This window comes from Drosophila arizonae, chromosome 2, assembly GCF_054131065.1.
Source record: "Drosophila arizonae isolate 15081-1271.41 chromosome 2, UAZ_ARI_1.0, whole genome shotgun sequence".
NCBI lineage: Eukaryota > Metazoa > Arthropoda > Insecta > Diptera > Drosophilidae > Drosophila > Drosophila arizonae.
Genome location: NC_142922.1, coordinates 4,093,782 through 4,536,520, shown reverse-complemented (window position 1 = coordinate 4,536,520; position 442,739 = coordinate 4,093,782). Strand labels below are relative to the sequence as shown.

At 39.3% G+C, this 442,739-nt stretch overlaps 47 protein-coding genes and 8 long non-coding RNA genes across 86 annotated transcripts; 26 read left to right on the top strand and 29 right to left on the bottom strand.

Moving 5' to 3' along the window:
* The first annotated feature begins 4,713 nt into the window (after positions 1-4,713).
* Positions 4,714-176,191, top strand: fru (sex determination protein fruitless). Of its 4 annotated transcripts, none has more exons than XM_089475348.1 (8): positions 4,715-5,491; positions 39,724-39,979; positions 152,736-152,883; positions 152,951-153,151; positions 153,225-154,061; positions 157,255-157,524; positions 159,026-159,155; positions 173,522-176,191. In XM_089475348.1, the coding sequence occupies exons 2-8, from the start codon at positions 39,738-39,740 to the stop codon at positions 174,007-174,009; spliced, it is 2,316 nt and encodes a 771-aa protein (XP_089331474.1). In that variant the 5' UTR covers positions 4,715-5,491; positions 39,724-39,737; the 3' UTR covers positions 174,010-176,191. The 4 variants fall into 4 exon arrangements, with proteins under 4 accessions (XP_089331479.1, XP_089331474.1, XP_089331466.1 ...); XM_089475340.1 differs by lacking the exon at positions 173,522-176,191 and adding an exon at positions 167,703-171,232; XM_089475335.1 differs by lacking the exon at positions 173,522-176,191 and adding an exon at positions 162,557-165,712.
* On the bottom strand, positions 16,189-18,284 carry LOC149270223 (uncharacterized). Its single transcript, XR_016271248.1, has 2 exons — positions 17,526-18,284; positions 16,189-17,439 (listed from the first exon to the last, which is right to left on the bottom strand). It is a non-coding gene; the product is annotated as an uncharacterized LOC149270223 (long non-coding RNA).
* On the bottom strand, positions 29,787-31,650 carry LOC108620782 (uncharacterized). 2 transcript variants are annotated; one of them, XM_089461865.1, is made up of 5 exons: positions 31,247-31,650; positions 31,020-31,138; positions 30,827-30,947; positions 30,400-30,750; positions 29,787-30,326 (listed from the first exon to the last, which is right to left on the bottom strand). In XM_089461865.1, exons 2-5 carry the CDS (start codon positions 31,084-31,086, stop codon positions 30,200-30,202), a joined length of 666 nt encoding a protein of 221 aa, XP_089317991.1. In that variant the 5' UTR covers positions 31,087-31,138; positions 31,247-31,650; the 3' UTR covers positions 29,787-30,199. The 2 variants fall into 2 exon arrangements, with proteins under 2 accessions (XP_089317991.1, XP_017873214.1); XM_018017725.2 differs by having other exon boundaries at positions 31,020-31,149; positions 31,247-31,649.
* LOC149270222 (uncharacterized) lies at positions 67,079-72,308 on the bottom strand. Of its 2 annotated transcripts, XR_016271250.1 has the most exons (4): positions 70,715-72,308; positions 70,099-70,628; positions 68,743-69,974; positions 67,080-68,601 (listed from the first exon to the last, which is right to left on the bottom strand). It is a non-coding gene; the product is annotated as an uncharacterized LOC149270222 (long non-coding RNA). The 2 variants fall into 2 exon arrangements; XR_016271249.1 differs by having other exon boundaries at positions 67,079-68,601; positions 70,099-72,308.
* On the bottom strand, positions 105,057-106,860 carry LOC149270221 (odorant receptor 59b-like). The gene is made up of 3 exons (XM_089475403.1): positions 106,088-106,860; positions 105,676-106,033; positions 105,057-105,616 (listed from the first exon to the last, which is right to left on the bottom strand). Exons 1-3 carry the CDS (start codon positions 106,858-106,860, stop codon positions 105,548-105,550), a joined length of 1,200 nt encoding a protein of 399 aa, XP_089331529.1. The 3' UTR covers positions 105,057-105,547.
* On the bottom strand, positions 107,302-108,976 carry LOC149270220 (odorant receptor 59b-like). The gene is made up of 3 exons (XM_089475423.1): positions 108,115-108,976; positions 107,700-108,057; positions 107,302-107,640 (listed from the first exon to the last, which is right to left on the bottom strand). The coding sequence occupies exons 1-3, from the start codon at positions 108,885-108,887 to the stop codon at positions 107,572-107,574; spliced, it is 1,200 nt and encodes a 399-aa protein (XP_089331549.1). The 5' UTR covers positions 108,888-108,976; the 3' UTR covers positions 107,302-107,571.
* Positions 109,563-111,588, bottom strand: LOC108620587 (odorant receptor 59b-like). The gene is made up of 3 exons (XM_018017489.2): positions 110,709-111,588; positions 110,294-110,651; positions 109,563-110,223 (listed from the first exon to the last, which is right to left on the bottom strand). The coding sequence occupies exons 1-3, from the start codon at positions 111,479-111,481 to the stop codon at positions 110,155-110,157; spliced, it is 1,200 nt and encodes a 399-aa protein (XP_017872978.1). The 5' UTR covers positions 111,482-111,588; the 3' UTR covers positions 109,563-110,154.
* Positions 111,918-113,591, bottom strand: LOC149270219 (odorant receptor 59b-like). The gene is made up of 3 exons (XM_089475393.1): positions 112,579-113,591; positions 112,159-112,516; positions 111,918-112,103 (listed from the first exon to the last, which is right to left on the bottom strand). Exons 1-3 carry the CDS (start codon positions 113,349-113,351, stop codon positions 112,035-112,037), a joined length of 1,200 nt encoding a protein of 399 aa, XP_089331519.1. The 5' UTR covers positions 113,352-113,591; the 3' UTR covers positions 111,918-112,034.
* LOC149270218 (uncharacterized) lies at positions 136,381-143,568 on the bottom strand. The gene is made up of 3 exons (XR_016271252.1): positions 142,619-143,568; positions 136,862-136,912; positions 136,381-136,802 (listed from the first exon to the last, which is right to left on the bottom strand). It is a non-coding gene; the product is annotated as an uncharacterized LOC149270218 (long non-coding RNA).
* Positions 154,103-156,191, bottom strand: LOC108620555 (odorant receptor 59b-like). The gene is made up of 3 exons (XM_018017462.2): positions 155,256-156,191; positions 154,644-155,001; positions 154,103-154,553 (listed from the first exon to the last, which is right to left on the bottom strand). Exons 1-3 carry the CDS (start codon positions 156,026-156,028, stop codon positions 154,485-154,487), a joined length of 1,200 nt encoding a protein of 399 aa, XP_017872951.2. The 5' UTR covers positions 156,029-156,191; the 3' UTR covers positions 154,103-154,484.
* Positions 168,314-171,232, top strand: LOC149270217 (uncharacterized). The gene has a single exon (XM_089475478.1). It carries the CDS (start codon positions 168,314-168,316, stop codon positions 168,866-168,868), a length of 555 nt encoding a protein of 184 aa, XP_089331604.1. The 3' UTR covers positions 168,869-171,232.
* A 1,288-nt stretch (positions 176,192-177,479) lies between the features above and the next one.
* On the top strand, positions 177,480-183,924 carry LOC108620785 (uncharacterized). The gene is given in 6 exon segments (XM_089475373.1): positions 177,480-177,667; positions 180,971-181,341; positions 181,410-181,514; positions 181,582-182,299; positions 182,415-182,580; positions 182,637-183,924. Coding segments are annotated over 5 exon segments (2,145 nt in total). The 5' UTR covers positions 177,480-177,667; positions 180,971-181,024; the 3' UTR covers positions 183,476-183,924.
* On the top strand, positions 177,674-180,964 carry LOC108620780 (TWiK family of potassium channels protein 18). The gene has a single exon (XM_018017722.2). The coding sequence runs from the start codon at positions 179,664-179,666 to the stop codon at positions 180,825-180,827; it is 1,164 nt and encodes a 387-aa protein (XP_017873211.1). The 5' UTR covers positions 177,674-179,663; the 3' UTR covers positions 180,828-180,964.
* Positions 183,684-186,002, bottom strand: LOC108620783 (uncharacterized). Of its 2 annotated transcripts, none has more exons than XM_018017726.2 (3): positions 185,694-186,002; positions 185,444-185,631; positions 183,684-185,364 (listed from the first exon to the last, which is right to left on the bottom strand). In XM_018017726.2, the coding sequence occupies exons 1-3, from the start codon at positions 185,808-185,810 to the stop codon at positions 185,046-185,048; spliced, it is 624 nt and encodes a 207-aa protein (XP_017873215.1). In that variant the 5' UTR covers positions 185,811-186,002; the 3' UTR covers positions 183,684-185,045. The 2 variants fall into 2 exon arrangements, with proteins under 2 accessions (XP_017873215.1, XP_017873216.1); XM_018017727.2 differs by having other exon boundaries at positions 185,444-185,613.
* Positions 186,003-186,112: 110 nt separating this feature from the next.
* Wdr37 (WD repeat domain 37) lies at positions 186,113-188,190 on the top strand. Its single transcript, XM_018017721.2, has 3 exons — positions 186,113-186,657; positions 186,746-187,328; positions 187,384-188,190. The coding sequence occupies exons 1-3, from the start codon at positions 186,504-186,506 to the stop codon at positions 188,129-188,131; spliced, it is 1,485 nt and encodes a 494-aa protein (XP_017873210.1). The 5' UTR covers positions 186,113-186,503; the 3' UTR covers positions 188,132-188,190.
* A 291-nt stretch (positions 188,191-188,481) lies between these two features.
* Vti1b (Vesicle transport through interaction with t-SNAREs 1b) lies at positions 188,482-189,456 on the bottom strand. Its single transcript, XM_018017729.2, has 2 exons — positions 188,933-189,456; positions 188,482-188,875 (listed from the first exon to the last, which is right to left on the bottom strand). The coding sequence occupies exons 1-2, from the start codon at positions 189,092-189,094 to the stop codon at positions 188,666-188,668; spliced, it is 372 nt and encodes a 123-aa protein (XP_017873218.1). The 5' UTR covers positions 189,095-189,456; the 3' UTR covers positions 188,482-188,665.
* A 308-nt stretch (positions 189,457-189,764) lies between these two features.
* On the top strand, positions 189,765-198,289 carry Vha100-2 (V-type ATPase subunit a family protein Vha100-2). 2 transcript variants are annotated; one of them, XM_018017718.2, is made up of 6 exons: positions 189,765-189,956; positions 195,134-195,271; positions 195,332-196,962; positions 197,027-197,288; positions 197,346-197,577; positions 197,640-198,289. In XM_018017718.2, exons 2-6 carry the CDS (start codon positions 195,155-195,157, stop codon positions 197,903-197,905), a joined length of 2,508 nt encoding a protein of 835 aa, XP_017873207.1. In that variant the 5' UTR covers positions 189,765-189,956; positions 195,134-195,154; the 3' UTR covers positions 197,906-198,289. The 2 variants fall into 2 exon arrangements, with proteins under 2 accessions (XP_017873207.1, XP_089331493.1); XM_089475367.1 differs by lacking the exon at positions 189,765-189,956 and adding an exon at positions 191,262-191,408.
* Positions 189,798-195,138, bottom strand: LOC149270216 (uncharacterized). The gene is made up of 2 exons (XR_016271255.1): positions 193,930-195,138; positions 189,798-191,462 (listed from the first exon to the last, which is right to left on the bottom strand). It is a non-coding gene; the product is annotated as an uncharacterized LOC149270216 (long non-coding RNA).
* A 482-nt stretch (positions 198,290-198,771) lies between the features above and the next one.
* Vha100-4 (Vacuolar H[+] ATPase 100kD subunit 4) lies at positions 198,772-203,274 on the top strand. 2 transcript variants are annotated; one of them, XM_089475360.1, is made up of 6 exons: positions 198,772-199,122; positions 200,325-200,589; positions 200,652-201,068; positions 201,131-202,585; positions 202,641-202,887; positions 202,944-203,274. In XM_089475360.1, the coding sequence occupies exons 2-6, from the start codon at positions 200,431-200,433 to the stop codon at positions 203,207-203,209; spliced, it is 2,544 nt and encodes an 847-aa protein (XP_089331486.1). In that variant the 5' UTR covers positions 198,772-199,122; positions 200,325-200,430; the 3' UTR covers positions 203,210-203,274. The 2 variants fall into 2 exon arrangements, with proteins under 2 accessions (XP_089331486.1, XP_089331483.1); XM_089475357.1 differs by having other exon boundaries at positions 199,241-200,589.
* Positions 203,275-203,389: 115 nt separating this feature from the next.
* On the top strand, positions 203,390-206,871 carry LOC108620774 (uncharacterized). The gene is made up of 3 exons (XM_018017710.2): positions 203,390-203,891; positions 203,955-204,278; positions 204,342-206,871. Exons 1-3 carry the CDS (start codon positions 203,590-203,592, stop codon positions 206,731-206,733), a joined length of 3,018 nt encoding a protein of 1,005 aa, XP_017873199.1. The 5' UTR covers positions 203,390-203,589; the 3' UTR covers positions 206,734-206,871.
* A 746-nt stretch (positions 206,872-207,617) lies between these two features.
* Positions 207,618-210,807, top strand: LOC108620781 (retinol dehydrogenase 14). Of its 4 annotated transcripts, XM_018017723.2 has the most exons (4): positions 207,676-207,832; positions 208,509-208,651; positions 209,735-209,873; positions 209,934-210,807. In XM_018017723.2, the coding sequence occupies exons 2-4, from the start codon at positions 208,511-208,513 to the stop codon at positions 210,662-210,664; spliced, it is 1,011 nt and encodes a 336-aa protein (XP_017873212.1). In that variant the 5' UTR covers positions 207,676-207,832; positions 208,509-208,510; the 3' UTR covers positions 210,665-210,807. The 4 variants fall into 4 exon arrangements, with proteins under 4 accessions (XP_089331582.1, XP_017873213.1, XP_017873212.1 ...); XM_089475456.1 differs by lacking the exon at positions 208,509-208,651 and having other exon boundaries at positions 207,618-207,707; XM_018017724.2 differs by lacking the exon at positions 208,509-208,651 and having other exon boundaries at positions 207,674-207,832.
* On the bottom strand, positions 208,225-208,607 carry LOC149270215 (uncharacterized). The gene is made up of 2 exons (XR_016271251.1): positions 208,468-208,607; positions 208,225-208,378 (listed from the first exon to the last, which is right to left on the bottom strand). It is a non-coding gene; the product is annotated as an uncharacterized LOC149270215 (long non-coding RNA).
* Positions 210,808-216,371: 5,564 nt separating the features above from the next.
* Positions 216,372-223,683, top strand: gl (glass). Its single transcript, XM_018000894.2, has 5 exons — positions 216,372-216,652; positions 218,019-218,143; positions 218,467-218,597; positions 218,719-220,247; positions 220,325-223,683. The coding sequence occupies exons 2-5, from the start codon at positions 218,098-218,100 to the stop codon at positions 220,446-220,448; spliced, it is 1,830 nt and encodes a 609-aa protein (XP_017856383.1). The 5' UTR covers positions 216,372-216,652; positions 218,019-218,097; the 3' UTR covers positions 220,449-223,683.
* On the bottom strand, positions 222,002-223,177 carry Nup43 (nucleoporin 43). Its single transcript, XM_018001094.2, has 2 exons — positions 222,910-223,177; positions 222,002-222,850 (listed from the first exon to the last, which is right to left on the bottom strand). The coding sequence occupies exons 1-2, from the start codon at positions 223,175-223,177 to the stop codon at positions 222,057-222,059; spliced, it is 1,062 nt and encodes a 353-aa protein (XP_017856583.1). The 3' UTR covers positions 222,002-222,056.
* On the top strand, positions 223,513-225,215 carry WRNexo (WRN exonuclease). Its single transcript, XM_018000980.2, has 6 exons — positions 223,513-223,683; positions 223,746-223,844; positions 223,900-224,105; positions 224,173-224,400; positions 224,570-224,813; positions 224,881-225,215. The coding sequence occupies exons 1-6, from the start codon at positions 223,513-223,515 to the stop codon at positions 225,034-225,036; spliced, it is 1,104 nt and encodes a 367-aa protein (XP_017856469.2). The 3' UTR covers positions 225,037-225,215.
* Positions 225,216-225,219: 4 nt separating this feature from the next.
* hmw (hemingway) lies at positions 225,220-227,398 on the bottom strand. 2 transcript variants are annotated; one of them, XM_018000977.2, is made up of 5 exons: positions 227,058-227,398; positions 225,742-226,931; positions 225,521-225,680; positions 225,328-225,461; positions 225,220-225,265 (listed from the first exon to the last, which is right to left on the bottom strand). In XM_018000977.2, exons 1-5 carry the CDS (start codon positions 227,223-227,225, stop codon positions 225,256-225,258), a joined length of 1,662 nt encoding a protein of 553 aa, XP_017856466.1. In that variant the 5' UTR covers positions 227,226-227,398; the 3' UTR covers positions 225,220-225,255. The 2 variants fall into 2 exon arrangements, with proteins under 2 accessions (XP_017856466.1, XP_017856467.1); XM_018000978.2 differs by having other exon boundaries at positions 225,220-225,461.
* A 1,660-nt stretch (positions 227,399-229,058) lies between these two features.
* Positions 229,059-267,621, top strand: LOC108619999 (patj homolog). 8 transcript variants are annotated; one of them, XM_089475694.1, is made up of 4 exons: positions 229,059-233,235; positions 233,324-235,611; positions 235,669-236,550; positions 265,971-267,621. In XM_089475694.1, the coding sequence occupies exons 2-3, from the start codon at positions 233,706-233,708 to the stop codon at positions 236,508-236,510; spliced, it is 2,748 nt and encodes a 915-aa protein (XP_089331820.1). In that variant the 5' UTR covers positions 229,059-233,235; positions 233,324-233,705; the 3' UTR covers positions 236,511-236,550; positions 265,971-267,621. The 8 variants fall into 8 exon arrangements, with proteins under 8 accessions (XP_089331820.1, XP_017872354.2, XP_017872338.2 ...); XM_018016865.2 differs by having other exon boundaries at positions 229,060-233,235; positions 235,663-236,550; XM_089475688.1 differs by having other exon boundaries at positions 229,061-229,288; positions 233,075-233,235; positions 233,324-236,550.
* On the bottom strand, positions 242,515-244,416 carry LOC149270214 (uncharacterized). Its single transcript, XR_016271320.1, has 2 exons — positions 243,230-244,416; positions 242,515-243,105 (listed from the first exon to the last, which is right to left on the bottom strand). It is a non-coding gene; the product is annotated as an uncharacterized LOC149270214 (long non-coding RNA).
* A 144-nt stretch (positions 267,622-267,765) lies between the features above and the next one.
* naz (nazgul) lies at positions 267,766-282,776 on the top strand. The gene is made up of 7 exons (XM_018016967.2): positions 267,766-268,015; positions 268,074-268,290; positions 268,359-269,325; positions 270,991-271,640; positions 271,778-271,841; positions 281,531-281,677; positions 282,022-282,776. Exons 3-7 carry the CDS (start codon positions 269,228-269,230, stop codon positions 282,182-282,184), a joined length of 1,122 nt encoding a protein of 373 aa, XP_017872456.1. The 5' UTR covers positions 267,766-268,015; positions 268,074-268,290; positions 268,359-269,227; the 3' UTR covers positions 282,185-282,776.
* A 4,624-nt stretch (positions 282,777-287,400) lies between these two features.
* LOC149270213 (uncharacterized) lies at positions 287,401-288,364 on the bottom strand. Its single transcript, XR_016271321.1, has 2 exons — positions 288,192-288,364; positions 287,401-288,129 (listed from the first exon to the last, which is right to left on the bottom strand). It is a non-coding gene; the product is annotated as an uncharacterized LOC149270213 (long non-coding RNA).
* A 3,864-nt stretch (positions 288,365-292,228) lies between these two features.
* Positions 292,229-299,959, top strand: PKD (serine/threonine-protein kinase D3). The gene is made up of 7 exons (XM_018016889.2): positions 292,229-292,364; positions 294,845-294,989; positions 295,140-295,277; positions 295,448-295,632; positions 296,822-297,836; positions 297,897-298,634; positions 298,706-299,959. The coding sequence occupies exons 1-7, from the start codon at positions 292,239-292,241 to the stop codon at positions 298,900-298,902; spliced, it is 2,544 nt and encodes an 847-aa protein (XP_017872378.1). The 5' UTR covers positions 292,229-292,238; the 3' UTR covers positions 298,903-299,959.
* Positions 299,960-300,338: 379 nt separating this feature from the next.
* LOC108611866 (uncharacterized) lies at positions 300,339-301,501 on the top strand. Its single transcript, XM_089475800.1, has 3 exons — positions 300,339-301,103; positions 301,163-301,317; positions 301,382-301,501. Exons 1-3 carry the CDS (start codon positions 300,473-300,475, stop codon positions 301,457-301,459), a joined length of 864 nt encoding a protein of 287 aa, XP_089331926.1. The 5' UTR covers positions 300,339-300,472; the 3' UTR covers positions 301,460-301,501.
* Positions 301,502-301,583: 82 nt separating this feature from the next.
* On the top strand, positions 301,584-303,087 carry Polr1E (RNA polymerase I subunit E). The gene is made up of 3 exons (XM_018016956.2): positions 301,584-301,750; positions 301,807-302,425; positions 302,485-303,087. Exons 1-3 carry the CDS (start codon positions 301,684-301,686, stop codon positions 302,960-302,962), a joined length of 1,164 nt encoding a protein of 387 aa, XP_017872445.1. The 5' UTR covers positions 301,584-301,683; the 3' UTR covers positions 302,963-303,087.
* Positions 303,088-303,264: 177 nt separating this feature from the next.
* On the bottom strand, positions 303,265-304,305 carry Dlc90F (dynein light chain 90F). Of its 2 annotated transcripts, XM_089475803.1 has the most exons (3): positions 304,179-304,305; positions 303,586-304,126; positions 303,265-303,524 (listed from the first exon to the last, which is right to left on the bottom strand). In XM_089475803.1, exon 2 carries the CDS (start codon positions 304,001-304,003, stop codon positions 303,668-303,670), a length of 336 nt encoding a protein of 111 aa, XP_089331929.1. In that variant the 5' UTR covers positions 304,004-304,126; positions 304,179-304,305; the 3' UTR covers positions 303,265-303,524; positions 303,586-303,667. The 2 variants fall into 2 exon arrangements, with proteins under 2 accessions (XP_089331929.1, XP_089331932.1); XM_089475806.1 differs by having other exon boundaries at positions 303,265-303,482; positions 303,586-304,218.
* Dph2 (Diphthamide biosynthesis 2) lies at positions 304,305-305,966 on the top strand. The gene is made up of 2 exons (XM_018016923.2): positions 304,305-304,555; positions 304,609-305,966. Exons 1-2 carry the CDS (start codon positions 304,403-304,405, stop codon positions 305,881-305,883), a joined length of 1,428 nt encoding a protein of 475 aa, XP_017872412.1. The 5' UTR covers positions 304,305-304,402; the 3' UTR covers positions 305,884-305,966.
* On the bottom strand, positions 305,957-308,263 carry UQCR-C1 (Ubiquinol-cytochrome c reductase core protein 1). The gene is made up of 6 exons (XM_018016933.2): positions 307,955-308,263; positions 307,461-307,667; positions 307,067-307,395; positions 306,640-307,010; positions 306,479-306,570; positions 305,957-306,425 (listed from the first exon to the last, which is right to left on the bottom strand). The coding sequence occupies exons 1-6, from the start codon at positions 308,021-308,023 to the stop codon at positions 306,081-306,083; spliced, it is 1,413 nt and encodes a 470-aa protein (XP_017872422.1). The 5' UTR covers positions 308,024-308,263; the 3' UTR covers positions 305,957-306,080.
* Positions 308,264-308,341: 78 nt separating this feature from the next.
* On the top strand, positions 308,342-309,505 carry CycC (cyclin C). Its single transcript, XM_018017002.2, has 2 exons — positions 308,342-309,141; positions 309,205-309,505. The coding sequence occupies exons 1-2, from the start codon at positions 308,554-308,556 to the stop codon at positions 309,418-309,420; spliced, it is 804 nt and encodes a 267-aa protein (XP_017872491.1). The 5' UTR covers positions 308,342-308,553; the 3' UTR covers positions 309,421-309,505.
* LOC108620102 (GPALPP motifs-containing protein 1) lies at positions 309,436-311,999 on the bottom strand. 2 transcript variants are annotated; one of them, XM_018016978.2, is made up of 3 exons: positions 311,864-311,999; positions 309,703-310,566; positions 309,436-309,640 (listed from the first exon to the last, which is right to left on the bottom strand). In XM_018016978.2, exons 2-3 carry the CDS (start codon positions 310,555-310,557, stop codon positions 309,476-309,478), a joined length of 1,020 nt encoding a protein of 339 aa, XP_017872467.1. In that variant the 5' UTR covers positions 310,558-310,566; positions 311,864-311,999; the 3' UTR covers positions 309,436-309,475. The 2 variants fall into 2 exon arrangements, with proteins under 2 accessions (XP_017872467.1, XP_089331921.1); XM_089475795.1 differs by having other exon boundaries at positions 309,703-310,563; positions 311,864-311,964.
* Positions 310,609-311,995, bottom strand: LOC108620110 (phosphatidate cytidylyltransferase, mitochondrial). 2 transcript variants are annotated; one of them, XM_089475766.1, is made up of 2 exons: positions 311,864-311,995; positions 310,609-311,765 (listed from the first exon to the last, which is right to left on the bottom strand). In XM_089475766.1, exons 1-2 carry the CDS (start codon positions 311,986-311,988, stop codon positions 310,766-310,768), a joined length of 1,125 nt encoding a protein of 374 aa, XP_089331892.1. In that variant the 5' UTR covers positions 311,989-311,995; the 3' UTR covers positions 310,609-310,765. The 2 variants fall into 2 exon arrangements, with proteins under 2 accessions (XP_089331892.1, XP_017872480.1); XM_018016991.2 differs by having other exon boundaries at positions 310,609-311,867.
* A 311-nt stretch (positions 312,000-312,310) lies between the features above and the next one.
* Positions 312,311-315,454, top strand: Rrp6 (exosome component Rrp6). The gene is made up of 5 exons (XM_018016877.2): positions 312,311-312,445; positions 312,503-312,684; positions 312,738-314,145; positions 314,203-315,117; positions 315,188-315,454. The coding sequence occupies exons 1-5, from the start codon at positions 312,323-312,325 to the stop codon at positions 315,266-315,268; spliced, it is 2,709 nt and encodes a 902-aa protein (XP_017872366.1). The 5' UTR covers positions 312,311-312,322; the 3' UTR covers positions 315,269-315,454.
* LOC108620073 (glycosaminoglycan xylosylkinase homolog) lies at positions 315,345-318,029 on the bottom strand. Its single transcript, XM_018016944.2, has 4 exons — positions 316,777-318,029; positions 316,132-316,709; positions 315,869-316,069; positions 315,345-315,807 (listed from the first exon to the last, which is right to left on the bottom strand). The coding sequence occupies exons 1-4, from the start codon at positions 317,053-317,055 to the stop codon at positions 315,600-315,602; spliced, it is 1,266 nt and encodes a 421-aa protein (XP_017872433.1). The 5' UTR covers positions 317,056-318,029; the 3' UTR covers positions 315,345-315,599.
* A 91-nt stretch (positions 318,030-318,120) lies between these two features.
* LOC108620042 (uncharacterized) lies at positions 318,121-320,206 on the top strand. Its single transcript, XM_018016914.2, has 3 exons — positions 318,121-318,361; positions 318,421-318,650; positions 318,710-320,206. The coding sequence occupies exons 1-3, from the start codon at positions 318,262-318,264 to the stop codon at positions 320,168-320,170; spliced, it is 1,791 nt and encodes a 596-aa protein (XP_017872403.1). The 5' UTR covers positions 318,121-318,261; the 3' UTR covers positions 320,171-320,206.
* A 1,872-nt stretch (positions 320,207-322,078) lies between these two features.
* Positions 322,079-327,178, bottom strand: FBXO11 (F-box protein 11). Its single transcript, XM_018016839.2, has 4 exons — positions 324,205-327,178; positions 323,915-324,095; positions 322,550-323,624; positions 322,079-322,479 (listed from the first exon to the last, which is right to left on the bottom strand). Exons 1-4 carry the CDS (start codon positions 326,386-326,388, stop codon positions 322,350-322,352), a joined length of 3,570 nt encoding a protein of 1,189 aa, XP_017872328.1. The 5' UTR covers positions 326,389-327,178; the 3' UTR covers positions 322,079-322,349.
* Positions 327,179-327,251: 73 nt separating this feature from the next.
* On the top strand, positions 327,252-329,542 carry LOC108620036 (replication protein A 70 kDa DNA-binding subunit-like). The gene is made up of 4 exons (XM_018016900.2): positions 327,252-327,411; positions 327,472-327,716; positions 327,777-329,010; positions 329,072-329,542. Exons 1-4 carry the CDS (start codon positions 327,376-327,378, stop codon positions 329,381-329,383), a joined length of 1,827 nt encoding a protein of 608 aa, XP_017872389.1. The 5' UTR covers positions 327,252-327,375; the 3' UTR covers positions 329,384-329,542.
* Positions 329,543-329,647: 105 nt separating this feature from the next.
* LOC108609323 (replication protein A 70 kDa DNA-binding subunit-like) lies at positions 329,648-331,983 on the top strand. The gene is made up of 4 exons (XM_018001093.2): positions 329,648-330,021; positions 330,090-330,337; positions 330,392-331,511; positions 331,573-331,983. Exons 1-4 carry the CDS (start codon positions 329,983-329,985, stop codon positions 331,879-331,881), a joined length of 1,716 nt encoding a protein of 571 aa, XP_017856582.2. The 5' UTR covers positions 329,648-329,982; the 3' UTR covers positions 331,882-331,983.
* A 543-nt stretch (positions 331,984-332,526) lies between these two features.
* spg (dedicator of cytokinesis spg) lies at positions 332,527-365,389 on the bottom strand. The gene is made up of 13 exons (XM_018019392.2): positions 364,489-365,389; positions 353,278-353,519; positions 353,069-353,217; positions 341,058-341,178; positions 340,152-340,389; positions 338,353-340,095; positions 337,474-338,294; positions 337,296-337,405; positions 337,122-337,139; positions 336,248-336,454; positions 335,997-336,171; positions 335,710-335,931; positions 332,527-335,647 (listed from the first exon to the last, which is right to left on the bottom strand). The coding sequence occupies exons 1-13, from the start codon at positions 364,520-364,522 to the stop codon at positions 333,638-333,640; spliced, it is 6,090 nt and encodes a 2,029-aa protein (XP_017874881.1). The 5' UTR covers positions 364,523-365,389; the 3' UTR covers positions 332,527-333,637.
* Inx3 (innexin 3) lies at positions 346,187-352,070 on the top strand. The gene is made up of 6 exons (XM_018019393.2): positions 346,187-346,339; positions 348,086-348,329; positions 349,893-350,101; positions 350,164-350,624; positions 350,683-350,836; positions 350,911-352,070. The coding sequence occupies exons 2-6, from the start codon at positions 348,167-348,169 to the stop codon at positions 351,106-351,108; spliced, it is 1,185 nt and encodes a 394-aa protein (XP_017874882.1). The 5' UTR covers positions 346,187-346,339; positions 348,086-348,166; the 3' UTR covers positions 351,109-352,070.
* Positions 365,390-366,407: 1,018 nt separating the features above from the next.
* LOC108621841 (very long chain fatty acid elongase AAEL008004) lies at positions 366,408-380,904 on the bottom strand. 2 transcript variants are annotated; one of them, XM_018019394.2, is made up of 6 exons: positions 380,401-380,904; positions 377,488-377,678; positions 377,316-377,396; positions 375,860-376,022; positions 375,657-375,793; positions 366,408-367,398 (listed from the first exon to the last, which is right to left on the bottom strand). In XM_018019394.2, the coding sequence occupies exons 1-6, from the start codon at positions 380,558-380,560 to the stop codon at positions 367,072-367,074; spliced, it is 1,059 nt and encodes a 352-aa protein (XP_017874883.1). In that variant the 5' UTR covers positions 380,561-380,904; the 3' UTR covers positions 366,408-367,071. The 2 variants fall into 2 exon arrangements, with proteins under 2 accessions (XP_017874883.1, XP_089321712.1); XM_089465586.1 differs by lacking the exon at positions 380,401-380,904 and adding an exon at positions 378,132-378,574.
* Positions 380,905-390,605: 9,701 nt separating this feature from the next.
* On the top strand, positions 390,606-395,943 carry sit (ELOVL fatty acid elongase stuck in traffic). 2 transcript variants are annotated; one of them, XM_018000588.2, is made up of 4 exons: positions 390,606-390,682; positions 394,025-394,229; positions 394,294-394,859; positions 394,925-395,943. In XM_018000588.2, exons 2-4 carry the CDS (start codon positions 394,169-394,171, stop codon positions 395,210-395,212), a joined length of 915 nt encoding a protein of 304 aa, XP_017856077.1. In that variant the 5' UTR covers positions 390,606-390,682; positions 394,025-394,168; the 3' UTR covers positions 395,213-395,943. The 2 variants fall into 2 exon arrangements, with proteins under 2 accessions (XP_017856077.1, XP_089321721.1); XM_089465595.1 differs by lacking the exon at positions 390,606-390,682 and adding an exon at positions 390,689-391,272.
* Positions 395,944-398,748: 2,805 nt separating this feature from the next.
* bond (elongation of very long chain fatty acid james bond protein) lies at positions 398,749-405,871 on the bottom strand. Of its 4 annotated transcripts, none has more exons than XM_018000587.2 (4): positions 405,722-405,871; positions 400,261-400,363; positions 400,008-400,198; positions 398,749-399,884 (listed from the first exon to the last, which is right to left on the bottom strand). In XM_018000587.2, the coding sequence occupies exons 2-4, from the start codon at positions 400,316-400,318 to the stop codon at positions 399,159-399,161; spliced, it is 975 nt and encodes a 324-aa protein (XP_017856076.1). In that variant the 5' UTR covers positions 400,319-400,363; positions 405,722-405,871; the 3' UTR covers positions 398,749-399,158. The 4 variants fall into 4 exon arrangements, with proteins under 4 accessions (XP_017856076.1, XP_089319183.1, XP_089319234.1 ...); XM_089463057.1 differs by having other exon boundaries at positions 405,586-405,786; XM_089463108.1 differs by lacking the exon at positions 405,722-405,871 and adding an exon at positions 403,824-403,982.
* A 587-nt stretch (positions 405,872-406,458) lies between these two features.
* On the top strand, positions 406,459-411,123 carry LOC108609039 (CUE domain-containing protein 2). 2 transcript variants are annotated; one of them, XM_089463248.1, is made up of 5 exons: positions 406,459-406,477; positions 408,461-408,869; positions 408,947-409,205; positions 409,373-409,539; positions 409,600-411,123. In XM_089463248.1, the coding sequence occupies exons 2-5, from the start codon at positions 408,556-408,558 to the stop codon at positions 409,784-409,786; spliced, it is 927 nt and encodes a 308-aa protein (XP_089319374.1). In that variant the 5' UTR covers positions 406,459-406,477; positions 408,461-408,555; the 3' UTR covers positions 409,787-411,123. The 2 variants fall into 2 exon arrangements, with proteins under 2 accessions (XP_089319374.1, XP_017856209.1); XM_018000720.2 differs by lacking the exon at positions 406,459-406,477 and adding an exon at positions 408,114-408,271.
* LOC149270212 (uncharacterized) lies at positions 408,893-409,411 on the bottom strand. Its single transcript, XR_016268855.1, has 2 exons — positions 409,324-409,411; positions 408,893-409,233 (listed from the first exon to the last, which is right to left on the bottom strand). It is a non-coding gene; the product is annotated as an uncharacterized LOC149270212 (long non-coding RNA).
* Positions 411,124-411,705: 582 nt separating the features above from the next.
* Positions 411,706-415,009, top strand: Ada2b (Transcriptional adapter 2B). 2 transcript variants are annotated; one of them, XM_018000831.2, is made up of 4 exons: positions 411,706-411,925; positions 412,446-413,318; positions 413,619-413,698; positions 413,774-415,009. In XM_018000831.2, exons 1-4 carry the CDS (start codon positions 411,812-411,814, stop codon positions 414,456-414,458), a joined length of 1,752 nt encoding a protein of 583 aa, XP_017856320.1. In that variant the 5' UTR covers positions 411,706-411,811; the 3' UTR covers positions 414,459-415,009. The 2 variants fall into 2 exon arrangements, with proteins under 2 accessions (XP_017856320.1, XP_017856321.1); XM_018000832.2 differs by having other exon boundaries at positions 413,549-413,698; positions 413,774-414,028.
* PolI (DNA polymerase iota) lies at positions 415,010-418,703 on the bottom strand. Of its 2 annotated transcripts, none has more exons than XM_018000743.2 (3): positions 418,586-418,703; positions 416,508-417,472; positions 415,010-416,436 (listed from the first exon to the last, which is right to left on the bottom strand). In XM_018000743.2, the coding sequence occupies exons 2-3, from the start codon at positions 417,462-417,464 to the stop codon at positions 415,144-415,146; spliced, it is 2,250 nt and encodes a 749-aa protein (XP_017856232.1). In that variant the 5' UTR covers positions 417,465-417,472; positions 418,586-418,703; the 3' UTR covers positions 415,010-415,143. The 2 variants fall into 2 exon arrangements, with proteins under 2 accessions (XP_017856232.1, XP_089318996.1); XM_089462870.1 differs by lacking the exon at positions 418,586-418,703 and adding an exon at positions 417,777-418,541.
* Positions 418,704-431,051: 12,348 nt separating this feature from the next.
* Positions 431,052-433,211, bottom strand: LOC108609173 (uncharacterized). Of its 2 annotated transcripts, none has more exons than XM_089476270.1 (2): positions 431,451-433,211; positions 431,052-431,376 (listed from the first exon to the last, which is right to left on the bottom strand). In XM_089476270.1, exon 1 carries the CDS (start codon positions 433,108-433,110, stop codon positions 431,458-431,460), a length of 1,653 nt encoding a protein of 550 aa, XP_089332396.1. In that variant the 5' UTR covers positions 433,111-433,211; the 3' UTR covers positions 431,052-431,376; positions 431,451-431,457. The 2 variants fall into 2 exon arrangements, with proteins under 2 accessions (XP_089332396.1, XP_017856384.1); XM_018000895.2 differs by having other exon boundaries at positions 431,464-433,210.
* Between the last annotated feature and the right edge of the window lie 9,528 nt (positions 433,212-442,739).

The following is a 442,739-nucleotide window of genomic DNA, read 5'->3' as shown; positions in this document are numbered from 1 at the left end:
CAAAATAGAGAATACTTGTAGCATTATAAAAACAGTCTTGGGAGGTAATCTATAAGAAAATTTAATAGAAGAACTCGAGTGCTTAAAGCTTTGACGCTTTGTATGCAGCACGCATCAGCGAAAATCTTTTAAATAATTTACTTGTTTTTGCATTGTATCATTTGACGTGTGCGAATTTTCTAATTCCTTTCAGAAAACTAGAGCGCTTTTCTTTGCCTCATGCATGCACACACATACGCATGCATACCCATACATACATCTGGATGCTAAGTATAATGCGGCTGCTTATCTGCTGGCTAAATATGCAGCTGCTCAAACTAAAAACCTAGAGAACAACAAACAACAACAATTCCCATAAAGAGACACAAACCATTTGGCATTTTCATCAAGAAGATAGAAACAGACACACACACTCGCGCGCTCACACACACACACACACATACGACTCATTTGACTGTCGCCAGCTGTAATGGGAATGCATGAAATGCTTCAGCTGGAAAATTTTAGCTGCTCAGTTGTAAACACACAGAAAACATCAAAGATCCAGCGAGCTGAAGCTGACGCTGCAGCTGAAGTTGGCAAAAACGTTTTTGTTTTTTAGCCAAGTTCTAACTGAAATGCTGATGATGATGAAAAGCTGACGCACAATTTGTAAGCAAACAATAAAACATTTCAGCTAAATTAGTTTTTGTCAATTGCATTAACTAATGCATCGCTCTCTCTTTTATTTATTTTTTTTTTTAAAAGCATTTTCTTTAGAGCTGAGCGCATAAATAAGGAATTTAAATTGATATTAAAATGACATTTAATTAAGATTAAAATTTATACAACCAACAAGAGCTCAACAATTGGTAGAATACAACAACAATAACACAAAAAAAAAATTGAATATAAAGCCAAAAGTGTTTTAAATGCATTTTTGGTTGGGAATATTTTTTGTAAATTTTCGCCACGCCCCCAACCGCTACGCCTTCGCCTGGCCGGGGATGGGTCCGGGGCCGGGGCTTAAAGCTTACCGAAGCCCGGCTCGGCTAAAACGAGCAACATTGTATTGCCAAATCGGGCCAGGATGTGGGCGCGGGCCACAGCCAACGGCCGACGGCCGACGAATGAGACGACGAGCAGCACCGCCCGCCTTCCTGCCTGCCCTGCCCCTTCAACCTATATACCAGAACCATGTAGGCGACATGGAAGCCCGTCGTTGGTTGGCTGCCCGTCTAAATGGAGCCTATGTAAACGACGCACGCATCCGTCGTGCGCTGCTTGACTGTATGTGTGTGTGTCTATGTGTATGTAGGTGACATGTACCACAACAACAAGAGTCATGGCAATGGCCAAAGGTAGCGGAGTAAAAGCCAAATCTGTAGGGAGCCCACTGCAGGGGAAGTTTACGTCAAACATGTTGCAAGAGGAGGAGTTTGGCACTGGCCCAAGCTGCCAACCCGGTTTGAGCTCAATGCTACTCAAATTTGCTGCTAGCAATTCAGTTTATTAGGTTAAATGATAAATATTCATAAATATAATATTTTACTAAAAATTCAACTATGTTTTTATAGCATTTAACAGTCCTTAATGCTTTAATTAAAATCAATATAAAAAGTTTAAGGTTTTTAAGCAGAGTCAAACTGTTATTATTATTAAATCGGAAAATGCAAAGTTTTAAGGAAAAACTTATATTATTATTATTATTATTTTTTTTTTTTAATTAAACAAAATTATATATGTATATGTATTAAATATTACAAAATTACTATTAAGAAACATTCTCTTTAACTTGATGGTAATTTTTTAATTTTTCACATTTTAATATTTTAATATGAATACAAATTTTAAATAAAATAATTAATAAAATTTGTCTTTAGCTTATTTATTTATTTAATTATTTATCTTACTTTACTTTATCTTCCCAAAATTTTCTAGACAAAAACCACCCTTACAAATTTAAGAAAACAATGATAAATCTACGTTTTAAAGATACACATTTTATTTTTGCTTGACAGTCTTAGGCTCAAGAAGCGATATAACATTGCTCTTTATGGGCATAACAAACGATCAAATATGATATATAGAATACACATTAGGGAAGACTGCTGAGAGCAAGGTAATTGTTCGAAATCCGTCAACTTCTGTGTGATCTACATATATATAAAATTTTATCTAATGTTATCCCTTTATTTTTAATGACTTTTCTGCTACCAATGACAGTTTATAATGAGAGAAAAAACTTCGTAAAATAAAAAAATATATAAAGGAAATAACAGCTTCTCTATGACAAAATAATAGACACATAAAACAAAAATAATAATAATTAAAATTATAATAAAAATATAAAATATTTAAAGACTTTGACATTAATTTAAAAAAATTAAAAATGCATTTAAAAAATTTTTTTAAATATTAAAAGGACCAAATTAAAATTTATTTATGAAATTGAAATTCAAAATTTATAAAAAACTAATTTTTTAGAAACTTTGTCTTGAATTAAAATTTTAATTTATTTATTTCCACCTTAATAAGAACATATTTTTATAAATAATAAAAAAAAAAACATATTTTATATACATATTTATATAAATGTTTAACTTCAAATTAAATAGCCTTAAATCAACTGTAAAATACATATATGCCAGATTGTTATATGTTAAATTTATTATTTTTATATTTAACTATTTAAGAGCAAGGATAATATAAAGAATACAGAAGTAAGCCATATCATTTATATAAGTGGACAAATTGCATTCGACTCTATTCCGCCCTGGGATAATAAAGATGAAAAAAGAAGAGGAATCACCGACCTGCCCCAAAAAATACATGCAACATAAATGGATTTGAAGACAACGCCTGGCAATTAAAACGAGCACGCATACAACGAGTAATACGCACATTTCATTCGTTGCCCGATCGGCCAGCTATATACACACACACACACACACACACACATATGCATATGCACATGTGTAAATATGTAGCTGCATATATAAATTAACTGAAGTCTTGTAGGTGGAGTTCCCGACTTATGTAAGAATTTATTTTTTGTTGTACGCCGCTGCGAATGTTTTGTCCTTATTTCTTTGCACCGATGGCGGGGCAATGTGTGAGCGAGATGGCTAGCGTTGCGAACACGAACATGTTCGATGTGCCGAACAGCGCTTTCGGTTGCATACTGCAGGGCGCCAAAAAAGTTAACCGTGGCCAAGTCTGGGCAGAGTGCACTGTTGTTGTAAACAGAGCGCTCACGAGTTTACAGAGAGAGAGAGAGGGAGAGAGCGAGCGACACCGTGAGAGAGTGTGACTACAGAATGCCGGCCACGTGACACTGTTGCATTTCCTATTGCTATTGTGTATGTGTGTACTTGTGTGTGTGTGTGTGTGCGTGCTGGCTGATAAGCAGCAACGAAGCTATTAATCAAAACAAAATCAAAAGGAGGTGCGCCTTTGTGTGCGTGTGTTGAGTGGCGTGAGAGAAACACGTGCCGTCCACTTAACAGCAGCGCCTTAACAGAGCACTGTTAAAGTCGCCCAGTTGGCAACAAGCCGGGTGACCGCTGCTGCTATTGCTCCCATTGCGTCTATTTGCCTTTATATCTAATTATAGACTGGCACCCTGTAAATACGTGGAGCTTAGGTGTAATCAAGAGCGCCCACCCGTTGCCCATTTGCATTTGAATTAATGAAAAGCGACACGGAGACACATCGAGTATTGATTGCGAAAATGCTCCTTTAACCTTGATATTGGCACGTGTACTTAGTACTTGTGCATTGAGCAATTTAGTGCTGCAAACACATTAAATCAATTGATTCGACTGAAGTCCCTAGACTGCTGCTCCTGCTACTTCTGCTGCTGCTGCTGCTCCTGCTGCTGCTGTGTTGCATTGTTGCTAAGCCGTTAAGCGACTGCTTCCTTTTGCCTGTTTGCCCAACACTTTTGCCACGCGCGCACGCAGCAATTGAAGACGTGCCACAGCTTTATATATATTTCTCTATATTTATATACATCTATATCTATATATATATATGTATTAGCACATAAAAATGTCCTTGTACTTTTATATAATAAACGATTCAATGCCGAAGCCGGCAGCAAACAGACCGCCAGCCGCCTTAACAGAGCTCTGTTAATTACAGCACTGATAAGAGCCGGCGAAATGCAAGGCGCCAGAGAGCGCAAACCAGACAGAGAGAGCACAACACAGAGAGAGAGGGAGAGAGAGAGAGCAAGCCTTACTGTTGCTGCTGCTGCTGCTATGTAAAATGCAACTGTAAAGTGCCCTGTAGTTGCGTGGCACTAAGCCAACACCAATACCAATGCCAACAGTGGCCGACATACATGTCTGTATCTATGTATGCATGCATATATATACGTATGTGGGCCAGAATGCGGGGCGCCGTTGTACGAGCAACTTGCAACACGGCCGAGTGCCGACTGCGTTGCGCTGCGCTGCTCGGCGCTTTTGAGCTCTGCTGCTGTCGTCGTTGGTTTGCACAACGACAACTACAACTACAACACATTTAGTTTGGGGGCTGCCGCTACACAACCCTTGACCAAGGCTCAACTTCGTGTTGAGCTCGCCTGCCTTGCATTATATACATGCGACAACACACATGTAGATGTAGCCCTGTTACCTATGTGTTGTTCGGCGCTGCCTGCTGCCTGCTGCTGCTGCTGCGATTGCTACGACTGCTGCTGCAACAATCGCAGTTTGCACAAACGCCAACATTTAGTTGAACGCGGCTGTTCCTTCAGGAAGGACGCGCAGCAGTTGCCATACAGCCAAAGAAGTCAACCAACCATTTAGTCAGCCAATTACTTGGCTTTCAGTGTGTCTTAACTTCAAAATAACAACTTTTTTTTCTTTTTTTTTCGCTGTAACTGTTAGCCAAGTTAGCCAAGTGTTGTAATCAGAACTCAAGTAATTAGGCAACAGCTAACCACAGCTGAGACGTTAACAGAAGCCGGCGCTGTAAACTTTACAGCGCTCGTTACATGAATGCTACAGGCAGCAACTGCTCTGAGCACTTGAATTGACTCGTTAACTTAGGCAAGGCCCGCCAGCAGCATCTTTAGAAATCAGCGTTTTGGTGGGACGGTCTAATTGGCTAATTGGCAACGCTAATAAAGCGTTGCATGCCACATTGCAAGCGGCAAGCGCATGCCATGCATCGAATCGCAGTTTGAGATACGCGAAAACGAAAAACAATTTGTCTCTGTTGCCCGATTTACTACTTCGACTTTAAGCTGTTCTTGCCTCTACTTTTTTTTTTTTGTCTTGCTGCGCTATTATGTGTAATTTTATTAGACTTTCGTGCTCAGTGAACATTACTTGAAAAGATACTCTACTAACATCAAAAGCGAATACCAAGTGGCTGAACTAGTTGTTGCTTCGTCGCAAAAAAAAAAAAATAAATAAAGAAAAAGAACAAGAACAAAGTGCATTCTATTTGATTATTAAAGTCAACAAGTTGCTGCAAAATCTCATAGACAACAAACCAGGTGAGTTTCATATGACAAAGCAGCAGCAGCAGCAGCAGCTGTTGCTCTTACTGCTGCTTTTGCTGTTCTTTTACCTGTTCTTCTCCTATTATTACATGCTGTGGCATTATGCTTAAGTGTTGATTATGTTTAGGATATTATCTGGCTTGTCAAGAGCTTGTGCTGTGGGAAAATGTTAAAAGGTGAAGCAAAATGTGCTTTGATTAAAAGATAAATAAAGCTTGATTGTCAGTTGATCGAGGCTTGTTATTAAACTTCATATCCATTTAATGAAATTGTTAGAGTTGTCTTAAATTGTAGTAAAACAAAATTATAATTGTGCACTTGAATCATTGAAAATATTCATGATTAAGTGTTGAAAGCTTTAGAAACTTAAAAAATAAAAAATAAAACATTTACCGATATTTTAATTATTTATTTTATTTATTGCTGAGGTTGGTTTGTTAGAGATTAAATAAAATGTATAGGCAATTTAAATTTTGGTAGAAGCCCGAGTGTTTACACAGAATCGATTGAATTAAGAAGATATTCTGTTGGTTTTTCTTATAGTATGTACAAAAAAAAAAAAAAAATTTAATTGAAGATAGACAATTTAAAAAATACTAAAGATTTTGATTAGAATTTTTTATTTAAATGAATAAATTGTATAAAATTAACATGTTTGAAAATTTTTGTAGAAAAATTTAAAAAATTAAAATACCAGAACACAGATCATATTCTCAATTCACATATGCTAAAATATACCAGAATCTACTAAAATATTATATCATAATTGAATTTAATTAACAGTTCTCAATCCTTAATTAATTCATATATTTTTGAAGCAAATTATTGATATATGATATGTTGAGTAATGAATATATATGAAATATATTAAATTTTTGTTAATGACTGAAACATGATATTTAAGTATTTTTAATTCAAACCCACAATCCTCGCTCTTTTCCATAATCGGTAGCCCAATTCTTTTTCATAATCTTCTGTTTTAATATCTTTCTCAATTATTGTTTTTGTTTTACCTTGGAATTAAAGTTAGCATATGTATGTCAATATTTTATATAAAAAAGCTAGTATACTTCAATTTTATAAATATAAAAAGCAGGTTCTTTCTATTTGCTGTTCATTTATTTATTTTTTATTTTTTGTATTAAAAATATTTTGAATTTTTCTAAGCTGAACTTCTCAGATATATCTATTGCAAATATAGATTTGTTTTTTTAAACGTATTAAGTAAAATACTTTAAGTAAGGCTTATAGCAGTTTCAAAAGAATAAAATAAAATAAATTATACTTTAAGTAATTTAGATCCAATTTATAATTTATATGAATGCGCTGTGAAATGTAAATATAAATTTAAATAAATATTAAATATTTACAATAAATTGCTCAAGATTCTATCGCCCTTAGTTATCTCATATATTCGTAATTTATGTATAAATCATAGAGCAAATAAAATATTACAAAAATAATAAAGCTGTTAGCACACAAACTAAAACTGAATAAAATATACACAAACATTGTCGGTTATTTTAAAAATATATTTATATTCATATATATAAAATACGCAATTAGTTTGCAACGTTGTTAAATAATCCAAACATTTTTACAAGCGGTTCCCCTTTGTAAAGCTGCTGAAACTTTATAATCTGACGCCTTGGTTTGTTTACATGAATTCCAAATGCCTCAGCCGCAACAGCAACAACAACAACAGCAGCAATAACAATAACAATAACAAAAACAATGAGTAGAGTATCAAAAAAAATTTTCCATATTTACACAAGACAATTTACACACTCGCCTATCTGAATGGCACAGACAGCAGCAGACGCCGAGGCGTGGCAGAGCAGGAAAGGAGAGTGAAGAGAGGAGAGAGGGAGGAGAGCTTGGTAGAGCTGTCTGTCTATTTGTAAGCACTGACTGCCTGAGTGAGTGAGTGAGTCGAGGTTATTTTGTAAATTGTGTGTAAGCCGAACTGCTGCCTGCTGAACATGCAAAAGTCCAACAAGTTAGCTAACGTGTGTCTGTGTGTGTGTGTGTGTGTGTGTGGCATGTGGCATGAATGAATATGTGGCAAGTGGAAAAACGGGCAGCCAGGCTAAGGACAAGTGTCGGTAGCAAAAGCAATTGTTATTTTACTCCACTGCGGTTGCTGTCTAGGTGTGGGTCTGTGTGTGTGCCTGTGTGTGTGTGTGTGTTGCAACAACAACAACAATTGCAGACGGAAGTAATTCGATTCTGTTGGCATGTTGATGATGAGCCTATGACATTCTTATGCCATCCACGGACGGCCAGTCCAATAAACAGTCAAACAAACAAACCAGCCAACTGTCTGCCACACAGTCACAATTGTCACAGCTGTCAGAGGGTGGCTGGATAAAGGGCTTATGGGGCATGCAACAAGGCCGAGAGAAAATCTGATTTTATTAGTGCACATTAATAACACACATTGCACACTGCACAATTAATACAATTATTTATGCACTTCCCGTGCCGAGAGCCAAAAATGAATTTCACCCAAATTTTGGCTGCAAAATGCATGGACTAAATTTCATATTATTACTATTAGAATTGTAATAATTTATTTACAACATTAAATGAAATTAATTGTAATTGGGCGACAAATTGTTAAACATTTTGCCAACTGCTTACTCTACAGTAATTGCACACTAAATTACATTTATTACACATTTTTAAGAGCTCGAGTTGTTGTTGCTGTTGTGGTTCTTGAAATGCATTTAGAAATGCATTCAGCTGCTTAGCGTTGCATTATTTATGGCATTAATAGCTGTCGGTTGAGTCTGAATTAGTTGTCTTCCAAAAAAAATGTATTTTCTAATTTATGAAAAAGAAATATTTCTATTTATAAATGGTTTTGGATAAATATATAAATAGCATTTTAATTGAGAGTGCCTAAATTCCAGCTTTATTTATAATAATTTTTCGAAGACTAAATTTCTAAATTATTGAGATAATAAATATATATAATAAATATAAACTGAAATTTCTACAATTAAGAAATCTCTTCAAAATATTCAACTAAAATAATATGGAAGAATGCGTTGGTAGAGACTGCCCGACTAGGGCATACCCTGAGAAGATACACATTTCTTCGCAAAAAAAATGCATTGTCAAAAAAAAAAAAAAAAAAAAAAAAAAAAAAAAAATTAGATTAATTTATATATATTATGTTTTTTTTTTTTCTTTTTTAATTGCATTTTATTGTCTGACAATCCTATTTCAAGATCAGTTGGATCGCCATCGTTTCAAGGGATTATAAATATGTAGATTATATATCTTTATATATATGCATATATATAATTAAAAAATGTATACACTTTGCAAGTTTCAGCTAGGTATTTGTTGTTTTTTATTAGTTAGTAAATTTTCAAAGCTCTATAAAAAAAATATTTTTAACAAGAGCTTGAAGCTACATATTCTGAAATGGTAGCACCTAAACTAGATTAGCAAAGTGAAGACGATGGTGATAGGTATGAAGAAAACTTGTCTTTTATTCTTATCAAATTCACTGCATTAGGAGTTTTAAAAATTAAAGTACTGAAAAATAAAAAATTAAAAAAAATAGATAGATAAATATATAAAATAAAAATGCTCAATTTCCCACTGCAAAATGTATCTAAACATTTTGTCAAACTTCAGTTTAACTCCAATTCAAATGTAACACCAAGACTTTTGACATTTAACTCTACGCACTATAAACTAATTATGAAAAGCAACCGCAAATTGTTAAATGAATTTCAAGACGAAAAATGTCCGAAAATGTGCCTAAAACTGGGCACTTTACATGCGGTCAATCCACGTCGACAGCCTGCCAATCAAACTGGACAAAAATGTGTCCAGGTCTGCGTAATTGCTTCAGTTTAAAAATGCATGACAAGTACTTTCTGGCAAAAGCGCTCAAAAATGCTCAAAGTAATAAAATCTAACTTGAGGAAACATTGCCTTAAATGTGTCTTTTGATTATCCAACTAGACGTGTGTGTGATATTTTTATTAGGCCTGCGGTAAATGGTTTTTTGCCAACGATGAACAACTGGACATCAATATTTAATTTCATTACAAACCACAAAATGCCAAAAGAGCATCAACAATGACAAAAACGTAATAAATAATTCCCATCAAATATCTTTCAATATGGAAATGTTCATTTAAATATGCCTTTGAGGCGGTTCAATTTGAAGTCCATTAAGGTTAGCCTGAAGGACAGCTCTTTCTCCCTTCCTCTCTCTTTCACTCAGTTCTCTGTCTGTTTGTCGTTTACACCTAGCTGTAAACCAAGTTGAAAACAATTTGTTGTTCATATATCTGGCTTAAAGCTGCAGCCCAGAGCAGAGGCACGCCCAGTTGCCCACACGCACGCACACCCCCACAAATGGCGAAGTGCAGCTGCCGGCTGCATGTCCTTGTTATCCTGCCTGCCTGCCCTTCAGCTGGCCGCTTTAGTGCCTGCTTAAAATGATAACGTTGAGTGTCCCACACAGAAGACAAATGTGTGCCATTCAGGCGTGAAAATATTCCACTATAAATACACATAAACCGTTAAATCACACTTTAAGCTGTGTGTAATACTCTCTCTTTCTCACTCTTTCTGTGTCTGTCTCTCTTCATCAAATTGTGAGCATTTCGTTATTTATAGACTTCTCGTAGCTGTAAAAGGGAAAAGTTGGCTGCTAACCAGACGCTAAATAGTAGGAAAATCTAATTATGAATAGCTTAAGGTCCAAGCCAAGTTTTTTCTAATAAAAAAAAATATACAAAAATTAACGTCCCAAAAAATGTAAGCTGCAAAAAACTAAAATCAATAATAGCTAAAGCTGGGCAGAGTTTTAATTGGAAAATTTGTGGAACTGCTAAGATTAATGATGGACAGCTGGTCAGCTTGACTTTCATGTTTTGTTTAAAAGTCATTTTACAGCATTTGAACTACATTTTGGCCTTCAGATTTTTTTCGAATAGAGAACATCAAGACTTCGTCTCAAGAGCAGTAGACTTTTAAGAGCTGATGGGATGTGTATAAATTTTATTGATCAATAGGAAGAGCAAAATTTATATAGTATTAAATTAAAAATAATATTTTTAATAGCTTTTCTTATTTTTTCTTAACCAAACTGAAATTTGTGTTTTTTTTTTTTTTTTTTTTTTTTTTTTTTTTTTTTTAATAAACCAATCAAACTTTGGTTAGGATATATTCTAGTAGAGTACTTTCAACTAAAGCACTTTCTCACATTTTGTATTTAATATTCTCAGTGCCAAAACTGCCTACTGAATGTAAGCAGTGCAGGGTATCTTGAGCTGATCTAAAGTAATTCCCACAAAATATACAAAATAAATGCTGAAAAATTAGGCTAATTCACATTTTTAGATGACAACACTCAGATACTCTATACAAATCTTTAAACAAGCATAAAATAATTTTTTAATACAAATAAATGTTATACAAAGTGTGTTTTGTCAACGAGAAACGATTTAGGTAATACTTTTATCAAAGCATCAATCCAGTTAAAATACCCTATAGCATTATCGCATCTCTTACATTTTATAAACTGAATTTGGGATTAACTTTATTTACTTTAGACAAACAAACGAAAAGTGAACTCTTTATGCTAACAGCCCGTGCTTTCTGTACTAGGCACCCTCTATCTGTCTGTCTCGGGATGCTGCCCAAAATTGGCAAGCAGCGCAGACAAACATTCCCCCTCACACCCCCTTCACCATCCTTCCGCAGACCACGCTCGTGCTGCTGTCTGGCTCCTCGTTGTCGGTAGCCGGCAAAAAAAGGAAGAAAAAATGTCAGTAAATGGCAGTAAATGTAAAACGAGCTGCAAAAACCGAACCGAGCAGCGGCGACCCAATTTTCCTTAGCTGTGAAATCGCAGCTTTCATTAACCGCAGCGTCAGACGATTGGGGCGTAGTCTGGTGGGGTGGTTTGTGGTCGAGGGGAGAGCGGAGTGTGGAGCAGTGAAGTCTGTGGCAACTGTCGCGACTGTCAGTGACTGCGTGGCAAAAACTGCAACAAAAACAAACGCATTTCGAGCTGCGTAATGAAGGCGAGGCAGAGGTGGTAGCTCCCAGGCTGCACAGCCTTTCGGCCCTTGGATCCCCTGCGGTGCAGCCCGTGGGTGAACTCACATGGGCGCCAACATTGTTTTGGCTGTGCAAATTGCTGGCATTTTATTTATATGGGATAAAACATATATCTTGTATACATATTGTATATTTAAAGATATATAATGTGGAAAGTGTTTTTGCTGACAGACTGACTAACTGCCTGAGTGACCGACTTTTCGATTAATGAAATGAAAGCTGACAGGCTTTCCCATTTTCAAGAAATTTGGGCTTGATGACCCAGTAAAAAAGTAGCTTATTGAATTTGCCGCTTCTGTTGGAGGAAAATGAAGGAATAGCTATGCAGTCCATATATGTAATTTACATACATTACATGTTGACTTAAGCGCATTAAAGCTTCAATTAATAATATGCTTTCTGAGGCTTAAAGCTTTTAAAATTACCGCAGAAGAATGTGTATAACACTATCTAAAAAGTTCTCATGATATACGAGGGCTATAATATATCTTATATTATCTTTTTAATAAATAAATAAATAGGCTCTAGTAGAAATATCCTTCAATCAGGCTGAAGCTGATTAAATTTATAAATGATTTAAATAAATATAAATATTGAGAACATTTTTTTTTTCTAATTATATATATGTATTTCTAGTTATATATATAATGTGCGGTATAGGCATCAAATATAAAATATATATTTCAAAGAACAAATAAAAAACCATTAAGCTTTACGGAAAATCTGATATTGTAATTCCCAATAAATACTATGACTTCAAGCATACATTTCCCAGACAAAGCTTTAAGTTCTCTACGGCTTAGGAGTAAATCCTTTATAATGGACTTCAGCAATTTACCTACAAGCTGCCTAGTGTTGGAAAACTTGTATATTTCATGCCTGCACTTTAAGCTCATTAAAGCTCCGATGTGTAAAAATCGAACGCATTTCCGCTCCACTGTGAAGTCTGGATAAATAGTTGAAGTTGAATGAAAAATCGCACTGAAATCAAGGCAAGCAAATCATACTCTTGTATAATGCCTAAAGCTATGCTAAAGCTCACCTTTGAGTAAACTTATGATCAACGTTCAATTGCAAGGTATTTCTTATTTGTTTTCGTCTATTTTTTTATCTTTTCGTTTTTGTTTGCCTGACAGTGAATACGGAAATTAAATTGTCATCGTTGGCTCTTGGCTGGCCCATGGGCCCGAAGGATGCGCTCGCTCTCAAGTGTTTGTGTCATTTGCAATTAATTGGCTTTCGACCAGGGGGGCTTTCCGCTGTCCGATTTTGGCATTTCAATTAGGATCTGGCAAAATGCAAACGGGCACAAATATTGCAATAATTTGCTCGAATATCGAAACCATTTGCAGCGCCTAAAAGCCGACTGCATTTTTAATTAGTCAAAGCTAATGCAATTATGCCGCACAGATATCGAAGCACGTACGACTTATCGTTATCGAACTTTTAAGCAGCCAAGCAAAATGTTGCCTTTTACTTGTGATGATGTGAGTTAGGTAGAAGGTGGAACTATGCATATCCTTACGGTCATTTATCCTGTGCCTGCTTGTGTAACCCCTGACAGGAGGCGACTGCTGCTGCTGCTGCCGCTGCTGCTGCTGCTGCTGCTGCTCCTGCTGCTTCTGCTGCTGGCATATATGCTAATGCCAGGCAACTGTTACTAGAACTGCAGCGACTACGACTGCGACTCGTCCTGCCCCAAAAACAAACTCTCGAAATATGTATGCCAAATGCGATTTACATATAACGTTCTGTTTGCCGACCATTTTGTGTGTTGGTGTATAGCCAGTTTTTTGGTATGCCTTTTAGTACGACTCTTGACGTTGCTTTGAGCCGAGACGACTATGCACTTTGAGCCACAATCAGGTATGTTTGCCTCAAACCCTCCGACTTTGTGCGGCTCTCTGGGCATCAGTTGGCAGAGGACATATCAGCCTGCTCGGTGCAGTTATGACACCCGGCCGATGCTGATTTACATGAAAATTAGCTGGACATTTGATCCATTGTTGTTCACATGTCATTAAAATGCTAAAATCTTACATGCAGGCGTATGCATTCAAATGATTGCACGAAATTTATGCTAATATATGTATGCACATATAACCAGCTCAATTGCCAATCACAATAACTTTCAATTTAAAGCGTGAACGAAATTCATTTCGATCTCAAATAAATTGGAAATGAGTGAAGGCGTTGCCAATCGTTGAGTCGCATGCCAAAGTCGCTTGTCATAAAGCCTGGCAAATGGATATGTATACATCTATGTGTGTGTTTCTGTGTGTGGGTGTCTGCATCTGTTTTGTTTTTGCAGCAGCTAAAAGGCATTGCCGACATAAGTTTGTGTGGCACAAGAATTTTTCCTTTTCCAACCAAGTTGCACGATAAATCTCGACCGAAAGTTCTGCTTGACTAGCGCGGGCTGAGAGTTGAAGGGGGTGTATACGGCCCGCAGGGGGAGCTTGCCTATCCGACAGATTGTGTAAAATATGCACTGCCTTGGTGGGGCACAGGGCACACAACAGCCAACAGTCACCAAAGGCGGGCAACGGCCACCAAAGCACTTGAAGCTGACACAAAGCGCATTATGGTTATCAACATGATTATGAGGGAGAAGAAAGAAAATAAAGAGAGAGAGAGAGAGTAAAGCTGCTGGCACAGTGGCCAAGAAACATAGGCGAACACTCAAAATACTAAATTACATTTGGCACTTGGCCAACACTCTTAACTCTTAGCTCGAACAATCATCGACTAATCATTTTAATGGCAAACGAATGGCACTAAATGAAAAAATATGAATATCAACATTTAGTTGTTTGAAATGCGAGGGCAGACTAAAGAGTTACCGTTAATAGCTATTGAAGTTTGATATGATTTGTAAGGAGTTTAAGAAATGATTCTCTGTCACATGGAATTTGAAGAGAGGGTGATAGTCGTAGCAAAAAAATTTTTTTTATTTTATTTCAGAGACCGCAAATAAGAGTTATGAATTTGAGCACATTCAAAAAAGGCATAATTTTTATATTTTATTTTATTTTTATTTTATATTTTATTAAATTACTCAAAAATAATTCGTATTTTTTTCCATCAATTTATAATCGTTACTGTCCCTGTTTTATTTAATAATAATATTGCAATAGCTGTTTTAATTATTTATAATATTTAGTTGCTAAAATATGTAATATAATTTGCTATTTATATAAATTTAAAGCTTGAAGCAGTCTGAGCTAAATTCTGATTTCTGATTTCAATAAATATTTTCAATATTTTCTTGCCTGCTTAGCTGTTGCATTCCATAACTTTTCAGACTGCCCTCGCAAATTAAAAGCCTAACGTATGAAAACGCTCTTAAAACTAATTACAAATAATGGCTATAAGCAAAAATAAAATAAATGCAAAGTCATGTAACACAAATATATCCATATATAGAGAGAAACAGACAGATATAGGGCCATTACATACATATCTCATACCAAATACAGATCCAATAAATCAAGCTGACTAACTGCTTGGACGAGTGGGCAAAGCTCTTCAGTTGCGTAGGCCCAAAGGGACGAGAGGTTAGCGAGGTTTGCGTGCTGCCGAGTTTACAGTTACTTTTATTGGTATTTGCTGGCAAACAGGATGCCCCAGCAATGGAATTCGATTTCCAGCTACTTTCTATGCCAAAAACGAAGTTTTCGACCAACAACCTACTTACTGCAACTAGGGACTAGGACAAGGGGAATGTGGGGGGCGGGGAGAGCAGTAAGGGATGCCAGGTCCATAAACACGTGATAAAAGCTTTGCTGGCAATTTTAGCTTTGAAGACGAGTGTAACAAGCAGCTAAACAGCATTACAGTGCAACCCAAACAACAACGACAACAACAACAACAAAGTTGTGGCAACACAATGGCCGCGACACATTGAGCGTCAGCGCGGCACCAAAGACAGGCGGCAATGCCAATGCCAAGGCATTGGGTTAGAGAGTTAGAGAGACAGACGGTCAGAAATGGAACTTTAAAGAGAGCATCTGAGAGAGGGAGTTACAGGAAGAGAGAGGGAGAGATATAGAGAGACAGAGTGAGAGAGTGTGTGAAAGAGAAAAACAGAGAGAGACATTAAGTCATACCAGACTGATTGCCAATGTCAGAGACAGTCAAGACAGTCAATCAGTCAGCCAGCCAGTCAATCGGTCTGTCACCCATGCAGTCAGTCAGTCAGTCAGTCAATCAGTCACTCAGTCAGTTATTCAGCTAGTCATAGACTCTTTGTCTGCCAGCCTGCCTGCCGGCATTGTGCCATCTACTTACGAGCTTCGCTGGCGCTGAGTGTTGTTCAGCCGTCTGAATGTGTCAAGGGTCATTTTAAACTTTCTGGCTTTTAAGCTGCTCGCGTTTCAGCTGCTCACTCTTTTTTTGTGCAGCTTGGCAAGAGTATTGGCTATTTGTCATCGAATGCGTAATGCATTGAGACAGCTTTGAGTATGCAGAAATCAATAGAGAAGTCATTTAAGACATGGCACACTCTTTGCTGGGCAATTTATATTCTGACTAGCTGGCCCGGCAAACGTTGCATTGCCCTCTATATTATTTCTAGGTAAAAAATTGTTGAAAGCTATGTTGTTCAGGCTGGGATACACTGATAAATTTATTAATCGGATTTTCATTCAAGCACCTTGTTGTAAACGACATTCTTCGTTTTTTGGTCGGGTGCAAGAACAAATAATGCGGATCGTTTGCCAACACGTGAGCATGCCACGTACAATTGACCATGAGAAAAACACGCATTTTCTAGATTGAGGCCACAAATAGTCAAAGATTGGCCCTGTGACTTGTTGATCGTCATGGCGAAGGCAAGACGAAGCGGGAATTGAATTCGTTTAAATTCAAAGGGCATATCTGTTGAGCTCATCGGAATCCTAGGAATAAGAACTTCCTCATCTTTAAATTTTCCTTTGAGTATCAACGCGTGAATCACATTGCTCATCAGTTTTCTTATCACCAAACGCGTTCCATTGCACAGTTTTGGTTGGTTTAAATTTCTAAGCATGCAAATCATGGAGAATTGCTCTTTTCATAGCTGTGTTCATTTCTTGACGCCGGTCAAGTTGTTCTTCCATATTGCCCATGAAGTATATTTGCAAGAATTTTTGCTGTGCATCTTCAATAGGTTGCAATGATCCAATGCGATGGCAAATCTGGCCTTGAATCTTTAAATTCAAAGCCATAGTTATTATAGTTATATTTACAAACACTATTTACAGAAATCTAACAAACTACATTATTCAAAATTTTTTTTTGGCAGTCATAGAAAATAAAATTTTTAACGTAAATTACCTTAAATATCCGTCTCCAATATTTTCCGCCCCAAATTATGTCATTTGGAAACAGGCATTGTATTTTTGAGTGTTCGCTAGAAAATGTCGTGATTCTAGTGTTTCGCCATAAAGCAGGGAACGCAATGGCTATGGTGACCGGTAATGGCAATGTCACTTTACCACTAAGGCAGCACAAACCGGGCGTTTCACCAGCAAACTTCAATGCGCCACAATGCTAGCAAACAACGTCCATTGGACCAATGCAAACTAAACGATTCAAGCTGTAATCAATGGTGCAATCATATCGAAACGCTGCTCGATTCAAATCAATCCTTGAACCATTTCTTATTGCCATTTCACGGGCTGCCTCTCTTTGAGAAGCACGAATTAAGGCCCTTCTTCCCTGGGTACTAACGCGGAGCCTTTCTCGGGCGATTTCTCGCTCTTCGTCAGATAATTGACTCGCGCTATTCCGTTGCCTAATTGCATTATGGGTCCGCCGGGAAAGATTAGATCTTCTAGGACGCGGCATTTTTATTAATAGTAATACTGCCCTCGCACAAAACCATATAAAACAATCGAGAAATATAAATATAAATAATTTACACAAATTTATGTTTGAGACAAACAAATACCTGAACTTTCGAGATATTTAGCTTTTGTAAAAGTCCAAAAATACGATTTTTAATAATTAACTTTTTTTTTTTTAATTTCGAATTTTGAATTTTGAATTTTTTATTTATTTTTGATTGTTAGGTTTTAATCTTTTGATTTTTTTTTTAATTTTTGCAGATTTTTGATTTGAAATATTTATAAAGTTTAAAAGTCCGAAAATATAAAAAGCCAAAAATACACTTTTTAATAATTACCTTTTTTTTTTTTTTAATTTCGAATTTTTAATTTTTTATTTATTTTTTGAACAGTCAGGTTTTAATCTTTTGATTTTTTGCAGATTTTTGATTTGAAATATTTTTCCTTTTGATTTGAAATTTTTTTTTTTTTTTTTTTTTTTTTTTTTTTTTTTTTTTTTTTTTTTTTGAATAGTCAGGTCTGCTCGAGGTCAGGAGACCGTAGACTGACTGACTACATTTGTTTATTTACTTCTACACTATTGTCAAAACTGTCACTGTTACCAAGCCTACTGGGTATAAAAAAAATTTGAACATTTGGGGAAAAAACCGCGTTTTTCAAGTATTCGGCAAATTTTTTCAGTATTTTTAAGACCCTATACTAAACTCGTTGCGGAGACAAATCCAACAAATCAAAAACCATGAAAATTGGTTCAGCCCAAATCAAGTTATAAGCAGTCTTCACTTTTACACAACTTTCTTTTATATATATAGATTATATTCGTTTATTGCCAAATTATTGAAATGCATTTCTTCTTATTGCTTGGCAGCTAGACTAAGTGAGCATAGAGCATAATAGAGAGTCATTATAGGTTTTCAATCAATTTTAAGTGTCAATATGATGAGGAGTATCTAGTAGTGGAATTTAGTATCAGTTAATGTTTAGGATTAAATTTCCAATGTCTGAAAATTACACTTGATTGCAGTCGTCAGCTGGACGTCATCAGGTTAGCGCATTCTTCGCGTTCTCTATAGCTATAGTCAATCATTTTTGTACACGACTGTGTTTATTTCTTCTTAAAATAAAATAATATAAAATCAAATTCTGCTCTGCTCAGTAAATTGATTATTAATTTTTAAACAAGCTTTAATAAATGGTTGCTATAGATTAGTTAATAATCCTATGGGTATTCAATCTATTTTCTATGGTATTTCATCTGCGACTTTCTCAAGCAAAGGCGGCACTCCGGCCTTTTATAACTTCTTTTCATTTTATTTGTTTTTCCGCTTTTATATGCAGCTGCAGCTCTCGGGCTTTTATAGATTTCGGCCTTAAAGTAACAAACACTGGCAGTCGCATGTAATTGGCTGCAGTTCAGCTACGCATGTATATAAACATATGTGAATGTGTAAATGTTTATATATGTTTGTATATGTATATATTGATATACATTTGAGCTATCACAGCTGGCCACAAATTCCAGTCAGATTACTTAAATATGCCACTTAACATGGCTGTGCTAAGATGGCTTTGGCTCATCAACAGGGCGCTCAGCGCTTGGACTGAAGCATTTCAATTTATTTAATTTGATATTTGTTTTTGCAAGTGCAGCTGCGAATGTCTGTTGCGAAGATGCATGCTACACACTCAGACACACGCACTAGCACACACACACTTACACAGACCCATTACCAATGCCCAAGCGCATTGATTTGAATATGTCAGCAATTTGTGCAGTTTTGTGCTCGACTGCGCCTCGACTGCTCCAGCTCCTACTCCTGCTGCTTATGCAGCTTCGGCTTCAGCTTCTGCTTCTGTTACTACTACTGCTTCAGCTCTACATCGTCCTCCACAGCCTGTTCCTATGCTGTTGCCGCCAGGCGACGCTGCGTAATGCAATGTAAACCAAACCAAACAATTTAAAATCATGGCGTGCATTTGGCTTCAATTCAATTTCAACTGAAATGAGCTCCATGCCCTGCCTGCGGATGAGCGCCGGAGGGGCGTGACATTCTATATACATAGGTAGTCCAGGGGCACACTTTATTAAATTGCAATTTTCACTTACGTTGTAAACTATTAAATTACAAAAGAAAAAGAGAGCCTTAGTTTCATCTAAAACTAAAAACAAATGAAATAAAACTAGAGTTAACTCAGTTTCAAATAAAACCCTAGTCGCTAGTCAAGTTTATTTAGAAGAGAATTCTAAAGATGTGGAATTCTTGTGTTCTCAGAAATGCCAAAAATACAAATTAAAGAAAAGGTAGACTTTTTCTCTAAATAAATTCAATAGGGATTTTGTACATATATTATTTATCTTTAAAATAAAATTAAGAAAACAAAAGTTAAAACATATCAAATAGATATTATTTATAATATAATAAAAACTCATTTTAAAATACGTATGCAAAGAAGGAAATATATAATAAGATATAAAATAAAATTATATAGCGTATATTAAAAAATATATTATAATAATATATAGTGCTAATTTAAATTTTTAAATTTTATTTTTATGCTCAAAAAATTTATTAAAACAAAAAAATTACATAAAATGAATTTAAATTCATTTGTACTCATTTTATATTTTACATAAATTTAGCATTAATAAACATTATTTCTATTTTTACTATTTAATATTAAACTTCAAATATATTTTAATATTTTTCTATCAAAAAGAATATCAAATTTTAATTTTGCCATAAAAATGTTTTATGGCCTTCCTTAACGTGAGCTGCTCTCAGCTGTAAATAAATTCACGCACAGTCTGTTACATAAGTAAGTGAACATCGGCACTTGTTCGCACAACGAGCTCTGCCGTCGACTGTGTCAAGTGCAGACAACTGTGCGCTGTTAGTGCGATGTTAAGTGCTTACAGCGCGTTAACAGTGCAATACAAATGCGGAGCGATAAATTTGGCTAACGTTATGCGTTTTTAATACAGGCAGAACGGAAAGTTTGGGCATTTACAATGCCAAGGCCCAGTGTGGTTGTCGATGCTAAGAAGTTGTTGGCATTGTTTTTATTGACACTTGCACACAACTGTGTCATATAATTTATGGCTGGCAATTCGTAAACAAATGACAAACGAAAAGTGCATATGAAATTGGTATGTGTGTGTGTGTGTGTGTGTGTGTGTATATTTCTTAAGTCTGTAGCTGATGCAATATGAATTGTTGGTTGAGGAAATCTGAGCCGGTTTCCGTGTCCAAGTCGAAGACAAAACAATTAAAGCGTTGCTCAGGCCAATTAAAAGTTTGGCTAAAAGGACATCTCAACCTGGCCAAAAAAGCAATGCTATTGCCGCACGAACGCCTTGTTAGCGCCAACTTTATAGCAAATGCCAACTATTCGTCGTCGCAATTTAATGAGAAAATGTAGGACAGTGCCTCACTGCCTCACTGCCACACTGCCTGCTGCCTGTCTGCTGCTCTATTCACAGCCAGCAGCCAACAGCCAACAGCTAGCAGGGCAGGGCAGGACAGCATAGGACATGGCTTGAATGCGCAGACAGTGCCTGGCAACGTCTATGCTCAAGACTGAAGCCCCATTCAAGCAGTCTGAGTGCCGTTTATAAACCTACCTCCCCCTCCAGCCCACAGCCCTCACCTCAATCAGTTACAGAGCCACCTTTAAAGCGCTTGTTAAATAATTCACAAATCCGTTGCCGTTTTGGCAATTGGCGGTGCGCACAGTTGATGCTGTAAAATCAGAGTTTTGTTTACAACTGACAAACAAGCCGCGACAAAAGCCGCAACAACAATCGCAAACTGACAGAATAACAAAATTAATTATGACACCTGCGTTGCCAGCATGCCCTTCACCCACCTGGCCACCATCACCCTTACAACCCGTTGCAACGCTGCGTGTTGCACGGAATGCGTTGCATATTTTAGTGCGTCGCCAGCAGCAAATAAGGTTTTGGCCGCCCAAAGTCTGGCTCACGGTCCTGATGCCCCAGGCTGGCTGGCAGGATGTAAGAGTTGTTTTTGTTGTCGTAGGCTTTAAAGCTGCAGACGCCACGAATGTCAAGTGCAAGAAAAATCGAGAAGAGAAAATTGCAGGTGACTCTTACAGACGGACAGACACCCGCTTATAGCAGATGCTGCCAGCTAACCTTCAACTTTGATTGAAGTTCACTTTGGTCTAGATTCTTAATGAAAAGAAGAGTCTGGCAAACGAGTGTAACAGACTGACTAATACTCATTCACAGCCTGAGCAACGCTTATTCATAGTTAAAAGGCATATAGATTATGCTATTTGTCACTACATAAATGTTTTATATATATAGCTGAACTGGCGTTCCTTATGAAACTGAAAGCTTTTCTCGCCCCTTTTCAGCGAACTATCCCAAGTTAAAAATCTTTACCTTGAATATGAAACTCCTCTTAAACCCAATATGCCCCTTTATAGTGTTCATAAAAAACTTAGCAGACCACCAAGCATTGGCTAGCGGAACAATAAAAGCGAAGCCCCCTCATACGACGCGATATCCTGTAACCACTTGACCCTATCTACCGGCCGCATGCTACCCACTCTAGTGGCCATAAACTTTAGTGTTGTGGCCTCTGGACATCTTTACAACTTGCTGCGGCCAGCAAACTGCATAACAGTCGGTACCTCAGCACCTTCCACTACCTTCAGCACTTACATGGCTTTTAAGCTGCCTTTCCTTCTTTATGATAGCCAAGAGCAGCTTAACTTAGCTTGAAATTTAAATATGAAATGCTTTAAGCTACTCCGCACTGGGCGATTGGGTCGCAAAATGTTTATGGCACACTTCATTTGAGCCAATTGGCTGGCATCTATAAGGGCCTTACAGCTGTTTGTCGTAAAACATTTAGAATCCATGTAGAAGAAATTATTTGATTGCCTGTCTAAGGACTTTATGAATATAGTCAATAATGAAAGTTGATAATAGTGGAGTCTTTATGCTTCAAAATGTTATCGTCACTAAAGAATAGTGTAGAGCTAAATCGTATTTGTATATGCAATTGCACGGATCATAGCATTAGGTAACTCAGCGTAAGTAGAAGGGAGACAGATAACTAATATATCCACCATTGGCACATATGTGTTTATAGCATTCGATTCCATTTTGTTCTTCACATGTAGTGCGGCTAAAAGCTATAGTGCGGCTACAAGAGTGGCAGAGAGAGAGTGAGAGAGAGCGAGCGTGAGAGTGGCTAGTGCATATGTGCGTAGGGCTCACGCCATTGGTCGTTGCGCTTTTGATCCCGTTATCCCAAATGCATATTTAGCGCGAAAGTGATGCGTGACTGATACAGCCACATGAAGAGCACGTAAATACTCAATGAGTGCAAGTGAAAAGGGAAATTACCAAGCTGATTGGCTTCACATAGGCAAGCGCCTATTGAGTTTAAGTAGCGCTTGATTGATTCGGCGAGTGCTTTTTAATCCATTTCGATGAACTTAATCGGTAAATGGACTATAGATATGCACTAATATATTAAAAACATAAATTTCCTGTACATTATGCAATGCAGTCCCAGGGACAGTAAGAGCGAGTGAGAGGAATAGCACTTCAGTTAATTGAAGCTTCGTTCCCACACATTAGCAGAATTCCAGACGCTTGCAAAGGGTATATTAATTTGAATATTAGTTATGTAAGGCCTCTAACTAATTGGCTCTAATTGTATAACTTGAACAATTTTCACATATTATTTTCGAGATGTTTATATAATTTCTGTTAATTTCGTGTATAGAGTATTCAAAAGTATGATTTCTGGTTTCATCCCTTGCTAAAGTGCATTCCAGAAATAGCTAGCTTTAAATGGCCCTGGAGCAATTGTTGAAATGTTTGTGTTTGTTTTATATGCGAGTAGTTTTCACTTTTATTGGTGCACACAAGTAAAAGAAATTTTTATTTTTTATTTGCAAAATGTCTGCGCATTCTTAATTATATGGAAACTCGGCTGCAGTTGGTTTTATGACTTGCTAGGCTAAAGTATATACGTATCTGTAGTTAGACGTGTGTATGTGTGAGAGAGAGAGACTACATATTTTGGTTTGACTGACTGCCAATTGCAGAGCGTGAACTAATTAGCGCATTAGCATTTAGACGAAAAACTTTCACTGCACCACCTAAACTAAGTGGGTTAAACGCAGCGCTAGATGATTTTCATGTGGATGTGGTTTGCGGTTATCTGTTGCTGATTAAATATAAGTATGTGTGCGTGTGTGTGTATGTGTTTGTGTGCGCGCATGTGATTATTAACGCGCCTTATTATTGCATGCGCAGATTGATGGCTAATACAAATTGGCTTAAACAACCATGATGAACTTCACCTGCCTGCCTGCTGGCTGCCTGGCTGGTTGACACGTGCAGCAATCAGGCTGGAATGCAATTTACATAGCCGCAATGCAAATGCAAAGCAAATTTAAGCAAGTGCATGCCATTATATGCGGCATGCCGAAAATTTAATACTCTTACAGTCAGAGGATTCAAATTTACTCAGATGAGATTTAGGATCACAATTTTTTTTTTATATAAAAGCAGATATACTCTTCTAATCTATCAATCAATAAGCTCATCAGGCAATATGAAGACTTGGCATTACATACATATTCTAACCGTTACACGCTGTTTATATAGTTTATTATGCCTTATGAAAGCGTATAATAACAGCCACAGTGTGGGCGAAAGTGTGGGACTGAGAGAGAGCGAGAATGAGTGAAATAGAGGCAGAGACGGAGAGACAGACAGGCTGTCTGACTGGATTGTTGGTCAGCTACACCGCAAGGACGCGTTGATTTTCATGTAAAACAAATATCACTTAATGTGGCCGTGTCCTGTCGACGCTGGCTAATGGCAAAACAAAAGGCACGTAGTTGAATTCCAGTTCCAGTTTCTGCTGTTGTTGGTCTATCTGGCGGCCCACTGGGCTGGCAGCGTCAACGGCGTCATTTGGCCAACACGCAGCTGCTATCGTTGCAGACCTGCCACCTGGACACGTGTGCGTGTCCGGCTCATAATAAAAAGTGTGTGCATCAGGTTGCAAGAGTGCAGGGCGCAAAGGCAGAGCGGGCGAGAGGGATAGAGAACAGACAGAGAAAGAGTGGGTGGCGTAGGGGCTGTGTGTGTGGGTGTCCCTTGGATTCTGGACTGACCACCGCCAGCCATGTTGTCCGCTGTGCGGCATTAAAAGCAACTGTCGACAAACAACAACACGAGCTATAGAAACGGACCACCTGATGGCACTGACTCTGCGAGTTGTGCAGCCCAGCACAGTGGTGCGATATAAATATAAAATATTGGAAGAGTTTTTTTTAGTCTGATTTGATATAATATTAATATATAATTTAATTAACATATTTATCTAACAATTTTTACATTTTTAGCATGGAATTTCGGAATAGAAATAGATGATTATAAAAAATATATAAGAAGTAAAAAAGTTATTTAATTAAATTTAATTAATTAAATTGAAATAGAAATGCCACTGAAAATTTGTATATCTGACTTTTAGTTTTTCCTGTCTGTTTTCTATTTTAAAAACTGTTCATATATCAAATTTTCCATATATTGAGCATTTATATCAGACAATGGGTGAAATACGAATCATACTATGCTAATCTGTTTCACAAATTCATAATTCCATAAGTCTAAATTTGACAGTTAAATAGTTCTCTAAAGATGGAACCATAACACAATCGATCATAGCTAACATGCTATAGGATTGAATAATTTCAGTCTATGAATTTTTTTTTTTTTGAATATTACAGTGTAAATATTCTAGCTTGACTAGTAAAGTGATATTTAGTCGATTGGGGAAGACTATTAAATATTTTTTTTACTTCGTCTAATTAAATAGCTATAAAGTAATTTTCATCACATTAAAATAACATCTTAGCCCACTGTGCTGTGACTGCCTCGTGTCCAGGGCACTTAATTTTAATAAACAAAATACTCGACGCGTGTGCCTGGTGGAGCAGAAGCCGCAAGTGGAACTGGACCCAGGTCTATCAGCCGCAATGCATGCCAAGGCTGATGCCATATGGAAGGCACACACACACACGCACACAGACACACATACACATATAGGGAAACAATCTACATTCATGCGTGTGGTGCATTTGAGCAGCTCGGCTGCAGTTGTAATGAGCCGCACGAGAAATGCATAAAGTTTTCGGGCTTAAGTAGTTGAGGGCCAACGCGGCGGCACCCAGGAGATCGATGTCTAACCATAAGTCTGGCAGCGAGACGGCTGCGAGTGTCAGGCGACGTAAACAGAGGACCGTAAACAGGACCTGTACGGGTCGACGGCAAAGGCAGAGCCAACGGCAATGGCAATGGCTACGGCTACGACTACGGCTCACAGTTTTTGGCTTCGTGGCAGGTTCGCACGTGCGCTTGTCATTTTACTTTTAAAACTTTTGCGTTTTGTAGTTATTATTGTTGTTGTTGCTGTTGTTGTTTTTTTTCTTTGCTGCTTTTCAATTTTATTGTGGAAAAAGAACGGAAACTGTAAAAGGCGTTGGAGTGCTACGTGATTTACACCTAGGCGAATGTGCATCTGTGCATCATTTTACGAGCATGCTCTAGCTGCCGCATGCCACACATGCCCTATCATGCCACGCCCAGGCCATCCCGCCGCCTCCTCTGCTGTGCATCAACCCGTTTAATGTTTATAAGGTGCTGCTTTTAGCTGACAGCCAAGATGTTTGTTTACGCACATATATACATGTTATATGCACATGTATACACATATACATATATATTTCCGTTGATGACTCGCTGCAGAATTTATTCGAGTTTACAGCACGGCCTCAACCGTCAACGTTGATGCGACTTTTACGTGCATGTTGATGCGAGCTGCCGCAGCTGACAGCGAGAGAGTTTTGAGGCCACTTGCAGTTGCTCTCACTCATTTTTACCCAACCTCTCCATAGCCATCCACAAACCGCTCAGCCATTGGCCATGTCAAAGTCAAAGCCACGCGCAGCCATTGTCATTACACGCGCGAACGCTTACACGATTTAGCTGGGGAATGGCCTCAGAATATTTGGGCCAGAGGGCAGCAGCAGGAGCAGGGGCAGGGGCAGGGGCGGATTTTATAGACCTCGGGCAGCGGACTTGGCCGGATTGATTGTGGTCGCAGCGATGCTCGATTGCCCCCCGTTGCCCTGCGCGCTGAGCTTCCAGAATGCATTGCATTTTAATGAAGATATACGGCACAGCAGCCTTGGCCGTGGAAAGCGAGCGGAAAAGCGGAAAAGCGGAAAATGCGTGTCAGCCGCAGCGCCTCTCTGCCAACGTTTAGTTAACAGCCGCGTCGGTCAGTTAGCCAGTTTGGCGACTGTTTTGGGCCAGCCGCTGACAGAGGCGCGTGCCGCTCATTTTGCACGTGGGCCTGGCCAAAGGCGTCGCCAAGGCAGCTACGAGTTAGGTGTGGGTGTGTAGGTGTCGAAATGTATGTGTGTGTGTGTGTGTGAAAAGGAAATTTTTCGAATGGCTGTTTCACTGCTAAAATAAAGAATTGTTAACTGTGAAAGAGGAGAGACAGCAAAGGGAAGACAAATTAGAGACATTGCAAGGAAAAGAGGGGAAAAAAAAGGTTAAAAAAAGGAAATGAGGGAAAAAACTTTTGCTTCAGCAGTGAGCTGTAAAGGCGTATACAGAGTATTGCTTAAGAATTCATATTCTATAACTTACTTTTTTTTTGAGTTCTAAAAATAAATGTGTGGATATTAAATATGAAGCAAAGCGAGTATAAAACTCAATAACAACAGGTTTATGAACTATCACAAATATTTTTAATAAATACCCATTAGTCCTAGTACTTAAGAGAACTATGGTACAGTAAAAAGAGCTAGGGACGAAGAGGAACTACAGACGATCATTTAAGCTTATATATATACAGTAAACCGAAGCTAGAGTAGTTGATGCTCCTATTGGTCACTTAAGACTCGGCTGCAACGACCCCTACGAGGCACCGAGAGCTATTTAGACTTGAGTGAAAGCCTCCCTATATAAAGGGCAGCAGCTGCAACATTTCTTTAGTCGTCCAGGCCTGGTGGGGGTCAGTACAGTGTTGTAAAGTGATGTGATGATCGTTAAGCTAAGCATTAAAGACATGGAAGATATACTTGGAGGAAATATTTGGATGAAGTACTTGTATGAAATACTTAGAGGAAATTCTTAGAGGAAATACTTAAAGGAAATACTTAGGGGAAATTCATAGAGGTAATAGTTGGAAGAAATACTTCGAATACTAAATAATTAGAGGTAAATAATGAGAGGAAATACTCAGAAGAAATACACTGAGGAAACACTTAGAGGGAATAGTTCAATGATGTACTTAGAGGAAATACTATAAACTAATTAGAGGAAATACTTTGAGAAAATACTTGGAAGAAATCCTTAGAGCAAATACTTACAGGAAATAGAGGATATACTAAGAGGAAATACTATACGAGCTACTTAGAAAAAAATACTTATAGGAAGTATTTGAGGAAATACTTAAGGGAATACACATGTTATTACATTATAAAACAAAAACGAAATTCTATAAAATTTATTTTGAGCTCTTTATATTAATATTAAACCCTAGTTTCCAATTATCAATGCGTAGTAGAATCATAATAATTAAAACATCTACGATAATTTGAAACTTGATATGTCTTACATTGTGCTTTATAATAAGATTTTGAGTTCCCTTTTGAGTCAAGCCTTCTGCAGGATATTACAAAATTCTGACTGTTAATATTCAAGTATAGAAGTGACTACAAAAAAGTGTCTTGATAAGTAAAAAAGAGAGAAATAAGTAAAGAGAAACTACAAAATGATTTCTTTGTCTTTGTCTGGGAAATTTTCGCTTTAGCTGTTTGCTTTCACTTTGTCTTCACGAAAATTTGATGCGGCTTTCTCTCTCTTTATCTTTGGCTTTGTCTTGCTAGCCAACTTTACGCATTAATTCTGTTAATAAATTTAATGTCTGCATATGTTTCGACATGCCAAGAAGTTCAACAACTATTTGTACAGACACCCACACACCCACACCCATACACACACACACGCACTCTCGCTTGGTAATTAAAAATTTAATTGCACTGTCAATATGTGAGCCGTCAAGTTTTTACTGTACCGCAAGTTACAAATTGCACAAAAAGCTGCATTTGCAATGCAAATTACTTACTTGAGCAGTTTATCAATTTTACAGACATACTTTCGGTACCAGGGCTGTGGCTAAAAGGGGGCGTGTTCACACATTGCTCAGGCTTGCAAGCCCTTAATGCCCTCCGTCCAATCCATTGGCATTGACTGCGGCTTTCGCCTGCCATTGGCAGTTGCCATCAATTTGCGCTGTCAATGGTAAAGCCGCTTGACGTGTTTATAACTGTGCAGAGACACACACATCTACATATACACACACACACATTCGATGCACACCTGCACACACCTGTAAATTCCTTCGCACTTTTATTTACCGCTTAAGCATGTGAACTTTATTGGCTGCGTGCTGGCATCCTTGTTTTTAAGTTCTGGATTCTACTTAGGTAGCAAAAGGTATTCATATAAATGCAAACTAGCCGCAATAAGTGCATATTTTACTCAGCTCAGCAGCAGCAGGAGCAGCAGCAGGAGCTAACCTTTCGCTCTCTTTATGGGCAAAGGAATTGCAAATTGTTTTCAACTTTTCAATTTCCTGCCTCAGCTTTAAGTTATTTGCTCTTAAAGCGGCGACGAAAGCAACTCTAATTCATGTTTATACTTGCTATAATTAGCTTTATTGGCATGCAAATTTTTAACAAAGGGATTTAACTCAATTGCGCTTACATTTTGTAAATTTTCGCTTGAGGAGCGGTAATTAATTTTTAGAGTGGCTTTAATGTATATTCTTATATAATAGAATATCATATCATAGATTCAATCATTATTATATATGATATATAGTGTATAAAGAACCCCATACTATAAAGAGTAGATAAGATATAGTATATTAGACGCAGGATTTTACTGTATTTCCTCTAGAGTCTAGGTCCGCTTTTGAAAAGAGGCGAAATAATTGAAAAATTATTCTGGAAAATTACTTGATTACATCTGAAAATATAGATAGTTCAAGGAGGTCGTTAAAGCTTTCTTCTACTGGTTACATATATTCTAACAATGAGTTATACCCTATTCTGGGTATATATATACCCTTTATACTTATAAACTGATTGTTAATTGTTAATCTACGCACAATCGAAAATCAATAAACAGCTTAGAAATTCATATTTTGGGAAAACTTCCTCAAATAGGCATTTGAGCCCCTAAGCCTGGGTAAAGTTAAGATGAACCATACGCTAAAGAAAACTACACATTCAAAATACAAGATTATATTTTATATAGTTTTGAAAATATTAACTTATACCAAATTTGGTATATAAATATTAATTTTTGTATTTCCATTTCATTTCATGCATACAGAGTATGTCTCAGTCAAGTACACTCAAGCAAAAGCAAACAGATTTGCAAAGTTTGTCACTTGCATATAAATTAGTCAAGCAAATGCTATTTAAATCTGTGTAAACCCTATAACAATAAATATTAAATGAGGCAACAAGGCAAGGCAAGGCAAGGCAGGACTCAGCCAGGCCAGGCAACAAGATGCTGCCACGTCCGTGTTGAATTATGTTTGATTAACTGGTTGCACTTGCTACTTAGTTACAAGTACTTGACCAGATTATGTAAGCAACCCAGCGCCTCGCTTCGCTCAGTTTAGTTCAGTTCAGTTCAGCTCAAGTTCGAATTGGGCAGTGTGGCAAGCAAATATTTGCGGCAATCGTCGAGCGAGTGCTGTTGCAAGTCGCACTCATGGCCAAAAGGCTTGCAGCACATGCTGCACTCCAGCTGGGGCAAGCTGCAACCGGAAAGGCAGAAAGCCATTACAAATGGTCAATAGGAAAAGTTTTCTTATATTCAGCGCCACGCACCCATCGATAAAAGTCGGCGGCGCCAGCTGCTCGGCCGAGCTTTGGTTATTCATTTTCCTATTCGGCGAGCTGTCGGGGGCGGGGCACGAAGTGGGCTGCTGTTGCCAGTTGACTGAGCCAATTGTGTCTCTCAAAGTTGGCTGGCTCATTTGCTTAAGCCTTAAATTTGGCTTATCCGCCAGGCGCAACGAACGTCTCGGCTCAGCCAGCGCCTCATCCAGCTCCGTTGGCCAGCTGCGCCAGCTGCTGCAGCCATCTCTGCTCAGACTATCCACACGCTCCATCAATTGGCAGCAGCTCCAGTTCTCAATGGCGCGACGCACCACAATCGGCACTGAGTGTCCGGCGATCCTGAAGGTGGGCTAATTAGATTCTAGATGGGCTGAAAGATAACGTCCACCCCCTCCCCAGCACCCTCTGTACATACCACCCATCGTAATCGTAGTCAGCGTGTTTTCTCTTCTTGCGAGCACATTTCAGAGATTTACTGCCCAAAGGCTCCTCCGGTCGCTGATAGACAGGCAGATTGCTATATCGCAGACGTGTCGCTGCAAAAGCATACAAATATACATTGATATATATATATATATTCTTAGATAATCAATCATCAAGTGGCTCACCCTCATATTGGGCATAGAACATTTCGCGCTTCTTATTGTATCGATTGGAGAGGAGGCTGTTGAACATTTTCCATGGGCCTGCGTCCAATTGTGAATGCGTTGCGTAATCAAGTTTGATTCTATTTTAAAGCTTTCGCATGGAAGCCCGCAACAACAGCAACGAATGAACAACGACGAAAGACGACGATAGCGATAAGAAAATAAACAGTTGCTAAACGTTGACTCACAATCAGGCTTTTGCGACAAGTCATCGCTGCAGTCCACTCTGATAATTGTTTATAGGCAATTTCGTTTATACATATATGAGCAGCATGAGCATGTGCAGATAGAAGAACTTCGGACTCGTGAGTGTAGAGCGTTCGTGAAATGTTTGATTGACAGCCGAGCATGACAAATTCTAAGAATTTTCCTCACGAGAGAGAGAGAATGCTTAAAGTGTATGAGCCATTGATTTTGTTTATTTATATTTAATTATTATAGTATTTATTATTTATAAGTGTATCAATTGGAGCCTATTGTAAGCCGAACTGAATGGAATGCCTGTAAAGAATTTAGAATTTGAAGCAGTTGCTATGTTGTGTAGATATTTTGAATAGAAAATAATTATTTCTTGCTCATTCAATCAGTGCTTATTTTGAAAAATACTTTTGTATGTGATTCTCATATCATCTAAATAAAAGTCATTTAATACACATTGTTTTGTCATTTCTCTCTCACTGTCTTTGAGAGTGATTTCTGTATTTCACCTACATGAACGCTTTAAATCTTCTCTCTCTTTCTTTTTAATTCTCGCTCTACCATATACATATTCCATTATTCTGCTACTGTTTAACCTCTTTCTGCCTGAATTTTGCATCTATAATCTTAATTTCTTCTACTGCTCTATCACCAATTAGCCTCATGCATATCGCCTTCTATGCGATTCTCATAATTTGTACTCAACGTTGTTCCCTTTCTCAGTGCTTTTTGCTCTGGGTCTTTTAAATTTTTTCAGCTTGACCTATTTACACTTGAGGTGTTCCTTGTGTCCATTTAATTTCCATGATTTTTGTCATTCAAGAATTTTTTCCATTTTTTCGCTGATTTCTTGCTTCTCTTTATCTCTCTATATTCGACTTTTTGTTTGATAACCTAACCCCTTTGATAATGAATATACAGAGTATAATGATATTGTGAACATTTAAGAGATAGGCAAATGTGGGCGTGTCATATCCCATAAAGTTTATATCTTTGATAAGAGTGGGGAGTTAAATATAAATTAAACTATTTATAAGAATATATCCCGGTCAGGGTAGAGAATAGTTTTAATTATCTACATCTCACGCCAAACATATAACCGTTCTCTGCGATTTTCAGTATGGAATGCTGGTCTCTTCAATGTTTCTTTGTTTTTTGATCATATTACATTGTGGAAATGTAACCAAACACTGCTATGAGAATAGGTATCACGCTCAAGTACTCTCAGCTGAAGCACTCTTATTTCGAAGAGCTTGACAAACAAGTGGATAGAAGTGCATATGAGCACTCAATTATGATATGCATTTGGTGCTCGCTAGGCAGCATATTATAGTGCTGATAAGGCCCGAACGGCAAACAAGCCATTTGGCACAATCAAAATTATAAACTAATGTTGAGTGAGACGAGCGCTGGCCACATCAAATCGCAAAGTTTGAAAGCCGAGCACGTAGGAAAACTATATGCGAGCGACCACAGCCACGCACCTGAGTGGGCCGAAAGATGGACAACAGTAAATACGCATGCACATATGTGTGTGTGTGTGGCTGCGTACGGGTGTGTGTGTGCGTGTAGCTGAAAATGAGACACGTAATTGGCTATTAACGCTCGCCTCTGCACAAAGCAAAATGGCTAATTGCAGTTGTTGTTGTCATTTTTGCGAAAATTGCGTGGCGTTAATTGAATTAAAAGTGCGAAAACAAAAATTACATTAAAAAAAAAAAAAAAAAAAAAAAATTGACACTGAAGCGCAAAAAATATATATGTATCAGCTAGCTAAACAAACATTAATGTAAATTTAATTGAATTTGCATATTAGTTAGGATTTTGCAGCCAGTCAAATTTAAATGGCAAAGCTGATTTAATTGTGCAGCGGCGGGGGTGCTGATGGCGCTGTTGGGTGGCAGAACACCATATAAATATAATCCCAATAAAATGCATTTTTCATGTCAAACGCCTGAGCTGCTGGAATAACCTGAATGCACGCACAGGACTTTACGGAATTGCACGCAAACAAAGTGCTGCACAGGCAACGCACACACACATACATAGACACAGTGGGGCTGCGAGGTGGGGGCGTGGCATTTGGCATACCAAATTGAATGGCTACAATTGTTGGCTGGCAGGAGTCGCTGCAGCTGCACTTGTATTATGTAATAAGAGCGCAGCAAACAAAAAACTAAATAACATTTGTGCTGTGGTCGAGCTAAGCTAATAGCCAAGTCAAACAGCACAAAGAGCGCCAAGCTATTTGGCAAAGAGCACAATAATAACAACAGCAACAACAACAGTAGCAGAGGTGCATAGGGAGGGGGCGTGGCAACAGAGTGCATCAAATGCTATTGCCGCAAATCAGCTTATGCTTATGCATTTGTCTAAGCAAGTGGACTCCACAGAGCTGCACAGCTGGCGCCAAATTCAATTTGTTGTCTTAAAGCGCTAAGCCGCAAAACGACGGGCTAACGCAATAAAATGCAACAAAGGCTTATCTCTCCACTGAGGCCGCTGGCCAACAACACACGCCCCCTCGCAAAACTTACTAGAGCTTGCCCGGCGTGGCCGATGGCTCTTGGGGCTGTGTGGCCTTAGACACAATGTTAAAGTAAAAGTCAGCAAAAGTTACCCACTGCATGCTGATAGCGAGCGGGTCACAACTTTCAAGAAGTAACATAAAGCAGAAGAAAAGTGAGGTTAAAAATGATGAGTAGCTACAAGGCGAAGACTATATGCCCTGCGTTTAGAAAGGATAGACTTCATCTAAGCTCTATAATTCGGAATATACTAATATGTCAAAATGGTTAAGAAAATGAAAAATATTTTTAAAAATATATTTTTAGTAAAATTTTATAGTCAATATAGGTTGATAAATGTTACGTAGAAATATATATTTACCTATCTATATATGTATATATCTTTATACCAATATTTCTATATCTATCTATCCATCTATCGACCTGCTTTTATACTTACTATAAATATATATACTTTCAATACACAACTCACATCCTATTAACAGTACCCTCGTCCAGAGTATCCACAATTAATTTCTATTTGCAGTCAAAGTTTTGCATTTGTAAAGCTCAGGCCATTAAATCGCGGAGTGGTTCAATTAATTAAAAGTCAGGCAAATGCTTATATAACAGCACGAGCTGTAAGAGAGCAATAAGTATACTCCTCTAATACTCGTCAATATATAGGTAAAGGTGTGCATAAATACCTACAGTACAGTAGAAACTTTAAGCTTGCGTCCGATGGTTACTAATGGAACTAACCTGCAAGCTCAAGCTGAGCGAAACTCAGCTAACTTAGCTAACAATAAGACGTTAAAAAATTAATGATTTGACTTACAATTTCGAATTATATTATTTATAGATTTAATGACAATTAGAATAATTAATCAACAAATTGATTTTACAATCCTTATTAGAAAAGATCTTGTCATTTTTCATTATACAAATATGTATGTATGTATGTATTTTTGGCATCAAAGCTCTGTTTCACATGGAGCTTGAGCAGTGACAATTGTTCTTCGTCTGTCTTCGTCTTCTGTTCTTCGTCCATTGGCAATCGTAATGACTCTGAGCAGAGGGTCTAGCTACCCACCTCGTTCTCACTCAGCAAAAGGCATTGCTATGTTCAGCAACAGCTACCTTTGTCTCACTCTCTCTTACGGAATGAGTATGTATTTGTATACAGAGATGAACAGCGTTTAGCTAAGACACAAACCTATTCGGTTCATGGTTTTGCAATAGCCCATACAAGATCTCTCTCTCACTATAATTCAATTCTGCTTTACTATTTAAATATGTAGTATTATTATAATAGTATGACTATACTTTAAATGCTTAAGTCATAAGTATTTATCTGCAAGGCTATCTTAATCATTTAAATTGATTTGAAGATTGCTTTTGCCTTCCCTCTCTTTCTCACCTACTGTGTTTAATAGACAAACAAACCAGCTCAACACTCGATCGCATTAAATCGACTCATACCTAAGCTGTTTGGTTGCTTTTATGTTTAATAGACGCACAAGTTTGGGATGTACTTTGTTTATGGCCCTGTTCCAAGAAGGTCGCCAAGGCAGCGCACAAAAGTAGGCAACACAGAAGCAACAACAATCCGGCGGCATTGTCTACGCCTGCCATTGTTGTCCTTGTCTGTTGGGCTTTGGGTTGACGCCAACGCACTTAGACGCACCTTCACACACACACATACACACACGTGCTTATGGCCATACCATTTCTTGACTCATTAACAGGCCGCAACTCGCAGCAGCAATTGCTGTAAATGCTTAGCAGCAGAGATTACTTTGCCAGATTCCCGGCAGCAACACGCTCACGTTCAGCTGCGTTCAGTTCGGTTCAGTTCAGTAGGTGACACCAATGTGCGCGTAGGTGCCCGACGCACAACGTCTGGCCTATTTGCAACCGTGCCGCGTCGCGTCGCCCAGTGAAGACAGCGTGCACTTGACGCCATTGCTCCAGATTTATCAGCGCGCATGTGTGCATGTGAGTGTGTGTGGACTTGTACATGTGTGCAGGTGAACATATGTGTGTGTGTTTTGTGTTTGCATGGATAGGTGCATACAAGTTAAAGCCAACGATACTCTGGGGCATGGCCGTGCCATTAGCGACGCACGGTGAGCTGCAATTCACAGTGAGAGCAAAAATTTTAAAAATATAAAAATTTGTTTTTAATTATAAATTATAATTATAATTTTTTTTTTTTTTTTTTATGAAAAGTTTTTTTGTTCCTTCTGTAAGATGACTTTTTTTTATATACATATTTATAAATAAAATATTTTTTAATTTATTAAAATATTAAATGTTGCTCAAATAATATGTAATAAATAAGAAAAATAGGCATATACAAATAATTTAGATTTTAGATTTATGTTTGTATACAATTTTTCTTATGTACGCTCATTTTTATTTTATTATAAACACATCTTGTAGGCACATATATCTTGAGCTCGTATTAAAGTTCTCAACAACAGCTTGTAGACTGTTGTCATATATATTTCTGTCATTCACATCTGCGAACTGTCCCACTGTGCCTTTGCTTTGCATTTGATGATATAAAAAGTTGTTCCATGTTGATAGTTGAAACTGTGCGCATATCGCTCAACTCTGATACATTTGCTTCGCAAGGAAGCGCCCTTAACTTCTCCCACCCTAGCGCTCGCTCTTGCAGCAGCTTTAGACAAATTTCTTGGAAAGTTCGAACCGCCGCCCTGCCACTGCGAACTTCATATAAATCCGCAAGCTGGCAACTTTTTTTTTCTTACACGTAATTATGCAAAAGTTAAACGCCGTCAACGCCAACGCCAACGTAAACGCGTTCCGCCGTCTGGAAAATCAGTCAGCACTTGAGCTGTCGCGTTAAATTATGCAAAAAAAAAGGCAAAGAAAACGGAAAATAGGAATAGGGAAAATAGAAAATGAAGAAGTAGGAGTAGAAAAAAAAAAAAACAAAAACTTAGCATTCATTAAGAAAGCGCATTGCATTTGGTCATTGTGTGGAGCGTTTACTGTACATGAGTTTGTGTGTGTGTGGCATGCCATGCAATGCGATTTGTGGCACACTTAATTGTGGCTCAGAAAGTGTGGCATGTTGCCCACTTGATGCCAATTGGCTGGAAATTACGTTAATCCGTCGAGTGCGCTTACACTGGCTTACAAAATCACGTTCACGAATCAACCGTGCTGGTGGCTGGCATTAATGCCAACAGCAATTCCCTGAAATTTACACTTAATGCGATTATTGCATGTGGCTTACTGAAAGAACAACAAAAAAGTGCCTTGATCTTTGTTTGAGTGGATTCTGGGAATTTCTGGCCTCTATTAAACTTATAAATATTTATATTATGCATACATTTGAGGTATTTAAATTTATTTCTTTCGATATTTCATTTTAACACTTGCAAATTGTGTTTAAGAAATCTGACAAAACTTTAAATTTGTTTTTAAACTTATGAATTGATTGATTGAATTTGGAGAAAGCATCAATAATTCTTATTAATTCTTAATTCTAAATTCCTAATTAATAGACTTGATAATAGAAAGAAATTTTTAAAGACTTGAAGGCAATAATATTTTAGTTTTATTTATTTATTTTTTAAAATTGTATTTATTTATAACTTTTTTGTTGCTGTTGATAAAGAAAATAAATTTAGAATAGTTAATTTTTGAATATAAATTGTTATTACTTTATTATTTGGAATAATAAATTATTTAATATGAATTGCTATGAGTGTGCTTACAAAAAAAAAAAAAAAAAAAAAAAAAAAAAAAAAAAAAAAACTAATGATTAAAAAATTTGTATTATATTGAAAAAATTTCAAAAACATATATATTAATTTTAAAAATATTAATGTTAAATAGATTTTTTACGTCTACATATGTACCGAATATAACATATACATGTGTTTATATGTATTTATCGGGATGTTGAGTCAATGAAGGGAGCTAAGAATGCCAAATAAAAGCATCAAATAGAATAAATTGTGTTTGCTTACCTCCTGCGAGCTTACCTGAACTTGCTGTGCAGCTAGGAATGAAAGGCAAGGCAGATGAGCAAGGGAAATGAGCTTGAGACTTAAGGGAGGTGAGCGAATGAAGTAAATGAGGGTAAATGAGAGGTGAAATAAAAATGCCTTACTATATAATTTTACACGTCTCTATTCCTTTAAATGTTGAAAATAATTAATAGAAATTATTAATATACACAATTTATGTTATCTTAGTTACATGTATCATAAGATAATTATTTATTTTTGGTGTATATTTAAAAATCATTAAATATTGTTCCATCTCTCACCCACAATATTTGCCTAGAAGGCCAGCAGCAATTAGCCAAAACACAAACAATTCAATTTAAAAGTGTTCATTGCTTCAGAATAGGCGCCAATAATTGCTGCTTGGCTTGATTACTGGGAATGCGGAGACACTATCATCAACTGCTCGTTACGCGCACTTTCCAAAATGGGCGGCACTTAAAGCGATGGGCGGGGACAGGACACTTAATTACATGCATTGGGCACTGTCGTCATGTCATGTTCTGCGCTGTCAACTGTCCGTTGTCCGTTATTCGGTGTCTGTTGTCTGTTATCCGTTGTCCGTTGTTCGGCGCTCAATAGCTGTTGTATTCCGTCAATTATGGCGTGTTCGACATGTTTGTATGTTTGTCTGTGTGTGTGTGTGTGTCTGTATCCGTGGTTGAATCCGTGCCGTGGGCATCAATCAAATGGACATGTTACAATAATTTCATTTCACAACAAAAAATTAAATGCAGTCGCGTGCCTCACATATTTACATGACTATTAAATTAAAAAACATGAATGGACAGGACACGCACATTGCACACACACACACACACACACACATAAGCTACCATCGTTTAGTCAGCTCTGAATGGCTGGCCATAAAAATGGTCTATTGACATGCCACAATTTCGAAAAGTGTCTATGAATATGAATGTTTGCGAGTGAGAGTACGGTTTAAGGTCGCTTTATTTGCTTTTAATTTACTGGAAAATAGGTGCGAGGATATACAGATAGATAGAGAGTACAATTGTTTATTCTGTTATAAAACTCATGTTATTAGCTAGATAAATCAAACAGTTAACATTGAACGATAAGCTAACGGGCTAAAGGCTTAGAAACATTTAATTTTAAAGTAAGTTACTCTTTTGGAATAAAAAGTTGATAAGATTGAAATTTTACCAAGTTTGCAGGGACCGTAACAATTATAACTTTTATAACAAAAAATTAAAAAATTAAAAATTAAAAATTTTTTTGAGTAATTAAATAAATTATTTTTAATTATTAAAATTAATTTTTATGGTAAAAATCAAAAATAATTATTACCAGCTTGCCTTAGGTAACTATTTTACATATTAGATAGATAGAATTTGAAGGTTTATATTCTTAAGTTATAGACCTTTCAGTTATATGCCTGTAAATTACATGTCCATAAACATATATACAATATATATTGTTACATATGCGAGTATATAAGATATATTAGGTAGATTATCTTTATTAATTATTTTTAAAATTTTTTTGCATTTTATTTATTTATTTTTATTAGGACTTTTTTTTTTTTTGTTAACTCTACAAAACCTAAATAATTTTTACAAACTTTTTTAATTATTTATTTTTTAATTTTCTTTATTATTTTTTTTTTAAGTTTATTAAACATATATACAAGATATATTATTACATATGCGAGTATATAAAATATGTGAGGTAGATTATCTTTACTCATCATTGGGATAGACCTTTAAATGATATATGGCAGATGTGGCTTAGCTTCTATGCTCATCAGTGGAGTGCAGCTCACCTACATAAAAAAGCAACTGCTTTAGCCCTAAGCGCATAAAGGACTTATTTGCCTTTCCAACTATCTAAGCTTTCCATTTTCTTAAAAATTGCCCACTTAATCAATCTCATTTCCCTTATCCTTTTCAGTGCAACGATTCGCTATGATGGCCACCTCACAGGATTATTTTGGCAATCCGTATGCGCTATTTCGCGGTCCGCCCCTTACCATGCGGCCGCGCAGTTCGCCGCTGGGCGTGGCTGGACACACGCATGCCGCCTACGCGGCCCTCGATCTGCAGTCGCCGCACAAGCGTCACATTGAGTCGGATGTGCGGTCACAGCCGCCGCCGCCATTGCCGCCGCCGCCGCTGTCGCTGCCGCCGCTGCCAGCCGCATCGCCGAGGTAAGCCCGGGTCGAGTGTGCAGCCGGTAGAGCGCTAGAAGCGAGCACAGAATTGAAAGTATATCGAATCGTAAATCGATCCCAAAAGCATATCATCAGCAACCCATCAACACTTCTTCTATGCTAAGTCTTCAATCAACACAAGCGCCTCAACCGACACCAAAATGAATGCAAACTGAATTTAAATCAAGTTTGAGTTTTTGTTGTTTGTCTTAAAAAATTCAAATCAAGTTAAAGTAAATACTAAATAGCCCTTAAATACTTACGGCCAACAAAAAAAAAAAAAAAAAAAAAAAAAAGAAAGTCAATTTAACGTAGAGTCATTTTAATTAAAGTGCTTATCGCTTCTGTTGAGCCTTTACAAAAATTAATTTGGACTTTAAACCCATCAAAGAGAGAGATTTCCAATGAGAAAAACAATTGCCAGAAAGGAAAAGTGTTTGCTACGCTATTTAAGATAACTTAAGATAAGATATAATAAAACTTTAAACTATTCAAAGATAACTTAGCTCATAAAGCTGAATGTGTGCATATGGTAATCCCTGTAAGAAACGACACCAACTATTGATAAGATATAGATAATAGATCGTAAGCTATTGCAGAGCAGAAAAGAGCACTTGTACCGTTGAAGCAGAGATATATCTTTAATATACATAAGTACATTTAATAACAATATCTAGCAATATTATTAACTTAAGAAATAGTCGTAAATTTTGACTACTGAACTTTGCCCAGATCAGAGTATTAAATAATCAACTATTCATATAATTAATGCAAATATCAGATATATATAAACATATATACGAAAATGATATACTAAAGCCAATATTCTAACTACAAATCAATATATATATTAATATATATATAGTATTTTAGTAGACAGCTATTTGTGGGTCCAGTTGTTCCCGAAACTTATATAACTACAGCATAAACATAGATATAGAACATACATATATATACGCATTTAAAGTTAACTCAGTAGTGAACAATATACAATATATTCGATATTCGAAAGTTTTATCCAGTTCTTAGTGCTTCAACAATAACAAATACAGCTAATGTTAACTCGAAGTATACGTACACGAATAGCCTCTTGAAATCGTAGAATTTGTAGTTCAGCTAAAGCAATAAACTCAAACAATAAGTCATATTCTATTAACAAATATACAAAATATTAGAATATATTTATGAAATTCAATAAACTAGTATCAGTATATATATATATATATATTAATAAATAATGTATACCGGTATTATATCACAACATATTTACATAAATCTAAGTAGTGCCAATAATTTTCTAGTTTTCTAAGCGATACATGTTTATGCCCATCAACTATTATCAATCCCAAGTCCTGGGCATAAGCACGCACCTAACGAGCACATTGTAAAATGCAAAATTTTAAGCCAAGAGTACAAAAATAACAAACATAAAATTAAACCCACGAATTGGTAGCAAAACACAAACTTGTACTTAAGTAGCTGTAAGCCACTGTAAAGCAAACACTTTTCATGCGAAAAAAATCCCAAGAGATATACATAGAGTACATACATACGTAAGCCAAAGTCAAGGAGAACTGTGAGTAGCCTGGAAACTGAGCCCCAACGACAGCGTCGAAGTTGCCAACGTCTTCAATCAACACAAACGCACACTATGAGCAGATGATCATCAATCAACACTCTTCAATCATCAATCAACAATCAACAATATATTAGCTTAGCAAGTCGCAAAAGTATTAGCCATATATATCTCTCTCTCTCTTTCACAATTGCTATATATCCTATATATGTAATGAAAACCTAACCTAACCAACAATCAACAAGCACCCAAAAACCTGTCGACGAGCGCGGTAAGTCAAGAGCCATTTACATTTATCTCTACTCCCTCCATAACAAGAAAATCACGTGCGTGTCTAGCCAACGTAGATACACTAACCCACACAACGTAGTGCATACCGAGTGCGGCATGGAGCCATTTAGTGGAGCGATAGTGGGGCTGCCCAGCATGTGAAGGGCCTGTCGGGCTGCCAAGTAAAACATATATAGATATTATAAGCTTAGATCTATATAGAACCTAAGATCTAGCTGCATTGTGCGCATGCCGAAAAAAAAAAAAAAAACAAAAAAACAAAAAATACTAAAAATATTGTGAGTCTCTTAAAGCTGCCAAACGATGCAGCAACATGCAACATAAACTCTCCAAGTAACTTTTTAAAATTAATTCAAATACCTTAATCCCAAGAGCTGCACATGCAACTGAAGTACTTAAAAAAAAAAAAAAAAAAAAAAAACCCCTTCGAAGTGAACCCATCAAAAATCATATTTGCTCGTGTATATAGCAATTTTACCTTTATTGTCGTCAAGTTCATGCAAATACCAATTTAACGTGCGATAAGATTCAAATATCTGCATTAAGCCCATTGCTCAATCGAGCATTATGAGCCCACATCTCCTCCTGCATACCTTGACGATAATCAAATCTAACGGAAATGTCTTTACAAGAACCCTAATGTGCGCTATGCGATTGCCTCGTATCACGCTAATTTCATTTGCTCTGATGTTGACATTTGATACTCTTACTTAGGGCTTTACAGGGGATGAAAAGCACGTAATATTCTGATATATGGAGTACTGCGTATACTATTGTTGGGGTTTTATAAAGTAAAAATACCTTCATATATTATAAATATTTATGATTTCTTAAGCTCCTCTGTGATAGAAATATAATACTGTGCGTTAAGAATGATTGATCGACTGATTGACTGATTGATTGGACATTAACTGCCAGCTTAAACTACTTAGGTCATTTGTTGCCTTATAGCCTGGGATAATAGCTTTATTCAGCTATTTATAGTAAAGGAGGATTGGCTTATTTATAATACAGTAATATATATAAAATGAATGTGGATCTAAGTACACTTATTATTTCTAGCAATTTTACGAATTTTCATAACATAAAATGAAATAGTTATATATCAAATTTGAATATAAATGAACTTAATTATCTATCTCTCATACCTAGACTATGTTAGATTACATATTACCAGCCAGCTGTTTATTTATTAATAATTTGCCAATAATCTAGCAATAATTGAACTACAATATCTCTTACAAATAACTATAAAATTCGTATACGAGTAAAACTATAATGAATATTCACCTCGCTTGTCGAATTCGATAGTAATATAATCTAACCATAATCAACAATTTTTCAAATATTTTCTCAAATCGAATCCCGCTGCCACAGCGCATAGAACATCGCATATGCCTTGCTAAAACTCTTATATACCGAGGCCTGTTCGCACACAATATTTTTGGAGGTTCAGTTTACACAGCGATAGAGTTGTAATGAGTCATGCCACATGCAATGCAACACATTTTTACAGCCCTGTGTCGTGTGGTGTGGCATGACGTGTGGCAAGTTGACAGCCGAGCATTGGTCATGCATTTCCGTTCGAGCTCCTTGGGCAGTCGAACAGTCGCACGTGTAAATACGCAAATAACTTGGCTTTAAGTCAAGTGCCAGAGTTTGTGGCACTCGGACATGCCAATTGGTAATCTAGTGACAATGCCATCAACATTTCGTATCGATATGATGTTAGTTACTGCTCGAGGCACAACGGAAATGTCTCAATTTGCAATTTACCAAAGTGCCGAGTCGAAGCCGAGCTGCAGCTTGGCCAAAGCTTGGCCAATTTGTGCCTGGAGCGAGCCGTGGCTAACAGAGACAGAGAGGGAGAGTCAGGTTTGCTAAATACTTTGCTCGTTTAGGCCTAGCAGTAATGTGACGAGCATATAATAATCGTAATATTCATAGGATTTGCCCCCAAGTCAAGTAACACCATTAAGCAGGCTGCAGTCGCAGAAGGCCAAGGCGGAGTTTGTGGCAGCGTCTGTTAATGGAATTTAATACTGTGCAGGCGCTTGCCACTTGGCTAAGTCTAATGAATGCAGCAGACTGTGGAACTGGAGCAGGATAAACACAAAAGAGCGAGGCTAAGGCTGCTACAGGGATGGCAACGGCGACAGCCAAGAGGGGGGCTGAGTGGTGGCTCAGGCGAGAACTGAGCGCTGCTGGGGCTGCCAGGAAGCACGCACTGACACCAATACACACACACACGCACATACACGCAATGCGTGTGTATAGGCAAAGTGCTGCAGCTGTTTGTATGCCAAGTCACGCCCCTTGCCCCTGCTCCTGCCCCATTGCCCCGCCTAAGTGGCTGCTTGTGTGCTTATATATATATTGTATATATGTATATGTATTTGAAAGGAATCGCCCATGGTTATGCCTAGCATTTACCTGTAATTAAAAACTCCTGCTCAGCCAAGTTCATGTGAAATTATGTTTGCCGGATGTGGACAGTAAAAGCTATTGGCAGCATTCTATGTAAACAGTAAAGAGGCAACAGTTCCAAGTGGCAAAAGTAATTGCGGAAGCAAACCGCAAACAGTTGAGCAGTGGAGCACCTGCGGCTCGGACAAGTCAATAAATCACAATTGCCAAAAGGAGGAACAGAAAACCCAACACCAATGGGGGAAATATGTGGGGAAAAAGAGGAAAGGGGCAACAAATTTTGCTGCATTTTTCATGCTGTATGCTGATAGTTTCAAGGTTTCGTCGAGTACAAAAACTGTTTACAGTTTTTTAGCACAGTTTCTGGTTGCGTTTGGCATAAGCTGTGCAGCTTAACTTTTCGCCTCTGCCATGGCTTCACCATTTTGGTCTGCCATATTTTGCTCCAGCAGCATTTCCGCTTCCGTTTCGGGCACATTCCCGACGCAGCGTGGCGCCGCTTTACACACTTTGAACTTTTGTAAATTATTAAGTGAAAATGAAACTGTTTGCCAAGAGCTTAGAAATTTGTAAACATATTAGAGAAATTTTTGGTGTTACATTGTTGAATGTTTGATTTATATCTAAGGTTAATGGGAAGACTTTAAGTTGAGCAGTTTCGTTTATCTTTATGTTGGAGTTCATTAAAGTTGGACGAATGTTGAAAAAGATTCTATGATTTGCTTCTTCATATATCATAAATAATATATGATATATATTTTTGTTGTTATTTAATAAATTATTCATACGAATATAATAAAATATATATTTATTTATATATAGATTAATTTATATATATTAATTTGAACAACTAGCTTCAATCTAAAATATCTCAAATCAAGCTATAAAATTTTGATTATTATTTATTATTTTTGTATCATTATTACTTTATTATTATTATTTTCACACAATTTTCTATATTAGGTAAGGTTTCTTTTTTGTCAAATCAATGCCAAAATTTATTTATTTATATCCAGCTAAGACAAATATTTGCTTTTGTATTTTAATAAAAACATATTATTTTAGTGTCAATAAATTTTAATAAAAATGCGATCAGAAATTTATGGGCAACTTGAAGAAAGAAAGTGCAAGAGAAGTGTTATGTAAATAAATGCAGAGGCGGGCTATCAAATACCCTAGAGCTAGCAGTGAATGAAGTTAAAAAGTATTCATAGATCATTTTAATAAAAAATAAAAAAAAGGAAAAAAAAATAATTAAATATTGAAATATTACATTTTATTTAAAGATATCGAAATGAACTCAGTTGGCATCAGACAATTCTCTTCCAATCACTAACTAATAGTCACCAAACCCAATATACCCCACGCTTACACTTGCTTCGCATTGCTGCTGGGTATAAATATCAAAAGCTAATAAAAATCGGAAAAAGTTTTGCTTTTCGTTTGAAGTTTTTTGACTAATTGGCAACTGGGAGGAAACAAGTTCACATAAAATTTAATAAATTGGCAAATTTATTAAAGTTTCGTCTTCGGTGCAAACAAAAAGGTCTTAAAGTGAAGCCTGGCATAAGGAGAGCACTGGCAAATGCTGCTTATAATGAACTTTTGTCAACTTTGCCGTTTGTGCACACTTTACACTCGAGCTTTGCAGCTGTTGACAGTCCGCAAGACAACGGCTTTGCCAGTGTGACCAATGTCACAAATCATAATTTTAAATATGTATGGAGTGCATATAGTGAGTGGCTGCTGTGCTGCCAGGGCAACTAATCATTCGAGTAAATGGACTGACAGCTCCTTAGCAGTAAGCTGCCAGCCATGCATGGAGTAGCACTGTAAGTCGCCCAGGGAACGCAACTCTTCCACCTGCAGCTGATGCGACGCTTGATTTACTGTTGATTACAATTTATTTACGTTGCAGTTTGGGGCCGGGGCTCGCTCTGTTTGGAATATAAATATTTGAGTGCCTTCATTTGATATGCATATTCAATTGCTCTAATATGGTATATTATGTAGGTGTTTGTTTTGGCTTTCGTCCGCAAATGCAATTGTTTAATTAAATGGAAAATGGCTGCTCATTAAGCCCATTCGGCTAGGCGCATGCATGCCTTGGCCCTGGGTTAGCAATGCTTGCTTGCATTGGTAATTTAATTACATTATTTATTATACGCCCCGTAGGCCAGCTAAAAGACTTTGCACTTGACTTGCTGCCGGCAATTATGATTTGTGCAGCATTCACGTTACGTATACGCACAGTGGCGCATGTAAATGGGAATGGGCCTGGGCATGGGCAAAGCGTCTAAATGCCACATCGTCGACATTTCTCTCTTGCACGCCCTTTAGCTGGCAATTTGGGTCACTTAGCGTCGAAGTGCAGCTCGGATTCGAGAATGTAATTTGCGTTCGGCGTTATTAAATTGCCAGACAAAATGCGCCACGTCTCGACAATGGTAAAAACACAACGATCATCATTTACACAGTCGCACATATATGCATCCATACTGCTTGAGGGAGTCTAAATATGATGGTCATATGAGGCAGACAGCCAGGCTGGGGACTCGCCTCTGATTGTTGCATATTTCATTAAAAGTATTGCGTGTAGTCAAGACCTGCTGGCTGAGAGCTTGGCAACGTCTGAGTCCCAGGGCCTTACATAATAGTGCAGTGCGTTACACACACACACACACACACACACACACACACATGCACATATACAGTCGCACTCATATGCGTAACACTTAAGCACTAGAACTGGTTCGGCTCGTTGCGTGCGTGGGCCTCTTCTGGAACTGTGCGTCATTTGCGCCCGGCGGTTCGAGATTTGTGCGTTAGCATAAGCTGAAAAAGTGAAAAGTGAAACTTTTTCTATGCACGCACTTCTCACATCCACACCTGCAGCTCCGGCATGTAAGCTTTCATTATTTCGCTGACTTGTTTGCATCTGAATTGTTGAAGTGCGGCGGGCTTGGGCTTGGCTTTTCTTTTTAATTAATGCTTTAAGCATCATTTTTATGCTATTGAGGGATTTTGTATTGAGTGTTTCAATTAAAATTGTAAATTACATTTTTCGTCTGAAGCGCAGCGTAAAATTGCGTGCGCTGAAAGCACTTCCTGGCTATACAAATAAATATTTTTCTATTTTGCCTTTTGAAATTCGAAAATGTGTTGCCTACTTTTGTGCGGCGCTTGCAACTGCAGCAGCGCCAGCTTAAAAGTATGCAATGGCATTCTATGTGGCAGGTGCCAAAGCTGACATTGACAGCAGAGGCAGAAGCAGAGCAGAGACGTAGGAGACCTACTAAGTAGTAAAAACGCAAATATTTATGTACATACGAACGTATGGCAGTACATCTATATATAACAATACTTACGTATAAGAGCGTATGCTATGCATATTTTTAATTTAATCTAATTAACTTGTGACACTTTGCTTTGCTTGAACTACTGTGCCAGAAAGGCAGCGCCCGACGCTCATGCAAAAGACGAAGCGATAAGGTATAAGGCGTTGCGAATGCACTAAAAATTATTCTTATGTATGAATGAAGATTACATTATTTGTAATCAATTTAAATTGATTTATTATGCGATTTTATTGGTATATAAAAAATATTGGAAATTGTTATGTATAAAAAATTCTTACAAAATTAACGAGAATACTTTGTTTATTACACGTAGAATTATAATTATTTACTAGTCTATATATCTATATACATGCATATGTCTATATATACATGAATATTTTAATTCAAATCTGTCCTATATTTAACTATGTTCATTTATTATTAATTTATTCCTTATTCATTAATAATATAATTAATTCATAGAAATTTCTTTAATAAATATAAAACAATTTATAAATGTGAATATTTTATAAATTATTTATTTATTTATTTTAAATTATTTTTTACAGTAAATATTTACATTAAATATTATTTAAACATTGCATTTCAAATGCATTATGTGCATATGCATATGTAATAAAATAAATAAATATATTTTTTATATGTAGTGTACATTTTAATATATTTGATCTAATTATGACAATTATTTTTTTATCTATATTATTTTCTATTTATTTTATTTATTTATTTTTTTTTAAATTAAATTTTATTAAAAAATTCATAATTATATACCCATTATTTCCTAATTGACATGTAATAAAATTAATAAATATATTTTTTATATATAGAGCTCATTTTCGTTTATTTTGTCTAACTATGATAAATATTTATTTTTAGCTATTTTATTTTCATACAAAATATTACAACACATAATCAATGGACTCCTAGGGAAAGTGCATCCCGCAAACCTTACCCTAAAGCGGCTTTTAGTAATTTTCAAACATTTTGCATTCTTTTCACTTGTGCTTTGTGTTTTGCTCTTATTTTTGGCTCTGCACTTTGTGTGTCAGAAGCAAAACGCAGTGGGCCTAACCTTCAGCGTGGCGTTACAGTTACCTGGTTTTTGCCTGGTCCACCATTTTACCATTTTACCTTTGGCTGCTAGTTATGTGTATATTGCTTTATTATTTTGCCTCTTGGCCAGCAGCATTTGGCCTGAACACTTTCAGTAAATGGCAAAACGTCGCGACTGTAAAATCGCTGCTGACCAAAAATCGAAAGATAAATTGACGTGTGAGTAGTTAATAGAGATGTGGTCGCATACAGTATAAATCTATTTATATGTATGTGTATATGTATATAAAACGTTAATTATTTAATTGATAGACAGTTAAATGCCCATCAAGCGCCATTAGGCAGCAAAGGCACAATAATGTCAAGCTTGGCCAAACCATTTTTGGTCAGCTAAGTGGGGCCGAGGACAATGCAAATTTCTCGAGCAAATTCCATCGCCAGAGACATTGGCATTGCCCATTTTGGCACCGACCGGATTCTGGTGGCCAATGAAGCTATTATTTGTGGGGCCTGGCAAGCACAATTGCCAAAGCTGTCTCCGCTGTAGGTGTCACTTACCCGAGGGGCCTCATAGGGTGCAGGCAGGCCAGAGTAGCAGCAATTGGAGTTGCAGTTGCAGTTGAAGTTGGAGTTGGAGTTGGAGTCGGAGTCGGTCGCTTGTTGTCTTTCAGTTGTCTGTTGGCCCCGTTGGAATTACAGGAGCACTTTTCGCAATTAGCTGAGCTGAAATTACCTGCCTCACCGTATGCACCGGACACTTGTATCTCTGCACAATTGTTGTTGCATGCAACAATTTAGATTAGCCTCCGACTTGGCCATAGCAACGTCAATTGTTCTTGTCTGCTCCATAAAAATGCATTCCTGACGGAAGACTGGCCAATGCAGCAGCGGCAGCAGCAGCGGCAGTCGTCGTCTTATTTTTTTTTTTTTTCGCTTCTAATCTAAATGTTTAGCCTAGACATTTGATGGCCAACATGCGCCGTTTGCCGTTTGCCGTTTGCCGTCACAAGAGCTGAGTGGCAGCTTCAGCTCTGCTGTCAATCGTTGTCTTCTGCTTCTTCAACTGCTGCTGCTACTTCAGCTCCTCCTCAACTTCTATTTCTGCTGCCTGGCGGGCAGCACCACAAACGGTGGCACTTTACAGTTGCACTTGCGGATTGAATTGCCGCCGCAGTGTGCAATTATTGTAATCCATTCGGCCTGCTGCCTGAACAACACCAAAGACCGGCCACGCTGTGGGCGTATATAGAGTATATATATAGAGATATACTTTAGCTATTTGGTGCTACTTGCAGTTCGTTGCATTAACCCATTGACCTTGTTAGACGGTCGCGGTGGGCGACTGATTGATGCGGCACGTTTCTGCGCCGCTTGGTGGCAGTTGGCAGCAGTTGGCGGCACTTCCTGCCGGCAACCGGTTATTCGCCAAATTCGACAGCCAGGAAAAATCAATCGCGAAAATCTTATCATTAAAACATCAAAAGTCAGCAACAGCAACAGCCACAGCATGTAAACGCTGCCAGGCAGCAACTTAATTCTGCAGCCAGGCGGCAGGCAGACGACGCTTGCAACACACAGCTGCAAAGCATCTCAGCGGCAATCAACGGCAGACAATCAAATGGCCAGGATAAAATCTACAGGTGCCGGCCAGTCAGCCAGTCAGTCAGTCACTCAGTCAGTCTCACTGTCTGTCCGTCTGTCCCTCTGTCTTGATGTTTCGTGTAGCTGCAACCGTGTTGCAGCAACTTTTCCATCAAGTGCTGCCAACCGGTTTCAATGATTTCTTAAAAACAAAAACAAAAACAAACAAAAAAATGCATTCGTTTCGAGCCACGAGCTGCAGAGCTATAGATGATGAGCAGGATTAGCCGACGCATTGACAACCATCTCCATTTCCACAGTCAGACCCGATTCCGACTCCAGCCTGTCTGAGTGACATGCAGAAATTATGTTTTGCCACATTGCAGACTTATAGGAGATGCCTCTAGCTGCTTAACGCCCCGTTGCATTCGTCTCCTGCAACGCGCTAATCAGTGTCACCTGTAATTAGTGGCAAAGCACTCTGTGGTATGGCGCTGCGCGAGAGTCACGGAAAATGCCTCCAACTGCAGCCGATTATAATCATAATGTGATTAACATGATAATTATTATTATGAATATACTTGAACAGTGAAGATACAAATTTCAGAAAATTGAAATCATTCGATGATAGATAGTAATCTATATATATAAAAGAAAGTTGTGTAAAAGTGAAGACCGCTTATAACTTGATTTGGGCTGAACCAATTTTCATGGTTTTTGATTTGTTGGATTTGTCTCCGCAACGAGTTTAGTATAGGGTCTTAAAAATACTGAAAAAATTTGCCGAATACTTGAAAAACGCGGTTTTTTCCCCAAATGTTCAAATTTTTTTTATACCCAGTAGGCTTGGTAACAGTGACAGTTTTGACAATAGTGTAGAAGTAAATAAACAAATGTAGTCAGTCAGTCTACGGTCTCCTGACCTCGAGCAGACCTGACTATTCAAAAAAAAAAAAAAAAAAAAAAAAAATTTTTCAAATCAAAAGGAAAAATATTTCAAATCAAAAATCTGCAAAAAATCAAAAGATTAAAACCTGACTGTTCAAAAAATAAATAAAAAATTAAAAATTCGAAATTAAAAAAAAAAAAAGGTAATTATTAAAAAGTGTATTTTTGGCTTTTTATATTTTCGGACTTTTAAACTTTATAAATATTTCAAATGAAAAATCTGCAAAAATTAAAAAAAAAATCAAAAGATTAAAACCTAACAATCAAAAATAAATAAAAAATTCAAAATTCAAAATTCGAAATTAGAAAAAAAAAGTTAATTATTAAAAATTGTATTTTTGGACTTTTACAAAAGCTAAATATCTCGAAAGTTCAGGTATTTGTTTGTCTCAAACATAAATTTGTGTAAATTATTTATATTTATATTTCTCGATTGTTTTATATGGTTTTGTGCGAGGGCAGTATTACTATTAATAAAAATGCCGCGTCCTAGAAGATCTAATCTTTCCCGGCGGACCCATAATGCAATTAGGCAACGGAATAGCGCGAGTCAATTATCTGACGAAGAGCGAGAAATCGCCCGAGAAAGGCTCCGCGTTAGTACCCAGCAAAGAAGGGCCTTAATTCGTGCTTCTCAAAGAGAGGCAGCCCGTGAAATGGCAATAAGAAATGGTTCAAGGATTGATTTGAATCGAGCAGCGTTTCGATATGATTGCACCATTGATTACAGCTTGAATCGTTTAGTTTGCATTGGTCCAATGGACGTTGTTTGCTAGCATTGTGGCGCATTGAAGTTCGCTGGTGAAACGCCCGGTTTGTGCTGCCTTAGTGGTAAAGTGACATTGCCATTAGCGGTCACCATAGCCATTGCGTTCCCTGCTTTATGGCGAAACACTAGAATCACGACATTTTCTAGCGAACACTCAAAAATACAATGCCTGTTTCCAAATGACATAATTTGGGGCGGAAAATATTGGAGACGGATATTTAAGGTAATTTACGTTAAAAATTTTATTTTCTATGACTGCCAAAAAAAAATTTTGAATAATGTAGTTTGTTAGATTTCTGTAAATAGTGTTTGTAAATATAACTATAATAACTATGGCTTTGAATTTAAAGATTCAAGACCAGATTTGCCATCGCATTGGATCATTGCAACCTATTGAAGATGCACAGCAAAAATTCTTGCAAATATACTTCATGGGCAATATGGAAGAACAACTTGACCGGCGTCAAGAAATGAACACAGCTATGAAAAGAGCAATTCTCCATGATTTGCATGCTTAGAAATTTAAACCAACCAAAACTGTGCAATGGAACGCGTTTGGTGATAAGAAAACTGATGAGCAATGTGATTCACGCGTTGATACTCAAAGGAAAATTTAAAGATGAGGAAGTTCTTATTCCTAGGATTCCGATGAGCTCAACAGATATGCCCTTTGAATTTAAACGAATTCAATTCCCGCTTCGTCTTGCCTTCGCCATGACGATCAACAAGTCACAGGGCCAATCTTTGACTATTTGTGGCCTCAATCTAGAAAATGCGTGTTTTTCTCATGGTCAATTGTACGTGGCATGCTCACGTGTTGGCAAACGATCCGCATTATTTGTTCTTGCACCCGACCAAAAAACGAAGAATGTCGTTTACAACAAGGTGCTTGAATGAAAATCCGATTAATAAATTTACCAGTGTATCCCAGCCTGAACAACATAGCTTTCAACAATTTTTTACCTAGAAATAATATAGAGGGCAATGCAACGTTTGCCAGGCCAGCTAGTATGCCATATAATCAAAAAGTACTATAGAAACGAAAACGGACTAACTAACTAACTGATTCTAAATGAGCAGATGGCATAGTTTGTATGATTAAAATTGACTCATATAATAGCTTAATTTGAACTAGGAATGCTGATTATATCAATAAGTTATCAAAACAACTGGATTAAAGAATTTTTAAAAAAAATTTTATAAATTTAAGAACGAATTTATTAAAAATTATTTTAAAAATTAATTAAAATTAAATAAAATTCAAATCATGCGCTTAGCTGCTAACCCAATTCTTTATAACATTTTAAATTTTATTTATACGCTGAACCCATTGCATATTGTCAATCAGGTTATCTAGTTCATATGCCACATTTTCTAGCAAGAATCATCTTCACTTATAGCCCAATAAATCAGTGGGAAAACGTTTCGCCTGTTGCATGTGCCGCAGCAGACAACAGAAAACCAAAAAATTGATTCGCCTAATAACTTCATTAAGATTGAATGGCCAACGATTTGTTGACTGTTATATATAACAGCTGGTTGCATGGCTGCACGCCTCTCCCGCTCTCCCCTCTATCCCCACTCATTGCAGTTTGTTGCCTGCTCGAGGTCAAAGACAAGCGTTGGCAGCGTTTTACAGTTTTGTTTTCGCTTCTAAGCTACAAAACCGTTGCTTGCTGCACCTGCAACAGCAGCAACATCAGCAACAGCAACAGCAACAACAACATCAGCAGCATCCACTGGCGCATCATTGACTGCAATAGCAAAAGATGCTGCCTGCAATAAATCTCAATTTAAATGGCGCCCCAGCATGCGTGGCCAAAACGGTGCTTGGTGCTTGGTGCTTGGCCTTCCACTGGTTTTCCTTCAGCTTTTCGCTTGCTTTCTTTCCCTCTAGCTGTCTATCGTGCTGCCTCTCTCTCTCTCTCTCTGTCTCTGTCTGTCTCTCTCTTTCTATCGCGCTCATTTGTAGCAGCGCGCGTCAAATTTGTTGCCGAACCAGTTAAAACTCTGAGCCGCAGCTGCCGCAATTGCTGCTATCTGGGCGGCAGCAACAGGCAGCACATTCGAACTGTACTCGCCGTGTCCGTTGAATTTCGAATTGCGATTTACTGTGCCAAAGCGCGATCATTATCCTAACGCAATTTATGCGCGCTCCAGCCGCGCCCCACGCCCAAACTAATTGCAGGCAACGGATTGCATTGTTAGCTGCCTCAGCACTGCAACAGTAGCTGCCAGCAGCAGCAGCAGCAGCAATAGCAGCAGCAGTAACAACAACAACAATGACTGTCGGTAATGGCGATAATCATTATAAAAATCGAACGCTGTTCGATAGCAACAACAACAACAACAACAACGAGATCAGCCCAACAGGTTCTGCACGCGTCATCAGGAGACATCGAACCGTTTCGCCTAGCATTAACAGGCAATCTTAGGTCTTTGTCTTCCTGCCATCAACAAGATCGTTTCACAGCGACATTGAGCCCGGCCCCAAGCCCGGCCGCCAGCCTGGCCCAAACCCTGACCAAGCTGCGATCGCGCATAGCGCGCGGCATTAACATTGCCATCAACGGATTTGTCGGTCTTTATCAATTACGCTGGCTTGCATTCTGTATTCTCTTCTCTCCGTACACTCTACTCGCTATTCTGTATTCTGTATTCTGCACTCTGTATTCTGCATTCGACATTTGCCACATTTACAGCAAGTGGCATCCACATCGACATTGGCATCTGCTCCTGCTCCAGCTTCAATCTAACTGTATTCTGCTGCTTGGCCAACAGCTGACAGCTTAGCCAATAGCCGGGCCAAGAGATGCACCATCAAGATTTATGCGGCCAATTTGAAGATTGCTTCAGTTAGATTCCAAGCTTCATTTCAATTATGATGAGCTGGCGAGCAGAGAACAAATACTGTTCCATATATCATATATAAAGAGAATACCAGGTTATATAAATATGATTATGATGAGCTGGAGAGTAGAGAACAAATACTTGCCCATATATCACATAAAGATAATAATCGGATTTTTGACTGTATATATTTTCCTCATATTTCGTGCTCCATTTTTCTTCCTTGGCATTTTACAAATGACTTTTCAGCACAAACTTCGCTCTATATATTTGCTATCTGCTTGCTGTCAATGCCGCCACAATACAAATGATATTTTTGACCTTTTTTTCAGTAAATCCATTTCTCATGACAGCCGCATTAACCTGAATCAGGTCAGCAGCTTAAGACGCAAACACGCAATAAAAATATTTACTTCATATTGCTTAGATTTCATACTTATAACTGAGGGAAATTATTATATCTGCTGGGATATTATCATGTAAGGCAGCAAATGTGGAGTATTTATTTATGGAAGTTGTCTAAAAATTGGAAATCAAGCTGGAAATATGCCCAAAAGTATTAATAGTGGCTTAAAAAATGTTTTTTTTTTTTATCTGAATCACTTCTTGTTATAGATTTATAGATTTTCAACTCTAGCTAAAATTTTAGATATACCAAATAGGATTTGAGAGCTTGAAGGACTGATTTAAAAAGCTTTATAAGTAAAACGACGCAGCTTTCTATTTGAACTCTTTTCACAGTTCTATTCTATAGATTTTTAGGTGTAAGCTAAACTTGCTTAAAGCTGAAAAATAAATTTTAAGTTAATTTTACAGCTTAAAGAACAGAAGCAAAAAAAAAGGCTAAAATATTAATTTTAGCTTTATTTTAAATTTAATATTTATTTAAAATTATTAATATTTATTTAAAAATTTTTAAGAAAGCTATACTTGCCGGGTGCTCCTTTAAGAGAGAGGGTTCACCGTATTAGCTCCCAGTCACACACCGTCTTTAGCAGTAATCAATTACAGTTAACTCTTTCAAGGACATATAACGGCCGGCCAGGTGACAGCAGTAACAGAGCGCTGTTAGCGGTAAAGTCACACACACACACACACAGACACACACACGTGACAAGAACAAGTGCAAATAATGAAAGAAAAAGAATGAGCAAGAGAATATCGTACATTTACTTTGGCCAATGCCACACGACAGCCCAGCAGATAACTCACTTTATAAGATGCAACAGGCAACAGCAAGTCGATGCCCAGCCAAAAGAAACGTAACAAACATAACAGCGAACAACAATAACGAGTACAAGCGGCGTTGATAGCTAGCCGATAACAGGCAACAGCAACAGCAACAGCAGCAACAACAACAACAACAGCATGAGGAACAACAATAAACAGGGTTAGCAAAAATCGAGGAATTTTCAAGTGGATTACCCAGTTTTTTTGTTGTTGTTGCTTATTGCAAATGCAATGTGAAAATAAATAAACTTGTGGCATGATTGGCTGTGCATGATTAGTCACATGCTGAAAGGAGAGTGGTAGAGCAGCAGAGCGAGAGAGCGAAAGAGAGATGCAGATGGAGCGAGATGGAGATGGAGGCTAGCTGGGGCTAGCTGTTGTGCTTAATAGAATTGATATAAACAAGGCCGGTCGTAAGATACACGAAAGATAGGCAGCAAAAGCAGCAACAGCAACTGCAGCAGCAGCAGCAGCAGCAGCAGCAGCAGCAGCGGCAACAACAGTTATTGTAACAATAAAATTAGCTAACGATATGGAAGGCAAGGCAGAACCAGGCAACAATAACGGCAAACTAAGTCGCAGCGAACAGGAACAGGTGGCAAACGTTGCACGATGAACGGCAAATGTTGCTGCAATTGCTGCTGCTGCTGCTGCTGTTGCAGTTGCAGTTGCTGCATGTAAATCATATTCGTGGTCTCTTTGTCTTTGCCTTTTTTCCCTGTTGTTGGCTTCATTTATTTTATTGCATTTTGTTTGGCATTCAATATTTTCAGCAGGAAGTCCCACAGAGTCTCAGGACAATTGGTAATTGCCTTTACCTGTTGCCACAGCGCCTCAGCTCAGCTCAGCTGTGCATTTATTGATTGTCTGCTTCACGCTTTTCATGTTCGCCCAACAATCTCTGCTCTGCCCCTTCTCTAGCCCATTCCTCATGCCTTTATCTTTGACTTCTGCCACACACTTTATTGGCCTGCTCTCAATTCATGGCCATTTCGAGTGCCTGCCTCAAATATGCATTTATTAACTTTTGCCAACTGCTGTAAATAAAATGGTCATAATTAAAACGTCATTAATGACCTTCTGTCTTCTGGCTGTGTGACAATATTTGTTATGGGCTCAACGTGGCGTATGCGTAATTATGTAACCGACTTGAAGTCGTCATGTAAGTCTTAACTCAACTGCCGGAAGGCCAATGAAATGGTTATATATTTAAGAGACTTAAACCAAAAGCGCATGGGAATTTCATAAATATTTGTCTGAAATAATAAAAATTTAAGAAAAATAAATGATGAAAAAACCTATTTAAAAATATGAGAAAACAAAATAAATAAATAGATCAAAATTTAAAACAAAATTTTTTGGAAATTTGAGAAACTATTATTAAGGTTTATGAGCAAACATTATTTTTAAATCAATCAATTTTTTCCATTTTTAATCAATAAACTGAAGAAGTGGTTTAGTTATGATCACTTCCTTCAGTTTTAGCATTTATTAGAATTTTAAATTATAAGTTTTACAGATCTGTATGCCATACTCATTATTTTTACCTAATCTATGGGCATGGGTTACGTCTCTTGGCCTAAAATTACAAGATTTCATTAAAATTTTTGTGTACATAATTTTCAACTTATGAATAATCACAATTTAAAAAAAAAAATTTTTTATTCATATTGATATTTTATTAATATTTTATATTAATACATTTTTTATTTATTTTATTATTATTATTTATTATTATTTTTTTTTTTATATATATATTTTTACAGTTATTTTTGTAATTATATTTCTTATTAGCATTAAAATAGGGTATCTTTACTTTAGTCAAACATAGATTAATCCTTTGTCCAGCTTTTCAAAATCTTAAGTAAGAGCAACAATAACAAGTCGTCTTTGCTCTGGCACTTGTTGTTTATTTTGTGTCAGCTAAAACATTTGCTATTATTAATTGAATATATTTAAATAATTTCCAACATCATCCATCATAACTAATGAAAAGCAGCGAACGAGAACAACAAGCAGAGACAACAGAAACAGAAAAAAATCAATTTACATAAAAAATGCATACGCCATGGCGCCCAGACAAGAGGCAGCACTCGAGGCAGAGAAGAGAGAGGCAAAGAAGAGCGAGACAGAGAAAGAGTTAAAGTCAGAGGCGAAGCAGCAAAAGAAGTGCATCCCGGTGCATTTTTGTTGCTGGCCAGTCAGCTGGCCATTGAGGCGGCAAATGCGATGCGTGCGCCATTAGAAAGAGCCGATGGGCAGGCAAGCAGGCTGGCAGACAGAGGTGGTAGGTGGCGTTAGGCGGGGCAGCGCTGGCTCCTCTCTCTGGATGGGTTTCCGTGGCTAGATACCGTTAGCAGTACCCACAGCATGCAGCAACTGGGAGTTGAAGTTTCATTGATGGCCAGCCCGTCCGCTGCGATGCGGGCCAACTCAATCAGCCAGTCAGTTAGGGAACGCAGTTGGCGACTTTGCTGGCATCGCAATTGCAATAGCAATTGCAATTGCAGCCGCCCAATGGGACGCCCCAAGGATCAATGGCAGGTTTGTTCCGTTATTGGCCGCTTGACTGTTGTGTAATGCATGTTAATTTCATTTACTGGCTAAATTATTGTTATTATTAGCCAAAGACTGTAAAGCAAGATATGGCAGGCGGCCGAGCGAACGATGTTGAGCCAACGGAAGAGGGACAAAAAGTTGTCAAGTCCGGCTTGTTTTCGGTGAGGGCGAAGGAAACCTTTTGATAAGTTATGGCCAAACAGATGGATAAGGTTCATTTCTGACATCTTGATGAAATTGAATATACACAAGGTATTGCTTCTAGTGTGGAGGAATGAAGGGTTGTCTACATAGGAAATATATTGAAATGAATGAAATTTAATTAAATAAGAATATGAATATGGATAGGGATAAGTATAAGGATAAATATACATTTAGCTTCAGTTTCTATTCAAGAACCAGATAGAAATATGAATATAGATTTACGGGTATGGATGCGGATAAAGATAAGGGAACTACCTTTAGCTTCACTTTCTTTAGGCAAGATTTTGAAATTGAAGAATATGCATATAATACGGATAAAGATATGAAGAATAATACGGATAACGTAGATGCACTTTCTCTAAACAATATGCTGAAACTAAAGGATATAGATGGATATGAATATAGATGCGGATAAAGAAGTAAATGTTCATATGGATAAGGATATGAAACTATAATATATACATATATAAGAAAATGAATATGGATATGAATGTGATGTGGATATTGATTAGTATGTGAATATGGATAATGACATATTATAGGTAGGGATAAGAATATCAACATTAAGATAGATATGGATAGGGAAAGGATATGAATATTAATATGAATATGGATAAAGATGTGATATGGATAGGGATAAGGATATGAATATTAATATGGATGTGGATAAAGATGTGATATGGATAGAGATAAGGATATGAATATTAAAATGGATGCATATATAAAAGAAGATGGTTGATATGTATAAGAAAATGGATATAGACATGGATATGATATGAATGGAGCTAAGGGTATATAAACCTAACAGAATATGTGTATGCTGAGCTTTACCTTATATAAGAGACAAATGGAGTATGACTAAGAAGAAGGATAAGAACGGTCTAACATATGGATACGGATATCAAGCTACTTCCATTTTTGTATTGAACAGCATATGAATGTCATCTTCTAATGCTAAGTATTTGTTATTAATTTACTTAATTGATGGGCTTTAGGCCAGTAGCATCGCCTGTATATTGTTTATAATTAGTTTGTTGATTTATTTGGCCCACTAAACGTGTTTTTTGTTGCGCTCGTTTTGGGCAGTCGAAACACCTGCGAGCCAATAAGCCCGATAGATACTTACTTTCAATTGAAAGCCGCAGTCGATGGCGCGATTAGCGTGCAACAAATTGCACAGATTTATTACGCGCCGTGGCAGCGCAGCGCAGCGACTGCCGACTGCCAACTGGCGACTGTGTGCAACGGCGGCTTATCAAGCGGCTCTTGCCAATTTTGGCAACAGCAGCCGAAGCAGCAATCGAAGCAGCAGCAACAACAACAAAAACAACAACAACAACAGTGGCTGTGTTATGAATTATTGGACGCTTTTGACTGCCGCCGCACGGCGTGCTACCAAATTTGTGCGCCATGCTGGCCGGAGGACCTGCATTCGCAGCTGATGTTGGCGACAACAGCACCACCAACAGCACCACCATCAGCAGCACCAGCGACAGCAGCGGCAGCAACTGCAGCAGGAGGCGGCTGCAGCAATTTGTCAGCAGAGCTGCAACGTGTCTGGGTTTGGGTTTTAGTTTGGGCAGTTGGCAAAGCCAATGCCAAATATGGCCGGGCCACAGCAAATGCCGCGTCTCTCGCTGTGGCCAGTTGCCCCATGTTGCCAGTTGTTGGTTGGCCTATTGCCTGTTGCTGTTGCTGTTGCTGTTGCACTTGCGCATGCGCATTTATCGTTTACGTTATTTGTTGCCGCTAGTTTTCCAGTTAGCCTCAGTTAGCTGTGCTGCATTTTGCTCAAAGTGAAAGATTTACGCGGCCTCGGCCTGCACTTGGCCCCCCTCACCCTCGTTCCACTCTCCACAGCACCGCCCTGACTGGGCTGCTGCTGTGGTGCACTGTGCTGCATTGTGGTGCTGTGCTGCGCATGCGTGCCGTTATGGTTTATTTAATGCGTTTTGAAAGTGCATTTTCATGTTCGATGAGATTGATGAGAAAATTTGATTTATTTTTTCTACGTATCGCTCATAATATTCTGCTATCTCGCTCGCTCGCTCTCGTGCTCTCGCGCTCGCCGCGTATTGGCCTGGTCAATGGCCATTGGGCCATCGGTTGTCAGTTACACTTGCAGGTTGCGGCATTTTGTCAGAGGGACAGTTAGAAAAGGCCGCCTCGCAGATCGGCATGCGGCCTGGCATTCACTGCCATAAATGGCCGTCCATGGGAAATGTGATGAAGTATTTTCTGAAGCCCCTCTCACTCTCTCGCTCACTCTGCTCTCTCATTCTTCGTATTGCCTGGGAAATCGTAGCGTTTGCTGTGCTTTGAATGCCAAAGTTGGGATTGGCATTGACATTGGCGTTTGCCACAATGAAAATAAAAAATTGTTTACCTTTTAGATAACCGACAGAACGTTACTTTAATCATTCTTTGCAAGTCAAAAATATCAATTAGTAAATGCAATTTTAGAAATGAGCATTCAGTTTGTAAACATTGTTAGAAGTCTGTCATCCATCCATGTGATTTGTTTTGTGCTTAAGAACTTAAATTGCCCATTGGTTAGTGGTTAATCAGGGTGTATTGGGTTTCTCTTTATTATAAAAAACAATTTCAGACTATGGTATACTATTGTAAATGGCTAACCTTAATTTATATAAATTATTATATATTACAGTTAATATATTTATAATATATCACATAAATAATTCTACAAAATCTATTCATAGATTTGTTCAAAGCCCAAGAATTTTAGTGTCCCATTGGGATAGTTAATCCGGGTATATAGGGTTTCTTATCATTATAACAAACACTTTCAGATCATGATATGCTATTGTACTGGCTGACCTTAATTCTTATAAATTATTTTATACTATATTTAATATATTTATATAATTTAAAATATTTTTGCTAAGGCATTCTTTACTGTATTGCTTATTTGACATTGTACAAAAACCACTTTTCCCTACGAGTCTGAAACAATTTCTTATTCTTAACTATTTTACGCTAGATCCTTAACCAAGATATATGAACATATATAAAGGGTTTGCATATGAGCCAGAATATATGTATAGCTCCATTAGCCCCTAGTTCCAGCCTAGCTGCATTGCTCTCACAATTTAAGGAGACTTTTCTTCGCCCATAAATCGACGGGCACTTAATGCGGATCGTAAAGGCCTTCGAGTTCGAGCTGTGTTACGGCCAGAACATTGGCAATTGGCCAATCGGCGACTTTGTTGCCGATATTAGTTACGTTTGCCAATTAATTACATTGATCATAAAAAATATATATACATTTCTAAGCGCATTGATAACGGAGATAAAGCCCAGTGCAACGGCGCATAAAATTGAGACTCGCTGTGATCGTCGCCTCACGTCGCCGGCCCCTGTCGCAGACGTTGACGATATCAATAAACGCATCGTTAAATGTTGTTGTAGCTGTTGTTGTTGTTGTTGCTGGCGATCGTTATAACTGTGCTGCATGGCAGCTGCTCGCAACGGAGGTGGAGCATCTCTGTGGCAGCCAGCAGCGGCAACAGCGGCAGCGGCAGCGGCAGCATCTGCATCAGATTGGCTGGCAACGTGTCGCCTCATTTGCTGGCTGTCGCAACTCGCATAATGTTTATTAATGCGCAAATTTTTACGACGCCTGTTCCCCTTTAACGATGCCTTTTAACGATTGTGGGGCCCACGAGGAGACAGCCCAGCCGATGGCCATTCAATAAGTGCCAGTTGCAGTTGCAGTTGCAGTTGCAGTTGTTGGCATGCAACAATCGCTTTTAGGCCTTAACTGCATTTTTATGGCCCATAGATGTGGCCGGCCGTTGCCAGTTAGCTGCCGCTGCTGCCGCTGCTTACTGTTCTTTTTGCAACAATTTAAATTGCAACAATTTACAATTAGCCACGTTTGTGCTCCATTTTGTCGTCGTTGTCGTGTTGGCCATCTAACGGTCAGCATGTGATCTCCTCCTTAAGTACCATAATGCCGTGCAATTAAATTAGCCATTTGGCTAGTTTTGCCATTTTATTTGCCACTCTTGCTCTTGGCCATCTACGTTGCCTTAAATCATTTACTCTTTGGCCAATATATACTCGAAAAGCTCTTTCGCCTGCTGCTTTCTCATTTTTGCTTTTGACTTCAGCTGCTGGCGTTGCTGCTGCAGCTGCAGCTGCAGCTGACCTTGACCAAGGCATCGTTTTTATGCTTTCATCTCCAGCTGCAGCTGGTGCGCACGTGGCGAGTGGGCGTGCCTGGCGCCAGGCACTCGTGCGTGTCATTACATCACACAATTTGAGCCAACAACGAATAGTTTTCCTTTCTTTTATTTCGCTCGAATATTGCCGGCATTCGGCTTATCATCTGCCGGCATTATGAGCTGTGTAATAAAGTGGCACGCCTTCCAACTCCTGGCAGCCTTTTGTAAACTGCAATTTGATAAACGTGCCAACATTAATGCTGCCTGTCAAGAAAACTCCTGCCGGTGCCGCTGCTGCACTTGAAGGGGAATATTTTTCCGATCTGTTTGGTTGCAGAAGGTGCGAACAGCCAGATGAATATTCTATTTGTTAAAGAGAAAATGTAGAATGTATTGAAGTCGGTTGTTTAATACGTCACTCATAGTTGAATAGAAAGATTTTCTCAGATTTTCTATTTAAACTCTTTAATATTAAGCTTAGGAATGTAGTCTTTATGTTCTCCATTTCACAAAACTGCCTGAATAGAGTTTATCTGGAATTAATTTTTTTTAAGGTATTCATACTACTACAAAAAATTATTGAAATAAAAAAATTTATTGTAATTACTCAATTGAAATAAAAATGAACTGCATTTAAAATTTAATTTAAATAAATAAAAATAATTTTTAATCTCAACCAAAAATTTGTTTATTTAAAAATTAATTTAAATTTAAAATTAATATTAACTAAATATATATTTTTTAAAATAAATATAAAAAAAAATTTTAAATGGTAATAAAAATTAAAATTGGGTTAAAATTTTTTTTAAAAATTCGAAAGCTTTTGCCGAGAATCAGTTTGTATTTAAATATATAAATTATACAAATCAATTACATCTGAGAATGTGAAACGAGTAAGCTCGAGCTTTTCTCTTTTACTATACACCAGCTGTAAATAGAAAGAAGAATATACGTATAACGTATATACATATATATATCGATCGATTTCTATATATTTTATTTTAATTTATTTACATTTCGATTGAGCCAATATATTTGACAGATTCTTGATAGTATCCTTTTCATAACGCAGAATAGGACTCTATCTTGAAGAAGAACAGAACTGAAACTGTTCAAAATGTGCCAATTGGTAAATTCTTAACACGGGACTAGGCCTGCTGTGCATTTCATATTTATCTAGACGTCCGTCGAGCACTTGGCCTCTAATTAGAGAAAGTGTAAAGTGCAATTACTGAGTGTCAATCAAAATTTTCTATTCATATTTTGACGCCATTAGCTGCAACTTTTATTTAGAATATTACTGTGATTGATTGGCGGAACTCATTTACTAAGCGAATCAATAATTTGATTGATTGATTGACTAATTGCCTAATGGATTGAACTGAACTGAATGAATGGCTAATCGAGCCGACTGCCTGACTGTTTGTCAGAGGACTCAAATTAGTAATTGATTAAGTGATTGACTTACTGGCTGTATCAGCTAATCAGCAGGATTGATCAGTCAGTCATCATTTGTTGAGTGAACAACTGAATGATTGACGATTGAATGCCTTTACTGACTGTCGAAAGACCGACTGAAAAATTGATTGATTGATTGACTTACTGACTGAAGACTCTATGAGTGACTGAGAGCAAAAGTGACTGATCAGAATGACTAATTGATTGACTGACTTTCTAACTGATTGAGTGACTGACTATCGATTTTCACATGACCTGACTGACTGAATGAGTTTATGATTGATTAAGTGATTGACTTACTGACTGAAGGGTATTTGAGAGTCTGATTGACGACGAGCCAAAGTGACTGATCACTGTGACTGATCCATCACTGACTCACTGTATGAATACTATTTGAATGACTGATTGATTAACTGTTTGAATACCATTGAATGCTAGACTATTCTTCATTAACTGCAATGTACAACTATATGATTAACTGAATGAGGACCAGAGTCTCTACAGTTAACTGACTGACTAGTTGCTTAACTGATTGACTAACTAACTTATGGACCAACTGACTGAGGTGTTGGCCTTGAATAAGATACAAAGATAAACTATCTAAGAAACAGAAACTGAATTAGGTTCGTTTTTGTTGTAGTGATATGTGTGGCAAGCTAAAGCGGAGATTTCTCAAACATTGCAGCTGAGTCAAGTAACAATATTATAATTGCATATTGATTGAAATTTACAGCTTAAGCCAGTTAGGCTTAAATATTTCTATATACGCATATGGCTGGCAGATGAAATCAGTAATTATATCAAAGCCATAAGCCAACATCTCAATGATCGGCAGTGCAGTTATACATGTTACATGTGAGGCATGTCAAAGGCATCTGCATGCAGGCGATCAGCATCAGCATCAGCATCAGCATCAGCATCTGCATGAGCATAGGAGCGGGCGATGCAACTTTTACTGCTGCCATTGCCAGTTACAGTTAACATTATTAGCCCCGCCATTGAGAACAAGTCAGCAACGACAACAACTCGACTTGAACAACAACAACGAGAACAACTGCAAGTGGCCGCTTAATGACTTTAATAATCCTGTCACCGATCATTAAAAAATCTCTGGCGAACACACAAAAGAAATTCCATGGCAGCTCCAATCAAAATAAAGTACACGCTCTTCCTGCCACTGCGCCAAGAGTTGGCGGCCAATTACAGTGGGGCCAGAGACAATGTTGGCCAAAAAACGAAAAAACGAACAAAATGTGTGATCGCTGTTCTCACATGCTGCTGCTGCTGCTGCTGCTGCTTCGGCTGCTGCTGCTATTCAAATTTCTTTTAACAACATTTTAATGATTACTTCGGCAGACATTAAAACTCATTCAGGCATAATAAACATTAATAACACTTTAATCCAAGGGGCAAGGCGGCGGCTGCAGCTGCTATCACAATAATCAGAGGAGCGCGCGGGCAGAGCTTTGGCAGAGGTTGAAGAAGTTGAAGGCTCGCAGAAGAAACAGTGCATTCTGGAGTGCACTGTGGCCGCTAGCCTCGAATAAATAATAGAGAAACTTGTTGTTGCCTGGGCGCGTTGTAAGGCTATAAAAATGCATGTTTGCTAAATCAATGCAACAACTTGGGGGCATGGCAGCCGCAGCAACTGTGGCAGCAGCCAGAGCAGCTATAGCAACCCACATGCAGCCCGTTTGGACCTATGCGCACATGTGCATATCGCCCCCTCTCTCTCATTCGCTCTCCTTCTCTCTCTTTCTCTTTCTCTGTCTCTCTCTCCCTGTACCTGCCCACCTTTCGCTTGGCATCCTTTAGTGGCAAGCTCGGGCGGCTGTGTGCGATCTTGCCACTTACGTAGGCCGCGTGTGGCAGGTTGCCGTTGCAGCTCGTTGCATTGGGCTCAGGCCGGCATGCCCCATACCAAGGTCTTTCTAGCTTGCAGGCCAGATCAGTTTGCTTCCTAGTTGCATCGACCGGCTTCATGTAATTGTGCGACCATGTGTGTGTGTGTAGAAACTCGCCTGGTTCTTTGGCGGGTTCTAAATGTCGCTGTCCCTTGGATTGTAATGTGATTGGCCGGCTCGATACAATTTCTTAGACAGTTTGCCACAAAATAAATTTTATTTATGAATGTATTTAAGAGAATAATAACATAATGTTAGCGTATGCTGATAACAATGTTAATAAAAAATATTTTAAAAATATGTTTAAAATATATTTATTTTATTATTATTTTTATAAATAAAGTTTAAAGTGACCCATTACTTGACATTCCTAAAAAATAAATAAGACGAATAAAAAAATAAAAATATATTTAAAAAAAAAAAAAAACAATAGACTTATGAAATTGTTTAATTTTTCTTAATAAATTGAATAAGATAATATTAACATACTAAATTAAATTGAATTTGCTTTTATTAGAGATTATAACTTAAGACTAACTAACTTAGACTCACATGAGAATGAAGCAGTTATATAAATTAATATAATAAATTTAATATGAAAACAAACATTAAAACTTACAAATATAAATAAAGTAAATTAATATATATATATATAAAGATTTTAATATTATTAAAATTATTGAAATAAAACATTTTTTTTATATATTTTTTAAGTTGTAGATAGTTATAAACAGTTTAGCAATATTGAAGATACCCTGTAATCGACCCATTTGCTATAGCGTATTGAAATTGTCTGCCATATGCAGTCGGCTTTTTATTGGATTCTATTACTTTTATTTCACTTATCAGGGAAACATGTTGCCGTTGCACGGGGCCCCCTGCTGCTTGCCGCCTGCCCCTTCTTATTCTTCTTCTTCTTCATTTTGTTGTTGTTGTTGTTGTTGTTGCTTGTTGGGACAGGAAAATGGCAATGGTGGACGATGGTCCGCTATCTTTCGGTCTTTCGCGTCGCGTCTTATGGCCAACGACGAGTAGGTCCACCAAATACCATTTAGAATCTGGCATCTGGCTGCCCATGGGCTGAGACCCGGACCGTTCCGATCCGGTCTGGCATATTTGAAAAGGTTACATGTGTGTGTGTGTCGAGGGCTGTCTGTAGTTTTATATATCTATTTTTTTTTCTTTTTCGGTTTGCGCCCGGCTGCGTCTAATAAACATAAAATTCAATTTTCATTAAGCCGTTGTCTAGATCCCTTGGCCATTTACCGTTATGCAACTATAGGGCCTTCAAGTTGCGAATTATTTCAATAATGAATTCGCGATAAGCTCTTGCCCAAGGAATTTTCACTTGATAGCTGGAACGGGTCTAGAACGGGCCTCCATCTCTCTCATTTTCTCTCCGTTCCTCTGCCTCTTCCTCATCCTCATCGTCATCCTCATCCTCTGCTATTGCCGTAGGTTCTCAAGTGCGCAATTTTCTCACATGCAGGGAGACCCATGCGAGGTCCAGTCGCGGGTCTCAAGTCAACTTGTCGTCCCTCCAAAAGTTGTAGATTTAAATGAACATGGCGCTGGCTGGGAATGGACAGTCCGGACAGCGGCTAATGCCCAGGCCTACATGCGTGTGTGTGTGTGTGCATGTGTGTACATGTGTGTGTGTTGATCTTCCGCCTGGTTGTGGCAGCGATTTTACGCTGCGATTGCGGTTAGTTGCCCATAGAGCTGACACCGCTTGACGAACTTCATCATCGTGATGCAGCTGGCGATAATGAAGATTAGCAGCGGGCCAGCAAAAGATTCAGATTGCAGATGCATTCGCATCTGGCTCTTAACCCAAAAAACAAGTTTGCTGCAGTTGCAGTTGCCGTTGCCGTTGCCATTGCCGTTTCCAATGTTGTTGTTGTTGTTGTTGTTGTTGCTGTTATTATTTTGTGCTGTTGTTGCAAGTGCAGCGCGGCAATATTTAAATTGTTTTATGCCATGGAGTGCTGTTAGCTAGCCAGCCGCCCCTCCCTCGTTCCGCCCCATGCCCAACGCATGTCCTAATGCGTAAAGCAGCGCACGGCTGGAGAGCAGCAGCAAACGCAATTGCTTCCTTGTTGGGCTTGGGATTTGCATCGTTGTTGTTGCTGTTGTCGTTGCTGTTGTTGCTGTGTTTGAATTGCTGTTGCTGCAGCTACCGCCTGTACCTGCTTTAAATTTCCGTTTATGCCTTTTGAGTGCCTGTAAAATGTTAAATAAAATTTAAATTTATTGCACTGCCACAGCCCCGATTGACGTCTCCAATGCGCGCCCATATGACCAAGCCAGCTTCGAGCTGTACTCAATGCCTATCTCAATGGCTTATGGCCAGCTACTACTTACCAGAATTGCTTGTTTTTAGGCTAGGCTGAGAGCGCCGAGTCCACTTAAAGCAGCCAATGGGTCAACTAGTCATAAAATCTAGCCAATATATTTGAGATTTCTGCAAATACTTGACTCAAAGCTTCTTTATATTTATACTAAAAAAAATGTATATAAATATATAAATGAAAAGTTCTGTGAGTAGTAAACAAATGGTTATTAAATTTGTATGGGTATTTTTAGGGCTTTCGCTTAAACTAACAGGTTTTTTCTGAAGTTTCTAGTCAGTTCATAGATCGGAAACTTTTAGGGCTTTAACTTGAATGGTTTCTTTTTTTATATACCAAAATCCTTTATGAACTAAGAATTTCTATATCGCTTTATATATCTGCAGCAAATGCTTGTAAATTTTTGGCCATGCAGAGCTAATATTTATTAAAAATTCGAGATATGTATTTAATATAATATATAGATATATAATTCAGTGCAATATTTCCATATCATTTAATGCTAGATTTTACACAGCATTTCATTCAAATTTTAGAAATTTATATTTCTATAGAATTTTATCAAACAGTCTGAATTTTATAGTCTACTAGCTGGCCCGGCAAACGTTGCATTGCCCTCTATATTATTTCTAGGTAAAAAATTGTTGAAAGCTATGTTGTTCAGGTTGGGATACACTCTGATTAATTTATTAATCGGATTTTCATTCAAGCACCTTGTGGTAAACGACATTCTTCGTTTTTTGGTCAGGTGCAAGAACGAATAATGCGGATGGTTTGCCAACACGTGAGCATGCCACGTAGAATTGACCATGAGAAAAACACGCATTTTCTAGATTGAGGCCACAAATAGTCAAAGATTGACCCTGTGACTTGATCGTCATGGCGAAGGCAAGACGAAGCGGGAATTGAATTCGTTTAAATTCAAAGGGCATATCTGTTGAGCTCATCGGAATCCTAGGAATAAGAACTTCCTCATCTTTAAATTTTCCTTTGAGTATCAACGCGTGAATCACATTGCTCATCAGTTTTCTTATCACCAAACGCGTTCCATTGCACAGTTTTGGTTGGTTTAAATTTCTAAGCATGCAAATCATGGAGAATTGCTCTTTTCATAGCTGTGTTCATTTCTTGACGCCGGTCAAGTTGTTCTTCCATATTGCCCATGAAGTATATTTGCAAGAATTTTTGCTGTGCATCTTCAATAGGTTGCAATGATCCAATGCGATGGCAAATCTGGCCTTGAATCTTTAAATTCAAAGCCATAGTTATAGTTATATTTACAAACACTATTTACAGAAATCTAACAAACTACATTATTCAAAATTTTTTTTTGGCAGTCATAGAAAATAAAATTTTTAACATAAATTACCTTAAATATCCGTCTCCAATATTTTCCGCCCCAAATTATGTCATTTGGAAACAGGCATTGTATTTTTGAGTGTTCGCTAGAAAATGTCGTGATTCTAGTGTTTCGCCATAAAGCAGGGAACGCAATGGCTATGGTGACCGCTAATGGCAATGTCACTTTACCACTAAGGCAGCACAAACCGGGCGTTTCACCAGCAAACTTCAATGCGCCACAATTTTGGCAAACAACGTCCATTGGTCCAATGCAAACTAAACGATTCAAGCTGTAATCAATGGTGCAATCATATCGAAACGCTGCTCGATTCAAATCAATCCTTGAACCATTTCTTATTGCCATTTCACGGGCTGCCTCTCTTTGGGAAGCACGAATTAAGGCCCTTCTTTGCTGGGTACTAACGCGGAGCCTTTCTCGGGCGATTTCTCGCTCTTCGTCAGATAATTGACTAGCGCTATTCCGTTGCCTAATTGCATTATGGGTCCGACGGGAAAGATTAGATCTTCTAGGACGCGACATTTTTATTAATAGTAATACTGCCCTCGCACAAAACCATATAAAACAATAGAGAAATATAAATATAAATAATTTACTCAAATTTATGTTTGAGACAAACAAATACCTGAACTTTCGAGATATTTAGCTTTTGTAAAAGTCCAAAAATATAAAAAGCCAAAAATACACTTTTTAAAATTTACCTTTTTTTATACCCTGAACCCATTGAAAATGGGAAATCAGGGTATAATGGTTTTGTGAAAAGTATGTAACAGGCAGAAGGAATCATCGCAGACCCCATAAAGTATATATATTCTTGATCAGCACGACGAGCTGAGTCGATATAGCCCTGTCCGTCTGTCCGTCCGTCCGTCCGTCCGTCCGTCCGTCCGTCCGTCCGTCCGTCCGTATGAGCAAAAGAATCTCAGAAGATATAAGAGCTAGAGAGCTGAAATTTGGCATGCATACTCGTGTATACCATAGGCAGTACAAGTTTGCTTTATTTTTTCGATAACTCGTCCGATAACTTTTTTATCGAGAATAATCGAAAAATCGACTTGGTTTTTTCAGCATAATTTTAACACTTTTAGACCTGGAGACTTCATATTTGGGTTGTATATAAAGTTAGTGGATACAAAGATTTTGTAATTTGCAGATTTTGGATACCACGCCCCCTTCTCCCCCAATTTGTAAAAGTACTAGTACTAGTACTTTTCAAGTACTAGAGACTTGTGCTTTGGAATGTACACATATTTTAACCATATGATTACGCTCTGAAAGTTTCATTAAGATCGTATGTCTACAAAAGAAATTATTCAACAAATAAATTCTCATATTATTGCCCACATTGCAGCGCAGCCCAAGCGCAGTCGCTGCTAACTGCGCAGTCAGCAGAGCACGTGCTTATAAGTGCATGTGTATGTATGTGTGCATAAAAGAAGTCCAGACTGATTAGAATATCAGCTTGGAGGGTTCAGGGTATCTCCTAGTCGAGCAGTCTCGACTGGAGCCTTCTTACTTGTTTTTTTTGAATTTCGAGTTTTGAATTTTTTATTTATTTTTGATTAGTCAGGTTTTAATCTGTTGATTTTTTTTTTTTAATTTTTGCAGATTTTTGATTTGAAACATTTATAAAGTTTAAAAGTCCAAAAATATAAAAAGCCAAAATACACTTTTTAATAATTAACTTTTTTTTTTAATTTCAAATTTTGAATTTTTTATTTATTTTTTGAACAGTCAGGTTTTAATCTTTTGATTTTTTTGAATTTTTTCAGATTTTTGATTTGAAATATTTTTCTTTTTGATTTGGAAATTTTTTTTGTTGATTTTTTTTTGAATAGTCTTTTTTTTTTTTTTTTTTTTTTTTTGTTGAATAGTTTTTTTTTTTTTTTTTCGTTGAATAGTCAGGTCTGCTCGAGGCTGTGCCGTAGACTAACTACATTTGTTTATTTACTTCTATACAGGACCGAAACTGTCACTGTTGTCAAGGCTACTGAGTATAAATGGAAATTTGAATCTTTAGGGAAAAAACCGCGTTTTTCAAGCATTCGTCAAATTTTTTCAGTATATTAAAGATCTACTGACCTACTCGTGGCGGAGACAAATCCAACAAATCAAAAACCATGAAAATTGGTCCAGCAGATCTCGAGTTATAAGTGCTTGGACACTTTTACACAACTCTCTTTTATATATATAGATGAAGATTGCATCAAACATTTTCCAATTTGCAGAGCAATCAGAATTTTAACATTTTTACAAATTATTTTATATTTGTTTTTAATTCCGATTAATGAATTTAATTTAGCTTAGACTATATATGTATGTAGATGTAAATACTGATCTTCTAAGTGGATTCAATGTATAAAACTTAATAAGTCAATTATGATGGTTATTATATTATAGCAAATTTATATTTCCAATTACTTTGATAAAGCTCATAATTTATAAAATTTATTTACTTACGATATATGTACGTATATCATGATGCGCAAAAGCTTAAAGGCAAAGATGAAAAATCTTAATATTCGTAATATCTATTGCTTATTTATTATCGAATTTATAGATTAGGAGTTTAAGAGTGGTGCCAGATCGCCAAGATTTTAGAAAACTTCATTCATTCAGAGGCTGAACTCGAGTGGTTCATAATGAAGTTGCTGGAATCTGTCCAAGTTTCTATTTGAAAAATAAAAAATATTTATGTACTTTATATACTTATAAACTCGATAAAACAAATTTTATTTAGTGCAATTAAAATCTGTTAGTTTGCTGTTCACTTTAGCTACTCGTTTGAGCGATCAAATCAAAATATAATCTGGCATATTTGTTGCAGTTGGTTGCCGCTAATGCCGCGTGGCAGGCCAGCTAAAAATGGGCATTAAATGCAAAATGAGGGTAACCACAAAAGCAGCAACAACAACAATTTTCCACTTGACTTGAGCGCTGCATTGAGAAACAAGTGGGCAGCGCGAGGCTGGCCAAAGCATTTAGCCGTATTGTCGCCCCGCAGGAGTCGACTGCTTCCTTCTGTTTTCTTCTTCTCATTCAATTTTTTTTCGCTGCTCTTGTTGTTGTTGTGCGATCTGCCCACATTTTTACCTAAAAGGCGTCCACAGCAGAGGCAGAGCCAAACTTGAAACTGAACTCGAACCTGTTGCCTACTGAAATGTAAATCTTGATGGTAATTTTAATAGAAAAAGGCAACAAAACTCCGTTGCACGAGGCGTTGGGCAGGAGGCAGGCAGAGGGCAGAGGGAGAGTGTGGAAGGCGTGCTGGATGGTGGCAACAGACAAAGGCGCTGGGCATACAAAACGTTGGCTAACTAAGCGCTGGCACGGGATAACACTCCACTGCCAACGACAACAACAACATCATATCCCACACCCATGCGAAACAGGCAACACCTAATGTTTATTGTGCCATATAAATGGCAGCATTTGCAGTTAAGCAATGTCCGCGACTGAACGCATTCCTTGGCCAAAGTGGCTGCAACTCAGGTACATTGGCCCAATCCTATCTAGCCTAGCCTGGCCTAGCCTAGCATGGCCTGGCATGGCCTAGCTGGCCAAGCGCTGGGCCGTCGCCCGCTGCGCGCTGTGAGCTGTGAGCTGGACAAACCAGATATTGATAACGGCTCTTCGATGCTGTTACTTTGGAGCCGCATTGCATTGGGCCCTGGTTTGTTGCGAAGAAGCGACGCGTCGCATCGCAGCGTTCGGCTATCATGCAACATTTGTTGTACACTCGCCGTGCCACGTATATCTGTATGTGTGTATGTGTGTGTGTGTGTGTTAGTTGTTTTTGTGCTTTTCCTTGAGCGCTTGGGCTGTTTGTTTTCGTATGAAATTAAACGACGCGCACAGGTGCCTGGCTCTGGAACGAAGAAGACATTCGCTTCAGGTGCAGTTCAAGCTCTAGCTGCATTTTATTTGCAATTATTTTGTAGCGCTCTTCATTCTATTAGCCAGAGAGAGAGGGAGAGAGAGAGAGAGAGAGAGAGACAGAGGAAGAGAGAGAGGGGACGAAAGCTTTTATCAGCTAACTGGCCATCTTCGAGTGCGGCTTAGAAAAATTCTAATTTTACAGCGCAGCTGCGCGCCAGGCTGCACAGGGAACACCTCCTGGCCCCCACACACACACATACAGAGAAATGTCTATCCGGCCAGTGGCTCAGCTACTGCCACCTTGCCCCCATCTGTGGCAATGTCGACCTGCCTGTCGCGCTGTTGGTGGCGCTGTTGGTGTTCATTACGCAAGAGGTTAATGCACCTATCCATCCCAGCCACTCGCACTTGGCCAGCTACTGGCTCTGCGCTGCGCAGCTCTGCTCGGCCCCGCTCTGCTCTGCTCTGCTCTGCCCTGCAGTCAAGGCATTAAATCAAGACGAACTTGTTCGCTAATTGGTGCCGCCGTCCATGCGATCCATGTATGTGCCACTTAGGGACAACAAAAGTCAGGCAGCAGCAGCTTGGCCGCGGCCTCAACGAACTCATATCTTAAATTGAATTTGAATATGCCAATGGCCGAAACACAACTGTACTTTATATCTAATTTAACTGCAGCGCTTAATAATGGGTAATACCTATTTGTTGATCAACCGTAAAATTGAATGAAACGGAGCTTGCAGAGCCATAAAGAGCCCTGATTCAGGTTGTGCTCTTTCTCTTCAAAAAACTTTAGAAACATATTAAATGCTAACGTAACCACTTAATAAAATTAAAAAATTAATAAATAATATATTATACAAATTTTTATTATTTATTTATTTTCATTTTGTTAATTAAATTAACAAAACTATATTTTATTTTTATTCATTTTTCATTACCTTTAATTTTTTTACTCCTCAGCACATAACTCCCATGCAATTTTTGACACTTGTTCATAATTAGATTGTTCATAAAGTTAGAAAATAGCCTAAAAGCATGCAATAAAAATATTTTCTAATTATATGAAATTACCGGAAGGGAGCGAACAAATGCTACGATGACTGTGCTATAGAGTCTAAGACAAAAGCCGCAATAAATGAATTCTTAAAAAAAAAAATAAATAAATAAATAAATAAAAAAAAGTTTGCAAATTAGAGAATTTGACTTCAAATTAGAGCTCAAATATATTATACATGATAAATATATTTAAACATTTTCACCGAGTCTTTACGCAATACCATTTTAATGAGACAAGCAATTCATGTTCATTAAGTCTATAGACTAGAAATTTAATAGAAGTGAACTAACTAGCTCACCTTCTCTGCACTAGGCAATAAAAATTTGAAAAAATTCTATAAGCAATGCCTACTAAAAAAAAATGCATATAAATTCTTCATCCTAAAAATGTTTGTATTTCATACATTTTTATCCCTTCCAGTAAGACAAAAAAAAATAACCAGTGCAATATGTATATGGATAACTTTTTACGTTCTCTACAGATAGACCCTACATTATATATCAATATATCAATCAAAATAAATCCTACAGTCTTTATTAAAAAAAAAAAAAAAACAAAAAAAACAAAAAAAAAAAAAAAAACAAAAAAAAAAAAAAAAAATATATATATATATATATATATATATATATATATATATATATATATATATATATATTGATATTTCACATAGTATAACTATGTACAAGTATTGGCTTTAGTTAGTTAGTTAGTTACCCTTGACTGCATTATCTGGTTTATTTATTATCTATTTTATTTAAGTGCGCAAAAAACATTTTTAGTTGGCATCAAAAATAGTTTGACAACTTCAAAGAAATCATGTCATAAATTTTCTATAATTAAATATAGGCGAATTTAATCCAAATCAAATTGAAAATTACCTAAAAAGTCCCTAATTATTTACTCATAAAGAAATATGAACAAATTACGTTTAAGCCAACTTCCCATTTGCCTGAAACGTGCCCCAAATTAATTTTTATATTATTTAATAGTATATATATGAATGCTCCAGATGCCCAGACACATTGAGTTAAACATGAAGATCTTATCGCCTCAGAAAGCTTCACACAGATCTCGAAGAGAAACATAAAAAAAGCTCCTAATTAATTTCCCAATCAATTTAATGGTTTCTATTATGTTAACGTCTCGAACGCATTATTCATCTGAAAACTTCTTCAAATGAGGCGAAATACAATGCCAGAGACACAGCATCTCATCTGAAACTGTATCGCGTCATGGATTATGTAAGCACAGGCAAAACATGTTTCACCAAAACAAGAAGAAGACAAAACAAAAAATTAACAAAATACAACAACTAAATATGCAAAAATAAAGCTGAAAAAATCTAAGCTTTGCGAAATAGCAAAGGTCGTCAAGCAAATCAGCAACAACAACAACAACAACATGAATACAAAAAAAACATTTGGCAACGATAACGAAAACGCTTTTGAAGGCTGTTCTCATGCAGCGGCCCAAACCCGAGCAAATACATTAACTAAAATACATTAATTAAATAAGACAACAACTACAACTACAACGTTAAAATCAGCAGATCGATGACTGCAACAAATGCTGAACAAATTTATTACAATTTGAAAAGAGAAAAAAACAGAAGAAACAAAAAGTTTGCAAAAAAAAAAAAAACCATAAACAAAAAAAAATAAAAAATTAAATAAAATGAAATAAAAAGAAACGCAACGAAGAAATAAAAACTTCCGTATTTGCCAAAAACATTATTGCCCATTAAAAAAGTGAGCGTGAAGCTGGGGTATACTGGCTGCGAGCAGGCGTTTGCTCGAGATAAACGCGATAGAGATGAAATAATTCACTGTCTTTTCCTATTTATGACTCTCTCTGTCTTTCTCTTCAGTCTATGTCTGCCCTGGCCTTTAGAATCACCCACTCTTTATGACTCGCACAAGTCTTCCTATATATAGAAGTATTACTATAGCATATCTCTTAGCTCAACTAAAACCAAACTGGTATATTTACATACTGGTAGTTTATACACAGATCTAAAGAAGGTTTAGGTTTTAATCTAAACTTTTAATATTAAAAAAAGAAATTTTCTCTCCTGGAATTTAATATAATGAATCAACATAATAGTATTATATATATTAATATACAATACTAAAAAAAAAAAAAACGAAAACGCTGTTTATAAAACTTCCACGCTTTCCATAGATCCAACTGAAAACGTTTACTGATTTCTTTTTTTAGTTTTTTTTTTTTTTTAATTTACATAGAAAAGTTTCTTTATATCCTTCTTTATCCAACTACTTCTTCTTCTTCTATTTATCAATATTATATCTTCAAGCTTCTCACACACGACTTATTTTATTCGAAAGGAATTTCGCATTGCATTCTCCATGTGCACTCACAAAATTTCATTTTCTCTCGCCTTATCTATGGTATCTACCAGTCGATCACTCCCCACTGCAGTTGTCTTAATTTCTTCAGTTTGCTGTTGCTCTACGATATTTAACTATAAATTACGCGACGACCTGTCGTGGCATTAGGTGCAGCCTAGGGTCGAGGGGCGGGCCAGGTGGGCTGGGCGGTGCCACGGGGCGTCTGTTGAGGGCAGCGCGCATAATTTTGGCAAAGTTAACGAAGGTCTGGCGCTCGGCAACGGGGCCCCCACTAGACCAGTTTTTAAATTACATGCAAAGCATTCAAAATGCAAACAAAAACATTTATTTTATTTGCTGCTGCTGCTGCTGCTGATGTTATTATTGTTGTTGTAGATTTTTGGCGACGTGTCTTCCTGCGTTTATGTTTTGTTTGTGTGTGTGTGTGTATCAAATGTTAAACAAAATGCAAACAGCGCACCAAAAAAAAAAAAACAAACAATATAAATAAAATAAAACAAAGGCAATCAAAGGCAACAACAACAGCAACAACTAAAATTTGTTTTCAAGGGCAAATGTGCGAATTTTTTGAATGTCTTTTTTGTTGTTTTTGTTGCCGCTGTCAACGTTGCAATGCGTCTTTGCTTCAAGATACACTGAGTATTTCGAGTATTTCGTTTATGGTTGTCAGACTTGTAAATATATTTTGTATATATCAAATTCATTATATATTTTATGAAATTCCAGTCTTATCAATTAAATATATAGTCTTTATTCTAATTTATTTGAATTGAACAAAATGATATTTCAAATTTTATATATTACGAAGATTATTTTATTTTATAATTTTCAGTAAATTAAATTACTAAGTAATATATTTTTTGTTGCTTCATCAATACATTTTACAATCATAAATATTTTACTTAAAAACCTTTTACTGAATTTCAAAAAATATATATAAATTAAAAAAAGTTTTTTTTTTATTAAAACAAAATTAAACTATGAATTCTCAATTCCAAAAATAAAAATAAATAAAAACTAGTTTTTAAATATTCAGAATATTTATATACAATATCCATGTTCAGCTATTTAATTGGAATGCTTCAAATCTAAATCTAAAAGTGTTTGAATACAAAATGTATCAAACGAGCTTAAAGTATATACCCCTCCCTTTTACTAATTGTAGAGCATTTGACAATCGTATAGCTATAAAGTTTCAAGAGCAATTTCCAGTTGATTCTTATAAATGGTGCGGCGCCAAGCCCGAAATGCTTTGTTTTCTGGGTAAAAACTCAACTGAAGCGCTTTAGATTTATGCGCACAGGCAATTAAATTCATTAAACGAAATTTATGAGCAGCTCAAAATACTTGTGGGTGACATAATTGGCTGCCTGGCTGCCTGGCAGCATCTCGCAGAAATCTGCAATTTCGCCCAAGTCGATTCAGCAGCCAGGCTGCAGGAATTCAAATGCGCATAAACAATATCTTTATACGGAATTTCGAATTGGGCTAAGTAAATTACGCACATTGAACTAAACCAAACAATGTGCATAAACAAAAAGAAGACAGCCATTGGTCTAGTGTTATAAACTGCTCAGTACTCGTTCGAAGACTGAAAGTTGAGTTGAGATGATGAGAGATGAAATATAAGATGGGAGACGAAGTGTCTATAGATGATATTGACTCAAGTAACTTTGCTTTAATCTTTAAGGCATCTTTTGAATTTCTATAGCTAGCTTTTTTAGCCATGCAAAATATAGATTGGTATGCCCTTTTAGAAGGTATTCTCTCATAGTAGAGTAAATGCATATATAAGTTTATTTTATACATATGTTAGACCTAATATAGTATAACATTTATCAATGGATTACTTTATTATCTGGCAGGATCGACTACTGATCTATAAAAAACTGTTTCTCTTAGAAAAGTATATATATTTAAGTTCAAATCACTTATATATATATTAATGCCAATGTGCCACGCCCCCAGTAGGTGTTGTCTTTGATCTATAAATGACATTCTCAAGTACAAAAAAAAAAAAAAGAAGAAAGATATTTATTTTGAGTTCTCTTCTTATTTAAGATTATATATAGTCATGATCCTTAAGTCGAACCCAATATACCCCATATCACCTACTTGGCGAGCATAAGCACTTTGTAAGGCATAGGCTAGCTCGCATGTGCGCTTTATTTGTAGGCAAGACCCCAAATACGGCCGCAGCGTGTAATATTTTTTTGCTATAATCAAAATTGGAGGCGATAAAAACCATATTGTTTTCGGCTAGGTGTGCATATGGCGCCCTACTTTTGGTTAGGTTTTCACTAGCTAATCGGCTATATATATATATATATAAATTTCGAATATATGTATATATACTTGGCATTAAAGTAACATACATAAATATCAGCTACTTTTTTCGAGAATATTTAGGGCAGCTTCAGGCGTTTATTTGTAAAACAAGTTGTTGTTGTTGTTGCTACTGTTAGCTGAATAAAAGAAAACACATGTGTGCAAACTTTAACCAAATGCTAGATAAATACAAAAAAAATTAAATGGATGAAGAAAAAAAACAAAATGCTAAACACTATTTGCAAAATGTGCGAATTGCAAAAGAATTTTTGCCATATATAAAGCAGGAGCAGAGAGCGTTACGCATACGCAGCGTGCGCCCAAGAGAGATGCGCTGCTTGGCACCCTGTTTACGCTGAACAATAAACAACTCGGGGATTTTCAACTGCAATGAAAGCAAACAAGTTTTCACTTTCGTTTTCATTTATTTGCATACATTCATCATACAGAATAGTTGACTAACCAAAGAAAGAGACGGCGAGTGAGAGTGCATGATTGATAGCTCAGATAAGATATACGCAAATCGTTTTGCATTATTTATTGCTTTATCATGGCACCAGGTCAGCTGATAAAGAACGCTGTTCAGCTGTTAAAGTGCTCGCCCGCTGGCGTGAAAAGAGTTTATTGGTTGCAAGGGAGACATAAGGGAGATATAAGTGATTTGAAATTTATGGAGTGAGAAATGGATTGGGTTTTTCCGTAGATATTATATCGTGAGTTACTCTATCCTTTACAAAATTGAAGCTAGACTAACATTACATGAGAGACTTCAGAACCGAAATAAACTGGGCTTACGTTTCTCATAGCAAAAATATTATTGATATACAACATATCCTAAACTTTTATGCATATTAATGATATAAATATATAGGAAATTATTAAGATTATTAAGAATCATAAATAACACAAAAACTACTTCTTTTGTAAATTCTCTGCAAATAATGTATGAATAAGTCGCAAGGGTCTATGAAGACTTGGTAAAGATCTTTGTCCTCAACAGCCTTAGAGATATGATTTTTAAGTATTACATTAAGTATATCCATTAGCGAGTATTATACAGTCAACCATGCTCGTTTTATTTCGTTTATATTTCAGTGAGTCGACAATCAGCATGCATTAACGTATAACTTGGGCGATAATTAGAACTAAACTTTAGATACGGAAATTCATTTTTAGTAAAGATATAGACATACACATGTATTTATATGTATATTTTATATCATTCATAGCTTATGTAAAATGGTTACTAATTTATTTGGCAATATTATAAATTACTTTTAGAAAAGTTTTTCTACACTTGTATTCATGTTCAGCTGGAAATCCAAATGTTTTCCAGCTAATCTAAAGCCTCTCTCTTCTTCTGACAATTTTAAACATATCTGATATCCCTTACGTTTGTTTCTTAATTGAGCCAACAATTGACGACCTCTTTCGGTTTTGTTAAGCTGCAATCAAGGGGCTCGCGTTCAGTTCTTGTTTCGCAAAGTAATTGAAAAAGCAAAGGAAAAATGTTCAAGTAAAATATTTGCTAACTGAGGAGCCCAAGCGCCGCCCAATATCAAATTTGGCAGTGGCATGCCCTTTTTTCTACGAGTCAGCTTCGTTGTTTTAATACCCTGTGGGGATTGGAAGAGGGTGGATTGAAGTGATGAGTAATATGTGATGAGTTGATTCAGATTGTTATTGGCAGAGATTGTAGAAATGAGTTTTGAGCCAGTTTCTAAAAATAATGTAAATTGAATTTTCAGCTTCTGAAAATATTAAATAAAATAGAAATGTTAAAAAATATATATATTGAGGTTTTATAAATAACAAATTTATATTAAAATCCAAATAGAATTTTCAAAATATAAATATATTATGTGGTAAACTATACTAAAATGTTAAGCCACAAAAAGAAAAACTCAAATTGCGTTAAGTTTATGAATTACAGGGTAACTGATAGTGTGCCCAGTTCCACTTTTATTGGTTCATTGTAGCTGCTGGTTGCTTGTAGCCGATAGTTGCCGGCCTGGTATGGCCCGGCCTGGCCCGACTTGGAGCTCTTCGCGAGCCGCACAACAAGCGCAAACAGGCAAAGTTTGTTTTGTCATTCGTTCGTTTGCAGCGCCAGCAGAAGCCAAGCAAACCGTTGCCAATGATTACGACAAATGCCGAAACGACCTTGCCAATTACTGTTTGCGGCACGCCCCTCCCCTTAGCCCACCTACGCCCATCGACCACATGTACATATAACCAAGAGCTGGCCACAAAATTTGTACGTTACGCCGCGCTGTTTGCGTATGCGTGGCGAATGCTCAGCGATGTGAGTGTGTGTGTGTGTGTGTGTGTGTGTATGTTTAACTAAGCAATGTTAAAGGTTAAATGCAAACCTTAAAAATTATTGACGCTACACATTGCGCGCTCTTTAAAAGCCACAAAGAGCGCCCATTCAATCAAGTCCAAAAAAAAAGCATGCATTATTTTCAGAGATACATTTTATTTAAATGTATTTCGCATAGCTTATATGCGAGTATGAGTGTGAGTGTGTGTGCGCCACGCTGTTGTATAAAAAAAAAATAGCTTGCAAATAATTAGCGCAAATTTGACGCCAGTTGCTCAGCGCCGAGTGCGTGCGATCGCAGCGTTCGAGTACGTGTATCTATGAGATACAGCTGTGTATCTTTGCCTTTTTACATGAGAGTCGGCCGCACGATGAGAGAGAAAGAGTGAGAGAGAGCGCGAGTGCTTCTGCCTGAGCGCTAGAAAAAAGTGAGAGAGTGTAAGAGTGAGAGAAAGAGAGAGTGAGTGTGTGAGAGCAAGCAACGAGCTTAGGCGCGCGAAAAGTTTGCTGCTGTTTGTTGTTGTTGTTGTTGTTTTGGTTTTTTGCACAAAACGTGGATAGCTGGTAAACGGACGATCTATGCGCGCTATTTTTTTTTTTTATTTATTTTTTTTTTTGCTGTAGCATCTTTTGTGTGTGCTTTTCGCAAACTTTACGCACACAGCCGCTGCCCCCCTTCCCATATATGTGTGTGTGTGTAGCGCTGGCAGAGGCAACAGCGGCAGCCACTTAAGAGCTGTTGCGCACATGTGCCGCAAGAACTGAATAGCAAACACACACAGATATAGAGAGAGATACACACACACACACATGCACACAGCTGGGAAACCGGCATGTCAGGAAAGCTAGCTTAGCGATCCAGCCAAAGGCACGAAGCGCACTCGGACTTTGCTTCGGACTTAGTCTTAATCTAAGTCAATTCTAATGCATGCATGCAGCCACTGCTCAGAGAGCGCGAGACATGTGCATGCTGGAGCGAGAGAGCGATAGCGATAGAGAGAGAGAGGGAGAGAGACAATGAGAGAGATACAGTGAGAATGCGAGAGCAATTGCAGTTTGCCAGCTTCAGCATTTGCCACATGCGGCGACGACGACGACGACGCTCTCAGCTGCAACGGCTGCCACTGAGACGCTGCTGCTGCTATTGTTGCTGTTGTTGTTGTTGTTGTTGCTGTGGCTGTTGCTGCTGCTGAACGTGTTCTTTTTAGACTTTTAGCATTATTTGCAGCATTTGCAACGAACACTCGCTAAAAACAACTGCAACCGCAACGTTGTGGCACGCGTTTCTATCGCAATACGAAATAAAAATAAAAATAACAAAAAAAAAAAAAGCAAAAAATTAGAAACACAATTAGACAAGAAACTTAGTCTTAGACTAAAAGCCTGCTAGTGGCTTGAACTGTCAACAAGTGCTAAAACAACCAAAATATATAGTACAGTGTGGCTCAAATCGGTGCAATATCTACGACATAAATATATCTAACAAAAAGCATAAACAAAGCCAAGGGGCATGCAACATGTGTCGCGCAACTTTGAACTTTGAATGAGATCAGCGGCTATTTAAGCCAGGCAAACATACACTTGAAGACACCCACAGACACACATACACACACACACACTGGCAAAGTATGTGGGAGTTTGAAATTTTGGACTAACTAAAATACACAAAAGTTCTCGAGCTTTGGCTCGCTTCTGGGAAGCAATCGAACAAGTTGCATTTTCCAGTGAATTAACTACATAGTTTTTGGCGCTTGGTGCGGAGTGAAAGCATTTGCATATGACGGCTTCTTTATAGGCACACATTCCCACTAATGTAATGCTATATATATATGCATATGATTTGAATGCAAAATAATAATCATAATCGGGTATAGATTTCGATAGAAACTCCCAGTGTGATAACGCGAAACAAAACGAATGCAAATTGTGCGTGCATTTTGTATGAATTTGCGCTAAAACAACAAAAGCTGCTAAAGCACAAAAAAACACAGCCGGCACGCCCCCTGGCAAACAGCTGATGTCAAGCAGCGAAGCAGCAGCACAGATCCTCATCATATCGTCAAATGTATCTGTCAGTTCCTTTCAATTTCTAAACATGTGAGACGCACATTTTGCACGGTCTCCAGCAATTCCATGGAATTAAAATGATATGAGAGATTCAGGCTGAGACTGAGTCTTATATATGTGTATATATATTATATATATATATATATATATATATATATATATATATATATATATATATATATATTTTGGGGGGATGATGTTCTTTGAGCGCGCGTAAAAAACGGAACAGCAAAAAAGACAAAACGAGACTTACACACACACACAGAGATACACCCAGACACACACACACATGCGAGGCAGATATAAAGCCAAAGATCGGGTACTAGGTTAGCAGGCAAAAAGAGGAATAGGAATAATAAAAAGCAATAACAACAACAACAACAACACATACACAAAATGCTCTTAAGCAGACGAGCGGCTGTCGCCGAAGAAATTCGCAAATTGTTCGTTTGAAAGCGAAAACCCAGCGTCAGATACACAGACAGCGACAGCTACAGCTACAGATACAGCTCACAGATACAGCGACAGCTATAGCTACAGATACAGGCAAAGCAGATCGCTGCTGTAAGCGCCTTCAAGGGTGAGACAACAGCAGCGACTGCGACGCCGACTGCGCTGTGTCGTGTCCAATATGCCCTTGATCGTAGCTGCTGCTGCTTAAAATGTCGCGGCTGCGTAGCTGACAGCAGCAGCGGCGGCAGCGACTGCAGCAGAGGCGGCGGCAAAGTATCTGTAAGCTTTGCCAGTCCCTTGCCGAGCCGTCCCAGCGCCGAATTTTGGCAACACACAAAAAAAAAAAAAGAAAAGACAAGCTAAAATATATACACTCACACATACATATATACATATATTATGTATAAATATATAAATGTATAAAGACAAGCATAAAGAGCGTTTGCCGTCCGCCTTTAGATACTCGCATTTTTGCTCAGTTTTTGTTGTTGTTGTGTGTGTGTGAGTGTTTTTTTTTTTGCGCTTTTGTGCTTTTAAATTATGTTATTTATTTTGTTTACTTGGGAATTGGGAATTGGCAAGGGTCTGTCGTACAGCCAGTCGGCGTTACGTGCTGCTGCGGTACGCTCTGCTTGATTTTTAGTTGCCACAAGAACACATTTTACAAGCATGTGCAAAGTGTATCCGTATCCGTCAGATACAAGACTAAGCTACTAATTAGCCAAACAGAACGCGCTCTTTCTCGCTCTCTAGCTGTACTATCACTCATTACGAGCCGCCCTATCTCTACCTCTCCGTCTCGCACTCGCTCGCCCTTGCTCTCACACTCTCTCGCCCTCGAATTGTGCAATAATTTTTGCCAAAATGCCAGCAACAACAACAGCAACAACAACAACAATAGCAACAACAAATATTTCGCGTGTTCTTCACAGCTCATAAAATTTTTTAGTGCCGCTCGCGTAGGAAGTCGCACGTAGGCAAAGCCCGAACGTTAGAATGCGCGTGTGTATTCCAGATACAATATTAAGAAGATACAATACACGTAATTGATTGGTGCAAACATTGTTTAAAACTGAACCGTTAGAAACTGCAGCTAACCAAACAAAAAGAAAACAACAACAACAACAAAAACAAATTAAAATATTCTATAATAATATCAATTTGTTTTGTATCTCGAGCCGAGCCAAAGCATTGCAAATGTTATAAAAAAAAAAAAAAAAAAACATTCAGCTGACAGTGTTTTTGCGGAAATGACCAGGTGCGTGTTTATGCCTTAATTATTGAATATTTAAATATAAATTTAAATATATTTTATGTAAGAGATAATAATTGAGCAAAATAACAGATGTTAGTTTACAGATGTTGAAAATTCACAGAATTAATTGGGCAAAATAACAGATGTTAGTTTACAGATGTTGAAAATTAACAGAAGTCATTTTATAAATTTAGTAATTGCTTTTCTTAACTTAAACTGAATTAAATTCGGTGTATATATATATTACATATATATCTATATACAAACTAACTCTATGGGCACAGTTAAATACATTTTTAATAGATACCATATACAACACATATATGTAGATATTATCTATGTATGTACAACATTTTTTGGTCAATGTTAGCTTATGAACTTATCAGCTCGACTGTTGGAATTAATTCATACCTTAGACAAATTTATGCACGACTAAACTTAATAAATATACATTTTTGTATATATTTTTTTTTATATAAAAACAGAAGGTCAATAATACGTAAAATATGTTTACTATATACATATAAATTTCAAATGTTAAGCATATAGCACATATATACACATACATATATTGCACATACATTAGAAATGATACATAGAACTGTAAGGAATTATTAAAGAAATTTCAGGGCTAGCAGGAATTTTTCATATCGGAATTTATTACATTTAATTTAAATATATTTTTCTATTATCATTCAAAATATATATAATTGTATATACTTATATATATATAATTGCACAGCTTGCTAATGGAAACTGCAAAGAAGCGTAGGACTTGCCAGTTTTCCACGCCTCCAGCAGGCGTAACATATATAATTTTCGGTCAATTTATAAAGAAGGTCAACTAAGTTAATTAACACATTTTGGGTCTAAAACTTTTGGGCTACAGAAAATAGTTATGACCTATATACAACAATATATGATTCGCTTGACTCATATGGACGACAAAATATTGCAAACCAAGCGAACACAGTTTGATAACTATCAATAATTATCGAGTACTTAAAATAATCTAAAAAGTATATAATTTATAGCTACGAAAGCTTTTCGAACTGCCGATTTCATAGTTGAAACCAGAATAGAAATATCATGTAATTTCGAGAATCGAAACAGAGAAAGTCAAATATATTATGATTGTCGCTTATTAACTTGATCTTTGCTTAAAATCGAATAATGATTTTAAATACAGTCAAGTTTCTATAATTTGTAGCCCGTCAAATCAAGCAACGCGATAAATCGAAAAATTCTATTCGCTTGAAACAAATTCTTTGTCGTTAGTCTAAATTTTTGTGTAAGTCGAAAAAAACTGATCCCCTTGCCATTTCGAAATATCGGAACTCAACTGTACTATTGTACAAGTATTATGATTGCTATAATAGCTTTAATATATACATATACTCTATGAATGTTTTTCATATATCAATGACCTTTATAATCCTTGCCTAAAGTAGACACACCTTTGAGATCATCCTAACTACATTTCAAAGCTCACGTTTCATCCTTCGGTAGTTTTCTAGCTGATCAATCATAACTAAACAATTTCCATAACTTTTTTAATTCATTCATGTTAATCAACCCACCTAAGAAATAATAAAAAATATTAACAATAATTTGCACTGCTGGTCAATTATAGTTGCATTGGCCAACTTAGCTGGCCCGCATCTGGTTTCTAGCGCCCAGTTGGATATCAATTGAGCGCAGCACCAACTTGGGTGGGGTTTGAGCTGAGTTGAGCTCTGAAAGTCGTCTGCCCGCGCCCAGCTGCTCGATGTGGTTGCCAAATCAATTCCAATTTAGTCAAGGACAGATTGGCGCTAACTGGGGCTCAGCTCAGGCGACGTCATCAGTGGCAAAAATAGATGAAGTCGTAAAACCAACAAAATTAAGTATACGCAATGCTAATTGAATAATTTGAATTGTTGCACCTACAACAACTGCAGATGCTTAATATAGTTGTTGCAATTGTTGTTGTGTATGTAACAGATATTTTGACAGCTTTGACTAAGCCGGCGTGGGCGCAGGCGTGCCAATTGCTCTTGTGGGTGGCAGCAACAACAACAGCAGCAACTGCAACAACATTTACTTCGTTTTCTAATCAATGCAAATGCACATTTTTGGTCAATTGTGCGCCAAATGTAATTTATAACATTTAGCAGTATGCGAATGCCTATTTGTTTTTGTTAATTCAAACAAATGGCAATACGCTATAGCAGCAAAATAGCAAGTGATGTCATCCTGCAGCTGGCTCGATTGCTGCCGCTGCTGCTGCTGCTGCTGCTGTTGCTGTTGCTGCTGTGACAGACACCCGGGGTCAGGTTAAAGTTGAATCATTTGTTTGTTGAGCAAACACGATTTTTCTTTTAGCACACATTTTCGATATTGCCTGCTAATTAATTGAAAGCCATTTTATCGCAGACACAAAGCCAACTGGCCATCAATATCACAGCAACAACAACAACAACAACAACAGCAACTGTTGCTATTATTATTATTACGTTATAGTGCAACAATGGGCAGCAATTAGGGGCAATATGCGCAGCGAAGATCGCCTCGGTGGCAGCTTCTAACTGCGCTTTTTGTTAGCATTTCAGACACGCCCACAAAACAAAAAGCGCACACCAAAAAGAGCAACAACAAAATATAAAATAACTGGCACAGGCTTCGCCTCGACAGAGTCCTCCAACGAAACAAAAGCGAAAACAATAGCAACAACAACAACAACAACAGTCACAAGAATAAGTAAAAGTGTTGCACGTCACAGATACTCTGTACCTGGAAGGGAGAGACTTAGATAATTTATTCATATTTGCTCTTGCAATATATTATACATTAGACAATCTATAAATCTATTGAAAATGGATAACCCCAATAGATATTTCTATATAGATTTTAAGAGGATTTGCTTTGATTAGAAAACATATTCATATACGATCTTACAATATATTATGTATAACTGAATCTATAGGACTATTGGAAAGTAGAGAATTTCAATAAGCCTATAGAAATCGAAATTTATCGATGAAGCATTAATAGGTAAAAGTATATCAGAGTTCGATAATTATCGATTAAGCGATAATCACTAAAAGGGTGTGTATGTTAGAAGGAAGATTCTCAGAGGAATATTCATATTTAACAGAATCTATAAGGCTATTGAAGAGTAGAAAATCCCAATAGCTGTATAGACTTCGATATTCATCGAAAACGCTTCTTTCCCTAAATACTAGAATCTACTATAGCTATCAATATTCAGCAATGAAATATTTATCTCTATTGTCCAAAAGTCGTCTAGCTTGTGGTATGCGCATCTGTATATCCATATCATATATACATATACATATACATATACATATGTATATATCCAGCCGCCCCACAACACAGCTAATACACCCCATTAGGTAGTGACTGTAGGGTATTCTAAAGGCAGACAACAGATGAGATTCTCTTTCTTCGTTTTGGCATTTTCAGTTTCGTTTGTTTTATTTTTTTCAGCTTTTTCTGTTTTTTGTTGGCCGTCGCCTGCTGCCTGTTTGGCTGCCTAGCTGTTGGCCATAAGGCTAGTGGCTTACAACAAATAAACTGCTTTTAACCTTGAGCTGCGCGCGTTTAGTTTGTAAGTCACGTCTAAGTCGCCATCGCCGCTCAAAGGTTTGACAGTCGCCGATGACGCTGGCAGCGCAGCTAGTAGCGACGCTGGCAGCGCTCTTTTTGGCCACGAGCAGCGACGCGTCAAATTCGCTTTATTTCGTTTTTTTTTTTTTTTTGCCTTTTTTGCAAATTTTTGGCGTGCCTCGTTTTTACCCTTTTGCCTTGTTCTTGTTGTCAAGCGTGAGCGAGTGTGTGTGTATGTGTACGTGTATCTATATATAATTTTTTTTTTTTTTTTTTTTTGGGAACTTGTAAGCTGCGCCGCTTGACCAATTTGAGTTTTTAAGTTGAAGTTTTGCACGCCACGAAAAAGGTTAAAACATGTTTCTGAAGTAGGTTTTCCACTCGCTTCTAATGGCCTGCAACATTTAACTAGCTGAAGCTCAGCTCCGAGGGGCAGCTTCGAGGTGTTAGCCAGCTCAGGTATGGTTTATGTAATGCCAGGTAAATTAAAAAAAGAGACAAAAAATAGAAATACAAAACTAAACTGCCTATTCGTGCGAAATACATAAAAATGTCTTATATCAGGGTTAACATGATTTTTATCACATTGCAAAATATTATAAAGGGGCTCGGTTCATTGCGTAATATATTTAGGGTACAGTTTACATAGGTATAGAGGTTGCGTAAAATTTTTTATATAGAAGTTTGCAATTCGATACTATATGATAGGAAATTTTATGGCCAATCCTTCTATATATCTGAATATATTCGAAAGTTCCCTTGGAAATGTTCATTATATATGATATAATATTCTATTCTAGTTCCAATCCCGATTCTGGAGATCGTAGGAACTCTTCCTTGTATATAAGAACTTACTTCTCAAGTAAAATCTGATTCCGAAATCCCTCTCCGACTTCGAAAAATAAATCCTATACAAAATCCCTCTCTCACTCACACATTCTGAAGAGCTTTGAAGCTTCTGTTCGAAATCCGTCATATTATATTATAATGTTTTATTATGTTGTATTTCAATAAAAAATAGACAAAACTTAACATTTCATTTTGAAAATAATATCATTGCTTCAAGCAACTTTACCAAATATTGGGAATTCCGAATCAAAATTCGGAAAAATTCGAATAAAAAAAGAGATAATTAAATGGAAAATAAATATAAATAATAATAATAATGATATGCTTGTCGATTCGTCAGATTCAGATACTTGAGCTTAAGTGTTTGTCTATCTGAAACGTGCTTATACAGATAGCAAGTATACGAAAAATGCCGTTATGAATAATCTCTATTGATCGTTTGCTTATCAATTGTTTAATTACAAAATAAAAAAGTCTTTAATACAATTTTTAACGTTTACATTTAGCGAAACACGCGCGCTTCCATTTGTTTAATCCACATCATTAATCGCCTCACACACACACACAAACATAAAAAGCTGCCAAAAAAGTTACACACACGCACACACACCAATGCACAGAGCGATAGCGAATCTACTATAGTGGATGAGCAAGTAAGGAACAGTAAGAGAGCAAGAGAGGGAGAGAGCTAGAGCACGTATGAAGCGAAGCAATAAAATGTGCATTTGTATTGGTTTGGCTTTGGTAAAAATTCAACAAATACACATCAATAAAAAATTAAAAGAGCACAACAAATATAGAAACGAACGGCAGCAGCAGCAGCAGTAGAAGCAACAACAACAACAACAGCCAATAATAAAATTTAACAGCAAAAAATTAATATAAACATTTTGATGTAGTTGTTAGTGGTCCATGTACACACACTGACACACACACACACACACACGCATATTGTTGTTTGCTATTTCGGGCTTTTTTTTTAAGTGTATTCAGTTACACACACACACAGCCTTTTGTGTTCATGTGTGTGAACTTTAAATTAGAAGAAACACGATGGCAGCAACAACAACAGCTGCCCATGCGAACAGACCCTAATAAATTTCGCATACTTTGCGAATTTATGCTGAGGCACAACAACAGCAACAACGACAGTTGCTCGCTGCCGAGCAGCGACAGCGGCAGCAGCCGAACCCAAACAGCAAAGCCGTCGCTTCGTCTAATGGCGTCGCAGCTGGCGTTGACGTTGACTGCATTTGGCAGCGTTGGCGTCGGCGCTGCCATCGCTTGGGCTGCTCATTTGGCGATTTTGGTGATCTTCTTTTGCTTCGCTTAGCATTCAAGGACAAGTGTGACTGGAGTCTCTTCACTGCTGCCTGCTTTTGCCTGCCTGCACAGTTACTGCCCCGGTTCGGAATGGATATGATGTGGATCTACTCACTATCTCCCTCTCTCTCTCTCTCTTATTCTCTGTCTCGCTTTTTACTCTTCTCCTGCTTTACTTTGTGCTATGCTTTGTTAAAGTGTTTATGCTGCGATGAATTGGTTTTAGATCGGCTGGCTGCAGTAAATACAGTTGTATGTAATTTGTCGTTGATTTGCAAAATCGAGCTGTATTCATTTCTATGTATACGTACATTCATTAACTGTAAAATAAACATGATGTAATCTACACTTCAGAGTTCAACCCAGTTTTGCACTTTCTTATCAAGCAGCGCTGATTACTAAAACGCTTTAGATATGAATAAGCATGAATGAATGACCGGAAAGTCCAATATACATACATGCAAATATATACTTATGTTAAGTATTTATGTATGTGTATAAATTTCTATAATAGTTACTGAAGCCCTCTATATCTATGTACTATATATCAATAAAATACTATGTTTGTTTGTATGTTTGCACGTATCAGAGGCAATTCGCAGCTAAAGAAATTTTGAGCTGACCCATAGCTATTGTTTGTGTTAGACTTACAAATACCCTGTATAATGAGCATAAGCTTGTGGCCCTATACGTGCTTTGACGCAACACAGTTAGACATTTTTTCATTACTGCCTACACCTAACCAGTTTTTACTGTTCATTGGCCTCAACGCCATCTCGCTCTGATCCTTACACACACTCTTCATTCGCATAGGGTATGCTGCAGCCAGGCACTTGCATAAAGTGAACAATTTTGATTTCTCCTTTGCTCTTTTCTTAGCTCGACTCTCTTCGACTGTCTGTCAGCTTGCGAGTGTGTCTTTGTTTTTTTTTCTCTTGCTTTTTCCATTTTGCTTACTTATTTTATTCGCTCTTTTTTTTCGGTGCGCTTAATTTTTGCATGCACGTTTCGGCGCTGACCTTGAAATTTTTTCTTTTGCTTTTGCTTTTGTGTTTTGTTTGCTGCTTTTGTTGCCTTTGCTGTCGCTGCTACTGCTGCCGCGTCGCTGCCGCTGCTGAAACGTTACTTTGGTTGTTTATTTATTTGATTTTTATTTTGTTTATTTAAATTGTATATTTTTTTATATATTATTACGTTACTTTGAGCTGAAAAGGAAGCAATAATGAAAGCAACAACAATGGCAATATTATAATTATTTATTCTACATATGCATTTCAATTTAATGAGTATATCTAAAACCGGCGTTAACCAGGTGGCATTTAATCTACCAAATTGGACTAGCAATTATTTTCATATATATTTTTAACGTTGTTTCAAATTAACTTTTTCTTTTAGTAGCTCATTTCATTGTGATTTGTGATATAATTTACGGGGCTACGAAGTTTTATGAGTGATATGGAGTATAAAATTGCACATGCATAATATGGCCATGGTTTATAAGAAGGAAGACCTTTCAAATAAAATTTGAAGCAATTCAATTTACGGTATCAAGATCGTATATTATAGATTAGCAATTTTCGTGACTTGCAGTCTATATAATAATGGGCAATCAGGGAATTCCGAAATAATAATGGAAATAATAAAAAATAATAATCAGTAAAAGAAATTTCTTTTATTATGATTTTGATATCAGGTAAACAATCTTTAATTGTAAATTTTATCCAGGTCCTAACATAACTTAATCATATTTTTCTAGTTACTAAAGCTTACTTACTGTGAGTAAGCTTCCTGCCAGAAGTTTTTCGTTCTGCTTCGTTTGGTATATTTTCTATAACTGAGCTCAGATATTTGCGAATAAGATTTGATTTATATCTTAGCGTTCCACTAAGATAAGTATGACAAGTCATGTTTGTATACGAATTCTCATAAAGTTGAATTTTTACAAATAAAAAAATCTATTTTCAATACATGTACTTTCTTTTGCTTAGGGAAATTTTAATTTTCTATTATATTGTAGCTCATGTCTCAGGATATGTTCTATATAGAAGTGATTTGCAGCCCTGAGAATTTGAATCAAAAATGCAATTTGTCATCAGAGTTTTGACAGTCAGCTAGTTGGCTACTTAATTAATTTAAATGACTTTGATTATCTGTTGTTTTCATGTGCTATTCCTGGCATATATACATTCTCATATATATGTATATATATATTTACATACTTTATATACACATTTTATATAGCATTATGATTATATGTAAAGATGTTTCTATCGCTGCCTTTTTGCAGCTCATTAAAAATTGTCGCCAACTTTTGCACCTGTCGCATCGCTTGCCACCTTCAAACAATTTTACTGACAATGCGGCCAAATGGCAGCTACACGCACACACATACATACTATCTGTAAATTGAAATTGAAAGTGTCAGCTTTTAGTTTTTCATTTTTGGTTTTTTGTCTTTGTAAATTTGTAGACAACTTTTTGCCTTTTGGCCAGTATTTAATTTAGTTTTTAATTTTCACTCGTGTATGTATGCCTGTGCCTGTATGAGTGTGTCTGTGAGTGTATATATCTTTCGTTTTGTATTTATTTTTATGCGTGCTTTCGCATTACTTGTGCACATTTCGTACACGCATTTTTTGTGGTTATTAATTTGACCCAATTTCGCTGACAGTTGAAAAGTCGGCAAAATATTGTCGCTGGTCTCGAAAAAAAAAAGAAAAGCAGAAAGTTTTGGGCTATCTATAACACGCAGAGAACTTGCCTTAAGAGCATACCCTGTAGTCAAACATGAGTCGAGATTATGAGAGAAAGGAGGAATCAATTAAGCAGTTGAGGCAATGAAGATAGTCAATCTAGTAAGATGTGAGTGTGTAAATGTGTGTGTGTATATGACTGTTTATATATTATATATATTATATATTTATATATTTATAAGTCATAAAATTGTGTTAGCTTTTGTAGCAATTATTGCTCCTTTTAATGGGGAATAAAATGAAGCTGCAATCTTTTAATTTTCTACCAAAGATAATAAAATATATTATTTCATAATAATATTGTTCTTGATAAGAATATTTATAACTATTTTAATTGCTTTGGTTGCCAAAATGAGTGGATTATTCTCGATTTCATTTGAAATATTTGCTGAAATGATGTGGTATATCATCGATAAAGTTATCTTGAAAGAAACTAGTTCTACTGTTTATTTAAAGTCCCTTAAGAACTAAATAGCTCAGTAGCCAACGTAATTTATATTGAACTCTTGCTCACTCCTAAAATACTCACTAAAGGAAAATCCGAAACATCTTTCGCCAATTTGTACTTTCCGTACTTTCCATAGTATCTCAGCTGCTAGTGCCTCGCCCATCACTTGCTCAACAATTTGTTTGATTTGTGTCTCTGGTGCTGCATATTTTGTGTAATAGTTTTGCTGTAAGTTGGCATAGAGTCATCTCAAGGCATTTGGGTAATTTGTCAAATGCAAAACCCAAGCCGCTGGCCAGCTTCATTATCCTCAATGACAGTTGTGTGACAGACGCTGTGACAGCGCTTTCCGCATTATTAGCTCGAATGAGCGCGAGCATGAGCGTTGAAAGCGCGACTGCAGCTAAATAGATGCCAATTTGCAATTGGAGCGCTATGGGCAAGATGAAAGCACTCCAAATGCAATGCAGCTGTTAATTCTGTCAATTATGCCAGCTGTCAATTGTGTGCGAGTTGTGTGCGTCAATTGTTGCTAAACATGGAGGCGAACGATGCGCTAATAATTTATTTTAATTAATCAAACACAGATAGAGAAAGAGAGAGAGAGAGAGAGAGAGAGAGAGAGAGAGAGAGAGAGAGGGAGATGGAGAGGTAAACAGTGCAAGAGTTAGTTGAGCTGTTGCACGCTGCGTATGATTAATGTGTGCATTGCGCATACGCCGCGTAACCTGGTCAAATATAAACAAACAAATAGCATTTGCACTGCTATGCATCTTGCAAGTCGGCACCAATTACAATTTAAATACATCAGCTAAACAGCAACAGCAACAGCAACGAAATTAAGTTGTCCCAACTAAGCGACTAAGTGCCTGAAACTTGGCAAACGCCTGCAATATTTCGCTTGACAGAACGAGTGCAGAAAGCGAAGGCGTTGCCGTTGCCGTTGCCGTTGCAGGTTGCCCAATAGGCCGCACGTCTGCCGCCAGCCTCGTTGACTCTTCCCCTCCCCCTTTCACAGTCTCACACTCTCAGCTCGTTTCTTTAAATAATCGCATTCTCGTCAAATGCAAAACATGTTGGCCATTTAATTGCTGCTCTGCACTGGAGCCCACGCAACTGCCCCGTCGCACATAGAGAGAGAGAGAGAGAGAGAGAGAGAGAGAGAGAGAGAGAGAGAGAGAGAGAGGGAGAGGGAGAGGGAGAGCGAATTGGCCAAAGCTGCCGCCCATAAACATGCACAAATTATGTCTTATTAAGTGTGAAGTGTGCTGGCCCCCAACTTTCTAGCCACTTGGCTGCGTTTGTCATTCGCATTTGCCCAGTCGCTGCAAATTATGCAAAAACTCAAATATAAATAAAAACAAATGTGTAACAAAAAATTAAGTAAACACATTGCGATCGGGCTGCACTGACTGCATTGATGCTCGCTCAAGATTAGAAAATTAATAAATGAAAATAATTAATAGATAGTTTAGACGTCTTACTGTGGGGAGGATTTATTGTGATGCACTTTAACGACGATAAACTACTACTATTTTAATAACTAATAGTACTACTATTTCAATAACTACTACCATATCAAGGACTAGTTCTACTACTACTTCCATTTCAAGTACTATTACTTTTACTACTACTATTATTTTAGGTACTATTACTTCTACCACTACCAATACTATTTCAAGGACTACTACTTCTACTACTACTACTACTATTTCAAGGACTTCTACTACTACTACTGCTAATACTATTTCAATGAGTACTTTTCTACTTCTATTACTACTACTACTATATCAAGGACTACTACTTCTACTACTACTACTACTATTTCAAGGACTTCTACTACTACTACTGCTAATACTATTTCAATGAGTATTTTTTCGACTTCTATTACTACTACTACTATATCAAGGACTACTACTTCTACTACTACTACTACTACTACTATATCAAGGACTACTACTTCTACTACTACTACTACTACTATATCAAGGACTACTACTTCTACTACTACTACTACTACTATATCAAGGACTACTACTTCTACTACTCCTTGGAATAGGGACTACTACTTCTACTACTACTACTATTTCAAAGAGTACTACTTCTACTACTACCAATACTATTTCAAGGACTACTCCTTCTACTACTTCTATTACTACTGTTTCAAAGAGTACAACTTCTACTACTACAAATACTATTGAAAGGACTACTACATCTACTACTACTTTTATTACTGCTTCTACTTCTACTACTACTACAATTTCAAAGACTATTTCTATTACTACTAATACTATTTCAGGGACTACTACTACTACTTCCAATTTGACCACTATTAATTACATCGTCTACTACTACTAGTACTACTATTATATCAACTTTACTCTACTACTATAATTATATCTGATTCATCGCTTATTACTATTATCTCTAGTACTATTTCTGCTACTACTTATTCAATATATAATTCAAGTGCAAAGTCTTTACCCAATATGCTCTCTTCACTCTTCAGAAACGACCATTGAAAAACAAGTCTTGTAAAGTACGTGCACATCTGTATATGCATCTGCAACCCATATCATACATATATCTATAACTATATGAAGTAGTTGAAGTCTTTCAGTTGCCATTCCGAAACATTTGCTTGTTAATTGCGCCGGAAGTGCCGTCATCAAATTATTATTTTGTTTATTTCTGTTCATTCCATGTTCTTTTTTTCGGTTTTGCTTCTGCATTATTATTGTTATTATTATTATTATTTATTTCGTTTTATGCGCGCACATGTATTTCATTTGCTGGTTGTTAATTCTTTTTTGCGCTGGCCAATTAAATGCGCCGGCTGCTGTTGTGTGTGGTCAAGAAATCAGATAAATATTTGAATATTACTTTATGGGCCCTCCGCTGGCGCATATAAATCTTTCACGCCCATGAATCACATACTATATATAAATGTCTGTATGTATGTATGTGTGTGAGTGTGTTTGTGTCTGTGTCAGTGTCTGTGTGTGGATGCGCTCAGACATTCCCCGACAACTTTGCATAATCCTCGACGTTGTCAACTTAGCGCTGCCTTTTGTGATATGCCACAGACTGGGCGTGTTTGCATGCGTCTGGACACTTTCGTATCTAAATTAATTGAGTCATGCCAGACTATATATATGTTGATACATATGTATGTATGTGTAAGTGTGTCTGAGTCACTCAAGCCAAAATTTCTGCGCTTTGGTTAGCCTGCTTACAAGCTGTGCAACTGCAACTTGTGGCAGCGAAATTGCCAACAGCGTGAAAATATGGCCAATCTGCAAGCTCAGCGCGTTCAAAGTAACGCAATGCGTGCAACCGCTACACAAACTCGAAGAAGAAGAGGAAGCTGGTGCTGCACGTAGCCAGGGCAACGTGCGGCGGTAAGGGCAAAGCGAGAAAGTTAGCTTTATTGGCTGTGTTCTCTTTTAGATTCGCGTGAAACTCGAACTGATAAGACAGCAATGTAAACTAGACTAGGCATGACTAGAGGATACCCTGTTGTTTACGCTGATATAACGAATTGTTATAGCAAATATGTACTGATCGCTTTCGGATTATTTATATATATGCTACAGACCATAGAACAACAGGGTATTTTCTGGTCAGGCTCATTTTTGCATTGATTCATACTATAAATTGTAGCAAATATATAATTGATCTATATATGTGGCTTTGAGATTAGAATGAGTGCAAGCAACAACAACAGGGTGTCTTCTAGCCATTCTCAGCCTAATCTATGTCTGTGTATACTAAGACGCATATAGGACAAACACAAGTTTCTTCGTCTTCCGAAGACAAAAATTATTTATTATATATTTAATATCTTACCTGTTTTCACTCGAAATTATTTATGATATATTTAATAATACTTTTTATTATATTCAGCTTCATTAAAAAAAAAACACAAACTCTCCCTAACCTAGGCCAACATTTAATACATTTTGCCCGGCCTAAGCTTGGCAAACAAATTCGAAACAAAAGTAAAATGAAATGAATAATAAAAAGCTTTTTGACTTTTAGTAAGCGTAATTAATGCGTCTGTAACAACAACAACAACAACAACAATTTAGCAGCGAAATTTTTTTTTACTCAAGGCTGAATTTCTTGTAAAGAAAGAAACATATATAAATTGAAAAAAAAAAAAAAACATTTCGCATACGTAAAGCAACAAAACTGTAAAATGTGCCTGCCTACCTATTAGGTATTCAAATGCTTACAACGCGAACAACTTGTGACTATGTGTGTGTGAATATATGGCATATATATGTTTGTATATAGATATGTGGAAGCGCTCAGCGGCAGGAGGGGCACTCGAAGAGTTGCTACGCTACGACGAACGCCCTTTACCTTGCTGACACACATTTTATGCTAAATAGCCGACGGGCAGAAACGGACGTGATTGTTGTTGTTTTTGTTGTTGTTGTTGTCACAGTTGTTGTTGTTGTTGTTGTTGCTTTCATTTGTGCTGGTTATATCAGTGGGTCTAGTGGATCTGTTGTCTTCGACCCAATAATTTGGCAATCAACTAAACGACGTAGAGTTGTTTTTGTATTTGTTGTTGTTGTTGTTTTTGTGTTTTTGCTTTTCGCATTTGTTTTTAACCTTCAAAGCAGCAGCAACAACAACATTCACGTAGTACATTTACATGTGAGCTGAGCAACAACAACAACAGCAACAACCACAACGAATTGAGGCGAAGGTGTAGGCATATTTACATATAGTAATAAACAAAAATCATTTCGAATTTTAATTTAAATTTAAACCATTCTAATTTGTGATTTGTTTATTAACAATAAATATACAATATAATAATCTTAATGGCTATACAATAATAATATATAATATAAATAATTACACTAAACAACAAACATAATTCTCTTTATAAGCTTCAGACTTTAGAGAAGAAAATAGAAACATATTTTTTTAGACCAATTTACAAAATATGAATACATTTTTTTTAGGCTAAAAAAAATGTACAGTATTTTTGGTCACAGAAAAGAAAAACTGCTGAATACAAATTTCCGTACCTGTTAATTAGAACAATTGCAGAAAAAACTGAAAACAAATCAAAAGTAACAATTTTTTTTCTCTCAGTTTTCGCATTCATGTAAATAATTCTTTTTGGTGCCACGATAAAATTCGCTTACAAGCGCCAGCAAACTTGGCCCAAAACGCAAAAAAAAAATTGAAAATTAACTGAAATTTAGTAAAAAATTGAATTTCTGCTGATTTGTTTAAACAGAAAGCCGTAAAAAAGTGACAAAAAGTGAAGCAAACAAAAAACCCAACTTCAACTTTTGTTGACGCAGCTGCTGCAGGGGTCGAGGCGGTGCGAGGGGCCGGTGTTGTGCTGCCAACGGGCGGGGCCGGGCCGAGCTGTTGTCTGGAGTCAGTTGGCTTACAATGTTGCAGCCGTTGGCGCCAACTGCGACGGGAAGACAGCCCCCGGCGAAGGTCTACGCAAGCGCCAGCTACGTTAGCACAAAATCCAAACAGAAAACTAAAAACCGAATGAAAATAAAACTAAAACTACAAAAACAAAGCAATAACAACAACAATAAATAATCATAATTTACAGCAACAACGACAACAGCAGCAACAGCAGCAGCACGACGCTAAAGTGCTGTAATGCGTCGCTTAGTTTACCATTTACAGCCAAGCAGCAATTTTTTCTTAACACTTTTTGTTTTGGGCCAAAAGAGTTTTACGACTTTTGAGCTGGACATGTGTTAGGGGTCTGCAGCTGGGCAAAGAATTGGCAGCAAGGCAACACAGTAGGCACTCAATAGAGCGAAAAATATTGGGTACTAGGTAGTTCATATATGATGTTTTTAAGCGGATAACTCTAAGTATATGTAAAAATTGTGTATATATTAACAGAGCATTAATTAAACAGAGTATTGAGAATATAATGATTGAGTTCAATCTTAGACAACTTTAGACAACGTCATATTTGAGCTATTTGTCACTACCTAAACGACTTTTAGCAACAGTTTTTATGTCTTACCTGTAACAATGTTCTTCTCGAACTCTTGCATTGGCGTTGCCATTCTGTTAAAATTGTGAAGCAGGATGCCACACCGTTCGGTAAAGCGCATCATACTACCTCACATATATTGAAGTCTGTCTCTGTCTATCTCTCTTTCTCTCTCTCTCTTGCTCTGTCTGTCTCTCTATCTCTCACTCTCTCTTTCTTTATCTTTCTCTAATTCTGTTTCTCTTCCTCGTTCTTCTTCTTTTCCTTTCCTCTAACATTTCCTCTCTCTCTCCTTCTCTTTCCCTCTCCATCTCGCCCTCTCACTCTTTATCTCTCTTACTTGGTATGATGTATACTATATTATATTCTATACTATATATATACTATATATAAACTATATATATACAATATATATATTTACTATACTATATATATTCAGTCATTGGGGATGTGGCTAATACATAGTTTTATAGTTAGGAACCCAAAATATAACAACTGGATTGCTGTTTAGCTATGCCAAAAATAAAGCTGAAGTTATGTCTAAAGATACAAGCTCTTTTTGTTAAAATCAGCAAGTTTTGCAAATGAATAATAATAATATCATATGTATAGAGGGGCATGTCAAATTAGAAAATATTTATATTTCTTTATATTTATGCATGGCATTCATGGTTATGGCCATGTTTCCTTAAAAACTTGCAGTATTATTAGCCAGAGTCCAGTTGCCACGCAATAAACCAGACGAATAGCCTAGCATAGATTTATCATTTTAAAAGAAACACGCCCCAGAGCTGTGTTTAGCATAGAGGTCTATCTAGATATTATTCAAACATAATTTAAATAGTTTGTAATTTAGCAAACAATCTTTAACAGTTGTTCCTTTATTTGTTTCCAGCTCTTTCGTTGTGTTTGGCAAACAAGTTTTGTATATGTTTATTTTTTTTTTTTTTTTAATTTTGATATGCAGCTTGACTAAGCCAAAAACTAGAAGTCGATCCGCGTCTCGGTTCAGTTACCGGATTGCTATTTGGCTGCGTTTTGGCCGCGTTGCATGCGCGTGTTCTAATGCGAAATTAATTCAGCATGTGTTTTGGATTCGTCTTTTATATCATTTTCTTCACTTTTTCTTTTGTAGACACTCTGAATAAATTGAAGAGCAACAAAAGGGGTATCATGCTTCTAGGGATTGTGTAGGTACGAGGTAGAGGGAAGCATGATTGAAAACATAAAGTAGAAATGCTGCTGTTGTCTTAGCTCTGCCTGTCTTATTATCTCTTAGTATGAAACTTCTCGAAAATATATCAAGCTAATTTTAAATGATCGATAACATAGTCATTGAAATCGATCAGAGTTACAGTTATCGATATAACAAATAATAGACCCAGTGTGACGCTCCCGTCTCCCTGTCTTCTCCTCTACCCTTTAGAGCTCTAGTGCAGGATATCTCCTAGTCGTTAACTCACATATTTAAATCTTAGTTTTATTGCTGTTGCTGGCGAATTAAAAATCTAGCAGAGAAACAAAATCCAAAAAATAAAGCAATACTAAAATTCTAAAGCTAATTTGACTACTAGTTAGTTAGTTAGCTAGTCGCAGCTGCTGCTGCTGTTGCTGCTGTTGTTGTGCTTGCTGCAGCTAACTGGTTTTCTTACTTCTTAGCCAAATATGGCGGCATTTTTTTGAGGTTTATGTCTTGTTATGCGCTCGGCTGTCGTTAATGAACGAAGGTCAGTTCTATGCCGGTTCACTCTTTTGGTGCACTTCGAATACCTTAAACAAATATATGTTCTTTAATGGTTTCAATTGCGAAATTCTATATAAATTTGAATTGTTAGAAAAATATAGACTCTAGTTGAAATAAATTTCAAATAATAATATATCAAAAGGGATAATGTATACAATTTAGCGGAATATCTATATATATCTATCTATATATATATATATATATAATTAATAATTTTTTATTGAGATTTCAGTTATGTTTCTTTTATGAACATGAAAAAATAATATACAATTTTTGAAAGCTCTTTATTCTCAAAATTTGTGAATTATTTTTCAATTTATAAGCTTTATATATCAATATTATACTGTATGATAAAAGGTATTGAGACCACTTCCCCTTAATTTGTTTTTGTACCCTCCATGAACAACTGGGCTGGGTTCCTTTTGCTTCTATATAAATCTATACCTTGAGCAGATGTTTTATTTTATTCAACATAATATATATACATAAAATAGCTTTTGCTTCATTCCTTCCTTTCATTAACTTTCTTTAACTTCCGGTTCATTTCATAGGGAATGTTAGTATCCGTTTTCTTTCTGACTTCTTAATCGGAATTCAATTAACCATATATCCTAATCAGATTAGGCTGCCAAGTCAGCTGTGTCATGTTAATGTCTTCATAAAGCAGAACCACGTCTAACCACGCCTCCAGCTGCCCATCTGCCCAGCCGGCAGAGTTGTGGATATATGTATGGGCAAGCGGAAAGCTCAGCGAGCCACGCCCCAATTCGGTGGATTGCGCCTCATGTGAAATGCAAACAGGCAATTAAATGGCGTTGCAAAAGGCGCAAAAGCTTGCAATGTGCCACAGTTGCAGTTCCAGTTGTAGTTGCAGTTGCAGTTGTTGTTGCACTTGCCTAGGCCAACGATCGACTACATGGGTGTGTGTACATGTGAGTGTGTGTGTGTGTGTGTGAACGTGTGTATGTGCTGCGCATGCGTCCAGTTTTTACAGTTTTATTAACTGCATTTTTATCTAGCTGCAACCAAACAACTTGCAGCAAGCTGCACGAACTGGCTCTCAGACTCGGCGCATTGAGCGGAAAAAACATAGCCCAGGTTTTTGCTGCTGTTGTTGTTGTTGTTGCTCGTATCGCACGAAATACCCTTTTGGCCAAGAATTCGCTGGCTGGCTGACTGGCTGACTGGCTGGCTAAAAGGTACCGGAGAGAAGGAAGCTGCCGCACTTGCCACAAACCAGTTGAGCGCCAAGCAGCGTCTAACTGTTCACGACGTCGGCCAGTTGGGGCAAGTGCAGTCCGTTGCATCTCTTGGCTTATTACTTATAGAATTTATTTGGCCAACAAACACGACCGACCGACTTGTCTTGGCCAACAAAAACAACAGCAACTGCAACAACAACAGCAACAACAACAGCAACGGCAACAAACAAAAAATAGAATAAAATAATGATAACTGCTGAATCGTAAAAAAAGGCTGTGCATTTTTTATAACTACTGCCATTTGGCAATGCCCAGGAGCAGCCAGCAGCGGAAATTGTTTGTCCTACTATACATACACAGATATATATATATATATTTTTAAACCTATATATATATATACTTATATCTATCGAAGCTCGCTGTTTGTTCTCGTTGCTTGTAATAGAGTTAGCTTTGCCCGAAGCACGGGTTCTGTTCTCCTTATAGGGGCAATCAGCCAACATCGACAACTTGGCTGCAATTCAGGTTGCAGCTACTGCTGTTGCCTGTTGCCGTTGCCTGTTGCCGTTGCTGCTGCAGTTGCAGTTGCAGTTGCAGTTACCGTTGCAATTGCATATTTACACAGGAATGTCAACTATTTCCTTTTAATAATTTGCCAAGACAGGTTTTGTTTGCATTTTTTCTTTGCTTCATGCTCTTTGATTGATGCGCTAAACAATAAAGCTTTTCAGCTTTGGCTATTAATTAATTAGGTAAGCAAGCTGCTTAGCCACAGTTCGTCGCACACACAAACACACAGAGATATATATACATATATATGTGCTTAACTAAAGTGCTTGCTTGCCACAAATCCACGCTACCGTAACATGCAAAAGTCAATATTGAAACGTGGGGCAGTTGCAAGCAAACACCCAGCCAGTCAGCCAAGTGCTGCTGTCACAGACACTTACACACACAAACCCATTCACACACAAACACATACACACACCTACCAGATCAGCAGCGGCAGCAGCAGCTCCTTTGGCAGTTGACTTTTGGCACCTAGTGTGTTTGTGTAGCTTGTTTGCTGCAATTGTTTTCACAGTTTGTGGAATTTCGCACGGCAATTTGTGACGTCACGTTTATTCGAATATGCTTGCACATACATATATGTATATATGAATATACATATATGTATGTAAATAAGTATATTTATTAAATTATGGCCTTAAATTGGGGGAAATTCGTTTTTTAGCTTCAATCTTATATATATATATATATATATATATATATATATATATATATATATATATATATATATATATATTTGGCCTCGACTTGTACAAATCGTGATTAACCCAGCTATGAGGTATCCTACTTACAGCTCTTTCATTTCAAAAATAACCGAATATCATGATTTGACTAATTTTTATTCGTAAGCAACGAGAGCAAGTCATTGTCATTGTCATTGTCATTGTCATTGTCATTGTCATTGTCATTGTCATTGTCTTTGTCATTGTCATTGTCATTGTCATTGTCATTTTCATTTTCATTTTCATTGTCATTGTCATTGTCATTGTCATTGTCATTGTCATTGTCATTGTCATTGTCATAGTCATTGTCATTGTCATTGTCATTGTCATTGTCATTGTCATTGTCATTGTCATTGCCATTGCCATTGCCATTGTCATTGTCATTGTCATTGTCATTGTCATTGCAATGGATTGGGTTGCAAAGGAAATTATACTTCTTGTTGTTCATCAGACCAATTCCAGTGGCATTATTTCTATATTATTCTCTCGTATTATTTTCCCAATGCTTATTTAAATCGACTAGCCAAATTCATTTGCTGAACTATAGCCATAACACTGAACGCAAACTTGGCCATCTGTAGATTTAAAATTAGCCAATATTTATTTCCATATACAAAATCAATTATGTACCCACCTGAATATTGCTGTTCAATGATATGGCAAAAATGCCGCCAGCTTTAAAGGCAATCGGTTGTTGCAGATTGTGCATAAAGAATTTGAGTGCGGATTTGTATTTGGGCTCAGCATCAATCCAGTGTGAATCGAATAAAATATTCGATAGATCCTCACAATCTTTGGCCAATAGATCGCACAGATAGCAGAATGGAAAGGTCTCCACCATTACAGCTAAGGCGAACATGATCGCAGAAATTGCACGAAATAATCCAGAGAAATATAGCACATTGACCAAAGTCAAACCCAAATCGATTCCGATCAGCAGAAACTGTATTAAAATTGTCTGCGAAATAACTGGTCGCATTAGGTTACAGCACCTGAGATCAGGAGTTAGTAGGAAAATATATTATAAACCATGCAAATAGACTTACTCTATTATTAATTTGTGATAAATAATATTAAAGACCAGCTCGTCGTAATTCTCTGCTTCTGTTCGTTGAGGATCGGTGCGCAGCTTGCGAATATGGTCCTTCAGGACACCAATATGACCTCGATAACTTACTACGAGCACAATTGTGTATGTGTCATCAATTAAAACTAGTACTGCTACTAACACCATAATATAACTTTCAAAGATCGTCTGCATCCATACTCTACCAATACCATCACGCCAATCAAAGATCGGATTGTAGAACAGCCACGGTGGATGCCCATTCACCACTCCAACCATAAAGACAGACACCGTATAGATAAGATAAAACTCAGCAACTATAAAAAATAAGTAATTGGACTTAGCCACAGCTGCGTGGATCCTCCTACGATCACTGTCGGTTTGCAGTCGCTCATCCAGATCATTTAGCATCGATAATGTCTCGTGCATACGCTCCATATTGATGTAAACAATAATATTCCTAATGATTGCTCCGGATATGTTCAAATTAAGTGAAAGCAGAGATAGAAACTCTCCCGGACTAAAGTTCTTTAAATTCACAATGAGACTTAGGGCCATAAGAAGCGGTCCACAAATCAATGGAATGCAAAAAACCAAGCAAGTCCAAAACAGGTATAAGTAACGTAGGATACCCTGTTTCGGTGGAATCCAGCCCATGAACTTCATAACTCGAAGCAAATAGGCGCAACCCTCTCTGGAACCAATTCGAACCACAAGCGGAACTGGACGAATTAATCTGAATATTCCGGTCATTGTGAATGCAACTGAGGTCAATCCGAATTGTGGTTAGCTTTTATACGATTTAAGGATATCACTGGGATTGGCAGCAGCTGCGAAGGTGTCCATCATTTAGCATTGGCTGTGTAATTATCAATACCGAATTGGAGGGCTAGAAACGTCAATCAGAAACAAAAGGCGTCGCTCACACATTGAATATGCTGCATGAGTACGTGGCTTTCTATAATACAGACCAAATATTAGATTAGAATACGAATAATTAGAGAATAATTTGATCAATATTATAACTATTGGAAGATGACACTATATGAAATCAGGACACCGTTGAAAATCTCCAAGTCAGGTACTCCCAATTAAAAGACTCTGACTTCGAATTGGCAACCTACACCTGAGAATACAAGAAAAATAAATTTCATATTGAGTCTTTGAATAATAAGCACATTATTTATTATTTATTTTCATACGCATTATCAATGACATGAGAAAAAAAACCCTCCAGATATATATGTATAGGTTGCAGAGTTAGACAAGTATTTGATGATGTCATTTCCATTGTCCTTTATTTTGTAATTGCCAGCGTCATTGTCGTTATCAAAGAGTAACTCAGTGTCATTATCATTCTCATTATAGTAGATGGGACTATAATATAAGGGAAATTAAATATGTGTTTAGCTCGGGAATTGCGGAGGCATCCTTGTCATCATAACCATATTATTTTTCCAAAATTTATTTAAATCGATTGGCCAAATTCATTTGCTGAACTATAGCCATTACACTGAACGCAAACTTGGCCACCTATAGATTGAAAGTGATTTAAAATTAACCCATCATTTATTTTTATATTATCTACTCACCTGAATATTGCTGTTCAATGATATGGCAAAAATGCCGCCAGCTTTAAAGTCAATCGGTTGTTGCAGATTGTGCATAAAGAATTTGAGTGCGGATTTGTATTTTGGTTCAGCGTCGATCCAGTGCGAATGACATAAAATGTTCGATAGTTCCTCGCAATCTTTGGTCAATAAATCGCACAGATAGCAGAATGGGAAGGTCTCTAATAAGACAGCTGTAGCAAATATGATCGCAGAGATTGCCCGAAATAATCCAGAAAAATATAGCACATTGATTATAGTCAAGCCCAAATCGATGCCAATCAACAGAAACTGTACGAAAATGGTTTGCGACATGACAGGACGCATTAAATTACAGCATCTGTGAAGAGGAGTAGATAGCAAAACGGAAATTAAAATATATGATAAGTGGACTTACTGTAGGATTAGTTTGTGATAAATAATGTTAGAGACCAACTCATCGTAATTCTCTGCCTCTGTCTGCTGAGGATCGGTGCGCAGCTTGCGAATATGGTCCTTGAGAACATCGATATGAGCTCGAAAGTTTACTAAGAGCACAATCGTATATGTGTCACTAATTAAAACCAGCGTCGTGACATATATCATCATAAGATACTCAAAAATCGTCTGCAGCCAAAAGCATCGAGTTCCATCGCGCCAATCAAAGAACGGATTGTAGATCAGCCAAGGTGGATGTCCGTTCGCGACTCCGACCATGAAGACAGACAGCATGAAGGATAGATAAAGTTGAGCATAAACGAAAAATATGTAATTTGATCTAGCTACTGCTACATGGATCTTCCTACGATCGCTATCGGTTTTTAGCCGCTCATCCAGATCATCTAGAATCGATAATGTCTCGTGCACACGCGTCATGTACATGTACAAAATAAAACTCTTAATGGACGCTCCTAGAACGTTTGCGTCTAGCGGTAGCAAGGTCAAAAATTCTCCAGGACTAAAGTTCTTTAAATTTCCTATAAGACCTCCAAATAAGCCGAATGGTCCGTATATCAATGGAAAGTAGAAAAAGAAGCATGAATACAGCATGTATAAATAACGTGGGATACCCTGCTTAGGTGGCATCCAGCCCAAGAACTTTAGAGTCCGAAATAAATAGGTGCAACACTCCCTGGAGCGTATGCGAACTACAAGCGGAGCTGGATGAATTAGTCTGAATATTCTGGTCATTGTGAATGCAACTGAGGTCTATTCGAATATTGGTTAGCTTTTATACGACTTAAGGATATCACTGGGATTGGCAGCAGCTGCGAAGGTGGCATTGGCTGTATAATTTTCAATACCGAATTGGAGGGCAAGAAACGTCAATCAGAAAAAAAGGCGTCGCTCACACATTGAATATGCTGCATGAGTACGTGGCTATCTATAATACAAACTAAATTTAGATTATATATATATTTTATTTATTTTCGTGTACTTTGATCAAAGATGTAGCAATTGGAAAATAAGGTTGACACTATATGATATAAGGATACCGCTGAGTATTTCCAATTCAGGCACTCTCAGCTATCAGGCTATCAATAAATACAAGAAAAATAAACTCATATTACAGTAGATCTATATAATTTATAATTAAGTCTTTAAATGATCAATGTGCTCAAACCAATTTATTATCATGAGAATAATCGCGTAGTACTAAATTATTGGATGGATTGGCCAGATTGGTTTGCTGCACAATGATCATCATGCGGCTGCTCAATTTGACAGGTTGTATTCCATTTATATTTGAGGGGTACATTGTCTTTGCCATTGTCATATGGTCATTGTCATTGTCATTGTCATTGTCATTGTCATTGTCATTGTCATTGTCATTGTCATTGTCATTGTCATTGTCATGTATGTCATTGTCATTGTCATTGTCATTGTCATTGTCATTGTCATTGTCATTGTCATTGTCATTGTCATTGTCATTGTCATTGTCATTGTCATTGTCATTGTCATTGTCATTGTCATTGTCATTGTCATTGTCATTGTCATTGTCATTGTCATGTCATTGTCATTGTCATTGTCATTGTCATTGTCATTGTCATTGTCATTGTCATTGTCATTGTCATTGTCATTGTCATTGTCATTGTCATTGTCATTGTCATTGTCATTGTCATTGTCATTGTCATTGTCATTGTCATTGTCATTGTCATTGTCATTGTCATTGTCATTGTCATTGTCATTGTCATTGTCATTGTCATTGTCATTGTCATTGTCATTGTCATTGTCATTGTCATTGTCATTGTCATTGTCATTGTCATTGTCATTGTCACTGTCACTGTCATTGTCATTGTCATTGTCATTGTCATTGTCATTGTCATTGTCATTGTCATTGTCATTGTCATTGTCATTGTCACTGTCATTGTCATTATCATTGTCATTGTCATTATAGTGGATGGTTACAAATATATATTAGGAAAATTATGTCTGTTCAGCTCGGGAATTCCAATAATTATTTAAATCGATTGGCCAAATTCATTTGCTTAACTATAGCCATAACACTGAACGCAAACTTGGCCACCTGTAGATTGAAAGTGATTTAAAATTAGCCCATCATTTATTTTCATATTTAAATTAATCAATGTACCCACCTGAATATTGCTGTTCAATGATATGGAAAAAATACCTCCAGCTTTATAGGCAATCGGCTGTTGCAGGTTCTGCAAGAAGAACTTAAGTGTGGATTTATATTTGGGTTCAGCGTCAATCCAGTGTGAATCGAATAAAATGTTCGATAGTTCCTCGCAGTCTTTGGCCAATAAATCGCACAGATAGCAGAATGGGAAGGTCTCTAATAAGACTGCTGTGGCAAATATGCTCGCAGAGATGGCCCGAAATAATCCAAAGAAATATAGCACATTGACCAAAGCTATACCCAAATCGATTCCAATCAGTAAAAACTGTATGAAAATGGTTTGCGACATGATTGGACGCATTAAATTACAGCATCTGTGAAGAGGAGTTGATAGCAAAAGGGAATTTAAAGTATAGGATAAATGGACTTACCGTATGATTAGTTTGTGATAAATAATGTTAAAGACCAACTCATCGTAGTTTTCTGCCTCTGTCTGTTGAGGATCGGTGCGCAGGTTGCGAATATGGTCTTTGAGAACATCGATATGAGCTCGAAAGTTTACTAAGAGCACAATCGTATATGTGTCACTAATTAAAGCTAACATCGTCTGAAATAGGAACACAAGATACTCAAAAATCGTCTGCAGCCAAAAATTTCCAACACTATCGCGCCAATCAAAGATCGGATTGTAAGTTAGCCACGGTGGATGTCCGCTTAATACTCCAATGATAAAGACAGACACCGTATAAGCATAATAGAATTGAGCATAAACGAAAAATATGTAATTTGATCTAGCCACAGCTGCGTGGATCTTCCTACGATCGCTGTCATTTTGTAGTCGCTCATCCAGATCATCTAGAGTCGATAATGTCTCGTGCACACGCGTCATGTATATGTATAAAATAAAACTCTTAATGGACACACCAAGACAATTTATATCGAGCGGCAGCAAAGTCAGAAACTCTCCAGGACTAAAGCTCTTTAAATTACTAATGAGTCCTCCAAGCAAACCCAACGGTCCATATATCAGTGGAAAGTAGAAAAAGAAGCAAATATAGAGCAGGTGCAAGTAACGTGGAATACCCAGCTTTGGTGGCATCCAGCCCAAGAACTTCAGAGCCCGAAACAAATAGGTGCAACACTCCCTGGAGCGTATGCGAACTACAAGCGGAGCTGGATGAATTAGTCTGAATATTCTGGTCATTGTGAATGCAACTGAGGTCTATTCGAATAATGGTTGGCTTTTATACGACTTAAGGATATCAATGGGATTGGCAGCAGCTGCGAAGGTGTCCTTCAGTTGGCATTGGCTGTATAATTATCAATACCGAATTGGAGGGCTGGGGATGTCAATCAGAAACAAAAGGCGTTGCTCACACATTGAATATGCTGGATGGGCACGTGGCCTTCGAACTTAGAATATGTATAGTGCATTAGATTACGATTAAATAGAGAACTTTAGTACTGTCTAGAATGCTGTATAAGTTAAAGTGGCTTAAAAAATGGGAAGGAGTAATAATTTTTCGGCCAGCAATTTCTCTATTATTATTTTCCCAGCTCCTAACAGATCCTAATCAGATCTGTAGATTATATTTTTTGGCTCAATAAGGTAAAACAATAATTCAACGATGTATGTAATTTGTTTTATTCGTTACAATAATACAATGCAATACAAAATATAATATTAATTGAATCATTGAATTATAAAAGTTGTCAAGAATTTATTGTATACATTATTAGTTTTCTCACATCTGAGATTATTTAAATCGGTTGGTAAGATTCATTCTCTGCACTATGGTCATAACGCTGAATGCGAACTTGGCCATCTGTAAATCAAATTGCTCTGTATAAATTCGAAAAGCTCTTCATATTCTTACTCACCTGGACATTGCTCTTCAACGAGATGGGAAACACGCCGCCAGCAATGAATTCGATGGGCTGTTGGGCATGCAGCAAGAAGATTCTCAGGGTCGATTTATATTTGATGCTGGCATCGAACCATTTCGATTGGGCCAATAGATTGGACAAGTCAGTGCAATCGCTGGAGAGCAAATCGCAATAGTAACAAAATGGAAATGTCTGAACCAAAATGGCGCAGACGAATATTACCGAAGATAGTCCACGAAAAAAGTTGGAGAAATACAAAATGTTGACCAGATTTAGGCCCAGGATAATGCCAATAAACAGAAACTGTATGAAGATGGTGAGCGACATAATCGGGCGTATCAAGCGACAGCAGCTGAGGAGTAGACAATAAAATAGAGAATAGGAAATATTGGATCACTGTATAGTTAAACCTACTACAGTATCGACTGATGATAGGTAATGCAGCCCACGAGCTGCTTGTACTCCTCGGCGTCTGTCATGAGCAAATCCTGGCGCAACTCGCGTACGCGTCCTTTCAGCACATCGAGGTGAGCTCGAAAGATATTGATAAAGACAATGGTAAAGGTGTCCATGGACAGTATCGCACAGGCCATCAAACTCATGACTATCACCTCGATAACGGACTGTACTAATAAGCTCCACGCCCCGTTGCGCCAATCGATGATTGGATTGTACATTATCCAAGCTGGCTGCCGATTAACCATTCCAGCTATGGCATCTGACATTGTGTAGATTGCATAAAGCTTCGAATACAATAGAAATATATAATTGGATCGTGCAACAGCCTCGTGAATCTTTCGCCGATCAGCATCGCTGTGCACCTGCTCGTCCAGGGTATCCATGGCGCTTTTGGTCTCGTGCAAACAGCTCAGGTGACTCAACATCGCGAACCACTTTAGCGAGGATCCAATTATGTTGAAAAACATTTGCAGAACCTTCAGAAATTCTCCGGGCGTAAACTGCTTGGCGTCAATGAAGAGGCTCAGGCCCAGCCCAGTTGGCAAATAAATAGCCGCAACTAAAAATACGAAGCTTGACCAGCACAGATACAAATATCGACGAGGACCCTGCTTGGGCGGAATCCAGCCAATAGCGTACATAACGCGATACAAATAAGTGCAGCTCGTTTCGGAAGGCATGCGCACCGAAAGCGGAGCCGGATGAATTAGCTTGAATATGCCTGCCATTGCAATTGATACTGAGAAATGCCTCAGAAGGTTTGAGCCTTTATGCCAAATTGAAAGGCAACTGAAGGAAGGCAACAGCTGCTAAGGTGTTCAGGCTGAATCGCGTGAAGACTTGGCCTGTAATTAGAGTTTTGGAGGTGTCAATCATTTGCGAGTTCTCGTATTCAAAATTTCTGTGCGAAACTGAGTGAGGGTTCTAGGTGGGACTCTTAGGCTCTGCTGAACGAGGCTAAGGCCAATTTGAAAAACTATGAGGATAGGAAATAAAATGTCCAAAGCTAGGGTAGAGCGTGTACTTATACTTAGTATTTTTATTTTTATATTTTTTTTTTTTTTTATGGCAATAACTTTTTTTTTTTTTTTTGGGCTTCATTTCAGAGGAGAAACTTTTAAAACTCTCTGACTAATGAAATAGGAAATTTTTTTAAAATTAAACCATGCCAAGTAACTGGATAAGGCCGATTGCAAACTGCATAGCTAAAAACTATTATTTTCGAAATTTTATTTGATATCCACACAAAATGCCTGGAGATATTTCTCATTTGCATTTTTTCAACTCTATAAAAACACTTGATTTATGATATCAATAAAATAATATAATGTACATTATACCTGTAGTTGCATGTTGCTGCCAGTTATGGATGCTAGAGGCTGCTGCTCGAACTGGCACTGTCAAATAGAATTGCCAGAGATTTTGTAATTTGCACAGCTTTGACACGCAACTAATAAACCACGGCGTGAACGTCACACCTGCTACAGTAGTCCTAAGTAGTTGAAGAACTCGTGATTGTCGAGCCAATGCAAAAAAATACCAATAGATATATATGTAGCTTAGATATGTATAGATATGTAGCTTAGCTATAAGTCAAAATTAACTGAATAAATATAATCCATAGAACTAATCTAAGTCTGCATTCGTATTGACTAATATAATTAAAATAAAATAAACCTAATATTATTATGAAACAAAATGAAATGCATCAACACATACTTTAGCGTGACTGTACAAAAATATGCATCGAACACATTAGCTCATTATCAGTATTATTTCCTTGATTTTATCATAGCCATATTATGTTTTATTGAATAGAATTTTTAGTTTTTTCCAAATCAATTTCTTGTCACATTTAACTAATACAAATATTTTTCTATTTTTAGGTAAGTCCATTTGAGGTGTGAAACGTCTAACTTAGCTAAAATAAACTCTAAATATACTAAAATACTTTTGGAAATTCAGGTAAAATAAAATGCACATATATATGTATATGTCCCATATAAATAAATAAATATATGTATATGTATATAAATATTTAACATGCAGCTAAGCTGACTACCATATATAGAAATTAAATTTAAAATTGCATAAAACCCTATGAAAACCTTCCCAGTTGCATCTATATCAAATTGCGTATAACTTAATAAATTTCTACAAATTGAATAACATTCTCCTAGCCTTAAATCATTCCGCATTTCCAGCCACATATTTTGAATATTTTCCACAAGTGAAAACGCGGAATAAACTATATAAATTTCACACTATCCGAGTTTAAGCGGGATTTCTTTTGGTGTGCTTCGAACATTCCGCTTTGGCTTCCGCTTCATGTCCAAACATTGACCGCAACAATTAAGGGTTTAAAAAAAGTAAAAAACAAAACAAAAGAGGGGAAGCAACAACAAGTGGCAAATAAAGCCACAAAAAATGGCCTGAAGGCCACCACAATAGCAGCAGCAGAAATAACAGAAACAAAGCCAAAAAAAACAGCAGCAGGAGCAAAACATTCAACGAGCAGGAGGCGGAGGGTGTGTACGGGTGTGGTCGGCTTGCAAAAAGAAGTAAAAGCACATAATTGTCATAAAAATGCATAATAAAGTGGACGCCCAAGCGCTATAATTGCTGGCCAAATAATAGCTGTAATTTTGTATGCCATCAACTTTAATGCGCTTAGATAAAATTTCGTTTAAGCTGCGTATAATCTGCGTGTCTCTGGGCCACGTTTGGGGCGCTGCAATATTGCGTATACGTAATATTTGAAATGCACTTTCTGCAGCTGCCTCTCGAACGGCCGCGTGGGCAGCCATTCGACTGCTAATAAAGCCATTAAGCAGCTCGGCTACAAATTAATTAAGCAGAAAAGAAGCGGAAAACATAGCTGAAGACTCAATAACCAAAAGCTCAGCAGAAGCCATGCAAATCTGTGGAGTTGCATGATGTCAGCAGCCAAATTTATCAGCAGAAGAAGCAAACCAAACGAGCTCGAGCATAGCAGCCAAGATACAAATGTATCTGCGCAATGCACACACACTGGCTCAGATACAAATGTATCTGCTCGGTGCACATGTGGGCCGTGCAGTGCGCATCTGTCAGCTACTTTTAGGCATGTTTGCGCCTCGCTGTCACCTGCTTGCCCGCTGGCAGCTCTAATGGCCGTTAGCTGCCCACGCTGCCAAAAATGATCGCGTTATCTGTGCAACTTGTTGTTGCAACTCTTGTTGCGACTGACCAAAACCAAAAGCCACAAGAAATATATAAGCCAAATGCCAAGCATTAGTCATAAACGTAGCGTCTGCTGCGTGGCGCAAAAACCTTTTTAAGCAATACCCTGCACGGGTTGAGACAAAGCAGAATATGTTTATAAATCGATAAATATCGATATGTTTAAGTGTTAGGGCGTTTTGATAGATCAGCTGAGATACTTTTAGATATCATGACTTCAACATGGATTCGAGTTTATTTGCTCGATAAATATCGTTATAAATATGTGTATGCATAACAGTTAAGCCCGTTCGAGAGACTTGAAACTATGAGGATCTCTCTAGAGATATAAGATTAAGTCGATATATCAATTTATGTAAATTTGTAGAGCTTTTGATACACCGTTCCAGAGTCTTTTAACTATGGACACTTCCATATTGAAGAGAGCTTACTTTAGGTCGATAGATATCGATATATGCAACTCCTAAAAAAACTATGGAGTTCACTTTAAAACAATATATGTATGGTATATGTATGGAGACTGAATTTGAGTTTATTCTAAGTCGATAAATATTGAAATAAGAAACTGCTATGGCTAGTTGAACTGCTATGGCCTTTTAAGAGTCTCTTAAATATGTAGACTTCAAATAGATTTGACAATGAAGTAATTTATAAGAACAAAGAGTATTTATATACTCTTAATGCATGACGTAATTCGATTAATATCGCCAAGACACCTAATATAATATTTGAGGCTAGCAGCCGAAGGAAACAAGTAGCTAAAACAAACTTCCAATAGCAGCTGTGAGAAGCGCAGAGAAAGACAGTACGACAATTTGTAATTATAAATATATACCTACGCAGGCCAACAGACATAGTTATGAATATAGCAACAGTTTCAGGCACATAAGCTGCTTTAGCTATTTACAGGGTATATGCTAGTCAGTGTATTACGATATCTGGTCTAGTGCAGCGCAGCATGATTTGTTTTCTTTGCTTTGGTGTCGAGTTGCGTTGGCGTGCTTTTGGGTCAGGCGGCAGCTCCTTTTTGGCATTGTTCTGTCTTTGGCTTTGGCTCGTGATTCGTAATAAAGTCAAGGAGAACTCTCATTTTGGGCCGCCGGACCGAGCCAAGCCAAGCGGAGTCCAACTCAACCGGTTGCAGTGGCATGTCAGTCAGTCAGACCGTGTGTGGGTGTGGACGAGGGCCCATTGTGCGGCGGCAGCAACAGCAGCCACAGCAGCGACAGCAGCGACTCATGTTGGCCTGGCCTAAAACTAACCGCACTGACGGATTGCTTTCTAATGGTTGGCCAAATGTGCGCCGCTGCCGTCTGACCCTTTTTTTCTATTTTTGTTGCCCAAAACTGTTCGCTGGCGTTGGCGTGACCGCAGCGAGGCCAATAAAGCCAGGCGGCACGAACAGTTGTTGTTGTTGCTGGTATTTGTTGCATGAAAACGGTTAAATCGCCGCAGGCGCGTAACCTGTCTTAAGACCTTTTGCGCAAGTGCAAAAATTGGCCAAAACTGGCAGCAGCAGCAGCAGCAGCGGCAACGGCAGCATTTAACTGCGTCTCCAACCTGAGTCCAAAAGTCCAAGTCGAAGTCCGTAAAGTATCTGTGCCGTTTGCCTGCCACATGGCCGCAGCATGCGATCGCCATATTTGGCCAAAATAAAACAAAATTGTATGTGTGTGTGTGTGTGTGCTTGGGTATAAGCTGCATTTAGCTTGGCTAGCCAAAAAAAAAATAGTATTGCATGCCACTTGACTTGCCGCCTGACTCGTATTTGGTTAGACGTCGCCCTAGGCCCCAAAAGCCTGAGACGCAGCCAGCACTCGGCTCTCTCTCTCTCTCTCTCTCTCTCTCTCCTCTCCTCTGGCTCCGGCTCTGGCCCAGACCCTTGCCTAAGCCGGTTTCTTATTTTTTGCATGCCCGCTCATAAATCCCCAAGAATTCGCATTTTGTCTTCTCAATGCTGCTGCTGCTGCTGCTGCGACTGTTGGTAATTCAAGCTCACATTTGACTTTTAACTTTCGGCCAACCGAAATGTGCAATGTGGCCAAATCAACAACAACAACAACGGCAACAAATCATTGGCGGCCATTTTGGTCACATGTGTGCCGAAATTGATTACAACCCGAGGCAAGCACAAGAAAACGCAGTGCCCAGAAATCATATAATTAAGGGAGAAGTTTTAACTATGTAAAAATCGTAACTATGCCAACTAAAGTTAACATTAGAATTACAGATATATTGCTGTAAAATGCGCTGACAGTTACTGTTGCTGTTTATAATATATTTTTAATAATCTTTTCAAAGATTTAAAATGATCCTTGATAAGCTTCAGCTTCTGCAGAGCTCTACTTAACAGTAGCTTGAGCTTTGAGCCCGAATCTGATCATTGTAACTCTTTAGATTTTCTTTTTCATGTTCTGTTATATCTCTAATGCATTTACCAAGTTGAATAATTATTTTCATTCTGTTTTGTTATTTAATATGTCAAATTTGCATTATCATCATGGCCCCTTTTGCTTTAGTCAACTAAATTATGATTCACTTTAAGTTTTTTGGGTTCTATCTTTCTATAACTAACTATCTTTTATGAAATCAAGCGAATGAGGTAGTGATTTATGTCTGTTAAATTGCTGATAATACATACATGTATGTAAGTTAATAATAATAGGAATAAATTATATGTGAGGAGTGGCTTAGTGTTGGATGAAACAGAACCAAAGGTCTAGAGACTAATGACTTGACAGGCACAGAGTGGTGAAACTGCTGAAAATGCAGAAGCAGTAAAATCCGATTATAACAACACTCAAAGGACCGTCGTTATACCAGAAAGGACCCATAACCGTATAAGTTTGCTCATATAAGTATGTCTGGGGAGCAGAAAATATTCGTCACAATAATTATGCGGACGCTATAAGCGGTGTCATTATAACCCGATTCTACTTTATAAATATACTGAGGATCTGCTGGAAACTCTTTTCTCAGTCCCTCAAGAAAAGACATCTAGATAGATAGATAGATAGATAGGTAGATGGGTAGATAAATAGATAGATTGATTGATTGATAGATAGATAGATAGATGGGTAGATAGATAGATAGATAGATTGATTGATTGATAGATCGATAGGTAGATAGATAGATAGATGGGTAGATAGATAGATAGATAGATGGATAGATAGGTAGATAGATAGGTAGATGGATAGATGGATAGATCGATGGATAGATATACATAAATGGTTATTGAGGTATCACGAAAATTATGGTTAAAGTACAGTTAATATATTTTAGAAAATTCAGTCTTTACTCTTAAAGCTATATTTCATATTTTATAATTTCTGAGCCTAAGAATGGACTAGGACTAAGCCTCTGAACAACAACCTAGTCCTATTAAAAGCCCATACCAACTTTCGTTAAAGAAAACACATAGCCCATATTTACTAATAAAATTATCTAAGTATATTAATAATTAATTCAAAACATAAGCCGAGGGTAAGCCACTTGAAGGCAATGCAACAACTGTAAGAGAAATAGAATGGTTACGTCGAATATTTAGGAAGCGCAGCGAAGTGAATCTAAACAAATCAAATTAAGGCCACACTTTAAGAACTAACGTGGCTTGTAAATATGTTTTTAACGGTGCTGAAGTAATGCGCGACGCTGAAATCGCTGCAGCGTGCCAGCAGCAACAAACAGCAAATGCAACAAAATATATTAATATATATATATTTATATTTCTATATATGTATTTGTATTTGAACATATATGAACACAGTAAGCCGCGATCCGGCTGCGGCAAAAACAACAATGGGCTAAAACCACAGCAAGCATATTATAAACAAACATAATCGCTGGCGCCACGACACGCTTCGCGGGTCAAAAGCGGTTGCAGTTGCAGTTGCCACAACAACAACAACGGCACCAGCGATGACTGGTGGCAACAGAAGAAAAAAAGGCTAAAAAACTGAAGCAAAACAAAACGGAAAATGAACAAGAAATGAAAAAGAAACGAAACGAAATGCACATGCAACAGAATCCGTGGCTGCCACACTGGCTGCCAGCAGCCAGGCTAAGGGTTAGCTAGTGGCTAGGGGCATGCGAAAGGGAGGCGGGTAGGCGGGTAGGCGGCACTGCGCCACACACACACGCTCTGCCTCTCCCCCCTCTTTCTCTGTCATTTGCTTTTATTGCAGCTTGCAGGCACTTGGCAATCCATCAATAAAATGAGCCTCGGCGCGTGCAAAGAATCAGCCAGCAAGCCAATAAGTACGACGTGAAAGAGTCTGAAAGAGCTGAGGAAGTAGACCAAGAGGGGGGATGGTGAGACTTGTAGAGGCGGAGAGAAAGAGAGAGAGAGATGGAGTATATTATGGCTTGTGGGTTTTTCATGACTCTTGGCTTGGCTGCACTTGGCTGCCCGCCGATGTTTGCAGCTCATGTGAGCCCTGTCGAATACCCTGTACACACAGAGCAGCTGGCATGTCATGGAAAGCCTAGGGTGATTAAATGTGGACTAGTAAGATGAGACAGCTAAGGGTAATAATCCATTTTAAAAGGTATAAGGAGTATATGTTATTCAAATAGTTACATATACATCTGATACAAGTAAATCAAGTCTTAATTAAAGAGGACATTAGTGATTTAGAAAAACTTATATTCTAAAAATGATTTATATTATTGGATAAGGCCCAGAGCAATACGAGCCAATTCGGATTATAAACAAGTTTTAGATGGAATAATCTTACCTTATTCCTACAACTCAGCTCCCACTTCCTTTCAGTAAAATCCTCAGCTTTGCTTTCTTCGCCAACTACTGAACATCGTCTAGTCGTGCATACTCCCTCTCTCTCTCTCTCCAGCTATAGAGCAGCGTCTAGTCTCCACACAATATGTCTACTTGTGAAATATAGAGCACTGCCTAATCGCGCATACCCTCTCATTCCACTCCACTTGCCACCTACAGAGTAGCGCATAGACGTGCATACCCTCTCTCTCCCCATATGTATTTTTTCCATCATACCATACCATCTCTCCCTCTCCCTATTCCATATATCTAATTGCCAACTACAGAGCAGCGTTTAGTCGTGCATACCCTTCACTCCATATATCTATTTAACAATTATAGAGAATTTTCTAGTCGTGCATATGTATATGTCCCCTATATATGTCTACGTACCAATTACAGAGCAGCTTTAAGTCGTGCATACCCTCTGTCTGCCTCTCCTCTACATATGTGTATTTACCAGTCTCTCTCTCTCCCTCTCTCTCTTTCTCTCTCTCTCTCTACTCCTTATGTCATTTTGCCCACTACAGAGCATTGTCTAGTCGTGCATACCCAGTCTCTCTCCCTCTCATCACATGTCTGCTTATGCGCGTACTTTGCGTTCATTATGATCATGATTATGATTATTTGTGAGCAGACGTTTTGCGGTGCCTTCGTCCCTTCAGCTGGCTGGAGTTGCAGCTCACCTGTTCGGCCCGCCTCACCTGTTCGTCTGCTGTTAATGTGGCGCACTCATTCAATCAGTGGCAAGCAGCTACAACAACAACAACAACAACAGTTTGGCTGCTGCAATCAGCGCGCGCATCAACGTTGCATATTTCACATTGCCACGCTTCAAAATCTGTCCACCCTCCCTCCCTCCCTTGCCCCTTCGACTCCCATTTGTAGTGTTGTTCTGTTACTGTGCTTCTCTTTTTTTTTTGGCGTTCCTTCCACACGTCTTTCGCACTGCTTTTTTTCTGTGCCGTGCAGCCACTTAACGGTTTTTCAGTATGCAGCAGCCACAGTTAATTCCCGAGTAATTGGCTAAGCGTTTCGCTTGCGTTCAGTTTGTGCATCGTCTGCCACAAATGGTCAGCCACATGATGTGGCAATAATGTCAGTCTTAAGTGATATAACTGCTAAAGGGAACTGGCTAGAACTGGAGTTACTAAAAACTGATAAAACGAGAATGTGCTGAAACCTTTATGGGCGGAATGTAAAGCTTAAAGTTGACGGAGTGACGAATGATAGAAAAATAATTAATGAGACTGCAGTTAGTTGGGCGTCACCAATTAAGGAATACTCATTCACTCTATATCTATATCTATATTGATATGCATATATATCTATAGATTCAATTTCAATATCAATAGAGAATGTCAGCAAAACTTTAGTCTTAAATTTTGAGTTTCTAGCTTTTCTAGCTCTAAAGCTTTAGAAAATATGTTTTTTCCGGATTCGCCACGTCCCCAATGGTAGTTAATATGAACTCAAAATCTTGTTGATCATGTCTTGTGATCATATATATTCCAAATCCATCTAGCCAATCCATCGTTTCTAAGATGCCGGAAATGCATTTGCCACGCCCTTAGCGGGCACAATGAGAAACTTTATTACTTCATTATTCAAGGGTATACCTGAGGGTATCCTCCAAATTTAGAGTCTCTGCAATAGCATTCCTACGGATTGACGAACGGACGGAGAGAGCCTATATACTCACTTGACTTTAGTGAATAGGCATAAGAATGAATAATCATACTGAAATAAATACATCAATTTTCAGTACATAAATAATAAGAAATTAATTTTTATTCTATATAATAATATTACATCAACTCAACTCTTCTAAACTTTATATAAATTGCTCAAAAAACCTTTGCCTTATTCTTGGCCCTGTTGCAACTCTAAATTGACCTTAAACCACACCGTGCAGTGTTACATTCTGAAATGACCCCAACTTCTATAGAGTTATTATTTATGCTAAGGATTTTATTACCGAGTGTGTAATTAAACTACAGCCAGCTGGCGGCTGTTAGCAAATAATGAATTCCAACTGCGCTTAATTGAACAACTCGAGCAACTAATTAGGGCTGAACTTTGCCCTCAGCCCTGGTAGAAATAATTTCGGCTCGCATAGCTGGCCAATTAGATATTTATCAGCACGTGCGCGTCGACTGGGCCATTTACTGCTGGCCATTTTTGTCAGCAATTTTAGCCAAAAGCGAACAAAACAACAAAATCATTTAGTTGTAAATTTTGGCTATAGCTGAATGAACTCTGATATCTATAGCATGTTGTTGTTGCTGCTGCTGTTATATTTGTTGTTGTTGTTGTTGTTGGCACGTGTTTCACAGCACATCATCATTCATAAAGTGCAGCAGCAGATAACAACAACGACTGAGCGAGCTGGGTGCAAAAGATGCAGCAAAAAATAAACAGAGCAGCAGCAGCAGCAGCAGCAAGAAACAACACAATTGCCAACAGCTTGCTAAGGAAAAGTATTCAATTTGCTAAGCTAGATATAGTATGACACTTGCATATACCCTGTAAAGCGATTTTAAAGGTTTTGCATTTGAATACTGCTGTTGCATTTGCCAGAACAATTGATTCTGTTAAAAAAAAACTCCAGCAACACATTTGCAATCGAGCATAATCGACTAAATGATACTCCTTAATGCTGCAAAAACAATCAAATTCATGTAAATATACATAGATAAATCTGAATTCGTCATGTCTTAGAGAAATACCATATTATGTAGAGCTCTGCCTGAAAAACATTACAAATGTGAACAAATTGCCGAATTCTTAAGTGTCTTAAGTGATCCTAACCTCACAAAATATTATGTTTCTACTTTCAGTCTACATCTTCTTAAGAGACTTAAGCTTACTTTAATTTACTCAGTTCTTTTATTTAAATGTGCCTTATCCATATCATTTAAGATTTGAGATCTGTGGATCAAAAATCCTAACCTCACAAAATATTATGTTTCTACTTTCAATCAACATCTTCTTAAGAGACTTGAACTTACTATAATTTACTCAGATTCTTTATTTAAATGTGACTAATCTATCATTTAAGATTTGAGATCTGTGGACCAAAGACAACTACTGGTTCATTAAGAACCATATTTATTAAAAAAAAAATAAATATAAACTTAAAAAATAAATACAAAATATTATAAATTATAAAAATAGTATCTGTAAATATATAATATAATAAATTACATTGACAATACTTCTTATTTAAAAAAAAATAAATAAATATTATAAATTAATTTTATTAAATAATTTGCTCTAAACTAATTGTTAGTTCAAATATTTCCCATGAAAGTCTATAAGGTATCTTCAAGTTGAGCTGCTTTCGATAACAGCCTTGTTACACATTGTTAGGTAAATATGCAACAGGGGCAAAAAGGATCGCAAAGCAAAGTTAGCTTGGCTAATTGGTTGCCGACAGCTACATAATTAAGTGCAACAAGTTGTTGTATCTGAAAATACAGAAGAGGTAGACGAGAAATCAGAGGGAGGTAGGCGAAGTGCAGCCAGCCAACAATGTAGCGAGACATTCAAGCGCAGAGAGCGTGTGCCACAAGCTGTGGCAACAGTGCCGTTGCCTGCAACTGCTGTTGCCTCTTGGCTGTTGGCTGTTGGCTGTGTCTGTCAAAGCAGACAGTTAACCCGCTCAAGCGCTGTGCCACTCACGACTGAAGGTCGCTGCGAAGCATTCAAACTGATTCACGTTTCGCTCAATTGGCTCGGCTGCCCCCGTTTATCACCCACCCAACAGCAGCAGCAGCGGCAAGAGAAAAACATTCACTCACTCAATCACTCATAGCTCATACATTCAGTTCGTCAATTCATCAATGTCGCACTCTCTTTTTCTCATGCTGCTCGCGCTGGGGTCAAGGTAGTCGTCACTTGATAATGATTATGTATACGTCATGTGGGCTGCTGCTCATTTAATCTGGTTTAAGATACTTCTTTTGCTTCACATTCGGATTCACAGTGGGTCAATTCTCGGCATATTCGCAACTTATTTATGCCATAATAAAAATATGACGGCTTTTCGGGATATCATATACCCTGAACACATGTAATATGTGAGGTCTGGATATATTGGATTTCTTAAAATATATATAATATGGTAGCAGAGAAATATATACAAGCTGAGTCAATTTATTTCTTTTAACTATTTATCTGTTCGACTTTCCGTATGTCTGAACGCTTTGATCTCAGAACCTATCAGAGCTAGAGACTTGCAATTATTTTTGTAAGTACCTGCATAACATGCGCAGATCCTATTTGTTTCAAAAATTTTATAACTATTCCCGTTTCAGTTACATCGATGAAAAATCTCATCAAAAACCAGTTCTGAAAATATATCTAAATCACCTATGGAGCTATAGTATACAAATCTTGCTTATATATTCATATGCATTTCAAACTATTTTTATTTTTATTATATCGCTGTATGCTTTCATTATCACATTCTGAAAATTTGATTACGGAAGTCCATTTACAAGAAATGTTATTTTACAATAAAGTTCCCGTTTCACAGCCCAAGCGCAGTCGCTGCGCAGTCAGCAGAGCGACTGCTTATGCATGCGTATGAGTTATATATGCATTGTAGTAGCGCAAATTGATGGATATATCAGTTCTTCGAAGGGTTAAGGGGATATCTCAGTCGAGTTTTCTCGACTATAGAATTCTTACTTGCCTCATTTTTTTTTTTTTTTTTTTTTTTTTTTTTTTTTTTTTGCTCTCGTTGACGTGGTTTAATTTCACAGTTCAGTGCGTTACGCGGCTTAGACGCGCCCATCTGCCCATATACATATGACTGTAGCTATACCTAAATGTGCCCGTAGCTACAGCTGTATCTCTCTATCTGTATCTCTGTCCATATATGCCACCTTTGCTTTTGTTTTTGTTTTGCTGTTCACTTTCACATTTACAAGCTGCACGCAGCCATTTGGTTAGACAGCCGTCGACAGCCGCAATTTTGTTTTTTTGCCAAAAAACAAAAGGCAACAACAAACACGTTTCAATGCTGGCCAAAATGCAACCTTGGCTTTTGGCTTTAAACAACGGAAGTTCAATGCGGTAACGCTTTAACTTTTGTTTTTGCTTTTGTCTCAGATTTTCGCATTTGTTTTTCTGGTTTTATTTCACCTTTTTTTCAACTTTGCATTACACGCATAGACATTTATATTTCCGACTGACGCACACTTTAATTTAAATACAAATATAAATAACAAAAAATAAATGCATAAATGAGTTTTTTACGGTAGCTTATTCAACTATTATTTTATTTTAATTTTTTTATTTTTAACTTTATTGACATGTATAAATTTATTTTTTCATATGCATAAAGTTTTAGATATACATATTTAAAATATTTTTCATATATAACTAACATTTTACAATAAATATTGTTTTTTTTTTTTTCTTAACTTTTATTTAAGCCGAAATATTTTTTAAAAAATTTTTTTAAGTATTATATTTAATTTCACAAATGAAAACAGATTTTCATAAAACATTAAAAAGATATAGAGAAGATATATCCTCTGGACTCCTGGATTCTATAATATTTAAGAAAATTCCACAAACGGAACTTTAAAAGGTTTATAGATTAAACCACTCAAATATAAATCAGAGCAATCAACAAAAAATGTGAAATCAGAAAATCCAGAGCTCAGCTAAAGCATATCTCAATTGAATATGTTTTTTCATATAGAGCAGATATACATATACAGCAGATACATACATATAACATGGCAGCGTTAATAAATCGTGGCTAGAGCTCATAATGATATGCATACGTTAATAAAATTACAATGACAGCTCTGACATATAGATTTTATTGCACTTATTTATGGCATTTACTTTTTATTTATTACAATATTTTTCTGTACTTATTTTTTGTATTGGTATTTTTTATATTTTTATTTATTTTATTTTTTTTTTATTTTATATTGCACTCTTGTTTTTGCCACAGAAATTGAAATGCTATTAAAGTCAATTACAACTTTTTGTTGTTGTCTTTGTTTCTTTTTTCTGCTTGGGGTCCGCGAACTGTGCATAAATAATAAAGGATTTTCATGTGGGGCAAATGGAAAAGCTTTGGCATTGGCTTGCATGCAATGTCAGGATATTTAAGCTTGTAGACAAACTGGCTGCAGACACTATGGAAAATTGTATACCCTTCGCGTTGTAAATGTGCTGAAAAACTTTTTAGTATTTATTTATTGTTTTTATTTTATTTTATTTTATTTTTTTTTTTTTTTGTAGAAAATGAATTGTTAACCTAATAAATTTTTTTTTTTCTAGTAAACAGTCCCGGTAATTCGAGATGGCAAAAGGAATTCATATTATCGAAAATAATCGCGATCGAACTTTTTTCAAGGGGATAGAATTTATTTCGATTTATCGCGATTTTCGATTTAGCGGGATACACATAATCTGAACTCGGCTGTATCTAAAATTATTATATAGAAATTATTATATAGAATTAGATCTGTTGTATAATATTTAACATAACTTTTATGATTCAATTTTTTACACTTTTCTACTAATGAAAAATTTTTATATATAATCAAGTTGAAGAAGAAAAAGATAAAGAATGTAGTTCAGAGGAAGAATATAGTTTAAGTTCCCTTTAACCCTTCTGCCTGGAATAAATGTTTCATGTCAGTGCCTCTTCTTCTTCTTCTTCTTCTTCTCCTATCAACTCATCTAGAATAACATCAAATTATAACGCATATATTCTCCCCCGAAAGAGTATTCCATCTGCTTCCACAATATTTCCTTCATTTTGTTTTTTTTATTGCTCGCCTCTGTCACTTGACTCATGCGGAATTGGCAACTGCTTGTTGACAGCTTCTCGTGGCCATTGCGTTGGTTACACAGATTTACAGCCCCAGCTGGCATCGCCTGCAGACACGCCCCCTTATTTGGCTGCTGGTCCGCTGGACGAGCTCTTAATTACGCCATAATTTCGCTGTTCGGCTGTCTGTCGATCTGTCGAGCTGGCGAGCTGTCGGGTCGTACCGACAAACCGCGTCCGCTTCGTCCATTGTTTTTTAATTATTTGCCCAACTTTTGTCGAGTTGTAAAAGAAGCTGTGCTGCATGCAACCTCTGTCGTGGCAGCCTCTGTCGCCTGCATCCTCATCTGCATCTGCATCTGCATCTCTGGCTGTTAATGAGCCAACATTGTTGTGTTAATTTGCCTTGCTGGGCACACTGTGCCACACACAGTGGGGGGCGCAACCACAAGCTCCCTCTCTCTACCTCCCTCCCTCCCTCTCTCACTCTTTCTCTTTGGGTCCCTCCGTTTGCCAGTTATTAAATTGACATTCGCACTGATGACGCGTTGATTGCAATTCCCCCGGCAGAAGGACATGTAATTTTTATGGCCGTCGCCAGTTTTTTGCCGAAATTCAATTTGTCATTTAATTGATTTTAATGCGAGCTCTGGATATACCGCACGCCTATTTGCATTTGTCCAAATGCAAATGCTTTCAATCGACAAAAGAAAAAAAAAAGTATTCCCAAAAATGTTTTAAATGAGCAGGAAGGGACTAGGAGATGCCCTATACAGACTTGATATAGTGTATCCTACATGCTAGATATACCCTATATGTAGACTATGATTGATCTTTTGTGGGGACCTTTTGGATTGTTAGGCAGTACATAGGTAGAGTCTCCTGTAGAGCATGGAATATATGCTTACATAACTGAAGTTTAATATCGATTTCTATTGATTTTTATCGATTGCATAGAATACAATATTTTCACTTATTTGGAGGAAAACTTGATATGATAGTTTAAGAAAAGCTGTTTCTAAAATCCTTGTACTTCTTAAGACCGATTTACAAATATAGATAATCTGAAATTTGGTATCGATTTGTATTGATATTAATCGATTTCATTGAAGCACGTTTTCGATTATCCAGACTAAAAGTTGCACGTAGTATCAGATATGTAACCCCAGCGCCTATAAATACTTCTAGAGAAGGTCATACAGAAAGAACTACAGGTAGACTGATTAATAGACTAGGAGATCAACAGGTGGACTCAACTGATAATCCTATTTAAGATCTTATAACCTCAATGCCCTTAGCCCAGCATTCTCCTCAATTTATAGACACGGCTTTACGCAGAAGCCAATACACCCACATTCGTACACACTTACGCAGTATTCAGGACATTAATACATATGCCCACTCTATGTGATATAATCAAAAAGAGAGAAGCGCAACAGCTGATAATGTTTTATGCATATTTTGCGGGCATTAAAAATTAAATTAAACAAGCGAATGCAAAATATACATGGCATTTATTTTATTTATTGCTTTTTACACAAGCATTTTTTTGTTGCCCTCGAGGGAAGCGCCGCAGCCAAAAAATATTGGCATTTGTATATGTATATACAAAGGGTATATTGTCATTTACATATCTACGCAGAGAGAACGCAAACATTTTTCAAAGAGTCCCAATTGCATTGCGCTGTTAAATGTATACAGTGGCTGCTCTTATTGTATGCACGCCTACATGTTTTTATGTTCTTGTAAAAGTTTTTACACATATACCATCATATACATATATGCTTGTATATGCTCTATATATGTATATGATATTTGTTTAATATTTCAAGTTGAGTGTTGTAAAATATTACAATGAATGCCCTAAGGTAGATTCTGTACGTCTTTTGTTTGCAACCATCTCTCTGTCCCTCTTTTTCTCCTGCTCTCACCCTCTCCTTCTCTATCTGCCTCCCTCTCTCATTGCAAAAGCGAAAGTTGATCAATTATTTAGTTTTGCATAAATATTTATGCTCCTTTATGATTTAAGCTCTATATGCTCTATATTGGTTTTCAAAATCATCAATCAATAATGAATGAATCATTTATGAATGATGATTCACTATTTATTTATAAAATATATTTTAAAATGTATTTAAGACTTTATAGATCGTATAATTAATAGAATAATTGAAAACCCATATATTTTTATATCATATATATCTTTCGTTACAGCTTTTAGCTCTAAAAACCTATAATTTATTATAGTAAAGCTAATAGCTAGCTAATACTTATCAGAATGCCATCAGCTAATGATAGAAATTCTATTGAAATGATTAAAATATTTAATTCAAAAATAATTTATGACATACATATATACCAAAATAATATATATATATATATTGTATATTGAAAATTATATGTAGATTCATGGCATGTTTGGGCAACAGCTCTATAAATCGTTTCGAGCCATTTGAGTCAACATTTTATGACCGTTTGCTGGCCAAATGAGCAGGACTTAAATTAAATATTTATTGTAATTTATATAGAGTATACTGTCTGTGTGTGTGTGTACATGTGTGTGTGTGTGTGTGTGTGTGTGTAAACAAACACACTGTTTGACAATAAATAATTGTGCTCTGAGTTAATTACAAATTGCACTCGGTGAAACATTTTGTTTAGCTTATTAGCGAATTGTATAGGCTTTTCTCTCTTTTACTCCTACTCTCTCTCTCTCCCTCTCTCTCTCTCGCTGATTGCGCAGGCATATGCTAGCTGATTTGGGCAAATTGTTAACGCAAATACGCGCAAGTAAATGAGTTCATTCAGCTCTTTTGCTTTTGGCCCACATCGAAAAAGAAGAACAAAAATAATCAAAAACCAATTCATAATTTAAAGCAAACTTAAGTAAAAAGTGAAGAGAAACTGCACGACTAGCAGATACTACACAGATAAAAATTAGTCTCATGTTGAAGCTATATAAACTAAATAGCAAATTAAATATTCATTTATTATTACCAGAGTATTCAACTTATTTTCTTTTTTTGTTATTTAATTTTGCTTAATATACCGCATTTAAGAATTATCAGCATTTACAGGGTATATCTACTCAATGAGCGCGCCCAAATGTGCTGACGGCCATAAAATGTTGAGAATAACAATTTCACGCTGGCGCCAGTCGGACTAAAAAAAATACTTTGCTTTAGCTTTACATATACAAGAATTTAAATGTATATACATATATATATAGTTTATATCTCAGTTTTCTGTAGGTATTTTCATATATAGTATTTATCTCGCTTTGCTACGTGCAGCTTTCACGCATTTCTTTTCTACATTCTTTTCCATGCGAAAGCAGCTGATAAAGCATTACAGAAAGACAGAGAGAGAGAGAGAGAGAGAGAGATGTCAACCCTCATATCGCCGCCCCTATACGTACCCCCTACAGCTGCCCCCAACCCCCCGACGTTCACCTGCCATTTATGGCGTACGTGAACTTTGCGCGCCAACTGTATCTAGAGAAAGATAGATATATATGTATGTATATATACGCATATGAATGTTTGTATGTATGTGTGTCAGATATTTATAAGATATAGATATATATCCATCGCAGTTTCTCACGCTCACAATGTGATGTGTTTTTTTTTTTTTTTTTTTTTTTTTTTTTTTTTTGTTCCTCTGTATGTGTTACAGGTAAAATGCCAAGCAAGATTTTTGCCATTTTTGGGCGCCAGAAGGTTTTGTTGCGCTTTACATGACAAGCGCCCGTTTGGGCCTTTTTGCTAGCAACAATGTTGCTGCTGTTGCTGTTGTTGTTGTTGGGTCGCTTGTTTGGCATACGGCGCATGCGGCACACGTTTTTGTTTTGGGCGAGTGTGTCAAGGCAGCGCCATTGCGAGCATGTATGTATGTATGTATGTAAGTCGTAAGTCGGTAAGTTCGCATACAGCTGGCAGGCACTGTCGGGCGATGCCAACTAAACCAACTGATCTAACTGATTTTGTAGCCTTTTATGGCCATTTTGTTATTTGGTTTTCATATTTGAAGCGTCACAGCAACGAGCACGGGCAACAGTTTCCAATTAATGGGCGCTAATAGAGCTTTAATTAACTCATCTGATCAACAGTCACGGCCAAGTCGAGAGTCCCGTGATTGGGGCCCTAACAAAAATTTGTGTGTGGGCTTCAAGATAACGACAAACAGATAGCAAATTTGATTATGACTTTTAAATTCAAATTGATATCTTTATCTTAGCAACTATGAAATCCTTCTAAAGCAAGCGCAGCATGTTGCAGACGATTTCTTAGTAACATTTGTATGTATGCTGCATGTAGCCAGCAAAGCTTTGGTCTTTGTCATTGTCCTAATTCTCTCTGCTTGCGTTCACTGTGCCAAACGCAGGCGCAGCGTTAGCATTACTATACAACACACACACACACACAGTCAAATGATTCTTTCGCTGCTTCGCGTCGACTGAGCGCTGCGATCATTTAAAGAGCAAATGTTTTGCTAGCTGCGCTCTTATTTAGCGTGCGCTGTTCTCTTTATTGCCTGCGACGCAAATACCGTTCTTTTCAACGTTATTATTTGTTTTTTTTTTTTTTGCTATTTTTCGCATAACTTTTTCAGTGTGTGCGTGCGCGTGCGTTTTTATTTAATAATTTGTTGTTGTTGGCGTTGCTGCCGCTGCCGCTGCCACTGCTTGATTATGTGAGCGCGACGCCGCAGTCAACAATATTGCGTGTTCAGTTCTTTTCTAAGCGGCATGCCGTGTAATTCTTCTTCTAATCGCTTCGAAATTTTACAGTGCGCTCGCTCTCGCGAATTTTGTTGTAAGCATGAGTAGCACAAAAAAAAAAAGAGCTTTCGTAGCGTGCGTGTGTGTGTGTGAATGAGTAACTGTGCTGAAAGTGAAGTTATCGTTGTCATCGTTAGCTCGCTGATTGCCACAATGTATGCATATGTGTGCGTGTGTGTGGGGGTATGTGTATGTGCATGCACACAGCAACTGGCTCCTTGTAATAATTGCAAGCCCCAATTGATGTTCATGTGAAATTCAACCGTGCCAATGCGATAATATTGCGTATTTATAGACATCGTCTAATCACTCGTGATTGATAATCGTGCTGTCAATCGTCACCATATGAGCAAAGGCGCATGCATACTTGCGCATGTAACTGTATTGTTAGTGTGAGTGTGAGTGTGAGTGTGTGTTTGCATCCATTTAGTTGTATTGAGCCGTATTGTGCTGCAGCCAACGTTGTGCCCTTTTACAGTACTGGCCAGCAAAATATTGACAAAAATATGTCAATTGCTGTAAGTGAACATGGGAATTTGAATAAATTAAATTTTGGGTTTACTTGACTCAAAATTCAAAATTCAACTCAAAATTTGAAAAAATTATTTAGGTACTTACAAATACAGATGTGATATTAAAAATATTAACAAAACAAAAAAAAAAAAAACAAAAAACAAAAAAAAATCTTTTATGATAATAATAATAAATAGTAAAAATAATAAAAAGAAGTATGAAGAAGAACAATAAATATTAATTTTCTATAAATAGAAACGTACATATGTATGTATGTATGTATATATGTACATGCATGTAAATTTGAATAAGTTGAGGGATGCCGTATGCCACAGAACGGTTCAACTGATACTAGATTTGTATTGTATAGATAATGTTATTTAATCTGCTGGGAGCTGCTATCAGTATGTTGCTATTTTTTATGCTATTCATTCATTAAAACAAGTAAGAAAGCTCTAGTCGAGACTGCTCGACTACGAGATCCCCTGAACCCTTGGAGCAATAGATATTTCAATAATTTTTCGCGACTTTTAGCTTACACAAGAAACACGCACACACACACACAGACAGGCACGTACGCACACACAGGCACACATACACACACACGCATACAGACACACATACACAAACACACGCGCATACTCACACAAACGCATACACACACACACATACACACACATACACATACATACACACACAAGCACCCACGCATAAACGCATGGGCTGCAGTGTGCGCTTACTATGAGAACTTAATTGTTTAATAACTTTTTTTATGGACGTACGATCTTCATGAAACTTTCAGATTATGATTATAACATGAATATGCATGTAATTGCCAAAGCACAAGTCTCTAGTATTTGAAATACGCTTTTTACAAAAGTGAGGGTGAGGGGGTGAATTTAAGGGTGGGGGGTAAATTTTAACAAAAACCGAAATTGTATAAATTGCATATAAGCATACAATAAAAATTTGGAGACTCTAGCAATAAAGGTGTAGAAGATATAATTTTATAACTGGTTTTCGATAAGGTTTTTTATCGATAAAAAAAGATCGGGATGAGTTATCGATTTTTAATGATAAACTTGATATGCGCGCTGTAATTACGGACATTTTAAAAGAAATTTGAAGTCTCTAGCTCTTATATCTTCTGAAATCGACGCGTTCATACATACGGACAGACGGACAGACGGACAGACGGACAGACGGACGGACGGACAGACGGACAGACGGACAGACGGACAGACAGACGGACAGGGCCAAATCAACTCAGCTCGTCACCCTGATCAAGAATATATATACTTTGTGGGGTCTGCCACGCCTCCTTCTCCCTGTTACATACATTTCAACAAAACCATTATACCCTGATTTCCCATTTTCAATGGGTTCAGGGTATAAAAAATGTTAACTATTTTTTTTACTGCCTGGATTAACTGGATTCTAGGAAACGGCTGCACAAAGGTCAGTTCACATTGTCAGCCAAGCATACAATTAGAGCAAACACACACACACACATAAACACGTACACATGTACCCAAACTTGCAAGTATTTGTAACTTGTGGCAAAAAAAAAAATAAATAAATAAAAATTAAAAAAATTTAAAATAACCAAACGGAACGAGCCCAGCAGCGGTTTTTGATTATATAAATGCAAAAATTATATAAAAAAAATTGCAAAAATTCTAAATTTATAAAAAGGCAACAACAAAGCTCCATACACATATACGCATGTGTATGTGTGTCTTTTATACGCTACAACAAATTGGGCAGCTCGTTTAAGTGTGTGTGTGATCAAGGCAGTTGGCGCAGCAGCAGCGACGCTGGCAGCGGCCGTTAAAAAGGCAGCGGACCCTACACGCGCATGTAAAGTTACCCGAGCACACACACACACACACGCACAAAGAGACACAGGCAAATGCGAGCGCAGAACCAAAAAGCCGAATGTGCCAAAAATAAAACAAAAACAACAACACAACTATGGCATCGTCAACGTCAGCGCCAGCAGCGACGGCAACGGCAACGGCAGCGCAACTAACGCCAAGTAAAACTGGCGGCAGCAACAAATTTTGCGCTTATGGGTCGTAAAGTTGACCTTCAAAACACGAACACACACACACACACAGACGCACACACACAACAAAAATTGGCCAAAAAATTGCAGGTTTTTTTTTTTGTTCGTTTCGGTGGCTATGCTGCGCCCAGTTTAAGCTTTTTCAAAAGCCAACAGCGTCCGACGATGACGCTATGTGCATGCCATTGTCGTTGCTGTTGTTGTTGTGTCTCATAAATGTGTGTGCGGCAGCGGCAAAATCTAATTTTGTGAGCGCATTTTACAAAGAGAGCCAGTTGATCAGATCGCTGCTCAAAGCGGGGGCGAGGACGCTGCACATGCTGCTGCGACGGCCTCTGTCTTTGTATTTTTTTTTTTGTTTTGTTACTTTTGCGCGGCATTTTTTGTTTTTGCACACTTGGCTCTCTTACGCTTTGGCTTTTGTTTGCGCCGCTCTTTTGCTGTAGTCGAAGCGGCGCTCTTATTGTGCGCAACTCTGTTATTTGTTGTTGTCGTTGCCTTTTGCGATTTTCATACCCTGCTCGCTAGCGACAATGGGCTTATGTGCTAAATGTAATGAGCATGTGATAATACATTGCTTCATTTGAATTATATAAGAGCAAAAGAAGAAGATGCAGCACTGCTGAGCAGCAGGCAACGAGTTTGAGCTGTTCATAGCTTGCCTGTGCTTTGGAAGAGTACATTGTTTTTTTTTTTTTTTTTTTTTTTTTTTTTTTGCGAACTTCACGTCTTCTGCTCTCAATGGGTATTCAGCAGTCGTGAATCGACGCTGACGCGAGCTAACTTGTTGCGAATGTTCGTGCTCGGGTGTGTGCGTGTGTTTGTGTGTGTGCGACGCGATCGGTATCAAGGTTTTTGGCAATTTGGTTTGTGCTGCCGCTTCAGTCGGTTGGTAGGTCGCGTCGTCAACGCCGGCGTTGCTGATGTTGTTCTGCTGCTGCCGCTGTCGGTGTCGCTGTCGCTGCCGTTGTTAACTGCGCTGCTTGCTGCGGTTGCGCCTTTTTCTAGCTTGCGGCTCGCTTGCCTTTTTTCATGTATATAAAACTTTTTTTTTTTCTTTTTCGCAAATTGCCAATGCAGAGATCAACATAGTCGCGTCGCTCGTGTGCTTCGCTCGCGTGCGCGTTTAGTTTGCTGTTTTGTTTTTGGTTTTTGAAACGTCGACGTCGGCGCTGTCGTCGCGGTCAGCGTCAGCGTCAACGCCAACGCAGTTGCCGCTGCGCGACACTCTTAACCTATTTTCTCGCGAGCCGAACATTAGTTACAATTTTGTTGTGATGTTGCGTGGCAGATACGCGTCGGACACGGACGCTGCTTGCGCGGATTCTAAGCACGCACAATTACACTAGCACACATACACACATACATACGTACATACACACACATACATATACATATATCGAGTATACACGCACACATATAGCCAACACACACATGCAACTGAAAATTTGCCAATAAGATCTAGTAACAGAGAAATAAATAAATAAAAATAAAAATTCAAATAATAAATAAAAGAACAATATTTGTTCTAGAATTTCGCATAAAGTGCAAATTATATGTCTATGCATATATTGATAAAAGTGTTTAAATTACAGTGCCTTACAATAATAATCGGCTACATACATATGTGAAATCTGTTTACAATCAATGAAAATGCGGTGCCTTGGTACAATCTTAAAGTTTTATGCATGAATTCGATCGAAAAAGTGCTAAACAAAAAAGTGAATTTGAAATAATAATAAATAAAGTCCCGTTAGCGGATGAACTATATTTGCTCGGCTTCAACTGTACCTTGTGAAAAAGAATAACGCATCAAATTGGATTACACAAACTTCTGGCTGCTGCACTCCCTCTCTGAAAGGTTAGTACGCGCATCAAGTATACGCCATGTCGGTCGATCGTGCAAATGATGAATGGGGTTTGCATTTTGCCTGTCCAAACGAAAGCAAAAGTGCTCAAGTGCCGTTCCACTATATAGTTATAGTTACATACATATGTATATACATATATAGTCGGACTAGATAATATAGCATATAGTGACATAGTACCCGACAAGTGCTGATAAGGTTTACTTACTTTTTCGCTTTCATGGAATTAGAGGCATGTTTTATAGAACTCGGGACTGGCCTGGAAGTAGCGGAATTTGGGTTAATTATTGAAAAGTTAATAACGTATATTACGTATAGATTATGTAAGAGGAAGTGTGGATATTAAGTCATCGAAATGAAAACTTATAAATGAAATTAGTTTATGAATATTGCTTTGTTCCTTTATGTTCCTTTTTATCTATTGAACTTCGATCACCCGAAATAATTATAATGGGAATTTGTTAGGAAAATAAACAAATATAGAAATGTGAAGTGGAAATCAACAAAATATATATATTGATCATGACAGTATTTAAAGAAATAAGAGATTTTTTTAGATATTTATAATTTAGAGCAGACTTTTTTAATGTCAGTTAAAAATAACACATTAAAAAAAAGTTTTATCTAACAAATATATTTTACATATTGTTACTCTTCAAAGATACAAAAATTTTTGAAACAAAATTGTTTATCTTTTAAACATCTTTTTTGTTACTAAACTTAAAAAATGTTTAAATTTATATTAATATAATATTTTTAGTTCCGGTACTATCATTTAAATATTTTGCTTCTGGTTTATCTTACTATTTATTCATTTCTGAAAATAAGATAAAATAGAATGTTTTTTTATTTTTTCGATTTCTTCATATAGAATTGCAATTTGAAAATTAAGAGTTAGACTGCTTTTGCACAAAAGTTAGAAAACAGTGGAAGCATTTATAAACGTGTTTGGGGATGAGATCGGAGCTACGCAAACTAGTTTATGATTCGGAATTTTACTGTCCTGCCCAGTGTAGACTGGTTTGTATACACTTTTTTTTATTTTTATTGTCTTTTGCTTTCTTTACATTTTTATTGTTGCTGCAAATAAAGCATCTGACCTTTGTAAGGGATGTTCTTTTATCAAAGAAAAAAAAAAAATCGATTTTGAATTGCGATTTTGGTTATAAGAAACATATAAAAAGGAAATTGTTAAATAAAAGAGAACTTTTATAAAAAGAAAAATCCTTAAAAAAATATGTAACTATTAATGTTATATAGTTTACTCAATCAGTTGTAGATACATGTCTGTAGATCTATTGTCTTATTTATTTCACTTATGTAAACGTTTGCTCTGCTCGACCTCTCCCACTTTTTTTTGGGGGATAATATCAAGTCATGCGTAAAATTATTTATAAATACTATAAAAATACTATATAGTAAATTACTGCACGAACGGGCAGATGCGCGGCACAAAACACCTAAAACATGCGAAAATTATCTATAAATTAAAATTTTTACAATCTGTGTGCGATTATACTGAGCAACAACAACAGCAACAACAACAACACAAGAACAACATCAGCGAGTACAACAATAAATGCTGCCTAAAAAAGCTTTGAGCTGACGTCAAACGGCAACGCTGGCAGCGACGTCGACAGCGCCAATTTATTTTACACAATTAAGGGTGTGTGCCGTGTGTGAAAGAGATGGCATAAAAAGGCTGAGGGTATGTGGTAGAGAGAGAGTGAGAGAGTGACAGTGATAGAGATAGGGAGGGATAGACATAGCGGGCAGGCAAAGATATAAATATACATATATATATAAAACATATGTAAGACACGGGCGATCACACACACACACGCACACACACACACACTGAGGGCGACAGAATGATGTGAAAAAAAAGCATTACTATGCGCCAATTTAGATTAAAGCAATGCGCGACCACGCCCCAGCCTCTGAAAAGCCCAGCTAACTGTCATGAAAAAGAAAAAATATATATGTATCTGCCCAAAGCATAGATACCCTGTAGCTTGAGCGAGCAATAATGGAGTGAAATAAAGGGGGTTAAGTTTGAAGTGGATATAACATATACATATGTATATGATAGTATATTTATATATATTCTTATAATTCTTGCAACTATTCACTATATTTCCTATCAATTGTCTCAGCTTTGGGACTCAAGCATATTTCTTTGCTGTTTAAACATTTTTTTTCTTCGTAAATCTTGATTAATCAGGTCAAACATCTACGAAAAGTTTTCAGCTGTCTGAACTGTTTTTTATACCCCACGCTTGTCACTTCTATAGGGTATTTAAAATATATACAATTTGTTACCCGTGTTTTAAAATAATAAAAGCAAAGAACGCTTCACAGAGCACAGAGCGCAGTCATTGTTGTTACCAAAATGCGTCTTTTTTTTTTGCATATTTATTTAGTTGTATATTTATGCAATATTTATTATTATTTTATATATACATAGATATTTATATATATTTATTTATATTTATATGTATTTGTTTTTGTTGTTTCATGTTTTATATGAATTATTTCTTTGAGAATCATTTGCGAGTTTTTTTCGCACCAACTGTGCAAATACTGTGCGCTCTTCTCTTTGTGTGTGTGTGTGTATGTGCGTGTGTGACAAACAGACTCTCTTCCTCTAACCCTCTCATCGTCTCTGTCTCTGTCCCGCTCGCTGTCTGTCTGCGCCCAGCAGTCACAAGCCCTGGGCCCAGGCACACACACGCACACAGAGCCACACACATGTAGATCATTTTTGTGCATAGAATAGATCTACTGGCAAAATACCAGCAGAAATTGGGGATCTATGTCAGCTCGCAGCCAACTGAATGGACGCCCAACCACCCAACCCAAGCCAGCAGCCAGCCACCCACCCACCGACCGCACACCTTGTGATGCTTACGTACTTTGGGAGCAGCTGTCTGTGTGTGCGTGTGTGTGTGTGCTCATTACGCCTCATTTCGTGTAGCTTGTTGTTCTTATTGTTGCTTGTTCCCTTTGCAGATGCGCAAATCGTTTGTTTAGCTTGTTTAATACCCTAACAAAAAGGCGAGTCTTAATAGAATTTGATAGATATTTAAGAGCGTACATATATATTTGTACATTTTTACATACTCTTCATACATCATTGAAAATGTTCATACAAATATGCAGCTCATATAAATACATGTATATAAAATCTTGATTAGTAGATTTATTGCTACGTCTATAACTTGGCTCGAAGCTTGTTTTCTAGTGCAAACAAATTGTGATTATTCAATGCAAATTAAGGTTCCTAACATGTATTATAACTTATATTTAAGTTTAGCTCAAATTAACTATATCTATATCTATATCTATATCTATATCTATATCTATATCTATATCTATATCTATATCTATATCTATATCTATATCTATATCTATATCTATCTATATCTATATCTATATCTATATTATATCTATATCTATATCTATATCTATATCTATATCTATATCTATATCTAGCTATATCTATATCTATATCTATATCTATATCTATATCTATATCTATATCTATATCTATATCTATATACCCCATATTATAAAGTGTGTCTAGTCGTCGCCTTAAAATAAATATTTCTTAACAATTTTCGATTTGGTTCTCTTAGCTTATAAATACATTTTTGCTAGCAACAAAAACAACAACAACAACAACAACAAGAATAGCAACAGCGAAAAATGTTTAATATTATTTTTGATACATAGCCTTTGGCTTGGCCGCCGTGCCGTGTTCCTGTTGCCAAAAAACTATTTGCAAACAAAAACATAAATTCATCTCGTGCTCGCATATATTTAGACGCATATTAATAAAAATGGATGCTACCAAAAGATTCAATTTATTTATACCTCAGCGGGATTCGGCATTCGGCATTCGGTATTCGATTGAAAATAATAATAAAAACAAGCTTGTTAAATGTTACGAAATGTATTTGCTCTGTTTATGCATTTTCCAGATATGTATGTATGTATAGAGCTTTATAGAGCCTTATCAATGCTAAGCTTATCAATAAAAATTGGACCTTCTTCTGACGTAGTTTCTTTACCACTTGAAGACTTTCTCGTGCAAGAGAACTCAAATATTATCTGATAATAAGTTAAAAAAAAAATGAATGAATGACATTTTTCATTGTTCATTAATCAGGTGATCCAGATATGTTTGTCCATATTTCGGATCCGTCTTCAGTGCTTTAAGGCTTATATATTCCGCTTCTTCCGGTATGAGTCTTAATATCCAAGTTTCTTTTCATTTTTCTTTACCACATATTGCAGCATAAATTATAAAGCCCTTAAGAACTACTATACAATACAAATTCCACTTTATTCTTCTTATCAGTAAATTGTATTATTATGTAATGCTTATTCACAATTATATAATTTATAATCTTATGATTAATGTGTATGAAAGCCTTCTTCTATTATAAATCATAAATAACAAGAGTCCTGCAAAATCAATTTCCTGCCTTGCCACGCCTCTACTTGGTATATAAATATTATAGTTGAAGTAAATTATTAAATTACATCCACTTTGTCCTATTGAGTTTAGGCTGTAATCTCTAGTATTATCACGGTTTTTGAGATACTGAAAAATGCATTTTCCGATTTTCCACGCCTTGACATTTTGTAATTCAAGGGTATATGTTCCATATTTCCAAGTCTAATGGCCTAAAGGCAGACAGACGGATGGCCAGACATTGCACAAAACCAATATACTCGTTTCACTCCCATGAATGAGCATAAGCATTGGCTTTGCTTGAAGCACTTTGCTGCAACTGATTTGACTTGATTTTTGTGTGTGTTTTGTACCTTAGGCGTTTCCTGCCTGCCACAAACACATAATTGCGATCGTTGATTTGCTGCTGCTCGTTCGTTTGCATGAATTAGGGCCACATGTTGGCGATTCACTATACAACAACAACAATAAAGCGCACTCTGACTCTGCCTCTGCTTCTGCCCACGCAATGCGCGCGCAAAAATTTACGCGATTTGTCAGCCCGTCGAATATGTTTTCTTTTTTTCGTCTTTTTCCTAGATTCTTTTTTTTTTCTTGCTGCTATTTATTGTGTGCTTACATTTCGCTTGTTGGTTCTTTGAAATGCTTGAGGTTGCTTTCGGCAGGGTTGAAGTGGGCCTACACACAGAAACACAAACACACACACACATATATATAAACAGAGGCACAGGCACAGTGCTTGCTTTTTATACACTGCTTGTAAAGTGAGAAGAGTTTGACTGGCTGCTAAGAAAAATATTGAGAAATGGAATATATAAAGCTCTTTGACTTGACTGTTTCATTAAACATTATTACAAACATATTTTGTATAAAAAATGTTTATAAATATATATATAAAAATCAACATAAAAATAGTACAAAAAAAAATGAAATTATTTATTGCTTTAAGCTTAGAAAAAAATTTAAAATAATATTTAAAAAAAAATAAATAAATTTAGCATAAAAATAATACATTTAAAAAATACAAGAAATACAGAACAAAATATATATAAGAAAAATCAATTAAATTTAAATGTTAAAATAAAAAACAGTATTAAATAAATTTAAGGATGAATTTCAAAAAATTTTGTAAAAAGATTTAAAGCTCGCAAAAAAAAAAAAATAAAAGGTAAATAAATAAATAAAAAAATAAATAAAATTAAAAAGAAAAAAATTAAATTAAATAAACTATAATAATAAATATAACTGAGAAAAAAAAATCAATGTTTTATTATACAAATTATAAATAATAAAAAGCGTAAAATAAATAATAAAAAGCGTAAAATAAATAATAAACACTTCAAAGAGTTTTTTTTTGCCTTCATTATTATAGATCAAGTTATACAGTCACATGTCACACATAAGCAAATATCAATCTTAATTCTTTTGCAGTGAACAGAGCATTAGGCAGTCAGTTTAAATTTAGCAACGATATCCCTCGCTTACTTGTTTGCGTTGTGTACTTAGTGCTATCGAAGTAGTTGTTGTTATTGTTGTTGTTGCTGCTGTTGTTGCTGTTGTTGTTTGTAGACAATTTCTAAGTGTGTTCAAATTTAGGTCAGCTCTTCTACGCACTGTCGCTGCTGACGCTGCTGGCTGTCAGAGTGTCATTGTAATTGCAAATATCGCAGCCAAGCAGCGACACTCACTCACTCAGAAAATATCACTCATACGCCAGCGTGTGCATTCGCGCACTGCCCACGCGCTGCTTAAGCCAAAGCCAAAGCAAAAAATACGAAAACCGAATATAAATAAAATGGAAGGAAAAGCGAAGCAAACGCAAATTGTCATCATTTTCATTTTTGGGGGCCCCAAAAGTGCCTGATGCAAAACTATAAATGAAAATTAGCGCATTTAATTGCCCAAAATGTGTCTGCCAACAGCAACAGACGCAACACTACTCGTATGTAACAACAACAACAACAACAACGGCAGCAGCAACAACAACAGTAACCACATTTGCAACGTCTGCAACAAGGCGCTTGACGTAATTGCCCAGACAAGTTTTCTGCCTTGCACTTCTCGCATTGCGCACTTTTGACAGGCCCCAACGCAAAAGGCGTCTACAAATTTATTTTACAGCATTGTTCATATATAAAATTATATATACATGTGCCTATAATATAAGTGTATATTTTATTATACCTGTATTAAATGTAATTACACCAGCGATTTATCTGTTGCACGTATTTCGACTAGAGCCTGAGCAGTCAGTACCTTTAAATTGATAATTGGCATGAAATTTAATTAGTTAAGCCTAATATATAGTTAGTTGCCATATATTTAACTATATTAAATAACTAATTAACAAACCATTTATGCATTTTTTCTACTTCTACTTCTACTTCTACTTCTACTTCTACTTCTACTTCTACTTCTACTTCTACTTCTACTTCTACTTCCTACTTCTACTTCGACTTCTATTCTACTTCTACTTCTACTTCTACTTCTACTTCTACTTCTACTTCTACTTCTACTTCTACTTCTACTTCAACTTCTACTTCTACTTCTACTTCTACTTCTACTTCTACTTCTACTTCTACTTCTACTTCTACTTCTACTCCTACTACTACTTCTACTTCTACTTCTACTTCTACTTCTACTTCTACTTCTACTTCTACTTCTACTTCTACTTCTACTTCTACTTCTACTTCTACTTCTACTGCTACTTCTACTTCTACTTCAGTTCTATTCGTATTGTCAATGTGTTAATCTATTTAGCTGCGGCATACGTAACGTATGCTTAATTTTCTATACAAAATCATTGAGTATACGCCCAGTTGTGGCTTTAATAAACAACGCGTGATATTGCCAAATTTGCGTATTTAGCAGCTCATAAAGGCAACAGCTGTTGCTGCTGCTGCTGCTGCTGTAAAAATCCCTTTCGTGTCAGCCCTTATGGCGCCCTAATTAATGCTAATTCCGCATTGACTATCTAGCTTTATGTCTCTTTTTGGGCGCTCAATTAACATTACGTTAATGGCCGAACACAATATTTGCCACTGTCAACACAAATACACATACACACGGTCACAGAGAGGGAGAGAGAGAGAGAGAGACAAAGTCTCTGACAGCTGGAGAGCTGCTTAACATCGCTTCGAGTTGGTCAACAAGTGCCTGACAAGCTGCCAAAAGGGAGTCTCGAGTCGAGTCGAGTTTCAAGCCGCAGCCTCAATTGTTGTAAAGTTTCGTACAACAGAGCTTGTTGGTGTTTTTGTTGTTGTTGTGGGACAGCCCACGGCAAATTTCACAAACAACAAACGACGAGTATCGAGCATCGAGCATTGAGCATCGAGCCAACGACCATCGCTATATGTCGCTGCCTTTTCAAGTGCTAACAAGCTGTACCGCCCCTCTGTCCCGCCCAGCCCCCATGTCGTATGGCTAACGGTGTTAACCGCAAAGCAGCAACAAGTTCAGCTTCACTCAATATTCAGTCGGATTATGGCATTTGGCACCCACAACGACAGCGCAGCGACATAACTGTAATAATTACAGACAAACTCTTAGACCCTGACAGCCCGCCCGCCGCTCGCCGCTGGCTCCCTCGTTGCCAATTGGCCAACGTGAGTCACAGGGCCAGAGCTGTTGCCATTGGACAACATATTTGTTGCTCCCACTTGGCCAATAAGAAAAAGCTTTCATCTACCACACGTCCCTAATAACACACATCAAAGGAAATACCACAATATTTGAAGTGTGTGACTCTCTGTTGATATTAAAGGTGATTTGTTTCTATCAAAATTGAATTATGTTGCTAGTATAAAAGGAATAAAAGTGTTTAATTCGAAGTTTTTTATTTGCAGAGAACAATCATAAATTAATTTTGTCAGTCGGAAGTTACTCATATACCTCATATAAACTTTCGATAATTATAGAGTCAATTAACCAGCTGTAAAGGAATCGTAATCTTCATATAGTTGATTTAGAAATGCAAGCAATATCATTTTCTTATAATTTCCGCCTTGAATCTGTCCCTCAGTCAGTTCCTAAAACAATCAGTCTTTCAGTCAGCTTCTTTTTCACTACAACATTCACTTTTTCAGTTAGTCAGTCATTCAATCTTTCCAGCACTGCTTCATTCACTCCGCCACCCAGTCCCCCAGTCAACCCCTCAAGCAATCAGTCAATCCCTCATTTACTCCCTCACTGTTTTATTCATTTCCTCTCTCAGTCAGTGAGTCCCTCAGACCTCATTCACTCCATCTGTCAGTCTTTCATTGACTCCCTCAGTCCTATCTCAATCATTTACTCCCAGAGTCAGTCCCTCAGTCAGTCCTTCATTTACTGCCTCAGGCAGTCAGTCGGTACCTCAATCACTGCATCATTCATTCTTGCAGTTCTTCAGCCTATCAGTGAGTCCCTCATTCGCTATTTCAATCAGTCCCTCATTCACAGTTTCATTCACTTTCTCAATCAGTCGGTCAGTCCCTCATTCACCTCCTCAGTGAGTCTCTCATTCAGTGCTGCACGCTACTCCCTCCGTCAGGCCTCAGCCATTCCCTCAGTCAGCCTCTCATGCACTGCCTCATTCACTCCCTCAGTCAGCCAGTCAGTCATTCATTCATTCGCTCAGTCTCGACTGCCCAGTTTAATATACAGCTATGTTTTATATCAAACTATAAGTGTCGCCCAGTGGCGGTGCCAACAAATTGCAATTGTCGGACTTTTACACAATTTCGCACTTTGCAGTAAATTTTAGATTTTATTTTATTTCATTTTCCTTCATTCGACTTTTTTTAGTTTTTCATTTTTTTTTTTTTTTTTTTTTCGGTTTTTATTCGTACGCCCACACGAGGCTCAATGCCCATTCAGCCTCATTTTGCGAATCGCATTGCCTGCCACGCCCCAACCCCTGCGGCCCCTTTTGGCAGTGTGTAAACAGTTGCGTGTGGGCGTTCTATTCCTGGCGCACGCATTGCCAGCGCAATTAACACATTTGTATCTGACAAATGCAATCTGTGCGCTCGTATCTCAAAAGCGTTTTCACTTGCACTTTTCAGACACGATTTGCTGCTACTCTGGCTATTGTTGTTGTTTTTGTTTTGCTCTGGGTGCCTAATAAAGCGCATTGTGCGCTTGTTAATATTTGCGAGACAACTGAAATTTATAAGTGCCAAATGAATATAAATTCAAACAAATGGCAACCAAATTAAAGGCGGATTCACATTTTCTTTGCACAATTCTCTGTGAAAATTGTGTAAGTCACAGAGAGAAGAGTTGTATATAAATGAATATATATATAAATAATATATGTATATATCATTTTGATTAGTTTATTAAGTTTACTCGTTGCTGTTGTGGCTTAAATCTGCTTGAAAATTGGCATAGGCTCAACATTTATATAAAGATAATTTAGATATATTTATATAGTTGTTAAAAGTTTGCAATTGAAGTAATTAAATGAAATATAAAATATATTGGTAAATTATAGTCATTCTTCTGACTTATAGCTGAGATTGATTGTTTGCCTAAGGCTTTTTTTTTTCATGAGAAAAATGCCTGGAAAATCTAGAAAATATATTCATGTATTGTTGCCCTACAATTGTAAGTTAACAATATATCAAACATTTATCTAACTCGTTTCATGGGCCATTCTGCCTTATTGACCTACATTTGAGCATTCAGTCGACTTCACCCATTAACCTTTTGGCATTTGACCTTGCTGGCCAAAGCTGGCCAAACCCGCGAAATATAGTCAATATATATATAAATATATTATTTTTTTTTACTGCTTAATCAATCATGGTTAGCCAAGTATCTATGACTTGTCTACATCTCTCTCACTCTCTCTGTCTCTCTCCCTCTAAATTTGTATCTGTAACTGCTGACCTTCATATTTTACAATTTACTGCGGCTGATGCTGGGGCCAAACCTATTTGCTACTCGGTTTATTCAAATGATTTGTTGCTCTTGCTCTAGCTGTTGTTGCTGTTGTTGTTGTCGTTGCTGTTGCTGTTGCCTTTCGGCTGATTCATTTGCCCGTTTTGAGGCATTTTGCACATTTGACCATTGAGCCAAGGTGAACTTCAAACGCTAATCTTGATCTCGTTTGCCTTCTGCACAGATCTGTTATACATAGATCTATGTGTACATGTATGTATATATATTGTATATTTATATATATTTATATATTTTACTTTGTCTCTTATCGCATTTGGCGCATCTTTTTGGCAATTCGCAATTGATTTGTGCCGTCGCTTTCAATGTTGAAGGGCAAATGGAAATAAAACCAGTTTATGATCCATTTGTGCTGTGCGGGTGTGTGTATGTGTATCTGTGTGTGTACTTATAGAGCTATAGACTGATTGATTTGCTTAGCGGCCGTCATGTGGGCGCTCAGTTTTGTAACGCTCACGCGCGTGTTACAGTTGCGTTCAATGAACTCAACGGTAAATTTACAACGCCAACAACAACAAGAAACATTAATAACAAAGTAAAGCAACAACAACAACAACAACAGCTGTTGCTGCTGTTGCTGGCAACGTCAAACGCTGAAAAACCTACGCCAACATGTAAAGTTCTAATGCCAAAGATAAACAAAGGCACAAAAAAAAAAATATGTTTGAAAATGAGTAAAGAGAAACAGCAACAGCAACAACGACAACAATAACAAATATCAACAAACTACTTTGTATTTATAATTATTATCGGTCCGTCCGTACAGCACTTGATGTGCTCGTGTATCTCTCTCAGCTACACCTCTCTTGCTATCTCTCTCTCTCTCTGTCTCTCTCACTCTGCCTTTATTTCCCTCTCTCTCGCGCTCTCAGCCATGTAGAACGTGTAAATTGAAAAACTATTTGGCTGTTACAGCAGCAGCGCTGCCGGCGTCGCTGCTGCGCACGATAAGGCGCAGCTAACTAAAAGTTGAAGGCCATTGCTGATACGCCGCGTGGGACGCGTGTGTTGGCAATTGTAGCTGTATCAATGTGTGTAACAGTGTGTGTGTGTGTGCGTGTGTATTGTTAGCATTGATTATCTAAGTATACACACACATACACACACACGTCCAGGCGTATGTGTAGCCAACAGGCACGTGACAATAGGCGTGTGCTGTCCATCTAGCATATACGTAGGTCTATTTGCATCTGCATTAGAGATCTAAAAACACGTTGCATAGATTATCAATTATTAGTTTATTAATTTGTACATATTTTTATAGAAACTAATACGTTAATACAATAGACAATTTCCTAATTTTAATATTTTATATATCTTTTTCAACTCATTTAATTTATATCATATTTTCCTTAATCATTAACGTAAATGAAACTTTTTTATTTTAATATTTGCCAAATCTTTTTAAAATTCATATTTATATTCATATTCATATTTAGATTTGATTGTGAATCAGTTTCATTCAATTGTCATCATATATTTCTTTTTTAATTTTTGTATGTAACATTTTTTTTTTTTTTTTTCTTTTCTGTTTAGATTAGAAATTATTTTTTTTGTTTTTTTTTTGTTTTTTTTTTTTTGTTAGCTTTGAAATCCTAACACTTTAAACTGTTTTTAATTTATTTTCTTTTTATTTTCGTCATAAATTTCATTTCATATTATACTTTTTTCTACAATGCACTTATAATGCTCGTATGTTGTAATAGTTCCCAAATAAATATCGATAAGGAATACAATTATTTTGATTTATATCAGGCGAGTCGCTTACGCTCTGATATGAAACGAAATTAGAAGCAAGGGAAATAGCAATAAATATAAATGTCATTCTGTTAAGAGGTCCTATAAAACGTCTTTAACAACTCTGGCTCCGGCTCTGGGTCTCGGCACGCTGCGTATCTATTACAGCATCGCGCTTTGCTAAGCAAACAGCGCACGGATAATGCGGACATACACACACACACATACATATATGTATATATAAATATATATTTAACATATTGCGCAATTTGCTGATCGCTCAACTCGACCCTCCCCAAAAGCAAAAACAAAACAAAAAAAAAACTCTCTTTACTTTTGTTTTTGTTTGGCTCTGTTTGTGTTCTCAAGTGTTTTCTTTTTTTTTCAACGCTCGTTCTACGTTTGCCTGCAACGCTGATAAGCATACACATACATATATATAACATATATTCTATATATACATATATGTACTTGTATAATTTGACGTAAGCAGCAGAAAGTAAAAGTTTTGCTACTGCCATTGCACCCCATTAATTAAACGTTTGTGGGGAGCTATGCGGGGGTTGGTGCTCGGGGGAGGCCCAAGGGGTTTAGGGGAGAGGGGCTTGGCCATTGCATTGAAAAGTGCAAGTGAAAATGAGAACTGCAAATTGTGAATCACTTTATAAATTGCAATTCGCGTCAATGAAAACGAAAATAAAAATAATAAACTGAAAATGCATTTCATTATATTTTATATATTTTTTTGTCTTGCTTATTTATGGAATTCAGCTGGCGCCGCCGATATAAATCGTAATTTATATATTGCTAATTATTAATTTATATGCTTTTTTAACATTTGTATGGATAATTTGAATTATTAATTGAAAACTTGTAAGCTTAATTGTTTAAGTGATTTATGCTGGAATACTTGCAAGTAAAGCAAGCTTGAATGCTGCTAACGGGAGTGCTCGACTAGTAAATACCCTTTACTGTAATTTAATGCTTTGATAAATATGGGAAGAATTATAAAATTAGAATATGTATTGATATTATATTGATTGACTTCTTACAATTCTGATGTGAATTGAAATGAGTTGTTCTTAACATATATTTAAATCAATTTATATATACTTACCTTTGAGTTTAGATCTATTTACACAATATTCTCTTCAGAGATCGACTATAATAATTATAGTGTATTATTTATTTCTCAAGTTCATATAATTTCTCATTTTCCATATCAAATTTTTATTCAGTGTAATTCAAGAATTTGCTGGAAACTTTAGCTGCTATCATATGTCCCCCTCCCAATAAATTGCTTACCTTACAATCTACATGTGAAAATTATGTAATGAGCAGCAAATAGAAATTTCCATTCAGGCGTATATATTTATATGTGATTTATGTGTGCTCCATTTCCAAATAGTATTCAATAAAATTGTAAATTGCGCTCAATTAGCATAGAATTTGTTGTAAAAAGTGTGAAATCTATGCATGATAATTCGATAAAAATATATTCTATATATTTCCATATGTATGAAAATCAAATTGTAATAGCAAATGAAAGCCGCGTGATCTGCGCTGCCTCTCTGCAAATTTAGAACGTTTGCTTTCTGCAAGGAAAAAAAAAACAAAGAAAATCAGACAGCAAAGTAAAATAAATAAAAATGCGAACCAAATTAACAGCAAAAGTTATTGCAAAAGTTTTCTCAGCTGAAAGCGAAAGTTCTCTGCGAGAGATAGTTTAATGCCCGTTGTATGCATGTGTGTGTGTGTGTGCGTGCATACACATGTATATTTTTGCTTGTGCTATTAAATTTTTGTAAGCCACACAAACACAGTGAGAGAATAAAATAATAATATAAATAAAAAAAATACATTACGGGCGTCGCAGTCGGCGCCGCAAATAAAAAATCGCTTACGACAGCGCCGGGCCCCATGGCGCACACGCACACACAGAGCTTGTAGTTGTAATTGTTATTATTGTTATTGTTACTGCTCACGCATACACACTTACACGTAAGCACACATTCTCGCGATCGTCCACCTCAGTCGCACACCCTCAATTTGCGGCGCTAGCGCTGGCTCACTCGCACAGATTTGCGAAAAAGTTCTTTGACGTTTTGTTTATTTATTTTGTTAAGCTGCGCGCGCGTCGTCAGCGACGACAGCAGCAGCAGCAACAACAACAACGGCAATCATAAGTTCTCTTACTAAAAAGCTTTCTGTGTAGCGCTCTCACGTGCTTGTTCGCTCTTACGCTCTCGTGTGCGCTCTCTGCATTTGAAACATACACAAAGCACAAAGAAAAGCAAAAGTATTTCTTATCAGCGCTGCCTCTCCCCCTGCTCTTTGCAGCGCCATTTCTTCCGCTGCTCTGCGCTGCATTAGAACTTTGCCCAAAAGCAGTTAAGATTAAAGCGCGTTGTAAAAAAATAATAAATAAATAAATAAAATAAAATAAAATAGAACCAACGCATATGTATATGTGACTTACAAGTGTATATATAAATAGTGCCAGCGAGGGTTGCTATGAAGGTGGGGAATGCATATGTTTATATGTTGGTGTGCTTATGTGTTTGTGGAGCACACATAAATTAGCATTAGCTTATCTATGCCATTACAATTGGCCGCAAAACATAAGCCAATGTGCACTTAACCCCTTCCAGCTTACAGCAATATTTTCATGCAAAATTTGCTCGAGCAATTAACAGTTAGCCAGCAGCAGTCAAAACATGGCGGCAACAAATGGCAATTAACACGCCACACACCACTGCACACGCACCCTTCCCGTAAGGTACGCGGCGTGCGAGAGTGAGAGGGCGCATGGCGCACGCCTTTGGCCCTTTATCGGCTAACGGAAATGCAATTAATAATGTTGGCCCAGCAGCCGCACAACTTCCGCTCAATAGTAATGGAAAAAATAGTGTTTAATGACATACTACAATTTGTTTGATGTCTATAGACAGTGATAATGATATCAGAGCAAAATGGAAGAAAAAAAAAATGGGAGTTGTTTCCGTTTCCTCTTCCGTACTAAGCACTGATATCAGTTGATAACGAGCGAAAGTTGTCAGGAACTAAAATCTAAATTTAGAATAGCACTGAAGAAGTGCTAAAATTTCAAAAAATGAGTTCAGAGTTCTATTTTCGATTATTTTGGCGATAAGAAAACACAAATTGTACAGTTGTCGATCTCTATTTGTTTAAGTGCGAATGTCTCGACTGAAGGCACGGCAAATGTGGGCCATCACATAGAACTATAAAGGGAAGCCACCTGCTATACAACTAACCAAATAGATATATACAAAATTAACATTAGTTCTATTGCGAATTCTCGGGTAATTTTGGCTCTACATTTCTCAAAAATTATCACAAGATCCAGATGTTATTTTTTTTATAGATTCGCAAGCCAGTTTGGCTTGCAAATGTGTTAATAGACTAAATATTAGCAACATTTTTTGTTTGCTTCCTCTCGCCCCCTATGCTGATAAGAGCGACAATATTTTCGTATTTCTATCAAAGTTGAATAAGTCGACATAGTAATAGTTATAGAAATTTCTATAGTTCAGGCGATGACAATTATATGCTGAGTGACATGAAATTGTGTAATAAGTGAGTTGCATATGTTTTTTTTTTTTGTTTTTTTTTTTTTTTTTGTATTTACCTAGTTTCTACGGCTAACAGTGAATTTGCAGAGCAGAATCATGAAGTTCTTAGAAATGATATTTGAAGTACATATTTAAATTAGAAACCAATTGAAGGAAATTTAAATTGGTTTTATCAAATACATATTTGATTATATTATAATAGTAGTTTTCATTCAACTCGCCCATTTTCCTGTATATGGAATTTTCAGTTATAATAAGTAAACTCCTTTATAATTAGTATAAGACTTTCTGAATATATATAATTAACATATCTCCCTATCTACACTCAACAGGTACAACACTGAACAAGGAGCTATGGACCAGCAATTCTGTTTACGCTGGAACAATCATCCCACAAATTTGACCGGGGTGCTGACCTCGCTGCTGCAGCGCGAGGCGCTCTGCGATGTCACCCTCGCCTGTGAGGGTGAAACAGTCAAGGTACATTCCCGAATCTGATTAAATTATAGAATATGGAAACTATAGCTGTTCGATTATTCTGTTGCAGGCACATCAAACCATACTGTCAGCCTGCAGTCCATATTTCGAGACGATTTTCCTGCAGAATCAGCATCCACATCCCATCATATATTTGAAAGATGTCCGATACTCAGAGATGCGCTCCCTGCTGGACTTCATGTACAAGGGTGAGGTCAATGTGGGTCAGAGTTCGCTGCCGATGTTCCTGAAGACGGCCGAGAGTCTGCAGGTGCGTGTGATCGAAACCGTTATCAAATTTCCCATTCTCTTTACTGATGAGCCTTTGTCGTGTGGCTTTACAGGTGCGCGGTCTCACAGACAACAACAATCTGAATTATCGCTCCGATTGCGACAAGCTGCGCGACTCGGCTGCCAGCTCGCCCACTGGGCGTGGCCCCAGCTATGGCGGCATGGGCGCCGATATACGCGACTCACGTGACTCCCTGCGCTCCCGCTGCGAACGCGACCTGCGCGACGATCTGCAGCGCAGCAGCAGCAGCCTCAGCCTGAGCGAGCGCAGCTCCGCTGCTGCGGCGGCCGCTGCTGCCGCTGCCGCTGCCGCTGTGGCAGCAGCCGGTGGCAATGTGAATGCAGCTGCCGCTGCTCTCGGCCTGACCACCAGCGCCGGCGAACGATCTCCCAGCGTGGGCAGCGCCAGTGCCGCGGCGGCTGCCATGGCCGCTGCCGTTGCTGTTGCTGCGAATCGCAGCGCCAGCGCCGATGCTCTGAACAGTCGCGGCGATGCTGGCAGCGATCGGGGCAGTGAACGGGGCACGCTGGAGCGTGCCGATAGTCGAGATGAGCTGTTGCAGCTAGACTACAGTACCAAGGATAATAATAATACTAATAACAGCAGCAATAACAATAGCAGCAACAACAACAACAACAATAGCAGCAGTAGCAGCACCAACAACAACAACAATAACAACAACAACAGCAGCAGCAACAACAATCGAGAGCGCAACGAGAGCAGAGACAGAGAACGGGACAGAGAGCTGTCCACCACGCCCGTCGATCAGCTGTGTAGCAGTAAGCGCAGACGTAAGAACTCATCATCCAACTGTGATAATTCGTTGTCCTCGAGCCATCATGCGAATGCGGCCCACATACAGGACAGACACTACGCGCAGGACTCTCAGGTGAGTCGAGCATTCGAGTTATAAATGTGAAAGGGCTAAATTGTTTGGAAAAGATAAGTTTGTTATTGAGGTATATCTGTAGATATATAGGGAAAATGTAACAGATATGATATAGATATATTATATATATCTGCTTAAATGGTTGTGTAAAATCCAGATCTCACCTACTACATTTTATAGATTGTGCAAGAAATAAAAAAATTTATTAGATATTATAGACCATTTATACTGATTCTAACGGTTTTTTTTTTCTAATGCCTACAACTTAATTTACTTAAGATAGTCTGAAAAAAATTAATTAATTTATATATTTTGTTTGTTGTGTATAATTAAACTTTTACGTTTTTCCTACATAACTAAACTTTATGATTTAGTCAAAAAAAAAAAAAAAAATAAATAAATAAAAATTTATTATTATCAAAGCTATTCAAACTGCTCGAACAGATTCATGCGCTTCACCACAGTTAAGACGCTGAATGCGAACTTGGCCACCTATAAATTAGTTAAATATTATTTACATATTCAAATATGTACATATATAAATAAGTATATTAGCTAATACATAGGCTAATCTATACCAACCTTAATGTTACTGTTCACTGATATTCGAATAGTGCGGAATCCAATGAATATGATCGGCTGTTGCACCTGCTGCATGAAAATCCTTAACGTAGACTTGTATCTGCGCTCCGCATCGATCCAATAGGATTGGCCCAAAATGTTGCACAAATCATTGCTGTCCTCTACTAAAGAATCGCAAAGGAAACAAAACGGAAATGTCTCCAATAACAGAGCTATGACCAATATGATCGATGAAATTTTCAAGAATATATCAGAGGAATACATCACGCCGACCATAGTTAGGCCTAGCACAGCACCGATTAGCATAAACTGTGTAGTGATCGTGCGGGACATAATGGGACGCATTATGTCACAGCATCTGGAGTGAATGGATAGTTGGATCAATAGATATATAAAAGATATTAAGGAAAATATGTATAGATATATTAGGGATGTTGATGGATGTCGACAGATGTAGATAGTTAGAATGATATAAATAGATATGTACATTTAGAGAGATATATACTCGTAGATATAGATATACAGATGAATGAAGATGGATGTGGATGTAAATAGATACATATGTAGTTATTTACAGTTAGGGAGGTGGATAGATATATGGATCGATCTTACTTGACGATCAGCTTGTAGTATTTAATGCCATTCACGAGCTCTTTGTAGTTCTCAGCCTCAGTCTTGTTCGGGTCGGTGCGTAGATTGCGTAAATGATCCTTCAAAATTTCGACGTGAGCTCGAAATGCAATCATACAAATGATAGGACTGGTGTCCAATACAATATTCATAAACACAGCAATATTTAGGGCTGTGAACTCAAGTAATGTTTGCAGATAGAGTTGAACGGTTCCGTTCCGCCAATCCAAGAACGGATTATAGATCAGCCATGGGGGTTGACTGCTGAATATTGTAGTCACTAGCATGGACAAGTTATAGCCCACATAGAACACGCTGTAAAGCCCGCAGACATAGTTGCAAGTAGAAATAGCTTTGTGAATCTTTCTGCGATCGGTATCATCCTTCAGTCGTTCGTCCATTTCATCCAGCACGGACATTGTTTCGGCCAGGCGTGAAAGTTGCAGGCACATAATTAGGGACTTCATCGTAATACCGCCCGCGTTAAGCATGATTTGAATTATACCAATAATCTGGGCAGAGCCAAATTTCGCAGAGTCGAAAACTAGGCTGAGAAACAAGCCGACGGGTATATAAATGATCGACAAGGCGTTTGCCAAGAAGGACCAAACGAAATACAGAAAACGCTCAGTGCCCTGCTCGGGTGGTAGCCACCCAACGAATCTTATAATCCGAAAGATATACGTGCAGACGTCTCTCGACTTTATCCGTGCCACGACTGGGGCTGGCCTTATGAGTTTGAATATTCCGACCATAGCAATTGATGGTATGAATAGAACGAAAACTGAATTGCAACTGAATCGACGAATATGAAATTATAATACAGTATATGTAGAAATCGAACTGCTGTTCGATTCGCACCACTCTTGAAGTGTCAACCACGCCTATTACGTTTCATGTCCTATAATTAATTGGGCCTTAGGCAGACAATTTTAAAATCTTACAATGAAATATGCAAAACTGGGTCTATTACTGGAATGAAAGTTTAGCTACAAATAGAGATGTAGAGTTACAGATAGAAACAGATACAGATACAGATACAGATACAGATACAGATACAGATACAGATACAGATACAGATACAGATACAGATAGATATCGATAGATATAGATATAGATATAGATATAGATATAGATATAGATATAGATATAGATATAGATATAGATATAGATATAGATATAGATATAGATATAGATATAGATATAGATATAGATATAGATATAGATATAGATATAGATATAGATATAGATATAGATATAGATATAGATATAGATATAGATATAGATATAGATATAGATATAGATATAGATATAGATATAGATATAGATATAGATATAGATATAGATATAGATATATGTACAGATACAGATACAAATACATTTATTACATAAGAAGTAGCTAGTTATATAACGTAAAAGAAGACATATTGGCATACAGTTAGTAGGAAAGAATTGACTGCTCTAATCGATTTCCAAACTCGAAAATGCTTGTCGGCCATTTATTGACAGCTTACGCTAAAGTAACTGATGAAAATCTTATCGAACTGTAAAAATCGTCAATAGTCAGCGGAAATGCGATATAGAGCGAGCGTGTGCATATAGTGTGTCAAGTATATATATATATGCATATAAATTATAGAGTATTTGCACTGTGATGGCGAATCGGTGTTCCTTATCAACGTCCGCTCAAATGTGAATAAACAACATTTATGTTTCGCCGGTGCGATAGACGCGAGTCAGACGAGCCCCAACAGTTGAACCTATCAGCTGACAGATCTTTGATGATGTATATGTATGTGTGTGTATATGTATAAGTGTTTAAAGTGTATTTTTGTCTGACTTATCGCTAGGCACGTGCGGCTCTCCCAAAACAAACTGTAGAAATTATATGGTTATCAGATATGCCTCTAAAGAAATGACAAATAAACTGAAATGTAGGAAAGAGTATGCTAATTCGTTGTTTGAATTTTCATTTCGGCAGGCCACCAATTTCAAGTCGAGTCCGGTGCCAAAGACGGGCGGCAGCACATCCGAGTCAGAGGATGCGGGCGGCGGCGGCGGCAGCGGCTGTCGGCGCGATTCACCGCTCTCGATGACCGTTGGCCATTTGGGCGGCGGCAATGTGGGCGCGGCCAGTGCGCTCAGCGGCCTCAGCCAGTCGCTAAGTATTAAGCAGGAGCTAATGGATGCACAGCAACAGCAGCAACAACATCGCGAGCATCACGTCGGCCTGCCACCCGAATACTTGCCGGTAAGTAGAGCTCTCCATAGACCTACATATCTAGATGCGTACTGCCCGACCCGATCCATTTTACTTTCAATTTTCACATAATTTGTAGTTAGCTAAGTTAATTGTTAAGGTTTTTTCTTTGGACCGGTGCGATGGTTCCAATTTCTGCTCTCAAAACCAAAAACAAAAAAGTATAATAAAGAGAAAATGCAGCTTAATTTACTTTTTTTATGAACCTGAAATATTTTTTGTATATATATATATTTGCATAATTTAAGCCAACTGCAAAATGCTTCAAGAGAAACCCAAGAGCTGCTCACAAATTGTTACTGAATTTTTTTTTTATTTTTTGTTGTTTCTAAAATTTAAGAAAAAATCGCGTAAAGCAAAAGGGCGAACGAAGGATTGGTTGTTTGGCTCGTTTATGAAAGACACATTTAGATTCACATTCTCGAAATGGAATATCGGCCAAGAAAAAGAAAAAATCTCAACAATTTTCGTTAAAGTAAATAAAAAAAAGAAAAAAAGAAAAAAAAATAAACATAAAAGAAACAGCGTCAAATCCTTCCTTCTACCAGTAGTTTTGCCAATTTTTTCTTAAGTTGTCTTTTTTTGTTTCCATTTTGTTTTCTTTTGGCTCCTTTTTCTGTTCGTGTTTCTTATTTCTGTTGCGTTGCGCTTGGTGTAGCCCAAAGCCAGCTGCACAAAAGACACTGAGAACAAGGCGGAGACCTCAATGCATCAGCTGCTGCTGCAGCATGCGGTGGAGGCGCAGCTCAAGACGTTGCAACTGCAATATCAGCAGGAGACGCTGGACAGCACAGTGCAGCGACTGTTGCAGCAACAGCAGCAGCAACAACAGCAGCAACAGCATCAGCAACAACAACATCTGCCCGATCCGAAGAAGCTGCTGGGACCGCCAGCCGCCACGACGGGCACCTCGTCGCGCAAGAGCGGACGCTTTCGCGCCAATTGGCTATATCAGTTCGATTGGCTGCAGTTCGATGAGCTGGCCAATACGATGTACTGCAAGCATTGCCGCAAGTGGAGCAACGAGCTGGCCGACATACGCACCTCCTTTGTGGAGGGCAACTCCAATTTCCGACTGGAGATTGTCAATCATCACAACAAGTGCAAGTCGCATCGTCTCTGCTACGAGCGCGAGCTGCAGGAGCAGAACAGGATAAATACTGGCAGCAGCAGCAGCAGCAGCAGTGGCAGCGCAGCTAAGCGCGCTGCTCCACCAGATATCATAACAATCAATGTGGGCGAGGATAGCACCTGAACCAGCTCACACATGTACACACCCACACACACAAACATGTTGCACTTGCTCAGGTTTAGCAGTAGTTAGCTTTTGTAATTAATTTAAGCAGCTTGAAGCATTTTGCAATTGATAAAAATAATAAATATAAACGAGTGTAAGCAATGACAACAATTGTGCACAAATCTATACCACAATCTCTCTCTCTCTCTCTCCCTGTCTCTCCGCCTGCCCTCTCTCTCTCTCTCACACATGCAGAGCGCTGCTCTCAAAATGCACGCCGAGGACATGTCCACGCTGTTAACCCAACAGCTGCAGGCCGCCGATGCGCGGGAGGAGCACAACGATGCCAAACAGATGCCACTCGATCAGACGGACAACATTGACGGTGAGTACCACACACACACAGCTCTATCAACATATATATACATATATATATGCATATGTATAAATCTCTCTTTATATATACATATATGTATATATCTATAGTATATATGTGTTTCATTATTTTTTTTTCTATCTGTGCTTTGAAGCTAATGCACTCAAAATTAAGCAATATCATCAAATGATAACAAAATATATCTAGCAAAATTTGTAAAAATTTTTAATTAGCTTTTGATTTCTGTAAAAAACAAACCTTTCTTTTTTTGATTGATTTAATTGAGTCCGAAGGAAAATTCGTAGAACAAAAAGTAAAACAACTGTAAATCCGTAGTTCTTAGCTTAATTTGTTTTCGCATAACCCGCTCCTAACTATCCCCAGCGTAGCCTGCGACTGGCTGTGCACAGTGGGGCAAGAAACGGCCCACTAGATTCACTGTGCGCAGCCAAATCGTAGAGTCTATATATTTATGTAGTTATCCTGCATGCACTTGATCGTCTCCACATATACATATATATATATAAATAAATTATTATCCATGCGAATCGGAACCGACTCGAAACCAATTCAAGGGCCTCTCACACTTTTCTCACTCCCAACAACTCCCCCGCCCCAACCCTACCCAGCCCCACCACACACAAGACAAGTTCAACTTAACCTATATCGCTATATATAGTATATAGTATGTATATCAATTTTGATGTACCCGATTTACATTTTTATGCTTTTGTATTTATGTATTTATCTATTTCTTTCCCCCAATATGTATAACTTCTATTATTATTATTTTTTCAATATTTTTATTGGCGCTCTGAATGTTAGCTCTTAAGCGAAATCGAGAAGGAAATGCAATTTGCTAGAGCAACAGATCAACACCTCTCCTACCAAATAGAGTCTTTGCTATGTATATATACATATAGTTTATATATATGTATATATACATATATTTGTAGTACATGAATTTTTTTTGTTTGTTTTGTCGTATCGTATTTTGTTTTAATCGTAGGCGCAAACTATATTAGCTGACTTTTATCGTAATCGTAATTGTTATCGTAATCGGTTTAGTTTACTTTGTATGTTGCCGCATGCTGCATGTTTAGATGACGCATACACACACGCCCACTATTATTATTATGATTATATATGAGTACATAGTTAATATACACATATTATTTATGTTTTTTTTTTCCCTTTACATTAAGTTATCAAGATTTCTTTAATTCATAGTTAAATCTATATAGGAAATGCCTCCGCTGACATCCATTCAAATTACGTTCAGTTTAAGCAAATTGGCTCACATATAATAAAATAAAAAATAATAAAATTAAAAACACGCACTAATAACTAAAAAAAAACAAAAAAAAAACATAAGCAATAAAATAATAGATTATAAAACAAACACACATGCTCATACACACGCACACACACACTCAAATAGTTCTTAGTTCTTAAAAATATTTCTAAAATCTTCTCTCTCTTTCTTACATCAACCAACTGCTTAATATTATTATTATATCTTTATTTTTTTTTTTTTCTACAACTAATTTTTATATATTTTTAATCTTTGAAGCCTTTTGTGCGCGTTTTGAAAACCCCGTTATTTATTTGTTATATTAACTCTATTCATAACTGTGCTAAACTGAAACAAGAAACTCAAATTTTTCAACTCTATTTTCGTCTTTAATGTTGCAACTTATTGTCTAAGAAAATCGAATACCAAATAATTCTTTCGGTAAGAAAACCAAATACAAGAAACTATAAAAATTTTTTTCTTTTTCAATAACAACAATAATACAAATATAAACAAATAACAATAAAAAGAAAAAAAAAAAAAAAAAAAACGCCACAGCTTCAAAATTCATTCAGTTTCTATATACATAAATATATATATGATTTTTCTGTTCAATATTTACACTAACCTTCTTGCTGCATATATAATTTAATGTGAGCTCAATTTATTTCCCACCACTGTTGAACGAGATGTAAATGATTGTCTGTTTAATTGTAATTGGTTTTTGTCGATTCACTAAATGTGTGTGTTTTTTTTTTCTTTTCGTCTCTCTTTCTCTGCCTCTCTATCTCTCTCTTTCTCTGTTTATGCATATACTATATTAATATGTGTATGTGTACTGTGCGTGTGTGTGTGTATGCTGAGTCTGTATGTGTGTGTGTGTGAATTTAGTCTTACGGTATTTACAAAGCTAAGGATTTACCATGCACATTGGTTACAAATTGCGCAAAAATTGAAAAAACTTATCAACGTACCTTATCTAACAAAAATTCCCCTTAAGCTACCCACACCTAGGCATAAAAAAAAAGAAGAGAAAAGAACTGGAATTTTCACCAAGCAAAAAAAAAAAAAAAAGAAATATAAATATAAAATATAAAATTAAGTATTATAAAGAATATATATATCGTTTATTGCTGAAACATTTGTTGCAACATTGAAGAACTAAAATGAAAGATCAATAAATCGTACAAATCGACAACAACAAAAATTGTATTATATTATGTAAATGTCCACAAATGACACACAAACATATAGAGATTAATATTTATTCATAGTTTTTTAATTTGTTTTCCTTAAATGCAATATCTATACACACTTATACAAATACTCTATATATAGCTGAATTGTTTGAATAGAGCCTGAATACCAAAAAACCTGCCGAAACCAAAACCAAAAACCAATTTCTTTAGCCTTAAGTTACGATTTTTCATTTGTGTTTAATTATTAATTTAATTTTAGTTTAAAAATTGTTCTTAAGATGCTATTGTTTATATATTGATTTTGATATAAATATGTTTTCCTACGTTATTTCGATATGATTTGAAATCCTCTTAGTGCCAAAGCTATTTAAGCCAGCCAGCTTCATTCCTAGTTCCACTTTGTTCTCAATGCATTTAATTATTTTTCTTTAATGCCAAAACACCTACAATCTATACACACGCATAAAGAACTTGATTAAAATGTAATGAAAAACAAAAACCAAAACTGAAAAGCAAAAAAAAAAAAAACACTAAAGAATTATTCGTGTAGCTGTTTCAATTCGTTTGCATAACCAAAAGAATATATATAAAAAAAAAAAAAAAATCCAAATCAACATATCTACATCTACTTATATCTACCTATACCATATACCATATATATATCTACATACATATATACAATATGCAAATCCTTATGGCCTGCCTTATTCAGTTCCACTTACCAATTACCAATTGGCCAGAGCCCACTGTGCGCATGGAATGTAAACGAGCGCGCATCCCCCAATTCGGCCCCAGGCATTGCATTCCACGCACTCGGCAAATCCCGCTATAAAAAAAAAAAAAAAAAAAAAAAAACAAAAATAAATAAACCTATCGCCACAGTGATAACGCATTATACGAAACGCAAATGTTTGCAGGTCGCGTTAAATGTTTTAACAGTGCCCGCAAGCAGGAAGCGGACGACGATGTCGAGATCGATGTGGCCGTTGCCGTCGTCCAGGATGTGGACGTCGATGAGGAGGCAGAGGCGGCAGCAACACTCGCCTATCATCATGCCACGCCCAAATACAGGCGCGCCATCATCTATGCACCGCACGACGAGGATATGCCCGCAGCGGATCTGTATATGGATAATAGCTACAACTGCGAGTACAAGTGCAAGGAGCGCAATATGCGCGCCATACGCTGCAATCGTCAGCAACATCATCCGCATCCACATCCGCATTCGCATCCGCATCAGCATCAGTTGGCGACGGCGCCGCAAACGGCGCTGAATCTGGGCCGGCACAGCAGCGGAGTTGTAGCCGCTACCGCAGCGGAAACTCTGTGCGGCGCTGAGGCAGCAGCGGCCTACTCGCCCACGCCCACCTCCAGCAGCAGCAGCTATCGAGAGCAACAGCAACAGCAGCAGCAGCAATCGCACTTGAGCTATGCGCTGCAGCAGTCGCCCAATGGAGTGCAGCAGCTGGAGTTGGCGCACAGCTATGGGCATCATGGACATCATGGGCCACCGCCGCCATCATCGTCGTCATCCTCTCTGGCAGCCAGCACTTCGCAGCAATCGCCGCATTATCAGCCCGCCATTGGTTCACTCTCGCCGCAACCCAGCTCCTCCTCATCATCAACCTCTGCAGCAGCGGCGGCGGCGGCGGCAGCAGCAGCAGCAGCAGCGGCAGCGGCAGCGGCTGCGAATCGTCGGGATCATAACATAGACTACTCAACACTGTTCGTACAGCTATCTGGTACGCTGCCCACGCTCTATCGCTGCGTCAGCTGCAACAAGATCGTGTCGAACCGCTGGCATCACGCCAACATCCATCGGCCGCAGAGCCACGAGTGCCCCGTCTGTGGCCAGAAGTTCACGCGTCGCGACAATATGAAGGCCCATTGCAAGATCAAGCATGCGGACATTAAGGATCGTTTCTTCAGCCATTATGTACATATGTGATCACTTCTTTAGATAGTTACGCTCACGATATGTAAACAATCCCCCTCGAGAAAACATAACAAAAATGGAAGTCTGCACCAGAGTTAGAAATTATTTATTATGTAGCGCCCTAAGAGTTTCCAAGAGTTTCCTTACGCAACTTATCTTGAAAGACAGGCCTAAAGCAAAGTTAAACAAATCAAATCAAATCGAATCAAATCGTATTGTATCGTATAGTATCGAATAAAAGGTTTTCAATCTATAAATCTTAATAAGCCCACACATACGTAATATTATAATACTAAATGAACTTAAGATTCTATCCAAGCAGTTTCTTTAGCTATGATATCAAAGAAATATCTCGTAGTTGATTTAAAAGACTTTTTATTAATTGTTACTTAAATAACCTTTAGATGCTTTTTTACATCAATTCAATTGTTATTATTATTATTATTATTATGATGATTATTATTATTGTGAACCGCGGCCAGTACTTAAGAGCAAACTTTATAAAGTATTACATTAGAATTCCACGACGTTATGCTTCCAGTTTTTCTTGGTTTATAATTTTGTTTTCTTTATTTATGAAACAATATAAAAATAATATTTAACATGTGCTGTAGTGAGTTTTTTGACTAATACTATTTTGTGTGCCATATTATCTAGTACTTAATTAAACAATCAAATAGTTAAACAACAACTTACTTAATTCTTATCATGAAATGCAACGAGTGAGGCATGCAACAACGAGACTAATTCAGTAGCTGAAAATTATGGAAAAGCAAAGTGGGAAAACTGAAAATCAAAAACCAAACAAAAGCAATAAAAATTAATATATAAAACCAAACAAATTTCTTCAGCAATTAAGAAAAACAAAAAAGAATACAATAAATATTTTAAATATATTATAAATTGTTAAGAAAGAACAACTGAAAAACGATTGCGCCCAATTTCAAGAATAAGCATTTACCTAGTGCAAAAATGAGCCCCTTGTGTGCACCTATCTTATCTAGGATTCGGTATTATATCATTGAAGAGTGTATATTATAGGACTCTGATATGATATTATAAAGGTTATATTTATATTAGAGTGTATACATAGAAGTCATATTATCTCTGCCCATCCATTTCTATAAACATCTTTATAATATGGATATACAACATTTATTATACGTTCGATATTGTATTATCATATCATTGATATGGTATTATTTCTTGGAGAAGTATACATAAAATTCTTGATTTTATATAACTCAATGATGTTTACAGTATGTCAAGGATATGCCATTAGATCATCTCTGGTATTATTTCAGTGCATACATCTGATTATCTGATCGGATATATAATGATTCTACAACCTTTGAGAGTATATATTGCTCTTGTTGTGTATTCATTAAGAGATATACAGCATCGTAAGATTATGACTAAAATATCTATGTGGTATGCAATGATCTTTGACTATATACATGGTGTAATATAAATCTCATACGATATGATATATATGTTTTCAATCGATTTTGAGCCTATATCAAATCTACAAAACATTGTTTTCATTTTGTATTATATCATATTGAGTATTCATATAGGCATAGGTCTATATATATATCGATTTTCGATACTATATATCAAATATATGATTTGTGGTATTTCCATGTCCATAAATTGATATAATACCTATCATATATGATGCAACCCTGCTCTGTGAAATGTTATAGCAACACTTTAAAAAGTATCATATAATGTCAACGCAAATATACTCTTATAATTTTCATACATATCTATGATAAGATATAATGCCAATCCCTTATGTATATGCATTGAAATTGGGCGCTCGTTAGATTTATATCTACTACAAATACAATATGTTTCTCGTATCTTTGGCAAAACACCCACCGAATTCGATTAGTTGCATATTTTCATAATCACTTTTTTCAATTTATAAAGAAATATATATTATTGAAAGTGGTTTGCTAAAGTTACTTTAAATCTATTTCACACTCTATGATCAGCAATAAACAAATGTATTTTAAAAGCAAAAATAGTCGTAGTTTAAACAAATGAAATCCAAATATGCAAACAAAATATCAAACCAGCAAATATTACTTAACATCTTTAACTTTACTTAATAAAACTCTTTCAAATCGAATTCCAGTTCTTTTCAATTCTAAAAAGAAATCAGCCTTTAGGTACTAAAACTAACCCAAAAAGATCAATCAAACAACTTAATATCAGTTTCATATATATTACATATATATGAAATAATATCGTTATCGATTTCAATTAATCCAAATAATAATAATAATAATAATGAATAAAGAACTACAAGCGCACTCTCTACCTACGGTAAGTTTCCATTTTCTAAGCTCTAACCAAATAAATCTAAGTTGATTTAAATATGTTAAATTAAATTTTAATGCATAAAAACTTAAGTTACGTATTGTTTTATGTATGTGTTCTATTTTATCTAAAAAAGATCTAAAAACAAAAAGAAAAGCTAAATTTAAAATTCTTATAAAAATTAATGGACGAAAAAAAAAAAACAGGAATTGGCCAAAAACAATTGAAAATGTTTTCTCTCTATATATACAATAATATTTCTGAAATGTTTTTTGAAACACTTACGCTCTTACTCACTCACTTCCAATATTCTATTACGTCTCTCTCTCACACACACTCTTGCGCTCTTTCTCTTTCTCTTACGCTGTTACTGTCTTACTCTGTGTCTTTGAAAAGGGTTCATTTATATATATTTTTGCCGTTATTTGAGCTCTCTTACTATATAGTAAATATATATGTTTTCGTATGCAGCAGGCAGGAGGGGTGTTGAAAATATATTTTCGTATATGCCACAAATTTACGATTTGATGCGAATCTCGCTTAAATATATATTATCCACATTATCTACATACACTTATTTTTTTTTTTTTTTTGCAAATTTCTTTTGAGTCTTATATTCTGGCCCCTCTATTATTTAACCCTCTCTCTGTATATTCACATTCGCATTTCCCTGAAATGAAAAAAGAAAAAAATTGCCCTCAACACCCGTACAATATATATATATATATATATTTTTTATATATATATATATATATATATATTTTTTTTTTTTTTGAAACTAATACGGTTTCGGCTTAAACGGAAATAAAATCAATTATAATCCAAGAGAAATTTAATATAATATTAACAGTCGAAACAAAACATCCAACACACTCATCAGCCACTTAAACCATATAACAAACAAATTATATATATACATATATTATAAAACAACAAAATTGATATATCCCAAACAAAAACACAGCTCTCATTGCATATACTTATATATATATGAATTTATTATATATATTTCTTATAAACGTTATTTGGTTTGGGTTTCTTCAAAAAGTCGTTCGTTTAATGTAAATAAATAATTTAGGCAAATATCTAAATGTGAAATTTATTAATTATTTTTGTTTATATATTTACTTTTTAAATTGGTTTATCATCCACTTCTATTTCTATTCCCAATCAAAATATTTCACCTTGTTTTTGTTTTGGGTGTAACAAAATTTTGCGTGTAAATCATATTTGAAATTCGATTCGAAATTGAAATTGAAATTGCGAAATAAAAACTTTATTTAACTCGTTGAAGTACACCCCCTACCAACCCACCACATACACCTATCATGGTTTATCCCCAACCCCCCTCAAATACATATATATACATATATCTTACTAAAAACCCAGACAAGACGTCGTCGCACGTCTTAACACATTATATATAGTTAATAAATTACTGCAAACTCTTCATTGGCTATAAAAAAAAATATACCAAAATATAAATAAAAAGCAAGGGCAACTAGTTAAAAAAGAAAAAAAAAAAACAATACAGCTTAAGAATAATTATAAAAATAATAATTTTTCTGTTTCTGTGAATCACCAACAACAACATTGTTTTTCTCTTCTTTTTTCTTTACGCGTTTGAACGAAAAAACCAAACCAAAAAAAACAAAAACAAAAACAAAAAACCAAAAAACAAACAAAAAAATATATAAAATCAAACTAAATATTTGAAAACATCAAAAAACTTAACTGAAAATTAAAATTAAACAAATATAAACTTTAAATGAAAATAAATGAAATACGCATACGAGCAGGCTCGAAGGCCTGGCACATGCGGCTCACCTTCGAGCGCCTCTCCGGCGGCTGCAACCTGCATCGCTGCAAGCTGTGCGGCAAGGTCGTGACGCACATACGCAACCACTACCACGTCCACTTCCCCGGCAGATTCGAGTGCCCGCTGTGCCGCGCCACCTACACGCGCAGCGACAATCTGCGGACCCATTGCAAGTTCAAGCATCCCATGTACAATCCGGACACGCGCAAGTTCGACAACCTTATGTCCGCCACGGCGACGGCGGTGGGCGGTGGTGCGGCCACGCCTACGGCCACACAGCTGGCGGCCGCATCGCAGGCGGCGATGGCAGCAGCGGCAGCAGCAGCATTTTCCGCGGCGCAGCAGCAACAGCAACAGCAGCAGCAACAACAACAGCAGCAGCAACAGCAACAGCAGCAGCAGCAACATCGCGAACAACAGTCACAACAGCAACAGTTGCAGCAACATGCACAGGCCTTGGCGCAGCAGCACATGTTGCACCAACAGCTGCAGCCGCAGCATCATCAGCAGCAGCAACACAATGCAACAAGCGAATGATACAGCCAGTATCTGGCCTGGAACTATGCTGCATGGAGCCCAGACGAGTCGACCATGAAACAGCCGCCGCACTTTGCCAGCAACTATCAGCAGCAGCAGCAGCAACAGCAACAGCAGCTGCAACATCTACAGCAGCAACAGCAACACCTACTACGCCGGGCACAGCCCCTCAATTTCTATGCACGCAACTACTATCAACCACACATTGAGGCCAAGCAACACAGCAGCAACATGCATTTGCAGCAGCAACATCGCCAACAGCAGCAGCAGCCAACGCAAACGATTGTCATTGATGAGAGCGACGACAATGAGCTGGAGGAGGAGCCGGGGGGCATGGCCAGCTGTATGCGACGCAGCTTCAATCATTATATGGAGCAGCTGAAACAGTTGGCGCCGTGTGCAGCTGCAGCAGCAGCAGCAGCTGTTGCTGATGATGTTGCTGCTGTCAACAGGTGCAATAGCAACAGCAACAATTCAACAAATGCCAATCAAATGGAAGCTAATACAATTACAACAGCCACAACCACTAATAGTAATGCTAATGCTAATGCTAATGCTAATCATAATAATTGTAATACTAGAAACTTCAACAGGCAGCTGCCACCATAAGCATTGGCAACAACAGCAGCAGCAACATTGATACTCAGATCTAAGCATATGCATATATAAAGTATATATATACATATATAAATATTCCCAATATCTATATATTTATATATGTATATATGTATGTAATTAACTGAATGAATTCTTAAATGTTGACCATGCATTGCAAAATATTATGGTAAGCCAAATGTATTTGTCAATTATATAGGGAAAGAAAGGGGAAGATGCGAAAGGTGGATAAAGTATGGAATCAAACGCTGATCTGTGCACGATTCATGGTTTCAACAGGATTCAAATGTTTGCTAATTCAATAGTTACAATACAAATATAGAAGATGAACATAACAATAGTTGTAAAGAACTTACAAAAAAGGGTTTCCAAGGCAGCCAAACAAAGAACTTTTAAAGAGATTGTGCATTAAAAATATATATACAAATATTTAAATATATATATAAAAATCTTCAAGTAAATATTTGATCAGCACTTTAAAACTTTAACTAACTGTTAGTATATAAACCACTCTTTTTTTTTTTTTTTTTTGGTAGTCCTGACAACCCTGTTTCTCTGTAAACCCTAGAGCAAATCATGTGCCAAACTGTTTGCACCCGTTTGTTGTTGCATTTAACACTAATGTGCGCACGCTTGCAGCAAATCTAAACAGATCTATATCTATACCTATATATATATAGTCGACTATATGCACTTTGAACTCACTTTAAACATAATCAACAGAGATTTTCTTAAAACGTAAAAGGCACAAAGACATTGTTAAGCTCGAGATTTTCTGTGTGTGCAGCTAATTCACATCTAAATGTAATAATCATGTTAAATATAAAACAAAATCTGTAAAATATTATAAAAATAAAAAAAAACACATCTCTATACTTATACAGCATATAAATATATATATATATATTTAGAACATAATCGAAATAGTAGCAGAAAAAGAAGAAAATATTTATTATATGTGCGTTTTAATGTTAAATCTGGAAGACATATGCATACGATGCCCTATTAGTACACAATTATTAATTAATTAACAAACTGCAAAATGTTAATTTATTTATATACATATATATAAAATATAACACGTGTGTGTGCGAGAGTGAATGCAGAACAAAAGTAAACATAAAAAAATAAAATAAAACAAAGGGAAAAACGCGCAAAAATTGAAAGCCCTCGCCCCAGTCAGCCTTAGCCCTAGCTCCCCAAAAGCCCCCCACATTGTATTATATCAGCAATAGCCCTAGGTACATATATATATAAATATAGCCGATAACTGATAGATGCATGTGAGTGCCGGGCGCGTTCGGTTAACCAGTCTCTATAAAATGTAGCTTATATCTAATATTAAAATATAATTTTTGCAGCATTTTTTTAATAAGCCACTGTATATACAGCCCTCTATATATATATATATACATATATCAATAGATGTATATATATTTATTATTTTTTACATATCTTTTTCAATAAGTAGTTTTGTGCAATTTTTTGAAATTTGTTATAAGTTTTTTTGCCTAAAAGGAAAGAGCTAAAACCGAGGTGTTGAAACATTAAACATTAATTAATAAAAAATTATTTATTTGTTCTAATTTGTAACACACTCAAATTGTTTAGGAATTAATGCTACATCAAATACTGCCCCGACTTAATAATTGTTTTTTTTTACGTATTTTAATTTTCTTTGTAATTTTGAACTTTTTGCTTTTGTTACGAAATGAAATTTATCTATATATATATTATATATACGATGTGATAACTATAGTTAAACTTAAAAACACACACACCAACACACCACACACACACAACACAACAATACACACATATTACAAAATGAAATTATTTTAATTATAAATGGAAGCTGAGCTGGAACAGATGTCTATATGATATATATACGTATATATGTATGTATGTTTGTATATATATCAAATTTGTGGTACGCAAAATGGTGCTAAATCCAAATATATACTTTAATTGAGAAAGCCAACCCGCAGCTGGCCCCCAGCTGACCCCCTAGCTGCGCCCCCACTCCCCTGAATCGTAGACAGCTTTTCAACTTATGTATGTGCAATATGACTAGTTTTTTCGAAGTTCTCTTTTAAGTGCAAAGTGGCATGTGGAATATTTAATAATAATAATTTAAAACTAAAAAATAAATACAATTAATTAAAACTAAAAAAAAAAAAAAAATTTGCGTGGGAGCGAAATAAATATAGTAAAAAACAAAAACATTTGAAGCGAATGTTTACATATCAAATATGAATATGAATATGAGTATATTCAGTGTATGTATGTTGTATTTGTAACTGAACAATTGGTACTATATACATATATAAATATGTATAGGGATAATACAGCTAGCAACATTTCTGTGTCTATTTCAATAAATATTTCAAATGTCATAATCTAACATTAAAATAGTAGCAAATTAAGATCTGCCCCCAAACGCCCACTCGCCCCGCCCACTTCATATTTATTAACAACAACAAAAACAACAAGACACCCAACAACAAATTTATTTTGTTTATTATGTTAATTTTTTCTTAATTAAATTTAACAGCCGAAAAAAAATTATAAAGTTTTAAACTTTTTTACTTTTTAACTAGTTTCAATGTAATCTTAGCTCTTAAGCATTAACTTTAACTTGTATTAATAAAACGCAATACAAATAATTTTAGTTTTATTTAAAAAAAAAAAAAAAAAAAAGGAAAACCCAAAAGCAAAATGAAAAAAAATTAAGCAAATTTGCAGCATTTGTTAAAATCTTTTGATTAAATATATATTTTTACAAATATTTTTAATAAACATTCTATCCATAAAGCCAGCGTTATATTTCAATTGAGTGCAAAATACAAAACTAAACAAAATATATATATAATAATAATAATAAAACAAAAATAATAATCATCATATTAATAACCCGCAACATCAAACGACAAATTGCATAAACAATTGAAATTTTTTGAAATTAAAAAATATATACAAAAATAAAAAAAAAATATATAAATAAAAAATGGTGATTCATTTATTCTTTCTTTCCTTTCTGAGTTGTTCGCTTTGAATTGTGCTTCCAAAAGAGTTTTTAAGGGCTGCCCATTAGGAATGTATCATGCATATATATTTAGATATATGACTTACATATATATACACACATACACACACAAACACACACACACATGCATACAAGCTCAGTGAAACATGTGTCAAGTTTTATATACTTATTACCTCGGCCCAATTTCCTGTTTTTTTTTTTTAACCTTTAACTTTTATAATTATTTATTTATGATACAATATATACATATAAAAATATATGTATATTTATATGTGCTCTAATTATTTTTACAAGTTTTTTAGGTGATTTTTTTTTTTTAATTTTTCGCTTAGTTAATAAATGAAAATCGAAAAGAGAGCAAAATGATGCGACGCACAAATGAGTTACACCCAATAAAATAATGAACAAATGTCTATATAATATTATATATAATGAACTTTTATGTTAATTACACACACACACACATACACACATACATACAAACATACTTATGCAGCTTTATATATATATATACAAATATATATATATATATATATATATATACTATGTATCTTGTACTTGTCATTCAAATCGATTGTGTTATCCATTTGTGCTCAAAACCTTATAATAACTGCAATTTATATAAATATATATACACTATATATATGTATATATCTGATTTGTGACTAATTTTATTTAAAAAGAAAATATATATATTTATATATATATTTAACCATCTATTAAAGTATTTCAGCAAAACAAAATCTCAACGGAGGCATTTTTTTAATTCTTTCAAACATATATGTAACAGATCCTAGCTATATATACATATATATACATTTATAGATTTAGTTTTAGCTTTAATATAAAAAAAAAACAATGAGCTGAAATTTTTAAATTTAAAAAACAAAAATCAATACAACTTGCACGCTTGAATGTGAAGGGCATCGAAATACTTAATATTACAAGCTAAAAGAATATAGTTTTTCTTTCAATTTGTATTTTTAGTTTTTTTATATTATTTATCTTCTCTTCGTTTTTTTTTTTTATATATATATATTTTTTTCTTTTGTTTTTCATACTCGAACTATATTTTGTATTTGATGCGCGTTATGTTAATTAAGTTGCTTGAACGTAGTTAGCCAACAGCTATATATGCATACATATATATATATATATATATATATATATATATATATATATATATATATATATATACATATGTATATAGTATATAGTCTGTTTTTTTTTTTTCGTATATATAAAAAATAATTTGTTACGCCAAATTTTTAGTTTGTATTTGCCTATGACAAAAATATTATTTTTTGCTCACAAAAAACAAAACTCTCTCTCTTTCTCTGTTTATCATATGTCTATCAAACTCTCTCTTTTTCTAACTCGCTCTATCTCTATCTCTCTTCCTCTCTATCTTTGTCTGTCACGCTCCCACTATCCTTACCATATTTAAAAAAAAAAAAAAAAAAACTATACCAAATTCAAAAATCAAAAAAAAAAAAAAATCAAAAACAAAAACAAATACGATCTATTTCTCTGGGCTGATTTTCGTCCCGCTCGACGGGCTGTTGTGTGTCTGTTCTTCTCTTTCTCGTTCTCGACAACAGGCCTCGCCGCTCGTCACCACCTCTCGACACCGCTCTCGACCTCCTCGTCGGCCTCGCCCCCGCCGCCGCCGTTCGGCATGCAGCTGTCGGCCGCATTGAAGAGCGAATACCATCATCCGTTGCACTATATACGCGCTGCTGGCAATGGCCATAATACCGCCGGCGGCACACCCCCCGCCCACGGCTACAATGCCGGGCAGGCGGCCGCCCTGGGCGGCGGCTCTACAACACCCACTAGCACCGGTCACAATTCGCATCACACCATGTCGTATCATAATATGTTTACGCCGTCTCGGGATCCGGGGACCATGTGGCGCTGTCGCTCCTGCGGCAAGGAGGTGACCAATCGTTGGCATCATTTCCACTCCCACACCGCCCAGCGTTCGATGTGTCCCTATTGCCCGGCTACGTACAGTCGCATCGATACGTTGCGATCGCATCTGCGGGTCAAACATCCGGATCGACTGCTGAAGCTCAACTCTATGTAAGGGCGGGGCGGGCGGCTGAATGGCTACGGCTACGGCTACGGTTACGGCTATACACAGCGGACAACATTTAGCAACTACAACTACAACAACTACTACTACAACTACCACATGTAAAGGACATCCAAATTGATTTGTCGCGTCTTTTCCTACTAACGTTTAAGTGTCTTTCATTCGACTCGGGAGTTCAACCTAACAAATAGATATACATATGTAATTATAACAGTTGTATAACAGTTATATAACAACAAAAATGAGTTATTTAACACATATAACAGTTATATAACTTATAACCGTTGTATAACAGTTTTTATAACTGTTATAACTTGTATAACAGTTTTTATAACTGTTATAACTTGTATAACAGTTTTTTTTTATAACTGCTATATAACTTGCATTTAGTCGCTTTGTACATTTCACTCTGCCCCCAAATATGCGGAGCCAAATTTTGAAAGCCTCAATCAGCAATAACCCAAAATATATAGAACCGAAGATGCTAAAAACAAAACAAAAACAAAAGAATGAAAATTATGAAAAAATAATGAATTAACTATAAACTATATATATATATATATGTATACTAAAGTATGCATGAAGAAGAACACATACCATCATATGTGCTAATGAGAAATCAATGGACTAGCTATAGAAACGAAAGTTTTTCATTTGCTATAAAGATTCTATATAACGGTTTCGGTTGCTTGAACTAAAGTAGCCCCACCTTCTGTAAAACCGGGCACTAAACTAACTAAATGTAAGTCGAAAATCTAGCGCGTATTTAGCATTCGATGTAAACTTTACTAAACAAAACAAAAAACAACTTTAAAGGTTTCTGCGTGTTGTTTCCTAATATAAACAAATTAAATACAACTTATACAATTAAATGTAAAAGTAAAAAAAAAAAAACTAAGAAGAGGACAGTCTAAGGTCCAGTCACAGTCATCTACTCGTATACTACTCATATATTATCACATTAGACTTTTAGTTGGCATACAAACACATACACACACAAACACAAACCCACACACACACACGCATATATATGCATATATTTTTATTAATTTTACTATATATAGATATAAATATATATACATATATATGATTTTTGCAGAGTACATTGCTTACTCAAAGAACTACGAAGAAATTTTGATATACCTCAAATGCATTTCAGTTTTATTGTTGATTGATTGCTTAATTTTAATATTTTAACTACTATATATTAGCAAACTATTTTAATTACAACAACAACAACAACTATTGTGTTTGTTTTGTTAGCTGCGTTAAATTAATTCAACTTTTTGTATGGTTAAAGTTTTTTTATTTTATGTTTTGTTAGACTAAATGCGAACCACTTGAACCACCTCACAATTTTGTTAAACACTTACGTTAAGCTTAAGTATATAAACAAATAAATAAATAAAATAAAAATAATAACAAAAAATATATAAAAGTTTGAAATAATTCATATCAGCAACTGTTAAGTAAACTAAATTTAATAAATATCTAAGTAAATGCTTCGATTAGAACTCATTGGATTTTTTCTTAAATATAAATAAACAAAAAAAGAAAAAATGAAATAAAAAAAATATTAATATTAAATATAAATAGCAATTTTGATTAATTTTAGACATTTTGTGATAAACAAAATTTATGGTTTGGCACTTATTGAAAAATAAAAGAAAACAATAAGAGAAAAAATAATTAAAATTTAAAAATTAAAAAATCAATGTGATATTTTCGGCACAAAAAACTTTACATAAACAAAATTATGGCTACAAGTGAATGAATAAAAAATAATAATAATTAGGGAGAGGCAACATGAAAATGTTAAATTTCATAAATTTCTGTTGTTTGCCTTTTTTTTTAGTTATGTAAATGTTTTTGTAATATTATGTTTTTAAAGCAAAATTTATTATATTTCGGTCCAAAGCACAAAATGTATAAAATAAAACAAAAATTTTAACATTTCTTAGTTGATAATTTACCAATTATTTTTACGCTTAAGTTACGTATGTATATATGCATATTAATATACATATATATATATAATTATTATTTTATTTAGTTTTAAAAACTCTTCTACAAAAATATTGCAGCAACAACATTTACAACAACACACAGATTTATGTACCAAAAATGTAATAAATATGAAATTATATAAAAAAAAAAAAAAAAAAAACAAAAACTACTTATACTATATACTAAACAGTTATACTAAATAATACAAAAACTAATTTGGGAAGAGCTCAAGCGAAGGAACAAAAAAGGGCAAGCGCAACTCTTTCGAGCGTATTTTTATATATATACAAATCAAAAACAGAAAAAAAAAAATATATATATATATATACATAGGGCTCTGCTATCTGATAAATAAAAATAGCAAAATAATAACAAATCACAATAATGAAGTATCTCGCACCACACTTAACCAGATTTACTGTAATTATTTTTTCACTCTGCACTCGACAATTTTATATAAATAACAATTAACAAAACAAAAACAAAAAACAAAAAATGAAAAAAATTACAAAACTCATGCTCAAATACGTGCATATACAAATATATATATACTATATATATATATATCTTTATTATTATAAACTAAAAAACTTTTTCGTCGTCTAATCAATACGATTATCTGCATTATATATGTATATAATTATATTTATATATATATTGCAAAATTCATTCCAATTAAATAAATAAATTACAAATCAAAATATACACACCTAGCAGCATTTGAATGTCGAAAAAAAAAAATTAAAAAAAGCAAATAAAACCAAATAAAATTTATGATTATTATTAATAAACAGTTTGTTTCATATAGCTTTAGTTGAAAGTCCTCTCTGTTGGAAGCACAATTCAAGTCGTTAGGTTTTCGGGAGGTGGATTACAAATGTTGGTTGTTTCTCTCTTTCAGATAATTTTATTAAAATAAATTCAATTTTATTAAAATAAATTCAACAGATTGATGAAATAAATACATATGAGTAAGTATGTGCCATAGTAAGTATAAATGACTTGAAGACTGGCAAGTCTCTAAGTGCCAAAATGTGCAGTCTGATTAAATAATTGTTCAATTTACTGCAAAAGCCAAACACAAAGTCTATGATTCAACCAAGTTATGCGTCTCATCTTTCAGTGCGCATTTATATAAGCTTTGGAAATATACAAATATTGATATAATCAATACATCCGTGAGAGGGAACGCAATAACTAGACAATTTAGTATCTAAATATAATTTGACAGTATTGAATATTTGTGTGCTAAAACAACCGAATTCATAAAAACTAAGAAAATCGAAAATATCGAGTTTCAAACGGGTTTCCGCCATATATTCAAACAACAAATTATTGCCACATTTTAAAGCGCTGCCACACCGTCGGAGTACATTGACAGTTCTTGTTCAGTAGTTTTAGTATATTACTATTTGGTATTTTGTATGTTGTCAATGCGGTCACACAGATGCCGTGGTGCACAGTTTTGGGATTTTTAACAGGATTTGTGTGCCCATAGTTGCAGTGTGTGAAAATATCAATGTAAAAATACGAAAATTAAAAATACAGACGCACAGATTAAAGAAAACTGTATAGAAGCAGAAGACGCGGGAATATTTTCATAAATAAACAAATTATTGCAAGAAATTAAAACAAAAACGGCGTAAGTATTAAACACAAGAAGCAAATTATGAAGCCAGTGCAAAATTCGCGCGGTGCGCTGAAAATTTTGCATAAATTCGTGAAATATTTGTATATGTGTGCGTGTGTGTGTGTGTGTGTGTGTATGCGCGCGTGTGTATGTGAGTCTGAAGTGTATGCGTGTGTGTGTATGTTTTCATATGAGTGAGTGTATTGAAAAAATCCATCTCTTCGCTACGCATTTCACCCCTCAGAGCTGGTGTTGCTGCTGACGCCGCTGCTGCTGTCGCTGCTGCTGCTGCTGCTGCGCTTGCCACTGGCCATTTATTTGACATCTTCAGGGTCATTGCTGAGCAGAATTGTTGCAGTTGCAGCGCCTCCTTTGGCCGACCCCCTACCCCCTTCCCAGTCACTCGTGGCACTTCCCACGGCGGCTAGCTGGCGTGAACACCCCTAATGCGACGCCCACGTAATGCAACTCTTGCCTACCGCAAACCACCGCCGCTGACCCGTTTTTTGCGCATTCATTGATCTTCGTGCCTCTTCTTGTGTATCTGTTGTCTGTGTACAGGTTAAACCGGCTAAGCGGAATGTTAACGACCCTTAAAATCAGTGTTTATTATTTCAATTTCTTCTTGTTTACTGTTTTTTTTTTTTATTTTATTTGTTAAGAAAAGTGTTATGCAAGTGAATTTAGGAAAAAAAATATATATATATGATGCAAATGTTTTTATTTATTTATTTTTATTTTTTTGTTCTTATCAGTTCGCTTGTTTAGGTCTCACTGTGGGTCAGATTTATTTATTTTCTTTTTTTGCTGTTGCGCTCTCTTTCGCGCTTTTTATTCTTTGTTTATATTTTGCAGACACTTTGTTGTGCTTTTGCTTATTGTTATTGGTCTTTCAACTGCGTGTGATAAACGCATAAATAATCCGCGATAATTTTTCACTGCATTTATCTATCATACATGTATGTATGTATGCATGTATTTGGGTCTGTAGTACTACGTTCACTAGCATGAAAACTATTTGATTCATTAATCAAAGACATTTCGTAGACGCACGCCCACAGCGCGCACTCGCGCCATAGCGTAAATATCTTCGAAACCTAAAATGTAAATAGAATTTCTTGAGATATGAATTTTCTATTTTTCGATGCCATAGTTCATAAATCGTTAAATAAGATGTGTGTGTTTGTGTGTGAGTGTGTACAGTGATGACTGGCTAAATGTGAAGGAATATGTACATGTCTTCTCTGCAGTTTGTGTTTAATGTATACTAAGCGAGGGTAGTTGAAAGTTTTGCGAATTAAGAGAATTAAAAAACAATATACAAAATGTGAATTTTTATATATTATTTTTTATTTGAAATATCTATCTAATCTTTTTTCTTTCAATAATTAAAATTTTCAATTTTATGTTTCTGACCATTTCTTTTAACTACCCTCGCTTACAACTACTTTGATAATTGAATGTACATTTTTATAAATTTGTTGGAAACATTATTTTTGGCTGTGTTCCCAAGGGATTTGTTCGTCTTTGGCGCTTTTACTGTAGCCCAAAAATAATTCCATTGAATCCCTAGCGATGCTCTTTCCAAATATTGTTGTTGCTATTGCTTTGTGGTTTTGCCTGCCCAAGAGAAATTCTAGTTCAGTTGAGTTTGTTTTTTGTGAGTGAGCTTAGAGCAAACAGTTGAATTTTGGCGGCCGCATCGATCGCATCCACATCGCTCGGCACGCGGCGCATTTGGCCAAGAGACTCGTTTAGGCGGAAAATGCTGTGTGGCGGCAGTGCGTGGATTTATTTATAGCATTTGTGCTGATTTTCGACCATTCGGGCACGAATAGCCAAAGCAAATTTCCAATTAACTGCACATAAAACGAAATAGTTTGTCGATTTTAATAAACATATATATTCCCAAATATACATATATGTATATATCTAGTGTGAGGAGAAGTGAGAATTGATCCAGCATAGAGTTATATAACTATGTAATTGCCGTTGGCCACTGGCGGACATGTCGAACAAATTTCAACGCAGCTCCCCCCAGATGCTGGGCGTGGAGGCGTCCACCGTCTCGTCGACGGCCAGCAATCAGCCGCGCAAACGTGTGAAGCGCTGCTGCAGGAACTTTGTCACCTTCATGTGCACACAGGTGGGCGTGGGCGCGCTCATTGTGTTCTATGCCATCTGCGGCGCATTGGCCTTTATGAACATCGAGCGCAAGTATGTGGACGAGACGGCCAAGGTGGTGCTCAGCCTGCGTTACAATTGCTCGCAACGGCTGTGGAACATCACCGAGGAGCTCAATTTGATTGATAAAAAACTTTGGGTGAACGAGACGAATGCCGTGCTGCAGGCCTACCAGGTGCAAATCGCGGCGATCATCAAGAACGGCTATGTGGGCCGGAGTCCGGCGCAAATCTGGAGCTTTCCGGCGGCGCTGATGTTCTGCCTCTCGGTGATCACAATGATTGGCTATGGGAACATGGTGCCGCGCACGCCGTGGGGCAAGGGCTTCACTGTCATCTACGCCACCTTTGGCATACCCCTCTACATACTCTACTTCCTCAACATGGGCCGTGTGCTGGCGCGCTCCTTTAAGTTTCTCTATCGCTCCATGCACGAGTGCACCCAGGAGCGCAACTACGATGCACGCTTGGAGGCGCTCGAGAGCGGCAGTCTGGGCGCCTTGACGCTGCGCAAGAAGATCATTGTGCCGTCGACGGCCTGTCTGTGGGTCATCATCTTCTATGTGCTGACGGGCACCATTATGTTCGCCAACTGGGAGAAGTGGAGTTTTCTGAATAGCTTCTACTTTTGCATGACGTCGCTGTGCAAGATCGGCTTCGGTGACTTTGTGCCGGGCGCCTCGCTGACCACAGCAGCGGATGTGGACGCAGCCACACAGAAGCTGCGCGAAGACATCTCCGCCGATCCCAATGAGGTGTCCGATCTGCAGCGCATCACCGACCAGCAGTTCAAGCTGGCAATCAATTTCATATACATGCTGCTGGGCATGGGTCTGGTGGCCATGTGTGGCAACCTGATGCGCGAGGAAGTGAAGGTGAAGCTCAAGGAGATGAAGGAGGATGCCAAACTGTGTGTGGAGGATACGCGACATCGTTTCGTTGGCTGCTGTGGCGATCCTCGCGATTTCTATGAGAGTGATTATTACTAGGAGTGTGTGTGTGTGTGTGTGTGTGTGTGTGTGTGTGTGTGTGTGTGTGTGTGAGTGGGTGTGTGTATGTCTGGGTGGTTGCTGCTGACTCTGCTCAAAGTATTGCCTGGATTGCTCTCTGATGCTTCTCATCTTCCTCTCAGCTCACCATTGATCAATTTCTGCAACTACAAGAGCGGATTCGAAACTTCGAGGGCATGCTTGGCGGCAGCAGCGGGGAGCGTTTATGCACGCCAAGCACTTCGGCCGGTCCATTTCGAATATTCTCCGTGGCCGGTTTTCAGAACCGCGCCAACGACATTGTCTACTGTCCGCCGATTGTGCGCCAGCAGTCGCAGCATGTGGATGACTCCAAGGCAATTATCTACTTTGGTGGCGATGTGCAGGACTTTCCGGAGAGCATGGAAACGAACCGCGACAGCCGCGGCTACATGAAATACAATCTGGAGAACTCTGCGATATTGCTGCGCGAAGCCTTTCCGCGCTCCCACATTATAGTCATACGACCGGTTCGGTAAGTATATCAAATGCGATATCTGATTATTAGCTTGACTAATTTCTGCTTTTGCCCTTTGCTTTTAGCATGGAATTCAAGACCTTCAGTTGCTTTGATAATTTCGTACGTGGAAATAATGCAGGTGTGCCGGATCATACGCCCATGAACCACGCGCTGCAACATTTAGAAAAGTGAGTTTTAGGTCTATTGATATATGAGTTCTTAATAATCGCAATTATCTCGTTTTCTGTCCCACAGACTGCTACAGAATCTATCGCAACGCCTGATCTCAATACCCGAAAACGAGATACTCGACCAGGCAGCCCAGGCGGCGGCCGCAGCGGCTGCCGTTGCTGCTGCTGCAGCAGCAGCTGCCATGACGCTCTCAAATGCCACTGTGAACTCAGAGTCCAGCTCAGCCTCAGTAGCAGCAGCTGCCGCAGCGGCGGCGGCGGCAGCAGCGGCGAACGACAGCAGTCAGGAAATGGACATAGATATACTGCAGGTGCAGGAGAATGTGACTGTGGATGCTGATGGTGCCGTGATCTTTCCCATCGTCTCCGCTGGCAGCACGGAGGCGAGCACAGCTACTAACAATGGTGGCAATGTCAACAATAGCAACAATAAAGATGCTCTGCTTAACAATCATCAAGAGTCGAACAACCAACCACAGCAGCAGCAACAGCTGCTGCAACAACAACAGCTGCTGCAACAGCAACAACAGCAGCCGCAACAGACAGTTGTTAAGACAGCGTCAGCGCCAATGAACAATGTGGATCACTACAACAACACAACAAACAGCAGCAATGATTGCGCCGCTGATCGGCAACCGTCGCTGCCAACGCAACCGCAGCAGCCGCGACCGGCGACGCCAACGTCCGAGAATAATCCATTGTGGTGGCGGGAGAATCTGAACTTGGACAAGTCCAAGCTGGTGCTGATAGGCTTCAGCAAGGGCTGCGTCGTGCTCAATCAAGTGAGTCACATTTGGTGTAAAAATCGCTAACAAATTATTACAACGTTATCAATCCAATCTTACGAAAACTCTCACTTAAACATTTAAACATTTATTGATGCGCGTTTGCTTGCAGTTCATCTATGAGTTTCATTATCTGAAAACGTTGACGCCCGATGACAGCAGCATGTGCCGGCTGCTCTCGCGCATAACGGACATGTATTGGCTGGACGGCGGGCATGGCGGGCAGAAGAACACATGGATCACATCACGCAGCCTGCTGGAGACGCTAACGCGAATGGGTCTGTTTGCCTGCTACTTTTTTGAGTTCCAGTATTAATTTCATTTTACTTTTCAGGCATGAACATACATGTGCACCTCACACCTTACCAGGTGCAGGACGATCGCCGGCCCTGGATACGCAAGGAGGAGAAGCTGTTCACCGAGATGTTGCGACGTTTGAATGCGCCCATCACGCGACACTTGCACTACGATAACCAGCCGGCGAATCTGATGACGCACTTTGAGGTGCTGCAGGCATTCTGTCAGCACGTCCATTCCCTCAATCAGCAGCAGTTGCAGCAGCAGCCCGGCCATGAGCAGCCCATTGTGGCCACAAACAATGGCTCGAGCGGAGCTAGCAACAATCTGCTCGATGCCAGCGATGAGGCAAAGTGACAGCTTCAATTGCATCCACACCACCATAGGCGGCGTCTACATGCGATGCGCAAGGGCGCCGCCGCTGCTAAGCGATTGCAGCTGCAGCAGCTACGGCAGCAGCAACAACTGCTGTTATCAACGGATGCCGCCTCGTCGTCGGCGTCCTCTCGCTTGGCCGCGGCACTGATTTCCTCTGCGGTGGCTCTCAGTGCTGTTTCGACTTCAAGCACGGCCTGCACGGCGAGTATTGTAAATAATCATCATCAAAGCCATACACCACAGCAGCAGCAGCAGCAACAACAGCAACAGCAGCAACAACAGCAACAGCAGCAACAACAGCAGCAGCAACACACCACAGCACGGACACACTTTCAGCAACAGGCACATTCACATCAGCACTCTCACAGGCATCATCATCACCATCACCACCATCATCACCACCACCACCATCACCAGCAGCCAAATCATTCGCACAATCACCATCAATGTCGCACGAAACGCAAACTGCAAAAATTGTATTATACGCTTTGCCGTTAGACTTGTACACCTAATTATAAACTATCTATACAGAAATATATTTTATGCTACTAATTTATGGCTTAAGGTAGCCTAAGTTGTGTCCCCAACTGAAATTTCTCTCTCTTTATACCAATTATGTAAAGCTAAGGTCGCGTCAATTGTTGTGCTGAAACAGATTCTAAGTGTACATTTGTTTTCTATAGTTTATGCGTATTGTCCAAAAATATTTATTTATTTTTTTTTTTACTTTCCCCCCTTTTTATACTATCAGACTTAAGAAAAGAAAAATCTCGTCAGTGCAATAATAATACATCTTTCTTACTTTTATACATTTCCCCTTAATACACACAATCTTTCCACTTCCAACCTTCTTTAAAATGCCTACGCATTTAAATGAAACAACTATTTCGATAAACAGGAATTTCTACAAAAAAAAAAAAAAAAAAAAAAACAAAAAAAAATCAAAATATCCACAAAAACATAGAGCCGGAAGTATCCAAACAATATTCAATAAAAATAAAAACAAAGCAAAAAATGAAAATGAAAAACTCTGATTAAGTATTACTTAGCGTTAAGTAAGCATAATTTAAGTTCCAAAACCTTAACAAAAATAGGCTTACAGAATCAATTAATCATAATAGTAATGCCTTTATTGTACTTTATTTAATGAATTTTGTAAGATTACAAAGGAAAACAAACGATTTTGCTCTATGTATTGTGTACGTAGTTCAATGTTGTACTACAAAATTCTAAGTAGACCAACTCTATGAAAATAAAACAAAATAAAAAAGCAAGAACTAAATATTTGCAGAAACGTTCCTTAATATAAAAAGATAAAAGAGAGTCATCAAATCCCGACTACATACATATACAAAATAAAAATGCAAAACAGTCTCCTACACGCAGCATACAAAGGGATTGCGAATCTTTACTCACAGACTATTGCTAGTAATCTATAAAAAGAAAAAAACAAAACAAAAAAAAAAAACAGTTTCGTACCTTTTAGAATTTGCAGTTCAAAATTGTCAGTAAAAATTGTACGGCTTGAAAGTAAGTAAATACGTATTTTGCAAGTCCCAAACCACAAATGAGGAGATATCAACTGGAATGATACCTTCATTATAAAAAATAAATAATAATAATAATAATAATTAAATAGACTTCTATGTAAAGCAGGCTTCTGATTCTAGCGTGTCCAGTAATAAATGAAATTAAGCATAAACGCACTTTATTGGGGGTTGGCGAGGAGCTGGACCAGGAGACCGGATTTCCAATTGGAAAAGCCAAATAGTAAGTTTCGAATCACATATTTTTTGTTTGAAAATCTTTATGAATTACGTATTTCTATTCGATCTACTTATATGTAATGCTTGGTTACCTTTTTGTTGTTTTTTGTGTTTAAATAAATTACACGTTTATCGTAAAATATTCTACAAAAAATATCAGTTGTGATGCACTTTTATCAACTAAATGGAGTAATCTTTGAGATGCGCATGAGATAGCTGTCGAGTCGCTTTGTTTTGTTTTGTTTTGATTTGTTGTTTTTCGGTGTCCTGCTAAGCCAATCACACGAAACACAAACAAAACACTACGCACAATGATTCTGGCAGTTGGCATTTGTCGTCCACTCGTCGCTGCCGTCGCAGCAATCACACACGTGGTCATTTACTCGAGAGGCCCAAACCCAGACGTCCAGGCCTCGGCCCGTGATATGTCTTTTTTGGTATTTACAGTAGAAGCGCCCATTGGAGCAGGCATTCGTGCTGGGCTCATCGCTGCCATCACTAACACAGTCACAATAGTTGTCATTGAGATGGTCGAACGGTATCTCCTTGCTGCCATCCAGACACTTGAAATTGCCCTTGTAATTGGGCTTGTATGCGTCGTAGTCGAAGAGTCGTATGCCCCTGAAAATGGTAGACGTGGCCATAATTAAACATATGTCAAATAGCACACAAAAATTTATACACCCACATTTACACATACCGTATAATCTTAATAGCATCGGCAGCTTGTGTTGCTGGCACAGCCAGATCGGCATCCTTACCAGGACCAAAGCCGCCTCCGCCATCGAAGTCGTCGACGTCCAGCTGTTTGCTACCCAGAGACTGCATCATTTGTTTGTGCTTCCGTCGCAGCTGCTGCACGCTGGGCAACTGATTCAGCGAGAAGGCCTATTATTAATTTATGTATATTAATAAAAACGCGCAAAAAAAACACGATTTCTTTTTCCAACCTGATAGGCGATGAATGAGATTCCAACAAAAAATATTAGGAGAAAAAACATTTTCGATTTATCCTTGTAGAATGGCTTGTAATATATATTTTCTCGTTTCACCCATGTTTTGCGCATTTTCAATTATCTGTTGAATAGCTGTTAAAACTAATAAAATTCTTTAATCTATGTTTATTTGTTTGGCAGTCAGTTCCGCGTCAGCGATGTGGCCAAGTAATGTAAATATGAAAACAAATGTTAACCCTTATGTGAATGAGTCAGCTGAGCAGCATAGCAGCTGTAATAATTGTTTGTTTACTCTGTTAACCAAGTCACATATGTAAATGCTTTTTCTTTTTTGTCCAATATGACTGCTTAACTATATGAGAAATAGTCAATCAGATAATAAAAATTAAATTGTTAGTATATTGAAATAATAATAATGAAAACGTAAAACTGTCAATAGACATTCAATATGACACTGCGCTCACATTACGGTTAAGCCAATCAGCTGTTTGTATTTGAATGTTTTCATGCAGCTGCTGCTTGCATGCACAGTGCTGTAAAAGATTTGCATTTCGCAATTGCATGTTTCCCAACACTGTAAGAGATAAAAACCGAAAGAAAAATATTCATGCAACACAAATATATATCTATGTATATATATAATATGGAATTGGATCAATAAAGGTCGAACGACTATCATTAAAACTATCCACTAATTGGATTTTAAGCAAGAACGCAGGTGACGGGAAACGCTCTGCTGCGGAAGTCAGAAATAAACTGGCAAACGTGAAGAAACAAATATACAGGGAAAACAAAAACATTAAAATGAAATCGACGGCAGCAGCAAAAACGCGGCTAACCAGTCTCACCGAGGACGCATCCATAATACCCGAGGATGCGCCATTTCGCAGCCGCCTCCACTACCTGTTTGCCCAAATCGAGAAGGAGTTCGAACAGCTCTACTTGGAGAACCTCAATCGTGAGTATAGACCCGAATCGAATTGGATTAAAAGCTAACAAAATAAATGTAAATATAAAGTAAATTATTGGCCAATTGTTGTTTGCAGTTCAGGATAAGCTGGAAAATGCCACCGCAATTACCAAAGAGTCACTGACACCGTACGATCAACGTTCCGCAGCAGGCGGAGCGCTCGTTGCCACAGGCAGTGGTGGCGCCTCGCTGGCAGCCACGCCTGCTACACCCTCCGCTCCTCTAGGCGACGAAATTGGTGCCAGTTTGCTAGCAGCTGCCTCCAGCACACACAAGAGTCTCAAGGCCAAGCTGAGCAGCGCCACAGGTGGCAGCAAGGTGAAGGCCAGCAATAAAATTAAGGCACAGACCAGTCGAATCGTCTCCAGCTTCAAGGCTCAGACAGTGGTAAGCTCGGTGGTGCGCGAGTTTGGCGGCCACAAGGATGGCATTTGGCAGGTGGCTGCTAAAGTGGGTCAGCCCATCATAGGCACAGCGTCCGCTGATCACACCGCTTGCATTTGGGGCATAGAGAGCGGCCGCTGCCTGCTGCAGTACCAGGGACACGCTGGATCCGTCAACTCCATTAAGTTCCATCAATGTCGGGATCTGGTGCTGACCGGCAGTGGCGATGGTACCGCACACATCTGGCAAGCAGCCGTCAACTGGGAAGTGCCCAAGTAAGAGATTGCGAATAAAATCCAAATGGCCAATATTTAACTCTTCCACTTTTAGGAAAGGACACTCCTCTGAGGAGGAGCTTGATGATAGTGATGGTCAGCTAGAGGATCGCGAACGTGTTGACTCTTTGCGTACGCCACTTTGTGAGTTCACCGGACCCGGTGGGCATCTCTCAGTTGTGGTCGCTGCTGATTGGCTCTCGAGCATGGATCAGATTATCACCGGCAGTTGGGATCGCACGGCAATACTTTGGGACGTGGAGACGGCACAGCCGCTGCAACCGCTGACCGGCCATGATCACGAGCTTACCCATGTCTCGGCACATCCCACACAGCGTTTAGTTGTGACCGCCTCACGTGACACAACCTTCCGTTTATGGGACTTCCGCGATCCGATACCCGCCGTATCCGTCTTCCAGGGCCACACCGAGACGGTCACCTCGAGCGTTTTTGCGCGCAACGATAAAGTCGTCTCGGGCTCGGATGATCGCACCATCAAAGTGTGGGAGCTGCGCAATATGCGCTCCGCGCTTGCCACCATACGGACTGACTCATCCGTAAATCGCCTGGCTGTCTCCAGTGGCGGCATCATAGCAATACCCCACGATAATCGGCAGATCCGTCTCTTCGATTTAAATGGACAGCGAGTCGCTCGCCTGCCTCGCACCAGCCGCCAGGGACACAGACGCATGGTCTCATCAGTGGCCTGGTCAGAGGAGCCCGTCTTAAATTGTGACCTGTTCTCGTGCGGCTTCGATCGACGCGTGTTTGGCTGGTCCATAGTCTTACCAAAGGATAATTGAAAATTATTCAAACGCTGAGCTGCATTGCAGACCAAAAATACAACTAAAATATAATACGATTTTAATGCTTTTACTTGATTGTCCTCATGAAAGCGAATATCCCTCGAACACATCATTTTCGTGTCATTTTATCTCAAATAGAGGCGCGAGTATTCAACTTAAATTGTCGTATATGTATGTATATCAAGTATTATGCTAATGTGAACAACTATTTTTTTTAGATACGTTCGTCTCCATGTAGCATGCAATTTGTTTTATGCCAAATAATCGCGATATATACATGAATATATATGTATATAACTATTGTTATCCTATTATATACAATTTGTAAAATGTGTGTAGACAAGGGATTCATAACTGTTAGCTGTGTTTTATTAATATCGCTCCATATACGATTTACATTATCCTAACTCTATATACATATACATATGTCTAAGGCATGGGTTTAACATGTATGTTAGATAAGACAAAACAAAATACTTAATAAAATCCATATTCACTCCGAATATAGCTTTGGAATTCAATGATTCGCCTCTATAGATGGGCGAACTTTAAGACCAGCAGGCCAATGAGTATGGCTACTTCTAAGAAAATTATCAATATTAAAACAATCTTATTGTAGATAACTTCACGGCTCAGTTTTCGCAAAATGATGCGAGATTTCGACAATTCCTGATCGGCGTCTTCGAGACGTCGAGTAGTGCGCAGCAGTGATTCACGTTGCTCCCCCAGTTCGCCAAGTACCTGCATATATAGATATTTGTTGAATATATTCGATATGTTTATTATTTGTCATCATACCTCGGTGCCTATATTTTCCGTTTCGATGGCCACCTGATTAGAGCGCTGAATGCTTTGGGTGGTGCGCTGCAGGACATCGTAGGTGTTTGCTATCACCTGCTGTTGACGTCGGTCGTGATCGGTGCTGCCGCTAGGCAGTTGGGTGTAGCCGTCATAGGACATGCTACAGCTTTTTCAATATTAAAATGGAATATAATTTTCTCAATAATTAAGCAGCTGCACAAAAAGAAACATATCGAACAATGAGCAAAACAAAAATATCGACCAGCCACCACAGCAGCTGCTCACTATGGCAGCCCTGGTAGCAATAACCACATATGCATATATATGTATATATGTGCAAATTTGAAATTAACGTATTGTGTTGCTAAGAATCGTATTTATTCTGGTATTGGGGTAATATTAGAGACGATTTATAAGACTGACACAATCAATATCAACTGGCTTATCGAGCCCTGGGAATTACTATGTTAAGACGTTGTTAATTATATTATTGATAGTGTCTCTTTTTTCGTACAACAAACAACACATATACAATATTTATACAAATATACATATGTACATACATATATCACTTGCGGGTGCTTGGACTTTTGTATTTCGATTTCTGATAAGAGAAAAAAAACTTGATCAGACATATTTATATGCGGTATGTGTGTACGTATGCGTATGTATTTGTCATGCTTGGAGGCCGCCACCACTCTCACAGAGATACTTCTCAAAGTAAAGTTACGAGCGGGAGATACAGTCAGAGAGAGATAGAATGAGAAAGAAAGAGAGAGTGTTTGTATGTGTGCGTGAGCTCGCTGATGTCGGCGCTCGCCTCAGCTAAATACTTAAAATCACAAGCAACTGAACGCTGGTATTGACCAGACGTGTGCTCCTCTGGCTGCGTCGAGATCGTTTTAACAACCTATACAAAGGCAGGCGCAACGGGCTAAACAAGTTCTAAATTTAACGCACGTACGCTTGGGGAATCTTAAATATTTTGTATAAAAAAACAAACAGTCTCAAAGCTGCAAAGGTAAGCAAGCCATAAACAAAAGTTTCAAACGACAAATAAATTATCGGTAGGGTAGACAGCCAAACAAGGAGAAATGTATTTTTCTATACTATGCATAACTCGATTCGCGTGTGACTTCAAGGTGATCCTCTGCCAAACAATAAGAAAAGTTAGACAGTATGCGTGTGCATGAAAACGAGTGTTAAAATTAAAAAGTAAATGCTATAATTAAGAATTCAACAATTACTCTGCATGCACGTGAGCAGAGCTCATCACAGTAGTGCAAACGGTCATGAGACTTGTGTCAAAGTAAATGCCGCGCCACCTGTCCACAGCGAGCGTAACTAAGTGTTAACTGTAGTTGTGTCGAGTATCTGTTTGCGTGTGTATCTGTGTGTATCTCTCACGCACGTTATATATATTTATGTGTGTGTGTGTGTGTGTGTGCGGACAGTGGCGTTACAGAGCTGAGTTTTATGCAATCTCCATATCATGTGACCAGCATTTTTCCCAGAGAACATCTTTTGAATGCATGTTCAAATTAATTTAAGCAACTCACAAGTAGCTCTTGGCATTAGAGTTTCATCCAATTCAATTGAATTATGATTTATAGACCGATCATAAAACTTCAAAAGCACCTCAATCAATCAATTTGATTAGAGCTCTGGCGGATCGTTTTCATATATTTGCCTATGGAATTAAAGTCTATAAATTCTGTAGATTAGAGATTCCACGATATTTGAAGTATTGCACTTATTCAGCGGAGTAAACGCTTGCGAGGTACTCCAGAAGAATTTCCCACTTATGTAACATTTGATCTGGTTATCAATGTCTGGGCAAGGCTTTTAAATATTTTCTATTTTATATTTCCCTATTGTTTATCAATAGTACTATCGGTTGCGTAACAATTCGTGATCTGCTTAACTTAAAACGCCTGATCCTCATTAATAGAAGTTAGCAAAGCAGTCATGAGATAGTAGGAAAAAAATAGTTAAAAAATTACCAAATTAAACGTCACACACACACATGCTAAAGTGAGCTCACGAAAAGAGCAAGCATACATGAGAGAGAAAAACAAACAAAACAAAAAAAAATATTTTAACGAAACTTCGTTGCCGTAGAGATATTAACTGCGCCTAGCATGGGCGTTGTTTCATGGGGGTCGTCAACGCTATTGGCGTGAGACACGAATTGCTGTTGCTTCGTTAAAATGTGATTAAGACTCACCCGTTTCGTGCGTTTGCTGTTGCGCCCGCGCCTCCACTCACACTAACACATTGACAATTACATACTGTATGCATTATTGCGAAAGGCAAACAGAGACAGAAACTGCTAGCACCCACACATTACGCGCTCGTAGTCCGACTTACTCACGAAAATGACCAGCGAAAGGCAAACGCTAACTGTCAGACCAATATCAGACCCTGGCACGGCTAGGCGGCGAGAGCGAGAGCATTTGAACAGACGGCAACGGTGTGTTTAGTTGTTTTGAAGTTGAACTGGTTTACAGTTGTGCGTGTTTAGCAACTGAAAAGAAAAATTATTTGTATATTTTTTGAGTGGTTAACCAAAAACTCACATACAATTGCTGTTTATATGTTTGTGCATATGTATGTGTAAATATTGAATTGAAAGCGCAGCATTTCGTGTTTTGCAAGGCAAGTTGAAATGTAGCCTGAAAACGTTTCAAATTAATTGAAGCTTAATTAAAAACGATACCCGATTGCCTGTCATGAGTACGGGTGTGAGTGTGTGTATAGTGTGTCTGTGTTTGTGTGTGTGAGGCATAGTTGCTGACAGTGCCGTAAAATAAAGTTGCACACAATCATATCTACATACAGCAAAGTCAGCTATGAATGTATGTATGTGTATGCATATGTAAATGTATGTATATATGTATGTACATATGTAAATTTTGTAAATGGATTAGCAATGTCGAGCGTATTAAGAATTTATGAGTTTATTGATGGCACTGTTCTAGTTAAACTGTTATACACTTCAAGTGTTATACCTTAGCCTGTTCGGCATTCATGTTAGTGCATATTAAATTGCTAATTGTTGATTGTTTATAGTGAGTTGTTATTTTTATAAGTTGGCTTCCGTTGGGTTACCTTATCATTTGAGGAACTGCGAACTCGGTGATAATTTCGTAATTTCTGCTGATTGTTTGGCTCTATTTGAAAATTCATTACTGTTGAGGCAAGCTAATAATGGCTATAGCTAAAGTACAGTCTAATCAGCTATTGATAAACGGCACGAAAGCAATATAAGACGAGACTTCCGTTGTAAACAGTTATCCATTTTGAATTACTTATTAAAGGCGTGCGCTAAATTAGCTGAACGACATTTCTATATATAGAGGCAGGAATTTTGATAATATTTTATTATGCAATGCGAAAAAAAAAACACGATAAACTTATCAAAAGTTTAAGAAAAATTCGCATTTATGGTGGTGATTAGTAAGTGCCTGTTGCGACAATTCCTGATAGTGTAGTTGTAATATAACAAACACCTCATTGATTGCTTCGAAGCTATACGAAATAGTATATAAGTATATATATAGATATAAATAAATAAATAAATAAATATATGTATATATATATTCTTACGTTATTGATAAGATTTGGTCTTTTAAAAATAAGCGACTGTTGCTATGCTATATAGGGATATCCCAAATTATCTGTATCAGCACATTAATATATAAATATATATTTCAGATTAAAAATATCTCAATCTTAAAGTATATGACACGCTGTTTGCTTTGATGCAAAAATATAAATACCCTCTGTAAGGGTATAAAAATACTTGTAGCATTCCTGAAGCAACAGCAGCAGTGTGAGCAACAGGCACGATAAAGAAATGTGCAAATGCTCCAATTGAAAGTAATTTGAATACAGTTACAAAATGGAATTGTTGCTACAATTATATATCTATATACATATACATATATTCATATATATATATATATATATATATATAGTGTTTTATATAGTGTGGGCAAGCGCTAACTATGCTGGTTGTCAGCCAAGAAGCCAGCATAAGTTGATTGCAAATGCCCGGCAGAACGATTTTTAACGAGCATTCAATGCGTGTGTGTGTGTGCGTGTGTGTTCGTACATCTATCATCATTTCTGCCATGTACAAACATATTTATGTATGTATGTCAGTTTGGGTGTGTATATGTATGTGCGTGTGTGCGTGTGTGTGTTTGTGTGTGGATATATACATAAGCTAAAGCTAATTCTCCTGGCCAGGCCATTAAAGTTCGATAATGTGCGACGCGTCGTCCGTGTCGTTGACTGCCCGAGTCTGATGATGTCACAGTGAACCTTGGCGTGTCGCGACTGTTTGTACATTTTATTTGTTCTACTTTAGCTTTTTTTCGCTTTTGTTTTCACGCAGCACAGAGCACCCGCAGCAGCCGCACTGTGTTGCTTATTGCAGTTTTCTTTCCAATTAAATCATATGAAAAACTAAATAAAAAAGAAAAACAAAATCAAAAGCAAAAACAAAAAAACATTAATCACGCTCATTATCTGTTAGCGTTGACAAATTCATTTGGTCACAGTCAATATATGTATGCATATACATATTCATATACTTTAATATGTATCACTCTGATAAAGAGGAAATTTATCAGTTAATGTGATTAATCGACTTTGTCAACTTTCTAATATTATGCCAGTTAATAAGACAGAAAGTTACAAAAACCGAATAATTAATGATTAGATTAGAATAAAAAATAAAAAAACAAGGAAAACAAATATATTTGCATGCAAGTACATGATATAGTTATTTATATATTTTAATATATAATGAAATATAAAAATTAAAATATATATGTATTGTAAATATATATGTATGTATATTCACAATTCATTTCAAGCACATTTTTTTTTTAAATATTCAACATAAGTTGCTTTTATTAAAAAAAATATATATTTTCGTTCGTTGTAGAAACCTTTTTGTCTCGATCAATGTCTGAAAATCTTACCTATATATTTATATATATTGAATTAATTCCCTACAACACACAATAAATGGAATAATTTAATAAGAGCTCAATTCTGAGAACAGAAACTCATTTAGTTAACTATTCACATATGGGCCTGAGTTATGATCGAAGCGATTTAGCCTGGCCAACGTAATGGTAGGAATTGTAGCCATTCCGCCAGTGCCTGTCAATGTATAGAAGTAATTACCGCTGAATACATTCTGCATAAATAATAAGCAGAAACAAATGAAAGGAAAAATCAAAATACTAGTATGCAAAGCAAATACAAAATCCGTACGCTATACGAAACAGAGCCAATAAAAGTTTTCTCGACGCTTTTGGGTACGTTCTAATGGCTGGCCAGGCGCATGCAGCATATGTTCATGGGTACAGTGAACCCGCTAATAACGAACTGTGGCAGTGAAATGTGAAATTATCCAAAAATTAAATATGTGGTATTTTGATTTATGATTCGAATCATAAAACTGATTATTTTTTATTTTTATTTCTTTTTTTTCATTTTGAATATAAATTGATCTGTCAAAAATGTTGAAAAATGTATTTGCAAGTAAGATTCTTAAAGGCAGTTGATTAAATTTCTGTTTATTAACCTGATGAAAGTAAATTCATATATGTTTACATTGCAATGCATGGTATATATGTATGTATGGTATAAAGAGTAAATATGATATAGATATGTATATAAAGAAATATCACATGCACGATCAACTGATATTTTGGATTTGGTTAAAAAACTTTAAGGAATGCAAATTTTGGATTAAAGTAAACCCTATATAGACTATCTATTATATACGTACCTATATGCACTATCCATTATATAATGATATGATCCTAACTTACGAGTAAATAGTAAACAAATGTGAAAACATTGTTAGTTCATTCAATTGAGTTTCACCAGTTTGTCGTATCGTATAGGTTAGACAAAAGAAGCCATTGGCTGTGGCTGTCATCATGGTTAGGCCAAAACAAAAATACAAATACAAATACAAAGAAACACAATTCAAATCATTTGCCAAACGGCGACGTCTTCGTCTGGCTGTTGATTTTTGTTTTTCCCATTTGAATTTTAATTGCATGTCTGTGGAATGCTTCAACCAACCTGCCTCCCCTCTTATCTTGTCACTCTATCTCACTCACACACTCACTCACTCTCTGTCTCTCTCGTTCTGTTTTGCTCTTGCAGGGAACGTAAAGCGTCGCCAAGATGGGGGATATGTTCCGCAGTGAACAAATGGCACTATGCCAGATGTTTATACAACCAGAGGCCGCATACACCTCCGTCTCGGAGCTGGGCGAAACCGGCTGTGTGCAGTTTCGCGACGTAAGTGAGACGCACGATTCGTACGAAAGTCAAATCTAATCCCCTCTTGACATTCCACAGTTGAACTGCACGGTGAACGTCTTCCAACGCAAGTTCGTGACGGAGGTGCGTCGTTGCGATGAGCTGGAGCGAAAGATACGCTACATCGAAACGGAGATTAAGAAGGACGGCATTGCGTTGCCCGATATCCAGGATGATATTCCGCGGGCGCCCAATCCACGTGAGATCATTGATTTGGAGGCGCATCTGGAGAAGACCGAGACGGAGATGATTGAGCTGGCCCAGAACGAGGTCAACATGAAGTCCAACTATTTGGAGCTGACGGAACTGCGCAAGGTGCTGGAGAATACCCAGGGTTTCTTCTCCGACCAGGAGGTGCTCAATCTGGACACGAGCAATCGTGGCGGCGCCGGTGGCGATGACGCAGTCGCCCAGCATCGTGGTCGTCTTGGATTCGTGGCGGGCGTCATCAATCGTGAGCGCGTCTTTGGCTTCGAGCGCATGCTGTGGCGCATCTCGCGTGGCAATGTGTTCCTTAAGCGTTCCGACTTGGACGAACCACTGAATGATCCAGCCACCGGTCATCCCATCTTCAAGACCGTCTTTGTGGCCTTCTTCCAGGGCGAGCAGCTGAAGAATCGCATCAAGAAGGTGTGCACCGGCTTCCATGCCTCGCTGTATCCCTGTCCCAGCTCGCACATTGAGCGCGAGGAGATGGTCAAGAATGTGCGTACTCGCCTCGAGGATCTGAAGCTGGTGCTCAGCCAGACCGAGGATCATCGCAGCCGTGTGCTCGCAACGGTCTCCAAGAATCTGCCCTCGTGGTCGATCATGGTCAAGAAGATGAAGGCCATATATCATACGCTCAATCTGTTCAACATGGATGTGACCAAGAAGTGCCTCATCGGCGAGTGCTGGGTCCCCACCAAGGACTTGCACGTTGTGCAAAAGGCTCTCTCCGACGGCTCAGCTGCTGTGGGCAGCACCATTCCATCGTTCCTCAACGTCATCGATACGCACGAACAGCCGCCGACTTTCAATCGCACCAACAAATTCACGCGCGGCTTCCAGAACCTGATCGATGCCTATGGCATCGCCTCGTATCGTGAGTGCAATCCGGCTCTGTACACTTGCATTACATTCCCCTTCCTATTCGCTGTGATGTTTGGCGATTTGGGACACGGCTTGATCCTGTTGCTCTTCGGCGCCTGGATGGTGCTCAGCGAGAATAAGCTGAGCCGCATTAAGGGCGGCGGCGAAATCTGGAACATCTTCTTTGGCGGTCGCTACATCATTCTGCTCATGGGTCTATTCTCGTGCTACACGGGCATCATCTACAACGACATATTCTCGAAGTCTATGAATTTGTTCGGTACCAATTGGGTGAACAACTACAACACGTCGACGGTCCTGTCCAACAAGCATCTACAGATGTCGCCAAACATTTCCGCTCAGGGCGTCTATCCTCTGGGCCTGGATCCCATTTGGCAGCTCGCTGATAACAAGATCATCTTTCTCAACAGCTTTAAGATGAAGCTGTCCATCATCATCGGCGTACTGCACATGATCTTTGGCGTTTGCATGTCCGTCTTCAACTTTGTGCACTTCAAGCGCTACTCCTCCATCCTGCTGGAGTTTGTGCCACAAATTTTGTTCCTGATGCTGCTCTTCGGCTACATGTGCTTCATGATGTAAGTCAATATTCGAAACACTGTACTCAATGAATGTGAATATATATATTTGAATCTTTTGCAGGTTCTTCAAGTGGTTCAAGTACAACGGATTCACCAGCAACCAGCCCGAGACACCTGGCTGTGCTCCATCTGTGCTGATCATGTTCATCAACATGATGCTGTTCAAGAACACACCCCCTCTCGCTGGCTGCAAGGAATACATGTTTGAGTCTCAGCCTGAGCTGCAGAAGGCGTTTGTCGTCATTGGCCTCCTTTGCATACCATGGATGCTGCTCGGCAAGCCGCTGTACATCAAAATGACCCGCAGCAGACAGGTCGCACACGTAAGTGGAGCGACGTGAACCCATTGAGATTATTGCTGAGATTTGATTTGGTTTTAGGTCAAGCACAATGGCGAGCTGACTGGCAACATGGAACTGGCCGAGGGCGAGACACCATTGCCCACTGGCTCCACCGGCAATGAGAGCGCTGGCGGTGCGCACGGTCACGATGACGAGCCGATGAGCGAAATCTACATTCATCAAGCCATTCACACAATCGAATATGTGCTCAGCACCATCTCGCATACGGCTTCCTATCTGCGTCTCTGGGCTCTGTCCTTGGCTCATGCTCGTAAGTGCCGGACGAACCTTCAGCAGCCATTGTGTATTAATGGTAATCTGATTTCCCTCTAGAACTCTCTGAGGTGCTGTGGAACATGGTGCTGTCGATGGGTCTGAAAATGCCACCCTATACCGGTGCCATTGGCCTGTTCATCATCTTCGGCGCCTGGTGTTTGTTCACTTTGGCCATCCTGGTCATGATGGAGGGCCTGTCTGCTTTCCTGCATACCCTGCGTCTGCACTGGGTGGAGTTCATGAGCAAATTCTACGAAGGCTTGGGCTATGCCTTCCAGCCCTTCAGCTTCAAGGCAATCATTGATGGCGAAGAGGAGGAGTAATCGCGCCACAGCAATAGCCACAACTATATGAATATCATATATATCTACTTATATATGCATATATATTATTTTGTTTTGTTTGATATCTTTCGTTTTCTCAATACTGTCAGTATTGTGGTACTCTTCCCACATGTTCCCTCAGTTTCATGTATTCCATCCGTTTTCAAATGTCCTTTGTTATGTATTCTCAATGAAAAAAAAACCGTTTTAAGCAATAATTTGATATTCGTTGTTAAACAAATTAATTAGTGAACAAATCAGTTCGGTTAATGTCTGTTTAAAGTTTATCTTGATGATATTTGTGTGCCTTGCGATATCCTTATTATAAATTTTAATCATTTAGTTAACTAGTTTCATAATAATAAAGCAAGAAGAGAAAAGCAATTCAATTGGTTTTATCTATTACCTAGTGGGTATCAAATCTGAATTTAAATTATTATTAATGTAATCTATGTATATGCATCATGTTTGTATGTACATCGTGCATGTATATGTATATATCTATGTTGTACTATAATGTAGAAGGTACTGAATTCTGGAGGTAGAATAGTCCAATATAAACAGCTGTATGCATATATACATGTATGTGAGTATATGTATATGTAAAAATGAGTATCTGAATCAGGGGTGTCATTTTAGCTTTTTTCCCGTCAGATCTGGCTTTATTTGAAGTCCCAATGCGGGAAAAATTTGAAAACGGCGGGTTGCGGGAATTCTGGCTTTAAAAAAATTAATTTAGCTCTATTTTAGCTTTATTTAATTTTCACGATTTATTTTGCTTTTTATCTTTCTCAACACTAAAAATCATGAATACAAGTATCGATACATGATTTTATATCATACAATCTATCGAAATCATTTCGTGGTATGAGCAACAGGTCTTCTTTGTCAACAAAAAAACACTAACGTGCACGAATTGGATGGGCACAGAAAGAAAAAATTGATTTTGGGAAAACTCCAACAAAAACCATAGCAACAACCAACAGCACATTTCCTCTATGTGGCAAATCACACATCATCATCAAAAACCTAGGTACTCTCCGCCAAAAAAAAATTATGCGACAGCATGAGCGTTTAGCGATTTAAACTACGCCGTATTAAATGTACAGTATAATTAAACATTCGTTGGCTCCTCATTTTCTGGAGGATCTTAGAAATAAGATTGGAAGCGTTAAATTTATTTTGGTTTTGGACAAATCAAGTGACAAAGCGGCTCGGTAAATAACAATTATTTATTAAACACCTGATCTCTCTTTAAAAGATTGAATACTTTATAATTTGTATATATGTATATGCATATACATATATCTATAATTTCTACGTTAATGGTTTTAGGTGTCGTTATTAAATACGTCTCTGTTGAGAGTGGAGTGATGATTTCGACGTTCCTGATTTTAATATTGCTCTTGAAAGTGGAGATTCCTTGTCTATAGTTGAAGGAATCAAACAATTAAAAACAAATGAATAATCATAAATGAATTTAATTAAGAAAATAGTGTTTTTTAAACCCAGCTTTTATTTTGGCTTATTTTTTCGTGAATTTAGCTTCTTTTAGCTTCTTATTTTTGCCAATCTGGCTCTATTTGCTCGAAAAATTATGACAGCACTGATCTGAATGTACGTATATACGATAGATATCTATGTATGTATATCTAAGATTGATTGATAGACTTGGACGTAAGTATATAAATATATAGGATTGATAGGTAAATAGATAATGATAGATAAATAGGTATGTACACATGCAATCTGCGTGCGTGTGAGTAAGATTACATATGTATACATATATACATACATATATACAGTATTAATGTAAAGGCACATGTATATCCATATATGTAAAAGAAAATCGCATGAGTTTCTTACATTACAGATCGTGAACTGCTGGAAGAATTTTTCTGATTTCGATTCTATTGGAATAGGATAATAAATATTACAATCTATAATTTTCGAGGCGAAAGACCGTAACTACATATCTAGTGGGCTTACCTTAAAATTTGTTATATTTCAGGCAGCATATCGATATTGCGATATCAAGTTTATATAGCAACATAGCCGGACTGTTATATGTCTGATACGTAGATTTCCATAAACTTTTCTGATCTTGTCTAGCTACTTCTTAGCAACCTATCAACTTACTATGAACTTCCTTCACTGACAAACGTTTCACAACTAAAAACGAAAAGTGAACTCTATACATATATAAGAGCTCACTGGAAATGTTCTAATTGGTTTCCAATTGGTTTTTAATACCCTGGGCGCATCTACGATATCAACCGTTAGACAGATAAGAGACGAGAACCTTTCGTCCAGTTGATAGATGGCTCATCGAACAGCTCTATTTACCTTGTGTAATACTTTATCCCGAGCATGTGCTCGCCAGATAAGCCTGGAAAGTTGTACATAATTATGTGTCCAGGTCTGTGTGGCCAAGGCTTCAATTGGGAAGTCACTTGACCACGACGATCAGTTCACCTGCCGTCTTTGAAGCGTGCGGAGGTGTCGTTGTCTAAAAGGAATTCGAAATGTGCAGCAAGTTGAAAGGATGGCTGTGCGGCACTGGGCCGCAGGACAGCATATTCCGCAGCGAGAAGATGTCCTTGGGCCAGATGTTTCTGCAGCCAGAGGCGGCCTATGAGACCATCGCGCAGCTGGGCGAGATGGGCTGTGTGCAGTTCCGTGATGTAAGCAAGCAATCTGAGTTTATTCCATTTGAATTGTAATTGAAATGATCCTGCGTCTGCAGATGAACGAGGGCGTCACGGCCACCCAGCGCAAGTTCGTCAACGAGGTTCGGCGCTGCGATGAGCTGGAGCGAAAGATACGCTATGCGACGTCAGAGCTGGCCAAGGATGGCCTGAAGGTGGTCGATCTGATCGAAGACTTTCCGCCCGCGCCCAGGCCGAAGGAGATCATAGAGCTGGAATCGTTGCTGGAGAAGACCGAGACAGAGATCATCGAGCTGTCCACGAACAATGTGCGTTTGCAAACGAACTTCCTGGAGTTGACCGAGATGATTCAAGTGCTGGAGCGCACCGACTCGTTCTTCTCCGACCAGGAGTCGCACAACTTTGATGTGAACAAGCGTGGCACGCACCGGGATCCGGAGCAATGCGACGGCCGCTTGGGCTTTGTGGCGGGCGTAATACGCAGGGAGCGAATGGTGCGGCGGATGTCTTAATGCTCATCTGTGTGATTCTAATTGAAGTGTATAAATCTTTGCAGTACGGCTTTGAGCGGATGCTCTGGCGCATCTCGCGTGGCAATGTCCTGGTGCGCAGCTGCGACATGGAGGAGCCCGTCAAGGATCCCAAGACGGGCGAGATGGTCTGCAAGAGCATCTTTGTTGTCTTCTTTCAGGGCGACCAGCTGCAGGGTCGCATCCGCAAGGTGTGCACCGGCTTCCATGCCACCATGTATCCGTGTCCCAGCTCGCACCAGGAGCGCATGGACATGATTAAGAGCGTGCGTGTCCGGCTCGACGATCTGACGGTCATCATCAGCCAGACAGAGGACCATCGCTCCTGTGTGCTGAAGGCCATCAAGAAGCAGCTGCCCAACTGGACGGTCATGGTCAAGAAAATGAAGGCCATCTACCACACGCTGAACCTGTTCAATGTGGATCTGGGCAGCAAGTGCATGATCGGCGAGTGCTGGGTGCCCCAGCGCGATCTTGAGGAGGTGGAGACGGTGCTGTCGGAGGCGTCGCTGGCCCTGGGCAGCACAGTGCCCACGATATTCAACATACTCGAGACGAAGAAGGAGCCGCCCACGTACTTCCGCACCAACAAGTTCACCTACGGCTTCCAGGTGCTCATCGATGCCTACGGCGTGGCGGAGTATCGTGAGGTGAATCCGGGTCTGTACACGTGCATCACCTTCCCCTTTTTGTTCGCCGTCATGTTCGGCGACATGGGCCACGGATTCCTGGTCTTTCTGCTTGGCCTGTGGATGGTGCTGGACGAGAAGCGCCTCATCAAGAAGCGCGCTGGCGAGATTTGGAGGATTCTGTTCGGCGGCCGGTATATCATAATGCTGATGGGCATGTTTGCCGTTTACACGGGCTTCATGTACAACGATTGCTTCTCCAAGTCGTTCAATGTGTTCGGCACGCACTGGGCCATCCAGTACAATCGGACGACGGTGCTCACGAATCCCTCCCTGCAGCTGAACCCGACGACAGACCAGCGCGGCACCTACCCCATGGGCATCGACCCCATTTGGCAGTCGGCCACAAATAAGATCATCTTCCTCAACACCTACAAGATGAAGCTATCCATCATATTTGGCGTGCTGCACATGATCTTTGGCGTTTGTCTCTCGGTGGAGAATTTCGTGTACAAAAAGAAGTACTCCTACATTTTCCTGCAGTTCATTCCCCAAGTGGTCTTCCTGCTCATGCTGTTCGGCTACATGGTCTTCATGATGTTCTACAAGTGGGTGCAGTACTCGCCCAGTGCCAAGAACATTGCCGATTCCCCAGGCTGTGCGCCGTCCGTCTTGATCATGTTCATCGATATGATCCTGATGAAGACCGAGGTGCCGGCTGCGGGCTGCATGCCCACCATGTTTCCGGCCCAAAGACAGCTGGAGACCATACTGTTTCTCGTGGGCATCATATGCATACCCTGGCTCCTGCTGGGCGTGCCCATTTGGACGATCATCAAGCGCAAGTATATGGTAAGTCATGCCAAATTTGGGTTTCGATTTGGATCTTTAGAATTTTGTTTGAAAGAGCGACAAGTTTGAATATACGGGCGATACCATCATGGAGACCATTGAGATCTCTGGCAAGGAGGTCATCATAACAGAGGTGGAGCCGCACAAGCAGGCGCCGGGTGGCCAGGAGGAGGAGGAAGAGGAGGAGCCAATGGGCGAAATCTGGATACATCAGGCCATACACACTGTGGAGTATATTCTGAGTACCATCTCCCATACAGCTTCCTATCTGCGTCTGTGGGCTCTGTCTCTGGCCCATGCGGGTGAGTGTATGGGCAAAGGATTTCGAAGGACTTTCCTTAAATCTAAATATTTATAGAGCTGTCCGAGGTCTTGTGGACCATGGTGCTGTCGAAGGCCTTGCAGATGAGCGGCTGGATTGGCTGCATTGCCGTCTTCCTAATCTTCGCCGTCTGGGTGTTCTTCACCATTGCCATCATGGTCATGATGGAGGGTCTGTCCGCCTTTCTGCACACACTGCGTCTGCACTGGGTGGAGTTTATGAGCAAGTTCTACAGCGGCTCTGGCTACGAGTTCCAGCCGTTGAGCTTCAAGGCCATGCTGTCCGAAGAAGACGATGCCTAGCCGCCTCTTATGTAATCTTATTGGGTTACCCCCATTAATTAAAATGAATAGCATACCAAACTAAAGAGGGTGTTTCTTTTTTTTTTTTTTTTTTTTTTTTTTTTTTGGTATTTTGTGTGTTTTGGGTTGTGGTTCTTTTTCTTGGTCTTGGTGGTTGGCCCACATACGCGACGTGATTGCCGTTGACAGCGTAAAAAAGGTCATTGCATTGAGGGCAGCGCTCAGCGAAAAATTCTTGCCAATTGCAGCAGATTTCTATGGAACTGAACTACTCTGGAATTGAAAACTCTAGGCTGCACAGCTTATTAGTTTCTCCCATTGGCCAGCGTTGCGTCAGTTGTGCAGCCAACGAGCTACGGTGAAGTCGTCTCCATCCACAAATGATGTTGTGGCCAGTGCTATTCGCTCTGCTGGCCGTCTGCCAGGCGGACACCTTGGTGCAGCTGCATGTGAATCGTCCGTACAACGACATCAGCGAGAAGTTCATTAGTTTTGTTGTGCGTCCGGAGGATCTGTACGATGCGCTCGATGGCAAGAATCGCAAGGCAGTGACCAGCATGGCTGCCCTGCTGGGCGATGCCTACGTGAAGTTTGTGGGCGACTTTTACTTTGCCAATAATGCGCCGCAGCGCCTGCGCAATCCCACCAAGATCATATGGAAGGGCTTCAATCGCTGGACACGGTAAGTAACGGGCGAGGATTACTCTGTAGGAGATGCTCCAATTTCCTTGATCCCCCACTCAAGCGCGGTTAACTGGACCATGATTATACCCGTGCCCTATGCGCCCGACGAATGGGACTCGATGCACACGCTGAAGATCCTCAACACCTCCTACATGGTGGGCATCACGGACTGCATCTGGCAGCTGGGCACAGATTTTGGCACATCGCGCGCCAGGGATTACGTGCAGGAGCTGAACACGCTGAAGCTGATGACGGATACGTTTAATCCGTACGTGGACAGCTGGCGTGTGATGGGTGCGGACATCTCAGCGGGCAGCAGCGCCGACGAGACGCGCAAATATGTGGAGATGTCCAAGGATGTGAATGCCGCCTTCGGCTGGACGCAGTGAGTGCCAGTGGGAGAGTATAGAAGGTAATCCCATTTCATATATTTCCAATACATCCACAGACCCGCCAACATGCTGCCCAGCAGCAGCCTGGGAAGCTACATCTACGACAGCGATCCGGCCCTGAAGACCCTGCAGCAACAGCGAGTTCCACTGTGGCTGACGCTGCCGGACGAGCGCAAGGGAGCGCAGTCTATCGAGAAGCGTTTGCTCGGTGATGACACGACGGATGCCCTGCGCTGGGCCCAGACCTTGGGCGATGCGGCCAGCGGCGGCTTCGATGTGGTCTTTAAGCGCATGTCTCTAGAGGATTTCGAGCGGCCGAACTTTAGCTACTATGTCACGGCCGTCTTCAAGAAGGTGATGGGCTCGCGCGTCTTTCCGGCACGCCCCCTCAATGTCTTTGCGCCCACCAACAAGCTCTACACGCACTGTGCGAACGCTGTCTCGGGAGGATTGGCCTTCATGGTGGTCAACACGGAGGAGCAGCCCACCACGATCACCGTGCGCAGCACAAGTCGTCTATCCAACAGCGATATCTGGCAATACGTGCTAACCTCGGAAAATGGACGTATGCGTCTGAACAATGCAAAACTCAGCCTGAACTCCACGCTGCGTCCGCAGGTCATTGCGAAGGATTCCAGCAAGCCGCTGCAGTTGATCACGCCCAGCATGTCGGTGGGCTTCTGGGTGCTGCCCAGCGTCAATCTGGAGCACTGCCAGTACTCCGAGGTCGAAGCAGACAATGTCAGCGCCGAGAGCTCCCCCGATGGCCGCAGTGCCAGTGGCTACAGCTCTGCGGATCGCCTGCTGCAGCGCCTGATCGAGGAGACAGCCGTATCGCGTGGCTCGTTGCAGAGCTCGCTCAATCGCCATCGACGCTTCGTGCTGGACAATCCGGAGCTGGAGGTGCCGGAAACGTTGCTGGGCCGGCTGCTACAGCCGTTCAATCGAGTGCCGCGCCAGAAGCCGGCTGCAGTTGCTCCCGTCAAGCGGCAGGTGCCAATTGAAGCGAAGCCCAAGTCCCAAGCGGTGCGTCCCTGCGAGGCACTCAACTGGCTGCGGAACGTTGTGGAACAGAGCAGGGAGGCACTGCGGCACCGGCGCAGCCGACGAAGTCCCAGCGACTACGCGGGGCCCTTCTTCTATAATCGACATGGCAAGAAGACGACGGTGACCAAGAAGATAACCGAGATACGCAAGCCGGAGCGCAAGGTGAAGCCGCTCTTCGATCTGGCCGAGTTCGACGAGGAGGAGTTCTTCAAGAAAATGGGCGAACAGCCCGAGCCACCGCCGTACAGTCGCCTGCCCGAGGGCGATGTCCATCTGAAGCACATCGAGAGCCCCGACGGCGAGGAGAGCGAAATGCAGCCCGATCCCGAGCCGATTAGATACAAGCAACGCAGAAAATTGAAAGGCAAGCCCTTGAAGATTCTACAACGTTCGCAGGAAGAGGAGGATGTGGAGGAAGTACCTGAAGCGCCCAAAACTCAGGAACGTCAAAAGCTGCGTCTACTGCCAACAGAGTTCTTCGAGGCTTTGCCGGCACCGGTGCCCAAGCAGAGCAAGCGCTTGAACCTGGGCGCCACCTTGAACTCGCTGCTGTTCCCCGAACCCTTCTCCAACAAGGCCTCCGTGAACAAGAACCTTAGCAAGAGTCCAAGCAACAACAGCAAGCAGGTGGAGGAACTGGATCCAGATGTGGACAGCGTGGAGGGCGATAGCAACAGAAAGCGCTCAGCTAAGAGCGGAAATGCGGCCACGGATTTCCTGCAGGCGCAGCGCGAGCTCGGCAAGCACTTCCTCAGCCACATCCATGAGCACAGCCAGCGGGAGCAGCAGTTCCCAATGGGCGACGATAGATTTAGGGAGCAGTCCGACGATCCGGAGCGGGAAGTGGAGCCAGGGAAGGAGGCCAAGCTGCCGCCTGGCCATGACAACGAGGAGGATTACTTCAGTGCCAAGCCAAGACAGCCTGTGCCCGCGCCGAAGCGACTGAAGAAGCCTGCCGATGAGAGCATCACCTCCTGGTGGGATATGCCGGCATTCAGACGTCGTCGTGCCCTGCCCCAGCCCGTCAACTATGCCGACGCGGCTCTCAACTCGAATGTGATCCACAAGGATGACCAGCAGGAGCTGTTGCCCCTGGGACGCTATTCAGTTTACGAGTACAAAGTGGATCTGCCCACGGTGACACCAGCCAACGAACCAGAGAAACCCGACTCCAAAATCATGAAGATCACCAACACAAAAGCTCAAGGCTCCAATTGCCGCAAGATCACCTCGCTGTCCGACAACATTGTCACCACCGTCAAGTCCAAGGTATCCAAGTTTATGAGCATTATCTCACGCCACATGAACGAGTGGTACAACACCCTGGCCAAGCATCTGGATAGCGAGCCAGCACCTTCCCACACTGCCACCGTGCGAGTCGAGAATGCCATTGACAAATGAAAGATTCACATAGTATAAACACATTAATTAGGGTTTTTGTTTGCAAAAAATCTGTGAAACTTGATGTAAATATGTATGTATATACAATACGAGGTTGGCCTGAATAACTTTCCATTCTAATAAAAATATATGTATATTAATTTAAATAAATTAATTTTTATATTGCTTTTAATCTTGTTCAATCTTTAAATTGACAATTTTTCTTAGTCAACTATCGTATAATATTATTTTGCTATTATTTTTGTAAAAATAATACAAACCTAATTAATTTGTTGCTTAAAAAATATATATATTTATTTTATAATTTGAATATACGCTGATAATGAAAATTCTGCCTGTTACATTCATAGAAAGTTTGAAAACAGAACGAACTATTTAAACTCTTCTAGCTACTAAATAGTTTATGTGACGTAAAATTCAATCTTTATGATCCTAAAGCAATTTCTTAATTTTTTCACTCAATTCCATATGCATTTAAAAATGAAATTTTTAGGTATAAAATACTTAAAATACAGTAAATGTCAAAAACTAACTAAAATGATTGAGTATTTAATAATTATCCAAGATAGCTTAAAAGCTTTCGCTCTATGCATTTAGCATACCATTGCAGAGCTTTATTTCAGTTTCTTTTCAACACTTTCTCTCTCGCTCTCTCCTCCCTGCGCTCTATGCAACAGCTAGCGGAAGACCAACCCAAAGAAAAGCCAACGAAAGAAAAAGCCCAGCAGCAGACGCTCTATCTCTCTCTTGCTCTCGACACTGACACTCTCTGCGCTCTCTTTGACGACAGCTTCAAGCTGAGCTTCAACTTGTTTTGCCGGCCAGCAACAAGTGAGCAACAACAACAAGAAGCAGAGCCATAAATAACAACTATTACGGCTATTTGACAATAGCAATGCTCACAGCTTCGATCGCGAGACGCTTTCAGCTGCGCGTCTCTTCAGCCAGTCGCAGAGCGAGCGTTCAAGGCGAAGGTAGTGATTGAGTCGAGTTTTGGATCTGGCATTAATTTCACAGCTAGTTCAAAGTACAAACCTACAGCGTTTGCAATAATATAATATACACTCATAAATATATTGCTCACATATAAATCAAACAGGTGAGTGGCTGACTAGGCACTTTTTTAAAGCATTTTTGTTGCCAAATCGAAGAAGGCAGACAGCAAAAAATCGGGTCAATTCTAGCTCGAAGAAGTTGCAGTTAGGGAGGCATAGGAGCGTAACCAGTTAACCAATACGTACCCAAGTCAGGCAACTTTTTTTTAGTGACGTGGACAGTGAAAAAACACAAGAAGAGACTGAGAAGAGGAAACAACAATAACAACAACAACAACAACAATAACAGAAGCAACAGCAGCAGCAGCTACAAATTTGTGGCTTTCTTTTGCCTACCTGTGTAACGGCAATGAACTTTGCGTTGCTTTGGCCTCGACGAGCGCATCAAAAATCCGTTTCATAATTATTTATCGGGCTCATATGAAAAGTGAAAGTATAAAATTTCCAATATATTATATTGATTTGTAATTTAGTTTCCTTCATAAACAATTTATGTAGTTTCGTTAATGATTTCGTTTGGCAAGTGTTAAATTAGCCAAGTCCAAATTGTGATCTTTCGTTGTCTTCGCTGCTGTTGGTTCCATCTTGAGCTGGTTAAACGAGAAAACGTGTTTTGAATTTCCGATTTGAATGAATATCATTGTATTATATAATCTAATTTGCATAGACATATACATACTCATATACTATACATAATGCTGTCCACAATATTATTTATAGCAATGGGTTTCGTCTTGGCCTGGTTGCCAAGCGATCATTATGTCCGTGATATGTGCATCATAACACTCACAGCGGCCTTTGTGGCCACCTTGCTGAGCATTCGATTCTATTTACGCATTACGGCGGGACGTTGTTTCACTGAGGTAAACACAGACCCCGCCCACTAGCCTCTTCCCCGTTCCTATCCAAATTCGAACGTCCGTCAAATGCTTAGCTATAAATCTACAGAGATCGTGATCTTCAACAAGCGGAAAACAATTAGAAATATAATTAGCTAAGCAAGTGTTTTGGGAGCCTGACAGTTAATAAAACTTGATACAATGTAATTAATACTAACGAAAGATCACATTCTTGAATGAATGAATTACTTAAGTAAAGAATATATTATATGGGAGACACAAATATCATTATAAGGTTTCACAACATTATTGATAATAGAAAATTAATAGAAAATACAAATTATATATTGAAAACAACTTTCTGGTGCTCTGCAGTATTCCAGAACCTTAAATATATACATAGCTGCTCTGGGCATCTTCTTATTTCTTTCTCAGAACATTTTTCTCACTTATGAGCAAAAACTTAAGATCATCGAACTAAGAACCGTTCAACTAATGAGCTTTTCTGTTTTAGGTATAGCTTGGCACTAATCTAGCATCACTTTTGATACATCACAAACTTGTCAAATATGGCTTGAATGCTGTGTACCTAGAAATAATGCAGCTAGAGCACTATAGATTATCTTTATAATATATAATATCATATATACTGAATTTTATAGAGTAGCTTTAGTTTTTCAAATAGTTCACCACGCCGTGACGTAGACTTAATTAGCTTTCGTAATCTGTGCATTAGTAGTTGAGCCGACTCTATTACGGTATTTGTATTACACACGTCGAGAGATCACTTACCTCTAAAATGAGAGTGAGAGAGAGAGAGAGAGAGAGAGAGAGAGAGAGAAGGGGGAAAACAATACACAGGCCTTTTTATGAGCTTCTACGGGGGTCGGCAATTAGATACGCCGTTGATGACCAAGCAGAAAGGAAAAAAACTGAGACGCGTTTAATACCGACCAGAACACTGTCATTACATTGCCTACAAAATTTAAATTAGTATAGGGTATAAGACGGTAATGTCCACTAAACAGCCAACATCACTAACTGTAAAACTTTTATTAGTATATACATATTATAAACATATATAATATATGTATATGTATATTTCAGACTAAAATGGAAGGCAAAACTGTCATTATTACCGGCGCCAACAGCGGCATTGGCAAGGAGACCGCCAAGGATCTGGCAGGACGTGGCGCTAGGATCATCATGGCATGCAGAAACCTGGAAAGAGCAAATGCTGTAAAGGGTAGGGTATACATATGTAAACGTTTAGTAAATTCTCTAATTTCAACTGTTCTCGCTTCAGATGAGATCGTCAAGGAGACCAACAACAACAAAGTTGTGGTCAAGAAGCTCGATTTGGGCTCACAGAAATCGGTGCGCGAATTTGCGGCTGATATTGTCAAGACGGAGCCAAAGATCGACGTACTCATTCACAATGCCGGCATGGCCTTGGCCTTCCGCGGCCAGACCAGCGAGGATGGCATCGAGCTGACCATGGCCACCAATCATTATGGGCCCTTCTTGCTGACGCACTTGCTCATCGATGTGCTAAAGAAGAGTGCACCGTCACGCATTGTTATCGTCGCCTCGGAGCTGTATCGCCTCGCTTCGGTCAATGTGAACAAGCTGAATCCGATTGGCACCTTCCCTGCCGCCTACTTGTACTACGTGTCGAAGTTTGCCAACATCTACTTTGCCCGCGAGCTGGCCAAGCGCTTGGAGGGCACCAATGTCACAGTCAACTTTTTGCATCCGGGCATGATTGACTCGGGCATTTGGCGCAATGTGCCCTTCCCCCTCAACATACCCATGATGGCCATCACCAAGGGCTTCTTCAAGACGACCAAGGCGGGCGCCCAGACCACCATCTATCTGGCCACATCCGATGAGGTGGCCAATGTCTCGGGCAAATACTTCATGGACTGCAAGGAGGCGACACTGAATGCTGCCGCTATGGACATGGAAAAGGCACGTCAAATATGGGAGGAGTCTGTGAAGATTGTGAAACTCACGCCCCAGGATCCCAAGATTTAAGCTGTACTCGTTAAAAACATGAAAAAGTTTAACAAAATTTTGATTACTCATATAAAACGTAATTGGGGGAGCATATCATAAGCTTAAGGTTTTCACTTAAATAAATAAATAACAAACTGTTTTTTATAAACGCAAGTAAATAATATTTGTATTTTGTTTAAATATTTGACAATTTACTTTTAAAGCCCTCAAAACTGAACTAAAATTTGAATACAAGAAACTTTTCTGTTAAATGCATTTTTAACAGCGCTTCTGTTAATGGCTGAGCACGGCTGTTAATGCAACAGTCAGTTTGTAAGCTGTTATTAACATTTTTAGTATTTATTGGCTAGGAACTAGTTCCATAGCTGCGCTTTAATGCATTTCTTTTGGAAAATGAACTTTTGTTGTTATTTATTGGCTCTTGCATGATTTCCTTACGCAGGAGTTTCAATGTCAGTTCATGAGAATTAATAAAAACGACAAATCACAGCGTCAATGAGAAACTTGATACATATGCACAAAGGAGAATCACAAAAACGAACAACCGAAAAAAATTGAGATTCTCACACAATGTGCGTGCAGTTCTCACCTGTTGAGGGCGGGCAAGAAAAAAGTAAAATAAAAGGATACACTCAATACTCAAGGGACGACGTGGCTGCTGAGGGTCCTTAATCTGATAAAATTGCAAGCGCATCTCGTTGTCTCAACCGCAGAGGGCTGCCGATGTGCCGGGTGCGATTATTATCGGCGGCTGGTTGACACGTGACTTCTGTATTAGCCCGGCGCCAATGCTGATGATAATGATAATGATTGCCCGCTAATAATATGTTAACGACTATAATTGAAATTTAATATTTATCCAAAGGCTTACAGGATAATCATTTGCGGTTTTTGCGGCAAAACGTGGCCGAACGCAGCTAGGCACTAGGATAATTGCCCATGAATAGATACTCCCCTCCCCCTCCGAATCTATCTATGATCTACCCCCCTGCAGCGTCTGCTGTGTGAAATTGTCTTCGGCCCATTTGTTTGCGGAAGTGATTCTCTAATAAAAAGTAAACAACGTAAAACAGTAGCTGACAACGTGACATTTTATTGCTACATTGCCTGGTCGATGCCACGCCCATACACCCCTGTCCACCCCTCAGCACCCGTTCCTTCGCCCTTTGCCTATCGCCGCTCGCTCAGGAACTTTAGCCATTGATAAGGGACGTGGAAACCCTCTGGAAAGTATCAGCTTACAATTTTAATTTGGCGCGCTTCACTCAAGTGTGCTCTCATAGTAGTATCCACAAACATATTTCGGAGTTCCAGTTTTGACTGTAATTCAAGTCGTTCGTTGGGGCGGCCTGTGCACCAGGACCTCATGTCCTGCACAGTTGCTCAAACTGTCGCCTGGCTTGGCCGGGCCTGGCTCGGCCTCGCCGTCTTTCGGTTAGCAATAAGTCGCAGTTTAATAAGCTGGCTTAGGTTTTTAATAAGAAATGGGCTATGAGCCGCACTCGAGGTTCGATTCGAGTCCAGCTGTCAGCCCAACTACTGTGTCCTGCGTCCTCCAACTGTCAGCCGGACATCGATACTTTACACAGCCCGAATGACGTGCGCCGCACTAGCCGAAAGGCTGACAATTGCTCAAATTCATTTTCAAATTTATTTCAAGTCAAAAGAGTACTTATATGAGAATATCTTTATATTGTATATTGTTTTCTTTACTCGAATATTAAAGAAGTTGTCGATACTCTTTAATTTCCCTAGACTTTTGTACCACTTGAGAAGTCTAATTGAATGTAGTAATATTAATTTACGAAACTTATTTGCGTTTTTCTTCTCCCTCTAGCGCCCTCTAGCGTTGCCTAGTGATTCTAACTCTATGAATTTTATGCTTCGTGCATATGTTTTAAATAAGAGTATATTAGTTTTTGCATTTCGCATCTCTGACTTGATATGTAGGCATGTCTATGAAAATTAGAACTTATTTATTTTAATATTTAAATATATAATATTTATATATTATATATATTTTTTTTTTACTCTTTATATATTCTCATAAGCTTATTTTTTATTCTTAAAAGAACATATTTCATTATGTCAAAAATTTATTCAATTCTTATCCCAATCCCAAAAATATGACAATTTTATATAATTCCAAATATTTCATAGTGTAAAGATAGAATTCTACTTAATATAGTCTTAAATAAATCAAGCGACGCAAAAATAAATTAAAGCACTTTAAGTGCGCTACACACGATTTGAAAGAGCCTATCAATTCGACAGCAAATTAATAAATGATATATATATTAAACAAAATATATTCATAAAATAATTCCATTAAAGAGAAACATAATTAGACTAAATGTGAGCTGGCATTTCGATTGGAATGTGTTAACTATTGTGAGATTTGGCATGTTGAGTGACTTCGACTACCCGACATATTAATGTAAAGGCAAAGCGTAGCCAGTGCTTGGGAAGCCTCACGAGTGCCACTCGAAAAGTATTTCATTGATTTTTGAAGCCCCGCCCAAACGCACAGAGCGCACAGAGAATAAGAATACAGAATGCACAGAGCTCGACGCAAATGAAACGAAATGCCTGACTGAATTTGCATGGGCAGGAGGAGGCGAGGCAGGAGGAGGCACGCCAGAGAGCAGTAGAGGCAACAATTGTACGGCGCACCAGGACGACCAGGGCAACCAGAGAGCCAGGCAAAGACTTTAATCAAATAGTGACCCAGGCTGAGCTCTAAGCAAACAAACATTCACGTGCCACAATCCAAATTGATAGTGATGCGACTGGTGTGATAACAGGTACACCCTGATGATGATGATGATGACGACGATGATAATGATGGCGGTGCTGGTGGTGGTGGCTCGCATCCCGCAATGTTTGCACACTCACTTAGTAATACATGTAACAAATCACAGTCGGAGCAAATAATTTTCAAGAATTTTGTGGTTAATTAAGCACTGTTGGCCTAAGCTTCTAAGCAATCGAGTTAAGTGCCGCTTAGGGGCGGGCGCGAGCAGGTATGCACAGCTGACACCTGAGCACACTTGCGAAACCTAAGCGATCATTTCTAATCATCGCAAACAAGCCAAAATTGTTATTGATATCCAGTCAGCCAGCCGACAGGCAGCTACCAGGCTCAGCTCAGCTCCAATGCTCCGTAATCCTGAGCCTAATGCGTTCTGACAATCGGCAGCAAAACATGGCTCACAGCAAGAGCTCAAGCTCGACCCAGGTCCTGGACAAGTTGAAACTGATCTCACTTGTAGCCGAGTGTAACAAGATGGAACAGGCATTTCCGTACGCCGAAGTTTGAATGCTCTTAAGAGCTTTCCATTTTGAATAATTGAGAGTTCCCTATTGATAGGGATTTGCATATATAAAGGTACAAATTATTAAGTTTTTAAGATAATATAATAGAGCTACATTTATGATATAGTGACTTCATATGACATTGTGATCTTGCTTCTTTAGATATCACTCACTTACATATGTATCATATATCATTAAACAATTCAATAATGCAATTCAACATATTATAAATTCATGAACTCTGCTGTTCATTGAACTCTATATAATGGATAGAAACTCCTGCTATCCGTTGCATATGCAATGACTGAATCATAGTATCCCCTGTCAAGTGCTGCAAAACAGGATTCGCTCAGACATTGATTATGTTGCTCGAAGCTTTTAACACACACGACGTTGCTGTAGGTTCACTGTGGGTCTTAAAAATTCCCACCAATATGGTAAAATGATATGATGTAGGTACATATATAGCCCAGCAATCACTGAAAGCCTTTACACTTAACTGATTTAATTAATTCGCAAATTCTCTCTTAATGAACGCTTGATAAAGTGAAAAGCGAGTTTATTGAAATGAGACATTATATAATTATATAATAATCAACATTTCTAGTAAAGAACTCGAAAAAGCTTAATTTTTCATTATGTATATATTAAACAATTTTATTACTCAATTTTTAAATTAATTAATTATTTAATTATATAATTAATTTTTTAATTAATATTCATTTATACGTGGTCCTTTGAAGAAAGAGAATTCTACGATATTTTTGGATCAAATTTTTATTGAAGGTATGATAGAAAAGAAAAAGTCGGATAAACTTCTTTTTAGCAATTATCAAACTATGAAGAAGTATAGCCCAGCCGCTTCACAGTACTTCCATGAATATCGTAAATCTTGAATAAGATTAGATATTTTACAAAAACTCAACTAGAAATTCCTAACTCAAAAAATATTTCTGTTTAACGATTTTATCTTATCTCTTATATATATCTTGTATATATATATATATATCTTATAAGCGCTATAATTAATTACACTATGTTTACGTCATAATTGCGAATATCGTAAATGAATATTATGTATGTATTTCCCAATCCTCTAACATACTGAATGAATATGTCAGATGGAATTATTTAAATATCAGATATTGAATGCAGATTCAGAGAACTAAATAGAAGAGATCAACTTTTGAATAACCAATAAACTCTTCAAATATTTATTTATGTAACGGGCATCAGATTGTCGGTTACTCTCAGACTTACCTTTCTTTGTAGGTTAAATGGGATGCCTGTGAATTTTAAGTTAATTGGGGAAATGGAAAGCTGTAGTAAATGCAAACGATTCTGTTGCTAGGCCTAGACTAAGCTCGAACGATGGCAACGATTCGCTGTGAAAATAATAATGTTTCATAATTTTTTTTCTTACTTATTATTAGCTTTCTGTAATGAAAACACAACCACAAAGCGAAATATCGAATGACAATAAATAATTCACAATTGTCGGGTTGATTGTAACTATGCGAAAGAGCAACGATCGATGGATTTTAGCCGAGTCGAGCTCCGCAGCACAGATACAATTGTCATTGGTCGCTAGAAATGAGAAAGATACAAGATACACACAGCCCGAGAGGGTTGCTAGCTGAGAGGAGTGAGCGAGCGAGCAAAGGTAGGTGTGAGTGTGAGTGTGTGTGAGTGTGAGCGGGACAGACTGCCTTTGATGAACTGTCACAGTGGCAGCGGCAGAGGCAAACATGTTTAACCACACAGAATGGAACGAAGGAAGCAGCAGACGATCAATGGTCGCCTCTGCCCTCAGACACTGGGCCCGACCGGGCTGTGCAACCGGCTCGCTTGTATCTGGTGTCCAACTGTAAAGATATTGGGTGACAAATAAAAACTACTGAAAAACTGCTGCTGCTGCTGCCGCCGCTGCAGTTGCTGCCACCGTTGCTGCTGCTGCTGCTGCTGCTACGTATGAATGAGCGTTGTTGAATGGAGCCAAGGGGGTTGCAAGACAATGAGCGAGGAGCGCATTGGTTGGCTAACTGACTGACTGACTGACTGACGGCCGGCCTGGCTGTCTGCCTGACTGCTGTACAGTCTGTGTTGTTGCTGCTGCTTGTGGTGGTTGCTGCTGTGAGGGGGGTGCGACAACAATAACAACAACAACAGCAACAAGACGCTGCTGTAAGGGTCTCTCACACATGTGATTGTATGCCAAGTAGTTGGGCACTTTGTGTCATTGTGGCTGCTCAGAGTGTGCATGTGTGTGTGTGTGTGTGTGTGTATCTCATGTGTGTGTCTGTGTATTGTTTGACGTTGTCTTTTGCGCCCTTTTGTCGCTTGTTTGTAATTAAGTGAGCATTTTTTTTTTCTTCTGTGGTTGTCGCTTTGACGCTGACGCCTCTGACGGTATCGTCGCCAATATCGGCCGAGAGACTTCGAACCGAAACTGACAATTAGTCGCCTTCTTATGCTCGTCGTCGTTAGTCGCTAGTCGATACTAGCCCGCCCCCAAATCGTTAACTTGCAAGTGAAAACTCTAAAGAAAGCAACAATCCAATAAGCGAATGGATTTGAATAGCCATTCAAAAATTATATAATATTTGTGTTTCATTTACAACAAGATCCATCAATTAAATCTTATATTCTGTGCTGTGTTTTGACCATGAGACATTTTGATCTAACAACAAGGTGCGATTTGGTATTTTGAATAATATTATGCATAAAACGTGCCACAATAGATGAAAAGTTCGTTTCGGAAATCGAACTTCGATTCATATGGATACACCTACTGGATAAATGCTAAAATTCCTAAAAAATATTTTAATGCATTTAATTAAAATATAATATAATATACAGATCATTTAAAATAAATAAAATTTTTAAATTATAGTGAAATTCTAAAGTTTAAAATAAACTTTAATGTGAAAATAGCAAACCCTGTGGAATTTTATAAATATAAATTCCTAAGCTTACAGTCCTAGTCCTAGTCCTGCAGACATATTAACCTATATTATCCGATTTCTGGAATTTGTTGCTTTTAACTAACATATGTATTCACTGTGTAACAATACATAAAATTCTTGATAAAATTCTAAGTTCTTTAGAAATCAAAATATCAAAACTTATTTGATGAAATGGAATGTATGTAGACGTAATTTAAGTTCATATACATAAATAGTTTCATAATTATAGATCATGAACTCATTGAAAATGGGAGATCAGGATATGTTTGTACATTTTTATTTTATATTCATAATGTACATACAAGCTGGAATATTTTGTTTTTGTTTTTAATTTATTTGATTTATTTTTTAATGATTTTATTTTTATTTAAAATTAAATTCTTAAAATCAATAAGTTTACATTCTTACATTAAAAGTTGATATCATTATTTTAAAATAAAATTATAATATCTACAAATATCTGCATATATGTATATTCATATGCATATACCTCAAATAACTATTGATATATAATTTATATGTATGTATATATTCATAGAAGCTTATTGGGCTCAAGTAGTACTCAAGTAGCCGATTAGGCTTTTGAAGAGGATTTCTTTTAAAATTAATTGAAAATATTTTAATGTATATAATATTTTATTATATATAATATATTTTATTGTATATAATATAGTATATTTTAAATATTCTGACCAAAACTTTGTAAAATAAAATTTGTAAATGGATTAAAGGGAAGAAGTAGTCCTTTAAGATACCATAAGGAAACTTATGGGAACAAAATCCGGTGATATCACAGCAGCCCAAAACGTACGCAAAAATAAAGAAAAGAAAAAACAAAAAATAAATAAATAAATAAAAATACAGAAAAAAAAATTTCTAGCTTCAGAGTCGGATTTTAAAAAAATCTTTCTTGATTTTTTAAAAATTCAAAAAATATTTTTTTTAATATTTAACCTAATCTACATTTTATAGATATTTTTAAGGATATATGTATAATTTAATACTTTACAATATATGTATATAAATTACAATTATAATTGAACTCACATATTCGACTAAATAAATTCAATATTTGTGTTCAACTTTTGCAGCTGGAAATGGAAATTGATGCGACAAAATGAAACGTAGAAAAACAAGAAATAAAACGCAAAAATCAGCTGGAGTCATGTCATGGGATTGTTATTTAAAGGTTCCAAACTCTTGAACATAATTCTGGGTGAGTTTCCAAAATCCAAATACGGATGCAAAGCCAACGAGGATATATGAAAGAAAGAGAAGCACAAAGAGAGAGCGAGAGCAAAGAGCATAGGCAAAGCAAATGGCGTCGCGTGCGCTTATTTGCTCGCGTCTGTTCTGTGTGTGTGTGTGTGAGTGTGCATGCTTGTGTGTGTGTGTGTGTGTCTGTGCTTGAATGTGTTTAGGGGCGGAGTTTAGCGCGGCGCACAGTGGTCCGCAGCCAGTTGTGAACTGTGTGAAATGCACGGGCATTGCTTGCTGGCAGTTTTCCAATGATGCTAAATGATTTGCTCTCCTGCGCAGATTCCCTGGAAGATCAAGAGGGTGGAGCTATGTACATATCGTGCGATGTCTCAAACGGAGGTCCTGTGGAACCAGAAACGGGCTATGTGCCCAATAATCCATTATTCGGCCTGGCGCTGGACAGTCCGCAGGTACATTGACGCGCTTCGCAATCGATTCACTTGCCACCGGTGCTTGAAGTGGTTTTTTGATTTTTTCATTTTCATTTTTTATTTCTCTCCTCCTGCGCGGCATCTTTTGCGTCCACTGCAGCAAGAGTGCGCTGCATCCTGCGTCGGCTGCTTATCCTGCCAAGGCAACACCGCCCTGCCCATCTCCTCGCTGACCAGCAGCGACTTCGATTGCGGCGGCTGCTTCGATCCGACCATTGGTGTGCTGAGCGGCCAGATCAATACCACGCCGCCGGCCAGCAGCAGCAGCAACAACAACAACAACAACAACAATAGCAGCAGCAGCAACAACAACAGCAACAGCGTCGCCTCGCTGACCGGCAACGGCAGCTACTGGAGCACCGACGAGATGGCATCCACGTTTCCGGGCCTACCGCCGCTAGACATCGATCCGCTGCCCAGCCTCTTCCCGTTCTCGCCCTGCGGCGCGTCCTACAATTTCGCCAGCAATCCGCACCAGGCCTCGCTCTCCTACACCGTGCATCCGCACCAGATGCTGATCTCACCCACAGGCAGTCAGCACCACCATCAGCAGCAGTACCAGCACCAGCACCAGCACCAGCAACAGAACCAGCAGCAGCAGCAGCCGCACACACAGTCGTCCACACATTCCCATCAGCTGCAGTCGCAGCACTTGCAGCAGGCATCGCACGGTGGCAACGCGCTCCACGGCCACAGCACCGGCATTGGGAACGGGCCGCTCGTCGGCGGGAGTGGCTCGGGGTCGGGCAGCGGTTGCTACTACGAGGCGGCCACCAATGCCAGTGCACCGCCCATGTATCCCAGCATGAGTGTCAATGTGAGCATGAACATGACCATGCATCATGGCTACGGCGCCGATGCGGGTGCGGTGCCCATGCCGTGCTCCCAGATGAATTGGACGCCGCCGAACAGCTCCTCGGCGGCGGTCAATGTGCTCTATCCGCCGCTACTGAGTCCCACGCACTATCCGGCCTCGGCCACCTACTCCTTCACGGCAGACTTTCGCGCTCCGCCGCCGAGTGCGCTCAGCGCTCTGCCCACGCTGGCCGACAAGGAGTCGACGCCCTCGCCGCCCGCCTCCAGCACAGCCGCCGCGCTGGGCTACTATGCGACGGGTGGCGGGCAGAGCTATACGCCGCCACACAAGAGTCCCAGCTATCAGGCAGCAGCACTGAGTCTCGGGCTGTCCGCCTTCGAGGATGAGGAGGAGAGCATCGAGGATGGCGATGCTGATGGCGAGGGCAGTGCCGGCGGTGATATGAAGCCGAATCTATGTCGGCTGTGCGGCAAGACGTATGCGAGGCCGAGCACATTGAAGACGCACTTGCGTACCCATTCCGGCGAACGGCCGTACCGATGTCCGGACTGCAACAAGAGCTTCTCACAGGCCGCCAATCTGACGGCCCACGTACGCACACATACCGGACAGAAGCCGTTCCGCTGTCCCATTTGTGATAGACGTTTCTCGCAAAGTTCCAGCGTAACCACGCACATGCGAACCCATTCCGGCGAGCGGCCCTATCGCTGCTCCTCCTGCAAGAAGTCCTTCTCGGACAGCTCCACGCTGACCAAGCATCTGCGCATCCACAGCGGCGAGAAGCCCTACCAATGTAAATTGTGTTTGCTCAGGTGAGTGTTCCCCGGCTGCACTGGAAGCCGCCCAACTGGAATCACTCCCAATTAAACGTAACCCCAAATTCGTCTAGATTCTCGCAATCGGGCAACCTGAATCGGCACATGCGCGTTCACGGCAACAACTCGAACGGCAGCGGCAGTGGCAATGGTGGCAACGGTGGCTCTGCCGGCATTGGTGGTGCTCTTCTCACATGACAAAAGCCGCGCAGTGCAGGCGGTTTTCAGCATTATCACCCTCCGCACACGCACTCTCACTCACACGCACACGCACACCCACATCCGCATCCGTATCCGCACACACATATGCATCACCACGCCCACGCACATTTGGCGAACTATGAATATGGGAATTACGGCATCGGCGACTATACTCCACCCACACAAAACTATTCCGGGTATTATTTCTGCGCACTCAACAAGCCGCCCAAATTCGAACGATTCTATTAGAGTTGGGAATGACTCGAAGATAATACAGTTCCAGATAAATCCAGTCCCCGAGATATTTCCAATCGTAAATGCTCAAAGTTAAATTGAAATTAAAAAAAAACAAAATGAAAGATTATAAAACAAAAACTAATTGAGGCCTAATCGCATAAGTGTAAATATCTAAAAGGAGCCAGAAATAATTTTGTATTTATTATTCACTTAGCATAGAAATACATACATACGTATATACTAATGTCAATGTATTGATGGAATAGTTAGAATAGCGCATATGTGTATGTATATGGTAGTTGAAAAACACGCATAAATCTATCCAAAATTAGCCAACGATTAGAAATATTACCTTAAGTCAGACACAAACCTAGGCAATGAAACAATGAATATGAACTACAAATCCACAAAAATCTGTTTAAAACTAAAGAATATTTTCAATTATTTGAAAACGAGAAAACTATTTTAAAAAGCAGCCCAGTTTTTCATCATTTTTTATGATAATTTTTCTTCTGAATGGAATATTGAATATTTTATTATGATTTTGAATTTAATTTTTAAATCTTTTAAAATTTTCATATTGAATCAGAATTTTGTAGCTTCATATTCTTGACTACGCTTATGTAGCTCCCACACAGCACCCAGATAAATATATAAATATAATATATATAAGACATTGTATATTTAATTGTAGCTGTATTCTTAGCCATATATTATGTAAGACAGGTGCTTTGATTTAAGCCAATTTTGCGAATACTGAAAATAAAATGCATAAAATATATTTAAAAAAATAAAATAAAATAAAAATACTAATAACGTGATTTTCCAATGAATATGGACTGTGTATAAAACCTGTTCAATTCCGTTCAATTTTCATCGAAATGCGTTTGAAAATAAGGCATTATCAAGTTGGGGATATTTCGAATTCAAACAAAGCTCAAAACTTGTCAACGGGTTTGATGGACTTTATCCTTTGAAATAGACTAGTATGTGAATTATACCAGTCAAATATTGTATATTATTATTATTATTATTCTTAAGTATTATTGGAGCTGGTGAATGCGTAAATATCAGTTCATTAGGCATCAGTTCTTCAGTGAGCAGTCATTAGACATCAGACATCAGTCATTAGCAATCATAATTAATCTTGAGTTCACAGAAATCAGCCACAAAATATTAGTTTAGTTATCAGCCATAAGTCATTAGATATTTGCCATAAGTCATCAGTTATCACTGCATTTGAAATTATTCTGCCAAATGAATACGATTCCAACTTCAAATTATCTTAACATATTAAGCAAACACAAAGTTGGTTTAAAAATAGAATATTACAAATGTATTTGAACTGGAATAGAAATTGGGCAATCCTTAAACATCGTTGATAATATAAACGGCTTCTGAGTCGCTGCCACAGATCAGTCTGGAGCCATGGACATCGAATGAATTGATTGCTTTGCGTATGTTGGTCAAGATGCCATCGACATTCACCAGGGAACGCAATCGGTCGCCGGCTAGCCAGGCACTGCTGCTATCAGTCTGGCTGGCATCAATAAGGTGCTTGTTATCCGACCACATCCACACTTCACCTCCCTCCGCTGCAGTGAATAGCTTAGAGGGATCTTGGCGATGAAATCCAATGTCCGTAATGGACGTGTTATGGGCACTCAAGTAGGAAGCTGGAAAATTCAGATGCCGCAGATCCCAGACCGTAATGGAGCCCTCCTCACTGCCACAGATGAGTATGTGCTGTTGCATGGGATGCGTGACTATGGCCGAGACAAAGTTCGAGCTTTTCGAATCCTGGCTGGCGGCCATAAATGAGATTGTCGGTTGCCCATCGCTCGCCGTGCGCACATCGAACAAGCGAATGACGCCCATTCGATTGGCCGTCACAACCTGATTCTGGTTGACAAAGGAGGCGGCCAGTAGACTCATGCTGTCCGCCTCAATGGTGCGCTTCACCTGCCTCAAATTGTTGGCACTCAGCACGTTGAGGCGTCCATCCTCGCCCACGGTCGCGATGTCCGTGCCGTATACCGAAATTGCTGTGCAGGGCGCATTTGCTTGACTGCATTTGTAATAGTGTAGACGTTCGCTGTGTGCTGTTCGTCGGATTTGATCCTCCTCGACGGCTCGATGCACGTTAAATAAGCTAAGACGACCTGCAGGCAGCAAAATATTATATATGAATGAGAATATCTTTATAGTTTCTTTCGCTTACCGTCGCTGCAGCCCACTGCAAAAGTATCATCATTGACAAACTCTATGCCCGTGACATCGCCCTCAATTGCCATCTTGTCGTTGCAACGTGGTGTGTGCTCCACATTCTCTGCATATGGATTCGCATAGAGGCGCCAGACGCGCACAAAATTTGTATCCATGTCCCATGTGCCGGTCACGAAGCGTTCGCTCTTCGTCAGCTTCTCTGGCAGCCAACGGACCTGAGATACCTTCTCTGATATATAATGGGCACCCACCGTTGTAGACATCTTGACAGTATGATTAATTTAAGTTTTTAAATTGAAAATAAATAAAGTTATGCCAGTCTAGGCGCCGAAACATATGTTTTTGGCATCTATAACTTTAACATTTAGCCGCGCTGTTATTGAACAGCACCAAAATGAGCATAACAGCTGTTAAAACGCGATAGCCTTCGATAGTATTGTCAAGAGCAAAGCGTTTTTAAATCAAGTTGAACATCATAGTTAAAACAATTTGATAATTTACAAAAATGTTTAACATTTGTGTGCCTCTTATATATAAATATAGGTTCATGAGCAATTATAGCTATTAGCTGTTCATCAAACGATGTTCAACTATCGCTATGACAAGTGCAACATATTGGAAACTGAGCGGAGTAATTATTGCAAGCACTTATCAACACTGTAAAGTGTTTTGGCGGCAATTTATTGTAAACAAACTTATCAAAGAGGGCATGGATAAATATATAATTAAAATGCCGATAAAATCAACAAAAAATGTGGTGTCAGAAGAAGTATGTATTACAAATTAAATATAATAGTAGAATACACTAAGTTAAGTTTTATTTCGTTAAAGAAAATATCTGTTAAGGAGGAAAAGCCGAAGCCAAAAAGAGTCGTAAAGGAACAAAGTGCAATTGCTAATAAACGAAAGAATTTGGATACGCCAGAAATAGTAAGCAAATAGTTGACTGCAGATCAGCTGATATAACTGAGATATCCCAATGTAGGTGAAAGACAAAGAAAACGCCGAGGTAGAGAATCCACCCAAGCGCCGCAGCACTCGAGTGACGCGTAGCACACGCTCCATGGCAGATGTTGGAACGCCCTCACCGGAGAAGGAAATTCCAGAGAAGTTGCCTTTCATAAAGTATCGTGGTGCCATCAAATATTTCACGGAAAGTCAAGAGATTGCCGCCTCGGCAGATGAGGTCATGTAAGTGCCGACATGTAATTAGATATTAATATGTATTTATATATTGATTGATATTTTGATTTCTCAGGCAGTGGGTGGATCAGCAAACGCACACTGAAATTGTGCCCATGGCCTTTGATATGGAGTGGCCTTTCTCTTTTCAAACAGGGCCCGGCAAGTCATCCGTCATACAAATTTGCGTCGATGAGCGCTGCTGCTATGTGTATCAGCTAAGCAAACTAAAGAAGATTCCAGCTGCGCTGGTCGCACTCATAAATCATCCCAAAGTACGGCTGCATGGCGTGAATATAAAGGCGTAAGTGTGGAGTATACATATAGAGAATAAGATTAGGGAGTAACCGACTAGTTGTTAGAATGAACGTGAAGCAGGTGAGACTTAGGCTAGATTACTCTAAGTATATTTACCTATATATTTCAAATACACGCTGTTCACTAATATATATGATATATATTCAAACTTCTAGCGATTTCCGGAAATTGGCACGCGACTTTCCTGAGGTAGCGGCTGAGCCGCTGATCGAGAAGTGCGTCGATTTGGGCGTGTGGTGCAATGAGGTGTGCGAGACGGGCGGCAGATGGAGCCTGGAGAGATTGGCCAATTTCATAGCCAAGAAGGCAATGGACAAGAGCAAAAAGGTGCGCATGAGCAAATGGCATGTGATACCGCTGGACGAGAATCAACTGATGTATGCGGCTATAGATGTTTATGTGAGTATTCTAAGCAGAAGCTTGTTTCGCAATAATATCAATAATATCAATATCCAAATCCTTTCAGATTGGTCAAGTCATATATAGGGAAATAGAGCAGCGCGAGCAGACAAAACTGAAGAACGAGGCCGAGTTCAAGGAGCAAAATGGAGAGACTGCATTCAAGGCTGTCAAAGCGTTGGGCGAAACCTTCCTGACCAAGATCAATGAGGTGACCCTGTGAGAACCCCCCAATTGAAGACAAATTAGATTATACAATACTAACATTTACTTCAAATTTTATTTCCAAAGTTTTAATTTAAATTTCTGCTATATGTGTTTTTACATTCACACTAGAAATTTATAACGACCTTTGATACTCATTCACACATAGATATTAATATATATATTTTCACAATCATAGTCATTAACTTGCATAAAATTTTAATTTTGTAAATTCGCTTTAAACATTTCTAAAATTATAATATTTTGGATATCAATGCAAAATCAACAACTGGCTGATGAGCTAGCTCACTTGAATATGGGTCGGCGCGATCCCACGGCCTCCAGCTTGCGCTTCAACACATCGTTGTCCAAGTCAATCTGCCTTTGGTACTTCTTGCGGTTGACGGCGGCGGTAGTGCGGCGTGCTACAGGCGGCCCTTGATTCTATGTAGAGATAGATCGATATGTATGTACATATATAAATGTGTTTTGTATACGCCTACCTTAGCTTGGAGATTGGTATTGGATTTGACCATATTGACAGTTGGCTTTATTGTCGGTTTCACGTTCATCATTTTCTTCAATAAAATGTTATTCTGGCGCTCGATCTCGCGCACCTGCGGATTGGTGAAGCTGAAGCTCTTGCGTCCCAGATTCTTATAGCTGTAAAGCAGATTTGAGTTGTAATGCGTAAGGTAGGTAAAGTAGCTCACTCTGCACTTACTTGACCTCGGAGGAGGCGACTGAGCGTGGACGTCGCACATCTACGTGAAAGCCGCTGGTCTCGCTGCGCAGGCAGCTGGGCGTTGAGCTGAGCATGCGAGCCGACTGAGTCTGCTTCATGTGTGGATAGCGCAATAGGCCATCGCCCTGGCCGCATTCATCCATCAATAGCTTGTTCCCGTCCCCGGGCTGAGTGACATCAGTGCTCGAGGGGCAGCGGCAGCTGCGGCGTCCGATTTGCTGCTCTGAGCGCATTGTGGTCGGGGTAGACTTGGAGGACTCCAGGGATTGGGGCTCTCCATCTACTGGCAATGACTTTGGTTTGCCGTGCTTCTTCATCAGCTTGGTGGCCAGTGCCAGCTGCTCCAGTGCACTGTTGTCAGCGGAGCCGCCGCTCAGGCGAAATGTCTTCATGATCATCTCAGACATTTCAGTCATTTGCTGTTCCAGATACTTGACATTGAGCGGATCGCCCGGTACAGGCACATCGTCTTCCAGCTTATAGACCTCCTCGCCATTATCGTCGTAGATGCTCTCCAGCTTGGGAAATACTGGTGCATTGGCATCAACAATCGGCTTCCTCGGCAAATTCGGATGGTACTGAGGACCGCGCTTCAGTTTCTTATAGTTGGTTATGCCATCCAGTTCGGGGTCGGTGTTGCGTGAGGAGTCCATCTCACTGTCGCTGCCGTCGGAGCCATCGGCGATGTCAACCAGATCCATGTTGAGATGCAAGTCCTGATTATCCTGTGCGTGCCCATCCTCCTCTTCCTCAGCCTCCTCTTCATCCACGTCTTCTTCGTCTGCTAGTAGGCACTTTGTTTCTTCATCTTTCCCATCGTTGTCAATCTCGGCAGCCAAGTCTTTGCCATCAAACTCATTTTCCGACTCGATCTCGTCCTCAGCAGCCAGCTCATCTTCCATTTCGTCCTCGACTTCGGTTAGTTCATCCGAGTCCCCTTCTTCCAGATGCTTAGCGCTCTTCGGTATCAATGTGCGCACTGATATGGATTCATCGTCTGTCTGCTCAGGGTTCAGTGTGGATGAGTTCACTTCGGCCACAGTTTGGGTGACAACCACGGACTCGTCGTCCTCGGACGAGGAGCTGTCATACTTCACATGGGTTTGGCGAGCGAAGCCGCTTCCTCCGCCTGAGCGCTTGGAATACAACTGTTGACGGCGTGCATGTGGCTGTGGGGTCAGTGGGTTGGTGTAGTTGAGGCTAAACTCTTTGATGGTCAGCTCCGACAGCTCTTGGCTTTCAACCGGAGTTGGTGTTGTTGGTGTTGTTGTTTTTGTTGTTGTTTTTTCACTTACATTTCCACGCAAATACTCAGCCTCGACGTCGGTGTCGCTATGTGTATCGCTCTCATTATCAATATCCTCCTCATACTCCTGTTCCTCCTCCACATCGGAGGGCACTTCTTCATCAAAAGACTCCTCCATATAAGAGTCCTCCTCAGAGTTAACCGGCGGCTCAGTCATTTTGTTGTTTTGTATAAGCTACACAATCCCGGCTAGATCAAGACTTTTTTATTTATTTATTCGATACGTTCCAGGATTTATTTATTTTTTGTTTTTTTTTTTAGAAAATATGACTAACTAATATTTACTGTATATGTCTTTATCCAGTTGTATTATGGAGAGTACATGCGAGCTAATACAAATTTTCATGAAGTGTTCCCGTAGGCGGGACGCTTCATTCACCGACTACTGGGTTCACTGAATTTGATTTCTCGCTACGTTTCCGACACTTTACTGATGATGAGATGTGGGACACCGACGACGGGTTAGCCGATAGCTGAACCACTGAACCCATTTCGCCCACTGCTTTTCGTTTCGCTCAGGAGGTGGCCGAGGCAGGTGAGGCAGGTGCTATGTTACGATAGTTGCGAATAATACGTTCTGCCTTGCTATTTTATTTCGCTATTTGTTTTCCGCGCGCCCACGTCACATTGTCTTGACTCATAGTTCTTTAACACCTGAACCGTAACACTCGAGTGTCTTTACGAGGTGCTGCCAACCGTCTACGACTCCTTGGCAGGTGGAACTTTGTCTGTTTATTAGGACGTCGTAGCCAGTGCGGCTCGAGCGTTGCCGTGGACAACCGAGCAGGCGCACCAAGTTTGTTGTTTGTCCTAACCTGCCTGCCGAGGAGACTCACTTGTTGTCCAACTTGTGAATGAAGTCTAGTTGCCTGAATACGGGCAGCCCTAATAAAAACATATTTCAGAAATTAAATATTAAATAATATATATTATAATAAATCAATATGGACTTTGAGCATGATTATTGAATATTTTAAATATTTATTCATAATTATTTGTAAAATTTATGTACGTTATATATTAACTGGCAAAATTTTAAAAATATTTAAACATTTTTTAGTAAATGGGATTTAATTACAATTTTTGGAATATGTATTTGGACTAATACCCGAGATCTCGCTGCATCTACACATGCATAACTTCATATGTGTATATATGTGTGTATGTACATAAATATAAAGACCATTTGCCAGCTATTCTTATTAGCATATGTTTTTTCGTATTATCTATCCTGTTTACTAATATTCTCCCAAACAAGTGTTAAAGCTGTTTGCGTCGTTCACATATACATTCATGTTGTTAATAGCGCACACATTCATACAGCAAATGAGTTTATGTCAACATTCTGCAATCGTAATGTTAACTCCTTACAACAGCAGTGATCTAAGTGCAAGCAAGTATTAATATTCATTGTCTCGCTTACACACATGTTGTTTCCTGTATTGCAGGCGGGTTGTGCTTAAGGAATCTGTTGATCTCACTCGCACATATACAAAGATGAAAGCATTCAAAATAAAGGCCATCATGCAAATTATACTGTTGTCTCCCTTACACTATTCCTTTTCTTAGTGAGCCTTGATCAAGCGCCAGAAGAGAGCAAACGCAAATAAAAGAAAATGTTGTTTGCCATTCATCAGCAACAATTGTCGTTTCCGTTATCTTTAACACAACTTGAAGAAACCCCCTTTCGAAAGCGTCTTAAGCGGCGCTACTGTATCCAAAAGCTTTCTTACGCACTCTCCCACAATCGGAAAGTTGAATGAATGCTATCCGGCGGCAACTTCAGGCGCCGCCAACTGCCGCCGCACGTCAACTTCATATGTAAATATTGGCCGAGTGCTGAGCGGCCGAACTGCCGAGAGAGCCTGGCGCTGCAGTGCGCCGCAGCAGAGAGCACACGAGAGAGAGACAAAGAGAGAGCAATTTGCATCTAAACACCCTGTCAAGGCGCCACGTGCGAGCGGAGAGCACGGCATAGCATAGCAGAGGCAATCTGGCCAGCGGGCAATACATTTGACCAAGTTGCTTAGTCGCGTGCGGGCGTGTTGTCGAGCCGGAAAATGCGCGCGTAAACTGATAAAAAGAAAGAAAGAAAGAAAGAAAGAAAAAAAAAAGTAGCATATAATTACAATTGAGGGGAATATAAAGTGCACAAAAACTGAGCAAATAAAACGTAGTGGAGCCAGCCGCCATGCTGGCCCAGAGCAATGTGTCTATGAAGTGAGTGAATGGGCAAAAAACGAAAATGTGGCCGAAAGCAAGTGGGCCAGTGCAATATTACATTGTTTGGCCAAAATGTACGTAGCCGGCCCTACAAATTAATTAATAATATGCAACAGCTGCGAGTGCTTTGTAAATCGAGTTAACATCAACGCACACATACACTCACACACACGCACATACGAAGGCGTGCAGCAATGGACATGGATAGCTCCAGAGATTGGCAGCGATTGCTGTGGATGGTGTGCTTTGTTTGGCTGCATCAGCTTGTTAAATCAATAGAAAAACCCCGTTACGCGCTGTGTGCGTGGCTTTAACCAACAGCGGCATGGCTCATACGCCGCGCTGTTAGCGACAATATTCTAGGATAACGTGGCATAGCGTGGCATGGCGTGGCATGGCCTGCCTTGCCTTGAGATGGCTTGGCTGGGCTCTGACTAGCTGTGCTCAGCTAAGTAATTGCGTGGCATGACTTTTGGTTAGCAAGTTCACAAGTTGAGTTGTTTTCTTTTTTGTTCTGGGTTTTCTGTGTGTGTGTGTGTGTGTGTGTGTGTGTGTGTGTGTGGCAGAAACTGCAGGCAATGCTCGCGCAATTTGGCTAAAAGCCGTCGCTATCGCTGTTGTCGTCGACTCTTGCACGCTCTTAGCTAGGTCACAAGGCGAAGCCGCAACCGCACAGCAACAGTCAGGCTGGAGCTGGAGCTGGAACCTGCCACAGAAGCCACATAGAACGATGGCAACAGCTATGGCATAAGCAGTCGAAAGTCAAATTCATTAGGCATTAGGCGTAGGCGTGGGCGTGGCAGCCAATGTAGGCGTAGGTAACAAAGTGGCAAAGGAGTCAACACGCCAAGCTGTGTGGCTTCATCTTGCACGCCCCCAAACTATAATAGCTCAGTAGCTAAACATATACATATATACATACATATACATGTTTATATGTGTGTGTATATCGCCCACACTTTCTTTTTATATTTTTGCGCCATTTATCGATTTTTGACACTTGACTTGAGCGGGCCAAAACGCTGCGCCGGCTAATAATGCTTAGTGGGTCAGCGTTTTGAAGTACGTTAGAAGCAACAGCGGCCAGCGGCAAGAAAGTGAAAATGAAAATGAAAACCTGAAATGTACAAAAGACTGGCAGAGCCCCAGCCAGTTGGAGCCGCTGGAGCAGCTGGAGCAAGCCTTAAGTTGTGACATATAAAAATAGCAGAGACCCCTCTCATACACACACACACCAACACACGCTCACACGTAGGCAACAAATCCCCCTACTGCACACACACACACTCACTCACACACACACATATATACTTGCAGACGCATTGTAAACTTCAAACGCGCTTGGCCTACTTTTTGTGTAATGGTCTGGGATGGCAGAGTCCACGCCATCGTCCTGGCCATGGTAGTTGCTTTGGACCGCCCCCCCTCCCTCTCTCGCCCTCAACCACCCGTCGTCGCAATTGCGTGCTCGTCAACCGCAGCCAAGTTAAATGAAGCACATTGCGGGGCCAACGACGACGGCGGCTCTGCAAACAAATGACCAAAAGCGTGCGCGCGCGTTAATCATACGCCCCGTGCGCCGTACACGAATCCGTGCTTTGTTGAACGTAAAGTCAATCAGCGCTGAATTGACAGCTGCAGTCAATGGCAAAACGGTGCAGCACAGCATAAAAACCAAAAATGATGGCATCATGCCACCGTCCAAGTGCACCTCATTAGCTGCCCATAGAGATGAGCCAGGCCGAAAGCGAAAATTACCCAAAAACTGTTCACAAGTATCGCAGTCGCTCAGTCAAATGGGGAAACGGTTTAAAGCGCAATTGCTGCAAATTAGTTAGAATATTATTTCAAGTGCTTTAATTATCTAAGAGTCGAAATAGTGGAGAAAGAATTTGATGCCAATTGGTTTATTGAAAATGTAGAGAATTAATGAAAGGTATATTTTTTTTATATCAAGTAAAATAAATTAATCGAAATAAAATAAAATAGAAGAAATCCATTTATTCTTATATTTTATTTAATTTCTATTTATTTATTTTACTTGATAGATTTATTGTATAGAAAAGAAAAATTATATAGACTTATTATATGCAAATATGTATTTTTATTTCAATTTTATCTATTTTTTGTTGTAAAATTATGATATTAAAAGTATAGTTAAATAGTAAATTATAAAAAATATGACTGTAGATTAAATACTAGACCCTTTTAAGTACAAAGACTAAAAGATTTTAATACATGGGCATATAGCATTTGGTAATTTGAAAGATAATTGATGGTTTAGAGGAAAAATTAAAAAGAAAGAAAAAAACCTAATGAAAAGCTGAAATTACTTGGAAATACGTTGCTAGGCTAGATAATTTATATATATGTATACATATACATGATATATTGATTCTTAGCATTTAGGCAACAGAAATGATTTCGTTAATTTCGATATTTGATTGGAAAACATATTTTTTGGATTTATTTGAGTTTTGGGAAACATTACTGGGGCAATTTTTAAGCAATAGTACTCTGCATAGTACTTTTTTACTTTGGTTAATTTGATTTGCGTCCATATGGACACACGGACGAGCTCACTTACTCATCAAACTCACAATGCAATTTATCGATTGGTCAACTAGTAAGCAAAGTTATTGATAAAAAATAATAAAGTAACAATTTTACAATATTTTTAATGGCAATTTAAAGACTCATCTTAAGTTAATTTATATGTTTAAGTTCTTAAATTATATTTAAAATAATTTTCTTCAACTGCCACTCACTTCGTTATTAATAAACTGTAATTGAAATTTTATATTTTTAAATTCATAAATTACATACAAATAGAATAGCATTATTCCGCATGCACTCAGTTCATTACCGATTGAAATTCATATTTTATTTATCGACAATAAAAAAGGTAATTTTCTTCTTCTTGCTGCTTTGTTTACACTGCCTACAATGATAGCAGGAGCAAGTTTTTATCGTGCGACCATTTGACGTTCAGCTGAAAGTTTGCATGCGAATTCACTTGCTTCAGTTGCCCATTTTTCATGCCATTTCGTCCAAAAACAAGTTAACTTCATCGATAAAAAATGAAAAGATAAATATAAATAAAAAGTTGTAAAACAAATTGCTTTCATTTTCATTCGGCATAAAAGCCTTGAGGCCAAGCGACGATTCAGTATAAATATTTGCTAGACAGATAAGCCGCGGGTAGTCAAGTGGGATGTGTATGTATGTATATGTGTAAATATATATACATACATACATGTACACATATATCTGTATCTGTATCTGTATCTGTTAAATGGCTGCTGAAATGTCTAACGCTCAATTATCAGCTCATCTCTAGACGTGTCGCAGCATTACACATACACAGCTACATGTATGTATGTATGTCTCTGTATAGGTGAGCATTTATTGGTGGCTTATTCGACTTATCGTTAGCTGCAATTTGTTTTCCCTCTCTGTCTCTCTGTGTGTGTGCGTGTGTGTGTGTGTGTGTGTGTGTGTCTCTTGGTGGCACATTATGTTACAGAGTTGTTTCGCATTAGAGCCAGAGCAAACTAGTCTCGAGCACAGTGGAAGGCTTTGCTCACTTTTGGAATTAATTGCCGTGGTAGCTGAGCGGGTGGGTGGAGTGGGTGGAGGTGGTGCTGGAGCTGTGTATGTCAGGCATGCGTGGCACGTGAATGCCAGGCAAAAACCATTCGCGCGCGCCTCAGAGTTGTGTGTGGGTGTGTGTGTGCGGGCGTGCGTGTGTGTGCATTTAAATTACGAAATCGTGCAAAAAAGGTGCCATTAAAAAAAGGCGCTCCAAACGCGTGGTTGCCCGACAAATGAAACAAAATAACGCAAAATAAACTAAATATGTATACAACAACAAAAAAAAAGAAAAAAAGAAATGAAAAAGTGAAAATAAATAAACGAAGCGAGTGCAGCTGCTGTCGCGTGACGTAAGGGCTGACGTTGCGTATACGCAATATCAGCTCTATCTCTATCTCTCTCTCTCTCTCTCTCTCTCTCTGTCAATTTACCTGATAGGCAGGTGGCGGTGCGTGCGGCTGTTGTCGTTAAACGTTCTTGGCGTCGGCGGTGCCAGGAGCCGTTACCCGGCCGGGCCATAATTGTTATTCAAATGTGGCAAGGGTGAATGATACGAAATGCAATAACAATAACTGCGACAGTGAAATAAATTCAAGTGAAAGCGATTCAAGAACAAACTGACACCAACACCAACACCAATACCAACAACACCAATAGCAACAGCAACAGCAACAGCAACAGCAACCACAATCAAGCAACAACACCAATTAGCAGATTGCCAACAGCACCACCAGCGAGCGGTCATGTTAGCAGCCAGCCTGAGCCGCCGCACCACCACAGTCAAGCGAACACGTACAGCAACTATTGGAGCAGCAGCGAGATGGTATTGAGCACCGAATGGTCGCAGGTGGAGGTTATCGATCTGATCAACGATGGCAACGGGCTGGGCTTCATTCTGGTGGGCGGTCGCAGCACGGGCGTTGTCATCAAGGCCCTGACGCCGGGGGGCGTGGCCGAGCGGGATCAACGCCTGCAGCTGGGCGATCATCTGCTGCAGATTGGCGATGTGAATCTGCGCGGCTTCAGCTCGGAGCAAGTGGCCACAGTTCTTCGTCAGACCGGAGCTCAGGTGCGTCTGATTGTGGCTCGGCCCGTGGAGCCGACGGCCATCGACTACAATACGCTGGCCAGTCATGCGCCCATTATACCAACTAAGCTCCTCTCCGACCCGGAAGAACTGTCGCGGCATCTCTTTCAGAATCCGAGCTTGGCCACGGCGACGACACCCCTGGATGTGGGCAGTCTGGTTGGCCTGGTCACGGGCGCCCCAGCTGGCGATACGGCTGACCAGGGCAATGTGCCGTTGCCACTGTCACTGCCCCTGCCCCTGCCCCTGCCCCATTCCCAGTCCCACACCCAGACCCAGTCACAGTCCCAGTGCCAACCCACACAGTCTCTGCCTCTGTCCCTGTCACTGCCTCTGTCCCCGACCATGCCCTCCATGCCCGCCATGGCCCCAGCGCCCGATACTGAGCTGGCCGATCTGCCGCTGCCGCCGATACCCGCCAATCTGGCCAGCAGCAGCAGCTCCTGCCTGCAGGATCCCGACATTGTGCCCTACTCCATACTGTCGCCGCCTCCGACGACAGCGCTGCTCACGGCGCGACAGTCGCTGCAATTGCCGCTGGGTCAGTGCTGGCAGACTGAGGACGACGACGATGAGGATGAGGCGCAGCAGGGGGAGGGTGGGGAGGATCTGGAGGATGGGGAAGGAGGTGGGCAGCGGGCTCAGCATGTGGATGGCACTGTGATAGCCGGCAAAAGGTCGGCAAATGACGGCGACTGTTGCTCCGTGGACTCCGAGTCGCCCTCCACATACGTGGACTCGCCGGAAACGGAAACGTACGTCGTGGTGCTGCACAAGAACGTCTACGGGCTGGGCATCACCGTGGCCGGCTACGTCTGCGAGGAGGAGGATCTGTCCGGCATCTTTGTGAAGAGCATCATCGAGGGCAGCGCCGCCGAGATGAGCCGCCAAATTCAGATCAACGATCGCATCGTCGCTGTCGACGGCCGCACCTTGGCCGGCGTGACCAATCACCAGGCTGTGGAGTTGCTGCGCAACACGGACATTGAGGTGCATCTGACGCTGGAGCGTTTTCTGCGCGGCCGCAAGTTCGAGCATCTGCAGGTGGCCCTCACCGAGATGAAGGTGGGCGGCGGCAGCGCCAATGCCAACGATGGCGATGCCCAGTCCCAGCTGTCGATGCCCGCCTCGCCTTCGATAGCGACGCTTAGCTGGCTGCCGCCGAAATCGGCCGACGCGGACTCCATTGTTACCGATGCCGGTGATGGCCAGCTGCTGCCCGACTTTCCCGAGCTGCCCTCGCGGGACACCGTCGACTCGAACATGTCGCACATGCTCGACCGCAGCGACCACAGTGCTCCGCCGCTCACCAATGGCAATGGCAGTGGCTTGGGCCATGGACTGGGTGGGCATGGCCACGATCATGACAGCGGCAATGACACCGACGAGCAGTGTCCAGAGCCGGAGTCTGAATTGAAGCTGCCACAGCAGCCGCAGCCGCAGCCGCAGCCGCAGCTCCTGCCCCAGTTCAAGTCAAAGTCAGAGACTGAGTCGATAGCAGCGGCAGCCGTCGCCGAGCCGGAGCATGGCAAGACGCCCACCAATGAGCCGGATGTGCCAGCGTTTAAGGGCACTGACACGGCCACGCCCGCCACATTGGCCAGCCCCAGCGCCGCCTCGCTGCGGGTGGCCTGGAAAAGTGAGTTTCCCGAAAGTGAAATATTAGTTGCCGAAATAAATAAACTTTCAGGTCTAGGGATCAGCCTCGAGGGCACCGTCGACGTCGAGTGCGGCATTGAGAAGCGTCCGCATCATTACATACGCTCAATACTCGAGGACGGTCCCGTCGGCAAACAGGGCATACTGCGGCCGGGCGACGAGCTGCTCCAGGTGAACGAGCACAAGCTCCAGGGCCTGCGTCACATCGACGTGGTCAAGATATTGAAGGAGCTGCCGGCCAGCGTGAAGCTGGTCTGTGCTCGCGGCACGCGCGCTCCCTCGATAATCAATACCTCCCAGAATCCGGAGGCCTTCGAGACGCGCAGCCTGCTGCCCGGCGGCCATCAGAGTCTGCAGAATCTGCTGAGCAAGGCGCAGTCGGAGAGCTCCCTCTACACGTCGAGCACGGCAACGCTGACGGAATCAGCGACGGCAGCTGGAGCTGCAGCTGCCACCGCCACCGCCGCCGTCGCCGGAGCGACAGTGCAGCGGTCCAAGTCGCTGGACAACATGTCCGGTCTGGCGCTGTGGAGCAGCGACGTGACAGTGGTGCACATTGAAAAGTCTGAGCAGGGCTTCGGTTTCTCTATACTCGACTATCAGGATCCCCTCGATGCGGAGGGCAGTGTGATTGTGATACGTGGCCTGATACGCGGTGGTGCTGCGGAGGCAACCAACGAGATCTTTCCGGGCGATCGTCTAATCAGCGTCGGTGAGCACTCGCTGCAAGGTCTCGAGCTCGACGAGGCGGTGGCCATTTTGAAGGCCATGCCACCGGGCCGAACGCGTCTCGGCATTTGCCGACCCCTCTCCACCACGGACAGCAACAGCAACAGCAACATTGCCTCGCCGATCGCCGACTCGGCAAGCAGCACATAGTGCCAGGCGGAACTACAATCTCAGCGACAGCTCATGATACGTGAGTATTATAAATATTCCTATGAAACATAATTTAAGTCGCAGTTTTACTCTTATTAATTCGTTAAAAAGCATCCGCTCTATTTTGTCTCTCTTTTTCCCTCTCTGCATGTTGATTAGATGTTAGCAATCATATTCGGGTTGATCTCTTCCTGTGATTTCATATGCTAGAGTGAGACAACTCTCTACTTTGGGCAGTTATCTACTACAGGACTGCACTGACACTGTTAACAGTGATGGCAATCTTAACAGAATACTAGGTGTGCTGCTATTGGCTACAAACTTAATTTAACATTTTTTAGCATTCATTCCACTTGAGATATGTCTAGTTTGAATCTTATTAGCATTCCAATTTGCTATTTCCTTGGCTATCGCTCAGCCGAGGTAAAGTGTCTTGGGATAACGTTTGCTTTAAGAATTTTGATGTTTTAAATATGTGAAGCAATCGAATATGCATCAGAATGTTCTTGAGCAGCAGCAGCTGCAGCGCCATCAGCAGCGTGTTTAAGTACCAAGTCAAAAATGCCCTGTAAGTATACAGACTATTCGAAGGGTATAACAAAATCAAGCTGATGTTAGGCATTTGAGTGGTAAAAATATAAATGTTAAGCTTATCAGACTGCCATTTTAAACAGGAAAAGCCTTTTTCATGGAGTACAAATATTTATTTAATTTATATTCATAAGAAAAACTTACAGTCCTTAAGCTTAAAGGTTTTTTTTTCAATTATCTTTGTGTATGCAAATATTTGTAAATAAATATGTAAATTTGTAAGGCATACACAAAAGTTTTGAGAGCTTTCTAAACACTTGAGCAACGGCAGCAATATCTGTCCAGGGTATCTCTTTGTGCACTTCAAGCTAAGCATTCACAATGCTAAATCGTTTCAAAAGGTGTTTTGCACCTGTTGCCGTTATAATATGAATTCGATTGCCAATGCCATTTCCATTGGCAAGCGGATTGCCTGGGCTATAATTGAATCATCTTTTGAGGCAGCTGTCGCCAGTTTCCTGACGAGTTTTCTTATGCGCGCTCAGAGTGTAAGGCGCCAATATTGGTTTGCCAGTAAGATTTTTCAACAAAGTGTTCCATTTATCATATAGCTAGAGTAGAGTAGAAGCTAAATGTGATATAGAACAAAGTCAAATTACTGTAAGATGGTTCATTTTTTTTAAACTGTAGATATTTAACATTGACCCTGTATCATACAATCGTGTATACCCGTTTGCCACATTCAGATTCGCTCTTTATAATATTCGTTTATTTTTTTCCCCCTCGTTTTTCGCTTTATGTGAGCCCCAACGTCTGTCAGTGACAAATGCTGCCACTTCAATTTGGTCTCCTTTAATGTTGTTCCGTTGCCACGCCCCCCACGCAGTCGTGTCAACCCACTCGTCGGCTTTCACTCTTTTTGGCTTTGTAGTGCTTTTTGAGCCTTTATTTAATTGCTGGCCACAGCAACGCCCCGTTAACACGCCCCGCACCCACACACACACACACATACACAAACACACACTGTTGGCAAACAAAAACTCTGTCAAATTTATAGCACTCATACCCTGTAATATCAGAAAAGGGAAAACTCAACAACGAAAAAAAAAAGACAATGCTTTGAGCGTGGACTGCGGGGAGGGGCAGAGATTCGAGTGCTCGAGTGTTTCGTGTTCATCCATATGCTGACAAGAACTCTTTGCGCCTTTTGTCAGCCACTTGTTGTCCTCTAATTCGTTCTTTGATTGCCCACATTCAGTCTGCTGGACTCTCCCCCCTCTCCCTCTCTCCCTCGCTCTCTCTATCTCTCTTTCACTCTTGGTGCTAGCAGCGCGTGGCAGGTGCAAAAGTTTTCTCAAAGAATCTCTGACGCAATCCGCAAAAGTTTTCATTGCACACTTTAGTTTTGATACACTCGGCAACATCTCTGATAGCAGCGCATTGCCGGGAAAGGGAATGGAGCTGGAATACAGCCGGAATATACTATATGTATATAGACACCTGGGTCATTTGTGTTTTTTAAATTCAAATATATTTCATTCAATTTTTATTTTTTACAAATATATGTAATATATTCACTCAGGTCTCAAGTCTCTAGGGCAGACATTTATTATATGATTTTGTTATCTTGTTTTTGATTTGGTTATTCTTTCGACCGAGCTTGGACACTCTTTTTCAGAGACTGTGAAAATATTTCAATATAAATAGCACTTGATTGCACTTGAAAGTGCTGCAAAAATTGCTAAGAGCTTTGTAAGGAATCTAGCAAATGTTGAAAGGAATTTCATTTACTTGTGTCTCAAGCGTCAATTTGTATTTTTCATGAGCTTTGCAGTCCTTTGTGAGGACTAAGTAGTCCTTAGCTAATTCATTTCACAGTTCAAAGGAACTTTCTCTTCAGTGCTTCACTTCGTGTTGTCAGTTTTTCCACATATGTAAATAGTGCGAAGATATAGAATGGAGGGTGGATAAATTAGTTATGCGTGCTACACACTGAGTGTCATCAGTATAACGTTCCCCTCACATTCTCTGCTAATATTGAATAGTATCTATATTTAGGAAATTCGAAAAGGCATTTTTCTTTTTCTTCATAAAATAAAACCTAATTCAGATTTGTATCATTTAAATATTTAAATGAACGTTTTTTTTAATAGGTGGACAGGAATTTTCCCATTAGAGAGACATTTTTGCAATATTTTGTAATTTTTTGTTGGAATGCTTATATATTAAACATCTTTAATCTAATTTAGCAATGTGTATATCAGGATGTATTTGGAAGGCTATAAACATATATGAAGCAAATATAAATATAATTAAATAAAATAAAATCATTGAACATTTGCTTTCGCTTTGAATTGTGAAAAGTCAGAGAGGGTTTCAGCTTACTCCATACTCAACTTTCAGGCCCCGCTCGATGCGTGATTGTGATTTGTGAGCCGTACAATAGATCTCTGTAGATTTATATTTATTATTTCTGTCAGCATAATTGTACTCGATCTCTTTTAACCACTTTTATCCTAGAGTATTTCGTATTCGTCTATAATAATATCTATCTATGTACCTATGTATGAATTTTTATATCCATCTGTCTATCTACCTATCTATCTATCTATCTATCTATCTATCTATCTATCTATCTATCTATCTATCTATCTATCTATCTATCTATCTATCTATCTATCTATCTATCTATCTATCTATCTATCTATCTATCTATCTACCTATCTATCTATCTATCTATCTAGCTATCATGACATATAAATAGAGATATTATATTCATTATAAAAAGCAGCACTTTTATCACTTTTATCATCTGATCTTATATCAACTATAGCAACTAGAGCTCTTCAATCAACATCTGCAATAGGGTTCTCTTTATCTATCTCTTAATAAACTAATTCAACCAGCTACAATTAGCATCCTTCAGCACATATGTAGTATTCTATAACTATAGCAATCACAGCTGTTTCAGCAATAGCAGCTCTACTCTTAGGGTATTTCAACACCCTCAACAGACATAATCTTATCTTGGCATTCTTTTACCTAACTGTTTTTCTATATACCTATATCTCACACCTAGCATTCCATATCATATAGCCTTGCTAGAACTCTAGCAACTGGATCTTTTCTACCATCAATTCCTCACACTATCCTAGCGTGTTTCATCGTCAACCTTAGCAACCAGAATTTCCATTGGCAATTCTTTCAAATTGTGTGTCAAGCGAAACAGCTTTAAGAGTTTAGAGTCCGCTTTGTGGCAGTCGGAGTCATCCGGACTTTTAAATGCCTTTTGAGTGGGTGGAGAAAAAGTTTTAATACACCGACTGGTCGGTCGGCTGGATGTTCTAACACCTTAAGCACTGTGCAGAGGGTTCGTTCACATTAGGCAACCACGTTGCGTTCAACTTGGTTTTGTACTGCCATAAATAATTCATGCATAGAAATAAATACGAAACTTTGACAGAAGTTTTGAGATGTGAATGTCGCCGTTGTTGTTGCTGCTCCCCGTCTGGGCTGTGGCTGAGAGGACGCATCCCCCAAGAACAGACGCCAATTTGCTGGTAATCCTATGGGGGTCAACAAGCTGCGCATTAAGCACTTCACACATGTGCGTGCCGATGTGTGAGTGTGCGTGTGCCTGTGTGAGTGTGTGTCTGTGTGTGTGTGTGTGTGTATGGATGTATCTCAAAATCCCATAAATAGTAATTTTATTAATTGAGTGTGTTACTCGGCTCTGCTCTGCTCTGCTCTGCTCACAGTCCCCGTAGTCATTCATTATTTACGATACGTTTGACATTTGTTTAAAAAATCATAATTCGCAATTGTTAAAGGCATAAATAACGAGCTACGAGCTTTCAGTTTGGTATTCGCATATTAATGCCCGTATGATTTATGTATGCTCGACGATAGATATGTGTTTTTATTATTGTTTTTCTTCTCGTTTTTCCTTTGTATTTTTTTTTTTTTTTTTTTTTTTATTCCTCCCCTTATTTGCTTTTTCAACTGGATCATGAAAAATGGAGTCCATTGTCCGGCAGCTGCCCTAGAAATAATAAAGCCAACGGCAAATTATAAAAAATTGTTTGTCGAGAAAATTTCCCAGACGTGAGCAGAGCTATGCACACACACACACACACACACACATACGAACACAGAGAGTTACCTATATGTAATTGTTGTTGTTTGGCCATTTAATTAATTGGCCATTAAAAGTGTTGAAAATTGAAAACATTTTTCGCTATTGCACGACGCGCGCCACAAAATGAACAAAAATCGAAATTGTTGCCCAGCGCCCGCAGCTGCTGCGGCTGCCCCGTACCCCGTGGCCCTTGCCATGTGGTCAGGCGGAGCGACTGACTGACTGTCCGGCGCTTAGACTCGTGTGTTTTCGATATACTATATAAGATATGGGCAAAGAAAAGAGGAGCTGAAAAAAAAATATATATATTCTTTAGACAGTGTTATAGATGATATGGCAGATACTCTGTAATCAGTTTGTGTATATTTTATTTAATAATTGTTTTTAAAGTCTGTCAAATCGAATGGGAGGCAAAGATTAAGGAAGTAATTTAATAATTATTAATATACTAATATATATTTATTTGTATATATATAAATAACATGTAAATATTCTTACTTCTATATTCTTTTTTCATCATGATTCCAAATATAATATATTGATATATATATATATATAAATTTAACAAAAAATTTTTGTTTCAATAGTAAATAGATGTGTTTATTTACATCTCCGCCCATATAACGGATAACTGGCATATTTTCATATAACCTTATATTAGACTTTTGCTGCTCTATATCTAAATTTCTAATTGACAAACTTCTGTTACAAACTTCCCGTCAAAGAACAATATAGCCTTTACGCTCGATTCAATTAAGACAGGGTACTAGGAAAATAATCTACTGGGCGGCAGCTAAAAAACGGAATTTTATTTAACCAATTAATGAGTAGAAACATGTGTATATTAAAAAATCTATATATCATGTCGAGTGCTCAACTTGTTATTGGCTCAAATTGCTAAATGGCTAGAAAATGAAATGATTATGCTAATTTGATGGTTATATAAGTAGGGTATACTCTCAACCTATATAGATATATGTATGTATATTACTGGCCATATCACATGCCGAGCTCTTCAATTAATAATCGATTTGTCTCTTAACAAAGCAATTATACATAACTCCCAGCCATTCAAATATATCCCATTGCCCAGTGCCCAATGGCCAATAAATAGTTTGATGGCCTTTCAATTATAGCCATAATTGTGTGCGGGGCTTAATTAAAATCTCTGAAAATAAGAGCAACAAAAACAAAGCAACAAAAAAAAAAAAAAAAAAAAAAAAAAAAGCAGCAGTATAAACAAATTTGTGCGGTTGCCTTTATGATTCAACTAGCTGGCCCGGCAAACGTTGCATTGCCCTCTATATTATTTCTAGGTAAAAAATTGTTAAAAGCTATGTTGTTCAGGCTGGGATACACTGATAAATTTATTAATCGGATTTTCATTCAAGCACCTTGTAAACGACATTCTTCGTTTTTTGGTCGGGTGCAAGAACAAATAATGCGGATCGTTTGCCAACACGTGAGCATGCCACGTACAATTGACCATGAGAAAAACACGCATTTTCTAGATTGAGGCCACAAATAGTCAAAGATTGGCCCTGTGACTTGTTGATCGTCATGGCGAAGGCAAGACGAAGCGGGAATTGAATTCGTTTAAATTCAAAGGGCATATCTGTTGAGCTCATCGGAATCCTAGGAATAAGAACTTCCTCATCTTTAAATTTTCCTTTGAGTATCAACGCGTGAATCACATTGCTCATCAGTTTTCTTATCACCAAACGCGTTCCATTGCACAGTTTTGGTTGGTTTAAATTTCTAAGCATGCAAATCATGGAGAATTGCTCTTTTCATAGCTGTGTTCATTTCTTGACGCCGGTCAAGTTGTTCTTCCATATTGCCCATGAAGTATATTTGCAAGAATTTTTGCTGTGCATCTTCAATAGGTTGCAATGATCCAATGCGATGGCAAATCTGGCCTTGAATCTTTAAATTCAAAGCCATAGTTATAGTTATATTTACAAACACTATTTACAGAAATCTAACAAACTACATTATTCAAAATTTTTTTTTGGCAGTCATAGAAAATAAAATTTTTAACGTAAATTACCTTAAATATCCGTCTCCAATATTTTCCGCCCCAAATTATGTCATTTGGAAACAGGCATTGTATTTTTGAGTGTTCGCTAGAAAATGTCGTGATTCTAGTGTTTTGCCATAAAGCAGGGAACGCAATGGCTATGGTGACCGCTAATGGCAATGTCACTTTACCACTAAGGCAGCACAAACCGGGCGTTTCACCAGCAAACTTCAATGCGCCACAATGCTAGCAAACAACGTCCATTGGACCAATGCAAACTAAACGATTCAAGCTGTAATCAATGGTGCAATCATATCGAAACGCTGCTCGATTCAATCCTTGAACCATTTCTTATTGCCATTTCACGGGCTGCCTCTCTTTGAGAAGCACGAATTAAGGCCCTTCTTCCCTGGATACTAACGCGGAGCCTTTCTCGGGCGATTTCTCGCTCTTCGTCAGATAATTGACTCGCGCTATTCCGTTGCCTAATTGCATTATGGGTCCGCCGGGAAAGATTAGATCTTCTAGGACGCGGCATTTTTATTAATAGTAATACTGCCCTCGCACAAAACCATATAAAACAATCGAGAAATATAAATATAAATAATTTACACAAATTTATGTTTGAGACAAACAAATACCTGAACTTTCGAGATATTTAGCTTTTGTAAAAGTCCAAAAATACAATTTTTAATAATTAACTTTTTTTTTTTTAATTTCGAATTTTGAATTTTGAATTTTTTATTTATTTTTGATTGTTAGGTTTTAATCTTTTGATTTTTTTTTTTAATTTTTGCAGATTTTTGATTTGAAATATTTATAAAGTTTAAAAGTCCGAAAATATAAAAAGCCAAAAATACACTTTTTAATAATTACCTTTTTTTTTTTAATTTCGAATTTTTAATTTTTTATTTATTTTTTGAACAGTCAACTTTAACTTCATTTTCATTATTTTTTTGGTTTTCTACACTTTCTGGTTTATTTTCTGACGTCGCAGCACAATACAATTTGTTTCTGTATTTTTCTTTCTGCTGCTGCTTCAGCCTTCTTAAATGTCTTTCACTATACATATTTGATTATTTTATTATTATTATATTTGTTATTATTATTATATTATTATTATTATATATTATATTATTAAAATTGTGTTGCAATTGCATACATATGTATTAATACAAAACTTCACTAAACTTGCACTTCACTAAACTTGCAATGCTCGATTGTATTTGCTCAACGGGCGAACGAACATCGAGTAAGAGCAGAAAGCATAAATGAAATCAAACGGTACTTCCATAACAATTGTTTTTGTAAATTATGAAAGGAACAGTGACAGAAAGCGAAGATTGTTTTCTTCCTTCACCTATGCACTATTCGCAAAAAACCAAAAATATATGTAATGATAGTACCGTTTTTTTTCGTTTATGCTTTCTGCCGTTTCATGCATATATGTATGTATGTAGTTTGTTGCTCGGTGGCTCGGCGTTCGCTTACCATAGGGTCAGTCAAGTAAGTACCCATGTAAGGACTAGTGCTAGCCTTCGAACATCGAGGAAGAGCAGAAAGCATAAACGAAAAGAAACGGTACTTCCATAACAATTGTTTTTGTAAACTAGGAAAGAAACAGCGACAGAAAGCGAAGATTGTTTTGCTCCTTTGCTATGCACTATTTGCAAAAAAAACAAAAATAAATGTGATGATAGAACCGATTTTTTTTCGTTTATGTTTTCTGTTGCTCGGTGGTTCGGCGTTCGCTTACCATAGGGTCAGTCAAGTAAGTACCCATGTAAGGACTAGTGGGGAAGGTAGTTCAACTACGGTCAATCGCCACCTCCAGTACTACAGGGTATTTACAGTTTATACAGACAGACAAACAAACCAATAAAGTGCTCAGTTTATGAATTCCTCATCTTCTCTTCATGAATAAATATAAATTAATTTGCTTAGCTATGAAATATGAAATGTATTTATGCATAAATAACAACTGAATTAGATTTAGTGCTCAAGGAAAGTTCGACCACAGAAGTGAGCAGAGAAATGCAAGTTTCATTTGTTTGTTATGCGAGAGGCATTGCAAATAAATAGAAATATATTTGTACACATAACTATATATATGTATACATGGGTGTGTGTGTGTGTGTTCACATATCCGAAACACGCCAAGTTTCAATTGAATTTTTGGGGTAAAGCGAAAAGTTGTTAGCATTTGCTGACAAGGTTGACGTGAACGTTGATTTGGGCGCCGATGTCGTTGGATTTAATAACATTTTAATTAAGGAAACATCCGATGCGCTTCATAAATCAACAAAATGCCCACATTGTTTACAGCAGCTGCCTGTCTGTGGCAAGTGGGCGTGGCATGGGAACGGGCGGTGCTCCTTTCCATTGTGTGCAAGCTTTGCATTTAAAATCAAATGCAATTTGTTGTCAAATTAATGTAAACATTCGCATAATTGACTGCCAGCCAATTTGGCAAGGGGAGTGCAGCGTGCGGGGGGCAACAGGGTCGGCTGAAGGAAGCTGAAAGCTGGCAAATTGCATAAAACATTTCAGCCACTAATAATGTGGACAGCATTGTGCTCCAACGGCCCCAAATGCAAATCCCATAATATAAATAACAAAAATAGCAACAACATAATCTAACCAAACTTAACTTTACGCTCACACTATGTGTGTGTGTGTGTGTGTGTGTTTGTGTGATTAATGCATTTAGCTTTTGCTGTGCAACATTTGGATTTTGCATTGCATTCCCCTGCTGGATTCTATTCGCATTTCATCAAATAATTATTACAATTAAACACAATTGTGCATTTGTGCCACAATCAAATCGATTTTATTGGCGGAAAATGAACAGATATTTCGTTTAATAAATACCAATTTATGCTGGGAATCTGACAGAGATCCTATTTAAATTATAATATTTACATGTATATAGTTTAAGGGTTTATTAAATGTTGAAACTTTGATTATTGAATGTGTCTCTCGATTCTCTTTCATTTATTATAGAAATTTGTATACTCGTTTATGTAGTGAATGTGTGTATATGTGTGTGTATATTGGCTTAGTGCAATATCTATTATGCTCTAAAATTTTATGTGCATATTTAAACTCGATTTTAGACTTTTCTTATAAGGCACTAGGATACTTTGTCTAACTAATAATTAACTGCAATTAATATATCAACTGACATATATCAAATGTATCCTATGCATATGATGTGATACTTGCGATAAAAACGTATATAAGTTAAGTACAAATAGATAAGAACTATATCGTCCGTAGTAATGCGAGTTAAATTGCTGCCACATTAGCTTATCTGTAGATCAATTAGATGTGATGTATAATGCTTATATGTAATACATATAATAACATAGATGATTGCTTCTATTTATGTCCATGACAGCTTAAACAAACCCTATAGCTTCTATAGAGAATATACCTCGCTTCGCAGCTGAATCACTGCTAGCCCTTTCTATAGCCTTATATATTTACATAGTCCGCCCATTGGCCGCGTGGCATGTACAAATATATCTAGTCACCAAAAATCCAATTTACACTTTACCAAACGGTGGGCACATTTCTGCGAAAATAAAAATTATAAAAAGGTTTCAGCAAGTAAACACAATTCGGCTTTATAGACATGCTTTGCATACAATAACCTGTGGCTGTTTAGTTGTTGTTGAGCGCCGCTCCCCCAATTCAATTTTCTGCTGTCATTGGGTGGGCCCTAAAATAGGGGAAGCAGCAATCGTAGAACTCTGCCACGAACAGGCGAAGGCAAAATAGCAGTTGATAATAAAGTTTGCTGATGATAAAACTGAGAGATTAATGAAAGAGCTGCACAGAAAATGATAAATCTGATTCCCAATCAACAAATGACTAAAATTTGCATTGCATTTGGAATATGACTCTTTATGGTATGCATTCTATCCATTGGATGCCCATCCAAGACGCCACTCAATCTCATTTCCTCTATAATATATTACTATATTTCTTTTCGCCTCTCCTCATGCCAGCTCAAACACTTCCACAATTGTAAACTTCCCCTTCCCTTGCTCATCTACGTCATATATGTATGTATATCATTAGAGTGCGCCGCATTTGTTGGTTTGGTGTCGTTGAAGCGTTATGGCAACCGCATTTGCAACGCCAGCTCGTTCGTTTTTTTTTTTTTTTTTTTTTTTTTTTGTGGCTCAACTTCAGCTATCACTCTGCCACATGGTGATTATACTTGCAACTGGTGTAAAAAGAATAATTACGCCAGAACAAAAACTCATTAAAAGCCATTGTGAGTAGTACTAGATGCCGCAAACACACACGCACACACACACACACACACATATGCATTCCCTAGTTGCTTTCTTAGAGCAGTTGCCATTGTGGCAAGCTACCAAGTGGGTCCTTACACACACACACACACACACACACACACACATACATGCACATAGACTGGGATATATGCAAATCTATCAACGTCTTTGTGCCTTACAGGCGCTCGGTCTACATAATGTTGAAATGGGAACGCTAGGAATACAAAACGTTTATTTAATGCAACAATTCTGTGGCAAGTGCAGCAGCAGCGGCAGCAGCAGCTGCTCGAAATGAAGAAGAAACACCAGAGCACAGCTCGCTGCACGTTTCGGATGTGTCTATGCATGTGTGTGTGTGCGTGTGCGTGTGTGTGTTTGGGTGTGTATTTAAAGAAGTGGCAGCGCTGGGTTGCATGCAACATTTTGTGTGTCTACAACATGATGTTGCCTTTTGGCCTGGCGTATCGACAACTTGTCCTCAGCTGCCACTTGAGGCACATTCGCTGCAACCGCAAGTGCCACGAAAATGAGCTTGTTATCTGCTTGTTATTTGCTCAGCTATATTTGGCAACCCCCTCCCTACAAACCCCTCCCTACACCACCCTCCCTACACCACCCTCCCTACGCCTCCCTTGACAGCCTTTAATTGAACTCTGATAAAAGAGGCGAAAATAAGTTCGATTCTCTCTGCGTCGCGACGCACCGCGTCGTGCATCGTCAGCAGCAAATATTGAGTGGCTTTTCCTGATTGTTATCTGTCCGCTGACACGCCCTGCGCCCTGTTAATAATATGCCCATGTCCGCGAGTTAAGATCGTTAAGACCCTGATTACGTCTGCGGCAAGTGACGGAGCCAGCGAGCGCTTTAAATATACATAAAATATTAAGAGCTGACGCACAGGAGACCCCGAAATAAGGACTGAAAAAAAAAAAAACAAAAAAACAAACAAACAGGCGCAGTCCTTGCTGTGACGCACTCGATATATATGTATATACATTACATGTGCCATAACTTTGCTCTAGCTCTGGCTAGAGGTGCGCACGTGACACGAAAGACGTGCTCGTGAGTGCTGCAAGTTTTATAAAGAAGCTTTTAACGTGTGTCAAGAGATAGGACGATCATCAATCATTAAAATTTTCGTATTGCTTAAATGTTTTTACCTTGAAGTAGTGTTGAAAAGGGTTTGAATATAGTAACACTCACAAATACTATTTGCTATAGTCTTAAAAACTTTAGTATTGCAATTAAAAGTAATATATTTCAATGCATAATAATAACTATTAAAACTACAATAACTATTAAAACTACTGTATAAAGTGACGACTGCACTATGCAACACTGTATGCCCAACAAGTATCTGTGCTTCACTATATACGAGTCAGGTCGTAACTAGTAATTCCTTTCAGTGTTGGTTAAGTGCTGAAGCACCTTAAGTGTTGGTAAGAATTTCTCTCAATTAACATCTGCCCTAGCATTTGGATAATATTAAAATCATTGATATAATATTTCTATGTTTACCAATGCTTCAGTGTGGCAAAACTGTTGCATTACCCAACACTGTATGCTCAAAAAGTACCTTTTTCTCCTGGCTTGCTCTAATCAACATTGATTTCATTTCAGTATTGGTTAAGACAAAAAGAAACACCCATCTCTAGCAAGCACTCAGCGCTCCCTAACCACAGGCTTGACTCATGATTTTGTCATTAAGTTTGTAAGCGACTCGGTTCGTCGTGCTATTAATATTTGAGGAGTTAAGTACGTGAACTGATTTACTTAATGCGCTTAAATTATAAACTATTTCATGCTCTCGTTGCTGCGTCTCTTAATAATTATGGTAAATAAAAGGCGTAGTGGCTCACCTTGGGCTCCGTCTCTGTGTTTGTTTCGGTTTCGGTTTTCTGGCTCTTGCTCTGGCATTGTTCTTATTGATTTTCTGTCAGTGAAAAACACTGGAAAATAAAGGGAAAACATATGTGTTCATATTTAATTATACCCATGCCACAATCACTGACGCAATTTTTGGTGCGTATGTGTGAGAGAGAGAGATGGAGGAATGGAGCCGGGAATAGGGACAGAGAGAGACGTTGACCATGTGTATATCCCTCAAGTAATAATCATAAAGTCACACAACTTTCGCAGCTTCATTGCAAGCTTGTAAATGCTTTATGGTCACTTCGGGTGCGGTTTTACGTGGCTTCCCATAGTAAGTAGTTCGTACTGCTATGGGCTGAGTTCATGTCTTTAAACTGTTTGGAGCGGAAGCAGACTGCATTTGAATCCGCTCCGTTTATGCGCCATTAATATTTTTAATTTGATGTCTTTCTTTGATTTTAACGCGCTGTCATTGCTTGGCAATTACTCAAACAGTTCTTTATTGCAAACGCTTTACGGCTTATGCCTGATAAACTTTATTGAAATAACACCATGACATTACCAAATTACCTTATAAAAGAAACTTTTACATATATTAACAGCTTTTTATGGCAACTTTTGATGATGCAAATGGGAATTAAGTGGATTGTGTGAGAGAGTAAGGAAGGAACAGTTACTTATGCATATGGAAGTTTACACAAACTTGATTAGTGTTAGTGGGCGATTATTAGATTTGAAAGGGCTTATCAGGGGTGTGAGGGAAGGTATATTAACGGAGGTAGAGACAGTAACCTTTTGAAAAGGTTCATAAAGAGATTTGAAACTATGTACTATACGATTTGGTAGTTGCGGTATATTTTAATACTAAATTTCTCGACTAAAATTTTTTAACAATTATTTGTTCTATGTTGACAGCATAAGGCTTAAATTTTATATTAATTTTATTATTTAGATATTTAGCAAGTTTAATATATAATAAGAAAAAATAAATATTATATTATTATATGGTGACAAAGTAAGCATGTTACAATTTTCGATAACTACATTTGTTACTGTTTAATTTATCGATAACATTTATATACTAAAATATTCAAATATTCAAAATGATATGTCATTTGAGATATGCCACATATAACTTTTGAGAAATGTAGAATACTTTACATAGAATCAAGCTTAGTTTCAATATGCAATCGACGTTAGGTTGGGCCTCACGTGGCAGCTTCATAGGTTATGCATAAGTAAATACTTAGCTCCACATATAGACAGAGATTGGTATAATGTGAAGAATATATAGCTGCCTTAGCAAATAATTTGCAGGATTCTACACTGGGTCTTAGCAGAGTCAAAGAAAATCGCTGGTAAAACCGGGTTTTATTCCCATTCGTATGTTATTTCTACAATGCATATTTACGACTTCAAAATAGCATTTAAATCGACCTATCTCACATTATAAATAGTGCCTAAGCTAAACTCGCTTCTATCTGGCACTGAGAGTTCATTAGACTTGCATGGAGACTCGCCTCAGCCACATTCACTAGTGAAATATTGATTACAACTATATATAGAGGATACACATATAAGCTCACTGTTATTTTAGGCGTTTTCTTGACAGCATTCCCCAAAACTCGCTGCAATAAATGTTTATAAATATTTATATCAGTTGCTATTTTTCGCCTAATGCCTGCATCAATAATTCAGCTGAGGCTGGCACGAAACGGAATTTAAATTGAAATTGAAATTGATTTTTGTATATTTAGTGCAGTTGAAAGACTTTGAAGGTGTCCAGGACACACACACACATTTACACAGGCACACGCACACATGGTCATCAAATATGCATACGCACGCAGTGAACTCAATGGCCCTTAATTTTAAGTGTTCAGGATTAAGGAAATCCGGACAGAGGGAACTATTAGCAACAAATGGATCCATTCGATTTCGGTAGCTACCGCAGCCAGTTAATTGCTGATCAAATCCTTGGCCAGTTTTGCAGGCAGTTTTTGTTTGCATTGGCAAAATGTTTTCAGCCACCGTAATAGCCAGATAGCTTGTGCACACGCACACATGTACGCATCGAGTGCACATTGTGCATGCACAGATTACCGCACAAATGCAGCTGCTTCCCTTTGGCACTCTTCGTGCTCGGTTTTTGGGCTGTTTTCGCTAGAGCAGCAAAAACTGATGGATGGCTAAGAGCAACTTGTAAAGTGCAATGGGATTTGAATCTATGAGGCAAGCTAAAAGAAAAAACAACAGAAAACTGCTGCGAACATTGCGACTGACACATACTCTGTAAAACTTTATGAAAGTAGTCTCTATTTAAATGAACTATCATAAGTTTAGTTTAATGATTTTTTTTTATTAATAATATTGTATTTGATTGCTATATATAATATATCTAAGCTTTCTATTTTCCTCTTAGGTATTGAAAAATTTTAAATGTAGTTCTAGCTTCCTCTCAGAGGAACTCAAAACTCTTGCTGCTAAGCAGCCTAAAACTGAGTTGACTCTTAACCCAATTATAATCTATAAAGAAAGTTGCATAGAACCTTGATTAGCCAAAGAACTGCTCCACCTAAAAGATGCCGCATAGGAGCCATAGGGAAACCAAAAATGTTATCTTACATTAATTCACATCTGACTCTGACCTTAGTCAACTTTACTTTCACTTTTCTTTTCTGTTCTATCTTTCACTTTTCTTTGCAATTGATTTGACATGCCAATTTGAGTTGGCTAAGCTTGATGCGCAATCAACTTAGTTAACTCAATATATGCGTTATGCATAAGCCCTATAGGGTAACGAATAATGGATGGAATCAGGCATCTCTTTCAGTTACGCTCAGTGTGTGTGGACTTGTGCCACCCACTGTGCGACGTTTTCACATTTATTGTTCGTAATGTTATTTCATGGCAGTCAGTGTTGTTGTAGCAGTAGTAGTCGTAGCAGTTGTTGTTGTTGTTGTTGTTGTTTGCTATCAACGCGAAAAAACATGCATGTATATTGAATGAAGATGTATGTGATTGCAAATATGAGAATACTGCTATATATACGCGTGTGTGTGTATGTGTGCGTGTGTGTGTGTGTGAATGTTAGTACTCATGTATTTATATGCATAAATTACGTATACGCCACGGCAAGTTCGATCAAAGCGGGCGCTCGCGTACAATCACTTGAGAATCGCAGCCGCAGATGTCGCCCGCTTCAGCATCCCACTCCCCTCTCTCACTCTCTTGCTTTCGCTCTGCTCCCATCTATCTGGCTATCTCCCTCTGCTGCGTGCACTCTGTCATACATGTATTTATATGCAATTCTTCTTCTTCTTCATCTTTTATGTATATGCGTTGTCGTCACCGGCTTTCATATCCTTTCGAGTGTGTGCATATACTTATTTGATGTGCTGTCAGCCAGCCGTTTGCATATGTAAGTCGCTGTAATGATATTTGTTTGTTTGTTAGTTTGCGTGTGCGTTGAAAGCATTGAAATGTCGCCCCACACCACCCATGCCACCCAAACCACCTACATCACTCGCACCACTTCAGCCATCCATACAAATACACATGTACCTTGTGCACTTTTCTAATGGCAGCACAGCGCCTCCTGCTGGCCCGGCCTGGGAGACAGGCAAGACGAACGCATTACAACTCGCTTACAATTCGTAGCACGATTCAATTACCACGTGACTGGCCATAAGGCTGCTTTGAGCTACACATTTGCATACTTTGGGCCCCACGCCCCCAGAACTCCCCCAAAGGCATTTCTCAGTGCCCGCTGCACTTTAGCCATAGGCCATAGACAGCAAACGTTTTTAAGTGCACATTCTGGCAGCAGCAGCTGCCTAGATCATTATTCCAATACGTATATACATATACATATATACATATATACATATATACATATATACATATATACATATATACATATATACATATATACATATATACATATATATAGTCTATAGAGCGCATTAAGCCTTTGTTTATTAATGCATTTTTAGTTGGAAAACTAATTTTACTTCAAGTCACGTCGCTCTAGATTTTGCTTTTAATGTGCCTAAGCTAAAGCTCTCAAATAATTGAGTTCAATCGATACTGGAATAGAACTTGTGTATAATATTATATTATGTGCATTCATTTTATATAGTTATAATAATATATTTTGACCAGACTTCATGTAAAAATAAACCCATTATAATTTGTAAGCTCTTAAATTGGGTCTATAATTTAATAACACAGTAGAATTTCGATAATTCGAAATGGCAAGGGTATCAGTTTTTTTCGATTTACACAGAAATTAAAAAAAATCGAAAATTTATTTAGAACGAATTTCTTTCAAGGGGATAGAAATTTTTTCGATTTATCGCGATTTACGATTTATCGAGACTCGACAGAATATATTTTATACTATTTTTATTTATCATATCAGCATATCTATTAGATATAGCAGCTAAGTGCCTTATCGATTTTTAGCTACAAAAGAGAAGAATTTGATACAACTGAACGATAATAAATTGCTTAATCTAGCGATTAATTATTCGTAACAATTCCATATAAACACAATACAAATATTGACTCTCCTAGATAGTCATTAATTGTGTATCGATAATTAAACACAATTTGCTCGTTTTATAGATAAGACACAAATCGCCTAAGAAATCCAATTACGCATAATTGAATAATACTTATTTATTTATCGATAGCTTCCATCCAATTACAACTTAAACAATTAAAATTATTCTGCTAGTCCATTGCCTATCGAAAATTCTACAGTTCTAGTCTACAGATTCAATATGTAAGGTAGGCTTCCACTTATTGAGCGACAAAAAAAATGATATCAATTTGATTACAAATTTGTTAGAGGGCTAACTGTCGCCTATGCCACTTGAGGGGCACAAGGGGCACAAAGCCAGCTCCCATTTGTGCTGTGCAAATGCAGAGCTACCCCAGCCTCGACCTCAAGATACACATAACTAGGCGGTGTATGTAAGCCGGGTACATGTGAATGCACATCTGATATGTTCGGCTTGATTGATGATGATATTGGGCCTACGGTTAGGTGAGACTGAGACTGTCGCACAGGGAGCCACAACTCGTACATTATCAGCCAGCCGAGCCGGGCCACGAGCCGAGCCGCCGTCCCGGAGTAGGTAGCTCTGGCTTCTGTATGCGGAAATGGGTTTCGGTTGCGCCTCGCTTGCCGTGCACATTATCCTGCCTCTTGTGCCTGTCATCCTTAAAACCAGACAAATTCTATTATTTGTTGCCACTCAGTGTCTGTATAGGTGTATGTAAGTGTGTGAGTGTGAGCGTGTGTATTTGGAGAACACAAAGCGCCGCATGCAAACAGACACTCAGCCAATATGATTCGCTTCATATAACACACTAAATCAGCGCCAAGGCTAGGAGAATATGTTTTGTGTGTGTGTGTGATATATGTGTGGTGTGTGTGTGTTTGTGTGTGTTTGTGATGTGTTTGGTGTGCTAAGAACTTTTTTCGGTTTGTTTGCTTGTTTTGCGTTTTAAAGGATTTCCATTGCATGATTTGCCAAAACAAGTAACAATTGCCATTAACCACACAGCCACAATGACACTGTCAACAATCCGTGATGATGCTTTGTTCAGTTGGCTTTTTATTATACCCTGTGGCCATAAACCACCCAACAGCGGGTATCATAAAACATGGTGTAATGAGAAACCAGCAGGGATGAAAAACAGCAACAGCTTACTTACTACTACTAGTACTCCGATTTCCACTTAACTTCTACTTCTACTTCTACTTCTACTTCTACTTCTACTTCTACTTCTACTTCTACTTCTACTTCTACTTCTACTTCTACTTCTACTTCTACTTCTACTTCTACTTCTACTTCTACTTCTACTTCTACTTCTACTTCTACTTCTACTTCTACTTCTACTTCTACTTCTACTTCTACTTCTACTTCTACTTCTACTTCTACTTCTACTTCTACTTCTACTTCTACTTCTACTTCTACTTCTACTTCTACTTCTACTTCTACTTCTACTTCTACTTCTACTTCTACTTCTACTTCTACTTCTACTTCTACTTCTACTTCTACTGCAGTAGACTCTTATACAATCTCTACAAGGTAACACCTGATCATGCATACCCTATATATATTGCTCTCTTCTTTTTTTCAATCTACAAATTGGAATTGATTTTACGCAAATTAAATTCATGTGAGCCTCGTTAAATTGCCTTGCTGTCATTGTCAATTGTTGTTGCTGCCGCTTGTTGTATTTTTTTCACTCTCTCTCGCTTGTTCTCTTTCTCTCTCTCTCGCTCTCACTTACTGTATGCTTGCACGCCTCGTTGAGCATTTAATGCTACACTCAAATCATCTAACTAAGCATTTTAGCAGAAAGCCAAACTCGTGCCGTCGGGCCGTCCAGAGCTTTGGCAAGAGCTCTGTTTGCACTTAATTTTCATATTTAAGTTCATTTATTATGCGGCTTTCATTAATTATAAAGTTAACTTAAAGCGAAAGTCAAATTCAATATTTCAATTTATTGTTGACATTCGCCTGCGGCCAGCGAGACGAGGCGGGGCGAGGCAGCGCGAGGTCATGTTAAAGTCAGCAGCTAACACGTATGCGGGTCAAAGTTGACTTTTACGACAATTAGCCGCAGGTGGCTGCTGGCACGTGGCAGATGCCAGGTGGCAGGTGGCAGGCAGGTGGTAGATGCCAGGTAACAATTAAACGACACTTGACAATTTCAGTGCCCTGGGCCACAGCCAATCAAAAATTAACACTCAGCCGTTTTGACTGATCAGCAAATGCCGTAGTATATACATAAAGAGAGTAAAAATAAATAAAAACAAATAAAAATGCATCCGGCTTACGGACATAAGCCAGTCAGATGCTCAGTTGGAGATGTAAAGAATGGGTCAGCGGTCCTGTTTTTCCCTGTTGGTGATTGCGACAGCAGCTGCTGCTGCATTGGCTCTAAAGTACACACACACACACACACAGCCAGATACACACATACACAAAGGCGAATGGCAAACGAACTGCCAAAATGTTGAAAAATGTAGCATACTTTTCAGCGTCGGCCAAGGCGAAAACATTAAAACAATTTTGTCGCCCCGCCGCTGCTTAAATTATGCAACATGCTTTTAAGAGCTTTAAAGCAGGGCATCAGCGAAATTGGGAAAGAGGGAAAATACGACACAGATTGCAAAAATATGCGCCCAGCAAACAATAAAAAAAAAAGATTGGACCGAGACCGAGCGAGCGAGAGAGAGAGAGAGAGGCATTTGAGAAGGCAAAACTTTGGCTCCATAAATTCAGTCGTGTAATTCTTATTTTTTTTTTTTTTTTATTTGTTGGCAAGCCTTTCGACAGGGTGGACACCAGCTACATCAACACACCATTTATGAACAAACACACACAGACACACACTTATATACATTTTGTATTTAGGTGTGTTGGTTTGGCTGTCAATTTTAATGGCTGGCCATGAAATTGAAATGCAAGCTATGAAAAATGCAAGCATTTCAACATGATGGACACTGTGGAGCGGCTTTAATTTATGGCCAAGGCAATGCCACAATGAATGCCTTGACAAGAGAGACACGAAAACAACAACACCAACAACAATTGCAGCGCTCAAGGCTAAAGGCACAGAGCCGTCGCGCCGCTCGATTCGAAAGGTATTTTAGAAAATCGAAACCTTTGAAATGTATTTTTGGGATTTGAGCACTTCGAATTGTAATCAAAATGTCATTAAGTAACCTTTCGTACGTTTTTCACTGTTACTACCACAGGCCACAGCCATGCGGCTGCACGGCCGTATTCTGGCATTTCGGTTTGTCTGCCTGCTTTAATTATTAAACTCTTGCAGCTCGCTCACTCTTACTCTCTTATTCTCTTACTCTGCTATCGCTCCGCTTTGTCCGTTCTGTAGGGCTGTTTGCCTTTGGTATTGACATACTACATTGTACAAAGTGAGTGACAAGTCACCCGAGTCACCCCCACCCCCGTCTCTGGGTGGGAGTTAAGAGTACTAATTGCAATTTAATGATTTCCCAACATACACAGTCGATAAAGCTGCTGAACAAATAGCTGCTTAGCTATCGCTCTCTCTCTCTCTCTCTCCCTCTCTCTTCCTAAAGCTTTGTTCTGTTAGCTGATTGATTGAGCGATTGGCGGACTGAAGTTTGTGGTATACAGCGCAGACAGCTATAATTATTTTATCGTCCTTTATTATTTGCTTGTAATTGTGGAAAATTGTTGTGAAAATATTGTAAAAGAGGCGGGCTTTAACTGAAATTATTTCCATAGCAAATTCCACAAATGTGAGATAGAAAAATTCCAAATTTCCCAACTATTAAATTCATATTCCATTCAAACAATCAATCGAAGCGAATTCTGCTAGCAGCTGCTAAAATTTTTGCCCTTGGCGAAAATAACACAAAATTTAGCAAAATAAAAACAATACATTTTTACAACAATATTAATAAAACGCTAACGCCAACGGAAAAGCGAAATAAAAAAAAAAGAAAACAGTAATAATAAATGTAAAAATAAATTTGCATAAAATTTGCGCGATTTGAAAGTTTTTAGTTGGGCAATAAAATCAATATAAATTTATATGTAAAAAATAAATATACGTATACATGTACATACATATATATACATATATACAGTTATGCAGATGGCTGAAACTTTTCGAGTGGATGATGTACATGAAATAAATTTGTTGTGCAACAAATGATATTTGCATAAATTCCAGGTAATAACAAAATTGATTGCGCCAACAATTATTTGAAGATTGTGCAATCAATTTCGGTGCGCACGGGTCGTATACATAATAAGCACATTGCTTATACGCCAAGTTGTGCGGAATGAATCGGCTTTGGCTCTGGCAGCACAGTGGCAGCCCAGTGGCAGCCCAGTGGCAGCATTAGCCGGCTTTCCGATGGCTTAACTCAATTTGAACGCTTTGATAAGCTGAAATTTGTTTACGAAATCAGCATAAAAAGGATACAAATGAAATGTATCTATGTCAATGCCTGCCATTCGTTTTGATAAACTCCATAAAAGTATCCAAGGACAGTAACGAGTATTTTAAGGCCATTAAAGACAGGTCGGCCGACTGGCCGACTGCCCGACTGCCCGCCTGTCAACCAAATGGGCCAAACCGAATCCTTTTTCAACAAACAGCCCGGGGGACCAGGCGCAGATTGAAGCGCAAACATGAGCGAAGGCGGCGCCAAACATCTAACAAACGACATTTCCAGATAAGACCCAAGTATTTCGTAGCCTCACTCACTTCTCGCTTCTCTCTTTCCTCTCTCTGCCTATCTGTTTTTCTTTTCGGCACACTTTTTTTGCGTTTTTCCTGCCATTGGCCTTTTAATAAAAGTTGCGGCTGCAATAAAAACGCACCAATGCGGGCACAATGCCCATGGCCATGTCCTGCGTCCTGTGGCTCGATTGCGGCTGCCTGCTGGAAATCGAAAATCTGTTGCTATGCCTGGACGTCGTCTCTGGCGCTTCTTATCTGTAGGCGCACAAGCTGTGGCCAGGCGTTCGTGCTCGTCCTTTTTTATTTATTTTTTTTTTTTTTTCGGCGACTTCGACTTTTGGCTGCGTTTTGCAAATGGAATTATTTCATTTTTATGAGAAATTCGCACAGCACGTGTCGTAAGACAATAAAATCCAACGAGTGAGCCGTCTACATGTCACTTGCTTGCGCTATGCCTCCTGCTATGCCAGCTAGCTGCCAATACACACATCCTTCACCCTTGTTAGGCACGGGACATACGTGCAAATAAATCATTTTATTGCAATACAATTTTCCGACACCCACAATCCACTGTCATGACAATGGCCAAACGGATTCCTGCCATACGCTCGCTGATGCCTGTCACTCAATTCTCCACGAGTGTGAGAGTGTGAGAGTGTGTGAGTGTGTGTCCAGGTGTGCAGGTGTGCGAGTGTGCCAAAGCATTTTATGCGACCATTGGGATAGCATGCTGGAACGACAGCTCCACACTGATGTAATATTAATAAGAGTGACTCTGCCAATATGACTGCGCGCCCGGATGTTGTGCAGCAAACCCGGCAAAGTCGTTCGCCATGCATCGTGCTCCAAGCCAAAGCTCACTGAAGCTAATAGAAGGTAAGGGTATATAAGGAATTGGTATACCTACGTTACAGGCTGGGAATTGTTCGCTTAGTCTGCATCTTGTTCAAAATAACCTTCTTTTTCCTTCCATGATACTTATCGATAACTCTTTTAGCTTATTATCAAAGGAGCATTAATTGAGTTTAAAAAAAATATATATATCGATAGATTTTCCCAATACTAATAATTTTGATAACCATAAATATTGTCCTTTGGTTATTGTATATGTTGTTATTCATTACAATAGCTCAAATAAATATAGTCACTAAACATATGTATATTACAATATTCCTTTATTATCCTGTAGATATTTGGTTAACTTTTCCGATAATTGAACAGCTTGATCGATAGCTGCAGTTTTCTTTCGCAATACCACTTTATATTGTATATTCATATATTATAGTATATGTAAAGGAATGTACTTCTTATATAGATAGATTTATTTATAGGTAACTCCGCTCACTTTACCGATAGCAATACGCCGTATATATGTACGAAGTATACGTTTGGAAAAAACAAAAGCTTGATGTTGCATAATTGACCAATTTGTAATATCGCTTAGTTTTAGCACAGATTTCGATAGTTTTTTCACAGCCCAGAGGAGGGAAAGTTTAAAATATTCATTGTTCAACTATAGCACGGCTGCAGTAAACAGGGTATTCCCGCATCACACACACTCTGCTAGGCAGCCATAGATTCCCTTTTTTATATCGTCCAGCTCAATCTCAGCCAGCTCAGCCCGTCTGTTCGTCTGCATCGACTGTTCCATTCGATTGGTATTTGCTGCCGGCGCCGGAAACAACGAGCAGCACTCAGCGGCAACTGGCATGAGTCGGCGGCAGCTGGCACCGGATGTGCGGCTTTGATGTATTCGTTATTGGGAACTCGGGTTAAAGCTTTAGCTGAAAAGTCAGCCTTGGGTCCAGGGCACGGGTCTGGGCTCGAACTCGGATCCGGGCGAACCTTAAGTCAGATTCGCGGAACGCACGCTCCAATTAATACTTTTATGGAGCACGCGTTGCCTGCTCGGAAATTTAATTTAATTATTAATTAAGAGTGGTTTGCACTGCGGCCAGTCGGGCAGTCGGGCAGCTATTATGCTTATTAAACCAAGCGCACATCCAATTAACTTTCACACACACTCACACAGACAGTCGCATACTTTTACATACTTATCTGAAGTTAATTTCGGGCCCATGCTGCGCTATTTGACTTGGCCTACTCAGGTTGCCATTATTTGCACAGAGGGCAGCTTAATTGCGTTTGAATTGCAAACAAAGCAGCTGAAACAACAATGCAGCCACAGCAAACGCAGAAGCATCGCGGTGGCCAAGTGAGGCAGGTGTGCGGTGGGTTGGGCTGAGGTGCGGGTCGCTGGCCCAAGATCAAAGTCAACGTGTCGTGTTCTGTCGCCTTGCAGCCAAAAGTTTTGTGGCCCCATTTCCTTAACGGTTGCACTGCACGAAACTTTGTCCTTTTACCTGCCGCTGCTGCTGCTGCCAGCACCTGGCTAGTTTTCTCCTCAACTAAAACTAAGCAACCCCTTCCCCAGCCACCCATTCTCTCCACTCTTTGGGCCTCTTTCACTTCCGCACCTTAAAATATTCATAATGAAAGTTATTGTTTGCCACTTTGCGAGCACGTATGCAGCTGTGTGTGTGTGTGTGTGTGTGTGATTGGGCTGCTGCCACGCCCACCTACACACAGCTTGCTGAAAGTGTGCACATTGTGCTCAGTGGACGGTTTTGATTGTTTTGCGGCCAGGCCACGTTGTCAAGTTCTCTAGCGCTGGGCCGCCGTGTTTGCTCAATTCGAAAGTTCGAACTTCGATTGGAGCTCAAAAGGCCAAACGAAATTTAATTGAAACAATATCCGAAAGAAAAAGAAACTGAATTCAATTGTATAGTTCGCTAACTCAACTATATAGTAGTAGCTGGTATCAACTGAAAAGTTCCACAAAGAGGATTTAGCAGAGAAAACAAATCGAAACGAATTGAATCTGAGAATAAATGTTTTTTATTTGTATACGCAAGTCTGATATATTTGTATTTCCAGTATTAGGTATACTTACGTGTTTAAGGGGACTAACCGATTTTAGATCTACGATTTTAGAGCTAGAAGTTTAAAAATTGGACACAACAACAACAACAAAATCGTATAATCCAAATTTGTTGCCGTTGGGTTCCTGAATAAATAAATATATTTCGAGTGCTGTAGATTGTATTAAAGCTTTTCGACATATCTTTATTTTTTTCTGCAAAGATTTGTCATTAATATTTTGAAGATTAAATGATAATTTGTATCTATATATAAAAAATATATATATTATATATATATATATATAAGAAAAACAAATTCCATATGTAGAAAATTATATTAAATTTATTATTTATGCCTAACAAAATTCAATTTTAGAGAAAAAGAGGAAAAATTTTAGGTATTACTTATGAAAATATGAAATTACTATTCAAGTTTGAGCTCTATGGAAATCTGAGGGAAGCTTAGTTTCATTTGATAATGGAGTTTGAAAAGGCCTAAAATATAATAACAGTTCAATTAAAATTGATGTTTGCAATTGTTTTGATTAGAAGATTTACATTATTTGTTATATTTATATTGTTAAATTATTGCCCAATAAACTGAATTTAACATAAATCTCAATAAAAAGATAAGAAATCTTGCATAAATATAATGTATATTTTCAATACTTAAACACATTCATATGTGTATAATAAAATTCATTCGACTGAAAATGAAAATAAATTTTCCAAAACATCCGGCAGTCTACTTGGTCTCCTTGGCGCACCTGCTAAGGGCATGTCAAATAGACTTGTTCGCAACATATTTTACTTTGGCCGTCTTTTTCTTTGTCTTTGACAAATTACCCGGGCGAACACCTCAAGAAGCCGTCGCCCTTTGCCGTCTTTCGCGTGGCTTTACGGCCCGTTTATGGTTCACTGGTGTATATGGCATAAAGCCGGTGCTATTAAATATAATTGCCAGCAATTTTTACAATCTACTTAGGAAATCATTTTTAATGTGCTTTCAAAAGCTAGCCCAGCCCTCGGCCCTGCGGCCCCCCTTGACTGACTGACATGCTAATTGAGGACTGTGTGAAAAAAGCAGAGAAAAACGTAAAGAACAAAAACTGTGTCCCAAGCACAAAACAATAGAGCTTAGAAATTTAAATTAACATTTTGAGTGAATCTAATAAAAGGAAAACGGAAAAGAGTCTGCAATAAAAAAAAAAAAAAAAAAAAGCGAAAAAGAAAAAGTGGCCAGCAAAGCAAAACAGTTAAATTGTTTTTGACCAGGACGATGGAATGCGCTGGCTGCCACAATTGCCGCAGCCAGGTGGCAGCAGGTGAGACTGGGCGCTAGATTTTTATGCATACCCAACATTGTTGCGGCCTGGCTCTGGTTTACAGTTGCCTCGACATTTCTCTCGCTGCTGCTGCCTTTGTTTATGCGGTCAAATTTAAAATGCCAACAGCAGCAGCAGCAGCAGCAACTGTATGTATATAGAGAAGTGTGTATGTGTGTGTGTGTATATATGTATTTACATATTTTAATGCGCTCGTGGGCAGCATTCGATGCCTTTATTTTGTATTCCGGACCTGGTCAAAGGGCTGCGACTGCGACTGACTTGAGGCTGTCCCAAAAAGAAAGCCAAACAGCAAAAGCAACAGCAACAGTAAAAGCAACAGCAACAGCAACAGCTACAACAAAAGCAGCACATAAACCAAGGCAGGCAAAAGGCACATCCACACTCTCTCACACACATACACACACACAGTGGAGCTGCGAGCACATGCATACATACATAAATTTTCACACTCGCTCGACGAGGGGCCCGCAAAAGTTGAGGGACAAATGCAAATACACAAACAATGGCAGCGAGGGGCTACTAAGCCAAACTAAGAAGGTTTCGGTAAACAAACAGACACACACACACACACGTGTACACATAGACAACATCAGCCACAGCAGCAGCAGCAGCAGCAGCGCAGGCGTTGTTATTGTTGTTGCCACCAGTTGGGCACATTCATAGTTAAAATTTGGAGAGACAGCGTCGAGAGATTTGGCAAACAGCCGTGGCGAACCCAAACCACCCTAAACCAGCCCAAGCCTAACCCAATCTCTCCTCTCTCTCTATGTGTGTTTCTCCATTTCGCAGCTCCTTGCTCTGCCCTCTCTCTTGCTCGGTCGCGTTAATCATGGTTCCTACAATCGTCAAACAAGCAAAACAACTGTGCAACAACAACAGCAACAATGCAGAGTAAGCACGTGCCAAAATGGACATCACACACACACACATACACACATTCGCACACACACCCACATACTCTGTCTGAAATTGTGTATATACCATGCGCCGTTGTTCGCATTTGTTGGCTGTCAGTATTTAACATTAACTCGCACAGATTCATCTCCCCCTAGTCGCATTGGCAACTGTTGAGTATATATTCTAGAGCCAGTTGCTCGCAGTGCTGCTGCGAACCTCAAATATTTAACTGTAATTTCATTTAATTCAAATCAAGTTTTATTTACAAAAGTTTGCGCCCAACTACAACTTTCTGCATTTGTGCTCAACTGGACATTTCGCAGTTTATTTGTTTTTCGAAATTACATTTTCGTTGGAACGAGGCAGAGCAGCAAAGGCATTGCTTAATGAGGCCTTATCTTGGAAGTTACTGGGCTACTTTTTGATATGTACAAAAACAGATTTAAATGCATAAAGCAAAGTCCGCAACAGAGTTTCAAGTAATTTGTGCCTTATTTCTATATTTGATAAGGCTTTAAGCTTCGCTTTAAGCAAATATAAAAAATATGCTGAAATTTAAGATTTTTATGTGCTTTCTGTATATGGTAGAATATCGTAAAAATCAACGCAAATTGTCACGAGGTTGTCCTTGTTTGGAAATACATTTTGCAGCTCTCTTAAAAAATACCAAAAAAAAAAAGTATTAAAAGTGCAATTATGATTTGCATGCTTGTGCTAAAAAATGCCAAACATATTCAATTACAACTCCTCTCATATTGTGTGTAAAAGCGCACTATAAATAGTAGTCGAGTATCTACTTTGATTAAGATTCAAAGTTTTTCATTTTCTTTTTCAATTTTCCATATATACATACATACATATATACCTATTTCATCAGCCAATACATTTTCGCATATATATGGAACTGCCAATTGCTTTATCTTGTTTATTTTTGTAGATTTTAAATATTCAAGAGAAATATTTAATACACAATGGCTGCAGTTTTGCTATAGAGCTCTCTCTGTGTTATGCATACCCTGATGATAGCTTACAAAATGATGAACTCTGCACAGCAATTTGTCCGAGCCGAGAGCAAAGCATCTGAGTTTATGTATGGAGGAGCATGTAGTATATTAAAATCGATTGATTCTTTGATGGTTATTGCCAGCAAGGATAGGGCCCTATATACAGGCACATTGTGAATAAATGGCCCTCGTTAAGGTAATAACAAATAACTGTATGGCACCCATTATGCCTACATAATGAAAGGGCATAACGGCAATGAAGTGGACGGAGAGAACGGAAAGCAGTAGGGAGGGAGAGATATGGACTCTGGTCAGAGAGGCTGCAACATAAAGTTAATAGTCAAAAAAATAATATAAAATATCTACAGGCATTTATTTTAACTTATGATTATAGGAGCTAATTACCAGCTCAAGCAGCCCAATTAATAATGTAATCAAATTTTATGTTAGGAGACGACTTAAGTCCTGACTTAAGAGTGTTTGTAGTGATATATTTGTGTGTATACATATATGTACAGATATATGCATATGTGTGTGTTATTGAAGTTTATTATAGTGATAGCATATTTTCCTATGTAAATGCATTTGCATTATTGACGATACTCGTTCACCTAATAAAATGGGTATACTAGTTTTTTAAAATGTAATGAACTTAATAACTTTGATGAATATAACCAGCACATACTCAAAATTATATATTTTTAAAGAATATTTCCGGCCATTTTTCCCTTATTTTTCTTCATATTAAGCGAGTATTTTTCAGTCAGCTATACCCTACCGCAGCATTGTTCATATTTGTTTACATTGAGGTTTTTATTTGTCATTTAATTCAATAAGCAACAACCACCACTAATTGCATATATAAATAAAGCATTTATGCAATCTATGCAATTTACCAACTTTTTCCATGAATGTTTTAATATGTATGTTCAAAAAATGTTTATTTATCAAAACGAAAAAGGGAAGATGAAATCAAATCCAACCAGACAATCTGCAGCGCAATGTTTGACAGTCACTCGTTCGTGCTGTTGAATGATTTATAAGTGCACACACAATTGGAAAGCCGCTAATCGAATTTTCATATCTATATAGCTCTATCTATATATATTTCCACATATATGTATTAATTTCTATCTCGGTCTATATATTTGCAGATTATATTTTTACCCTCATATTGGCCAGTTAAATGTGATGCAGCCAAAGCCCAAATAAAACCCCGAAAAAAACCCAAAACCAGCTGCAGTATAAATCAGCGGAACTGAGCATGCGACAATTTGTACATAGATGACCCATGACCCATGGCATATATTGTGCGAATACATATGAATAGTATCTAGTTATATACAAACAAACACAGAGAGAGACCCACATAACGTAGCTATAACTAATTGGTTCGACGGCGCTGACGTGTTATTGATCCACAGCCAACGTGGTATAAATAAATAACTAGATAGTTCTGCATGGGAAATTTTGAGATTTCAGCAACAAGAACAACACCAGCAACAAAATTGGGAATAAAATATTTATCACAAATTGTAATAATCCATCAATTTATAATAACAAATTTTTGTCGGCTGTCGAAGGACACAAAACACCCACATCTAGTCAAAGAAAATTTAAATATCATAAAAGGAGTAAAAAGTAACAAAGATATACATATATATTGCAGAACAATTTTCAAAAGTAGGTTCCGATTTGTACCAATTGTAAATAGTTAAGAACTCGTTTTTTTATTGTACTCAAATTTCTTAATTTGATACCTAGTTGAGTGTAGTTTAGTTTAAGGAGGTCTAGGATTCATTGCCTTCGAGGGAAAGCCCGTAGAATCTAAGTAGCAATCATAAAAAAAAAATAAAAAAAAATTTCAAAATTAAAAAATAATAAAAATAAAAAATAAAATAAAATTGTAAATCGTTTGGATGTATCCAATCGATATTAGTAAAAATTCTATGCTTATGGTAAATGATATAACAAATATATATATATACAATGGACGACCAAACAAAAGTTTAACTTTAAATTTAGCAACTCCAAAGATCAACTAAATTAAAGCCAACTGAAAGGATATAAATTGAGGCACAACTCTGAGATAGTTAAGATATTTTGAGTCTAGAATTCATAGAGCTCAATCTGTAGTCAAGATTTCGAAATGCCTAAGCTTTAGCTCCTCCAAATATATAAAAAATTAAAGTTTATGAATTAAATATAAAAGGAAGGAAGATAAAATTAACAGAAGGCTTGTTAGTGATATTAATTTTAAAAGAAACTTTAAACTAAAATCAATTAATGGATCTTTAGCAATGTGTATAATGCAATATTTTAATTTGCTGACAAATACTTGAAGAAGATAAAGAAAACATTAATAGTTATACAAGGGCTGGCTACACAAACATCTTGAGAAGCAAACTGGAATATTTACTTTAATACGCCCTAGGTAGCTCTATAAGTATTAGACTCCTATGTAAATTCGGCAGTTAACGTTTTTCTGTTAGTTAACGTTTAGCTAATTATGTTAAGCTTGAAACTGTTTGTAAATAGTAGTGGAAGGAAGAGAGAGACACTCAGCATTTGAAATAGAGATTAAATCACTTAAGAACTTCTCGTATATCAACTAAACTCAAATTTAAACAACATTATACACAGGCAGCACATTAACAATAAGAAACACTAAGCAACGCATATGTAAACAAGTTCCAAGCAAGTCTTACAAATATTCACACTCACGCATACACACTCAGACACACTCACATACACACACATGCACATTAATACAGTATATTCGAATGAAAAAAAAAAAAACAACAATTTAGCAATTATCATTAAATATTTACGAACTGTCTGAGCAAAAGCAAACTAACTAAAGCGAATGACTAAGCTAAAGTGAAAGCAAAACTAAACGAAAACACAGCGCATAAGCAATAGGCGCCATCAGCTATACGAGTAATGTAAAACGAAACAAAAACAAAACAAAAGCCGTTAAATAAACGAAATACAAAAATACAAACAATAAAATACAAACGAATTATTTTCAATTTCATTTTGCACTGCAAGCATCAATATGCGGGAGATGGAGCTGGAACTGGTTCGTATGCGCCTGGGACTCATTGGCCGTACAACATACGCTCAATTGAATAGCCGGAAATGAAATGCGAAAGACTGCAACAGCGGCTGATTGAATGCTCTGTCATTATAGGGGTCAGTAAGTAAATACATACAGATACATACATACATATGTATATATATTTATTTATATGTAGGGACTTGTATAGATTTAATTCAATTTGGACTAACAAAGGGTGGCACATGGGGAAAACTGTGCTGTGAGAATCAATGTTAATATAAGAAATTCATGACATAAATGTGTGTTAAGTTAGCTGCGCCTTCAGCTCACTTGGTACTGAAATGTTAAGTTAACTTAACTGCTATTGGCAAGAAATATACATAGATAATGCAAATGACAGTTATTCAGCTGTGGTAAGTACATCTAAGGCATGAACATTATTTAAAGAAAAGCAAGTAAAGTTCATTTGCATACCTCACAGCAAATGCTCTACTGTAAAGTCACTTAGCTAGCCTCCAGTGCCAGCAGCAGCCAGCTTAGCAGCATAAAGCAGCACTCAAGGAAGGCAGCCGTAATCGTCGCAGCCAAAACAGCTGTTAAATGTAATTAAAATTGGTGGCCAGCGCAGTCAAGAGCAACGCCCCCAGCTCACCCACTCGCCCACTTGCCCACAATGAATTAAATAAATTAATTTAGTTGACGGACGCAAAAGAATATGCAAACGTAAAATGTGTAAAACCGCAAACGAAAAAAAAAGATAAAAAAAAAGAAAAAAAGAAAAAAGCAAAAAGAAGTTAAAATCCAAATGAAATATGGAAAAACGCGTGTAAATGGCGAACGCGTTTTTTTCTTTTCAACACCAGAACTGGGGTAATTTTACACCTAACCTAAGAGCAGAGCGACAGGTGCTTAGCAACACTGGCAGCCCCCTCCAGTATTAGTGGCAACCACTTACACTCGCACTCGCCAGCATCTGGCGTCTCTGTCTAGCGCTCATTTAAATGCCGCGCAACAAGCATTTATGTAAATTGAAAATATGCCGAAACGGGACAGCAGCCATTTAAATTCAATTGTCAGCCGCATCTCGTGCCGCGCCATGGCAATGCGTAAGAGTGGGATGGAGGGGAATGGAAAGAGAATGCGAGAGCGCAAGCTGAGCGCTCTGCTGCTGCTTCCCGCTGTGGGTGCACGCAATCAGAATTTATATTTATTACGATTACCGTTCAGTCGCTGTTCGCAGCCGTTGCAGTGCAGATACCCATTTGTTCATCAATAATAAGCGTGCAGCGACAGTCTTCAAATTACACAGCGTCCACGCACACACACACACACACATATACATACAACGATATGGAACGCCTGCTGACCATATTTGAGAAGGCTGATCCCTTCTCCACCTGGTGGCCCACAATTGCAGCCGTGCTGGTTGGCGTTGTGATAACAGTGCGGTAAGTGAGGCGGTTATTGCGGGAGCAAACACAGCCACACACACACACACAGGGACAGGCACATACATACACACAATACAACACAATATCCAACACGAACGATAAGACACGGCCCACGGCAAAAAGTTTTCGCCGCGTCGCGACGCGTTGCCGGACACGTGCATATACATAACTGTCGCGGCGAAGAGAGTAAAGTAATAAAAAAAAAAAAAGCAGAAAAAACTCGCTGCACTCGAAACTTTTTAAGTGGATTTCATAAAGAGGGTCGCAAGTCGCAGCTAAGCCCCCGCTCAGACCCCCACCTCCTGGTGCTCCTGCTGCTTGCCTTCAGCGAACTCCGTGAAGCAGCGGGATAATGTGTAATATCTAAAGATTATTTTTGCGCGTTGCGCTTTTGAGGAGTGCACGCGGTTTTTGTGGCCTGTCCCCCCCATGCCACGCCCAGGTGCAGGTGTTTGGTTGAGAATGCGCTGGCAAGGACAATTGCGGGGGCATGGGGGCGTGTCAGTGAGCAATGTGCTACTGCAATCGCAATATGTACGAACAGGCAACTGACAACTGCGGCAAGTGCCAAAAGCTGCTGCTGCAAATATTTGTAAAGTGGATTTGCGCAAGTTGGCTAAAAGTAAATGCGTTGGCAAATGAATTCTGAAACGCTGCAAATACCGTCGAGCAGGTAAAACTAACCTAAAGTGCCAAATAACTGTCAGCCAATGAAGTGGAAGGTCTTAATGCCACCCAAGCAGACACACAGTCTGAACAACTTAAGCTTAGCCAATATTAGATCTATTTCGATATGATAGCACAAAACTAACTATAGTTTAATACTTATGTGTGTCTTATCAGTGTGAACAGAAAAATTAGACTTTGATTAGTTTATAATATATGCGAATGAAATGATTCCTTATCCCTCCAGCTTACCTTAAATACGTTTGAAATAGGTTTTAACAGTTCCCTGTTAATTCATTAGCAACAGCCCAACAGCAAATAACATAGCAATGTTAAATGAGAGCTTTAAGCCTAGATTGAGTAGTTCGACTGTTAATTCAACTGTGACTTAACAGTTCCCCGCTAATTCATTAGCAGCAGCCCAGCAGCAAATAACATAGCACTATTAAATGAGAGCTTTAAGCCGAGATTGAGGAATTCGACTGTTAAGTGAACTTTGAGGAGGGCTTTAACTAGCTAACATAACATAAGCTCTACTATTTATAGCCGTTATCAAAACGTAGTTTAAATGCTTGCTTTTAGTTAATTAATAACATAACAAATATATGGGTAATCAAAACAGTATACTTTGTTTAATATATGTTAATAATATGCATTGCTGTTTAATATAGCGTTAAAAAGTAGTTTAAGTCCTACAATTGTTGCCGCTTAGCTTGTTGAGCATTTTACGTAATTTTAAACTTAACAAATGTGAATTAGCATATGCTAATAGGAAGTACGATATTATTTACGCACCATCAATAAGCCAGAGGGACGAATGGAAAAAGAGGGAGAGAGAACGAGGGAGAGGGAGATAGTAAAATGCTCCAGTGAGCAGGCTTTAGACCACATGTTGGTTACACGGCATTACGGTTAAGTTTCCCACTTATACACACACGCACACACACTCACACACACATGTAGAGCTATATGTACTGTATGTTTCCCGCATTGCAGCACCATAATGAGCGGCCAGCGCTGCCCGAACGATAATCAAATCAAGGAGCAAATTGTTGTAGTTACCGGTGGCAGCAGCGGCATTGGCTTTGAGATAGCCAAAGCGCTGGCGGCACGTGGCGGTCGCATTATCCTTGCCTGCCGCAATCTGGCGGAAGGCGAACGTGCCGCATCAATTATTAAACGGGAGCTAGGCTGCCGCACGCCCACCTCCAGCGAGGACACCGTCAGCCCCGCCGAACGCTACTTCGTGGAGGCGCGCCACCTGGACCTCTGCTCGCTGCGCAGTGTGCATCAGTTCGCCGGCCAGCTGATGTCCGAGTTCGAACGCATCGATGTGCTGGTGAACAATGCGGGCATGGTATTTGGCGACACACGCACCACCACGCCGGATGGCTTCGAGCCGCACTGCCAGGTGAACTATTTAGGTCCGTTTCTGCTGACGCAGCTGCTGCTGCCGCATCTGCGACTGTCGGAGCAGGGCCGGATTATTTTTGTATCGGCGCACGCCCATCAGGCGGCCAAAATCGATTTCGACGATCCACTAAATGTGGGCACCTGGTCGGTGAAGTTCCATGCGCGCGACGCCTTCGCCCACTCCAAGCTGGCCGTCATTCTGGCCACGCGCTGGCTGGCCCGCGAGCTGAAAGGTAAGTGCTGGCCATCCGGGGGAATTCAATTATTTTTTGCACACGGAGCCCAGCTCAGCTTGGTAAATTACCGAAATGCTTAGCTCGAGCGGGCCGCTGAGTTTTTCATTTTTAATAACGCGCTGATTTCCCCGCAGATACCCCCATTACGGTCAACTGCTGCACGCCCGGACTGGTGAGAGGCACACGCCATCTGCGCAAGTAAGTGTAACCAAAACCAGGCCAGGCCGGGTCAAACCGAGTCCGGTCCGGCCAGGCCCGTAACTAAACGTAAATTGAAATCAAAACCGAAAAACCCACAAGTTGCACTCGCCATAAACTGCAAATGCAACTGCAACTGCAACTGCAACTCAATTTTTAAGCTCATTTCGCGGACGCGCTAAAAAACTTTTTCCACTTTTCATTTGGCTAAACGTGACCCGGTGTGGGCGTCGGGGTCAAATGTGGGCCAAGTGCCGAACGTGACCCGCCAGTTGGCATCGCATCAAAGGCCCAGGCTGAGGCCCAGGCTCAAGGCTCAAATGTAATTAAAGATTTCAAACGGAAAGCCCTGAGTGCTGCTCAGCCAAATGACCCTGACTTGATTGAAAGGCTGCTCTTACGTGCTTGATTTGCTCCAAACATAAATTGCAGTGCCTCAAAAACACATCTAACCTAGTTAACGTTTTTCCACAGAACTGGCTTTAAGGCACGGCGAACTCAAAGTCTTGAATATAATTAGGTCTGGGTTTATTCGTATTAGCCCATAGGGTGAAGAAACTGTGGCAATAAAATGTTATGTAGACTGCTAAGACAATGTGTTAACCGATGTTAACAGCATTGAGCTTACAGCAATGTTAACTTCATTTTCTTTATATTGAGCTGTGACCAGAAGGACGTAAGATTATTGTTATTGAAGTCGATTATTATCGATAATCACATTTTAAAACTAAATGGTTCTGCGTGTACTACAAGATGTTAATTCTATTCAAAATGGAGTCCATTGAGAAGTGTGGCCGATGTGGGAACGGACGGACGTACGGGCAGACGATTAGCTTGACTTCTTTTCGAAGAAACAAATAGATCCTGATTAAAAATATATACAGTATATATACTGCAAAAAGAACTAGCTGAGTTAATTTATTTCCTTTTTAGAAGGTATAAGAAATTTCAAAAAATGGAATAATTCAATGAAATAAAAAGTTTTAGTCCTCCATTTCAAGTCTACGCAGAGTTTAATAATCCGAAAACATAGTTTGCTCTGCCTTTAGATAGACAGATAGTGACATTTAAGATTGAATACCGCAAAGAGGGCAAAGCAAAGTGAAAAATCTATTAAATCGCTCGAGCTCGGCCCTCTGGCCAGTTCTGGCTCTCTGCTTTTCTCTCTCGCTAAAAGCGAAAGATCAACTGGATTTGGATGCACTAATTGATGCTATATACCGCTAACAAGGCGGACTAAATCTTTAAAAATCTTCTTGTTGACTGAAGCAGTTCTTTATCGCGGAACAGACGCCCGAGGGACAACCGCTGTGTTCACATCGTTTGCTTTTCCGCGAAACTGAACTTTACGTAAAAAAAGAGAGAAGGAAAGAAAACAACATGACTGTTGATACCCCTAAGCCAGACGCATCCTGCTCCTGTGCAGAGCTCGCGGCTGTAGCTCTTACGGGGTGCTATAAAGTCAGCTAGGGCGCATTAACCGACAGCTTTGCCTAGGGATTCGTTTTTGGCTGCCCTTACCCGCACCAAGAAAATAAGAATCGGTTGCATAATTTCAAATTTAGCTACTTTTTTGCTCCCCAGAGAGAGAGAGAGAGGGAGAGAGAGTAAGTGGCTCTCTGCCATTATTCCGAGCGAAATTATTTTTACAAGCGCTACAAAGGGTTTTCGAGCGTTGTCTAAACAAAAATCCATTAGGATAGCTGTCAAGGACAGCAACTGCATTAAACCGAGCAGAGAGCTGAATTAACAGAGCTGCGGCAAAAGGAGCTCCGATGACATAGGCTTAAAGGCAGCCCATGCAAATTGGTTGTCAGCCCCCCAGCAGAATTTCTATATAGCCCATCGTGCTGAGAGAGTGTGCGGGTATGTACGTACGTATGGACTATATAGGGGAGGAATATGAAAAAAGGAAATTTGCACAATACACAGAAAGGGACGTGCAAACACGACAAACAGTTGCAAATTACGAGCAGCACAAAATGACGACAAGCTGCAGCAGCAACACCAGCAGCAGCAGCAGCAAGAGCAGCAACAGCAACAGCAGCAACAACAACAACAACAACTGACAGCTGCAAACTAACTTACGTGTACTCATAGACCCCACAGGGCCTGCACTCTTCATCTTCCCTCCCCCCTACGTAGATAATCCAGCATCGAGTGGCATTTGCCACACACTCGAACATTCACACGCACACACACACACACATTTGCGATTGCTTATGCAACAAAAGTGAAACGCGATAATTAGAATGCCAAGCACGAGGCGCGACATGTTACGCTGGCCGGGCCAAGCTCTAAGCTTGGCCGAGCACTTGACAATTGCCTACAATTTCTTTGGGGCAGCAAAGAGAACTGCGGGTCCTAAGCTTTGCCCGGCCCCGGCGGATTTTGAGTTATGGCCCATTCGCGCACAGCTGACAGTTGTTGTTGGAGATGCTGCTGCTGTTGCTGTCAGTTATATATATTGCTGCTGCTGCTGTTGCTGTCATATATATTGCTGCTGCTGCTGTTATTGTTGTAGCTGTTGCCACGTGTATTGTTATTGATGTTGCTGATGATGCTGTTGTTGTTGTTATTGATGTTGCTGCTGTTATTAATGTAGCTGCTGCTGCTACAACTTTTTTGTTGCTGTTGTGTGTTGCTGTAGCTGCTGTTGATGTTGTTGATACTATGATTGTTGTTGCTGTATATTGTTGCTACTGTTGCTTTTGGTGTGGTCATTGCTGCTGTTGTTGCAAATGTTGCTGATGCTGATCCTGTTAAATTGCTGCTACTGTTGTCGTTGCTGCTGCTGGAGTGACCATTGCTGCTGATGTTGCTACTCATGTTGCTGCTGCATATTTTTGTTGCTGTTTCTGTAGATGTTGCTATTCATGTCGCCTATACGGCCATTGTTGCTATTGTTGTAGTTGATGCTACTATAAATGTTGCTGCTGTTGTTGCTGATGTTTCTTTAGTTGTTGCTGATGTTGTAGCTACTGCTGTTGCTGTCACTGTTGTTGCTGTTGCTGTTGCTATTGTTGCTGTGAATAGACATGCTCTCGATGCTGCTATTGTTGTTGTTGATTTGCTGGTTATTGCTGTTGCTCTTAATGCTTTTGCTGCAGGTGATTCCTGTTGTTGCTGCTATTCTCGTAGATGTTGCTCCTGTGACCGTATCTGCTGTTGCTGCTCTTCCTCCTGCTGCTATTGTTGCTGCGATGGCTATTGCTGTTGCTGCTGCTGTTGGTGTCGTTGTTCTTGTTGCTGCTCCTCTTGTTGCGGCAATTGTTTCTTTTTGCCAACGGCAGCGCTGTGTCAGCAAAAGCAAGTTCAAACGACAAGCGTATCCGACACTTTGCCACGCCCCAATTCTTGTCGCAGCCTGTACCCAGCCCCACACCCCACCTCCGCCCGCAAACATCTTTCATTGATGGCAACAATATTAATGCAAGATTTATTGATACTTCAGTTGGTCTTGCAATCGCAAATCTGCAACTTTTTGGCAGTTATAAATTAGTCATTGCCAAGCATTTTGATACGGAGCAAAATTCATTTTTCAACCAGCAAATCCAGTCACAATGGCTAACGCACAGAGCACAGTCAGCGCCAAAAGTTTGTCGACATATAGAGACAAATAAAAATTGTTGGACAATGTTCTATTTGGGATTCGCAAAGTTTTAAAATGACGCAATCGATATAGCTAATTATAACTTAGATCAATATTTGTTAATCTAAATAATCGTGCACTATATCGTATTGTTGTTATAGAAAAATATTCAGTTAATACTTTAATCATTAGATTATCTCTTCTTTGATTATCTTCAAAAATCAGCTACCTACAAAATTTTTAAGAAACCAAAGTTTGACAGCATATGGATAGATAATATACAATTGTTGTAAGTAATGCATTTCTAATTTTCCGGATATCTTATCTGAACTTAGCAAACATCCATCTTTAACATTATTTAGAAATATTTCTAAGGCTTTTTAAAATTACATATTTAAACATATCCTTTGTATTCATTCGCTTAGAAAAAATTCTTGAACTAATCTTTATTTTCAAGTAGATTTTATAAATGTATATAATATTTATATATAGATCTTGGAAATCAAGAGTATAAACACTTAAAAACATAAACATACATGAATTGTCTGCTAAGATTATTACAAAAAAAAAAAAAAAAAAAAAAAAGATAAAAACTCAATTAGAGAGGATTTATTGGGAATTTTTCACTTAAGGGAAAAAAATATTTAATTTGAAATATTTAAATAAATCTCAGATTTCGTCAATTTATAAAACATAGTTTATTGCCGTAAAGACGGCCTGTCAGAGTCACATTGCTCAGTCGTCAAAGAGTTAGTTTGATTTCATTTATCTGGACCAACATTTGACTTAACTTGGCTTATCAACTTTGCACCGAAATAAGCCAAATAAATGAGCGTAACAGATGTGTGTGCCAAGCCTGGAATAGTTGACAACTTTGCAGCTCGAGGACGATAGCAGCAGTCAGCAATGTTACGCAAATTAAATATAAACACACGCACACACACACACACGCATACACAGAGGCGTGCACCTGTTTGTTAGCATGCATCACAAATTACACAATTCAATAAAAATAATTGGAAACATATAGTGGAAGTGAAATACAGATGTATTTATAGTTGGCAATGTAATGGCATGCGGCATGCGGAATGTGGCATGTGGCAGGCGGGCATTTATGATATGCCACACACACACACACACACACACTCTCTCACACGTACAGGTAACAGCTGTCAGAAGCCACAAAAACATAATCCATCATAGACACAAAACAGTTATGTTCACATCGTACGTATGTATATGTGTCTTATTCGCTTGCCAATGGCAGCTGCCACATGGCCAGGCCGAAACATTGTTAACATGCGTCATTACAATTTGCAAATGCCTCATGCTGCTGCTGCTGCTGTTGCTGTTGCTGTTGTTGCTGCTGCAAGCTAGCTGCACAGTGAAACAAAAGATTGCCAAACAATGAAAGAAATCAAATGCCGGGCCAAGCGTACAAATCACTTGGACATGAAACGCAGCTCCTTGACAGCTCTGGCCAGGTCGCCGGAGGGGGGCGGTGTCAGTAGTGGCAATAGGCGCGTGGCACGTGATCCCGACACCAACAACAACAACAGCAGGAGCAACAAGAACTGGGCACCTTCACAGAGCCCTGGGGCTGCGGCAATAAAACAGCAAATGAACAGCGGAAGTAACATGAAGTGGACGTGTATGGAGCTGGCCTACAGTTCAGCTACATATGACTTGCCTAAGTGAACCTGTGTGTGTGTGTGTGTGTCTGACAGAGTGATAGTGTATGTGTGTGTCTTGCTTCCTTCACACAGATACAAGCACCTGGCAGACATTTACTTCCTGTGCACTGCGCTGCATGCAATTGCTGCCCACACGCTGCACTTCAACTCAGTTGCAGTTCCAGCTCCAGTTCCAGCTCCAGCTCTCATTTGTTATCGTTTGTAATTCTTTAAGCACCTCAGGCTGATTTCCTTTCCTTAAATTATGTACTTTGGCTGCACTTTCAATTCCTCTACAATGGTAGTTCCTGATCTAGTTCCACATTCAGCTTTTGTTCTAGCTCTAGGCCTATTATCAATCCTGGTTACGCAACATATGGGCTGTAATTGCATTGATTCCACTTATATTTTGAGTTTGTTTCAGCTCCATCTCTAATTGCATTTTCAGTTCCACTTCTTATTGTAATTTCAACTCTCACTTTAGTTTCAGTTGTAGCTGGAACTAGTTCCAAATATATTTCCTATGTCAGTTTGAACTAAATTTTTGTTTAGCTGGTGAGATTTAATTCCAATTCCGCTTCTAGCTTTACTTTTCAGTTCCAGGTCTCTTTTAGATAGTCTCCTTTGAATTGTTCCAGTTCCACGGTCTATTGCAGTAGCAGTTCTAATTTTAGTTTCAGTTCCACTTCTTATCCTAATTCCAACTCCAGCTCAAATTTAGTTTCCAGCTTTCATTATATTCTGAATCACTTCAATTTTAATGCTAGTTCAAATTTCAGTTCTAGTTACCGTTCTAGTTCCACTCACAGCTCAGCCCCAGTTTACATGTGCCACTGGCTATCAGTTCCATCTCAGCTCGTGTTCCAATTCCCGTTCCTGTCGTCGTTTTGTACATTTTGTGTACATGTTTTGGCTCTTGAAGAAGATTTTCTATTTACCGACTTTGTAGCGTCAAATTGAACTTTTGTTTTACTTTGCTTGCTCACACACACACACACACACACACACACATAAAACACACACAAGCACACATAACAGCAATAGCATCTTACATGGTATATTACTCAGTGACTTTCGTTGCTTTTATGATTGTCAGGCTTGTATCTGTTGAAACAGCTGTCAGCCTTGTATTGCATTTCACCCATTCCCATTCTCCGTATTATCGCCGCCCGCTCCTCAATGTGCGGTCAAGGCGCTCGCTGTGCACTGCCTGCCAGTCCCGCTGTCAGTCAGTCAATCTGGCACATTTTCGTGATAATTTATTAAAGTGCAACTGCGCTCGCCAAGTCGCCGAGATAAGTTTAGTTCCTGCAAATATTCTAGAAAATCAATTTCAGTTCAGTTGGTTCTCGCTTCATTTTTTATGTGAAATGGAAATGAATAAAATTTTACATATCTCAGTAATTGAAATAAGCTGAGCAGAACTGATGAATAAACATTTATTACTTGTTTTATAATCAGTATATCTACTCAGAGTTCATATATTCATATATGGTTTTCCCTACATTCAAGTCATTGAGTTATTTATGGTTTTCCTTTAGCTTATATCCTTTATCTATTTATGGATTTTTTGCTTTTTAAAAATTATAATCCCTGAATACTAATTGGCTTATAACTCCTTACCATTCATTTTAATCAGAACTTTTCTAATTAGCACAAAAAGGAAAATATTTATCAACAAGTTGTTGCATAACTTCATACTACTCGTGAATAAAAGTGAAACAAAAACAAAAAAAAAAAAAAACAAAAAACAAAAAATAAAATAAAATAAAATGAGATCCAAATTCACACACCCTAAAAAAACAGACCATCTTGCTTATAGACTTATTTTAGGAGTAGGTTAATAACCAAGACACTTCAGGGAATGATAATCCTAGCTCAAATAAGAAAAACATACTTAAAATATTTTTAGAGTCTGTTAAAAGTTAACCAACTCCAAGTCTTATATTATCCTAACTCTAAACTTGTGAAGTGATATATATTTTTTGGTCCTTCTATGAAGTTATTCAACAGTACTTCAAATTTTTTATTATAATATAGTTTAGCTTTAAATGCATCCTTTCACTACCCTAGATCCCTGTTCCTGCTGCTGCAATGCGTGGAAAAGCTCATCAAATGTTGCACAACTGCAGTAAAAACCAATATACTCCTATTCAGTTTATGAGCGCGTATAAAAAGTAACACGTTTAACTTTCTGTTTAATTAATGTATACGACTACGAAAATGTCTCTCTAAAAAGAACAACAATCACAACAACAACAACAACAACATCTAGCAACAGCCCGTAATTCCGACGCATTATCCATGGCAAAGTGGAAATTGTGATTTCCAAAAGTTCTGCGTGAACTCTTTCATTAAGCAGATGTGTGGATACCCTGCAGCCATTGGCGAGGCATTTAAATGCACTTATGTGTGTGCGTGTGTGTGTGTGTGTGTGTGTGTGTGTATGTGTGTGTGTGTGTGTGTATGTCTGTGTGTGCTTTTATATAGGGGCAAAGCATTCACATGCAATCAGCTGCACTTTGGGGTGGCTCGTTGCACGTGAACTTTGTCCGGCTTAGCGGTTCAGCCCGCACAGCTCGTCTAACCCTAGCGCTCTCCTAATGCGATTCACAAATCCATCCAAAGAATTAAAAGGGCAGCGTAGAGAGAGAGAGAGAGAGAGAGAGAGAGAGAGCGCGGGAGTAGGAGGTGTGGCATGGGCAGGAACTGTTGGTTGTGGCAAGGGCAACAAGCTTTAAAAAGCGTTGCATTGAATGAAACCATTTTCACTCTATGATAGGGCAAGCCACACAGCAGCAGGAGGCGAGGGAGGAGAGCAGAGGCAGAGGAAGCCAGGGCACACAGTGGAGGAGGTGGCAAGGGGTGCAGAGGAGGCAAGGGAAGCACTGCAGCCAGATAGACAGACGCAGGCACACACCGACACGCTTTTGTATGATCCGAGTGTGTGTGGGTGCGACTGTGTGTTTGTGTCTGTGTGAAATGAATGAAAATGAAAAGCAGTTAATGCTCAAGTCACGGAAAAAGCGTAAATGGAAAAGTTAAACGCATTAATTATTTATTTATCGTTTTATTATGTTCAAGTGTCGGTGAACCTGCGACCGTTGTGTGCGACCATTGGCAGCAGCAGCAGCAGCAGCAGCAAAAACAATAAAAACAACAACAACAACAACAACAAGCAAACAACAAAGACAGCTAAGCAAATTGAACGCGAGTTCGTAATCCTGCCTGAAAGGCATCTGCATAGTTTATATATATAAGCTATATATATATGTATATATAAGTTAAGCTCAGTGGGGACGACTATGAGTCACGTCAAAGTGTAGCATGCCCCAAAATATATTTTTTTATTCATTTTCTTCTTCTTCATCTTCGTTATTCTCTCTTTCTTTTAGCACAATTAAAAATGCCATTAGAAAGCAGTTGTTGAAGTTCTTGAAGTTGTGCAACTGAAACCCATTGTCGTAGATTTCATGACAGTCATATTTTCTTTTTTCTTGAGCCCCTCGATATTCATACTTCTTTGTTTCTTTGTTCTAGTTTCTTTTCTTTTCTTTTTTCAATTAATTTCTTTTTGGTAATCCAATTTTAATATTGATGGCAGTAAAAACTTTAAAACTTTTCTTTTATATTGCAACAGCTGTTCAGCTGTTCACAAACTTTCTTTAAATATCCCATTTTTACAAACACACAACTTTTAAATTCATGGGTCAGCTTTCAAGTTAATAACTAATTACTAAAGAATTCAAATAAAAATTGGGTGAATGCTTAAAATATATAGTGAGAGAAATGGTAAAAAATGAGGCCAATATATTAAGATCAAAAGTTAAGGAAGTAGATTATGAGTTAGGCAAATATAATATGAAATTGAAAATGATGGGTGTGAATACCATATTTCCCCATACATCATATTCGGTAGATCCTAATAGGAAACTCATAAGATCAAAGTCATATATGGGTAAAAAACTGTTTGGATATACTACAATATAAGCATGGAAAAGCCAGGATAATATTTATAAGTAAAAAAAAAATCATAAGTACAAGTAAAGCTATAAGCATAAGTATATAAATAATTTTAAGTATAGGCATTAATATTATGCTATATTATTTACTCCCACATTTCATATTTATATTCAATTTTCTATTTAACTTCTGATCATTGCTTTAATCATACAACGTTCCTCACTCACATTCCCATTCAAAATGAAAGCAAAATAACTAAATTTACCATGCTACTCTATGCCGTCTATATACTACAGAGTATCTCCAAGTCGACTACACTCTGTTTGGCTTTTAATTTTGCATTTTAATTACAATGGAAATGAAATTAAGCTAACTCTTGTTGCCTCTTTTAACTTTTGTTTCATTATCGCCCCCTTTTCTTTTTGTGTCCTTTTTTCCTTCGATGCGGGCAACACGCACAGCTCACCGCTAATGTCGGCCATTTGCGTCAAGGTGATCACCTACCCCTGGATGTGGCTATTCATGAAGAACGCCTGCGAGGGAGCCCAGTGCGCCATACGCCTGGCCACAGATCCGCAGCTGAAGCAAGTGACCGGCGAGTACTTCAAGTGAGTTGCCAAATACCGGAACCGGCTGATGCCGCATTAGCGCTATTTTCCTACACTTTTTATATCCGGGATTCCTTTCGAATTGTGTACAGTGGGTATATGCATTTTGGCTGGAAGTATGTAACAAACAGAAGGAAGTAAATGAGAAGTAAAGAGAGGAATGTGGATTTTTCGAGTAAAATCTCGTCTGTTCGTCTGTCTGCCTGAAACCGAAATCGATAAGACTAAAGATTAAAATTGAGGAAAGAAAAAAAAGATTTTCCAGGGTACTTTCAAGTCGGACACTACCGACTATGCCACGCGTACTTGTTCATTTTGTACCACGTTTCGCTGGCTACTTGCAGTGACTGCGAAATTGCGGCAAGCTCGGAGGCCGGCCAGGACAAGGAGTTGGCCAAGAGATTGTACATGCAGACCATGGAAACGCTCCAGCGCGTTACCAAGCTAACCGTCGACAAGGAGGCGTGCACCATGGCGACGCAGCTTCGACTGGAGTCCGGCAAGTGATTTATGTGCTGCACGCGGCCAGGCATACACGACGACGACGAGGACGACGACGACGTCTGCAACTTCCAACATCTATTTGCATTTGGCTTAACAATTGCCGCATTATCCAGCCAAGCAGCCAACCAGGCAGCCAGGCAACCAAACGAGCTCGGGCCACTTAGAGCCTGGCCCAGATTTAAGAGTCTTCAGCTGCGACTGCCTCTGCGTTTTACTCGTATAAAATATATGTAAATTTAATGTGCTAACTAAATTGCTGAGCTTCTGTTTTGCTTTTTAATTTATGACAAAAAATATATATATCTAAATTTATATATATATATACTGCGTGTGTATAGTTTAAGGAAGAACCAAGCACCCGTCAATAAATCAGAGATTTATCAGAAGCAACCAATTAGAAATTCACCATATGTTTGCTCCAAGTTTCTTGTCCTTTTGAATATTATTTACGAGAATTTATTCAAAGTTAAAAAAAAAGGTCTGCCTTATGCAAGTAAATTTATAACTTACTACATAAATCTGTCAGATAAACAAAAATTCCAATGATTGGAAATGCGCAAATTTGATATGATAATTTTACTCATGCTAGTCGTGAGCGCAAAATATTCAGGGCTAAAAATAGATAGATAGGAAATAAAAATAGATAAAGCATTTGCTTTTTGTTATTATTATTATTATTATTATTTTGTTATTATTATATAGACATTATTCATAGCATTAATCTTTTTAATCTGTTTATCAGCACTTGTTGATGCATTATCAATTTTATCAGCCCTATCAATAATTTTATACCATTATACGATTAAGATAGACACTATTATTATCAACATTATCAATATCGTATCATCATTAATTGTTTAGGATAATTTCAACTATTTTTGTAAATGTAACTTTGCCCATAAAGCATCTAAATTTCAATTGATATTTCACAAGGAAATATGCTCAAACCGCCTATAAAAGTCTCTTTAAATAAAACACGAGAGGCAAATCTCATGCGGTGCTTACTTTACGAACTCTGAGCAAGATGTTGTTTACATCGGCCAAGAGCAATTAACTATAGAAAATAGAAGTTAAGCGGATTATTTCAAGAGGCTAAAGCAGAGCAACTGCTAATGTCTTGCATGAGAACTGGAAGAATATTAACCGTGTGTGAAGTGTGGAGCTTAAGAGAAGGCTGACGACATATATAAAACATCAGCTATATTACATTGAGGTAATTATTTGCATTGCTGCCTATTAAAAAGAGTAAAAAATTTATTGCATACCTTAAGGGGCAACCATTTTGTGTGGCTTACATAGCAATTTTAAATATGCTTATAACTAGCTAGAGAATAAAATAAGCACAGAATATTGTGAGATTTATATAGTTTATTATTTATTTGACGAACTTACTGCGGGTAAAATTCCAGATTCTGTAGAACTTTTCGCTCAGACTTTATAATTGGAAACTGTCATTGCTCAGCTGTAGCTTAAAGTTAAGCATACATTTCCCATTTAAATAGAGCTAATAATAAATAATAATAGAGCCTAAGCTCATTAAGCCAATGCTAAGCTAATGAAAAGTTCTCCAATGTGTATGGCCGACAAAGATTGCAATAAATAACTGTGGTGCTCCCTCCACTTGAATGAGCTCGTCGTTGTTTGGATAACTCATTAGACGGCATCAGCTATGTGAAAATACGTGAAATGAGAATTCCTTGGCACATATGTACATGTACATATATATATAAAAACATTCTAAACGAAGCTAATTGGAAAGTGCCTCTCTGACAGCTCGCTCGCTCACTCAGACTCTCTCTCTTTTACTCTCTCCCTCTCAGCATAGACAGATGCTTGTATGGCTATCACTCTCTCTATGTCGCTATGTGTTCGCGTGCCAACAAACTGTTGCTGTTGATTAGCAGAAGTAAAGCAAAGAATACATAAAAGTAATAGATAGTAAACTTTGTTTACAAAGCCAAAAGACTAGCAAATGCACGAGCAATTATATATACTCGTATATACATATATAAAATTGTTTCTGGTCCGCTAAAACCGACTTCGATTAGAACGCGATACGGCAGCCGCTTTGTATGCCATGGAAAATCTCTTTATTATATTACGTGCTATGCTTTTGTTGTCTAGAACTCCAATGGCATTTCGCAACGAAGAAGCAGAAACCCCACCCAATCTGGGAGCAGGCACGGGGGGAGTCGCGCAGAGGTGCTACATGTGTTGCTGGCACAATTTGACGGTTCCCTTTTGCTGTTGCTTCGTATGCCGTTTTTTTTTTTTCTTTCATTTTCCCTCTGCACAGTAATTGCATGGCTGTTGAAAATGAAAAGCTTCTCTCCGTAGCAAAAGCCATTATGTTGTTGTTGCTGTTGTTGCTGTTGTTGTCGCCATTTCCACAGTTGGCCAAAAGCTTCACATTTCCGCTTACATTTCCGCTCTGGCTTGCATTTTAACGCGCATCAATTAGAAGTTGGCAAAAAAGAAAAACAAATGCAGATCTAGCAATTGAACTGACTAATGAATAATAATAATAATAATAATAGGTATATAGTTTGTATTTTATATTTTTAGAAATGTGTTTTAGTGGTTTATAAATAAATAACAGAATAAAGTCCAAGAAGATGGCTTACGTTTCGTATACGTAATATTTTTCCGTGTACTGCGAGCTTTACTACGTGTTCAAGTTGTAAAAAGCTAAGGCGTGCGGCTTGTTCTCTTAGACAGCAAACAGAGAGCACTGCCCATGCATTGAAGCTCTTAAAAGCTTTTTAGCTATTACAGCATATTACGTATACGCCTAGTGCTGCGCAAATTGACTGGACTTTAATGAGAGGCATGACAGAATTAATTGTGGTATTCATGAAATAAGAGATAAACAGATATATATAGCTGTAGTAGATATTTTATGATTTCGCTTGGTATAACCAATGAAGATTTCGAGTAAAGAAATGCTAATTTCTTTTTTAAGTATTTAATAACGTTTAAAATTTATATTTTCGATCCAATGTAAAAAAAAAAAATATCTACAAATGTCGAATGTTAAAATGTACTTTTTCAATGTTAAGTAATTCAATTGAATATAAATAATTTCACAATCTACTAAAAGTTGACAACAAAAATGTTTACTTCAGTTAAAATTTAAATAAACCTAATAATCAGTATAAGCGATTTAGATTTATATATAAATCCCTTGTTGGCCTGTTAACCGTGTAATTTTGATTTTGATTAAATTTTTAGCAATAATTTTTGCCATCCTCAGGTGGCTACTCTCAAGTAGTCTTCCAGACGATTTCGACAAGATTTGTATACACCTAGCTTTATTTACCCATCACAAGCTAAATTTAAGATTCTACCATAAGATAAGATTAAATTCAAATGCTTTCGTCATTTCCGGCTGCAGCTTTTCGTTCTAACACTTTTCTCAAACAGTCTGGCAACGCTGTATTAAGCGCTCTCTTCACTCAGTATGGGCGCTGCTCTTGCTTGCACGCGCCGCTCTCTTCGCTTGGCAACTTCAAAATAAAGCACAAACACCTGTGAAAGCTGCCATTTGAATTCAGCGGCAATTGCGAACGAACGTAAATAACAACAACGAAAAGTAATCACAAAATTTATTTAGAAACAAAAAAAAATTATTCTAGCTGCAATAAGGGAAACGCGTCAAGAAATATGGCCCACAGCCATAGTGGGGCCTACAGCGTGTGAGAATTGCGTCAACATAGCGTAAACAACAAATAGCGCGCGCTTGCTCTCAATCGTACACTCTCTCTCCTCACTCCCTCTCTTTCGCTCTATCTCTTGTTCTGGGAGCAGCGTTGAGCCGTGGGAGCATAAGAATTCGAAGAGCGGAAATGAGTTGAGCTGGCGATGCTTTTCAAGTTGAAATTTTGTTTCTTTCTTCTTCTTAGATTTTGTGTATTTTTTTGCAGCTCGCGTTCGGCTTTGGCTTCCTCGTATCAGTTGCGCGGCAATCGAGCCAAAGACTAAACGTGCGAATTATCCTCGTTAGCGCGTATATTGCCACATATTGGGGCAGAACGACGACGATGCTGGTGCTAGTGCTGCTGCTGCTGTTGCTGCCACTGCCCCAACGGTCGCGTTGACAGAACAGTACGAAAAAATAACATAAAAAAAGCAACAAAAACGAAGAAATTTGAAATTCTAAAGAAAAGCGCCTGGCGAAATGGGCCACGAGTGAAGGTGTGTCGTTTGTGCGCGCATGTGTGTGTGTGTGTGTGTGTGTGTATGTCTGCACGTGTGTGCCTCAGTGTCTGTGTGCATATTAATTATTCAAATTAATTGCAAGAAATACGCTACGAGCTCAAGTAGTAGCTGCGTGCATAATTTATAAACATATTTTTGTTTGAGCGAAAAGAATTTGGAATTTGTTTTTAGTTTGTTTGCCAAATGAAAATGCTTAGCATAACTCAAATATGGTTGCTAAATTATACAAATATATATATTGTATATATATACATATATATATTTATAAAAAATTCATTGAACAATATACAATATACGAAAGAGCAACAACAACAGCAAATAATCACAAGATGAGCGCACAGCTTGCGACTTTACGGGCCAACCATGTTTATAGAGCAGGTTTTTTTTTTCTCCCATTTTGTTGTTGTTTTTGTTTCTGTTTTCGTTTACGAGTGGACTAAGCTGCCACATTGAGCTTTACACATTTATATATGTATGTATATATTTGAGTACACCTATGGCCAGGCAAATAACTCAAGAATTTACAGGAGATAGCTTTTAATATAAATCAATATTTTATAAAAGACAAGTATATTTAGATCAAAAATGAATGTTTGCATATATATTCACAATATATTATCTACACTTATTATAAAACCAGTATAAGCAAATGTTTTTCCATATATATTTATTTGTATTTTAAAAATAGAATCTTTGGATATTTTTGCTCAAACATTCTTTTACAAAATTTCTAAAAATAATCTATAAATAATTTATAGATTGTAAAATGAATCTTTCTTTATTTAGATATACTCGATTCTTAAAATAAGGCAATATTAAAATATATAACAGAAAAATATTTTGCAGTGAAAGAAAGTTTTGATAAATAGTATATATCAATATTTATATATTATATTATAATGATTTAATTTATTATTTATTTTAAATATATTTTTATATAAGTAACAAAAATTTTTAGCAAAATTATTTTTAGTATTTGTGCTTTAGTATTATAAATACAATTATTTAATTATTATTTATTATTTATTTTTATAAAATTAATTATATTTAATCTAAGCTTAATTTGAGCATTGCCTGATCTTTTCCTCGGTCTAGCAGTTCTAATTAAATGCCCATAGCTGTGCAGTGCATATGCAGAGTCTGTGTGCGTCATTTTATATGCCATTTGTAAATGTTTGTGTGCCACCAAGTCCAATCTATAGTGAAGTGGAGTGTGGCTGGGAAAGGCAAACAAATAAAGAAAACACGTTCAAGTTATTCCTTGGCCTTGGTATTTATGGGGGACTGCGTCAGGTCCGTGCTGCTGTCCGTGTCCCGTCCGTGTCCGCCTGCTGCTGTTTCAAAGTCTTATACGTAGCCCGCATACTGCTGACTGCGATTTATGACAGTTAGCCGCACGCCCTTCGTCATTTTGCTGGCGCATGGGTCGCCCACCCACAGTGGAATTTGAACCTGTCTATCGTGGCTGGGCAGCATCTTTCACATCTCTCACATCGCTCACATGCCGCTCTCGTTGGCCCCATTATCACCTTGCTAATTATCTATCGATGATGATGCCATGCGCTGTGCTCTGTGCTCCGATCTGCCCTGCCCTGCTGTGGTCGGGTCTGTGCCGCCTAGCCGTTATCAGCTTTATATGCGGGCAATGCTTCCATCTATTTGCATTTCATTTCTATTTCAAATCTAATAATATTTCAACAAATAAACATGTGAGCGTGGTGGCCTCTGAGCTGAAATGAGACAACAAGGGAATGTATACACATATATAATATTGGTGTGCTTATATACATACAGACAATGGAGAAGAACTCTTAATGTCCTTTGGCATTGGCAAAACCAGAACAAAGACTTGGCAAACAGCAGAGAAACTGTTCAGCTTTACGCTCCTATAAACGTGACTATTTCGAGCTCTAATTTGCGTTTGGCTTCTAAGTGTATAAAGCGAGCATTATACCATTTTTGTTTGCTGACTGTCTATACAAAAGAAATAAAAATACAAAGCTAAATCTGCCAAAGCTGATGAATGGCACGGCCCAGACAAGTTCGCTAGCGACTACGGCTATACCCTGTAAAATGGAAGTATGCAAGACTGAAATTAAATTTATTCTACAGTTTACTGATAGCCTGATACCCTGTATAGTACATGTTTAGAAAAACACATATTATTTGAAAGTATTTCCATAGAATTTTATATAAAGAAAGATTCTGCAAATCAAATGTATATAAATAATTAATACTATTTTTTTTTTTTTTTTTTTTTCAAAAATATATAATCCCTGTAGCTGGGCTTTACATATTGTATATATATGAATCCGACTCAAACTGTCTATTTTTTCAATAACGGCAACTCTTTATGACTTTACTGTATCATAAGCATAACCGATATTTATCGATATTATGTAGATAAAGGATACAACAAGCTAAATAGATAAGCCTCGCCTCAAATGCATAGACAAGCTAATAAAAATTGTCAGTTACATACACTAGACCAAAACCTATCTACCCACATTCACATAGCTTGCAATAGGCATCAAATAAAAGAAATAAATAAAATATTTCTCTGCATTATTTTTTCATTCAACCGCTTGAAGCGTTGACAGAAGCCCTTAACTAAATAGAGGTATTTACGCTGAGCAGCAGAGGGCATGGCACGCCGGGCGCCAAGTAGAAGAAGAAGAAGAAGCAGAAGCAGAAGAATGTCAGGTTGAGTGTCGCAATGAAAATCGGCTATCAGCGACCACAGGTAGTTTTTCGCACAGCCTTGACAATGACAGCCAAAGAAAATGGGCGCGCGCTATGACTAGCTGCAGTGGGTGGCCAGATGAGAGAGAAGGAGCGTGAGATACAGAGAGAGAGAGAGAGAGGGCAAATAAGTGCAAAATCGTTGTTGCAGTGGCAACAATGTTACTAGATTATTTTAAGGCAGCGGCAGCGGCAGCAGCAGCAGCAACGGCTGTGGCAACGGTCGTTACAACAAACAAACAAAGGAAACAAACAAAGTGGCAAATATTATGGGGCGAAGAGCTATCAGCAAAGGGCGGGAGCGGGTGGGCGGGTCGAGAGGGGAACGAACTGTCGTGCTGGGTCGAGTGCTTTGGTTCATAGCACACACACACACACACGCACACGCTTGCATATACACATACGGCTAAGCGCGGCGCTCTCTACATACTCTCTCTCTCTCTCTCATTCCCACACTCTCTTGTAGCGAAAGAGCATTCGTCGTGTGTGTGAGTGACTATTGTGTGTGTATGTGTGTTTGTGTAGTAAAACGGGTTTTGAGTTGGCTTTTACCACTGCCAACTGCCGCTGTCGCTGCTGCTGCTGCTGCTGCTGCTGCTGTTGTCGCCTTTGGAGTCAGTTGGCCAAATCAGTTGCTCTTTTGGCTTAGTTAACACAGAACGTGCCGCGGCGACAATGCCAGCGACAATAACAGCGAATTGCAACGCATAGAACAAACAAACAAACGGGCAAGAGACAGCCACCACAACAACAACAACAAGCAACAGCAGCATTATAACGGGTTAGTCACAATGCCACCAAGTGGCAAGCGTCGCAGGCAGCAACAAAATAGGAAATTTAACAAATTTAACATTTATAACAATAAATATAAATCTAAAGAATTTGTTAAGGAATTGCGTATGCGGCAGCTGTTGCTGGCTGTTATGTAAAAATGTCCAAATTCAACGAGATTTAATGCTATAACTCTCCATGTCTTTGTCTATGTGTGTGTACGTGCTCTGTCTGTGTTCGCGTGTGTATGTGTGTGTGTTAAATGCCAGCATTGACTTGAGGCTGCGTCATTTGCTGCTCAAATTCTGTCAGCCACTTGAAGTGATTCCAGTCCGCAGCCTCTCCCAGCCTCAATTGAAATACGAAACGCACTTGGCGGCGCTTGGTGCTTACGCGTTTATCCCTCAGCCTTGGCCGCAGCTACAATAACAACAACAACAACAACAACAACAACTGTAACAGCAACAATAACATTTACACTCCATACACCTACTTAAAAAATTTAGAAAGTTGCTTCTCAGCCGACGCGTTCGAGTCTTTTTCTTGGTCTGGCTTTCATTTCGTTAACTTGGGCCTCGTTGTCTTCTACACACACACACATACGCACGCACGCACTCACTCACACACACTTACATACACTTATGTATGTACTCTGCATTCTTTAGGTCTTGGGCCTGTTTATTAATTGCTGTTAATATCTGACATTTTCTTGACATGTGAAATACAAATTTTATTTCTTCCTGCTTTTTTTTTGTTTTTGGATGGAATCTGACTTTATTCATAGACAATAATCTCATGTGTTCATCTTGTGGAGCAATTAGCAACCGGTTTCTGTGTAATAAGCCCAATTAGCTCCATCTAATATACTATATATGTACATTATACTATATCTACCTAAGCGACTGCAGTCGCAACGTAATCAAATTCAAATTTCTAATTCACGCTCACATTATTTATGGGCCCATTGTTTCCCAGATACACGCTCCATGACCTAACTTACTAAAAGTTCAATTTCGAAAAGGGTTTTACGAGGAAATTGGCTTAACTATCGAACTGAACAATATTATTGATTGCGAGAACGTGTGCTGAGTGCTCTCCAGAACACCTGAGTATGTAAATTGTGCATTATTAATTGACTTCAGGTTTAGTTTATAAACTTTTGTTTTTGCTTTCTATGATTTTCTCAGTGAATGATGTCAAGGAATTAAGTTTCTATATTTATAAATAGAATGATATAGACTATATGAATTATAGAATATAAGAATATAGAATATAGAATATAGAATATCGATATAGAATATATATATAAATATAGAATATAGAATATAGAATATAGATATGATAAGACTATAGAATATAGAATCGAAATAGAATATAGAATCTCGAATATAGAATATGAATTAGAATATCGACTATAGCCTCTCGATATGAATCCGATTAGACTCTCGCCTATCGCCTAGATCTAGATATCGATCATCGCCTATAGCCTTCGATCTACATTAGAATATAGATCTTAGATATAGATTCGCCTCTGAATACTAGAATTAGCCTATAGCTATAGCCTTCGAATTGAATATGATTAGGCATATCGCTCTAGATCTAGAATATAGAATCTCGCCATAGATCTAGCATATAGATATAGCATATAGAATGAGATTAGAATATAGATATGAATAATAGAACTATGCTATCGACTATACAATATAACACTCTTGAATATTTATTTAAATTTGATGTTATATCTGCAATTTGATTGTACCTCGACCATATAAAGCAGAGCCCGTAAATATTGCGGATTGGCTATTAAATTTGAATTGATTTTTCTTTTTATATCCCATGGCCAGCGATTAAATCAAGTGCATGGCAATAAAAAATAAAGCCAATAATTTGCTAACCTTTTTTCCTATTTCGAACTTCATTTCAGTTATTTTTCACAAACCGTTAATGGCTGTCTAGAATTACGAAAACCCCCGCCAACGCTCGAACCGAAACCGAAGCCAACCGCAAGCACTTGCACTGAAAACGTCCAAAAAAAGAACAACAACAACAACAACAACAGCAATAAGAATAACATTAACAGCAACAAACAACAGGATTAAGGGAAAAAGGAACGCGTCCTTCGTCCTTGATGAGCTTTGGGCAGCAACTGCTGCTGAAACGAAACTTTTTATTAAGATAACGCCAATCGTTCGCGCAGCTGGAGCGCCCCAAAGACGCAAACCTGGCTCAACGACAACAACATTGCAACAACAACAGCAACAGCGGCAGCAGCACCAACGGCTGCGGCGCCAGCGTCGGCAGCGCGGTTGGCAGCGTGCCGGTCATCATGGAGGGGCCGGAGGTGACATTCCTCTTCCAATTCGGCAGCGTGCGCGACGCAGTTTGTGTGCCGGTAAATGCATTGACGCTGAAAACGCTCAAGGATTTGGCATGCGACTTCATCAACACCAAGGTGAGTGAGGGAGCCCGGCTGGGCTGGGATCGACCAAATGGGTCAACATCTGTCGACTAAATTATGCAAAAGCTAAGCACACACGGACACCCACACACGCACGCACACATCTACACAAATACATGCAGCTAGTCAATATTATTGCGCGGAACGCGGCCAAGTCAACAGACTAATGCACAGTGGAACCAAATATCTATGTACCTAATGAAAATCTTGATTTGAAATGGTTAGTTAATGCATCCGACTAAAAAACAAAAATTGTACGGCAAACGATTGCACAGGGTGTCTCTATACATTCAATATATGTATACATTTTTTTTTTTTTATAATTAATTTTTGTTTTCTTTATCAAAATTTCATATGAAAGGAATACGTATAGTTCAACTAAAGTAATATTAATTTTTAAAATCATTTTTTTAAGCTACTATAAATATTCATTTTTTTCATTTTTGATATTTTTATTTCCTTCTTAAATTGACCAATATAATAACAGCATAGTGCAATAATTTATATATTGTATAAATATATTTATAAATAACAAAATCAAAAGTTGTAGTAGATTTCAATTTACTTTGTAAATTATTGTGAGCTCAAAACTTAATAAAAAAAAAAAAAATTAATTAATTAGGAAGATGTTATAAGTTTAACATTTGACTGACTATTTGAACAGAAATTCCATAATACCTAATATAAGCTGTATACAATTTTATAATAATATTTTTAGTTAGGCTTATACTGCATCGAAGACGCTTTAATTCAACTTAAATGTTATGTCGCTTCATACAATGCAAATCAAATGAACTAATCTTATTATATACCTGCCTTAGGCTGGATTTTTCCTGTTAATTCTTAGCCCGCAGGCCCACTGTGCAGCTTTAGCCTCGTTAGACTGGCCTACAGGCGACTATGCTCTATCCCTTACTCTCCCTCTCTCTCTCTCTCTCTCTCTCTCTCTCTCTCTCTCTCTCTCTCTCTCACTGTTTCTCTCTGTGTGTACCTATCCCTCTTCCCACTCTCTCTTTCTTAGTATCTCTCTCTCCCTCTCTCGCTGTATTTGTTTATTTGCCTAGTCGTACTGTGTACCTAATAAATTTATGTGTGCACTATAATTGCTTAATTTCATTAAGTAAGTCGGAGTCCCATAGACAGCATAGCAGTAGACGCTTTCCGTTTTGCGCAGTTATCCATGACCAATTCAATTAACCAAGCGGCCAAGCAGCCAGCTGGCACTCACTCTTGGCCCGAATCAGTTGCGTTGCAGCCCTGGCACGTCCTGTGGCCTGAGCTTTGACAGCTGCTCCCGCTGACACAAGTATCATTTTTCAATGTCCATACTAAATAATGGGCTATGATGGCTCTCTTATCCCGTTGGCTATATATTGTCATCGCAAGTAGTTTACAATTACTTAAGATATACATATCAATCTATGTACACATATGATTTAATACATGCAAATAAGCGATGATCGAATTGGAATGTGTTTACTCAGACGAAGACAACGTACTTATTATATGGAAATCTCAATTCTGAACTTATATCGCTGAGTCAGGTTTTCTAGAGAATATCAAATCTGCTTGAAATCGGTTTATGATTCGTGAACACTTTTTAGACAAAAATTAAACTCTAGGAATCCAATTTTAGGAAACTTTTAGCTACATCACGTTTCTAAGGGGGAACAATCTATAATTAAATACTCTGTAATATATGATATACTATATGAAAGTTTTTCTACACGAAAATTCTAAACATTATCTGATTGAAAACAAGCTGATTCGGATCTGATTCTGATCTATTAATCGAACTTTGTTCTCCCACAAATATAGAAATTCTATTTCTATTAATGTATTACTGTATATATAGAAAAATAAGTTGACTGTAAGGCGAATCATACGATTTTCCTAAAGAAAATGATTAAATTCGGATATCTTTATAGTCAAGGAATTTTCAGATGGGAAGAAATCTAATTGGAATATTTTTACAATCAATAAAAATACTAATTCTGTAAGACTTTGCTTATAGTTTTTCAAAGAAATATATCACAGATATAGAATAAATAATGAACTCATTATGTGGGTAAGAACCCTTGAAAATACCCCTATTAAACTAATAAGCAAATAGCTTAAATAATATGAAAATTGTTCTCTTAACAGGGTATCTCAAGCATAGCATATTTTCTAACTGAATTGATTATGCACAACTAACTGTATTTGTATAGACATATATTAATTGATATAGATATCCCACTCAATAGCGTATGTATGGTAGTGTGTGTGTGTGTGTGTGTGGACGTTAGAATCTTATCGCACAATCAATTAAGATATGATATGATAACCGATATATGTATACACATATGATAAGTGCCATATGCAAAATGAGCGTTAAATTAAGCAAAACATCAAAAATTGACATGCATCTCCTCTCTCTCTCTCTCTCCCACTCACTCACTCTCTGTCATGTCTTCTCCTTTGTCTATTCACAGATACCAGATAGTGGACTCACATATCTGTCAGAGCGCATTCTGCTCTTCATACACGACTATAGCACGCCCAATGTGCTGCACATTATCAATTCCACAGCGGAAGTTGTGGACGAGACATTGGTGGAAATTGTATTAACAGCGAGTCGTAAGTAGTTGCTGTGTTGTCGCCTTCAATCAATGTTCGATGAGCACACACACACGCACACACATACACACTATTTAACAAATGTCATCAGCCATATCCATTCACTCTGACTCTGTCACCCACTCACCCTCTGCCCTTGCTCGCCAACAGCCATACTATATCCGACATCGGAAATGCCAACATTGAAGCCGCACAGCCTGAACGTTCATTCCTATAAGGCGCCCACATTCTGTGATTTCTGCGGTGAAATGCTGTTTGGACTGGTGCGTCAAGGACTCAAATGCGATGGTATGTACGCGCACACACACACACACACACACACACACAGACACATATACACAGAGAGAGATTCTCGTCTGCTCAGTCATAAAAACTAACTCAATTTGCGACATGCATATACATATATCTATATGTATATGTATATGTATATGTATGTATGCATGTATCATTCACCACAGGCTGTGGTCAGAACTATCACAAGCGTTGTGTGGTGAAAATCCCGAACAATTGTAACCGCTCCAGTGATGCCACCTCGAGACGCTCGGTCACACTGCAGCCGCCCCGCAGCCCCTCTGGCAGCTCACAGCAGTCGCTTGTCTCCAACGAGGAGTCGACGGGTCGCCACGACTCCAGCAGCTCATTGGTAAAACGCATGTCGGAGCTTATGAATGACATAATTAAGAATTAAATATGGGTAACGCAGTGGCAGATGGGCTTAAGTGCGGTTTAAGTGCGTTGGGGTTAAGCGGTAACAGGGCTCCCTACCTACGAGTATTCCAGACATGATTTACATGAATTCTCTTTGCTTTTTACTTTTACATACAAACATATACTCGTATTATTTTTTGAATAAACTTTATTTAATTTTGATAAAACTGCTTTAGTTGGCTTTCATTTGAAATTCTGTTAAATACTCGTAGGGAGTATATTATAGAGTGGGCTTTACGTCTGTAGAGTTATTTAGAGTGGGGAGCTGAAGAGTTGGAGAGTTGTGTAGAGTGGAGAATGAAAAACAGGAGAGTTACGTTTGTAGAGTTATTTAGAGTGGGGAGCTGAAGAGCTAGAGAGTTGTGTAGAGTGGAGAATGAAAAGTAGACAACTTAAAGAACTTTTTTAAAGGAATAATTTGGAGAGTTTTATAAAATGGAGAGCTTAAATTGCAATTGCATTCTGTTCGTACAATAAAAGAGTTGACTTTAATAGAAACAGTGTAACTCGTATAGAGTGGAGACCTAATGCCTAACAGTGGAGACTTAAAATTAGAATAGACTTGTACTTGACTTAATAAAAAATGGGAACAAACAAAATTAGTGTAGACTGGAGATTTAAAGCCAGAATAAACTTGACTACACCGTAGTATATGAAGTTTTTAACAATGAAAGGCCTAATATCGATAAACAAAAGAAAATTTGAGAGTTGTGTAGAATGCTTAATTTATAAGGCAAAAGGCTTTATTGCAGAAATATAACTCACGGAGAGTTGAAAAAGGGTGAGGTTGACAAAATTTCATATAACGTTGAGAGTCAATTAGAGTGGAGAGTTGGTAAAAAAAAAAAAAATCAAAGTTTGATTAAAATCCTGACATATGAAACTAGGCAACTCAGATGCTCCCTCTGGCCATTTATAAATTAATATATTTTGCTTTTGTGCAATGCTTAGGTAGTTTGGCTTAATTTTGAGTTTAAAATTCTAAATTGTATTTTAGTCAAAATTAAAAGAAATGCGCAGCAGCGCAAAGTTGCAAGGGAATCGGCTAGGCGGGCAGGGTATCTCAAAGTCGAGCATGCTCTTACCAAGTGGCATTTTCTAACGATTTCGTATTTCGCCTCTAGAACGTACCAGGATATACGGGCCGGCATCAGCGCACCCACTCCGCGAGCAGCCGGAACGGCCAGCTGGTGCTCCGCATACCGCACACCTTTATGGTCCACACGTATGGAATACCCACTGTGTGCCAGCACTGCAAGAAGCTGCTGAAGGGCCTGTTCAAGCAGGGCTTGCAGTGCCGCGACTGCCAGTACAATACTCACAAGAAGTGCATGGATAAGGTGCCGCAGGATTGCACGGGCGAGGCGCAGATGAGCCAGTTGCAGGCTGAGATCGGGGAGGGGACGCCGCGCAAGGAGCGCGACAACTTCTTCCGCGAGGAGTTCGATGACAGCGACTTCGAGGACGGACCCCAATCTGAGTTTGCCATATACAACAATAAGGCCATGGGCGCCAGCGGCGGCGGCGGCGGCAGCGGTGGGACGAATCTGGTGGCCGGACGACCAAGGGAGGCGCCAAAGGCGCTGACCAATGCACAGAACTCACCACCGGAGCTAGTCAACGGCGCCATGACGGACAACAGCAGCAGCACGGGAGCCGATGCCAAATCGACGGACGGCCAGTCGGAGCAGTCGCAATCCTCGTCGTCCTCCTCGCCCAGTGCCAACATTCCCCTGATGCGCATCGTGCAGTCCGTGAAGCACACGAAGAAGCGCGGCGGCCAGGCCATCAAGGAGGGCTGGCTGGTGCACTACACCTCGCTGGACAAGGCGCTGAAGCGCTACTACTGGCGCCTGGACTCGAAGACCATAACGCTCTTCGTCTCGGAGCAGGGCAGCAAGTACCACAAGGAGCTGCCGCTGTCCGAGCTGATATCGATCGAAACGAAGCCCAATGCCAACTACTGCTTCGAGCTGTGCACGGCCAATCTGAGCTACTATGTGGGCCAGGATCCGCAGCAGGGCGTGGACGAGCAGCAGGCGGTGCGTCTGCCGCCGCCGGACAGTGGCATCGGCACCGACATAGCCAAGAGCTGGGAGACGAGCATACGGCAGGCCTTCATGCATGTGACCAACACACGTAAGATTCCCAGATCCATAAATGTAACTAGGTCTTTGCTAATCCCCATTCCTCTCACAGAATGCTGCGAATCGGAGGAGCAGGTGCAGGACATGGGCCAGCTCTATCAGATCTTTCCGGATGAGGTGCTCGGCTCCGGGCAGTTCGGCGTCGTCTATGGCGGCGTGCACAAGAAGACCAAGCGCGAGGTGGCCATCAAGGTGATTGACAAGCTGCGCTTCCCCACCAAGCAGGAGGCACAGCTGAAGAACGAGGTGGCCATCCTGCAGAACATAACCCACTGTGGCGTTGTCAACCTGGAGCGCATGTTCGAGACGCCGGAGCGCATCTTCGTGGTGATGGAGAAGCTCAAGGGCGACATGCTCGAGATGATACTCTCCCATGAGCGCGGACGCCTTAGCGAGCGTGTGACCAAATTTCTGATCACACAAATCCTGATCGCCCTGAAGTATCTGCACTCGCAGAACATTGTCCACTGCGACCTGAAGCCGGAGAATGTGCTGCTCTCGTCGGATGCCGAGTTCCCGCAGGTGAAGCTCTGTGACTTTGGCTATGCGCGCATCATTGGCGAGAAGTCGTTCCGACGCTCGGTGGTGGGCACGCCCGCCTACCTGGCGCCCGAGGTGTTGCGCAACAAGGGCTACAATCGCTCCCTGGACATGTGGAGCGTGGGCGTGATCATCTATGTGAGCTTGAGCGGCACCTTTCCCTTCAACGAGGAGGAGGACATCAATGATCAGATACAGAATGCTGCCTTCATGTACCCACCAAATCCCTGGAAGGAGATCTCCTCGAATGGTAAGAAAGAGAGAGAGAGATAGAGAAAGAGAGGCAAAGATTTTTATATTGATTTTTATTTTCCATTTTAGCCATTGACCTCATCAACAATCTGCTGCAAGTGAAGCAGCGCAAACGCTACACCTGCGACAAGAGCCTGATGCATTACTGGCTGCAGGACAAGCAGACCTACAGAGACTTGCGCAACCTGGAGACGCAGGTGGGTCTGGGGCGCTATCTCACACACGAGGCCGACGACGTGCGCTGGGACAGCGCAGGCGACATTTGACCTGCCACAACAGCAGCAACAGCAGCAGCAGCAGCAGCAACAACAACAGCAACAGCAGCAACCCATGCGGAGCTCATGGGCAGCCAGAGCGTGCCCTCGAACTGTGCCGGCTGCCATCGCCTGTCCAGCTCGCCCAAGGTGGAGGCCATTGGCGACAAGGCGTTAAAGTGGATGCGCTTTCATCTGTGCAAGCACATTAAATAGCCTCCGTCTCCGCCTACTTCGCCATCACCGCCTCGGCCTCTGCCTCCGCCTCTGCCTGCGCCACCCACTAGCTTTTTCTACATACATTTAATTGTTTTTTAAATATATACATTTATAGTACACACAAATATTTGTCAGACTGTAAATTAACGTGAAAACATTTTAATTAGCACCTTGTTCAAAGACGAAAAAAAAACAAAAGAAAAGAAAAGAAAAACCAGACATTTTTTAAATCTTGGCGTTTATCAAAATTTTCGATATTGTCTCTTCATGAATTTCGCACAACTTTTCTTACGCTTGATCTTAAAAAGAAACAGAAGCAAAAGAAAAAGAAAACAAACGCATAAATACAAACAAATATTAATACAAAATTCATTCACAATTAATATTTCTCACGCTTTTCCAGCTACCGTTTGTAACTGAAGTCTCTGTGCTAAATTTTTCCTAAGAATCAAAATTAGTATACTTATACATACATACATATTTAATTGACGGATAACGGTACTTACTCTAATACTATATGCGAGCATGATCTGAACAATTTTTGAACTTAACGGAAAAAAAAGAAAAGAAAAGTAAATATCAATTTATTAATTTAAGTAAATTAAACTTTTAATATTTTCGAATATTTTTATCCACTTTCATCTGCGTGTTAAGATCAAAAATTGTTTGGCATTATTTTCGTATATATGCATCTGACCATATAGACCAATCCAATATTTATGTATGCAAACGCTCAGCTGTGCTCGTATTTTAGAACCAATTAATATGTAATTACAAAAATAAAGACCTAAAAAGATAGAAACCGATATAGATAAATAATAATAAAAATCAGACAAGTAATGCTTGAAAATGAATGTGTGTTTAAATACCCTATAGAATGGAATGGGTATATTGGGTTTACGTGTTTTTTGTGTATATTGACTTGGACTACATCATCAAGGTTCCATTAGCATATAGAACAACCTCTGTCATATCTGGCCTTTTTGTCTCTTTGTTTGTGAGTTGGTACATTATTATGTATATAGGTAATATATATTATTTTATATTAAAGCTAATTATATAGCTAATTATACTTTAAGCACTTGCTCTTCTGGTTATACTTTCCGTAAATAATACCCATTTTTCATAAATGACTCTGATAATATATTCACATATATTATATATATTACCTTTGTCAAGTATGAAATTTTTGCTCAGGGTATTTTTTAGTCGTGCTCTGCCATCCAAAACACTCTTACTTCTTTTCAAATATGCTTCAGTGGCATGCAACGGTTGACACCCTTTTTGGATACATCTCGGAGATTTCTAGCCCAGTTGCAAGACTCAGCTGCAGCAGTCGCTGCACAACAATTGGAGACACAAGATGAAACACTTTGTGGCCAGGCTGTGGCTGCTGCTGGCAGTGAGCCACTTCAGCATCACCGAGTGGGTGGAGATTGCACACTCTCAGACACGACCTCTTGCCAGCTCCAATAGCAATAGCAAGCAGGAGGCAGTTGAGCGAAATGCCAATGGCGAAGGCTTCAGCACGCCCAGCGCCGTCTGGCTCGAATATCAGCGGGAACGTTTTGGCTTGCGCAACGGTCAGAGCAATCCTCTGGTGGTTAGCGATGCGGGCGGACTGAAGCACAGCTCACAGATTGTGGTGCCCAATAACAGTCAGGTGATTCATGCCCGGACCAAGCTGGTAGTGAAAAACAGTTCCAGTAGTCCGCCAGTGGAGGTAGATGTGGTCGTTACCCCCAAAGTGGAAACGACATCGCGTCGGCACTCGTCGCATGTGGAGAGCGCCGAGGACGTCGATGAGATTGAGGAGACTGCCACCGAGCAGTCGGACAGCGAGGATGATGGGGAGCTACTTCTGCCCAGTATGCAGGGTTTTCTGAAATTCCTCAAAAAGATGCAAATCGGCTGGATTAAGAAGTCTGCGCTCAACATAGAAAATAAAATTAAATTACTGAAGCAGCTGCGAGATAATTTCATGAAAGTTATTGGTGCGTAGCTGAAATAATAAAAAGTTTTAGACGCTTTAAGTGAATTTTACTTTCCACAGAGCAACAGTTCTCGGTGCTGTGGCAACCAACGGAGCGGCACAGGCGCAGACGACGCGGCCTGTTGGATGAATCCAATTTAGAATTTCCACCGGAAGCAGCGCTAATGAGTATTAATTTTTTAACGTTTGCAGTATTTTTAATCAAATTAGTGCTGGTGAGTTGATAAATTATAAATAATGTCTTGCACAGCTAATCAAATTCATATTTTTACATTGCAGCAAGTGGTAAAAATAGTTAAAAGCAAGCACTACAACTTCGCGGGTTTTAACATAAATGCAAATGTTCGGAGTCCATAAAATATAATTATTGGCCTCACTATTAATGCAGTTTTGGCGTGCGTATCAGAGATTCCATTTGAAATTGCGCGGGCTACTTTACCCGCGGCAACTCTGGTAACAGCAAACATCTGGCAGCACTGTATCATCAGCTGTTCGGCTATTTGTAATTCCTACACGTGCAACGGCACATCTAACATTTAATTTGTATTTAAGTTTTTAAATATTATTTTAATTAAATAAAAATGGATGAGAAAACATTGATTGAAAATGTTTATACACATAAGCAAGATGCATATTCACCCATAATGCGTAAGTTGTATGTTGGAACTGAAGTAAAATGTCGTAAAAAAATCCTTTGCTTGCAGTAAATTTTCAGAACGGCTCGTTAAGCGGCGGCTCAAATTTTTCACTGATTGAAAGCAAAAACAAACGTAATCCCCGCAAACGTGCCTTGGTCATGGCCGGTGTGAATACCTATGTGGGCGATTTGCAGGACAACGAAGAATTCGATACGTATATCTGTGTGCGTAATAAATCAACAAACACGGCAACAATTGTGCCCGTCCAGCAATCGCTGCTCTCGAACCACATTTACGAGAAGATGGAGAGACAGGAGAACCGGCCGATGCTGAGCAAAGAGCACGCCACAAAGAAGTTACTCAAAGAGTTCGGCGGTCGCAAGGCCTCCCGCTATGTGGCTAATCACGAGCAGATGATGGTCAATGTAGATGTGATGCGCAAGGATTTGGATGAAACCGTCCAGAGCTCTGTTGCAAAGGGAGGAGAAGATGAGGAAGACAATACCCTACCCGAGGTGGATATAAATAATGCCGAATATCTGGCTACCATTGTGCCGAAGTTCGATAAGGCGGCGACAAAAATAAACGAGATCTACGATGTGGAGGACGTGGTGCCACAAGCACTGCTCGACCGCCTGGACGAGGAAGCAAAAAGTGTATACTCAACGCCATTGGAGTCACTGCCGTAAGTATCCTCTATTGATTAATATATTCTCGCCCCAGCTAAAACCGTACCCTTTGCAGCATTGAGTCGGACTATTTGCGTGAGTGCATCATGCGCATCCAGAACAAAGAAATTACCACAAAACAGGATTTTCTGCACATTAAATTGATAATCTACATGGACGCGCTGCAGTCGCTCATTGCGCTGCGCAAGCGGCAAATGAAAACCGTGGAATTATCGAAGATTTCGGAGAAAGTGGAAAATGACATACGGCATCGATTCGCGGATCCCAATGTGGCCAAGTCCTGTACACGTACCACCTTCAGCACAGAGAAGGCACTCACACATTTCATTGTGCTGGCGCTGCTCATCAGTGATAAGCATGAAGTGGATGTCAATACGCTTTCTCGCATTCTGCGCACATCCAAGGAACGCATCATTACCTACGCCCACATAGTCAATGCTCGGCCCAAGGCGCGCTCGGACATGCTGTCACTGCGACTGCCCAGCACAGTGCCAGCGCTGACGGCTTCGAGGCGCTTCCAGCGCAAAAAATGAAAGTTTGTAGGTAACAAAAAAGAGCACCCTGTATTGATTGCAGTAATAGCATCGATTATGAAACTGTCAAGGCCAAGTGGAGAGAAACTAAAATAAAATACAATTTATTTTTACATTTTATCAAATTTACGTTTTAAATGAGGCAGAGAAATCACCCTGTATTGATTGCAGCTATTGCATCGATTAAACAACTGTCGGGCTGTTGCTCAAGGCCGAGTGGAGAGAAACTAAAATAAAACAAAGGCACTTATTTTCATTTTTTATATTTTATTAAATTTACTTTTTAAATGAAAAATAATCCGTAACATTCAAACACTTTGTGTGCAGTTTTTGTTATTTAGAACTTGAGAAAATAATACAAGTACATTACATTTTGCTAAATAATTGGGAATTTTGCTGTATATGTGCTGCATTCTAAGAATTGGACAATACTTTGCTCGTTGCTGTAATTTGATAGATTGGTTAGATTCCTTGTTATGTGGCTTGAACAAACAGTTCGGCTGAATTCTCCTGTTTATGTCTGCAGAGTTAATTGAGTAAACCGATTAGAATTGTGTTTCAGCTGCGAAATATGATAGTTATTATATTTAGTATATTTAAAATAAAGATATCTATGCACTTACACGCAAAAGAAATGCAAGGCAATCTTGTTAGTCCCTCCCCCTTAGATTTTAGTGATTTGTGTCTAGATCGACGAGCGCCCGCTTAGACGGCCAGCCCGAAGACAGAGACAATGCAGTACATGGTCTTGTTTTCCCAGCGCACGGTGCAGCTGCCGTCGGTGTCGTTGTTCCAATAGCAGGAACTGGCCGTGTGCAGACCGGCGCCGTTCTTCTGCATGATCATGGCTGTGACAATGTATTTGTAGGGCTTCTGCTCTTTGGTGAGCACGGTGAGGCAATTTTCGACAACCTGGCCGGTCCAGTTGTTTACCTTATCGTGCTGATATGCGTTGCCACCGATAGTTGACTCGATGGCCTCTTTAATTGTTTTGCTCACATCATCCACAATAAATTGGCTTTCCTCGCGTGAGTCATCCATTTTTGTTTAGATTTGTGAAGTCGTTGCGTATTTCGTATTTCGTATACTAGTTGATGATTTTTTACCGTTGCTTGACGTTGAGCTATGCGCGCGTATTCTCATCCGTTGGCGCGTCTAATGTGCCTAAAAAAATATGTCTGGGGTTAGTTTCGACAAATTTCGCTTGCTCTGTTACCTGGTGAGCAGTTAAGCTTGGTGATGGAAAAAGCAAAAGCATATCGATAAGTCGTTTTTTCATGTCAAACACCAACTTTTGTTGGAGTGAGAGAGAGAGAGAGAGAGAGAGAGACAGTGCAAAAAATACCACCAATTTCGATAGGTATAAACCTATCGAATCGCTTATCGGCTTTTCACTTCAATTGTTTATTTTGCAATCTTTGCACATTATAAAATCGAACAATGACAGCATCTGCCTTTTCCAGCCAGGATACGGCAGCACTGGAGCGCCAGACAGATTCACCAACGGAAGCGCCGGTAACATTTGAACAAATCTGGAACGAAACGCACAAAAAAGTTAGCCTTGGCTGGATAAGACAAAATGGTTACAAGCGGGTGCGTAAATGCAACAACAAAATGTCATCGCGTGATTTTAACATATCTCTCAGATCTGCCTGCAATTCCCAGACGACTATTTGCCACACAGCAATGCGATCAGCACTTGCCTGCAGACAGCGCTAGCATCAGAGGACTGCAAAATATTCATTCTGGCTGACACCACGTATGGCAGCTGTTGCGTGGACGAAATCGCCGCGGCTCACGTGGAGGCAGATAGCATTATTCATTTTGGCAATGCATGCCGCAGCAAGGCCAGCCGTTTGCCAGTACTCTATTTGTACCCAGTGCTGCCGTTGGAGCTGTCTACGGTGCTGCAACAGCTGGCCACTCTGCAGCCAGAGTGCGCTGAGCGAGAGGTTTGCGTTTATCTAGACATTGGCTATCAACATATCTATGAGCATCAGCTAGCTGAGGGCGAGGACACGCTCCATAGCCAGATGCGTGAAGTGCTGGGCCCCAAGAAGTTGTTTATCGAGGTGTATCCACCACCCGCTGAGGACTGCATGGAGAACAAGGAACAAGCTGAGACAGAGACTGCATCGACGGCAGAGCGTATTTGCATCTTTATCGGTGCAGATAATCAGCGCTTTGCTAATTTGTCACTGACCACCACAGCGTACCAGTGGCACATTCTCGACGGTGCCAGCGGCACGTTAACTGCCAAAAATCCGCTGACAGCACAATATATACGAAGACGCTATTACTACATAGAGAAATGCAAGGATGCACAGACTCTAGGCCTGATTGTGGCCACATTGAGCGCTGTTGGCTATTTAGATGTTGTGTCACGTTTGCAGGAAATGGCCAAGAGTCGTGGCATTAAAACACAACTCATTTCCGTTGGCCGCATTAATCCTGCCAAGCTGGCAAACTTTCTGGAGATCGACTGCTTTGTGCTCATCGGCTGTCCCTTCAACAATATGTATAATTCCAAGGAGTACTATAAGCCCATTGTGTCGGTGTTTGAGGCCGAAATGGCGTTGAATCCAGCCTGGCACATGAAATTCCCGGAAGCTTATGTCACGGATTTCAAGCAGCTGCTCCCGAAGGGACGCAGCTTCTTGGCCTTTGATGCAGAAGCCGTACAGCCACAGGACGTGAGCCTGGTCAGCGGCCGCATGAGGGGAGGCACTGCCAGCGAAGAGGCCGTCGATTCAAACACAACGGTGGCTACCCAAGCTAAAATGGCACTGATGACTAGCGACTCGGGCCTCACGTTCGAGGACCGTACTTGGCAAGGCTTGGACCCGGCACTGGGTCAAACCGAGCCGGCTAAACTGCAGAAGGGTCTTAGTGGAATACCCATTAATTACTCGCACGATTAGATAATAGACTATGGATGTATCATAATCAATGAATATCAATAAAATACAACGAACAAATATTTACAGCAGCTCATTTTAAGTTATGTGTGTTTGTTTTATTTTAGTTTGGTTTTTACTGATTCTCTTGGATCAAATTTTTCTTGAATTAATCTACACGGCTAGCAACAATATCTTTCAGACCAGAGCATCGTAGCTACTTAGACCCTCAACCAGTACATGGAGGAGCGAATTCTGTTGTAATCGGGCAAATTCTCGACGGGTCCAACGGCGGACACAGCGGGGCATCTGTCATAGATGTACTTCATGCCGACATCGCGCACATTCTGCACGCTGACGGCATCAATGCGCTGTTCCAGTTCGTGCAATGGGATGCGGCGATTGTAGCACAGAATCTGGCGACCGATGTCCTCGCAAATGGGGGTGGTGCCATCCAGCTGCAGAAGCATGTTTGTCTTCAGCAAATTCTTGGCGCGCTCGACCTCAGCCTCTGTGACCATGGTGCACAGACGCATCCATTCGGTTTGCACATTGAAAAGCATATCCTGAAAAGGAGCTGGTTTTATGAAAAAATCCGCTAACAGAGATTAGTGCATACCTCGCACTGCAATGGATCGCAAACGAAGTAGATGCCCCACAGACCGGTGTCCTTGTAGCAGGTATTGAACGACTGGAAGCTGTGGCACAAATCTGCGTGTAGAATTCAAAGCAGGAGTACAAACAATGGGCCAAGGATATTTTGATTATTTGAATACTAACTGTCTTCGGCACTGGCACGAGCCAAGTTGGATGCATTGTTGGCGCCACCGCCCTGGGAACGATCCCAGGCACCTACCAAGGTGTTGGCCACCATCAATGGGATGTTATCCTGATCGGTCCAGCCACAGCCCTCAACAGCAATAGCTACATGAGCCAAAGGCAGTGAGTCGTCACGCACGCGCACCTCGGAGCCAGTGAAGCGGCAGGGAGTTATTTCAGCTGGCAGCACGCTCGATTCCAAGCTTCCAAGATTTTGACCGGCCAACTTAACAAGTTCGTCATGCTTGACACCACCGGCACCAGCCAAAACAATGCGCGACGCCTTGTAGTGGGTCTGAATGTAGTCGGTCAGATCGCTTTTGCCAATGGACCTACAAATGACATAATTTAGCTAGACCTTAATTTGTATCAAACATATTCCACTCACTGAATGTTCTTGGTGGGGCCAAGAATCGTCTGGCCCAAAGGAGTGCCCTGATAGGCAGTAGCGTGCAAGTGATCGAAGACCACCTCCTGCAGATTGCTTTCCACCTCCTGCATCTCGCGCAGAATGACCGAACGTTCGCGTGCGATCTCCGACTCACCCAGCTTGGAGTTCTGAATAATGTCGGCTAAAATCTCAACGGCCTTAGGTACATCCTTAGACAGACACTTGGCGTAGAACACGGTCTGCTCGCGAGATGTGTATGCGTTCAGGTGAGCACCCATATTCTCAACCTCGAGCTCCAGGTCGGTTTGCGAACGCTTGGCAGTACCCTGGTATAATGAAAGATTTATTATATATTATATTTATATACTATACTATTCCTGTTCCATTTTACCTTGAACGCCATGTGCTCCAAGAAGTGGGCAACGCCATTGTTCTTGTCGTTCTCGGAACGCGAGCCAGCATCGATCCAGAGACCAACAGTTGCGGTGGATGCGCCCGAATCCTCGCTAGCGACGCGCAGGCCATTGTCCAGCCTGGTTACCTGGGTGGCGGGTATGTTCAGCAGCGTCTTCTTAACGGTCAGAGCCGATTTGTAGCGCTACAAAATATAAGAAAAAACAAAACAAAAATTTTAACTTTTGAATTGGTTGGGCAATTGGCGACACATAACCTCAAATCTGCTAAAGTTATTTTGTAATTATTTTGCGCAGCTTTTAGCTAGCACATTGATGGATGATATTTATGCTGTGACTTGAGTCTTTTAATAGGGGTATTCGCCACTCATGCAACATGTAAATTGCGAGTGGACAGCTTACAACACACACAATTACGTAATTTAATATACTGGAGTGTAAGCAAAAATATAATTGTATTTTTATTATTTACCTTGATCAAGTCAACGCCGCGCATGTATGAGCGCATATTCTGCGTTACTCCAAGTACACGCAACGCCATCGTTTCTTATAATCGTTCAATATTTTAAGCACTTAAAATAACTAAAACTTCTGCGTTCCCGTTGTCGCGGCGCCTGCTGAAAATTTCACACACTCGCATATGTACTATGCTAAGGCGTTAAGTTGGCTGCGTGCAAATCAGCTGGTCGATGTATTTCAGCTTTGGTCACACTGCAACACTTTCTTTCTGTGTTCAAATATTTGGCTAACTTATTTTTGTTTTCAAAGACTTACAATTTATTTAGAACCGAAATATCAAGGCCAATTGATTATAATCTGTGAAGCTTATAATATATTAACAAATATTGCCGAAGTAAATAATAATAGATTCACAAAAAATCAAATCAGCTGCTCAACGTTGGCCGATCTGGTCACACTGTAATGACACAAAATTTGCGGCTTCTAGAATCTAGAAGGTTTTCTGTTTGTTCAAGATTTTTTTCACAATTTTTGTAACTAATTTAAGCAATTCACAATATTTTGTATATCCGAAAAATCAAGGCCAAGTGATAATAAACTGCCGGGCTCATAATGGCAGGAAACTTTTGGCAGAGCTCGCACTCGCAGCAATGGATACTGGATAAGCAGGATTTGCTACGTGAACGACAAAACGATTTACTGGTCCTCACCGAGGATGAGTATCAAAAAATATTTATATTTTTTGCGAATGTCATTCAAGTGCTTGGGGAGCAGTTGAAGCTGCGGCAACAGGTTATTGCCACGGCAACCGTGTATTTCAAACGCTTCTATGCGCGCAACTCATTGAAAAATATCGATCCTCTGCTCCTGGCGCCCACCTGCATCCTGCTGGCCTCCAAAGTGGAAGAGTTTGGTGTCATATCAAATTCTCGTCTCATCTCCATTTGCCAGACGGCCATCAAATCAAAGTTCAGCTATGCGTATACCCAGGAATTTCCGTATCGCACCAATCACATACTCGAATGCGAGTTTTATTTACTGGAGAATCTCGACTGTTGCCTAATTGTATTCCAGCCGTATCGGCCGTTGCTGCAACTTGTCCAGGATATGGGACAGGAGGACCAGCTGCTGACACTTACTTGGCGCATAGTCAACGACTCGTTGCGCACGGATGTCTGCCTACTGTACCCACCCTATCAGGTAAACACCATGAGCACCCATCATGATAATTCAATAGAATACTCAATCCTTAATGGATTTCAGATTGCCATTGCCTGTCTGCAAATCGCATGCGTCATATTGCAAAAGGACTCCACCAAGCAATGGTTCGCCGAGCTGAACGTCGACCTGGACAAAGTACAGGAGATAGTGCGCGCAATTGTCAATCTTTACGAGCTGTGGAAGGACTGGAAAGAAAAGGACGAGATCCAAATACTGCTCTCCAAGATACCCAAACCCAAGCCACCGCCACAACGATAAAAGACCCATTCAATATATTTATATTAAAATAATTTTATATTAATTTATACATTGCTCAAAGATACTTTGCTTGACCGCTTGAAAACTTTGTGTTGAGTATCTTAGCCTTATCCACAATTTGCTTGGTTTGATTTTTGTCAATTTTGTTTAGCTTCAGGTCCACATCGCGACTAAAGGGTCGTCGTTCAGGTTTGGAGCCGCTGGCGGCCAGTTCCTTCTCCTGAAAGCAAAAATATGAACTAGAACTTTCGGGAATTTTCTTTAATATAGTTCGCTTTTTACCCGCTGGCGCTGTTCCTTACGCAGTTTCTTCTGATGCAGCTCAACAAGGGATTCATCTCGTTTGTGCTTCTTCTTGTGTTTCTTAGCAATGGACTCTTGCTCCTCATCGCGCTGACGTTCATAGTTTGCCTTCGCCTTTAGCTCCAAATCTTTGGAACTGCAGGGTTTTGGACCAGCAGCCGCACTTTGCGGCGTCTTCGTCCAGGAGCTGCGATCACTGAAATCCGGTCGCTCTTTGCCCTGATAGAATGTGCGCTTCATATTGTTTAGAGCGGCCAGACCGCTCTTCAGACCCACCTCGGGCAGCTCCAGCATCCACTCCTCGCGCAATTCTTGATCTGCTGTAGAGCCGCCTAAGCCGCCGCCTTCCAGCGCAGCCAGCTTCATGGTCAGTGCACGTTCCTCCAGCTCGACTTGTGTAGCATTCGGTAGGGGTCCAAACGTGCCCGCCAGATCATCATCATCATCTTCAGCTGCTTCAGTTTTGTGTGGAGAATCGTCCTCAACTGCGGCCAGCTGGCTGGGCATTACGGGTCCAATAATCGGAGTTGGCTGTGGCTGCGGCTCTAGCTGAGGCTTTTCCTGTTTCATTAAGTGTGGCGGCAGTGCGGGCATATAAGCATTTGCATCTGCATCCGCAGCTGCATCTTCAGTGCTCCTTGTGGGCAGTTCCTGATGTAATTGCTCCTTCTCTGGCGATACTTCCCGGTTGCTGCGCTTCTTTTCCTTATGACGCTTTTCGTGCTTGTGCTTCTTTGATTTCTTGTGCTTCTTATCAGCTTCCTTGCCATGTTTTTTATGCTTGCGCTTGCGCCTGTGCTCCTCATCGCTGGAGCTGCTCGAATCGCTGGTCATACTGGACTTCTGTAAAACATTTTTCAATTACCGGCAATGAAAACTCAAAGGTTCTACTTTGTAATCTACACATTCTCTATTGATGTCAACAACAACTTTGGGGCTTAAAATTAATTAACAGAAAGTTAGCACAATCTAGCGCAACTTAGTCAATAATTGGCAGGAAAAATCAGCTAGAGTTTAACTTAGAGCAGATGAGATAAATACTTTAGACTGCGAATGTCTTCTGTGCCTTGCGAAAGCTGTAGACGAGCGACTTTATAATCCCTGCGGTGGCAATATTTTTCAGCGATTGCTTAATACTGCTGCGCCACACAATGTCGTTCACCGACACCTGGACGATCTTTGGGAGCAGTGGCGCTACGGCTAGATAGTCCACCACATCTGTATAATCTCCACGGCATGCAGCATTGCGCTTCAATCGATGGCACAGCTCCTTAGGCAAATGGCGCAGATGATATCGCGTAGCTTCGCCAGATTTATCCTGCTCGAACACAATGGCCGGTCTCCGCGAGCCCGGCTCCTGGCCATGCAAATCAACGGCCATGTACTGCGACAACTGTTTCATAATGGGCTGGTAGAGTGTGAAGAACTCACGGACCTGCGGCTGAACTATGTTGTGCACCTTCCGTTTATTCTCGCCAAAAATCATACGAAAGTCGCCTTTGTAGCTTAGCCCGGCAATTGCATAGAACAGATCGTAGGCGGTAAACTTTTCGGGCAGCAGCAGCAGTGCCGTCTGACAAGCTGACCGCAGGTTTTTCTCCAAGGCGGTTTTAAGACGTGAATCGTCATCGAGCTTTATGAGATCAGTGACGGGTTTTTGAAGGCGCCCGGCCAAGTAAAGGTGCCGCCAATTGATTAGATCATCAATCAAATGATCCTCATGTACCACGCCGTATTTAATAGTCACTCCTAGGTCATGCAGTGGCACCAGGGTATTGAAATAAACCCTGGCGCCGAGAAGCTCCTGATACTGAGCCACCAGGTTAGCGCCCAGATGGCGTAATGCCGAATAGTGACTGGAATGCCGGTGTATATTCTCCGCATGGAAGCCCTGAGTGTCACGTACACAAAATACCAAGTCGATGACACTTTTCGAATTCGGCTTCTCGTCCACTTTTTCATAGCCGATTTGCTGTTTGACGCCCGAACCGTAGGCGAACATGTAACTGACATTGCCAAGTGGAAAGCGAGCCACAACGCGCCTGTACAGATCCAGCATGATGATGCAGTGCGGGGAGTTGGATAGTGTTATGTATGGGATGGCTGTACGTAGTTTTAATAGATAATTTTTTATAATTACGGTTTTATTTTCTGGCGGCTAACGCTGGGATTTCGATTATCACATAAACATCGATGGAACTGTAGACAAGTTAGAGAACGCAACGATTTCGATAGTTTCGATATTCCATTTGTTAGTGACGACATTACTGAGACCAGTCCAAATATTTAACACATTTAAAACATGATGCGGTCGAATATGTTGTCGAAATCATTTCAATCTCTCAGTCAATTTTTTATAATTTTCTTCGCTGTAAATTTGTATGGCCAGCTCGAATTGGATCGTTTTCAATAGTCTTGCATTTCAATGAGTAATTAAAATTTGCCGCTGGTAGTAGTTGACAACTCTAAATTATCGGTGTTTTTAATTCTTTCGGAAGAAGAAGAAAAACGCACATTTCTTTGTACCCAACCAGCAAACAAATCAGATATAAAAGTTCACACAATTTCAAAAATTATTCATTACGTTATACCCAACACAATGCCACAGCCACCAAAACGAAAAAATCCGACGGAACCAGAACAGCCTAAAGAAGATGCCGCTCCCCAACCGTCAACATCTCAAGCCAGCTCTGATCCCAGGGACATAACCAGCTTTACAACGGTAAGCGTATGCAGAGAGGTTAGATATTTGAAAAAACTCACACTCACAATTATCTAGGATGCCTATCGCAATGTTATGGCTGCCACACGCATTTGTAATACCCTGCCACAGGGCGCAGCCCGCTCGGTGTACATGAGTTATCCCGGGTATGCGCGCATGTTGGAGGAGCAGTCACAGCGAGTGCTGGGATTGATTAACAAGGTTTTAAAGACGGAAAATATATCAGGCGATATTAGACGGTAAACTTCTATTTCATTTACATTCACATACAAATCTAAAAAAATACCCGCAGGCGTCAAGGCGATGAACAACTGGAAATGGTACAGGAATACAATGATATTTTATTCGAACGTATCACAACCAACTTAGACATAAGGAGCGGCCTAAGACGAGGCAACCAGCCCGTGGTTGTCGAAACCCAGGTCAATGTACAATCCGCATCGCGTGCCGCAAAACCCTCGACTGTAACAAAAGAATCACCACGTGCTGGCAGCTGGAATCGCTACAGCACGACTCCCGGGACACCAACGCGTAACACGGTCTCGGCACGATTGTTTACGGCACAGAATATAATGCGCCCCCAAATGCAGTTTAAGGTGCCCGTAGACAATAGCGCCCAGAATCCTTTCCGACCACGTCTTACAGAGAAACCCAATTCGTTGAAGCCCTTGGCTTTGTTGCCCGAATACGATGATACTGGCAATGTGGTGTCCTTCCTACATCCGTATGAGTTTGAGCTGTTGAAATTTGAGCCGCCCAGTGAGCAATTGCAAAAGCAAAAGCCCGTCTTGCCGGCACCGCCAGCCCAAACTGAACTGATGTTAGTGGACAGTGTGGATGCATTGCAGCAGGCACTCACTGAGCTGCGTCAAGCGTCCCAAATAGCCATCGATGTAGAGCATCATTCGTACCGCACCTTTATGGGCATCACATGCCTGGTGCAGATGTCAACACGCACCAAGGACTATATATTCGATACGCTGAAGTTGCGCGAGGAGATGCACATCCTAAATCTCGTTCTCACCGATCCCAAGGTGCTCAAGATATTGCATGGCGCCGATCTCGATATCGAATGGCTGCAACGCGATCTATCTCTATATATCGTCAACATGTTCGATACACATCGGGCAGCCAAGGCCTTGAACATGGCCCGACTTTCGCTGGCATTTCTGCTGAAGCATTACCTGGATCTGGATGTTGATAAGAGCCTGCAGTTGGCAGACTGGCGCATGCGCCCGCTGCCCCAAAAACTAATTGACTATGCACGCCAAGACACCCACTATCTCATCTATATATATGAGCGCCTCACGAACGATCTGCTGCAATCCGAGCAGGGTCTACAGGGCTTGCGCATGGTCTATCAGATGAGCACAGACGTTTGCAAGAAGCGCTACACCAAGCCGCACATCGGACCGGATTCGCATCTGGATCTAGTGCGCAAGACGAAGCGCTCCTTTGACAATCGCCAGCTACATGCTCTGCGCGGCATCTTTTTGTGGCGCGATTCGACCGCTCGCCAGGAAGACGAAAGCTACGGCTATGTGCTGCCCAATCATATGATGTTACAAATAGCCGAGAGTTTGCCTCGTGAAATGCAGGGCATATTGGCCTGCTGCAATCCAATTCCCCCCTTGGTGCGCCAGCAGCTGAACACATTGCATCAGATTGTGTTGCGGGCGCGTGAACAGCCCTTGATCAAAGTGAGTGAATCCCCACTTCAATGTCTATACTTTATTTTAATATCCTTTCACTTGCAGCCCATATTGGAAGCACGACATATTGCACCCTTGAACTTGTCACCGAGCAACAAGGACTTCAGCAGCAAACTGAATTGCCCTCTTGACTTTTCGCATGTGGAAGAGACACGCGATGATTTGCCAACGCTGCTTAGTCGTAATCCCACGGGCAAATTAATACATACAAAGAAGCCGAAATTAGAGGTACCTACGGTGCCCCTAATAGCACCGGCCCTATCTTTATTCAAGAGGTCAGCGAAGCCTTCACAGGAGGAGCAGATGCGTTGGATGCGCGGCCGCCAAGAGAGCCAGACAATGCGCATGCCCTACAAGCGCTACGTGGCTATACTGCCGCTCATGCAACAGCAGAAGTTGGAGCAGACCGCAAAGGAGAATAATGAGCTGCTCAAGCGACGTCTGTGCCCCGCCGAACCAGCGCCGGTGGACATCAAGCTGGAAATCGAGCCAAAGGTGGAAGAGGATCCCGAACAGAGTCTACCACTCAAGGAGCAGCTCAAACGCAAACATCAGCCCGCAACGGAGCCATCCACGCAAGCGAAACGCAGCAAGAGCGAGGAGAAGCCAAGTGCTTCGACGTTCGGGGCCGAGACAATAACTAACCAAACACAACAAAACACAATAGAAATTGATAATGACGATGATGACAACGATGTGACTGAAGTTCCCATCGAGAGAAGTCCCGCGGAGACTCCAGCACCTGTGCTCAGCAAGCGTCAGCAGAAACGCCAGGAGAAGAACAACCGATTCAAGGCCAAGCAACGCCTGCAACAACAAAGCTCCAATAGACCCGTACAACTGCCCCCCAACAGTGCAGCGGTGCAAAACTTTGACTATAAGAACGTCGACTTCCGACAATTTCAAGGCGGTGCTAAGCGTGCGCAGGGCACAGAAATTAAATCACAAACACGCGGCAAGGTATGTTTGGTGGATTGAATCATAAAAACTAAAAATAATATTTATATAAACCATTTGAAATCTATTGCAGAATCGACCCAACAATCGGAACAACAAACAGTTTAATAAACTGTTCACTTTCAGCAAAATTAATAAAGAGAGAAAGAAGTAAATGAGAAAGAAAATCTGAACCATTCGACCCGATCAACAGACCGACATATGCGGTTATTTAAACTGCATTCAGAATATTTAGTTTTGTTTTCTTTCAGTTTGTATTCTGTTTAAACTAGGCAACAATCTTAACTTTAAATAAAACTAATAGTTACAAGTGGATTGTAACATTAAATTTAACAATTGATCTGGAAAAGCCGTTGAAACATTATCTCTTTCCTTTGAAGCATTTAAAGCAATCGCTATATAACTATAGATAGAATACGTGTATTTGGGCACTTGAATTACTAAACCTAATAACAACCTAGACCTTAGCTAATCTGTAACTGGAACTAGAGCGTCTTGAACATCTTGTCACCCTCCTTGTCCATGCAGTACTCCACTACAGCGAACACCACGAGTAATCTGCGCTCAACGCCACGTTTATGCTTGTCCGTGATGAGCGGATAGAGAGCATCCTGTTTGGACAGACGATCAACGATTTCGGTTAAAACGCCGCCCGAGAATACTTGTAGACGGTCCCATGTGGATTTACGTATGCTGGAAAAGGGGTTCCGAAATAAATACAAGCTTATCAAGTATAATCAGGAGTTAAACTCACAGACAGCACTGATAGAGCGGTGCCAGTATATCCAGATGATCCTTGTTGGGATTACCGAACGCCTTGCCATTGTCAATGAGCACCACGCGCTCTTCGCGCGTCTCGTAATGATGACGATCTCCATTCTGTATCAGATAGTCAAATATGGCCACATCTATGAGGTCCAATAGTCGCATTGTTTCCATCTTGTTCTTGAGAGATCTGCGAAATGGAATGAGATGAGATGGAATATCTGGGTAAACTTTATTTTTAGCTCCTCTTACTTGCAGTAGGTCATATCATCTTCCCAAATGGCGCGCTTCTCCTCCTTGTAGGTGCGTTGCCAGGGTGAACGCCGTTTGGCCAGCGTGCCCGGCACAATGTAGATAATGACGCCCTCGATATTGTGCTGCTCATCGCCGCAGACAGTCTCCTCCTCGTTGCAGTAGTGACACCTGCCATACAGGCAGTATGTCTCCTTGCCCTCTTCATCCACTTCAATTTTTATTGTGTTCTGCAGCTCCTGATCGCCGTGGGCGTAGATCTCAGTTTTGAGATTCACCACGCGACCGACCACAATGGGTGTCCAGCGCAAGTCGAGCACAGCGCCCAAATAGAAGGCATACACCTCGGCTACATGGCGATCCTTGCCGCTATAGACGACGCCCTCTATGACCACGTCACGTGGATACCATTGTGGCTTGAAGATTACCTTCTGCTGCTGGCTGAGACGTAGCAGTAGCTTTAGCTGTGTGCCCCGTGCCAAATTACTGGCCCTGGTGATGGGCTCGTCGCGCAACGTCTTCAGCAGCTGTCCCATTGAGGAGTCGTACAAGGGATAGATCTCGTTCTCGTGTGGCCACTGCGAAAGGCAAACATAGTTCAGATATTGTTACATAGATATATACTATATATGTATGCAGACTCACCCAGTTGGCTATCTCCCAGAGCACGCTGGCATTTTCGTAATTGGCCTGCTTGTAGTTCTTCAGCAGCTTGTTGCGGAACATGAAGAAGCGAGGATTGCGATTTAGATACGCTGGCTTCAGATGCCGTATCTTGTGCCGGATCATGTTCTCCAGCGCACGCACACTCGCCAGCTGACTCTCTTCGGCGTTGAGATAGTACATGAAGTAGAAGTTCGCGCCGAGCACAATGCACAGCAGCGTGGCAATGATGCACAGAATGATAATGCCGCGTTTGTTCATCTTCCGAATGGATGATCTCTAGACAAGGTGATCTGCTCTTGCCGTTTCGCTGGGCGCTCGTACTTTATTTTTAATATTGCCTATACGCAACGCAGAACTAGCAAATTGCTCAATTCTAGCAAATAATTTGTTGCCGTTATTGCTGCTGCTGCTGGGCCGTTGATGTTGCTGCTGTTGCATGCTGTGGCTTCGTTCTTTTCTGTAGTTGTTTTATTTTTTGATTTCGTTTTATTTCGCTTTGTTTTGTTTTTTTGGCAGACATTAGCAACAACTGTTCGCATCAGTCCATTGTTGTTGTTGCTCTAATTAATTAATGACAAACGGTAAATTTTTGGGTTGTGCATCTTAATTAAAATGTCATCAAGTTCCTTGTCCTTACGGTTACATCAAATTCCTCATTGCCTCATTCCTGGACATCTCTAGCGGTCGGCCGCATGGCAGTGGCTCAAGCTCATTGCAGGTGTGCGTCGCTCGCATTAAGAAGAAGCATGTGACGTCACGATTGCTTATTGGCAGCGATCCTAAGCGCGCTGATAGATCTGCTGTATAAACTCAATACACACGAGAGTAGTTGTACTCGCCAGGTAAATTGTAAACTCATTTCGACGCTTTCCCACAGTTCTCGGTAAATATTAAAGTTTACGCTATTATTCTTTAAAAATTATTTGTTTGGCCCCGGCATAAGCGATAGCCGGATCAATTTGTTTACACATGTGCACACACACCCACAGGCACAGGTCTGAATGTTTACACATATGTATATCATGTTTACAAATATGGTCACACAACCGTTCGTTTGGCATCACGACGAAAATGTTGCTTAACAGAGGATATTTTATGTTAATAACATTCATTGATGGTATACATCTGGCAGCACCGGATTATTTAAATTAATTAAATGCGCTCGCTACTAAAATTAAAGAATCCACAAACTGTCAAATTAGTAATACATTGTATAAATTTTTTTCTGCTTTATGAATCCATGCTCAGTATCAAGCTACACCGTTTAAACCTACAAAATAACAATTGACACACATCTATACGAAAACTGTTGTCTTTGTAATCATCTGGCAATGCTATCACATTTGAATTTTTCAGAAATTTAATCTTTTGAAAGCAATGTCACTTACAAGTAAGAATTTATTACTTAAGTTTTGGAAAAACAAAATTTAAAATTCAGTTAACGTAACGTGACAGTAGGCAGGAATGGCAAACTCATCATGTCGCTGTGCGCATAGTAAAGAATCACGAATCCTTGTCATCCACACTGGCGGTTGCATTGGCATGATGCGGATGGAAGACGGGTGTAAGTGTAATATATTCAATAGATTTGAACAATATTTAAAAAAGCTAGTTTGTCGTCAGCTTTGCAAAACGTTAGCGGAGAACTCATGAAACGACTGCGCGAGGATACCAGCTGTCACGACAAAGACTACAAACTGCCTTTCGAGCGAGGCGAAAACTCGCCTTTGGTCCTGCCGTGGATTCATGACACGCAATATCGTGTGATCTATGATATTGTCGAGTTTGCGCACTTGATGAACTCCAGCTCTATACATTTGGATGATTGGGTGCAGTTGGCCAAAGAAGTGGAAGTACGCATAATTCTCAAAAACTCGAAACTTTCTATTTGGGTTAATCTTTTTGCTTTCAGGACAATTACGAACGGTACGATGGCTTCATCATATTGCACGGCAGAGACACCATGGCGTTTACTGCCTCAGCTCTCACATTTATGCTGGAGAATCTCACCAAGCCCGTTATAATAACCGGCAGCCAGTTGCCCATCATTGAGTTGCGCACTGATGGCCGGAGCAATTTTATTACATCGCTGCTGATCGCTGGCAACTTTGATTTGCCCGAGGTGATGCTGGTCTTTGGCCACAAAGTGTTGCGGGGCTGCCGCAGCACTAAGAGAGCAAACAATTCCTTTCACGCTTTCGATTCGCCCAATGCCCCGGCACTGGGCACATGTAGCGTTAGTATCGACATCGACAACAAAACCATATTTCATCCGAACAATTCAGGTCCGTTCACGGCATTCACTGAAATGGAGCCGAATGTGAGCCTGCTACGTTTGTATCCAGGCATCTCAGTCGAGGTGATGCAGAGCTTCTTCAATCCTCCTATGAAGGGCGTTGTCATACAGAGCTACGGCATCGGCAATATACCAACCAAAGATCATAAGCTGTCGGATATCATCTCCGATGCGATTTCTCGTGGTATTGTGGTTGTGAACATGACGCAATGTCCCAATGGCAAAGTGATGCCCCAACATTTAACGTCCAATTGGATGGAATTGGGCGTGGTCTGTGCCTACGATATGACTCAGGAGGCAGCATTAACTAAATTGTCCTATGTGCTGGGAAAAAAGGAATGGGACTTGGACGTTAAGAAGGAAAAGATGGAACAAAGCTTGCGCGGCGAATTAACCATACCAAAGTCAGCTAAAAGCGCTGAAGTCGATTTAATCGAGGGCGTGGCACGCGATCTCCAAGTCTCCAAAGACAAGAAACGCTATGAAATGTGTGCCACATTCTTTCCAGCGCTCGTCGAAGCAGCCATCCGAGAGGACAATCCACATAAACTAACAAATCTGAAGCAATACGGCGCCAATCTGAGCGATACGAACACGGAGGGGCGGACGGCTTTACATCTGGCCTGTTTTCTGGGCAAGGAAAACTGCGTCAGAACCCTACTAAAAGATGGTAGCCCAGTGGATTTGACCGATCGATTCAATCGAACGCCACTGCACGAGGCCATCGATGCGGACAATCATGAACTGATTGAAGTATTGCTAAAGAAGGGCGCCACCCTGACAGAAGGTCCATTGGAATTGGCCCAGAAGCTGCGCTCACTCGCTGAGCATGGGAATGTCGATCGCTTGGAGTCATATCGCTTGGCCGGCGCCGATCTCGAGGTGGCCGATGGCAGCGGTCGCACAGCGCTCCACCATGCCAGCCAGCTGGGCGAGATAAATGTGGTTAAGTATCTGTTGCCCTACTACCGCAATCCCAGTGCCAAGGACTGTCTTGGCCTGTGTGCCATACAATATGCTAAAGCAGGCAATTTTTGTAACATTGTCGCCCTGCTGTCTGCAGACAAAAACTGTTAAGTTGCAATAAAAAAATTTTAACTTGTTGACTTTTAATTTAGACTGCTTGAACTGCAAGGGTTGAATCTAAATTAATGTTAAGATTGTTATTAATCCAGATGCTGATAATCATTAAGTTTAGATGGCCAATATTTTACGATTAGTTGGACTACGATATTTATGACGGATGCATGTGTATATACATATGTATGTATATACTATCTATATATACTAAACAAATAAACTGCAATAAATTTTGTTTTGTTTTTCTTTTTTTTTTTGTGAAATAATTTCAAATATAATTTTAGCTTATACCTGGTATATGTATAATTAGTTTGTTGTCTGTGAGTCCAAGTCGACGACGATGCGTAGGTAACACATTAAAATTCATTTCTACATAATATAGGTGTGTCTGAGTGTGTGTGTGTGTGTGTGTGTGCTTGTGTCTGTATGTTTTACAATTCAAAATTGTCGTTGCTCTTTTGCTCTTACATCGAAATACAAATACAAATACACACACATATATATGCATATATATATGTGTATATCGTAGGTCTGCACAACGCTATTATTTTTTTTTTTTATATATATATTTTTGTTGTTAGTAAATACGCTTATATACTTGAAATATGTTTGTGTTGGTGTCTGTGTGTGTTTGTGTTTTTTTTCTTTTTTCTATATTTAGATAAGTAAAATATGTATGTTTAGCATATGGTTTGTTTAATTTTTTTTATGTTTTTTTTTATCCTTAAATTGATCAGCTTTCAAGTTATTTGATTTATGCAAAACTAAAAATATGTAAAAACAAGCGAATCGCGAAAATGTAACATAACTAAAACACATTGGCAACATATTATATCAAAATATTAGCAGAGAAAATAGTGCAAACAAAACTAGTTAGTTCTTAAAAAAAAAATAAACAAAATGCAAACGCACAAATTAGTCAAAGAATTTTATAAAAAAAAATTAAACTGATCTACGCTGCGCATATATATGTATATGTATTTATATAAAACTAGTTGCTGTGTAGCTCTACAAACATACACGATATACATATGTATTCATTTCATATATATATATATGTATTATATAATGCTACTTACTAATATCGATTATAGTTAAAATAATGAGTTTGCATAATTCGAATACTTTGAATACTTGTCGCAAACCGAAACAGTTCATTTTGTTGTTGTTTAAGCTTAAGTTGCTAAAATGACATAAATATATATATGTATGTATATATATATATATATTCGTTAAGCTTTACGCTATAATGTTTTTTTTTTTTTATTATTATTATAAGTATTATTACTTGTTTTTTTAACATTTAGACATGAAATATTGCTCATTATTGGATGCTTTTGATTCTGAAAACGGTATTTATGCATAGGTTATTAAATATATATATTTTGATATATATATATTTATGTTTATGTTTAGGTTTATGTTTATATGTATATGCATATGTTTATATTTATATTCGTATGCTTGTTAGTTTTGTTGCTAAAGCAAAAAAGCGGCTGCTGTCTGTTATCTAATTTGTTATTAATACTTAAAATTGCTTTTCGTATTGTTATAGTATTTAGTTTGTTTTCTTGTTTGTTGTTTGTTGTCGGCATAAAATACATTTCATTTTGTTTTAGTTTTCAGTTGGAATTAAAAAAAAACTACTTAGCTACATTACAAAATCGTTTTTTCTTCACTGGGCTTTCTTTCTGGTTTCTCGTACACCTTTATCACCCTTTAGCATATCATATCGTTTCTTCATTTCATCAACATTCTCGTTTCTTGTACAAAAAGAAATGCATTATTTTGAAAACGTATTTTGTTTCGTTGTGACAGATTGTGTGGACATTGGACAGGCGTCGAAGCATTTCCATAATTTGTATTTTGAGTTGGTTTAAAGTTTAAACTAAATTGCACATTGAGTTAAATTTTGAACGCAGATTAATTATTATTTATATACAATAGTTTTGTATTATTGAGGGTGTGGGAGTGTGCGTGTGTGTGTATCTCTAGGCTGGTAAGTGTGTGAGTATATGTATGTGTGTGTGTCTCTTAGTGAATATGTACAGCAACACAATTTTGGGGGAGAGGGCGAGTTAGCGAACGTCTTAGAGTCTAAACAGTTGAGAGCTTAATTGAATATATAAAATACCATTAGAGTGTTTTTATCGATGATGCTGATGCTGCGGCTGCCCTAGTTAACCATCAGTGTGTGCGATTCCATGGGCGCTGCCGAGTCATAGAGCGTGTCCGTGTCCTGCGTGGGCTCGCCCTGCAGCTGACACTGATTGGATAAGGTGCCGGCACCGCAATCACAAAAGAAACTGCGAAATCAAACGGAATTCGATTAATGAAATACTCATGTAAGTATAAATAAATTTTGAGTCGCCTCACCGATCGTGTCGTATAAATTCAACATCATGTCCTGCATGACAATTCTTTATGCAATTGACACATATGGCATTCCGATCCGTTGTATTGCAGGTCTGGCAGCGATAAAAGTCGTGCATGGGAAAGGAAGTGTAGCTGCTAATCTTGTACAGGCATTGGCCGCTGGACACCGCCTTCTCCACCTCATCCTCGTTGTTAAATATGTTGTTGCCGCGCGTTATCGGCTGCACGCCGCTGGCCAGGCACAGGCCACCGAACTTATTCTTAAATATCTGATTGTGCTCCAGCGTGGCTGTTGCATTGTTGGTTATCTCCACGCCAGCTGCTTGTCCGTCGTAGATGCGATTGCGTCTGAGTATCGGATGCGATTGCGTTGAGATCAGCACGCCCGCCTGCGTATTCCGAAAGATGTCGTTCTCCTCGAGTATGCCCTTGCCGCCATTGAAGATGCATATGCCGCCATCGCGTCCATCATAGATCTTGTTGCGCTTGAGTGTGGGATTCGAGTCGGTTTTGATCCACACGCCAGCCATGGCATTGTCAAAGATCTCGTTCTGCTCAAGCAGACCCAGGCCGCCGTTGTAGACCAGAACGCCGCCATTCTGGCCGCCCCAGATCTTGTTGCCACGTATCACCGGATTGCTGCCCGTGCGTATTTGCACACCCGAGTACAAATGATTGAATATATCGTTATCCTCCAGCTTGCCATGTCCGTTGTCATAGAAATAGACGCCCACTTGCTTGCCGGAGTGTATGCGATTACGTCGCAGCACTGGTGTGCTGCCCGTGGTTATCCACACGCCGGCCAAAGTATTCGAGTACACCTCATTCTCCTCAATCAGCCCCTGGCCCTTCTCGTGCACATAGATGCCCCCATGCTGGCCATGGTGAATCTTATTGTGCCGCACTATCGGATCACTGTTCGTGCGTATCTGAATGCCAGCCAGTGCATTGCCATAGATGTTATTATGCTCAATGAGGCCGCGTCCCTCGCCAAAGATATAGACGCCGCCCTGATGGCCATTATAGATTTCATTCTTGCGTATGGTTGGATTACTGTTCGATGTTATCCACACACCTGAAGAGATAAATTGAATTTGAATTATTGATTAATTTGAGATCAGTTTAGTAATCGATAATGATGTCGATATTATTTTAAGCATTCAAATTTCACATTTTTTGAGTAAGTCACAGTTTATATTATTGATTAATTAATTCGACTGCAGTATAGAAAGTAAATATAAAATAGTAATCTATAAATCAGAGCTTTATCACTTAACTATATTCACCTAAATTTACTTTATAATTTCCTTGGGTAACTATTATCGATATCGAAAGTTTGTTATCAGTAATCATAGCTTCACATACCCGCAAAATTATTTGAATGTATTCGATTTTCAATGAACTGTCCCAGCCCATTCTCATGCACATAGATGCCGCCCGTCTGACCATGATGAATCTCGCACTTGACCACTGTGGGATTGGCGCCAGCTTTGACCTCAAAGCCAGCTATGCGATTGTTGTGTATATCGTTCTTCTCAAAATAACCCTGAAATAACAATTATAATAATTAAACGGCAATTATAGAAGCTTAAGGTGAAAAACTATTTCAGCTATATGCAAATCATAGATACATATTCATATATATAAGCCCATACCATGCCATTCTCAAAGGTAAATATGCCCACATCGCGTCCATGGTGTATATGATTCTCACGCATTATGGGGCTGGCAAAGTTCTTCACCCAAATGCCGGCCAGGGCGTTACGGCTGATCTCGTTGTGCTCGTAGGTGCCCTGGGCGTAGTCCGTCACGTAGAGTCCGACGTTTTCGCAGTCGCTGATGTCACAGTTGCGTATAACGGGATTGGCGCTGACGCCGCCCACACAGACAGCGGCCCCCACCACCGATGTGGAGCGTATGATGCAGTTGTCCACAGTTGGCGAACAATTCTCGCCAATGTCCAGGCAATAGTGCTTGTGATGCGACACCGTTGAGGTGACCTCCGGGGAAAACTTGAGCGTTAGATAGCCCACATAGGCGTACTTGGCACCCTCCACGAACATCACAGTGGATCCTGCCTCGCGTTCCAGCACCACCGACTCGGCCACATTGCCGGGTGCTGCTCCGACGAGTGCTACGTCGGAGTCAATGAACAGATATTCTCCTTTGTAGTGACCGGCATGCAGGAATATTAATGGGCCGGGATGCTCGGCTGGTGGCACATTCTCCTCGTATATATTGGCTAGAGCATTGACACTGGCACCGCCACCCCCAGCACCAACACCACCATTGCCGGTGCCGGTGCTGCTGGTGGTGTTCGAGAGACCGGCAGAGAGATTGCCAGCGCCAGCGCCAGCATTGGAGCCAGCGGCAAAGGCCGGCTCGAGAGCTGCTTGTATGGTATTGAAGAAGACGATGCTGCGTCCGGGCTGGCGCCTGTCCTGGTAGCCGGGGCGCACATGAACGCCGCGGTACAGCTGGCGGAAGCTCTCCTTCCAAGGATTGGCATACTCCGACTCCTCGGGCTTCTCGAACACGAATTTGCACAGCTCGGGATTGAAGAGCGGCAAATCGTACTCGAACACCGACTGAAACAGACGCTTCCACAGTTCCGTGTCGTTGGCAATGGTATTGAAGCGCTTGCAGACCAGCGCCAGCCGGCATAGATCCTGTTCCAGCAGGTAGGAGAATATGGCCAGCAGCACCTCATCGGCCAGCTCATATTGCAAATATTGCGCAGCTGTGGGTCCAGCACCGCTGGCCGCACTGCCTCCGCTGCCCGCATCCATGCTGGGCACTGCCGCCGTGTCCGTCTCTCCGCTCTGCGTGTAGAGGCGGCGCGAGCGCTTGCGTGCCGGCAGCATATAATTATTCTCCTCAATTACCGCTGCAGCCCCGCCCACGGGCAAGGCGCCGCAGTGCTGCTGCTGCGGCACAGAGCTGTGCACATTCGGGGGCTGCGCGAGCGTGGCACCTGTTGTGGGCGCATTGCTTACGGGAAAGGTGGCGCTGGTTGAGGGCGCCTGTACAATGGCCGATGGCGACGAGGACGACGAGGTCGATGATGAGTTTGAAGCCGACGATGCCGATGAGGAGCAGGCAGGTGAATTGCTGGGGTTGAGTAATGGCGGCGAACTGCTGGATGGACCCACCATAATGGCCACAGATTGGCCAGTGCTAGAGCCGGAGGAGCACCACTGATCATGGTTACTCACGGCGGATATCTTGCGACGCAGATCATATGGCGACTGATGGCAACAGGAGGCGCTGCTACTGCTACTGTTGCCACTGCTGTTACTGCTAGTGTTGCTGCTGTTGCCCTGACTGGCAGCGGATGTGCTGGGAAAATTGGAATTGCAGGTGATGCTATTGCTGTTGCTGCTGCTTGGACCAGCGGCCGACGAGGTGCTGGCCAGTGTTGAGTTGCTATCGGAGGTGTCCATGATCTGCACAGAATTGTATATGTTACTCATGCACGGGTTTTGATTGAGGCCAGTGGAGGATCCGGCAGCAGCGCTACTCGTAGATTGACCACTATCAAAGTATTCCGTGGCATTGCTGCTGCTGGGGGCAGCATTGTTGTTGTTGTTGTTGCTGCTGTTTGAATTATTGCTACTTCCAGCTGATGCTGCAGCAGCCGCTGCTGCTGATGCTGCTGCTACTGTTGCGGAGGCTGTGCTTGTTGCTGCAGTATTGTTTTGCTGTGCGTGCACTGACTGCTGCAGCATGGGATCCATTATGTTGCCCGTGGGACGATTTGGCATGGCTATGCGATTGGCTCCTTTTCGTCTGGAGCGGCGCACATAGGTGCGCGATGATGTAAACGAGGCGCTGGGCATTTTTAGCTATACCCTTTTTATTTTATTTTTGTATGGAAATGCTTGCGGTAAAGGGGAAAAAGTTCTGTGGCGTTTAACACTTTTCACAATTTATCAACCCCAAACCCAATCTTAATTCCACACTCACACACACAGAAGCACTCGCACTGGCACTGGCACGGGCACAGACACACATACACACACAGCCACACAGACAGTTAAATGAGCCGATGGCAATGGATTTTCTCCTTTCACTTGCAGTTCGAATGCATTACTTCAATGTGAGCATTGCGTTCACAATTACGTTTTCGATAAAGCACTTTACTCAAATCATATTATATACTCAAACATTTTGTAAACTTTATTGTCGTTTATTGGACAGTTTTTTGCCTGCTTCATCATCTGCTCTTCTTCCTATTGTATGTATTGGTGTGCGTGTGAGTGTGCGGAGTTTTCGGGGTTTCTATCCTTTGTTTCTCATTTGTTTTGTTTTATTTGGAAAGAAGAGTTGCACTAGCTATCACACAGTACTGCTGTTTCGCTCGCTCATTGTTTCTTTTATTTGCTCTTTGTGATTTGCTTCGTATTGGCAGCTGAAAATTTCATGCTAGATTTCTTCATTATTTTCACACACTTTTTCCAGCAGTCGCACCTTCAATTTAGTTACTGATGACTTTGTAACCATATGTTACTATAAATCCATACGGTAAGCAACTTTTTTAAATTTGCAAACGAAGCAAGTACGACAGAAACGAGCACGACGGGCCTGCAGTTCAGCCTACGATGACTTTTCTTTAGTGCTGCGGTCAATAAGTTATCGATATTTGAAACTCACAGGGTTGCATTTTTATCGATGATATCCGTACACAAAAACATATCGATTAAAGCTTTTCACATTACTATTCCCGCCACTTCGGGCATCACACAGATTGTAACTGCGCCGCATTTCGCAATAACTGTAATTGTTTCTTTTTTTGGCAGAAAATCCTATCGTCATTAAACTATATAATGCCAATTGCTAGTCTTACCACAGGCGTGATTGCGGTAATAATTTATTAATTCACGGTGTTTCTGTTGCAATAACTGAACCGGTCGTCCTTATAGCGCATCATGCACGGCGAGGATGTCCCACAGCCGGTGCTGCAAATCCTGGGTATCAAGCGGATCAACACCAATACGGATCAGGAACGCTTTCGGTTATTGATGTCTGATGGCAAGTATTACAACAGCTATGCCATGCTGGCCAGCCAATTGAATGAAATGCAGCACAAGGGACTGCTCAACGAGAACACAATCGTGCGTCTGGACAAGTACATGACATCCATGGTTGGCAAAGAGGGCTCCGGCAAGTAAGTTGATTATTGTATTTGGAATTGGCTGCAAATGTTTATCTGAGCAATTGTTCTTAGACGCGTACTCATTGTAACCGAGGTGACTGTGTTGAACTCAGGTGATGAGGTAAAAACCAAAATAGGCGAACCCGTGACGTACGAGAATGCAGCTAAGCAGGACACCGTACCAAAAGCAGCTCCTGTTACAGCAAGTGCTCCAGTGAAAAAGGAACAATCTTACAACAATAACAACAACAATAACAATACCATGAACAGCACCATGAACGGCACACTCAATGCCAGTCTCACACATCCAATTGCCAGTCTAAGTCCGTATCAGAACAAATGGGTGATTAAGGCACGAGTTACCTCAAAGACGGCCATTCGCACCTGGAGCAATGCCCGCGGCGAAGGTAAACTCTTCAGTATGGATTTGATGGACGAATCCGGTGAAATTCGAGCCACCGCTTTTAAAGAGCAGTGCGATAAGTTCTACGATTTAATCGAGGTGGGCAATGTCTACTTCTTCTCCAAGTGCCAGCTTAAGCCGGCCAACAAGCAGTATTCTCAACTGAAGAATGATTATGAGATGACTTTCACCGGCGAGACTATGGTTCAGCTATGCGACGAAGACGATAATGGTGGCATACCCGAAATAAAGTTCGATCTAATACCTATTTCGCAAGTATCGAACATGGAAAACAAAGAAGCCGTCGATACAATAGGCATTTGCAAAGAAGTGGGCGAGCTGCAGACCTTCACTTCACGCACAACCAACAAGGAGTTCAAGAAACGCGAACTCACCCTGGTGGATATGAGCAATGCTGCCGTCACTCTAACGCTCTGGGGCGATGAAGCTGTCAATTTCGATGGACATGTGCAGCCCGTCATCTTGGTCAAGGGATCGCGTATCAATGAATTCAACGGTGGCAAAAGTCTTAGCATGGGCGGCGGCTCAATTCTTAAAATTAATCCAGATATACCTGAGGCCCACAAGCTGCGAGGATGGTTCGATAATGGAGGCGGCGATAATATAAGCACCATGGTCTCAGCGCGCACTGGCGGTGGCAGCTTCAGCACTGATTGGGTGACCCTGAAGGATGCTCGCATTCGAAATCTGGGTTCGGGCGACAAACCAGACTACTTCCAATGTAAGGCAGTTGTGCATATTGTCAAGCAGGAGAATGCATTCTACAAAGCGTGTCCTCAAACGGATTGTAATAAAAAGGTCGTAGATGAGGGAAATGGCCAATACCGCTGCGAACGCTGCAATGCAGCATTTCCCAACTTCAAATATCGCCTTCTGATTAATGTGAGTTAACTATACATTGACCTTTATTTAACATCTCATTTCTAAACTCGTTTCCTTGCAGATGAGCATTGGGGATTGGACCTCGAACCGTTGGGTGACCTGCTTCAGCGAGGTTGGCGAGCAATTGCTGAAGCACTCGGCTCAGGAAGTTGGTGATGCTTTAGAGAACGATCCGGCAACCGCGGAGAAAATGTTCTCCGATATTAACTTCTCGTCTTACATTTTCAAATTGCGCTGCAAGAATGAGATGTATGGTGACATGACGCGCAACAAACTGACTGTCCAGTCCATGAGTCCCATCAACTACAGGGAATACAATAAGCATCTCATAAAAGAGCTTAAGGAAATGACTGGCATTGGACCTGCTAACTAGCTCTTCTACACGTGCAGCGCGCGTCTCGTGAAAATATGTATGTTAAGCCAATTAATTAAGTTTAAATATTATATATATCGCACCTAATTGAAATAAACTTAGTGCGACACAATCGTGTATACCTTAAACATTTATAATTAAAGCTGTCTTCATTTTGAATTATGATCAATTAATTAATTAATTAATATATATTTATTAATTCATTTCTTTTAGCTATAGAAAATTACAGAGTTTTCTAGCAGGACAGTGAAGGACGAGTTGTTGATCAGCTGGTCATAAATTGTTATGGTTGGAGAATTACTCCTAATTCCAGCTCCTGCCACTGTTAGTGATGAGCAAGCACACTGGCCTCCGATTCCGTCTACGAGTTATTTCCAATGGTAGGCAGTCATCGATAGTCACGATCACGCAGAGTTGTATTTTTTAAGCTGATAAAGCACTGCGGCATATGTATGTACGTTTATACAGGCGTTAAAAGCTCTTAGAATTCATTAAATTATACATTCCCGCGATTTCATCAAACGAATTTTTACTAGATTTGTTTTATTCAAGAAGATATTAATATTTCTATAGAAAATACATTTTAATCAAATTTTATAATGACGTTGATTGCAAGTCTAACTAAAGGTGCAATAACGGTAAATATACATACTACAATTTGAAAAATCTTGATGCAATGTAGTGTACGATCTGACTCATATTGCAGCGAATGATGCGAGGCGATACGGTATTAAATCCAGTTCTGCAGATTCTGAATGTTCAGAAAGTAAATACGGGCAATCCAGATGAGGATCGTTATCGCGTGACCTTATCTGATGGCGAATATTACCATACCTGTGCCCTGCTGGCCAGTGAGCTGAATAAAATTCAGCACAGAGGACTGCTCAGTGAGAACACAATTGTGCGGGTAAGCAAATACTCGATCGATATGTCTGGAAGGGGGGTATCCGGCGGGTACGTAGATAAATGAATTCGGCTGTAAATGTGTCTATAATCGATCGTTTGCAGCCTCGAGATTATTGTGGACGAGATAACAGTGCTAAATTCGGAGTATGAAACAAAAATAGGTGAGCCCGTGACCTACGAGAATGCGGCTAAGCAGATTACGGCTCCGGAAGTATCTGCTCTTGCGATAAGTAATCAATCTTGCAACCAAATTAATGAAGAAGTAATTCCGATTGCCCATCTAAGTCCACATAAGCTCAAATGGATTATAAAGGCCCGGGTTAGCAGTAAGACGCGCATATTTCCGTATAAGGGAGGCAGATTGTTTAACATGAATTTATTTGATAAATCTGGTGAGATTCGTGCAACTGCTTTTAAGGACCAGTGTGATAAATTCCACGGTATGATCGATGACGGCAATGTTTACTTTATCGCCAACGGTTGCATTAAGCCGGCCAACAAACAGTATTCCCAACTGGAAAATGATTATGAGATGACTTTCATAGGCGACACTATGGTTCAGCTATGCGACGACAATGGTGACACACCCGAAGTAAAATTCGATCTGATACCACTGGCGCAAGTATCGAATATGGGAAATAACGAAGCCGTCAATACAATTGGTATTTGCACAGAAGTGGGCGAATTGGAGATCAGAATTTCGAGTAAAACCAACAAGGAGTTCAAGAAACGCGAACTCACCCTGGTGGATATGAGCAATGCTGCCGTCACTCTAACGCTCTGGGGCGATGAAGCTGTCAATTTCGATGGACATGTGCAGTCCGTCATCTTGGTCAAGGGATCGCGTGTCAATGAATACGGCGACTGGAAGAGCCTTAACGTGGGCTGGGGCTCAATTCTTAAAATTAATCCAGATATACCTGAGGCCCACAAGCTGCGTGTTTGGTTCAATAATGGGGGCGCCGATAATACAGTATCTGCTCGGAAAGTTGAATTGATGACCCTGAAGGATGCGTACCTTCGAAATCTGGGTTCGGGTGACAGGCCAGACTACTTCCAATGCATAGCAATAGTGCAGAATGTTATTCAGACGAATGCCTTTTACAAAGCGTGTCCTCAAATGAACTGCAACAAAAAGGTCGTGGATGTGGGCGATGGCCTATACCGCTGCGAATCCTGCGATGCAGTATCTCCTAACTTCACGAATTTCCTAAGGGTTAAAGTGAGTACTGTGTACCTTCATCTATATTCGAATAGTATATCTTCATTTTTGTATGCCGCAGATAAAAATTAGTGATTATACCTCGGACCGTGAGGTCATCTGCTTTGGCAAGATCGGCGAGCAGTTGCTTAGGCATACAACCCAGGAGATTGTTGAGGCCTTAGAGAATGATCCGGCTAGAGCTCTAAAAATCTTTACTGACATTAATTACACATTGTACATTTTCAAATTGAGCTGCAAGAATAAGCTGTACAACGGCAAGATGATCAGTACGCTGACCGCCCAGTCCATGACTCCCTTCAACTGCAAGGAATACAACAAGCATCTGATCAAGGAAATCAATCAAATGCGAGCTACAGCTGCGAGCTAACCAGCTTGTCGAAATTGAAAATATTATCAAAGTTGCAATATTATAATAAGGTGCAATATTATTTTGTTATCTACCCAATAAACATTTTTTACTGTTGTAAAATTGTTGAATTTAATTGTAATACTGTTGTCTCTCTTTACACTGAAGAGAAAAGAACATCGGGCAGGAATAGTAAGTGTACTTATTAGATGATACCTGGCCTACTGCTCAGGGCATAGCCCAGTCGAGCACTCCTAGATTCTAGCTCGCGTTTGCTTCGGTATTCAATTCGACTTAAAGGTAGAGACATAATGAATAGGAATTAATGTATAAAATCTTTACCCTCTCCCTTATCAGAAATCTTTACGAAATTGCTTGTATTTATGTGTAAATTATTTATATTTTATTGATTTCTAATAAATTCATATTTTGTTTCTTTTCGATTTATATATATAGGGTATATGTATATATATCAAAAAAGTTCATAGTTCACAGCTGTCGCGCTGTCGTTGTTGACTAGTTTGCTTCTCAGCTATTAAAAGTGGATTAATTATTTGTTGCTTAGTTGTTCATTTAAATAAATTATGAGTATATTACGCAGATATCTTCACTATATGTTTTTTTTTTTTTTTTTTTTTTTTTTTTGATAAAAAATATATAAAACGATTGTGGTTTTATGCAATATAGCTATGAAAGTTGAGATATATATGTATATGTATATATTTTGTATATTTTATATATAATTATTTTTTAAAGTAAAAACTGCATTGCACATTTTATTATTTGTGTGTGTGTGTAAATTTAACTTGAACCTTGTTTTGATTAGCGTTTCAGATTTTGGTATAATTCGTTTTGATTCTTCATATGCTTTGTCTATATAGATATAGTTAGATTCATAGAATTTATTCAACTTGATCAACTTATAGATATACATATATATTTAGTTTATCCAGTTTATTAATGCAGCTTAGTAACTTTAGCGACAATTCCACATTCGTAACATAATCCTAACTGATTTATTTATATGTATTTAGAGAGATATCTAGTAAATATTGCGTTTAGTATAGAATTTTTGTTTCGTTTTTGTTTTTGTTTTTCTTTTTACAACATTTGGCACCGAAGCAAATAATTAAAATTAAAATTAACTGAGATTAATGTATTAATTAATATCGACACAATACTTGTTATACGAAACTAATCCTCACTCTCTATGGGTAACGGCTGACTGATGCGAATGCTAATGCTGATGCTGATAATGATTATGATGATGATGATGATGCTGCTGTTGACAATGGAGGTGCTGCTGCTCCAACTGATAGCCATAGCTGGATCTGGAGCTGGCCTGCGTCTGCACCGAGAAGCTCAAGCCGCACGAACAGTGCTCGATGTGGGGCGGTGCTGTCGTTGAGGGCATGGCATGTACCTGGGCCTGCTCCGTGATGATGGTGGGCGTGGGCGATGGCGACGACAGGCAGTCCTGACAATACGCCAGACTGTGAGTCGCCCGGAAATGATTGTACGTAGCTGAAGCTGAGAGCGGCGGTGGTGGCGGTGGCGGTGGTGGAATTGGTGTGGGTGGACTCTCAGCCGCTGCTGGTGGCTCTGCTGGTCCTAGTGTTCCTGCTGGTGGTGGTGTCAACGATTGCGTCGAGCAGCTGGAGTCGCAGCTCTCGCTGGCCGTCTGCGAATCGGTGCTGTCCGAGGTCGAGGTGGACGAGGATGGCTTGTGTGGCTGATGCGGCTGATCGGGTGGGTGATGGCAGCGACATATTGTAACTCAAAAAGTGCCGCCATCGTGTGGATGACTGACGGCAGCCTCAACAGCAACCGGCGCCGGCACCGGCGCAGGCCCAGGCGCACGGCCATTGGCCAGCAGCTGTTGCTGCGGCGAGCTGTAGCCATCGCCGGCGCCATCGCCATTCAATTGCTGCGGTGGCTGCGGCTGCGGCTGCTGCTGCTGTGGCTGCTGATTGTTGTGTGAATGATGATTGTGATTGTTAATGGAATGATTGAGCGATGCATGTGTGTTGGGTGAGTGTGCCTCGTCGCTCGTCGTCAGAATGGGGCCCAGTCCGTTCGCCGTCACGCCCAAGGATTTGGGCGGTATCGGTGGCGGAGGCACGGGTATGTCCTCCACATCAAACGAGCTGGTCGAGCTGTCACGTTGCGGTATATTCATGCCACCGGCATGCATGTGCATATCGAGGCTGCCATTGGAGCTGATGCGACAGTGCTCCCGATGGTGAACCGTGCTCATGGATAGGCTGGCCGACTCCTCGCTGAGATTGTTCAGCTGATTGAGCTCACGCGAGCTGGTCGTCGAGATGCCAGAGTCACGGAAATCGTTGGGCGCAAAGCAAACGCTCAGGTGATTGCCCGCCTCCTGCAGATTGGGCGGCAGCGAGTGCGGCTGCTGATCCGCCTCGGGATCATCGAAGCTGATGTCCACCACAGAATATTTTTGGCCGTGCTGCTGCTGTGCCGAGTGCCGCCTGGCAGCGGCATCTGATGCGTGGCCAGCGCCGAAATCATTGAATATCATCGGATTGGAGGCACGCTTGTCCGGCGTGATGCCACGCGGCGGCAGGGGCGGTGCATTGGACGAGCTGCTCATGGGCTGGCGCTTGGGCGGCACCTCCGGGCTGTCGATGCTGCCGCCGCCGTTCACGCCGGCTGTGACAAAGTTCTGGGAGCGTGGGCGATGCGGCACTGGCGGCGCATCCGCCTGCTCGACGGGCGGCAGAACTATGCTGAGGCTCTCCTTGCTGAGAGTCTGATAGGAATTCATGGCCTCAACCGGACGCAGCGTATCGCCGGGCCGCGTATAGATCTCATCCAGCTCGTACACATAGTTGGCGTTCGCCTGTTGGTGGACAAGTCCAGCTCCAGCTACGGTTCCGCCTCCTGCTCCTGCTGCAGTTGCTGCTGCTCGCTGCTCTGTGGGCAACGGCGGCAGCGGTGTATTCACAATGCTCTCCGAGGGCTGACGCTTCAGCCGACCCATGCCGGAGAGGCTTTGCTTCAGCTGCGAGAAGCGTTCGAGCAGGCGATTGTGCAGCGGTTGCACGCCCGCTGGCGCCAGCTGGCCATGTAGCTCCAGTGCCTGTTCCAGAATTTGTATCTGCTCCAGTATGAGCACTTTCAGGCGCTGCACATTCGCCTGTTGGCCAGCGCCCTGCGGAGACTTGAGAAACTGTTCGGAGAAGAAGGCCTCCTGGTACTTGCTGATGCCGCCCATTACATTGGCATCGATGGTGCCCTGGAGGCGCATCGAGAACGGATTGATGTTGCGCTTGGGATCACGTCTGTATTGGACAATCAGATCGGCTAGCTCCTTGCCGGCATTGTTGATAATCTCGCAGGCATACTCGACTGGCGTCAGCTCCTGCACCGACTTGTGCTTGACCTCGAACCAGCGCAAGATGCCCGGCAGCGGGCTGGTTATGTCCAGGGTGGTGCGCTCGATCCACAACGACTTGAACTCGTTGTCCTTGTCGATGGGCCCCTTGTACATGGGCCGGTCATAGATGAAGCGCGTCACATCGTTCACCTCATAGAAGCGCGCTATCTTCTCCGGCACCGGCACCATCGCCGTCTTCAGCGCCTGCGCATCGCCCACCGGTCGCACATTGCTGATCTGAATGTACTGCTCGGGCGCATTCAAGATCGACGCCTCCGGCGGACTATTGTTGGCCAGGATCTGGGCGCTGGGAAACTCCGTCTGCAGGCGCTGCGTGAACGCGCCAATGCGCTCGTACTCCAGCCCGCGATAGACGAACTGTTTGTTCTGTAAGAGATTGGGCAGGTCAGTGAGTGGATTCATTTGCCTATGGTAAGGCGTTAGCTCACCCGCACAAAAAGCGGCAGACCCATGCCATAGAAGCCGACGCGAAAGTATTCCGGCTCCGGGCGCAGCTGTGTCAATATGTTCTGAAAGAACTTGGCCTCCAGGATGAGTATGTCGCTCAGCTTGTTGTAGTCGAAGCGACGCGTCTCGTACAGCTGCGCCAGCTCCTTGCACAGCGGTATGCCCTTCTCCCAGCATTTGCCCTTGTCAAAGTACTTGAGTATCTGCAAGATGCATACATGGAGAGTTTATAATCCAATAGAGTTCGTTAGTTTTAGGGTGGACCTACCTCGTGATAGAGTCGCTCCTTGCGCTGCCATTCCGGCTGCCCGCTGTTGTCGAAGGGCGCAAAGCTCTGCGTTTCTCGATCCCAGCTGAGCATCGAGGCGTACAGCTTTAACGTATAGCCCGCCTCCGTATAGTTCTCCGCCTGCAGATGCAGATTGTGCAGCTTATAGATGTATCTGTGGGAGGTATTATTGAAATGAATTATATTAATCGATTCAACGATTGCTTAGAGATCATATTGACTCAACGCACCTCAGATACATCTCCTTGCGATTGATTTCGTTTTTGTAAAAGTTGAGTAGATTGACGGTGCAGGTCATGCGCTTGTCTCGATTCTCCTCGCCCTGCATCACGCTGCGATAGTCCAGCAGTCGCTCCAGCAGACGCGTCACAGAGGCGATAAAAGCGGTGCCCGCATCCTTCCAGCTGGGGTTCTCCGTTCGCACCTTCTCCAGCAAACTAGAAGAGGTTCGATTTATATTAATACAATGGGTCGAAATGGCATTTCTTTTTAAATATCTTGAATGGAATTTCGAAATGAAATAGCCGAGGAATCAATATTCTGGTGAATAAAATTACGATATTAGAATAAAATGTGACGAATTTCTTCAGATTATACATATGTAGGTATATAAAATTATTATTATTATTTGTATTAACTTTATTTATTATTAATTAATTTTCGAAATTAAAATAAATTTAAATAAATAATAAATATTGTTTGAGATAAAATTTATTTGAAATCGGTACTGAAAAGCAAATAGAGGACTAGATATCCTGGAGGATATGTTTTTAATACAGAATTAGCTATTCTTTTAGATTAATATAGGATCAGAACTTAAGGTTGAAAGATAAAAATAAAACTTGGAAAGTCTATAATAGAAACATATAACCAAAGTTTAAATAATCTGGTGATATAGAACCAGATAGGATTTCACATCATATAACTTAAGATCACAGAAAGCTAAAAATAAAAGTATTTCAATTAAGAAATATTTAGTTGGGGAATATTTTCGAAATGTGTTTAAGTATTTACGTGAAGCAGCTAAAAGACAAATCAAAATAAAAGCACTACGATTTACTATTTAGGGTGTTTCTAAGGCAAATAAATGCGAGTTGAACTTACACCAAGCTGAGATGTTCCCTTTACATATGGATGGCGATTGCAATGAGTAGTTGATTGAGGTGAGACATTTATACAGACATATAGATATATACATTTGAATATACATATATGGATATACATATATATAAATCAGATATATACCATATAGCTAAGCAGATGGCAAAGCGTACTTACATGGTGCTAAAGAGTTCCCGATACTCGTCGTCGCCTTTGTTCTCGCTGATCAGCAGATCCAGCTTATCAATGAGCTCGCTCTCCACCAAGCGGAACGAGCCGCGAGCAGCCTGGGAATGACAGAAGTAGATGTAGCTTAGCATTTAAGCAGGTGGAAATAGGTAAGGCTCTGGCTCACCTGCTCGCACTGCATCATGTCGTAGAAGACGGAGAGTGTGGCCTTGCGCAGCGCCGGCTCTGGCACCAGGGTCACTTCCAGGAACGGACCCACCATCGATGGTATGAAGTGGAGCTTCTGCTCGCCCAGCTGCGACCACATGCTGAGTATTTGGAAGCCCATCAGGACGCGCATGTCGCCGTGCGAGTGCAAGATCTTCAGGCGCTTCGGTTCCCTGTATTGCTCCAGCTGTAGCGAGGGCTGCGTGAGGAATGTGACCGCCAGGCTGAAGTAGCTCCACCAGAGTTGCGAGTCGAAGGCCTGCGGGCCGAGGAAGCGATAGACGAGCGGCTTGGCGAACTCCTCGAGCGACTTGCGCATCACATCGTTGGCGGCCAGCTTCATGATCAGCCAATCGGTGGGGAAGACCAGCCAATCCTGGGTGAGCAGCTCCTCGTAGACCAGCAGCGATTTGCTCAGAAAGTCCTTGAGATCGCGCGGATCCTTGTTGGGCGTCAGCTCGTCCCAGTAGCGTTTGTAGTGCGTCTCGTCCAGCAGCTGCAGCAGGCCCAGCAGACAGGCTACCAGCTGGGGCAGATTCGGATTGGAGCCCTCCATGATGATGCTGATGGTGCGTATCAGGATGCCTAGGATATTCTTGCACAGCGAGTCCAGATCATGCTGCAGCGTGTTGGTAATCTTTTCGCGCTGCTCCCGCTGCAGCTCGAACAGCTGGCTGAGAATCTCCGAGAGAATCTCGGCGCACAGGCGCAGCTCATCGCGCCGGCTGAGATGCATGCGCAGATGCTTGCAGGCAACCGAAAGGACAACGGTGCGGGAATCTGGAAGGGTTAAAGATTAGCTAAATTATAATCCGGATTAACGATCTGAGTGGCTTACCATCCTCGTGGAAGAGCTCGCCCGACACCAGATCCTTGACAGCCTGCAGCTTGGCCTGGATGAGTCGTATGGGCGCACCACGCGGTATCGCGTCCAGCATATTCCTGGCCAGCATGCCCAGCTCTGGAGCAGGCAGCGTGTCCTTCAGCTGTTCCAGCACCACGCCCGTCGAGTTCAGCAACGCCTCCTGCGTGGGTATGATGACGTCGTACGACGGCACGGCCAACATCCCATTGAGCGCTGTGAAGAGCGAGTGCAGATCCCGCCTAAACGAATCCTCGTACTGCCCTCCAGTTGCTCGCGCAAAGAGACGCCGTGATTGTATCAACAATTTGAATATGTACTCCAACGAGCCGAAGCACTTCTGAAACGGATCCGGATGCTCCGCTTTGGTCATAAAGACGGCCATGTGCTCGACGGAGGTGATGAGACCCTTGTAGACCAGTGCGGCGGCAAAGTGATTCTCGATGTACTCGTTCATCACGGGCCGGAAGTGCTGGAACTTATTGCTCTGCAACAGGCTGAAGATGCTGACCAGCACGTGGAAGACAAGGCCCGAGTGCTGAGTGCTGTTGCCCTCCTCGTTGGAGAACATGGCGAAGAGGGCGTCGAGCACATCCTGCAGGAATTTCACCAGCTCCTCATCGTTCAGCCGCAGCACGCCGGTCAAGGAGTCCTGTATGGTCTCGGGATGGGCGCGCCACTGCAGCAGCGAGAGCAGATCCGCATTCTGCGTCAGCTTCGTGGAGCAGAGCAGGGAGCGCAGCACGAACACCTCCTTGGAGCTGCGACTGAAGCAGCCGCTGCAATCCACCTTGGCCTGCGCATCTCTCGGCCGGCACTGCAGGCGCAGATAGTTGGCCGGCTGCAGCTTGGCGGGATCCTCGCACTTGTAGACATAGAGCTCGTGCAGGCCGTCGCCTAAGGTGGCACCGCTCGTATCCATTAGCCGGGCAAAGCTGAAGGCGAACAGTTTCGGCTCTGACTTCTCCCGCGTCGAGCAGTGCCGGAACTCGAAGCGCACGTGGGCCGTGGAGAACTTGTCGATGGGAACGCTGAGGCGCAGCATTTCATTCCAGCTAGGCGCATTCTGATGGTACAGGATCATGGAGCGATACTGAGGTAGTGCATCCATGCCGGAGGCACCCCACAAGCAGTCCGTCAGCACGTTGCCCGTCACGTCGAGCACAACGACCGTGACCAAAATATTTTTGCCCGTGTTCTTGCCGCCTCGCTCGAATTCGGCGCGCTCCAGGGTCAGGAAGAGATCGTTGCGCACATCGCCCGGCATGATGACATCGGGGAAGCCCATTTTCCGCGTTATGGTCGTGCCTTGGAAGAGCAGCGGCTGCTCCTTGCGCGCCTGAACCAATCCGCCGTGCAGCAGCTTGAGTGAGACGACGATGCCCTGAGTGCTCTGATTGCCCGGCTGGATGGGCGAGTACTTGCCACTGGATTTCTTGATAATCAGCTCGGGCAGCAGATGGAAGTCCTTCTCCTCGCTCTGATACAGCTTGAAGTTGAACTCGCGCTCCTCCGACGACTGCTGCTCCAGGCTGCTGTCGAACTGGCAAATGTCAGCGAGGGATAGCACGCCCACGCCGTACGGCCGACGATAGGTGGGTCCGATCATGCTGGAGGAGTTATTCTTCTCGGTCTTCTTCATGGAATCGGACTGAATGATTTTGCCCACGCGCATAACAACGGCCACCAGATGCAGTTCCTCATTGAGATCAGCAGCGCCTGCGGCAAGGGAGTTTAGTATATTGAAGTTGGGCTTCAAGCTAGGCTAATCTTACCCAGATCCGTGAAGACGGTGCAGTTGCTGTGCAACTTCTCGATATAATTGGAGAAGCCATCCTTGGAGATTTTGACCAGAAAACGTTCCGACACCGGACGCATGCGATTGCCGTCATAGAGAAAGAAGTACACCTCGGCATCATCGCCGCCAATGCGATGTCCGAAATCTCGCATGCAGAAATACAAATGATGACTGAGAATCTTGCGCTGAATCTTCCGGCGCAAAGTGCCGCGACTCTGTGGGAGAGATAGAGAAAGAGAGGAAGTGTGTGAGTAAGAGAGAGAATGAAAGAGAGAAGCAGAATGAATAAAAGAGAAAGAGAGAGATGGATAGTTAAAATGAGAGAGAGACAGAGAGAGAGAGAGAGGGAGAGAGAGAGAGAATAAGAGGCGCAAAGGTAGAGAGAATAAGAGCGACGAAAAGGTAGAGAAAAAGAGAGATAAAGAGAGACAGAGAGTGGGAGATATAAAGTGAGAGAGTAATAGTGAGTACGAAGTAAAGTGAAAATGGGAGCGGAAAATATAGAAAAGGATAAAGAAGAGATAAAAAGAGAGACAAAGTGAGAGTATGAATTAACGAGAAACACGGTAAGAATATGTGAACAAGGGAGAGAGGAAGAGTGTGTTAAGAAGAATCAATTGAAAGAGAGAGAGAGAGAGAGTAAGGGAAAAGTAAGAGAGAGAAAGAAAATTCAAAAGATACATTGAGAAAAGAGGTTGCAGTGAGGGATAGAAAATGAGAGAGAGAAATAACGGTAGACGGAGTCAGAGAGAGTGAAGAAGAGAAAGGAAAGGAAAAGTAAGAGAGGGAGTGTAGGAGAGATAAAAAAATCGAGATCGATGGTAGGGGAGGGAAAAAGAGTTATATATAAAGTTTGTACATCACTCAATCAGTTATAGCTTACCGATGATGCCTTGGCATTATCCGCGCTGCTCACATGCACATTGTAGAGCTTCACAATGCCGATGCTATGCGGATCCACGGCCAGGGGACCCACGCGTGGCACCAAGTCAAGGCCCAGTTTTCTGCAAAAGGTCGGGAATGGGGGAAAATCAGTCTAGTTGAGTATTATGTTTGATGAATGAATTGTAGAGGAGAACGCGAGCGAGAACAGCTAAAATAACTTGGCCACTTAGTCACGTTCCGGGTGTGTGAAAATAGTTGGTTTATGGCACCAGAATCAGCTGCGGCTATTTGGGGGCTTAAATGAGTTTGACGCATTCATTATTAATTGCCGGATCGGAGTCGAGTCGAGTGCTGTGGCAACAGCTTTAATTCAATTTGGTCAGTCAGGCGCAGTCAGGCGGCTCCATTAATCAAAGAAGCGTTTCCAAAAATAAAACACCAGCAGAGCACAGGAGGAGGAGGGGTATAAGCAGGTGGTGCATGCAATAGGTGTTTATCAGCAACTCTAGACTAATGTGTGCCTATATGTATCGTTCTATATCAGCTTCACGCTCGATCAGCTCTGATATTAGACACATTAATATTCATAGAAATATTAGACATATGTTTATTTGGTTCTGTATGCGGTTTCTACGATTGTGCGCAGAGTCTTAAGCACTTTTATAGAAATTTGCCGATCATTAAGTTTTCCAGAGTTCAAATGAAGCACATCGAAATTGGAAATATTCCGATTGAGGAAAGTGGAATGAATGGGTGTGGTCGACTAGCAGATGCCAAAAATGTAGTATATAGTATGAGCAAAATTCATATACAATAAATTCTATATTAAATTTATATTTCTAGCTATTCAAAAATAAAGTATTTTGGAAATCTTAACAAATAATTTGGTACTCAAAATTGGAGCTTAAAATGATGTTGAGCTCTGCTCAGTAGAATAGTAGCTAAACAGCTTGAACTGTACTGTATATGGACCTATTGAACACACTTTAATTCTATAGATCTTTAAATTGCGATAGAGTTACACACGAACAGTTGGAGGAATGTTTGAGGTTAGATTCGGTGAAATTTAGGCAGACGACTTGATAGGGCTTGATCTACTGAGATTTTAATTCTAACTGAATTATTGGAATTGCAACATTGAGGTTAATTTTTTCTCTCTGAAAACCAATAATGTTACCATGAGTTGACTAGGTTGAAAGATTAATGATAAATAGTCGAATTCCGATAATTTGAAATGTGATATCTAACCATTAAAATGTAAAATACCCATTCATTCGAAAATTTTTGTTGAGCCTAGTTAAATAAAATTCTCGACAAATTGTAAGCAAATGTAATTCGCAATTTCCTTGCCATTTCGAGTGATCGGAGCTTGCAAGGGAAGTCGCTTGGAAACTACGTACTTATGAGGGCATTCACGTTAATGGAATTATTACGCATTTCTTCTCAAGATTTAGACACCACAAAGAATATAATTAATAAACCAAACATAAATAAACTAGGCTGATAGCCATATGATTAGTTAATTCTAGAACTATAACATTATTCCTCAACATGCTGTTAACAGAAGTAAACCAAAAATTAAAATAAAATACAATATATCCTTAAGAGCTACGCTATTAGCTAGCTATCATATTATAAAGATATGATATATTCCCATAAATATGAAAACAGTATATCCCTAAGATATACTATTCCACTATATCCCTCTTTTTAGCTAGCTTCCAAGCATACAGTTCCCTTTCATTTGCATTAACTTCATAACCATTCATAATTCTGTAAATTTTAACGTATTTAATTTTAAGAACCCCAAAGCGCAATTAAGATTTTAATCTTGCTAACAACAGCTCTGCTGGACTTATAAATTAGGCTCTAACGTGTTAACGGCATCCAGTTTCAAATTCGGGCTAACAAATATCAAGCAGATAGATAGAAAGAGAGAGGGACACAGAGAGACAGAGAGAGATAGAGAGAGCGTGAAATTGACATTGTGATCAGAGTTAAGGTTAAGTCTAAAGTTCTCTCGCATAATATGACGCATAAATTTGGCTTACAAAGTAGTAGCTGGCAGCCAACAATGCACAGATACAGCAGGCAGCCAGGCAACAGGTAATGGGTTCACGGCATTCCGGTGGCGCATACGCGACTTAACCTGGCTGCCACAGCAGCAACAGCAGCAGCAGCAACAACAGCAGCGAGAGCCCATCCAACGTCATCAGCAATATGTTGCCGACGATGTTGCTACCTCGGCTACGCTTGACTTTTCTACCTGGCTTACGCAGCGAGCGAGAGAGAGAGAGAAAGAGAGAGATGACACTAAGCTAGCGTCTAGGCTGAGTCTTCCAACACGTTCGCCAGAGCAGCTCAAGAAGCCGTTTTACTTTATTTTTTGGTTGTTAACGAGGCCTAAACGACTTTCTTGTTGTTGCTAGCACGGAGAGAGCGTGTAGCTGAGAGAGTGAGACAGAGAGAGAGAGAGAGAGGGTGTTAAGAGAGCCTCAAAGCGCGAGATCGCAAGAGAGAGAACAGAATTTATGTGGTTTCCATTTTGGAACTGGAACTGGCGTTCTCTGAGTGTGTGCGTGTGTATGTGTGTGTGTGTGTGTTGAGCCACCTCTGTTACGCTTTAAGCTGGGCAACAGGCAACGAACAACTGTGTAGCTCTGCATGCAGTTGATACGACTAAAAAAAAGAAATGCCATGCCTCCCAAAATGTATCTTATGGATACGAAATTCATATACACATACATATAAACATATATATATATGAAAGGAACACAAGCGTGCGCGCGTGCGCAGTTGCCACAAACTGCCCCCAACTGCTGCCCCGAAATGCTGACTCAACAAACGGTAGCACAGCGCGTAATAAACGCTTTAAATCGTTTTTAATTAAGTCCCGCAAAGCAGCGCCACAGGTGATAAAAGTGCACAACAAAAATAATGTTTATTAATTTGAAACATATAAACTTCTTTATTCCATCAACTTGAATTTTAAAGTGTTAAACTAAATATCTATGCCTATGAAAAGAAGAATCTAAAGCAGATACAGCACGTCGAAGCTGAGCAGCCACAGAAAGAGTGAGAAATAAAATACAGAAAATTTAATTATTTACACATCGATAAGCAGCGTCAACCACAAGCAGCAACGGCAACAACTGCAGCAGCAACAAAAACAACAACAACAACAACATGGGTATTGTATCTGCATCTGCAGGTCGCAGCCGTAACAGATACATTTTTATCACAATCACACATGCCATATATCTCGCATTTAATGTCTTTATAAAAGGTGTGTGTTGCTCTGAGATACATTTCAAAACCCGCACAGGCAACTTGTGGCAGCCGAGGCACACGGCAACCAGGCAACCAGGCAAACACGCCGCAGACAATAAACAAACAACAAGGCGACCAGGACAGGACATGCAACAGCAGAAGCAGAAGCAGCAGCAGCAGCAGCCATTACGAAATGCCATTTCATTATGGCAGCAGCAGCTAAGACCAACTCATTTCAGCTGAGTCATCTTGGCAACAAGTTGTGGCAGGGTTAAGCGAATGGTGGAGCAGTCGCTGAAGCTACGCCTGGCAACAAGTTGCATTGTCGCATTCGCTTCACATGCAAATCCAGCGACACACTTTAACTATGCAGAACAGAGATAGAGAGAGGTAGAGCGAGAGAGACACAGATAGACTGAGACTAAGATCTCTTCTCATGGATGCACTTGCTCAGCCACTTGAGCGCATTTTGCATAGTCTAGTCTAGCCAACAGGGCTTAAATGCTCTCTCAACTGTCCCCAGCGAAGACGCAAGTCTATTATATCAGCTCTTAAGACTTTGATAGGATATTTTAATCAAGATATGCTTAGGTTTTCAAGTCGATTTTTATTATCTACATATACTCATATTAATAATAATGTAATAATAATAATCTTATTATACATGTATATTTTTTCTTTTTTTGCATTAGAAGTTTTCCTTTAAATGAATCTACAGTACATATCATAAATGAATTCAATTTGTTGATTATATTAAATTATTGAAATAGATTATATTGATAATCATTGAAAAGTGTTTATAAAAATGGAACGATAGGGGTTGTAAGAAAAGAACAATTAAGATGATACGCATAAGGCAAATATTTTCCTTAGTATATAAATATATGCTATTATTCTACTATGTAGATGTAACTATAGTATGTAGAAATAAATAGAATAGAATGCGTCAAAGACTTTTCATCTCATTAGATTACCTATTGTAATTAGAAATCATTATGCTACCTCTCTAAAGTATTACAGTATTTTTTTCTCATTTTTTTTTTTTTGGGATGTCTTATTTGGCCGGGATATTCTAACTTATCGAATATCATATACGTATATTATATATTTGATATCGTTTCCCAACATAATAAATCCAACATATTATAATGAATGTTATATGTATATAGGAAATCCTTACTTTACCCATGAGTTAAGTTATCAAAAATTGTAATCAATTTACAATTTTCTATTGAATTTGATTTGTTACTCCATTACAATAGACTGCTTAGTCCATGTTTAAGACTTGGCCTATGAAAAGTGTATTCAATAGCCTAACGAATTGTTCTTCTGATTTGAACTAACAATGCGCTTAAGTCAAAACCTGAGCCAAAACTCAGGCACAGATCGAAGCGAGAATCGATAGAGTTGTACGCAGGTCCAAGAGTGGGCGCAGCCGTAGCAGGTTTCTCATGAAGCAATAAATTTCGAATGGCTGTCGTTGGCGAAGTGGAGCGGGGCAGCAACGAAAATAAAGAGAAGCAGAAGAGGGGAGAAGGAAAAACAGATAAGTCTGATCCAGATATATACATATGTTGTCATGGTCTGGGGTTAAGCAAGTAAATCAACATTGAATGCCATTTGCCCGCTCTAATGCCGGGCTAAATAAATAAACGTTGCAAGCGGCGATCTACCTGTAGGTGGTGGCCGATACAGCGCCCAGGTAACAGGCCGTGCAAATGCAATCTGAGCGTAATTTCCAAGCTGTGAGTCGGAACCAGTCGCTGATTGCGATCAGTCCAACTGGTTCCAGAGCGCGAAGCCAGCCAGAGAGCGAGCGAGTGAGGGAGGGAGAGAATGAGAGTGAGAGAGTAAGTACGCGCGACTGTATGCCAGAACGAGAGCGAGTGCACTGGCGAGCTCTCTGAGAGCGCAGCTCTGTGTAGCGGTGGGCTAAGTTAGCACCGTTTTGCGTTCAATTCAGTAGGTTTTGGAACGCCGCTGAGCGCAGCTGCACAAATTTAGAAAACGGTAATCACAGCAAGCATCAAGCTGCAGTTGTTGGCTACAAACAAAAAAATCTACTCAGCTATACACATATACGCACGCACACAATTGCAGCTACACGTACAGATGCAGTTTCAAATGCAGCTACAGCTGAGGTGGTTGTTACGTTTATGTGTGTGTTGCTGTGAAGCAGAACCAAAATTTGCAACAAAGTATAATTACTAGAGACAACAATAAATTAAAAAATAATTTGTAAAGGCCAGCCACAAAACGGGCCAGAAAATTAATGGCCCGCAACGCGTTTAAAACAAGTTTTCAATGTGTCAAAAGTGGCTATAAATTTTGTATGCGAAATGCCAAATTGGCAGGAGCAAAAGAATCACTTAAAAGAATAGCGGCCAAAAAGCTGCAGACAGGCTCGGCTAATGTTGGTAGCGCAAAGAAAGAAAAGAAAAAAAACATCGGAAAAAAAAAAAACTGAAAAACGGCAGCAAAGCGCAACAGTGGCAACATACACTAACCGACCCGACCCGAACCGAACTTGGGGGCCTCTCGCTCTCGCCGATCACACGAAAAAAAAGAAAATACCTTAAAACCAGTTTTTCAAAAAATTTATTGAAAAAAAAAAGCAGCCGCAGCAGCAGCAGCAAAAGAATTGAAGTTGAAATGAAGTGCCTGGCTCTCTCTGTCTATGTGTGTGTGTGTGAGTGAGTGAGTGTGTATTCGTATGCGCTGTGTATCTCATTGTGTTGGTGTTAGTGTGCAGAGGGCATGAAGCATTATGTGTAACTTTCAATGCTCAGTGCTGATGGCAGAAGCTGGCTGCATTTTGAAAAGGAGTAGCTGCCGCCGCGCAGATGCAGACACAATTTGACTTTAATTGCAGTGTGTGCGACAGAGATGACTCTATGTGTGCGTGTCGTGTGCGTGTGTATTTGAGAGAGTTATGCGATATGCGCTGCCGAAATGAAAGAGGCACAATCGAAATTAAAACAACGACAGCAACAAACATGACAAATTTGCATATAAACAAAAGCGCCAACAAATCTCGAGAGCCTTTTCGAAAAAAAGAAAGAAACGAAGAACGAAATAAAGAAAACAAAAGACAAACAGAGCAGAACCTGATCTCGATCTTATATGATCGAATTCGAGACGTTAGCTATATGTGTATATATACATACATACACTCATATTGAGCTGAGGACTATACAAAAAAGCTTTGACTTTCAAGTGGTGTGCACATACATACATACATACATACATACATATGTACATATAAACTGCCATGCCCCAAAGTGAAATTTATGCGTGGGTTGACAAAAGCTTTGGCCAGAGCCCAATTTACCGGTTCTTCTCGGCTCCAAGACTCGCTCTGAGGCCATTCAACCGATCTATGTGTGTGTGGACAAAAGACAAAGATTAGATTAGATTGTGCTACAACATAAATAAATAGAAAACAAAAAAATTTATGCAAGAGAAAGAGTAAGAGAGAGAGGGACAGAGCAATCTCTGAGGGAGAGGCACTTACTTAATTGTAAGTGCGGCTTGTAGAGGGCAGAGTGATAAGGCAGCGCAACGGAAATGTGTGCTGTAGTTGCGCATCATTTCAAATATGTCACATTATGTGTTGTGCCAGATAACTTAGACACACACTCACACACACCCACATATACACAGACTATAAATTTCTACATTGCAGCCTGTCGTAAGCTTCTAATTGCATAATAGGCATAACTACAAACAACAATGTTTCCTCTCTCTCATTTACAGTTTAGTTTAGTACACAGCAACAACATCAATTAGCAGCAACAACAGCAGCGAGAAGCAGCAGCAGAAGTCGAAGCTAGAAACATGGCGGTCTTTGGCATGGTCTCGGCTGTGTCCAGCTTCATCAAGATACGCTATCTGCTGGACAAGGCGGTCATCGATAACATGGTCTTTCGCTGCCATTATAGGATTACCACAGCCATACTCTTCACCTGTTGCATTATTGTTACGGCCAACAATTTGATTGGTAAGTGTAATTTCATTCTTCTTCTGCTCGCACTCGAATTCGAATTCGAATTCGAAACCTGTGAAAATTAGTGCAGTCTATGCAAATGTGTTAGCCATGCATTTGGCCCTATATCTACATACGAGTACATACATATATATTTGTGCATGCAATTACTGTCGATTGCGCTGAGTGCAGCATAAATGGTTAGCAAGAGGCACGTAAACGGTGATTCACGACTGCCCAATACTCTATTAACATTTTACAAAACAGCTGTTAAGATAAACAAAACAAAATGATTGTATATGAACTACAATATGTTACTCATTGTTTAGATTGCAATTGTAGCTGAAAACTGTTTTTGCACAATGTTTTTGATAGATTCTAAATGCTTGTCAAACTGTAGAAGTGAATACGGTGGCTTGCAAACTGTAAATTTGATTGTAGATAAACTAGTAACTGTATGAATCATTAATAATTTTCAATGATTCTAAAATTATGAAATATAAACAGTGACTCTGATATATGAGAAGGGTTTACAGCTAAGGAGTATTTTAAGTTTTGAACTGTCTCTAAAGGTATACTTAGAGCATAAAGTATTATATCATAGCTAACAGCTTTTCTATGAAGTATCTAAAATTGCAATAAGCAACGTACCCTAGGGTATTTCGCCTGTGTATCGAGTAGAAAAACCTTTTGAGCTAATTGAATTTCGAAACCTATTTACGCTTGCTCAATATTGGATGGTTCGCTAACTGGAAGGTCTGCGGCACGTTCATCAGATTTCAGATGAATACGCAAATGAGTCAAATGAGTGAGTCACAGCGGGTGGTGCGTGTCTTGGCTGTGTGAAGATCCATGTAGCCAGCCAGGTCTCCTACACACATCTCAGGCTGCTACTAAATGAAGCAAGACAGACAACAAGTCATATTTTTTTTCTATTTTCGTCTTTCGTGGCAAGCCACAACACGTCTGAGCCCGTTTCTGTGAAATTGATTTATGGCCAAAACTCGCTGCCAAAGCCAATGTTTGTGCATTAAGAGAAGCGCTCCAAACATACACACATACATACATACATACGTACAGACGTATGTACGTGTGTGGTGCCAATATAAATATTGACAATTGAGTTCTAGGAAACTTCAAACAAGTCCCAAAGCACATACATAGCTCAGTTCAGCTCTTCTAGTTGTGTGCGCAACAGAATTGGATGGACTCAGAGAGTGGGAGGGGAAGAGTGGGGAGGGAGGGGGTGGCTCTGGCACACCCATCCAGAATTTCTGTGACCAGGGTTAGAGATTTAGATTGCCTTAATGCCACTTGACGTTGATGAACGGCATTTGGCTGCACTCAACTAGCTGTGAAATGCAAATGGATTTGATTTGAATGTACATAAAAAAGTGAAATAAATAAAAGGTCACGGGTTCTATTTCCAAATTGCAACTGATTTATGCAATTAGTTGTAGACAGCGTTTATTAAACCAATTGTGGATCTAGCTATAACATAAACCTGGTTATCTAACAGACATATGTTTACTCATCATTTTCTCTCTCTCTCTCTCTCTCTCTCTCTCTCTCTGGCAGGTGATCCGATTAGCTGCATTAATGACGGCTCCATACCGATGCATGTGATCAACACCTTCTGCTGGATAACATACACCTTCACGATACCTGGCCAACAGCACAGGCAAATTGGCACCGATGTGGCTGGGCCTGGATTGGGCAACGAATATGGGCAGGAGAAACGTTACCATAGCTACTATCAGTGGGTGCCATTCGTGCTCTTCTTCCAGGTGAGTTTTCAGATGAAAAGAAATACTTTGAAAAGCTAATCCTACAACTCTATTCCCTTTAGGGTCTCATGTTCTATGTGCCCCACTGGATCTGGAAGAATATGGAGGATGGCAAGATTCGCATGATAACGGATGGTTTGCGTGGCATGGTCTCTGTGCCGGAGGATTATCGCAAGGATCGACAGGATCGCATCATTAAATACTTTATGGAAAGTCTCAACTCGCACAACGGCTACTCCTTTGCGTATTTCTTCTGCGAACTGTTGAACTTCATCAATGTCATTGTCAATATCTTCATGGTGGATAAGTTTCTGGGCGGTGCTTTTATGTCCTATGGTACTGATGTCCTCAAGTTCTCGAATATGGATCAGGACATGCGCTACGATCCGATGATTGAGATCTTTCCAAGATTAACGAAATGTACGTTCCGTAAATTCGGCCCAAGTGGTTCCATACAGAAACACGATACGCTCTGCGTGCTGGCCCTCAATATACTCAACGAGAAGATCTATATATTCCTATGGTAAGATCAGCTACTCGACTTAATTGATCATGCTTGTTAAATGCTATTTTCTCTATAGGTTCTGGTTCATTATATTGGCTACCATTTCGGGCGTGGCTGTGCTCTATTCCCTGGTGGTCATCATGATGCCCACCACACGCGAAACAATCATCAAGCGCTCCTATCGGTCAGGTCAGCGCAAGGAAATCGCTGGACTCGTGCGACGTTTGGAGGTGATTATATCGACTATATTACATGATTTGTATAATAACTAATTCTATTTCTTGAACTTTCTGTTGTTTTTTAGATTGGCGACTTCTTGATCTTGCATTTCCTTAGCCAGAATCTTACCACACGGTCGTACGGCGATATGCTGCATCAGCTATGTGGCTTGCTGGGTGCCTCCCGTACACCCTCTGCCCCCTCGACGTTGGAAATGAATCCGATTAGCCATTCAATTTACCCGCCCGCCGAGCTGTTCGGCGGCAAGGAGACCGAGACATAGGCGCTAAAGCAATTAAATTGGCGCTAATTTTAAACAAAACAAACAAAATATTTCAATGATTTCTCAATAATATTTGTAGACGATGTAGAGATGTGACCGATTGGAGGGGTTTTTTTAGTAGCTGTTCTAGGCTTGTAGACTTTCTTATATATATGTGTCAATATATATATATATATATATATATATATATATATATATATATATATATATATATATATATATATATATATATATATATATATATATATATATATATACTTGTATGTACATCTCTAAGACTGTTTTTTAAGTTGAAACTTGAATTTGAGGAAACTTCAGAAAAAAAAAAAACAAAATCGAAAACGAAAATAGAACATCAACATATATGGAATTCTTTAGCAAAATTATATAAAGCAAAAGCCGTTAGACACAGAGAAAGAGAGAGAGACAGAGATGATGATGAGAAAGTGCAAGCTAAGATAAGGAAAGATAATGAGAGAGACAGAGAGAGAGAGAGAGAACACAGGCAGACCGTGCAATCTGTAGGCTGGATTTGTGAATGATAATGAAATTGATCCGATATGCTTATACTGCTACCTATTACAGCATTGTATCCGTAGTACAGTTAACAATGATGCGCCATTTAAATATATATATATATATACAATATAGTCTATAGTTTTTTGCTCTTTGATCACGCCAAGATCGCAGCTCACGCAACGTTGATCTATATTAATTTAAATGTAGATCCATACACAGTAGGAGACAACTTACAGCTAAATTGTAGTAATTGAATTATATAACCGTAACAGTAACAAAAAGCAATTGCTCTCGCTATTTTTGTCTTAACTTTTAGACATATATACATATGTATGTAATATTAAGCAATTTTGTTTATAACAAAATCATTGTGATTATTGCTAGAAAAGAACACATTTTACATAAATAAAAAATAAACTATCTAAGTTTTAAATTGTAACAAATATGAGTCGAATTTTATGTCAACTTTTTGGTTCATTAAGGAAAAAGGAAACCAGAATTTTTTTGTAACCTTTGAAAAACTGATTTCAAACTATTCAACTATTCAATCATTTTTCATATATCTAAATTTGTCAAATTTATACCAAGAGGAGTTTAATCTTTTCTTCAAGCATAAGCATATCAATTTTCCATGTACTCTATACGTAATTTTTACAGGGTACAGTTTAGCTGAGATGCGACCAAATTTGAATTTGCATGACCTAAGCACGTTTATGTAGAAGTTCTCAATATGTCAGCGTATTTCAGAGCAAAAAATTTCCCATGTATGACAAAATATATATACAATTATATATATATTTGTATATATTATATTAGTATATATACTTGTATAATATATATAATTATCTATATATACTGCGTGTAAACACTTCTTTGAGTAACACTTGAAGATTGTGAAAATGGGCGGAAATACATAAATGTTGTTCTTGAAACACACAACCTTGAGCTGAAACTAAGTCTATAGAAGAAATGAAACGCTACAGCGTGGTTAAACTAAATGTGGCTGGCGCTTATTCTGATTAATAAATAATGTTTATTTTGATTGTATAAAAACTACGCCGGGTTAGTAAAATTATATTTATAAATTATATATTGAGACCCGTAAAAGATCTTTAGTCAGGAGTGCTCGAATACACTTGTTGAACAACGAAATGAAATCAATTAACCGATTAATATCGATAAGGATAGCAATCGAACTCTGTATACCAAGAATATATGTATATTTCAAATTTCAACACTTTAACTTTTGTGGTTTTCGAGATTCCTGCGTTCATACAAAAACTAGACAAAAGACTGACATGACTCAATCGATTCAACTCTTTTATAAATATTAGATACTTAAGGTGCTGCCACGCCTTCTTCGGCTTGTTACATAAATGTAGGGTATATATGTAGATACTCCCAGTTTAGTTCAAGTTAAAAGTTTAGATTCTTCACTCACCGATTGCCCCAATCAATTTTGGACACCACAACCATTTGGAGTTCGGTCGTCTGATCCTGAGTCATGGTGGCGCTCAGCAGCTCTCGCCGACTATCCAGTATGGAGTACATGACTTTGCGCAGCGTCTGGAACTTGTAAGCCTCACGATCCTATGCAGAAAGTGTTTGATATAATAAAGATGATTTAATCTGTTTAGAGCATATACTTGCCACATAGAGACGCTTCCAGATCTCGGACCATTCGCGCAGCACTTGCGTGCACTCGGCCACGACCGGATCGATCTTCGACAGATCCTTGATGTGTATATAGGTTTTGGGAAAGATGCCCACGGCGCGGGACTTGCGCGGACAGGAGCCGCGAAACCAATGCCGACACTCCTCGACAATGTCCACGGAGTCGCCCACATCCAGGGCCAGGCCGTAACGCACGTCGCCATGCCAGTTGTGTATGGCTAAAAAGAAGAAGCAACAACCAAATAAATAAATGGATGGAGTGTTAGAGGAGTTGCATGTGGAATTGCAGCAATCGACAGCAACCAGTTGCGCCTTGGCCCGTGACATTGGAGCCTGCATTGGTATTGAATACAGAAGAAGACGCCAGCCAGGCTATAGCCGGCCTATTGAAGGCAATTAAAGTGCTCCCATGAGTGGGCACTTGAGCATGCCACGAGTGGCACGGCAACAATAAATACTTCAACTATAAATAGGCAAATGGCTGTGGAAACAAAATACGTTCGAGCATGTATATCGAGGGGGGTGTCTGTGTCTCTCTCAAGGAGCAACAACACCAACAGCAACAGCAGCAACAACAATTGCCACAAGCGGCACTTGGCAATTGAACACTTTTGCCTGCAATGAACAATAAAGAGAAGCTGCAGCTCTAGATGAAGCACGAGTTGAGGCTTGAGCAAGGGAAGCTGCTGCTGTTGCTGCTGCTGTTGCTGTTGCTGTTGTTGCAATTGCTGCTGTTGCTGCTGCTGCTGCTGTTGATAAGTGGACGTATAAATCCGCAACGTGGCCGCCATGCTGGCCAATTACAAATGCCAGGCACGCAGTGGAGTCCGGGCGGCGCCGCAAGACCATGTTGTGGGGGTGTTACGTTGCCTGTGTGTGTGTGTGTGTTTGTGTTTGTGCGCGCGCTGAAAGACAAACGAGCGAGCACGGCATGAGCATATCAACGAAAGGAGCTAATAAAACGCACAGCCAGACATATGAGAGATAGAGTGAGTAGTAGGGCGGCGGGGGCGGAGGGGGCGGCGCACGGCTATTGCTGGATGGATGGATGGATGTACATATGTAAGTGCTATAAGTCTGTCCGTCTGTCCGCTCGTCTGTTCGTCTGTGTGTGTGCGCGTCTGTTGGTCTGTCTGTCATATGAAATGCTTCAATGCGATGAAAATGGGCAAACTGCTTCCTGTTGTTGCTGTTGCTGTTCTGGTATACCCTGTGCGCATTTCATACGGAAAGGGTATATTGAAATCGTGGAAGTTTAGTTGAAGAATTTTTGGTATGTATATTTAAACCTTAAAATCTTGATTGAAATAAGAGATTCTCAATTGTTGTATTGATTCGAATTCTCCATCTCTGCATCTCTTTAATAATATTTCTGTATTTGAAAGACTTTGTATATATATGTAATATATATATTGAAAATGGTTAAATATATATATTTATAGGTCTATTGAATCTCTTCGAAACTACAAAATGTAAAAAATTGGAAATTTTCAACGTATTCTCTCAGTGTATGTCCTAGCAGAGCACTTGTTAGTCGAGCAATATCTATTTGTTATTCCTGTGGCTGTTGTTGCCGTGCATTATGTTTGCCGCGTCTTTATCTGCGTCTTCCTGCTTTAGCGCATTCGCCGGCTTGGGGTCGTCGTATAACTTTTGCAACTGACTGTAGCCGGCTGGAGCCGGTGCCTGAGCTGGAGCCGTTGCCGTCGATGGAGATGGAGATGAAGCCACTGCTGATTTAAATGGATTTCAAGCTGCTAAATAGCTAAAATTTTATAATTTAAATGGATAAAGCAGCGAGGGAGGCGCTCTGAAGTTGAGCTTCGGCTTGAAGCAATTCAACTTGAGCTGCACAGCAACACTCAAGCAAATGAGCACACACACCACAGACACTACACACACACACACACACATACACAGTCATTTAAGCTGTGGCAGTTACGGGCAGGCACAGTGCCAACCAACCGTCGCACTATTTAGGTCAGTCACATTAGGCGGGCGTCGGGCTGGCAAGCAGCTAGCCAACGCCCCGCCCTACGAATACAACACACACACACACACACACACAACACACATATGTGTACATACACTCAACAAAATTAAAGAATTTTATGTTTCAAGAAATGAAATGTTGAATAAAATATTTAATTACTAATTTATATGGACTTCTTAAATTGCAAAATTATTATTTTTTTTATTTAGTTATCTTTAAGCATTAATCATATACAATATTATTTATGATTTGCTAAGTAGGATTTTTCGATTTAATTTAAATTAATCTACGCAAAATTTCTATTATTTTTTCTTTTTTTTTTAAGTTTATTTTCAATAATCAAATAAGATAAACAGATATTTTTTATCACTAATAGGAATCATTATTATTAATTTGACAATTCTTGAGAAACATATGTAAATATGCAACATAAATTCTATATATACATATTTACTCGTTTTTCGTTGCAAACAAAACTTTTTCCCAGTGTACTCTTCAAATAAACCACCCAGTCCACCCACTAGCAAACGCGTTGAGAGCTCTGCATAATTCTAATGAGCATATTTTTTAGACATCAACGCGCATTTCATGAAAATGAGTAAAGAAATTTAATATTTCATTTCCCTAAAATAGTTGAGAATGGCGCCAAGGCATATAGACGGGAGACATGGGGCAGCGGGAGGTGGGAGGTGGGAGGCGGTTAGTGCCTTGCCTAGAGGGCAGATAATTACCGTTGCCCTTTAATGGCGCTTTTGATAAAATACTCGAGGCGCACAAATGGGATTTGCCAGAGTTTTACTTTGTTCATCAAAAACAAAGCCCACAGACAAAGACAGGAGCAAAAGACACAGCGAGCGAGCGAGAGAGAGAGAGAGAGTGAGCGAGAGTGAGGAAGCGCGAAAGAGGGGGTTAGGGCAGTAGCAAAACAGTCCAACAAGTCCGCAATGTCAACAAACGTATTTAAATAAAAAAGTCGTTAAGCCAAGTGGATGCGAAAAAAATAATAATACAAAAACAAAAAGAAAAACAAACAGAAAAAAACAGAATATGACACTAAAGGAAGAGCCAGAGCCAACGACAGTCGGAAAATAATTTTAAATTAAATAAAAGAGCTGCTGCATTAGCGCAATGAGCGGCTCATATGCGCTGAAAGTATGTATAAAGCCTCTAGATGGCATGTGTATATGTATATGTATATGTGCGTATATAGTATAAGCACTACTATGAAATTGCAGGCAATCTCTTGTCTATGTCTCTCTTGCTCTCTCTTCCATTCTCGCTCTAACCCATATGAAACTGCAAAAGGCATTCTGCACGTATTTGTGGCAACGTCATCAAATAGATTAAAACCAGAACATAATAGTCTCCATGATACTAACGATGTTGGGACACCCTTTCTGGGCAGGAAAATCATGATTTCATATCAGAAAATTCATGATGACTCAGATTTGTATTCATGACGAAGCTGTAAAACTACACACAATGAATATGAGTGAATCAGTTGGGAACTAAATTAGCATGAATACGACTAAATATACTTAAACTTATATATAAATATGTATGGCTATATATAACTATATAATTGATAATGTAAATTCAAATGTAAATCTGCTAAATGAAAATATATATACAAACATATATTATATGTATGTAAATAAATAACTTAGCAGAAAAGGACTATGATTAGCCTAAACTCTTCAAACATTGTAAAAAACCATTCATAACATCATTTAATTATAACAAAGAGTGAAATAAATTGAAATTGAAATTGAAATTATATGTATAATAGCATATTACTACCCTTTTCTATATCAAATATGAATATCAAGTAGCCAAGTAAATGAGAGCAATATGAGTACAAGTATGAATCATATTGATGCATACTAAATCTGTAGAATGAGTGTGATAATGAATAGAACTGTGACTGAGTTGGAGTGTTTATTGATTGGAATGAAAACTATTATGAATATGAATATAGAATATTCATGTTAATGAATTAATTTGAATGAAATATGAATATGAATATGAATTCGAATATGGATATGAATAAGAATATTAAAATGAACATGAATGTGAAAATTAATATGAATATGAATATGAATACGAATATGCATATGAATATGAATATGAATATGAATATGAATATGAATACGAATATGAATATGAATATGAATATGAATATGAATATGAATATGAATATGAATATGAATATGAAAATGAATATGAATATGAATATGAATATGAATATGAATATGAATATGAATATGAATATGAATATGAATATGAATATTAACATAAATATGAAAATGAATATGAATGTGAATACGAATATGAATATGAACATAAATATGAAAATGAATATGAATGTGAATACGAATATGAATATGAACATAAATAATGAATATGAATATGAATGTGAATATGAATACGAATATGAATATAATGTGAATATGAATATAAATATGAATACAATTGTTAACAAATTCAAATGAAAGTTCGATTCTAGTAAATGAATATGAGTTTAGAGTGAATTAGCCCGCATCCTTTGTCACAACATTCAAGTACAAACATAACAACCCCAATCAGCAAAAGGGCATACAGTGCAGGGCAAGCGAATAATAGCAGTGGGAGCTGACAAGCCACAAAGGAGAATCTTCACACTTGACCCAAGTGCGCGTCGAGGGCTTAAGAATTTAATTAATTAATTGCGTTGTTTCACACACCGTTAAATTATGTCTGTGCGCGAGTGTGCGTGTGTGTGAGCGAGTGTAAGGTTGGGACGGGTCTCTAGTGCATAGGGAGTGACTAAATGGGTCAAACAACTGCCGGTGGAAAAAGAGTATGACGAAATGTCATTAGACGCTTCGACTTTAGAGATAGCCCACTATCAAAAAGTCTATTCCAGTATTTATAAACATTGAAAGAGTTTAAAGCTCAAATTGTAAATAAACATAATGCTGAGGATCTACCCATGCACAGTTTCTGATTCATCTATCGATGTCGAGTTACGGCTACAGGAAATGTGGCCTCAATGTCAATCAGATGTCATTAGAGTTGGCCGTTGAATACTTCTATAACGAACTGTTGTGCCAGACTCCCTTCCCTCTCCCCCTCACTCACCGTCTCTTCATCGACGCAGTTGCGCCATATTCTGTTCCCCTCTCTCTTCCACTCTTGTGTCGCGAATCGAATGTAAAGTTCTTTGCTGAACATTCTCCATTCTCTGGCTGATGAACAGCTTCTCATTATTGCAGCTGACATCGTATTTCCCTACACACTCGTACACACACAAACACACACACACATGGTCCGATATGCATTCATACACATACACTCACATCACACATCACAATTTGAAAACGTGTTAGCATGCTGCTGAAACATGCAATATGCATTTCTATACCCTATATGAAGAGAGTGTATATTTGGTGGAGATTAAGATGAATATGAGATCAACTTATAGACAGAGTTAAATAGTATTTCAAGTTGTAAATGTAACTTTCTTTCTGCTTAAATTAAAATCATAAATATGTGAATAGGGGCAGTATTTATATACATATTTATAAACGAATTTTATTTAAAGAATTGAAATTAAAGGGCAATTGACTTGGGGAAGATTTTATGAACGTAAAATAAACGTAAAACACTAACTTTATTATTAAATACATAACTTCACAAATAATATTTATCAGTAATGTGGGACTTTCACTATTAAGCTAAGCTCTTGATTTCCTTAGTTTATGGCTTAACTTTTTTGTCAATTTACAGAGCATAAACTAGTCAATAGTCCCCTAAACTCTCGTGAGCCCCTTGCAATGCTATTTACTGCATTCGCGAATGTTAAATATGCGCAACGCAACCTATTTAATGTTTGCATATTTCAATGTAAATATGAAAATCGCGCGAATCTATGAAAATGCGAAAAGCCAAACGGCAAATTAAATATTGATTAGAAATGTTTGCACATTTATCAAGAGGGGCAGTTAACTGGAATTATTTGGAAACTCTCCCACGATCCCCCCTCACCCATCACAATTATCCAATTGGAGTTGTCGATGGCGGAAGCCAGAAAGTGACACAGTTGTTAATTATTTATTTACAGTACTTGATGTCTGTTTGCCTAATGTTGAAGTTTATCTATATTTTGATGAGTTCGGGCATTATTTATGTACCTTATCGCTAGACCGTGTGGGGCTTGCGTCTGCCGTGAGGGTAACGTCTATCAGCTCTTAGGACTGCATTGACATTAATGCGAAGCATGACGTGAAACGTGCCTCATCCGGTTAACTGGCTGATAATGCGCCCAAAGCGAATCGGAAGTGTCACATGTGTGTGTGTGTGTGTGTGTGTGTGTGTGTGTGTGTGTGTGTGTGCGTAGTTAATCATAGAAGTAGAAATTGACGCAGCACAAATCATAAATACAACGTTAAAGACAAATTATGGTAGGCCAAAATGTTGAAACGAAGTCGAGGAACGTGGCACAGGCTGAGCACTGGGTGCCGAGGCAGGAACAAGGGCGGAGGCGGGTTAGGGAGGGGCGGGCTTATAAAGTTGCCGCCAAGCATATTAAACAATGAATATGAATCAATTTAATGCGAGTGTTTGAGTATGTGTGTGTGTGTGTGTGTGTGTGCGCGTGTGTGTAGCTGTGTTTGCATAACAAAAAGGAAACGCTGCACAAATTTGTGCGCTGACTTCACACACACACACACACAGAGAAAAAGAGGAACAGAGAGAGTTACGCAGCCACTGGCCAAATGCATAAAATGAATATTAAATTAAAGTTGAAAATGAATTTGCCCCCTAGTCGAGTAACAGCAGCAGCAGCAGCAACAAAAGCAACAACAACAACAACGGAATTCACTGGAAAAGGCATCGACTACATCCGGCCTGCGCCTGTCTACAAATTTTAACTTCTTCTGCTTCTGCTGCTGCTTCTTCTTTTTATTTTTAATGTTCTTTTTTTTAAATTTATTTTTTGGCAAAGTTGCGCTGAGAGTTTTCAGCGGCTGCTGCGGTCTGTGCCAATTCGCTGCGCACAGATGAAACTGCCCGCATTCAAACAACGAGCCAGCGAGCCACCAGCCAGCAGCCACCAGGCCTCAGCTTCAGTTGCATGCAACCACCAAAAATCGTCGTTGACTAACTGCGTAATTGAGAATGGACGACATACAGAAGGAAACGCAATCAAGTGAGCCGCACTAGCCGATGCCCTATAAACTTTAGCACAACTTCAAGGCTGACTAAGCCAGACTCAGCTATAGTTCAGCAGCTATTGAAGCTGCAGCTGAGCAAATATGCATTTAGATCTGCATTTTATTTGGTGAATCATTATAAGTCTATATATATAATATAGAAATTACTAAAATATTCTTTACATATACATATATACATATAAGTTTATACATACATATATCCGTATAAGTTTGCTTGTATTTTCTTCGCAACAACCGTACAAACGCTATATGTAAGTGGAGTCGTTATAACCGGATTCTACTGTATATATAAATCAACATACTTGTAGATACAATATGTAATATATGCATATCCTAAACACTACTATAGAGACTTTTGTATACTTTATATAAGCTGGACATTTCCTATTTAGATATATGTATAGGATATATTATAACACATAACGATATACAACATATACATATAGATTAGTATGCGATTAACTAAATCTTTTATTAGAAATCAAGCTATAGTATTTCTTTAAAACTTACTTAAAGTTCATCTTTTAAATATTATATATAACAAATAAAATACTTAATAATGATATAGTATAAGGTATTGTATATAGTATGTTATAGTATACTTATATAGTATACAAGTTTGATATTTTAAGTGTTGAGTAACAAGTATATATATAATTTATCAAGCATATAATATAAATGCTTAAAGTGGAAATCTTGCATAAGCATTTTACAGCAAAAATCTGTTCACAAATTGAGTTCATGAACTGGACTTTAAGCTAAACTGTAAAATGAGCACTTCACATTTGTCGATGAGATTTGACAGAGCAACTGATTTAATTGGGGTTTTCCGTAGTTTCCAATATGAATATATACATATGTTTCTATATGTTTATATAAATATATAATTATATTATTCGCTAGGTTTGTTAACTTTTAAAATCTAAATTTTCTATTCTTTGATATTATTATTCTTAACTTTCTTTTTATAAAAATCTAAATTTGTTTCATGTTCTTAATTCTAATTGTACCCACACTCATACGCATTTTTCAACTAGTTACAGGGTATACAAAAGCGCTGATTGGTTTACCCTGACAATGCTTACAATTGCTGCCCAAAAAAGAAAAAAAAAAAAAAAAAAGCAGAAACAGACAAAGAACGTGTGCCCGGGCCTGGAACTGGGGCCTGTGGCATGCGGATGTTAATGAAGTCATTGGCCAAGCGAAAGCTGCATACGACCAGCACGTGGCAGATGACAGCCAGATCCGCAGTCGCGGACCCCGTTTATTGTGCAAGGTTAGGGCGTTGTTCGCGCTGCCTGGACAACCAGCCGACCAGCCAGACAGCCAGACAGCCAGACAGTCAGCCACTAATGGCGTTTACATTGCGTGGATGACAAGCCCCTGGGCTAAACTCTCGAGCTGATGGCTGGCTGATTGATTTGTGTAAACTTTGACTGGCTGCCATGTCACAAATCAACAGCAGTTGCATGGAATGTGGAAACTAGAGCAACAGCAGCAGTAGAAGCAGTAGAAGTAGCAACAGCATCATCAACAATACATTTGTAGATGACAGCTACAGCTTATCGGGCACATGAGGCAAGCGGAAGTGAAGCTGCTGACCGGCCTTCAGATGTAAAGCCAGCCAGAGAGAGAGAGAGAGAGAGAGAGAGAGAGAGAGATTCAGCTAGAGTGGAAGATTCAGTAACAGACGTAGAGAGAGCATGAGAGGCAGCAGTAGATGCTATGGACAGAGATTTAGAGAGGGAGCGAGCGAGAAATGAGATACAGATAAAAGACCAGAGCATCTAGTGGGGCAGCTGTAGATGAAGATTGAGTGACAAATTGAGATGAAGCAGAGGAGATGAGTGAGACTTATTGTGGAGATGCAAGGGCAATGTGTATGAGACTTAAGAGCAGCTAGAGGGAAGAAAGGCGGATAGATAGATAGATAGAAAGATAGATAGGTAGATTATAGAAATATTGATAGACAGATAGATAGATAGACAGATAAGTAGATAGATAGATTATACATATATCTACCTACCTACATATATCTGATAAACAAATAGAGATAGAGATAGACAGGAAGATTCAGAGGCAGCTAAGCTGGCAATTACATATTAGACTCAGCTTTAGATTCAGGGTTCAAGAAACAGCTGGAAAAATAGAACTGAAAAGTAGCTTAGATTAATGAATCAGAAGCTATTTGGGAGATAACAACATATAGAGATTAGAAAACAGCTCTAGCTAGAGATTAAGAGGTAATTATTTAGGCATCTAGAAAGGCACCTAAAGATAGAGACTCAGAGACAGCTTTAGAAGAGGCCATTAATACATTAATGATTCATCGGCAAGTTCTTTAGGCGCAATTGTCATTTGTTAAACGTTCGCATTAATGCGAAAACTTTGACGAAAGTGCTGATAATGTAAAAATATTATATATATATATGAATAGACATACATATATGTATACATATATAACAGAAAAAGTGGACTGCGGAGAAAACACAATATAAACAAAAATCAGCAACAATGACAAAAGTGGTACAACAACAACAACAATAACATAAACCAAAACATTTGTAAAAGTTGAGCACAAAAATTTTGCACATAAACTATGCTCGAATGCCCTTACTGAACATGATTAAACAGTGATAAATATTGTATATTAAATTATTAAAGATGCAAAATAATATTGTTAAATTTTCATTTATCTCCGTTAAGTGTAATATTTGATGTAAGCATAAAATTTGCAAGCATTTTGAAAAGGTTTGTGAAATTTAAAATTGGGTTCTCTCTTATAATCTTAATTAGACAAGATTAGCTTCAATTAAAAATAAAATAGTACGTAATAATAAAAATGTATGTACATATAGTTTTTAAAGTAAATCATTGATCGAATATAAAACCAGATTATGGAAAAGCGTATATATATAACTACAATATGTACTGTTAAAGTAGTTCGATTAGATTGTGACAATACACATATAGAGCAAATACTATATTATATTAAAGTATTTAGCACTAAATGCTATATTATACTTTATTAACAGTCTAGTTTTAGCCACAAATGTATAGGAAATACATATCTTTTCTTTATTTATACGATACATCTTTTTATTTCAAACATTTAGCATAATGCCGCAATTTGAAAGGGTATAAAACAGCAGAGATTCGCTTTAATGTGTGCTGGCTGGCAGTTAATTCACGTCATTCAAAGCTAGTCTCGAGTCTTATCAGAGAAACAAGTTTATGGTGCGATGGCAGTGTCACAATTACAGTGGCTGCCGCAACAACGTTGCCACTTGCTGGGTAATTACAGTGGCATTTAAATTGGCAACACCTGGCACACGGCAGTGAGAGCTTGATGCCAATTGTGTTTGAGATAAGGCGAGAGGGGCGGCGAGCAGCGGTGTGCAAATGAAAACATAAACACATCAAATCGCAGCAGCAGCAGCAGCAACAACAACACGGCGAAGAGGAAGAACGACAGCAAACAGAAATCTCTTTGAGTTTCACGCTGCCAGCGAATAAAAAGCATAAAGAAAAAAGTCAAAGAAGAAGAGGCGCAGAAAACCGACAGCGACAGCGGCAGCGGCAGCGGGCATGCTATAAAAATAAGTAGAAAAATCGCTTTTCCGCCTTTCCGGCATGCCGCAACAGCGGCTGGCTGGGTGGGTGGACGACTAGGCAGGCGGAGAGGTGCCTGTGGGGGGTTGGGGGTCTGGGGTGGTTGCCTGTCTGTGATGCTGCACGGTGTTTCGCGGAAAAAACGGTGAATCAACGCATGGCTACAACAGCTACAAAAGCAACAATAACAGCAACAAAAGCCGTTGTAACCGTGCACGTGACGCATCGTCGCACGCCCGCCCCGCCCCGCTTGCACACCCTGAATTACACCGGCTCAGGGGGTGCTGTTGAGCCCTGGCCAAAAGGCGAGGGATGTGACAGCCACATACACACACACATCTACATTTATTGAAAAGTTTTACTCACCGACGCCGTATTTGTTGTTCGATGGTATCCACATATTTTATTTATTTATTTATTTTTCTCTCTCTGTATCTCTGCTGTGTGTTTCAGCTGCTTGGAATCCAATTGGAATATGGCTAACGCGAAGTGCAAGGCCACTCCCAAAGTGGTCTTCCGTCCTGCCGGTTAAGGCGCCTTTTTGCTTCTGTTATTTTTGTTGATTATTTTATTTTTTATTTTTGCTTTCACGATTATGAATTCGCTGAACACATTTTTGTGTGTGCCTTTTGCATCTCACACACACGAACGCACACGCATACACTTACAATTGCACGCGCGCGCAAGCAGCCACGCTCACACACACAGACTCAAAAGTGTTGAACTTTTGCTTTTGCTTCTGTTGTCGTTGCTGCTGCTGCTGTTGTTGTTGTTGCTATTGCATTCGTCGTGCGCCTTCTCGCTCGCACCTTGAACGACACTGACACTCGCCTTAGTTAATAACACTTAAACAAACGCGTCTACATTGTAGTTGTTTTTGTTGTTGTTGTTGCTTCTGTTGTCGTCGCGTCCATTGCGGAATTGGCAAATCGCTCAACAAGCAAGACCAACTGATAATCTAAGCTCTTATTGGAAGATGTAGTGGTTGCTTTGGTCACCAAATTTTTTCTCCTTTTTATTTCATTTTTATGCCCGTCACAAAACACGAAAATCAATATTCATTTTTTGGAGCTACTTCTGCTGTCGTCGATTTTGTCGGCGTTGCTCTTTTAAATAATATTCTTCAATTACTTTTTTGACTTGCATTTGCTTCGTCTTTTAATACAATTTGTTATATTTCGCTTTTGCTCTGCTTTTTGCACAACCGGAGCTCTCTCTCTCGCACAACCGAACTCGCGCAGTTGTCCAATAAGACTAACAGCCAGCTGTTAAAACAAGATAAACTGCCACTGTTGTTGTCTGTTGGTGACTGTTAGATACCCTAGACAGTGTGCGCGCCTGCTACATAACAGTAGTTGGAGAAAGTCTGAATTTTTAGTTTGTGTATTAATTTATATTATTTAATACGATTTAATTAATATATTTAAATTTAGTCAACCTCTTTAAACTCAATGTTTTCTAACGAATTAAAAGAGTATGAAAACAGTTTGATTTCAGGGCCAAGAACTTCTGTTAATATTAACATAAGAATTTTAAATTTAACATACCGCTGTCGCCAGAATATAAAAATACAAATGCAATGCTATCGCAAAATTGTATGTGATAAGAACTTTCAAAGATATTAATAATACATTTATAACAAAATGTCTTAAGTTACTTATATTAATACAATTTGTATTTTACAGCTTATTGGCAACCGCATTTTAATTTTGCTTTATATTATGTACACAAATTTGTTTTGGTTGGCACCGGCTTTTGTCTTCGAATGAGGGGACAGTTTTATCCGCCAGGTGGTGAGGCATTTTCGAATAGTTATATTTTATAGCAGTCCAGATTAGCAGCCCTCTAGCGGAAATTACGAGAAACAAAACTGAGCTTATAATGTATGTTGATTTCGAAAAGGTGGGAAGATGAACTGGTATGCTCACCATCTGTCGGCCAACATATAACTCATGAAGATTGTATTAGGTGTGAAGTTGGCTGCGCTAATTCAGTTTAGCAAAGTACACAACCGACGTAAGTTTTAGCTCTTAGCTTTAGCGTGGACATGATCCTCTCTTAAGTCTAGACACACACCATAATGAAATATATTTTTAGGTTTTTATTTCAGTTTTTTGTGTATTTAGTTGTTATTAAAATGTTAAACAAAAGATGTCGGCGTATATTGTGCTTTGACAATGTACACCTATTTCGCACTTTTTCATGTCAATTTATGTTGTTTTGGAAAAGCCGTCCATCTTTGTTCATTTAATCAGGCAACGCAAGCAAATGAATGTGTTCGTGGCTTTGTTGTTGTTGTTGTTCTTTTATATTTGTTTCAACTTTTATTATTGCTCTGTTTGTTCGTTCGCATTTTGTAACTAAGACTAGTTGGCTTACGGCTACGGCTTAACGGCTACAAATATTTAACATTTAACATTTACAAAATCTATTTACAAAACTCACTAATTACACATTACAATTAACACTTAGCAGTTACGTTTGCCAAACTGAGCTAATTAGACATATTTATACATATATTTTTGTATATATATATCTGATTCTTAATTAGATGACTTATACTTAGACTTAAGATCATTAAATTTGACCCAGTTCTAGAAAGTTTCTCTTAGCTACAATGACAAGCAATCAAGCAAAGTATCTATATGGTCAAACAGAAAAAAAAATTACTTTATCTTTATCTTTATGTTTATGTTTATGTATTGCATAAGCCCTGGCTTAAATTCTGGCAGAATTTGTTAGGCTTTTTTTCAATTCGTGTTCCTTAGGCATTTGTGTGCTGTTTTAGCTAAATATTTTTATGGCTCCCCATTCGAATTAAATTTAAACCTTTGTACCGAAAACTAACTCCAAATCTAAATTTTGATATTTTTTGTTGCCAGCTTGTTGAACCAACACCAATTTGTATTGCATTTTCCATTTTGTAGATCTGTGCAGCATCCTTGGGTTTTACAGCGCCTTCAGTTTGTGCGCCAAGAGTTGCTGCTCCTGCTGCAGCTGCTGCTTATCCTTTGACAGTTCGTTGCTGTTGTTGTTGTTGCCGTCAGCTAACGCCGTTGCTGCCGTCAGTTGCTGCTCCTGGTGCTGCTGCTGCTTCTGCTGCTGCTCCAGCTGCTGTGCTTTGGTCTTCCTATAGCTCTGCATATAGAAGTTCATGAAGAGGCAGAAAAATATGGATGCATTGATCAGCAGCAGCGTCGATATGAACTTCGAGAACTGGCACTGACTGCTGAAGAGTGCGCGCGTGGTGTGCACAATGCAAAGCACAAACTGTGCCTGTGGATAGACAGAGAGAAAGAGTGTGGGAGTGTGGGATTGGGGGAGGGAGAGGGAGTTTCATTATTATATATACTTAAAATAATATTCAATAATCATATAGGCTTAGGATGTGTTTTGCGTGCTGTGCGCAGCGTGTGAAGTTAACGAGCAAATTGTCATCTATAGTGGGAATTTCTATAGTGGGAATTTGTCAATGCAAGCTGAAAATGTGGGCGTGGCCTGCATAGTAATTGAAGGAGAACTGTAAATGAAATAGTTACGATGCTAAGTGCTAAAACTTATATGCCCTGCTTTATGCTCTTTCTATATAACTCCAGCTATATCTAGCTATATATATATGTATATATATTATAGATTCAGCTTAAACCACATTATTGCTGCTAATGTCTCTTATATGTCATATCAAGTTAATTGAGTGGCTAATGCTTTCACCTTAAGAAACATCAAGTCATCTAATGTTAGCCCTGAGAGCATAGCCAGACCCCGCAATATTTTAATTGCTCGCGAAATGAGAATCAAATGGCAAATTGCGCGTTTCATGGACCATAGTCACCCTTGAGCGTGGCAATGGCAATCAAAATGCGTTCGCAAGCGCAGCTTCAGTTAGCTAGCTAGCTATTTATTGTCAAGCAAACATACACTGGAAGAAATGTCCCGACATTTTTGGATTTGCATGCAAATGATCTCTAAGTGCTTGTTATTGTTTAAGCTGCCAACTGAGGCGACTCTCGTTGGGAGTGACTGACTAGAAGATACCTCAGATACTCTCAGTTGAGTTGTTGGTGCTTTCACTTGAGGGGCTGCAAATGGGTGATTTCTAATGGATATATATGTATATTTGATTGCATCATACATATACGAGTGGTAAATTTAATCCTCTTAGCTTTTATTGTCTTCAAGTAAAAGTATAGATTGCTATCGATAACCAGAGAATATAAATAACCACACTTTTTTGGATTTGCATGCAAATGATCTCTAAATGCTTGTTATTGTTCAATCAGCCAACTGTCGCGAATCTCGTCGGGAGTGACTGACTAGCAGATATCCTTACCTTACCGAATGATAAGTTATAAGCTTATGCCAAATTGTGCTTAAAATATGTATATATTTTTTTACATTATACATTCAGCACTTCATGTTGATTATGAATGTATATATTTGATCTATATATTTATCTATGGGGCATGTGATATGCCATGGCCTGTATGACTCCCATTTTAAACAAGTACAAGGTATTCAAATGAATTCAAGTTCACTCAATTTTTGAATGCCAAAACCTATAAAGAATCACCATAAACTATATGTTTTATAAGCAGACTGTTATTTATCCGAGTGTATCTCTTCTATAGCATATAGCTGGCAGCATTAAGAGACACTTTGATCTAGCAATTTGCGTTAATAACTGTTTTGCGATAGGTGGTTAAGTGTGCCCAATGCCTGCTTGTCTGGCGCTGACTTTGACGTGGCAGCGTCTAGCGAGTTCGTTGCCTAAGTCTTTCGATAGCTGCTTCCATTGACCTTTTGGGTGACACCCCGTAAGTGTTTGCGTACGATGCTGCCCACCAATTAAGATTGCTGCTATTGATATTGTTAACAGTCAATTGATTGATGCATATTTATATATCTATTAGCTAAAGCTAAAGTCGTGAAGGCACCACCGTAGCGAATGCACGGCACACGCCCACAAGCCGCCCAGTTTGTTATTTGTTTTTTTTACTCTCTTGTTTTATTTAATTTTTGCTTTTGTTGCGTTTTTTTATGACCTACAAAGAACGAGCCACATGTTGTTGGTCAACCAAGCGCTGCAAGTTTCCATTACCACAGCGCCACAAAGCGCTGCAAAGTCAGCGCACGAAACACTGCCCCACAGCAGTGGGCCAGTAGTTGGCTTGGCCAAAAAAAATTAAAAAACCACTCGATTATTTTTTTCGTTTTTGTTTTGGCCAACTACGATTTTGGCTTCAAGCATACATCAACGCTTAAATGCTTCATTACACACGCCAATGCAATTGTCCATAGCTGTGTGTGAGTGTGTATGTGTGTGTGTCTGTTTGTATGTCTGTTTGTACAAGTGCATTTGAGTGCACGGTGGGCTTTCGTATGAAAAGAATGGTATAGTCAAACATATTACGGATAATAGTTGGCCTTTATGAAAACGGAAGCGGCTAGAAAATTATCATTGAGAATCGCATAGATATGCTGTAGAAGAGATTTGTATTATTGGAAAAACTAAAGAACGTTAAGGTTAAACTGCAATTAATTAGAAAATGAATCTCTATTACATATACATGTATCTATATTTATGTATCATATGTAACGGAAGCAGATAGAAAACAGTTATTGCGAATCGAAAAGTTATGCTTCAGAGATTTGTAGTTAAAGGTTAAACTACAGTTAACTAGCAAACTGAACTACATTATATACATATATCTATACTTATTACGATATCTTTTATAACTGGATAGACACTATACATAGTCAACTGCTCTTGAGCAGCTGTTAGAGCAGCGACCTTCAGCAGACACGAAACTCCAGTCAGAAACTTGAGCTCAAATTTTTGGTATTTAGAGCCAATGAGAGAGTTCAGCTAGAAATCTCGTTATTTGAAAAAAAAAAAAAATAAAAAATAAATAACTGGATCAAATATAAAAAAAATTTGGCATCAAAATCTAATATGCAAATTGAATTTTTTTTTTTTTTTTTTTTTTTTTTTTTTTCTAATTTGGACAAATGCTTGCAAAAATTTATGTCTCGAAATTTTAACCTAGCCTTCTTCATTCACTATAGACGTTTTCCAAATAATGGAATTTCCTAGCATCATGCTCGCTTACAAAGTGTGCTACATTTATCTAGCTAGGCGTACGTCTGTTCTTCTACATATTTCCCATCTATTTGTCGGTCTGTCTGAATAGATTTAATTAAAGTCATATAGGTTAAGCAGTTATATAGGTTAAGAAGTTAGATAGATTAATAAATTGACTTGTATACGTTAAGAAGTAGTACTAAGTGTACAGAGAAGTTGTTGTTGTTGTTTTAGGAGCGAGCACGTGTCGATCTCTCGATGATCCCTCTCCCCCTGCTCGTGCCTAGATGCGCTCATTTAATGCGCTAGCTGGGCTTGCTGTTCTTTGGTCTAGAGATATTTAAGTCAGTACGAATTGAAGCTTAGGTGTGAACACTCAAGAGGAGAAGTTGGTGCTTTTTCATCCGGGAGCATTGGAGGACCAGGCAGACGATAGATTGATAAATTGAATAAAAGTGATAATTGAATTAAAGGCGTTAAGGTAGGTAGAGAACTGTATAAGGAATAATATTTGCACTAAACTAGTATTTAAACTAAACTAAATATTACATTTAATTAGATTACATTATTATCATGTTTAAACAAAATAGGAAGGGGAAAGATGTGAATATATAAAATCCAGATACATTATGAAATAGACAGAGCTTTGCTTATTAGAGAATAATCAATCAAAACTCTATCGCTTACAGTTTTAGAGCTGTAGAGTGTGTGGGCTACCTTTGACCTATGGATCTATTTATGGACCGACTAAACAGCAGTAGAGAGCAAACGAGTTTTTTTTTTTTTCTATTTCATATAGTTTTTAAGTATACTAATAGAAAATATAATAATTCTTAAAAAATTATATTTATTACAATAGTAACGCAAGTTCTTGGCAAGGAGCTTGAATAGTTTTAGAAATTCGTTTTTTATTATCCCTTTTATAAGAAATAGAAATAATTAAAAATCTACTGAAGCTTCTATGAAATATATTCTAACCTAAGTTCTTGCTTCGTTATAATTAATATTTTCCGTAATTTTATAAATATTTCCTCTTAATATTCTTATGGAACTGTAGGCTTAAAGAGCTCTATGGTATGCCATTGCAATGAAAATGATTTTTTTCCTTATTTCCAAAGATTTGATATTGTAAATGGGAATTTCTTGCCTTACTACTTGCTTTTTGCATAATTCAATTGGGCTATAAATCATATGTAAAGTTTTATTTATAGTAGAGAGCAGTAAAATGCTTGAGTGTGGGAAGCTGTCAGACTCGCTTTGCTTTGATTTAGAATTGAATAAATGCACCAAGAAATCAATTGAATTGTTAAGGACTTGGATTTGAGTACCACTGTGGCAGCTGTGGCTGGGGCAGCTGTGCAGATGACGATGGCGCCGGCGTCATCTGCACAATTGGTTGCACAACGAGCGGGTTCTGTGGGGCAGCAGACATGAAAAATGCAGTTGCACTTGCAATGTGAACAGGCGCCTGGAAACTGAAAGTGGCAAATTGCTGGTTGACTTTTACCCATAAGCTAGCGCACACACAAACACACAGATGCACACACACACACACACACACACACCTCTATAGTGGCACATGGAGTGGCATAGACTTTGCGCATGGTGTGGCAAGTTCGCTGCGGCAGCATAAAAGTGAACGCTGTCCGCCGCCACAGAGCACGGCGCATTCATTGCCGCAAAACGGAACACGGCGGCAAATGGCGAATGCCAAGCCAAAGATAATGTAATCGAAACTGGTCGGATCGCAGCTAGCTGAAATGTGGCAATTTGTGGAATTGGCGCAGCGGCCGAAAACACTGGGATGTTGCAACTAGAGCGGGCAATAGCTGCCAGCAACAGTTGCTGCTGCTGCTTCTCTTGTTGCTGTTGTTGTTGTTGTTGCTGTTGTTGTGGTGGCTGCAACGGCGGCAGTGACCAGCATTGGCTAATTGGAACTTAAACTTGTTCGCCTATTACCAAATTGGAGTGTGTGCTATATTCGATTGTGTTTCATTTGCTTTTGTGGTTAGCCGAGCAACTGCTGCAACAGTGGCTGCCAAATTATGCGACCGATGCGCCCATGTTTATCTGTCTATGCACTTTGCATTTGATTGCCATCTCATTGCAATAATGAAATGTCAACCAGCGCTTAAAGAATCGAGCTAAGCTAGAGGCGTATGTCTATATGTAGATACCATATACTATACAAGTATGTATATATATGCATATGTATAGACGAGCGTATGTAGAAGCTTGTCTAAGGTGGATTTTGCAGCTCTGTGCATTGGAGCTGAGCGGGTGGCGTGTCACGACTGCGACAAGTTCTATCAGAATTTCAAATATATTTAGCGCTATAAACGCAGATTCTAGATATCAAGCAAAAAGATTTTAGTCATACGATATGTTGATTTAATAGATATTGAGCTGAGCTGCTTTGAGAACGTGGGACCTAGTATATTGTGCGATGAATATTAAAATATTCTAAGCTTATCAACGATGAAATCTCAGTAAAAAGCTAAACCTATTATAAAGACCATAAAGAATATTTGTGTTCAGCGATATTTAAAACTAATTATTAACAATTTTTTATATATATCAGAGTATATATGGCGAGTTTTTAGCATATGTGAAGTTCTACAAATATTTTAAAATTATTTGGAGTGAGACAAATAACGCTCAGCGAATAAAATTTAAGAAAGATTAATATTTAGATAATGACAGATTGAAAATTTTAAATTCTACGCATAAAGTGTATATATATAAGCATATATTAAATTTTATTTGATTAAAAAATAGTACTTATGTGGGTATTAAAATATACACTAAATTGTACTTAAGTAGGCCGATTTCTCAAAGACTCGTATTTAATATTTCTATATTTAAAAATATACTTTTATATATGTGTATGTGGAAATATTCATATAAAATATACTAGTACGTAAAAAATCTTAAAAATAAATTATTTTTATTTATAGACGTGAGCATAAAAAGCTTTTCTTTAGTTTAGTAAAACATAATAAATAAGAAAACAGGAAAAACATATTTCAAATTATTATAAACATGCAAAAATATTTAAAAATATTTTAAATTGTAGGACTATGAAATTAATTAATTTTTAGTAACATGTATCAAAATATTATTAACTTGCAAAAATATTTAAAAAATATTTTAAATTGCAAGATTATGCAATAAATTACTTTTGAGCAACATTTTCACATTTATAAAAAAATTTCCTATGCATTCTTCTAGATCTTTTGAAAGCAAATATTTTCAAAAAATATTTTGCACTTCTAAATTTTTTGTCAGACAGACAAGTGTGAAACTATTTACAAACAAATTAAGCAAAAATATAATATTTCCATGGGCATATTTAATAAATTCATTATTTACCTATAATTGACACCTTTTTGCAAACACCTACAATATGTTTGGGCCAATGCGTAAGGCCAATTAACTATGGCATGCCAATTAGCTGCAGTTCACTTCCTGGGTTAAGCCAGTTCGTTAGCCAGTTGGTCAGGATCGACAGTTGTGTATAGTAAGAAATATGAATGTCGTGTGCGTGTCGTGACACGCGCGCATCTACAATGAGCGAACGAACGTTTGACAAGTCAACTGTGGAGAGTCAGTGAATCTCAAGGCGACGCACACGCACACATCGACAACACTTAGAAGCAGGCCAGCGACAACTACAATAACAACTAACTACAGAAGCAGAACTAACTAAAACTCGCCAAGTTTTATGCGTTTCAAGAATTTCGAAACATTGAAATACTGCCATGAAAACGTATTTGCAGTCGAATGCCATGCCATATGTGTGTGTGTGTGTGGGTATGTTTGCCTATTGGTCTTTCAATTACATGCACATGTATGTATATATTTATATATATATAGAAGAACTGTCTGTGGAAAATCAGTGGAGTGGCGCAAATGCCATCGCCACTGAGAAAACGGAAAGACCCGCAAAGCCAATTGAAATCTAAAACTAAAGCTGAAAGTAAAATCAAGCTTCAACTTAGCAGCAAAAACAACAACAACAACAACAAAATAAAATATTGAAAATGAAACCCACTTAACTGGTCAGCAGAGTTTTTTTTTTTTTTTTTTTTTTTTGGTATTTAGGAATTTTTTATATTGAATATTAACAGTTGTCGTTTCTTAAGCAGGTCGTAGAACACTCGGAGCTGGGGCGTTCGCAACGAACGAAAGTGACAAACGGCGCAATGAACTCGATGATCTTAACGGACACGAATTATGCAAGACACACGACAACAAAAACCAAACACGAATAAACTAATCGAAACAATGCCAATAACTGCTGCATACCCGCTCAGGCTGCAGCAGTCGGAAATATCTGATGGGAGCTCTTGAAATACAGCGAGACTGAAATGAGCTAGAGTCTTTGGTAAACTGAATGGGTTCTAGAAATATAGTTGTCTTATGATTTGCCACGCCTACTTTGCCATGCGCTTGTTTATATGTTATACTTAGTCTTGCTATATATGAGCATAGATCTATATATAACTCTTAAAGTCCTTCGTCCTTTCAATGGATATATTTCCATTGCAATGTATTGTTGAATGGCTAGAAATATTATGACATTTTTTCTAAGTGCCAACTATATAACGGTTGTATGATGTATATTCCTACATTTGCCATAAATTTCTATAAAAAAAAATGAGAAATTTTTTTATAGCCAAAAAATAATTCCAACTCCAATTTATCTATTCCAATGCATTGTTGAATGGCAAGAAATATTATGACATATTTTTTTTAGAGTCAAATATATAACTTTTAAAGATGTACACTCCTATATATGCCATAATTATCCATAAAAAAAAATGGGAATAATTTTTACAGCCAATTATAATTTGTCTATTCCAAACTGCGCCTGTTCCAATAAGAATCCAATCGGCTTATCAGAAGCAGCTGTATTGCAGTATAATTATTTATATTTTTATGTTTCCCAACCAAAGTATGCACAGCTGTGCAAACTGAAGACCCAATAGACTCACTCTCACTCTCATTGAACGAGCATAAAGCAACAAATACTGCAAATCTGCTAACTTGGCCTTTGACTCAAGCTATGGCTAAGAGGCTGAGGCAGTCTGCATGTCTGTCAGCCACTTGGGCCATGCCTATGAGCGTGTGTGTGTGTGTGTGTGTTTGTGTTAAGCACAAACCACTTCCACTTGCAGCTGAGTGTCACTTGGCCTGGCCAGTTGCAAGACACAGTTAGAAGCATTAAGTAATGCCGTTTTTGTTGTTGTGGTTTTTGTTGTTTTTGATATTTTGGCAATCGCATTTGCTGGCGGTCAGGTCTAACAGGTTTGCCATGCGGCTAAAACAAAACTTCTAAACAAGTTTCTATATAGTTACACATATATGCACCTATACTACTATATCTATATATTAAATGTGTGGAAACTGTGCTGGAACAGATCTTTGATAATGACGCGGCGATACTTACGATTTGCAGCTCAGTCATATATTTCTTCCACCAAAGGAATTTGGCGTACTCCGGCCCCATGGCGGACATCATGTAGTAGAAGTACATGCACACATGCACAAAGTTGTTCAACAGATTGGGGAATGTCGCATTGCCGCCTTTAGTTAGTTAGGAGTAAGTGGAGTCAGTCTTAGCTGTTGCTACTGTTTGGGGGCCTTACTCACCTGCCAGGAACTTGACCAGCACCCAGGTCTCCAGTGGGGTGACCGAATGATGGTAGACGTGCAGCCAGGTGATTTGCGATGATTTCTTGCGCAGCACAAAGAACACGGTGTCTGCGAACTCGGTTAGCTTGGACAGATAGTAGATGTAGCACAGATTGAGCATCTGCAGAGAGCGAGAGAGAGAGAGGGGGTAGGGTGAGTGAATAGATTCGTAGCTAATGGCAAGGTTATGTTGACTCGTTTATCTTCCATTTGCAGGTCAAGAATTTTGTCATGTCTGGTTTGGTTTTTCGTGCGGCTCACGCGGCGTATGCGCAATGTAAACAAGCCCAAACCCAAACGCCACATAAATGTAAAATATATCGCAATTCGCTCGTTTCTTTCTAAGCGGATGTCAAATCTATCAGCGTGTGAAGAATTAGCTATTTGGCCTGAAGCTTGTAAGTCTGAGCCATGTTTATGACTTGGACCACATTTTATGGGCCACATTGATTTGCGGCTCGAACAAAAGCAAAAAGTGGGCTTATCTTTTTAGACAAACGTTGTTAATTCGACAGCTCGAACATAAGAAACACGTAATAAGAAACAAAGCCTTGGCTTTGTAAGTTTATGTTTGTTTTGTTAAGCTTCGAGTTTGTTGCACTTTTTAGTAAGATTTAACGCAGCTATTTCGGCTTTATGGCTTACAGAAATTGTTAGCAAATTATGCATTTAAGCTGAAATAGCTTATTAGCTAATTATTTATTTAAATGCCTTTTGAATGGCTTGAGAGTTTTGACAGGCCACCATCAAGAAAAACAATAAGATCGACAGGCGTAACTAAATGTCCATTTGTTGATTAGTCCAGAACCGAGACGCCTTCAATTGAATTGGACTCAAGTCAGCGTTTTGGCAACGTCATAATTACGCTAATCTTGCCAGTAAACAAAATACAAAATACTAACCACATGACTGGTCAAAAATAGTCTCCAGTCTGAACTTGAAACTCAACTGGGGGCCGTGACTCATCCAGAGCCAACGAACTTGTTGCGCAGACAGCAGCAACAACAACAACAAAACAAGTGAAGCCAAATGAAATTGAAATCATATATATGCATATTCATAATCTGAGAGAGACGTTGCGACTGCGTAATACTCGCCCAATTTGCGCTTCCTGATAGAAATTGAATTTTGATACAGAACTCTTCATCAGAAGAAGATTTGCGTGTGGCTATTGAATTAAATTTTTTAAATATATAATTTAGATTCTAACTAGGTGTATTTCATGCATATGTACATATGTATAGTCTCTCGAAACTTGTCCCATAAACAAATTCGCGAATATCGCAAAATCTGATGCTTTGTTGAAGCCAGCTGAAACACGTTTCATTTAAAGATCTTTTAAAGCTAACTCCTTTTATTAACTAGTCTAAAATTTGCAAATTCAGACTCATCTTTAATGTGTCGTGTCTCTTACCCGCTTGGACATGGGTCCATCTGAGTAGTCAACCGGTTGGCACTTCAAATTATAATAGTTCAGCCAGCCAGCCATCAGGTGCTGCAAAATGAAGAGCACAAATGTTAATAATAGTAATGAAATATTTATGAATTGGAGTTGCTTCCGTGTGTGGGCGAAGACGAGAACTCACCTCGTAGAACATATAGCCGCTGAGCAGCACCTGGAAGGCATTGTATATGACGAGTGTGCGGCGCAGCTGGAAGGGTTTGCGATCTCGCATGAACAGCGGCCCCAGCACCAGCACCCAGGACAGATAAATGGCAACCAGACCGAATGTGAACAGGGGATGCTCCATAAGCGGGAAGCGTTCTGCACGAGGATCTGTACGGGAAAGGAAATGAAATGATTAAAATATTATATAGTCATATATGAATATATATATAATCATTCGTATTATTATTTATTGCCAATTTGAATTCATTTGTATATTTATGTATTCCCAATTGTTTTGTCCAGTCAATGGCATTTAATTAGCTATACGAATTCAATCTAGAAGCCAGCAGCCAATTTGCACGAATGAATGAAATCGTGGCCAGCTAAAATAAAACCTAAACACAATTTGCCGGCTCGTTGTGTGTGTGTGTTCGCTTCTATTGAGGTGTAATGCTCGGTTCAAGTGGACAATTATCTTGTTTACTCAATAGGTATACTTAGGGCCTTAGACATAATACAACTGCAACAACAGCAACAACAGCTACAACAATAATAATATCAACAATATTAATCTAAACCGGAATTTCGAGTCGAACTCAAATGGAACTATACGGGACTTACTATAACTGATTTAGCTAAGACAGCAGACAGAGTCCGGCAATGTCGTCATAGATCGCATTAATTATTGCATTGCAAGTGAAGCCCATTTACGAATGTGTTGTTGATATAACAGCTAATTATTCCACTATGAATATATGCAGGAGCACAGGAATTTTTTGTTTACTCGGCGGCAAATTTTCCATTGTAAAACTTTTCCTATTCATTAAATTGATTTAAATTCCTTAAATTCCATGCGATTTCTGTTTCTGCATTGACATTCCATGAAACGTTGTGTTACTCACTAAATGAATAGTTCAAAGGCAGCAAAATCGAACATTTGTTTCTTTGTCAGCTCCAATTTACATATGCTTAGGAATCTCGAAAGCGAGAAGAGTTATGCGCTCTGTTATCTATTTGCTATGAAAGAGCTTTAAAGTCCATTTTGAATGCGAATTATTGGCGAATTTTAAATAAATTAGTGCTGGCTTTTGAACTTCTGCTTTCCAGTTGGAGTCGGAGCTGTATAATACACAAATATGCAAATATATATGAACATGTTTGTATATATACATATTATATAATACATAATAATAATAATTATATAATATTGGAATAATTTAGAAGCTATTTGTTTCACATAAAGTTATTAGGACTTTATATCTATATTATATATCTGTCGTTATATATATAGTATATGTACTATATATAGAAGAGATAATATATATTCATTATCCGTTATCAGTATATGCACATATACATATTTGTATCTTTATATTGTGTACATTGATTTTTTAATATTTCTCTATATCGCATCTTTAATTCATTTATCACTACATCTTTATAACACCATTTACATATTTGTCTATCTCAAAGTATCCGCATTCACACATATCGATAAATTTACATTTTTTCCCATATCAATGTCTTTGGCTTTAACTAAGTTTGTATCTCTATTCATTTTCAAATGGGCTTAGCCACATATATATAATTATATATATTGCTGCTCTTCTTCTTTCTTAAACTCTTCTCAGTACTGTTTAGTTTATTTCACTTTTTTGCTATCACAAATTAGCTCAACACACATATTCTGTATTACATTGTCCCAGCAAGTTTGTGTTCTAAGTCTTTTGTTTTGCTTTTTTATAAATTTATTTTCCTCAATTAATTTCGTTGTTTTTTTTTTGCAAATCTTTGGCATTCGCATTCATTGCATCCATATGTATATATGTATATATTATATAATTTGTATACATGTGCGCTTGGCTGGCGCATGGCTCAGCTAGCGTCTATATACTCCATTTGCATTGCTTTTAATTGCTGCTACCTTCCATTGACCTTTTCACCCGCTCGCGGCAGTCAAGAATGTCAATATGCGGGGCAAAAGCGAACACGTTTTGAAAACGAAAACGAAAACGAAAGACGAAAACGCAAACGAAAACCTAAGAAAAACTATATATACGTACATTAAACAAAAATTAAGTATAGGAAGGTAGGTAAATGAGCATATATGTATGTATGTATGTACGTTAATCGTATTGTAAGTACATATGGCACATGCATCATCTTCGCCAATGTTATTGCTATTATCATTGTTGTTGTTGTAGATGCGTATGTATACACACGTATTGTATGTGCTGTACCATGCTCAGCTGCACACTCAACAAGCAACAACGAGACGACGACAAAGACAAAGACAAAGACAACGACGACGACGACGTCGACGTCGACGGTCGCGTCGTAAAAACAAAATGTTTAAGATCAACTATGTAAATACATTTTAATTACGTTAATAATTGTCAAAAAAACACAAAAAATATACGTATACATATTTGATGGATATATATGTATATATACATAAACAATTGGCATTGCCAAGGTCGCCATTAAATACACAAAAGAAACCTTTTTTAATTGTCCTAGAAGTACATTTGGTATTTTTAGTTTCTTTTTGGCTGTTTTGTTTCACGTTGTTGCTGTTGTTGTTGTTATTGCATTTTTTTTGCTTTTGCCAATTTTTGCTGTTGCTCAAAATGGCAAATCATCGTTGGGCTTTAGGCTTTTCATATGTAGTTTAGAGCGTAATCTGGCAGCAGCACTTGAGATGGTTTGGAATTTGAGTTCTCAACTTCCCGGACAAGCTCACTCGATCGATTGACAGCCGCACCACAATGACATCAGCTAAGACAACTGCCGAGGGCTGCTCGAATTAACATATTTCCCCCTGTTGTTAGCCCACATTCGATATGGCCAACGGCCAAATTGCATTTGTCGTTTGCTTTAGTACACCTACCGCCGTAATCCTCCTCGACGAGCTGGTAGTAGCGCTGCACCAGGCCCGTGTAGTTGCGACTGAGATGATGGGTCTTAAACTCATCCAGTGCTATATTGGCGATCTCGACGACCATCTCGAAGCGCGTGCTGCTGTTGTAGTTGTGATATTGCATTGCCATCTTTGTAGCAGTGTAGATTATCAGCCAAGATCAGTGATACTAGGTATGTAACTTATTTATATATATGAATATATATATATATGTGTAGAGATATCTTTATTCTAAATAGGCCTCTTAGTTACTGTTAGCTGTTAGCAGCTAACCTCATGCTGTCACTTGGCTCGATTTGCGTTCAACTTTTGGCCAACGGGGCTCAAATGCACAGCACTTATATATATATTATATATTTGATTGAAGTTCTCGTTTTGATCTTTTTAGCACGCACTGCAACGCATTTGATGCTCTTAGCCACCAAATTTGAACCGCACCGTAGAAATGTTTATGCTCAACTGAATCTAAAACTTCTCAGCAATCACAAGATAAAGTAAGTTTTTTTAGCAGCAGCGTCGGCAGCGACGCCAACGCGAGCAGCGGCTGTGCAAGTAGCACGGGTATGTACCCTAGTCTACACACACACACACACACACACATACACACATAGGCAGACACTCACGAACACACTTAGATTGGCTGGCTTGGCTTGGCCTAAGCTTGAAAAACTTAACGAACGTTTTCAACAGCCGCACAGAACGGCGGAAGTTTCGTTGAATTTGCCAACTGTATGTATGTATGTATCTGTGCTTGTGTGTGCTTGCCTCCAAGCGCGCTTCTCATTATGTGTGTGTGTGTGTGTGTGCTTGTGTGCGACTTCGATTGGCCCACTGAGCGCACGCTTTGGTGTGAGCTGATTTAGCAAGTTCCGAAAAGCATTCAGCTTTGCACTTGTTGTTGTTGTTGTTGTTGCTGTTGCTGTTCTCAAATTACAAGCTTGGCTTATATCACTAGTCCGGATTGCAGTTTTATTTACTTTATGGGTCAATGCACTGTGCGACAAGGGGTGGGTCTTCATAAACTAGTTTCGCTATAAACTACAAAGTCTGCGACCTTCACTTCAATACAATAAATAATAAAAAACTTCTTCAAATAAAATTTGTATATTTTTCGCGTTAGCGAACAATAAAAAAGTATTTGTTTAACATAATATGATGCATACAATAATAATGAAACATTATAAAATCGTGTTAACAAATTTAAACATTTTATTAATAACTTTGAAATTTGTTTCCTTTTTTTTTGCACATTTATTGCTTAACTTAAATTATAATTAAAACTATGATTTTTTCTGAGCTAATTTTTAATTGTTTTGGTTTAGCTTAGATTGAAGCTAAAACTATAATTTCAGGGGTATTTTTTTTTGAATACAATTAATTTTAAATTTAAATTGTTATTCAGGAAAAACTAAATATTAAAAAAAAATAATAATAATAATAATATATATATAATATAATATAAAATATATAATATTTTAACAACATATAAATAAATAATTTTTTTTATATATATATATTTTTTTATTAAAATGCTTTTTTCATTTTAAACAATAAAGCAAATTGTTCTTAAAATTGGGTCAATTTTGTTTTATTTAATTACGCCACAGGCACAACTAGTTACTTTGCCCAAGTTAAGTTTCGCACTAAAAAAATCATTAAATATTAATTAATTATTGACATTCAGAAACAGGTTAAATGCATATTCATAACTATTCCATTCTATATTTGGTGATTTATATATACATTTGATCTGCGTGGCATAAGTGAATATATATATATATATATATAGTATATATGTATGGCTAATTATATGTATATTTATACCTCTAATAGTTGCGTAGTTGGTTTCATTTATAGGTGGTCCTATTAATAACTGTCTCTAATGATAGACCAACTGAACTAGTTGCTAAAGCAGATAGACAGAATTGAATAATCAAGAAAAAGGAAAATGAAATCTTTTGCACAGTTTCTGCCGTCTTCCAGTCGAATACGACAATACTGCCAAAAAGGATATTTCAACCTACATAAGAGATCCTATAAGATCAGTTTGACATCTGATCTATCTATCTGCGGTACCTGACAGTAAAACGTCTCTCCTACAAATTTCAAACTCTTCAATATATTATGCAAAACTCTTAAGTCATCATCGATATATCATCTGAGCTAAAGTTGCTAAGAGAGGAGACTATGTGAAATGAATCGAGAAAAGTGAGACTGGAATATTTACTGTTTAGTAAATTGTTTTTGAGATCAAGCATGTCAATGACCTTTAGAAATTAAATTATCTGATTATTGATTACGAAAAACCCATCAAATTTGTTGGCCAGTGTTGCTTATATGATTACTCCAAGATTGTATTTAGAATATAAATTAACTGCTAAAGCTTTTCTCATTTGTTTGGGTGTTTTCTTTAAAACACGATAAAGATTTAAAGTCCTATTGAAAACAGGCTCAAATCATGTAAACACCAATAAATTACTATGGAGTTAAAGTAATTTGCTGCGTCATGCGACATTGCTGAAAGAGGCTCAGAAATTGCAAATGAAATGATTTAAGTATATCCAAAGCAAACACTGTATGAGACGACATAAGAAGAAGAAGAAGCAGAGAGCGAACTGAAAACGAGAAATTCGCATAATATAAGCCATTCCATAGCTGTCGCTTTTGTTAGATCAAGTCTAATTATAAATTTCGGCTGTCCATTCATATCTTCTAGATTTTCGATGTTTCGATCTCTTCAAGCCTGTTTTTTTTTTTCTTCTAAATACACAAGCCCTTGGCACGTGTGTTTATGTGTGTGGCATTCCGCCGCAAATTACTATTGATCTTTAAGCGTGTGAACAGCTATAAAGGTTTCAGATCAAGATAGTGGAGTCTTGGCCAAAAGGCTACGTGTTTACAAGAACGCAAAACCCTTCACATATGTATATAGAGTGTTGCCATGCCGTAGTTTGTCAGGGCGGACGTGCAGCATTAAAATTGACGAGGTCGAGATCGGGTTTGTCACATGTGTGTATATATATATTTATGTGCATGTCTCAATGTAAATGGACAAAAATGAAAATGAAAATGAATCTTAATTATGCCATTGAGGTGTGCGCGTGCGACAACAATTGACGAATGGCGAGCAACTGGAGAGCTAAGCTAAACAATTACAAAGAATCAAAATGCGACAAATTAACACGACCGAAATTGTTCTTTAAAGTGCGCTTGACCTTTGCCACTTGATTGTTTTGGCCATGCTGGCCAGCGTCGCAGCGTCTGTGACTCAATGGCAGCAGGATGGCATTGCACTGGTCGCTGTTGCTAACGGTTTGCATAATGAGCACGATTTAGTCAAAGGCTTCAGACTCATCTTCTATCTTTTTTTTTTTTGCATGAGCCGGATCTGTAACCGGCTTTGTTGTTGGTACGTTTTGCTTAGTTTTTTTTTTTTTTTTTTTTTTTTTGCGTATTTCTTTATTTTTAATGTCTAGGTCTAGGTCTTGGCGCGTTACCGGCTGACGGAAGTTAATAGAGCCGCCAAAACAGCTGACCAACATCGGTGATAAATAAACGCGCTGAAACAATCTAGCTACCGCCGTCACATAGCTCCAGTTAGACCATGACAAAACGCCACCAATAATAATTCATATATGTATTTATATACTTATACATATTTTCGTCTATGAAGATGTGCGCTTTTGATTTATCGCCAAGGTGAGGCAAAGGCTTCAGACATTTCAATTTCGCATCTATCGAAATTCAGCATACCCTACATACCCTACATACGAACGCGACTGCGCAGCGTCGTGAGTCGCGCTCCAAAAGTGCAGCGTCATTAGCCGGCAAATAACTGGCTTAATTGATAGATACCACAAAGCAATGTTGCCCAACAGCAGTACAACAAAAGAGAAACAGGTAAAAGTACTTTACACGTGTGTGCTAGACACTGAGATACCCTGGATACATGAAATATTTCTTCGATATGGGAACACATATCAAAGGAAGATTTTAAAGTTTTTCTACATATAATATCAGGAGTCGTTGATCGTAAGTCGAAAATCCTATACAGTAAATTGTTGTATTCAAGGTCGTAAATACGTACGTACGTTACTCCTAGATGGTACCTTTTAGGTCGTGAATCCTATATTTTAGATCATAAATTGTATATCGTAAATTATTTTTCATAGGTGTTAGATCCTAGACTGCAGATCCTCGATGGCAGCTCGTAGAACGTAAATTCTTGATCGTAGATTATTTTTCGTAATTCTTAGATCCTAGACTGTAGATCGTCGCAAATTCGTGATCGTAATGTATTTTTCGAAGATCTTAAATCCTAAACTGTAGATCCTAAATCTACAATTCTTCGTAGGTTGATTATTTTAGATTATTTTTCGTAGATCTTATATATAGACTGTAGATCTTAGTCCGTAGACCGTAAATTATTGATCGTATTATTCTTGAACATAGATCGTTGCATGTAGATCCTAGATCGTAGATCATAAATCGTAAATTGAGATCAGAAATTGTTCTTTCTTGATCTTAAATCATAAAACGATAAAATAAATTGATGGACAGCAGAAAAGTTAAACTGAAATCAAACCTTTCCAAACTAATCCCTGCTCACTCCATCACAGAACAAATATACCCCATAGATTCTCAATAACTTCGACAGGTGCACCATAGCAAACGTATCAAATGCAATAATTTTAATTAGCAAGCACACATGAAGTCAATAAATTTCTAATTAAATTAAGGCAACGTGCTAGGGGCGTGGTCTTCAGGTTTTCAGCCAAAGGCAACAAACTGAACCGTTAACCCCGTTGCTCCACTGCTCAGTTCATTGATAAACGGAAATTTTTTTGCGAAAGGCTGTGCTGTGTTGCTGTACGATTGAAAAATTTAATAATCATCTACTATTAACCGGATCATCAGATATATGTGTAATTATATATTGTTAAATGTTGCGCCATTGATATTCCTTGCTTAGCGTCATGGAAAAGGTTGAAATGCTGAGAAATTGAAATTTATTTTTGTAGTTTACTTTTGTTTACTTAAGATGTTATTAATAATAGATAAAGCAGTAATGTAAATACATATATTTCTTGAATTCCTCAGAGCTATTTGACCTTATTTTCTTGATCACTATTTGTAATTAGCTTTAAATTGTTTTTAAATTAAATATGCTTTGTATGATACGATTTGTTTTAAGCTCAATTTTTATTAGTTAAATAGCAATAGCCTTAACCACAATCCAATGCATAGCACAGTGTTTAGTTTATCCCATAGGTAACAATTATTTTTTAGTATCTGCTCTGATTGTACTTCCTGCTGCTACTAACTTATTAAGGAGTGATTGAATAATTTGTATACCAAGATGTTGAGATCGGGAAATAGTTTCATGTAATTGTGTGCATGTACATAAAAATACAATGTATTCTCAACTGCCGGTGCAAATATTTTTTAATTTAAAGTAAACAAAGCAACAATTTGTCACAACGCGCCAAGTAAACAATTTATTTTGATGGCTAAGGCATTTATATAAAACTTATGGCTTTGTGTGAGGTCTAGGTGAAAGTATTCTTGAAGTACTATAAAGAGGGTGTTAAGAATCAGATGTCGAAGACAATTAAACTAATATATATGATATATTTGAGTCATATTAATTATGATTGTTATAATTCTGATTTTTATATGAATATAAGATTAATATTATTTTCAATTTAAATAAGATTTTTTATTCATATAGTTGAAATACAACTAAAATTGAAAATAAATTGTTAAAAGTTTCTCAAAACACTTCACAATAGATACATTTATTTTACAGAGCATCTGCAAATCGTTAGCTCTTTTGGCTTATGTTCATTTATTGGCAGGCAGACAAACACATTTTGTTACTAATTGATAGCACAAGCTGAGCAGTTAGTTGGGCAACACCTCAGGCAAACGGCATGGGCCAAAGAATCAGTAGCAGAAGAGGTACATCATTATTTGAAAGGCCAAATCCACAAGATCCACACGAAATACACATAAAATCCACACTAAATCCATACGAATCCATTGATGGCCAACTCATTGGACGCTCACTTATTTGGCTAAGTACCCAAGTGTCTTGTGTTGGCCATGTGCTGGGCTCCATCCGCTAATCAGTTGGCCAAATATGCGTTCGCTTACAAATGCCACACAGTCTGAATCAACGTCAGTTTTGTGCACGTACCCCACGTATGCCTCCCCTGAGCCCGCTCACTTAGAGGCCAGCTAAAGTACAGCGGCGTCGCGTCACGGCGGAGCAACAACCGGACAAGTTATATATGATAGAAGAGACAGATAGAGAGGGAGAGAGAGAGAAACTCAGAATACCATGCATACGATGTGTGTAAAAAAATCTCCTCGACTTTGGATTCGAAATGAAGACAGAATCGTAAACGACGTTTAACTCATAGTTGGGCCACAAACTGGAAATGTTCTTGGTAATTTATTTTTATTTTATAATTATTTTATTTTTTTTTTTTAGTTTATTTCATTTGAGTTGCCCCCGACTCGACGTCTGAACTTGAACAGATTTTTGGTTAGCCATCTGAATATGCTCAGAGTAATAATTAAACGTAAGCGCGACGAAGAATATATCGTCGATTGTGGCTTGAACTTGACATAGTTGAGTTCTTGCAAAGCAGTAAAAAAAAAAAAAAGCAAACTGTTATTCAACTAGAATTAAGAAAACATTTAAGCGTCAATTAATTAAGTGAGAAAACGAAACGAAACGTTTGCTATACATATAAGTAAAATTGCTTAACTGTAAGTAGGTTTATCGGCGTTTTAGCAGTTGCTCGCGATCAGGAAACGGAAGTATATTCCACTTTTTTCTTTTTTCAATGCGTAAAACAAGTTTTAGGCAAGGGCACGCGCAGAGCCTCAACGGTATTTCGCTGATTTTGATTAGCCGCAAATGTGCTGAGGCTAGCTCGATCGATGGATCGCTAAATTATTAAACGGCGCGTTATAATTTGATAGATACGTTCATTGGGCATTTCCGTGCTCTGAAACACGTTTGATTTGCGCCACACTTGTTCTTGATACTAAACTGGGCTAATGATAAGAATGTAGGAACGTCGCGACGTAGCACACTGACCTTAGGATATATACGCACGCTTACATATTCAAATAGATGTGCTAATGAAAATATTGTAGGGCACATGGAAAAGGGTATTCTCGTCTGTTTGGATGATCTACAAAAGGGCGTTCAAGGCCAAGTAAAAATCATGCTAGAACTTTATCTGAATTCTGCGCATCACATCATTTTGACTTAATCAGTCTAGACCTTTGAAATGGGTTTTCGGCGAACTCAGTTAAGCTTTCATAAACAACTTCTTAAAATCTAAGGGAATCCCTTTCTTTTTTTCAACTAAAAATTTACAGCTTTGTTGTTGTTTAGGGGAATTTACGTTGACTCCACCAGAGGTGTTACAGGGCATTAAAGGGCTAGAAATTATAACAATTTTAATTAATTCATTTTTTATACCAATAAACAAGTTTTTTATACCTCAATTACTAGGCTACGAGAGCAATAAAAAATAATTAAGTTTTTTTTATTTCTCCTGTGTTGGTTAACGTCTTTAGGCTCAAATATCGATCTGCTAATTTGAAGGTCATGTCGGAAATTCCGACTCGGAATTATCAGAGTATAGCCAAGCTAAGCTTTTGATCCTCAGCTACCACACTACATACAAAATATTGAATACGCCTTTGGGAAATGCCAAGCTTTCCACTTTTCCTCACTGCTCATAGTATAATTGCTTCACAATTCATACATACACTTTGCCCTAAATCATCAATGAGCAAGCTCAGCGCAATTTAGCACTGTCATCCCTTGATTTCTGACTTCACACCTAAGGCCATTCACCGACGACAAGTTTCAGTAGAATAAAAAAAGCTTACAAAATATGCTGCATTCCTACTGCAAAAGTTTAAAAAATAATATAATTTCGACTAGTGAGCTTCAAAGCGTTAGCATAAGCAACGAAACCGAATACAAAGCCGCGCTTAACTTTAAACAAGAGTAGTTGGTCACATTGGCAGAAGCTTTCAAGCCAAGCTGTAAAGCAACGAACTGTAGATGGCGCTAACAATGCTGCACAGCTAAAGAAACTGTTTACAACCGCAATCAAACGAAACAATAAGCTTTTTATTGCAAATTAAAATGCTCAACGGCCTGCCTTGCAAGCCATAACAAATTTTAATTATTGTAATTAAGTAATTAATTAATGTAACACTTAAATCATGAAGTGTTTAAGTATTAACAGCTAAGTTAAGTAGTTTGTAAAGGCATGAGATGTATATCTTGAATGAAAGCCCATAGGTAATGAATAACAATTTGTATAAAAAAAATATATCCATTTGTATATATAAATGCTTTTTAATTACTAGGAACTTGGCACTCTCAAATTTGGAACTGAGCAACAAAAAAACTATCATCGACAAACAAAGAGGCACAGAAACATGTACATTTAATTGCGACTGTGCTTTTGGTTTTTTCGTTGTTTTTTGTTTTTAATTACTTTTTGTTTTCTTTTTGCTATAAGAATCGCAATTATTAATTAATAACCAATAATAATTGTTAACGGTTTCTTTTTCGTATGTAAATGGTTGCGGAAGAAAATTTGCATAACCTGCAAACGGCTCGTGTCTCGCGGGGCCCTCACAGCGGTCGCCTCATCAATCCGGTGGTAACATCAAATCGACAAACCTTTGCATACCATTAAAGTTATGCGAGATAGCCGACAAACAAAAGGCAGCGACAAATCAAATCAAATGAAATGATCGGATGACCGGAAGACAGCGCTGAATAGTGTCTTCTGTTTGACTGAGGATAAATGATTGATAGGCGAGCGCATCAGCTGTTATCATGCCCAGCAGGCTCAGCTATCACAAATCAGTTAATCTTGGCCCACAGCCACCATTGACCAGTTCAAGCCAAACTGGACGAGCTGTGCGACCAAAGAAAAATAAATGCAAAGATCGCCTCACCTTTGGTGTCGGTCAGGCAGGGTCAAGTTCAATATGCCGGTGACACAGTTAAGCATATTTTCAACTCTGAGTGACCCCAGCCTCAGCTAGATAACAACAACGAGAAGTGAAACGACCCGGAAATAACATTGCGATCGGCTCAAGAATTGCCCCCTGGGCCCCAAGAATTCATATGTAAATTATCAAAATGATATAATAATATTGCGACTGGTTTCGTTTTTCGTTTTTTATTTGTATTTTACCCGGTCAAGTGTCTCCTTGAATGGAGTCTCAATCGACGGAACTCAATGGCTAGCCTTGAACGCATCAAGATATCAGATTTTTCTTTTAGTTTTTTTATGCTCTATTTCCTCACCCTAACTGGAGGAGTTTAAGAAGAAAAACCATAAAACCTACAAAACAATTGGGAGTTAAAAAAAAAAAAGTGAAATAGGAGACTCAAGCTTAACTAGTACCTAAAATCTAAAATCTAAACCTTAATTTTGGAATCACCTGCCCTCTATTACTTCCTCCCTCTCCTTACCTCTCCATCTCTCTCACTCTCTTTCTCAATACATTTATATATATATGCATGCTTGTGTATTGCTGGTTATGTACCGCAATATGTTTCCGAGTTCTTGCTGCTTGCTCTCTTTCGGGCCAATACCATATTGCACAGCTGGCCAATAACAACAATTATGGTAAACATTAATTATAATACAAATGCTGCAAACGTAAGCGCCAAAATCAATTAAAATTCAGCCAACAACTAGTTGAAATAGAATAACCGGCAAACCTGGCAGCGAAGACATACAGCAATAAAGCCGTCGAGCTGTTGCTGTTGCTGTTTGCCAAAAGGCTGTTTGTCATTATGATGGCGATGACGATGACGATGATGATGATGATCAATAGATGGTGTGATCAATAGAAAAGTCAAACGAGACCAGTCGACGCAATGAAACGCAGCTTCCAAGCAAATGAAGCGACACAAAAGAACATTTAAGCAGCAGATTCGACAACAACAACATCAACAACAACAATAAACAGCAGCAACAGCAGCGACAGCAACTGCCAGCGGCAGCAACAGCAACAGCAACATCAACTGGCAGCAGCTAGCCCAGTAGAAACAACTAGCGGCAATACTTTGAAAATGAAAACAACAAAAAATCTCAAAGCTATAGACGAAATTTTTATACATAGCAGCGCACAAATCGGCGTAGCAGTTCAGTACGCGTACAAGTCTCGTGGGTAGCGGATGCCAGCAGAGGTCTCTCTCCCTTAATATATATACCAACATTACCAATAATTATAAACAAAACAGCAAAAACACAAAGCAAGAAAAAAGATAATCTAAAAAAAAAAAGAAGATAAAAATAAGAAAAACAAAATCACAGTTGTCATGGTGTTAGCATTAAGAGCAGTCACTGTTGTTGTTGTTGCTGTTGTTGTTGCTGTAAATTAAGTGTACGGGTCTTGGAGAAGGCAACTGTCAACCGAGACGATTGCAACAGGTGCTTGTGCTCGGATTTGTCAGTGCTGAAACATACATACAAACATTTAAAGACAATTGCTATATATGCAAATGTAAAGAGGATTTTCTCAAAAAAAAAAAAAAGGCTGTAAGCATAATGTGTTGTGTGGAACAGGATTCATTGAACAAGGAGCCGCAGTGTAATATGGTTGAAAAATATGAGATCGTTTAGAGGTCGCCTTGGAGAGGATATAATAAATATAACAGCTGGAGATCCTATTGAAATTATCTTGTTCAGGATTCATTAATTGAGTAGCCGCAGTGTGGGACGACTGAAGAGGTTAAAGATTCCTTAGAATTCTTTCCTGAAGAGGATTTTTTCAAATGTAAGGAATTGTTTTATTTTAACAATTAAATTAGTTCTTGAATCAATTAGATAGATAGATATCGTAGACAGCGTTGTAGAGAATTTATTTATCAAGTAGCCGCAGTGTGGTGTGATAGAAGCGTTAAAATCTTTTAGAATTCGTGCTGTTGGGCATTTAACGGCCGTGTAATATGTGTGGTGAGCTTGTGATCTACTTCATGTTGCTTAGGATTGACTTTTGAGTTCTTTGTATACGATCTGCGTATACACTGCGTATACTTGTTATATTAAATATGGTATTAATATAGAGTTAAAGATAGATTGTACCGCCGTGCGGTACAGCAGTTAAATGCCAGAGCTTCAGAGATTGAGATCTTAAAGAGTCTACGATGTTAAAGAATTCAGATTGTTCAGGATTTGCTTATCAGAGATCTGAGGTCTAATAGAATTCATGCGAAGCAGTAGAAATTATCAAGTAGCCGTCGTGCCATTTATGGGAGTGTTAGCAGGAATTCTCTGGGCAGCTGGAAAGTTGTTTGACCAAAGTTTATTGACCAATGTTTAAAGAAGTGGCTCCAGAGTCGATTCCCCACGGGTTGAAACATTTTGAATGCGTGCTAAGTCACATTTGGCTTATGAAGTGTGAATTCTAAAATGGTCTAATGAACAGCATTTGTTAATCAATCAACATTGAGACATATTCAAATTTCTATTCAGGAACGTGGCGCATGTGTAGAACTTACAAAAAATAAAAAGAAAACAGGATTTGTTTGTAGCGTAGGCATAGCGTATATACATAAAGATATTCATATATATATATATATATGAGAGAGTGTAAGAAACACAAGTTAGGCTTTGCGTTAATAATTATGCAAATCATATGCAAAATATACGGAATACGCGTGTCAATAGGTTGACGCCAAGGTCCATTCAACTTTTAGTTGAACCTCCAACTAATTAAGTTAAATATGTGACGCATGGTTCTTACGAAATGTTTGTTAACAATTGTTGACACAATTTGCTGCTCACCTTAGTCTCAGCTCTCAGCTCAGGGCCAAAGAAGAGCAGACGCAGACGCCGACGCCGATGCAGACGCCGAAGCAACTGCTGCCTGCCCAAGCCCAAGCCCAAGCCCAAGCCCAAGCTCAGCCCAAGCCCATTTTGACAAATGGCTAGCCATGTGGAAATGCGGCGAATCCACAAATCTCTCCACGCTGAGCGCAGCGAAATGCGATTTATGCAAAGTCTTCCAGCAGCAGCTGCTTAGAATGGAGCCCCAAGCTGACCAAAGTGCTTCCAGAAAAGCGAGCAAGCCGAGAAGAGGAAAAAACCGAGGTCTCTGCGGCATCATATGTTCATTAGCCAAGCGCAAATTTGATGGTTCATTTGCGCGTCAATTTGTTTATTTGACTTTTGGCAGTTTTCAAAATTGATAATTTGAAAACCCGATTCTGTGTGCGAGGCGGGCATAGTTTTTTGGTCATTTTTTGTTTTGACTTTAGTTGCCTTTTAGCACCTTCCATCTGTTGGCTAGGTCGCGGCTCATTTTCTGGTTCGTTCTGCGTTAATTGTTGCAGCAACAACAGCAAACAAGTGCAGGAAATGAGCCAAGCCAAAAGCAAAAGCAAACCAGTCGATGCTTATGGCTTATGGCTTATGGCTTGTTAGCCAACATTGCCCTTCAATGTTTATAGATATACATATGTATATATGTATGTTCATATGTATATATTGATCGAACTCTATGACGGAGCAGTTCAGAATATTGGTGTGAAAAAAACTGACCACGGAACTGAGCCAAGCGCCGCAGACGCCGAAAAGCCAAAAAGCCACTTTATAACCGCTTGACGACGACTTTCGTGGCCTTTGTGGAGTTCAACTAGCCACTTAATGCAGCTAACATAGTGAACAGTTATTATTAACATTTGTTGTTGCTGCTGCTGCTGCTGCTGCTGCTGTTGATAATTATGTTTAACAGCTGTTTCGCTGCTGTTTCGCTGCTGCTTCGTGCCACTGTGTGCACACGTGAGCATGGCGGTCTCTAGATAGCCAACAGAAAATGAAAAAATATTTGTTATTATTATTGTTGTTGTTGCTGCGTCACCCAATTACTTGTTGATCTTGTGAAGCAATTTGTTTTCTACGCTTGTTTAATTCATAATAATGAATATAATTTACTCTTACTCCGGTTACATGATAATTTTGCATTGCATAGCAACACACACACACACACACATACACACATATATATACACAGCATTACAACAACAACAGTTCAAAGCAAACGGCGACAGCTTTCAGCAGCCCAGTCTGATTTTTCGGCAATTTGTTGTGGCAAAAAAAGAAAAACAAAAAATAATAATAATAAATAGTAATAAAATAAAAGAATTGCGTTTCTTTGATAGACACGCCCAAAGCGTTGACATCACACAGCATCCAGCTGGGTGGCTCTGTCAATGTATCTCAATTTGCATTGCCACAAGAGAAGAAGAGAGTGATTATTATTGTTTTTTTTTTTTTCTTTTTTTGTTTTTTTTTTTGGCCAAGTCATGCTGGCTCGGCAACAGCAGCACAGCACCGAATATCTAGTTAGACCAACTGGTCGCTGGTGTTGCTATTGTTTCAGCTACGATTGCTTCTTCATTTTTTGTTGTCCATTAACATAACTTAAAATATTTATGAACTTGATAGCAACAAAGCCAAACTCTTTCTAAATTGTTTTTTGAATTTTTATTATTCTTTACTTTTAATTTGAAATACGCGCCGTGCAGAACACTGGACGAAAACACGTTCGCTTCGAGCGCTTAGCAGATTTTTAAATTTCGCACAAACAAACAGCATCTTCAAAGACACCAACAACAACAACGATAGAACGACAACAACCAGCAGAGGAAGTCAATAAAACGAATTTAAAAATGGCGGCCGTCAATGCAACACAAACGGACTATTGGAACTTTCTGTTCATCGAGCTGGCAGGTGAGCAGCACTACATATATAATGTGTATGTGTGTGTATATCATCAATCTGATTATCGCTGTAGATCCCCGCACCAATGACTGGTTCCTGATCAAATCTCCACTGCCCCTGCTAACGATTCTGGGCTTCTATTTGTACTTTGTGCTGTCGTGGGGTCCGCGCTTTATGCGCGACCGCAAACCCTTCAAGCTGGAGCGCACGCTGCAGGTGTACAACTTCTTCCAGGTGGCGCTCAGCGTCTGGATGGTGTACGAGGGCGTGGTCATCTGGCAGTATTATAGCTGGCGCTGTCAGCCGGTCGATTGGTCGCGTACGCCCAAGGCGTACCGCGAGGCACGCGTCGTCTACGTTTACTACCTGGCCAAGATCACCGAGCTGCTGGACACGATCTTCTTTGTGCTGCGCAAGAACGATCGCCAGGTGACATTCCTGCACGTCTACCATCACACAGTCATGCCCATGATCAGCTGGGGCACCTCCAAATACTATCCGGGCGGCCATGGCACCTTCATTGGCTGGATCAACTCCTTTGTGCACATCATCATGTACTCCTACTACTTCCTCTCGGCCTTCGGACCAAAGATGCAAAAGTACCTGTGGTGGAAGAAGTACATCACCAACCTGCAAATGGTAAGAGATATATGAAGATTGATGTGTAAACTGTAGCTAATCTGATTGTGTCTATCATCCCATAGATCCAGTTCTGCTGCGCTTTCATTCATCAAACGCAGCTGCTGTACACCGACTGCGGCTATCCGAGATGGTCCGTCTGCTTCACCCTGCCCAATGCCGTCTTCTTCTACTTCCTCTTCAATGACTTCTATCAGAAGTCCTACAAGAAGAAGCAGGCGGCGGCCAAGGCCGAGGCTGATGCCAAAGAGATCACTAACAAAAACAACAATAACAACAACAACGATAGCTGTGCCAAGAATCTGAATGCCGCCATAGCCACAAATGCAGCACAGCAAAAGAAGGTGCTGTAAGGCAGCTAGGAAAATACTCTAACTCAATAATCTCGAACACACACACACACACACACACACATGCACACAGAAATACTTAATGGAATTCACATAGAATACTTTTTTTTTAGTTATATATTTGGGAACTCTAAGTCTATGGAGCGGGCGTTGTTCTATGCACAACTTTGTTGACTAATTTGTTAAGTAATCCGCCGCCAAAAATAAGAAGAAAAAAATTGAAAAAAAAAACGGAACAAAAAGACAAATGAAAATATTGAGAAATTTTAGGTTTGAGCTAATAGGCAAACAGTTAAATGCTTTTCGCAGCCATCGCTTCGTTTGATGTGTGTTTGTGTATTTCCCCTCGCTCGCGCCTCTTCGGACGTCAGAAATGAAAGAAGTTGTATGTTTACGGCCCAAAAAACAAAATTGCTTAAAGAAGCTGAAGCAGAAGTAGAAGTAGAGGAGGAGGAAGAGAAGAAGAAGAAGTAGAAGATGAAGAGTAAAATACCGATTTAAGTTAAGTAAAAAAACAAAAACAAAATAAAACGGAATTAGTTGTGTAAATAAGTTAAGATACGCATTTGGCATAAGCAAATATGTTAGATGATATATACATGTATATATAAATAAATATATATATGAAATATTGGCATGTAAAGTACTTAGGCTAAAACGAAAAGATACCACAAATACAAATAAAAATAATTTTCTAAAAAAAAAAAAACAGAACAAAGCGAATCAGAAACAGATTTCTGGTGTTCCATGAATTGCAATTTCAAACTAATCATACGGATGTGGATGGACGGGCGGAAGCATTCAGATTCAGATTTTGAACTGAACAAAAGATTTGCCCCTAATGAGAGTGTATGCGTTTGGCGTTTGGTGTTTGCTGTCCGCTGTTTGGGGAGTGGCAGAACAGGTCCATGAGGCTGATTAGTGCCTTGCCATGCAGATTGGACGAGCTCATGAATCTAATTATAATTGCAGAACAGATATTGGTATTGTTATGCTAGAACGAAGCATTTCTGGCTCACCTTGAAGATGACAGCTGTTCAGTTGGAGATGTATACAAAGTATACGTGAATATAAATATATACATACACATATGCACATCTATTTGTATACATGTAAGCTTGTATGCTGTTGTGATGCGCATGAGCCCTGAGCTATTCTCACAACCTTTTATCGATCAATCTGTCAAAACAAAACGGAACCTTAATACCCAAAGCGGAAGCTAAAAAGCATCATTGAAGAGCAGCCAACAGCAACAACAACAACAACAACAATAGCAGCAGCAGTAGCCGCATCTTAACAACTTGCTAACAGTAGCATTTAAGCCGGTTCTGCTTTTGGCCTTGATCTTGACCACAAGCGCTTGGCGTCTCTTTGACTCTTCGTGTGCGTTCGCTCAGCATTCGATATGGTTTAGATTATCGGCGATTTCGGCGCAGGGCCGTGCTTTGGGGTCGCTTAGAGATTAAAGATCATTTATTACTGTTATCGTTATTCCGTTCTTTTTGGACTCTAATTGAATTTGATGGTTGTATCGAAAAATATTCAATGAAAACTAAAACTGAAAAAAAAAAAACAACAAAAATAAATAAATAAAAAATTATATAAATTTTGTTAATTTTTTATTACAATTTCATTTCCTCATAATCAATTTGAATCGTTTTTAATTGGGCTTGATTATTTACATAAATATAAAAAACAAACTTGTTCTAGCTTGAGCAACTCATGTTGATTGAATTATACATCTAGATTAGATTCTTTTATGCATATATTGCTTCGTATTGTGAAGCTGAGAATAAACAACCTTCGATTTCTGGCCGCAAATTTTCACACTTCATTTTCCTCAGAGCATTTTCAATGGCGCCTTAAAGTATGCAAGAGAAAAGCTTTTTTTTTGGAATGCGCTAGATACACTTGACCTAACGACCTTTAAGCTTAGGTTAGTATAAACTAATTATAGTTAGTATATATGCCACATAAAACTGGCGAATTTATTGAAGCGAATTGGAGAATTTTATAGAACTCAAGGTCGCAACTAGGGTAAATCCCAGTCTGCAGCTCTTCGGAAATTCCCAAAAAAATCAAACCATATATTCATAGTAAGTTCCGGCCTGGAGCTCACTCATATCATGCAATATGCTTCACATATCAAAATATTTTAAGGCTCACATCTCAATACAATGAAGGCAGTTCTGAAATTTCGTAAAATATTTTAAATTTACATTACGCGAGTCTGTTTAGTACATATTTGACTTACAAATCAGAGTCTAATAATACATTGACAGTCTATATATAAAGATTACCAATGCGACAGATAGAGCTGGTGAATCTGCGGCCGGCTTGCTTTGGACATAATCTTCGAAAGACATTTTCAGCTGATTTGCATATTCGGTGATTAATGAGATGTTATACGGCCAAGGCATGGCCAGGGAGCACGTCTTTCAAATTCTGGATAAACTTGTCTTCATGGAGTTGTAGTAGCTATACTCGACTGTATAGATATGTGTGTGTGTGTGTGAATTTGCTATTTTAATAAGAAACTATCTATGCATCATCCATATGGCTGAGGATAGCAACAATAAAACATATATGCCCTTTGCACCCGTGTGGCTAACTGGCAGCCAAATAAAAAACTGAAAAATTAGCTGAAATTAGAATTTATAATTTTCGTTGATTATGTGTTTCTTGCGAGTCGCCATAATGTCTCGCCGAATGAACCTGTTCTTATGTTGGATAAAGAACAAAACAAAATATGTAGAAATAAAAAACAATTGCATAACCAAGAGGCACGCGAGTCAAGTTCAAGCCGAAGGCGCTGTCTTCGTCTTCGGTGCGGGTATTAATCATTGCAATAAAAGAAATTCAGCTGCTGGGATCTGCATAAATTTGATATTTAGCTTGACACGAGCTCATTTCAGAGTTGGCTTCGAATTTCAGGGGCTTGGGCTTGGGTACCCTGCGGCTGTCATAAATATATCGAAGACCAACTGGTTTGTCCGGTGATTAGAAAGAACTCGAAGGTCAAAGTGGCCAAGAACATATTCGAAAAAATATATATAAAGAGATGAGAATATTGCAATTGGTTGCGTAGCACTCGCTCACAGTTATATGGAGAAGACTAGATAATAATTCATATATCGATGAATCGCTATCGATAGTTGATGATTTATCGATATCGGAATTATAAGAAATTCTCGATATGCACACGAATATATATATTCATTTCTAAACATACCCAGCCAATATACCCATTTTTTTCTTTGAATACAAAGTATAGAAAAGTTAACTTAACTTACTCTTTTAACTTACTTATAAACGATTTCTATATACTTAAAAGTTCATATTTTCATGTCGAAAAAACCTAATATACCCCATTCGCCCTTTAGGTACGGAGTATAGAGACCTTAAAAATGTTTAAACATATCGTTACTTTTATACTAATTAACCTTTCCGTTTCCATTTTAAATTGTTAATAAATATGTCATTCAGCTAATATACCCTGTCCAATCTTTGAGTAACATATTAAAAAAAAAAGGCAAAGGTTTTCTAAAAATGAGTTAAAATATATTTGTTTTATTTTGTTCAGCATTTACGTAATTGGAAACAAATCAATTTTCGATAATTATTAACAATTAGCTGTTTACATTTCAATACTTAGGGCAATATACACAGACAGGCAGACACACGCACACTCGCACCTACTCACTCACACACCCACTCGGCCACTCACACACACTTACACGCCTAGGTATTTGGATGAAATCTTCTGCTGTTTGGCATCAACTACATTTAAGAAGCTCATTATCATTCAGATTCAGTTGTTCATGTACAGATAAGGGTTATGGATAAACGTTTAACACTAGACTTAAGACCCGATCTAAAAAAAACACGTACGATTAAACTACAGACAAAGCAACCCTACCAAAGCTAGCCCCGAACTTAGCCTAACCGCTCATTCCATCTTCAGGGGCTTTACGCTGTTATTGTTTAGATCGATATAGGGCTTATAGTCGACGTTGTTGTTGTTGTTGTTCTTGGTCTGCATTGGCATGCAGCCCATGCCGCCGGCAGCCCTCAGAGCCGACTGAGCCAGATTCATGCTCCTGCCGCCACTGTGCATGGCATTGCCGTTGGCATCGACGGTCTTGTTCTTCTGGTAAGTCTTGCGGTAGAAGTTGCCGAACAGATAGAGGAAGATGATCGTGTTGCCCACAAAGAAGAAGGTCAGCGTCTTGGGCATGTTGCAGCCCTTGGCGCCAACGGTGAGCATGTAGCCAAGGATGAGCACAAACTGAATCAGCTGAATGGTGGTCATGTACTTCTTCCACCACAGATACTTCTGGTACTGGGGTCCCATAGCGGCGACCATGTAATAGAAGTACATAATGATATGCACGCCCGAGTTGAGGATACCAATGATGACGCCCTGTTCGCCGGGCGCGTACTTCAGATAGCCCCATGAGAATAGCACGGTGATCGTATGATGATAGACATGCAGGAACGAGACCTGATTGTTCTTCTTGCGCAGCACAAAGAACGTGGTGTCCAGCAGATCGATGATCTTCGAGAAGAAATAGAACCAGGCGCCCGAGTACAGAGCCAAGTTTTGTTCGCGTGTGCGATGGATTTCGCATTTCTTTGACAATATCGATGCCATGACATTGCTCTCCTTGAACGACTGCAATACAGATAGAACAAATCATCATCATCATCATCATCATCATCATCACCACCATTATCATCATCATCATATGCAAAGATTTGTATTCAATCGCGTTAAGCATACGCCACGTGTGCTTACCGTGCGACACATCCATATGGAGTAGCAGACCTGAAAGGCATTGTAGAATACCATAATGCGCTTCAGATCCATGGGCTTACGATTCTTCATGTATTCCGGACCGATTTTGAGCACGAATGCCAGATAGACGAGCACCACAGTAACAACGGGCGCTGGTGAGCTCATCAGAAACCAGCTGTCCACAGTTTCATCTAAGCGGGGGTTTTCGAATTAGAAATTGTTCTTTGAGCCTCGAGCTTCGATGGATACTCACCCACACCCTTGGCCAGGCCGGAGATGCGTTCCTCAAATATTTTCATATAGGTCGTCATATTGATATGTTTTTTATTTATATTTTTCTTTATTCAGCTAGATGACTGCAATGAAAAAGATTTGCAAGACATTTAGAAACTTTCGTTCGATCGGATATAATTTTATTTTATTTTTTTTGCGATTTGACCGCTGACGTCCGAATCGCGCGTTGCCAAATTATTGAATGAAATATTCTAAGCTGAGCGCTGCTTAGACAGGCTGCGCACGTCCGGCTCGAATCGAGACCGAGACGGAGACAGCGACAGCGACAGAGACGGAGACAAAGACAGCGTTCGATAGATAGACGAGTCGCATCGAGTTGGAGCTGTTGCTGGAGCCCGGTGCTTGATTATGCTCGCCAGGTAAGCGTGCGCGGCATAGGAATGCAGCTAGCACGCAAATATTTTACTTAATGAAAAAGAAAATGCTAAACGGCAACGCAGCCGGCCGAGCAGCCGGCAGAGGGGCGAGACAATGGGGCGACGTCAGCCCCAAAATCGTGCGGCCAGCTAAATGACGACAGCAGCTGCCACACAGAGGCAGCAGCCAGCGGGCAACAAACACAAAATAATATCTCAATTCAATCAATGTCAAGTCGGTGCAACAGCAGCAGCTACAACACGAAACAGATACATACATATATATACATGTACGGAGAAAAAAAAATTGATAAACTTAAAAAATAAAACATAAAAACATCAATAAGACAATTCGCATAATTAAAATGCTTGGCTTCTGATGATGGGGTTTTGGCTTTAGTGGTTCTGCGACCGCAAGTTACTGTGGCTTAAAGACCTGATCAAGTTGAGCTATCTCTGAGTGTGTGTGTGTGTGTGAGTGCATGTGTGTTTGTATGTGGCATTCTACAAGGCTAGATTTGAATTTTTCGCCTTGGCACTAAAGTCGTATAACTTTGGCATTCATCTTGCAGATGCCAAGTGTAGAGCTACACATATGTGAGCTTTTAGTATTCAAGATGGCGCAGACTCACACACACTTACACTATCACACACACACACACATACACTCGCAATGTTCTAAGCACTCATGTACATAGCAACTTGTGCTGCTTGCCTAACCCGCTTCTCGATCGCCCATTTAAATATTTCATATACTTTTATATCACAAATACATATATAGACGCATGCTTGTCATATACCCAATCTATTCCTTTTTGTTATTTAAATTGCAGGCGGAACAACATTGAGCACCCATGTCTTCTGTTCAGTCTGTTTTTGTCTTTATGTCAGACTGAATGTGCCTGCCGTATGATTGAGATATTAATTTTCAATTGCGGCGCTCGTTTGGCTGTTGGGCAACTTGTTTTTAGATATTTCGTTGAATTAATATATGTATTGGGAGATCTAGTGGTTCAGAGCAATTCCGGTTCATGACCTTGCCAAAGGGCCATTCTATAATCCACAATTTTATTTCGATTTGATATTTTATTACTTTGTGCAAGTTCTTGAAAATTTCCAGTTTCTTGCATAGAATTACGATTTAAATTGAAATTAATTTTGTGTTGTATTATTTATTGATAATTTCTATTTAAATTAATGTATTATTTATTATTTTTTCGTTCTATTTACAGCCTTCCGGGCTCTAGTTACGAATTAGATATGGCTGACACGCGGCACACACGGCGTATGCTTGATATCTTGCAATGAATCTGTAACAGTAGCCAAAGAGCTGGCCAGAACCGATGAGAATTGTACCTGAACTGCTGTCGACTGTGGACATCTGATGACTCTATCGCACACAGATCTGACACGAGCGCCGCAATGCCAACGACTGTGCCACATTTGCCCAGCCTAATGCCAGAGGGGACTTGGAGCCCAGTTATGGGCTTGTGCCTGGATCAGCGAAGCGTACCCCTTGCTGACGCTCGCTCGGTCGCACATCTTGGGCCAGTTAATTTGTATGCAGGCCGTGGCCGGGCAGTGCTGCTAGCGTCAGCAAAACAGCGAACAGATTGACACTGGAGACAGGAAAATGAGCTCTGCGGCATTATCACGACCAAAAATGTGACGCTAAACGTGGGACAGACGGCCAAGCGGACGGATAGTCTGTCAGTCAGTGAGACAGCTAGACAGATAGTTGGCACTGCACTTGCACTTGCACTTGCCCTTGCCCTTGCTTTTGCCCGGTTTTGGGATCGCGCCCCCCACATAATGCAGTTGGTGAAACTCAAAGGCCGCTGGCACCTTCTACCGGCTAATTTACGATAAATTAACTAGAGGGATTAACATTGCGAGAAGCTAATAAATTATATGTAATTAAATCAAAATTTTAATATGTAAACAAGTAGAAAAATGAAAGCAATAGACGTCTAAATCAATTTATATCTATATAAATAGCATAATGACGCGAAATTATTTTGTATGCATAATTGATTTTTTGCGATTATTGTTGTTGCTGTAGCCTTTAATAGCGTGTATAAGTCTCCCACTATTGTTGCTTTTCTAAAAAATCAAATATATATACATATATTTATATGTATATATTTTTATTGTCGGAATTGTTTTAAATAACATGAGCAGCTGTGCTGTCAAGTCCAGACTCGAGCTACTCCAAATTCTCGACATCTAACTAATGCGGGTAAATTACTCAGTCAAAAATGGTTCATGTCTGACTAGGAGATACCCTACGCAACAAAAGTTCGCTGCTTTTGTTTACAAACAAAGCTAATTTTGCTATAAATAACAGTTAATTTTGATAACGATGCTTATCGTTTTATGCTTAAATTGATCGACCTATGTATCGAACATCTACCTATGCATGCTATATATGAGCAGTTGGGATGTAGAGCTTAGATAGCTGCACAGAGCTCTACTTAGAGATCTTCTAAGACCTTAAGCATGAATATATATTCAGTTTGAAGTGAAGTTAGCCCAGTTATTCAGGTTCCACTTCTTATACACTTCACATACACAAGCACGCCCACAGAAATATATCTATATATCTAGTTATATGTACATTCGTCTAGAATATTCTTTTGTTGTTTTTTGTTGTAACTTTGTTGTTTCTTCACACGACGCAATTAATGATTTTTAGTGCAGCTGCATCTGCTGCAACTCGCTTGTTGCACATAGATAATTGCACTGGGCAAATAATTACAAGCCAATGGGCGACAAATGCACACACATACATTTATATACATATATAGAAATTTTTTTATCTTTTTTTTTTATAATTTTCCCCACTTTGTTTTTCACACAAACACAGCCAAGTGGCGTGCGACCCCAAGCTCACACCCAAAGTACCACCGAAAAGCATCAGATCGAAGCTCCGGCACGGATGTTTAGTGTGTGCATACATTGTAACGTGATTTTCACATGCATCTACCTGTATATGCTAAAGGCAAAGCAAACAATTGTCCGTACTTAGAAGTGACTTTGTGAACTGCCATTTTCTATATAACACCAGATTTTCCCCCATTATCGATGGTGTAACACGATGGAATCGGACAAATATGACCTATTGGTCATATATAGTCAGACGATATTTGTATATATATATGCTTACTGAGTTGAGGTTTGCTGAATTTGTGAGCCATATGCCAATCAAATTGTTTCGAAAAAGCTTAGTGTCAAGACAAAATACAGCAAAAAAAACAATTTTTTTTTTGGAAAATAAAAAATAGTAGTTTACTGTACGATCGCTTGGAAGGAAAACTGAAAGATAAATAGATTGGAAAGATTAGCAAAGTTGAAAATGTTATTTGAAATTTAATAAAAACAAAAGAAACTGTTTGTATTTACAAAATGTTAAATAATTAAGTACAAACAAATATATATATACATGTATATATATACATGTATATATATATATTTTTGTTTGTTTATATTTTAAAATAAAAGGTTGAACTATCCCATCTATTAATCAATGTATCTATTTTATCTAAGTTTTTTGCAACTATCCATATGTCTAGCTGTTAAAGTAGTTTTTTGTTTATATTTCCAGCAAATTGCTTAGTCAAATTTAATATTCAGCTATGAAAGGAGAGGAGCTTTCCTATGTGAAAAGTTTTATACGTGGCCAAGATTTCCTAAGCTCGGAAGCATATATGGCAAAAATATAACGATTATATAATTTTGATGCATGTACTCAAGAATTTTATGCATACATATACACTCATATTCATATACATATGGAATATATATATTTAATTTATTCATTAGTAAACCAAAAAAAAATAAAAAATAGAGATAGATATAGATATAATAAATTGCACATTAAATTCGACTTTGGTCAAAAGTATTATGAGCTCTCTTAATGTGTTTTGTTTTCATTTGTTTTTGTTTTTCTTTCTTCTTTCGACTTGGCTTTAATAGATTTCCTTATTGTTGTATTAGTCAGTATTGCTATAAGCACCCAGTACATAACTGTTTGTTACTTTTTTGCTTGACATAAGGGGGGTCAATCAATTAGTCGAGGCTCAAACTTATATAAGTTGCTTAGTATATGTTTTCGAGCTGACTTTAGCCCTTGAATTGATTTAAGCGCCTAGCGACTAGCGCCTAGACGTGAAACGACTCTTGGGCAACTGAGAGACCAGGTCTTAGCCAAAGAGGCGCTCGTTTAATTACTTGGTAAATATTTGCAACGTTAATTGGGTTTTGACATTTCGGGTCTCTTTCGGTTGCCCAAGTCTTGCTGACTTGTCAGCGCTCCATTTTGTAAATTGAAAATTGCTGGAGACGTTAGGTGGGGCGAGTGGAGGCGGTGTTTCGCTATTAGAATTGATCTTGATGCAGCTGGCAATGTAATCGCCATTTATTGATTACAAGTTCAAAGCGTTTAGTTTTGGCCGCCTCAAAGTTGTCAGTCTTGGCCTTGGCTGGCTGGCAAAATTGCAGCAACTGCAGCAGCAGCAGCAGCAGTGGCAGCCTCAGCAGCTCCTCAGACAAGTTTTCAGCACTTAATCTATGTGCATTGCATTGGGTTAAGGTCAACTAGAAATATCAGACAGCTAGTGCCAGGCACCAATAAAGAAACATTAGCAAAGAGCAACAAAATTGCAACTAACGAAAATTAGTCAAGGCAGCCTGACTAGCTGAGCTAATGCTGTGCGAAAATGAGCTGCGTTGCGCCAAGTCGGTGCAAACATCACCAACACAAAATGTGCAATGTGTTGGCTTGACAGTCACATTTGACAGCCAGTTAGAGCCAGCGGCAGTCCAGTCCAGTCCATAACCAATTTATATGCGTTTGTTATCGATAGGCTTCACTTTCACACTGTTGACCCATTATCGATCGATAATGATCGATTGATTCACTTCCGTACCTGATTTGTACTTTATTATGGATGATCCCGTTGCACACAGTTACAACACACAAGCACACTCACTCACTCGCTCACTCGCTCACACACACATACACGTTATGCAGCACGAAGCACTGAGCTGCTGTCAGACACTCACACTGGGTTAGCTGAGGATACGAGAAACCCGTCAACGGCGAACGCCAAGAAGACACTAATACGGAGTTCTACACGCTCGGCTGTATAAATAAACAAAAATTGCGCGTTCATCCGCCGGCTGAACCGAAGCGTTGACGTCGTCGACGAAGCCGCGGCGCTGGCGTCGGCAGCGGCCAGAACGCGGAGCCAGGCCCAGGCCCATACACACACACTCACACTCTCACACACACATAAAAAACGACACTAACAGGCCCGTGATTTGGTTTCGGCTTGGTCTTGGTCAATCCATTACTTGTTTCTGTATTGTTCGGCTTGGTGCAAATCGAAGTCGCGTTAATTGCTGATTTCAGTTGCGGCTTAAGACATTTTTATTTTTGGCACTTGTTTTAATTTTATTTTTGGTGGTAAGGTCAAGTTTGAAACAATTATTGCGTCTGCTAAGCGGGCCAAAAGAAAGCAAAACTGTTATTTTTGTTTTGCGAAAAATTGAATTGGTTGTTTCTTTTCAAAAAGTTTATTCACCTCCCTAGAAGTCACGCGCTGTATCTCAAGATATCGCGCGGTAATTCCAAAACCCTCGTTAAAAAAAAAAAAAAAAAAAGAAAAAAAATAATCATTACAATCGGGTATGGCTTCAAAAACTTTTTGAAAAGTGAGTATATTTGAGGATGTGACGCCCTCCATTGAAGAACCATGAATTGTTTAAGGAGAGGTCAACAATGACGCAACTGAAAATGTGGGGATTTCCACCTTTCAAGTGAGTAAGATTTTTTCTTTGGCCCTAGTATACAGTACTATATTGATTCCAATCATTTATATATGGAAGGAAATTAAGAGATTTTACTGTTATTAATGGTCGTATATACCGACCTTATATATTTGATATATATTTCAAATATCAGCTCACTCGCTGCACAAAACCAATATACTCTTCTTATTTAGGGAACAAGTATAACAATTGAACAAAATAAAAACTTTTCTACTGTAAAACCCTTAGAAGCATAAAAAAAAAGCTTCCAACTAATTGATTTATTATCATTGTCACGGCAAAACAAATTGTACAAAATAAAAAAAATAAAAAACAGTGCACGAACTAAAAAGGCAGCTCTTATGACATGCGGCTGGCTCCGCTCCATTGAGGTATTTAACGAGAAATTACGCAAAAATTCGAAACGTGTTAACACATTTCGCTTATGGGAAAAATAGCTCATCAGTCAGATCGGTCAGAGCTTTCCCAAAAATCCAACTGTTAACTACATGGGCTAATATTTACTCTACTCCATATAGGTAATTCAACTGTCTTGCGAGTAAAACATCGACAGTAAGCGTGCTTCCGGGTCTTATGTTAAAAAATACATGTTTCAAAACCAATTTGCATTTACATATATTTAGTATGCTTTATCATTATCATGCGTTTCGCGTGATTACTAATTAGTGCTTCTCTCGCTCGATTCTCTTTTGTTCGGCAGCGATTGTAACCTTGAACTTCAATATAATATAAATACTATCATCGTTCAATAAAATGAAGTTTACCGCTACCAGCTAATACCAATACTGAGGCAAACGCGACCAGTTCAGCAGCCCCTTGGCCGCGATAAATGTGGCTCAGAACGATATCTTGACTTTGCCAAAACTTTGACCTGGTTTCGTCTTTCCTATATATGCATGTATAAACTCTGCCTTTGCATTACACTGATGGGTACTGCAAAAACAGTCAATTTCTGAGACATCCTGTAGTAGGTATTTTATATACGTAACCCTATTAGGCAGGTGCATAATATTCCAACTGCCCATTTATATACATTTGAATTGCAATTACTTATTTATAGTGCTGTAAAATAATAAATAAACATCAGTGCGCTATTCAACTATCCTCTAACAATATACATCACAAATATCGATAGTTGCTGAATTGAATAAACGGTGGCGGCATAGGAGAGATTCACTGATTACAATCATTCCAGAGAATTTCTCGGATAAGTAGTAAGTTTGTGTAAAATCATTTCAATTTCATATTATATGTATACATTTTAACTAATAATAAAATGTTATAAAATTTCTCTTCTCTCTTCTCTTCTCTTCTTATTCACATATCCGTAGTGTGTTATAATACATTACAGAATATTTAATAAAATATATACAATTAAATATCAAATTTAGCCGACTACTACCACTAACCACACTGTGGTTGGTGCTACTACTTAAATAGAAAAGATCATAAGCCTCTCAGTAATATGACAACCACATTCAAAAACAAATCTTTATTATCAAACGCTTTATATCAAACTTTTCTCAAAACAAAAATACGGTTTTAAATAAATCATGAATATAATAACATTGTTTACTTGTATAACATTTATAGCTTAATTAATTGTATTCTATTGTCATTCAAATTGTACACGCGAATGTGGTATTATATCGATAGTTGTTGTGTGCAGTATTTTTCTCTCGATAACGATAATACTCGTCACAATTGCGCTGCAAAAGTATTATTGATTGAAAAGAAGAAGAAGCAGCAGCAGCAGCAAAAGAAAGGCGCAGCAAGCAAAAAGTACGCTATTTAAAACGAATTCTCATTTCAAGTTTGTTTTAAAGTTGCACCAATATAAAAATGTTTTAGCCTCAATAAACTAACCGACACAGTTTGCAATAATTATAACAACGTCGGGTGTCGACTTCCCTACACATGCACACGCACAATGATACATACATATTCAATATCTATATATCTGCTTTACAGAAATAATAGGCAAACCAGCTAAACGAAATTCGCCGAACAAACGAGAAAACCCAAACAACTCGAATTAAGTCAGTAATAGAAAAAGTAGTGAAATCATGACCAATTTGGAAAAGCAACACGAGATGGTGAAGCGAAGTCTTGTCCAGTTTGTCAGCGCACATATACCAGGTGCCGACTTCAGTGTTGTGGATGAGATTGTCCTTTCCTATATCATATCAATATTGGAGGAGGCCTCGCAGGATCCGTGCTTTGATGTTGAGGGTTTCGTTGAGATGATGGGCGCCTATTTTGAGGAGTTCTCGACCATCGATCAGGGCGTTATATGCGAATGGATATACAAGCTGGCCAACGAGCTGACCGATATAGAAAAGAATCAAGACAACCATAGCTCAATCAATTTATCGCTCCAGTAAGCCAGAACATATTTTCGAATTCATGTTACATTTGTATTATTTTCTGTACGTTATTGATACTTTTTTCTAACAGCGAATTGAGCTTGTCTAACATTATACCAGAGTCGAAGCTACGTGCACGCAACTCATCCATATCGGAGAAGGACGAATTATCCTCAAACAACAGCAGCAGCAGTGGCAACGGCAATGGTGGCTGCCACGGCAAGCGCTCCCAGCACTTGTCTGAGACCAGTGATGGAGGCTCAACTGATAGCTCCAGTTCGAACTGCGATTACTTTTTGGATGAGGCCGAAGTGCTGCAGGAGATGTTTCCCGATACGGCTTATGTCGAGGTGAGTCAGTAGTCCAAACGATCTTAAGCTGGGGAGGTATTTCCCGTAAGACAAAACGAGAAACAAATTCTTGAATATTGCTCAATTTTAATGATTACTTTTTTAAAGGTAGCCTTACTTAAAACTTTTACCTTCCTCTATCAATGAAAAATTTGAAATTTTGACAGATAAAACATTGCATTGCCATATCGAAGGGCGACATTGATAGTGCTACACAAATTCTCTTGCATCGCCAGGACACCAATCAGAGCTTGACCGACAAGTCGCACACTGTCGGCATGAAGAAGAACGTTGTCGTCGATGACAATGAGTTAAAGAATCGCATTATAGCCAGGTAGATCGTATTTTGTTTCTCAGTTTTCTTGGTACTAATTGTATTTGTTTTGTTTCCTAGATACTCGTATGTGGATAAGAATGCCACTCAGCGGGAGTACAAGCCGGTGGTGCCCAAAATGGAGCCGCGTAAGCTTGTGCGCTATCGTGATAATAAAATAGTGTCGCTCAAGGGCGAACGCTACACTGAAGTCAAGCGTGACGAAGACGCTGAGTTAAAAAAACCCAAGAAGCAGATTCTACCGTAACTAAAGATGAACAAACCCCACAAGTATTTTATCAAGAAGCAACTTAACCCACAACCACCTAATATTACCGCACCAACGACACCTAAAGTTGAACCATGCAGCAGCAGCAGCAACGGCAGCGCCTGTCGCTGTGATCAGAATGTATTTGGACACAACTTATGCACAGAGCGGCATATTCGTGTAACTAAAGTTCAAGCCAGCATCGGTCCCAGTCCCACACTCCCACAACATAGATCCCGTCTGGCCTTAGCGCCAGTTGTAGCCATGCTTAGCCAACGTTTAGATGCTTCCTTGCCAAAATCTACACTACAGCAACGACAACAACAACTCACAATAAACAACACAAGAGGACAACAAGAAGAACAGGAACAGGAATCGAGCAGCAGAGCAGCCGCATTGTGTGACCCGTTCATAAAAATCAAGGAATCCTTCCCATGTGAGTTAACTGGCAGTTTATTGTTGTTGCTATTGTTAGTTTGCTTTGCCGGTTACTGTAGCCCATGGAATTTTTATCATAATCAGATTCTGGCTAAAGACACAAAGACTTTACATACCAAATTAGTTAATAGTTATGTTTTAGGTAAAGCTTTTGCATTTTCTTATGTTAACCTTAATCGGGACATTATAATCGAAAACAATTTATGAGTCTCGTTGCGGTGACAAGGAGCCGGCTCCAGTTTATTAGGGGCTGCTGCCTGTCGCACATGACAACGCTTGCCGTCGCGCCTGCACGTGGTTGGATAGTATTTGTTAGTTCCTTTATACAAGAACACAAGAAACTCGCAATCAAAAATCGAATTAAAAGAAAGATAGAAAATTAAACTGTGACAAATTGTGCAAACAACTGCCAGAAACTTGCTCGCTTGTGAATCTCGAATCTTGACAAAGTATCAAAAACATATTTATATAGATAATAATAGAAACATTATTCTAGCCGTGTGCTCCACACAAGCAGGTGCGACTCGAACACGAATTTGGCGCTCAAATAGACTTATTTAGATGATTTTAGGTATTCAAATTGAAAGTATGTTTTGTAAAGTGCGCGTTTCTAAAATGCAGCTATACAACAACTTGCCATAAGATTTATGTTAAAGTTCTCTTATATAGTAGCCTTGTTTTATTTTATTTATTATTTGTTTTCGTTATGGTCTAAGCAAACTAGCAACAGTAACGACAAATGCCATACACTAACTAGTCCTCATCAAGAGAGTCCCCCGTCCTCCCCGTCCCCCTCAGATACCAAAGCGGCTGCTGCTCGGAAGGACACAGCAATATTATAAAACATATTCAACATATAACAAAACTAATCAATAATAATCAATCTTAATATAACTCTATATTTAGCAAGCTTCATTGTAATTCCTAACAACAAGTTGAAAGCCCAGCGCAATTCATATATATCTACGTATATATAATTATATTTATAATTAATTATATTTAAATACTTTTTTTAGATTTAAGCATCGGTCATCATTCGACGCATTAGTGCATTACATTCTTTAATTGATTTTTACTTAATGCTATTTAAATTTGCTTAATTTTAGACGTGTTCCTTCCCGTAACCCCCATTTGTATTTATATTAAGCTAATTGCTTACAATGTTTTTTGTTATTGTTTGGCTTAAGCTAACCGCAGACTAATCGGTATTTATATGTATTTCATTCGGTTTCGGTTTGATATTATGCGAAATTTCTCATATTTTAGTTTTATATATTATTTGTGTGATATTAGTGTAAAAACAAATTGATTATTACAAGACAAATGGCAAAACTCGAATTAAACTTTTGAAATTAAATAAATATATATTATATTGTATCCAAAAAAAAGTGTGATTTTTAAATTGGGCGCGCATTCTGGTGATGCGACAACTAAATGCAGCACTGGTCACACCAGAGCATGACAAGGGTGTTAGCTGGGTTTTTCGAACGATATGGCAGCTCTGTTGTTGGGCCAAGATGGCGACTGAAGCATAGAGCGTTTTTCGCATTTTCAATTATTCAAGAAAAAACGCTATTTAAAGTCGAAATGACTACAATTGCGGATTTGTTCACAAAGTACAATTGTACTAATTGCCAGGATGATATCCAAGGCATACGTGTACATTGTGCTGAGTGCGAAAATTTTGATTTGTGCCTCCAAGTAAGTATAAGTACACGTATATGTATGTGTATGTATGAGTGTGTAGCATACACCTACATACATAGGCTTTTTACACACACATCGACACAGGCAAAACGCGAAAAGAGCTGACATATATATGTGTTTGTGCTGACGCATCTAAAACTGTACATATAGCCGGGCGATTTCACAATGTTGTTTTTAAACAGCTGTTCTCTGTACTCGGCAACAAAATATGCAAAAATGTATACTAGTGTGTGATTGAATGTTTTTAAGCATTGTATAGAAAGTGCTGGTAAATTGATGCTGAAGTTTATGTGAGCATAAAGAAAGTTTGTATAGAAATATATTCCAATTAATTAATATCTGCTGAAATTAAATTAATCATATGAATAACCGATTTAATCGGTATTGGCCACTAACGGATAACTAGTCTCCAGTTATTTCTCCACTCATCGCAAAGTTCGATATTTCGTGAAGGATCACGTAAACAAAAGTTGTTTTGAAGTTTTCCGTTATTATTCATTTTTTTGTTTTGCAGTGCTTCGCAACTGGCGCAGAGATTGGCGCCCATCAAAACAGTCATGCATATCAGTTTATGGACACCGGCACTGCCATATTGAGTGTATTTCGCGGAAAGGGCGCCTGGACGGCACGCGAAGAGATTCGCCTGCTAGATGCAATCGAGCAGTATGGCTTTGGCAATTGGGAGGATATTAGCAAACACATTGAAACCAAGTCCGCGGAGGATGCCAAAGAGGAGTATGTAAATAAATTTGTGAATGGAACCATAGGCAAGGCCACTTGGACGCCGGCGCAACTACAGCGGCCCATCCTAATCGATCACACTGAAGATGACACTGGACCCTTGGGCGCTAATGCGCTTGCCCGCCTGCCACCTCTAGATATAACCAATGAAGAAGCGCTGCAACTGGGCTACATGCCCAATCGTGATAGCTTTGAGCGCGAGTATGATCCAACGGCCGAACAGTTGATCTCAAACATTGTATTCAGTTCGGAGGATGTGGAAGTGGATGTCATGCTGAAACTAGCTCACGTAGACATATACACGCGGCGACTGCGCGAGCGGGCACGCAGGAAACGAATGGTGCGCGACTATCAGCTCGTGGCCAACTTCTTTCGCAATCGCAACTATGCACTGCATCCGGGCCTCACCAAGGAGCAGAAGGAGTTCCGCGATCGCTTTCGTGTCTTTGCTCAATTCTACTCCTGCAACGAGTACGAGCGCCTGCTAAACTCGCTAGAGCGTGAGAAGGAGCTGCGCATCAGGCAATCGGAGCTGTATCGCTATCGCTACAATGGCATCACGAAGATCGATGATTGCCGGCACTTTGAGCAGCATGCAGCAATGGCGACGCACCGCTCCACGGGACCATATGGCCATGGAAAGACCGTAAGTGTGGCATATCATTTGTGTGATTGGTCCCTTGTATTTGAATGCATGGCGAGTTGAATATCGTGTCTGCTAGAGCTGGAAAACCCAATTGGCAACCGATCCATTTTTAGATGAAGGAGTAGCTCTGTTGATTTTCCAGCTCTGGTTGTTAGCTATGTTAGTTGAATCGCAACGCAACGCAATGAAAATGTTCTCCCTGTCTCTTGTCTTACTTTCACGATATTCAGCTCCTTTGTATTATCAACGCGCCCAACTCGCAGCGTTTGAATGGTTGTATAAGACAATGTTTAACCACAGGACAACATACATCATTACAATGGAAGTCTTCGGCCGCTAAGCTCTTCCTTGCACTCCCCTCAAGCGAATCCCAGAAAGGCGTAAGTCAACCCATACATCCCTGCATGGATCATATCATATCATCAAAATTTTCTCTTGCTTGCATCGATTCACAGCGAACAGTTAAGCGGCGCCGAGGCAAGTTCAAGTTCAATCGCACCAAGAAGCATGCACCACATCGGCGACCCGACCTGCTCCGGCGCATTATTGCCCAGCAGAAACTACTTGGATAGCTATCGGACATCGTCGGCAGCTACGACAACGATGCTGCCGACGACAATGACAACGGGGACGGCGACGGCGACGGCGATGGGGCTGACCACGGACATGGGCCAGGGGCTGACATTGGAGTCGGCAATGACAGCGACGGCAGTGACTTCCACGGCTACGATGACGGCAGCCCAGGCGAACTTGCCACAGTCGACAGCAGCAGCGAAGGGAAACCCACAACATCAGCAGCAGCTGCTGCAAAGCGGCTTAAAAATGCAGCTGCAGCTAAGCGATCCCGCCGCCGCCGCCAGCAATAGTTCGGTAGAGGAACAGCTGCAGCAGCAACAGCAGCCGCCAAGCATGAGCCAAATTCTGCGTAGCCAACTGGACGAGCTGAAGCGTCGATCACAGCCACTGGGCAGCGATTTGCTCACGCACAATGAGCTAGATTTGTGCAAGAAGCACAACATAACACCGACTACCTATCTATCCTTTAAAACGGTCTGCCTCAGTGGTGCTCCATCTCTGGGCAGCCCCATGGAAACCTCGCTGCGCAAGTTCTTCATCAAATGCGGCTGGCTGAGCCACTGAACGTGCCACTGCAACTGTTGCCGTCGTTTCTGCTGTTGTTGCCATTTTCCTAGCAAACACTATAAAAGATGAATTATTGCTTCAAAGACTTTAATCAATATTTTATTATATAGTTATATATATATAAATATATATAGTTAAAATGTATGATAATAGGTCGCCCTAAACAAATTTTATACTGTTCTATATAGATATATACAAATCATTATTATTTCTATTTTTATATATATATATATTTTTTTTGTACATATTTCGTTGTTGCCATTTAAGGTAAACTACAAAACTTCAATTTGTATGTATTTCGACTTTAACTTGTATCAAGTCAAACGGACAGATTTCCAAATTTCTTAGCAGCAAAGAGAACAAAAACAAGTTTTGTTATTTAAAACACATATTAGTAATATACGCAAAGTAGAGTGTGCAAGCGCTTTAGCAAGGGCAAACACGGAGAAAATTAAAAGATTTAAGCTTAAGTAGGGCACCTTTAAAATTCTGTATGTGAGTATTCAATGAAGTGTATATGAAATAATAAATGTACTGAATAATGCGAATCGGGAATTTCATCAACAGTTTATTCTAATACCACAAACCTATCAAAATATATATGTGTATATATAATATAGTGTATATGTGTTTCGTTTTTAATCTTAATTAGGCAGAGTTTGCGTTGAACGCGGCTACAACATCACTTGTTCCTCAGGAAATAACGATATAGGGTATTCTTCTGCGTGGTGGTGCTGCTGCCTCCGGCCCCGCTGCTGCTGCTGCTGCTGTCCGCACTGGCCGAGCTGCCGCTGCTCGTTGTCGCCTGCTCCACGGCATTGGCTGCAGCTACCACTAGCGAGCTGCGCCACGAGGCAATCAATTCGTTTTGCAGCTCAACGGGCAGCTCCTTGAAGACCTGAGCATCCACACCGGCGGGACAGGCCAGATGCGCCAGGGAATCGCCCGTTGCCGCCTCCGTGGTTGCACTGCCCACACTGGGCGCTTGGGCCGCCTCCTGCAACGCTGGTGTCAGGGTGGGAGTGCTGGGCGCACTGACCGTATCATCCATGGGCGAGGGCAGCGGCGAGGATGCCGTCGAGCTGGCATTCGAACTAAGGCGGCTGGCCGTGCGTGCGGGTATGAAGCGGAGACTGCCATCGATTCGATTCACCAGCGTGTTGGGCGGCTGAATTGTGCGAAAGCGCGGCGCACTGGACGATCCCGATGTAGATGCCGCAATCGGGCTCATGGGAAAATCCTTTTCGCTGTCACGTGAGTTGAGTCGCAGATCGCAAACGCGCAGTTTGCTCGGCGAGGCCACATCGGCAGCCGTGTCCGCCACATCGCCGGCGAGGCGACTGCGCTTCGACACCAGCACGCGGCCAATGCGGCTCTTCTTGGGCGAGGGCTCCACCTCCGTTTCGGAGAAATCACTGAAATCCGAGTTGGTGGCTGCCGATTCCGAGCCATTGTCCAGGAGCATGGGCACGGGAGACGCTGTGGTGGCGCGTCTTCTATAGAACTGATCACTGGGCTTGAATGTGGTGGGGGAGGAACGAAAGGCGGCCTCGTCGCCGCTCATTGCTGACGGACTGCTCTCCGACGTAGGACTAGTGAGACTCGTATTTGTTAGAGAAGTGATTGACTGCACCTCCAGGTCGGCCTTTTTAATGAGAAAATTTGCTATCGACGAGGAGCCAACCTTGCGTTCCTGAAACTTGGAGAAGGCCAGGCCAATCAGTGTGATGTTGAAGGGTTTATTCAGATCCACAATGCGCTCAAAGAGACGCATTATGATCTTGAGCAGCTTGTCCAATGCTCCATCAGCCAGCTGCACTTTGCAGACGCCCGTCTCGCCGGCACAGACCGAGGCCTTGAAGAGCGAGGGCAGTATGTTCGCCTGCTTGGTCTCGCGATGGCTGCTCTTCTTCTGGGGATCAAATTTACGCAGCACCACCTTGATGGCAATGGGAATGCGACCGTCCTCGGCCACCTGTTGGAAGGGTTACGTATGGTTCAAAATGAGTGTCTGTTGAATTTCTATATTTATAGGTTGCTGCCCACCTGCTCCATCAGTCGCTTGAGCAACATGCGAAACTTGTCCGTGACATCCGTGTGCACCGATATGGTCTTGCAGGCATCCTCAACGCTGATAGTCTTGGGTTTGCCTGTCGGCCGCACGCAGCTGGCATCGCGGCCCAGTGCCAAGTCGCGCAGCTTTGTCGCCGTCTCGAAGCCGAACTTCTTGCGCATAAAGTCCATGTCGCAGTTCTGAAGTTGCTCCACGCTGGTAATGCCCGCCTCCTGCAGTAGCGTTTGCGTCTTCTGGCCAATGCCCGTGACGCTGTGCAAGTCGTTCAGCTCGCGCATGAACTGCTCCGCATACGTGGACACCAGCACCGTCTGCTGGTTGGGCTTGTGGCGGCTGCCCACGAGTTTGGCCAGCAGCTTGTTGTAGGCAATGCCCGCACAACAGGTGATGCCCAGCCGCAGGTGCAGTTCGTCGCGTATCTCCTGGGCTATTCGCGTGCCTATGGCCAGTCGTTGGGCGCAGCCGCAGCTGCAGGCAGTCAGCGGAGTGCCGTCCGCTGGGTAAATGTGTCCCACAGGTGGCTTGAACTGGGCATCGGCTGCGTGTGCCTGTCTCAGTTCCACCAACGATGTGACATCCATGTAGTTCTCATCGAAACCCAGCTTCTCGACGTCGGGCGTATAGTTGAGCAGCAGATCGAAGATCTTTTGGGACATTAGTCGATATGGGGCCAGATCCTCGCCATTGACCAGCACTAGGTCAGCGCAAAGACGTTTCGCCTCCACGACAAGCATCAGCTTGGCAACGCCTCTCGCTCGGGCCACATAGTTGCACGTGACCACAATGTTCTTCTGCTGCACGGCCAGGGGTTGGGTGCGCAGAGAGGGATTACGCAACTCCTCCACTTGGGCATAGAAATAGTCCATGTCCAGGTGTATGATGGTGCGCTGGTGTGGCTCGCTCTTATTAAGTACGCTGGCGAAATCCATCTTGGCGCCTGACGAAATGAAAACAAAACATTTATTGCTTGAAATAGCCTATTTATAGAGTTAAGAGCAGTATATTGTAGAAGTATGAGTATAATATGTATTTGTTTTAGAGCCAGGCTTCGACTAGATGTGAAATTACAGTTTGACACCCTTTGCTTCCATTTGGAGAGTCCATTTTAGAGTCAAACATACTACAACAGCAATAGCAAACAAGTGGCTCTAAAACTTTCTACCTGTTTGAAAACATGAAATGCAGTTTTAGAGATGGACTCAACAAATGACAAATTGAAATAAACGCTCTGTTAAAGTTACCGTTTCACATTCATAGAGAAACCTATGAAAAACAAATGCTTCTCAAACTGTAGAAAGTATTTTCCGGTCGAGTTTATCCGAACAGAAATGCTTATTTTTTCCTTCTGTTTTTCATTGTATCTTGAATTATCGTATTTTCGCGTTCTTTCCGCCGCTAAAACAAAACAAAGCGAACCAATAAAAATAAAAACAAGCGCCGTCCGCCTCCTGCGTCCGCCCGTGACCTTTGAAAAAGAGCTACGCGTGCCGACGCGTCGTCGTCGGCTCTGTCGACATTATTTCGTCACTGAGCGCGGAACAGCCGTCAGGCAGACAGATAGAGTGTGAGAGAGAGAGACCAAGTCTAGGCCAGCGGGTGTTGGGTGATGCGAGAGCGCCGACGATTATATTATGATTTTTTTCTTTCAGCTTTTTTCGCGCGATGTTCGCCTTGACGTACGTTGAGAAATTTTGTAGCTGCTGTTGCTTGCTCTTCGCCGTTCCGAACGGTACCCACACACCCACAATATCGGCAGCCGACTTTCTAATCAAACAAACGAATGCGAAACAACATGTACAGTGCACCGGTAGATTGTTTAGTTCGTCAACAATATTGCACATATATTTATAATCAAACAACAGCGAACAGACAATGATGACGCACAAATTATACAGTAAACCGAGATGGACAAGAGAAAATTATCTCTCAATGCTAAACTCTGATCACACGAATACAGCCATTCGGCTTGCACAACAATCACAGTTTGTTTATTATTTACTTAACAGCGTTGGCATTTACATGAGTACACACAGAATGAGTATTTATTTACCTGTTAATAAACAATAAACTAAACACTGCGCAACGCATCGACAACACTTTCGACAACGTTTGCGAATATTTTTGTAACGATAAGTGTCAATCGTACTCCACCACCACACAAATGTATCGAGTTGTAACTGTGCGATAGTTAAGAGTGTGACCGCTCAGCTTGTATATGCTACACGATGTATTTCTACCGATGTGGCAGCGCTATGCGTGTTGCCAGCTGGTTAAAAATAAATAGAATACATGAAGCGCGGGAAAATATTTAAAAATGTTATTAAACTTAATATGAAGAGAATCTTATCATGCATGAAAACATTTTCATTGTTATTACAACAATTTAATGGCTGCTCATGGCTTCTTTCTTTTCTACTTGCTAATGATATTCATGAGTTTTTTTTTTATATTAAATGTGTCGGTCAGCAGCGAAGAAGAATGCCATAAAGCAATGTTGCGATAAGTGGGTGGGCACCAACACCAGCGCCTGGGGCAGCTGTGGTCACGCGCGATGCCGATGCCGATGTCGATGCCGTTGTAGTTGTTGCAACAATATGGAACAGTTTTATGGCACGTTGTTCTCTTTTCTTATTTTGTTGCCCTCTCTCTCTCTCTCTCTCACACACTCACTCACTCTTGCCTGTGGTGCTTTATGAAATGCGCTTGGAATTTGAGCCAACAACAACAGCAACAACTTTTGCTATATGCAGGCCTTTTCTTAGTCCTACTCGGGCTCCTGCTCGTCCTGCGCCTGCGATAATCGGCCGTTTTTTGCTGCTTTGACAGGCAAACAATGCTGTGAATTTTTGATTAAAATCTGGCTGCGTGTGCGTCGCAGTTGTTGTTCTTGTTGTTTAGCTTTTGGCTTTGCTACATTTGCTTGATTTTTCAGATTTTTCAGATTTTCTTATTGAAATCTTGTTTGTGGCCCAGCCAGCCGCAGGCGCTGCTGCTGCACTAATTGTGAAACGCCATAAAAGGCAAAAAGAGCTCGAATATGGCCAAGTTCTTGTCGGACAGCCAGCCAGCGATGCAGCCAGCTTCTTGGCAAATTTTCAGTGTGCTCAAAAAGAAGAGCGAAAAAAACTAATTAGTTGCTCGCCTGCTCTTCAGCCAAAATTGTAAAAAAAATGTGCACAGGATCAGCCACACGGCGAAGCGAAACGGATGTTCTGGCGCATCCTTTCATTTTTTATACCCTGCATATAAAGTGAGGCAAGATATGCCACAATTTTAGAGCCATTTGGACAGTCACTGCTTTAATATCAACTAATTTCAAAGTTATCATTTACTTATTTATATTAATATACTCCCATCGGACTGTTATATTTCAGCAGTTACATATACATATATATGTTGTACATAGGTACAACGTATGCATACCTTAGCAAACATTTTTAAAGTAACTGCCACCATACACAGTTTAAAAGTCACTGTGCACTTAATGACAGTCTGGCAGCCCTAAGTTACAGTTATGGAGTTACTGAGTTACTTCATCAAAGCCATTTCGAATTGAAATAGTATTAATATACCAAAGCATACAGCTTCAGTCACATTCAATCAGCTGCAGTTTTAGAGCAACTGAAGTCAAATATATTCCAGCATTTTATTTTTTTATCTCATTTCCGCACTTAGTACTCAAATATTTCTATTGGGCATAGCATACAGTTTCACAGCTACTGTCGCACAGTTGTACAGCCACTAGCCCTACAAGTGCTTCTAAAACTCAGCTTAGCTCTTAAAATACAGAGTATGTGCTCAGTGGGCCTTATGCAATTGCAATCTTTTGCCTTGTGATTCTTTTTTTTTTCGTGTCGGAGTGTGTGAAAATCGCAAAAAGGACTGCGTGTGTATGTATGTGTGTGTGTGTGTGTGTGCGGCTAGTGCGGGGCAGCAAAATGTTAATAAATCTTATTTTTATCATTTGGCTATAAATACTGAATTTTTAGCTCCGGCCATGCTCAATTTATGACCATTATTTATGTCGGAAAAGCGAAAACCTCAAACATGTTGCTACAGTTTTTTCCTTTTTCCTCTCTTTTCTCATTTTTGCGCCGTGTTGCCGTGTTGGCAGCCCCTCCTCCCCGGCAGCTTGAGCGGCCTGCATAGTGCATCCATTTTGGCTTGGCTAAAAGGAAAAGATATACAAACATATTATTGCAATTTTCCAGTTGCTCCGCCCACGCCAGCTGCTCGCCCCCTCAGCGAGCGAATAAAAGGAAATATGAAAAATTGCATTACACCTTAATAAACACCTCACCTGGCAGCGATGGCAGCGTCGTCGAGGGCGGGTGCGGGTGAAGGTAGCCACCACAGCGTCTGCATCAGCATCTTGTGGTATATCGGCAAATCGGAACTGCTGCAGCTGTGTGCCCTCCAGTGTCCATAATGAAGATTGTCTGCGGTTTAAGTGGACGCACGTTTCTCTCAGAGCCCAACTACAGCTCCAGCTTCAGCTTCAGCTCCAGCTCTGGCCTCAGCCTGGCTGCGATGGATGGGGCTGGCTGGATGGCTGGCAGGTAACTGATCGCGATCATTTAGGCGCTCATCTGGCATAAAATTGTTAGAAACGCCCCGTGTGTATCCACAGTTGCCTGAAGGTAGCAAAGCCCCAATCCCCCTAACCGACGTCTCTGCCGCTGCCGCTGCCTCTGCCTCTGCCTCGGTCTCTTCTCCTACTCCTTTCACTTGTTCTCAAGCGTCTCATAACGTTTTTACCATTAAATTAATAAATTAATGCGATCGTGCACGGCCCCAAACTGCAATACACATGACCAAAGCGAGGACCAAAAAAAAAAAAAAATAATAATAATAATATGAGAAAAAAGAAATAAAACTTGTCAGAATTTTGAAAAACTCAATAAGAAAACATTGCGCTTGCGTTTGGCTCATCAAAAGCTCATGAGATTTTGTCATAAATTTCTGTGCAGTTAGCCAGGGCAGCTGTGGTCGGGGAGTGGCAGAGGGAGAGGGCACAGATGGAGGGAGCCAGACGGATAGAGGGAAAGGGCACAGATGGAGGGAGCCAGACGGATAGAGGCTGAGACGAAGTTGCGCTATAGACTATCAAAATTTGGCACAAGAGCGTTGCATATTGCACTGGCCCTTGTTATACCCTGTAGTTATGTGAATGCATAATGAGGAGTATATTGTGTATATGCGTGAATATGTAACAAGCTGCAGCTGGATAGAAAATTAGAATATATAAAAAATAAATACAAATAAATATATTAATATTATTTATTATAAATAAATTGATAAGTGGGTGGATAGATAGATTGTTAGACAGATAGACGATAGATAAATTAATGAATAGTTAGAATACAGATTTGAAGATTGATAGCCTTAAAGTGGATTTATTTTTATGCAATTCCAGTGAAAATCAAAGGAGCTTTCACACATATACACATACAGAATATCTCCTCATGCTCATACATACTATATAAAAGCATTTAACTTTAGCTCCCTGATGATGTCACAGCCAACTTCCAGCAAAAGCAAAATGCTACAGAAATATATGTATATGAAATGTATGAAAATAATTCTAGTAAAATTCTTAAGAAAAAATAATAGTATTAATTAAATTGTGGAATTTGAAATTTATGTTAGTTCATGAAGCTGGCAAATAGAATTTATATTTGTTTTCAACTTATTTAATTTTCATAAAACTTTTCATTTCACGCATCTAAAAATAGGAAACTTTTCTCACAATTAATTAGATTTTGAGCATGAAGCGAACATATGTATTTTTATTTAATTATCATATTTAGAGAGATCAATTGACATAGACATTATTTTGGAATGATATATATTAGCTATCGATAATATTTGGATAGGAAAATTATGAATAAGATTATTGTTGTGTTTTCTTTGCAGACATTTGGAAGTTAATTTAAATATGTATTTTAGACTCTTTCATAAGTCGGTGCCCATCAAAACAATTCCACAAACCAAAATTGAAAAGCTCCTATTTTCTAGATGAAGATGCAAGGTAAGGAGATAATTAGGAGATAATCTATTCCTCTTGCTGATATCACATAACTTACGATAGTTCCAGTCAACTTTTCAGGTGACTCAAATATGCATACATATATGCATGTACATACATTGCTGACGTATATTATAATTATTATTCTATGCCATGATAGTATTTAGTTAGTTTTAGTTCTTATTATCACTGCAAGTGATAGGGTATCTCTTAGTCAATCAGTTAAGAAATCAATGTTATTGTTGTTGTCAGTTTTTGTTGTCGTGATCTGAAAGTGGGTGTTACTAAGTGATGCTGATGCTGCAGACTCAATGGCTGGTCCGGCTATGCGCTGGCTTCGGTTTGGCTTGACTTCGCTTGGCTTGGCGGCCCGTGGAACCAGTCTGCCATTTTTGTTATTTTTTGTATTTTCCCTCTTTTTTCTGCTGCTGCTGCTGCTGGTGCTGGTGCTGCAAGCGCGCGTCCAACCGCTGCCCCGACTCCTCCTGCATCATTAACGCGGCCAAAAGGCAATTGCAACAGCAACAACAAAGAAATAATTGCACATGGCAACAACAACAACCCGCAACAACAACAACAACAACAACAACAACCAGCATGGATACAGTTGAGGCCGTTCCCTTGTTGTTTGGGGTCCATCGCTCGTTCTGTGTGTTGCTCTGTTAATTTTACAGCCATGTCTGATATTGCTAAATGGCTGTGAGTGGATTCGTTTAAGCACCAATTTTATTACAAACAAGCATCACGTTGCATCTGCATCAATTCGAGCTCCATTCGTTGCTGCTGCTGCGACGGCTGCTGCTGCGGCTGCTGCAAGTGCCTCGGCCAGCATTCAGATCCAATCAGATGCAATCCTTTTGCATTGGCCTCGCCACTAACAACAACAACAACAACAACAAACTTGTTGCCCATTATATGTAAGCGCGGCCTGGACCAAGTTTTTTGCTGTGATTTTTGCGCCTATTTTGCATTTGGCCAGGGGATTGGCTGCCCGCTAAGCCAGAATCACGCCCTCCTCCTGCAGCTGCCATTAATCGTTGAGCAACCCCAATATTATGGCTACGAATAAACAACGTAGCATAACATAGAGTTCATCGTTTTTAATATTTATACAACTCCAACTGATTCGAGGTCATAAAAAATAATATACTATATAAACATATTTAAATATCTACATAGACATCTTTTACTTTATAGCTTATAGCTGATCTGCTGCAAGAGAACCAAAAATAAATAATTAGAACATTAAAAATATCTTAAATAAATTAATGAACATATAGAAATAATATAATATTTTCAGTAAGCGTATAAATGATGAGCAAAAACTATATCACATATACATATACATATGTATGTACTAAATATACACATATCTTATAGCTTATGTATATCTGATCTGCTGCAAGAGAAACTAACGAGACTCGTATTTTTTAATTACAGAAAATAATTTGAATATTTTAAATATATATTATATTAATTTACTAAATTGTAAATATAGAAATAAAATTATATTTTTAAAAACCTTTTTTTTTTTTATATATATGACAAGAATAAATTTAGAGTAAAAACTATCAAAATATGGTTTAATTCATACAGTTTCTGCAGGTATATTATTTAATACAATATATAAATATATTTTATTATATATTTAACAATATATAGTATATTTTAAATATAATTTTTCGAATTTGTATTTCAAAAATTGTTTATATGTAATAACAATTTAATTACAAATAAACATAAGTATAGTTAGATTTATTTTTTGGAGACGTTGGTATTTTTTAAGTAACGCAAATGTAATGTCCTGGTTTCTGTATTTAATATATTTTTTTATACTTTATTTAAAAATATATTTTATTTAAATATTAAAATTTATTTATTATTCAGAATTTTTGCAACTTAGCAATATTTATGCATATTATAAAATCGAAAAAAAAAAATTATATACATTTTTTCTGATATTTTTATCTTATCAACTATTTTGCTATACAAAATGTTTTATAATTACTCATACAATTACAAGCAGATGAGCCACAATTATAGCTACACTTGTACAGGGTATATCAATGGGAATGGCAAGTGTCTTGGCAGACTGCGACTGGCTGTCGCTATTGGAAAACTCGCATTCCATTTATTCACCTGAGAACTTTTCACGCGTTTTTCCACAGAAAAGCCATAAAAATAGCCAAGCAAAAGGTAATTAACGCAGGCATTAAAAGAGACGGCATATCTGACTGAAAAAGAGAGACAGAGAGAGAGAGAGAGAGAGAGCTCTCGCTGGAGTCCGAGTCAGATATGGCAGTAATTAGTTTTATCCGCAGTTAATGCATTCCGATTGCTACCCAATCTCTTGAGCGATGCGTATTTAAAGCCTTTCTCGTTGATTTTTATTTCCATTTGATATCTTTTTGATTCTTTAGAGCTCTTTTTGGGAAAGCGGTGGCCATTAAGTGGACGCCAGGACATGCGTATGGCTATTTTAATGGACTACCATTGGGGAGTGCTCCAATAATAATATAAAGCGAAGACCTTTATTGTTCTCAGCTAATGAACAGCGGCATGGGCAGAGCAGAGCAGAGCAGAGCAGAGGAGGGGCGTAGAGAAAGGGTGGCTTCGGGGCGATGGCACAGATTAACATATTAAACGAAATCGATAGCGATAAGGATACCAGGGAATGGCAAGAGCAGCCAGTTAAAGGATATTGCGGCACAGGCGCACGTGATGCGCTAATTTTGTGCCCTGACACTTGCCCGCAGCATCGCAGCGCGATTTCATGAGGGGGTGGCAGTGTGGCAGGAGAGGGGCACTGCGAACAATGAGTACGGCGTGTGGTCCGCCGGATATGTCAGAAGTGTCGTCATTGTGGCACGTGACTCGCTTAACGAAAAACAAAAAACAAAAAACTGAGACGAGAGACGAGAAGTGAGACCTGACAAAGGCAACGCGGGCGGTCCACGGTCTATGGTCCACGGCCCTGCCCTGGAAGGACCTTGAGCCTGAACGCAAACAGAGGCTGAGGCTCTGTGCAAACGGCTGCAGCTGTAATCGGAGACAATGTGTGCGACGCCACCAAGAAGTGACAAAAGCCGAACAATGAGCTTTAATTTGTTTTTATTCAGTTACAGAGAGTAGAGCACGTCTACAAAAATATCAAATAACACAGAGAGCTGAGAGCTGAGAGCTGAGCCTGGCGCCGTTCAAAGTTCAATTGCCACAAAATTCTCACCCGAAATTAGCTGCGATATTGAAAATTTGTCTTCAATTTGATTTGGATTGATTTCTGATTAAAGTTTCATATTTATTAAGTAATTAAAATCTTGATTGGGAAACATTTGTAATACTTATGAAGTAATCATTCATAAATAAGAGTAGAATAGAAGCCAGTAGTAATAAGAATACAGCATTTAATGATGTATCACAATCAAGTTAATAAATTAATAATTATATTATAATATGTATTTATATATCAATAATAATTATTATTTTATGTGATCTTATTTTTATTCAAAATTAAAAATATATGTATACATATAATATACAGAGACATCTGATTTTCCATTTTTCGATGGGTTCAGTGTATAATAAATAAATATTATGTTAATAAAAATTTTTTATATTACAAAATTACTATATTAAAAAAAAAAAAAAAAAAAAAAAAAAAAAAAAATAACAACACACACGCATTAAAAACTCTTTTCATATTATTCATAGCGATATGAAATCAGGTTGATTCCATTACAAAGTATAATAATAATTATAATTGGCTTGATATTATTTTTTTTTAACATATTATTAGCTAAAAGTTGTTTTATATAATTAACATTTAAAATAGTTTTTAATATAAAAAAGGAAACTTGTTTATAGTTTCTATAAGAACATATCAGCCTTGAGTCTAAGCATAGAGTGTGGTACGTTATGATTTTTAACGAGGTCTGTTTATAAAGTATCCAACATTTATTCCATTTAAATGATTATATATACATTATTATTTTATATTATATTACTATATAATTATTTATATTTTATAGGCGCCTTAGATAATTCCCAATGAGAATTAATGAATGAGAATTATACAACATTTTTTTTTATCGGATTTTCACAGTTTAGTAATCCTTTTCTTAAGATCTTCTGATGTCGATGCCAACTTTGACTCTTCAATCAAAATTTATACCGCCTTTTTCTTGGGTTCTCTGCTTTCGGAAACAAGTTAAGGTCATAGGATCTCAAATCTACTGAATGTATGTCTGAATATAGCCAACGAGACTCATATGAGATATATGTACCATAATTCGAAGACCAGTCCAGTCATTAGGTAATGCTGACAAATTATATTATTTAAAATATTTAATTGATTCTTGATAGCTTAATTACCTAAGGACCGCACCATAGAATCGGAAACGGAATAGACTTAGTCTGCGGATAACAACAATCAAAGCTGACAGTTTTCGAGCTAACCTCGTAGATGCAGTACATAGATTTAGCCAGCGTAACGATTTATAGATTTATATATTCATAGCCAAAGATATATAGAGTTATAAATAGTTCGAGTCTAAGGTTAGATGTGGAGATATAGCGTTGTCTTGGACGCAAACTACTCAAATTGATATTATCTACCTATACAGTTAATAACAATGTACAGTCTTTATAATATATTTTATCTAGCAACAGGTGTAATAGATTTACTCGATACTATAAGTTGTTCAACTACTCAAATCTGACATATCTCTGTGTATTTTGATCTATGTGAGAATCTATCAAAATCTCAATTTTAGACCTTGACTTTAGCCTCAAGCGGCACACTCAATCATAGCTATTTATGTTTTTTTATTTCAAGTATCTTTTAATGTGTTTTTTTTTCTCACACTATCATAAACCGATTTAGAGATTGTCCTTTTTGCTGGTGGCTGGTTGCTGCTTGTGGCAAGTCAATCATTGGGCCGGTGCAGCTAAAGAGTGAGTCGAGGCATATTTTAAACGTCACTCGGATCAATTTCCCAGAGCACGCCCGGCACCACGGACACACCCAGCAGCCGGGGTGGCAATCGGCATTGAGCATTGGGCATTTAGCTTTTGAGCACTTGCAACCCCGTTTGTGCAGCATCCAGGGGCAGCAGCAGCGGCATCAGCGGCAGCAGCGGCAGCTAAGCGGATATTCATTACACGAACCGCACGCCGGCACGCGCCGCCGCTTTGACAGTGGCTCAACCCCCGCCGTCCTTGGTCCTTGGCCGGGCTTACACTTTACATATGTCACAGATATCCCCGTGGGAGTGTTTGTCGGCGTTTGACTTTTGAGTGAGTGAGCGGGGCAGCGCCTGGGTCTGGTCTGGGTGTTGGACTCTGTGCGCTCAGATGCAAAAGTCATGCCGCTGATCCTGTTTGCTGTAAATAATGCGATTAACGTGCAACACGCAGGCGCTTTGCTGCCACTGCTGCGGAGCATGGGGCGCTAATGAGACAGCGCCGCTGTCTCTGGATTAGAGCAACAAATTTGCGCCTAAGCATGGTGTGAAATATATATATATATATATACATATGTGTGTGTGTGTGAGTGTGTGTGTCTATAAAAATTGTGAGTGTGAAATATCACTTGTGGTTGCGGCATTGTCTCAGCCAAAGGCGACGGCGAGAATAACCATTAAAATGTCTTTAATGTGGCATGCCCCACAAGCACTTCCCACCTAACTCCGCGTGCCCCTAATGCCGTTCACTGAGTCGGAACTAATGCCATGAACTTTGCCAGTTGCCAAAAGTGCACAGAAATAATCGCATTAATGGAGCCTCAGCCACGTGTGAGCTGACTAACTGACTGAGTGACTGACTGACTGATGGACTGATGGACTGACTGACTGATGGACTGACGGACTGACTAGCTTTGTCTTGTGCTTGGGGGTCGCGCCGTGTCATTGTCGTGCCTCGCCGCCGGCTGCTGTTGCACTTTGTCTTGTGGGCTGCGGTGGGCGCAGAAGGGGGCGTGTCTCATAAAATCACATTTTCCAGCCAAAAGCCCAAGTGTGCGAAAATTTGATAAACGCCTTGATTTATGAAACGCTGCCAATAAACAGGCAGCGCACGGCAGGCAAAGAATATACGATACAATATGCACACACACACACATATAATATAAAAGCCACGAAAAATGAGAATAAAATGCAACAAACGATTCAATAAAAATCCAAGCGAAAATTGACTAAATACAAAACATGACAGACGGCGTGCGAGTATTAATAATAATGCGGCCAGGCTCACATTTCGTTCGCTCTGTGATTGTGATTCCGTATGTGCGTGTGTGTGTGTGTGTGTGTGTTTGGCTGCCTTTTGCTTTTTATAAAGTGCAAAAAGCGCTGTACTTTTTTGCACATTCACATTCGATAAAAATCGCATGATCATAAATTTACACTTTGCACAGCCTCCGCGGCAACGCCCACCCCGAAAAAAAAAACAACGCCAGAAAAGGGGTGAGTCGCCGGCAGGGGCGTGCCAGCGCCCCTCCCACCCCCGTCGCCCACACTCACTGCTCTAGTGCTCACGCAATAAGCTGCTCGCTCCTGTGAACTGGACGCTCCTGGACGCGTGAACGATTGCTAAATTGTTGCCCCATTCGAAATATCTTTGTGCCCCTGCACCGTTTTATTTTTGTATTTTTTTATTTTTCCCTGGCTGTTGCACGTTGCAGCATTGCTTGTGGCACAATTGCAATCGCGCGGCCTTTCGATTTTATTTCTTTACAAATCGTTGAAATATTTTTCATAGCAAGCGCTAAAGGAAAAGAAACCAAAGCCGCGTGCGCGTTTTACTTTTTGCACGCCCACAAGCAGCGCTGGTGTAAAGTTATTTAATTGCCAAGCGTTTTGGGCGCGACAGAAAACGCGCAGATCAGAAAACGCTAGCAAAGCGCGCAGGTCCGAAAACGCTAGCAAAACGCGCGCAAGCATAAACTAATGCGAGTAGCATTGACACTTATTGGTGTGTATGTGTGTGTGTGTGTGTACGTGTGTAGGTATTTCTATTTGTATTTGCATAATTAATTCGACTGCACATAATTTGCATATTTCTAATTTAATCGAAATGATTTCACAACAACAACAACAGCAACAAAAACAATAAATTCAAATTGAATATGCAGCAGCAACAACTGCATGGCACAGGCCTTACCCCACCCCCACTCCCCCTAGCGAACGACCTCCCGCCCCTCCCCCTCCTTGACTGCTATGTGTGCATGTCGCTGTAACATTATAAATAAATCAAAATACAATTTCTCAGAAATTGCGATGCCCTATCAAAATCTTGAGTGTGCGAGTGCGCGCTAGCACCCAAAACCCTAAGCCCAAAGCTCCTGCAAGCCCCCGCAAGCCTCCACAAACCCCCCACAAGCAGCGGCCGCTCGCAACATGAGCACAATTTCCACCCAAAGCATGTCGTAGGCAAATCTGGCCGAAAAGGGGGCGGGCCAAGGCAAGGCATGGCAAGGCAAGTGTATGGCATACGGAGGCGGAAAAGTTGTTGTTCAGGTTGTTCCTGTTGGATGTTGTCGTTATTGGTCAGGCGCAGTGCCGAGGCAACTCTGTAACTGCCACGGGCAACAGCCAGGCTACAGCCAGGCAGTCACATGTTGCACACACGACTTGTCTCCTCTGCATGCCGTGCAATTATTTTGAACTTAAATTCGTATTTTGTGCGAATCTGGCGAATGCATCTTGTGTCTCTTCGTTTCGCTGGTGTCCGTACCCTGTGTCTGGGCCAACATTTCATATGCAAACCTAGATGCCAATATATACAACAGCCGCAACAACGGCAGCAACTACTACAACAACAACAACAACTACAACAACAGCAGCAACAATGTCAGCATGCAACTTTAACTAGCGCTAAATTGTCAGCAATTGTCGTTTAGCTCTCGCAGCTTGAAATCTTTAGCAACATATTGCACGCGGCAACATGTGAGTGCAATAGAGCCAATATACACTGAGCGAAAAAAGTTGTGATTGAAAGCGATATTTGCAGGGAAAAATGATGTGATTTTGTGCACTTTTTGTTAGATCTGCGCGGATAGAAATATGGCAATAAAATACCAAATATATAACTTATGCACTGAGAGAAAAACTTTGACTTAAAGTAAAATTTGCGTAGTAAAAAGTTAAAAAAATAAAAATAGTAGTAAATAAAAATAGTAATATTAATAATAATAAATAATGACAAATTAATATTATTAAATAAGTAAATAAATTTAAAAAAAAATTAAGTAAATTAAAAATAATAATAATAATAATAATAAATAATTAAATAAACAAAAAAATTTGATATACAATTTTTGATATACATTACAATTTGTACATTACAATTTGTAATTTACAAAAAATCTTTTTAATTAAATTTAATAAACTAAGAGTTTAATCAATTTATTTAAAAAAGGGAAAACGCTGTATACATTTAAAAGAAATGTTGTTTTGTATAATTAAATAAATTTAATATATACACTGTAAGAAATGTAAGCGATAGTTGAAAAGCAGAACCGGTTATATTTGTGTGTATTTTTTTTTTTTCTTTATTTACATATTGCTTAATATTAGTAAATTGTATTTCTAAATATATTTACAATCATATTTTGTTTATATTTACTTATTTATTTAATTATATAAATCAATATTTACTCCCAGCATTCAACTTGTTTTAATTTATTATTGCTTTTTATTTTATTTCTTAAGAAAAGCAAATTAAATAATTGATTTTACAGCTTTACCTTGAATTAGCCAATTGAATAGTGCTAGAGTTTTCTCTGCGTGTACGTAGTCTTGCGATTAATCACTAGAGCTCTGTTAAGTGGGAGAAATGGTTGAAAAAGAAGCAAAATATTGGAGAAAAAATAATAAAGTAAAAGAATTCATACGTCGGATTCATACTTCAGAGTCCTGCTCGTTGAGGCGCCTGTTCCGGGTGCCATTGTCCAGGACGGGTTGCCTGCCCATTAGCCAGAGGTGCATGCGCAACAGGCAGCCCTCCTCGTCCAGAATGCGGTAGAGCTGCATCAGCAGAATGATGAACACGGCCAGGAGCGTGAGGAAGGCCAGGATGTCCCGGGTCGTCCAATACGGATGAATGCCGGTGACGCCAGCCCGGGTTTGAAGCACAGCTGCATCTGGAGCCGCCAACTCTGTGGACACTGATCGGGCATCTATGGTGCCCGGCTCCGGCCTCTGCAGGCAGTGCACCGGCAGATGGACGCCACGATCGCTCAAGTAGATCATCATGCGGCGCATTTGCTTAAAGCTGAGCTCCGTGTCGCAGATGCTCAGCTCCTGCAGATGCGGATGCTGGCGATGGAAGAGCTCGTGGTCGAACTCCTGCAGCCGCGTGCCCTCCATATGCAGGCGCTGTAGGCGTGGCAGTGTCGCCAAGCTCCCAGCTGTCACAGTCAGCAGGTGGTTGAAGGAGATGTCCAGTTGCGTCAACTGCGGCGGCCACAGCGCCGCATCCGGCGGCAGACTGCGCAGCTGATTGTGGGCCAGATTTAGCTGCGAGAGACTGGGCAGGAGCAGAGCACTGGAGCTGTTGCCGCTGGTGAGCGCATCGATGTTATTCTTGGCCAGATCCAAGCGCTGCAGGTTCCACATGCCCAGCAGCAGCGCCGACGTCACGTTGCCACTCAGCTGATTGGCGTGCAGATCCAGCTCGATGACGGCGCTCTTATCGCCAATGCTGAGCTGCGTCAGCGCATTGTTGCCCGCCAGCAGATTGATAACGCCGCCGTCAATGATTAGCCGCTGCACGCCGCTGCCCTCCAGCCGCAGCGTCTGTGCGCCCAGCAAGCGCAGCTCCGGCAGCTCATGCAGCTCGCACTCGCTCAGATCGAGCAGGCGCAGCCCGGGCAGCGCTGCCAGCGAGTTGGGCTCAAACTCGGCCAGCGAATTCCCCTTGAGCAGCAGCGTTTGCAGCTTGGCATTCCGTTCGAAAGTTTTCGCATCCATGTGGGTAATCTCATTGTAGCTCAGGTCGAGATGCACCAGATTCGCGAGTGCCGCAAGGGCGCCAGCCATCAGCTCGGTGATGCCGTTGCCCTGCAGGCCGAGCACCTGCAGCTGCGTGAGACCCTCGAAGGCCTGCGCGGGCACCAGCTGTATGATGTTCTGGTCCAGCTGGAGCACCTGCAGCTGCTGCAGCGACCCAAAGGGCTGGCCACTGAGTCGAGCGATCTTGTTGCGTTGCAGCATCAGTTGGCGTAGCTGAGGCAGCGCTTCGAAGTGCTCCCGGCTCACATGGTAGGTGCTGCAGTTGAGCACCTGGAGGCTGTGCAGATTGGGCGTCAGGCGGAACAGCTCCAATGGCAGCGTTCTCATCTGGCAGTTGCCCAGCTGCAGCGCCTGCAGCGGCAGCACTTGGCCGCCCGAGTAGAGCAGCGGCTGCTGATAGTCGCTATGCAGGCCCCACAGCCGGCAGGAGCTGTCCGGGCAGCTGGCACTCACATTGAGGCGTTTATTGTCATCGTAGACGGGCGCTGCTAGCAGACACTGTAGTCCCAGCAGCAGCAGCAGCAGACACAGCCTATGCATCACTATACAGATTTATTAATCCTCTTGATTCCTCTTGATGCTGGCTGCTCTACGACCGACGTCTGAAAACGCGCTCAGTGCACTAAAGTCGCGATCGACTTGGACTCGGACTTGGCGCCGGCGTCGGCTGCTGCGGGCTTATCGCTTATGGAATGGAAACTGGGGATGACAGTGGGCATGGCGGGGCAGTGAACGGTGAGGGTGCTGTGCGGGCTGCTGATTCAATATTTACTGATATATATACATAATTTATATATATATATATATATATATATATATATAGCAATGCAGATAAGCTATACAGCAAGCGTGTATAATATTATTGCCCCTCTGGGAGACTCATCGAACGAGCACACAAATCACAAAGCCAGCAACATTGTTGAGCTTAACATTCTCATTTCTCTGTGATTCTCAACAGCTGAATGGCAGAGAGCCACTCAAGTTGTGGTTGGGGAAATGTTAAACTAAAGTTCTGAATTTTTTCATACAAAAGAAGTTCAAGAGATTTCTTCTCGATGAAGAACACTGCGCAAAAATCGAGGTATAGTTGCTTAGCATATAATAAAATATATAATACTTTTCATAGAATAGATATAGTTGCGAGAGCTATGTGAGCTGCGCTTTTAGTAAATAAAGCAATTAATTGAAATGGAATATACAATCGTCGTTTTATATAGCTCAAATTAAATTTAATATGAGTTCATGAGAATGGAATAGAGGGGAACACATTTAAAAATATTACATAATAACAGGTATAATCTTAAATAGAGAAGAATGAATCACATACATAAATTATGCTAAGTAAATAATATATATATACATATCTAAAGATCTACAGATTCGTACATATATTTAATTATTATTATTAATTTAATTATTTATAATTATTTATATATATATATATGTATATATAATTATATTTATTAATATATTTTTTTTTTTTTTTAATAAATGAAAATATTAGTTAGAATCAAAATAATAATATATTTAAAAAAAAAAAACAAATAATTTTGACCTATTCATATGCCATTTCTTACAGTGTAGTCTCAATGTATCTAACCGGCATAAATTTGTTGTTTGTTAAAAAACTGAAAATGAACTATTTACAATATTTTAGCAATTTTTTAATTTAATTTTTTTGCTGTATACAAATTGCTCTACTATTAATTACAGTGTATTTATAGACATAGATTGTTGTATTAGTATTCATTAAATAATATAATGAAAACAAGTAAGAAGGCTCCAGTCGAGACTGCTCGACTAGGAGATACCCTGAACCCTCCAAGCTGATATTCTAATCATTCCGCACTTCTTTTATGCACACATACATACACATGCATCCACACGCACGCATAAGCCTGCGCTCTGCTAACTGCGCAGTAAGCAGCGACTGCGCTTGGGCTGCGCTGCAATGTGGGCAATATTATGAGAATTTATTTGTCGAATAATTTCTTTTGTAAACATATGATCTTAATGAAACTTTCAGAGTGTAATCATATGGTGAATATGTGTGTACATTCCAAAGCACAAGTCTCTAGTATTTGAAATGCGTTTTTTACAAATTGGGGGCGGATGGGGCGAGGTATCCAAAATCTGTAAATTACAAAATCTTTGTATCGATTAACTTTATATACAACACAAATTTGAAGACTCCAGGTCTAAAAATGTTTAAATTAGGCTAAAAAAACAAAATCAATTTTTCGATTATTCTCGATAAAAAAGTTATCGGACGATTTATCGAAAAAATAAAGCAAACTCGTACTGCGTATGGTACACACGAGTATGCATGCCAAATTTCAGCTCTCTAGCTCTTATAACTTCTGAGATCGACGCACTCATACGGACGGACGGACGGACGGACGGACGGACGGACGGACGGACGGACGGACGGACGGACGGACGGACGGACGGACGGACAGACGGACAGGGCTATATCGACTCAGCTCGTCACGCTGATCAAGAATATATATACTTTGTGGGGTCTGCCACGCCTCCTTCTGCCCGTTACATACTTTTTCACAAAACCATTATACCCTGATTTCCCATTTTCAATGGGTTCAGGGTATAATTATATAAATATATTAAAGTAAATTCCAAAACAAGTTTTGCATACCATTTCCTGCAGTGTACCAACATTATATATTGCCATACTATTTCTTGCAGTGTATCGACAATCTGTCTAAGCAGCATAAATTCTGTTGTTAGTCCAAAGCCGTCGTGCGCCTGTTGACAGCATTTACTTAAAGAAGAAGAAGAGGTAAAATAACCACAAATCTGCGTAGCTAACATATCGTCAATAGATCATCAAGATTATATCTAACGATATGATCGAGCTGCCCATATGCCCACATACATATATGTGTGTATATGTTGAGTGAGTGAATGAGTGTGTGTGTGTGTGTGTGTCAAGCGGCTCAAGTTAGAAGCCATCATAATTTCAACATGAGTGTTGGCTGCCACTGCGCACGGCTAACAATGATGAGGCTCACACTGCGACGCACACTGAGGCTTCACTGTGGTTGCTGCTGCTGCTGCTGCTGCTGCTGTGCTGCCGAGGTACAAATGTGTTCGACGCTGGGCAGCAAGCTCTATTGGGTCGCCTGTGTGCACGTTATCAGCAACAGCGATGCAGATTAATCGCCGCTGATAAGCACCGTTTGCTCCGTCGAGTGTCTGCCTGTCCGGCTGCCTGTCTCTCCGTCCCGCTCGCTGTCTCTCTGTCTGCCTGGACTGCGCCTGTGCCTGTGGATTGGATCGCTGACGAGCAGCGCTTATGACAAGCCACAATGACGAGGATGATGATCGACGGTAGCGTTGCGTTGACGTTGACTGTGTGCGGGTTTTGGGTACTTCACATGCACACACACACACGCACTCACGCTCACTCATGTGTGTGTGTGTGCATATTCTATGCTTTTGTTTGTGCTGCTTGTGGTTATTCGATTTGTGTGCCTCGCTCGCTGCGTTGCCTTTGTGCAAAGGTGTGCCTGGGCTATGCGAAATATGCGTGGCTTTTGTCGAATGTCGATCGCTCTGACCGATCTCTGCTCTGGCTCTGCTGCTGCTGCTGCTGCATGTACCCTTTCGTTGCCCAAAGTGGTTTAGATTAAGGGCTTTAGTTTAGTATTTTGGCAACAAATGGGGCGTTATTTGCTCAGCGAAACGTGCGACTGGTTTGGCTTTGACTTTGGCTTTAACTCTGGCTCTCGATCGATCCTTTGCTCGCCTCGATCTGGACAACGGTCGCTGCACCCCAATGACCTCTTGCAGCTCGTCCAGCTCTGTCCCGCAGACGTGGCCCTCTTTTTGTCGTCTTCATTGTTGTTGTTGCTGCTGTTGTTGTTGTTGCTCTGCGTTGCTTTTGTTGAACATCTGTCGATCTTGTTTGCCGATAATTTGAATTGAGTTTTCTCTGCGCTGTTGTGATCCACACTCACTCACTCACTCACTCACTCACTCAAGCGGCCGACCGAAAGCCCGCTCACCTTTCCTGTCACGTGTGTTAATCATAGAGCTTGAGCGAGCTCCGTTTGCCATCTGCCCACATAATTATGCCATATCCTATGTCAGCATAACTCTAATGGCAGCTAATCAAAGTTCAGCGCTTTCTCAGCGCACAAAACGTGTCAACGTCTCTCAGGTGCAGCAAACAGAATAAACAAACAAAACACTAAAAAAAAACACAAGGAAAAGAACAAAAATGCAATGGCTTCAAGTCGAAGCATGGCTCCATTCGCATTTTGGAGCCACGCTGCACGTTCAACTCGTTTTCTCGCAATTAACGCGAAATTCTACGAATTGTTTAATTAGAACTTCAGCTACAGCCGCAGCTACAGCTACAGCTACAGCTCCAACTGAGGTTGGAGCTGCTTCGGCTCCAGCTATGGGGCTCAGCTACAGCGTCTGCAGCACGTTTAGAGCTGGGCGCTGCATAATCTTTTTTGTAAACATGAAACTCGCGCCATTATATCTGACTGCAGCCGGCTTAGCTGAGGCAGCAGGAGTCGGCAAGGGGGCGCTGCACATCTCTTCTACATGTTTTGCTGCGCTCTGTGGCTACGTTTTAAATTTAAAATCTGTGAATTTGAAGCAGTTAATCGAGCCACGTTGTCTGCAGTTGGCTGTAGCAACAACAACAGCAACAACAGCCGTAGCTTCTACTTAGGTGTTGTCTCCTCTGTTTGTTGTTTTCTGTCTCTCTGTCTCTCTGTTTGCAGTTGTTGTTACTGATTCCGTTGACCGATTAAATCATTAAATATTCCGATTGTGTAGCGTTATAATGAAATGTTTTTAACGCTTGTCTGATTTGAAATTATGCAGAGAATTAAAGGATCTCTCAAATTGAAAAAAGAGCACAAAATAAATAAATGAACTTGAACTTGATTTTCTTATGTGGCAAACATTGCCGAAGTGCTCTTCGTTAGTAAGAGGAAGAGTAAAATGGTAAATGTTATATGTATAAATTGTCAACGATTAAGTGATTTATGTCTATATTCTGTTCTATATTGATATACAAGTAGCGATAGTCCTTTGACTATACCAACTGATTTCATTCGACATTTTAAGAGACATTTAAGTATTTCTGAACTTTAAGGTAAATCTTAGCAATTTAGTAACAATATTTTATTTTGAGTTTGATCAACATATTTTGCCTTCACATTTATATTTTGAATCAATAATAACTCGTTTTTGTAGGCTTCATATTTTGTTCTGCAGGCTAGCAGAGGAATCTTGCATAAACACAAGTAAAACGTAAATTATTTCTCATTATTTATTTTAACAAATTTTTTTTTAAGTTTCGATAGAATAAATGCCTAACAACATTTTAGGTTACTCTTGCCAAACTTAAGAAAAATAACTAATTTTGACATCTTCAATTAATTATCTATTTCGATAATTTTTGTAAATCAAATTAATTATTATAACATTTATTTATTTATTTTTGTCTTTTATGAGACAGATTAACTTAAAATTCTGGGACCCAAGCTTGAGGTACAGGCTAGTCTTGGATCTTCACTTGTTAGCTCTTGGCTTAGTATCAAATGCTGTTTATATACCAAATATTATATTGCTGAATTTTTAGCTATCCACTATTTCTAATATGAAAATGAATATACATAGACTGACTAATAATAAGATGTGTGCAAAGTACTAAAAGTAGAATACCTAAAAACGTAGAAGATAAAAAGTGAAAGTATTGAAGCTATTAAAATTATATTATAAATTATAATATAACAAATTCAAAAAATTTTTTAACCATCAGCAAGCATGCAAAAGTTGTAAAATGAAATAGTTTCAAACTAGATTATTTTAGAGAAAGTTGTTCTTACATTTAGAAAGCTCCACAAAATAATTGCCAAAATTTTTGAGTTTCTGAAAGAGTTGCTCTCACTAACTTTGGCAACAATTTAAACTTTTTTTTTTTTAATTTGAACCAATTTCTGAACAACTAATCAATTCGTATGCTCTAATAATTTTATTAATCGATTTCCAGCAAACAATAGACATATGACATAGCGTATGCTTAATATGCAACAGCCGCAGCTACAGCAACTGCCACTGCTGCTGCTGTTGCCGCTACTGCTGCTGTTGCTGCTGCTGTTGCTGCTGCGTCTGTCTAAGAAGACAACAAACAAACAAAAAACGAACAAACAAAAAGTTGATCAAAACAAAAAGTATATGAAAATCTCTAACAAATAGATATGACTGATATGAATTTTATTTAAACGCAATCGCTGATGCATAATTAATTAAAAGATTTTTTTTTTGCTCTCTGATTGTTATATATCTGTTTTGTTGTTGTTGTTGTTGTTATTCGCTTGGCTGTGGTTGGCTGTTTGGTTTGTGCGCCTTATCTTGTAAATTGAATTATGAAATCGTCAACCTGAAACTGAACTGAATAGCAGCCGGGCTGCTGCTGCTGCTGCTCCTTTAAGTCCATAGACTGTAAAATCAGTTAAGAGAGCATGACGACGCAACAACAACAGCAACAACAACAACAGGAACAAGAGCAACCGCAGCAGCTGCTGCCCGCGCGTTACGCCAATGACCAATGACAGCAGCGTGTGGCTTCTGTCTCAGCCTCCATGGATCAGCGCATGTGTGAGTGTGAGTGAGCGAGCAAGAAGGATAGAGAGATAGAGAGAGAGAGAGAGCAAACAAAACGAGCATTTAACGTAATCATATCATATCGTGGTAGACATCACATCGCTTCTGCTGCTGCTGCTGCAGAAACCACTTAAGTTGCCTGGACAGGCCGCAGGATGACTGCCATTTGCATATGTATGTATCACTGGCTGCCCCAGTAAGCGGCAAGCGGCAAGCAGCCGTGGCATGCCCCACAGCCCTTGCACAGTTTTGTTTGCTTGCTTGTTTGGTTTGACTGCTCGAGTGAGCAGCATTTAGAAGTTTATCTCATTCATAGCTAGATTATTTGTTGTTGGCCTGCTTTTGATTTTTCCATATATTTTTTCTTTTTTTTGTATTTATGATTTTTTTTTTTGTTGTTGTTGGGAAAAACGCTTTTGGACTCGCTCGCTTATCGAGACGACATCATCTAGCATCTGGCATCTGGCATCTGAATCTGTGCTTTTGTTAAGTAATTGAGAATATAATTACACGAAATTACGACGCAGTCGACAGGCTTATCTCAAATGTTAGCATCTGTTTTATCTTTGACCTCTGCTGCTGCCGTTTGCTGCTGCTGCTGCTGCTTTTGACAGTGCGTACAAGCAGTTGCTGTCCCTTTGTGTTATTGTTGGCCAAGTTCAAAAGTCGTCGCAACTTCACTTGTGACATGTGTGCGCTTTCGCAGCGCTTCACAATTGACACACAGAAAAGTAGAGACAGAGAGAGTGAAAGAATTTGAGAGAGAGAGACCAAAAATGCCCTATGCTTTGGCCCGATAGACACATAGCAATTGCCACTTCCCAAAGCAATTACGCCACAATTTAAGCGTGTAAACAAAAAATTACAAAGTTGTTAGACCAAAATGGCAAACAAACTGCAAGTCATCGTCAATAGAGGCGCCTCCAAAATGACACAAAACAACAGACTGAGAGAGAAAGAGAGAGAGAGAGAGAGTGAAAGAGAGGACACAGTCAGAGTAATTTGACAATTCTTCTATGCTTGTAATTATCACAGTGAATACTGACAGCTGATGGCTATGGGATTTTAGATTGGAAATGAATTTTGGTTTTCAGTTGATTGATTGCTTTTAATAACAGTTTCTAGCTCTCAAGTAATATTTAACAACTTTATCTCAAGTTATCTCTCAAAAAAAAAAAAAAAAAAAAAAACATCCTAGAACTTATACATCTATCTATCTAAGAATTCTCACACATATACTACAAACATATATGCATTAAAATGTATCCTCAATTTCAATTTATTAGCTATCTTTTCTACCATTTTTAACTCTATTTGATATGTAGAAATTTCCATCCATCTAAATTCTAACTCAAAATATCTCTCTTAAACTCAGTTCAGCTAAAATGTTCACTTCACAGTGCTCATCAATTTACTGTTAATTGATATGTAATTGTTCCATTCGATTGAGTTTTCACTGTACGAAAAGGTGTTCGGTTCTTTTCTATTTTTGTCATAGTCGCAACCCCAGCTAAATGCTAACAAACCACAAATAATGACAGCGTTGAAAATCGATGTAAATGCCATTGCTGGCTGGAGCTGAGCCAGCGCTGGAAACGTAGCATGTGTCGACACACATCATCAGGCTGCGAGCGACTGGCTCTTAATTGGTCAATTGGGCAACAGTTGGACCCGGAGGCAACCCCTCGACTATACTGCTGGCCGTGCAGCAAGTGTTACCTTTCCAATAAATATTTGTTACGCACAAATAAACTTGTAGCGCGCGTTAGAAATTACAATTGCTTACCCCTCCCCCTCTCTCAGCATTTCTCTCACACTCTCTGCGGAGCAAGTGAAGCGCAACATGGCATAGAAGTCCTCTAGATCTATGTACTTTGTGTGTGCGTGCATGTGCGTGTGTGTGCATGTGTGTGTGTTTTGGTATCTAATGCTTTATCAAATTTTGATAATCAGCGTGTGGTGTTTGTCTCTCGCCTTGCGGTATTTGTACTCGGCCTCTTGTTTGTATGTTGATTTGTATACCCTGTATGAGGGTTAGCTTAAAATGAGGTATGCTAGTGTCGTGCATAACATTAGCAGAGCAGAAATTCAGCATGGCTTGGGAGCTGTAAATTAAACGCAATAATATTGATGTATAATAAATATGTTTATTGAAATTAAAAGTTAATATTGAATTGAATTGAGATAAAAGTTGTTTAATCACTTAAGACGTTATATATTTAAACATGATATTATAAACACTACTTAATACATAATATTTCTGAAAAAAATATATACTTTATAGGGTCTGCCACGCATTCTTCTGCCTGTTACATACATTCAAAAAATATGTATAATAAAAAAGAAAAACTCCTTACTTAGATCTCCGAAAAAAAAAAAAAATTAAAAAACATAATACAATCGTAAGTCTAATTTTCCCCACTAGATCCCATGCAGAACTGAATTTTACCCACACAAATAATATATACATATAATATAATATAATTATGATACACAAAAATGCAAGCAAAGATGCGAGCACACAGTAAAAGCTAAAAGTTCTTTCTTAGTTTTCCATACTTACTTAATCTAACAATCATCAGTATAAGTATAGGATACTATACAAAGCAAAATATAGTTTATATTGAATTTCGTTTGACTTGGCTTTTTAGCTATGTATAGAAAATAGAATTTCATTTGATATGTTTTAGCTCTAACTGCCAAGATGGTTAATAATTGTGGAAAAACTATGTTTTCTGTGTCTTCTAAAAATGGAAAATTGTGTCTTCTCTTTAGTTTAGAACTAAAACTGAAAGAAACTCTGACTGGAGTCGGAAGAAATAATATTTTATACATTAAAGCTATAAAGCAAAGCTCTAATATGGTCATATCTAAATATATGTAGATTCGTAAATATATAACTTATTCCATATTCTAATATTCATTGTAGAAACAAAGATGAGAGCAAAATAATTATTATTTTATTTTCTTTTTTAATAAATGCTACTATATTTTAGTCGTTTTTGTTTTACTATTAAATTCATTACAAATCTAAGGGGTATTCCTTAGTTCGCCTCACAAGTCAGTTTTCAACTTGTTCAACTCTGAGCGCCGAAAAAGACGACAAAAATGTTTGCTTAATTTATCGCAGTAGCATCGCTCGAGCTTGTTCGAAAATTGAATTTAATTGGATGCCACCGAAGTGCGCCCAGAATTGTGGCAGTCGAGCCAACGAGCCGCAGCACCACTCAGCCACTCAGCCATTCAGCCAGCAAACCAGCAAGCCAGCGAGCCAGCACTTGGCCCCTATGTCTAGTCATAATTTGGCAGCAGCTTCGATTTCCGAACGGGCTTCCTGTTTCTCTGAGTCTTATCGCAGCATTTGGATCGCTGTTCGCACCTATTCAAATGATGGTTAGACGAGCTGATTGAATCGGCTCGGGTCCAAATCTCTCGGAAGTCTTTAGCTGCATTCTGTTCGGTGCGAAACAAAAAACTGAAGTCGCTTCTGTATTTTTTTTACTGGCTCTTGCTTTGCTGTC

What these genes read in the sequence shown, in the direction of transcription:
- Vha100-4 (XM_089475360.1), top strand. Translation starts at nt 200,431, where the DNA reads ATGTGCAGCAAGTTGAAAGGATGGCTGTGCGGCACTGGGCCGCAGGAC. An exon ending in GCTGTGTGCAGTTCCGTGAT is followed by an intron (nt 200,590 to 200,651) that starts GTAAGCAAGCAA and finishes CTGCGTCTGCAG; the next exon opens with ATGAACGAGGGCGTCACGGC. An exon ending in TCTGTCTCTGGCCCATGCGG is followed by an intron (nt 202,888 to 202,943) that starts GTGAGTGTATGG and finishes AAATATTTATAG; the next exon opens with AGCTGTCCGAGGTCTTGTGG.
- Ada2b (XM_018000831.2), top strand. Translation starts at nt 411,812, where the DNA reads ATGACTACAATTGCGGATTTGTTCACAAAGTACAATTGTACTAATTGC. An exon ending in ATTTTGATTTGTGCCTCCAA is followed by an intron (nt 411,926 to 412,445) that starts GTAAGTATAAGT and finishes TTTGTTTTGCAG; the next exon opens with TGCTTCGCAACTGGCGCAGA. An exon ending in CATATGGCCATGGAAAGACC is followed by an intron (nt 413,319 to 413,618) that starts GTAAGTGTGGCA and finishes GTTTAACCACAG; the next exon opens with GACAACATACATCATTACAA.
- LOC108620587 (XM_018017489.2), bottom strand. Translation starts at nt 111,481, where the DNA reads ATGACCAGAATATTCAGACTAATTCATCCAGCTCCGCTTGTAGTTCGC. An exon ending in TATCACAAACTAATCATACG is followed by an intron (nt 110,652 to 110,708) that starts GTAAGTCCATTT and finishes TCCTCTTCACAG; the next exon opens with ATGCTGTAATTTAATGCGTC. An exon ending in CATTGAACAGCAATATTCAG is followed by an intron (nt 110,224 to 110,293) that starts GTGGGTACATTG and finishes TTCAATCTACAG; the next exon opens with GTGGCCAAGTTTGCGTTCAG.
- naz (XM_018016967.2), top strand. Translation starts at nt 269,228, where the DNA reads ATGGAACGCCTGCTGACCATATTTGAGAAGGCTGATCCCTTCTCCACC. An exon ending in GGCGTTGTGATAACAGTGCG is followed by an intron (nt 269,326 to 270,990) that starts GTAAGTGAGGCG and finishes CCCGCATTGCAG; the next exon opens with CACCATAATGAGCGGCCAGC. An exon ending in GGCACACGCCATCTGCGCAA is followed by an intron (nt 271,842 to 281,530) that starts GTAAGTGTAACC and finishes CAACACGCACAG; the next exon opens with CTCACCGCTAATGTCGGCCA.
- LOC108620036 (XM_018016900.2), top strand. Translation starts at nt 327,376, where the DNA reads ATGCCAATTGCTAGTCTTACCACAGGCGTGATTGCG. An exon ending in TTACCACAGGCGTGATTGCG is followed by an intron (nt 327,412 to 327,471) that starts GTAATAATTTAT and finishes TCGTCCTTATAG; the next exon opens with CGCATCATGCACGGCGAGGA. An exon ending in AATATCGCCTTCTGATTAAT is followed by an intron (nt 329,011 to 329,071) that starts GTGAGTTAACTA and finishes GTTTCCTTGCAG; the next exon opens with ATGAGCATTGGGGATTGGAC.
- bond (XM_018000587.2), bottom strand. Translation starts at nt 400,318, where the DNA reads ATGACGACCTATATGAAAATATTTGAGGAACGCATCTCCGGCCTGGCC. An exon ending in CGGCCTGGCCAAGGGTGTGG is followed by an intron (nt 400,199 to 400,260) that starts GTGAGTATCCAT and finishes ACCCCCGCTTAG; the next exon opens with ATGAAACTGTGGACAGCTGG. An exon ending in CCATATGGATGTGTCGCACG is followed by an intron (nt 399,885 to 400,007) that starts GTAAGCACACGT and finishes TCTGTATTGCAG; the next exon opens with TCGTTCAAGGAGAGCAATGT.
- Dlc90F (XM_089475803.1), bottom strand. Translation starts at nt 304,003, where the DNA reads ATGGATGACTCACGCGAGGAAAGCCAATTTATTGTGGATGATGTGAGC.
- spg (XM_018019392.2), bottom strand. Translation starts at nt 364,522, where the DNA reads ATGTGGATACCATCGAACAACAAATACGGCGTCG. An exon ending in CACCGTCTTCACGGATCTGG is followed by an intron (nt 340,096 to 340,151) that starts GTAAGATTAGCC and finishes CCCTTGCCGCAG; the next exon opens with GCGCTGCTGATCTCAATGAG. An exon ending in ACATGATGCAGTGCGAGCAG is followed by an intron (nt 337,406 to 337,473) that starts GTGAGCCAGAGC and finishes TGTCATTCCCAG; the next exon opens with GCTGCTCGCGGCTCGTTCCG.
- Rrp6 (XM_018016877.2), top strand. Translation starts at nt 312,323, where the DNA reads ATGCCACAGCCACCAAAACGAAAAAATCCGACGGAACCAGAACAGCCT. An exon ending in ATATCAGGCGATATTAGACG is followed by an intron (nt 312,685 to 312,737) that starts GTAAACTTCTAT and finishes AAATACCCGCAG; the next exon opens with GCGTCAAGGCGATGAACAAC. An exon ending in AATCACAAACACGCGGCAAG is followed by an intron (nt 315,118 to 315,187) that starts GTATGTTTGGTG and finishes AATCTATTGCAG; the next exon opens with AATCGACCCAACAATCGGAA.
- Nup43 (XM_018001094.2), bottom strand. Translation starts at nt 223,177, where the DNA reads ATGTCTACAACGGTGGGTGCCCATTATATATCAGAGAAGGTATCTCAG. An exon ending in TGCAGTGGGCTGCAGCGACG is followed by an intron (nt 222,851 to 222,909) that starts GTAAGCGAAAGA and finishes TGCTGCCTGCAG; the next exon opens with GTCGTCTTAGCTTATTTAAC.
- PolI (XM_018000743.2), bottom strand. Translation starts at nt 417,464, where the DNA reads ATGGATTTCGCCAGCGTACTTAATAAGAGCGAGCCACACCAGCGCACC. An exon ending in TCAAGCGACTGATGGAGCAG is followed by an intron (nt 416,437 to 416,507) that starts GTGGGCAGCAAC and finishes CCCTTCCAACAG; the next exon opens with GTGGCCGAGGACGGTCGCAT.
- LOC108620110 (XM_089475766.1), bottom strand. Translation starts at nt 311,988, where the DNA reads ATGTCGTCACTAACAAATGGAATATCGAAACTATCGAAATCGTTGCGT. An exon ending in AGCCGCCAGAAAATAAAACC is followed by an intron (nt 311,766 to 311,863) that starts GTAATTATAAAA and finishes GGATCTGTACAG; the next exon opens with GCGCGTTGTGGCTCGCTTTC.
- FBXO11 (XM_018016839.2), bottom strand. Translation starts at nt 326,388, where the DNA reads ATGCCCAGCGCCTCGTTTACATCATCGCGCACCTATGTGCGCCGCTCC. An exon ending in ACATTCAAATAATTTTGCGG is followed by an intron (nt 323,625 to 323,914) that starts GTATGTGAAGCT and finishes TTATCTCTTCAG; the next exon opens with GTGTGTGGATAACATCGAAC. An exon ending in GAATTTATACGACACGATCG is followed by an intron (nt 322,480 to 322,549) that starts GTGAGGCGACTC and finishes TTGATTTCGCAG; the next exon opens with TTTCTTTTGTGATTGCGGTG.
- LOC108619999 (XM_018016849.2), top strand. Translation starts at nt 233,706, where the DNA reads ATGGTATTGAGCACCGAATGGTCGCAGGTGGAGGTTATCGATCTGATC.
- sit (XM_018000588.2), top strand. Translation starts at nt 394,169, where the DNA reads ATGGCGGCCGTCAATGCAACACAAACGGACTATTGGAACTTTCTGTTC. An exon ending in TCTGTTCATCGAGCTGGCAG is followed by an intron (nt 394,230 to 394,293) that starts GTGAGCAGCACT and finishes TTATCGCTGTAG; the next exon opens with ATCCCCGCACCAATGACTGG. An exon ending in ACATCACCAACCTGCAAATG is followed by an intron (nt 394,860 to 394,924) that starts GTAAGAGATATA and finishes ATCATCCCATAG; the next exon opens with ATCCAGTTCTGCTGCGCTTT.
- Inx3 (XM_018019393.2), top strand. Translation starts at nt 348,167, where the DNA reads ATGGCGGTCTTTGGCATGGTCTCGGCTGTGTCCAGCTTCATCAAGATA. An exon ending in CATTCGTGCTCTTCTTCCAG is followed by an intron (nt 350,102 to 350,163) that starts GTGAGTTTTCAG and finishes TATTCCCTTTAG; the next exon opens with GGTCTCATGTTCTATGTGCC. An exon ending in GACTCGTGCGACGTTTGGAG is followed by an intron (nt 350,837 to 350,910) that starts GTGATTATATCG and finishes GTTGTTTTTTAG; the next exon opens with ATTGGCGACTTCTTGATCTT.
- LOC108620783 (XM_018017726.2), bottom strand. Translation starts at nt 185,810, where the DNA reads ATGCGCAAAACATGGGTGAAACGAGAAAATATATATTACAAGCCATTC. An exon ending in TCTCATTCATCGCCTATCAG is followed by an intron (nt 185,632 to 185,693) that starts GTTGGAAAAAGA and finishes AATTAATAATAG; the next exon opens with GCCTTCTCGCTGAATCAGTT. An exon ending in GATGCTATTAAGATTATACG is followed by an intron (nt 185,365 to 185,443) that starts GTATGTGTAAAT and finishes TACCATTTTCAG; the next exon opens with GGGCATACGACTCTTCGACT.
- LOC108620102 (XM_018016978.2), bottom strand. Translation starts at nt 310,557, where the DNA reads ATGACCAGCGATTCGAGCAGCTCCAGCGATGAGGAGCACAGGCGCAAG. An exon ending in GTAAGGAACAGCGCCAGCGG is followed by an intron (nt 309,641 to 309,702) that starts GTAAAAAGCGAA and finishes TTTTGCTTTCAG; the next exon opens with GAGAAGGAACTGGCCGCCAG.
- Vha100-2 (XM_018017718.2), top strand. Translation starts at nt 195,155, where the DNA reads ATGGGGGATATGTTCCGCAGTGAACAAATGGCACTATGCCAGATGTTT. An exon ending in GCTGTGTGCAGTTTCGCGAC is followed by an intron (nt 195,272 to 195,331) that starts GTAAGTGAGACG and finishes GACATTCCACAG; the next exon opens with TTGAACTGCACGGTGAACGT. An exon ending in GGCTACATGTGCTTCATGAT is followed by an intron (nt 196,963 to 197,026) that starts GTAAGTCAATAT and finishes AATCTTTTGCAG; the next exon opens with GTTCTTCAAGTGGTTCAAGT.
- LOC149270220 (XM_089475423.1), bottom strand. Translation starts at nt 108,887, where the DNA reads ATGACCAGAATATTCAGACTAATTCATCCAGCTCCGCTTGTAGTTCGC. An exon ending in TATCACAAACTAATCCTACA is followed by an intron (nt 108,058 to 108,114) that starts GTAAGTCCACTT and finishes TCCTCTTCACAG; the next exon opens with ATGCTGTAATTTAATGCGTC. An exon ending in CATTGAACAGCAATATTCAG is followed by an intron (nt 107,641 to 107,699) that starts GTGAGTAGATAA and finishes TTCAATCTATAG; the next exon opens with GTGGCCAAGTTTGCGTTCAG.
- hmw (XM_018000977.2), bottom strand. Translation starts at nt 227,225, where the DNA reads ATGACTGAGCCGCCGGTTAACTCTGAGGAGGACTCTTATATGGAGGAG. An exon ending in CTGAGTATTTGCGTGGAAAT is followed by an intron (nt 226,932 to 227,057) that starts GTAAGTGAAAAA and finishes CTGACCCCACAG; the next exon opens with CCACATGCACGCCGTCAACA. An exon ending in GTCGCCTCCTCCGAGGTCAA is followed by an intron (nt 225,681 to 225,741) that starts GTAAGTGCAGAG and finishes TCTGCTTTACAG; the next exon opens with CTATAAGAATCTGGGACGCA.
- LOC108620042 (XM_018016914.2), top strand. Translation starts at nt 318,262, where the DNA reads ATGGCAAACTCATCATGTCGCTGTGCGCATAGTAAAGAATCACGAATC. An exon ending in GATGCGGATGGAAGACGGGT is followed by an intron (nt 318,362 to 318,420) that starts GTAAGTGTAATA and finishes GTTTGTCGTCAG; the next exon opens with CTTTGCAAAACGTTAGCGGA. An exon ending in AGTTGGCCAAAGAAGTGGAA is followed by an intron (nt 318,651 to 318,709) that starts GTACGCATAATT and finishes TTTTGCTTTCAG; the next exon opens with GACAATTACGAACGGTACGA.
- LOC108609173 (XM_018000895.2), bottom strand. Translation starts at nt 433,110, where the DNA reads ATGCATAGGCTGTGTCTGCTGCTGCTGCTGCTGGGACTACAGTGTCTG.
- LOC108620774 (XM_018017710.2), top strand. Translation starts at nt 203,590, where the DNA reads ATGATGTTGTGGCCAGTGCTATTCGCTCTGCTGGCCGTCTGCCAGGCG. An exon ending in GGCTTCAATCGCTGGACACG is followed by an intron (nt 203,892 to 203,954) that starts GTAAGTAACGGG and finishes CCCCCACTCAAG; the next exon opens with CGCGGTTAACTGGACCATGA. An exon ending in GCCGCCTTCGGCTGGACGCA is followed by an intron (nt 204,279 to 204,341) that starts GTGAGTGCCAGT and finishes ATACATCCACAG; the next exon opens with ACCCGCCAACATGCTGCCCA.
- Vti1b (XM_018017729.2), bottom strand. Translation starts at nt 189,094, where the DNA reads ATGTCCTATGACGGCTACACCCAACTGCCTAGCGGCAGCACCGATCAC. An exon ending in CGGAAAATATAGGCACCGAG is followed by an intron (nt 188,876 to 188,932) that starts GTATGATGACAA and finishes CTATATATGCAG; the next exon opens with GTACTTGGCGAACTGGGGGA.
- PKD (XM_018016889.2), top strand. Translation starts at nt 292,239, where the DNA reads ATGGAGGGGCCGGAGGTGACATTCCTCTTCCAATTCGGCAGCGTGCGC. An exon ending in GCGACTTCATCAACACCAAG is followed by an intron (nt 292,365 to 294,844) that starts GTGAGTGAGGGA and finishes GTCTATTCACAG; the next exon opens with ATACCAGATAGTGGACTCAC. An exon ending in CATGCATGTGACCAACACAC is followed by an intron (nt 297,837 to 297,896) that starts GTAAGATTCCCA and finishes TTCCTCTCACAG; the next exon opens with AATGCTGCGAATCGGAGGAG.
- UQCR-C1 (XM_018016933.2), bottom strand. Translation starts at nt 308,023, where the DNA reads ATGGCGTTGCGTGTACTTGGAGTAACGCAGAATATGCGCTCATACATG. An exon ending in GGCCCCACCAAGAACATTCA is followed by an intron (nt 307,011 to 307,066) that starts GTGAGTGGAATA and finishes TGTCATTTGTAG; the next exon opens with GTCCATTGGCAAAAGCGATC. An exon ending in GCGATCCATTGCAGTGCGAG is followed by an intron (nt 306,426 to 306,478) that starts GTATGCACTAAT and finishes GCTCCTTTTCAG; the next exon opens with GATATGCTTTTCAATGTGCA.
- LOC108620781 (XM_018017723.2), top strand. Translation starts at nt 208,511, where the DNA reads ATGGGTTTCGTCTTGGCCTGGTTGCCAAGCGATCATTATGTCCGTGAT. An exon ending in CGGGACGTTGTTTCACTGAG is followed by an intron (nt 208,652 to 209,734) that starts GTAAACACAGAC and finishes TGTATATTTCAG; the next exon opens with ACTAAAATGGAAGGCAAAAC. An exon ending in AAGAGCAAATGCTGTAAAGG is followed by an intron (nt 209,874 to 209,933) that starts GTAGGGTATACA and finishes TTCTCGCTTCAG; the next exon opens with ATGAGATCGTCAAGGAGACC.
- LOC108609039 (XM_089463248.1), top strand. Translation starts at nt 408,556, where the DNA reads ATGACCAATTTGGAAAAGCAACACGAGATGGTGAAGCGAAGTCTTGTC. An exon ending in CCGATACGGCTTATGTCGAG is followed by an intron (nt 409,206 to 409,372) that starts GTGAGTCAGTAG and finishes AAATTTTGACAG; the next exon opens with ATAAAACATTGCATTGCCAT. An exon ending in AAGAATCGCATTATAGCCAG is followed by an intron (nt 409,540 to 409,599) that starts GTAGATCGTATT and finishes TTTGTTTCCTAG; the next exon opens with ATACTCGTATGTGGATAAGA.
- LOC149270221 (XM_089475403.1), bottom strand. Translation starts at nt 106,860, where the DNA reads ATGACCGGAATATTCAGATTAATTCGTCCAGTTCCGCTTGTGGTTCGA. An exon ending in TATCACAAATTAATAATAGA is followed by an intron (nt 106,034 to 106,087) that starts GTAAGTCTATTT and finishes TCCTGATCTCAG; the next exon opens with GTGCTGTAACCTAATGCGAC. An exon ending in CATTGAACAGCAATATTCAG is followed by an intron (nt 105,617 to 105,675) that starts GTGGGTACATAA and finishes TTAAATCTACAG; the next exon opens with ATGGCCAAGTTTGCGTTCAG.
- LOC108620073 (XM_018016944.2), bottom strand. Translation starts at nt 317,055, where the DNA reads ATGAACAAACGCGGCATTATCATTCTGTGCATCATTGCCACGCTGCTG. An exon ending in TCTGGGAGATAGCCAACTGG is followed by an intron (nt 316,710 to 316,776) that starts GTGAGTCTGCAT and finishes TGCCTTTCGCAG; the next exon opens with TGGCCACACGAGAACGAGAT. An exon ending in GATGATATGACCTACTGCAA is followed by an intron (nt 316,070 to 316,131) that starts GTAAGAGGAGCT and finishes TCCATTTCGCAG; the next exon opens with ATCTCTCAAGAACAAGATGG.
- gl (XM_018000894.2), top strand. Translation starts at nt 218,098, where the DNA reads ATGGGATTGTTATTTAAAGGTTCCAAACTCTTGAACATAATTCTGG. An exon ending in ACTCTTGAACATAATTCTGG is followed by an intron (nt 218,144 to 218,466) that starts GTGAGTTTCCAA and finishes TCTCCTGCGCAG; the next exon opens with ATTCCCTGGAAGATCAAGAG. An exon ending in TGGCGCTGGACAGTCCGCAG is followed by an intron (nt 218,598 to 218,718) that starts GTACATTGACGC and finishes CGTCCACTGCAG; the next exon opens with CAAGAGTGCGCTGCATCCTG.
- CycC (XM_018017002.2), top strand. Translation starts at nt 308,554, where the DNA reads ATGGCAGGAAACTTTTGGCAGAGCTCGCACTCGCAGCAATGGATACTG. An exon ending in TACTGTACCCACCCTATCAG is followed by an intron (nt 309,142 to 309,204) that starts GTAAACACCATG and finishes AATGGATTTCAG; the next exon opens with ATTGCCATTGCCTGTCTGCA.
- Polr1E (XM_018016956.2), top strand. Translation starts at nt 301,684, where the DNA reads ATGGATGAGAAAACATTGATTGAAAATGTTTATACACATAAGCAAGAT. An exon ending in TGCATATTCACCCATAATGC is followed by an intron (nt 301,751 to 301,806) that starts GTAAGTTGTATG and finishes CTTTGCTTGCAG; the next exon opens with TAAATTTTCAGAACGGCTCG. An exon ending in ACGCCATTGGAGTCACTGCC is followed by an intron (nt 302,426 to 302,484) that starts GTAAGTATCCTC and finishes TACCCTTTGCAG; the next exon opens with CATTGAGTCGGACTATTTGC.
- LOC108621841 (XM_018019394.2), bottom strand. Translation starts at nt 380,560, where the DNA reads ATGGCAATGCAATATCACAACTACAACAGCAGCACGCGCTTCGAGATG. An exon ending in CGTCGAGGAGGATTACGGCG is followed by an intron (nt 377,679 to 380,400) that starts GTAGGTGTACTA and finishes TTTCCCGTACAG; the next exon opens with ATCCTCGTGCAGAACGCTTC. An exon ending in GCGGCTATATGTTCTACGAG is followed by an intron (nt 377,397 to 377,487) that starts GTGAGTTCTCGT and finishes TTCATTTTGCAG; the next exon opens with CACCTGATGGCTGGCTGGCT.
- LOC108609323 (XM_018001093.2), top strand. Translation starts at nt 329,983, where the DNA reads ATGACGTTGATTGCAAGTCTAACTAAAGGTGCAATAACG. An exon ending in TAACTAAAGGTGCAATAACG is followed by an intron (nt 330,022 to 330,089) that starts GTAAATATACAT and finishes CTCATATTGCAG; the next exon opens with CGAATGATGCGAGGCGATAC. An exon ending in CGAATTTCCTAAGGGTTAAA is followed by an intron (nt 331,512 to 331,572) that starts GTGAGTACTGTG and finishes TGTATGCCGCAG; the next exon opens with ATAAAAATTAGTGATTATAC.
- LOC108620555 (XM_018017462.2), bottom strand. Translation starts at nt 156,028, where the DNA reads ATGGTCGGAATATTCAAACTCATAAGGCCAGCCCCAGTCGTGGCACGG. An exon ending in TACTACAAGCTGATCGTCAA is followed by an intron (nt 155,002 to 155,255) that starts GTAAGATCGATC and finishes CATTCACTCCAG; the next exon opens with ATGCTGTGACATAATGCGTC. An exon ending in CAGTGAACAGTAACATTAAG is followed by an intron (nt 154,554 to 154,643) that starts GTTGGTATAGAT and finishes ACTAATTTATAG; the next exon opens with GTGGCCAAGTTCGCATTCAG.
- LOC108611866 (XM_089475800.1), top strand. Translation starts at nt 300,473, where the DNA reads ATGAAACACTTTGTGGCCAGGCTGTGGCTGCTGCTGGCAGTGAGCCAC. An exon ending in TAATTTCATGAAAGTTATTG is followed by an intron (nt 301,104 to 301,162) that starts GTGCGTAGCTGA and finishes TACTTTCCACAG; the next exon opens with AGCAACAGTTCTCGGTGCTG. An exon ending in TTTTAATCAAATTAGTGCTG is followed by an intron (nt 301,318 to 301,381) that starts GTGAGTTGATAA and finishes TTTACATTGCAG; the next exon opens with CAAGTGGTAAAAATAGTTAA.
- LOC149270219 (XM_089475393.1), bottom strand. Translation starts at nt 113,351, where the DNA reads ATGGCAGGCATATTCAAGCTAATTCATCCGGCTCCGCTTTCGGTGCGC. An exon ending in TATCATCAGTCGATACTGTA is followed by an intron (nt 112,517 to 112,578) that starts GTAGGTTTAACT and finishes TCTACTCCTCAG; the next exon opens with CTGCTGTCGCTTGATACGCC. An exon ending in CGTTGAAGAGCAATGTCCAG is followed by an intron (nt 112,104 to 112,158) that starts GTGAGTAAGAAT and finishes TTTGATTTACAG; the next exon opens with ATGGCCAAGTTCGCATTCAG.
- LOC108620782 (XM_089461865.1), bottom strand. Translation starts at nt 31,086, where the DNA reads ATGTTCAACAGCCTCCTCTCCAATCGATACAATAAGAAGCGCGAAATG. An exon ending in GTTCTATGCCCAATATGAGG is followed by an intron (nt 30,948 to 31,019) that starts GTGAGCCACTTG and finishes ATGCTTTTGCAG; the next exon opens with CGACACGTCTGCGATATAGC. An exon ending in GACTACGATTACGATGGGTG is followed by an intron (nt 30,751 to 30,826) that starts GTATGTACAGAG and finishes GCCCACCTTCAG; the next exon opens with GATCGCCGGACACTCAGTGC.
- Dph2 (XM_018016923.2), top strand. Translation starts at nt 304,403, where the DNA reads ATGACAGCATCTGCCTTTTCCAGCCAGGATACGGCAGCACTGGAGCGC. An exon ending in GACAAAATGGTTACAAGCGG is followed by an intron (nt 304,556 to 304,608) that starts GTGCGTAAATGC and finishes CATATCTCTCAG; the next exon opens with ATCTGCCTGCAATTCCCAGA.
- Wdr37 (XM_018017721.2), top strand. Translation starts at nt 186,504, where the DNA reads ATGAAATCGACGGCAGCAGCAAAAACGCGGCTAACCAGTCTCACCGAG. An exon ending in CTACTTGGAGAACCTCAATC is followed by an intron (nt 186,658 to 186,745) that starts GTGAGTATAGAC and finishes TGTTGTTTGCAG; the next exon opens with TTCAGGATAAGCTGGAAAAT. An exon ending in GTCAACTGGGAAGTGCCCAA is followed by an intron (nt 187,329 to 187,383) that starts GTAAGAGATTGC and finishes TTCCACTTTTAG; the next exon opens with GAAAGGACACTCCTCTGAGG.
- WRNexo (XM_018000980.2), top strand. Translation starts at nt 223,513, where the DNA reads ATGACAAGTGCAACATATTGGAAACTGAGCGGAGTAATTATTGCAAGC. An exon ending in GCCTCGGCAGATGAGGTCAT is followed by an intron (nt 224,106 to 224,172) that starts GTAAGTGCCGAC and finishes TTGATTTCTCAG; the next exon opens with GCAGTGGGTGGATCAGCAAA. An exon ending in CATGGCGTGAATATAAAGGC is followed by an intron (nt 224,401 to 224,569) that starts GTAAGTGTGGAG and finishes TCAAACTTCTAG; the next exon opens with CGATTTCCGGAAATTGGCAC.
- fru (XM_089475335.1), top strand. Translation starts at nt 39,738, where the DNA reads ATGATGGCCACCTCACAGGATTATTTTGGCAATCCGTATGCGCTATTT. An exon ending in GTGAGGGTGAAACAGTCAAG is followed by an intron (nt 152,884 to 152,950) that starts GTACATTCCCGA and finishes ATTCTGTTGCAG; the next exon opens with GCACATCAAACCATACTGTC. An exon ending in TGCCACCCGAATACTTGCCG is followed by an intron (nt 157,525 to 159,025) that starts GTAAGTAGAGCT and finishes TCACACATGCAG; the next exon opens with AGCGCTGCTCTCAAAATGCA.
- LOC149270217 (XM_089475478.1), top strand. Translation starts at nt 168,314, where the DNA reads ATGAAACAGCCGCCGCACTTTGCCAGCAACTATCAGCAGCAGCAGCAG.
- LOC108620780 (XM_018017722.2), top strand. Translation starts at nt 179,664, where the DNA reads ATGTCGAACAAATTTCAACGCAGCTCCCCCCAGATGCTGGGCGTGGAG.